The sequence below is a fragment of the Zootoca vivipara genome, chromosome 11 (genome assembly GCF_963506605.1).
Source record: "Zootoca vivipara chromosome 11, rZooViv1.1, whole genome shotgun sequence".
Classification (NCBI taxonomy): Eukaryota; Metazoa; Chordata; class Lepidosauria; order Squamata; family Lacertidae; genus Zootoca; species Zootoca vivipara.
The window spans coordinates 37,530,511-38,086,528 of NC_083286.1; the positions used below are offsets into that span (position 1 = coordinate 37,530,511).

Genomic DNA, 556,018 nt, shown 5'->3' on the forward strand with positions numbered 1-556,018 from the left:
GACCAGTGGTCGGGGAAGATGGGAATTGTAGTCCAAAACATCTGGAGGGCCGCAGTTTGGGGGTGCCTGCTTTAAAGACTACTGTCCCATGCAGTGTATAGACCAGGCATCCCCAAACTTCAGCCCTCCAGATGTTTTGGACTACAATTCCCATCTTCCCCGACCACTGGTCCTGTTAGCTAGGGATCATGGGAGTTGTAGGCCGAAACATCTGGAGGGCCACAGTTTGGGGGTGCCTGGTATAGACCATGTCACCATATGATGGACGCTTCAAAGAAGCAGGCTATCAGTATGATGTAGAGCACCAATTCATGAAACTGAAAATGTACCAGAGACCAATTCATGCCTCTGAAATGGATTCATAGGGAACAAACTGCTGTATCCCTTATACCTAGTCAGGCCATTGGTCCATCTAGATGATAAACAACAACAACAACAACAACAACAACAACAACAACAACAACTTATTTATGTGGTTCCCCCAGCCACTCTGTGTGGCTCCCAATAAAATATGAAAAATACAATAAAGCATCAAACATTAAAAACTTCCCTAAATAGGGCTTCCTTCAGATGTCTTCTAAAAGTCAGATAGTTGTTTATTTCCTTGACATCTGATGGGAGGGAGTTCCACAGGGTGGCCGCCCCTACCGAAAAGGTCCTCTGCCTGGTTCCCTGCAACCTCACTTCTCGCAGTGAGGGAACCACCAGAAGGCCCTCGGAGGAGGACCTCAGTGTCAGGGCTGAATGATAGGGGTGGAGATGCTCCTTCAAGTAGACAGGGCCGAGGCCATTTAGGGCTTTCAAGGTCAGCACCAACGCTTTGAATTGTGCTTGGAAACATACTGGCAGCTACTCTCCAGGGTTTCAGGCAGGGGACACCCCTAGCCCTCCTATTGTTTGCCACATGGGTGAGAGCAACCTGAATAACAGGTCAATCTTCTGCCCTGTATTCTCTAGGATGCACCTGTGAGATGGGACTATGAGAGGTTGGCCAGATAATGCTTCTCATGTCTCTGAAGGAGCTGCCAACACAAATGGACCATGATCTTGTGTTTCTTGGCATTTTACCCAAGGCTACCGGTAAATGATAGCAATGAAAGCACATTCCAGTACTGAGCGGAGGATTGAGTAGACTCCTGGTTCTAATAATTTCCCTGTATACTTCTTTGTTGATTCATGAGAGGCAAGTTTCAGATCCATGTTTCCATGCTAATTCATTTTGTAGTTCTTTCCTCACCCAGGGATCATGTGGCATCCTATATTTCTGTGGGCAACCCAGGCTGGGTCACCATCAGTTTGGCAGACACAGCCATTGCACTGCATGAGCAATTCTGTCAGTAGGGACTGTTTAATCTTTGTGTCTACATCATCAGCCGTTCACAGAGCATGAGAGCAGGCTATTAAATAGCAAAACCAACATTAAATAAGCTTTGATATATTAAACTCCGTCTCCACTATTTTAGCTATTGTGGGACTCTCTTGAACTGCTCAGAGAGGAGAGGCTTTTGGTTTATTTGGTCTGAAAGATGGTCACACCAGCCCTTTGGAAAAGAAAGAACTAGCTTTGGGTCAACACATCTTGTAAGGAATATTGTGCATAATGACAATAAAACAGATGAATTTCAAAGGGAGTTGGTTTTCAGAGTACTGTGCATTTTATTAGGGCTGCAACATTTACACAATGCAACCACACAAATGCCTACTCATTGCCAGTTGAATATACTGCATAGGGAAGGTCCCAAATGTACCTCTGTGAGGTGGGAGTTCTGCAACTTAGAAGATGCCACAGAAAAGGCTTTTTCCTGGGACACCACCAACCAAGCTTCTGATCTTAACACCTGAGAGGGTCTTTAGGGAAGGAGGCAGCTTTTCAGATATCTGGGGCCTGAGTCATTTGGGGTTTTAAATGCTAGCGTGGGCATCTTAAACTCAGCCAGAAAACAAACTGCTAATTCGTAGAGCTGTTTTAAAACAAGCTTGATAGGAATTCTAAAGGAAACCCCAGCCAGTAATATGGCCGCTGCATTTTGGACCAGCTGGAGTTTCTGAGTCATCTTCTAGGGCAGCCCCACATAGAGTGCATTGCAGCAGTCCAGTCTGGAAGTTACCACAGCAAGGAGTATTGTAGCCATGACATCGTTTCTGAGAGATGCAGGCTGTTGTACCTGCGCTAATTTTGCTGGTCAACATGAGTTAGCAATGGTCACCAGAGGAATCAGCAGTAACCCTGATCAGGAGGAGGAGGAGGAGGAGGAGGAGGAGGAGGAGGAGGAGGAGGAGGAGGAGGAGGAGGAGGAGGAGGAGGAGGAGGCACCTAGAATTAACCTAGCCCAGGCATGTCAAACCTGCGGCCCTCCAGATGTTTTGGACTACAATTCCCATCTTCCCCAACCACTGGTCCTGCTAGCTAGGGATCATGGGAGTTGTAGGTCAAAACATCTGGAGGGCCGCAGGTTTGACATGCCTGACCTAGCCTGAGTGTGGTATTTGATAACAATTTTGAGTAAAATTATTTCCAGCCTATGTATGTCAGTTTCTTTATAACAAAGCATTGCCAATTTGTTTATTCATAGCATTAAGTAAAAGTCTAAGAGGAACCGGTTGCTGCTCAGAGAGGCTACCAGTTGCCTCCTTATCATCCGTATTACCGTTTAAAAATTTAAACAGAGCGGCGGTGTTGAATTTTAGATTTTACGTCAGAAGCCCAGAAGGCTGCCAGTTGCTTCCTGATTGAAAAGTATATAACACTGTTAGAATCTAATCCTATTATTTTAGATTTAATTAAGGAACCTGACAAGAAAAGTAACCCCCATCTAAGTGGAAATATGGAATACTGAACCTAATTGAACTGGGGGCCGGGGAGAAGAGAGGAGTTTAAATGAAAGCCCAGAAGAATCTCAGTTCCTTGTTGTCATGCACGGTTTTGGTCATAGGATTTGCTAAATAAAAACAGCTACGGGAGGTTTGTATTTATCACACTCTGTTAGTGCCAGGCTAAAACGTGGCCTCCATTTCCCCAAAAGTTTTAATCCCCTGCCAAAGTGACGTCCAGTTTTTATGCCCTGCTCTGAGAGTAGAATTCCAATAGGACATTGATGGGTGCAGAGTTTGCGGCTCACCTGACTGTTGTTAGGTGGCCGAAATTGGGATTTGTGCTATTAAACATAGCTGCAGCAAATTAGGGTGGATGTTCAATGAACAAATCTTCTGGAGGGGCCCTATGAGCTGGTTCACAAATTACTGAGCACCGACAAAGAAACAGTGCTGCCGTTGGTTATCCTGAGAAACCTTTGCAGACTATTGGTGGTATAACAGTGGCCTGGCTTATGGTTGGAACATCTTTTTTTCCCCTTTCCAGAGGAAGCATTTTGTACTCAAGAGGGCTACAGGAAGCACTTTAGATATGAACTGCTTTTTCTGCATAGGGGAACCTCATCCCATTTTAGAAGCATTTCCCCATCCGCAGAGACTTCAAAGGGCTTCCCTGTAACTGATGATCAATACTTAATGGAGTCCTCTCAGCTGATCAGCAGTTATAGCAGCCTCCTTTGAAATTTGACCAGTGTCAGTCACCTGACACTATTATGATGTCACGTGATTGACAAATAGGTGGTTCTGCCCACCTTTGAAAGTTGGCCTATGTCAGGCATCCCCAAACTGCGGCCCTCCAGATGTTTTGGCCTACAACTCCCATGATCCCTAGCTAACAGGACCAGTGGTCGGGGAAGATGGCAATTGTAGTCCAAAACATCTGGAGGGCCAAAGTTTGGGCATGCCTGGCCTATGTGAATGATAAGTATTTGACCTACTGGCCTGATTCAGTTCCCCAGCCAAACTAACACGGTGCAAAAGTGATGAGTAGCACATGAAGGTTTGGAGTCGAGCCATCAGATATCATCCCAATTCCAATCTCCCCTTCCTCACATATATATGTATACATTTTGGCCATGGACACAAGTCTTATATGAGCCTCCTCCAATCTAGCAAGTGCAGTTTATTCAAAAAGTGAGTGGAATAGTTTCACTCACTCACCTTAAAAAAAAATCACAATTTTTTCAGACTTAGAAGTGATATCTCCCACACGCATGCTTTTATAAAAACCAATTTCATGCTAATGTTTATTATACTGGACCAAAATGCTAACGTGCTTTAAGGTTGCTCAAACCAGATGTTTTCCATCCCCCGTGAAAAGTTAAATCCAGGGCATTGCTATGTGACTAAGTGAACATCCTGCACCCTCGGTTTTGCAATTTCAATAAGGAAGGCAGGGTGGAAAGTGGCTGGGTTTAATGATATCCTTCATATCCTTATAAAGGATGCAACGGGGTGGTGTTACATTTCGTATGGTAAGACGAAAACAAAAGGCTGCAGTTGTTACAGCAAGGAAGCAAGAGCAGCACAACATCTGCTGCAACTAATCCAGTTAACGGACAAGATTAAGATGTAGGAGAGTTTTCTGAATCTGGCACAGAAGAGGCAGTGAAAGCGAATGAGAATTAGAGGAGCATTAGTTCAACCACTTCATTGTGGACTGCAAAGATCACTGTAGGCCCTTCTCACACATTAGTTGCATAAATAGAGAAGGAAGGCAGTCTCTGCCCCTGACCTCCATGCACAAATGGGTTAAGCCTAAGAGTAGGTAGACAACGATCCAGTGGGCAAATGGGGGTGACATGGTCTAGGATTCCAGGGCAGACAAGGGCTGGTCCAAAGGAAGACTGGGGGCAAGGCAAGAGGAGTCTGCTCTAGCGCATGAACTTGTGCAAGTTACTCAAACACTGCCACCCTTCAAAATTCGCACTTATCTGAACTTTGCAATTCAGTTCCCCAGACAAGAAATATGTACAAAAATGCATATACTTGGCTCAAGTGTGCATCAAAATACATACTGTATATTAGTGGAAATAACATATACAAATGCATTGTATCAGGGAAAATATAAATATCAAGGAAAGCATGCTTTGCAAAAAAAAAAAAGGCACGTTGGGCAAAATTGCATACAGAAATGTGTGCATTAAAAGAAATTTGCTGATGAATGTTCATGAGGACTTTTGTATTTAAAAAAAATGCAAATAGATGTGGACATGTGGAGTACTGGACTTAAGATTTTAAAAATGAGAAACTGAGGGGTGTAGGAATGACGTTCACAGGGCTGAGGCCCACCTTGCCTGACATGGACAGGCCACAGCCTGTCCAGTACCTCACACTCTTGTCTCTGACCTTTGCCTCCTTTGCAGAGGCGTGATGAGGTGGAGCAGGTCTCGCAAATATCAGAGGAAACATATGTGTCAGCTCATGATGTCAAAGTCAGACTGTGCATATTCTTGCTAATAAAAAGAGCCTCTGCCGAGCTAGCAATCAGCTTGCTTATGCACAGCTCACCTGCATCACCAACTCCTGTCATGTCTCCTTCACTTCAAAGGGGAACTGAAAGGAACAGATTTGCCTATCCCAAGGAACAATGAACCTTGACTTTGGCAGTGGGGAGTTGCCCTATATGCTGCTCCACCACAGGTAGCAAAATGTCTTCAGCCACCTCTGAAAGCCACCTTGCTATGCAGAATGATAACATGACACCACTTTCAGAAGCACAGAATAGACAGGAAGTGCCTGGCAGCTTATATCGAGACAGTTTCCTTCCAATGAAACAGCTCTACATGGAGACCTGGGTGTCTGTGTATTTGTTTGTTTGTTCCAAGTTTTAAAAGGCATTAATAGCAAGTGTAATATAACATAGCAGCTTAGTCATGCTGGCCACATGACCTGGAAGCTGTACGCCAGCTCCCTCGGCCAGTAAAGCGAGATGAGCGCCGCAACCCCAGAGTCATCCGCGACTGGAGCTAATGGTCAGGGGTCCCTTTACCTAATATAACGTAGACAACACTAGTGAGTAATCAGCAGAGGCCTAGGGAGACAAGGTCTCCTGCCCAGATTCTGCTTTCAGAACAGATTATGATGGCTACCTAGCAGAAATGAACCCAAAATCATAAAAAACCAGGCACTGACATCTCATTTGTTTCACATATTCTGCTGAAAAGCTATCAACATGTTAATTATATGGTTTAGACCTGACCTGTTCATGACCTAAAAGCAAGATTATCTGCTGCCTATTTTGAAACCATGAGCTAAATCTGGTTGCCCACATTTTATTTATTTGTTCTGAAGATTACATGCTGAATAAAACTTCTCTTGTTGCCTCCATTGCACATGTGACAGTCATCACTAAATCCTTTTGTGGGAGCACTGAATGTAATGGGTGGCCAAAGGTTTTTGAAACTAAATCCCATTACATTCATTCCAAACTGCTGCTTATAATTTAAGAGAGTCATGAAATGAGTGAAAATACACTATGAATTATGTTGGATGGAATGGCACGGGAGCCAAGGCAAAGGGATTTAGAAACATGTGATATCAATTATAATTCTTATTACTGAAGAAATATTTTTAAATTAAACTTTTATATTATTATTTGAGCAATCAAATCAATACTTCTTTCAAGCATCAGTGCACCATTATGTTTCAGGCCTAGCTGCAATAATTTGGAATGAGGACAGTAATCTCTACTAATCGGAAGGTATTTAAGATTACTGCAGAGTAACGATGGAAATATAATAGAAAATGATTTAATACCTCACACCATAATTATGTGCACAGAAAGGTCAGCAACTGGGATTTGCTTAATGTGAATTGCCATATATAACCTGGAAACATGGACGCATTCCTCGGGTTTTACTCTTGGGTGGCGCTGTGGGTTAAACCACAGAGCCTAGGGCTTGCCGATCAGAAGGTTGACGGTTCAAATCCCCGCGACGGGGTGAGCTCCCGTTGCTCGGTCCCAGCTCCTGCCAACCTAGCAGTTCAAAAGCATGTCAAAGTGCAAGTAGATAAATAGGTACCACCCCAGCGGGAAGGTAAACGGCATTTCGCTGTGCTGCTCTGGTTCGCCAGAAGCGGCTTTGTCATGCTGGTCACATGACCTTGAAGCTGTACACCAGCTCCCTAGGCCAGTAACGCGAGATGAGCGCCGCAACCCCAGAGTCGGTCATGACTGGACCTAATGGTCAGGGGTCCCTTTACCTTTACCTTTAAAGGGCAAATGTGGTGAAAGGACTGTGGGATCACTTACTTAGTCTTCCCACAAAGCCAGCCTGCTCAACCTGCCCCCCCTATCACCTTTATCTCCATGTACAACCTAACAGGGGGTCTTATCTCTGTATGAAGGCTCACCATACAATTTAGAAGCCAAATTATATAGGGAGCCTTCTCTTGCATGCAGAGAAGGAGAACTATAATACGGCAGAACAAATACGATGCTCAACATGGAAACAGTGATGGTGGGAACAGGCTAAATGTGCAGCCCCTTTCATGACACTTGCCCTCTACACATGAACCTAATTTCAAAGTGTGTTTGTGCATGTGTGTCCATTTATAACGTTCTCCCCATAATTTCTGAAATTAGGAAATGCGGATTAATGGATTTAGCAAGCCCTAAAAAAAAAAAAAAAAAAGTCAAGCCAGCATCCTCAAGAGATTGGTTGAAAAAGGTGCCATCAAAGAACGAAACAGATGATGGCAGAGTCATTACCCTTGGGGCACTCAGTGTCAGGCAAGAAGAGGATGCAGTCGCTCCCCCAGCTGTGGGGCGTGGGTTGTGTTCTAGCAAGGGTTTGAGGGAAGAAGAAGGGTGGGGCCTGATGTGATGCATCTGAGGGACAAACAAGCTGTGCAGAGGTGACACAGAGATGGCGTTCTGGCTACCTTTGAATCCAATGCTGTGCCGCTGTGGGGAGCAAGCCCCTCTTGAAATGTGATGCTTGGAACCCTCTCGCCATCCAGAATTAGGTGTGAATATGTGTAAATAAACCATATTTCATAAAGACACTACAGTCTCCGCTGTGCCTAATTTTCCAACAGAAAATCAAACCCTGGTTAAGTGCACAACCTCTGGAATTTCACACTACTCTGCAGATATGGGGGGGGGGCTATATCTATATCTACTTGCATTTCTTCTTTGTATATGTGATATACAAATGTATTTATTCATCAGTTGTAGTTAGGAGACTATTATTCCCCTCAGAGAATTACAATTCCAGAATGGTTTAACGGTTAATCCCACTCCACAGTGAACTTTAGGAACTGTAGTTCTATAAGGGGAGTAGGAGCCTCCTAAGAACTCTCAGCACCCTTAACAAACTTCAGTTCCCAGGATTCTCTGGGGGAAGCCATGACTGTTTAAAGTGTTATAATGCTGCTTCAAATACTGTTCAATGCAGATGGCGCTACAGACTAGCCACTATGTAAGCTTTTGTGCAAGCAGATCACAATGAATGCCCAATAAGCAGGTCATGTGGAGGAGCCACCAAGAGCTCAGAATGCTCCTCAAAATGGAACTTCCTTCACAGTCTAGATTTCTTTGCTTTTCTCCATGTTGCAAACAAAGCTAGGCAAAATAAATAATAATAAATAAATAAATAAACCATTAAAGTCCCACTGGAATCGTCTGCTCTGTTTTATTAGGCTCATGCCTTTTCATATTCATAACTATTTAGCAAAATGTCAAGGAGTGGCTGTCCTCCATACAAACATTTGCATTAGCATGCAGATAGGGGATTGTGTGCCAGAAGAATAATTGTTTGATCCCCCCCTTTTTTTAGCTTATCAGAAATAATGAATCATCAAACTGAAGTAGCTCATGCTCCAAGATTTATTTGCATAAACTGTGTACAGTACTTAAAAAAAAGGCAAAGTCACAGAATGAGTATGCAGAAGCAGGAAGTACATAAAGAACTTGTGAAACGATAAACAGCTGCATTTACTGACTATCAATGTCATTGAATACTTTTATCTGCAATTTAACTAACAAGAACCTTTTGGACCAGTTGGTGTAGAAACTGATTTTGAAGGAACCTATTGGGAAGGATCAGGACTGGTATGAGAACATGAGGTGAGTCTAGACTGGCCTTCACCAACCTGGTGCCCTCCAGCTGTTTGAAAGGACAGAATAACTGTACTGTAGTACAAAACATCTGGGGAGCACCAGGTTAGCAACGGCTGGTTTACACTATCAAACTTGCATGTGGGTTTATTATCTGATCCATACCGCTCATGTGGGTCTTTGCTTCCTAGCGCGGAAACCCACACATAGGAGGAAACGATTCCAATACACACATTGAAGATCCTTTCAAGCTTTCCTTCTGGTTGGTAGCTTGTGCAAAATTCGTTCTTAGAAACTGGAAATATTTCTCTATCTATCTTGCTCAGTCTCTCAGTGGAGGAAAAGAAGATGAATTAGCTGCTTCACAGAATGTATCTTGTTTGTTGCCTCTGGCAATACTTATTTAGCACTGTTTCCACAACATCTAGCCTTGCGCAGATACCTATGGAAGAGGCTGGAAGCATTCTGAACATTAGGAAGCTATTGATTAAAGAGGTGAGCATTTTTCAGCCCACACTGACCACTGACACCACCTCTGATTGGCAGATGCTGGCAGTGGGCATGGCCAATGCACACACATCACATATATACAGACACGCATCATTGATACACCCGCACAGCACACTTACACACATACAAACAGGCAGGCAGGCAGACACACACACTCAGCAAATGGAGGACATACAGATAGACAAGCCGATGCACGCACACAGTCAGGCACAAAAATGCATTTAGGAAAGGGCACAAAGAAAGGGGCAGGCAGGTAGATGCACACACTTTAGGCACAAAATCAATCAGCAAACAGGCAGGAAGCGAAGGAAGACATGAAGACAAACATACACACACTTCCAGGCAGGCAGACTAGCAGACAGAAGTGCCAGCTTGGCCCTCAACTGTGGGTGTCTTGGGGACGTTGGTGCCATGCAGCCTGCATGGCCCTGGCACTGAAATTTGTGGGTGTCTGGCCCTTTGTGGGGAATTTTGTGGTTGCTGGGCCCCCCAGGGCCCCAGGGAGTTGGCACCTATGCTAGCAGAGGAGCAAGAGCTTTGATATTGCATGGCAATTCCCATATCACACACTGCTATCTTCAAATGGACGGCATTAAAATATGCAATCAGCTTATTAATCGGAGAAAGTCAAAACTAACCATGAAATACATCCACCCCAACGAATGACAAAGTCACAAACATGTGGTTTCAAAATGATTCATGTTATCTCTTTCAGATAATCAAATGAGATCCCACAGCAAGGATGCAGACTTTTTTCTACTCAAATTGTCTCCCACATGATGAAATCTTTCTTGGAAGCCAGAAGTGCTGAAGACAGTTTCAAAGAAATTGGTTTCCTAAAATTTCAAACCGCGTGCTGCTATCTATGCCTGTGATCAGATGAGACTTGTTCAACTGCCTCGTGACAGTGAGTTTTGCAAGCTGGCTACCCTTTGTGAACTGCATTTCATTGAACTGGACCAAAACTTGGACTTTAAGGACAGAATATACGATTCTAAGAATTAAAAGTGATATACTCCATTGGGAGCAAGTCAAGGTTCATAACTGTGATGGTGCCCTGAATGTAGTGGAACTTCCTTCTCCAAGACAGCATGCTCTTTCTTTCTTTTCCTTTGGCAGCTGGAAACATCCCTTTTTAAAGCTTCAATATTTTAATTCTGTTGCTCCTTAATGCATCAATTACCAGGGTTACTTTTCGTAGTGGGGTGTGGTTGGTTTTGGTTTTGTTTGTTTTTTTGGCTTTTTGATGCTGTTTTCAGTTTATGATTTTGTGTTTCAGTGGCTGAATTGTTGCTTGTTTTATATTTGTAAGCCACTTTTAACTATTCCTCTTTGGAGGGGGAAAGGTTAGTATGGATTTGTTTAGAGGTGTGTGTGTGTGTGTGTGTGTGTGTGTGTGTGTGTGTAATGTGATGGGACTGAATCTTTAGCAGCAAGCCTTTCCTTCTGAATACATCTTCCTGCCTGCCTGCCTTTCCTTCAGTTCAATTCATTTCTCTCTTTCACTCTCTCTCCACACTTAAGAGCATGGATATGCAGCTTTTCGTAATGAAACTTTCATAGGAAATGTTCCCAGGGGATTTCATTCAGTACTTTCTTCCACATAGAAGGACTGTGGGGAAATGTGCCAAGATTTATTCATAGGTGCACTTTCCTGTACTTTTCATTCCTAATGTGCCTTATGTAAGACAGCCAACGGCTCTGAGGCTAAAGAGTGCTTGCTTTCTCCGTTTCACAGCAGAAACTGGGCTCCTGGACATAAAAGCCATTGAAAGGTTTGCAAGTGACAATCATGCCTTGTTCTTCTCTTGCCCAGGAAATAGCTGTGCTTCAGTCATGCAGGAAACAAAGCTGCCTGCCACCTGCTGCCTGATAACCCTACCTATGTTGCCCCACACACTTTTCTTGCAACCACAACTTATTGTCTAACTCCTGACCATGTAGGTGACCATGCCTAGTGTGCATGTCTTTGCCTGCACATTCCTGAGCCTATCAGGTAATTTGGTTAATCACAGCTCCTGAAATAGACATGGGTGCTTGCAAGGAGAGAGGGAGAGGGAAGTAGCTCTAGAATAAATAGCAACACCACAGAAGCCTCAGCAAACAATATTCACTCTAAAACCTTCTCAACGGCCGGGATTATTGAACTGCACTTAGGTCAGGTGTGGTGTGTGTACTAAATATAGAAGTTGTGTGTCAAACATACAGCTTATCTGGCACAAACACACAGTTAGAAACCACTTTGCACTGCCAATTCGTTGCGAAATAAAATGTCTGTTGCTGATCAGCTTTAGCATAATTAGGAAGCTCGATCGCTCAGATTACCCAAAGCATCATTGCTGGTTGTCCCCCTACTCCCAATGTTACAGAAGCCTCATCTAGAAGTTGGGCATTTCTCATCACCTGATCTCTCTTCCAGTAGAGATTCAGCAGGCACCCTCAACTTGCTACTTTCAGGTGTGGTGTCTCCTGAAGAACTTTTAATGCCAACAGGCCTTTGCAGCAGTTAAGTTTCTATTTCTGGATGAGCCTTCATGATTTTCTGTACTTTTAGGTTTTAAAATTTTGTACACCACCTTGATATTCCATGATGTGATGGTATAGAAAGATTTTTATATATAAAGGCACTCACCAACCAGGGTCCTCAGCTTCACATGTTTAGCCCTGCTCAGGCATTTGAAAGCATGCTTACTTATCACACAAAGGAGGGATACAGAGAGATATCTGCTAGCCCGGAGTCCCCCTGCTCTCCCCCCATGAAGGCTCCCTGTGCATTATAGAACTCTGCTTTTTCCATGTTCTGAAATGCACAGAGAGCCTTCAAAACTACAGAAGGTTGCCTTCCATTAGTTGAAAGGTGACCCAAGCTGCAATGAAGGGATGCAGAGCTAGCATGCTTGTCTTTATGCTCCCCACCCCAAGAATGTTAAGTAGACAAGTTTTCAGAAATCTGTAGAGGGCTTTTCTCTAACCTTCTGTACACAGCTAACATATAATATATGCACATTGTTTCTTTATAGGTCAGATGAATTTGTAGAGTAATGAGAGAATTCACCATGCCTTTTACGCACTGTAGGAAACTTCCTTATAGTATTGGTTCCTGTAGGACAATATTCTGTATATTATCAGCAGTCATGAACCTCCAGCCCATGAGCCCCCCGCCCCCAAATAGCCCCCACAAGATCATTTTTAGCAAACTCTGCCCACCTATCAATCACATGGCGTCATTTGACACCACCCGCCAATCATTTCTATCTGCTTCGCCACTTTCTGCAGTGGTTATACTTTCTAGGGTTGGACTAATTTTTTTTCATGGTTTATGTACATTTTATATATCTCACAAACCATTCCCCATAAAATGAAGGAGATCGGAGCTGCCAGAGATTGGGCATGAGCCTTTTGCATTCAGCTCACGTGCTCTGCCATATAACTTTCAGTAAGAACATTAACATGGTTCCAGTAGTCATTGCCAGGGTTGACTCTTTTTAAAAGGGGGAAAGCCCTTGATTGCAGATGGCAAAGTTAATCTGCTTGATTACAAGATTCCAACCACTAGGTTAATTGCCAAGAGTTTCGATGCAGCCATTAACATAAACGATGTACGCTTCTGCAATGTGTGCCTTTTAGAAAGCAAACCTACCCCATTAGCTTATAGTAAACAGTAGGCTGTTATACAGCAGACATATAATTAAGGCAACTAGACATCTTAAAGGGGGAGGGGAACACCCAGAGGTTCCCCTCGTTTGCCTATCTGCTGCTGCCACAACGGAGTTATCTCTCAGACAGGCTAGAGAGGCTGTGCTCTCCGCAGTCAAACCTCAAGATTAACCTGGCTGAGAACATACCCTGCCATTTCAAACAGGGTTCCAAGATTAAAGGGTTCGGTGCTTTTTGTACATTATGGCTAAATTAAATGAATTTATATTTAAAAAATAGGATTTAGGTACAAGCTTTCTCATAAAAGCTAGGCAGCTCAGTCATCTCTTGAACACTAGCCCTGCAGCTAAACAGATTAGCTGTTCAGGGCATGTATAATTTTAAGCCCTGGTGAGATTGCTGTGCCAATTAAAAATGGTTGCTTTTACTGCCAGTGTTCAGTTTCTACAAAAAAAGCGCACAGACATTCTTACCCACTGTATTTGCCTGTTACAGTAGTCATGGAAAGCAAATGCCTACCTTTAGCTGTCTTCATTCTACATCATGTACTGTTCTGTAAAAGAGAAAAAATAGATAAGTAAAGCACTTTAATAAACACAGAATGGCAATATTGTTGATTTGAAACATCTGAATGCAGGGAGTATGATGTTCCTGGTAAAAAGATAACATTGACTGGACAAAAATGCCCATGTGAAAGTGAGAAATGAAGTTATAACCATGTGTTTTCTTTTAAGGGTTTTTCTTTCAACATTGTGCCACCATATACATTTGTTTAGTAGAAATAGTACTATATAGGGTTGTTTTGTTGTTGTTGTTGTTTTGTTGTTGTTGTTGTTGTATTCATATTGGCTACTCTATAGCATAGATTTCTGATTGACTCATAAAGACAAAAGAATACAATATCATACAAAAATAGTGTTTAAAAATTGCATTATACACTTTTCCATATGATTAGCAGGCTAAACATTCAGCATTTAAAATCACATATTTTAAAAGCCTAGGAGAATAATAAAAATGGTCTTTACCTGACACAAAAAGACAATAAAAAGGGCATCAGGTGAACCTTTCTTGCCAGGGTGCCACCACCACCAAGGCTTGCAGGAGTACAACAGATTGCTACAAGAAGGGGCAGGTCAAAAAACATTGTGCACAAAGAAAACACTGTAATGCCAGCTAGATTCCTGGCCAATATTACAATGGCACAACTGTGCCCTCTTGCCATCTTGATCTTTATGGAAGATGTCGCCACATTGTGCAGGTTTGCCCAAATAGACTTTTCCCTATTATAAAAAGGGCTCTTTGTAAATAGGAGATCAGCATTTACTTTATTAAAAAATAAAAGCCCATAACCGTTCACTTTTTGTTTTGTTTCCTTGCTCCAAACAGCCCTTTAGCTACATTCATTATCCTGTCTTGAAATGTTCTCTACCCCTTTCACCCTTGAAAGAAGAGCATTGCAGCCTCAGCTGAACATTGTTTAGACCTTTCAGGTTTGTAGATTCTGTTTTTGTTTTGAAAAATCTCATATATTCACAGGCTTTTGCCTGCACTGTAAGTCTTTCAATTCTATCTTTGGTGGCCGGCAAGGGAGGGAGGGGGGCGGGTTGCATACAAATTATTTAGCCCCAGAAGCCGGTGTTCCCTCTCCTCTGGCTACTTTATATTACTTGAGAGTTTGCAGAAGCTGATGCAGTTCATCCAAGCATATATATTTTTTATTACTAGCAATCATATTCCATTTTCCTGATCTAAGCAGTAATGCTGCCTTATGTCGCTGCCATGTGTGGTGCCATTTTCTTTTCTTGCTGATAGAAAATGAAGCAAACAGGCAGCCTTAAAGGGAAGGGTGTACAGTAAATAATATAGAATGTGTTCTGCTAAAATTGTAATGCAGTGTGTCCCGTTGGTGAATGTATTCAACATATGTCTTATGCCACTGATTCAGATGAAGGCTTTGGGGAAGTTGTTGGGGCTGGTATTCTAGTAGCAGGTGGGGCCAGACCCCCCCCCCAACATCGTCACACACCTTTCATGGAAACATACACACATGCCGAGCAATGAAAACAGAGGTATATATCTAATTCTTAGTAATTAACTCAGGTTTGACCTTCTCTTTTATCTATGGACCGGTTTTCTTCTTTTACAAAGTTCTTTCTTTAAATTTTTTTTTTTTAAAGCAGCTGTCCAATATCCTTTATCTATCTGATTGTATAAAAGGCAAAAAGAACTCAGTAATTTCAGGAGGGGAATGCAAATAACATGAATGCACTGCTGAACTGCAAGCTCTCCCATAGAGCTTTGCAATGTCTCAAACTTCAGAATGCAATTGCATGCCCCCCCCCCAAATTGCAAAATGCATAGACGTTCTTTGCATATTTGCAAGGAACACATCTACCTCTCTGCTGAGACATCCCCCCACCCCACCCCCACCCCCGCTTTGATGATCTTGCAGCTCCTTCTTGCAGTGGAAGCAGCTGCAATTGCACATTTTGCTCAACATCAAAACCTTTGCACTAATTATAGTCATTGTTTGGATGGGGGGGGTCCTCACCTGGGTTTGGTGCTGCATTGTGGCCCCCCTGGGCCTCCTGCTGCCAGCAGGTCTTCCGCGCTTCAGGGGTGGGATGGGGGCCCTCCCACCGGCAGCGGAGGCCAGATCCTCACTGCGCAGCCATTGGGGAGAGCTCCTGCCTATTCTCCCCACCCTCTCTCTTTTCCGTCCCCCCGTAAATCTCTTGCCCCATCCCCCGCCCTGGATGGTGCCTCTTTTCCCGCCAGCGGCACCTCCTCCTCCTCCTCCTTTTCCTCCTTCGCTCTTTTTTGTTGTTTTTTTCCCAGGGAGCTCAGACAGTGGCCAGGCCGGGTTAACGACCCTCGTGGGCCTGATCCGGCCCACGGGACGTAGTTTGCCGACCCCTGCTCTAACCCTTACAGCAAACTGGCTCTCTAACAACAAAGGCTCTTTGCAAACATTTGTAAAAGCAAGGCTGCAAATCCTAAATAACAAACCCATGAGATAAAGCCCCTGAGTTACAACAAAAGTAAGTAAAAAGAAATAACATGTAAAGCGAAGGTCAGTGTTTGGTCTGCAAAGATACTGCTCCTCAATCTCCAACATCAAGTTAGAAGTTTCACCTGCTCACACATGGTGTGTTTGGGGTGTCCATCCCTTCATTTATAAAGTCAAAGCGGATCTGTGTATTTTATTGATATTCCTCTGTGTAAACAAACTTTTGGGGTCAGCTTTTCTGACATGGCCAGAAACCAGGCTTGGTCAAACCCAGTTTCCACCATTCTTTCTCCATGAACTTCCAAAAGGTTGCTGATGGTGCGTCTAGCTGTCATTAGCAAGTAGCCAACTAGCTCTTTAGTTCTCACTGGTAACCTTAAGTACAGTGGTACCTTGGTTGTCAAACGGCTTGGCTCCCAAACACCAAAAACCCAGAAGTAAGTGTTCCGGTTTGTGAACATTTTTCAGAAGCCGAACATCCGACGCGGCTTCCGCAGCTTCCAATTGAGTGCAGGAAGCTCCTGCAGCCAATCAGAAGCCATGCCTTGGTTTTCGAGCGGTTCCGGGAGTCGAACGGGCTCCCGGAACAGATTAAGTTCGACAACCAAGCTACCACTGTACTTCACAACTCCTCTCAGAGAGGCAGCCTTTCTACTTTTCACCCTATGTTACCAAAGCTGAACTCTGGCAAGAGATATTTAAGCTACTACACTGCCAAACAGGATGCAAGCAACATGCCTGCTTGGCACAGCACAGGAGAGACTTGGCCTGTTGTCCTTTAGTGCTGTGAGACACATCCCCTACTCAACCCTCCAAGTCCTTGAGGACATCCTTTATACCCCAGACATGCTCCCTTCTTATTAACCTGGTGGCATCTTAGTGGTGGGAAACCTTGCAGAGTACTGCCTTGTTGAAAGACAGTGCAGCTAGCATCCCATTAAGGCAAAATGACAACTAGCAATCTGTGTCTGGAAATATGGAAAGAAGGGCTGTGAGTGGAAAGTCTTCACTAGGGATGTGCATATAGCACAATTTTAATGTGGAAAACTGCTCACTGCTGAGAACTAGGTCAAACACAATAGCAAAGGGGGGGGGGGAGAGTGGAACTATGCCTTAAATGGAAACAAGCTGCATGACCCTGAAAAGAAAATGATCTGGCAATTGGAATAGATCTACATTCAAAAGCATCAGCCAATGTCTGGCAGCAATCAGAAAGAGCAAATGGATTACTGGCTTGTGTCACCGGGAGACCAGCTCATAAATCAAAGGCGATCGTTAAGGGGGTGGCGCAGGGATGTTGATAGCGCAACTGTGCATTGTGTATTGCGCTGTGTGTATGCGAACAGAAACATATCGAAGCGCCGCATTGTGAAATGGCTGCAAAGGGGGGAACCAAAAATGAGAACGCAATGACAAGTAGTACAAAGTGAAGGGTGACGTCAACTTTATAAATACCCTTCAATATTGGACTGAGCAAAATAAGGATTAAAAGAGATATTCATCATACGGCAAATGTGTACGCAGAGTCAGCTGGCAAACCCAAGAGTTTTAAGTTCTTACTTCAATGCTTCCCAACGACCCTTGTTTTCTGCCTAAATATTACGCATCTTATTTTCATGCTGCATCTCATTCCGCAAAGAGTATTCTGGTATTCAGTACGTGCTAGCAAAGGTTTTCTATTCATGAGGCTCCTCTCAAGTATATTACTCGTAAGTAACAGAGAATGGGGCAGCTTCCATGGCATGCTAACCATGTCAGGGACTGGTAGGACACTGACAAATGTGTACCAGAGGAAGGGGGGATGGGGTCTGACACAGGAGAGTGGGGCAGTGGTGTGGGGAGGGGACCAGCCAGGAAGCAAGAATCAGAGGCAGGGGAAACTTCAGAGCTGGAGGGTGAAGCACAGGATGGGCCGGAGGAAGAAGAGGAAGAAACAAGTCAGGGAAGTACTTGAAGAGCCATAGAGGTGGCAGCAATTGCACTGCTAGAAAATGTGTGAAGTGGAGACACCTCCTGAAGCAAAATGCAATCTGTAAGCCTTCCCTGGCATTCCCATACCTATATGGAATCCCCATGTGACACAGGACAACTTATAGTGTGTGTGTGTGTGTGTGTGTGTGTGTGTGTGTGTGTGTGTGTGTGTTAATAGTATCATATGTAGATGCACACTGTACAAACATCCTAAAGTGAGAACCCCTGAAGATCCCCACCCCTACCCAAACTAAGTGTGGTTTTAGTATTCCTATTGAACATTCAAAAAACCTTGGTGGGGCATTCAATATGAACACTTAAAGAGCCCAGTTAGTACATCCACATTGGCAGAGAGGACCAACTTGCCCCGTTTTGGCACCACACTTCCATTTCTGTCTTTCACTCCCTGCATCTTTTCTGCAAAGGTTAGCTGGAAAGAGCTAGTTAAGCAAGGCGGGGGGTGTTTTCAGAACCAGTCATCACCACCCGTTAAGCAGAGACTATCCTGGCTCCCAGGAGATCTTGAACACCAAACAACCTCAAAGTTCCTTGCAATAAGGACAACACCTAACCAGTAATTATTTGACAGTTCAGAGCCCTGAGTTCTTCCAGCGAACGCCAACACACCCATATCCATAGCCAAGTCCCAGACTATTCACGGGAGTGCAAACAATCACCCGCCTCTTTTGTTCACCAAGATATCCGTTTATCAGTTTCCACCTTGCTTTTTGAAGGCTGCAGTAAAAAGTTACAGTACTTCTAAACAAGAGAGACCCCCGTTGATCTCTCCTTCACTGAGAATGGCGTGCACAGCTTGTCTCTGATTGTCTTTGAAAAGAAAAGCAAGGAAGGGGGAACTCTTTCTTTTCAGCAGCTGCCCACTTGTTGGCAGAACACATGACACAGTCAGGGAGGGCTTCCCTCAAAGAGTGTAATTTGTGAAGGTAGTTGTTAGGAGATCCCTATTGCCCTCACAGAGCGACAATTGTCAAGAGGGGTTTGAAAATCATCCCCATTTTCCATGGAACCAGGGCCATCTTAAGCGCCCCTGGCGACGTGGTGCGCCGGATCCCTCCGGCGCCCTCCTGCCCCGTTTCCCAGCACGGTGGGTGGGTGGGCGCCGCGCGCAGCGTGGCTGCCACAGACACTGCTGCGGGCGGGCGCAGCGCGGTTGCCATGGGCGCAGCTGCGCGGCGGGCCAGCCCTGCATGGAACTCTGGGAATTGTTAGTTTGTTAAGGGTGCTGAGAGTCACCAGGAGCCCCCCTCTTCCCCTCATATTCCTCAGAGTTCCCTGGAAAGAGAGAGCAATTGTTAAACCACTCTGGGAATCACGCAGATGTGGCTATGGTTAGGATTGTGCTTCCAACTACTACTGAGACCTTTCAATGTCCTTTGTCCCCCCTTCCCCTCTTTGCTGGCCTCCTGTTCTGCCCGCCCGACCCATAGCTTTCCCTTCTCCCCTGTAGGCCACTTTCTCTCCCACAGGCCTCCCAGTCTTCCATGTCTCAGGACTTGTCAAAACAAAATCCCTGCAGAAACGGGGACATTCCGCTTCAGAGGCCAGTTGGCCTCCTACTAATACTCAGTGTCATGGGAGGCCCATATTTTGCATTCCATGCCAAGTGCAAAGGCCTTGAGTTCATTGCAGCCTTTGCCAGATACAGAAGACCCCGCGTTTCCTTGTGGCAGCAGCCATTTAACAAATGGGACATAAATGTGCGTTGGGGAAAGAGAGATCTTCCCCTTTCCTTTTCTCTTTGTGAATACAAATATCAAACTGTGGTAGGTTTCGGCGAGGAGCGAAAAGCAGGTCTCCAAGTCTGAAGCAAAGACCTTTTTTTTCTTTATTTTCTATGCCCTGAATGGCTTGCTTTGCACTCAAGTTAACTCATGTACTGGACGTTGTCCAAGTACATTTTGTCTTTTGACAGAGGGCCAGCTTTCACTCAGCTGTGGTACCGTTTCTGCTTCTCGCTCTCCTCCTAACCCCCTCCCCTCCCTGCCCTCCTGCGTTTTTAGTCCCATTCCTTAGCGCAGCCAAAGTGGTAGAAGGAAAGAAGGAAAGTGGGGGGCGGGCGGCAGCAGCAGCAAGGCAGAACTCAGATCAGCGCTGAAATGAGCTGTGCTAAAGCTATCTGGGAGCCCTGCACCCCCCCCCTCCCAACCACCACAGCTCCACCCCACGTTAATGAGTTCTGTGTACTGAACTGTCCCAAGCTGAGCTCCAGCTCTGAAGAGAGGGAGAGGGAGAGGGAGAGGGAGAGGGAGAGGGAGAGGGAGAGGGAGAGGGAGAGGGAGAGGGAGAGGGAGAGAGAGAGAGAGAGAGAGAGAGAGAGAGAGAGAGAGAGAGAGAGAGAGAGAGAGAGAGAGAGAAGGCATGCCTGAAACCAGCTGAGGCAGGAAGCATTTGAACTCTACACCCTGCCAAATAGCTTCCAGATGTGCAAGATATGGCCTCACTCTGTGCTCCAACTGAGGCTCTGGCAGCAGATGCCTGCACATTTCTGGTACACTGGGAACATGAAAGAAGATATTTTACAACATCTGCTTTCTTTTCCCAATGCACTCTCTGTGTCACAATGCTCTTTTTTCTATAGTTAAACCACACACACACACACACACACACACAGAGAGAGAGAGAGAGAGAGAGAGAGAGAGAGAGAGAGAGAGATGAAGGGGGTGTTACACTCCTTTTCACTGACTCACTTAGGGTTGCCATATTTCAAAAAATAAAAACCAGGACACTCCGAACATTGCTGAGCTTAAAACGTCAAAAAAATTCCCCTGGACATCAATTCCGCCTTTGAAATCCTGGTAATGTCCGGGAAAATCTGGACGTATGGCAGCCCTCGACTCACTGAAACCCGTACCCCTTAACCTTCCTAACCAGGTAGACAGAATTTCGATGCCACCTGAAACAGCAATCTCAGTCCTCCCCTGAGCTTGACTGCTGGGAGTGCGAAACCAACACAGCACAAAATTAGCCAGGTTAAATCAAGGCAGGTCACTTGAAGGAAGGGAAAGCCCCATAATTCCAAGGATCAGACCAGGGGGGGGGGAGAGGAGAGAGGAGCCCTCCACACCATATATTTAAGGCACATTTAAAGCACATGACTCCCCCCCCCAGAAAATTGGGACCTGTAGTTTGTTAAGTGTATTGGGAATTGTAGCTCAGTGAGGGGTAAGCTACAGTTCCCTCCAGACCCTTGGAGGGAAGCAACTGTTAAAGCAATATAAATGTGCTTTAAATGTGTGGCATGTGGAGAGTGCTGCTGTGTTCCATAGCCATTTTATCTGCCCGACGGCAGACAACCTCCCAAACCTACAGGCAGTGTTTAGGGGAAGCAGATGCAGGGTGAATGTGTCCATCCAAACTCTCTTGCCTCTTAAATCAGCATGTGTCCTGAAAGCCTGAATAGGGTTAATATCAAATTTCTGAAGAAACTGAGCTGAATGAGCTTCGCTGCTCAAAGGCTCTACCTCCCATGGTCTTAGGACCAAACTAGATGAAGATGAGAGTACTATACACTTTGGCACTGTATCATTGATTGATTTTTGTTTCACCAACAGCCAGCGGAGGGGGTGTGAGCCAAATTGGGGAGAGGGGTGCTTCAACCCTTTGTCCCCAGTCACAAACCCAATGGAAGCCACCACCATCTCTGCAAGCCTGCTCTTCCTAAGGGGAAGAAAGCAGTGGGAGAAATTGGGGGTTTCTTTTTTCAAGTAGTCCGCTACAAAAGATCCAGGATGGCATTAAAATGAATTGTAAGCACAGTGGAGAAATTACAATATGCATGCAATAGGCTTCTTTCTTTTTCCTCTTTTTTTGCAATCTGTGCTAAGCTTCTGTACCAGCTGAATTCACAGTTATCTACCCCTGGTATTCTATGTGTTGTTGTTTTTAGAAGATAGAGCAAAAGAGGAAAAAGCAGAAACATGGAATAGTTAAAACCAAATTGTCCTACTATGATGACAAAGTGGCACATTTTGGATTTCTTTCTAATGTTATTCATCACGACACATGTCTAAATGTCACCGTTACCGAATCAGAAGCATATGTACATATGCTGCAACATATTGAGTCATCCTGTTTTATCAGTGTGTGTCAGGTGATGTCAGACAGAGGATGCACCAGAATTGGTCTAGAAAGAGACGTGTGCTGTGCAAACAGGCCAGAGCCATTGATGAGCAACCAGACTTGCAAGGCTTTGACTTTTTACCCTACTCCAGATTATCAGTAGATCCACGCTACACATTTAAAGCACATCCAGCACACGTTTATAGTGCATGACATCTCCTAGAGAAGCTGTAGTTTGTTAAGGCTGTTGGGAATTGTAGCTCCGTAGTGGGTAAACGACAGTTCCCAGGATGCTTTGGGGGAAGTCACATATTTACAATGATGAATCTCACTTGCAAATCTTGCACCATCTGTGGGAATGGATGTAACCTGTGAAAATGGTGGCACAGTGGTTGTAGCCAATGCTGCCCTTCCATCCACAGAAGGCGCCTTGAACCAGAACCGGAACCAGGGGCTCCCGTGAGCATCCTGCAAGCTCCCGGAGCAGATGTGAGGAGGTGCAGGAGAACGCAGAAAGAAGGGCATTTATGAACACCACTTCTTCCCATTCACAAAACCAGTAGATAGATCAAAGAGTCTTCCATGAACAGGACAGTAGCACTGAGTACAAACAATATTCAGATGGATCCATAGCCATTCACTAGGCACAAATTTGCTTCTGATACACTTGGTCTGGTGCCTTAGGGAAAATCAGAAAATTGGGGGAGGGGGAAGAGGTTTTGCGTAACTTTTTGTAGAGCTGTCATGAATCCAGAATAATCCAGATTTCCCCGAGGTTTTCGGAGTTTAGCCCAAGGATTAATTCTGGACATGATTCCAGATGTCCCTCTTTCTACTAACAATGGACTGTCCTAGTTTTGGTTGACACTGAGAACCACAACACTAGTATAAAAGTCTAGCACTACACACAAATAAAGAAATCTTGTGCAACTGACCATTAGAAATAATCTGACATTCAATAGGCACTAATATGTTGAATCATTAAAATTAATTTCCTACAGTTCGTATGCGAAGATCTAAAAGAACAATGGGCAAACATAATGTCCTTGTCTTCCACATGCTGCAGTGGAAATCAATTTTGTCCAAAATTAAAAATAGTTGGGGTAGGTAGTGGCTTCGGAACGTTTTAGGACAAGATTATCCATATCTTTTGGGTACGCACACACAATTAGAAATCTGAAAAACTTGGTGTTGTGAGCACCACAAAATACTCATTTTCACAGAAGAAAAACAAAATACGTAGATACCTCACCAATAAACCTGGGCAAAACACTTATCCCCACTTCCCACCCCCAAAAAAGCTAAATTAAACATGGGGGAAGAGGCAGCGCTTCCAAAGTCTGTGTGCACACCCAAAAAACCCTCAATGTTTTTTTAAAAAATTGGGAGAGGCAGGAAGCCTTGTGTCATTGACTGGTTCGACACAGAGGAAGGATGGGAGGAGCCAGCTAGGAAACCACCAAGGGAAGAAGGCTCAGAGTCTGGGGCATGGTGGTAGGACAATGATGAGTGGTGCCAGGGAGAAGTGGGGGAAGCCTGGGAAGATGAGGTGTCAGAAGCTGAAGAAGTAACAGGGCTTAGTGAGCAGGGAGAGTCTGTGGCAGAATCAGAATCAGAAGCTGAAGCAGGTGGGTGGAGGAGAGAGACCAAGAGGCAGAAATGAGTCAGGCTGGTGTCTCACCCTCTTACTGTGATGAGCTCCCCTCCTCCCCTGTTTCCAAGATCCAGAAGAGGGCTGAAATGGGCAGAGCAGTGACAGACCTCACACAGGCGCAATCTCCAATTGCTTTGGGAAATTCCTGGAGAGGAGAGGAATTAGATGGCTGTGGGCAGCCAGGGACTTTCAGTCTCAGCAACTGATTCATGGGGCAAGACCTACCAGAGATTAGCTGCTGTGCTCATTAGGACTGAAACTCAGCCAAGTCTGTGAAGATCAGACCAGGAATCCAAATAACTTGCAGTTTTATGTTCTCTGCTCTTCTTCTTAATGGTCAAACTAAAAATGTGCTACATTCAGTAGTTATTATTATTATTATTATTATTAATAAATAATAATAATAATAATAATAATAATACCCTGCCCACTCTGGATGGCTCCCAGCAGAATATTAAAAACACGCTAAAACACCAAACATTAAAAACTTCCCTAAACATTAAAAACTTAAAGAAACTTAAAACATTAAAAACTTCCCTAAACAGAGCTGCCTTCAGATGTCTTCTGCCCGCATTTTATTTGTATCTTTCAATACCAATGTCACAAAAGAGTGCCTTCTGTTCCTTCTGGTACACAGCATGTGAGGCCATTCATAGCCCTCCAAGCGAAATTATTATATCCACATTCACCCCCCCCAAATGGCAAGTCTGCACAGCAACAATTTAATTCATCAGTATTTTCATAACTACTGCTCCAACGTAATCAAAAGAATAAAGGCACAGAAACCAAAGAGAAGATCCTGAGTAATCAGTAATGAAATGCTTTTAACCTTTGAGAGTGAGAATGAACTAACTGGAAACTCTTGTGTGTTCGACAGGCTGGACTGTTGCGCAACAAGCACTGAGGCCAGCAGTGTCCCCAATGAAGTAGCCTGAGAGGGGGGGCGTCAGGCACTCTGTCTGCCAGTATGGACAGCCGTCTCTCCCCACCCCACATGTCCCCTTGCCATTCTCACGAGGCATTCTGTCCCTGGGACACAGAGCAGTAAATAGGATGCTTGCAGCAGCAAGCTGAAAAAGGAGGAAAGGAAAGGAAGTCGGGGCTCTCATAGACGCAAGAAGCATCCCTGAGTACAGGAGGTTTTCCCCACCTCCGATGGCCAACCTTAGGGGACAGGGTGTGGAGCTTGCGTGCTCATTGCCACAGCACCCCAGTGCATGTTCACCCTACACACATTGAGACGGCTTGAAGAGGGCTGGCATCCTACTCATAACCCTGGTAAATAAAGGATGCTGGGCTGTGACTTGCCAGCATAGCTCCCTATCGCCTGCTAAGCGACAGCTTCTTTTCAGCAAACCTGGGAGTAGCTTTTCCAGGATGACGCTTTTGCATATTGAACTACTTTCCTCCTGGCATGCCAGAGTTCCCCTGAGTTTCTTCCACCCTCTTAAAATGCCTCTGGCCTTCCTCACTCCTCCAGCAGTCCCTTTGCTTGCTTCCCCAGCTCCCATGTCTTGTTCCTTAGCAGAGTCTAAATGAAAGGATAGGAACATTTCTTTCTCCGTCTTTTAACTCTCCTTTTCTCCAATTGCTCTCCCAAACTGCTCCCACCAACACAAGAAGTTGAAAGCCAGACTATGCAGCTGCACCATTCAACCCAACAATCCCTCCTTTTCCTCTTGGGAAGCCTCATAGTTAACCATTTAATTGCTCGTTTTGTATATTTTTCTCAATTAAAACCAGGAAAGTTCTGACTTCGCCTCAGTTGCTCCCCTGAGCACCTGTTGAGGGTGCTCTGCCACCCAGCCTAAACAATTAAAATATAGCCCATGCTCAACTCCTCTTTGCATTTTGGTTAAGCAAACTAGTCTCAGAAGCTCCACCAGGCAGACAGTTGCCTGTTCGGTGGCGACACAGAACCAAGGTAGCATTGGGATATGGTTCTCCCAGCAAAGCATTCCAGCTAATTTTCCCACAGTCACTCATGTCCCAGAAGAAATTATTCCCTGGACATGGAGAAGTAGTTGTGCAGATGTGTTTAGAGACAGAAATTAAAAGAGAGAAGAAACAGTGCAATTAAATTTAAGCTGTTGAACTTTGCTATGAATGATTTGTTTACTTACTTCATTTCTAGTCTGCCCAGAACCCGAAGTTCTTGGGGAGGTTTGCAATAAAAATTATTAAAACCATGAAATAATACATGCACACAAAATCTAAAACAGAGTAAAATAGCAGTATGTATGAAACTGGAATACAGCCGACGGTGCAAAGGATCTAAACAGTGCTAAAAGATCTGGGAGAATAAAAAGGACGTCAGCAGGTTCCAAAAAGAACAATACATTGGAAAGCGTGTCTAAGGAGGGCAGTTCACTGAAACCCCCCACTTAGAAGCCACCCCCCTCACTCATTCAGTGGAGGCACCCAGAGAAAGACCCCAGGAGATGACTTTACACAGGGCTTGCCATGGGCACCAGTGTGCCTGCCTGTACTTCTTATGGTGCCCATGAAAGGTCTCAGGAAATACCACTCAAACATTCACAATACATGAGAGACTGCTTGCTCTTCCTGTTACATTCTTGTTTGCATTGTCTCAGGGCTCAGCTACATTGGCAAAGCAAAAAAAAAATGTTTTAAATGTGTTGTTTCTGCATTCTAAGACTGTGACACCAGATGGCGCTGTGGAGTTCTGTTTTAGATAACCTGATTGCAACTCGTTTAACTGAAATGCTTCTTTGATGCATCTCTAGGGACTCAGTTAGCCAACTGCAAATAAAATGTTTTAAATGTGATGTAAAGTGCAATATACAAATATGACACAAGATGGCAACAGTGAGCTATGCTGAATACAATGTTTTTTTTCCAAAACGTTTTTTTAAAAGCATTTTCACAGCATTTTTATATGTGTGTAGATTCCACCTAGATCCAGCCTCAGCTTCTCCTACACTGAAGCCATTGTTCCACGTCACTCATAAGTCATTTTGTGTTATGTCACTTCCCTACAGCAGCCATTTGTGATATGTTACTCTCCCATGGCAGCCATTTTGTGACTGGAACCCATGACACTTTCTAATAATTCCACTAGCCCAAAAAACTTCAGAGACCCCAGATTTAGGCTAGAGGCAGGTTAAAAAGTACTCTTTCGAGTAACCATGCCCCCAATCCATCTAGTGCAGGCACCCCCAAACTTCAACCCTCCAGATGTTTTGGACTACAATTCCCATTTTCCCCGACCACTGTTCCTATTAGCTAGGGATCATGGGAGTTGTAGGCCAAAACATCTGGAGGGCCACAGTTTGGGGATGCCTGATCTAGTGCTTGAAAAGTTAATACCAACATTTCAAATTGTGCTTGAAAACTGACTGGAAACCAGGGAGGCTGGCAAAGATTGTCCTATTAGTGAAGTTTCCAAACCATTTTCAAAGGCAACCCCACATATTATGCCTTGCATTAAATCAGGAGTGGCAGACTTTGTGGTCTTTCAAATTCCAGAGGCACCCTTTACAAAGCTAAAATTCAGTGCCCACCACCTCTCACCTTCTGTTTTGCTCAATTCACTACATCATAGTGGTGGCGCCCCCTAGGCTCAGTGCCAAGTGCAGCAGAACCAGTCCCACTGACCTCTGAAATCACCTCTGAAATCCGCCAGGTGGTTATCAGAGCATAGATAAATGAAGCTAGGCTATCTATCTCTGTCCAGATAGGGTCTACCTAAGCTGATTAAAGACACTCCAAGCCAAGGAGGTCACTTGGACCCTGCATTGTCACTGGGGACACAAGGGCACCCACAAACTATCAACCTCATTCTCTAGAGCAAGGGTGCTGAGGAACCTGTGGGGCTGCAGATGTTGTGGGGCTACCTCTCCCATAAGTCCCACCCAGCATAATTGATGGTCAGCAGGGCAACGGGAGTTGTTGTCCAACAAGATCTGGAGAGCCACATGTCCCTACTCCTGCTCAAATGCACTTCCCCTCCTAAAGTTCTTTTTGCACCAACACTCATCCGGGTGGCATTTGCCCTCCATTCACTCAGCACTGAAAATCTCTTTGCCCCCAACCTTCCAAGACTTGAAATGGAGCTGCACACATACACACAGATGGTTTGTATGAACGCTTTGACAAACTCCTATTTTTCGCCCTCAACTTTAGCATGCTGCATCTTGCCAAGCTAATTGTCTACTGAAAGGAATAGAAAAAGGAAAAAAGAAAGAGAAGAAAGCCAAACCCACATTCTTTCTGCTAACCATTCTCAGCTTTCGTCCCTGCCCATTCCTCAGAGACTTGTGTAATTTAATATTTTTACTACGGAACATGGTGACCGATAAGCTTGTTTTACCAATTAAGCAAAAGCACAAAGCAAGTTGCCAGAAGGAATTATCACCGCCTATCAGTTAACTTCACCGAGACCCACCAGCCAATCTGATGGAGCATTGCCCAGTGGTCAAAACCAAATATGAATCTTATTAAACAAGGAGGGAGAAAGCTCTGGATTTTTTTTTTAAAAAAAGCACGCTTCAGTCTGAGTTTATGTACACAAGCCACATGGCCTCCCCAGTGGGCACAGATCTGCATTCGAAATCTACATTTGAGTCACATCTCTGACACAATCTCAGTGGCCTTGGGTAAACCACTTATAACTCAGCCTTTCCCAACTCCCACCCCCAAATGGAGCAATAATGCATCTCACCATTTTTATTTTTGCAAAGATTACAAAGCACTTTGCTGAAAATACTTTTGAAAGTAATTCACAGGAAACAAGTAGACATGGTCAAGGTACTACGGTAGCTATCACAATGTGGAATGGATGATAATGCAAGGTTCAAGGATTTCCAGTAGTTCGACATGGTTGATGAATGCAGAACAAGGCTGGAGAAGTCTTGTACTTGCAGAGAAATTCCCAGCTTAGTGCAGCTTCAGTAAGCACTTCAACCACCTTCCCCAAGCTGGTGGCCTCCAGATGTTGGCCATGCTGGTTCAAGCTGATGGGTGTTGAAATCCAACAGCAACTGAAGGTCCACAGGCCAGTCAGCTCTGAAAATCTGATATGTGGTGCATTTCCACATATGAAACATGTTCCAAACTGAAGAGGAGCACATTTTCCCACTTCAGCTCAGAGGACAAGCAGACAGGGATAGAAGAGAGAAGCACTCGCTCAGTACACCCAATCCCTGCACACAGATGTGTATTGTGATACTTCTACCAAAGTCATCATCCCCTTTAAGAGCCTGTCAGACACCTGTTGTTGTTTGTTGTTTAGTCGTTTAGTCGTGTCCGACTCTTCGTGACCCCACGGACCATAGCACGCCAGGCACTTCTGTCTTGCACTGCCTCCCGCAGTTTGGTCAAACTCATGTTCGTAGCTTCGAGAACACTGTCCAACCATCTTGTCTTCTGTCGTCCCCTTCTCCTAGTGCCCTCAATCTTTCCCAACATCAGGGTCTTTTCCAAGGATTTTTCTCTTCTCATGAGGTGGCCAAAGTATTGGAGCCTCAGCTTCACGATCTGTCCTTCCAGGGAGCACTCAAGGCTGATTTCCTTAAGAATGGATAGGTTTGATCTTCTAGCAGTCCATGGGACTCTCAAGAGTCTCCTCCAGCACCATAATTCAAAAGCATCAATTCTTCAGCGATCAGCCTTCTTTATGGTCCAGCTCTCACTTCCATACATCACTACTGGGAAAACCATAGCTTTAACTATACGAACCTTTGTCGGCAAGGTGATGTCTCTGCTTTTTAAGATGCTGTCTAGGTTTGTCATTGTTTTTCTCCCAAGAAGCAGGCGTCTTTTAATTTCGTGACTGCTGTCACCATCTGCAGTGATCAAGGAGCCCAAGAAAGTAAAATCTCTCACTGGTCAGACACCTATATATATATATATATCCCATCATACTAAACCTGTTAGTTACCAGCATCAGGAACCTGATTGATTCTCTTAGTGGTTCCGGTAACTCGGTAGTGGAGACGCCATTTTGCACTTGCTTCCCATTATTTTTTCTCTACAACTCAAGCTGCTGTTTTCTTTTTCCATATAGCAATCTAAGGGTTGTAGTCAACCAAGTCTTAGTGCAGACCCACTAAGTCTTTATAACAGACCCTAAGTTAGTAATGTCTGTTAATTTCATTAGGTGTATTCTAAGTAAGATTTACACTGACTACAACCTTAACATCCGCCTTGTTCCATTTACTTTCATCAGCTATTGTTTGCTTAAAGTGGGTGTGCCTGGCACTACCTCCAAGCCGGACCTTTATTTCATCCTCATTAGTAAACTCCTACCAGGAAAATCTGAGCCCATTGCTGGGGTTGTTGAGGGTGTGCTATCGTTTCATGAATGGAACATTGAAATCAATGGAACCAATTTTTTTCCTGAGCCAGGGAAGAATTCTTGGCTTCTCTGGCTGTCAAAGGCTGAGCATGGCCAGGGGAGATGTTTCCTGGCAGAAAGGCCTGGTCAGCCAGGATTCCTGAGCACTGGCGGAGGAAGAGGAGTGCGGGGGGAGCGCACTGCCCCTAGCAGCGCGATCCTCGCAGGGTGCCATTGTGGCTGCCCCCCCACCCGCGATGGGCGCCCCACCCCTGCAGGCAGTGCGCCACGTCCCTAGGACACCACCACGCCCCTGCAGGCGGCACGCCACGCCCCCAGGATGCGCACCACGGCCCTGTGGGCAGTGCACCACACCTCCAGGGCGTGCGGCAGCCCCGCCCCCACCTGCTCTCCCCCCCAGTGCCAGAGCATGAAGCTCCGCCACTGTTCTTGAGTGCCTCCAAGCTCCTACAACCCCTTGCTAACAAAAGCTAATTGATGCTTTATTTGGATTTCTGGACAGCCTTTGCCTTAGCAAAAATAATTTTAACCTGGAAGTGGATTCCTCAGTCCAGCTTATTCACAATGCGGGTTAAAATCCATCCCTCCGACCCTGTAACTGCACGCGATTGTCTTTTGCAAAAAGCAGTGGTACAATACCTCTTCATGTGATCCCTTCCCCCGGGGATGAAAGCATAATGAAATTGTTTTTAGATGACAATAAGGCAACACTTTCCCACCGCCGTTGTATTGGCTTTTGTCTTAAGACATAGTGTTCCAATTTTGATTTTTTTTGTATTGGGAAGCATCTGGGAGCTAATTTCACAGGCAAACAGCAATCCAAATATTATTTCACCTTGTGAAGTGCTGGAGGTGAAAATGAAAAGTGGGGGGGGAGGGGGCGACACACCTGCTATGTTTTCTCACTCAGGTATGCCCAATAAAGAATTGACTCATTTGCCCAAAGCTAGGAGTGAAATTAATTTTGAAAACAAACGCAGGGCAACGGGATCAGATTCTAAGGAAAGGAGCTGCCGTCAGATTTCAAACAGTATTGACTATTTGCAAGTCTTTGCATATTCCACAAGCAGGAGCAACTGATCCACCGGGGCATTGCTCAATTTCCCAAACACCATCTTTTTTCTACTGACATTATAATACAGAAGGAAAAAGTCATTTCCAGAGAGACTCAAGCCAACAGGCTCCATGTCGTGGAGAGACTTATTTCCCTTCTGGTTTCAAAAACAAATTGGAACAAGGAAAACAGTACTTTCACCCACCTGTCTCGTCATTTAGAATAAGGATAGCTAGCCTGTGGTCCTCCATATGTTGTTAGACCACAACAACTCCCATCACCCTTGGCCAATGGCAGAACTAAACAAGAGAAAAGTGGATTTAGGGAGGGAGATGGTCATCTAGAAGCATAAAAGGAAAGGGAAAAGAAGGGCAGTTCAGTCCAGACTCCAGCCAGTGTGTGGTGTCGAGATTAGAGCACCAGATTAAATTCAGTGTGGACATATCCATTCATTATTTTATTGCTTTCTAGCCACCCAGTACTTGGTTAAAATCAAAATTAAAATCCAAAGGCGATCGAAGTGAAATCAAACAATCCGGATTAAAAAAATTATTTGTTTCAGGATTTAAGGTTTGTTTGCTGCAGTTTATGCAAGAAAGAACATTTGGACAAGAGGACTAGTGTGATTTCTCTTTCCATGGCAATTGTAGGCAAATGTGTGTTTGGATTTCTCTACCTGATATTACATCAGCTTTGTCACCTACCTTAGCATTTACCTTTTCAGCTACAGTGTATGCCTGCTTGAACAGCTCTTCAGTTGAAACTAGTTCAGAGCAAAACAAATATATGTTTTATTTTTAATGGAATTCATTATAAGAGCTTGGTGTATAAAGTAGGAGACATAGGAAATAACATTTCAATTCACGGGGCTGGCTCTATTTGTCATCAGAAAGGAGAGAAATCGGCATTATAATTTCTCAGCAACAGATATAAAGCAGGTGTTTTCAAAGGCGTGTATAGGGAGACTAGGGACTATAGCACACACTGACCCACTGACTGACCCACAGACCCTCCATTAAATATGTTTTGTTGGGGACATCAGTTAGATGTTGGCTGGTAGAGCTGGGGAGGAATTTAGCCAACAGTCCAACTGGGCCTCAGCCTGTGGGCATTTGTTGCCATCTCAGGGTTACCTTGATGTACCACAACTTGGTGAGGGAAACTATCAGGCAGGAGCATTATATTTTGAGGGAAAGAGTGGGCCCCAGCAAGGTCCCAGCTCTACCTCAGGGGTGCCATACACTCACTGGCTGGGTTGCAGCAGAACCCACTGTATTGGTCTGCCCTGTGGTGGGAAGCCACCAGGTCACCTGCATCTCAATGCTTGCTGACACTCTGGGGTATGGTAGGCAATGTAAATGGGACCTCCAAGCTGATCCCAGGAACAATGCTACTGGCTGCCACCACTACATGATGCCAGGCAGACCTGTCAGGTCTCATGAAGATCCCATTAAATAGTGGAAGGTTCAACAGAAGGTGGTATTTGGGGAACCCCCTCAGACTGGAAATTGGCTCTGAGATAGATATAGGTGTGTGTTGTTTTTTAATGCCCCTAAGGAAGAGCCATTTGACATGAATTACAAAGTTGCCCAGGGACCACTGGACTAAGGTCTCGCCAGACTGTCTTGCCAGAGTAGTGCGCTCTACGTGGGGCTACCTTTGAAGGTGACTCGGAAACTGCAATTAATCCACAATGCGGCAGCTAGACTGGTGGCTGGGAGTGGCTGCCGGGACCACATAACACTGGTCCTGAGAGATCTATATTGGCCCCCACTACATTTCTGAGCACAATTCAAAGTGTTGGTGCTGACCTTTAAAGCCCTAAACAGCCTCAGTCCTGTATACCTGAAGGAGCGCCTCCACCCCCATCGTTCAGCCTGGACACTGAGGTTCAGCGCTGAGAGCCTTCTGGCGGTTCCCTCATTGCGAGAAGTGAGGTTACAGGGAATCAGACAGAAGGCCTTCTCGGTAGTGGCACCCGCCCTGTGGAACGCCCTCCCATCAGATGCCAAGGAAATAAGCAGCTATCCAATTTTTAAAAGACATCTGAAGGCAACCCTGTTTAGGTAAGTTTTTAATATTTAATGCTGTATTGTTTTAATATTCGATTGGGAGCCGCCCAGAGTGGCTGGGGAGACTCAGCCAGATGGGTGGGGTACAAATAATAATAAATTATTATTATTATTAGGCTCTCAGCATAATTGTGCTTAGCTGATGTCTAAGTTCAAGAGAAAACAGTTCAAGAGCTGTTTTCTTGCACGAGGGCAACACACACAGCAGCAGCATTCATAAAATCTTATGGGAAAATTTGTCCTTGCCATTTTAAATCATATTGCACTTACTTATATTGCTGTAAATTTCACAGCAGTTTTAATTAGCAAAGGTGTCAATATCCCTATAAATGTATCACAGCTAACTGTGCAGTTATGATGATGTTTTATTAAGGACATAAAGATTTAACAGATTGGGGGGGGAGAGAGATCATAACCATTAGCTACAAAGAAGAACACCCACACGGCTACCTGTCAGTACATGTACATGTGTTCATTCTGTCACAAATGGACCTTCTGCGCAGCTAGTTGCCAGAGAAGCAGCCAAGCCTCTGGGCTACATTGCAGACTAACGCCAGATCTGCATGATGACAGCAGAGCTTTGGGAAGGATTGCTATTCTCTCTCCTCCTCCTCTGCGTCACAAGGCACCTATGAAGGCTGTTTCATAAGCTCCCTGTGATGTGGTGTTTGGAGGCTGCAGTGCTTAAAGAAATCAGGAGGAAATGCCTACCGTGCACACAAAGATGAACTTCCCAAATCACAGCAGCCATTGGCAATGCAATTTCTCTGTTCTTCTCAGAAAATTCAGATCCTGCAGCCTTGGTGCTTATCCTGTTTCTGACCATGCTGGAGACGTGCTAGGAACATACCAGAGGCTTCCAGTATCTTGGCCTGGCTTCCCATTGTCTCCCAAGTACAACTCAAAAGGTGACTTTATACAAATGAAACTATAAGCATTTCAAATCCTGACATACTCTGTATGCATTTTTTTTTCAAACAGCATTGAGTTATTTTAGGGGTAGGAACTTCAGACCCGGGGGTCAAATGTGGCCGTCCAAACTTCTCTATTAAGCCCTTGAGACTTCCACCATCTCACCTCTTCTCCCCGGGTCACATCCATCATCACCAACCTCCCTCTATCCTCCCCTTGAGTGCTTTTGCCTGGCTGCCACCTGTTCTGTATAATACAGGATTGTCCCGTATTTCAATGTAAAACTGTTTTCATACAGTTTTGTTCTGTATTTCAGGTCTTCTTCTTCTTCTTCTTCTTCTTCTTCTTCTTCTTCTTCTTCTTCTTCTTCTTCTTCTCTCTCTCTCTCTCTCTCTCTCTCTGTGTGTGTGTGTGTGTGTTTCAGTTTAGGCATCCTCTCCAAATGCATGTGTTTGAAAGGTCATGTATGTAAGCTCTGGGTAGCCAAGCACAAAGAGATTTCCAAATTCAGATTTTTAAAAAATTGTCCCTCAACTGCCTTGCCTTGCCTTGCCCTGGCAACTAGAACAAAGGTGGCAACTCTAGCTGCAGTGGGTCTATGTACTGTGATAATGCCTGGAAATCAGGTGAAGAGAAATGGAGTACGGGGTGCAGAGACCTCTGACCTTTGCATGGCTTGGATATACACTTTTGAAAGTTAAGAGTCACACACATTGCTCCTCTCGCTTTTGCCTCTGGCCCTCTCCATCACTGACATGCAGCCCCAGGAACATTGCATACACAAGGGAATGCAACCCACAGTCTGGAAAAAATTCATAGAATCATAGAGTTGGAAGAGACCACAAGGGCCATCCAGTCCAACCCCCTGCCAAGCAGGAAACACCATCAAAGCATTCTTGACATATGCCTGTCAAGCCTCTGCTTAAAGACCTCCAAAGAAGGAGACTCCACCACACTCCTTGGTAGCAAATTCCACTGTCGAACAGCTCTTACTGTCAGGAGTAAGAGCTTCCTAATGTTTAGGTGGAATCTTCTTTCTTGAAGTTTGAATCCATTGCTCCGTGTCCGCTTCTCTGGAGCAGCAGAAAACAATCTTTCTCCCTCCTCCATATGACATCCTTTCATATATTTGAACATGGCTATCATATCACCCCTTAACCTTCTCTTCCTCACCTCTGAGTTATTTGGTTGGACTTGAAGCCAGTTATTCAGATTCAAAACTGAAGAATTTTGTAATTCACTTAGATCTGGCACAGTACTTCTAGAAAATTTCTGCCCATTCAGATTACAGTACTAGGAACACGACACCCATAACCGTAGTAACAATGGCTGTGTATGCGCCATCCATTTAAAGTCCACCGCTTCCCCCAAAGGATCCTGGGAACTTCAGCTTACTCCTCACAGAGCAACAGTTCCCATTACACTTAACCAACTGAGGTTCCCAGGATTCACTGGGGGAAAGTTATGTCTTTTAAATGTTTGGTGTGAACGCAGCCTAAGATCTTGTCCTGTTATGTACATGCCTTGAATATGGGATATTCAAAATAAGGGGATCAGTTTCAGTTAGAATACTCAATATTGTAAACATTATGATAATACTGTACCATCTCTGACCCTGTTGTACAAAGGTATGAGATTCAGGGAAGCTTTATTCATTCATTCATTCATTCTAGACTGTTTCTTCCAAGACTTTCAGACCCCAAAAGGTTCCTCCACTCAAGGCAGCTTCCTGATTAAAACACAAAACCTACATTAAAATTGTAACGCCATCAAATAATAATCAAAACAGCAGCAGCATTATCTTCTATATGTATTTTGATCCTGGAGATTATGGTAGTGAGCTAGCACATTTATAGTTCATGAGACAAGAGTTCCATACAATGAATGGGTGTACGGAGGCAGGGAGGAGAGGCCTACATTTCTCCAGTTCCCTGCTCAGTAGACTAGATGGATTGAAAAGAAATATAAATGAATGGAGGTAGAGTTTGTCCCTGCCATAGAAGTGTACACATGCAGGTGTTGTTTTACAAACTTACATTTGAATATGTGGATGGCAGAGGTAGCTTAGATAAGACCCTTTGAAAAGAGCTTTTGATACCTTCTTTCCAGAATTGAAAATAAGAAGAAGTTGAAGCTTTTAGCCTTAAACAGGATGCATACAATTCCTCTTTGTTGTTTTATTTTATTCTGTGGAAGGAAAGGACAAATAACGGCAAGTCTTCAGAGGTTGGCTCAGAGCCACTGTTTATGATGGAATTACAAACCCATACAAATCAGCATATAAAATAGAAAGTCTGGTGGGCTTCCTCCTTCAAGAGAGAGAGAGAAACGAATGTGGAACTGCCCCCTATTCATTTCAGCCACAGCAACCTCCTCTGTGCCAGCTTGTGTAATTATGAGCAAAGAGCTGCTCTCCACAAGTAGCTGGGAGCAACTCCACTCTTGCTGGCTTCTGCTGCAGAGGAAAGTAATACGTCAACAATGTTCCCATCTCCCAGGGTGAGACATTTTGCCCCCAAAACCTCAGCCCACTAAGTATCGCCGCAGGGCAGCACATAGCCACCAGCAGACAATTGGCCGCTTTCTGCCGTGTCAGCTCCCTTCCTTGATAGTGGCTATCTCTGTGTACACAAGTCAGGCACACCAAGTACTTATGATACCAAAGTCTTGCAACAAAGTCACCCTAACCCAAAAGAAGAACAGAGCACTCTATGCACCATTTCACCCACGCCTGTTGCAGCTGTTCTGTTCAGATCCACGAGACTGTTCTGTGAAGAGCACGAGTGAGAGGAGATTAAGACTTCGTGCCTGAAGGCATCGGCAATGAAAAACAGGCCACAGATTCGCACAGAACTTTGCCTATGCTGGTTTATTTAGATGCCATGATTCAAATGGAAACACAATGCCTCTCAAATAGTAGAGCCAAGTGTGGTGCAATGGGTCAGTGCGTCTGGCTGTTAATCAGAAGGTTGGTGGTTCAAGCCCACCCAGGGATGGCTGTGGGTAGGATTCCTGCATTGCAGGGAGTTGGGCTAGAGGATCCTCTGGGTCTCTTCCAACTCTACATTTCTATGATTCTATGTCCAGACAACCTGCTCAGCTTGCTGTTGAGGGCCAACTTCAGCACTCTAGCTCTCTCTTGTTATGGGTCTTTAAATTGAAACCAGGTTTGGACCAAGGATTCCTTCACCATAGGAAAGTAGAGCATGTGGCCATCCAACTTGCCCATCTACTAAATGTCCACACTGTGTTCCTCATAACATGAGACAACTACGCCCTTTGTAATGTTGTGATCCCCACAGTCAAAACCATCTTCTAATGTGAGATGACCGTCAAGACATTTTGGGGGGGCACTGTGGGTTCACGTGAATGTCCAATTTCTGCAATGTGAGCATGGTCCCTATCCACTGGGTCATTCTACGTAATGCAGGATGGAACATGATGACAGAAGGGAACAAATAAGAAACTGTCTTGGTTTTAAGGAAAATCTGGTATGAAGAGGTTGTGTTATACTTGTCCTATTGACTGGGAAAGTACAGATGCTCAGAGGGAGCCTTTATTATGTTTTCACACACACACACACACACACACACACACACACACACACACACACAAAGGGTGTTGTTGGGTGCTCCCACAAAAAAGGAGGGTGCACAGTCCCCAGAGAACTGAAAGCAGCGCAATCTGATGCATGCCTTCTCTGAAGTAATTCCCTCTGAGTTCAATGGGGCTTACTCTCAGGCAGGTTTGCAGCTGGGGGAGGGCTGTATAAATAGAAAGAGCCGTTGCTACTTTTGTGTGTGGAAGTGATACAGCTCAGACAAAGAAGTAAATAAAATTAAGAGGGAATTGGCTATGATGGTCTTTGTTTTCATGTGTGAGTTGGGTGGGTGGGTGTTTTGGGCTCAGATTAGCCATACTGATTTGTATGCTGGCAGTAAATTTTTGTCATTATCTTGTTGGGCTGTGTGTGTGATAAAGGGGAACCATACCGGGGTGAAGGCATCCTCTTCTATTTGTCCCCGTGCCAGTTTCAGCTTGTTGGTTATTTTTTCTAGTAAGGCTGTTTCCCATGGTACCATTGGTCTATGTTTACTCCTGCCAGGTCTCTCCAATGTCTGGTTATGACATTTCTGGTTGCTGAAAGTAGGTGGGTTATGAGGTCTCTGTGGACTAAATGGGCAGTATTACCTTGAAAGATGTTTAGTAGGGCCAATTCTGGGGTAATTTCTATTACTTGTCCGGTTATTTTACATATTTCTCGTATGGTTGTTGCCCAGAATAACTGAATTTTAGGGCATTCCCGCCACATCATAGCCAATCACAAATGAACAACCACACCCTTGGCCAACCCCAATTTCTCTCACCATCAAAAGAACACAAGCAAATAAAGGAGTACCAACACAAAGAAAGCTGACATCACGCCCTCGCCCTACATATATTAAGCAAAACAGAAACATCGTCACCTACTCCCACCCCATCCACCTTCCCACTCCCTATCTATCTCGTTTTCCCTCTTTCTTCTTAGTGTCTTAATAAATGAAACTGATTTGCAAAAATGATACATGTTAAAATATGAGAGGCACTGTACACACCTTTGTAATTCAAGAAATCTTTAATAAAAAATATTTTTAAAAAAATTAAGAGGGAAGATCTCCAAAATAGGAAGATTTTGTGTGTGCGCGCATGCGCACGTGTGTGTGCGCGTGTGAGTGAGAGATCAGTGCTTTATAGACACAACAGCTGCAAAGCTGTGAGTTAAAGAAATTTAATCAAAATGCATCCCCACCAAACTCCTATAAAGCTGGATAGGACCAATTTAAAGCACGGATCAGTAGACCAGAGGGAGACACTTTCTCTTCATGAAATCACAACACCCATCTTTTTTCTCCTGGCATTTACTTCTGGTCTGGGAGCCCAACTTTAGAAAAATCAGTGAGCAGGGGGTCATCCCTCACCCCCACCATGTTTATAGGAATTGAGCAGCAACCTTCCGTCTTCCTTACAGGTCTGCATCCAATGCATCTACTTAGTAGTCCATAGTCTCTCAGTGCCATCTATACAGTCATGTCTAGGAGGCGACTGTGATACTCATGCCATTACGTGTCATATTACACACAGTAACTACAAGAGCCAATGTGATGGGGACTGGACTTGAATGAGAGGGGGCTGCGTTCAGATACTTGCTGAGCCTTGAGGCAAGTCCCTATATTCCCAGTCAGTTCAGCTCCTAGGATTGATGAAAAGAGAAAAGGGTATGGACAACTTCATGTACACCCCCTAAAAACTGTGGGATACGTTTAATGGGTAGGAGAGGATATGTTATTTGCAATTTATACCTCTAGGCACCCATGTGGGTGGGTGGAACAGAGTTTCCAAATTCCATCCTTGGCAGAAAAAAATTAAAGCATGGGAATTAGGCTGTAAAACCTTGTTTTGAGCAAGCCCAGCTAAGAAGTAAACTGGCTCTCGCTTTCTTACTCCACTTAACAAAAGAAAGAAGCGGCTTCATCATGCTGGCCACATGACCTGGAAGCTGTACGCCAGCTCCCTCGGCCAATAATACGAGATGAGCGCGCAACCCCAGAGTCGGTCACGACTGAACCTAATGGTCAGGGGTCCCTTTACCTTTACCTTAGCCTGGTCCTCTGCACAGTTACTTAGATTTAAGTCTCACCATATGCAGTGAGCATTTATCCCAAGTAATTGTGCATCATGGTGCAGCATAAATGTTGAGTCCTAACCACATTTCAGATTTATTCAGAGGGATTTATTATATAGTCAGGTGGCTATTTTCAGATTGTCATAAAAGAAGGCAAAAGGTGGCAAATATCTGCATGCATTTTTCATGCTAATAGATAGCTATAGACTCGGATTTAGAAATTATGGCTATAATGTAAACAGAAATATAATGCTTCTCCCCATAGCGGGGAACAATACAGTGACCGAGTGACCTGTGTCTACCTGCTCTACAGGTGCTAACGGTTGGTGGGTAACTTCAAGGTCTCTGCTCACGCTCCCTTCTGATGGTTATCTGTCTTTCAGCCAGACTTGGAACAGACACTGCTTCAAAGAGGGGCCTCTTTGCAACAGAGGGCTGTCCTCTGAAAAGCATGAGACATGTGACCACCCTACTTCCAAGTAAAGAAGAATTATTGCAGCTTACGTTTTGCTTCCTTGCAGAAAGCAGATCCCCAGGAGTTCTCATGAATCTATCATTCTTGCTTAACTCGCCATGCTAGCTGGCAACGTTTTCTCATCCTCTCAACAGAGGAATGCCGTCTCACTGATCAGAACTACAGATATGTCCGTGGGATTCAGATAGTTAGTGGTTTCAGAAACAGATGGCATTTTACTCCCACCACCATCACCACCACCCCCTCCAGGAGTCCCCTTACAGCAAAGCCACCACAATGCCTGCCGGCCAAGACGTCTGTGCTAAAGCCCCTCCAAATCCTGAAAATCATCATTAAGGTACATGGAGGAACCAGAGGTCTCATATGGTCAACCAGCGCCATCTTCTGGATTCTGCCTTGAAAACCCCGAGAAAAGAAAAAGAATGAAAGTTTGTCTAGAGCAGTACAATGAACCCAGATACTTTCACTTTATCTGATCTATCAAGAGACATTCAAAAAAAAAAATCCCTTCAGCACAACAGATATGAATTCACATGTCAACTTAGTTTTTGTTCACACAAGCAGTCTTGACTATCCTTGAGTGCGTGCTCATTTGGTAAAGTACAATTTAATTTTTGAAATCATATCCTGCCACATAAGTCAAGGCTCGCATTAAAAAATATGCAATACTATTAAAATAATGGAACCACAGCAAAAGTATATCGGCATGTACAGTATATATAATATAAATGTATAAGAAACAGAAGAAATGTTACAAACTGGTACAAAATGGGCAGCAGGGTGATTTTAAGAAATCCTAAAATAAACTATAAATCAATCCAAATTTATATATTCAACTACAGCACACTCCAAACCTGTATTTTCATCCCAAGTACATAACAAACTGAGACATAGCTGTCCTTTGAAATTTGCATTTCTCCGAATTTTGCAATGCTGTTTCTCCAGCCAAGTAATGTCGTCCCAAGACTTGAAGATGCCCCCAAAAGCCGTCCTCTCTGACCCACCAATGAGATAATCAGATTGGGGACCCCAAACTTGTGGAACTTCCTCCCTGTGTGGTCTGCTATATGTCACATCTTTCCCCGTTTTAAAGGGGTCTTTCACAAGGCCTTTCATCAATAATTTCTGCTGTGTTACTATGTCTGACTATTTGACATTGTTTAACTTGGAGGGGGGGTTGCTGTCAGCTGCCTTGGAAAGAACTGTACATACCCTCCAACACTTTGAAGCCAAAATTTGGGATGCCATCTTCCGGGATGTCATCTTCCTGTTTTTTATTGTAAGAGCACAGCGGCCATTTTGGTTGCTGTGATCTCACGTGACTTCAGGCCATAGTTCATGAACAAAAGCGCTTTTACAGTAACGGCACCCAAAAACATGTGTTATGAGGTGCCACATGAGATTGCAGCCTTTTAAAAAGTGCTGGGGGGAAAGAATTGCGCCACAAAATCCCGTGAGATCACAGCAACCAAAATGGCCACTGTTTTCTCATGATAAAAAAATGAGATGTCCCAGTTTACCACCTGCGGGGTATTCTGTATCCTTGCAAGGGCAGAATACACATTAGGATACATATATAATAAACTGATTTGCAATATAAAGATGAAATGCACATACTTTACTTACAGAAAAGTTCAGGTTTAGTCACTGGTATCTCTGGGTAGGGCTGGGAAATATTCCTACTTGAAACCTTGGAAAGCCATGGTCAGTCAGAAGGCAGTGACAATAATGTACTCCACTGACCAATGGTCTGATGTGGTATAAGGCAGCTTTCTAAGTCCATAATATTCATGTGCAGGAGGCTGTTTAAACACCAAGCAGTGTGCCACATGAAATATTTTGCTTGACGGTTTTTTGTTTGCTTCCGTTTCTAGAATCTTTCTTATTACAGCATTACTGCATCTGCCATTAAAAACTTGCTTTTAAAATGAATATTTTTTTAAGGGAAAAGAAAGGGAAACAGCAAGAAGCCAGGCTAACCTGTGCCTCCTTCATAATGTTGACTGCTGTGGAAAACCTCCTTGCAATGGGGCTGTCAGTCACACCTGTCCTGCTCTTCCTTGAATTACAATATGGCATGTTTAGTCAGAGCTGCTGAGACCAGACATAATGTGCCCTCTGTGCTACAAGAGGGCATTCAGGCTCACGTCAGCAACAGGCTGATGCAGGTGTTCAAGTTTAAGCATGTAGATTTTCAAAACCATCAGCCAAGAGAATGTTGAATTAACTGCCACTTATAAATGGTTTTTTGCAGTAATGCTGCAGAGTTTACACATAATCCAGAGCAAAAGTGACTATAATTATGTGCACAGCTGAAAACAAGCAACATGATCTTCTTGCCAAGCTTTAGACCAGATATATTTTGTAATTTATTCTTACTCTCATCATTCATGTTTTTTACCAGAAGCTTGGTTTTATCTTTATTAATTTTAAGACCTTCTATTTCTTCTCTTTTTAAAAATCTCTTCTAATGCTTTCAGAATTGACTCTTGGTTCTTCTACAGATCTGCAAATGCTTTTAATTTGTATTGTCTCTGTCCCACCTTTATTCCTTTAATTTCTTGATTACATCTCATTCTTTGTGCCAGAACTTCTAAAACTGATATAAACAATAAAGGTGATAGCAGACAAACTTGTCTAGTGCCTTTAGTTATCTTACAATTCTCAGTCAATACGGTTTTTACTATCAATTTTGCTGATTGTTCTGTATGTATTGCCTTAATTCCTTTTATAAAAGTGTCTCCGCAGCTCATATATTCCAAAACTTTAAATATAAAGTCCCAGGAGACATTATCAAATGCTTTCTTTGCATCTAAAAACATTAAGGCTGCTTGTTTTTCATTTCTCACTGCTTGTTTTTCATTTCTCCAGAACCCAAATTAAAAACCTTCAGGCTTCTTAGAGAAGATGTGTTGCCCTTGCTGCCTTCCTGTCTCCTCACAGCAAGCGGGTTGCTCAAAGTGAGTGATCTCCGCTGTCCACCATTGCCAAAAAAGTATTTGCTGGCGAATGTAAATGTGCCATCAAATCTAATGCACAGCTTAATTTTCGCAACATAATTTGGCCAAAAAAGGCGAGCACTAGATTCGAGTAAATATGGTATATCAATTGATATTCCATTACATCATAAAACTAAAGAACCTGCCATCAACCACGCCTTAATGGCTTGTGGGCATTAAAAATGGGCTGCATTATTTAACTGACTTTTTTGTTGGTTTCATGGTATGAAAGTGTCTCTCAAAGATTTTAATAATCTCCAGAGCTTGTTGAATTCTTTTGTTCTGTTGGGGAGGTTTACCATTATCTAAGATGAGATCGCTATGGGCATTTCCCTCCCCTCTTTTCTTTCTTTCTTTCTTAATCCAAACTCCTCCTCCTCTTCTTCTTCTTGCTCCCTCCCTCTCTCAAAATATTGTCACAGCTTTGAAACAGCAAGAACTAAAGACCCAGTAGAATTCAATTCACATTTAAAGGTGAACCTACCTAATTTGTACTGCCTGCAACTGCCTGTGGCCTGCGACACAGCCATCCTTTCAAATTTGCCTTTGCAAATTTTACAATGCAGTTCTCCCGCCAAGTGATATGGTTAAAAATACAGTAGGGTAAAGCATGCATTAAAAATGCATGGCTTGGTGAAAATAACATTAAAGGGCATTCTACTGGGGAAAATTACTTTGCAAAAATCTCTATGTGAAGCAAAACTGCACTCAAAAATGTATACATGATGAAAATTTCTCAGTAAAATGCTGGTGAATAGGGACTTTTTTAAAAAAAAAATCACGAACGGTGTGGAAATGTTGAGAACTGAATTTAAGATTGGAGAAAATGAGACACTGAGAGAAACTGAAACTTGTAGATTCCACCATCCTTCACAGCAGTAGAAAAAGTGCAGCCAAAGCAGTCTGGTGGCTTCTTCACATTTGCCTCAGTGAGAAGGGCACTGCGCCCACACTACTATTTCCTCTTTTTTTCTCCTTGTATAGGAAATAAAACCACTTGCCACTTCCTCTTAAATCATTGTACACACATATGAAAAGAATTCAACTACAACTACCCTAGCTCTCTAAGTGACCCCAAATATCCCTCTTCCTGCATTGCAGGGGTCTAGACTAGTGAATCCTCAGGATCCCTTCCAACTCTAGAATTCTATCATTCTTTAAAAATGAATTATATAACCTGCTGCTTTAAATGGTCATTTTAAGGAATCTTGTTGTTGTTGTTTAGTCGTTTAGTCGTGTCAGACTCTTCGTGACCCCATGGACCATAGCACGCCAGGCACTCCTGTCTTGCACTGCCTCCCGCAGTTTGGTCAAACTCATGTTCGTAGCTTCGAGAACACTGTCCAACCATCTTGTCCTCTGTCGTCCCCTTCTCCTAGTGCCCTCCATCTTTCCCAACATCAAGGTCTTTTCCAAGGAATCTTAAATCTGTTTTATAATTTTGTTCTGGTTTGGATTTAGGTATAATTGAAATTAGGTAGTACTTATCTTGTCCTTAAGCCACTTAGAATGTTTCTATAGAATGGTGGGATAAGCAGGTGAGCGAATGGCTTTCTTGGGCTCAGGCATGGAACTCCCTGCTGCTGGAAAAAGCTTTCTTCCAATTGGCCTTTGACTGGCTGCTCTCTCCTTCCCAGGGTAAGTTTTAAAGTTAAACAGATGTACAGTGGTACGTTGGTTGTCGAACGGCTTGGCTCCTGAACAAATTGGCTCCCAAACGCCGCAAACCCGGAAGTGAGTGTTCCAGTTTGTGAACATTTTTTTTGAAACCAAACATTTGACACGGCTTCTACAGCTTCCAATTGAGTGCAGGAAGCTCCTGCAGCCAAATGGAAGCTGCGCCTTGGTTTTCGAATGGTTCCAGGAGTTGAACGGACTTGGGAAATTCTCCTTTTGCTGTAGCTCCCACCACCACCCATAAACACCACCCATAAACACACTGTTCTGAAGGATCAAATGGTCCCCAAACATTCTGGTGTTGTGATGCAAGAAGGGACTACATAAGGAAAGGGGGGAAATGAGCTGAAAATAATCTTGCTCCCCTTCCATTCATAGAGGTCATCACTGCTTGAGAGAGCCATCCATCAGTGGAGACACATGACAGGGTACAACCTAATATGTATTAATTTTTTTAAAAAAACATCATTAGCCGCTTTGATTTCTTTCTGAAGGCATTATGCCTTCTATAGATTTCTTTAAATACAGAATATCTATACATAACAATGAATTAATAGCAATTATATTGGGAGTTACCTAAGGAAGGCAATTCTTAGACTTCAGCTGGATGAACAAACAAAATTGGTTATGATTGAATGGGCTAAAGACTTGGGTCATAATGTTATGATATCAGATTGGGAAAAGTTGTGGAAGAAGGGATTGAAATTCACGGCATGCACTGTGTTGAAGGAGAATTTAATGAAAATGATGTACAGATGGTATTTGACACCAGTTAAATTAGCAAAAAATGTATCACAAGGGTGACAACAAGTGCTGGAAATGTAAAGAGGAAATAGGCACATTCTACCATATGTGGTGGACATGCCCCAGGATAAAAGGCTTCTGGGAAATGATTTATAACGAAATGAAAAAGATATTTAAAAACACATTTTTGAAAAAAACCAGAGGCCTTTTTACTTGGTATAGTTGGGGAAGAACTCCCCCCCAAAAAAGATGTCAATTTGTTCATGTACGCCACCACAGCTGCGAGGATATTAATTGCAAAATACTGGAAGAAACAAGAATTGCCCTCACTACAAGAATGGCAAATGAAAATGTTGGACTTTACGGAACTTGCAGAATTGACAGGAAGACTCCGAGACCAAGCGGATGAGAGAATGGAGGAAGATTGGAAAAAAATTAAAGTGTATTTAGAGAATCATTTTTGAATAATAAAAGATTGAATATCTAGGGAATTATTGAAGTTAAGGCAATAGGGGGGGAAAGGAAAAGATTATAAAGTAGAAAATTGAGTTTTAAATAAAAGACTGAGATTAAGATGAATTAAAGAAAATATGACGATGAAAATTAAAAGCAATGAGCTAGAAACTGTTACAGATGATTTTAAAATGAAAATCAGACAGAGGGGACTTGGGGAAGTAAAAGAGACAATGACTTAAAAGATGTGATAAGTTGATATGTGTTTTTCTTTTTCTTTTTGTTTATTGTTTTGTATTTTATACGTTTTGTATTTTATATGGTTTGTTCTGTTACGTTATATTGTTAATTTGGTATGTTTTTCCTTATATGCTTGACAAAATTTAATAAAAAATATTTATATATAAAAAAAATTCTTAGACTTCAGCTGTAGTGGGTAAGGGGTATTGTTTAGGTGCAGATCGCCTGCTTTTAAATATATAAGGTCCCAAGTTCCATTGAAAGCAGTGCTGGAAAAGGTCCCCCCTGAGATTCAGGGCAACTGCCACCAGCTGTAATGGAAAGGACTAGCTGAAGCAGACTAACAGTGTGTCTCGGGATAAGGTGACTTCATTTCATCCCTAGGTGTGGAGAATAAATCAGATCTTGGACCAACGGGAGGAGGGGGAAGAAGAATCACATTTGTATTGCTAATGCAGCCTAGAAACTAGAGAGGAATTAATAGCAGCAGGTGATAAATGCCAGAGGAATAATTTATAAGGCAAGCTGTGGAGATGTTATCATCAATGGAAGCAATTATTTCTGTTCTTTATTTCTCTCGTCCGATCATTTATCACTATAAACTTCTACCTGCGAGGAAAGCATCGCCCCCCAAAGTGCTATTCTGCCTCTTTTCATTTAGTCATGGTAAGCAAATCCAGAGGAGGAAATGCTAAACAGCCAAACAATGGCTTATTAACAGACATTGCTATTCCTTTCACATTGGCGCACAAAAGCACACAGGTAGTTTGGGAGCAAGTGGTTTGTTTATTAAATGCGGCGCAGATCTCCTGCCGCCTCTTCCCGTTCCTTAAGAACCACTTTTCATGCGAGCCAATTCCCAGTGCCAGGAAGCCATTCAGAGAGGGGCTTTTCAGATTGACAGACACTTGTGTCTCTTGCACACTTCCTCGCCTCTGGCCGGCCTCCAAGGTCTCTGGGAACGAGGATAAGGAACGGCTTATATTTTGTGCTGGGAACAACTTGTTCCTTATCGTGTGCGTTCACAGCTATTAGTGCACCACCCCAGAAGACAAGTAAAGCACCTGTTAAGAGAGGAGGAAGGAACTATTCATTTTGTGTGGGGTTTTTTTTTACACTTCCATATACTGAGGCAGAAAGTACACGCACAGACCATCATCATCTCCCAAACCTTATCATCCAACTTTGGAAAGTGCCAGGTTTAGAACACTTCCATCTTGATGCAATCTGTGGTTTGGCTGCTAACAATTAATAAATACTACCCCCCCCCCTATATGTGGGAACATATTATCTGCCAAGCCTCCCCTCTTCCCTCTCTCCCAAATAATATGACAACTGGATCTAGCAATGTAGCTTTTTCCAAGTTCATTTCATTGTCTTTGTGTGTAATTGTTTTGTTTAGTTAAGCATGAAAAAAGTGGAGGGAAATGTTTTATTTGCATATGTAGAATTGTTTTCTCCTTTCCTCAAGTTGTTTGCAAGAACCTGGCATGGGGATTAATACACAACAAAGTCACACTAGTCCAATGGTTCCCAATTAGCTAAGTACTGCAGACCCCCTGTTTTTCAAAAGCCAAGCCATGGACCCCCTACTCGGTGGGTAGAGAAGTGAATGGTGAACCAAATGTAAAGCAAGGGAAAGAAACAATGAAAAAGAATGTTGTGGGCAGTGGAGTACAGGCAACAACCGTGCAAATCAAGGGTTGTGGGTTCCTGTGTGCAACAGCAGAGTGTGTATAAGCCCACCCCATAACACCCCCTTTTCCTGCCATTTCTGGGTTCATGGCACTGCATGTGCATGGCCATGCATGCTTTTAACATGCACAAAATGGTCGTTGCCTGTATGCTGCAAGAGAAAATGGCCTTCCCATTTAATCTGTACACTTGGGTCTCCGGGGCCACATTCCCCCAGGGGTGACCTTCTGAAAGTCACATGGTACAGGTGGGCAGGGTGGGAGGCAAAAAGTGGGCAGGGCAACAGAACCAACTCTTTCTTCTGCACAACGGGCTACATTCCAGCCACACACATGTCTTAAGACAGTGATGTCATTCATTCATTCCAGGCATTTATTTACTACATATTATTCAGAATTTCTAAGTGGCGTGCATAAAAGGTTAAAGACCATTGCTTTACTCAGAGTAGACCTACTGCAAGTAAGGAACCTAACTTAGTCATGTCTGTTGATTTAAATAGGTCTACTCTGATTAAAACATCACTAAGCAGCACCCCGTACAAAGAATAAGGAAAGTAAAGCTCATCACATCTATAATACTGCCATAATATAATTAAAGTACTCACACTGCTGTTATTGGTTTTAAAAGGAATCACCAACACGTTAAAAAATAAATAAATCTAGAATTCAGGTACAGTAATTCTTCAGAAATACCTGTGACAGAAGGCTGCTCTTTTTAAAACAAGCAAACACCTGCTTTGGATAATATATGTGGCCTCATTAGCAGCAAACACTGCCAGCCTCTCTATGCTTGAAATGATATGCTGAGTTCTAAGGGAAGACGACTTGTTCTTTCATCATTGTGACTGATCAAACCAAGTGTAAGGGATAATTCCGCTTCTCATTCAAAGGTGAAATCACTGTGGAAATGTAATACAGGAGCGTTCTCTGTGAGAATGTCGGGAGGGGCGGGAATCAAGGTGGGCCTGCCTGAGAGTACAAGTGGAGAAACAGTTGATGTCTGGAAGAATATTACCAGTAATTTCCCAAAGATTCTCACACAAAGATGGAAACCAAGGAGCAGCTGTTTCCAAGCACCACAGGGTCAAGTCAGACCTCACAAAAGTATACTGGGAAGCTGAAAGAGGTTGCATGGATACCAAGAACACCATAAAACCCATAACACCTGTGAAAATCCTTCATGTGTCTGCCATACACGAGCCCCATGGCTTGGCCTGAGGCTGAATGCACAGTAAGCCCTTGAGGCACTTGAGGAGACTGATACCCTGATACCCTACCCTTTCCCTCACTCGAATGAAGAAACTCACCTTAGAGTAGGCAGGTGTGGCATGGCTGCTCACAGCCAGTGGGCTGGAAGAGTCTTTCCTTTCTGGGGATTCATCACTGCCCCAAGGGGCTTTCTCTTTAGTGGGGAAAGTCCCACACACTGGTCAGTTTCCTACCATCCTACCAGTATTATGGGACAGACAGGCTCAGAGCCCAGGGAGGAAAACACCACCACTAGGTTGCCCTTGATGTTGGAGATTCATTCCCCGTGTGCAGTCATAAGTTTGTTGTCTGTCATATGACTATATGTGTGTAAGGGCGACTCCCTACAGGGAGCCAGCCCCCATCATCCTGACGTCCACCTCGTCAAGTACAGAGAGCACCAGTGGTTCAGAAGCAGCCAGAGGGGGAGGAAGAGACTCGGAGGGGGAGAGAAATCAGAGGGAGGAACAATGGGAAAGCTCGGGGGGCGGAGAGATGCAGACAGGGGCTCAGGGATGTTGAAGAGCCATGTCACTGACCGCTCAGGGAGGAAACTGAAAGGGCATCGCTCCTTCCGGCGCAAGAAGTAAGGAGAGCGCCGTGACGCAGGTCAAGGGGGAGGCGTTTTGGGGTGCCCCAACTACTTTGCTGGCGTAGGAACAGATGTACGCCATTGCCGGATTCTGATTCGGGATGAGAGGTCATGTTTTAAGCTGTCTCTGCACTGTAAATAATTAGCACATAAATGTCTTTGAAGACAAACTGGGCTCAAGCGGAGTTACTCTAGAGTAGCCACAACGACCCTCTGACAATGTGTTTTGTTCCTACAGGAATGGGAAGTGACGAAGGCAGGATGTTTGTCTTACTATGTTCTTAAAGTGGAACTGTTGTTCTTTGTTCTTTCTTTCTTTGCTGTCTGATGCTAGAGAGAGAGGGAGCCATGTTTCAGTGCTCCATATGTGTTTATATGTAAATAAAGTAGATTAGCCAAAATGCTGTGCTACTGAGTTCTGTTACACAACTACGCAACCACTGCAGATCCGTGAAGTGTGCTGATGTCTTCTGGCACCAGTCGCTGTGATGTTTGGGCTGGAGAATGCTTAAGAAGCTCCCAAATGATCGCCCAGGAGGGAGGGAACATGCCAGTCGGGCATGTGTCTCTGCTGAGGTTCTACTTGTGAGTAGGATGCCTCCTGACACTTTTATGCCTTGCCAAAAGAGGAAGCATTTGCATAAAGTTTTCCCAGATACACATGCAGACATACAGTGGAACCTCAGTTTACGAACGCGATCCGTTCCACGGAAGTGTTCATAAACTGAGGCATTCATTCATAAACTGAGGCATTCATCCGACGCTGCGGAACCCAGATGTAAACACTTCTGGGTCTACGGCGTTCATAAACGGAGGCGTTCGTAAATGGGACTGTTTGTAAACTGAGCTACCACTGTAATTGCTATAACAGGGGTCCCCAAACTTACCTTGCTGAGGGCCAGTGCTGCCAGTGCCAATTGCCCTGTGGGCCAGAGCGCGTGGGAGTGTGCGCCCATACACGTGCGCACACGCAATTTCCGGCGCACTTCCAGGTCACTGGAACACCGGAAATAACTTGTGCACATGCACATGGGTTTCCTCTGACCCAGAAGCGCGCCGGAAATGATGCTTGCGCATGCGCACAAGCTATTTCCGATGCTCCAGCGACCCATGCGCACAAGCTATTTCCGACGCTCCAGCGACCCAGAAGTGGGCAGCCACGCCGCACCGTTAAGAGTGGGTGCCGGCAGCGGGGATTGCCGGGGGGCCACATTAAAGAGCCTCGCGGGCCGCATCCGGCCCCCAGGCCTTAGTTTGGGGAAGCCTGTGCTATAATTTAAGTAGAGATATATAGTACAGTTCAGCGTATGAAGGAAGACTGTGCCTGCTCCGTTTGCTGCTGGGCTTCTTCAAGCCCCCAACTCTCCCTTCAAAAGGCTTGGCTGTAATTAGAGGCTCTGAGCTTCTTTTGCGCCATATTGAAACAAACAGTTAAGCTCCATTAGTCAAAAGCCGTGTCTGCTCTTACAGGAAGCCAGAGAATACCTTTGGCTCGCCATTGTGACAGGGGCCAGGGAAGGATGAGGAAGAGCTGGCATGGGCTTGGCCTGCTCTCAGCAGGGCTATGCTCACCCTGGTCCTGCTCACAGGCATTTGAGGAGTTTTTGCTTTCCATGGCATCCTTAATCTCCAGAGGGTTAGGGGGGCGCATCACTTGCAGTCCACGGTAGGAGTACTTGTATTTCCTGACCTCCTCAGCCAGTAACAACTTTGGAAGGGTGAGGGGAGGGTTGAACCAACAGAACAAAGGAGGGAAGAGTTAAGTCCACAAATACATCAAAGTCCAAGCTATCCCACATTTGTCTCCATTTGACTGAACTGCTAGCCTTCATAGAATTGTGATGTATTACAACACTTCATCACCTGCCTTTTAAAATAAAAATAAAATAAAAGTAATAATTATGAATGGTGCATGCAATTCAATCCATCCCTGTGAGCTTGTATGTTTAGGTGGAGCAGTACTACAGCTTCTAAACTGACATCTCTCTCCATTTTCAGAACCACCACCATTCCAGAGTTTGAAGAAGAGTCTCTCCAAAGCCGTTTGGATCAAATGGCTCTTTTTGCTGATGGCGAGGCTCATACAGGTTATATCCCTCCTGCTTCTGTGGATCTGTTCTGCCTGCTCTTGGAAGAGGACGCTGAGATCGCTATGAAGTGTCTATGAAAATATTATGAGGAAGCACTTGTCCCACTCAGAAAGTCCAGTCTTGCTCCAAGAACCAGATCACATGGTTTTTATACCCCCAGGCAGCATAAAGGCTTTTCCAACCAGACTATCTGCCTTCATCTGAGGACGCATCGCAGGCCATCCTAGTGACAAAGATGGTTCCTTTCTCCAGACTGTTTTATGATTGTCCACTAGATGGCAAAACTTCAACACTAACGGAACACTGTTTATTTAAACAGCCTGACATTTCAATTATAAAGAATCATAAGCAACCTTTCCATTTTAATATCCAATTCCAGTTGTATGCATGGGTCACTTCACTAAAAGATACAGCGAGATTTAAGTTTCTAGTTATTTCAAAGACCGGAGCTTTGGAACTTCTGCTATTAATGGGAAGTGTTATTGAAATTCAGCTTTATTCTATAGGGAAACATAAGTGTATGCCATGATTTGGTCTTTGCACTATAGAAAGAACTACAGTGCCTTATTCCATCTCTTGTAAAACACATTGCAACACTCTGTGGTGGTTTTTTGTTTTTGTTTTTAACCAATCTGAGTCTGGGGGAAAGGCAAAACACAACATTTATTTGCATCTCACATTTGCACTTCTGTGCCCTCTTAATCCTTTCTAATAATTACTCAGTGGATTTTCTGCTCCTGCTGGTGGCTAACTTGGATTGGTTAGGGACTTGCAGTTGAGGCTCAATCTGATGTGTCCGGAAGCTGCTATAAAAGAGAGGCTCCCACTTGCTCAGACAGTGGGTGCTGCTTAGGACACCTCCTCCAGATCTCTACAAGCAGCAGAAAAAAGGTGCCTAAGAGTGACTTAAGCAGAACCAGACAACCCATGAGATAAGGTGAGGCTACTGCCTCAGTCAGCAGAATCCCCCAGGCAGTGTATCCTGATGTTAATCTTTCTCTATCCGTCCCCCGTCCCCCCGCTTGTTCTTGTATAGATCTTCCCTCACCCCTTCTTCTCTGGTGCCAAAATGTCTTGGTCCAGTCCTGTGCCTTGCGCACCTTTCACAGTTGCTTTTCAAGGGTTCTGGTTCTAATTCTAGATGCAATCTCATCAGCTCCTTGTGATGCTGGCAGAGAAGCTGGCTTTCTCAGCGACAGAGGCAGTCACACATACGCATGATCACCCGTGCAATTTCTGCCACTGATGCGCTTGCTGTTGTCTGGCCTGCTTCATGACACATGAACCCAACACACTCGGCTCCAGACACTTGGAATTGCCCGTGTTCTCGCTTGCCCTGTTTTGCACAAAATTGATTTGGCTCGTGGCTCCTGCCTGAGCATGTTGGGAATATTTGTTACTAGCACTGGAGTGCCAAAGTAGAAAACGGTACCACGGCGATTTCCTCGCTGATTTCATCCCAGATTTCAATGGAAAATGGAATATATGGTTCTGACTGAATTTATAGACCTACCTCACCTTGCCATTTGATTTGCCCTTTCTTACAAAGGTTGGTTGGAGCTCCCTCCAGTCACAATGGGAGATGGCTCCTCCTCAAGCTCTGCTTTGTGAAACATGATCCTTCTAACCTTTCGAAGCGAGGAGTGCCTGGCACTTGCAGGGTGAGATTATTTCAGCATAATTAAGAAAACTTGTCAGCGTGAGCCTGGCTGCTAGCTGCAGCCTGCAGCCTAGGGGACTAAGCAAGCATGCCCTTGGCATCTAGGAAGTCCAGATGTCTTTATCTTCTTGGGCAATGAGTTAGATTCTGTCCAGATGGTGTCTTGATTGCTTGAAACTCAATTGATTGAATTAGTGGAGCTGCTATCTATTCAGCAGCTTCGATGCTCAGGACTTCTATCCATTGTCATCGCATTAGACTTCGCTTGCCAAGTGCCTGGTGGGAGGGCAGATCACTAACTAACAACTCTGCAGCATTTCTAAGTGTGCGTATTTAACAACCCAGCCCTCGCCCGGAGAACGCGTTCATATGGTTCCTGCTGACCTTGATGTGGATGGGCAGATACATCTGGTGCTCGTGAAACAGGAGGCTCTCGCTGCCTGCTTTGCATTTCAGCCTCATTTAACCACATCCTCTGCACAAAACCCACAGCACCGTGGCAGCACCTGCTATCAGGCCGCCACGCCAGGGATCCAATCGACAACCACCAGACTATAAGGCGTTTACAGCAACACTGCAGGAAGCCTCTTTCAAGGATCACAGGCCAGAACTTGCCTTTTGGCCTTACAGTCAGGTTCTGTTTCTCTCAAGAGTTACAGAGCACAGAATTAAATGTCCCAGCAGTCAGATTACATTTCTTGTCGGAACAGGAGTAGTAAAGAACCCGTGGGCACAGACAAAAAGCCATTAATGACTTCATTTCCCTTCTTACTGAACCAGGAGGAGTTGGTGGATAGAGCTCTCAGTCATAGACAAAGCATTAGCCAGGGTCACATTGAACTGTGGCAGGTGGGGGGGGCAATACTTAGAAGAGGAGGAGGTTAAAGAAGAATTTGCACCTTGCTAGATCACACTATGAATACTTACTTCACAGATTGCTGAGAGATTGGAAAAAGAAATAAAGAAACAGGGGGGAGAGACTATTTCTTGACCAAAACCTATCTTTAAGCATATTGATTTTTAACAAAAGAATTCGATATCAGCCTCGGAGAAAGCTGGTGTAGCATTGGGAGAAGCAGACAAATTAATCTATGCAATAAGATTTTTTTTTTATGATGTAAGAATATGCCCACTAGGATTAGACAGGCGCTTCGGCAAATGGTCTGATTTAGTGACTGCAGCAAGGCAAGGCTATTGGCAATCCCATTCCTCGGAGTAATTGAATGGGATATGAAGTGGGCAACACAAAGCACCAAGGAGAGTATAAAGTGGGATAATGGGGGAAAACTAAGAGACCTTGAACTTACTGATAAAATCACTTTGTTTTAAGTGCATCACGGACTGAAATGATAATATGCCCTTGCCACAAGGGGACGAACAAAGTTGGATTGAGAACGGAAACTGCTAAAACAAAATAGGTAATCTGTAGAAGACACAGAAGGGCCCACCTGAGATGGGGAGGAGGGAAGAGGCATTGCAATGCACTATTGGTGTGCACGTTGAGAAAAGGAGATGTCCGATTAGCAAATATGACCAACATCTAGGAAAGTAGAGAGCTCTGAATAAGGGAGATCAGGAAAATAGAGCCCTGGTACCTTTTGGAATAGTGGAAAATCTATGGAGGTGGCTGCACATCTTCTCACCCCTGCATATTTACAGTTTCCCATGCTATCTACATACTAAAGCTACAGCATCCTGGTTCTCCTTCACACATCAGCTCTATTCACAAGAGCAAAACAGTCTTAAAGGAAACAGGCTTTGTGTGCAGTAGGAGGCAATCTTCTGTCTTGAGATTCACCCTGTGGAATGCCCGCCCATCAGATGTCGAGGAAATAAACTACCTGACTTTTAGAAGACATCTCAAGGCAGGCCTGTTGAGGGAAGGGTTTTTTTATGTCTGAAGTTTTATTCTGTTTTAAATGTTCTGTTGAAAGCCTTCCAGAGTGGCTGGGGAAACCCAGCCAGATGGGCAGGGTAGAAATAATAAATTTATTCTTATTCCCTTTTCCATAAACTGTGGCTGCTTTGAACTAGTCCTGTGGAAGAACATACACATCCTTGAGGTGCCCCAATACAGTTATTTACAAAATCAAGTAAAAAAAGCTTGCTGTACTTAGGAAGTGGAACAAAGATGTCCTGCTCTGCTCCATGTGCCCCCCCATTCCCTCTCATAAACATGAGCTTGCCCATCCATTTAGATCATTGGGAGGGTCCCTCATGCACCCACTACCACAAGGGCCTCCATGGCAATGGTACGGTCATTTTCTTTCTGTCGTACTGCCCAAGTTGTGGGATACCCTGCACTGAGTGATCTATTTTGGCTTCCATCTCGACGGCTTTTTGATCCCACCTGGAAACTCCTTTTTTTTTTAAAAAAAAAAAAGTACAGTATCAATAAGCCTATTGTCTGGATGGTGTTTGATATCATGTCTTGTTTTCAAAATTGTTGTATTCAATTATTTTTAATACAGTCATACCTCGGTTTAAGTACGCTTCGGTTTGAGTACTTTCAGTTTAAGTAGTCTGCGGACCCGCCTGGAACGGATTAATCCACTTTCCATTACTTTCAATGGGAAAGTTTGCTTCAGGTTAAGTACGCTTCAAGTTAAGTACAGACTTCCGGAACCAATTGTGTACTTAAACCGAGGTACCACTGTATTTGAATTGCAAATCACTTCATTAGGCAGCTCATGTGAGCTGCAAAAACAGGTATAAAAGAATCAAAATAAACACACACCAAATACAAAACAAAACAATATGCTGCAACAGTAATGGACATGCATAACAAAATGGGAACTGAACTATTTGGGCAGCATTTGGTCTGGGGTTGGTTCCCAGGAGTGGGATGAGATGACAAGTCTCCTTACATTGGTACTGGGATACTTGTCCTCAGTCCTTTGAGTCACTGTTTCAGCACATCATCCCCCACAGATTCAATGCTGGGCTGTTTTGGGGGTCCGTCACATGGCTGCACCAAACTTCAGATTTTTTAAAATGGTTCTTCTGTTTTAAAAAAACAATGTTCAGAGCCTTACCCTCTTGTGTAAGAAAGGTGCCATTTTGGCAGTATAACCGACAGCCATAACACCAAAATACTGAGAAGAAAGGAAAATGTTCCCAGCAAATGATACACATTTGATTTGGAAGGCTTCTGTGTCACCTAATTTGCTTCACTTGGAACATTCCTCTGATGAAGCAAGCAGGGCTTTTTTTTCCAGCCAGAACTCAGTTTCGGCACCTCTCAGGTGGGCACCATTGCTATAATAAGAGGAAAATGGTGAGTTCTGGCCCCTCTTTTTTTAAAATAAAATAAAAATAACAATGACACCAAGTGAACCCCAAAGACCAAATCCTCTTTTCACATGCCTATTTCCTGACATTTAATGCAGAAGTAGCCAGGCTGATGCAAGGATTTAAGTGTGGGGCAGAAAAAAGGAACCGAAAAGGTTGGCTGCAGCGCCCATAAATGACTAGGCTTCAAGAGGAAACTTCTTTTTAGCTGTGACGGCTGTTTTGTCTCTCACATCTCCAGTTTAACAAAGCTTTCTAAATCCCCATTCTGGAAAATTATTTTTCATCTGACTTCCATTACTGCAGCTCGTCTGTGTGGAGAATCTAATAACCCCCCCTAATGGCCTGGTGCACGTTCTGCTGGGTTCTGATGGGCCTTTTAGATGTTAGCTGTGAAGTAACCAAGCCAGCAGATATGATGTGCACTGAGGTGAGTGATAACTTATTTGTCTCTCTATTCGGGGAAAAGCGTCTTCAAGAGAGAATCAATAATTAATCTGTGGCAGTGAATACTTGCATGCTAACATCAGGTTAGCTATGAAATTTGCAGTTGGTGGGACAAAAGTATCAGGGACAATGCTGTACCTTCGGAGCACATTTGCTAAAAACCGGCCTCAGGCAGGGAAATTTTCTAGACCTCAAGGATCCTTTCTCGCTGAAAAGGCAAACCTTAAATTAGCAGCGATAACCCTGTGCCATTTTAGTGTGAAATTTAATAGGGACAGTTCTACGTATATCTACTTAGAAATATGTTTCTCATTGTTTTAAGAGAGTTTATTCTCTTGTCGGCGGTTCAAATCCTGTGACAGGGTGAGGTCCCATTGTTTGGTCCCTCCTCCTGCCAACCTAGCAGTGCAACTAGATAAATAGGTACCGCTCCGGCGGGAAGGTAAATGGCGTTTCTGTGTGCTGCTCTGGTTCGCCAGAAGTGATTTAGTAGTCATGCTGGCCACATGACTCAGAAGCTGTACGCCGGCTCCCTCGGCCAATAAAGCGAGATGAGCGCCACAACCCCAGAGTCGGTCATGACTGGACCTAATGGTCAGGAGTCCCTTTACCTTTATTCGCTTGTACTTGCAATTTTAGCCTTATAGCTATGCATTTTCACTGTGTTCAGTAGTGCAGTGTTCACTGGCGAATGGGAAGTTTATTTAGGATTACAGCCTGCGAAAGAGAAGCAGTTCAGCTCTGCCCTCCGCAGCCAGCAAGCGAGGCACCCTTTACTGGGGGGGGGGGCTGGGATGCAGAGGCAAAGTCTCTCTGCCTCCAAGTCTGAGACCCTCCCCACGATAAAGGGTGCATTGCTGCAGTGGCGGAGCTTCATGCTCCAGCACTGGGGGCGTGGCTGGTGCATGTCCCGGGGGCGGGGTCATGTCCTGGGGGTGTGGCCTGTGGGGGTGTGGTGGCCAGGGGGCAGTGGTGCCAGGGGTAGTACGCTCCCCCGCCCCCTTCCTCCGCCAGTGCCTTGCTGAGTGCAGAGAGGAGGAGGAAGAGAAGCTGCAGTGCACATCCATGTTGTGGGGGTGGGCACCCACAATACTGAGGGTGAGATAGCACCCCTGATACAGTAATTGGGAGTAAGCCCCTTGCTGCCTATTGCACCAAAGATTTAGGCACATCTTCTGCAGGGAGGTCATACAGCGCAGCATATCAATAAGCAAAGGGACAAGTCTGCAAAATCTTGTCCTGAATTGTGTCTAAGAAGTTTTAAATGGACATGTAGACATGAGAGGCAATGACGGAGAACCCATTTTCAAGGTAGTGCACATATTTTGCAGACTGTGTTGTGCACATGGACATTTTACTAGGAGTTTTCTGGAACCAGAGGGGGTTGTAATGAAACAGACCACTGGTGCCTTTAATCTGTTTGCAGCAGGGCTTCTGAACCGGTGCTTTGTTTTATAAGCAGTTTAAATGTACCTAATTTCTGTAGAACTAGACCATATATTTTTTTTGCACACTTTATGCTGCAAGCAGTAGCATCCTTGATAGATGTAGCAGAGAAGACGAGTCACAGTTACACAAGTAAATATTTCTTTCGGCTTTTCACCTTATCAAAGAACTACCTTTGCGATAACAATACTTGATTAGTGCATTTGAATGTGCTTTCAGAATTTGTTAAAAGAGGTGGCATTTTCTATACAGTAGCAGAAAAAAATGCCCCCCATTAGATAAAATAGCTAGAGACTAAGAGGAGCACTAACATTTGCATTTAGCTTCCCCTTTTAATTATTCTATTTTTTTCCACTTTAATGTTTTAACCTGTTGCAATAGTTGTCATCTGGCACAGATCCCACTCCAGTTTCAAGGATAATTAGGAGTAACAGAACTAAGAATGGCCTCTGCATAGGGCCAAACTAGAATTGATCTTAACCACAATAGTAGCATCTGCTTAGGCTTTAAAGAGAGAAAGAATATCAATCACTGGGAGCCTATCTGGACTGGGACTGTGCTGTTGTGGGGAGGGCTTCAAATGCTTATTCAGACCATGGTCCCACTCTGAATCTGTATGTAGGTCCTTTATAGATCTAACAACGACAGCAGCTTTTAGCACACGAAGTTCAATACTAGAATTTGCACTTGAAGAAGTTGTTTAGAAACACATCCTTTCCAGGTTTGATTTGGAGAGTTTCCATTATGAGTATCATTGAGACCAGGGCAGTCTAACACATGGGCCAAGAGCCACATGTGGCCCTCAAGGCCTTTTTTGGTGCCCCTCGGAAACATTTGATGCCCCCACTTGTAATCTCATTGTGAAGCAACAACATGCAGGGCTCAGAGGAATGGGAGGCCAGCCAACCAGAAGAGTCTCTGAGGTGTACTTGCCTGGAGACAGAGTCAGAATCCGAAGCCAGGTCCAGTCCTAGGGTTGGGTGAACAGCAGCAACCCATGTGGTCAGATGGTCTGGGGTCAGAAAATCCATAGATCACGGGGTCAAGGGTCAAAACGAGCTGGAAGAAGCAAAATAGGACCAGGAACTACAAGCGCTGTTACCAGCCTCTGTCTGCTGCTGGAAGCACTGCTTAAGGAGGCTGAAGCCAGCTGGTTCTCATCAGTGCCTTCTCCTCTGAGTCCTTGAAGGCTGATCAGCTGCAGGTGGAGTCACTCCACCTTCTCCTCCCCTTCAGGCTGCTGTTCAGTAGGTGAAGCTGGCTCCTGACCCATGACACCATCCAGCCCTCGCACTGTGTTCCCAAAGTTGCTTAAGTGAGGTGCTGAGCTTTGGGAAGGAGGTGTGAGGGCTCTAACAGGGTCCTCCAGCCTCCTTCGCAAATTCTAGTTAGGCTTTTTTTTAGCTTTGGGAAGGTGGGAGGGGTGGCGCCTTGCTTATCCGGCTTTGGGAAGGCAGCTCAAGGGTGGGCGGGCTGGCTGGCGGGTGGGTGGTCAAATTTCAGCCTCGCTCCCTGCAATGCAACAAGGCAGTGTGGGGGCACAGGTTCTGTATCGAACTACTTTTTGTGACCCACTTGGTCTGCCCTGATCTTGACAGTGCACAGTCACATATTGACTCTAATATCTTACATCTTCTGGTGTAGTCCCTTCCCCTCCCCCATACACAGAGTTTCAGAAAGAAGAGTCCAGATCAGATTAAAAGTGACACTCCAAGCACAACCCTTTACCTTTCTATTCAGGAATCCCATTGCAGCCTCAGTCATTTGAAATACGCCCCCCCTTTTTTTAAAAAGCCAACACAGCTGTGAAAACCTGCAGCCTGGACTGGACTCTAATCACTTCTCTGCCAGGCAGTTTTCTTAGAGATATGAATAAAGCCTGTATCACCTTAGATAAAACATGAGCTGGTGTGGAGGTGCCAAAAGCAGGTTCCAGAATGTGAGGGGAAATCCCCTCAGGTTTGCCCTCCTTTTATAGTTCTCAAAATTTGTAAGTTGTCTGACAATTAAAGAAGTCACCAGCCTTTGATTTCAGATACAAACACCAGAGTTTCTGAAAACTACAAAAGGCCCTTGCTGATACTGTTACTACAATAACAGAATAATTTGCTGCAGAATACTTATTCACTTTGCCTTCCATGCAAAAATAAAAAGGAGATAGCATGTCCGATTCCCAGGCAGAGTCCATTTTTGGCACTGGTGCAGATTCAGGCCAATACAGAGATGGGACAGTATTAGAAATTTCAAAAGAAATTTATTTATTTATAAACAAACCCCAATTACAAGAGATTGCATTGTGCCAACAGAGATGCACAATGTGTGTGGGTCCATAAAACTGTGCGTAATTTTTTTCAGCTTATTGCTAACAGAAGCTACAGTTGTGAAGATCTGGGACTGAAAGAGATTCCTGAGCAACTACCTAACATAACCCAAGTCCTTGATTTCAGCTTCAACTTCCTGTATTCCCTTCAACAATCAACACTCAGCAAGCTGAAAGATCTGGTGTATTTAGACTTAACAAGGTATGCAAGATCTTTTCGTGCAAATTGGGACTTTCACTCCAACTTTTCAAGCAAGTGGTACTTGTGGTTACAGCCAAGAAATCTATATAAGCCTCAAAGCTAGAAGTCTCATCTACCCAAACCTGCTCCCACAAGTCACTGCACTGTGAAACAGGGTGGATTTGATTTAAATCACGATTTAAATCACTAGTCAGTAAGGCTTGATTTAAATCATAGTTGATTTAAATCATAAAGACTAATTCTTGCTGGTATAACTTTAATATGCAAGTAGATGAAGATTTTTAGAATAACAACTTTTCATATTAGTTTTTTTATCCCCAGTTTAATAGGTTAATCATTCATATTTGGACAACTTTACTGTTGTACTTAGGAAGGAGAAAAATAATCATTACCTTAATAATAACAATTTAAATAGATTTATTCAACTGAAACAATAACATTTCAGCAAATGTTATTTGCTTAAACAAACATCCATGTTTGTTAACTAATTTGGCTAAACAAAAACAATATATATATATATATTAAGAAACTTAGACTGTCAGCCCAGCCTACACATGAAAAACTTAAATACTGTGCACTCCAAACAATCAGAAAAATATTGTTTCGTTTCTATTCACTGAACTTCTTGAAACTTAGCACTGAAGGGGTTGCTTCTGTATTCATAGGTTTGTAGAACAATAGGATTAAGGTCTTTTTCTCAACTCTGTTCATGTTATAACATTTTTGCTGTGAAGAAGAGGCATGTGATCTCTGTTGAGTCAAATTCAGTTTTGAGAACTGCAAAAGTAAACCAAGCACCTGTGATAATATCTTGTAGGCAGAGAAACTGCCCAATAATCTTACAAAAACCTCTGGAAGAGGTGAATAGATTAATGGAATTTATTTACCCCCAAAATTACCCTGTTTCTCATATTTTAAGACATACCCATAAAATAAGCCATAGCAGGATTTTTAAGCATTCAAGGAATATAAGCCATACCCCGAAAATAAGACATAGTGATAGGCGCAGCAGCAATGCCGGCCGCGGCAGGAAGAGGAGGAAAAAAATAAGACATCCCTTGAAAATAAGCCATAGTGTGTATTTTTGAGAAAAAAATAAATATAAGACATGTCTTATAATATGAGAAACACGGTAAACATATACAACCTTATACTACAAAATTAAAAAACTAATCTTTATTTCATGATGGAATAACCTTTGGATGGTAATATGTTTTCCTCGAAAAGCATTTTATTAAAAAAAATCCAATTTAAATCAAAAAAATCGATTTAAATCAAAAAAATCCGATTTAAATCAAAAAAATCCGATTTTTTTGATTTTTTTAAAAAAACCATTGATTTTTATCCACCCTGCTGTGAAATCAGTACTTGTTAGAAAACGTTGTAGTTTTGGTAAACTGACGCCAGCCTTTAGACAGTCACAACCTGTGCAGTGCTATTACCTAACGCTATGCTATGTGCAGCCTAGAACTGACACCTAAAACTGCTGCCTCAAGTCCTATAATGCTATGCAAAATCACCTGAAAGGCAAAACCAAACCCTACCAAGGCACACATATTGCTAGACCAGAAATTCATAGAACTTGCTTCGTTACCCTGCAGTAGAGTCTTGAAAGAAGTCCTAGATGACAAATTCTGGGTGCATTTTTTGTTTCTTGACATCTATATAAACTGACTGACCTATCTTGCAAGGAAAGAGGAAACAGGATAAACCACAATATGGCCAGGGAGGATTAAGCCCCCCCCCCTACACAGGCACTAATGGCTCATGATTGAACAAACAGCAAAGATACAAAACTTACTGCCCTGCACCTGCACTCAGAATTCTGTTTTTCATACAAATTGTGCTGCCAAAACCAAATGAATAGAGGCAAGGAGAACAAACGTCTCAATTTCAGAGAATAGCTGAGGAGTGTGAAAAGCTGCTCTTCAACAAAATTGCAAAAACAAATGCTTTGTTATATGACTGAAGGAACTTACAAGGATTTATGCAAGCGGGTGCATTGGAATGTTCCTGGAACATTGTAGCCTGGAACATGGCTACAAAAAGGTACAGTGGTTCATGCTCAGCCTGAAATGAGCAGATATCCACATTGATTAAAAACAGACACACAACTTGGGTACCCATCCACACACATCTGTTCAATGGAATTTCCCCTTCACACCCTCGTCAATCTGCTCCAGAGGGTTTGGGAACCCCTAGAACAGATTTAGGGCACACATGGGGCAGAGAAGGAGAAAATTATTTCATTGTGCAAAGATAAATTATTGTGCTGACTGAATGAGAGACAAAGAATTGCAGTGCCTATTTAGGTTGGTGCAAAATATGTTCCCATTTACAGCTGTGCCAGTTGTATTGTTCTCATCTCATTAAACATGTAAGCAAAAGCAGGAAATCCATTTTTATTGTTTCCGTAGATGTATCTTAATAAGATAAGCATATACAGTTGCAGCGTTTGAATGCTAGACTTGTGTGTGTTTTGTTTTTTAAGGTGTCAAATTAACTGGGTATATGAGGATGTCTTCAGAAACAACGCTCACCTGGAGACCATCATCTTGACTGGAAACAATCTTCTGTTTCTGGCAGAGCGAGCATTCGCTGGACCTCACTCTCTGAGACACCTTGACCTAACCCAAACAGGACTCAGTAGTTTATCATTCATCCCAATGCAGGACCTGGGTAACTTGGAGACACTGATACTAAAAGACAACTACATCCAATCACTAGAGCTCCCATCACATTTTCCAACTAGGAACCTCAAATATTTGGATTTTCAGATGAACATAATACAAAGAATATCAGCTGAAGACATAAGGGTATTAAAACGAGTCAGGAATCTGACTCTCATTCTTGCAGACAACGATATTATGCACGTTGAGACCAGGGCTTTCAGGTCCATTTTTTTCTATACTTTGGATTTTGGTCGTGTTAATGTTTCGGTGATCCTGGAAGGGCTGCAGGGTACCAGTACTGTTGCTCTTCGACTTGGGAATTATTTGGATAGAGATGCCCTTCCCATAACTCCCACCATGTTGCAGGGCATCTGCAACATCTCTGTTGACTACCTCTATCTGCCATATCACCGTTTCCTATACTACTCAGCGGACACATTCCAGTGTTTGGCCAAACTCCAAAAGTTGGACATAGCCCACACACAGATCGACCAACTACCCACTGGCCTGGTTCAGTTGAATTTCCTGAGGGAACTCAATCTTGACAAGAACAAATTTGAGCACCTTTGCAATATCAGGGCTTCTGCTTTCCCCAACCTCACCCATATTTCTCTCAGGGGGAATCTGAAAGGCTTGGATTTGGGATCTGGGTGCCTAGGGTCTTTGTCGAAACTGCAGCACCTTGACTTGAGCAGCTGTCACATAGAAAGCGCCAACTGCTGCAGCAAGCCGCTCCGTGGCCTGAGCAGCTTGCAACACCTCAACCTGAGCTACAATAGCAAGCTCAGGTTCCACAACGCGGCGTTTAATGAAAGCGTTAACCTTAAGGTTCTGGACCTCACTTCCACACAGATTCTCATCAACGCTTCCCAAGCACCCTTCTACAACCTGCATTTTTTGCAGATTCTGAACCTTTCTTACTCTAAAATTGATCTCAATATCCCGCACATTTTACAAGGTCTGGAGAATCTTATTGTCTTGAAGCTGAATGGAAATAACTTCGAATCCAAGACCATCCTGGAAGACAACCTCTTTCAGCAGGCACCCAATTTAGAAGTGTTAACTTTATCTTCCTGCAAATTGTCGGCTATACAAACCAAGGCATTTTCTAGCCTCAAGAAGTTAAAACACATGGACCTGAGCCACAACAATCTTATTGCATTCAATTCAGATGCATTTTCCAGCCTCAGGAACATATATCTCAATTTTGCCAACAATAGGATCCATATTATCCCACGTGGTATGTTGGCTAACCTATCTGGCCAGAGTGTAATCAATTTAAGTTACAATCCACTGGAATGCACCTGTTCCAATATTGGATTATTAACTTGGTACAAGCAAAACATAGATAAAATTGAAGACTCTGAAGAGACCATGTGCTCAGAGCCCAAATCACTAGCAGGCTCTAAGCTCCTCTCTATAAATCTGTCCTGTGGGTTTAGCACTGCTCAAGTAGTATTGATTGCCTTTGTTACGATAGCAGTAATTGTAGTGACCTTCATTTTGATCATACGTTTTTTAAGGAGAAACTACCAACAGCTTTGAGTTCCTGGAGAAAGAAAAGATACAGAAGAGTAACAAAAGCCAACAAATTAGTAGGAAGATGCTTATAAGGGAATTCCACTTTCTGATACTAATTTTTGTTGACTGTACAGGCAGTCTCATTTTGCATGGGGGTTCCATTTGGAACGCATGCAAGCATAAGCCCACTCTGCTCCACCCCAACCCCTTTTCACGACATCTTTATGACATTTGGGGGCTGTTTTCAGGTTTGGTGCAGTGTGCATGTGTGTGATCCCACATCATTCGGGTGCGCCTAAATCAGGAGTTGCCTGTACTGCACTCGGTTAACTTGTTTTTGACATGAGATAACATGGCAAAGGAAATCACTGCAAGGTATGGAAATAAGAGAAAGCCAGAGTTTACTGTTTGGTCTTGCATTTTCCAGGTAGAGTTCATTCTCAGTGCCATATAGGAGGCCAAAATTGACCACCTCACAGTGCACCAGGTCAGGGTAAAGTTCACAGTATCTTAACCTGAAAAATGTAAGGCAGTTGTTCTTTCCTAGGTGATCATTTGGCAAGGAAGACTCCTGCTAACTCCTGGACAAGAAAAAGCTTGAAAGTAATCAGAAGTACTCAGCCTTGGCTTCCATACTTGGAATAAAAATGCCACAATAATAAACAGCAAGGCAGTTCTCTTTTTCATTACTGTTTGTTTAATGTGTTTTCACAAGGGTTAAAGAGGGTAAATATTACACACACAAATAAGGGCTAAACTGGATGTGGTGTGGCAGCCATATGTATTTTATTCCAGGACCTACCTAGATCCATCTATTTATTTGCTGCATAAAGGGAGTTAAACCCTCCCCATTTTGCCCTGCTAAGAAGGGCTAGTACAAGAGATGGTTGTACTTGAGTTGCCACTCCATCACTCTTCCTCCCCTCCCCTGCTGGTGGTAGGACCCCTCATGGACCTCTTTTTCTCTCTTCTTCCATTCTCTCCCCCCCCGGTAGCTGCTTTAGTAGAGGCCATGTTGAGTCTCTGTCACCTCCTGCCCTGCCCTCCATGTCTCACTCTACACATCCACGGTCATTTGTCCGATAGAGGAATTCAGTCTGCAGTCCTGCAAGTCTGTTTGCATTATCCCAGTTTGCTGTGGTTGCTGTGCTACTCTTCTATATTTAGGCATACTTTGGGGGGCACCACAGCAAACCGCACTGCTAGCCTTGCCCCGAGGTTGTGCAGTTAGGTGTGGCTGTCTACAGGGGAAAGTCTCTGTGTGACCACTTCTACATGCACCAGTTTTCCCAAGTGTTCTGGAACCCAGAATGTGTGGAAAGTCCATGCATGTATGCTACCCCCTCCTTAATGTGTGAACATGGTGGAGGCCTGGGACCCAGGGGGCTGTTGAACAACAGCAGCCTCTGGCTATCTGCAATGTCCTCTTATGCAATTCACATGAGAAGGTGAATATGTTTTATCAATGGAACTGATGGATTCCTCCTTCCTTTTCTGCTTGTGCATTTATAGACCCATATTTAGTGAAAATTCAAGGAAACCGACTCAATTCCCTTTCATGCTCAGTTTTATTTTAATGTTCTTGATAAGTATAAATAATTTTATTCAATACCCAAAGGTTAGGTCATCCTTGTGGATTTCTTAAAAGAAAATAAGACTTCAAACACTTTATTGCACAGATCCTAACTCTTTTTTTTTTAATAATTTGATAATCTACAGTAGGAAGAACTACAAAGGGTCATTCTAATATACAACCAACACATAGACTGACAAAAGAGTACACACTAAAGAGGATCTCTAACAGTTCACTGTAAGGTAAACGTCAAGAACAAGGAACTACATGAATGCAAGCTTAGGTGCTACTACATTTCTAAAATAGGCGGGAAGTATTTGGCAGAAGTGATAAAGCACTATACAAAATATACATAAAAAGATACATTTGTAAACAAGAGAGCTAGGTGTGCTTTAAGGGAAACAAGTGGAAGGTTTTTAACTTGCAAGCAAATGTAAACTATGGGATAACTCCCAGATAGAAATGTCATGATTTTGGAGTGCATTAGTGTTTAATTATTTCAAACCCCCAAAGCACAGATATAGGCTGTAAATGCTAGAACCACTCACTTCAAAATGTTTTCCCCCAGTTGATTTTAATAATTCATGAGCACATGGAGAGAAAAAGAATATTCCAGCACTGTATGGAAAATTACAGGGACTTGCTGGTTAATTTAATTTTCTTAACAAAGATTTCAAAAATGAACAAAATCCCAATTGGTTTACTCATTTTTCTCAGGAAAATGCATTTAGCATACTTGTAAATACCTACAAGCAGCCAATTCATAATTGGGTTATGCTTGGGTAAATATAGCTAGGGAAATGGGGCGGGGGGCATGCTCTGAAGGAGGGTCAGCATTAAATGAGCTTTTGCAGGAAATATAGAAGAAAAAAAGCACAATTGTCTTGTGGATCCCAGTCATTTTAGCATACTTATCTGTGATAATCTTTCTGGAGTGTTGCTGTACATGTTTCCAAAACACCAAATACTTTCCCTCCAAATTTAATCAGACAGATTTGACATATTCCACTATACACAAAATTCAAATAAGGCTTAGCAAAAAGTAAAAAGAACACCAACATTCTAGCACCAAAAAGCTCCAACAGCCCCCCTTTTTTCTACAAAAGAATGCCTTTTTCATTAAAAAAAATACATTTACTTCTTTTGCATACAAATAAAGATCACAATATGAAATGTATAGAGCTACTTAATGTACTTCAAGGAAAATGTTAAACCTAGGATGACTTGCTAAAAACAGCAAGATTAATCTACAACATAAGGCCCCAGCTAGGTATTAAAATGTTATCAGGTGTTTGATATATCATCTAGATACAATGCTGAAAAACGCCTCCTTCTCACTTCACCACTTTTGTCATAAAATAGAAAAGAAAGCTGAACTGCTAAATGCTCAAATCTACCTATTATGACAAAGATGATTCATTTGTGTACATGAAAATTGTTTTAACACTTTATGCCATGCACATCTATCTGTGTGTTCTTCATACCAGAAAGGCCTGGACAGAAATAAATGTGACCTGAATCAAGGCAACAGGAACTAAGCTCACAAATGTATTTTAGTCTAAGCCCAGGATGAGATGAAAGAACACAGGGCAATTTCATATTACTAGAAAACTATATTATGAATGGGATGGTGTACCCATGATAATGGAGACTTCTCTTTCCCAATCATGCACATAGTCTAAACAAGAGGCAGAAATTGTGTACTGAAGAGCTCCAGTTTTAACTAGCAAAGTTAGCTCCCCACCATAATACCAACCTTGCTAGCTCTTAAATACAATTCTAAATTCACTGAAAGTCACTAGATTTATCACTTCTTCTATTTTAGAGTTGTGCACAGCTTTTTGAACAAGGAAAGAATGGAGCGTCTTTCTTCTCCCTTCAGACCAATATATATTTGTGGGTTCTGTCTACGCCCAAGTTTTAGTAATTCTGCTTCTTCTTAAATTATGGCAAACTAGTGGCAAAGCAACTATCATTAAAAAGATACAGTAAACAATGCAATCAGCAGCAAAGTAGAGACACTACATTCTAAACGATACACACTAGTAAGTATTTACAACAGACAATTTGTCATCCCGCCCACCCGCCCACAACCTGTCTCTCAAATTGTAAAAGTATTTTTGTACAAATACAATATGGTAACAGTTTAACCGGTTACATTTGGGAAGGAATTTTGAGGAGGGAAGGAAATGAGTCCTTTCTTTACAAACCCTGCTTAAGTGGCGCTGAATATTCTTTTCTGCAAGAAAATACTACACAGTGCTGAAGGTAAGACAAGACAAGACACTAGGCTTTCAACTAAGCAGTCCTATTTGCACGTCTTGCTATTGGGAGGGTTTTTTGTGAGGACTGCTTCGGGAGGTGTCCTTTCCTCGCCTCTGCCGGGCAGAGTCTTTGTCAGCTGAAAGTGCATTGGGAGAGTCAGCTGGAGTCCCTGACTTTGGCAAATCTTTACCTACATTCGGTTTTCTCGCGGCAGAAGACTGAGGCAGACCGGGGTCTTTCCCCTTCATGTCCACAGCAGAGTGAGACCTCTCTTGGCTTTTGTGCTTCCCCGCCAAGTCTGAAGTGGGAATGTTCTCTTCCACAGGGGACGGAGTATAGTGCAAGCCCAACAGGGAAACACTTTTAGTCATTTCTGCCCTGCCGTCTGCTGAGGAAGAGCTGGCTTGCTTTTTCACTTCCTTGCTGCTCAGTGCAAGTGGCTCGGGTGACCCCAGGCTAGCCTTTGCTGAAGGCAGAACAGGGGCTTCCGGCCTAGATTCAGGGAAGCTGGGTGGGCACTCAAGCTGCTTTGAAGCTGCGCGACATGAACTCTGCAAAGCAGGGGTGGAGGAATGTTTTGCAGCATGCTGCTTGCTCCCCTCGGATAGCTGCTTCTGATTCATGTGCCCTTTTCCTTTAGTGTCTTGAAAGTTCTTCGCACCCGTGACTGCCTTTTCCACTGCTTTTCCTCTGGCATCACAGCTAAGGGAAAGGCTAGGATCCGGCTTCCCATGGTCAGTTTGAAAATAAAGTGCATCTTTGCATTTCCCCCCTTCAGGTTGCATTTCCGCAGAGGTGGCCTGAATGTTCGGGTTCTTGTCGGCCGGTTTGCTCAACAAGGAGCCCTCTTTTACAGCGGGCGATGTCTTGGCAGGCGTGTTCTGCTTGGTACGTATACTGAATGGCTTTTGATCAACAGGATCGTTTAAACTTGCCATCTCTTGCCTCTGAAAATGCTTAGCACCATCTGGGGCTACTGCTGCTGCCTGCTTTTTATTGGAGGATTTAAGCTGTTTTTCAGGCAATGTGCTATTGATGTGGATTGAGGGTTCTGACCCACATTCTATGACCAGATGCCTTTCTGCCTGTATATGCTCATTATTTAGCTTTCTCCGAGAGCTTGAAGGGTGTGAAAAAGAATCCAGTGCAGACTTATTGACGTTTTTCCCCTCCTTCAAAGAGCTGGCCAAAGCATGAGTGCCAGTTTCTTTTTCTTTTACATTTGTAGCTATTTGCTTTTGTGTCTGTTTTTCAGAATGTTTTGATTTCGAGAAACAAGTGTCAGGAACTGGTCTAGATTTAACAGTGCTGTTTTCCATGTACGTTGCAGGTCTCATATTATCTTTAATGCTGCAACAACCAGGAGCATCCAATACACAGGGCCTGCTTAATAATTCTTTTGCAGCGGGAAGATCAGAATTGCTACCTTGTTGCCTAGAAGCAATGCTGGACTCTTTGTTAGCAGCTGGAGGCTCCACATTTTTGGGCTGCTTCTGTTCTTTTTCTCCCTGGTCTGTTTGCACGGTTACACCAGCCAGAAGTGATGCTTCAGGCTTGGAATATCCACTTGCTTTCTGCAGGCCCAACTCATTTGCTGAATAGTCTCTAGTGGTGTTATCATCCTCTTTTACCGATGGCTTGAGCACATCTTTGAACTTTGTTTTTGAGCTTGTTATTTGTACTTTTGCTATTCCACGTATTTGCTGCTGAGCAGCTAAATCAAAGGAATACCTCTGAATGCGTTTTGCATCCTGATTTGGTGACATGTCTGTAACAGATTTCTTTGATGGAGAAATCTCAACTGCCTTAGGCTTCTCTGGAAGGATGCTATCACTTGGTTGAGGCCTTGTGTGGTTGTCTGGCCCTTCTTTGTAGGTTTTCTTCTCTTTCCGTTTGGCTTTCTCAGGATTTCCCTGTGCATGGGCAGATTTGCCACTGGTCAAGTTGGAACTCTGGTTTTGGGAACTGCTGGATTTAGCCTCATGTGCAGAAAGCTGAACAACCTCCTTCTTTTGATTAATCACCCTTACAGAGGGGTCACATTTAGCACTGAAATTGGAAAGTGTCTTTTCTGACTGCTGTTCAATGGTCACAGGCATTGCTGGTGAGCTCGGAGTACTTTTATTTGGCTTTGGAGACTCAAACTTTAGTAGATTAGATTCATAAGGACTGGATTGTTGAAAGGCTGGTGGCTGCACTTTCTGACAAGACGGCTCAACCTTTACACTGATGCCTCCTTGGCAGATGAGTGGTTGGCCATTGTTTTTGGCATTTTGGCCCCCTGCAACTGCACATGAAGACATTTCTGTCTTTGAAGACTGTGGCCCAGAAATTAAAGCAATATCTAAGGTGCCTTCAATTGGCTTCAAGCAAGACACAGACCTCCCTTCTAACTTATATTCTGAAGGACTCTTTCGGACAGGCGACTCTGTGGAAATCAAGGCTGATTTCTCCACAACAGCTTCTGTTCGGCCAGTCAATCCTTTGAGAGGAATGAAAGGAACAGAGTTAATCTGAGTGGCATGAGCACTGCTGATAAATGATCGGCTTTCAGTCACTGAGCTGGAATCTTGCAGCATGTTTATAGGTCTGACTGCACTCAGCTGATTGCATTCATGTACACTTGGTGTCAGTTTGGACTTTAGCACTGGACAGGAGTTGTCATCTTTTTCTTCAAAGGACATTTTCTTCCGAAGATAATCAATATTTGCAAGCTTACTATCTAATCTTTCAAATTTGACAGATTCTTTTGTTGGTGCAGTTTTATCTACATTTTCTCCTTTCCCATTCGGCATCTTGTCAGATGAGTGAGGCAGAACATTTTGCAATGTACATGGAGGGGGGATTCTTTTGAAGTCATAAGACAAATGACTGAGCTCATTAAGTGGAGGCCCATGACATGGTGTGTGTGCATCCAAAGCAGTACAATCATTTGATCTCATGCTTGCATTCTTCTGAAGGGTGTCTTTTAGCATGCCACCTACTGACTCTGTCTCCAGAGCTGCAATTTTAGCTTCAAAGTGGTTTGATCTTTCCAAAGCTTTCTGAAATGCTTTTTTGCCATCTCTCTCTTCTAAGCATGAGGCAACTGGGTTTTCTGATTCACCACAAATTTCATGTACGGTGCTTGCTTTCTGCAAATATTCCTGTTTCTCTGCCAGATCTTGCTTCTTCACAACTATCTTAACCTTTAATTTTTCTTTATCCAGCTCATCAACAGATTCTTGCCTGCCCAGCTTCCTGGAAATGGGACGTTTCAGGCAGCCTTGTTCAGCAGGTCTCACACGTGTGAGTGATGGCATGTCAGAAACATTCTCCTCCAGGCTCTGAAGGGTTGTATCCCGTTGAGATACCTCTCTATTAACTTCTTCCTGAGTTACTTCCAGGCTGTGCTTGCGAGAGCACAAGTGTTTCTTGTCAGTGCCATAAGAAGGGGCAAGTTTCTCTTCTGATTGAACCCTCTTGAGCAAAGGAGACCTTGGTGGTTCTGCACTCTTAGGCCTAACTATGTGTCTGACAATAGTGGGGGGAGAGTGCATTTTTGTAGGGAAAGCCTGAGCTATTTTGGTGTTTCCAATTGAATGCCCCAGTAAAGGTGATGGAGACCGCTGAGGAGATGTTGGTTGAGGTGTTGGAGAAGGAGTCCGTGCCAAAGGAGAGAGAGGAATGCTGCCGGCTGATTTGCGTCTTCCTGACCTGTATCTTTGCCCACCAAGCTTGGGCCCCAAACCATGAAGTGTGCTGGGCCTAATATGCCCAGAACCAGCTGGAGAATTGGGTGCACTTGAACTTGGAGAGCTACTCTGAGAAGAATTTGTGCCTGGAAGAGAAACAAATAGAACTGCACTAGAACCTTCAACCAATGCTTGTCAATAAGCTATGAAAGATGTTGTTTCTATACAGACAACAAGAAAAAAAATAATCAAATCCAATGTGGCTTGAAAATTACTGGCTTTCAAAGGTCAAATCTCTATAGCTTTTTCATCCTCCTTGCCTGCATTTCCCCTTGAAGTTTAAATTAACTGAACTTGGCCTACTTTCCGAATTTTCTAAGAGGACTCTGCTATATGGTATAATACTAGCCGCCTGAGCTGATATGAATATAGAGTGAACACAAGCCACTCTCTATATATGGATGAATAATATAAGCAGCTCTTTCAGAAACTTTTAGTAGTGTAATTAACTGGGGTTTGGGACTACTGAGAGATAGCATCATCCCAGAGGCCGTCTGAAACATGCTCTGGGAAGGGAAGCAAAAAAAGAAATACAGAATAGATGACATAATGAAAACTGCACTGCAGCAATATTTGCTGGCTTAAGAATATATATATATTCTCTAGTTCAAGAATTCACAGGAATTCTCAAAGTTGGTTGTTTTGTTTCGGCTTTTTTCTTTTGGAAAGTTAAGCTCTTCACTTGCTGAAGATGCAACAAAGCTGCCCAGTACATTGAAGTGGCTATGAAAGCCTGCTCGTGTGTGAGCATCTGAGTGCAACCACAGTTGGCCCTTGGGTTTCATTAGATAATCCCTCTTTCCTTTCAGTGGGTATCTATTGTCAGGCATCAGAGGAACCAACCTCCACGGCAGCTTGCCAGGAATGGATAAGACAAGGAAAAGTCCTTACCATCTGCTTTTTATTCAATATTCACAGAAAGAGGCTTGGGAATGCAGCCTCTTGGAATAATGGTGTTGTCCTGAGTCTCCAACCCCTCCCTCTCTCTCATGTGCTATCGCTACAGGTGCTGAAAAGTGCCCTCTGCCTTTGAGCTCTTTGCTCTCCTACTTTCAATGCTCGCCAGGTTCTGGGAGAGGGGGTCTGGAATGCTTTCTAAAGACACTGTCTCCATCAGCTGTCGTCCCCCTGGTGCTTCTTCTTCCTCCTTCTCCTCTCCCATTATTTCCCAGCTTTCCCCCTCAACTGCCTCTGAGCTGTATTTTCCCTCAAACCCCTGTTTGTCTTCTTCTTCTCTGGAAGGGTCAGGCTGGGGAGGCAGTTTCCACCATTCCTCCTCTGCCCAGTCCCTGACATCCATACTCACCTGAGGGGAAATCGGGGGTGGAGCGGAGGCTGGGTGTTGGTGAGCGAGGAGACAAGCTGTGAGTTGGAGAACCAGGTAAGCTCTCCCCTGATGAGAGGGATCGGTTCAGGCAGGAGAAACTCCGACTAGTATGGAGGAGGGGCGAAGGCTGCTTAGCCAGCTTTTTGAAGAGAGATCTTCTCCTAATGTTAAGACAAGAGCTCTTCTGTAAAACACACTCCCAACAACACGGCAAAAGCAGGATGTCATAGTACTAGCTCAGCGATAACAACATTCCATTTACCCACAAGGAGTGAAAAAAACATTATACAACTACCAAGGTTTTAGGCAACACTGCAGTCAAAGTTTTAGAACTGCAGTTGTGTAAACTCTAGAAACTCAGATCTAGTGGTACTAGAAATGTGGAATAGAGCTCTGATTTGTACCATGTGGCTTTTAATCATAGCTGTCAACCCCCGGATTTGAAGATAAGGAATCATATGGGGCTGTCAACTCCCGGATATGAAAGTAAGGGCGCTGAATAAGAGAATTTCACGCAAAAAAGGGAAAGTTGACAGCACTGCTTTTAATGCAAAAATTATTTATTTAAATAAACGTTGTAAGGTTCTAATTAGAGGCGGGGTCATGTTCTCTGGCCACAACCCCACATTCATGCCACAGGAGCCACTGGTTACGGAACAAGACTCTTTAAATCAGGGGTTGAGAACATTTTTTACTGTGGGCCGGGTCCTTATCTGGCCCCACCCTGTGGGTCAACTTTGAGGTGGTGGACAGGACAACCCATGTGACATGTCACTCACATGACATAATTATAATGTCTGAAAAAATATGCATCTTCTTGTTTTGACATATTCCATATTATTTAAGGAAAATGTATGGTTAGTTTGTTTTGTAATTTATTGATCTCTTAAATTAAAAAAGCATCCCTTGTGCAATGATTCCCATCTGAAAACTAGCTAGCTGTTGGGTTCTTGGGAACCACTGTGCAAAGTGCTAAAAAGGGTTTTCAGCTCTCTTTGGCTGTTAGGTAGGAAGTGCTGCACAGAAGAGATGCTTTCTGTTGGCATTGGCTACCTGAGCAAGTTCTCTGCAGGCATTGGCTATACTGCCTATCAGCTGATGAGTGGGAGAGCCAAAGGATGCTTTCCCTTGCCAGTACACAACTGGAGAAGCATACTTTAAGGCTCCCAGTTGTGCACTGACATCAGGTGTGAGACAGGTAGAGAGACATGCTATAGGAAAACTGCCACATGAGATGAATTTGAATTCCTGGCAGGCCAAGCTTGGCCCACTGGCTGGAGGATGCCCACCCTGCTTTGAATGAAAAGACAGCTTCTCTAGGGGGAAAGGCACCACTAGGAGGTATCTTGCTAATAAGACTTCAGGATGCTCCTGAAACAACAGGAGTTCTAGTCAACACTTGGAACAGGTAACTCTTCAGAATCTCGAGCAGTTTTGCTTTGCCCTATCTTTGAACTGGCAGCACCAACGTGGACTGAACTACTGGGTTTGACTTACTACTAAACTTGATTGGACCACTGGACTTGCCTTCATATTTGAGATGAAATGACCACTTACCCTATTCTGTGTGGGTGGTGGTTGCAGTCCCTTGTGGCAGCCGTCCCTTGTGGCAGTCAGGGGTCAGGCAGCCGTTAAAATCCATCCCGGCTGGCTGCATTGCAAGGCAAGACTGCCTGCCAAAACCCCAGTTTTGAATCAGCCAATCAGGGGTCCCCAAGCGGGCAGATCCTTGCCAGTAGACCCCGAGCTGGAACTTTCCATGCCAGTCCACCAGCGATGCATAAAAGCCAACTGCACCGGGCACATCCAGCACAGTTGGCAAACCCTCGCTCCCCTTATGCTACTGTAATTTTCTTGTTTTGCATTCTAGGCCACTTGGTGTTACCATCAATCTAACCATATTTTGCTTTCTTGGTTGCTAGGTTTAACCATGTTTTGCCTTTTGTATTATCTGACCTTGCTATGGTTACCAATGGTTCCTGTAATCGCAGTCAGGAAGGAATTTTCCTGCAAACAGATTGGCCTTGTTTGCAAGTTTTGCCTCACCCATAGCAAAATGTCACAACTTTTGGTGGTTAAAGCATTGGGTGGAATATTACTCATCAAGATTTAGGGTGAATTGGTGCGCCACCTGGATTGGAACCAGTGGCATATTCCAGGTACCCCGTTAGAGGGGTCTTGGTGGAAGTCTATGTCCAGAAGCCCAAATGTGGGGCAGAGAGGCCATAAGGATTCCAGAGGCAGCCTTAGGATGGCCTTCACAGTAGACTGGCATATTGCAGAGGCCACAATCCTTGGCGCAACCCTGAAAAGTTTCAGCCCCCTGGCAGGATGCTGAAGTGGATATATATACAATGCCTGAGCCAAAATCCACCTACATCTAGAATCAATAAAATTGCAGAATGTTATCTGCCTGAGTTTGTTCATTATACACTAGCTGTAGCCATGCACGGGGACGGGTGGTGGTGCGACTGGGACCGCAACATCTCCCTCTTAATAGCGAAGAGAACAAACCAATTTATTCTGTATTAAGCAACCACAACTTACCTTTCCAAACTCTCCTTCTTTTTTGTTTTCTTACTCCGTCTAACCATTCGGCCCCTATAGCTATTTCTTCTAGCTGGTCCTGTTTTTATTGAAGTATTCTCAAAGGCTGTTGTAGTAATTGACACTTTATTGCCACTCTGTCAAGTAAGAATTTTCAAGGCGTAAGTTGTTATTGAACCATTTTCTTCCAAAACAGCAGATCAGGAGATGTGCATCATTACATAGGAAGAAAGTTTCCTCTTACATCAACCCGAGTCATCCTCTTATTATACCAGTCCTTGCTTGCGGGGCCTTTTGAGGGAACATTTTCATCACCCCTCCACTTTGACAGCACAACATTATAATCTGGATGATGCGGTGATATATAGTGGAGTTCATATGTGGAAGAGTAGGTCACAGGTCAACAAGCTAACTACTTCTGCTTATTAATACAGCACGGAGCCTGCGATTTCACTGAGCTAGGCAATTCCAAGTCCAGATCTGTAGAGTGAGCAATGCTTCTTTCTGCTGTTAGCTTCCACTTAAGTTTTACATTACAAGTGAAGTCAGCTGTAGAACTCTAAGAGATCATGGGGGGAACTGAAAAGTGATGGCCAAGATCCAAACAACTGCACAACTGGTAGCAGACAACAAAGGGAGCTTTGGACTTATATAGCAGTCCCACTTGCTGCATTACAAATCTCTTTTGAAACTGAGGGGGCAGATGGTGGTGGTGAGGATCTGCTCTACAAAGATAAAAAGTCAAATTCCACTGGGCATGGCCAAGCTCTTTGTATTTTTCAAACATACTCAACTGTTTATAATTCAGCATTTTGTTTTAGGAGGAAAGCAATGCATGTCTTCTTCATGGACCTATTAAGCTCAAAAGGACTGAATCCTGTGATTGTGTCATTGAATGGCTACTGGCTGAAAACATTTGGCTTCAGCAGAACTCTGGCTCCAATGTCAGATGCACCACTGCGGACATACATTGAGCTCTGTATAATTTTGCTTTCAGAGTGCTAACAGAACTGCTCAATTACGTCCATGAGGTGGCAGGGTTGTGTAGTTCAGTTGATAATGAAAGGCCAAAATTGCTTGCATTCACCCCTGATCTATATGCCACTTTTTAAATGAGTCAATCCAGAGTCCATTGAACACTGTAGTATGGTTTTGTGGCTTGAGTTTCAATTGCATAGCTGCCAAGTTCTCCCTTTTTTTACGGGAAATTTCCTTATGCTGAATAGGCTTCCTCGTGAGAAAAGGGAAAACTTGGCAGCTATGCAATTGTTACAATTTAAGGATGAGGACTCACTTGTGAGATTGATTTTCAGGGCTTAGCACATTTACCAGGGAGGCACTGTTCAAGCTGAGTTTAGGAGGTTATAAATGCTTTGTTAACAGAGGGTGCCGTTCTAGCCACCTTGAAGGAAGTGGTTGTAAGACCACTTCTGAAATAAGTCTCCTTGGACCCCAAAGGATTTTATCAATACCTGGCTAGTTTCTAATGTTAGGCAAAGTGTTGGAACAAGTGGTTCTGGGTCACCTCCAAGCACTGTCAAATCAAACTGTTTAGATCCATGTCAATCTGGATTCTAGCCCAAATCTGGAAGTGAAACTGCTTTGCTTGCCTTGATGGATGACCAGTACAAAGAAATTGACAGAAGGAAAGCAAGTGCATATTATATATGAATAACCTTGCCTATAAGCTTAGAATCCAAGCAGTGGCAGACCCAAATATGCTGATGTGCTTTCTCGGTAATATAGGCTATGCACTAGTAACACAGCAGGACATATTCACTTATTTTGAGAACAGAGAGTTAAAATTAAAATCTCACTCCCATGTGGGGAGGGAGGAGAGAGAGAATTAATCGCATGCTCAAGTATATACGCAGGCCTGTTCTCTTTCACCACCTGTTGGATTGATGCTGCATCTGAGTAATCTTATTTGCTGCAAGTAACTAAGACAATTACTGAAAAGAATGGCTATCAAAGTTGTATATGGTGACAAAACTGGAGAGGTCAGGTCCTCATACTACCCTTTAAAATAATAATTAAAAAAAACCTCAGCAAATTTGTTGCAGCATGCCTTGAATCACCTAGCCTTTCTTAATGACAAAAACAGAGTTATATACAGGATGCACTTGATAGAAACATGGAAAGGACTAGAGTGCAACTGAAAGGGTCAGCTGCTGAACACCCACTTTAATACAGCAGTGACATTTGTTAGCTGTTATCAGAAAGACTGAATGGGGATGAAATAGGATTACACCATTCAGAGGATTGATAATTGCAAGAAGTGCTTCATTTTATATCATTACACTTGTGCTATTTTTCTATTCATTGACTTGGGAATGCATCTTCACCTACACTGCATGTCCCATCTCTGTGTGGGGAGCATCCAGGCTTCAGCTTTATTAGGTTTAAGTGGTTCTATTAATCCGTAGGCTTTTAGCAATTTTCCACTTGACTAGCCAAATATATGTGGTTCAAAACCACCACCCAAGGAGGGTTGTGATAACTGAGTTATTTATAGGTTCTGAGAGCTCCTCTAGCTTCAAATAAGAGATGAATATGAAAGACATACCAAATATTGTAGTGGAATTCTTTGACGCCTTTATGCTCCATTTAAAATTACAGCCAGCTAACTCAGGAATATTTTTATAAATCACTTAAATGCTAGGTTACCTTAAATTCAGATTCATGATTTTAAGTGCCAAATGGGCAGCGCTGGGATATATGATATGACAAGGTTGTGTTCGAAATATTCCAATGGGGATCTGGTCTGCACTGAACCTGTGGCTGCATCTTATTGCTCTCACTGTAGTCAACTTGGTGAGCCCTGGATAAATCAGCTCTAAGGCTGGATAAGCACAAGTTGCTAATAGCTACTAAGATTCAGCCTCCAGAAGGAAAGGCGTCTATTGAATGAATGGTAAGCGCCAGGTTTGTTGTACAAAACTTTAAAATAAATCAATAAATACTATACCTTTAATAACAGTTCTATGACTTCGGTATGAACAAGGCCATGCACTGGTTCTCCGTTGATATGTGTGATGAGGTCACCAGCTTTCAATCCAGCGTGATAAGCTGAACTTCCTTCTTCAACATTCTAGAAAGCAAAGAGAGGTATTCCTGAACCAGAAATCTTATTGCAATTATATAATCTATGTCTACGTTAAGGATAATGTGTTTAATGGCCAGGGTATAAATAATAAAATTATTTTAGAATTTCGTTTTGGTGTCCAGGTAAGATGAAAAATGAAACTTGAAAATTGATTAGAGAAGCCAATGGATGTCGGGCTAAGCAAATCAAGTGGCTCAGCTGCAAGCAGCAGACTGTGATGCAACTAACTTTTTTGGATCTGGACATACAATATCTGAGTTAAGAGAGGACTTAACAGATGCACAGAAAATTCTAAAATTGGTCTAGGTCTAGAATGGCATATAATGAACATACTGCCTCCTACAAGGCGACCCAGATAGCTTGTTGGAATGCCAGCATGCTGGGCCATTTTCATCAGATGTAGACTTGAAGCAACAAACATAAGCCTTACCCAGACAATATGCTGTACTGTGTAGATGTCACTATCACCCACATACACTCTGATTGCGCGGATAGTAAATCCATACTTCTTGCCTGAGGTGTGAATTATGACAGGCTGATGAGGACTTGCAGAAGCAGCTGAAGAATCACGACTAGGCGAAGAATCTCTAGAAGATGAAGGATCTGAAGACACGGAATGGGGGGACATTGGACTTCCCAAAGGAGACACACCAAATACATCTGGAACAAATGGTCCGCTATGTAAGAGTACATCCTGAATTTATGTTCATACATCCTACATATGTAGACTAGAAAACTAAGCAGATGCTTAAAAAAAATCCTCTCCCCTGCAAATCTAGATAAATTTCCAAAACATTTACAATACAGTGGAACCTTGGTTTACGAACTTAATCTGTTCTTATTCCAAGGCAAAGTTCACAAATCAAAACATTTACTTCTGGGTTTGCAGCGTTCTTAATCAAAGTTGTTCATAAACTAAGCTATTCTTAAACCAAGGTACCACTGTATGTATCTTTTGTTGGGTTGGAATTTTTAAAAACTGAATGAATGATCTAAAGGTGCATTTACATTAAAAATTTACTGTTCTTTTTCCATGGAGATCCCTACATATACAAATTATTATTCTCCTATTTACAAAAATAATAATAATTAAATACCTAGCACTAATATCACATTGCATGAAGAGGAAAGGGGTATATACAAGCATCAATTTAATAGTTATAATTATAATCCCTACCTCCTGGAATCATAAGTGATAGAGCACTGGCCGAGAGGGACTTTGTGACTTTTCCAGAGATTTTCCTTTTCTCTGTTGTTTCTAATCGCTGACGAGCCATATGAGAAGCTTGCTCATTGGAAGGCTTTGAGGAATTATCAGTGCTGTCCACACACTCACTTCTTCCATTTATCTGATCCAAGTGCTCTGAAAAACTTCCAACTGCACAAAAGAAAAGAACGAACAAACTGAAGAAACAAACAAACCAAGAGGTTGGGGCAGGCTCCACTGTAAAACAATCTCATTTCTAGAAGCATATGCATACACTAAAATGTTATGTCCACTATTGACTTAATTGTTAGCCATGTCTAGGGATCAGGAGTGAGCCAAAACAATGGTCTCCTTCCCCTTCCATGCACCAAACTCCCCAAATTTGTGGAAATCTACAACTTTAGACTTTGAATAAATATACTTGATAAGGAAAGGAGTGAACAGCTAAGGTGTCCTGCACAATTTACTGTCATGTAAGTGTTTATGCAAAACTTATACAACTAAAAACATAATAATTTAACAATGAACAAAATGTATCCTACTCTTTTCCTAGGTTAGGTGATTTATGCTGTCATCAGTAACAATTGTAGCTGATGCATCAATGATCCACAAAAAAAAAAATTATAAGCAAAAAATTGATCACTAGCAAATGAGATAGCCTGCACTGACAATGGCCATGTTCGCACATCATACTTACCAAATCATGCCTTAACATAAACATGCTAGCTCCTGAAGAGGAAATTGCATCCAATGTGCTCCTCCCAAGAGGTATTGGCTCAATGTGGCACCTAACCCAAGGTTTGGCTTAGCATGCTTAAGATCTCTCTTTCTTACCAACAAGCTGTAGCCAAGGTTTGTTCTATAGGCTGAAGTTTCTGAAATATCATTACTGCAGTGTGCTATAGATAGGGATGCCTTTGAAGGTGGTTCAGAAACTGCAGCTGGTGCAGAATTCAGCAGCCAGGTTGCTTCCTGGAGCAAGATGTTCTGAGCGCATAATGCCAACCTTAGCCCAACTGCACTGGCTTCCAATTCCAGGCTTAATTCAAATGCTAGATTTGAGCTATACTTAAAGCCTTATGTGGCTCAGGAACCCAATACTTCAAGAACTGCCACTCCTGACATAAAGTGGTCCAGACTCTGCGATTTTCATCTGAAGCCCTTTTCTGAGTGTCCCCTCCACTGAAGGTCCTGAGGGTGGCAACATGAAAATGGGCCTCTTCAGTGGTGGTTCCCTACTTGAGGAATGCTCTCCCAAATGAAGCTTCCCTGACACCATCTTTGTCTAGTTGCAGATGTGATGCAAAAACTTTCATTTTTACCTGTGCTATTGGCCCTTAATTTTAAAAGTTTTTAAGTATTTGTGGCCTCTTTTGATGGGGCAGGATCCGCTAGACCTTTATTTTATTTGTTTGTCTTTTAATGTTTTGCTGTGTTTACTGTAATTATTTAGTATTTCAATTATGTCTGTAAGACACTGAGTCATTTCTATGAGTAAAGCAATTACTTAATGAGACAGTGCCCATGAAAGTCACTGCCACCCATGTATGTTTTTAATTAAAAGAGAAATCCCCAATATTCCATTACCCATTTAATTATGCATTTTGAGTCACATGTAGTTTGGCCCTAAAACTGAAGACCTAATTTTGATCTTGGAATTTAGGAAGGAGAAGCTCAGATGGAATGTCTAACTTTATACAAAACAGATGAACAAAACATACATGCTGTAGAAAATACTTCCATATTTGAATCTTACCTGACAGCGTGGAGCTACTGATCGTGCTTGCTGGAGTTGTTACCTCCACTTCATCTAAAACGATTTCCTCACTAACAAATGCAACCTTTTCTTGATCTTTGCAGGATCCAGCAGAATGTGGTGATTCTTCTTCATCTCCTTCAGCTGATACTGACAATTTTGGAAGTAATCCTGAACTGTGATGTTGCCTAGAACTTTCAGTACCAGAAGACAAAGATGTAGATAGTTGCTGCCTATGTTTAAAATGATATTTACACAATATAATTAAATAGGTGAACACAAATCAAAACCAGAAAAACACAAAAATTTGCAATGTTGCATTAACAGAAAAATTAATCAAACACAATGGTGTTAAGAGAGAACCAATGTCTTACTGTACACATCTCATGATATGTCTGGTCTTTGGCATGTCATTATAGTTTGGCCTAATCTGCTTCATAGGATTATTGTGAAGTTACTTTATGATAATTCTACATACTCTATCGACAGGGGACAAATATGAAACAAATACTTACATTTCAGAATATTCTGAGCTCCAGCTTAAAGATTCTGCAGATGTTAGTACTACATTCTTTGTTCTCTCTGTTGTATCTTCCTTCTCTGCTGTTTGATTTCGAGTTCCTCGATCTATACTGCTAAAAACCTGTCATGGGGGCAAAAGAAATGATAGCTAACAGTTGTTTGTATCTAAAAGAACTTCAGAAAAATATATATCATGCAGAGCTCTGCATGCTCTAAATACTTATAGGCAGTATCCTGGAGTTTTAAAGGACTTCAGTAGATGAAGTTCTTAAAATGATTTTCAATTCTACTCTCCTTGGTATCTTTGCTAAGCAACAGGGTAGCTAATGGCATCTTTTCTGTCATGAATTCATCTCATTTCTTCTTCACCTTTGACTTTATGTACTCTGGACATGCATGCTAAACCTATAGATGCTTCAGGATTTTTATATCATAGGATCAGTGCATATCTCAAATACTTCTTAACCATAAAGTCACTGAAAAAACAAAAACATCAGCAAGTCATATAATGGCCATCACTCAGGAATGCAAAGTAGTCGGGAGAGTGAGCTGAAATTGACTGTGAAGATGAGAATAAATTACTTGACTAAATGATTTAGAGATTTGGAGGAGGGGTGGCCATAAAAAAGCCAGTTGTTTATCTGACAACCTGCATATTGAGCTTGTTTGCAATGAAAAAAGTTGAGCTTTTAAGATATCAGTATCATACTATTCTTGTAGTATCCTATCTTACAAATGCACAGAAGCAATCCACAAAGAGAAGATTTAAATGCTTCTTGCTGTTTGAGAATTGGATTCCTGCTGCCAAGTCATGACAAAGGTTTAACATCACTAGACGGAAAGCAAGACCTTCTCTTGCTTTTCCCACTTGCCCATTCTTAAATTGCCTCTACAGATGAATGGGGATTATGTATTTCCACAGATAGGGAAGCATATAACTATGCACAAGAGGAACAGAAACTTTAAAATCCCTTGCATTTAATCATATTCTGCAAAAAGCATTTGGAAATGGTATACAGTCACCCACCGAGTTTATTTATTTACACGTATAGCCCATCACATCACAGGGGTTTAGAGAAGGTACTGCAATAGCAGACAAACTATAAAAAGCATACATATTTTAAGATGTTAAAACTGCTCCTTGCCCTTCCCTTAAAAACAACAACACTGTACTTGGGGTGGACAAAATTGTGCTTACATATTCATTCATTCATTTTATTTGTATACCATTTTTCCATACGCAAAAATATGCTTAAAGAGGCTTGCAACCAAGAAACAGGGATATATTTCAAACACACACTACAAAACAATTTCATTTTAACACAGAAAACCATAACATACCCACTTTTACATAATAACATAGCAAAACAATAGCAAATATAGTAACATAGAGAAAACCACATTCCAATACTATAAATAGAACAGCACGCAACACCCAATAGCAAAAATAACAAGGGAGCTTCACAGTTTCACCTTAGTTCTTAGTGCTATACTAAGGAATAACTAAGTTAAACCACCCAGAATATTCATCTTTATATATTCAATACTGCAATAATTATGCTCAAAATTGCCGAAGCTTATTTTGGATAAGTTAAAAGTGAACTAAGAGCTTTTACTATTTTTGTATGGGGTCTCTTCTTCATTACTTTCTCACTTTAAAAATCCAGGAGCAATGCTTTTAGTTACTTTCCTCTTTTGATCTCACATACTCATCATATGGAAACATGATGAACTCCAAAGAAGCAAGTTACAGGTGCAGAGTGGGGGGGGGACGCTTGTTGTTTTTTGACAAATCACCTGGTACAATGGAGGAAAGTGAACCCCTAGCTCAGGGTTTGCTATGGAGTGTGACCAATTTTGTATTTGTTTGAAGGAACCGAAATGCATAATGCTAATATATTTACTTGCTTTTCAGAAAGAAACATAATTTGGATATTTTCTCAAACAGCCCTAGTAAAGTAAACCATAATAAATCAACAGTAGTAATATTTACAGGAAGATCATTTTTTAAAAAAACCCTTCAATGGACGTGCCAAAATGCCTGTCAATAATTCACCACTACACTTTTCTTCTGTTTTCTCATGCATTACACTCACCACAAATATGGTATATCTTATGCTACATGCAAATGCTTACTTTTGAAAATCGATGTGAACATGAGGAAAACTGCCTAATCTCCAAATTAAAGTCTTCATCGTTTGTATCATCCTCTTCTTCAGTTTCCATGTGGTGGTATTTCTCAGAACGAGCTATAAAATACAGGACAATCTGTCAGAATTTACTGTAGTTTGAAAACTAACTGAAGGACAGTTTTATTTTTGTTAATACATTCAACTTCTAGGGCAGTAAAACACAGCATTAAAATTATCGCTTCTGTACAAAATTAAACATACTGTCAAAGTAGCTTGTGTCATCTTCAGATTCCAGCTGAGGAATGAATTCTGCCTTCTGTCTCAGCAAACTATTCCAATCTAAGTTTTGGAAGAACGGGTGCTGTTTCACCTCATAAGCACCACCTGGGGGAGCAAGAGAAGCCTGTTTGGATTAATTCTACAAATAAATTATTCAGTCATATTTATTTTAAAATAATAATACCATTTATTTCTAAAATGGTTGCCATGGTGTGTGTTGGTTTTTAAAAATGATATCTTGTTATAAAATGATATCTTGTCTTTAAAAAACAAACTACAAAAACTTGAGGCTGCTTCCCAGTCCATCTTAAGTAGGTAAAATGTACGCCAGAACCGGTATTTGACACAGAAGCAAAGCATTAAACAAACCAGTAAGAATACATTAGAAACTTGAGGCAATGAAAGGATGATAACTTTTGTTTTAATATTGAGAAAATAGTCTGTGAATATTACCAACTGTTTAATGATTTTTGTGAACTACATTTTCATATTCTTCTTCAAGGGATAGCCTGAGCTCAGGTAAGTTAGAAGCAACACAAAGTCTGTGATATCCGGGGGGGGGGGGGGTTAAAAAAAAACCCACTATGTAATATGAAATAACATTAACAACACACTGGGAAAGAAACATTGGTGATCTTGCATTTTTATTTGATGTTCATTTTGTTGTCTATATTTTAAACTTTATTTCAAAATTATATTCCCTGTTAAAAAGGCTATCTTTTTCCTTGTTGTTGTTTAGTCGTTTAGTCGTGTCCAACTCTTCGTGACCCCATGGACCAGAGCACGCCAGGCACTCCTGTCTTCCACTGCCTCCCGCAATTTGGTCAAACTCATGTTTGTAGCTTCGAGAACACTGTCCAACCACCTCGTTCTCTGTCGTCCCCTTCTCCTAGTGCCCTCAATCTTTCCCAACATCAGGGTCTTTTCCAAGGATTCTTCTCTTCTCATGAGGTGGCCAAAGTATTGGAGCCTCAGCTTCACGATCTGTCCTTCCAGTGAGCACTCAGGGCTGATTTCCTTAAGAATGGATAGGTTTGATCTTCTTGCAGTCCATGGGACTCTCAAGAGTCTCCTCCAGCACCATAATTCAAAAGCATCAATTCTTCGGCGATCAGCCTTCTTTTATGGTCCAGCTCTCACTTCCATACATCACTACTGGGAAAACCATAGCTTTAACTATACGGACCTTTGTAGGCAAGGTGATGTCTCTGCTTTTTAAGATGCTGTCTAGGTTTATCATTGCTTTTTCCCCAAGAAGCAGGCGTCTTTTAATTTCGTGACTGCTGTCACCATCTGCAGTGATCAAGGAGCCCAAGAAAGTAAAATCTCTCACTGCCTCCATTTCTTCCCCTTCTATTTGCCAGGAGGTGATGGGACCAGTGGCCATGATCTTTTGATGTTGAGCTTCAGACCATATTTTGCACTCTCCTCTTTCACCCTCATTAAAAGGTTCTTTAATTCCTCCTCACTTTCTGCCATCAAGGTTGTGTCATCTGCATATCTGAGGTTGTTGATATTTCTTCCGGCAATCTTAATTCCGGCTTGGGGTTCATCTAGTCCAGCCTTTCGCATGATGAATTCTGCATATAAGTTAAATAAGCAGGGAGACAATATACAACCTTGTCGTACTCCTTTCCCAATTTTGAACCAATCAGTTGTTCCATATCCAGTTCTAACTGTAGCTTCTTGTCCCACATAGAGATTTCTCAGGAGACAAATGAGGTGATCAGGCACTCCCATTTCTTTAAGAACTTGCCATAGTTTGCTGTGGTCGACACAGTCAAAGGCTTTTGCATAGTCAATGAAGCAGAAGTAGACATTTTTCTGGAACTCTCTAGCTTTCTCCATAATCCAGCGCATGTTTGCTATTTGGTCTCTGGTTCCTCTGCCCCTTCGAAATCCAGCTTGCACTTCTGGGAGTTCTCGGTACACATACTGCCTAAGCCTGCCTTGTAGAATTTTAAGCATAACCTTGCTAGCGTGTGAAATGAGCGCAATTGTGCGGTAGTTGGAGCATTCTTTGGCACTGCCCTTCTTTGGAATTGGGATGTAGACTGATCTTCTCCAATCCTCTGGCCATTGCTGAGTTTTCCAAACTTGCTGGCATATTGGGTGTAGCACCTTAACAGCATCATCTTTTAAAATTTTAAATAGTTCAGCTGGAATGTCATCACTTCCACTGGCCTTGTTATTAGCAATGCTTTCTAAGGCCCATTTGACTTCACTCTCCAAGATGTCTGGCTCAAGGTCAGCAACCACACTACCTGAGGTGTACGAGACCTCCATATCTTTCTGGTATAATTCCTCTGTGTATTCTTGCCACCTCTTCTTGATGTCTTCTGCTTCTGTTAGGTCCTTACCACTTTTGTCCTTTATTATGGTAATCTTTGTACGAAATGTTCCTTTCATATCTCTAATTTTCTGGAACAGATCTCTGGTTTTCCCCATTCTATTGTTTTCCTCTATTTCTTTGCATTGCTCATTTAAGAAGACCCTCTTGTTTCTCCTTGCTATTTTTTGGAAATCTGCATTCAGTTTCCTGTATCTTTCCCTATCTCCCTTGCATTTTGCTTGCCTCCTCTCCTCCGCTATTTGTAAGGCCTCGTTGGACAGCCATTTTGCTTTCTTGCATTTCCTTTTCCTTGGGATGATTTTTGTTGCTGCCTCCTGTATAATGTTACGAGCCTCCATCCATAGTTCTTCAGGCATTCTGTCCACCAAATCTAAATCCTTAAACCTGTTCCTCACTTCCACTGTGTATTCATAAGGGATTTGATTTAGATTGTATCTTACTGGCCCAGTGGTTTTTCCTACTTTCTTCAGTTTAAGCTGGAATTTTGCTATAAGAAGCTGATGATCTGAGTTACAGTCAGCTCCAGGTCTTGTTTTTGCTGACCGTATAGAGCTTCTCCATCGTTGGCTGCAGAGAATATAATCAATCTGATTTCGATGCTGCCCATTTGGTGATATCCATGTGTAGAGTCGTCTCTTGTGTTGTTGGAAAAGAGTGTTTGTGTTGACCAGCTTGTTCTCTTGACAGAACTCTATTAGCCTTTGCCCTGCTTCATTTTGAACTCCAAGGCCAAACTTGCCAGTTGTTCCTTTTATCTCTTGATTCCCCACTTTAGCATTCCAATCCCCTGTAATGAGAAGAACATCCTTCTTTGGTGTCATTTCTAGAAGGTGTTGTAAGTCTTCATAGAACTGGTCAATTTCACTTTCTTCAGCACCGGTAGTTGGTGCATAAACTTGGATTACTGTGATGTTAAAAGGTCTGCCTTGGATTCGTATTGAGATCATTCTGTCATTTTTGAGATTGCATCCCATTACAGCTTTTGCCACTCTTTTGTTGACTATGAGGGCCACTCCATTTCTTCTACGGGATTCTTGCCCACAGTAGTAGATATGATAGTCACCCGAACTGAATTCACCCATTCCCTTCCATTTTAGTTCACTGATGCCCAGGATGTCAATATTTATTCTTGCCATCTCATTTTTCACCACATCCAGCTCACCAGGGTTCATGGTTCTTACATTCCAGGTTCCTATGCAATATTTTTCTTTACAGCATCTGACTTTCCTTTCGCTTCCAGGCATATCCGCAACTGAGCGACCTTTCGGCTTTGGCCCAACCGCTTCATCAGCTCTGAATCTACTTGTACTTGTCCTCCGCTCTTCCTCAGTAGCATGTTGGACGCCTTCCGACCTGAGGGACTCATCTTCCAGCGTCATAACTTTTATATGCCTGTTGTCTTTGTCCATAGAGTTTTCTTGGCAGGGATACTGGAGTGGCTTGCCAATTCCTTCTCCAGGTGGATCACGTTTGGTCAGAACATAACTTCTCTAAGTTATTTAAGCCCCTTCGCCACGACAAGGCAGTGATCCATGAAGGGGATCTTTTTCCTTAAAAACAATTAATTTATTTTTTGGTAGTTGTACACTGAGGGGACAATTTGGGCCAAAATGCAACAGAGAGGGGAAAGGGAGCTGAATTATATATACTGTATTGGATTGAACTGGTTAGCCAATTCTTTGGTTTTTCTGCACTCAACAGGTACGGTATTTTGCATAGTATATAGAACAGTACAGTGGTACCTCGCAAGACAAATGCCTCGCACAATGAAAATCTTGCAAGACGAAAGAGTTTTGCGTTGCGCGAGGCATTTGCAAGAAGATGAGGTTTTCTATGACAGCCGCTTCGTCTTGCGAAGCACGGCCATAGAATGTAGCGCGGGAAGGCGGCAAAGGAAGATCAGCTGTCAGCGCGGTAAGCTGACAGCTGATCTTCCTTTGCCAGGGGGGGATGGAGCCGAAGCGCGGCGGTGCGGTGGCTGCCCCTGCCTGTCTTCCCCTTGGCTCAGGGAAGACAGGCGGGGGCACCTACCGCCCGCCGCGCACATCCAGCATGGGACGGGGCATCGGAGACCTTCTCTCCCCCGTCGCCTCGCACACAGCCGGCATCAGACGGGGCTTCAGAGAAGCGCTGTGCCTTCTCCGAAGCCCCATCCCATGCCGCTGCCAGTCCCCCGGAGCCCATAGGAACGCATTGATTAAGTTTCAATGCATTCCTATGGGAAACCGCGACTCGCGAGACGAATTTTTCGTAGGACGAATTGAGTCCTGGAACGAAGTAAATTCGTCTTAGGAGGCACCACTGCAAACTTTTTTTCTTACAGACATGAAAATTGCTGGTGGGTAATTAATGATTAACACAATAATTCTTTTTTTGCCTGTTTTATCAATTGTAATGTGCTGTGCTAGATGCTGTGTGTTTTTAATTGTACTTTATTGTTTCTTTCATTACTTTGTATTTTATTTAAATAAGAGAAGCAATAAAAATACAATTAAAAGTTTTACAAATATTTTATATGGTGAAGCTGCTGTCTCTTTTCTTCAATCACAAATCCACACACTACATAACAGTTATAGATTGACTTTCTAAGAAGACCTGGGGGGGGGGTATTGGTTTTTTATTCTTGTTTTTATTATGCATTTTGTGTTTTTCATCCTCTATTTTTATATTGTGAACCTGGTCCACATTGAGTACCTGAAATGTTTAGGGGGGAGGGAAGGGGAGGGTTAATGGGTTCTTGTTATTGTTGTACTTGTCAAAAATGTAATTTACAAGTACTTTGGAAACCAATGTATGCTTGGTTTTTTTTGGGGGGGGGGGAACCCATAAACCGTGTTTCTCCAAAAAAATAAGCCATACTCCGAAAATAAGCCATACCCCCCAAAATAAGCCATACCCCGTAAATAAGCCATGGTGATAGGCAGTTTAACCCTTACTTAATAATAAAAAGACATCCCCTGAAAATAAGCCACTGTGGGGGGTTTTTTAAGGAAAAATAAATATAAGACGGTGTCTTATTTTTTGGAGAAACACGGTAATAAGAATAAAAAGAACCAAATCCACAGATACGCTGCAGACCACCAGAAGGAATCTCATGGACTACTGGTGGGCCATGGACCAGTTTGAGAACCTCTGATCTAGAATAACAATGAAAGTCAGAAGTTTACCAAAATTATTTCCAATTTTTTAAAGTCACTTTTGCACAACATTCCAAATGTCAAACAATCTAGACTCACCAAAAATTGTGACTGTCATTTTTTTTGCCCCCAACTCAAATGCACATTCCCTAAACGCATTCAAAGAAACACTTTTCAGCCTCTCTTTATACGCACAACTTAATCACAAACCAAGGCAACGAGCACTGCTACCATATTACCAGCACATTATCAATCTCTCTCTGAAAAATGGAGCACAAATTACAGCCAGTCCGCAGTACAAAAGACATAGCTGTATTCATCACCCCTTTCCTTTTATCTCCTTCAATTTCTCCTGTGTTTTGCTTCTGCAAAAGAATTGCACTGAATTAAGAGGATAAGAAAGCATTACGTGACTCAAACTCAAGCCTTTTCTTTGTATTAGTCAAAAGAAAATTTCAGTCACTCACACTAGCATCTACTGAGATAACTGTTTTGACAGCGTTAACTGTGGCACATGAAAATGGCATTCTATATTGATTAACCGTGATGTAAACTTTGATATGCTATAGAAGAGGACCCAGCCAGTCTGGGCTCTCTCAATTACTAGACACGGCCTCTGTATAGTGGGAGACGTATGGGTTTCCTTAAAGTTTGGTACAGCTCAGTCAATATGCTATGGGTGCCAAGATGCATTATACATCCAGGAGAGTAGTAGCTATGGTCCCCCTTGTGAAGAAATGGTCCCACCTGTACCTTTTGGTTTGTATATCACTCCAGAGTTCAGGCATGGGGTTATGTATGGCTTCTTTTGTATGTATGAGTGAGGTGGACCGAGTGAGTAGCCAAACAAGACATAAAGCACATAGATCAGATACATTTTCAGTGACAGAAAAGGGTCCAGGATAGGACTTCCAGAATCCCACTGCTGATTGGCACTTCAGTTGTTTCTGCAGATCATTTATTTCAGACCCAGTAGCATGTCTTCCAATGCCTGAAGCAGAAACTTTAATGAAATACCCACAGGATGGATATGTGTCCATTCCATCATCACAAACACCACTCCAGGATATTTAATAGGAGTAGTTGCTGTCATCACAAATATACAGTCTTTGACACACACACACACACCCTGGTTTTCCCTTCTGTATGGGTTCTGTTTCTTTCTTTTTTTCTTTGCGCCTCACCATGTTTGGTGCATGTATGGCTATGTATTTTTTTGAACTTTCAATAAAAATTAATAATAAAAAACCAAAAAACAAATATACACATTCAGAACTGGGGATCTGTTAATAGACTGTAATGTGATTGGGAAACAGCATTGCCCATACAAATCCACATTTGGCACTTTGCAGGCATTATGATCTCAGGTTGCAGAAGTGCTGTCACTGGCATTTTCCTTAAGAAAATATATTTAGTGTGTGAAAAGCAGTCTCAGTATTCATCAAAATATGTTGAAAAAGCACAATAAGAACAGTACACAGTGGAGTCTGGTCAAATGACTGCTTTCTTAAAATATTACCAATGAAACGAAACTAGATGTTGCCGTTGTAAGAAATGTTCATAATGCATTCACTGTAAGGTATTTCTTAGTCAAAAAGAGCAAGATGAAATGCCCAAAACAAGCCAAGAAGGTACTGTTTCTATCATCTTGGTAAACATGAGTGTAAAAACCATGCTTTCTAACCTGTTCCCAATCTCTCCAAGGGGTTTTGTCTCAGAAGCAAAGCAATCAGTTCCTGGGCATCCGGAGGTGGTGCTTCATCTTTTTCTGGCCAGTTGATCTCATCTAGCAGAGAGAGATACAAATTGTCAATCTTTTTTAACATTCTATCATTCAACATTGACTTGTGACATCTGTTCAGCATAACGTGGTGCAGCATAAGCGCAGCCTCAGGGATCAAGGTGGGGGTGTTGCTTTGGTTCATTGATCTTTGGCCATGCTTACCAGGAGACATCTTCATTCGGGGGCTGGCCTTTGGTTTGACACTTGGAGTCAAACCAGAGAGAGAGACTGGCAATGCTGTTGCCCAATAGTCTCCCTAACAGAGCTTAATGCAAGCAACCTCTGGTGTCCCATTGGAGAACACTAGGAATATTGTCCCAGGGGACTTAAACATCAATTTGGAGGCTGCTCTTGTTGGTCTGGCTCTGGCCTTTATGGCCTCCACGACAACCATGGTCTCAAGTGGTCACCAACCTTGACCCATAGCGCAGGACAACTTGTTTTTTCCCCCTGGTGACGAAGCTGATGGTCTGGAAATAGGCAAGGTTTCTGTGACCCCCTAGTCATGATCAGGCCACTTCCTGGTGAGGTTGGGCTAATGGTACCAACTTCCCACTGTAGAGATGGAAGACCCACTATTATGGTTCACCCCTGGAGACTTATGGATTTCAATGGATTCCTGAATGCTCTGGGGGATTTTTAGATGGATAGAACTGGCAATCCTGTTGAGGCCAATGGAATTGTGAGACTCAGAAGGCTGTAGATATAATCCTGCCTGAGCCCCCGTGGAGCATGTTTGGCACCCTGGTATACTGGGAAGCTGTATGTAATTAAACAGTTTAGGCGATGGCTAATGTGCAAGTGGTTGAAGTCTCACTGCAAAGATGACCAAACAGGTGCTAGAGCACATAATCCTGCCTACTATGTGGAAGTGAACACAGCAAAGAAGGCTCACTTTGCTGCTTCCATCACATCACTTGATAAATTGGTTAGCAGAGCTCTTCAGAGTGGTCCATAGCCTATTGATACCTATATTGGTAGATGGAGCCTGAGACACCTGGGGGTCCCTCTGTGCATTGCTTTGAGGACAAAGTTGGTTACCTTCACAGCAAGCTAGATGCCATGATTGATGGTGTTCCAAGTGAGGTTTCCAATGTCCTATCAAGCCATGTTTTGTAGGATCATCTACGGGTGATGGGTACTGAGGCCACTGTTCTGCAGTGGTTCTGGTGTCATCTCCGGGAATGGTTTCAGAACATAGCATACTTCTCAATCCCATAGCTTTTAAGCAATAGGGCACCACAGGGTCTCCAGTGCTATTTAACATCTACATTAAGCCACTGGGAGTTGCCATTAGGCATTTTTAGCAAGGTGTCATCAGTATGCTGCTGATACCCAACTCTCAGTAACATCTGAATCAGGGATGCCTGAGAAGAAACTGAGCCAATGTTTGGATGCAGTTGTGGACTGGATGAGAACTAATAAACTGAGTCTGAATCTTTTCAAAATGGAGGGTGGGTGGGTCCAGGAAGTTGGTAAGCTGCCTGGCCTGGATGGAATTGCGCTCTCTTTGAAGGGACAGGAGTGGATTTTGGGGGTGCTCCTAGATTTAGCTCTGTCACTAGACAGGTGTCCACAGTGACTAGGAGTGTCTTATGCTAACTTTGGTAGTTAAGACAACTATGGACATTCCTGTATCAGAATAGTTTGACCACAGTGGTCCATGCATTGGCAACCTCATGGCTGGATTACTGCAGTGGGTTGATCCAGAGGCTGCAACTGATGCAGAACTTAATTCACCTTGGACAAAGGCAAGAAATGGACTGGATGTGGACAGGAAATACCGTAGCTACATACTCCTTGGCTCTGAACATTTCCTGCCTTGGACAGTAGGTGGTGATGTTTACCTATGTAGCAGCCTGACACCCAGAGGAAATAGTCAGGCAACTTGCAAACTATACTTGCAAGACAAGGTCCTATGGCAAAGGTCACTACTTAATTGTGGTATTCTCCATAAGGGCCAGATTAAACATCACAACTATGATGGGCCGCGTGCTGAATTTTATCTAGGTGGATTTACACAGAAATGCTTTTACTTGGAATGAAAAACAAAAGACATATTTTTCAACTTTGTTGAAGGCGATTTAAACACAAACCCAAGCCTTCTGAGGAACCCCATATTTGGAAGACCTGATATCTGAATCCTGTCAAATATGGCTGCCTATAGATCTAAACACATGCTGAAGACATCTATCATGCAAAAAGAGATTTCATGGTGGAATAAACCATAGTTTTTAACTAACTTTTTTGCATTTATGTTTTGTAATGAGGTAAATCACTCCAATGCCCAGGCACAGAATGGGGTATAAAAAGCAGTGAAAAAGGGAGGGAGGGATGTTAAATAAGATGCTATGGCAAAGACACATTCTCTGAACTCAAGAGAATCTGACAGATATAGTCCTCCATTCCCCTAGGGAGAAACTTGTAAAGAATCTCATTGCACAGAAGAAATGCGCCAGGGAAAAAATTACTTCCTAAGCAATGCCAATTCTTTGAATTGAGCTTGTAACCAGGTATTAATTATACCTGGGGTTGCGGCGCTCATCTCGCTTTATTGGCAGAGGGAGCCGGTGTACAGCTTCAGGGTCATGTGGCCAGCATGACTAAGCCACTTCTGGTGAACCAGAGCAGCGCACGGAAATGCTGTTTACCTTCCCACCGGAGCGGTACCTATTTATCTACTTGCACTTTGATGTGCTTTCGAACTGCTAGGTTGGCAGGAGCTGGGACCGAGCAACGGGAACTCACCCCGTCATGGGGATTCGAACCGCCGACCTTCTGATCGGTAAGCCCTAGGCTCTGTGGTTTAACCCACAGCGCAACCCGCGTCCCTATTTATTTATTTATTTAGTATTAAAATACATGGTATGGAAAGTGTAGTATCCCTTAACCATGGTGAAACAACAGAGCATTTTTTCGTCTCAGCTTCGTCTCCTCATACATTTATTTCCCCTACTGGTGCAAATGTTAACTAGAGTTTGATTTCAACAAGAATTTTAACCTAGAATAAGATGCACATTTTCAGTCGCTGTAACTTCTGCTAAAATACTGAAGTGTCCAATTTCTTTTTAGTTATCTGAAGCTATTGGAATGTCCTTCTCTAGCTTATTACTTTATTACATAACTAGTATCTTGAAGCCCGTTAAATTAACGGGTGCTAGAACATGCAATTCCCCCCGCCCATTCCCCCCTCTCTCCCCCTCCCTTCTTTTCTCCACCCACACGTGCCAGGACTCTCCTGGGCTGCCACCGGCGCTGCTCCTCTGTCGCTGCTCCGCCTCCTCCTCCTCCGCTGCTGCGGTCCATGCCTAGGCAGGGGAGGGGGGAAGGTAGGGGCGGCCAGGGCCCTCTTTCCTTCCTGCCCTCCCCCTGGGCTCGAGCCTGCTTTTGTGAAGGGTTACCGGGGAAGAATGAGCAGCATCCCTCTGCTGCCACCAGTTTCTTGCTGAACGCAGCGGAGGCACGGGGTAGCAGAGGAGATGCTTCACGGAGCAGGGAAAGAGGGGCGGGCGGCGGGCGGCTGCCACCCGCCCCTCCTTCCCTGCTCCCTGTCAAACATCTCCTCCCCCCCGGGCTGCTCTTCCTCCCCCCCCATGCGCTGTCCCCGCTTCTGTCTGCCTCTGACCCTGCACCGCGAGGGAAATGGTAGGCAGAGGGGTAGGGGGGAGAGAGCGCGTGTGTGTGACGCCCGCTTGCTGCTGGTCGTCGGGGGGGGGAGCGTAGGAGAGAAAAAAGGGGGGAAAGCAGCCTCCTTCTCCTCGCCTTTCCCAACCCACCCAGAGCTGAGCCCGCCACACGCCGGGTGGGGGGAGGGGTTGGGATGCGGCGATGGGGTGGGGGTGGGGAACGCGCTCTTGCGTCTCAATCCCTCACAGTCCCTTCCCTCTTCCCCTCGCGCCATTAATCGGGAGGCGAGGCGCGGAACGGCAGTTTGGAGGGGAAGCTGTTGAGGGAGAGAGAACCGCATTCCGCCCCCCCGGCTCTGTGTGTGTCCAGTCTCTGCGTCCAATCCCTGTGTCCGTGGGGCACATGCTCAGTAGCGCGGAAAACGGGACACACAGAATCTGGATGCAGAGACACAGGGACTTTATTATATAGGATATCATATGCATGCACCCAAATGTACAAATGCACATGATAAGATAAATACAATGAAAGCATGACACTATTTTATTTTTCCTGCCTACATCTTTTTTGATGCTATTTAAATGCATTCTGAAAAACAAAATATGAAAATTGTTGCTGCTGCAGGATCAAAAACAACTTCTGCTTGTGTTAATTAAACATTTGATTCCTCTTGTAACTTAGGTCCCCAAAAAACAATATGTTTTAAAATCTATAAACAGCTATAAACATTTACTGTAGGCAACCAACAAATCTATTTCATTAGATTACAAGCATGCCTAGCTGGAAGAACTAATAGAACATAGACATAATTGCAGCCTCCCCTCCCCTGTTCACTTCACTAGTGTACCTTTTCATCGTATTTTATAGAATGGATTGGGAAACAACTAGTAACAGAAATGTCATTCTAGTAAGCATTTGGCATAAACTGTGGCCATCTACATGTTATGCATCTGGAAAATATAAGGGAACAGCAGGTAGAATAGAGATAGATACTGTTTAATTATCATTTAGTTTTGCCACAAGCTGCATAACAATACTTAGGGCCGGCCTGCAGGTTAAGATCTAAAAGGTTATTGAATTTTAAATGAAAGAAGAACAGCTGTTACAGAAATAACATTATACTGTAACGGCCACTAGTGAAATCATTAACAATCTGTGAACTGCATTTGAATCCTTCTTTTCCCCATTATTTATTATTTGGGAGACATTTGTTTTAGGGTTTTATTACATTTCTGTTAATTTATTGCATTGTGCCCTTAGGCATTTTCCCATTTATGCAAATTAAGTACATATCAACCTTTTTTGCTGATTTTTTAAATTAATGGCTGAAAAGACAGTACTAGTTCCAAAAGTATTAACTATCTAGATAATAGTTCCTTTCTGATTAAAGTATTTATCTTCTTCTTTGTGACTCTTTTCCTTTTAAAAAACATTTTCCTCTTGCTTTTCTAGTATGACTGTTCTCTAATTTTGACTGCTGACAAAAATTGCTCTGAATTTTTATTTATTGTAAAGTGCTTCCTACATATTAAGCATTGTAGAAATATTAAATGTAAGCACTGTAGTAATATCAAATTAAAATGATATTCACTGAATTAAGTCTTGCTCTGTTTCACAAGTTCACATACCAGTATTCTAATTCTGGTGGATTATATAGACAATTACATTTTTAATTGTGGCAAATATGTTAATAAGCAATATGGACTTAAGTGGTTCTTACACTGAAATATATGTCATTTTTCCTGAAAGCTCCCCTGTCCCACAAAGGCCTGGCTGAACATTGGCCAAGTGGCAATTCTTAGAGAGGATAGTTTTAAGGATAATAATTCAAGTTTTCTGATATTTACCACTGATTACTTGTCCAAATAGCTCCTCCGGTGTATCACCAAAAAAAGGAACACACCCAACAAGAAACTCATAAAGAATAATTCCCATAGACCACCAGTCCACTGGCTTGCCATAGCCCTGTCTTAGAATTACTTCTGGAGCAATATATTCTGGTGTGCCACAGACCTAAACGTGAGAGAAGAAAAGCAAACCTGAATTATATTTCTGTGCATAAAACTGTAAGCTGATTGCAATCAATTTGTTAAAAGAAACAGATTGAGAATTACAAATTTTGTCATGACTTTCTTTTTGGCTGCATGCATTTCAAATAAATGCAAAATTCAACTGCAATTCAGATCTGAACTGAAAGCATGAAAAAATACTTTATATATGTTGTTTGCTAATGTGAAGTCACAGTAAATTACATATATTTATACTAAGCACAATTGGCTCCTTATTATAACATGAAAACTGCAATGGATTTACCTTAAGTAACTCTTAAAGTGAACAGATTGTGGGCAAATGGTAATGAGGCATGCTTAAAGGGAAATGGGCCATAGCTAGGATTTTTAGCACCCTTGATTGTGCAATGCATCATGAGTTCCACAAGTACTCTGCTGAGACTCCTGAATTCTTTATAAAAACAACTTTCCATTTGTCTCTCTTACAATCTCACTTGCTCACAATTAGATAATTCATCTTATTAATAGACCATAATTGAAGGAGGGAAAGCCTAGGACAGTAAAGGTAACTCTTACATATAGATTTGTAACAACACTATAGAAATAAAAAAGCACAATTTGCACAATTCATCTAGTTTCTAAAGTGTTCTGCAAATGCAAAAGGAATGGCACATCTCTTACCTGTTTATCCAGAAATTCTCTAGCATCCTTCTCAATGTGACCCTCATAAAGATTGGTGGTCATACTCATGAGGCCAACCTTAGATAGTCCAAAATCTGTTAACTTTATATGCCCCATGGAAGTTACCAATAAACTGCAAATGAGAATGATAGTAGATTACTATTACTTTCTACTTCACTGCTGTAACAGCATAATGTTTTCGCTGTAACACATAAATTTAAACTCACATTAAAGTCACAGTATATCATGAAATCTGTTTGAATAAAGCCAGCAAATGGATATGACAACTGGCAAGAGATACAGTGTTACGTGGGGTCTTATCGACTCTCTTTACAGAGAACTGGAGTACTGCTAGTGAGAATGTCACAGCCCCATAATAGCATAGCCAATTAGTAGGTATAAAGAACAATTCAATGGAAGTAGCAGCGTGATTGATCTCTCCAATGGGCATAATTTCAGAATCTCATTTCCTTTTCAGACAACACATCAAGATCAGGATGGCCTTGTGGCACCAACCTTAGGGCCAGAAGTGGAACTCCACTCATGCTGCCACACTGAGTGCCCTATGCATGAGCAAATAGAGCTGGTAATTGGGCTTTATTAAATCTTATAATAAAGTTATAGGCCTCAAATCATCATAGAAGAAATTGAAGATGTCTACAAAGAGGTGAATAGATATGCATATAAACTGGGGAAGAGGGAAAGCATTTATAAAGTGATGGTAACTATAACAAGAAGTAATAGGATTTGTATTTTTCCTTCATTTAGTAGCAGGAAGCAAAAAGAAATCCAAAACTATGGAAACAAAATAATGATGTTTCTCCATAGATGGTGGCCATCATACTACAAGAATGCGACAAAACACATTTGTGCGGGTTTTTAGACAGCTCTAAAAAAAGCTAACTTTGAAAATTCTGCAGTGTGTCGTCATTCAGCTCTTTTGTTTAAAATAATCCACACCTGAGAAAAGCATTAACCTTCTTAATTGCACCATTATTATCCAAAGGTGAGTCTGCAAACATTTTCATGATTTGACATGTGAAGAAACTGGAATACTTAAACGAGTGTCAAATGGTGGATAAAGCACATAAACAACTGTTGCCCTCAGCTATGGATTCACTATAATTGCAGTTCTTTTAAAAAGAAACAAAGCAGTTAAATGATTATATTATGAATTTATCTATCAATAAAATTTTATTACATGGACACAAGCCCTTTAAAATCAAAATAAAACCCTGAAAGTCATTCAATATGTAATACGAAATGAGTTTAAATATGTAGTACACATATAAACCACAGAAAAGGAAAACTATGCAAACTACACTACACTTCATTTCACTTAGCCCAAGAGCTTCATATTCAGTATCATTAGTTTTTCAAGCAACTATTAGTTCCATGCTATATACATACTTATCTGGTTTCAAATCCCTATGTACTATTCCATAGTTGTGGAGATACTCCAATGCCAAAACAGTCTCTGCAAAATACATTCTGGCCATGTCTACAGGCAGAGGTCCCATATTTTTCATTAAAGTAGCACAATCTCCACCTGAAATATAATGTGTATTATTAAACCTATTCCACACCGAAGAGATGTTTCAAGATTCGGTTTGACACACAATTATAATTAAGAACAGTGTAGTAAGCATAGTAAGTCATAGTAAGCAAAGTGCCTCATCACCCCTAACTACCCCAAACCATTTTGTACTCCTCCAATGACCTCTCTAATTTGCCACAAGGAAAATCTGGGAGTAATTTCAGCTCAGCCCTTATAAAGCTCCCCGCCTTTTAAGAAGGTGAACATTGTGAATTAGTGGGATTTATCTTGATCTATCACTCTTGTCATTCCCAATTTCTAATGTGCATTGTGGACACTGAAGAATGGGAATCTGTAAGGTAAAAATAGTCTCATCTTCCAGTATTACACTGTGCATGCAACTGGATGTAGAACAATACGGTACCTTCTACATATTCCATGACCATGCATAAATGGCGTCTAGCTTCAAAGGAACAGTACATGCTGACTACAAAAGGATTTTCTGCAAATGTCAGGATATCACGCTCAACAAAAGCCTGCTGAATCTGGTTTCGAAGAATGAGATTCTGTTTGTTAATCTTCTTCATCGCAAACCTCTGTCTGGTTTCTTTATACCGCACCAAATAAACAGCACTGAAAAGAAGAGAGAGAGAAAGAATCAGGATGAGATTGTTTTTAAATCTACTACTTTTAATGCACACTATGCTAGAATTCCAGCATTCAATTTCTGACCTAAGTTGCCACTTAAGGTAACCAGTTAAACATTGATTAAGCCAGTTACAAAAAAAAAAAAAACCTAAGCTGAAAATGTTTTTGTCAGTACTCATTAAAAGGCTTTACGATGGGGAAAACTATTATGGCGCAATATAATAATTAAACCTGAGACTGCTTACTCTGCAAGTGTGCATCATATTTATGACTCCACCTTTGACTCTTAAGGATGAAATCTTGAACAAAAGGAGGGAAGATGAGAGCTTCATGATGAGACAGCTTCTCTTTCCAAATTGTGAAAGTGGTACACCCACTATCCTAGACATTACCAATGAATTAAATTTATCACTACTAAGGCAGTTGTGCTGGGGCTGAGTCAATCTAGAGTTCGCTGACATCGTGGCTGCTACATAGAAGTCTTCCAACCTCTGATCAAACTCCAGTCAAGTTCAGACCCCTATATATTTCTGAATATGGGCTGAATTATGTCTATTTTGGTTTGTATTCCCACAATCTTTTTAAAATAACACCATCATTACATTCTTCACATAGTCAAAGTTCTGTCCCTTATTACCACTAGAGGAACATTTCTTAAGATACACTTTCTCTTAATTTCTCTCTTTCTGACAGCACCATTCCCATTTCAGTGTAGGAGCAGACAAAAGAGATTGCACCACACTGAAATCAGGATGACATTGCACCTTAGGCAAAATATGAATCATGTTACATCCTTTGTACTTCCTAGAATGAAGCCATGTGACTCAGCCCAAAAACGTTTTGAAACTGGCTTCTGTTCCTACAACTTGCAATCGACTCAGAATGTGTGTGTGTGTCCACACACTCAATCAATAAAGTTCATTTGCTTGCTGCCAGCCACAGAAATTATGGCATAAACATATTTCATACTTCCCTATAGTTTAGGTTCTTTATCCCATTTATTTCTCTGCACTACAAACCCTCTTCTTTGAATATGAATTATTTGCCCTCTTCAGCCTTGAACTCTTCTCTTTGATTTCAATGCTGTGAGCTCTTGTTTATCATATGTACAGGAAAGTAGCCCTCATCATTTGCGTAAGTTTGTCAAAAGGCAAGAGCAATCCACCCCGCTCTGCTTTGTCTGGGGATGGGATGGACAGGATGGAGATGTCCCTCCAGCAGCCCTGCTGGCCTCCTGCTGGTCACCACCTGCAGAGTGATACCAGCATCACTCTGCTAGCAAGGAGCTTCCACTTCTGCCTGCCAAACATGCAGGCAAACAGGATCCTTGCTAGCAACAGCCACCAGAACACCCTCAAATGGGACTGTCCGGGGGCAGGGCTGGGTCAATCTGTGATCTGCCAGATGCCAACCTGGCCCTACTGTAGTGATGTGGTGGCATCAGGTCTCATCTTGGCCCTAATACTGTGCCACTTCCAGGCTGTCAGAGCAATCTGCCTGCCAATCACCTACTGCTCCAGCCACCATGTGTAACAGGAAAGTTTAGGGAGGGGGGAGTTTGGACTCATCACCAATACCCTGAAAACTAAACAGTTAATTAATCAACTGATTGTGCATAAGAATATAAGGCTTCATACATGCTACACCTTTAAAGCACATTTGAAGTACATTTTCCTCCTCAAAGAATTCTGGGCGATGGAGTTTACATCCCACAGAGTTACAATTCCCAGCACCCTTGACAATCCACAGTGCCCAGAATTCTTAGAGGGAAACAATGTGCTTCCAATTTGCTTTAAAGGTACAGGCAGCCCCTTGCCTACACGCATTCAATATGTGTGTAATCGTGTATGCGCACATCGTGCCAAACCCAGAAGTGACCCAGAAATGTAAAAAAGACATCACTGAAACACCATTAAACGGGCAGAACAGAGGTGGGGGGGGAGGCTTTTTCAATGGGTTTCAATTATACAGTACTTTATTTCACCGACACACGTGGTGCCTCGGGACGTAAATGGAGAGCTGCCTGTATAGTGTATACCAGGGGTCGGCAAGGTTTACCTCGCCTGGGCCGGTTCATTCCAGCCCCTCCATGGGCCGGATTGGCCGTGCCCGCAATTTTTTGGCATCTGTCCAGACGCAATTTCCAGTGCCGTGGAAGCAAGTCCCCATGCCGTGCTAGGACTCACTGAGCGAGCGGCTTGGTTCGGGGGCGGCTCATGGCCCATGGGCCTTAGATTGCTGACCCCTGGTATATACACACTCTAAAATGAGCCCTGCTGTATAAAACCAAAGGCCTTCCTTGTCCAAAATTATGTTCCTATGGTGGCCAACTAGAGGTCTATGGGAACCACACAAGCAGGGCATCAGTGCAAGAGCCCATGAACTCCAGCAACTGGTCTCAGGGGGAAGGTATCTCCAACACTGGAGACACTACACAATCATCATGATTCGTAGCTACTGAAAATTTTGTACATTTTGTCTAAACCCATTTTAAAGATGCCCAAGTTGTAGAGTCTGAGCAATAGCTGAAATTAGTTGTGTGGAATAATGAATAGGCTATACACCATACACAGTATGGATGCTTAACCACTCTAACAAAATTTAAACATAAATGCTATATGGCATATAACCACATACTCAAGACCACAAGTACCATTAATATGGCATGAGAGAAACTGCACAGCAGATGACACTGTGGAACAAATGCATCCTGTTTAAAACCTAATCTACTAGAACATTCCATAATCAATTAAACATTATCAATGAAAGAAAGCTGCTACTGAACAGATCGTACTGGGTCTTCTAGTCCTCTGGCAACCAAAACCAACCATGGAAAATGAGTGCAAGTGATACATATTGCTGGAAAATATTCATGAAATGTGGCCATGTTTTTGTCTTAAGATTGGGGGGGGGGAGATTGAAATCTTAGCACATTGTCTATATGAAAACATAACAATGTGAATGTCATTACTTCTTTGCAGTCCTTAATATTTAATTATTGTACAGACCAACTACATTTGAAATCAATTGATTCTCTTGTGAGGGTTCCACATTACAGTTAACATTACTGATTTTCTAATCTAATCTAATCTAATTTGCTTTTTTCAATTCTTCCTCATCTCATTTTCATTATTGCATTTTCAATTTAATTCTATGGGCTGGATCCACATGTACTTAAGAATAGACCCATTGGAATCAATGGGACGTATTATTATAGGTTTACTCTAAAGTATGCCTATGTCTGAATCCAGCCACATATTTGTTTATCCATACTGTTTTTGATAAAGCTTTTTTTTTTTTGAAAAAGCGGAATGCTATGAAAAACTCATGCATATAGGTCAAGATTCAGCCAATAGGCATGTTCACACAGCAGAGAATCACACACAGCCAAAGACTGACGTCTGGTTTCCTTTGTAGTCATTGCTAGTACTAAATAGAGACAAGCAGTTTTGCAGTAGCAGTCCAAAGTACCTCAGGTTCACTCCCTTGTTCACAAATGTACAGTGGTACCTCTACTGACGAATTTAATGCGTTCCGAACGCACATTCGTAAGTCGAAAAAAATTATAAGTCAAATCCCATAGGAATACATTGGGAGAAAAAAATCGTAAGTCGAAGCAACCCAATCTAAAAATTCGTAAGTAGAAAAAATCTAAACCGCATCCAAGATGGCGGACGGAACTCCGTTTATAAGTAGAAACATTCGTAAGTAGAGGTACCACTGTATTCTTTGGAATCTAGTCAAACTACATTGGAACGCTAATGGCCAAACATAAGGTAAGGGGTATTTTAAATCTGAGCATCAGAAAGAAGAGCTGTTTATCAGCCAACTAGGTCTGCACAACATCTTGATAAACATATACAAAAACACAGGGATACTTTCCTTCTTTCACTTGACTGATATAACCTTAGAAAAACGTATTTTTACATATAAAAGAATTATTGTCCTACTTTCAGTCAGTTTACAGCCCAAAAAACTTCATTAAGAGCATCATATTTAGGGCAGTTCATTTATTTATTTGCATTAAAGATTTCTGTGCTCCCTTTTTAATCAAATTGTCCTCCACTTGCATTTAAATAAATAAATGTTAATTCATTTATTTCCCTTTTATTAAAAAAAAACTACATGCCTTACACTTAAATGGAGCTCCTGTTGAGAATATATTTTCCAAAATATGCCTCAGAAAACACAGGATGCAGGGGAGTGGCCAGCTGGAGGACCCGGGGAAGAGAAGGCAATTTTCTCAGATGCCTACTTCTGCCTGCCATCCCCTATTCCTCCCCAAAATCTATGCCACTGCTTAAGAGATTGGGATACCCTCTGGAACAATGTAGAGGTGGAGGCTGCAGGGGAAAGGGGCAAAAATACCCCCCTTGTCAAGATCTAACCCATTACGGATGGCTTATTAGGTTGAGAATAGGGCAGAAGTGCCCCTACATTGGCAAAGACAAGATCTGAAATATTTTCCCCACAGTGCTAATAGTAATCTCTACAAATTAGATAGTTTATTTATAAATGCTTCTATTCTATTAGGAAAAATGAGAAAAAGCACTGTTCCTCTAATCCCAAACAACACAACTAACAATAGGTTTTGTTAATTATTTTGTGTATGTATCAGCCACATATGTTTATTTCCCTGCTGCTCACTAGCAAAGACCTAACTGTAGTACACAGCAACTGTAATTATGTAACATTCAACAAAACTAGAAATGGCTATTGAACTGTTTCACCAAAGCATACCGATGAGGGATTATGCAAGTGCAACAGTTGTGAATGAAACTTCTGTTCTGAGGTTAAAATAATTGGGGGGAGGGGAGAAGAACACATTGCATTTGCAACAATAAACTATTTATGTGCAAGAAACACAAGATTTGGCTTACAGAGCCAAGACAAGACAGCTTGTGAAGATATTAATGACTTGGCCTGCATCCTACATGTTTACTGATTCACAGCTTGTTTAACTTCTTGTATATTCTCAACCATTCATTCCCAATAGCCTAGTGTATCTCATGTGATATAAAGTATTTTAATTCACATGAATGAATTTATTCCTCCATACAAATGAATTTATTCCTCCAATTCTCAGCCAGCTTTTTTTTTTTTAAAAAAAACATACTTTCTGAAACTTAGGGAAAAGGTTCACATATTTAATTGATCAAACTTAACACACCTGATAAATTCATGCCAAATTATGCCAAAATCAACAATTATATTTTGAAACAGAGCATGTAAGCTCTCTAATGAAGGCACCTAATTCCATAACAGAACCAAATAAATAAATTGGACAACTATATACATACATATTTGGTTCAATCAAAATGCTTCCATTTGGAAGAAACAGCATGTTAAGCTATCATAATAAAAACATTAATGAACTACCTCAGAGAAATATACCCAGTGACATTGCTGAAAATAAATCAATGAACCATAAGCAAGACCTCACTTATTTATGGGACTGCAGAAAATTAATGGCCTGGAAAACACCAAAAGGAAAAATGTTGTCTGACATTAACTTTATTTTCAGTTTATACTAGTAATAAACAGCATTAAGTGCCTGTGAAACAGTTTATTGCTTTGCATCGGCAAAAGAAATAGTATAATTATTGTTTAATGGTACTAAAATTCTTAACAGGAAAGTTATTATTAAGTGCTACCTTTTTAACTTGGAAACAGTGGTCCAATTTGACTGAACACAGGAGATCAGAATTCTAACCTTCTGAATTTAGGATTAATAACCCAAACAAAGAAAGAAAACCAATGAATGTGTTTCCTTAACACTAAACAATGAAAAAGCCAAATGATTTCAACACAAGCTTTATGCATGTGCTGCATATTATCCAAGGTAAAGAGACTCTATTTTAAGCAGAAGTTATACGAAAGATATAATAATAATAATAATAATAATAATAATAATAATAATAATAATAATAGGAACCCCTTTCCCCATTTAAGAGCTATTCGTTTCATTACCAATATAGAAGACTTATTTAATTGCATTTTTCCATACAAACTTGTTTACCAGCCAAGAAGTAAGCAGCTTCATTTTGAACAGTATACAAACTTGCATGCAAAAACTATGAGCCTTATTTATTATAAGAGTACTCACCCATAGGCTCCGTTACTAATCAGCTTAATTGTCTCAAAATCACTTTCACGAGGCTTCCTTTTAAGTTTAAGGGATGCACTGGAACTCTTTAAAAGAAATAAAGAAAAGAAATCCAGTTACACTAGGCATAAAAAGTTGCAATGCACAGTGGTATACGAAGTATATACCACAGTATATACCATGGACTGTAAGAAGATCAAACTGATCCATTCTTAAGGAAATCAGTCCTGAGTGCTCACTGGAAGGACAGATCCTGAAGCTGAGGCTCCAATACTTTGGCCACCTGGTGAGAAGAGAAGACTCCCTGGAAAAGACCCTGATGTTGGGAAATATTGAGGGCACAAGGAGAAGGGGACAACAGAGGACGAGATGGTTGGACAGTGTTCTCGAAGCTACCAACATGAGTCTGACCAAACTGTGAGAGGCAGTGGAAGACAGGAGTGCCTGGCGTGCTATGGTCCACGGGGTCACGAAGAGTCGGACACAACTAAACAACAACAACAAAGTGGGTCTACTTAGAACCAGTGTTAGAAACTGAGATATGAAAGCTAGGAGCTAAATGGCGCCTTAAACCTAGGTTATGGGCACAACAATGGAATGTCTAGGTCAGGCATCCCCAAACTGCGGCCCCCCAGATGTTTTGGCCTACAACTCCCATGATCCCTAGCTAACAGGACCAGCGGTCGGAGAAGATGGGAATTGTAGTCCAAAACATCTGGAGGGCTGAAGTTTGGGGATGCCTGGTCTAGGTGCTAAGTCCTAGAAGTGCTCTCTTACTGGACAAATTGCTTGATTAATGAATAGAATGGCAATGCAGATAACCATTCTATTTCACAAAATGCACAAATAACGTATTTTTATTTTTTACATTACTATAAAACAAAAATAACAAGAGTGGTCTTTGATCACAACCCAATACATAAATAAGAGAATAAAGAAAGTAACCCTCCAAACTAATTTCTCATATAATTGCTACATTTATATTGATTACTAATAACAAATAGGATGTATGCTGCACACTTTTATAAGTAATGTAATGAAACAATACAGCCAACCATTTGTTTTGAACTCATTATAAGAAAACATAGGCCAATGTAGCAAAAGACTTACACTAACTGATTCATCAGTTTCTGGAGTTGCTGCAGTTCCACTGTCATAGTTTGCTAGCTGGGCTATTTCTACAATATAAAAACAAAGTACACTATATTTTAAGAATACAGTTTGAATATTTATTAAAATAAAAAAATAAAAAAATAAAAGACAGAGGGTGCAATGTTTTAACTGATACAGGGAAATAAAATTAACTTAAGGCATAACACTTTGAAGTTCAACTACATCTTCATTTAAACTGGTGTAAGAACTAATAATACAAAGTTACGCTTATGAAAGTAATAGTTTAAAAATGTATTTGTAGTGCCACCTCCCTGATAAAATTTTAAGGTGGTTGGAAAAGAGGAAACAGCAAAAATCTCCACCTTGCCCCCTTTGTCCAGCACTTGTGTACCTCCACTGAGCGCATATCAGGATCCAATTCATAGTATATAAATGTCAATATTAGGGATCCAGGTGGCTTGGTGGGTTAAACCACAGAGTCTAGGGCTTGCTGATCAGAAGGTCGGCAGTTCGAATCCCTGCAACGGGGTGAGCTCCCGTTGCTCGGTCCCAGCTCCTGCCCACCTAGCAGTTCGAAAGCACATCAAAAGTGCAAGTAGATAAATAGGGACCGCTCTGGCGGGAAGGTAAACGGTGTTTCCGTGTGCTGCTCTGATTCGCCAGAAGCAGCTTTGTCATGCTGGCCACATGACCCGGAAGCTGTCTGTGGACAAACGCCGGCTCCCTCGGCCTATAGAGCAAGATGAGCGCCGCAACCCCAGAGTCGGACACGACTGGACCTGATGGTCAGGGGCCCCTTTACCTTTTAAATGTCAATATTGGGCTGTTGGCCTGATCCAGCAGGCTCTTCTTATGTTCTTAAAGAGCCTGCTGGATCAGGCCAACAGTCCATCTAGTTCAGCATCCTGTTCTCACAGTGACTGAACAGTTGCCTGTGGGAAACCAACAAGCACAAAAACACTCTCCCCTCCTGTGGTTTTCAGCTGCCTCCAACAGTGGAGGCAAAGTATAGCCATCGTCACATCAGCTTAAAAAAATAAAACACAAAGGAAACCATCCCATAACAGCAAACACCAATTCATAAACCACACACACACGGACAGACGGACGGAAGAAATCATTAATACAATCCAAGTCAAGAATGCATGTTGGTGTTTCTTTTAAATCAAAGCCAACATGTTTTCTCATTTAAGTTAAGAAAAAAAATTGTATTAGCTTTACTAGTAAGTTAGAAAATATGGGATTTTATCATGGTACCGCTGAGAGTGAGTTTTCCCATCTGCTTTTTTGGCTTGGCAAGACCTAAGCCATTAATGTATTTTGACAACCTTCTCAATCCAAAAATTATATTCATAAATAATAAAATTAAAATGGTTCCGTTTTAAACATTACTTTTGCAAAATAACCATTATCTGAGAAACACACATTATTTGTAAACAGTAGGTAGTAATGGAATGAAACCACGAGTCAGCTTTTGAAGCAGGAAGTTAAGGAACCATTTTGCAATGCCTGAAGACATTTTTTTAAAACTCATCTAAATACCATTAAACATCTGCTTTTTTATTCCATTGATTTAAACCATTTCTAAAGACTCATGATTCAAAAAGGTAAAGATGGTAATTTAAAAGCTATGGGGAAACATTTCTCCCCAGGGAACATTTCTGAAATACAACAACCAGGCTCCAATAAATGATGAATCTGTTGTGCTATTGCTTTCAGTACAGTATAGGTTATCTGGCATTATCTTGAAGTACTCCATGCATCATTTCACTTGAAGAAAAGATACTTTAGAAACTATAACAAAAAGGAGGAAAAACATAAAGGCTGAAATTCTAAGCACAATTACCGGAAAACAAATTTCTTTGTCATATTAAGAGGCTCACCCGCTTACAACTGAAAATATATCCTTGTTATAAACTTGTTTTTATAAACTTAGTCAACTAGAGCTGACCTGATACTAACAATGAAGGTAAAAGGTACAGGTAAAGGACCCCTGGATGGTTAACTCCAGTCAAAGGCGACTATGGGGTATGGTGTTCATCTTGCTTTCAGGCCGAGGGAGCCAGCGTTTGTCCAAAGACAGCTTTCTGGGTCATGTGGCCAGCATGACTAAACCGCTTCTGGCGCAATGGGACACTGTGACAGAAACCAGAGCGCACAGAAATGCTGTTTACCTTCCCGCCACAGCGGTACTTATTTATCTACTTGCGCTGGCATGCTTTCGAACTGCTAGGTTGGCAGGAGCTGGGATGGAGCAACGGGAGTCTCCCCTATAGTTTCATAAACATGTTTAGAAGTATGCAACAGAAAGCATCACTGCATGCTAACGTTGTTGTAATATGCATAATTACAGTACAATCCTATTCAAAGTCCAATTTTGTTTATATGTTTTTAACATTAAAAAGGCAAGTGGGCTTAAATCACTGTTTGATTAGCTTGAAGTAATGAAACCTTGCAATAAATTAACTATATGGATAATTATTTAAGAATTTGTATGCAAACAGGTACTGCATGTTATTGCAGGGAAGTCAAGCTGTCCTCATCCTTCAGTAATACTAAAGTAATACTAATAAGTGGTGTATTTCCATGTTCTATCCCCACACGCCAACCAGAGGATTGCTTTAAACCAGGGCAATTTGCTATACTGATTTAAATAGGCAAGAAGACTAACCTAACTGGAGGTTAATACATTTCCTAGAGAGGAATGCATGCCATATTTAACATTTTGTTATAAAACTAAGCAGTCAATAGCAACCTAGGACCATAATCTAAAAGCTTTGGCCATGTAGTCTATATGTCTTTTGTTCTGAAGAATTGTATCTGCTTAGAGACAGATTTCTGTGTGACTCATTCTATATAAATAAAAGGATAGAGAGTGTGATCACTTACTTAAATGTAAGGCTGACATTCTATGCGCACTTACTTAATACCTCTGGACTGCCTTGAAATTTTCTTTTAAATCAGATTAACATAAAAAAAAACAATCTCAAAAGCGTAGCTTTTATCTATGCTGCTACCCTCTTAACCAGGGGTCCCCAAACTACGGCCCCCGGGCCGGATGCGGCCCAATCGGCCTTCCAATCCGGCCCGCGATGACCCCCGCCGCCCGCTGCCGCCGCCCGCTCTCACGGCGTGTGGCGCAGCGACGATCTAAAAAATCGGCAAAAAATCGCCGAAAATCCTTTGTGCGCATGCGTATGGGCCTCTCCCGACCCGGAAGAGGTCATTTCTGGTGCACTTCCGGGTCGGGGGAGGCCCATACGCATGCGCACAAGCGATTTTCAGCGATTTTTTCCCCGCCCGTGTGCGTGTGCGCATGCGCACGGGCGCGCACTCCCCCGCCCTCCGGCCCGCCGCGTGGTCGGCGCGGCGGGCACCGGCCCGCCGCACGGTAAGTCTGGGGACCCCTGCTCTTAACTATTGAGATTTGCCCAACGACTTCTTTCTGGTTCTCTGAGTGAATCATATTACTGTAAAATTATCCAGACTATCCAATAATGTTTTGATATGCTCTAACATAACTTATATTCACACCATCCTTCGTTTATCCTGGCCTGTGACTTGACCTCACCTGCAGCTGTCCCTGCTTTTCTCAAAACCACTAAACGTCGCACCACAAATTTCCACCATGAATACATTTAATGAGGGGAGGCATTGAGAAGCTCAGTTGTATCTTCCTTTATCAGCAATGCACCTCCTGAGATGAAAAAATGAACCGGCTTTATTCTTTATCTTCCTTTTTCTTCCTAACAACTTGCTATTTTCTAACACTTGATAGATAAAATATTATATATTTTATTCCATGCTGATTGTAGATCATTATAAAGATTGAAGTAAACTAGATAAAGAAAGTAGAACCAGCTAACATAATAAACTTGATATAAGAGCTGTTTATTATTAGTCCATGGCATTCTCATACCTTCCAAAGGATCCTTATTCAATCCCAGCTGACTGATAATATATCTAGGAATGTCAGTTTTAATGCCTTGTCCCTCTTTTGCGTGTCCTTCAGCAGCTTCAAGAAGATAGTAAAATTCCTCAGGATCAAATTCCTAAAAAGAAAAGAAAAATCACTGCAGAGATCTTCTGTGTTTACTTTGATTGCAATTATAAGCCATTCCACAATGGTTGTGGCAGTGGTGGTGTTTGCAGCATGTGGGGATGCTAGGCATCAAAATTGTTTTCATAAGAACAACATCTTAATGCCTTGCAACCAAATTAAGTAAACACAGACTTTTTAGAGAATGTGCGAATTCCTCTTATTTCAGTTTTATTCTAGCAGATTTCACATTATTTCCCTTTTGCAATTCAAATGTTTCCGTTCATATATATTTGTGTACCATGCACAGCGAGTTCTATTGTTTGGGGCAATGACTAAATATAGACTGATTGAAGGCAGCTTTATTGATTACAGCTTGCCAGAATCTTGCAACAATCCAAACGCTGAGCAACCTGCTTGTTGGCTGAAGTTGCTGCCCCCGTCACCATCCTGAGCATAAATCTTCAGGGAGTTTTCTGACTCCTAAGCCTACCATGGCCCCTTCTGAGGGTTCTGTGAGCAACCTGGGTATGTTGTAGCCAAAAGCAGCTCTCCAACCTGGGGCCATCGTGTGACTCCCGCAAGACTTCTTATGGTGATTCTCCTCAGTGCACTATTGATCCTACCTCTCCTCAATGCTCACAACAAACATGGTGACAAGTTAAAGTTCTATTAACACCTATGACTGATTACTGATATGGGGAAGGCAAAAACCTTTCAGTACCAAAGCCAGCTGTAGACACACACACACTCTCTCTCTCCCACAAACCCCCAGCTAATCATTTTGTGATGTCACTGATCTATTGAAGGTGATTTATTGTTCCCCATTTTTATCAGTCTGTTTCATCAAAACTACCTCTCCCTCTTTCAAAACAGAAGACAGTCCTAAAATGGAAGCGTATACAAGACTCCTTAAAGGGATATCTGTGACAGCAGTTGAGGCTGATGTGCACTGGATAAGAGCCACCTAATGGCTGATGCAAAATTTCTTTGCTCCTTATACACCTCCATCATGCTCCTACTTTCCTGCCTTTTTCTAAAACATTGTAACCTTTCCTCATATGATTTAAGTCTCTTCCAGTTACTGTATACTGAACCGCTTTTTTGTTTTGTTTATTTGTATTTGTACTTCCATTATTCTTATTACATTGCTTTGTTTGAATTACTTCAATAAAAATTGAACAACAACAACAACAATAATTATTAGAGGCCATAATGGTTATGCAACACCTTTTTTCTGCTGCCCCCACCCCACAGAAATGGATGTGGCAGGGAAATCTCTAGGCCCCATTTCATCCCCAATTACATTGTGAGGAAAATACCTGTGCTTAACACTTGGAACAAATCTGATTTTATATAGTATTTGTTTGGGACATTTAGCAGACATCCATTAAATTAATCTGATTTAAATGGACCCATTCCAAACCAGACCACTGGAGAATTCACCTATCGCTCCTAATAAGCTTTCCTCACCACGACCATCATCCCAAACACCTTTAAATACATGAAGTGATAAGCCACTTGGAGCTTAATGAAATATGAGGCTGGCTGCAATCTTTTTCCATGTTAAGCAACTGATTTCACAGAGACCTGCAGTGTGTCTCCCAAACAGTCATATAATCATTAATCGAAAATATAAGAGCATGGACTTCTGGCATACAGGTAATAATACACAGAAACCTATGCTTGTGAAGAAATAAAACCTCAACTTTGAAAATGTCAAAAGATAAACAAAGGGCGTAAAAACACTACACACCTACCAGCCAAAACACTATCTTTCAATAAACCAATAGAGTAGATAAAGCAGAACATATGCATTCAATCCACAGACCACATGGTTTAAACATTTGCATTCTATTTTCCTAGCTTTCACTCGCTTGCTCCCAGAGATCAAGAAAGGCAAATAAAAAACAATTTCACCACTATTGAATGCTTACACAGCATCCCAACCTAATATTGCAATACGTTTGGGGGGGGGGCATACTAAAAATGTACTAAAAGCAACAATAGTCAATGAAAAGCACTCATTCATAGGAACCCTTCCACTGACCTTCAATGGCAACCCAACTGATTAAAATAAGCATAATCTTACCAAACATTCCAGTAAGCGAGCAGGACGTGCTATGACAATAAGAATCTTTCGGACGAGCTGCTTAATAAATGCCAGTTCTCCACTTTCTGATCGTTCTTGGGCCTGATAAAGAAAAAGAGACTTGCTGTTATATATGGGCATAGAGAAAGAATTAATATGACAAACCAAACATAAATACAATGAAATGAACTACCGGTATATAGTCTTCCAACACAATCATTTCTACAGTCACATGGGTTACCATCTCAACATAGCCACCATGTTGACACAGGTAATACCAATACCTCTGTTGTTAAATGCACAACCTGTGTCTGTGTGTATCCATCCATCTCCTATGGAAGGATGTCTGTGTGTATCCATCCATCTCCTATGGAAGGGGAAGCATCTTAGTGCACGTGCAAAAGAAAGCTTAGTAAAATAGTCATGCTGTAGAAGGAAACCCATAGTTGGTACACATATTTGGCAGATTAGTTTTAAGAGGGCTTGTATGGAAATGGTTTTGTGAAGAGTTCTTCTTTAATTTTGTTTGGAATGTTATCATAAGTTGCTCTGGATTTACTGGAAAAACAAGGATAACATTTATAGGTAAGTCATATAGCTAAATCAACGCTAACTGCAAGCACTGGTAGCTCAGCTAACTCCAAACCATATTAATGCAGGCACCAGTGCACCTTACCACCCCAAACAATGAACTGTAATGTCAAGGTTGACAGTACAAACTAGTTAGTTCTTACATTTGAATTTTGCCTTTGCTATGTGCATCTCAGGGTGAACATCTGTCCAACTGTATACATGTGGTAGAAATATGAACTCAGTTCAGCAAGAACCACTGCCGGAATAGCATAGGTGCTGAATTCAAGATTATTATTTTTTAAAAAACAACAATATAGTATGTTTATGTGCTCACAGATTATGTTTAGCAAAGCAATCTATGCATGGAATTTTGCTTCTGCACATGGATTGGCACTGTTGGATGAGAGCAAATTTCCTTAGATTTCAGCTGTGCAATCATCTGCCTTAGGAGTAAACATTTTACCTCTATCTGTGGAAGCAGCAGCAAATAAAATGTACATGGGGGAAATAGCAGGTGAGTAATCTAAGCAGAATTACTGGGATGGCAAATTCAGTAGATGATCAGAAAAGACTGGAAAGTATAATGTGAAAGAATGGGAACAAAAAGAGCACTTTTCTGAAGAAAGAAAAAGCTTGGGAAAGAAATTGCAAGAGGTTTTGTACTGCATTCCAAATTTCTTTCAAACTTTTTTTGTCTAGTAACAAAGAATAGACTTTCAGAGACCTAATGAATGCAAAGAAGCCATATGTTGCTTCTCGTTTCTGAAGGATATTGACGCTCCTTTGTTCATATTGCAAAAAAGGCACTTCTTTGTCTGAATAATAGAAGCAGCAGGATAAAGTTCAAATTACATTCACAACTTATTCTCCTGTGTACTGGTAGATATCTACGAGTGTGAATCTGAATCAATCCAAGTTAGATGGTTGATTGCATTACTACGGTAGAGACTTACTTTTCAAAATATTTTTTTACTTGTGAGTTAAAATCCCATACATCATTAACTCTTAATTAAAACAATATGAAAAATTAAGTTTAGGATAGGTTTTTTAAACACCTAGTAGTTTAAAGGCAGTACTTATAGTTATTGCATTTTATTGTATGGTAAATTTGAGAGAAGAAACCAAACGGGAGAAATGATTTTCACTTTTCCAGTGTAGCAAACATTAGTATATTGAATGCATTACAATTTTTATCATATGCTTAAACCTACACTAGGTGAGCTTGTGAACAAAAAGATCCCAGGAAAGTAAAAGGAGGTTGCTCCAATAAAACATTAAACTCAAATTGACCTTGACCTTACTACAAATATGTCAGCTAAATCAAGCTGCTCAGATGCCTTGTGACTTCCCTTAGCCATGCAAAGCAATAACAATGTGCCGAGCAGCAGGAGACACAGCTATCCTCTGAATATCACAGCTGGGAACTGACAACAATTGCATCATCAGAAACCCAAAGTGTGTTCCCACAATTTAGTTCCAGCAAACAGCAGGCATTCCTGCAAGGATTTATGTTGAAATGAACACTATAAAGGTAGCAAAAATGGGAGTTTTCATACTTGGGAATAAAGGACACCTAAATAAAAACCATAAAAGCTCTGTTTGAGCTCAAAGATACTGTTTACAAGTGTACTTTGGAATCAATTATCTTATTAATAAGTTAATGTTACCAACATCATGCGAACCCAAACCTTTTTTTAAAATCCCAAAATGTTCTTAAAAACTCCAGCATTTTAAAAAAAACCTTATTATTTTTGCTAACATTTTAACAGCACTTGACCATGGACAATTCAGAAATATCATTTCACGTTGTACTTGGACAGATGGCATACCCAGGTCTGTGATACCTTTAAACTACATGTAATAATTTTGCCTGTACTCATCTTCATCAAAATGTTCAATGATTTGTTAATACAGTACCGTAAACAAATTTACAGATAGGGACCAATGGTCTCTTCTCTCAAGCATGTAAATGACATCAGGTGTGATATATCTAAGCTGATTCATGTAAGGTAGGGGAAACAATTTTAAAATGGAGATCTGCCTTCTGGACTAGGAGAACAAGCTATAAGACATGTACTATGAATGCTGCCTTGGCCAAAGCATAAAAATCCACCTTATGAGGCTTTAAAATATACGGTACTGGGACTAACCCATGTAGTCAACTGATTGAGGCGCATTTAAGGGAAATGTTGCTGGAGGAGCTGCTGTTCTTGCTGAATGAGCAAAAATCTTGATGGGTGGAGGCAAATGAATGATTGAATTATACACTTTGAGCCACCTTGCCAACATGGTGGATGGAGGAGGCTTTCTTACCCAAGGAGGAAGGGTAAAATATACTAAGAGGAAATCTGACTGGCGGAAAGGCTTGGTATATGTAATGCAGATTTTCAATGCCTTCTGCAAGTCTAATGAATTTCATATTCACATTCAGTTGTATAGCTTTTCCTTAACCACACAATTATTGCTAGATTGGATAAAATTAGCCAAAACTATTAGACTGGACAAAATTAAACTTGGATATAATATTCCTTTTGTCTACGACAGAGGACAAAAGACTATTGCATCTGAGGCACAGAGGTACTGCCTAAGTTACATTCTAGCTTTCAGATACTTCATAAACCAATTATATAGAGTCAGTATGTGGACCGAGAACTCCCAGAAGTGCAAGCTGGATTTCGAAGGGGCAGAGGAACCAGAGACCAAATAGCAAACATGCGCTGGATTATGGAGAAAGCTAGAGAGTTCCAGAAAAACGTCTACTTCTGCTTCATTGACTATGCAAAAGCCTTTGACTGTGTCGACCACAGCAAACTATGGCAAGTTCTTAAAGAAATGGGAGTGCCTGATCACCTCATCTGTCTCCTGAGAAATCTCTATGTGGGACAAGAAGCTACAGTTAGAACTGGATATGGAACAACTGATTGGTTCAAAATTGGGAAAGGAGTACGACAAGGTTGTATATTGTCTCCCTGCTTATTTAACTTATATGCAGAATTCATCATGCGAAAGGCTGGACTAGATGAATCCCAAGCCGGAATTAAGATTGCCGGAAGAAATATCAACAACCTCAGATATGCAGATGACACAACCCTGATGTCAGAAAGTGAGGATGAATTAAAGAACCTTTTAATGAGGGTGAAAGAGGAGAGCGCAAAATATGGTCTGAAGCTCAACATCAAAAAAACCAAGATCATGGCCACTGGTCCCATCACCTCCTAGCAAATAGAAGGGGAAGAAATGGAGGAAGTGAGAGATTTTACTTTCTTGGGCTCCTTGATCACTGCAGATGGTGACAGCAGTCACGAAATTAAAAGACAGCATCTTAAAAAGCAGAGACATCACCTTGCCTACAAAGGTCCGTATAGTTAAAGCTATGGTTTTCCCAGTAGTGATGTATGGAAGTGAGAGCTGGACCATTAAGAAGGCTGATCGCCGAAGAATTGATGCTTTTGAATTATGGTGCTGGAGGAGACTCTTGAGAGTCCCATGGACTGCAAGAAGATCAAACCTATCCATTCTTAAGGAAATCAGCCCTGAGTGCTCCCTGGAAGGACAGATCGTGAAGCTGAGGCTCCAATACTTTGGCCACCTCATGAGAAGAGAAGAATCCTTGGAAAAGACCCTGATGTTGGGAAAGATTGAGGGCACTAGGAGAAGGGGACGACAGAGGACAAGATGGTTGGACAGTGTTCTCGAAGCTACGAACATGAGTTTGACCAAACTGCGGGAGGCAGTGCAAGACAGGAGTGCCTGGCGTGCTATGGTCCATGGGGTCACGAAGAGTCGGTCACGACTAAACGACTAAACAACAACAACAACATATGCTTTAAGGTCCCTTAGACAACCGCAAAGGTCACTGAACTGACCAGACCCACTTAAAGAGCTGTACGTGTTTTATGTATTTATTTTTATAGATCAGTTACCATAACTATCTCCAGAGCTGCATTTTTTTCAACTAACGTATCTCAGCAATTTCTAAACCATATTTATATGGTTCATACCTCTTGTAGGAGCTTATCCAATTTGTGCTGTAACTCGAAGAAGTATCGTGAGGTGATGAGGCCCTGATGAGATTTATCCAAGCAATCACGAGCCAGCTCAATGATCTGGTGGTGGGTGAAACTGAGAACTCCATCTGCCAAGGGGAGGACGTTATCAGGGGAGTAGTTGGTGATAATCTCCTGAAGTCGCTCTTCCATCTGAGCAGTAGCCTATCAAAACAAGTTTAATGGGTTTAATCAAGAAGCTATTAAACATACATAAGTTTTAAATTAAAACCCTTGCAAGACAAATAGACCTGTAAACTTGATTGATTGATTGATTGATTGATTGAATTTGATAGTCACTTTATCTTGCCCAGGAAAACTCAAAGCAACCAACCAACCAGGCAACAACCAGGAGCGGTGCTAGGGCTTTTTGCGCCCTAAGCAAAACACCGCTGATGCCCCTGCGTCCCCTCCATTGGCGGGAGGAGCGCGGGCCAAGGGGGGAGCTCGGCACCCTCTCGCCTGTGGAGGGGACGCTTTGAGTTCCACAGCGGTGGCAGCTGCATTGAGCTGAAGGCTTCAGCTGCGGGCGCTGCCGCCGCTTGCTCACTGCAGCCGCTGGGGAGCTCACAGCGTCCCCTCCGTGGGCAGGAGGGCGCTGAGCTCTCCTTTTGGCTTGTGCTCCTCCCGCCTGTGGAGGGGACGCTGGGGGCTCCTCGGCGAGCGAGCGGGTGGCGGCCATAGCTGAAGGCTTCGGCTGCGGGCGCTTGCCGCCACTACCGCCGCTGCTCGCTCGCTGTGGCCGTCGCTGTGGAGCTCTCGGCGTCCCCTCCATAGGTGGTGGTGGCGCGGGGGTTTTGCGGGGCAGGCTCGGCAGCACCCCCTCCATTTCCGTGCCCTAGGCAATGGCCTAGTCCGCCTAAATGGACGCACCGGGCCTGGCAACAACCCCCACATAGGAGAAAAAAAGAAATGCATTAAAAAGAGACAATGCATGTATTTTTGTAACCAAAGGAAATCCTTAATAAAAATTATTATATATATATCCTGCCCATTTCTAAAAAGGCCACAGATGGTGATCATACAGGCCATACATACTAGCCTGGCTTTCACGTTACATGAAAACATGGTTTAATGTGAACAAGAAATGTGCTTGTACACGTTACTCAAAAGTTCTTGTGGCACTCCTCCTTTTTGTGCTGCTACCAGAGGACAAAACCAGCCAGAGTCTGGCTTGTCATGTAGTCCAAAGGAGGGGCTTGTGGTTTGTTTCCTCCAAACAAACCACCAGAAGTAACCACTTTAGCTTGTTTTAGCTACAGTGCAGCAGGAGTGGAGAAAGCGTATTATGCAAACATTTGACCAGCATACAACAGCACACTGCTCATTCACATTAAATCAGCTTCTTTTAACTATGGTTTAATGTGGTGTGCAAACTGGGCTGTAGAAAGAGGTAAAATTTTATCCCTCTTTCAAATGACCTGGCATTTATTTAAGAGATTTATACTGTACTCTCTTTAGAGGAAATATTCTACAAAATGGACTGTAGTACATTATAAAACCTTTTAAAGCACATAGCCAGCAAAACAAACAACATTAAAACCACTAGCATAAAGCAATAACAACCATACTCCAGTTAAATGCAGTTAACTCACCAATGCACAAATCAAATGTTTTGAGAGAAGACGGGTTTTTAAAACCTCCTTTTTAAAATTAAGACATGGGTCTTCCTGAATGCTAGAGGAATTCCATTTCATAATTGTACAGCAACCACAAAAAGCCCAATTACTCTGATAATTCAATACTAATAATAACTACACTAAAAATAAACATATATTTCTAAAGCACACACTTGCAAAAGTTGCTTCCACAAAGTTATACATGCTGCTTCCACAAGGATTCCATGTACTTGCAAGGAATTATCAGGGCTGTGTGTCTTCTAGAAAGTTATGTACCCTGTGTAACTGTTACCATAAAACCAAAGTTTTTTGGAAGGTGGAGAGAACTATAATGCAACTTTGGCATGATTCTTTCTGAGACAGATGAGCTGACAAATATTTTAAAGAGTATTGTTGCTTTATGATAGCATTTTTGGCTTTAATAAATTAATTTGATATACCAAATATAACAGAACACTTTTTTTTTAGAACACAAGTTTCTTATCAGGTCAGCTTTAGAATGCAGTGAATACTCATCTTTACCTTTGGGAATCTTTCTTTGTATACATGGTTCATCATAATTATTTCATGGTCACAGCAGGCAGGAGAACGTCCAGGGCTGCAAGTAAAGCAAAGCCAATCATCCCCTGGATCTTGTACTGAATGAACTGAAAATGAGGTCTATAATTTATGTACTCTCTTCTGTCGGCAGTCAGTATTATTATTATTATTACAGGACGAGTGGGACTGCAACAAAATGTGGCAGACTTAGTCCAGGGATCAGCAACCTTTTTTGACCGTGGGTGGGTCCACCATCCCTCAGACCATGTGGTGGGCCGGACTATATGTTTTTTTTGGGGGGGGGGGATGAACGAATTCCTATGTCCCACAAATAACCCAGAGATGCATTTTAAATAAAAGCACACATTCTACTCATGTAAAAACACCAAGCAGGCCCCACAAATAACCTAGAGATGCATTTTAAATAAAAGGACACATTCTACTCATGTAAAAACATGCTGATTCCGGGACTGTCTGTGGGCATTGAGAAGGCGATTGGACCGCATCTGCCCAACAGGCCTTATATTGCCTACCCCTGTCTTAGTCACTGTTCTAGTCTGTCTGCCATGCCTTCCTCTGCAATTCTAGTCAACCCTCCAACCTGTTTTTTTGTCCTGACCCCTGTACCTCGTCATGTCAGCCAGCTTGACCTCTGAACATGCTTTTTTGTAAACTGATAAAAACAATGTTTTCGAGAGCTGGGAGTCAGCCCGCTCCCAGTTTCCAGAAGTGTAGGCATGTTAATTTGCTGCAGCAAAATCAACAGTGTCTTGTGACATTTTAAGACTAACTTAATTGATGATGCATTTGCCAGTCTGAGGGGCACAATATTTTTTAACTCATTCCTAAATACTGTAGATGTAAAAGGCTGCTTCCACCTTTCCTACTTTATAAGAAAAGAGGAATGAGCAAGTATGTATTTCCTAAGGCTAGCCACCTGATATGCGCCTTGTATCAAAATAATTTATGTGGGTTCTAAAACTTTATAAAGCAGGTTTACATGAACTAGGAAAACAGGTTCTAGTACACACATATCACTAAATCCTCATCAACTATCTTTAAAGTAGAATCTCTGCTCTGTTTTGTTAGGCCTATGGCCAAATTCTGTAAGATGTAATGTAATATAATGAAATATAATGTAATGTAGTTGCACTGCATTTTCATTGGGGGTGGGGGGGACTGTGCAAAAGACACAGAATTTCACGATAAGTATACATGTTGACTACTGGAGAATTCCATTTTATGCAACAGAGCCTACTGACCTCTGAATAACAGGACCCAGTTGTGACTCTTGCACACCAGCTATGTCACTCTAGCCAGGTTCTACCAACTACTGTCCTCTTTCTACTTCATTCAGAATCTATTTGCTTATTGTATTTTGTCCCCTCTCAAGCCTCTACATGGCTAAGGGTATTTAAGGAGTCGGGATGGTACAAAAGGAGCAAAGTGCATATGTACATTAGACTGACTTGTTTACACTGACACTAACACTACAACTCACTGTCTTTTCATATGGAGCTGCTGTTTCATTAAATCTAGAGAGTGACCATAGCCTCCAGAATACATGTAACACAGTTCAGAATAAAAGTTATCCTTCTCAAGTAACTGGGAATCAGAAGAATGTAACATTTCAATCTATGGAGCTAAGGCAGGAAATCTCTGCAAGTAGTAGTTTCAGGAGACACTAGTTTTATATTAAACTAATGCCTTAAATATTTTGATTGGGTTCTGAACAAATGAAAAGATCACCTATATTTCTTTCTCTTTGTTGACAAGCTTCACCTCTACTGAGAACAAGAGAACTTCAAATTCTTGAAAAGAGCAAACCTACCACCCTATAATTTGGTTTCTCAACAAGTAATCTAATTCTCTACAGATTGTGAATGTAGCTTTTTTATTCATCACCATAATGTACTCAGAACTTTGGGAGAGGAAGAAATTTAAATTAAATATTTTTTGTGATGGTAGGAATTCTGAATAATTTATGTTGCCATGCAGCACATTTTCAATCATTTCAATAGATATACTGAGAACATTTTGAAGACTGTTGAGCTAGGAAGCAACTGAAATGAAAATTATAAACTTAACTGTGAAGGTCATGATTTCACATTTCTAAGGGTGAGGCTAGTGGAGGACCATTTGAAAACTAATGTGCATTTTTTTAAAAAGCATAAGACACAATTAGCTCTACATTTTACTGCAATTCAAACATTAGTAAAAGTTCAACAAAAAACATACCATTTTATCCAGACTTTCCCTGACACACAATTTTAGACCTGTTGTATGTTTTGAATCTCCACATTTATTGTATTGCTTTACTGTTTTTCATGTTTTACATTCATGAAGACTGCCCAAAATATTAAGAGATTTAGAAATACTTTTAAACAAGGTAACAAAATATAAAACAATCTTATAGTAGCATGCATAAAAAGTATAGTATCTCATGAGTTTCCACATGAAGACATCATTTCAATTTCCTGGCAGGTCAACCCACCTCAGGCTTCTGGATCGTGGCCGCATTTGAGTGGTCCTACATCTATTATCACTGGCAATGCTTTCAGTGGCACAGAAATGTTTAGACAAAAAATGTAGTTCGTCTGGAGTTGGTTGGTATGGTAACTGGTGCAACTTCTCTTGGGAGGAACAGGATGACTGCAATAAACATGTTGGAAGATAAATTCGTACCATAGCCCTAAAGCCATGTCAAACATTTGTATGGATTGTACACAGAATAACTTCCTTATTCCTAAACTTTCTGAACACAGAAAATAAAAATGCAACCTTAAGAGATTATAGAACCAATCACATCATACAAACACTTTATATGCATCTGTACAGATAGAGCCTTGCAATTTCAAGGACTCTTCCTGTGTATTCTTTCAGCCCTTGCATTTAAAACAGACAAAACTGCTAAGCATATGTATGAAAATAGTATAACATGATCATCCATTAACTACAGCTATCCTTTTTGATTCGCTGTGCTGTAATGCAACTTTAAAGATAATTTAGTGCATAAGGTGACTTATCAAGATGATGCGTTGGAAAGTTACAGAAGCAATTTTCAGAAGCAATTTTGAGGAAGGCTTATAGCACAGTAGTAGAGCACATCTTTTGCATATGAAAAGTCCCAGGTTCAACCCCTGGTGTTTTCCAGGTAGAGCTGGGAATAACTCCCACTGGAAACCTTTGAATGCTGCTGTCAGTGAGGGTCAACATTACTGAGCTTGATGGACTGGCTTGGTATAAGGAAGCTTTCTATATTCCTATGTTCCAGATTCACTCCACTTAATACACTTTCCTACATGAATATTTACTTTGGTGTAGTAAAGAGGCACATTTGCTTTGCAGAAGGAACACATGATGGGGAGCAACAGTTAGTTTCCTTCTAACAGGTTGATGCTGCTTCTAAATCCCGAGGCAGCAATACTTCACCTTTCTGGAGAAATGCCTTACATAAATTTTCTATCCAGTCTCCAAGCATGTGTTCAGTCAATTATTCAGAATCACAAAGCAAACATCTGTATAAATCTTAAAGACCAAAATAGTTGCTTGCTTGAATATTACTATGAATAGATTTTCTTTTGAAATACTATCCTCTTTGTTTAAAATCTAGGATGAAAAAGCAAGAGTAAAAGAGTTTTCTATTAATTTTACCTTACCTATGCTTACATACAATCCTTAAGTTATTTGTGCTGACAGCTTCAGATTGATCAATTAAGAACAGGCACTGGTCCTGTTAGCTAGGGGTGATGGGAGTTGTAGTCCCAAAACATCCGGAGGGCCGAGTTTGCCTATGCCTGTTTAAGAACATGAGAAGAGTCATGCTGGATCAGGTCACTGGCCCATATAGTCCAGCATCCTATTCACGTAGTAGGCCTGGAACCTTGGGAATGCTACAACTATGATTTAGACTGGAATGTGAGAGGTGTGGAATGCCAATTCTGGGGGTTGTACAGGGCGCTGCTAAAATTTGAAACCCCAAGGTCTTCCACTACCTGTGGGAAGCCTGCAAGGAGGACCTGAGCGCAACAGCACTCTGCCCACCTACAATGGCCAGCAACTGGTTTTCAGAGGCATATTGCCTCTGACAGAAGAGGTAAAGCATAACCATCACGACTTATAGCCTTCTCCTCCATGAATTCATCTAATCCTCTTTAAAAACCATCTAAACTGGTGCCCGTAGGTCCACAGTTTAACTGTGCACTGTGGGAACAAACACTTTCCTTTATCTGTCCTGAATCTCCCAATATTCAGCTTCACTAGATGCTCACAAGTTCTGGTTTAATGAAAAGGAGGCAGAAACATTTTTCTCTACCTATTTCCTCCATGTTATACATAATTTGATAAGCTTTTCTCATGTCACCTCCTATTTGCATTTTCTCTAAACTAAAAAGTTCAAAATGCTGCAACCTTTCCTCACAGGAGAATTGCTCCATCTCTTCAATCATTTTGGATGCCCTTTTCTGAATCTTTTCCCACTCTTTAATATTCTTCTTGAGGTTTGGAGACCAGAACTGTATAAAGTATTTCAATTGTGGTCACACTACAGGTTTGCATAACAGCATTATGAGATTGTCACAAAACTTTTTCACAGCTGCCACACACTGGAACTACATCTTTATTGAGCTGTCCACTACAACCCCAAGGTCTCATTCATGGCCAGTCACTACAAGTTCAGACTACATGAGCATGTGTGTGTGTGTGTGTGTGTGTGTGTGTGTGTGTAATTAAAATGTTTTGCAACAACATGCATCACTTTACACTCGTTTGCACTGAACTGCATTTGCCGTTTTACTGTCCATTCATTTCTGTTGGAGCATTTCACAATCTCTTTTTGCTTTAACAAACCCGAACAGTATCATCAGCATGCTTGGCTACCTCACTGCTCACCCCTAACTTCAATTCATTTATAAACAATCCTTGGGGGACTCCCCTTTCTCCATTCAGAGAACTGCCCATTTATTCATACTCTCTGTTTTCTGCTAATTACCCAATCTCTGACACACAAGAGGACCTCTCCTCTTAGTCAATGACTGCTAAGTTTACTCGGGAGACTTTGGTGAGGGACCTAATTGAAAGCTTTTTGAAAGCTCAAGTATGCTATGCCAACTGGATCACCCATGTGAGCTTGTTCACAATATCAAAGAACTCTAATAGGCTCGTGAAACTGGTCTTGCCCTTGCAGAAGCCATGCTGGCTCTGCTTCAGCAAGGCTTGTTCTTCTATATGCTTGGTTAGTTTATCTTTAACAATACTTTCTGCTAGTTTTCCCAGGCCAGATGTAATTTCCAGGATCTCCCTGGATGCCTTTTTAAAAATTGGTGTTATATTGAGTGCTTTCCAGTCCTCTGATGTGAAGGCTAATCTGAATGACAAGTTACATATTTGTGTTGGAAGATCAGCAATTTCACATTTGAGTTCTTTGAGAACTCTCTGGCAAATGCCATCTGGACCTGGTTGGCAATTTGTCAGTTTTAATTTTATCTATGTTTATTATTCAAAGCCATCTTCCCAATGACAGATAGTTCAAAGGCTTTATATTAATTTTCTCAACATAACAGTTTACTCACTACCAGAAAAAGTTAAAATAGTAAATATTTTGACAAGCATAGTGGGGTGGGCGATCCAATCAAATTCCTTTAAAATGTTAATAGATGGTATTGCTGGGATAGAGCCTCCCTCTATCTCCCTATAACCCTACCCCTACTGTAGATACTAGTAGAAGTCTACATTATTGTTTAAAATCTTACAAGGGCTGAATCTGAGAATATATTACATGCAGAGGCTATTTATTTATTTATTTATTTATTTATTTATTTACAGATAGTTGTCACTACTACTACTACTAATTATTATTAATTAATTAATTATACCCCGCCCATCTGGCTGGGTTTCCCCAGCCACTCTGGGCGGCTTCCAACAGAATATTAAAATACAATAATCTATTGAACATACCGTGTTTCTCATATTATAAGACATGTCTTATATTTATTTTTTCCTCAAAAACACACACTATGGCTTATTTTCAAGGGATGTCTTATTTTTTTCCTCCTCCTCCTGCCGTGGCCAGCATTGCTGCTGCGCCTATCACTATGTCTTATTTTCGGGGTATGGCTTATATTCCTTGAATGCTTAAAAATCCTGCTATGGCTTATTTTATGGGTATGTCTTAAAATATGAGAAACAGGGTAAAAAGCTTCAGTTACTTACTGAAACAGTTGAGCTTGGAGTATTTGTACCATAGCCAGAAGAGGGGAGAGATGCCAGTGACCAACGTCGTCCATCAGTCCTGTTGGGAATTTGAGTTAAGCCACATAAGACAACTGTTAACACTATTATACAAAAACTGTTGGAATAGAATCCATGAAATGTTGTGGTGTACCATGAGGAAATACAGACAAACTCATAAGCAAGCATTTTTACAAGGCACTTTTTAAAAAAGCACATGAAATAATCCAACTGTGAATGGGATGTTTTAGGATATTGGTTAGAGACAATGCAAAACAGGAACAGGATGGAGGAGAGACCAGTGCCCGACCATGGCAGTCTAGAAAATGGAATGTACATGGAAATGTATCTAAAATGCACCAAGAATTACAGCAGCTTGACTTGCACAACTAAACATTTTCATAAAATTTTAAATTTTGGTAGAACAAAACATTTACCATGTAGGACAATTTCAAATTCTGCTACATGTAGTCCACATTAAGACATAGGACCGCCAACTCAAATTTTCAGCTGGATGAGGCCTAAATACTCTGCTCATGTAACATGTGCATTTAGTGCCTGTGTCCTCTGCTACAGCACTACCATCCATGTCTAACAGGAGACTAAAACTGTTTCACAGACAAAAGTAGAAAATAACATACATATTATATGCACTGTCTGCATCCAACACAGCTGATAGCCCTGTGATTGGTAATCAGTGCAAGGGGGGAGGGGGGCAAAGCAGGTAAGCTTGCCAGCACAATGGTGAAGAGAGCTCCTTCAATGCTGTCTTCCTGGGCTCCAGTGCTGAATGGGAGCCTTTTACATTTTTGTGACCCATGTGACCCGTGTATGCTGCTTAACTAATAGTGGGGGGGGGGGAGGCCAGCTTTCCCTACCCCACTTTGGCAACAATGTTCTGAGAAAAAGGAAAAACCCTGGCTTGGCTGGTTTGTTTTTAGGCAGTTGGCAATCCTAGTAGGAAATTTACAATCAAATTAACAAAACACAAAAACAGAGTAGTAAGATTTCATGACAGTTACCTCTCGTTTCGATGCCCATGACTGCATTATAATTGTACAAAGTATATTTAAAAAACAAATGAAGAAGTAGAAGAACAACTGTCTAAATATAAGTGCATGACAATCAGCACAAACAGCCTCAAAATATATGGGGACGTACCCAAAGGCATTTTGCAAAAGATCTTCCAATCTTCCAATTTTACAACAGATGTAAAAAGAAACACAACTCTGGGGTGGGGGATCAGTGGCACTCCAGATTTTGTCAGGTTACAACTCGCATAATCCCTGATCAGGCCTGGCTCTAGGTGCAGTCCTGGTGGCGCAGGGCGCCTGGGTGCCGGGTTGGCGGGGGGGGGGGCACTGCGCGGCAAAGCCGTGCTGCATGCTGTGAGGGCGGGGGCGCCTTAGCGAGCTCCGCGCCTCAGCGCCAGGGCGCCCGACCTGCTCGAGACGGCCCTGTCCCTGATCAATAACCACGGCAGCTGGGGCTGATGGGAGTTGGGAGTCCAACATAAGGAAGGCCACAGGTTCTCTATCCCTGACATAACTGAATGATGCAGCTTTGTTGTTTATGCAAAGTCCATTCTCTATCTTTTACAGTACTCAACTTAGGTAAGTGTAACGACCTGCTTTTATTTACACAAATACCCTGTTGGTGATTTTTTTCATAATGCTACAACAAAGTGTCATCAGATCAAGGTGACCTCTAAAGTGGAAGTCCCATGAAGTCCTATTTCCCATGAAGAAACAGGGAGACACCAGTCTTGCTACGTTTCCAGAGAAGCCCAGAAGAGCAAAAAGTGGCATCCATTCAGTAATAGGATGTATGAACTTTTGCTTATTAGAAATTTGTTGTGTTTTAAAGAAAACTGCTGTGTTGAATAGATCAGTTATTCCCATTCTTTTCCCCACTGTTGGACCACTTGGTTGCTGAGGGTCTTGGTGGACCACTTAAATTATTTTTCTAGTTGTTGGAGCAATTGTAATGTGCTGTGCTAGATGCTGTAATGTTTTTAATAGTAGCTTTACAAGCATGCCAAAGACCATCTAAATGAAATTAATGGACCACTGATGGTCTTGTGACAGCCACCCCTTTCATGTTACCATACTATGTTTTTTGCTCTGCTAACTTCCTCACTTGCATGGTGTGAGAACCAAGTCTCATATTGTGATGTATCCTCACAGGTATTTCAGCATCCTTACTATATACACAGCAGTCAGCTAGTGATGACAATTTCACTGATACTGTTGGAGGGGTAAAGAGGAAGGGAGTGCTGGGCGCTTTACTAGTATAATGGCACTTTGCCACTTCTAGCATGCTCATTAAGCTATGAAAACAAAGCAGTGAAGAAAATGCATTGTGTAAGACTTGCTCTAATCTAGAAGGCAGGTGGATGGGAACCTCTTTCTAAAGAACAGATTATTTCCTCACTGAAAAACAGATTGCTGCCAAAAGTAGTAATTCAGAAAGAAACATTTCTATGAACACAAATATATAATTTTAAATATTTAAAACACATATCCTAAACACGTAATGACAGTACAGTGGTACCTCGGTTTACGAACACCTCGGTTTACGAACTTTCGGTTTACGAACTATCCTAACCCGGAAGTTAGTAAACCGAGGTGCCGGAGGTCTACTGAGTGTCCGATGCCTTCGGGGAGGCCGGGCCTTCGCTCCGATGCCTCCTGGAGGCCCGCAGCGAAGGCCCGGCCTCCCCGAAGGCATCGGAGCGAAGGCCAAACCTCCCCAAAGGCATCGGGGAGGCTGGGCTTCGCTCCGATGCCTTTGCGGAGGCTGGGGAGCCGCGAAAGCGGTCCCCGGCCTCCGCAAAGGCATCAGAGCAAAGCCCCAGCCTCCGGAAGGCATCGGAGCCGGGACTTCGCTCCGATGCCTTTGCAGAGGCCGGGGACCGCTTTCGCGGCTCCCAAGCCTCTGCAAAGGCATCGGAGCGAAGTCCCGGCTCCGATGCCTTCCGGAGGCCGGGGAGCGTTTCCGCGACTGGGCTGTGCAGCCGCGAAAGCGGTCCCCGGCTACCGGAAGCCGGGGACCGCTTTCGCGGCTGCACAGCCCAGTCGCGGAAACGCTCCCCGGCCTCCGGAAGGCATCGGAGCGGCTTCGCTACAATGCCTTTGCGGAGGCCGGGGAGCACTTTCACGACTCTCGCCGGCCTCCGCAAAGGCATCGGAGCGAAGTCCCGGCTCCGATGCCTTCCGGAGGCCGGGGAGCGTTTCCGCGACTGGGCTGTGCAGCCGCGAAAGCGGTCCCCAGCAACCGGAAGCCAGGGACCGCTTTCGCAGCTGCACAGCCCAGTCGCGAAAGTGCTCCCCGGCCTCCGCAAAGGCATCAGAGCGACTTCGCTCCGATGTCTTTGTGGAGGCCGGGGAGCACTTTCGCGACGCTCCCCAGCCTCCGGAAGGCATCGGAGCTGGGACTTCGCTCCGATGCCTTCCAGAGGCCGGGGAGCGTTTCCGCGACTGGGCTGTGCAGCCGCGAAAGCGGTCCCCGGCTTCCGGTAGCCGGGGACTGCTTTCGCGGCTGCACAGCCCAGTCGCGGAAACGCTCCCCGGCCTCCGGAAGGCATCGGAGCCGGGACTTCGCTCTGATGCCTTTGCGGAGGCCGGGGACCGCCTCCGCAAAGGCATCGGAGCGAAGTCCCAGCTCCGATGCCTTCCGGAGGCTGGGGCTTTGCTCCGATATCTTTGCGGAGGCCGGGGACCGCTTTCGCGGCTGCAGCCCAGTCGCGGAAACGCTCCCCAGCCTCCGCGAAGGCATCGGAGCAAAGCGGTTAATCCGTTCTAGGGGGTGTTTTTCCTCGTCTAGAACGGATTAATCAACTTCCCATTACTTTCAATGGGAAAGTTCACTTCGGTTTACGAACACTTCGGTTTATGAACAGACTTCTGGAACCAATTGTGTTCGTAAACCGAGGTTCCACTGTAATAAGATAATGGTTTTTTCAGATTTTTGACATGTACAGTTCTTTTAAATGAGCAAAGTTAGGATGAATCAATCACTTTTTATTCCCAAAACTCTTGGGTTGGGCTTTCAATAAAGCACATGTGCGAAAGATCTTCTGTTTTATTCTATGAGCAAGGCAAAACTTAGTCTTTACAATGGGAAATTCCTATACTGTATACAAATAGATTCCTGGATTCCTTGCTTTGAATTTTGCTCATGGTAACAGTTACAACTCAGAGAATCAATCCAATTTATTATGCTACAGATCTATATTTTTCCTATTGGTATTTCCTCTGGTGTATAAAACTGGCACACTGGTACACATAGTTTTCAATCAGCTATTCTGAAATACATAGTAGTGGCTTATGCTTCTGAACAAATATGAAAAGAAGATGGAAAATAAATTGGGAAGGAATAGTATATCCTTAAAAAAATGTTGAAAGAATAGAAACTGTAAATCAATCGGCATTTTCAAATAAATCTGTATATAATCAAGATGTAACATTTTATGCATCTGTCTCTCCCAACATTAATACTTATATGATTTCTTTATGCCATGACAAATGGAACTGTATTCAGGTTTGTGGCTTTCCTCTCACTCCAACCACCGAAAAGATAAAGGATCACAGGCAAAAACTGCAGGAGACTGCAGTTATTTGGACAAAATGTATTTCTTATCCAGGTTACTGAATCCACTAGAGAAAGTAGGGTCATTGTCCAGCATTTGACAATTATCATGTTCAAACATTCCAGTTTTAATGTTATTTTCACATCTATTTATGTGTGCAGAGACAAGTGGGGAGGAAGGTGTAGCATTTTAACTTGATGTTACATATCAGCTACACTGGTAATCTGTACATGCTTTGGATAACAAATTTTTAGAAACCACTGGTTTCCTTTATATAGAATGGATCACAAGTAATTGTAATCCTATGCTTCGGATTGGTCAAATACTTCAGGTGACCAACAGATCACTTATATTAATGCAATAGTACCATACAATCACAAATGCATCTTCCAAGAACTATACAAAGATTAATCCTCACAAAGGTGTTCCTAGGTAGACAAAACCTAGCACTCTCTTCAGGGCGTTCAATAGTTCTTTTACATTCTAACTTCTGAGGTACAATGCGAGATGAGGCAGGATCCACTCTTTTTCTAACACAACTTTCACTCTGCCTTATTTTCTGGGTTTCGTTCTGCTAGGGGCATCTTCATCAATAGACTCACCCCAATCAACAATGGCAGCTCTTTTCTGGGTGACTCACTACATAGCATTGCAGCTTAATTAATAGTTCTGCAGAATGACAATATAGTGACAATCTCTTTTGACAGATTCCCATACTGTACTCCACCCCAGTTGGCTCCTTTCAGTGTAGTAGGAAACTGGTTTTGGAAATCACTGAGGTAGATAACTCCTTCATTATTTCCCATACAACACACGTATCATTACAGTTGTGGAAGAGCTAGTTTGAAGTCGAAGGACTCTCTCTCAAGATGCCACATTAAATAGCATATACCAATTTATGAGTGGAAGGTTTTAGAATGTACTGATACCTAATCATGAGAAGTAATGGACTCTCCTTCCTTGGAGGTTTTTAAGCAAAGGTTGTATGGCCATCTGATCGAGGTGAGGTTCCTGCATTGCAGAGGATTGAACTAGATGACCCTCAAGGTCCTTTCCAACTCTACAATTCTGGGTTTCTATAATTCACTAATATAGTTCTGCAAAGGCTGGATTACAGGCTGCTGTAAATTTTATACGTTTTTCTAGTCTTTTTAAAATTAATTAAATGAAGTTAAATTAAATTACTATGAAGGAAGGGAAAGAAGTGATAATCCTGGTTCTTATATGAACTTTAGATATTGCAAGAAATTAGCAGTATCAAGAAGCAAATTGTGAAGACTATTATAAATTGAATTGCATTTTAATGCAACATAGATTGGTGTTTCTCACCTCCACCAGCATATTATAAATGCACAAATGCACAGTGAAGCATGATTCCCAACTATTAATTATGACAGATCAAATACACACAAACCCATCCTACCTTCGTGCAAAAGAAAAGTGGGCTGAGGCACTAGGAGAAAAATTTCTAGGGCTATCTTGAGGACTGCTCCCTGGTGAGAAACAGAAGAAAATAAGAAAATTATTTAAAGTGTCATACAATCATAGTAAGACTCAGTGAAAATCCTCAGAAACCTATTTTGCTCTGATTAACATTTGTTTGTATAGTACTTAATGTGTATCGTGCTTAATGACAAAGTTGGCCAAATAGTGTAACCTTCAAGTTCTATTCCAGCCATATACATTGGCTCGCCTGGTGCTGCCCTGACTGCTTTTGTTATGGAGTGGCATATAAAGTAAATAAATAAAATGTAATTATCTAAAATGTAAATAAAATGGAAGTCAGACTCTTAACTTCCATTCTACTTTCTATCTGTGGTTCTCTCAATATTTATTTGTTTGTTTGTTTGTTTGTTTGTTTGTTCATTGAATTTGTATACCACCCTTCATAAAAACATAATATATAACATAAAAATACAAGATAAGAACACAAAAGACATAACAAAAAACAAAAACAATTATTACAACATCTCAACCAAAATTAGTTCACCACAGTTACAGAAATATTTCTGTTTGGGGGAAAATATTAAGACTGAAACTCTTGCTTTAAAAAAAAGAAGTATATAAAATATGTATATATCTAAAAAAATTCCTTCAGTAGCACCTTAAAGACCAACAACTGGTCTTTAAGGTGCTACTGAAGGAATTTTTTTATTTTGTTTCGACTCAGACCAACACGGCTACCTATCTGTAACTATGTATATATCTGTTCTCAATATATCAGCATTTAAAGACATTTGCAATAAACACTGATATCCACAGTTTAAAAACATTTCCCTTGCCCCCCCTTTAAAAACCATTCTATATGCCAACAAGCAAACCATAAAAATTAGATGGAAAGTTATTCCCAGGACTGGTAAGACCAAGGCATGGGGAGGTGATCTTAAATGATATGAAGATGTGACTGCTCATTGTGAAGAGAACATTTTCTTTGGGGGCTTGTTACTTTCTCACATTAGACCACTCAACCTGCTGCTGAACACTGAGAAAGCTTGGCAGGCAGCTGTTGAGGGAAAGTTCACCACTATTTCAGCCTGCCTCTCAGCATGCATAATTAGAGCATGTGGTCCGTCTACAGGGGAAACGTAAAGGCGACACAAGCAAGAATGTTCTTTTTATGAGCAGTGGTGTCTGTCAAGAAATACATAATCATCTTTCTAGAGAAACACACAACCCACTAAGGTTTTGATAAGCACACAGTCCCATACGTATATAGAAACAAGATTACACTGTTCAAGGGAATAAAGTTGAGTTATTGCACACAAGGTTTGTATTTTTCTATTTGACAACATTATTTAGTTTTAAAGGTGTAGGTACTAAAGAGTAATGCACTCCAGATGCTTAAACAGTAATTAACCAGTGGTCATAATAAACACTAGAGTTCTACTAGAAAATTATTCAACTACTGTATAATTATTCTATTATAGTAATTCCTCAAGATTAATTTTGGTCATCAAAGCAAATCTCAGAGGTGTTCCAGGCTCCATTAACCAATTTGGTGTCGACACTCTGTGGTCCACCCTGAAGAGCTCCAAGGCTGATTACGCAATGAAGTGATGGAAGTAATAACGTTGGCCCTGCTCACTGCCCACATGGTTTTGTGCTCTAACACATATTTGGTTTTCTTCACAGCAGGGCATTTACCACCTGTGTTCTATATTGTCCAGCCAGTATACCAGGGGAAGAGAATGTGTTTCACATTCTCAGAGAGGACACCAAGGAGTAATTCTACTTATGGCCCTTTGCATCATGCCATTTCACAGCAAGATGAGAGCCTCAGGAGGATCACCAGAAAATCCCCCAGAATGGTCAGGAACCCATCAGAATCCATAAGTTTGGGGGTCTGACCATCCTAACTGGGGCCCCACCCCTGAAGGGAAAAGTTGGCAACATCAGCCCACACTTCACTAGAAAATCTTGTCTTGAACTCTTGGGACAAATAGATCTTAAGCAGAAATCTTATGAGGAAGATGCCTGGAAGAACATACATCCCTACAGCAGAAGATTTGCTTCTGCTGAATATATTGATTTTCTTTTAAAACTTTATTGCCTTTGCCAGTCACTAAACTCAGTATTTAGATGCAAAAGAGTTCACAGCATGTTGCACATCTGACTCACAGACAGCAAGAAAACCCAGAGACAATAGGAATAGGAATCATACTGCTGCCACGATTTAAGGCGTGGCATTTCAGAAAAGCAACTGGAGTCTCGTCTATGACCTTCATCACTCACAGCATTTCTCTCAGTACTCATCCACCTATCGGCAAGTCAATACCTGAGAGGCTTTCAAATGACAACCAGTGCCAGTTAATTCTCTGCCCATATGTGCACTGCTTCCTTATTACTCAAATCCTGCTGTTCTCAGGGATTTTGCTGGCTGTTTCAGCTTTCACACATTTCATTTGCTGTCGAGACTACTACTGACGTTTCTGGCCAGATAAAGTAAACCTGATTGGTAGGGTCAGGCATTATATAATTAACACTACAATCTCCAGGGAGAGTCAAACACTGAGAGCGAGTAATCAGTATTTCAAAATACTGTATTTAATGGCAATATATTAGGAGCTGTGTTGCACACACAGCTATTATGTGAATATGTTCAGAATGAAGAGCTTCAGAAATCCCGAAGAATTCTGCGAGAGCAACTATTGCACTGACTACAGAATATTGCTGCGCTTTAGTGCCTGGAACAAGTGTTTTGATACACGGACGGTACTAAGGGAGATTAATAATAACTGATCTTTTAGATTATACACAGGATCAGTTAGAAACCTTGTTGTTACCACTTGACAACTCTCTTTAATGCCTATCCACATTTATCATCATAGCCATAAAATATACTAGTAACTACTCAAATTTATTAGTTGTAGTAATCTGGCAAATTTTATAATTCAGGCAACTATCCAGGGAGCTATCGTCTCTGTTTTGACACCCTAGAATGTAACTATGCTGCAGATGGCAGAAAAATAATTTTCCATGAAACTGCCAGATGATTTATGTGGGGAAAGGTTTGAGAATAAGTTACTGAAAACCTGCAAGAGCTTGATTAAATGTAGGTGATCCCAGAAGATAAGAGCTCTCTCTACAGGAAAGTTTCCTATCTCTTAAATCTGATTATCTATCAGAACATGTACTTTCTGAAAGGAAAATGTTAATTTTTCACTAAGTGGCCTTGTGGCACTAGCAGGCAGGCTTGCTTTGAAGAAAACTTTCAATTCAATGTCTCCAAGCAAGCCCCTGGGAAAGAGTTTGGGAATATTTGAACCTACAGAAATGTTGATGGCTGTCAGTACAGTACGGCAATTTATTTGTATTACATATTTCAGCTGGTCTATTCTATATTATGTCTCCTAATGGGAAAAAAGCATAAAATCAGGACTGGAAAATGACAGTTCCCAAACTGTAAATATATTTCTGGTCTATAATTTTGTTGTATAGGCATTTTGATTTGGTAAACTTTAGTAAGATTTGCAGTGAAATAAGATGTGTATCTTTTTTTTTTTTTTTAACATAATTTTTATTGGTTTTTACAAATTACAAAAGATGGTACATACATAAACACCTTTTCCACCTTCTTCCCACCCCCCTCCATGGGTCCTCCCCTGCCACAGAAGTATCCCACGCAGGTGATCAGTCAGAAGTGGTCCATTTTATGATTGGGTTTCTGTCCTCCTCCCCCTCCCCTGCCCCCCAAGCCCCCCCCTGCCACCAGGGAGCTCCAGTGAACCAGGGCAGTACGCAGGAGTTCATCCATCCAACCATCTATTGTCATACCAAAAAAAAAAAGAAAATACAAAAAGAGAAAAAGAGAAAAAAGAGAAGAGGAAAAAAAAAGACAAAAAGGAAAAAAGACAAAAAAAAAAATTCATCATAATTGTTAAATTCATAATTGTTAAACCATATTTTGTGGGCTTCCCCACCCTCCCACCCTTCCCCGGTTTTCCTCCCTTATTTATCATCTTCAACAGTTTCATAGTTCATATTTTATAACATACACCTTTATATCTTATACCACTTTTAAACTATTATCATTTTCGCCTATTGTCCAATCACTGAGAAATCACACTCCCATTTTTTCTTCCCGTGCCTAATTTTTACCCCTCTATAGGCCTCCATATTTTCACCTTTTTCCAGAATCAATTCACTTTTTAAACCTATAACTATTCCCAAACTAACCTTATTCCCCCCGAGTACCTGCTCCACCCCTCCAATCCAGCAAGTTCCATAGTCAGCAGTCCAGTTATAGTCCTATTAACCCATCCTTACAATCACCACTTCACTTTCCCTTCACCCCACCCCCTGTTTGCAGTCTTTTGCCATCCAGGCCTCCATATCAGACCCCTGAGCTTCTTCTCTTCTCTGCTTAATTTTTCCTTCTTCCCTGTGGTCATTCTGGAGTTCCAGTAAATCCAGTCGTGCCCCCCTCGAAGGGGAGGCACTCCATCCAACTTTTTGTAGAGTAAAATCATCATTTTTTTCGTGATGGGCTTCATTTTGTGTTAAATCATCACAGTCGTCATCATTGTCATTCTCACATTCATCTTCTTCAGTTTCAAAAGCTTCATCTTCTAGGAAATCATATTCTGTCATCACAATCTGGAATTGTTGCTGTAACACTAGCCGTTGTGTCTCCTCTTGACATAGTTCTATTCTTGTTTCCCACATTAAGGTCAAAACAGTCCGCTGAAACTCAGGCGGGTACCTTTTTGTTGACATAGTTCAGTCCTGTCAAGGTCAAAACTTGTCACATGGGGTGGAATATGATCGCAGTCTATTTTCTCGACTCCATTTTAACAAGCTGGCTGCATTCTTAAAAATAAAGTTCGAACTCACATTTCAAAAGCATATAAACCAAAAAAAAATTCCCAAAAAGTCCAGAGATAAAGATAGAAATAAAATTTAACTATAAATCCTGGTCAGCTCACTGGGTTTTCTGGGCTGCCGGCTCCCGAGAAAAAGAAAGGTCTTTCTTAGTCTTAACTTCATTCTGCAGGGCAATCACAACAGTCTCTCTCCCCTTTTACCCTGCATTTAGGGGAGATTCTCTTTGATGCCTTTGAGGAATCCTTTTAAGTTAAAATCTTCTGTTTACGGCTTCGGGTTTCTGTTTACTGTCTCTTATGTTACCGTGGGGGGGGGTGGCTTCCTCTTTTCCCCTCTCTCCCAGGTCCAAATTGTTGCCTTAATTTACATTCCAAAGAATCCAAATTACTCACAGTCTATTCATTTGCTGAATGTTCTTTGAAGAATTGGCCACCTCCACTTCCCAGACTCGCAGCTTCGCACTCTCAGAGCAGCAATGTCAGCCTGTCCGCCGCGGTTCACCTCCTCGCTCTCGGGGGCTTAAACAAAGCCGATCCGGGGAGGAGAGAGCCCGCTTTTGGCGCCGCCAGGCAAAATCTGTCCCCAAAAAGCACGATTTGGGGCTTTTAAGGAGGTTTCGTTTCGCTGGAACGATTCCCTCCACCTCTGAAGCGCCGAGGTCCGCTCCGCTGTGCGGACCCCCGTCTGAGCAAGATGGCGTGGTCAACCGGAAGCCAATAAGATGTGTATCTTATCAAGTATTCATGTTTCATAGAAGTTCTGTCATAGTGCAATTGCTTTAAAAATTACAACCGTAATGTTATTTTCTTGTCTCCCCTTCTGTCCTCATGTTTTATGTTAATGCTTAAAGACTACATTCTTTGCTTAAATGTATTTATGTATGACACTGCTGTCTCTCGTTTCTTTCACTTGAATTGTGTGAACTGAGCATTTTATGTGCGTGAAGCTTTCAACCCAGAGCTGGAAAAACAGTTCCAATTTAGGAAGCAGTATCAATTATTTAGGCGCTAACTGTGAATGGAAATGAATATACTGGTATGTGATCAGATATTATGTGTGCGATCAGCTATGTAGAATCTTTTTTCCATACAATGCAAATTGAAAATAAATTAAAGCCAAAAGGTTTTTTTTTGTGAAAATGTCAGATCCACAACCTGATGATACCTTTATTCCCACCCCCATATGCTGGTGTTTTTTCCTGTGAAACACTGTAAGACTGAGGACCTAGAGGAAGATTCGTTTACTCATCAACCTGTCCATGCACAGCATTAATCTGCAAATAATTTTCAGTGTCTCTGCTATTTGAAATGAGGTGGGCAAGGACCAGAGGGGTGGCACCTTTTTAATGAAATTTGTCTGGTCTGAGCACCAAGCAAATAGCTTTTTACTTCCTCTAGACTTTGTTACCCAAGGAATTTTCTTGTGTTGCTGCTGCTGAAACTTACCATTAATGTGTTTAAACCAGCATTAAAAACTAAAATTTCAAACTTTCATTCTAGTCTGGTTCTACGGTACAGTGATCGTTGGATGTGCTAGGGTACCCCAATCCAGTCACGCTATAAAATCACAGACTACAAGATTTCTCTCTTAACTCTATGGAAACAGTGGAATTTACCTGCATGAGCTGAAAGTGGCGAATGGGGCCGGGGCATAGCTGGGGACTGTCCATTGCAGATCAAACTTTTTCGGTTACTTGTCCGGCAACTGTAGGAAGAGAAGAGAATACTTAAAGTACAAATGATTCAAATATTTAGCATCCCAACCCTCTATTGAACTCAGAATTACTATCTTGTGATAGGCATTCTGAATTCAGGGGAGGGGAGAAACCCTAGAATTACACCACACACTGAATGTTAAATGAGTTATATCCCATATATCAGCAGGAGAAAATGCATTACGGTTAATTATAACCACAATTTTAATGCAGTTATTATCCCCAAAGAAATCCACCTGCCACTATGACATTACACTATTAACACTGACATTTTATCTGATTCAGAACAACAGTCTTATTTATAATACATAAAAATGTCAGGAAAAAAATGACCATTTAGAACCACTATTTGATACATGGATCCTAATTCCATCCAGGGCAATAATCTATCTATCTTATGATATACTAATTAAAAATCTAATTATTGAAGCAAATTTCACATCTGCGTCTTTTTGTAAATAGACTAGGCACATCCTACAAAGATAAATGTGTTCTTTCACTCATACATTTTTCATTTCAAGCACTGTAAATCACTATTTTTCTCCATTACAGATAATTATGACATGAATGGCAAACACATACTAAAAAGCAGGACCTTTGCAGCTTTAAGTGAATTCATACTCTTGTAATTATAATCAAATACACCTAAGAATATCATCTTCCACCTTGAAATCACACATGTAAATTATTTCCCCATAGATAATGAAATTGTGAATGAGCAAAAATGTGTGCATCAAATATGTTAACATTTGGAATACAAATTATTCCATTACAACATCTAACATCTTCAGAATGAATATAGGAAACTGCCTTATACCAGGTCATACTATTTGTCAATCTAGCCTAATACTCTGACTGACAGTGTATCTCTGGGATATCAGGCACAGTTCTTTCCCATCATCTGCTACCTGATTCTTTTTAACTGACGATATTGGGAACTTTACCTGGGACAATCTGCAGTGAAAGTATATGTTCTGCCAGTGAGCTATGGTCTGCTTAAACTAAGGAAGGGTGAATGCATATATTTAATTCACACTGTAAGTCTTCAAACACATACATGCACACACGCAAGCAACAAAAATACAAATAGCTCACATTTCTATAGGCAAGGAAATAAAACACTGATCAAGTTCCTGAAGAAGGGAGGTATCCAGCTAAGTCATACTCAGAGTAAACCCATTGAAGTAAACAGACTTACAATAAATTCATCCTAACTTAAGTCAATTAATTTCAGTGGACCTACAAAGAGCATGACTTTGTTGGATTCCACTCAATCTGTTTTACAACCCCATGTAAGCAAAATCCATCCCTGAAGGCCAATAATATGATTTCAATGAGAGAAGCCATCTCCCAAATAAAAACCAAATAACACAAATAAAAACCAAACCGAAGTGGTAGATAGGGCTCAGAACATGAGTGTTCTACAGCAGTGGTGTTAGAACTTCGAATACGTTTCACAAGTTTCTAGTTCCTTAAAGAAACAGAAGTACCAGTATTTGTTAAGGAGCCATAGACTACTCAGTACTCCTAGACAAACATATACCTTCACATATATTTCCTGTAAACTACTTTCACCACTCCGGGATCCAATTTTAAACATTCAAATCACAGGTTTTGTTTGTTTTTGTTTTACAGTTCTATTAAATGAGGACTATTTATCACATTATCGTTTTGCTTTAAAACCACTGCTATATTCAGAACAGCTTATATTTAAATGTCAGATGTCTATTAAGGTGTCTCTTTAAAAAGAAAAGTATGGCATGTCTGTTTCTACATGTAAAAAGACATGCTCCCCTAATTATTTAATTGCCTATTAACTGTTAAAATCAACTTAGTGCTGGTGAGAAAGGTCACATTTGAAACTGAAAATTGTTACTAAGAAACCACTAGCAATTCTTATGCCCTCCAGAGAGCCAGTGTGGTGTATTGGTTAAGAGCGGTAGACTCGTAATCTGGGGAACCGGGTTCGTGTCTCCACTCCTCCACATGCAGCTGCTGGGTGACCTTGGGCTAGTCACACTTCTTTGAAGTCTCTCAGCCCCACCCACCTCACAGGGTGTCTGTTGTGGGTGAGGAAGGGAAAGGAGAATGTTAGCCGCTTTGAGACTCCTTCGGGTAGTGATAAAGTGGGATATCAAATCCAAACTCTTCTCTTCTTCTTCTTCTCCCCATTTCACCCTGTTTTAAATATAGGCTACAATCACTTTGATCACCATTTAGTGGCTATAGGGAAGGCTCAACTAGCTGGGTTTTTTTGCACATTGAATAAGAGGTCATCACAACTCGAACCACCAACAGCTGGGCAGCAGCCTTCTGTCAACCCCCTCATATTACATGAATATACTAAGGGAACAGATCAAACACATAAGGACCCATAAATCAATATTTACATACAATCATGTTGCACTGTGGTGCTACTAAGTGCAGCTTTCAAGATAAGGCAATCAGCAGCACAGATAATGGCCCTGTTAGGTATGCTACCATTAATGTTTCTTCTTCAGAGAGAGTCATTTACTATGAATACATGGGTAAATTACTGGCAATAAAGGTTAATTGCTAAAAAGAGCTGGCTGAATGGAATGTGCTGGCAGCAATTGCTTTTTATCACGCTTTTCACTTGAAATCTGACATCTGTTTTAATCATTTATAATAATTTCATTTTAACATCCTTAATTATTAATATTTACACTTGTAATGAAGATGGATATATGGGCTGTAAACTATTATGGCAGAACCTTTAACAGCATACACTGACTATTGTAATGTATCCCTTAATTTTGTTGTCATTGTAACGTGCTTGCTGGTTGAGCAGAAGATAAAGCTTTAAAAGAATATGGGTCTTTGTATTTGGAAAGCACAACAAATGAAGTGTTTTCTAAACCCATTTTAAATTCCAAATGTCATGTAGGAACACAATATAAAGTGATACAGGCAAGAATGAATGAGTAGAGGATGCAGGCTGCATGCTTTTTTACTATTAAAAATGTACAGCTAAACATCATCTCACAGAGGTAGGCTACCTCTGGCAAGATATGGTATGTGTCCACTTTGTTTATACTAGATAAGTTTACATTATATTCAACATGATGTGAAAGGTGATTCCAGAGTGCCAACTCTGTTTATTTCACAGCAGCCTAAGGTGCAGGAAATTCTATCCATCAGATCATCTGTTCAACATAGGCTATGAGAGCGACTAAGGACACAACAATTATTTTGGAACAAGGCCTCTATAAATGTATTGGCAAAAGTTATGCCAACATGTTTGCACCTTTTAAAACTATTTTACTTCAGCATCCTTATTAACATCAGACAAAAAGGCTTTTCATCTATAAAAACAATATTGAAGCCAATAGCAGTTAATGCTATTACTAGTTATAACAGATTACCTTAAGTACTACTACGGTAGGTAGTTAAAGCCATTTGCTTAGATCAAACCTAACTATGGTTACTTGTTATGAAAACACACCTTGGTGTACCTCAAAATCATGTGCTTCCCTTTGCCCTCTTCATATGCAAGGGGACTGAAACATTCTGGTTACAGGTAGGTAGCTGTGTTGGTCTGACATAGCCGAAACCAAATAAAAAAATTCCTTCCAGTAGCACCTTAGAGACCAACTAAGTTTGTCATTGGTATGAGCTTTCATGTGCATGCACACGAAAGAAGTGTGAAGAAGTGTGCATGCACATGAAAGCTCATACCAATGACAAACTTAGTTGGTCTCTAAGGTGCTACTGGAAGGAATTTTTTTATTTTGAAACATTCTGGTTTCACTTTTTCATAAAGCCTAATTTCCTCCTACACCAGGCACAGGCAAACTTGGCCCTCCAGCTGTTTTGGGACGACAACTCTCATCATCCCTAGCTAACAGGACCAGTGGTCAGGGATGATGGGAACTGTAGTCTCAAAACATCTGGAGGGTCAAGTTTACCTGTGCCTGTCCTACACCAAAACTCTAGGAACTTTGCTTTAGTCTAACATCTAGATAAACATCTGAAGAGCAAACCACATTTTGATAGCCTGTTTTACAAACACAAACAATATATACAATTCTAAAATTTAAATTGGAGAGAGGTGAAGACATACTTTGCCTGGGTGCAATTTGGTTTAGGACTGGCTCTGCTATTTGTCTCACATACCCCACAGCGCTCCCACTGTTGTCAATGAAAGCTTTTCACCCAGAGGCTAATAGAAAGGAGGGAGGGAATTTCATGAAGCTCCTGACTGTGAGAGAAGGGTTAACTCTTCCTTTTCCATGCCCTCTCATATATGCAAATACCCTACCTCCATATGGTGTGTTTTTTCTACATAACTATTGGGAGCAGGTGGCGCTGTGATCTAAACCACTGAGTCTCTTGAGCTTGCTGATCCGAAGGTTAGCAGTTCAAATCCCTGCGATGGGGTGAGCTCCCATTGCTCTGTCTCAGCTCCTGCCAGTTTGAAAGCACAACAGTGCAAGTAGATAAACAGGTAATGCCGCAGCGGGAAGGTAAACGGGGCATTTCTGTGTGCTCTCGTTTCCATCACGATGTTCCGTTGCGCCAGAAGCGGTTTAGTCATGCTGGCCACATGACCCAGAAAGCTGACTGTGGACAAACGTCGGCTCCCTCGGCCTGAAAGCAAGATGAGCGCCGCAACCCCAAAGTCGCCTTTGACTGGACTTAACCATCCAGGGGTCCTTTACCTTTACCTTTTACATAACTATGGCACTGTAATCAGAATGTTTGGCTAATAATGTTTTCATGAGCTGAGATCAAGGGCTCCGTATGTGCATGACAGCTTCTGAAGCCACCTCCTCCTACTGTAGCCCTTTGCTTGGCTACAACAGGTGAGATCCAAAGAAGGGCACATCCAAATGCTCAACAGTGCAGTTCACATTTTAGAAAAGCTTTTCATCATTTCTTATGGTTTTATAGATATAGCTATAGATATAGATATATATACACACACACATGAGTTTGGGGAAGGAGAAGTTGAGACCTTCTAACCCCTGGATCCAGCATGTCTTAAATTATAAGAAAGGCTAGCTTACTGATGAGGCATGGTAATTGCCTAGGAGATGGGCCATTAAGGGAAACAAAGGAAAGGAGCTCTGTGTGAGATGGCAAATGGGTAGGGCCCATCCCCCAGTGCACAGTTAGCTAGAAGGACAAAGCCAGAGTTTTAGAATTGAGTTTGCAGAGATGTGATCTACCATAGCAGCAAAGCTGGGGAACAAGAGAGACAGAGCAATGATTGATTTCCATTTGAATCCAATGCTGCTGCTATGGGGCAAACAAGACCCTTTCGGGTGTTCATGCTCTGAAACCCTCCATGATAGGCTCAGATTGTATGTATGTGTAAATAAACCATAGATCATAAAGACACCACAGTCTCATTTCCAAAAAGAAACACAAACTCCAGGTAAGCGCCTGGAACCCTTGGAGTCCCGCACCATTCAGAGATTAGGGTGGCATACAACAATATACAAATTGTAATTTCCATTTTGTATATTACCGCTCAGTTTTGCCAAAGGAACAGCCCAATACTAGGACAATAATGTTTCAATATATAATATAGTTTAGCTTACTTTTTTTATCTTTGGAGTCATGGATTTTGAAGTTACAATGTGATACATAAGGTAAAGCAAGGAAAGTTAGATTTTACAAAATTGTCTAGTTTAACTGTACTGTATAATAAATACTTGCCCATAAAATAGTTGCCATTTGTCCCCCTCTATATCCTTACACATGCACAATGTAGTAACATTATATAGGAAGTCAGACTATCAGCACAGTAAATTGTTCCTGAGCCCTGCCTTAGTCTGCATCGTATTTTTAGTTTATTATCCATGTAATGCAAATATACACAAGATGAAAAAACACATAAATGTTAAAATTTAACTCCAATGGGGCATGAATGTTTAGTACCATATTCTTGTTACGCAAGGATTTACAAAGCATGGTTGGTTTCATAACTACATTGCTACTTTCAGCAAACTTAATTTCACAGTACACAAATATTTTGCCTCGCCTCGGTCTTTAAGGGCAAAAAGTGAGCATTTTTTTTAAACAGCTTAAATTTATGCCAGAGCTTTGTTTTCAGTTCCAGGGCTATATCCAAAAATGTGAGAAGAAACATGTATCTTTGTATCTGCAGGGTGCATTTCACATGTTGAGGAGAAAAGCATTAATGCGTATTTTTGTGACATATCAAGTGGAAGTTTGTTTCAAAAGAAATAACTGACCATGCTGCTACTTGGGAACACAGGTTGACAGCTGAAATGTGCATGTTAAACTGATTCAGCCCATGAAGCTAACAGGGCAGAGCCCAGAGGACAGGCCCATGCAGGGCTTGTCTTAGGCCTGGGGGAAGAGTCTTGTCCACGAGACACAGCGCCTAATCTGATCTGACGCTACACGCTAGTACGCAGTAACACAGGTCCAGATTTTACTATTGAAGCCTTGCAATGTATGTGGACAGGCACAGCCATTTCGCCCATAAGTCCCCAGTTGGCTGGAAGGCCCGGGACATTCTCGGCATGACAGTGTTAAGTCTGGCAGGCCCCTGGCCCACACACACCCTGCCATATTAGCCTTCCAATGCCTAGGAAAAGTATACCCAGCTGCTCCCCACCCCAGCACGGCCCTGCCAGAGGGCATTTCTTCTTTTTCTGGGATCTTTTTTTGGGGGGAGGGGGGAGATAGATGTCCTTTCATCACCCTTGAAAGTTCTTACTGGACTATTCCTCTATGAGGCTCCCCAAGTCCCTTCAGTCTGTTTATTTCCCAGTTACTTCTCATCTGTTCTCTGCTTGCCTGCCAAACTATACTTATGGGCTACATGCTTGGCTTTTAGAAAGCTTACTCACTTGTCTCACACACAAGGGTAATATTTTGAACAGGATTATTTTAGAAGTGTCATGTGCTCATGAAATGTAGTTTGACCCTGGTGGTGCCGGCCATATTTTCAAGATGGCTGGGTTCTCTGTGCCACTTTGATTAGTTGCAATTAAAATACTGTAAAAGCAATAGCCCAAGATTCCCAGTCTTAATCAAATCTTAAATTATTTATAAAGCACACATGAAAATATCAGAAATAAAGTAAAGAATGGTGCAAAATACTGCTAGCAGTGCAGTAATATAGAAATGTTGTATATATTAAATTCTGTATTCACCAGCTATGTGCTTCGCATTTAGATCTCAACTGAGCAGCAACACTGTATGACACAAGCATTATCCCCAAGAGAATTTATAGCATGGCAGGGTTTTCAGGTCTCTGGTTATCATTTAGTTAACATCTAGTTCAGCGTTTCTCAACCGCTGTTCCGCGGCACACTAGTGTGCCGCGAGACGCTGGCTGGTGTGCCGCGACGTGCGGCGACGAGAAGGGCGATTTGCATTGTCACGTGCCTGGCGGCCGCCAATACACAACACTGACCCGCCGGAAAGGAAGCCGGCCGGGTCACGACGTGGGGCGAGCGCAGCTCTCAACAGCCACCACCACGGCCTCGGACGTGAGAGGCGGCCGGCGGGTGCTGCTGTTTGTCCCGCTCTCGCTGCCCTTGCTGGCGGCGCCCGGGGCTGGATCGGCGCGAGGCCGCGGGCCGACAAGCAGAACAGCCTCCGGAGGGCAGCCAGCAGCGTCTACGAGGGAGTGAGCGGCCTCTTCGGCGAGGAGCACGTGCTGGCAGAGAAATCAGCGGCTTGTGAAGCCTTATTACAGGAGATTGCAACCAACACAGCAATTGGCAAGTGTTTCTTACAGTCATAATTCACTGAGATTTAGGACTTACCCCACAAACTAAACTGGGCTCTCTTTATATATATATATATATATATAGAGAGAGAGAGAGAGAGAGAGAGAGAGAGAGAGAGAGAGAGAGAGAGAGTGTCAATATAGGCACAGAGTTAATTTTTTTAACTTTTTTAATGGTGGTGTGCCTCGTGATTTTTTCATGGAACAAGTGTGCCTTGGCCCAAAAAAGGTTGAGAAACACTGATCTAGTTGGCTGAAAAATAAACATTTATTGAAATGTAAAAACTTCAGGAGCTAAGAAGGCAGGCAATGGCTATATTATTCTGTACACTGGAAAGTTTCGATGATCAAACTTATTATTACTTTATATATTTATTCACAAGAGTGCATACTGTTTTCACAGTGGCCATCCCACCCTTTTTGGTGACTTTGGGGGCTCCGCGGGGACTTTTTCCTTTAGTAACCCTCAGACTGATACTCTCACAGTGGACCCTCAGTAGCTGAGTGGTCTTCCTGGCAGGGAGGCTGAAGCTGCAAAATCTTGCACTGAACAGGCAGGTGGGACTGGATGGCCTCCCAAGGACCCTTCAAACTGTGCAAGGAAGGAAGAGGCAGCAGTTGCACAAGGGCCTGTTACTTTGTGCCTAGCTGTGCTTTGCTGGTAGAGTGTTTTTCCTTCACTTTCTAAATCTCATTCTTTGCATCAACGACCCAAGTTGTAGAACAAGTTTGAGTCAAGTTAAATCAGGAGTAGGCAATCTAAGGTCCGTGGGCCGAATGCGGACCAATCGCCTTCTCAATCCGGCCCACGGATGGTCTGGAAATCAGTGTGTTTTTACATAGAATGTGTCCTTTTATTTAAAATGCATCTCTGGATTATTTGTGGGGCCTGCCTGGTATTTTTACACAAGTAGAATGTGTGCTTTTATTTAAAATGTATCTCTGGGTTATTTGTGGGGCATAGGAATTTGTCCCCCCCCCCAAAAAAAAGTCTGGCCCGCCACATGGACTGAGGGACAGTGGACCGGCCCATGGCTGAAAAAGGTTGCTGACCCCTGAGTTAAATTATGCTGAGAGCACTGTTTCAGTGGAATTCACTCCCACCATTCCTCACTGCAGCACAGCAACGCTTATTGGCCTTCAGTCAAAGTGAAGCTGATCAGATCCCTACCTGAAAGTTTTAAGGTGGATGTCCACATAACCCCTGGAACACATGCCTCAGAGCATGCAGTAAACAAGCTACTGGCTGACAAAGAGAGAGTGGTGGCTGCCTTGGAAAACAACCACCTGTTGGAAGTGGTGAATCAGTGTTTACGTAGTTTACTTTGGGAGGTGGGAAAGATACCCCAATTGCTTGTTCCTGGCATCAATTGGACATATTTCCCTAGCAAGTTCTAATATTTATTCTTCTTTCTGTATCTTTTGTCTTGATTTCATGCTGGAAACATCCAAGCAAACCAAAACAATAATTCCAGCCGAATTGCAAGACTAAGACAAGTTATCCCAAAGAAGCATGATTTTAATTACAGCAGTCAGTTCCTTAGCAGTTTTCATCTCTAGGCTTTCAATATTTATTATATGTTAATCCTTTATTTGCAAATACAGAGAAATCTAATACCTAAATAGGTATCAAGACTTGCATATGGAGCTCCCCTTCTCCTCTGCAATTGTCAACACATGACATGGAGCACATCATCTACAGCATCCACAATTATAGGTTTACATTTTGCTGTAGTTTCCAAAGATGTTGTGATTCATAACAGTATCTAAGTTGCAATGCTGTGTCAGCTTTCAGGCAACAATAGCATTTTTTTTATACAAGCTCTTTTCATATTTCTCACTGGTACATCACATAAGCCTATTTGGACGTTTCTTCATAGTTTAGAACCCTCTATGGGGACGCGGGTGGCACTGTGGGTTAAACCACTGAGCCCAGGGCTTGCCGATCAGAAGGTCAGTGGTTCGAATTCCCGCGACAGGGTGAGCTCCCATTGCTCGGTCCCAGCTCCTGCCAACCTAGCAGTTCCGAAAGCATGTCAAAGTGCAAGTAAATAAATAGGTACCGCTCCGGCAGAAAGGTAAACGGCGTTTCCATGTGCTGCTCTGGTTCGCCAGAAGCGGCTTAGTCATGCTGGCCACATGACCTCTGTACGTCGGCTCCCTCAGCCAGTAAAGTGAGATGAGCGCTGCAACCCCTTGGTTTGAAGTGGGGAGCAACCTCTATCTGATTCCACGGAGACTCCATGCCTGATTTAAAACCCTGCCTGTGCAGGGTTCTAAATTGCGCAGGGAACCACCACACAAGAAGAGGGCACTCCCCACTCAGTGCTTCATATTGAAACTCATGAAGGGCTCTAAGGAGTGTATACTGTACAGGTGATGTGCTGGAGAGAGCAGAGCTTGACTGTGCACCCCCACTTCTCACTTGTTTGCTTATCTTTAAGTCTTCAGCAAAGTAGGTTGGCATGTTTTGACTTTTGAAAATGGGTTTTTAAAAAGAAAACAAAAAATGCAGCAAAAAGACAAACCGATTAGAGGGAGAACTGAAGAGAGAGCTCCAAAGGCATTGCTGAGATTGCTCTATTAGCAGAGGGGGAAATGACATGCAGTACAAAAATTTGCATTCCACTATATATTCTTAAAATGGAACAAAACACAATTTGTCAGCAAACAACTAAACTTATGTAACATGCTTTTAAAATCCCACAAACTACTTTTCATTGTACCCTCTATTAATGCATCTTATTGAAAGTTTACATTTACAATTTCATCAAAATGCTGCACTGGTCCATTAAATATAAATTACTAGCATAATATTGATTAATTTTTATACTGACGAACACTGAGAGTTCTACCTCCCCAAAGTCACACATCTTGTCACATTGACAGAATTAACCTTAATTATTTCACAGCAAAAGACGTAGCATCACAGCACATATGCAAATCTAAACAGTTAGGGAACTGCCCTTTGATTCAAATGTTACCTTTCAAGCTAGATAAGGCCCAAGTGAGGAACATATGAAAAATTAGTGCAGTCAAATTTTAATGATGTGGAAATAATCCTGAAACACCTTATGAGCACTTAAATCTGCCACCAAGTACCTGCTTTGCACATTAACCGTTTCCACTTTTGGACAGGAAAGGAGGGATTTGATTGCAAAGAAGAGGTCTATGGAATGGGTTATCTGCATAAACAAGGAAACAAACTTTTTTAAAAAAGCTTTCCTCATATCCCATCATAAATTTAACCTATTTTTGTTTGTAACATTATTAGAAGGATCTCTAGAAGACTATGGCTTATGCTGCTCCTATACAATTTTTTGTGTTGTCATTTTGTATTATGTCAACATGACATTTCACTGAGAATGATACATTTCCTTGGATTTTTAAATATCCTGTTACATAATCTGGAGAACTGCTTGATACAGACTTCAGCTGAATATGTGACTAGTAAAATATATACTGTAGTGTTATACGATTAGCTGCTATATAAGCCAATTTACTATGTGACAGGGTACACTTGACAGAATTTGGCAACCAGCCAATTTTGTACATTGATGCCTTTATGAGTAGACAATTTAAAACAGTATTTCCACCATACACATCCTTGAGTCGATATCATATTATTATACTTTCTATGGATCCATTAAGTGACATCCAGCTTCTGCTCTTAGAGGTGGCCAAAACAGTCCAAAGCTAAAGTTATTTATTCTGAAATATTTATTAAGGCCATTTTAACAAAAGGAAGCTAAATGGTTAATAATTAATAGCCTAGGAACATTTATTGTCACAAAGAGGGTTTTAACAGTTCACTGTTTTTCAGCCCATTCAATTTATTTAGTATATTTCTAGGCTGTTCATTGGTAAAATTCTTTGGATGCTTCAGAAAACAACAACAGCATACAGTAATATTATCAATTATGGTCGAATTTATCATTTTTATGGTGGGAACAGCTGGCTGTTAGCAGCTGGAGTATCCACAAACTTACCTATTAAGAAAGAATACTCTCATCTTGATATTAAAGAACCTTATCAGGTTGTTCTATGTCTTGATATAAACCAGATTAGACACTTATAGCAGAACAAGAATATGTTGCTATAAGATTATATGATCTACTATGATTTCCAAGTTGGGCTACAGAGTGAGATTTAAGAATTTTATTGTCTGAGCATCTTGATGGTGTCAAACAATTTAGCTTGGGTGTATATTCTTTTATATCTCTACTTTATAATGAACAAATATGAAAAAGACAAATAGGAAAATAGGAAAAAACATGGAAGATTTATTATTTATTATTAATAAATGTATTTATTTATGGAATATATATAGACCAACCTCATCCCTGAACATAAACATCGGGTGGTGACATAGGGAGCAAGAGATCTTAAAGATAACATGGTCCTAAGTTGTTCATGGTTTATAAACTATAAGTAAGCAGTAACTTAGCTCAATAGTGTATAGGCAGAAAAGGCCAACTCTTTCAGCAATAGTGATAGACTCTGACAAAAGGTCATCATGCAAACAAACCAACTGCTGCATTTAGCACTAGCTGTAGTTTCTGGAAAGAAACATCCCCAACACAGAGTGTGTTGCAAGCAATCTGATGTTTATTACCAAGACATGCACCACTGTGGCCAAGTTATCCTTTTCCTGGGAGGTCCATAGTTGTCATACCAGCTAAAGCTGGCAGAAGATGCAGACACTTGGTCCTCCAGCAACAAAGCTGAATCTAGGAGCACTCACAAGCTGCAAGCCTATTCTGTTAAGAGTAAGAGCAACCCAATCCAGAACATGTAACTGAGTAGCTCCCAGATGTGAGAACCAACCATCCAAATAGTTTCCGACTCAGATGTTACAGAAAAAGAGAAAAAGAGAGCTGTGTGTTATCAGCATGCCAAAGACATCAAGCCAGAAATCACCTAATGATCTATCCCAGTGGCCTCATATAGCCATAGCTGTCAAGTTCTCCCTTTAAGGGAAATTCCCTTATGCTGAATAGGCTTCCTCTTAAGAAAAGGGAAAACTTGAAAGCTATGCATACAGCTATTAAATAGCACCGGAGATAACTGATTGCCCTGATTGCCCGACAACATCCACAGCATGATGTCCAAAAGGCCTTTCCCAGTGCTACAGGTTGGGATTCCTTCATTCCACAAAAACTTACCCATACTGTTTATCTTGAGGACCTGCCCTTACATTTATATTCCAAGGCAATATATTTACCGTATATGTCACCCTATCATTCTCCTAAACAAAAACAGTTTTGAAAGTTTATTTACCTTTACATCCTGATACTTATCTGAAGAAGTGTGCATGCACACGAAAGCTCATACCAAAATAAAAACTTAGTTGGTCTTTAAGGTGCTACTGAAGGAATTTTTTTATTTTACTTCGACCCAGACCAACACGGCTACCTACCTGTATCCTGATACTGGTAAGAGTCTTTTTCTTTGGATCTCTCAATTATTTCTATACCATATTAATGGCACACTTTGGCTTTATAATTTGCCATTATTTTTATGGTGTAATGTAGGCAAACACTTATGAGTCCTAAATAAACAAACCAGTGAAATCCAATCAACAAAAGCCAGTTCCTGGAAACTTGCCCGTCACCAAGGAAAACATGGATTCAGCTTCCCTGTGACCCAATAAAAATATTATGTTTTATGCATAGGGTCTGTCTTATGTATTCTCTTTGTTCATAAACATTTGCAATAACTTATATATGAAAAGGCGTTGACGTCTTCCCCAATTACAACATTTATTTCATTTCCCCTCTTAAATCAAACATATAAAATAGTATTATGTAGGATGAAAAATCAAACTTTAATTAGAGCTGCTAAGAACAGTGAGAAATGTGCTGCTCAGGAAAGAAACATACGTAACTGCAACTAAGATTACTTAATATAGACAAGCAAGAAATGCCATTGACGTGTAAAGCAGGGGTACAACAAGGATGTCACAATAAGGTGTGACATATTAATGTTGGTTGAAACACACAAGGCACAAATAAAGCCATCTCTTAACAGTATGTCCAAAATAAATTGAATCTTCATTCAAACGCCAGTTTGTGAATTGTTTCCTTTTACTGAAAATTTATCAAACTGAAATATATCAGGTAACAATGAGATTGAGTTAGGGTTCACAGGGTGGCAGGATCTGAGTTCAACCATAACATTCTCATGAGAAAAATTATATCTGATCTGGTGCTATGTGAAATCCCAACATTTAATTTTGGTTCAATTAGATTGCAAAAACCTTCCCATCCCCAACACGGTTTCAAGAATCTAACAATGGAAATAGAATGGTGCAATTAAGGATCCCTATAACGTTTTTGCTATCAGAATTCACCACAGCTGATGCATTTTCAGGCTTCCACCCACACACTTTCATAACAGCCATATACTGTATCTGTTTTGTTTTGTTCCTTTTAAAAATGACAGCTTAAGTTATTAAGATATGAAACAATCTGACTGGTATCTGATTGGGTAGAGAGGATGGAGGGAATAGGACTGTAAAAACTTCCTTACATTAAAAAAGTTAAATGCAAATGCAAAACCAAATGTCCCATAGTGCACTTGTCCTGTGCCATATACACCAATCTATCTTACGTATATACCAGGCATGTCCAACAGGTAGATTGTGATCTACCAGTAGATCACTGGATGTCTGTGGTAGATCACTGGCACCCCTAAAAAAAGCTCACCCAAAATTTTCCTCCTCCCTAAAAAAAGCTGAATTATGACCTGAAGCCCTCAACAAAAATGGGCCTCCCTCCCTCCTAAAAGAAGCTCAACAAGTTTGACCTAAACCCAAAAAACCAGGGCTTCCCTTAAAAAAACTCAACAGCTTTGACCTGAACCCCCCAAAAGGGGGTAGATCACTCCCAGTTTTTAACTCTGTGAGTAGATCACAGTCTCTTGGGAGTTGGCCACCCCTGGTATATACTGAGAAAATTCCTGCATGCAAATAATTACTGTCCCTAATTGAAAAAGTAGCACAACACCTTATAAGTTCAAGGAGCTCCTTATACATATTTAGATGGCTCCTTGGCACAGACTGTGATTCCACAATAACCATTCTTCTCCTGGCCGTTTTTTAAACATTCACGGGCCATTGTGTTTTTCTACTGTCTTGTGAACTATCAAATATAGCAATCCTTTTGTTTACTTTTCATGATCACTTATCATGAAGAAAAGAGATGAGTTACGGTTCCTTGTACTTGCTAGGGATTCTTTCCAGACACTCTACTCACTTCAAGCTTTGAGTCATACTTTGTGTAAACAAGCCACAGGATAACTGAGTTCAGAGACTGTTAACCTAGAGAAATTTGGTAAACAGTAGCTTTCATGATGTATCTTTTACAACTTCTGCCATACAGAATGACATAGTCATTCAAATATTTTAATATATATTTTGGTCAGCACTTTTACAATCAAGAATTTTCCACCTAAACACTCTACTGTATTAATTATATCCAACACACTGTTTAGCAACTGTTAGACATAGTGTTTACTCTAATTTAAGAACATCCATGAGGGAAAATATGACTGTGAACAATGCTAAAGGAGTAGTTCAAAGCACAACACAAGGACAACAACCCAGCTCATGGCATCAACCGATGTCTTTTGTATCGTGTGATAACACGGTTAATGGAACTTTTTTTTATTTCAGCATTGCATGTCACTCACCACTCTCGGTACTCCCCCCCGTCATGACTTTAGAAGTATATGAACTGCCACACAGCTTGCCATGACAATGCATAACCTAGCCAAAACATCCAATCACACAAAATTGTGTGAAAACTGCCTGGGTTTTCTTGCAGAATGATATTCTGTCACTTATTTCTTGGAAAAGGAGCGATATTAGTAAGAGATCAAAGGGTTGTGTGTTTTCTTTTCATTTCATTATAGTAACAGTGAAAACAGGATATGTTGAAAACTCTCTGGAGCATGGGGATGGCACAGAGGAGAAGGTTGAGGGGGAAGACCCATTGCTCTAGCAGTAAGCCTTGCACACATACAACTATTTTGTTGTATATTGCCCAAAGGTAGAAAATGGCAGTTAAGTTGGTTCTAAATGAACCTTTTTCTGTTACTAAAAGGACTCTGATTTTCATATTATACCAACTTTTTTAAACAAAAACAAAAACAAACAACCACATGAATGTTCATATAATATCTTGGTTTTTAAATTCAAGCCAGTATGTAATGTTGCAACTTTTTCCTAGCAGACCTTAAACTACTTTCCTTTAAAGACGACTTCAAATTCATAATGGTGTGGTCCTAGGTCTTTAATAGTTGATTAACACGGATTTAATGGTAAGGGCATTGGTCACTTAATATAAGAAGTTTCACAGTTTGAATATCTGCTTGCCATCAACCACAGCAACAGAAATCTCTGGAGAGAAAAGAACAAAAAAACCTTCTACCACACAGGCCTCTCCCAGTTCTCGAGTTAGCTGAAGCTACCTGATTTAGTACAGATGACTAGTACTCTTAAGCCCTCTGCTGAATGTACAAATAGGAAATAGAAGATGGTATAAATGGAAAAATTCAGTTCAGCTCTGAAACCACCTCACAGATTTTATGACAAGACAATTACATCATGTTATGCTCATTTTAACATAAGGAAGTAGCAGGGGGAAAACAGTGAGTAATCATGCCTGAAGTGAGGAGAAACTTTTGTGAAAACTCCCCTGCTTTCTACATGCCCCTTCTTGTGCTCTCAGCATGACCTATTCATTAATAATCTTTAGGTGGCACAGCATCAGTTATGTGCTTTGGCATAAGCCTTCTAAGTGAAAACCAGACAGCCACAAAACTTGCTTAACTACTTTTCCTTCTCTTTCAAGCAGCATGTGCTTATGGCAAAAAAAATTGTGGATGAGAAATTATGTTAATGTAATTTTATTTAAGTTGAAAAATAAAAAGCTGCAAAATTAAAGACATGGTCACAAAGGTTTCTTTAAAAAGTTGAAACACCATATTTAGATAGATGAGAAAGAAATAGAACTCTGTGGTGCTCATTTGTTTTCCATTGGACAGCATTTGGTACTCCTAGTCAACATTAAAAATAATGATTATCTATAATGTTGGACTTTACTCCAAACGAAATGACTGTTTCTGAAGTAGGTAGATTCCTTTAAATGATACAAAGTTTCTAATGTGCCAAAAATACTCGGTAGAAAACATTTCTCTAGGAGACAAGCTTATACTAGATGAAACACCCTTTACTCACTGTTACGCAGTTTAAATGCAGGCTTCTTCATTGCAAAACAGATATTGGGAGGTATAAGCATTAGGAAACAAAGTAAAAGGAAGAAGAAGCATGACTCCAGCTCATAAGGTTATGAGTCACCAAACTGACTTTACTAGAAAAACATTTAAATATAGTCTTCATTGTTTGGAGAGAAGAGTTAAGACCTATTGCACACCAAGCATGGGGAGGCAGGAAAGTGTGAGTGAGAACCAAACAAAGGCAGCATATGGGTGAAAAATGAGGCCACAGCTTTATTGGTTACCAACACTGTGAGGTTTGGGCATGGCATGGGGCAAGGATCCATTCTTCCAGGCAGTCCACCAGCTGGCCCAATCTCTCATCCAGCCTGCCTCCTTGGCCAACCTGAGGAGATGCCAGCAGGCGGTTTTCCACCACACAGTGGATCAATTTCAACCATAGATAAAGTTGCTTCCCAGCCCTATCAACCAACAGCTGTTTGATACCCCCTCCAAAAAACAAACAAACCATGTTTCACTGAGAGTAGGTAGGTCAGTTGGTGGTAGTTGCAGAAGCTTCAGGACTGCTGCAGTCCCAGGTTTTATAGCCCAGGTGCACATAAAGGCCAGCACAGGCTTCACCCTGGTCCACACCCAGATCCCAGTCTGGCTATGGATTAGAATCAGGTCTATGCCCTTGTTTGCTTCTTCAGTACTGCTTTGCTTCTATTTCTAGCTCAGTAACAGTAGAAGACAAGCCACCCCCAGGTATGAGCTATATACATAGTTTATTGCACACTAAGAACTGCAGAGTCATAATTTCAACCTCAGCTTGTGACATGTTTGCCAAATATGGTGGCCACCACTATTTTAAGAATGGGAAGTAATAAGAAATTGATCTGTGTTTTATACTCAACATACTTTTTGTCATGCTCATGGAAGCTCATGCTCATTCAAACAAGTAGCTGCTTTAGTATTACAGCCTAGTACTACTTTGCATAAATACTTTTTGTTTTTTAATTCAGACTTCTTAGCGTTTAAAATCCATTTAGCTAAGTTGCTAAAAATGTATGATTGACTCTTGGTGATCAGGTAGCCATTCCACCAGTACTAATAAGAACTAAGTTGTGTTATGTGATCCCCAAGGATGTGCTCTACTGGAAGCTGGCTTCAGGCACTGGGCCATTAGCAGACCAACTCTGTGTTACAAAGATGTTTGCAAATGTGACATGAAGGCTGACAACATTAACCCCGCCATGTAGGAATCCCTTGTAGACAACTGCAGTGCCTGGAAACAATCAAGTTCTGTATCCAGAGCAGTGGCCAAAGGAGGAATGACCGCTGGAAAGAACGCAGAAAGGAGAAACGCCATGGTACACCTGCATCATCACAACCAGACACCTTCATTTGCCCCAACTGCAACAAAACATGTCTCTCCTGTATTGGTGTTTACAGCTAGTGCAGGCCCTGTAACTTTCCAAAAGTTTGACTTCACCCCCAAAGGTGTACTCTTTCACTGTCTCCTGAGACAGACGGATGCCAACCAACCTTGGTTCTCACATACCCTTTCATTTCACATTTAGTTCAAGTCTATGTGTGTTTACTTAGGTGTAAGCCTACGAATGGCCACTGAGGGGTCTCAATGGAGCTTTCTTTAAGGTACTTGTACATAATACTGTACTCTTAGGTAAAATTAACCAGTAAAGTGATTGTGTAGTACAGTAATCAATGTACATTGCAACATTTCAAATATCTGAGCATTTAGACCAGGGGTCAGCAAACTTTTTCAGCAGGGGGCCGGTCCACTGTCCCTCAGACGTTGTGGGGGGCCGGACTATATTTTGAAAAATATATATGAATGAATTCCTATGCCGCCAAATAACCCAGAGATGCATTTTAAATAAAAGGACACATTCTACTCATGTAAAAACATGCTGATTCCCGGACCATCCGCGGGCCAGATTTAGAAGGCGATTGGGCCGCATCTGGCCCCCGGGCCTTAGTTTGGGGACCCCTGATTTAGACACATGAACTAATGAAAAAGGGAGTCATTTCTTTTAATTACAGAGGGTTAAATCCAACATTGCCTTCCATTCATGCAACAGAATTTAATATCCTCTCCTCCCCCTACAATCCCCTTCCCAGCCTTCTAGGCTGCTTTTTTGGGGGGAGGGGATGCTGCAGTGGAGAAGTGAGGAAGGCCAAGTCCTTTTGCAATAACAGACATCTGTTCCCACTTGTGTGCAAACACAATTAGATACAACCTAGAATACAGTGGTACCTCGGGTTAAGAACTTAATTCCTTCTGGAGGTCCATTCTTAACCTGAAACTGTTCTTAACCTGAGGTACCACTTTTCCTAATGGGGCCTCCCGCTGCCTCTGCCACCGCGTTCTCACCCTGAAGCAAACCAGAGGTACTATTTCTGGGTTAGCAGAGTCTGTAACATGAAGCATCTGAAACCCAAGGTACCACTGTAATTAATTCAGAACTGTGTTGAAATGAACATGAATTATAAAATTATAGGAAGAATATGCATTGAAAAAAATTATGTAGGGACAATTAAGGAAGAAAATGAACTATAGTGGTACCTCGGGTTTACAAACACAATTGGTTCCAGAAGTCTGTACTTAACCTGAAGCGTACTTAACCTGAAGCGAACTTTCCCTTGAAAGTAATGGAAAGTGGATTAATCTGTTCCAGACGGGTCCGCGGAGTACTCAACCTGAAGCGTACTTAACCCAAGGTATGAGTGTAATTGGTTCCGGAAGTCCGTACTTAACCTGAAGTGTACTTAACCTGAAGCGAACTTTCCCATTGAAAGTAATGGAAAGTGTGATTAATCCGTTACAGACAGGTCCGCGGAGTACTTAAACTGAAAATACTCAAACCGAGGCATACTTAAACCGAGGTATGACTATGGCATTTTTACTGACACCAGACCTGATGAAACAACACTTTCAGACTATAACAGCTAGTACGGATAAACTGCAGTACAGTTTGCTTTTTTGAACCTTTTCCAATGGGCAAATCAATATGGAAGTAATCTTAGTGCCCCAAACTTCTGAAACTTGTTTCTATCTATTTGGACTAGTGCCTATCTTCAAACTGCTACTATTCTATATCTGCTGCTTCTCTGCTGGATCATTTTCAACAGAATCACAAGTCTGTTTTCCCCTGATGATTAAGATTTCACCACAAGCTGTTTTGCCCTTCCGTTTTATTCAGGTTTGAAACAAAGTGTTCTACCACAGCAGGTCTAAGTAATCATAAAGGATGTGAATGTTAATTACACTCAATGGTTCTGAAAAGTAGTATCGATGAATACCAGCATCTGGAGCAGCTTGTAATTACTTAATCTGAAAATGTGAAGCTTGTGGTTTCTGAGAAAATGAATAATATTAGGAACTGGTGTACTGAAATAAACTTATTCCTTATCAAATCTTGATTTCCATTTCCATATATCCAAATTTGTTTAAAACAAATGTTCTGCTAATACAAATAATAGACTGACTTAAAGTGCAAACTGTTGTATGAAAGCAGAGGCCACACCTAAGAATTATTCTAGATGTGAGATTAAATCCACTTGATGAACACAGGCAAGTCAAGACTAGATTAACCATTGGTCTGATTGTACATGGAATAGCCTGGCATCTATTGTATTTTTCTTTTAAAGCCAGCAAGTTAGGATATGTAATATACAAAAACAAAAAAGCTACAAATAAAGCCAACACCTTGAAGATTCATGAGGAAAGAAATTAACAATAAAGATAGAAACCAAGAGTCTTTAACAATCACTCTAAAATCTCATATAAAACCTACAATCCCAAAAGGAACTCTTTGGCAAATAAACATGGGTTACTTCATATATACTGAACAACCAAATTTGTCCTCAGTGATGTACCAATGTTGTTAATAATCTCAGCTCTCATATAATCACAGAAAAAATGATGTTCTGCTTTTCAGACCAACTGCCAAACACAACAACCCAACACAATTATATGGTGATGTCACAAAATAAACAAAAAGTAAATTATTTAAAGTTCTTAAAAGTTATACAAATCTGTGCAATTCCCCCCCCCCTCAAAACCCCACCACCACCAAATTCACCACTTGAGAAATGTTAAGTGTGAATGGGGACATTAAGTCAAACCATGGCTTATAACTGAGCAGATGCGACTGCCTTCCGTCTCAGTTCATGCAATTGCCATGCTACCTGGGGCTGAGCTATGGAGACAGCTAGAGCGCCGGTGGCAGATAACTCATTCTGAAGCTGACCAGACACAGGAAGGCAATGTCGGGCCTACCAAGTAGCGGTAGCGATGGCGAAGAAGACTTTCTTCACCGCCTCTATTGCATCTGCAGAAAACAGCAGCAGGAGACTTTTTCAGGTGGTTCGCAATTTAGGGCTCCGTCCTCTCCCCCATGCTTTTTAACATTTACATGCAGCCACTGGGAGAGATCATCAGGGAGTTTGGGCTGGGTGTTCATCAGTATGCGGATGATACCCAGCTCTACCTCTCTTTCAAATCAGAACCAGTGAAGGCGGTAAAGGTCCTGTGTGAGTGTCTGGAGGCGGTTGGAGGATGGATGGCGGGTAAGAGATTGAGGTTGAATCATGACAAGACAAAAGTACTGTTTGTGGGGGACAGGAGGCGGGCAGGTGTGAGGGACTCCCTGGTCCTAACTGTGTGGACCAGGTGCACAGCCTGGGAGTCATTTTGGACTCACAGCTGTCCATGGAGGCGCAGGTCAATTCTGTGTCCAGGGCAGCTGTCTATCAGCTCCATCTGGTACACAGGCTGAGACCCTACCTGCCGGCGGACTGTCTCGCCAGAGTGGTGCATGCTCTAGTTATCTCTCACTTGGGACTACTGCAATGCGCTCTATGTGGGGCTACCTTTGAAGGTGACCCGGAAACTACAACTAATTCAGAATGCGGCAGCTAGGCTGGTGACTGGAAGCGGCCGTCGAGACCACATAACACCCCTCTTGAAAGACCTACATTGGCTCCCTGTACGTTTCCGAGCACAATTCAAAGTGTTGGTGCTCACATTTAAAGCCCTAAACGGCCTCAGTCCAGTATACCTGAAGGAGTGTCTTTTTTTTTTTAAATTTTATTATATAACAAAGAAAAACATAAAATAGTCACACACAAAAAAGCAATACACTTACATTCCTGCACATCCGTCAGTTACATAATACAAACAAATCTATATCTTTATTTCTCCTATTAACATTTTCCTAAAGTTAAAATCCCAAAAGAACTATTGCTTAGCAATTGCGTCGGAAAGGAGAGAAGCAATGGAAAAAGAGAGAGGGAAAGAAAAAACATGATAATAATAATAATGATAATAATTATATTAAAACTTATGTTAATAATTATCATAGACATAAATAAAGTCAACAAATAAAAAGAAAGAAAAAGAAGAAAAAAGAAAGAAAAAAAGAGAGGTAAAAACAGGCTAAGAAAAAAGAGGGGCTAGCCCCAGTTGACTGAATCAACAGTCATATCTTAAACACTTAATTACATAACATCTTCTAAGGCTTCCACCGCGCTTTGCACAGAGTTTCAATCTTCTATACTTCTATATCTTGTCTTCTTGATACAATACACTAACTTCTGTTAACAAAACAGAAGTCTTCAAATTCATACACAGTTATTCTAAACATAGCCATGTTCTATTGCCCAATCCTATTTTATTCAAGTAATCATTTAAGCACTCCCACTGTTCCTTAATTTTGTGTCTAGGTTTATTACGAATCAGATCAGTTAATTTTGCTAGTTCTAAATATTCGCAAAGTTTGTCAATCCATTCCCCTCTCGTAGGTATCCTAGGTTCCTTCCATATTTTAGCAATGATCATCCTTGCTGCTGTTGCTGCATAAAGATATATATTGATCTTATCTGAAGGTATTTCATTATTAAGAATTCCTAATAAATAGGCTTCTGCTTTCTTACTAAATGAAACTTTAATTAATTCTTGAACTTCCCTGTGTATCATTTCCCAAAATGTTTTAATTTTGGGGCATGACCACCACATGTGGTACAACGTTCCGGTAGTTTGCCCACACCTCCAGCATTTGTCATTACTATTCTTATTTATTTTGGCTATCCTTTCGGGCGTTAAGTACCACCTATAATGAACCTTCATAAAATTCTCTTTTAAAGCATAGCAGGCTGTGAAATTAATTTGTTTGTCCCGGAATTCTTTCCACTTTTTGTATTCAATCTGATGACCTAGATCTTTTTCCCATTTTTCCATGTATTTGTTCTTTCTTTCTTGTTCCCAGTCCTGCTCGTTTAAAAGTTTGTACATTTTCGAGAGAGTTTTCCCCTTGCTATTAATGATTTCTAATTCAAATCTCGTTTTTGTTTCTCCAAATCCTCTTTCCTTTATATCTTTTTCAAATGTGGCTTTTAATTGATAGTATTCTAGCCAGGATATTCCTCTGTTCTTAAGATCATCATATTCTTTAAGTTTAATACTATCGTTGTCCTTTTCAGTAATTTCTCTATACGTAGGCCAGACCTCTTTCTTATAGCATCTTAATGTGGCATTGGCTTCCACCGGTGATGCCCACCAGGGAGTTCTATCTATAATTTTATCTTTGGTTCTTTCCCAGACCTCCCATAGGGCCCTCCTTAATATATGACTTTGAAATTCTTTGTTTCTCTTTCCTTTTTCATAGAACAAGTAACCATGCCACCCAAAAATCTTGTTTACACCTTCTAGTTCCAGAATATCCGATTTTTACATCGTTAGCCAATCTTTTATCCAGGTCCAGCAGGCTGCCTCGAAATATTTCTTCAAGTCTGGTAGGGCAAATCCCCCGATCTTTTTGGGGTTCGTTAATATCTCTGCTTTCATCCTTGCCTTTCTTCCCTGCCAAATGAAGTCCGTCAGGTCTTTCTGCCACTCTTTTAAATATTTAGTTCCAATTAATATAGGAATGTTTTGAAACAGGAATAAAATTTGGGGGAGAATCACCATCTTAATCATAGATACCCTACCCCAAATGGATAGGTTCATACACTTCCATTTTGCCAATTTTTTCTTTACTTCTTTCCATTTCTCGATGTAATTATCTTTCAATAAATTTGTGTTCTTGTTAGTTATCTGGATCCCTAGATAGTTGACTTTTTTTCCAATTTTAATCCCTGTTATTTTTTCCAGCCTCTCTTGGTCTTTCACTCTCATATTTTTCGTTAGCATTTTCGATTTGTCTTTGTTTAACTTAAATCCTGATACTTCCCCAAATTTCCCCATCTCAATCATTCCTGATACAATTCCTTCCTCCGGATTTTCGGTCATAATAATTAAATCGTCAGCGTACGCTTTAGTTTTAAAACAGTAGGCTCCTAATTTTATTCCTTTAATTGCTTTATTTCCTCTGATTGCTATCAGTAAAGTCTCCAGGGTTGTGATGAATAACAGGGGGGACAAGGGGCAGCCCTGTCTTGTACCCCTCTCTATGCTGAATTCCTCGGTAAGTTCATTATTTATAATTAACCTTGCTCTTTGTTCTCTATAGATTGCTTTGATTCCCCTTAAGAACCTTTGTCCCAGTTTTAGATTTTCACAGGTGTTTATCATAAAATCCCAAGACACACGGTCAAAGGCTTTCTCCGCGTCAATTAACAGCATTGCTGTCGCCATACTTGGTTTGAAATCTAAATATTCCATTAAGTCAATAATTACCCTGATGTTATCCTTGATTTGTCTCTCGGGGAGGAAACCCGCTTGATCTTTCCCAATTATCCTACTTAATACACTCTTTAATCGATTTGCTAATATTCCAGTAAATATCTTGTAATCAATATTTAATAAAGATATTGGTCTGAAGTTCTTAATTAATTTCGCGTTTGAATCTCCTTTGGGAATCAACGTTATTAATGCTTCTTGCCAGGACTTTGGTAATAAACCATTCTCCAAAATTCCATTCATTATTTCCTTTAATCTCGGTGTTACCACTTCTTCTAGTATCTTATAGTATTTGACGGAGATTCCGTCGGGACCTGGCGATTTCCCTTCTTTCATTTTTTTAATCATATTTTGGATTTCCTCCTCCTGAATTTCAGCGTTTAAACCCTGAAGGAGTGTCTTCACCCCCATCGTTCTGCCCAGACACTGAGGTCCAGCACCGAGGGCCTTCTGGCGGTTCCCTCGTTGCGAGAAGCAGGGAACCAGGCAGAGGGCCTTCTCGGTAGTGGCACCCACCCTGTGGAATGCCCTCCCATCAGATGTCAAAGAGAAAAACAACTACCAGACTTTTAGAAGACATCTGAAGGTAGCCCTGTTTAGGGAAGCTTTTAATATTTAATAGATTATTTTAATATTCTGTTGGAAGCTGCCCAGAGTGGCTGGGGAAACCCAGCCAGATGGGCGGGGTATAAATAATAACTTCTTCTTCTTGTTGTTGTTGTTGTAGTATAAATAATAACTTCTTCTTCTTGTTGTTGTTGTTGTTGTTGTTATGTTACAGCTCAACCAAGGCTTACATTTTTGTCTTTCTCAGATAAACAATGAGCCATAAGCTGTGCTATTTTTCTAGAAAAAGAGGTGCCAGATCTTTACATCAGGAACTCACACATTTGCATAAAACCATAGTTTGGCTTAGCAATATATGCAAAATGGATCAACACACTACCATGCCAAGGACAAAACTAACAAGCAAACAGAAACCTTTTCATTGCTTGTTTGTTTATTAGTGAAATTTTTAATTAAAAATAATTCAAAGCAACTTACAAAAAAGCGCTCATGCATTAAAACAAGCATAAAACTAAAGAAGAATAAAAACTAAAAATACATTCATAGTTATGAAGTGGCAGTGCTAACATATCCCATCCACTGAAGGAGGCCATTTCATATCAACAGTTTGCACGGCACACTTTAGAGATAGAAGGGAAAGAAAAGCACCCCCGTTTACTGATTCATCCATAGTACAGTCACGTGAGGTCTTGTCACAAAGACTGCATTTGGTGTTCCAGTCCTGTATATGGAAGAAGTATCACTCAGGCCAAGCATCCATGACTCCATAGCAGTCTCCAATGTGGTGCCTCAAGGGCCTGGAAGAGGTAACTGTACCATTCGGGGGGGGGGGACTTTTTTCACTGGATGAGCCAATGGTGGATTATACAGAACCAATAAGAAAATTAAATACTAAAGTTAGACTGGACCACAAAAGAAAATAATCTGTTGCTTATTTGTGGCATGTGACATTAAAACACTGGATTAATAGCATACACGGTTGCCATTTAACACTTCCAACTTTGTGTTTCCAAGCCAACCTGCTACCTGCCATAATGAAGCAGCCCTACTTGGGAAAGGCACGCGCTTTTGGTCTCTAAGCACACTAATCAATTGTGGGCTCCAGTGCAGTGGGTGGATGAGCAGGCAGCAAATAATGTCACAGAGCCGTGCGGATTAAAATTATGCCACAACTTTACAGAAGTATAGGTTTAACATAAGCATTAGGCAGGGATCCATTACTCAACCAGTCCACTTGCTGGCTGATATGCTGTCAGCCAACAGGTGGGGATTGGCTCACGGTGTGACCTACATCTGGTAGACCTGATTTGGCCCCTGAGCTGGGCTTCAGGACAAAAAGCACCACCCTCCACAATCCCTTCCCAGTCTCTCCCACCTAGGGATCCAGCCAAATGTCTCTCCCGCCATCAAAAGTTGTGACAATTACTATGAGGTAGGCTAAAACCATAAGCCAAAGCAAATTTACTTGTGAGCAAAAATTTCTCCCCAGCCCTGAAACCAGCAGTCCATAGCAATGTCATTGGTCAGCAAACCCATTCCTGCAAAGAAGAGATAAATTAAACAGGCGGTGGGAGGCTGAAAAAAAGCCCAATGCAACTGGTTAGGCAAGCAAACAAGGCATGCCTTCTATAGGCCAGGAGCGGACCAAGTGGAGCAAAGTCTTCTGTCTGGTCTCCATGGCTCAGCTCCATGGCTCAGCACTCTTAGGGCACCCAACTGGCTCCCTGAAGTCGCATTCAGCCCCCATTTTCCCACGAGCAGCCTGAGACACTGGCCCCTCCCCTCCCCATGTCAGGCCACAAATGGCACTCCTCAAGTACATCAGGAAAGAGGAGATGCTTTTCTCAGCCAGTGCACTAGCAAAATATTTTGTAATCTGACATGACAATCAGAATGAATGTTTCTATAGGTTTAAGCTTTGGATTTAGCCAAGCTTATTAGTTATGCACATTAAGGGGCCTATGTAAAACACAGGGCTGGATTCAGACTTGCTCTTGTGCAAATGGAAAGGCTCCCTGCTGGAGGAAAGGGCAATGAAGCAATATCCATGGATTTCTCTATCCCTATGCAACTCACAGCTGCCTTTGTGGTTCCAGAGGGTCCCCTCCCCCAAGCAGCCATAAGACATTATCCAGCCCCAAAACATTTTAGAACACTAGCAGTGGCAAAGTTTTTATCGGTGGTCACAAGAACTAATGTTTCCTACTCCGAATTTGAGTAAGATGTCTGAGGGGTTTGAGGGCGGGGTGTCCTAGCTGTGTATCGCTTGGTAACGAAATGTTGGGTCTATGGACCGTAATAAAGATTGTTGTTGTTGTTTTAGTTTAGGGGGGGGGGGGAAACACAAGAAATGGATGGGACGGGAAAATTATGCATGGTATGAAGAAAGTGAATAAGTTTTCCACCCCCTCATATACACTAGAACCTGGGGTAATCCAAAGCTGAACAGTGCGAGATTCAGGACAGATAAAAAGAAGTATTACTTCATAAAGCTAATAGTTAAGCTACAAAATTTTCTACCACAAGATGTACTGATAGCCACCAATTTGGATTAGAAAGTTTCATGGAGAAAAAGGCTGTTAATGGCCATTAGTCATGATAGATATTGCCTCTTATCAGAAGTATGTGCCTCTGAATACCAATTGCTGGCAAACTGTTAGAAGAGTGTTATTACGATCATGACCTGCTTCTGGGCTTCCCACAGATAGGCCATTCTGAAAACAGAAAGCTGGACTAGGTAGACCCTGGTCTGAGTTCACCACAGTTTTAGTTATATTCTTAACAATAGTTTAGCAATGTGTCCATGTCCCTGCTAACTATGGTTCAGTTTAAACGGGGTGGCATTTAATTGACTCAAAAACTTATGCTGGTTCCTGCTAGGGTTCCATTTATTGCTCATGTTATCTCTGCTTTATAACAGCTGTACTGGTTGCCAGTTCATTTCTAGGCCTAATTCAAGGTGATCACCTTCATGTTTAAGTCCCAAATGACATTGTCCTCAAATATATGAAAGACCATCTTCATTATACACCTTTAGGTGCTAAGCAAAAATGTTCCTCTTTAACCAGGCCTTTGGCTGATTGACATCCAATGCCCTTTTAAAATGTGTTGGGGAGGGGGTGGGTACTGGTTGTTGTTGTTTTATTATGTATTTTGTTTTTATATTGTGATTTTATGTTGTAACCACCCTAAGACTTGTGGGTATAGAGTGGTATACAAATTTAATAAATAAATAAATAATAATCTATTTATCGGGGGGGGGGAGTTAGGAGTATTCTCTGTGGCAGCCCTTACATTGTGGAATTCCCTACTGTGAAGGAGGGGTCTGGCTCCTTCTTTACAGAGCTTCTATCCTGTGTTGAAGGCATACCTCTTTTAAATTTTAAATTGTTGTAACCCACTACGGGACCTTATAGTGAAGGGCAGGTAATAAAGTGAACTATTATTAATAATTATGATGATGTATCCATAAACAGATGCAGACTGTACCCAAAGTTTCCGAAGATTCAATAGATTATTTACACATCAGTAAATCATGAGTTACCCCTTTCTGGATTTCTGGATTTTAATGTTTTGTTGGAAGCCGCCCAGAGTGGCTGGGGGAACCCAGCCAGATGGGCAGGGTATAAATAAATTATTATTGTTATTATTATTATTATTATTATTATTATTATTATTATTATTACTACTACTACACTAGCCTAAGTACTAAAATGGGTCTTCTCTGTCGTGGTGCCCTGGATGTGGAATTACCTCTCTATGGATGTGCACCTGTCTCCTTCACTGGCGGTCTTCTGGTCCCAGCTGAAAATCTATGGTTTCCCTTCAAACTTTGGAAGTTGTGCATTAACTGGATTCCAAAAGTGGATTAGTTGCTACTGCTGTATTAAATTTTTATTATTGTAATTTGTTTTATATAATGTTTATTTATTTTAATATGGCTGTATGATGTGTATCTTTTACTTGATTGCTTTCGAACCCACCCTGGGATTCTAGCTAAAGGCAGCCTAAAAATACATAAATAAATACATGTAAGGCATAGTGTAAGAAAACACTTGTTAGCTCATTTCTAATCAGTTTCTTCTAACATAGCTCTAGTTTCTATCAAATTCACTAGTTATGTACTTCAGATTAGATCTTGTCATTATTTTGCTACTGCTTGTGACTGAAGTGAGAAAAGCTGTAGTTACAGAAATGTATCTTAATACTTGACATACAAGTAATATCAAAACATAGACCAATGAAAACATCCTGTCAAAAATCAGGAAAAATACGGATTAAATACTAAACAAGCTGTCACTCAAAAAAAAAGGAGCCCATTATCCTAGGTTAAGCAAAAGAACCAGATTAATGCAATCATGTCAAAAATAATAATCCAAACTTTATTTAGATGCCACATTTCTCTAGTAATTTTAATTGTCTTCCAGAAAAACGTTTTCCAATAAACAGAAAAATCAGAGTACTGTATTAACATGTGGCAGTCCCGTTCCCCACCCCCCACCCCAGTTAAAGAACCCCTTTCTGGAAAAAAGTGAATTAGATATAGAACATTAATGTGAAATTGAACTTTCTCTACAAAAGAGTTGAAACAATAAAAGGTTCAGTGATTAGATTTCTTTGATGCACAAATCCAAACACTGAAACTTTCTTTCCTCTACCTATAGTTAAGGTAGCCATAAGTCTACAAACTAATTATAGCCTACAGAGTGTTAAAAGCAGCATGAAACCTCAAAACAAAGAAGGCGGAAGTGCTGAAACAGTATTTACCTGCATTACAAGCTATTCGGCAACTGTATGCGGCCAAAGTTTATTTACATTTTGAAAACTTTATAAGAACGGCAACAAACAACTAGAAACATAAGCTTCCTGAACTCAGTTTTTACCTTTGTGTTCGGCGGAGTCTGTTTCCACTTCTCAAATGAGGCATTGTAAAACTTGAGAACACAGTCCAAAAATGTGGATCAGACATATCCATGTTCCTTCCTTAAACACACAAGTTGTGTTTTTCCCCTTTAAAAAAGGAGGGATATATATATAAAAAGGGGGGGGAAAGGAAAATGATCCCGATTTGATTATCCTCCTTCCCACTGAAAATGTAAACATTAGCTCCACTCAAGGCAACTTTAAAGCACAGCAAAGCAGCTGGATACTATAGGCTTCCTTAGTAGCGAACAACTTTCTGTTCTTAAAATAAAATAAAATAAACCTTTTCCTTTTCTGTGTAAATGATCTGATGCGTATGCTGCCAAGCTTTAAATAAAAATTACAATAGTTTTAGCCCTCCCATTCTGCTGAAAACCCTGTCCCTGTACGTGTGATTCAGCCAAAGGTACTTTGTCATCTCTTTGGAAGATACCATTCAGGTTCATCCAAAGGGGGGAAGGTAATAATCTTTGTTTCTTTTCATAGTTTTCTTGGTGGTCATCATTTCACCGTGGAATTTTGTTTTAAAAGTCTCATTAAATAAACAACATAGCCAGTTTTAATTCCTTTAGTATTAATGAAGAATAAATCTAAAAGTTCACAGAGTTGTTCCCCCCCCATGCTACTTCAGAAATGAGATCATCTTTCAGAGACTTTTCCAAGACTTAAACCTATCACTTTTGATACTATCTTCCTGATTATTGAGAGGCTGCTGTGAACAAAATCAGGGTCTCCTTTACTGCAGAAGAAAAAAATATTCCTACTTTAATCTTTCCACTACAAATACACATTTCTTCCAGAATTCTAGCAGTCACTGATATAAAAAGGAGAGGATTTCAGTAAGAGGCTTGCAAAAAGCTTTATTTTCCCCCAACCAGAGGGTACTCAAAGCACCTTTTCTACGTAAAATGGATGCCTTATTCATCATGTGATCACCACTCCTGTTCAAAGCAGAAAAAAATAAGTCATTCACCCCAGAAGTGTTATTGTATGAAACATATAACAGGCAAAATAAGAATTCTATTCATACCTAAAACCAGTAAATTGTATGTTTGTCTTAAAGAAAAGTGACACCAGGGAGCTCCATGTTAAATCTGTAATTGTTAAATAACAGATCTAACTCCACTTGTTTGGCTGGGAACTTATTAATAATTGGCAAAGCTGCAATACCTGTACCACGGGTGGGGTGAACAGACCAAGAGTGGGAGGAGAGGTATTCTGCCACCCCTCTCAAAACTAAAACTCATTGCCCATTCATTCCAGCACTGAAAACAAAAAGAAAAGCCAGAATACAGGGTGTGGCAGGAGAAACTATTTAATAACTATAGCTACACCCATACTTTCTTCCACTTGGAGGCATCCTGAGCACCTACTCATTAGTCCCAATACTAATTCTTGCAGCTTTGCAGTTTTATACCCTTAGCCGCATTTGGATTCATATGCCAGAATCATCTATCATTCTCACTTTGTTCCTTTACCTTCAGTTCATGCTCTATCACCTTTCTCAAGTTTTCCATTCTTGTGTTACCATTGTTCTAATGCTGCCCTAGTTTCCTCCTGTACAAAGAAGTACGCATGGCTATTTTCAAAAGCAGTAAATTGGATATAGTCTTAGTCATGCTTAGAACAGAAATTATTTCTAAGCATGACAAATGCTACAATCCTAACTTCACTTACCTGAGAGTCAGCACTTATCTTGATTGCTATTGGAAATGTAAAGGCGTTTTCTCACATGATGCAGTAAGAGATGCAAAGCAAATCCTATCTCCCTTGTGAAACTGCATGTAAACAATTTCCCTTTTTTTATTTCAGCTCTGGCTGGTTCACCAGCTATAGCCCCTTTCGGACAGAGACGATTTGTCCTTCATGCTGGGGAATGCTGAAGACCCACCACTTAACCCTGGCTTTTCAGATGGGTATTTTAAGAACCCACCTTATTTCTGTGATTGTAAGTTATTTTAAACTGTTTTCAATACTGTTGTTTTATTTGCTGCCCTGGGCCCTTAGGGTGAAAGGCAGATAAACAACAACATGCCTAGGTTCAAAATAATGTAAAGCTGACTTCTTGGGTTTTTTGCTCCATCCTTACAGAGCCATTGCTTTAGCAAGCAGCGGCTAAAATTGGCTAAGCATTTGTAAAACGCTTTTAAGTATTCAAAGTGTATTATTTTCCTGACATTTTGCATATGAGGCTGTTTGGTAAATACATTTCTGCAAATTCAAAGTAATATGAGCTTCCTGGGAAAATTTTATTGGACCACAATACCTCAAGGACCATCTCCCCATATGAACGCATTTTATTTTCTCATTTTGTATTTTTATGTTGTGGACCGCCCTGTGATCTTTGAGTGAAGGGTAGTATACAAATGTAATAAAATACAGAGAAACAAACATACATACATACATACAACCACTGATACCTAAGACAATTTAAAGATCTGACTGAGCATGTTTGACATATTTAGTAACCACAGTGCTGTTGCGAGGGTTAGCAAAGCCATGAACGGTATCAGATTGTCTTCCACCACTTCCTGCTAAACCTTACTGAGATTACAATACAACCACCTCAAACAAGTGTAGAAAGAGTAGGCAACTGTGCAGGTAACCTGGAGTGAAAGGGCCTCACATTCCTCATTCCTCCTTCTCCCCAAAAGCTTAACCTTTTAATGGCAGGTTAAAATTCGTCAGAAAACTGTACAACACATTTACAATTACACCTTTACAAACTCTATAGGAAGGATAGGACATGGTGCAATGATGAGGCTCTGAATGTTAAAACGGGGCTGAGCCCAACAAGCTAGAAATCCCCAAAGGGGCAGAATCCTCCCAAGACCTGCTGTAGTTGGTGATACTAGGCTCCAAGAGTAAATAAGTACTTCAGATGTAAGGACCAAAATGCTCAGGGTGATCTTGAGATGGAGAATGAAATCAATGAGACATGCAAAAGAGAAAATGCTGTAGTGATAGCTGACTCCAATCACCGCCACACAGAATAGGGACATTTGTCTTCCAGGCATGACAAACAGGTAAAAACTGTAAATGACCGTGCCCTGGAACAGCTGGTTGTGAAACTGACCAGAAGGGTGGCAACCCTGGACTTAATCTTTCACATACAGAGATACACAATTTCTGTATACTTGAATATGTGGCAGGAAATATATAGCAAAACATACTAGAGCTTCACTACTGAAGACTACTTATAGCCAACCAACGTTATGAGAGGAAAATATAATGAAGATAGAATCCTTTCTGTTTTACCCTAATCACAATGATTGACCCTTCACTCCCTCTAGTGGTTACAGTTAATTAACCGCTACATTTTTCAAGATTTTGTTTCTACCACATTCACTGGATTTCTTCTCTGAAGAGTGAGTGAACTATAATGTGGCGAACATGAATTCAAAGTTATACATCATGTGTGTTCAATCCCTATTTATGTATGAGTTGAACCATTTATATTCAATCCATAACAAACAATTTGGGGTTCAAATCAAATTTCCACTGTTCTACTAGTTAATAAAAAGCAAATGGCTTAGGAAAATACAAGATAGTTTTGGGGTAACCTGTTATGTCTCCTGTCATCTAAAAGATTTATAAGCATCTTACACCTTAACCTAGAAGAATATCAAGGAAACATTGTTTTATGAGGCTGCATCTGTAGACATTCTTGCCACCAACATCTCAGCTAAAAAGCAAAATAGAGTGAAAATTAAGAAAAAGCACACTAGCAGCTGGAGATATGCTGTTGGACTGTGACAAGCCAGGGAAAAGAAAATGATATTATACATCTTCTGTCCATTCATTATTTTGTTTCTTTCTGCCTGAGCTAAATGGTCCGTAGTTGATTTTTAATGTCCAAAATAAGTCTTCATGCATTATTTGATTGTAAATGAATGGGCTGATCTGGCCAGAATTACCAAGACTTTGGTGGATGATTTGGATTAAGCCTGTCTCTCAACTTTCAGATATTGTATTCTGTTCAGCCCCAGCAAAGAATTGAGAGTAAGGGAAAGAGAATTACTGTGGTCAACAGGAACTTCATCTTGTTCTCAATGCTCTCTTTAATGTTTATATTGTGTGTTGGGCACTCAGATTAGGGATTCTGCAAGTATAACGCCTGTCCAATTGTCTTATCATTTTCCCTTCCTAAAATGACAGAGATTGCCTTGGATTTGATGAGGATTCCTAGGATGGCTGTCCTGAGGCACCATCATCAATGTTATGATCACCTAGTCTGCGATGGCATAGGACTTCATGACTGCTATGGGTTGTCCAAAGCTCTATCTCGTCCAGTATTTTTTGGATGTCTTTCAGTTATTAAAGCCTAAGGTCTTGGTCAAGTGCACCTGACCAGTTGTATGCTGCTTACCACACTTTCCTTTTAATATCCAGCAGAGATGGAATGTATACCTGGGTACAGGAGGTGGTAACTTCTTGCAGAATGGGAATAGTCCGAGCTGCCTTGATGTTGTGGAATGGCCATTCCTGCACAAACCCACCTTTAATCCTAAAGACCTAAATTATTAGCTAGTGGCCAACATTTATTTCCTACACAAAGTGTTCCAGTTGGTAGATGTCAGCCAACTCCAAGCACTCAAGGACAAGAAACCACTGAGTGAGGTCATCCAGTGGTTTGGAATTAAGTGTCATCAATATCCAGATGACACTCAACTCTACCTTTCCTTCTATCTAATGCAAATGAAGCAGTGGGAGTGGTACATCAATGCCTGTCACTTAAATGCAAAATATATTCCTCACATGTGTATAAAACAATTATTGATTAAACATTGATCTTCCTCTTAGACTTGGCACTTACGACAGCCCTTTTGCATTTTCTACCCCATCTCCTTATGATCTTTTTGTCCTTCAGCAAGGCAGGGCAAAGGCTTCTTGTTGCTCAATCTATATAGCAGGGTGTCTGTGTCGCAGTTGCTTGAGGGGAGAGGTGAAAAGGTTCACCAAAAGAGATGAACCAGTTCAAAAGGACAGCAGAAGCAAGATATTTGCTTAAAACTAAACCAAAGGTCACCAGAGGGAGGCAAGTAGCAATTACCAAGCAACGAAGGCCCTCTATAGTCATCTCATGAAGACTGCAACATAAATAAGTTTAGACATGTACCTTAGATTTGAGCGTTGTATCACAGAATTCTAGATCAGTCTTCACCAACAACAGAGTTTGTTAAGATTGATGGGATATGCTTTTCAAAACACCTGGAGGGCACCAAACTGGAAGATTGTCTTCCATTAAAAATAAATAATTCAAAGTAATTCAATGTAAATTAGAAAATATTTAATGGGAGGTTTTTTTCTTCAAATTTTCTTTTTCTCAAAAGCAAGAGCAATGTTGCTCTGGACCTGGGATAGTTCAGTTGGTAAAGCATGAGATTCTTAATCTTAGGGTTGTGGGTTTGAACTCAACGATGGGCTAAAGATCCCTGCATTGCAGGGGATTGAATTAGATGAGCTTCAGGGTCCCTTCCAACTCTACAATTCTATGATTCTGTATGTCCCCCTCCCAATATTCACACTCCACATGGCAACTGAGATAAAAAAAAATATGTTTGCTTGCTGGAAGTGTTGCTAGTCTGCCCTTCAACTAAGGGTTTCAGGGCAGCACAAAGTGGACATTAAAATTAACACTAAAAATCTGAAACAAAATAAATCGAACACCATAATTAAATTAATAACAATCTTACATAAAACATGCAGTATAAATGGAAATGAAGTATCACTGTAAACTCATTGCTCCACAAAAGCCTGGGCAAAGGAAAATGTGCATGTTTACCTGTCATTAGAATGAAGCCGGAAAAAGTAGGGATGTGGGGAGAGGGGAAGCTATTCCAAAGCTGTTGGCTCACTGCAGAGAAAGCCCTCCTTCAGACCCTTGCATTGTGATCGTTGATTGGTGAAGGAACCACCAATGGGGCTTCCTCTTTAGGCAGGTTGGTATAAAATGAAGGGTTCTTTCAGATATTTAGGGGGAAATCATTTGGACCACATCATAAGCATCTTCAATGAGGCCTGAAATAACACTGGCTGACAATTCAACTCTTTTAAAGTTGGTAGTGTTCCACTATATTTGCCACAGCAAAATATGGCACATGAAAAGGAGATGTATGTTACTAAACAAACATGGACACGTATCATGGAACCACAGCCAATTCCAACTCTTCTGTGGGCATCCAGTTATTTCTGGATGTTTATTTCCCCCTTCATATGCTTATTATAACACAAGCCAGTAGAACATTTGGGTATCCTGCCTGTCTAGAGTTTGAAGTTAATCAACCTACTTAAATGCAAAAGCCACTTCCAGAAGGGTTTTTATTTTGGGAGCAGTGCTCCTCATGCACTCAGGTGCTTTGTAGTGCTCATGCAATGTCACTGACATCAAAATGCTAGTCCATAACCACCACCCGTCTAATCCAGATTTACCCCTTCTGGAGGAACTCCAACAAGTTTAAAAAGCCCTGTTGCCAATAAGCCATTTGTGATATCTCAATGACTCTTCTGCAAATTTAGTCCCAATCTAGAAGCTAAGTGAACTGTGATTGTGTTTTCTTTAATAGAGAATATAGAATTTGGGGAAATAACTAGCCATAGAACTTAAGATAAGAAGCACTGGATAGAGTCCATATTGCCTGCACAAGAATCAGGGCACATTACCAAACTGGAGAGTAAACATAGAAAGATGAAGAAGGAAAAGAGCTAGGTAATATTTTTATTTTATTTTTTAACTTGTATTTCTAAACTTGTTGCCGTGTTTAAACACTGTCCTCTCAGTGGTTTTAATTTCATAAAATCAGGCTAATCAGCAAAGCCACACCACATTCACCTCCAAAATAAAATAGACGAGAACCACAGATAGATAGATGACAGACAGATGAGAATAGCTGTTATATAACCAATAATTCCCTTTCAGCCCTCACCAACTCCAGGCCCTTGAAACAGAACAGTGCAACTGCAACACAAAGATAAAACTTTTAAAAAAACATTAATTCATTCACAGGTATACAAAAGAATAATAAGATACAGCTTACAAAGCAAAAACAAGCTTACAAAGACATGTTTTATACGCTACATTTAATTACAGTGGTACCTCGGTTTATGAACACAATTGGTTCTGGAAGTCTGTTCATAAACTGAAGCGTTCATAAACTGAAGCGAACTTTCCCATTGAAAGTAATAGAAAGTGGATTAATCCGTTCCAGACGGGTCCGCAGAGTACTCAACCTGAAGCGTACTTAACCTGAAGCATGGGTGTAATTGGTTCCGGAAGTCTGTTCATAAACTGAAGCGAACTTTCTCATTGAAAGTAATGGAAAGTGAATTAATCTGTTCCAGATGGGTCTGCGACGTTTGTAAACCGAAAATTCATAAACCGAGGTGTTCATAAACAGAGGTTCCACTGTATTTCCTAATGACAGCTCTATTTAACATTGTAACACTCAGTCACCAACACATAGATCACATTCATAAGATAGTATTCAACAGACAAATACATGTTAATGATTTGTCAGGTATAACCCAAAAGCTAATAAATAGAGGGAAGCTGAATAAATGCAGGGTCACAGTAAGGAAGAATTCGCTCAGCATTTCAGTTTGAAAAAGGAAACTTTAATATAGGCCAGCAGAACTAGGGCCCATCAAGCCCAACACAGGCCACCGCAGCTTTCAAGGTCCCCTGTTTTTTTGTTGCATGTCTAGAACGGCACATAGAATTGATGGTTTGTCAAGTACCTAACAGGTGAGAGTTTTTGATGAGCTTGTTGTGTAACAGATTGTATTAGTAACGTTTTTAGTAATATTGTCATCCAGGCTAAAGCATCATCTGATAATCTAGATTAATTCAAAATGTAGACTAGAAATACACCCATATTTTATTATTTCAAATAGTAATACCCCACCTACTACTGAACAATCAAGTTAACTTACAATATATTTAAAATACATTATGATCAGAATGATGAAGTCCCTCAGTGGGTGGAGTTTCCTCATCTAGGCTGCTGCTGCTGTCTTCTGCAGCTCGTACCTCTCAGCAGCAGACCCAAGGTAATTGGAGGAAAGGTACAAAGCTGAACACAAGCCTACTCCAAGCTGTCAGTATCACCCTTGATGATGATGATAATAGTAGTAGTAGTAATAATAACAACAACAACAACAACAACAATAATAATATATTTGTATACCGCCCTATACCAGCAGGTCTCAGGGCAGTTGCAACATAAAATCACAATAAAAAACAAAAAATACATAACAAAAACAATCCAATAAACCCCCTCTTCAAAAAGGGGCATTGGATTTGCTTGTTGCTGGTAGCTTACATTAAATAAATTGATGGTCCAAGTCCAGCACAGTGAAAACCATGCCCCATTTCCAATTAGTATGTCAGCGGTCATATCCAACTTTTATATATAGGTTAGTAACTGACCAAACACTCATTATACTTATAAATCTACTTCAATGCCTACATGTTTTCACAGTATTGATATAGTTTACACTGTCAACTACCTTCTAATATACCTGCAAAGCTTAAAGGCCCAAAGGCTGTTAAAAGTACCCAACACAGCCAGAATTCAAGCCTATATCAGGCTTACGTCCCACATATATATACTAAGAGCTTACTGCAAAAAAATAAGGATACAGTATCCGCAAAAAAACCCCAAAACATGCTCCTGATGAAGCCTACCAGGCAACAGACTAATTTACAATCCTGTCTTACCAAATCATATTAAGAAACCACCTGCCAAAGTTATTTTCTGCACTTCAAAACTACTTACAACACTCATCTGACCTTCATTACCACAATGTGTCAGTACTTTGTTCCCATTCTCCCACTGCCAACGTCCTAACTTGCAGCAGCATGTAGGCAAGTTTCCAAGGAAGAGTAAAAGATGGGAGGATGGAAGTAATTGATCTTCTTTTCTATTGACTGCTTGCAATTGGAACTTTGTGCCAGCAGAAGCAAGAAGTGTTGGCATAAAGGTGGGGATTACAAGAACAGCATGTATGTTGATCTGATGACAGCACAAGGGAGAACTCACCCGAGCCAGAACTACTACCAACCCATGAGAATTTTTAGTCTCTTATCATTTCAAAAATGCACTTTCATTAGACAACAATGTAGAAAAGTGAGGCAGTAGAGCACAGAGGTGGTGCTAGGGAAAGTAGTAGGCAACAGATATGATGGATGACAAGAGGGTAAAGGAAACTGTTTTCACACAAAACTGAACCAACATTACAAAGCAGATTTGTCTAGAAACCACCTCTCTGCTTCAATGACAACAGCTGCTATTTTGCATCAGGAGAAATTGTAGTTTTATTTGTGAGTTGGCAATGATTAGCACAGATCAATTAGAAAACCGATCCATTAATTTTGTTTAAAACTCCCTGAATTTACACAATCATCCAAAAGTAGGTCACATTTTACAACAAAGCAGAATTGTATATGCCACTTGGTTAAATATATAAAACATAGTTTGAATGCATCTGCTTTTAAAAAACTGCTCATCCATTTTTATTTACTATCAAATATAAAAATGTGCATTCATCTCTCAATTCAGCAAACACTATAAATCTATTGACTCAGCAAAGTATTTCTTACCCTGCCAAACTATATGCATATAAAATTCAACTAAAATAAAGGCAGAAAAATGAAGATGAGTTCTGTTGGGTAATTTTAAAAATGTATGCTCATCTCTTGGTAATTGCAGCACCATAACAATTAGTGCATCTTGTGGGATCTGTTCTCCTAGCATTAAGAGCTGGACTACAGAAAGGCTGAACAGTTGAGTCCTAACTCATACCCCCAGAACTTTACTCCAGAGTTCTGGTAGACTCTCACTGTGAAGTGTCTGAGGACAGAAAGGGAAAAAATCTTTACCCACATAAGCCCTAAAATATGGGTTCCTTTCATAGCAGCTTCCAGTTAACTGGACACTCTAGACCTTGTGTGGTTGTTTATAATTTAAAGTAGCTGAGACAACCATTCATTCAGTCCAAGGTGGGAATGCAACAGTTTGGTGGACAATAATATCTGCTCCATAATACACTATACCCTTGGTTTTTAAGATTTTGCTTGAGATTCATTCAGATCAATTCACCACTATTATCACTGCCCACAAAGCACACCAACAAGGACAATCCTGAAAGACCATTCAGTAACTTTGGTTTTTTTCTCCTCGTCTTCTTCTTTAATATTAACCCTGTGTTCAGTTAAAATTGTTGTTTATTAAGTATTTGTTCAATCATTGTATTGTATTGTATTGTATTGTATTGTATTGTATTGTATTGTATTGTATTGTATTGTATTGTATTAAACTTAGTGCTGAACCAATACTCTCATTACCCCATATTATAGGCCATGCAGGATGGGACTGGTAGAAGTAGGAGTCCAGCAACATCTGGAAGACCACAAGTTAGCGACTCTCGTTGCAGAGTGGGAGGCACAGATATAAGAACTATGCACATTCTGTGCAAAGCAAATACATTAAATCTATCTAATTTTGAGAAATTATTCCAAAACATCACAGACAAATACATACAACATTTCAGAATCAGAATACAAAAATATTCTGAACAGAGCTATAAAGTACTAAACATAATCATGATTGACCAGAAGAATAACTGAATTCTAGGCAACCCACAAGTGGTCAAATAATTTCTGGAAAGAAGGTTGAACTAACTGATGAATTCAGATGGTGTGCATTTGACAGTACTGTATACTGAACAGCAGAGTAAATGCAAAGCTACCAGGTACTGAAACAAGCCATAGCAAGCCTTCAGCTTGTATGCTGCTCATTTTGCCATGGGATTGCAAAATCTTGCTTCTGTTTGAAACAATCTGCATCTTGCTGTTTTGTTTGAATGTGATAAACTCTGGTTAATTTTAACAGTTTTGTTTTCTTTAAAACCCAGTCAACTTCAAACCATGGATTGTGTAAATGGAATAGAAGCAAAAGCTTCTTCCGATCTCTGGTGCTGGAGCAAAGGAAGCAAGAAATGTTTGAACCCAAGACTCACTACAGATCATTCCTGCAAAGATAAATCACATCTTATCATGATGGCCAAACTGGTGCATTAGTAAGGCTATTTACTTGAATCTTCAGAAATCCAAAGACTGCTACCACCTCTAACTCTACCAGTATTATCTTACCACACATGCAAATTAATTTACTTTGGGGAAACATTTTTAAAGCTACCAATATTTGCTTGACTATACATACATACATACATACATACATACATACATACATACATACATACATACAGACTTCAATTATCTTACCCCCCCCCTCTTCAAAGTGGAAGGCAGAGAACTGCAACAATGGAAGTTTAGTTGCTTACCTCCAAAAATGAAAAGCGTACAGAGGACTGCATGGACTGCAAGGGCTTGTTGGGGTTGGGCTCAGGCTTCTTGGGGTGAGACTGAAAGTTAAAATAATGTGATCTCTAGTAAACAGAAGTTGAGTAAAAATCCTATAGTATGACTGAATTAAGGGAGTCTGGCCTCAAGCACAATCAGTAGACAGGAAACTGGTTTTCTCTACATTGAGGAAAGCCAAACAAAAAAAAATTATGTCAAAAGATCCCTAACTTTTCTGTATCTTACTAATTAAAAGGGGGTGGGGTGGGATTAACCATGCAAATGTTTTCATTATAAAAAAGTGTTCAAACACACGGAGCAATTAAAAAACAAAAACAAATCTTGCTATAGAAATGGCATACATCGCTTGTAAAAATGAAATTAGCACAAATTTGCGTACACAAATTGATGTACAAAAGATAGAGTCTGCTAGTTTTCAGGAGAACTGATTGCCCTCAATTCTGAATTGCCATGCACTGGGGGGGGGGGGGTGTCAATCAACAATGATCATGCCTCAGATGAACCTCATTGGCTACAATATTGCACTGTGCAAATGCTGAATGAAAATTGGCTGAAAGAAGTATTGAAAACTTATTTCAGTACTTTAAATGCGACACTAACACATACACATAAAAAAATTACAAGAGAAAAAATGCAACAGGCCTAGAGGAAAATACAAGTAAAATAAATAATGAAAATATTACTATTCGTTTTTAGCCTTGAGAATGCCATTTGTGAAAATATGCTACAGTCACTGACAACAGCAGTGTCTAAACACTGAATTATGAATACCTGGTATCTTAAATACTTGTTCCAGAAAGACATCTGTAAAAATTTAACATGACTGTGCTCGCATCTAATGCAAACATCAAATCTGTATCATTGTGCCTAATTCCAGCCTATGTTTATTTGTGTCAATAAACCTGACACAAATTGTTTGTGGTGAGGATTTTCTTAAAATACTACTAATATAACTCCACCAGTCATAACACCAACAATAACAGGCCAACTACCAATATTAAATTTCCATGTCATCCAAATTATTCTGAACAATGGCAGATATCATAGTTAACTAGGCAGAAATGAGGTACACAGGCCAGAGATGGTATGGAAACAGAAGATATAACTATGCCTACTGGAGTCCATCGCTCCCTTCAGGAATACTGCTATTTTGATTATTAAAAAAATGTTTGCAAACTGGAGTTAAAGGCTATAATTTTTTCAAACTCTCTAGTCTATCAAAGAAAAACATCCAGCCCAAACTTTGAATACCCGATTCTTAAGATGAAGTCCATCAATGCACCAATTTTAGTGGAAAATAAAAATAAAAATGGTAACAAAAAAATACGAAGTTTGCCATCTGTCATTGTGTCTAAAAATTGACCAAAATAATAGTTAAGAGTTAGAATTTTACCAAGTTGCCAATGCAACGTAATGGATCATTTTTACCTTAGAAACTTCGTAAATGAAATATGTCAAACATAAGTCAGACATGAAAGCTACATAAAGAAAATAATAAAATGTTGAGCCTAAAAATAATTACATCCCAATACTTTACAAAATCAACACTTTCTTACTATTATTTATTGCTTTTATATACGGTAAAGTTACAATCAAGCAAAACTCCAAGTATAGCGAAACATTGGACTCCATCTTTTTAAACAACTAGCAAACCATTATCAGTGCATTTATGTAATCCTTCAGGGTACTATCTACACATCACACACAATAAATGAAACACTGACAGAAACTACTACCTTTATTAATGTCAGTGTTTCTGTAATCTAGTTATCAAAGGTGGTCAAAGATACCAGAATGCCATATTTACTAACAGAATTAATATTTTGTATCAGTTACAACTCACTAGAAGTGGCACTACATGCATAAATGCAAATGTATATCAAATAACATATCTATTTTGTAGATGGGCAAAATGGTTCACAGCTAAGTAACCTGACCTTACAGATGACCTATTCGCTTAGGAAAGCAGAACAACTGGCACATTAAATCTATTCAATACCTACAAAAATAACATCTTGAGAGAATACTGCATGTGTGTGTGCTGATACACATCTATATCTATGCAGCAAATTGTGGTGGGACACAAAAATAAACACATTTTGCACTGGCTGATTAATTCAGAATCAATGGACTGGCTCTTTAAAAATCAGACATTATGGTCAACATGTTCAGTGCAAATAAAATACGTATGTTTTTATGTAGCTGTTTTCTAAATGCAAACTGGAATCATTCAAATGAGTCAATCGGTGCTAAAAAAAAATCACTAAGTAAACAAAGCCTTTACCTACACAAACACATTTAATGCAAATACTAGAATACCAAGCAGAAATGTCAGAATGCAATACAGTTCACTAGTACTCTACACAGTAAAACACGGATCATACGCAATGAATTTTCACAAATAGCATTCCTCTTATGCCCTAATCTCTTGCAGAGCTCTCTATTATTCAGCAGAGAAAGAGGCCTTTCAAAAAGGCAGCACTGGGATAAACAAACAGAAACAGAAAGGGTGTGAGAGAGAAACGAACACCGTGGCCTACCGAAGCATGATTTCACAGTATGCTTTTAGGATGCTCACATTCATGCATTCAGTGATTTTAAGTATGCAGTATATTTTAATCTGAAATATACTGCAATATCCTTGCTTTAGGCTCACACATTTGCGAACAGCCACTGAAATGCATTCTGAAAAGGTTCCTGCGACCTAAAGCTGCAGTGCTCTGAGCCTGTCAGCACAAACGCATGTTAAATAACTACAGCTTGCACAAAAGCTAGTGCCATGCAGAAAGCATTAAAATATTAAAAGGCAGACAATACTTACTCCAAGGTCAGCCCTGGAATTTGCAGCCTTTCGCGTTGGGCTTTCATGGCTGTTACGTTACCACATTCTACTGTAACCATGACACACATTCAGTGGCAGCATCCTGGTGATGACAGAGAGCCCAAATGAGCCACTATAAAGGAATGGACTAACAATCTCTTGGGGGAGGGAGCACTGCAAGTTTGGGTCCTTCCACTTCTAGCTGTCACGAAGAAATGTCAGCAGCTTTCTTCCAGGTTAACCGCAAGCGTACTGCACTGATTTTGCTAGCAGAAAGAAGGCTTCAGGACTGTATCTCAATCGACTCATTTCTAATATTCTAAGAAACAGTTTCCTTCCTAAAATGCAGACTTTTATCTTCAGAGGAATGAAAATCTGCCCGACCCTTACCACAGAGACTGTCAGATTTCGGAACAGAACAAAAAAATTAAGAAGTGCAACAAAATATACTTAAAATGCTATTCTTCAGCACAAATCCAAGATACAAGCTTCATGACCCTATCAAAAATGATTTATATATCTTGTTTAGGTTGTCCCATTATCTTTTTACAAATGAGCAAAATTCTGTTTCTGCATAAAAACACAGGAAGTTCCTTCCCTTTGCGTCCAGAAAATTATTCCAAGCTTAGGAAGGAACACATGACACTGAAACACAGCTGTTCCTTAATTCGTGATCAAAAGTTAATCATCTTATTTGAAGGAGCTTGTACTTGTGCTAAAAAAAGAAAATGTTTAAAATATTTTATTAAAGCACAATATGAACAAGAAAGGGAATCCGAAAGAAAACCCATTAATCTCACAGGATAATTATATGGCATGCACACAGCAGTGATTCTCTGCTTGTTAATGTTTTTTTAAGTTTCCTGGATATTTTTAAACCTTAAATGATTAGACAACCAGAGAAATAGTGAGAATACTGCTCTTTTGCAACCATGGGCGTAGCCAGGGGAGGTGCGGGGTGGGGGCAGCTGCCCCCCATCAACCAAATAAATAAAAATACTTAACTGACCAATTGCATCACAGATAACTCAGTTCTGCCCCCTAACATAAAGCCTGCCCCCCTAAAAAATTATGTCTACGCCCATGTTCACAGCCATCATGGATCAGCACATAAGCTTAATTAACAAAGACTCAACATTACCAATTCTGAACACAAATGGAAACAAAACTCAAGATCAGGGCCGGCCCTATGGCCAGGCTGGGTGGCGCAGGGCACCATGGCACTGGCCCGCCAGGAGGGCGCCGCGAGCTGCGCCCGCCCGCTGGCCGGCCGGTCCGCCGCGCAGCTGCGCCCCCGGCACCTGCGCTGCGCCTGCCCGCCCGCCGCGCAGCAGACTCAGTGGCTAAAACTTGAATATCACTCTCTCGTGCCTCAGTTTCTCTTCCACACAAAAAAATAATAGTAACATATTTTGCAGTTTGTTACAAGGAAATGCAAATTATAGATAATACAGAACTGTGCATCCAACACCTAAATAACCTGCATTTCATAACTTTTTCCATCAATTGTGTTTTATGGATTCCCAATTACTCCCCAGAGCTTTCTCTCGGCTCTTCTCTTAGGAGACCAAAGTGTTTCTCCAAAATTTCAAACTTTAACTCTTACCTCTTCTAATCATTCCCAATAGGGATTCATTCACAGGCCCAAAATCTGACTGCAGATATATCAAACACACAGCTCTCTTTTTCTGAGGAAGAATCTACACAAAGGAACTGCTTGCAAAATGTCAACATGCACATCATTTAACATTCAGTGAACTCCTCAGGCCATCTCTGACTCAGAAACTAGGACATACAAGTCACATGATTGATTTAAATCAAAGACACAACCATGTATTAGGGCTTTGAAATACTTGTTACATGTTTACATCTGTGAAGTCCAGAGTAGAAGCTGAAACATCTCCAATAGAATTTAAGCACACAGGGGTATCTAATTTGTTTTCACAATGCTGTTGCACCAGCAGAGGCATCCACTAACCACTCATGAAAAAGGAGAAGTGTTTTCCTATTTTCCCTATACCCTGACAGCATCATGCCCAAGCACCACAGCAAATATGTTCCTTCCACAAACCAATCCCCCACTGCCAATCAAAACCCTTATGCTCATGCAAGGGTACCAACTGGCTTTCACCCAATTGATATCACCTATAGTATGTAATTAATTAACATTTTTAACATTTTTAATTATTGTTGTGTTGATATTTGTGTACAGGCATGGTCCTCACAATAAACGGTTTTGTTGTTGTTGGATATCACCTACTTGGCAGGGAAGAGCTGTAACTCAGCTGCACAGTTTCTGCTTTCTATGCAGAAGATCTCAACTCTCAAGTTCAATCGCCAGCATCTCCAGGTAAGACTGAGAAAGAACCAGGTCAAAAATCCTCAAGGGCCACTGTCTGTCGTATAAGCAATGCATAGATAGATTAATGGTATGACTTAGTAAAAGGTAGCTTTGTACAGTATGTTCCTACCTACATTTCCAACATGAATTCCAAACTTTGCTTTCAGAAACTCTTGCAGCCCAATCCAACACCATATGCAAATAGGACATTTGCAATACTCCTGTGGGGAATTGCATCACTAATGCAAAACTCCCGTTAGGTCCTATTTTGTCTCACCTGGTACAGCAAAGAGAAACGAGGTGCGAACTGAAATAATGACCATAGCTTGCACATCCATGGTGAGCCATGGCAAAACACCAGAGGCAAGGTATTTCTTACACAACTTATTCAACCTTCTAAAAAAGATGAAAATCACAAAGAGGGTGTGCCACACTTCAAAACCCTTAAGTGAAATGTAAAAAAACAGCCTGTGATTATTTTTGATTGCATAGTGTGTGTTTTTCCACACAGCTTCTGTACACAATATTACTTAAACACAGTTTACAAACTCTCCACATCCTTTGTCCCTACTTAGCTACTTGCTTACACAACCTAGGCGCCAAAGAATCTCTCAGGGTTTCTAAACCAGCCCTCTATATTCCAGGGTATTCTACCAACACCTCCCTTCAGTACTGAACATCTCAGGTCAATACTTCTAGGATTTTGGCACAAAACAGAACAAGTCTTACTGCTCACCTGACGCTTGTGAATTCTTACCTTATGAGAGCAGAATGGCTGCCGTATCCAAAACAGAAGAGACCTAGGTTGCAAATCCCAGGTTTTCCCAGGACAGAGATTCTCTTTCAGATCATTTCAGCTTTTGATTAATATCATGAATGCATAAACAAATCAAAGACTGGCAGTGAATCAAAGGATTCTTATCCCAAAACAAATATGAACAGATCTGAGTCTTTTCCCCATCCCGTGCCATTTAAAATATTGTCAACAAACACGTTTTAGTCTATGGTCTCATCAACTTTACCTGTTTGTGCACAATTTTAGGCATTATATTGCCGAGCTGGAACATGTGCAGAAGAGGGCAACCAAGATTATAAAGAGTCTGGAAACCAAGCCTTGTTAAAAACAGTTGAGGGAATTGGGTATGTTTGGTCTTGAGAAGACTGAAAGGTGATATGATGGGCATCTCCAGAGATCTGAAGGGCCACCACATGGAAGATGGAGAAAGTATGTTTTCTCCATTGTCCTTAAATCCCATAACAATGGATTTAAATTACAAGAAAGGAGATTCCAAGTAAACCTTAGGAAGAACTTTCTGATGGCAAGAGCTGCTTGTCAGTGGAATGGACTAACTCAGAAAGTGGTGGACCTTCAGTGGAGGATTTTAGACAGAGGCTGGATGGCCATCTCTCAGGTAGTCTTTAGCTGTGATTGGTACCTACTCGGAAGTTGAGAACATGATAAATTATGTCCTCGCTTAGGGCACCATATTACCAAAGTCCACCCCTGCTTGGGATCCCTTCCAATTCTGCAGCTCTATGATGCCATGAAAACAGGAGATTTGTCCATTTCCCATCTTAGTAAGCCTAAGGTATTATATATGTACTTTGCTTCACAAGAAATCTAAGTCTTAGAATATGAAAGCATATACAAACAAGTATGAGACTCTATTAGTGCACAAAAATGTATGCTTGTGTAGGAAAATTTTGTCCATGTGAATTCATCTTAAGTTGTGCAGCCCACAGCTTTGCTGTATAGAATAATATATCACATTTCATAATGGTTGCAGAAAATAGCCTGGCGCTTTGCACAAAGCAGAACACTTCTAAAACTGTTCTGAACAGAAAGTACAGTATGGTTTATGACTTTCACAACAAGAAAAAGATCACCATTTATATCAAACTCATAATTTAGATCAAATATGTAGCATAAAATGCCACCTAACATTTGGAACTTATGGTGACAGATTTTACATGTTGGATCTACTGCAATTCTAAAGGAATCCGGTATTTTTCGCTCCATAAGACACACTTTTCCCCTCCCAAAAAGGAAGGGGGAAAGTCTGTGTGTCCTATGGGGCGAATGCGAGAGCCAGAGCCCATGAAGAGCCAGAGCCCATGCAAAAGCCAGAGCCAGAGCCTAGGACAGGCATCCCCAAACTGCGGCCCTCCAGATGTTTTGGCCTACATCTCCCATGATCCCTAGCTAACAAGACCAGTGGTCGGGGAAGATGGGAATTGTAGTCCAAAACATCTAGAGGGCCGAAGTTTGGGGGTGCCTGGCCTAGGACAATTAAAGAAAGCAAAATATTTTTTTCTTGTTTTCCTCCTCTAAAAAACTAGGTGCGTCCTATGGTCAGGTACATCCTATGGAGCAAAAAAATACAGTATTTAAAATCAAGTGTTATTTATACTATTAAGTGGTTTAAAAGAAAAAAATGACTTTAAGGACAGGGGGGGAAGTGACGCTTTCTTAATGTGAATTTGTTTGCAGTTGTCTCATAGGGAGAAATCCTTTCTCTTGGGATGACATATTCTTCTTGCTGATAGAGGCAGAACATGGATTCTTCTAGCCATTTTATCAGAGGGAGGGTTTATCCCACCCTCCAGACCAACTGCCAAAGGAAGGAAAACTCCTCAACTCTCATCAATGATTTCACAGACATCCATGGACAGAAAACCACGATACAGGCCACTGAGCCACCCACTTAAAATTAAACTCGGTGAGAAATGAAACATTGGAGGGGGGCAATACAATGCAGAACCAACAGGAGAAAGGAGCCACTGATCAGGACACCCTGACACCAAGCGTGCAAAGTGCACACAGAAAGCACTAACATAATACGACCATGCTAATCCCATAAAAGAAGGGCAAGTAGAATGTATTTCATGAGATAACTGGAAACAGAAAATCATGGTAAGAAAATTTCCACCCCACCCCACCCCCATGCCATGTTTGTATCGAGAGGATTTCTGTTTCTTGTAATATATTAGAGTCATAGGATCCAAGGTGGGTGGGTGGGTGGGATTAAGCAGCCCTTCTGCAGAACCTTCAATTTTATCGCTTGGCAAAAATATGGAGGAAACCCAAGTGGATGCCTGACAGATAGCCACAATAGTAAATTTTTTCTTAAAGGCAGCTGAAGAAGACTACTCCACCCCAAGAGAATGGGTGGGCTCATATTGTCCCCTACCCCAGTGGCATTTCCCCCAATGTTTGTAAATCAGTTTATTTCTTGCAAAACACTTAGAGGCTTTGCTATGATCAAGTGGTATGGAAATTTTGTTAAAAATAAATAAATTCTATGTACCCTTAAGTGGAGACCTCCTTAAAATCATAAAGAGATACGAGACAGAGCCACTTTCTTCCCTAAGGAAAAAAGATGGAAATACACCCCCCCCTTCCCTAAATTCAGCAGTTCCGTTCAAAGAGAAGCAGAGAATACCACAAACATCTATCATGTTGCATACTCTTTACTGGGCTTGCAAAGGGTTTGGAGAAAATGTGGGCAGAAGAACCTCCTGTGACCTGTGAAATACTGAATTAATCCTAGAAACAAAAGATGGATCTGAGCACCACTACTTCCTGATGTACAATACGTAATGGGATCGCAGGAGTTTGAAGACCCTTCACATAGATTTAATAGCCAGCATGAATACCAATTTTAAAGTCAGGATCTTGAGGGCACATGTGGCCATAGGCCTGAAAGGCCATGGGTGCTTTTAGCACCCAGTTCAGATTCCATTTAGGGAACTGTGAACCACAGACAGTTTCTGCTGCCCCACCCCCTTGAGGAAGTGCTAAAATAGTGGTGTGGAAGGACAGTGCATTCCTTCCCATGCTGTCAAAAATGCGGTTCCAGAACGTGTCCTGACACTTAAAGGTATTAGTGTATCACAAAACTGGGAGAGGGACCTATACAAGAACAGATATTTCCTGAGATAATCAGAGTCAAATGGTTTAGAAGTCAAAACCAGTGACATGAATTGGGCCCAGAAACGACGATTCCCCCCCCCCCAGGACAGGACAGGATCCATTCCAGAGGTCCGGTCAGATCCTGAGGTTTCCGCAACCTGAGGACCACTTCTTTGCATGCGCAGGCCACTTCTGCGAATGCTGCATAACCCGGTAAAATACTTCCAGGTGTGCCGTGCGCACATCCCGAAGTTTACGTAACCAGAGGGTTACATAAACGGAGGTACGACTGTACATCAGAAATGACTTGTCCCAAGTAAACTAATACTCTGGGTACTCTGAACTCCTGCTATCTATATCCAGCCAGTCTATCACATTTCCTCTTAAAATTGACTTCTTTGAGACAATATACAAAGGGGCATAAACCTAAGTTCTAGTTACTAAATATGTAGAAAATCAAAGTAATCTGGAACTATCTGCATATGGTAGTTCTGATGTCAAATGGACACCAAATATGTTTAAAATATTCATGGAAAAGGCTCAAGAAGAAATTTAGAGTTTTCCATTTTGCTAGAAGCACTTCATTCTTATTTGTACATAGAAATTTCAGGTGATGTCATTTACTGAAATGCTTTAGAGTACATTCTGTTTTATTCTCTAGTGTAATGTCAGATTCAGCAAGTTTGCAATCAAAGTTTTTAGTCCCTGGCAGCCAGCTAGAATTGAATGTTGGCAGGCTCTCAATTGACAGGCTCCTACTGAGGTGCCATTGAACCATTAAAGAATAGTGCTGAAATGAAGCTGCTGGGATCTGATTATTTTTAAAGGAATGGCAAATGCTTAAAAAGATCCATGTGGTTTCAAGTTAGACTTTTAACTTTTCAACGAGACAACTAATGTCAACTTTGAAGGCAATGAAAGAACCTATATTTAAATAATGTGAGATAGGACTGTGTGAAATTTCCAGTTATATTCACAGCTAAACCTATGGTTTTCAAACAAACATAAAAGAACAGAAAATCCAAGAAAAGAGTAAGAAATACACAATGCATACCTAAAGACATTTTAACCTTACTCACAAGGCTGACTCATGGGGTATCAAGGTTGTTGGTGTAAAGTTGTACATGAACCAGAAATCTGAAATTTTGCACACGTGTCATCCAAGACAATAAAAACGTGTCACATTCCAATATGAGGAGATATAATGCAAAATGTTTAAGATAAAGAAACATTATCTAGAAATTGGAATTCCAGCACAGAGGAAGCCAAGCCAGGAATAGATTCAAAGGCTCAAACCGCTTGGCTTTGCTTACTAGTCTAACCAACCATTTATGGTTTCCATGGACCAGTCTCTTCTCTCACCTTAACTCTTATCCAGGTTGCTACAGAATCAGCATTGAAAGCAATTATATGTAGCCACAATAGAGGCATTAGAGCAGCACAGGCCAATTGTTTAAAAGGCAGGTGATGTTTCTGCTCAATAGTTGTCAAAAGGCGGCAACAGTAATTATTGTAAATTTAATAGCTTAAACTAACTTGCTTCTATCAATGTTTGAGAAGAAGTTAGGGAAGAGCAGAGGCACAAATCAGAAGGAAGCTGTGAATGGAGATGAAAAAGCTAGTCAATATTTGTTAGCCCTAATAGGAACTATCATTGTTGTACAATGCCAAAGCTTTTTTGCCCTGGGTGTAATCTTTTCCGTGTTTAGGGCTGCCTCTACGTTCAATTATTTTATTTGTTTTACAGATTTATACAAAAATAACATAAAGGCATTCCCCTCAGAACTGCTTCAGTCCTTAATACTAGATGTTACCAAAGTCTTTCCGCAGTTGTTGTTTTTTAATGAAGACAGATAAACAAGAAGTTTTAACTATAGTAACATTTGCAAATGCTTGTATACACAAAAAGTATATTGCTTTTAAATCTACACTCTCAGAGAACTCCAAAGGGTTGATGAGTCTGACCTTCCCTTTGCGGAAGTCATGATGCTTCAGGCAAGGCTTGTTCCTTTATAGATCTTATAATTCCAAAGTTAGTAACACTAAATATTCCTATCCACAAAATGCTACTCCTACATCCCTATATTTCTTTACATTTCAAACACTGCATCCCACTTTTCTTCCACATACAATCCAAACCATGGTGATTAATCAAAACAATGAAAATAGTAAATAAAAATACAACAGAATAAGGAAAGAACATAGGAAGAGAACTCCCTTTGCTGCAACCTCCTACAAATCACATAGATGTGCAATGCATGTTACCAACTAACTAGTCAGTGAGAGGGAACCCTGAATTACTGAAGCCTCAGATACTGGGGTTATCTCATATAATTAAGATAGCCAGAAGTGAGAAGGATGATGACAGGAGAGTGTTCTTTCAACTATAGCACCCCATCAGTTGAACACCTCCACAGAAAAGCTCACCTGGTGCCCTACCATGTCATATTTTCAATGCTAGGTCCTAAAGATTTTTGGTCTCCTGCACCCTGCCAATCTTCTGAATTTTCTTTAGAGTGTTTTGGTTTTATAATTATACGTGCGGTTTTACCTGTCTGATTTAACCATACAGGAACTTGTGCTTATATAAAATCCATGTACAATAGATGAGAATTATGAGCTGGATCTTGGAAAGGTCAAGGGTACAAAAGTATTTGTTCCTTACAAAAAAATAATTCTGCATATAGTAAAGCACGTTTTATTATACCAAATTCAGTTTGCCTATGACGTGTAATCGCATTCATCATGAAAACAATTAAATCCACTTAAAATGTTCTTTGATTTAGGGCAATTTCTTCTTTATCATTTTCTCCTATCTAAATCTCCACAGGCTCTTGCTCCATTGTTCCCTATTTCTGAGCCAAATAATGAAAAGACTAACATTTTAAAAAAATGCAGGATCAACAGGTCAGGGCATAGGACAAGACAAAAACTATATGAAGAGAAGCAGTCTACCAGATATACAAAGAGACTGGAAAAAACATCATTGAAGCACCACATAAAATAAGATTGGCAGGTGGTCTGCTTTATTTCTTTTTGACTTCTTCCTGCTTGCTGTTTCCGCCCAATTTTGTCAGGTTCATCTATTGGGTCTTGTTAGTGATTGCTAGAGACCTTTTACCTGCAGGGTATTCTTTTCTTTTAATAATGATACGCTTCTCCAGGAACACATATGCTGCACAAAGGAAGAGGTGAAGTGAGAAATATAGAATGTGCACTAAAAATCCACTGTGTTCTTTCTTTGGCTTCTCAGCTGCCCTTTTCAGGTTGATAGGAATTTCTGACATGTTGATTTGCATTCCCTAGATCATATCCTGTTACTCTAAAGAACAATTTATTTCCAGATAATAGTGTTCAAAAGCAGGCACAAATTTTGTCACATTGTGTTTCATGCTAAGAGGTAGTACTGGTATTGCAGCAATAAATATTCCCATTATTCATTCAGTTGTCCGCATAATCCACAACCAAAAAATGTTGCAATAGAGACAACCAGGGCAGGCTCAATCGCTAAACAAGTGCCTGCTGGAAGCAGCAAATTAGGAATGTTGGCACACTCCTTTACATAAGAGGGTCAAGCATGTATAGGTCTTGTCAGCACACCAATCTCCTAAGAGAAGAACTGTGTGCCAAAGGAACACAGAGAGTGTAGGTAAGCAGAGGATGGAGAGGATGGCTGAGAGGCTTCTTAATCACACACCAAACAGAATTCACATTCTTCTTTTTTCTCCTTCACTAATACTGCAGCAGGAAGGTCATCTGGTACAGAAGCTCTCTTCTGGTATTTCTGATGCTACATTTTAGCATTACATGATTGAAAGGAGCTCTGCAATATGATGCCGATACTGAGAGAATTAACAAAGCTTTTTAAGTGACAAAGGCCCCTTCCAGGCTGGCAATCCTATTCTGTCTTCCTGTCAAAAGACGTCTGCATTCACTACTAGTACATCACCACCCTCTTTCTTTTTCTTCTCCATTAACTGGACACTCTCCTCAGTTTGTGCTTTATCCCTATTTCATGCCCCCATCCTCCATCCTTCCACTCACTGCGGCATGATTTCAAGCTTAATTTCTCCTACTTCCTCTCAAATTCCAATCAAGAACTTTGCATAAGAAGCTCACTGAAAGTGAAACTAATAATGTTATCCTTTACTATCCCCAACGTATTATAATTTAAAAGTGCTTGCCAAAGGGCTGGCCTCATCTAGTTTAAGATTAAGAGTAGCGAAGCTTCTGTGCAAAATTGCAAAAACTTTGGAACTACTGTCCATTTTAAGATGTAGCTACTATAGCTGACCTGTTTACTATATCACAAGTTACTAAACTTGATTTCATAAGCAGAGTAGAATAATATTCATTTTTAGAAGCTGGCAATAATTTAGCTAATCAATTATATATAGTCATACCTTGGTTGCCGAACGCCTTGGAACTCATACGTTTTGGCTCCTGAATGATCAAAAACCGCAAGTGAGTGTTCCGGTTTTCGAACAATTTTTGGAAATCCAGCGCAACTTCCGCAGCTTCCAATTGGCTGCAGGAAACTCCTGCAGCCAATTGGAAGCCGCATCTTGGTTTTTGAACAGTTCCAAAAGTCAAACGGACTCCCAGAATGCATTCTGTTCAAGAACTAAGGTACGACTGTATACAAAAATAAGTCACCATAATTAAAATTATCATTTTACTGCTCTTAAAGCTATTACAAAAGCAACTGAGAAACATTGAGAAACATAATCTGAATGTCTGCAGATATCAAAATATCTATTCTGGGAAGTTCTGGGAATGACTATTTCTTCTATGAACCACTTTTGTTGATTTACCCATATATACAATTGTGGATATTTTCACAAGTTATTCTGAAATAGTAGGAACATTAGGGGAATTCCATCAACAAGCATAAACTAGAAAATTTCTATTTACAACCAGGTTGGCTTACAACTGCTTTCTTATAAGTAATTAAGGAGAATTATTATAAGAATCATGATTCACCCTTAAAAGAACTAGAAGGGCCATATCTCAGTGGTAGAGCATCTGCTTTGCATAAAAAACCTTCCAGATCCACTACCCAGCATCTCTAAATAGGGCTGTGAATGTTCCCAATCTGAAACCCTGAGACTGGTCCTGCCCATCAGTGTAGACAGAACTGAGCTGGATGGGCAAATGTCTGACTTTGTATGTTTACACTATATAGTTCACACTATATGTTTGCATGACTGTTGTCTTTCTCCATGGAGTTTTCTTGGCAGGGATACTGGAGTGGCTTGCCAGTTCCTTCTCCAGGTAGATCACATTTAGTCAAAACTCTCCACTATGACCTGTCCATCTTGGGTGGCCCTGCACGGCATAGCTCATAGCTTCTCTGAGTTATTCAAGCCCCTGGCAGTGATCCATGAAAGAGTGCCTGGCATGCTCTGGTCCATGGGGTCACAAAGAGTCGGACACGACTAAAGAACAACAACATATGTTTGCATAATGTCGATAGTGTTACTTGAGCCATATTTCCACCCCAGACAAAATCTAGTATCTTCTTCCTGATTTCAAGATATTCTTTCATAAAGGATTTTCTCACTTGCTAATCTACATTTTTAATTGTCTGCATCTGTTAACTATAGTTGATTTCTCATTTACTTATCATGGACTTAAGAACAGTCAATCAACTCTAAGAGATTTTACTGGCTGCCTAATCGCTAAAAGAAGAGGCAAATTCTATGTTACACAGCTGATCATTCTGAAAACAGTACTTTGCTGCTTTTGCTACTTCCTTACGATTTGTAAAGCAAGCAGTACAGGTACATGCAGGTACTCCCTGCTAATGACTAATTCTGCTAGACTATTATCACAAACCTATTCAACACTATTGGGTCAATATTGCAATTTCAAACAGGCAGGCAATGCAGTTTGGGCAATTGTCTCTAACCACATTTTTTCCACTGTGACACAAATCCAAAATCAGATATTTAATCTGTAGAGTTAAACAAAGTTAACAATAGAAAAATACAGACTTCTGCATAAAAAATATAATACTGTCCCATTGTTCTTTTATTGTTTGGCTGTAGTGAGAGGATTTCATTCTATTTCCTACCTTTATCTCTTCTTCCCCAAGGTAATCCAATAATCCACACTCAAAATCACCGATAAACAGGCCAATTACAAACCCTTATCAACTTCTGGGAAACCTGTCAGAATGAGCCTCAAGCAAAAAGAAGCTTAACAATTCCTATTAAGTTGTATGCATTTGGAGTCTTCTGTTCAGCACCTCATCTGATGGTATCAGCTGCTTTCCATCCAACACAAAATGAGGTTTATGATCATTATGTGGAAAACCTGCAACAGCCTGATTTTTCTATGTGTGAAAACTGATTGAGATAATAGAACAAAATGGTCCCATGCAAAATTTTCACCGATTATATTATGGCATATTTCATTAAAATGAGATTCAGTAAAAGATAAAAAAAAAAAACCAACACTGGTACAATTGTACTGTGTTCCAAAACCCTCAACCATATTTGTTAAGTAAACTCTACTATTCCCACAACAGTTTTTACCCACATGCACAGTAGAGCTTCTAACATATAAAAGTAAACTCACGGCAAGGATAGTATCAAAGTTACGTCTTCAGTTAATAAATGTGATGTTACAATGTTCCAAAGCCATAATATTGAAAAGGATTTCCTTGTCAGATATTATTTTGTTCCCACACTCATAACATTCAACTTCAAATGTTAATTACAGCAACAGCTTGGTTCTGCTTTATTTCTGAAAAGTACATGTAAGATATGTGGCACTTAAAGCAAAAACAAAAAATATGAAGACTACATGTTCTCATCATTAATACAATAAATAGCGGGTAAAGTTGTCTGTTTCAAAACAAAAATGGACAACTACTAATGATGGTCCTCAACTTGTGCCAATTTTTTTCCAAGAGAACATAGTCATCATTACTTGAGAAATTAGGTATAATGCACAAGGAGGCAACATGCACCAGAGCTAAGCTGACAAGCAATTTTAGTTTTGTTTTCACTTGCATTTTCTGACCTCAAGTTTTGTGTGAACACTTTTGACTGCACCTTCAAATATGCCCTTTATTTATATGGTGAAAAATTCACCAAAAGCTGGCTTTTAAGGCTCCTGGGAACTGTATGTATTGCTGAGGTTGCCTACATGAGACCAGAGCCAGTTCTGCCATTTAGGCAACAGTCCCCAAGGCAACTGCCCCACGGGTCCCCTGGTCTGCCTTGCTGGCAGCATGGAAGTGGTGCCAGCATCAGTGCTGATTATGGCTAAAATTTTGCCCAAAATCATGTGAGATCTTGCTGGTGCTGCTTCTCCACCAGCAGCGAAGGCGGTAGTGAGGGAGAAGAAGAAGTTCCAGTGGCAGCAAGGCAAGGCGGCACTTCCTGTTTTGCCTCAAGTGGCAGAACGGAACACACTGCCCTTGCATAGGACAATACAGGGAAACACCAAAGCCTTGGGGACAGGAGTGCTGAACGAGCCCTGTGTGTTTTAGAACAAGTTGTCAGACGTTCCTGAAAAAATGATCTAAACCTGAATCCAACATCATTTATATGTTTTAAAACAAGGAGATCATTAAAGTACATTGAAGATTTGTGGAATTTCTCAGAAGTCCCTCTATATATTCTGTAGAACCCTTCAAGTCAGCTGCTGGCTATCATTTTCTTTAAAAACCACCACCTTGGGACAGGAAACAGCAGGCATCAGTGTGGGGGATGTGCTATTCCCCCCCATCACTACATTTGAGGCACTAGGGGAAAAGAAAAACTGCAGCCTCTAGCTTCCTGAAGAAGGTTCACTACTGCCTTAAAAACAGCAACAAAAATCAAAATCAAAAATAGACCCATTCAGACTACAGACATCCATTTTACCCAAGCATTGTAAAGAAAAGTATACAACTTAAAAGCACAAAAAGTAACACAGGCCTTAAAAATTAACTGCTTAAAATGTACTTTGACTGCAATTCTATGCACACTTACATGGCATTTAACAAAGTGTGACTTACTGAACTTATTGAACAAAGTGGGACTTAGTTCTGAATAAACATGCCTAGACTTATGCAGTTAGACAAATAAAGTCAAGACACACAATTTTACCCAATGCAATTATTATTAACCATGAGGTGTCAGTATATTTAACTCATTAATTTTCCAAACCAATACAAATGAATGCTTGCAAGGCTCTAACAATCCATACCTTGATTCTTTAAATATTATATTAGCTAGCCTCACTTGGAATTAGTTTAATTTTTATGCTACTTTATTTTTGGCATCAATATTAAGGTAAAATTGAATCCATCTATGTACGTGTCTCTCTCAGCTATTTTTTGAAATTCCAAACAAAACGAGTCCAAAGGAACATATCCTATACTTGATTCATTTCTAATTTATTTTTTAATTGATAGCCTTATTGATACCCAGAATTCTTGAATAATGATTTCCTACTATTAACTAATACCAGAATAAGCATTCAGTGAAGTACAAGGACATGGCGCATTGGTTTACAATGTTAGCTTTTTTGTGCACAATCAACTGCCACAGTTAACCTTCATTTCATTGGCCACTGAGAGAAGGAAGACATATTGAAAAACTGTCAAGCCCTATGCAGAGCGCATTGAACAAAATAAAAAGAAGAAATTTCAACTACTTACAAACTTCCCCTTCTTGGAAGGCTCAGTTCCTTCTGCAAATGAAGAAAAGGGTAATTATAAAATTAATTCTAAACATACAATAAGAATATTTTTCAATCATTTACATTTACCTAAAACGCCAGACACCTTATTCTAGACTAAGATTTATGTTTTTAAAACTACATTAGTTCTTTGTGTACAAAGTTGAAAATTGCCTTAGTGATTGCCTCTTAACTTTGTTATACAGTATATGAAACTCTAGTACTGTACTTAATTCTGCAATCAGAAACCCCACTCAATGCCAAATCTCTGGGAGCAGCAGCAACTGTATAGTTAACTTCAGCAAATTCTTGGCATCTAATTACCAGGAAACAGGCAGTTTTCCATTAATAATAAAATAGAGCTCAGGCAGTTTTCAGTCAGACTCACCTTCATGGCATGTAAAACAGGTCCTTACAAAACATTCTATACTTTATTTAAACCCTTAATGCAGGACTATAGGATGAAGCCCAACTTAACTGTCCATGGCAGAAAGGTTATTTCCATCCACACAGAAGGCTTTAATCCAGAGGAGGGAAGAAGAGTTGGGGTAATTTTCATCTATTTCCCCCTGTATATGTTCCACAGTACTCCACAGCAGCTTCTAACTCTTCAGAGGAGATTTTTGGAAGTTGCAAGGGACTGCAGGGGAGAGGGTGAATTGGCACAGTATGATCTCCCCCACCAGCAGGAGCATTACCTGGATGGAAACTCCAATCCAGAGATGCTCACACTAGCAAAAGCAAAAGGCCAGGATCTAAGACTATATATTTAACACTCCCACAATATAGGCTTACAGCACAGTGATAGAAAATGTATAGCTCTTGCTGTTGCTGAAGCCACATTTTAAGTATATTTGCTCATCTTTGTTGAATTTCGAAACCTGAATTCAACATCAGATGTATCATTTAAAACAAGAAAGTCATCAGGATACATTGGCGATGAGTGGCAGTTCTAAAAAGTAATTTTTCTCACCTTAAAGTTATTATACACAAACACACACCTCATTTGAATTCCAGCACAGCAAATGCTATTTAAACATAAACTAAAATAAAACATGACAGAAAGAGCAAACTAAAAATACATTGGTAAAGTTTCTTTCCAAGTTCTATTTTTAAGTTGATTTCTTCATATTTTTCATTTATGCATTATAGTTCGGAATATCAAAAATAAAAGCTGAGTGATTGTACGCTTGAAAGCATTCAATACACTCACACAGTAACAAATGTCTAGTTTATTTCCTTCCCTCTTTTCATACCTACTGTATATAAATGAAGGATTCCCAGTTCCCATCTTATAAAGAATTAATGCCTGAATTTATTTATTTTCTTGCAAACCACGACCATCCTATTCTTTTTTCTTTTGTTACAGGTAGGTAGCCGTGTTGGTCTGACGTAGTCAAAACAAAATTAAAAAATTCCTTCCAGCAGCACCTTAGAGCTCATACCAATGACAAACTTAGTTGGTCTCTAAGATGCTGCTGGAAGGTGCATAAATTTAAACAAAACTAAACATATATTTTTATTTTTCATATTTATTTTTTATTATATTTTAAAAGTATACCTATTCAGTAAAAGCATATAGTGCTAATAAAGAGGATATGGGAAAGCTGCAATAATTTTTCACAATTGTTACATTATTTCATCACAGTTGTACAGTCTAATCCAGGCATCCCCAAACTGCGGCCCTCCAGATGTTTTGGCCTACAACTCCCATGATCCCTAGCTAACAGGACCAGTGGTCAGGGAAGATGGGAATTGTAGTCCAAAACATATGGAGGGCCGAAGTTTGGGGGTGCCTGGTCTAATCTGAGAAGACTTAGTTGAATGCCACCCATTGTGCCATGGGGGGGGGGCAGACCTCAAGTGCCTTTATCTGATTAAATGTTTATTCAGCACCATAATTAAAAATCAGGTTTATTTAATGTTAAGAAGTTCAAAAGGAAGCAACTTTCTGATTGTCACAAAGGCCAGTCATCTAGCACAGGGCATATACTCCCGTTAGCTACAAAACAGGATTAATATGTTTCCTCCCGAGCTCAATCTGATGGGATAAAATTGTACTTCTGTTCAAAGCACTTGAAATACATTTCACAGTAGGCTCACTGCTAACAATTTTTATGCCTGGCCACACCCAAATTTCCTCTTAGTGTTGCATGACATAATCTTTGGGTAACAAAAGTACAGAAATGTTACCACAATCTGGCTCTCTGAATGCAACATCATTATTATTATTTATCTTGCTATCCAAGTTTTTCTCTCTCGTTAGCTGTAAATAATCTCATGTAATATTAAGAGGATTTTAAAAAACCTTGATGTAGCTGAGGGAAATATGCATAGGCTAACTGTTTCAGCAGTTCTTCGCTGCATTAACCTTTTAAAAAGCCTTGTTGGCCTTGAACTGTGGAGTTTGTGCCTGCTTACAATTACAAACTTAGAGAATAGATTGGCAGACCAATTATATAAATCATGTTGCAATTGTAGAGCCCTCCTGAAATTTTGAGTGCTCTCTTATTCATGTAATTTGCTTTTCTGTATTGATTTGAATGTCACTATATACTAGAGGGGTGCATGGGGTGTGAGGGGAGGGGCTCTACGTCTGGTGTGGGGCACATTGTGCTCCTTCTGGGGTTGTTTGTCCACTTTTCCACCCTGCACTCAGTTCTCACTTGTGGCTCCTAGAAGCTGTCAGCATGCAACAGTGGCCACACTCTGGGAAATGGTTTTGACTGGTAAGATAAACCAAGTAAGGGTAGTTGATGAGTTTCAACCCCTTGTTGAGTTAGGTACTTCCCCTGTATGCGAAGACAGGCTCTGGCAGATTGAGCAGACGAAACCAATAGTGGGTCAAATAGCTAAGAAAGCAGTTTCTCCATGTGTTGTGGAGGGAAGGGGGGCAAATGGGGCTAATCAACTTGGCAAGGTAGCCTCTGATCCGAAACCTCAGATATCTTCAGAAGAAGAAAAGGCTGAAGAGTAAACCCTACACAAATCCGGAGTGGAGTTTCTAAGATGGTTGGATGGGGTCTTGTATGCCTCATCCTGGCAACTCCTGCAGCCAAGATGGTGCCAAACATATTGCTCTGCTTTCCTTTGGACCACATCAGTGAGGCCAAGAGTGGAGTCTTTGTCATCTGCACAGCCCAGGACCTCCATACACACTGCCCAGGCTTGTGCCCCAGGGAGGTCACTTCAGTGCTGCTAATGCATTGGTCTGACTTCACCCCCAGAGGCACACTCCCATGTCTCCCAAGACAGATGCCAACAACAGTATACTAGAGAATGCAGTATACAAGAAATGGAAGCAGAAACTGCCAATGTTCACTTATTCATCCCATGTCTGTAATGGAAATCAACCCAGTAAATATGATCAGTATTCACTTTTGTTGCTGTCAGTCTGCAAACAAAACATAAACTATTGCCTCCCCCTCCCCATTTGCATTACTTCCTTTTCATTGAAATGAATGAAATGAAATAACATAATGACTACATAATTCACATAAGTTACATAATTACTTTCATAAATTACTTGAGGTGTGTAATTTCACCACAGCAGTCAATGAGACACACAACATAGTTTTGGGTGGAAGACAAACTGCACCGTAATGGAAACAGTGCTGCATGTGATTAATATAGGGCAGAATAGCGTAGAACTGTACACATGAAGCATATCAGCATTCATTATTGAAAGTTTCTCATTTATTTTTACCAGTTCCACACTATTTTCTTTGCCCCACCTCAGGGGGGGGGGGGGGAGAGTCCGCTATATAGAGGGAAATCCTTGAAGTCTGAAAGCCAGTCAGCTTGACAAATGTACACCAAAAGAACAAGCAAAACTCTGAACGGTATTAAAAGCACAAGTAGTATTTTGGTTTTAAACAGCCTTGAACACTCAATACACTCTACAATAAATGAAACCTGCTCGGTGTTCCTTAACATATGACACATTTCAGAACATCATGGATATGCACATAATTTCAGTATCCAGATGCATTTCCAGCTGCAGGAACAAAGACTTTGACTTACAACAGAGTATAGATGAAAAGAATATATACCTAGCCATACCCACAATACAGAAATGCTGTCCATTTGTTTACCCATTACCAGTAAATTTCTGTAAATTCAAAATATTGATCTGGACACCCCTATATGGAAGCAAAGAGGGGCCATCGACTTTTGTTGTTTGTTGCTGGGTCCTATTCCCTGAAATCAATAAAAGTTACAATGTTCATAAACTGCTACAGAGATGGCTAATATTGTAGATATGGGGAAGCTTTTAGAATAAATCTACTTTCAGTTATTGTGTCAATGTTTTCAAATATTGAAGTAATCCTAGTGCATTTTCACAGTTACCTAAATATACTCCAGGAAATTTCTCACATATCACATTTGTGAAATAATTAGGGCTTTATAAAAATAAAACAAAAGCTATTCTACTTTCAGGTCCTTATTCTACAGCACACATCACTGTAACAAAAATAATCTGCTGCTCATAGGCAATCTACAGAACATCAATCCTTGTTTAAAAAGGTAAAGGTAAAGGGACCCCTGACCATTAGGGCCAGTCGTGACCGACTCTGGGGTTGTGCGCTCATCTCGCATTATTGGCCGAGGGAGCCGGCGTATATCTTCCAGGTCATGTGGCCAGCATGACAAAGCCACTTCTGGCAAACCAGAGCAGCACATGGAAACGCCGTTTACCTTCCCGCTGTAGCGGTTCCTATTTATCGACTTGCATTTTGACGTGCTTTCAAACTGCTAGGTTGGCAGGAGCTGGGACCAAGCAACGGGAGCTCACCCCGTCACAGGGATTCAAACCGCCGACCTTCTGATCAGCAAGCCCTAGGCTCAGTGGTTTAACCACAGCGCCACCTATTCTACTTTCAGGTCCTTATTCTACAGCACACATCACTGTAACAAAAATAATCTGCTGCTCATAGGCAATCTACAGAACATCAATCCTTGTTTATTTCCCAACAAAGAGCAACAAGTAGGTGAGAATGTATCTTTTGCGAGAACAACTCTACTGATGAAAATGTATAGGCTTTCAAGCTCTACAATTCCTCAAACAACTTAACTCAAATTGTGCTCGCTTCGGCAGCACATATACTAACTCTGTACTCAAATTAATGCATGTGTAATCAACCCAGCTTTAAGTATGGATTTCAGTTTTTCCATGCAAGTTTGCTCAGTTGCAGAGACTTATTTACCCACCTGGGACATCTTGAGTTGTTGTTTTTTGTCTCACCTGGGGAGTGTCTGTATGCTTGCCTATGTGTCCTATGAGAAGCAAAACCCTAGGAGGCTAGGAAAGCTGGAAAGCCCTAGACCCTAAAACCAGTCAATCCACAGTAGTGACTGATCTCTAACACACCGAGTTTAAAAAAATGAAACAATTAATAATGCAAGTACAAAACTGCTAAAAGGACACGGGCAGCACTGTGGGTTAAACCACAGAGCCTAGGGCTTGCCAATCAGAAGGTTGGCGGTTCAAATCCCCACGACAGAGTGAGCTCCTGTTGCTCGGTCCCAGCTCCTGCCCACCTAGCAGTTCGAAAGCACATCAAAGTGCAAGTAGATAAATAGGTACCGCTCCGGTGGGAAGGTAAATGGCATTTCTGTGTGCTGCTCTGGTTCACCAGAAGCGGCTTTGTCATGCTGGCCACATGACCTGGAAGCTGTACGCCGGCTCCCTCGGCCACTAATGAGAGATGAGCGCCGCAACCCCAGAGTCAGTCACGACTGGACCTAATGGTCAGGGGTCCCTTTACCTTTACCTTTACAAAACTGCTAAGTATCCAATGCAATTGCTGTGATGAGATATTTTTAATTGTTATAAAGAACCTCAATTGTGTTAGACATTTTTACTATGCTACTAATAATAAATTCAATTCAGAATCATGGGTTGAATCCAACACAGACACTGCAGAAGCAGAAGAAGTCATGTAAAATAACTTTCTCTCCCTTTTGTCTCCCATGTGTGCGGGCACGCACACAACCACACACCCTGCAAATCTGCTCCAGGGCATTTGGGGGAAATTCAGAGCAGAAGTGGAAGGAGGAGAGAAGGATTGTTCAATACATGCAACCCATGTGTTTATATTTCACAGCTACAAAAAGTGGCCGCTATTACAGTATTTCCAGGTAAGCATGTATAGCAGGGATGGAGAACCTTTTGGACTCTAGCTCCCATCAGTCCCATTCACCATGGCCAACAGTGAGGAATAATGGGAACTATAGTATAAAAGCTACACTTCGCCATCCTTGGTGGATAAGACTGCAGCCTTTAGATATCATCATTTCCAAGCATGAACCATAAAGCCATATGTTTTTCAACCGTTTTTTCTTTTTCATTCTATGTTTAAACTGAACAAAAAACTTAGGAAACCTTTCTAGCCACACTAATGAACTGAAGTGTCAGTGCACACATTCTTAAGAGCATTAGTTTTCTGGGCCAGGCCGAGGGCTCATGCAGTTCAGCATCCTGCAAGAGCAAACTCCCTTACCTGTGGTTTCTAGCAATTGTTATTCATTATTTATTTTTTATTTATTCAGAAGCAAACTGCCTCTGACCATGGAGACAAAGCATAGCCATCTTCCTCGGGCACAGGAGAAGGTGGCAGAAAGCCTTGCTTCACTGAGTGTACAATAATTAAATGGATAGGGGATCCACAGCTGCAAATTGCCCTCTATGTATGCCAACCAATAAAACAGTCTCATTCTGCCACATTACTGGGCCAGCCCTAGCTGGGCTAATAGGTTTGTCGGGACTGTAGCCAAGATATTGTTCTGTAAATCATTGTCCCATTTTTTAAGATGTTCTAGTCAATCACAGTTTTATTAAGAGTAATCGGTTAGAGTAATTAACTTCCGTGCATGTGCCAAAAATGGCTGCTGATTTTGAGCATCTAGCATGCGGAATGCAAACTGCAAAGAGATAAAATCATCACAAAATCTCATAATATTATTGATTTGATAATGAGCAGTGGATGCACTTCAGATCAAGGCAGTTTTCCTCTGAATATCACAAACTGGGAAAATTCATTCTCCAACTTGTTATTTTTGAGCTTTTTGTGGTATCACCAATTATACCTTTATCAAAATAAAATAAAATAATTCCTTCCAGTAGCACCTTAGAGACCAACTAAGTTTCTCATTGGTATGAGCTTTCGTGTGCATCCACACTTCTTCAGATACCTTTATCAATTACAGAGGCACAAACAAAAGCAAGAACCCTGGAATTGACAAAGGCCAAAGTACAGACTGTTGCATAACTATTCAATGTATCTTTCAACGTGACATACTTGGCACTTCAAAACAAACATTTTCTAGTCTGCTTTATCCAAAATCAAAATATTGTTCTTGTATTATAACCAAAGAACACTAAAGATAAAAAAGGAGACTGTAATATCAACAGCAACAACAACACTTGTCCCTTTAACCTGAAACACAAATTAGATATACAAGGGGCATTCATTAAAGATTTTTCCAGGCCCACTTCCGGTTATCGTAAGAGGATGAAACTGCACATGTATAATGATACATCTCTCCATAGGTAACGTAATAGTTTGTACCTCTGAACTCCTAACAGTTTCTCTGTTACGGGTGCTAATATGGAGTAACGTCTGATAATGGAACCAGTTGAATGCAGAGTGGCCATCAGGTTCTTGCACACCACGGGAGATGTTTGATGAGATGAAAGGGACTTATAGGGAGGATGCCCCATCATATGACATAGTCAAGCACTGGTATCGTCAGTTCAAGTGTGGTCAGACTTCAGTGGAATGGCTCCCATTCCTGGGTGACCACACCCCTCCATTGATGAAGACACCATTCGGCAAGTGGAGGCCGCCATTTTGGAGGATCACCGCATAACTGTTCGCAAACTAGCTGCAGATGTCAAGATCAGTGTGGGCTCTGTAGTAAAAAATGATCCATGACCATTTGCACATGGGAAATATGTCTGCATGGTTGGTTTCCCGGCTGCTGATGCCTTTCCAGAAGCAGGAACGAGTCACATGCTCACAGGCTCTTTTGGCCACATGTCACTTCTAAATTACTCAGGACAAAACATGGGTCCATAATTATGACCCAGAGACTAAATCCCAGTCCAAACAATGGAAGCACTCTGCCTCACCACCTCCAAAGTAGGCATGTGTCCAACTGCCAGTGGGCAAGATCATGCTCATGGTCTTTCGGGACCACCGTGGAGTAGTGATGATGGATTTCCTGGCAAAGGGTACTGGGACATACTACAGAAATTGCAGAAGGCCATCAAAAACAAGAAGCATGGCATGCTGACCAAAGGTGTCCTTTTCCTGCAGGATAACGCACCGGTTCACAACTCGCATGTTGCTCAGACAGAAGCACGGTCCTGTGGCTATGAAATCCTTCCTCACCCCCCTTATTCTCCCAACCTCACACCATCAGACTTCCACTTCTTTCCAACCATTAAGTTATTTTTGAAGGGCAAGCTTTCTCCAAATGATGAATGCTGATTTCTGAGGTCAAGTCATTGCTTCTGACACAACCTGCCTACTTCTACAGACGAGGACTCCACAGCTGCATAAAGTGATGGGAGAAGTGTTTAACACCTGCTGGTAGAGAAGGACTAATAACTATGCCCAGTTTCGTTTGTCTCAGTCCACGGGAAGTATGTCAGGGGAAATCTTTAATGAATGAATGCCCCTCGTAATATGCACACAGTGCCATTAATTAAAACATTTTAACACTAAAAAAATTAAAAATGAGTTCCACAATAATAACATGGAACCTTTAGTAACATATCTCTTGAAGTTCGATCAAATGAAATTCTCAACAAGAAGAATATACCTTACAAAATACTCTTCCAAAATCAGTTTAGTCAGCTAAAAATCTCAAGCTAAACAAGAAACAGAGTGAATTTGTAAATACCAATTTAGCACATATGCAGACTTTATAAGGTAGCAACGTACAATTAAATAGCAAAAATCCTCAGCTAATAAAAAACTGAGTTGCCCCAAGCAGCCAACCAAGAACACAACCAAGCCAGGAAACTTGTAGATTTGTATTATTCAATAATTGCTTCAACATCTGTGCAGCTGAAAGGAAGGATACTAATACTGAACTAATAGAAGAACAATCCATTATTACTCATGCCAGATGGAGACTGCAATCTAGGAGACACTCTGAGTCATTCTTGGTGTGATCAGATCCATAGAGACATAGTAACCAACACTTCTCTATAACCTTATAATGCCCTTCCATGACAGCAGAAATACAGAGCAGTGAAAATCTTCTTAAAACTAATCCCATTTATCCACTCAAGATATTCTTCAAATGTATGCTCTGCCTTCAAGAAAGGATATCAAGGAAACATCTTGCAGTTGTAAATTGCTGCTAGGTCAGATTCCCTAGCAAAGATTTCTATTTGAAACGTGATTTGGGATATAACAATCTAGATAGCCTCCTGCTGAGTTCTGAGATAGGAAAAGCCAAACAAAACCAAGAAAAGAAGAAAAGAAAATATTTCCATAATGTCATTTTCACCCTAGTACATTTTTCTGGTTGCCTTGTTTCAGGCTAATTAGGGCAGTAAACATAGAACTTGTTTCCATATAACGTTTGTCTGCACTTGGGGGGGGGGTGAAATTATTTTTGCAGACACACACACTGAAATTGCTTTGTCGGAATTAGTCATATATGTGGATTTTCAAGACAGAGCCAATGAAAGGGATATTGTGATTCCTGCCATGTGCTTTCATAGCATTTCCAAAACATTTCATTAGAATATCTCTTTATCACTATTTTCTGTAGTGACCTTTCTGTGGGTGTCTGCTATAGAACTCCAGGACAAAATGAGGACTTGGATGATGCCTTCCTAGAGCAGATTACCAAACATTCAAAAAGGAGATAGTCATGGGAAACTTCTAACTACCCAATATCTGTTGGAACAAGTGTTAGACACTGAGATATGAAAGCTAGGAGCTAAATGGCACCTTAAACCTAGATTATAGGTGCAAAAATCAAATTTCTAGGCCCACTTTTTATAACAAGAATGCAAAGCTGAAAACAAATGAACTGCAGCTGAAATCTTATATTTATTTTTCACATGGTCTAGTCCTCATCTGAAAACTGCAAAAAAAACAAAACACCAAAGCCATGCTTTCCCTCCCTCCCTCCCTAGTATTCTTAAGAGGGTCTCTTCTCCAATCTTCAGAGAGTGGCTGAAAGTGGGGAGGCAGAAAAAGGTCCTCCTTTCCTTCCACTCTGCAGTTTTCACTGGAAATCCTAGGTGCAGTAGTGCGCCCAGAGCTCAGAAACTGCTTGCGCTAATGAAATTCCTTGTCACAAAATGCATCTAGAATGGGAGTTTCGAACGCTGGTTGGAACTCAAATTCTGCAAGAACATAAGGTCCAACAAATTCCTATTGTCTCATTGCCAATTTCATTTGCCAGAAGGTGGAAGAAGCAACAAGGGGATCACCTCTCTTAGACCTGGTCCTCCCCAACAAGGAGGAACTGATCAACCAAGTGGAAGTACTGGGGAACCTTGGAAGGAAGAGGCTGTGTTCTCTTGGGTTTCACTGTATACAGGAAAAGGAAAGCTGAGTGTAAGTCTGACATGCACTCTGGACTTTAAAGAAGGGTGATTCAAAAAGCTTAAGAAACTAATGGGAGAAGTCCCATGGTCAGAAATTCTCAAAGAGAAGAGAGTCCAAGATGGATGGGAGCTTCTTAAAGGTGAAATATTGAAGTTACAAAGGCAGGGAATTCTAACAAGAAAGAAAAATGGGAGACGTCTAAAGAAACCAGTGTGGCTACATAAGGAGCTTACAGATAAGCAGAGATGTAAGAAGGGAATGTATTAGAAATGGAAGAAATGAGAAATCACAAAAGAAGAGTATACACAACTAGCCAACAGTTGCAGGGAGAAGGTCAGGCAGGCCAAAACTCAGAATGAACTCAGGTTTGCAAATGAGGTTAAAAATAAATTGAAAAGGTTTATTTGGCAATGTTTAAAGCAAGAGGAAGAACAAGTGGTATTCCCTTTGTATGGCAAAGACTGAGAAATGCTACTGAGTGACAGTGGGAAGGTGGAACTGTTCAATGCCTACTTTGTCTCTGTCTTCACCCAAAACGAAAACAGTGTCCAACCTGGTGATAACTGAACAATGCAAGCAAGGAGCTGCAGCTCAAAATACAAAAAGAGGTGGCAACTAGCTCCTTTAAATGAATTCAAAATTTCCAGGACCTGATGCACCCAAGGATGCTAAAGGAGCTTGCAGGTGTAATCTCAGGGCATCTGTCTATAAGCTTTGAGAATTGTTGGGAAACTGGTGAGATCCCTGAGGACTGGAGGCAGGCAGATGGTTTCCCCATTTTCAAAAAGAGGAAAAACCAACAGATAACTACTGACCGATGAGCTTGAAATTAATGCCAGAAAACACTTTGTCTGTTAGCACTTAGAAATGGATGCTGTGATTATTAAGAATGCAGCATGGTTTTCTCAAAAATAAGTCATGCCACACAAATTCCCTCGTCTCTCTCATTTTGCTAGTTTGGGCTGAGTTCTCCAATCCGTTAAGGTCATCTTGAATGGAGATTCTGTATTCTGCTGCATTGGCTTCCCCTCCCAGTTTGGGGTCATCTGCAAATTTTATGAGCATCTCTTCAATACCTTCATCCGATTCATTGGCTAAAGATGTTGAACAACAACAGGCCCAGGACAGAATCCTGTGGCACCCGATTTGTCACTTTTCCCAGATGACAAGGAACCATTAATGAGCACTCATTCAGTCAGACAACCAGCTACAAATCCACCTAACAGACATCTCATCCAACCCACATGTTATCCAGCTTCTCTGCAATAATATCATGGGGGATTCTGTCAAAAGCTTTACTGAAATCAAGATATACTATGTCCATAGCATTCCCCTAATCCACCACGGTAATGTTCATGAAAGCTTTGAAATATTTCCCTTGTTCAGCACATTTAAGTTCCACTTAAGTTAACTCACTTTTGTAGTGGCTGGTTCCACTAGTCTCTGGCGATGTCTTGTTGAGCTGAAATGGCTCTTCTGAGGTGTCCCTTCCTGACAGTGAATAAAAGGTGGCAAAGGGGGGGCGGGGACAAAAAGGGAAAAGATGGTTTATGGGAAGGGATGGAATGGAAAATGACCAGGGAAGGGAGAAGGAGACTATTTAACTAAAGTGTACTTTTACTCTGTTTCTAAAAAATCAATAAACAATTGCAACATTAATGTAAAGATATAGAGAGAGTCAGTAATAACACAATGTGATAACTTTGGATGGATCACATCCATAGTAAAATGATAATTCTGTTAGTTTCAGTGGGAGACATTTAAGCACTTGCTTAACTCACTGAATTCAACAGATTTTCACAGTGCTTAATGTTGGATTATATCCTATATGTCTAATAAATACAGTTATTTTTAAAATGCACCTGCTATCCATATTAATTTTATTATAGGTAGCCCTGAACCAAATCTTTATTATACCCTTGGCATTAACAACTACTGTCAAAAGCACAAGATAAAAATAATGTACTAAGATTTAATATATAAACATTACATTTTAATATAAAAATAACTTTTAAAATCTACATCATTCAAAACTAACAACTGCTTTTAATTATTAAATTAGTCATTTCCTAAACAATACACCTTTTAAATATGTTAAATTAATGGATTAAACCCATTTGCACTTACTTACACACTTGTGCTGTTGATAAGCAAATTTTGTTTATAAGAGAAACCATGGCACCTTGTAATGTTTAGAAAATTGGGGTGCTAGAAAGTTCTTTTTTATATCAAGTGACATTTTAAATGTGAACTTTAAGGCTGCAATGGTCTAGGGCAGAGATGGGGAACCCATAGCTGCCAAGTTATCCCTTATTTTAAGGGATTTTCCCTTATGCTGAATAGGCTTCCTCGCGAGAAAAGGGAAAACTTGGCAGCTATGGGGGAACCTGCAGTCCAGATTTTGGGGAGACTACAACTCCCAACAGCCTTGATCATTGGCCATATTGGTTGAACCTGATGGAACATGGAGTTCAATAGAATCAGGAGGGCCACAGGTTTCCATCTCTGATCTAAGTCGGTATCATCTGCTTGGTATCTCCATAATATTCTACCTATGGTATACATGCAAAATGCTCTATCTCCACCTTCACACACCAACATCCAAGAGATTTTAAAAAATCAGCATGATGTGGATATGGAAATGATAAGAAAGCAAGTTAAAACTACTGTAATATCACATCAGCACTTTAAATGCATGCAGATAGGGCCTCATACATACAGGATTCACAGGGAATCGGGGAATCATGATCCATCAAGTATTTAGCACATGAGATTTAAGGTAATTCCCACTTTGTATGTTTCATTGTATCTTCTCAAAATAAACCTAGCATTCAGAGCATAACACAGAGCATGTGTTTTTAAAACACATATTCACAATATATCTTGTGTGTCTTCATTATATCACAGTAGATCTGTATTTATTTATTCCAGTTTATTAAAATGGGGGTCTGCCTTCCACCCATTCCAAGGCTCCTCCTCTCCCAGATGTTTCCCAAGCAGTCTCAAACTGTGTGCACCCTTCTGGTCTCTCTTCTTCCTTCCTCATTATTCTGAGCATTCTTGGAGTAGGAGAGAGTGTCACAGCAGGAGAGGGAGATCCCCTGGATTCTTCAGCAGCCTCTGGACCCTGCTCCTCTGCTTCAGCCTTGGAGTCTGAACTGCTGTCACAGGCCCTTTCTGCTCCGTAAACCCTGTTGCCCCTTCAGCATTCAGCTCCTCCTCCCAATCTTCTCCCTCTGACCTCTCCTACATGTCCTACCACCAATTCCCTGGCTCTGAGCCTTCCTCCCCTGGGGGTTCCCATGGGGGTTACCCGGCTGGTGCTTCCCACCACTCTTCTTCAGCCAGCCAGTCCCGGATCTGACACAGCTCTGAACACCTGGGTTCTCAGTATAACACCTAACCAGACTAGAGGCACTATCAAAATTCATAAGAGTACATACTACACTTGAGAGCTGGCCTGGAGGGCCAGATTCTGGCATGAGGTCCTGAAAATAGGTTGACAATACTCTTGGTATACTGGCCAACCTGCTACCCAATGGCCTCCATCACTGAGCTGGCTGAGTTGTCTCCAGTGTGGTGATGGAGGAGTCCAGGCCTGTGGTACTAGACAACTTCAACAACCCAGCCAAAGATTAATGTAAAGTTATGTAGCAGTGTCTAGCATCTTGCCAATGTTATCTATTCACTTGCTATTAGACAAGGTCTTCCCATCAAGTGCTGTGATCAAGTGTCATAGGGGTAAACTCATTGCTGTGGAAGACACAAACCAACCAAATCAGCTTACGACCAATCTTGACCTCTACCCAATGCATGATACCACCCTTCCAGCCAGTGTTAACATTTGTAGAATCTACTCCAATGGCCTACAGCCTCTTACCAATGCCCTTATTCGTTAAATCTAGAAGATTATGAACAATAACCTCAGTTAGGTTTTCTCTCCTTGGGCCTTTCTCCAGAGTGCAGAGGTGGAGATATCTTCCACCTGGCTCACTGCACACAGAATAATGCTGTTCTGTGATGATGCTGGGGGAACTGCTGATCCACACTGTCTGCTTTCAGAACAACTTTAGTTGTATCTTCATGGGCCTGTCAAAGAAGATGCGGTCCAGTTCACCCTTCTGGCAAAGATTGTCAAATTCCTGATCCAGGGATTTCATAATGTTTTCTTGGGCCCTCTTGACTTTATCATGATCAACTATAAGCCTCTTGTCTTTTTCAGTGATCAAGCCAGCATCCATAAAGGTGGCAGTAGTGATGGCAGCTGTAGCACACAGGCCAACACTGTGTCTGATGCTCTGCAGAACAACATTTCTGTATTTCTAATGTGTTGAAATCTGTCTTTTTATTAGAAGTGGAAGGTGTACTTGGTTTTCCTAATGACAATTCATAACTTCCCTCATTTCCATCTTGGGCATCAGCCATTTATTATTCATTTTCATCAGCAGAGAAAATATTTCATTTGATGATATTGAAGCATCCTGCTTACTCTTCTGCTTATATTGAGTAAGACTTCTCTCGCCTTCTTGGCACTTCCTCTTTTTGACTTGTCTGTTATGCTCAGGCAGATCTGGCAAGCCAATCAGATGTGGTCCAGTAGAACCAGTCCTCTCTCTCTGACTTTTAATGAAAACAATTTCCTTCACAGGGATCTTCATCTCAATAAGGCATATACAGTTAATGTGAGCTTCTTTTTTGCAACTAACAATATGTAAAATATGTAGAATATAAAAATAATAAAAATATCAATATACAACATTAACTGCAAGAACTTGGCATCATTTTTAATTATTTTATGCAATTTTACACACATTTTCTCCACATTTTCTTTTAATAAGACCAGTTTGAAGTTACTGGTAATTCCACAAAAACATAAACATGTCAATATTTTTATGTAGTTATTTACCCTGCAAAACTAACCAAAATATGTTCTGAATTGAATGTAACAAGTCATGTTACAACTTTTTAGCACCCCTCATTTTTGGAATTTGAAAGTGGAAAAATTCAACACGCCCTATCCTATATAATAAAGTCCCTGTGTCCCTGTGTCCGCGCTAATGTGCATGTGCCCCACGGACACAGGGACTGGACGAAGAGGCGGGACGTACACGCGCACGCGTTCTCTCCCCCTCAACCCTCTGCCTCCCATTCCCCTGCAGCGGCAGACCAAGATGGCGGCATCGGGCTCCGGGGCCGCAGCGGCGGGAGCCCGGTCCGGGTCCCACGGGCCGCGGCCTCGGAGCCCGATGCCGCCATCTTGGTCCGCCGCCTCCGCCTCCTGACAACCCTACCTGGCCGTGGGACACGATGGGAGAGCGCTTTGTTTAATTGTGTTCCCGGCGCACCCCGCAGCCGAGCGCAGAAAGAGAGGGAAGGCCGCGGCTCCGTCGCACCTCTAGCACCCGTTTTCTTAACGGGCTGAATGAGACTAGTGTTATATATAATTATCAACATAAAAATATTCCTTCCAGTAGCACCTTAGAGACCAACTAAGTTTGTCATTGGTATGAGCTTTGTGAGAACTGTGCATGCACACGAACTCATACCAATGACAAACTTAGTTGGTCTCTAAGGTGCTACTGGAAGGAATTTTTTAATTTTGTTTTGACTACGGCAGACCAACACAGTTACCTACAGTAACTGTAAATATAATTATCAAGTTACTGGTAAACATAGTCTCTTCACCATCAAGAGTTTACAGAAAAATGTTTTCTATGCAGTAATTCATTTGATGCATTAACAAAGCTGTCTGGAGAGATAATAGCTCAAAAGAAATTATCCTTCAATAAGTGCATTTCCCAAAGGTCATTTTATTACTAAGACAGATAATTGGCACTGCTACAATCTGACAAACTATAGTTCTATGCAATGGGAAGTGGCATGAACATGACATATCATATGAGCAGAAACTTTCCTTAATTTATGCAAGAAACAAGTGTGTATATCAATGGTAAAATGTATTTGAAAATTCGGTGGTCAAATATCTCAGATTAGGCCATAACCTTAATGAAAATATATAGTATTGTTAAGAAAAAATATATCAAAGGAGGCAGAAGGGCAATTACTCTTAGAAACATATTCATGCAATTAGATGAGAGATATACTTTTACTGTATTGTCAAACAGTAATAAAGTAAAATAAAAAGAAGTGTGGGTATCTGAAGAAGTGTGCATGCACACGAAAGCTCATACCAAAATATAAACTTAGTTGGTCTTTAAGGTGCTACTGAAGGAATTTTTTTATTTTGCTTCGACTCAGACCAACACGGCTACCTACCTGTAACCAGTAATAAAGTAATAGCCTTGTCTGGAAGGTAGAAACAGAAGCAATTACTTTTAAATTTGTCCAATTCAATTTGAGAACCTGGCATGCACAATTTAGGTAACTTCTATTAAAAATAGTAAGAATGAATATTGGTCCATATCCAAATTCTGAAAACATCAAATATTGATAATTCTAAGGAAAGTACAGGACCGTGAAAATGGTGCTTGGTACAGGTCCAAAAATGCAATGGAATTGGATTCAAACCATCCTTGGATACCTCTATAGAGACATATTGCTTGCTAAAGGATTTGACATGAAGGAACATTAAGTTTGTGGTTTTCCTTTCAAACAGAACACCAAACAGTCAGCTTTGTAACATATTGTACACATTATCAAGAAATGTTGGTGCAATTATCAAAAGGCATTAATGAGAAGTACGATACAAGCTGTAGACATTTAGTTTGGCCAAATGCCAAACGCTCCAGCTATTAATGTAGCAGCTCTTTTTTTCTGCTACACGAGGCCACTAGACTACAGAAGGAGTGAACCCATGGGAAACAGTGTTAACTCTTTTGTGAAGCTTAATATAGCTTTAATAATAGTACAATTGACTGTTACAAATAAAGAGCCTTTGAGATAGCTTGGCAAACACATGATGATAGATAAATGGCTTGAAAACATCAGACAAAGCAAGCAAATACACTGCTCTGTTATGCCAATAGAAGCATCACCTAATCAGAAAATAATTTGAGCAGTGAGCCCAGTATAGAAACACAATCATAGTGTTTTGTTCTGATGTAAAAGCTTCTGAAAAAGATCACGTACTCAAGAAATAAATTCTTCCTGTTTGCAGTTGAACCTGGTTGTGCAGAGAGCTGGTTCGTTGGTTCCTTGCAACTCATTTCCACCTGCCTCTTCAGAGCAGTTTAAGGATGGGGGTAAAAGTGAAAAATGTCCATGAGCATACATGCAGCATTTTTAATTTTTAGCTCTCCCATAAAGCATGTGTGGCAGGATAGGCAAAACAATATACTGGTTTTGTGCTTTTGCATTGCTGCAGTATATTTTTATGATACAGCATTGTATAAATATGTTTATAAATAGATAAATAAATAAATAGATAAGTGGTGAACTGATGTTTAATTCACTAATACACCTGTCAATGGCATTCCAAACAAGGGAGGAAGCTACATTCACCTCACTGGGGATATATGCATTTTGACTCCTGTTTGCCAAAACTGTGGATTTAAATTGTGTGGCGCTGAAAATGAGGTCAAAAGGTATGTCATCTGAAAGCCACTGCATTATTCTGTTTTAGAAATGTGCACAACAGCTATTGATGTGCATCATTTAAGCATTATAAGAACAATGCAGAAGTTTCCTATTGTTATGACAGAATAAAGATGTTTAGCATCCAGAACAGTACTCAACTAAACCTGTAAAATGCATCTAAAAACTGCAAAACAGTGAAAACTGAACTTCTGACCTACTATAAAAATATTAGATTACATGCAGCTATGGTTTCAGAGTATGCAATCAAACTTTTGTATGCTCAAGTGCATAACTGAGAATATTAAGAGTATTAATGGTGTATAGCCCATTACTGTACAAGAACAACAAAAATCCATGTGGAATATATGAAACAAGACCTCTGCCCCTAGGGGAAAACAGTGTTTAGCTCCATTCTGATCCATTTAGTATATACAAAAAATTCTCTTTATTCTTTTTTTTAAAAAAGGTCTAATGACCAGGTTTTCTTTCCTGTACCATTATTATCTTTCATTACCATGCAATTACTGTGGTAAATACTGATTAAGGTAAAGGTAAAGAGACCCCTGACCATTAGGTCCAGTCGTGACTGACTCTGGGGTTGCGCGCTCATCTCGCATTATTGGCCGAGGGAGCCGGCGTATAGCTTCCAGGTCATGTGGCCAGCATGACAAAGCCGCTTCTGGCAAACCAGAGCAGCACATGGAAACGCCATTTACCTTCCCGCTGTAGCATTTCCTATTTATCTACTTGCATTTTGACGTGCTTTCGAACTGCTAGGTTGGCAGGAGCTGGGACCAAGCAACGGGAGCTCACCCCGTCACAGGGATTCGAACTGCCGACCTTCTGATCAGCAAGCCCTAGGCTCTGTGGTTTACCCACAGCGCCACCTGGGTCCCTAAATACTGATTAGGACAACTAATTTCTCAATAATCAATGAAATCAGCAAAAGGAACATTCCCACACAAAGTCCCTGGAATTTTCTACTATCTCACTCCTCATATATAAAACATTGTTTTTCATTAATACATATAATAATGCTTCAAATCATTTGTGCACTTCCAGGCCCTTACCAAAAAAAAAAATCATTTCACTATGAGCAACAGGATGCAGAGCTTCCTTTCCCACCAGAACATCTAATTACCCTAGATTTCTGAGACCAGGACTGCTAAAAATTAGGTCAGAACTCAATCTAGACTATTGTTTATAATTGTGTGCTTGTTATGAGTTTCTTTTGAGAAGCAATTTTGTAAGCAATCTTTATTTGATTTCATTGACACTTTGAGTACTTATTCTCTCTCTGCTTCACACACAGGGAATGGTGGGGCGGGGGGACTGGATTACAATGCAAAGGAACTATCTGTGTACACCTAGGGAAACTCCACACACCGTGCAATTTCCTTTGAGTTTTCAAACAGCTTGTCCTGTTGGCTGTTGGGAGTTCTACCTCTTACATGGTTCCCTCACCCACTCAAATGACCCATTTGATTCAGTGGCGAACTGTGCTGCTTGGCTGCCCGGGGCAGCACCCCCTGGGGGCAGGGCGTTGCTCCGCAGTGTGCGCGTGTCACGACACATGCGTGTGCGCCAGGACGTGTGCGCATGTTCACACATGCGCAGTCCGTCCGGGGTGGCGCTGCTGCTTTGCTTGGCCGGCGCGCTCTGAAGCTGCGGCCCGGCAACCCACTCCGTAGCGTGCACTGCTTCTTCCTGCTCAGATGGTGGAGGCAAGAGGTGGGCCAGGGGCCGGGGCGCTGCCCCCGCCAGACTGGTGCTAGGGGCGGACCGCCCCCTACGCCCCTCCCTTGCTACGCACCTGATTTGATTACAACCTGAATCTGCAGTTTGATCATACTTTCTGTGAGAGCAGAAATATGCCCAAACGTACTTTGTTGTTTAGTCGTGTCCGACTCTTTGTGACCCCATGGACCATAGCATGCCAGGCACTCCTGTCTTCCACTGCCTCCCGCAGTTTGGTTAAACTCATGTTTGTAGCTTCGAGAACACTGTCCAACCATCTCATCCTCTGTCGTCCCCTTCTCCTTGTGCCCAAACGTACTATAAATGATTAAATCCCTTAATGGTTCCTTCACCTGGAAAAGTTCTTTGGAAGAACAAAAGTAAAAGGCCTAGATTGCTTCCCTTCGAACTTCATCCATAAGAAGAGCTTGCCCTCTCCAAACCAAGAAAGCACTGTCTCAGAGAGGCATCTGTGCAGCAGCCAGTGCCAGGCAGCAGCGCCCTCTTCTGCTGGCCTTCTTCACTGGGCTGGCTTGCTCTCGTGATGCAAGATCAGCAGGCCAAATGGCCTTGGCTTCCCCTGTATTGAACTGCCTTGACTGGGGAGTTTGCTGCTGAAACTGAAACTATCATAATTCCAACTGAATTCTAACTGTATATTTGTAGGATATGATGTATATTAAAAAAAGTTTTAAAAATCACAATAAAATTCTAATAATGTAAGAAAAAGCAAAGAACATGACAAAACACAACCAGATATACCCAATCACAATAGACAGAGTAAAAATCAGAGCCAGTTGCACCTTAGAAGACAGTGAGATGTGGAACAAGGTTTCAGAAAGTGAATAAAACTCCGTATTATGATGTGGTCTTGAGTTAAAGTTTGTAAGCCAACCCAGTACATTTTACTGGAAGACAAGGTATAAACAAATAAATGTATTAACAACATAAAATTGGGAGGCAGATTATGTGAAAGCAAACAGCCTCTTCAGATATCTTGATCTACACAGTTTAGAAGATAAGAAAAGTTCTGCTGGATCAGACCAAAAGCCTACCAATTCCAATACAGTGGTGCCTCGCTTAACAAACGCCCCGTAAGACAAAATTTTCGCTTAAAGAAAGGATTTTTCTAGCGGAGGTTGCCTCGCTAGACAAATTCGTTTTGCGAAAAATTCGTCTAGCGAATCGCGGTTTCCCATAGGAATGCATTGAAATTCAATTAATGCATTCCTATGGGCAATTTTTTTAAAAAAAAAAATTCAATGCATTCCTATGGGATTCGCTAGACAAATTTTTCGTTATAAGAATAGACCCGTGGAACAAATTAAATTCGTCTAGTGAGGCACCAATGTATCCTGTTTTCTACAGTAGACAATGAGATGTCTATGGAAAGGCCATAAGAACATGAGGACAATAACCCATTCCTGCTGTTGTTCCATCCAGCAACCGTTATTCAAAGGCATACAGCCATCATGATTCCTAGTCACTGAGAACATGCATTTTTCTAATTCCCTTTTAAAACTCTCCAAGAGGTGGCAACAGCCACTGAATTCCATAATATACTTATGCACTGTGTGAAGAAGTACCAGTTCTTCCTTTTGTCTGTCATGAATGTCCCACCTTTCAACTTCCCTAGATGACTTGGCCACTGTACTCCATGCTCTAGTACAGGGGTCTGCAACCTTTAAGACAAAAAGAGCCACTTGGACCCGCTTCTGAAGGAAAAAAAAAACTGGGAGCCGCAAAACCATTGCGACATTTAAAACAAATATAACACTGCATATATTGTTTCTTAACTTAATGCTATATATACAGGATCGTGCAGTCAGCTGTCAATCTGAAGAAAAAAAGGACTTTCACTTAACAGTTCTTGTGCTCAGGTCTTGCTTGTGGGTTTCCCACAGGCGTCTGGCTGGCCACTGTGAGAACAGGATGCTGGACTAGATGGGCCATTGGCCTGATCCAGCAGCCTCTAAAGAACACACTGTTCTCCACTCCCAGCCTAGTTCCCTGACTCCATTTCTAAAACTGTCCAAAGGGGTAGCGGCTTCCTAGCATGCCTAGATGTAAGCCCCTCATCCTATACAGGCTGCCACCCCTGCTTGCTCCACTCGCCATCCCCTTTGCCAACCCTATTTTCCCCACAGCTCACCAAACCCTGCCCCCTTTACACCTAACCGAAACCCACCTCTCTTTGCACCTCACCCAGCCCCTCACCCATCTCCCTGCCTGAAGTCCCTCCCCTCCCTGCTTGGCCCAAGCCCCATGCCTTTTCAAAAGAGGGGGAAAGTGCTTCAGAAAGCAGTTTGCCAGACAGCTGTTTTCATATGAAATTAAGGTTGCAAACTTCTTTCACCACTCCTGCTCCTTTGAGCAACAGTCTGGCCTGGCAGAAATTAACAATCAATACTGTAGAGGTGTTGTTGTTTTTTCACAGCACAGAGATAGCTTATGATTCATTTCCTCTGTATGTCGGGTGCAGGAATTGTTTAATAATAAGAACCAGTTGCTCTTTACAGTTTGATGGGTCAGTGCGTCTGGCTGTTAACCACAAGGCTGGTGGTTCGAGCCTACCCAGGGATGGCTCACAGCTGTGGGCAGGATTCCTGCATTGCAGGGGGTTGGGCTAGATGACCCTCGGGACCCTTCCCATTCTACAATTCTATGATTGTATGAAATAATCCTTTAACCAAATATTAAGTGATGCTTTATTGCATTCTCTGGATTTTTAATACAGCTGTTCCATGCTCAAAACTAATCCAGTTACAGAGCAGGAAAAAAGGCATGGAAGAGTATTCCCTTTTCCAAAGGGAAGGAGGGGGGAAAGGCAGAGCGGGCGAAGAGGGCGGGGCACACACACAAACCACAGGGGAGCAAGTAGAGGTGGGGAAGTGTAGAACGCTGGCTGTGTAAAGCAGCCTTTGTCAACCTGGTGCCCTCCAAGAGACTTTGAATCAGCACCAATCAGCAAGAGATTTACTGTATTGAAGTATGTATTGAAGGGGGAGAGAGTTGATATTGCAGCTATAGAACAGAAGCAAGCAAAAAAGGGGGGTGAATGAAAGAACAGTGCTCAAGAATGTGAAGGGTAGGTTTATATTGTAGCAGAGCAGAAAGAAGAACTTATTCAAGCTCCAGTTCTGACATGCAAGGAAAGGGGGCAGGGGAACAAACAGTCTCTCTCTCTCTCTCTCTCTCTCTCTCTCTGTGTGTGTGTGTGTGTGGCAAAGGGGGGCAGAGAGAAGAAGGATGCAATGAGGATGGGGGGGGGATAGAAGAAAAGGAGGACCAGTTTGAGAGGGAAACACCGTGAGGGGGGGGGAGTGAAGCGAAAACTGAAAATCCTAAAAGGAATTTGGGGGGGGAGGAGTGTGGGGAAAGAGAGAGAAGCATGGGAAAAGGGGTGGAAAGAGAAAATAAAAGAGAAAAGTCACTATCAGGTTTGGATTGGAAAACAGCCTTGCATCCTGTGGAATACACTTCAAATGGTAGATCTTGTTAAAGGAAACCACTTTTTTATCATTCAAACAAAAGGTCAAAACACCCCAACATTTAATTGTTATTTCCTCCGTCCTGTCATCAAAAGGGGGCAAGAAAAAGGACTTTATACATTTTATGAATGAGTAACAGATGGGACTCTAAGACTGAGGAAACCCCTTTTTCAGCTCCTGACTTCAAAGGTGCTATGTGTTTACACTTTCAATTGACACTCTCAATTGGGAGAGATCAGATAAGACAATAGGTGTGCATTCCAAACCCGCTGATGTTACAATGGACTGATCAACGAAAAGCAGCCAGCAAGGAGGCTTTACTTTAACAATTAATATAAAATTGAGATTTTAACCGATTCACAAAATTCCAGTGCCAGCTCCCCTTTGCTACACAGAACTCATAAATAAAGTGAACCAAGAGCACTCGACCACCCTCCTACCCCTCTTTCCCCCCTAGGAAAGAGACGAGCCCCCACCCCTTACACACCTCTCCCGCTCGCCCCACCCCCGCCTCCCGAGGAGGCGGCAGCAGCAGCAGCAACAACACCATTTCAGCGGCTCCTCAAAAGCTGCCCTTTCTCGCAGCCGCGCCCGCCTCTCTCCCAGCAAGCGTGTCTCTTTAACCCTATCAGGGCTGGGCTATCCGTGCCTCCGTCACCCAACTCTTCCAGCCTCGGCAAGTCCACCATTTCGGAGCCGGCGAGTAGGAAGCCCCGATAGGGTTAAAGAGGCTGTGTGAGCCAGGCAGGGGCAGAGAGCCACGGCAAAGCTGTAAAGGAGCCGCATGCGGCTCCGGAGCCGCAGGTTGCCGACCCCAGCTCTAGTAACTTCCAGATTGGATTATTATAATGCATTCTATGTGTGGCTGCCCTTGGAGATGGCTCAGAAACATTTTGAACCAAAATGCGGCATGCAGATTACTGGCCGGGATTCCTTTCATATCTCATATAACAGCTGCACCGGTTGCCAGTTCACTTCCAAGCCCAATTCAAGGTGGTCAAGTTATTGTTTAAAGCTCTGAATGACTCATGCCCCCAAATACTTAAAAGATCGCCTCCTTCCCTACAGACCCTCTCTGGTGCCAAGATTGGCAGAATCAGCACTCTTAGTTGTTCTATCACTCTTAAAAGCTTGGGGGGGGGGGTGATGGTCCAGGAGGGGGCATTCTCTGTGGCAGCCCCACATCATCTGTCTCTGTCAACAGTGCCATATTTTATGCCATCCAAAGTCTTATGGGAAGTTCTAATAGGAGGGCATAACAGCATAAATGATAATAGCTATATCAGAATTCATCAGATACTGTTTCCTATGAATAGCATTCCAAGCCACTGTCCCTTGAATATATATGCTAGATGATGAAAGAGACAAGTAACAATTCTACAAATTATATAAAATGTTTGGGCCTCCTCATGACTCAAGGTGTATTTAACCAACAAGCTATAAAAGGATGCCTCAATATCACACTCCCACATCAAAGGCTAATGCATATAAAATAATGTGGTCATAGTATCTCCCCTGCCAGGTAAGTAGCATATAACAAATATACTCTGGTTTCTCTTCAGATCACATACAAAATATTATGATGTTGAGGATATACTTGCACCAGGAGTTGAGATCAGCTGAAACAATCTAGTCTACAGGACCATTTATCAGACATGACAATTCCACTAGACAGCACCATACACAGAGGCACTAGCAAAGCAAGGGTAGGTGGGTGTGTTTTGCCACCTACATTGCTATGAAATTCTGTTCTTTAAAAAAGATGCTGCAACAGATTGTCTGCTACATACAGGTACAATATGTGCCCCTCAGCTGCCTCTCTGCTGAATAATGTATGCCTGATATCTACATACATTAGGAAGGTCTCTGTCCTTCAGCCAATCCTCGTCCCAAAATTCATGTTCCTTCACACATTAGGAGAGAAAAAATGTACCCATGTCTTCTAAGGCATCTTAAGGCAGCCCTGTTTAGGGAAGCTTTTAATGTTTGATGGATTTCTGTATTTTAATGTTTTGTTGGAAGCCGCCCAGAGTGGCTGGGGGAACCCGGCCAGATGGGCGGGGTATAAATAATTAATTAATTAATTTATCATTATTATTATTATTATTATTCTAAGTTAACACACACATCAATATCTGCAATAATTTTATACGGACTCAGATATATTCTTATGAAAGCTTATACAGAGTGTTAAGAACTCTCAGGGAGGAGAATATAGTAACTGATACACCTGAGTGTAGAGGTGCTCTTTAATAAAAGAGACCATAAGGCAAAGTGACATCAGCAAACCTAGCCACGTGCCAACAATGCTAATTGATGCTTCAGGGACTCATATTTTTCATACAATCATACAAGCACAATGGTAGAAAAACAGAGTGCAATGCATAAAGAAAAGGTGAATAACAATAAGATAGTGTGCTTTAGCAAGTACTAAATGCATACTGGCAAAGTGGAGGATAGGTCTTCCCTCTAGGCATGATACTTGCTAGATTCTGACACCTTAATTTTTTTTAATAAAAAAAGAGGGGGAGAAGTATACAGATTGTTTAAAACTTTTTGAAAGCATACTACAGAAGTTAATAGCAGAAGAGTGTAGTGGTGTATTTTTTGAGAAATTGCTTGATTTTTATTGAAGATAGAAATGTCCTTTACAATAAAATTAAAAAACCCGATTGGTTTTATGCAAGCACTATATTTACTAAAAATGTAACAACCTTGGCTTTCTAAATCCTATATTCAAGAAATTTGTTTATACTTCCAACAACAATAATAAGCATAGTTCACTTTAGCCACAGCCATTCCAATGTTTTAGGATACATGAGTTCAACATGAGGATCTTTATTATAAACTATGATTTATCCAATAGTATCAATGAAAACAAAGGAAACTATTTTTTTAAAGGCTCCAGAGTCCAGAAAGCAATTTTCTCAAAATGCCTCAACCAGCTCAAGTTATCTAGCATTGATAGTTTGTAATATAGTATAGTTGGTACATGAAAACCACTCACTTTATAACGCTGAACAGTTAACAAAGCACCTTTCAGTAAGGACTTTCAATTAAGAGCTGAAGAGTTTACAAAACTCCCAGCACTCTAAAAATATACCAAGCTGCAATTTAAAGCCCCTCCGTACTATACAGTATACTGAAACAATGGGGCTGCATAGCAAACATGAGGAAGGAAGTTTAGTCAAAGATGAATGACCAAAGCATATTCATTCCTAAACAATAGAACTGCAACAATGAAGTTTAAAAGTATTGGTACACCCACCTTCAGTTGTAAAATTTATATTACTTTGTTTAAAATTCATCTATCAAATGTTGGTTCATATAAAATATTGAAGTGCTTGTGCTTAATACATTAATGTGTTTTTTAAAAAAATACTTTTAAAATTATTTGCCACTCACAAGCCCAGACAACAAAGGTATTAACATGCCTGAACAGAAAAAATATAGTAACTTTGAAACCTTTACTGATAGGACAAGTATTCTGAAGTTATTTATTTTGGCAATGTATTCAATGATTGCCATAGTTTTGTTTATATCCCCCCCCCAACAAAAAAGGTCCCAGTAGTGTAAGTTCCCCACACACACATTTGTACAACAAAAATGAAAACACATCCACCTATGAACTGGAAATCAATCACACACTAGCATAACTTTGTGCTTTATTCAAAAAACATAATACTACAAGTTTCAAACTTGCAAAGAAAAAAAAAATCTCAGTACCCATGTATGCTATTCAATTCTGATAATAAACCTTTAAGGGTTACCAACATTTATTGAAATGCTAAATGGTTCCACACTTAAGGTTATTTTTGCACATGTCAGTCATCACAATGTTACTAAATATCACATTTGTAGATCTTTAGTGTCAGCTTATATTAAAAATCAAAACTTCTTTCCTCAAGGAAATGTTGCTAGAGAGAATTATTTTTCACCCCTCCCAGGGAAGGAAGGCAGACAGTTTTCTGACAAGGAATTCATTGATGAGCCATCTATCACGCTGTACTTGTGGCATGACACCCAACACTTTAAAATTACCCCTAGGTTTTTGCATAATACATGAATGCAAATCAAACTTTTACAACAAAATTCCTCACTGAGAAAGCATAACTCATGAACTAGGTAACCTACCTGAAGCCCTCGTCTCCTCAGAATGCTGGACTCGTCCATTGCTTCCCTCATTCCTTCCACAACAATATAGTCATGCTGTACTATCTCAGACTTCAGCACACTTAATTCAGATCCTAGCAGCTGCTAAACACTTACATCACAGCTTATCTGATTGGAGAGGAAAAGTCAGCTGACTACGGCCAGTTATTCTCTCAGTAACTTCTGAGCTCATGAATGCTTGCAGTGCTGTGTTACAAAGCAGCAAGTGGGCTCCAGACACCTAGCACGTTTATCTAGGCAGGAGCAGCTATTCAACAGAGGAAATCCTGCAAGAGCACTGCTACGCTCCGAAAACAATAACCCCGGCATCCTGTGCTAACAGCAAACTGTTTTAAGCACAGACTATAGGTCAAGCTTTTGAGAGGAAGTGTAAGGTCAAAATGTCTGAGTTAATCAGCAGTGACACCTCAAGAGAAGGCAAAAGCCGATAGAGGGGGAAAACGAAGCATAGCTGGTCACTCAAGCAGCACAACAAAGTCTGGCTCTCTATCGTTTCAATGACATAAAAGGTGTGGGGAGGGGGGAATGCAGAACACGAGAGATGTATGGCAGCTTTCCAATCAACACTGGTATTTATTCTAAAAACATTAATGCAAAATTGTTTAGCTTCCTAGAATGTATGCTCTACCTATATATTTCAACGCTTTTAAAATATTAATATTAATAGTATTAATACCTCATAAAATACAGTCATCGGTTAAACAGTTAACCTATGCTAAGGAGATGAAGTAGTAGATACAAATATTATTTCTCCCCCTCATCATGCATAATTTCACACTCTGTTTCCACTTGTTTACTCTGATCATTTCCATTTTATTCCAGTTCAAGACTGCAAGGAGCTGAATATTAAGTTTTTATTGCTTGAATATTGCCACAGCAATAGTGATACCACAATGCCAGATTATTAGAAATCATCTTTCCCCGTTTTCAGATTCCTGTATTTAGGCAATGCGGACTAAGTATCAAAGAAGAGAAAGAGGAACCAACTTGCCCCTTAACCATAGTCACACATCTTTATCAGAGTTCATGATTTCTGGCCAAATGAATTTCAAAAGGAAAAAGAGAAAGCTATTTGATTTGCCTTATCAGTACAGCTGAGGTTAAAGCAATGATTGATTTTTTTTGAAGCTGTCATCAGGCTATTAGACTTGATATCAATTGATTAGAGTGTGTCATTAAAAATTGCTTAGGGATTTAACAGTCTATCCGCCAACTAAATCAATTGCATTTCATGCTTCAAAAATAGGCTCTGCATCTCTCTTTAGGTTTACAGGACAAACTCTTGTGAACAAGTATTTAATTCCTAACTTAAGAGAGGATTCTTTCAAAAATACTAATGAGTTGTCATGAAGATTATTCTTATGATACCATTTCAAGAGCTGCTTCACATATTACTTCCATTATATGAGTGTACATACTTGGGGCCCTGGAAAGAACACCTACCAAAATCAGATAGGAATGCCTAGCATGAGAATGGTTTTCAGTCTGGTGCACACATCAAGATGAATCATAGAATCATAGAGTTGGAAGAGACCACAAGGGCCATCCAGTCCAACCCCCTGCCAAGCAGGAAACACCATCAAAGCATTCTTGACATATGGCTGTCAAGCCTCTGCTTAAAGACCTCCAAAGAAGGAGAAGGAGGAGACTCCACCACACTCCTTGGCAGCAAATTCCACTGTCGAACAGCTCTTACTGTCAGGAAGTTCTTAATGTTCAGGTGGAATCTTCTTTCTTGTAGTTTGAATCCATTGCTCCGTGTCCACTTCTCTGGAGCAGCAGAAAACAACCTTTCACCCTCCTCTATATGACATCCTTTTATATATTTGAACATGGCTATCATATCACCCCTTAACCTTCTCTTCTCCAGGCTAAACATACCCAGCTCCCTAAGCCGTTCCTCATAAGGCATTGTTTCCAAGCCTTTGACCATTTGGGTTGCCCTCTTCTGGACACGTTCCAGCTTGTCAGTATCCTTCTTGAACTGTGGTGCCCAGAACTGGACACAGTACTCCAGGTGAGGTCTGGAGATGACTCCAGAAGTATTTGGAAACTACAACTAATCCAGAATGCGGCAGCTAGACTGGTGACAGGGAGCGGCCACCGAGACCATATAACACCGGTCCTGAAAGACCTACATTGGCTCCCAGTATGTTTCCGAGCACAATTCAAAGTGTTGGTGCTGACCTTTAAAGCCCTAAATGGCCTTGGTCCAGTATACCTGAAGGAGCGTCTCCACCCCCATCATTCTGCCCAGACACCAAGGTCCAGCGCCGAGGTTCCCTTCTGGCGGTTCCCTCACTGCGAGAAGCAAAGCTACAGGGAACCAGGCAGAGGGCCTTCTCAGTAGTGGCGCCCGCCCTGTGGAATGTCCTCCCATCAGCTGTCAAAGAGATAAACAACTACTGTACCTAACATTTAGAAGACACCTGAAGGCAGCCCTGTTTAGGGAAGTTTTTAATGTGAGACATTTTAATGTATTTTTAATCTTTGTTGGAAGCCTCCCATAGTGGCTGGGGAGACCCAGCAAGATGGGCAGGGTACAAATATTACTATTATTATTATTATTATTATTAGTTCACAATATATAAACACTGATAGTCATTAGCATTTTTACAAAAATTAAGCATGTGAACATCCTGAAGCAAAGGCACTAAGAATACACACTTTTATACTAGAACTATAAAGTAAATACACCAACATTCCATCAACAGTTATATGGACAAACCCAGGAAACCCTTTGGATACGTTACTAAGCAAAGTCAAATTTTGTTAAAGAGACTGACTAAAACATGGTTACAGGTAGGTAGCCGTGTTGGTCTGGATCGAAGTAAAATAAAAAAAAAAAATTCCTTCAGTAGCACCTTAAAGACCAACTAAGTTTTTATTTTGGTATGAGCTTAGTTGGTCTTTAAGGTGCTACTGAAGGAATTTTTTTTATTTGACTAAAACATGGAGACAAATTTATTCCATTTTCTTTTCCACTGCCTCCCCCACAGCAATGATAGGTTGAATTTAAGACATGCCCATCAATTTCCCTTCTAGATCCAAATTATAGTAAACAAAACTTGCCCATCAATTTCCCTTCTAGATCCAAATTATAGTAAACAAAACTTAATTACATTAAACCAATTTATTATTATTATTATTATTATTAATTGGGTGGTTATTTATGAAAGACATTGTCATTGCAAACAATACTTTGATGTGCTAAAATGTCGATTAAGATGTTATCTATAATAAGTGACAACAGTGTTTCTATTGCACTTATAAACAACCCACAATATGCATGGGGGTTATGTTCTGGGTCATCATGTGCGACAGGGCACGCATAAGCCTGCCCCACCCCCACCCCACCTGCTTTTCCAGCCACTTGGAGGTCGCTGTGATGCATTTGTGCATGCACAGTTCTGCATCAATTAGACATGTGTAATTCAGTCATTGCCTGTGTTTCCAATTTTTAAATTCATGGGGGAGGGAGGCCCTAGTGAAAAGAATACTAAAACATTGTGCTTGTCCACACTTCCTCTTGTCCTGTGCCTAGGAAGCATGGGTCTGAGCTGTTTTCTGCTTTGCCCACATTTTCTATGCATGGGTCCAAGTGGCTTTCCTTTTGCCCCACTCCATTTCCCAGAGTAAATTTGCTCTTTAGCGGTAGATCGGAACAAATGGCAATCCAGATAAAATTTCTGTTTGCTCTGATTGAGTGCTAAAGAGCAGTTTTCCGCAGGGGGGCAAAAAGAAGTGTGGATAAGCCCATAACTCATATTGATTAGAAGCACACCAAGGTCATAGCTCAGGAGCAGGATAATCCATATAAAAGGTAAGGTAAAGGACCCGTGGACGGTTAAGTCCAAAGGTGACTATGAGGTGTGGCACTCATCTCTCTTCAGGCCGAGGGAGCCAGCTTTTGTCCAGACAGCTTTCCAGGTCGTGTGGCCAGCATGACTAAACAGCTTGTGGTGCAACAGAACACTATGACAGAAATCAAAGCACACAGAAACGCCATTTACCTTCCGCAACAGCAGTACCTATTTATTTACTTGCACTGGCATGCTTTCAAACTGCTAGGTTGATAGAAGCTAGGACAGAGTAATGGGAGCTCATCCCATCACACGGATTCGAACCACCAACCTTCTGACTTACGAATTTTTCTCCCAATGCATTCCTATGGGATTCGACTTACACATTTTTTCGACTTACAAATGTGCGTTCGGAACGCATTAAATTTGAAAGAAGAGGTACCACTGTAGTTGTATTTTTTTGCTTTTGTTTTGTGGTAATGTATTCTATCACAGTTCCTGTGTTTGAAGAATTTGCTTTTTTGTTATACAGTACTGTATTCTGTATGCTTTATTTATACCATTCTTTCTACAATACGTATGCCAAGTGTTATTCAATTATTATTTTTAATGATTAAATTCCTGCCAAATAAACAACTATCCTTCATTTGCTAGTTTACAAAACAAAAATACTGTCAAAAATACTGTTTCTCAGGCTTTGTTTACAGAGGCATCATAGTGAGATGACAGACCACCCAGAAATATTGAAGGAAGGGAAATCACATTTCTGATACACATCTACCTAAAATAGGAAACCAGTTCAGAAGGCAAAAGTCTAAGCAAAGGACCTCTCTCCCCCATTTACTAGTTTTCCATTTCCACAGAGCTTTATTGATGAGAAAGGTAAATTTAAGTTAATTCCCTCCACTTCAGTGCTCTGGCACCCAACCTCAGTCTGTAGCAGTTGAGAACTAGATTCTGTGATGACATCAATGCAGGGCCTATTTGTAAGGTTTCCCCAACAAACAGATACTGTAAGTGCATATGGAAATAAATTGAAACTGAACCTGTTATTTTCCCCTTTCTATGGAAATTAAGTAGCACCCACCCTACTAAAACAACTACTGACATTTTAAATTCTTGGTTCCAGCACACCTTTTTCAAAATCTCTGCAAACATTTGCGAAGTGAGGAATGAAGAGGGACATTTTTGCAGTAGAGGTGAAAGGTACATTTCTTACCAAAGGCCAATGTGAAAGATAAAAATACAGGTTAGTATTTAGCCATTAACAAAGTCTACGATGAGGATTATGACAATCGCACCATCAAATCTAGCTTGAAAAAATATTGATTTCCTGTCAGAAAGCATCACTTTGAGAAGCAGGCACACATACATAAAAATTATATTACATGCTAGAGGCAAAAACTTGTGAGACAAAATAAAGTGTTGAAAGAATGGCTCTGGGCAATAATAGAATTGAAGAACCAGTAAGATAAAATGACTGTCTTTGCTGCATACTTGTGTATTTTGACCAGGTGTGGGATGCTAGTCTTAGATTTGGAAAGTTTGTTGTGTCAATTTGTTGAATGTTGTACAGTGGAATTTAACTAATTTTTTCTGATATAACATATGCAAACTGTCAGATACTACAATCAGATGTCCATCATTTCACAAGCAACACAAATATCATTATAAATGAACTGTATTTTAAAATTCTACTGCATTAAAAAAGTGATTTACAGATACATCAGTCCCTCATTCATCATCACACAGTCATGTTGAGCACCCTCTTTGTATTTGTGAAAAGAGAGAGACAGAGACAGAGAGAAAGAATTCCTGGATGCCAATATCCAAGTTTGGAAAAAAATACTCTTTGGTGAGAAGCCCAACAGAAATTTAAAATCACAAAACATGTAGCAAAGTGTGGGAATAAAATCTTAAAATGTGCCCTTCAAAGCAAGTTCCAAAAGTTAGTTTCCTTCTTCCCCCAGCACAGGAAAGGACCACACATTTGGCAAGTTAAAACATAGTTTACTGTGCTTACAAACTCAGATTCGTGAGCTCCAGAAAGTTGCACAGACAGTAAAACTTTGCTTAGTTACAAAGTGGCGAGTGGTCCTAAATTATTCATGAATTCAAGAGTGGCTGGTGAGAGCCATGCTGTCTGAACTTGAGCAACCAGCTCAAACCTTTTTACACATGGTGCTCCTCAAGTAGACTGAAGGGGAACAAAGACTTTAAGCCTGCATTAATTAAACTTCAGCATGTTGATTATATGAGGCCAGTTATTCCACACTTTGGGACAATGACACTTGTCATTGCTGCTGCCAAATTTAAAATCTGGTTCCACTACAACTGTTGATTATTTTTGTGTGGTTACATATCCCTTGGGGCATGCTGTGACTTTTAACACCATGTCAAACATTTACATAAATATCACCCTAATCCATAATGGTTACTCTAGGCTTATTAAATTAGGATGCCACTGTCTGCTCTTGATATAGAAGAAATACAACTGTGCAGTACTTGTGACAACACAGGTGAGAACCACTGTGGAAGGAATTCAAAATTGCACTAAGAGATTGTTCTGTCAGTGCAAGCCTGCCATGCTTGCCTGATATAATTCCCTCTCCTTTCCTGAGTGCTTTTGTAGAGGTTCTCCCAATCCCCTCCAGGTGAATTTCCCAGGGCACACAGGGGAAGAAGGGAAAATCCTATTGTGCAAACAGAAGCCGTTCCACGGGCTTCTGCTGATGGGGTTCATTAGTTGAATCCTACCCAGCATTTTAAATATTTTTACACCACCTTTCCGAAAAGAACCATGGTGATATACAACAGACCAAGAATAAGAACAGAACAATCTGGGAGCAACACAGGAAACAGTCCACTCATGCATGCCCCTTAAGCAGGCTTCTGCAGGTGACGCCATCCTCAAAAGTGATTCTCCTTCATCCTTAATAGACACACACGTTCATAATGAGACATGTGGCCCCCAAGGGCTTTAAAATGCTAAAACCAACACATTGAATTGACCCTAGAAGACAACTGGCAGCCAGTGCAGTTATTTCAGTATCAGAGTAACAATATCCCAGTGCTAACTGCCACATTTTACACAATAGCGAGTTCCTGAGCTTGCATGTGAGTTTGTAGCCTTCTTCCCATTGAGCTATAATCAAGGATGTGACTTTTTAATTTGTAATTTTAATTTTTAGTCAGTTTTGTAAAACCACAAATATTTACAAAGAAAATTATGAAAAAAATGAATTGGAAAGATTACATTAATAACAAGCTAAATTGAATTATCATCTCAAATAAATTTTTTGGATCATGTGAAGTATGTGCTTTGTTATACCAGAATTCAGTAAGCACTGCTCACTTCTGTCTCAGTATATTATGTTTCTGCTTTTCACTCTTAAATAACTAGTAAGCTTTACCATGGGTAGTATAATCGTACAATTTTGCTTCCTACAGTATTCCATTCCTGCACCACATTGTGACTTGGGATAGACCCTGTCAGTGAGTGACTGCAATCTGTTGAGAACTACATGGGTGAAGACTTTCCCCATAGTACTCAGCAGGGCGATTCCACAGTAGTCATTACAGTCATAGTGGTCACCTTTGTTCTTGCCACAATGCTGGAGTTGCGCATGTCTTGTGGCACATATTCTGTTTCCCAACACTGCAAGAGAAGGCTATGGAGGTATGTTATGAGGAAGGAATGGAGGCCGGCTTTCAGCACTTCAGTTGGGATTGTGTCCTGTCCTGATGCTTTACCACATGTCTGAGAGTTGATGACATTCTTCAGTTCATCAATGGAGGAAGGAACATCCAGTTCTTCCAAGACAGGCTGTGTCTGGATACTGTCAACTGCTGTGTCAGAGACCATGTTTTCCAGCAAGTACAGTACTTGGTGGTGCTCTGCCCATCGTTTCAACTGCTTGCTGCAGTCTGTAATGATTCTCTCCAGATAAGGTTTTCATTAGTGCAGTTTTCTTGCCTTTTGGTCCAAAGGCTTTGTTCACACCTTCATACATTTTGCAAGTGTTGCTTCTGTCAGCAGCTAGTTCACTGCTCTGACACAGCTTTCGCCAGTAGCCATTGGCATATCGTCTGGCAATCCACTGGACATCACTCCTTGCCTTACTCAGTGCAGCAAGCGTCTTCTCGCAGGGTGTACACTTGTAGTTCACAAGAACCTTATGCTTCGTAGTGATAACAGGCTCCACGTCCTTAATGGTGACCTCAAACCAGTCCAGTATTTGCTGCTCTCTTTTGCCAAAAGAGGACATAGCTGTGTTGTGGGTTGCCTCTTTGATGGAGTTCCACCTTGCTTCAACAATGTCTCTGGTGCAGTTCAGTAGAGCTGTCACAAAACTCAGGTTGAGGCCACTTTCTGCTTTGTACTATGCATCCTCTTTGGCTAGAGAAGGATCTTGCTTACCACCAGGGAGTGATCCATGTTGCAGTCAGTACTGTGGTAGCTCTATGTGGTAAAGGAGTGACAATCAAGTCCAGCTGGTGCCAGTGGCCCAACCCTGAACGTCTCCAGGACACTCAATGTTTTGCATTAATAGAGAATAATGTGATGCAGAGGCCTTGATATGAGCACAGTAAAAGCAGCCTTCGTCAGTTCTTGTTCATGCTGCTAATACCAAAGTGGCCTTAGAAGTTGTTCCACGTGTGATGAGCAAATATGTGTTCACAGGCTGGGATCCTCATGACTACCCAGCTGACTAATGCTTTAGTGCATTGTATCATATAAAATCAGGGGTAAGATCTGCCGAAGACTGCACACACTATTCAAATATTTTGTCTGGTGGATAGGTAGAGTGCTGGTACCAGGTGCTGGCAGGACCCCAGGCAAGATGTCTTAAAATGTTTGGGGAACATCAATGGAAAGTTTTTTTCTAAGTCTCATAGATACCAGGTAGTGGGCAGTTGGTAAGGAGAGAGTTAAACCTTTCCTTGCTATGTGTTGTAGTGCCAATGATCTCTCCCCCACCCCCATAAACACTCCTATAAAATTCCAGACACAGTTGCTAGCTACGTATTTAATGTTATTGTGTAGCATGACTAAGAGAAAAAGGACAAATACCTTTCATTACCAATAATTCACAAATTATTATACCACTCTGTAATAATAGTACTCCTATGTTTCCTCATAGACTAAAAACAACATAATAGACAACATAAAAACAACATAATACATTAGAAACAGGGTTTTTCTGCTTGATAGTGACACTTAGGAACACAATATTCTAGTGGACAATTTCTCTTACTGTTTTCCTTCTTCCAGATCCTCCTCCACCAAGTTTAATTTCTATTGTAGTGACCTCCAGCAATTTAAATTCCAGCTTTTTATTTAATCGGTCACCATCTCATGGTTTATAATGAATCAGAAATGCCACAAAAGGCTTTATCACTATGACTAAATGCTCCAGGGCTGCAGACAGCTGTCCGCAATGCACCTGTTGGCTAAGATAGAGATTCACTAGCTGTTGCTTGTATCACATCATCCCCAATACTAGTCAGCAGCAACAAAGCTCCTATAAGATTCCATGGCCACTTTTAAATCACTGCTTCTTTACAATTGTGTGTGAGTGCCTTTTTGAAAATCAGCAACTAAGGCATGGCTTAAAATTAAAGTGATGACTGCCCTTGAACAGCAAATCTGTATCCGTCTTTTAAAAAGTTCCAGCCCTCTACTACGACACCCACTTTAAATTAAAAAATATGCTTTTAAATGAACATATTTATCATTATGTAAAAAAAGAGCTCAATGTGAGCAATATGATCTACCATGCCATTTAAAGTTTACTGTTTTGGTTATAGGGGTTTATAATATATACAGTTTAGGTCTGAAAGCATCATCATCTTTTTCTGTCAACTAGAGGGTTGAATATCTTCCTGGACTTATTATTTTTGTCATATTGCCCATCACAACCTGATACAGTTAAGAATAGCAGAAATTAGGGTACCGAAAATTTACATTTCAAAAAGAAAATCATAAATTTTAAGCTATGAGTTTAGACAGCTTAACAAAAACATCCTAGTATACTTTTGATATATACCAAACTGTCTCCATACATATCACCTCATCAATCACACAGAAAGATGTTCTACTTTGGTTCCACATGCATCAAGTATTTGCAAATTTGTTTTATTAGGAAGTACAATTCATTTTCTTCCCTTATCAGTAGGAACAAGATATTTTAGTAGTATCTTATCTAAAACATCTGAACTGCTCCTGAAATATATTTTCCTTTTGAAATCAAACACAATTTGAGCACACATTTGGTATTATTATTATTATTATTACTATTACTATTATCATTATTATTATTTCCAGTTACCTAATCAAAACTTGGGGACAAGGAGGAAGGAAGAAACATTCCAGACTGCCTGGAATTCTGCAAAGCTAACCAACATAAGATCAGGCTTGCTGCATATTAAAACTCACTTTATAAAAAATCCACATGATGGACTTCATATCATACATTAGAAACTAGAAGGTTTCATCAACTGTAACAGTTGACTTAGCAATACAGAGACTGCCTGTGCACTGTAGCACTGTGCACTGAGTAGGAACTGTGTGCAGATTATAAATATGCTCTTGTTCCTTTCTCCGCTAGGCACTTCCGTCTGCTTCAATGGATTGTAGCGTTGCAGCAGACATGGGAAGCCAGCAGCCTGCAGGCCAATCTTGAGTCCAATTTTGTTCACCAGGCTGTTTTCCCCAACAGCAAAGTTAAAGGCAGCATTTCTCACCACTCCTACTCCAACACTGGGGAGACTGTGGGTGGAAATGCTACCTTATTTAAAGAGCAGGCAGAGAGCTTTAGCTTAGTGCCAAGATCTGAGATAGAGGATCCCTCTGCTTGCTCATCTCTAAAGAACAGGCAGATACGGTATTCCACACACACACCCAATCTTGTTTGCTCTTTAGAGTTCACTCTCTGAAGAGCAAGCAAAACACTACCTCTTCATCAGAAAGCTGAGGGGGGTAGTGGTCCACTTCCTGTTGCTTGGGAGGATAAATCCCAACATAAACAACATGCTTTCTTTGAAGTACATTTCATAATAATCAAAAGTCAATAATGAAAAATGATAAAAACATGAACTGAGTGCATAAGAATCCTGCTTCTCATTTAGCCAAATGCATTTAAATCTACAAGCTGAATTTCAACAACACATGTCTTAAAAGTCCAGCACTATTTTAATTCCACAGTACATCTAGACAAATAAGAGAAAATCTTTAGTTATCATATTTGTATGCAAGGGTGAACGGAGTCATCTATTTTCAGAATCCCAATATGGGTAGTTTTTATATGCATTTTGAAATAAGAGCTCTTGCACCTGTGTGGTCATTAGTTGAGTTTGACTTTAACAAATGAATATTGAAAACAAAAGGGAAGGACAGAGTACATATTATGGTAGTTACAGCACATATGATATAGACTAAACACAGCTCTTGTGCCACCTAGTGGACATCACTTCCACAAACTACTAGATTGGTATTTTTAAAGCAGTCTGCTAAATCCATTGCAAAAATCACCTCACCCATCTCACCGGCCAACACTCATTGCTTTGCATACACCAACACTCATTGCTTTGCATACACCAGAAATAACTGCCAAATTGATGGAAACCAGTATGGAAACTAATATAAAATCTTTGTTTCAATAATGCATAATCTTACATATAAAATTATTTCTTTTAAAAAGACTTATTTTTCTTAGTCAATGAAATCTCAACATTCATTTTGTGAAGGAGAAACCTTCTACAAACATAAAAATGCCGGAAGTTTCTAGTTCTCTATTTCAGTTCCAATCTGGAATGGCAGGTGTAAGAATCTGTAAGGCAGACAAGACACATACCAGAAGCATGAGTTCTGAAAAAAATCATAGCTAGTTAGAAAATGAAGATCTGCATGAAATTTTCCAGTTTGGAATGGTTCTGTTCCCTGTTGTGGTCAATCAGGAATATTCTCCTCTGCATGGGTAGTGCAAAACAACTGGAAATCATGCTTGAATATCAGATATAGGAATGTTGATTAACTGAGAGACATTTTTTCTAGGCTTTTTCTAGTTTTTTTCAGGTAACCACTATCACCATGTCCATTGTTTTATACTTTTATTTGTCCATTCTTCCTGATTCCTTCAGATGAGGAAGTTACAGCTAGCTACTTAATTAATGCTTTTTAACTAATGCTTGAGACTAGAGATACAAAAAGGACAGTGGGCCTTTTCCCTAGAGGCTATGTTACTTCTGTGATCCAGTATTGCTTTACATTTCTTATACCACATTTTAATATGGTTGTTTAATCCTTCAAATAGTTTTTTGTCTTCTTCCCCCTCAAGTGGCAGAAAGCCAAGAAAATTCCAATACATTTCTTTTATTTATTACTTGCCTTTATTGTTTGCTTGCTCACCTGCCAGGCAGGAGCATGACCCCAAAGGTTGCTTTTGGGAAGAATATACTATTTTTAGATAGTTTCAAGATGTATGCTTTTAAAGCCCTCTTGAGGTCATGGGGACTCTGGATATTAACAGACAAGAAAAGCAACAGTCTTTTCCCAAGTTTGTGCCACGACTGGGTTTGTTCTTGCATTATTCCTTGTGAAATAAAATATAAAAAACTGAGTCAGAAAGCTTTTGCCAGACCAAATCAGCATGAACTTTAACCAGAAGAGCTAACCTTCTAATCAAATTTTGCATCTGACTCCAGTATTAAGGGACTTTGCAAAGTCTGTGCCCTTCCTTGCGAGGAGGGATAGAAGAACAGGATATGCTTCGAGGGAAGGGTGCACATTTGCACCTATTTATTTATAAAATTTACACCATTCCATTCTGCTTTATATGAAACACATGAATAAGAATACGTAAGCTCACAGTGACTTTGAAAACAGCAGGTATACATTCAGTTATTTTGCCTGCCACATCCCAAGAACACAAAGCTGCTCACAAAATAGAATATAAAAAAAAGGCCAGAGTAATAACTTTAAAGCCTGATACAGGTCAGGTACTGAAGGAATTTTTTTATTTTGCTTCGACTCAGACCAACACGGCTACCTACCTGTAACTGATACAGGTCAGTTTTTAACTCTGGCCATACATAAGTGACGGACACAACAGCCTCTGCCAGTGATCAGAGGAAGAAGAGCCATCAGGGAGGTTGCACCCCGCCCTGCCATGAAAACCTTTATGGCAAGCAGAAGACCAGATCTCATTTATTTATTGAATTTCTATACTGCCCTTCATTCAAGGATTACAGGGCAGTTTACAATATAAAACCACAAAAAACATACCATTGTAACAAACAAACACAGGCACAGTTTTAAAAGCCTGGGAGAAAAGGAATGTTTTTGCCTGGCACCTAAAGATTATGTAACGAAGGTGTCAGGTGAGCCTCCCTTGGGAGAGCGTTCAACAAAAATGACCTGCTCTTGTGGAGCCACCCTCTGGACCTCTAGTGGAGGAGGCACACAAAGAAGGTGCCTCAAGATGATGAACGCAGAGTCTGGGGCAGTTCATATGGGGATAATAATTCTTTACCAAGAAGAATTCTCCCTCAGCTACCAACTGCATGTTTACTGCAAAAAGGAAATGGAAGGACATTCTGGACTCTGGCAACAGCAGAAGCAAGGAGGACTGTTGGGTCTTTTGTATTATTGTAATCTGTTGTGAGCTGCCTTGTGGTTATTTGATTGAAAGTCAGGGTATAAATCTTCAAAATAAACAGGCTCGAATAAAAAGGTATTGCAACCTTCAAAACACACACACACAAGCTGTAGCCAATAGTTGTCCTACTGAGTAAACCCATTCAAATTAATGGCCCTGACTAGTTAGTTTGGGTTCAATAATTTTAATGAGTCTAGTCCAGGCACCCCCAAACTGCGGCCCTCCAGATGTTTTGGCCTACAACTCCCATGATCCCTAGCTAACAGGACCAGTGGTCGGGGAAGATGGGAATTGTAGTCCAAAACATCTGGAGGGCCGAAGTTTGGGGATGCCTGGTCTAGTCTGAGCAGGACTAGCACCATATAAACTCTGAAAAACCTTGAATTTTTGTTGTTGTGAAACAGCCACTGAGCTCAATGTCCTGCATTTCCTTATTTTCTCAACGAGCTACCTTCCACTCTAGGCATAGCCATGATTTGTTCATTCTTTTTAATGCTCTTTTGTGGGCTCAGAAAACCTTATTATAGGGAGAAGAGTGGAGAAGCAGTGTGATCTCTCTGGGGTATGGATTGAAAAATATGCAATTGAGGCACCTAGCATCCCACCTTTCTCCATTGCTTGCCTGTGAACTTCCTGTTGCCTGTCCACTTCATGACCTCTCCCTTGCCCTGAGCCTTTTCTGCCTTGCACAAAGAAGTGGATTTGTCCTGCTTGCTACCTGGGAGATCAGCATCCAGCCACCACTCTTCAGTGTCCAGATGGTCCCTGACATCCAATTAGTCAGCCACATTAGGCAGTGGCTTTAAAGCTTTTACCTGGCTCGCCATATCCTTTGCTTCTCTAGTCCTGGGGAAGATGAAGGGGGGGGAATCTAACGCCATCCAGTAACCTAGGAAGTTGGCATAGTGACCTCTGGTGCTCGAGCAGAGGTATCTGGATCCATTTGTTCTTCAAGGTGATTGGAGGGGCCTGCTCCCATTCCTCCTCCTCTGAGGAGACGTTAAGTTTGAGATCTGGACACAAACCCCTTCCTTGTCCGTACAGCTACATCCCAAGAGCAGAACGAGTTTACTTTTTAAAAAGATTAAAAAGGCTAATTCCATGGAATTATTTTGTAAAACTTAGAACTCCCCATCAGGAAACACCCTCAGATAATAGAAAGATAATTTAATAGAAAGTAGTCTCTCAGCATGTCTATGAGATTGTCACAGAAGGCAGCATCTAAGCAGTCACAGACCATGTTGTTCACAGAACAAGTCAGTGTCTGTCTGTGTGACCAGTTGCAATAAGTATTTTAATTTTGCTGAATATATAGGCCATGTCAATTACCAGGGGCAGCACATCCCATTTTGCTGCCTGAGGCAAAAGAGGAATGTGCCACCTGCCCCATTGGCACCCCACAAGCCGCAGTGGGCGTCGCAAGCCTCTGTTATCTGTATTGTGTGGAGGTGTCCACAAAGTACCAGCAGCAGTGCCAGCTTCTGGCAAGATCTCACTGAAAACAGGTGAGACTTTTGTTGCTCGAGGCAGCTGGCTCACTCTGCCTCATGGGCGGGCCGGCCCTCTCAATTACAGTGTTGCTCAGTTATCAAGAAGCTCTTAGACCCACTTCAATACTCTTAAACAGCCCATTTTAACATAACAGTGTTTTCAACATTATTGCTAAAAAGCTAAAAAGACATTCAAATATACTTCCAATTAATGCTTCTGAAGGTGCACTTGTTTATTCTTGCATTATGTACATAAGGTATTTTATAACCTCTCAGGTAGGTAATTGAACCATTTTATTTGAGGAAGTAAAGCATAAAATAGTATTGAAGTACTCCTGAAATACATACAAATATCAAGAGTTATAATCTAATTAAAGTAACTATATCGGAAACCATTTTTACAATTTAGTAGGAGTTATCATTTTCAATTAAGTATTTGTTATTTGTTCTCTCCTAAACAAATTCAGTAAACTCCCCAGAAAGAAAGGCCATTCCTTTCAATAAGTTACTTTCAGCTGTGGAAACAGAGTACAGAGGAATTCTACAAAGCAAGAGAAGAATATTTCAGAAATGAATGTTTTGCTCTTTTCCAACAGCAAAGATGTAATAAGGTCAAATAAGCAGCATTTATGTAGACAAATGCTGACTGAGTGAAGCAAAACAGCAAATTACTGGTCAAGCATCAGCATTAAAATGTAATTCAGAAAAATTGAAGGGTATGTTAATTTAGATAACTTCCATCATTACATGAAAAGCCATTCTTCAATAGAACAACCACAATTCTATGTTTCTAGAGAAGTCACATCTAAAAATTGAAATTAGAATCTATGGTACTTCTTTATAAGTGTGTAGACTTTATACACTCATTCTCTACCTCAGACTCTTTACCATGAAAATGGACAAAAATATTGTTATATGTTTCATTTCCATACCTTTCATACTGAAACACTCTGTACATGTGTGAAGGGACTAGAATTTGAGTGGAGAAAGAAATATTATGTTCATGTCTTTTTGCAGTTTTCCTGTAGTCACTGTGGGAATAGAGTGCTAGACTAGAAAGGTCTTTGGTGTGGTCCAACCTGGCTGTTTTATTTTCTTATTTGTTACTTGACTGAACACTCCACGTTGCAATGTTTTGCTTCAGATACTACTTGATGCTGTAGTTCTAAGTGTATGAAGTTTTTTAATGTGATGATTTACACATAAAGCTCACTATCCCCATGTTTTCTCATACATAATTACATACACTAAAATATTTCCAATCCTACATTTATAGTGCACATTCCAGAACTCAACAAAACAGTTCTATCTTTCAGCAAAGTCAGCAATTCCTAGCCTGCCTACCTCCTATTATTATTAGTAGTATTAGTATTAGTATTATTATTATTATGACTAGCTCTGTCAGCTTGTCCATTACAGGCAATTCTGTACATTTCATCAGCCATTCCCACACTGTTGGGTCTGCTGCCATTTCCATTTTCTTGCCCATACAATTTTGGCAATACTGACAAGTGATTTCAGATTTATAGTTACATTATCCCCATTTACACAGGGCTAGGTCTCAATATATGCTCTATTATATCTGAGATATTTTGAGTTACTTCCCACCAAACAATTGGGCATTCCCATTACATTATGTAATAAATGGATATTTCCCACAAAACATTCCCAACATTCAGAGCCATTAACTGGGTGGATTTTATTTAACCTTGCAGGTGTTAGATACCACTTCAGTTGTGCATCTCCAACTGGCAGACTTGATGAGATTTTATCTACCTGTCTCCAAATCTGATTCCATTGAGGAACTATTCCATCTCCATGCTTTCATATCTAAATATATCTATCAGTTTAAATATATATATTTGAAATAAACACAAGTTCTTAGTACTTTCTTATTATCTATAATGAAATGTCAGGCCCAAGCTTCTTCTTTGGTTTTGGAGAGGTGGGGTGAAGAAATTAACACTAAGATTTAAAAAGTCTTCAGGGCCACACCAAAACTGAATACTTTTTGAGGACAACCTTACCATTCCATTCACCTGCAAGATGACTTTCAAAAACATATCCCCCTCCTCCTATAAAGTAGTGGTGGCACAAAAGTTGACTCTATTGCTAACATTCCTCTAACTTAGAGATTTAGTACAAGCTGCAACCTGAAGCTCCATCACCCAATTTAAAAAGTCATACACAGTATACCAAACTATGTTTTACTCGTTGTCATGATGAGCTTCAAATATACACACCAATGTACACATTCCTTTAGTAAACTACTTGCATGCACATAATGAAACAAAATAGAATGTCTTTTTTATATATAAATAAATAACACACACACACACACACACCCTAGTATTTGAAACTAGTGTATTATTAAAAAATGTGACTGCTTCTTTTTCTTAAATAGACTACTTAAATGGAAAAACTATACTAAAATGTGCTCCCAGCTGAGGTTTTATAGGAAAGCAAGTAAGGCAATTCAAAATTACAGCTCCCCCAGTAAACATAATTCAGATAAACTGAACATGTTTAGTACTATTATATACAGTAACCGACAACAGTTATGTGAAGGGCCCTGAATTACTGTATCGTTTGAAAACAATTTTGGATTATTTGACTGTAGTGCAAATAAACTCCTTGCCGCAATGTTACATAAACATTAGTTTCTTGAATAAACAAATATTTGAAAATGTAACTCACCAAGCTAGCTGTCAGAGAAGGTGCTGACTGCCCAAGAGCTTGACTGCGCATTCGGACAAGATTGGAAGTTTCTCCAGTTTGCCATGACTGTTGTGTAACAGCATTTGGCAGCAAGTACCTACCTGTCAAAGGTTTAGGTGGAAAAAAGTTGTCAGTACACAGCCTCTTGCACAGTTAATGGTCTGCAATATTAGTCCATGCACCTCACTGTAAATGGACAAATTTAAACCTCAAATGCTCCTCATAAGCTTCTGAAATATATATTCAGCTAGCCTTAGATATATGCACATACTCCAAGTAATAAATCTTACTGTGCAAATACAAATATAAATACAAACTTATCCCATTCAGAGAATTAAGAAACTGATGAACAAGAGAAGAAATGAGAGACTTGGGAATAGGAGGAATTTTTGGTTTATTTATGATTTGACCCATTGTTCCTAATGCCTTCTCTTTTTTTAACTTGCACTAAGAATTGGGTGTTCTTTCTCTCTAATTACTTCCTTTCTCCTGTTTCTTGCCTATTTGGGACACATCTAGTACATTTCTTACCCAGGGTAGATATACACATGGGGGACACACCATAAATAAGTCAGAAATTAAATCGTTATAACAAAAAGGGGGGGGGAAGTGATGTAAAAATCGCTTTTGCTCTCTGGCACCATCTGGTGTTGCATGTTTATAACAAATTCAAAACGTGTTTTTTTGACTTATGTAGCTGAGTCCCCAGACTCTGGCACAAGGAACCTGTTTCCAGGAGAAGTGCTGTGAGGGGAGAAAGACTCAATATTGACCATTGGGGTGGGGTGGGGTGGGGGTTGTACCTAGTTTACTTTATCTTCTAGCCCTTGGAGCCTTCAAAAGTAAACACTGAGCCTGTTGGGTCTACATACAAAACGGGGGTTGTTGCTATTCTGTTTTATTCTACTGTAAATCACTTAGAGATCTATTATTATTAAAAGGTGTTTCTTTATTAATGTATTTATGGTAACACCATCAGATCTGGACTACCTTGGGATATGAATGTATTGAATATTGCTAACTGATCTGCTGGTAAGTTTTATGCTCACTTTGATATATTTTAAGTGAATTGATAATTTCTGCAGTCATGTTATAAATTTAATAAGTATTATACCTGTATATTATTATTGTAGACTTATTTCCTGTGAACCAACAACTATTCGTGGAGAATGCATTATATAAGTAAACTGATTGACTTAAAGAAAGATATAGAGCAGCTGTTTTTAAGTAAACAATTAAGAAGATTGCCTGGTGCATATATATGTCTATATGTTTATGAATACATATGTGATATTAGGGCAGTTGGCTAGAAGATAGTCTGTAATAAAAAATGTACATTCTAGGTAAATCACCACATTTTCAAAAAGAACATTAAAACTGACCTGTTCTTGTGACATAAATACATGCTTGGCTGCTGAATCCTAATAGGAATTATCCCCCTTTCTTTCCAGAGACATGGAAATGGCTTTAAAAACAACTACGGTATTATCACAATAGCACAGAATCTAGACACTATCTAACCAGAACTAAAGACTTAAGGCCCATTAATTTCATTACTGATTTATTATTTTTATTATTTTTTAAAAAGAGTAAAAGCTTAAGGCTACAATCCTATACACCATTACTTGGATTAAGTCCTACTGACCTCTGAGTAGACATGCCTAGGATTGCACAGTAATTCTCCCATTGATATGAGTCTTAGAAATACTTAACTTTGACTGTAACATGCTATGTATTTAAGCTCAGTAATGCAGGAAGTAAATGTTAAGATAATCTGCATCAAACAGTGATTTCTTCAAATGACTGTATCTAACTTGAAGGATAGAAGCAGTAAGAGGATAAATCCCTTCTCAATCTGATCACCAGAGACCCTAGCAACTAAGACTCTAAGACATCACTTTTATTAGTACAAACTGCTAGAGCGCCAGCAGGGTGAAAAAAGAAATATGTAAATGTTAGTGTTTGTTTTTACAATAATGTATGCAGAATTAATGCAACCATCCCCATTAGACTTAATAGAAAAATAAAACAATTGATTAATTTTAAAACCATTGTTATGAAACCCTTCATTATTGTTATCTTGGCTCCTTGTAGTTACATCAAGAAACTTTATTTAAATCCAGTTTGGGAGGAATACCAGCAGGCATTTAAAAAGCATGTTACTGTTTAATTCATGCATCATTTGCTGCTTACAACTTAAGGAAATTAGCATCTGTCAAGTGTATTACTTAGCTGCATATGGTTAAAATTAACGGACAATGCTTCTTTCCCTGCCAGATTTAAAAGAGAGATAAACATTTCCCCCCAATCTGTCCATTAAAGCTGATATAATTCAATCAAAGCTAGAATTACAGATGACTTAATTGTGTTGTCCTTGGCCACTGCAGGAGAAACCATTGTACAGAACCCCCATTAACAAAATTCAGCACTTTCATGCCCCTTCCTCCACACAGTAATAAAACCTATCTAGCTCATATTATTGAGGTGCTAAAATATCCTCAGCAGTTTGGAATAATTGCCCAGTTAACATTTACAATTAGTGTTATTTTAATTCTTTGCTCTTTCAGAATGACTACTGTTATTTCACTATGATCTGTAATAAAGGAAGAAATGTGTTTCAGCTGAAACTTAAGCCACAATTAATGACATAAATGTCCATCAATGAAAACTCTTCAGAAATGGCTTAGAGAGTGGCAGAAGCATGCTACTTTGGACAAAGCAGCCTGTTTCTTAAACAAAAGTTTTTCAAGTTTCATGCATTTATTCGTCCAGTTTACAGCACATGTACTGAAACTGCCTTAAATTACATCCAGGCTGGGGAATCTTTGGCCCCAGATGTTGCTGTACTAGAACTCCCATCAGGCCCAGTAAGCACAGCCAATGGCTAGGAAGAAGGGAGCTACAGCTCAGCAACATCTAGAGAACCACAGGCTCCCCACCTGTGAGTTACACAAACACCAACGCAACTTTCACAAAGTTCAATTAAAACAAGAAGTATTGGGGAAAATAACACTCTGCCCCAACAGCACAAGAACACAGGAATAGTTCTTCTGCTGCATCACTCAGAGGATCTATCTAGTCCAGGATCCTGTTGTCAACACAAACTACCCAAAGGGTGCTCATCAATGGCTCCTCCTCATCCTGGAGAGTAGTGACTAGTGGGGTGCCACAGGGTTCTGTCTTGGGCCCAGTCTTATTCAACATCTTTATCAATGACTTGGATGATGGGCTTGAGGGCATCCTGAGCAAGTTTGCAGACGACACCAAATTGGGAGGGGTGGCTAATACCCCAGAGGACAGGATCACACTTCAAAATGACCTTAACAGATTAGACAACTGGGCCAAAGCAAACAAGATGAATTTTAACAAGGAGAAATGTAAAGTACTACACTTGGGCAAAAAAAATGAAAGGCACAAATACAGGATGGGAGACACCTGGCTTGAGAGCAGTACATGTGAAAAGGATCTAGGAATCTTGGTAGACCACAAACTTGACATGAGTCAACAGTGTGATGCAGCAGCTAAAAAAGCCAATGCAATTCTGGGCTGCATCAATAGGAGTATAGCATCTAGATCAAGGGAAGTAATAGTACCACTGTATTCTGCTCTGGTCAGACCTCACCTGGAGTACTGTGTCCAGTTCTGGGCACCACAGTTCAAGAAGGATACTGACAAGCTGGAATGTGTCCAGAAGAGGGCAACCAAAATGGTCAAAGGCCTGGAAACGATGCCTTATGAGGAACGGCTTAGGGAACTGGGTATATTTAGCCTGGAGAAGAGAAGGTTAAGGGGTGATATGATAGCCATGTTCAAATATATAAAAGGATGCCATATAGAGGAGGGAGAAAGGTTGTTTTCTGCTGCTCCAGAGAAGCGGACATGAAGCAATGGATTCAAACTACAAGAAAGAAGATTCCACCTGAACATTAAGAAGAACTTCCTGACAGTAAGAGCTGTTCGGCAGTGGAATTTGCTACCAAGGAGTGTGGTGGAGTCTCCTTCTTTGGAGGTCTTTAAGCAGAGGCTTGACAGGCCGGGCAGTCTTGAGCAGGTTGGGCGCCCTGGCGCTGAGGGGCGGAGATCGCACCGGCGCCCTCGCAGCACACAGCGCGGCTTCGCCGCGCCCCACCTACCGGCCCCGCGCCACCGGGACTCTACCTAGAGCCGGCCCTGTTGACAGGCATATGTCAAGAATGCTTTGATGGTGTTTCCTGCTTGGCAGGGGGTTGGACTGGATGGCCCTTGTGGTCTCTTCCAACTCTATGATTCTATGATTCTACCCAGTCAGAAGCCTACAAGCAGGGCATGAACACAACAGGCATTGAATGTTCCCAGTACTATACATGAGATTCAGCGCCTGCCTCTGAACATGGCTGTTACATTATTCTGCTATCATAGCTAATTGTTCAATTCTTCTTTAGAGACATCAAATTACATCTTATGGCAGCAAACTTCATAATTTAAATATGTGTTGTGTAAAAAGCTACTTTCATTTATCCATCCTGAACCTAATGTTAAAGTTAATTATACTGGATTCCGGTGCTATCTGAGGATCAGCTGGAGGGCAGGGAGAGGTATTTCCCATCACTCTCTCTACACCACTCAGTTTTGCATTTTCATGGTTTGTTCTTAGCTAGACAAACCACAAACTCAGATTAAGACATGACACTAAACCAAACCATGGTTTAGCTCAGGCTAGCACAGAATGAAGGGAGACGCAAAGCAGCCACAATGTTTGCTCCATGCATTAATATAAATGTTCACTCAACACTTAGTCATGGTTTGGCTTAGCATTACTTACAAACTGAGCCACTGACTTATACAGCAGAGAATTAGTTAGACTGCATCTTATTGCCTGAAATAACTGCTTGAAATTGCTACACAGCATAGTAACCAAATTAAAGGAATTTCACCTTTATTTTTATTTATTACTAGCTGGCCCAGCCACGCGTTGCTGTGGGTCATCCCTGTGATTCCCCCCACCCTGTCCTGATGCACGACGTATCCCACCCCTCCTCCCTCCAACCCCCGGCTCATCCCTGTGTTTCGGTAGGACACCCTTCCCTGTTTTCCCCGGGTAGTGTTGTCCCCTCCCCCCTGTATCGCCATACATTGACCCCTGTGCACGCATCGTGAACATTTTTATATATTTAGATTTTAAAAAATTGAAATAAGAACATGAGAAGCAGACGTTATTATTGTTTAATTTTATTTTGGGGGTTGTCATTTATTTTGGTGGGTATTGTATAATTTGGGCGTTGTTGTATGTTTTGGGGTGTGTGTGTGTGTGTGTGTTTTGTTATTTGGATTTTCTAATTTTGGAGTAGGTGACCCACAGCCCCGTAGCAACAGAAGGCGAGTTCCGAAGCACCTGAGCTGTTTGGTTCCATAAAAAAACCCAGGAAGTGGCAAGGGGAAGGTAGGAGAATGTAAATGGGAGGGGTGTTGGCCACTGCAAATATCCGAGGACTTAAACTGGGGAGAGAAAGTGCATGGTTGTTTTTTTAAAAGATGCAGAGGCTTGCAATCAGTCATAGTATAAAGTGTAGGTTAAAAGGTGCATGAGTGCCCTTACTTAAAATGGCCGCCAGAGCCTCGCATGTGACACAACGCCCGCTAAATTTTAAAGTAAAAACCCCTTGCTGTGCCCCCAAGTGCATTGCTGTGGGTTATCCCCCCCCCCCGGGGCTAGTGGGGGCCTGGCAGGGGCCTACATAAAACAAAGGCCGTGCTGCGGCCTGCGATCCATGCGCTTGCCCTTTCCCGCTCCCCCAGGCCTAGTGAGGGCCTGGCGGCCTTGCAGGGGCCTACATAAAATAAAGGCTGTGTTGCGACCTGCGATCCGGGCGCTCGCCCTCCCCCCCCCTGGGCCTAGTGGGGGCCTAGCAGCCTGGCAGGGCCTAGGGGTCTGGTAATGGTCGCCTTGGTGGTTTCCGGTGCTTGGTTGATGATATCATTATTTGGTTTGTGGGTGTGGTGTAGATTTCACAGGAAGGGAGGGGGTGTACTGTGGGAGAAATTCCACTTGAGGGCGCTGTTTTACTTGATGGAAAAGCAGGTTTCTACCTGGGCAGGTGTGAGATTTGAGGGATTTTTTTTCTGCAAACACTCGGGGAGTGGCATGGATTGTTGTGTCCAAATTTCAGGACGATTGGTCAAGCGGTTACGGAGAAAAGTGGAGCCCACACTTTCACCATTTTTACATTTATATATATAGATATCTAAATTAGGCAAAGTCAATTTCAGCATCCTAAAACATCTTAGCGTGATGAACAAAAACATTTAAGTTACTACAATGCAATGAGTACAGAGCAGTACTACAAACTGCTCTGTAATAGAAAGGAAATAAAGTCCCACATTTTAGTTCACTTTGAACCTAGTTAAAACACAGCGCTCTTCACCTCCAGCCCATTTAGAAAGCCATTATTTTCTATCATGAATTCCACTTTCAGCATAGCCTACTAAGCCTGTGGAGCATTCTCAATTCTGACAATTTAAGCCCGAGCCCAAGTGATTGTATAAAGTCCTTTGAAGTTACTTCAGCTCATGAAACCCATTCACTGCAGCAAAAGAGCTTTGCAGTTAACTAGTTTTCCTGCTCCATGACAGGAATAAATCATGCAGCATTGTTTTCTGCATTTAATATTTTAATAAAAGGAAATCAAGAGCCTTGACTCAGTTCGGCAGTGAATTATAACCAATTAGTTTGAACATATAAATTGCTGTTGATATATTTAATTTAAATAGAGAATTTGTTATTAAAATATATGGTGGTAATTCAGAAACTAACAGCAAAAATGGCTACCCACGCTGTACATTAAAAATTGCCGACAGTCTCCTAATACACTTAAATTTAGAATTCATGAATAATTTTATGAAGTGACATGATTGACAAGCTTCTCTCTTGAGATCTATAGCAGCTTCCAGATAGGCAAGTAGCTAAGAATGTGAAAGTGGCAGGGACAATCTAGTGAAAAAGTATACAGGTAATTTGACTTCAAAATTCTTCCTTTTCTTCCTTCTCCACTATCAACAGACTTATTGGGAAATGGACAACTCTCCAACTGACAAAGTTGAAGGGAAATAACTAAAGGTGGAGTACTGAAGGATCAAGTTGTCTGTTGGTAGTTAACTGATAATTTCCACTGTAAAGAATTTGCAAAAATGAACATGTTATCCATGGGAAAGTAGAGTTTTACTCTAACAACAACAAAAAGTATAAAGTGTAGGTTAAAAGGGGCATGAGTGCCCTTACTTAAAATGGCTAAAAATCACACACACAAAATCACATTATACGCATCACTCTCCAAATAGATAGCTGTCACTTCTGCTGGGCATGTTGACATTTGCTGCAGGACATTTTAAGATTCCACTGTGTTATGTACTGAGCTGAATCCTAGAACAATAGGATTCAGAATCAGCGGGAGCTACCCAATCCAACTCCAGGTGGAAGTGAATCCGCAACCTGATTGGCCTGCTGGAGCAGCCAATCAGGCGGCTGGCAGAAGTGAATCTGCTACCTGATTGGCCTGTAGGAGCAGCCAATCAGGCTGCAGGCAGAAGTCAATCCACAATATAATTGGCCCACAGGTGTAGCCCTGAAGTAGCCAATCACGCAAGGCCCATTGTGTAAATAATGTATATAAGCAGATGGTTTTGGGAAAAGAGCCATTCGTCTTCTCTTCTCCTCCTTGATGACTATGAGCTGAATAAAGAGCATGAAATTCACTCTCGACTCCGAGTATATTTCACACTGCTTGGTTTTTGAGTGGCACAACACAGCTAACTCTCAGCATGTATCTTCTATAGGTATCTGACACTGGAAATGGAGTTCTGATTCCTGAGACACACCTACCCCCAGGAGCCACAGCGGTACATTCTAAGTGTAATAATTAAAGGTCCATTGAGTAACTTCTTTATGTAAGTAAAGAAAAGAGCAACCATAAAGCTACCATGGTAGTAAATTAGCCTTGCATGTAAGGCCACAAAAGTTACTAACATGCTTTTTTTCTTTTTTCTTTACTAGCCTGCTGGGGCTGGCAGAAAAAGGACAGGGTTTCATCATTTTGCAAGAGCCAGCTGCAGTTCTAGAGTAGGTACATAGGACGAACAAAGTGTTCTGCCATTCTTCTACCAGCCTGCTCACTTGCCTGCATACAATTCCTTCTTGCCTATGACTAAGAAGCTAGGGTATATATCAGTGACAGGGGCCAAATGTGCCCTTCCACACCGTCTACCTGGCCCTTGGGACTCTTGCCACATCACACACACACCCCACTGGCCCTGCTCTGCACTTTCCTTGAGTAATTCTGCCTGGCTGGAGTGTGTCATCAATTTCTTATAATGATTCCCTGCTTGCTTGGATAGGGCGTGGGTAGAGAGTTGTGTGTAGAAACTAACCTTCTGTTCAAAGGCAAAATTTACATTTGTTGCTCTGCTCACTTTTGTCTCCAGTCCCACCCACCACTGAAATATGGTCTCAGGAAGTTACCCAGAAGGGAATGCAGGCCTTGCTAAATAATGGGCTGCAATAACCAGTACAATGGATTTTGGTGGGGAGCAGGAATAATTGCTAATATTACTTTACAGAGACAGTATCGTGGAGATTCATTAAAATGACTCATGGAGATATCAATCTGTGTTATCCTCTCTAAGTCATCTGTCTATAATCAGTACACAAAACTCTGAGCTTGACTGGTGTCTGTTCATATAAATATCAGGCATGTATTCTACAGCAGAGCATTTTTATTTTTTTACTAAGTATGTATGGGAATATATCCATCCATTTTTCTTACCAGTCAGAGCTCCTCCAAGACTTCCTCTTCTAAATGGTCTCCCATCTTCACTGAGTTGCCTTTTAAATTTCAGTGGCTTGCTGGGGCCAGAAGAAACTTCAGGGTTGCTGGATTTCCGAAATGGCATAGGTGGAGGTGACAATATACTATCAAGCTGTAAAAAAAAAAAAAGAGACAGAGATGCTGGAGTTAAAATCCATTCTCAACTTGAAATACAGGCAATCCCCATTTACAAGGGGATTGTGTCCCTGGCTTCCACACATGTTGGTGGAACGTGTGTAAGCTCACTCCAGCCACTTCCGGGTTGTGGCGATGTGCACATGCATGATTGTGCATGCACTGAGGAAGCATAAAACGGTCATTTTAAAAGATAGGTCATTTGTGTGTGTAAAAAAAGAACGCTTGCTAGCTTCAGAGAAGACCACGTTGCCTTAAGCTATTTAAACAAGGAGAGAGATGGAATGCTAGCAAACCTTCATCTGCCCGCAGGCGATATGTTCCCCATACGCACACGCACACACTTACACACGAAATTGAAAGAAATTTGAAGGAGGACTATCTGGTCATTGTTCACATCTCATTTTTGCACTTGGAAAGGGAAAGATAAAATATGATTAAATATAGTAAGTTTAAATCATATCAAAAACCCACATAGCCTATTTGAATTGAGAAGGCAAAATAAATGGCTGTGTAATGTGGAGAGATGCAACTCTCATACCACTTTCAATTATTTTAAAAATATTGTCTGTCAGCTTTTGTTTGAGCTACCTCTGTCATGAATCTGGGTGCCAATACATTGGCAGCTTTATGTTTTCCAAATATTTCTCATTATTATTTGCCAATGCTAATCAAAAACTATTCTGAATATACAAGTAGTACAGTTGTTATTTCAGGATGAAAGCATAGACTGGCTATACTTAAGCCTTGTTCATGGAATTTTAACTGGTAGCTATATACGCAGAAAAGTTCAAAATGCAGGTGACCATGCAATAAAGTCTCATTGGTCCTTTGCTGCAGTAGGCTTCTCTACATGGGAATTGGAACTTTGAATGGGAGAGAGAGAGAGAGAAGAGTCGATAGAGGGAGAGATGTAACAATTATAATTCATGAAGGATAAAAACAATACCAAGGCAGGTTTGCAAGCAAGTACTTACCTGCTAGCCTCAGGCAGAGTAAAAAAAAAGATTCCTAACAGGTGATGTCTGCTGCCTTAGAGCACCCAATTTGCAACAAATATCTAGTATGAAAATGTACATATTTTATTTTTATACATCCTCAGTATAAACCTACTTTTTCTGAGTGGAGTATTTTTCCACCAGAAGTCTCCTGGTTTGTTTTATGAATTAAAAGGTGATCACACCAAATTGCAACCAGTTAGGCTACATGACCTTATCTTTCATGTAACATTTCTTGTCCCTGGACCAAGTCATTGCCAAGTCACCTGGTATGTTAGCAATCAACGTTCAGAGTACAATCCTTTGGACACTTACCCATCAAACTTAACAAAGCTTACAAAGTAAACATACATAGGGCCATATGTTATCTGACTATATGTTGTTTCCTTCGCTAAGAGGGAGAAAATAGTATGGGAAACTTCTTTTCATACAACTCTTTAAGCTTTACTATTGTTGCACGCCACCCAAATCTCCAAGTGGTGCAAGACTCCAGGGGTTCCAAGCACATACCCAGGGTTTGGGTTTGCTTTTGGAATGAGGTACAGTGAAGACTGTTGTGTCTTTATGATATATGGTTTATTTACACATATATACAACCTGAGCCTCAGTATTAACACCCTAAGAGGTCCTTGTCACAACATTGGAGTCAGAGAGAAATCAAACACTGCTTCCTCTCTCCAGCTTGTTGCTTTTCTTCTAACTTCTGAGAGAATTCTACCAATAGGTTTTACATATATTTGGGGCTTATTAATCCAGCCTAAAATATTAACCACATTGCTTGTGGATACAGAAAGCTCGCCCAATTAAGCTCAACAAAATGGAACTTTCAATTCTACCTGTAAAAGGTACACTCGGGGATTTCCTCTGTGAATTCTGTAGTACAGTGGTACCTTGGTTTACGAACTTAATCTGTTCCTGAAGTCCGTTCTTAAACTGAAACCATTCTTAAACCGAGGTGCGCTTTCCCTAATGAGGCCGCTGGTGCCCTCCCACCGTTTGGCTTCCGTTCTTAGACCGAGGTAAAGTTCGCAAACCAGAACACTACTTCTGGTTTTGCGGGGTTCGTAAACCGAATTGTTTGTAAACAGGACTGTTCTTAAACTAAGGTACCACTGTATTTATAAATCTCATGACATAAACATTTGTAATACAGTATATGCATAACCACCCATAGATGAAATTATAATGAACTGGTCTCCATCCAGCAAAGTATAAAAACTTGCTTTCATGATGTACAGACAAACATATTAAGAATATTCACTTGGATTTTAAAGCTGGGAGGAATAACATCATGAAAACACACTACTGAATTTTCATACAGTACTTTATTCTGTTTTAAGCTCCATTTTAACTATATAGCAGTGAGAGGTGGAAAAGCCACCAGATGGCACTACATAATTAACGAAATAGAAACAATTCTATGTATCTCAAAACTTACTGTGTATTTAAAAGACACAGAAAATAAATTATCTTTAGACTAGACCCTCAGGGAGAAGAATTTGCATTGGCTATTTTGAATATTCGTAATAAAACAAAAATCTATTTATTTTTCCTCTTACACCATCTATTTCTCCATGAAATCAGTCTGTTTCCATCAACATAGGAGTGCTATTTTTCTAGGAAAAGGGGGTGCTGGAACTCATCTCAAGTGTCTCCCTTGTTCTCTTATAATGGCAGATTTGCCTGGAGAATGTCTTTAAACCTCTTTTGTTGACCTCTTTTGCACGTTCCATTTTTAAGTTTGGAATAGAGTACAGTGGTACCTCTAGTTACGAACTTAATTCGTTCCAGAGGTCCGTTCTCAAACTGTTCTTAACTAGAGGCGTGCTTTCACTAATGGGGTCTCTTGCTGCCGCTGCGCCACTGGCACACGATTTCCATTCTCATCCTAGGGCAAAGTTCTCAACTCAAGGTAACTCTTCCAGGTTAGCAGAGTTTGTAACCTAAAGCGTTTGTAACCTGAGGTGTTTGTAATTTGAGGTACCACTGTAGTTTCTTTGGATCAGAACCACATGATCAGCCCAACGAAGTTGATGTTGAAGAATCATTGCTTCGACACTGGTGATCTTTGCTTCTTCCAAAACAATGGCGTAGGTTCGCCTGCCTTCCCAAGCGATGTGTAAAAATTTCCAGATGGAATCTTTCAAGGAGTTGGAGATTAAGTTTATACGCGGTCCATGTTTCACAATCATATAGTAAGGTTGGTAGTACAATAGCTTTGTAAACAAGCATTTTGGTTTCCCTGCAAATGTCTCAGTCCTCAAATACTCTGCACTTCAATCGAAAGAAAGCTGCACTCGCAGAGCTCAGGCAATGCTGGATTTCGGCATCAATGCCAGCCCTTGTGGAAAGATAACTGCCCAGGTATTTGTGGTGCTGCAGAGGGGTTGTTTTGTGCTTGTTGGTGCAACACTTTGTTTTTTTGGATTTTGGGCGATAGGCCAAACTTTTTGTAAGCTTCTGCAAAGATATTTAGGATGGTTTGAAGGACATCCTCTGAGTGTGCACACACTATGTTGTCATGAGCATACGGAAGCTTTATGATGGAAGTTATGGTAGCCTCACTCTTTGCTTTCAGCCTACTCAGATTAAAGAGCTTTCCATCTGTTCAATATATGATTTCCCTTCAAAAAAAGTGTGGGATCATGGGAATGAAAATAATAAATAGAGTTGGGGTGATAACACAACCCTGTTTAATACTGCCTCACAGTCTCCTGACCTGACAGAGAAGGTCTTGTCAGAGGCAGTGTTGATGACTCCCAAGCTGCTCCTCCATGATGAGGCGACTGGCTCTAGGGTAAAACCACTCCTCAAGAAACCATCCCTGTATTTTGAAAATCTAAGTAAAGCCAGTTGCTAATCTCCCCTTCTTGGGCAAGGTTCTTGAGTGGGTGGTTGCAGACCAGATCCAGGCACTCATAGAAGAAACTGATTTTCTAGCTCCATTTCAACTGGGATTTAGTCTCAGTTTCAGCACAGATACTGCTTTGGTCACCCTGTATGATGACTTCGGTCAGGAGAGAGATAAGGGAAATGTGTCCCTGTTAATTCTCCTCAACCTCTCAACAGCTGGCTGGGGAGGAGACTTAGGGGGAAGTGGAAGGCCCAGATTGACAGCTTTACCAGAGCAGACTTGCCTATAGGTTTCTCTGTTTGTATTCTGTTTCCTCGGATAAAGCATCAATCTTACTGCTCATCGCTGAGCTTCCGTACTGACCTGTAGCTGAGCCAGCCCTGATAACATCTCGGGGGTCTTTCTGGATCCATTGCTGTTGCTTGAGGCTCAGGTAGCTTCGGTGGCACAGAGTGCCTTCCATCAGCTTTGGCTGATGGCCCAGCTGTGCCCCTACCTGGACAAAGATAACCTAACTTCTGTTGTCTGTGCTCTGGCAATCTCTAAAGATTACTGCAACACATTATACAAGGGGCTGTCTCTGAACATGGCTCAAAAACGCCAATCCTGGCCCAACTTCACTTGCTGCCAATTAGCTTCTGAGCTCAATCTGAAGTGCTCAATGACTGCAATACCTCAAAGACCACCTCCCCCCCCCCATATGAACCAACCTGGGCCCTGCGATCATCATCTGAGTCCCTTTTTCATGGCCACACTTCCATGACCTATCCGTCCCACCAAAGCCACCACTGTCTTGGACCCTTCATATAATACCTTTCATTGTTGCTGTTTAGTCGTGCCCGACTCTTCGTGACCCCATGGACCCAGAGCACACCAGGCACTCCAGTCTTCCACTGCCTCCCGCAGTTTGGTCAAACTCATGTTTGTAGCTTCGAGAACACTGTCCAGCCATCTCGTCCTCTGTCGTCCCCTTCTCCTTGTGCCTTCCATCTTTCCCAGCATCAGGGTCTTTTCCAGGGAGTCGTCTCTTCTCATGAGGTGGCCAAAGTATTGTAGCCTCAGCTTCAGGATCTGTCCTTCCAGTGAGCACTCGGGGCTGATTTCCTTCAGAATGGATAGGTTTGATCTTCTTGCAGTCCATGGGACTCTTAAGAGTCTCCTCCAGCCTTTCATACCACCCCGTAATCCTATGGGAGAAGACTTCCTTTGGGAAAGCTACTCTATTTCTTAAGAATTCTCCTCCTTAGCCTGGTTAAATACCAGGAAAAAAATAGAAAGGTTCCCTAACACAGAAAAAGTTAAGCATAATTTTTCATTGCTCTCAGAAAAATATTGAAAATGTAATCAATATTTATATTTATATTTCATACAAATTATTTTTTAAACTGTTGAATGTCTTATGATAAACCAAATATATATAATTAGACAAACACTAATTTTAAATCAGCCATAATATATTTAGAATACTTTGTATTTATAAGCAACTATTAACATATTTTTTATGCATCTCCATTGATTTAAACACTGGCTTATTTAAAAAGACAAAAAAAGTGACAGTTTCACAGCCACAGGGTAAAACCTGCAAGCTTGCTTTCAAAGTCACTTTCAATCTTAAGGAAAATAAATTAAGCACATATTAAAGAGGCATTCATATTCATGGTTTGTTGACACCACCATCATTTGGTTAGTGAAAAATGCTTTAATCTACAAAAGAGAATATGTATTCTTGGGAAGGAGATATTGTATTTACCAGGAATACTAATGAAGTCACCTCAGTTTAGTTCATTTACAAAATCCATTTCTACTCTGTCACCAACACATTTCAAAGCTACCTAAAATGGCTTAATTCGATCAGATACTATGTAGGCTTCAGAAAGCTAATTGTTCATTCAGGTCTATGCACTTCGACCCAAGCTCAATTAGATCTCATTTTCTCCTCTGTTACATTAAAGTATAAAAATACAAATACAATCTAGCACATTTCTAATCCCAGAGTAAAAAAACTTGAGCTGGAAAACAATGGTTGTGGGCCTGTTCTTCTAGGACTTTTTCTTATCCTCTAGTTATTCCCATTCCATCTGAGGGAGCTGGTGTTTGTCCACAGACAGGTTTGCGGATCATGTAGCCAGCATGACTAAACCACTTCTGGCGCAATGGGACACTGTGACAAGTGCCAGAGCACATGGAAACGATGTTTACCTTCCTACTGCATCAGTATGCATATCCACTTGCACTGGTATGTTTTTGAACTGCTAGGTGGGCAGAAGCTGGGACAGAGCAACGGGAGCTCACCCAGTCATACAGATTTGAACTGCCGACCATCTGATCGGCAGGCCCAAGAGGCTCAGTGGTTTAGAGCAGTGGTCCTCAACCCCCAGGCCACGGACCGGTACCGGTCCGTGGATCAATTGGTACCGGGCCACCCAAGGAACATTTAAATACATTTAAATAAAAATTATTAAATCAAAACAATCTAAATAAAATATAAACAATCAACGTCCCCGTCCCCCCTCAGCGGGCCGCGGTAAAATTATCAAACGTCGACTGGTCCGCGGCGATAAAAAGGTTGGGGAGCACTGGTTTAGAGCACAGTGCCACCCATGCCCCTCTAGGGCTTCAAGGGCAGCACAGTGGCTTTGCTTCTCCAGAGCATCTATTTGTTTCTGGATAATTATTTATTGTAGAGATTTGTTTCCTTTTGTTAGAAAAAGTTACATCTAATATGACCTCTTGCTATAGTTTTAAAGGACTACTATTCTATATTAGCATTCATATCCTATGCTAAATCACTTCACATCATTCTCACAGCTTCCAAATGCACCTATTTAATAGATATCATACCTTTTCACTTACTTTCTCTGCAAGCTGTAGGCATGGGTAGAGTGTCCCATTTCACCACTTGAGGCGGAACAGGAACATAGTGCCCCACTGCCCCTGAAGCATCTCTTACCTCTCTTAACCTGGTTTGTGCAACAGCACCTGTGAAATGGTGGTGGCAGGTTCTGCTGAGATCTTACTGAACTATCAGGAGATCTTGTGTGCTTCTTCCAGGGATGCCTGGAAGAAGCGGACCATTTGGATCCCTTCCAGTCGGGATTCAGACCTCATCATGGGACTGAAACTGCCTTGGTCGCACTAGTGGTTGATCTCCGGCAGGCTAGAGACAAAGGTGAGAGCTGTTTCCTAGTTCTGCTGGATCTCTCAGCGGCTTTTGACACCACAACCACAACATCCTTCTGGACCGTCTAGAGGGGTTGGGAGCTGGGGGCACTGTCATACAGTGGTTCCGCTCCTTCCTCCTGGGCCGTGTTCAGAAAGTGGGGGGGGGGATGAGACACCTCTCACTTGTGGGGTGCCTCAGGGTTCTGTCCTCTCCCCCATGCTTTTTAACACCTACATGCAGCTGCTGGGAGAGATCATCAGGGGGCTGGGTGTTCTACCCCTCTTTCAAATCAGAACCAGTGGAGGCAGTGAAGGTCCTGTGTGTGTGCCTGGAGGGGGTTGGAGGATGGATGGCAGCTAACAGATTGAGGTTGAATCCTGACAAGACAGAAGTATTGTTTGTGGGGGACAGGAGGCGGGCAGGTGTGGAGGACTCCCTGGTCCTGAATGGGGTACCTGTGCCCCTGAAAGACCAGGTGTGCAGCCTGGGAGTCATTCTGGACTCACAGCTGTCCATGGAGGCGCAGGTCAATTCTGTGTCCAGGCCAGCTGTCTATCAGCTCCATCTGATACGCAGGCTGAGACCCTACATGCCCGCAGACTGTCTCGCCAGAGTGGTGCATGCTCTATTTATCTCTCGCTTGGACTACTGCAATGCACTCTACGTGGGGCTACCTTTGAAGGTGACTCAGAAACTACAACTAATCCAGAATGCGGCAGCTAGACTGGTGACTAGGAGCGGCTGCCGAGACCACATAACACCGGTCTTGAAAGATCTACATTGGCTCCCAGTACGTTTCCAAGCACAATTCAAAGTGTTGGTGCTGACTTTTAAAGCCCTAAATGGCCTCGGTCCAGTATACCTGAAGGAGCGTCTCCACCCCCCATTGTTCTACCCAGACACTGAGGTCCAGCACCGAGGGCCTTCTGGCGGTTCCCTTGTTGCGAGAAGCCAAGTTGCAGGGAACCAAGCATAGGGCCTTCTCAGTAGTGGTGCCCGCCCTGTGGAACACCCTCCCATCAGATGTCAAAGAGAAAAACAGCTACCAGATTTTTAGAAGACATCTGAAGGCAGCCCTGTTTAGGGGGGCTTTTAATGTTTAATATTGTATTTTATTTTTCTGTTGGAAGCCGCCCAGAGTGGCTGGGGAAATCCAGCCAGATGGGCGGGGTATAAATAATAAATTAATATTATTGAAATCTCAAAGGATTTCAGTAAAATCTCTCAAGAACTTAGAAGACATTGCCAGCCCTCGTTTCACTCTTCCTTATAAAATATGCCATGTGATTGAGGCAAAAATATTCACTTTATTTGTAAGGATGTGCATGAGTGTAGCTATCAAGTCACAGGAATAGACAAAGAGGACGAAGGCGGGGAAGTTAGGCATAGAAAAAGCAAGTTTTCAATACTTTGAGGAACAGAATCATTTTAGTCAAGAAGATGCCAAGTAGAAGACCTTTCCAGTTGCATGGAGCAGCAAGAGAAAATGGAGTGATTACGGAAAGATTTTAGGTTTGACCCAAAAAAAGAAAGGCAGATGAAATAAGAGCACAAATACAAACCAAAGGTAGTTAACTAATATGCAGTGAATGTAGTGGCCTTCCCTGCACATATTTTGGACCTCAATTCCCATCAGTCTTAGCCACCACTAAGACAAACATAATAATTGAAGGACAGAGGCAAGAGGAATGCCTTAGAGCCACCCATGTTGCATGACACAATGATAAGCAGCATACATTGTGTTATATCATATCATTGCATTAATAGTGACCATAGTTATACTGTAGTATAATGCAGTCAGAGTTGTATTCCACAAGAGTTAATTAAAAAAGGGAAGCCAATATTCATGAAAAGTGGCAAGTAGCATGAAAATATCGTCCCAGTACTACCGCAATTTTCTACCAAACATACAACTCACGTCCCCTAAGTCAGCATCTGCCAAACCATGTTTAGTTTTTTAAAACATCAAACTATACAAATTGCTATGTTACCGTGGATTTCTTTTCAGGAAGCAGTTTGTTTACTTAAGGTGCTTGCATAGGGAGTTAGTTTCCTTGGTAAAATTAGTGATGTTTTCTGTTGATTCTTACCTTTATTTCTCTTAAAGGAAAGACGTCATTTGATTTCCTCACTACAGCTACAACACACTAAAAACAAATCTACAAAAAATCTACTATAAATTACAATGAATGAAAAAATAACCAACATGTAGAAGTACTTCATAATTTACTGTTAATACTATGTAATGCCAAGCATCAAGCTAGCAATTAAGTAAAATAAATGATAAAGGCATCTGAATAATGTATCATTTCCATATCCACATTTTTATCAAGACATAAAAAAAATAGTATTTTGCCTAGCTTATCAAGAGTTCTACCATAATCCTAGGACTCTCAAGAAACTGCACTTCCTTTCCAAATGAGAAAAGAAAAAGAAATAATTTCAAGCCCTATAACTGTAGCTTGAAATAACAATAAAAAAATATTAAATGAGTGAAGATTATGTACCAAGTGAAAGAAAAGAACATTTCCTATTCTTGATGCTCTCTGGGGAAGCCCAAACTCCTTTCTGATCAGGAAGCAGAACAAGCGTTTCCACAATTACAGCAACAGGAAAGCCTGCCATAAAAACTCAAACCTCTAACATACTACCATCCTAGAAAACTATTTCAGAGAAAAACAGGACAGTCACATACTAGCTATACACCTATTCATCCAAAAATCCTTAGCACAGTATGAACTAATCTTACATTTCCAGTGTGTGAAATACTTCCATGAAACCCCTAGAAGTGTCATTTACAAATTCCCTAGTACAACAGTGATGACCATTCCTGGACTGAGAGAGCTTGACTACAATAGTTCAGGCAATGGTGACTTTAAAGTTGGATTACTGCAATGCACAATTAAATGTGGAGTTTCCCTTGCACTTGATCCAGAAGCCACATTCACTGCATAATGCTAAAGCATGGTTTCTGACAGAAGTGAGACCCTGATAGCATATAACAACTCAGCTCAGAGGTCTGCACCAGTTACCAGACTACCAGGCCAAGTTCATTACTAACAGTTTAGCCCTTAACACCCAGTATACTAACAGAACTGCAGAAATGATATTATTACAGATGCCACATAATACAGTACTCATTCCACACTTGTAAGAAATCAATCTTTTACTGAGGCAGCACTCACACTTTGGAACCCTGCCTACTGACATCAGAAAGCCACCTTCACCGTACTGTTTTCCAGTGCCCACTTAAAACATTTTTGTTTATGCAAGCCTATAGAGACATGTAGAAGTTGTATGCGTAAAATCAGCTGCTTTGATTTTAATCCTCTTTTGAATATTTAAACTGTTTTTAACTGCTTAGCAATAAACTGTTTGGAAGGTTTTTTGCAATCAAGTGGTATATAAAGTTCATGAAATAAAATGAGATAAGAAAAAAAAGAATTACAGTGGTACCTCGGGTTACGAACTTAATTCATTCCAGAGGTCTGTTCTTAACCTGAAACCGTTCTTAACCTGAGGTGCGCTTTCGCTAATGCGGCCGCCTCCGCGTGATTTCTGTTCTCATCCTGAGGTAAAGTTCTTAACCTGAGGTACTACTTCCAGGTTAGTGGAGTTTGTAACCCTAAGTGTTTGTAACCCGAAGTGTTTGTAACCCGAGATACCACTGTAACAAGATAATAAATAATATTTTTTTATATATATACCCCGCCCTCCCCGGTCAAAACCGGGCTCAGGGCAGCATCTGCAAAGGAATGTGTGGCTACAGTACCACATTAAAAAGGTTAAGGTAAAGGACCCCTGACAGTTAAGTCCAGTCGTGAACGACTCCAGGATTGCGGCGCTCATCTCGCTTTACTGGCCGAGGGAGCCGACATTTGTCCGCAGACAGTTTTTCCGGGTCATGTGGCCAGCATGACTAAGCTGCTTCTGGCGAAATCAGAGCAGCGCGTAGAAACGCTGTTTACCTTCCCGCCACAGCGGTACCTATTTATCTACTTGCACTTTGACGTGCTTTCGAACTGCTAGGTGGACAGGAGCTGGGACCGAACAATGGGAGCTCACCCCGTCACGGGGATTTGAACTGCCAACCTTCTGATCGGCAAGCCCTAGGCTCAGTAGTTTAGACAACAGCGCCATCCGTGTCCGAGAGTACCGCATTAAAGGAAAGGATTAAAGGCTGCATCTCATGCTAGTCCCACTGAAGAGCAGACACATGAAAGTTAAGAGACACAAGTGTAACTTAGGTTTATTAATTAAAATGGATCTACCCGTACTCAAAGTAGAATTGAGTTGGGATACAACCCTAAATAGTTCAATTATTTTTTTAATAAATAAATAATAAAATAATGGAACAATTTATTCAATATGAAGAATCCTGACTTGCTGTCTTAGTGCTCAAACCTTAACAGTCCTTAAGTTCCACAATAAATAATGTGTCTTTCAAATCCTGTTCTAAATAATATTTGTTTAGGTGTGTACCTTCAACTTCAAAAATTAAAACAGAATCAGCATATACCATACTTACATGCTAAGAAAAATTGTCTTAATAAAAAGCTTTCAGAGAAATGTCCAAGGGTTATTTATATCTAACTCAGATACTGAAGGAATTTAACTGAGGTGGATACAGTATTAGATACTAGCATTTTAAAGTTTCCCACAATCCCTTTGAGTATGATACCCCTGCAATAGAACACTCAACCTGTGAAACGATTTTAGATTAACATCAATTTGCCATTTCACAGCTCAAATGATTATATTTAAATAAATTTGCATAACTATTGTGCCTTTGAAGTATCAAAGGAAGTGCAAGCTATGATCACTTCAGAAACAAAAGTTACAACTCTTGTTGGAAATATCATTTTAAACTATTTTTTTCCCATTCTACATATTAAGTAGGCTAAAGAAGTAAGTTTGCCCTTAATTCCCAGTGCCACTAAATTAAAACTGGAACTTTGCAAATAATCAAGCTTTAAAATTGAAAATCTACTGGTGAAGCCACTTAAAACTTTCAGCGCTACTTATAGCACACTCATTAAAAACCTGTTTACAGTAAATTGAAGTTATTACAGGATATATACCCTTGTACCCACACTTTCTTCAGTAATCTTTATTATTCAGCCACTTGAATAACCACATTACTTATTTACCTTAGATGGTGGGTGGTCACGGAAAAATTCCAGGCCTGCCTGGAGAATACAGAGCATTTGGACACCTTCCAATTGGGTTTCAGGCCCCATCATGATCTCCAGCAGGCTAGGAACAGAGGTGGAAGCTGTTCCCTGGTTCTGCTGGATTGCTCAGCGGCTTTCCATACTGTCGACCACTAGGCCTGGGCAATGTATCAATACGTCGCCCAGGACCAGTATGAGGATCCGACCGTGATGGCTGCTTCACCCAGTGGTATATCACGAGTGAAACCGCCACAGCCTCTGCCACCAGCACCCTGAAGGAGAAACGAACTGCGGCCGGGCACTGGTGGCAGAGAGACTAAGGACTGGCAGCAGTTTCACTCACAATATACTGCTAGGTAAAAATGCAATCGCGCTCTGGCCATCATACAACTGAGGGAGGAACAAGCTACATTGGCCTCTGGCAATGGCATTACATCCAAACTATGGACTGCACAAACTTGATCATGAACAAAACTTCCCTTCAAATTGTGATTTGTTTGAAGTGAAAGAAACCACAATTCCCAATACAGATATGATGCTAAGCAAACAATCATGGGCTGTTGTTCTTACTCATGCTAAGCAGGAGCCGTCTAAGATCAACTACTATCATAATGTGCCAAAGTTAAGAGAACTGTGTAAATGTACAAGTGTGCAAGAGCACAATCCTACAAATTCACTCCACACACTATGACAGTGAAATTAGCACAGTGCTAATAGCAGCTTCAGGACCAGGATTTTCATTAGGACCACAGCAGGGGAGAAAAGGGTAAGTTCTTTCTCTCTTCTTCAGGCAGCCTCAGTTCTGATCAGGCTGCCTACACCTACTGTTTTGACTTTTTTTAAAAGAAGATGTAACATGTACTTTAGCCCTAAATTAGAAGCACATCAATTGCATCTTTACATTACACAGTTTATTCTCAGCAAGGCACATTTCTGCAGCAAAACACACACATTAAGCAGTTGGAATTATCTCTGTGCAAAATAAGATTTTAGATTCCCCAGAGCAGCTTTGAGGAACACAAAAATAACAAACATTGGAAGTTTTTAACTCTACTGAATGTTACAAGCTTGGGAAGAAATAAGTTTTACAAAATGCTTTAAACTGCAATAAGTAGCAACAAAATGTGTTTCCAGTATAATGAAACCTCTTCAACCTCAATGTATGTCATGCCAGACTTTATAAATTCTATGTAAACAAAACAAAACAAAACACAACCAGAAGCTTATATACGGTAGTACTACAAGCAAAAAGATCCATCAATTTAAATTCCAGCTGTAGGTGAATTGCAATGCTATAGAATTCACCATGTCTCCTTTTTATATATTCACATTTTAGAAGAGGCCAGTTATTTTGTACTCTGGTATCTCTACTCAAGTACAAAATATAAAGTGATGATTGGCCCTTAGTATTCTAGACAAAAGCCTTGTCTTGAAGCAGGCTTGTTTTCTAGCTTCCTGGTGACTTCCAACAACCATTCAACATGAAAGCATTTATTTCTGTAGTACTGCTAATCCCTTCAAGGTATAAAACAAATATTCCAGATTTATGCATTACTATTATGTTATGTCAAACATTATGTTAAAAAGATCAGTTTCATTTATAAAACATGACAGCTGTGATTTCATTAACATTAAGGAGCTGTTTTAATGACTCAGGATTGGATTGTAAAGATTAAAAACAAAGATTAAAAATTTAAAATTTATGAAATTTAGAATTAGAGCTCATCTACTCCTTCCTCCACAAGAAAGAACTCAACTTTTAAAAAATAAGTTCTATTAAAAATCAATTTGGTCTGTCTTATCACTCAAAGTGTCACTTTTTCCCATGTTGTCAAGTCTGCTAATCACAAGAACAAGCCAAGAAACTCAAACTTTAGATCAGCACAGTTGACCATATAATCTGTAAATAATCTCGAGCACAGGACAGCTATTTAAGGACTTTTTTGAACTTTGACAATGGAGAAAGTTCTCACTTTAGGATATTTAAGGAGGCCTGGACATTTACATCCCAGTGCTCATACCAGTGACATTTGCCGAATTTTTAAATTTTATTTTTTTTGTTACAACTGAGCCCCAAGTTCATTGTTGTGCTTTTCCCCCTTACTAGACAATGAATGTGTATCTGGCAATTTTGTACAGGAGCACTGACCAAACCACAGTATAAAGGAACATAAAAGGTCTTCCAGCCTACTTTTAGAAGCAAAACATGCATATTTTCCAGTTAAAATTTAATTAAGAGTTAGTACCTTTTGGAGCTATATACCCAACTGTATATATCCAAAAGCTTGCACATTACCCCATCATAAAATTGGCAATGTTTCTCCACTATAAAAGGACCTATTTACAGTCTGCTATTTATTTATTATGCCCACAGTGCCTCCTTTGCCAGAGAAGTTTGCTGCTACCATGTCAACACTTTCTTAGATGTCACATGAGAGTCATAGTCCACAAAGCTCTTCACTATTGCTATTGCTACCATTCTACTTAGCAATGCAGCTAAATGGGATACTTAGAAATATGGCATCTATTAAGTATCATCTGCCTTGCTGAGGGGCAAAACATTCAGACTTCACTGAGTGCATTGAACCAGGGGACGCTTACAATATACCGTAACAAGAATTATTGAAAACGGACAAAGCTGGAGGCACTCACACATAGGAAATAGTTATCTAGGAACCATCACAACAGTAAATCGTATGGCCTCTAGCAAGCAAAAACTCCTTGAAATCCATGTAAAAGGGCTTAGAGGTAGCAACAATTAAATGACTCTTCTATTAATTTTAAGCACAATTAAGTGCTGCATACCAAGACATAATAAATTGTATTGGCTTTTCATCACAGAACATGGGCTCTTATTTTATCTTTTATTTGTCTTTATTGATAGTGACTGTAATAGAAATGATAAATTAATATTCCTGTTTTTTGGTTCACCCACTGATCTCTCAAGCTACTTCCAATCATTACACTTCCACTCTAAGCTACTTTTGCTGCATTTGCAGCACCGTAATGACCTCCCTGGGGCGCAAGGAGGTCCTGGACCCAGATGACAAGACCCCCCTCTCGGCCCCACTGATGTGGTCCAAAGGAAAGGAAAGGAAAGCTTGGCTGCAGGAGTTGCCAGAAGGAGGCATCTAACCGCCTTAGGGACTCTTAGCCTTTTCTTCTAAAGGTGTCTCACAAGGCAGTGGGTATGGATTGTTCCCTCAGGGTTTACTCCCAAAGCCATTATCACAAACTAGTATAGCCACAAAGCAGTGGAGGTTTATGCACACAAACGCTTATACCCAGAACAAACTTAGTTGGTCTCTAAGGTGCTACTGGGCAATTTTTAAAAAAATGATTTATTTTATCAGACTATATCTGCATCACATTATGTTCTAGCCACACTAATCAACATGACACAGCTGCTGTATATGGAGCCATTTGAAGCTCAGCACATTCAGTGTAATGCCTGTGGCCAAAGCCATTTTATGAGTACTTTTCTTTTAAAAATATTTTTAAATTATTTTTTCCCAAAACAGTTTCCCCAAATATATATTGTTATCAGCTATGCCTATGAAATTGTGTATTACGTGTTTTAAAGTTTTATGTGTTTTTAATCATTTTACATATGTTTTTGTTTTTGTTTTAATTGTATCATTTTATCACTTTGGTTTGCCACCTTGGGATCCTCTGGGAATAGGGTAGGATAATAATTTAATAAATGAATGTTCAACCCTTTCTTCCTACACTATTTCCCTCAAAACTGCTATTATATTACCTATATGGCGCTGTGGGTTAAACCACAGAGCCTAGGGCCTGCCCAGGGGCGTAGCCAGGATCAAAACTAGGGGGGGCAAGCCATGGTCGTTCAGGGGCGGGGCCAAGGCACAGGAGGGGAGGGGGCCACGAAGTGGGAATGTGGGCGGGGCTACAGGGCCAGTGGGCCCAATGACATTGTGGCGGCGGCGGCAGCGGCCACCTTGTGCTTCTGGGGCTGGCAGCGTTGGCAGCTACCCTGCTTGGCTGGAGAGGATGGGAGGGTCGGGCAGGCGAGAGGGGGTGGCAGCGCGGGCGAGGGCGAGGCAAGGCACGGCCGCAGCCACGACGGCTCCAAGGCGTTGCTGCATATCAGCATAATATTTCAACCATGTCGTGGGTTCAAGCCCCACCTTAGGAAAAAATTCCTGCATTGCAGGGGGTTGGACTAGATGACCCTTGTGGTCCCTTCCGACTACAATTCTATGATTCTATTGATATATTACCATAGCATATGCATCATTCTGCTTTCTTGAATTGTCCTACTCCTAGGCATAGCAGCCAACTCCTAGAGGCCTAGGTGCCTCTCCCCTCCCCCCCCCAATTACTGGTAAATACCGTATTTGAAAGAGTCACCCCCCCCATGTTGATGGGCTTTCTATGTGGGGCTTATCTGCCCCCCCCCAGTATTTTATTAAGGATGGAAGAGGGAGGGCAGGAAGGAAGAAATAGAGAGAGGGATAACTCATATTTTTGGGTGCCTCTGGGTGACGCTGTGATGCTGGAACTCTGCAGCAAGAGGAGTCTTGTAAGCAGCTTTCTCTCTGCTTGATTTACAGCAGGCACGTCCAACAGGTAGATTGTGATCTACCAGTAGATCACTGGATGTCTGTGGTAGATCACTGGTAGGTCACTGGCACCCCTAAAAAAAGCTCACCCAAAATTTTCCTCCTCCCTAAAAAAAGTTGAACTATGACCTGAAGCCCTAAACAAAAATGGGCCTCCCTCCCTCCTAAAAGAAGCTCAACAAGTTTGACCTAAACCCCAAAAAACAGGGCTTCCCTTCCTTAAAAAAACTCAACAGCTTTGACCTGAACCCCCCAAAAGGGGGTAGATCACTCCCAGTTTTTAACTCTGTGAGTAGATCAGAGTCTCTTGGGAGGTGGCCACCCCTGATTTACAGTATGCAGATGCAGGAGGAGGGGCAGACTGGAACACCTCTGCTTTTTATAAACATCACTGTGTCTATCAAAGCTACAGCCCCCCCCTTTCTTATTCACTTCCTTTTAGCCTTAGTCAAATTGAATCCTCTGCACCCTCATTAAATCGTCAATAGAACTCTTAATGTGATTCCTGAATGCTCATTAACAACTCCCACTCAAGAACAATAGGGTGAATTGGTCAGCTATCGAAACTTGCCTGGGGATATCTGCTCCATTGTCTTAACTGCTTAACTACTGGTAGCCACTTTGCTTTATTTATTTGATGTGTTTTTGTTACAGCTGTGTGCCCCCCCCCAGCAAGCAGAGACATAGCTGCTCTTGCTAAAGCAAAGCCCTTTCCACTTCAGTTTTTGGAGGGGAAAAGTGCTGGTTATGGTCTGTAAAATACATTAATTTTTTGCTTCTAGGGGGGGCAGCTGCCCCCTCCTGCCCCCCTGCCTACGCCCATGGGCCTGCCAAACAGAAGGTTGACGGTTCGCATCCCCGCGACGGAGTGAGCTCCCGTTGCTTGGTCCCAGCTCCTGCCAACCTAGCAGTTCGAAAGCACGTCAAAGTGCACGTAGATAAATAGGTACTGCTACAGCGGGAAGGTAAACGGTGTTTCCGTGTGCTGCTCTGGTTCGCCAGAAGCGGCTCTGTCATGCTGTCCACATGCCCTGGAAGCTGCCCTACACATGCTCCCTCGGCCAATAACGCAGGATGAGCGCTGCAATCCCAGAGTCGGTCATGACTGGACCTAACGGTCAGGGGTCCCTTTACCTTTACCTTTATATGTTCCCTTGCAAATCAAACGAGAACTTTGCTGGGATTTATAGATACTGTGACCTGAAAAATGAAATAGTGCCCAGATTGTGTAATATCTGGTCCTTTTTAAGACAATCTTGATTTCAATTTGCCCTTTAAAAAGGCAAGGCCAGTGGGATTTCAGAACCACTGCACACTGCATCTGAATACTAAGAGCAACCTGCCATTGACTTTCAATTACAGCTGAAATCACAAACTAAGCAATGCTTGTTTATAAGAGAAAACTAAAAAGTCTGTTACAGAGGTTTCAGAGGAAAATGAAGTAGGTCACAAAACAAAGATTTCAAACACATTTATAACATAGTGAAAGCAGTTTGTGTCATAAGAGAAACTGAGTATTAACCTCAGACACTGTTTCTCAACGAAGTCCTACTCACTGTTAGACCGATAGAAATCAATGAGCTTAAACAAAATAAAAAAAAATCCTTCCAGTAGCACCTTTTTTATTTTGTTTCGACTATGGCAGACCAACATGGCTACCTACCTCTAATGAGTTTAAAGTTACTTACGGTAAGTCTACTGAATTTAATGGAGCTCTTCCAAGTATGACTAATGTTGGATATCACTCAAAATGTGAATGGTTTTTAAAGTCCCTATCAGACTTGCAGTGGAGTGCCCCTGTGCCTCTACTCTCCCCCCTCGTCTTGGACCTTCTTGTGGAAGGGGGGGTACTGGGATGGGGGGTGGGGGGTTCTTCAATGATAAAAAGGACTGCTTCTTCTGTCCTACTGCACCTGGGGATTCTCTGGTGGCAGGGGGATCTCTAGGATTGGAGTGGGGGAGGAGGGGGAGGGTAATAAATGTTTTCAGATAGGTGTCCCTCCCTGCCTTAACTAGAGATGCAGGAGATTAAACCTAGGACTTTGGCCACCTCATGAGAAGAGAAGACTCCCTGGAAAAGACCCTGATGTTGGGAAAGATTGAGGGCACAAGGAGAAGGGGATGACAGAGGACAAGATGGTTGGACAGTGTTCTCGAAGCTACCAACATGAGTCTGACCAAACTGCGGGAGGCAGTGGAAGACAGGAGTGCCTGGCCTGCTCTGGTCCATGGGATCACGAAGAGTCGGACAGGACTAAACGACTAAACAACAATAAACCTAGGACCTTCTGCATTGCTCTACCAATGAAATATGTCCCTTCTCCCAAGTTGTTGTGTTTTATTTGGGGGGGGGGGAGAGAAACCAAACAATAAAATCTGCCTAAGTATTTTCTAAAACATGTAATTTAAAAAGGATGCATAAAGTGTTTGTCTCACTCTGCCATTGAATTCACAGAGTGATGCTGGTACAGTCACAATTTCTCATTCTAGTTTACTTCACAGTATTGTTGAGGGGATTAAATGAGGAATGATTTTTTTTTAAAAAAAAACCCTACTCTGTAAATGTTACCAATGTCTCTTACCCACCAGTTATACTTACTTATTTACCCCTGAATATCAATTTGCCCCCCCCCCAAGTTTGACAAATAAATAGTTTGTCACAGAATAAGCTAACAAACTCTGATCCTAGCACCAGTTTTTAAAAGACTAATTAGATGCCAAAAACTGATCTGGAAATCAGAAAGTAGCTGTCAAAAAACTAATTCAGTGCAGGATAAAACAAGTAGAAGACAACACAGAACTAATACACACAGCTGACACAGGCTCAAATTATTGGGCAAATACCTCCAGAGAGAAGTATAATGAAGAGAACAGTAAACTTCCACTAAAAAAAATGATTACAATATACCGTAGTTTTCTTCATTTATGCCAAGTGTTCATAACTGCAAATATTAGATGGTGGGGATGGGGTGGGATTTTCATATGGGAACAGAATGACTGATGACCCAACAGATGGGAAAGAGATATTCTAGTCTAACATTTGGCTCAGAACAATCCTCTGCTGTGTTGTCTGCTGTCAGTGTTCTACATTTTATAAAACAACACATTAGTTAGCATTTTTTCAAATGCAATTCTGCTCTTAACACCACTTACATCTTTCTTGACTGGGCAGGAGAACTGAGTCAGTATGTCAATTCTGCCAAAGTTTCTGTTCTGCTTCCTCCTCATTACCATACCAACACAATGGTTTTTTTTAAATGGAAGAAGGTGCTACGTGGTACTACATCAAGGTATGAGTGACTAAAGAGCTGTATAGGCTTCTCAAACTTATTAAATGTTGTCACCAAATAACTGAGACAATACTGCAGAATAAACTGTGAAGTTTCCACTATAACTGGTTTCAGGTGGCAAGTATGGTCACTTATAATTAGCCTTATTTTAGAAGATCAATTGCTCTGGACTAAAACTGTGTATGAATCATACTGCTCTAAATCAGGTAAAAGGTAAAAAAGGTAAAGGACCCCTAGACAGTTAAGGCCATTCAAAGGTGACTATGGAGTGTGGTACTCATCTTGTTTCAGGCCAAGGGAGCCAGCGTTTGTCCAGACAGCTTTCTGGGTCATGTGGCCAGCATGACTAAACCGCTTCTGGTGCAACGGAACACCATGACGGAAGCCAGACACAGAAACACCGTTTAACTTCCCACCGCAGCAGTACCTATTTAACTACTTGCACTGGTGTGCTTTCGAACTGCTAGGTTGGCAGAAGCTGGGACAGAGCAACAGGAGCTCACCAACATCACACGGATTTGAACTGCTGACCTTCCAATCAGCAAGCCCAAGAGACTCAGTGGTTTACCCCAACTTGAAGGGGATGGCCTCTTCCATGATTGAGAATTCCATGGACAATACAGAACAGCTGCAGCTAGTTTGGGAGTAAGACCTGGACCTCACTTAAAATGACCTCTACCAAGATGCAGAAAGTTACTGTACTCTGAAATCACTAATGGCCAGTAACTGGTGTACTCTGATAATATTGAAGTTTGCTTTCCTTATGCTGGAAAGTCTGGGGCAACAGAGGGACCTTCATGCACATGTGGTGTGGTTGCCCTACAACAAGGGTCCCCAAACTTACCGCACTTCGGGCCAGAGGGCAGGGGAGCACATGGGAGTGCGCGCCCACACTATTTCCGGTGCACCTCCGGGTTGCAAGAGCACCGGAAATAGCTTGTGCGCATGCGCACGGGCCTCCTCCGCCCCAGAAGTGCACCGGAAATGACACTTGCGCATGCACGCAGGCTATTTCTGGTGCTCCTGTGACCCAGAAGTGGGCAGCCGCACCAATAAGAGCGAGTGGTGGCAGTGGGCGGCGGGGATCGCCACGGGCCAGATAAATCGGTCCTTCAGGCCATAGTCTGGGAGTGCCTGCCCTACACTTTCTGTATTTTGGTCAGAGGTATTTCACAAAGTTTGTGACATCACTGATCAGAACTTAGAAACTGGATCCAGCAATAAAAACAATTGTCTTTGGACATTGATCTCAGTAGTGTATACAATTTTAGAGTTCTTTCTCCTTGTTGCAGTCCACAAGGAGGTAGATTGGTAGAATGCTTGTGCAGAGAATAATGAAGTGTGACCAATTTGAAATACTGAATGAACCTTGGTGTTTTGCTACCTTAACTAGCTATTTAATTTGCCCTGTCTGACTAGTGGGCTTTCCCTTCCGCTCTTTCAGTCTTATTTTGCTGTTATGTATCTCCAACCTCACTCACCAAATCCTAACTTACCAAAACAGTGACAAACCAAGAAGAAGAAGAGGAAGAAGAGGAAGAAGAAGAGGAGGAGGAGGAGGAGGAATTTGGATTTGATATCCCGCTTTATCACTACCCGAAGAAGTCTCAAAGCAGCTAACATTCTCCTTTCCCTTCCTCCCCCACAACAAACACTCTGTGAGGTGAGGGGCTGAGAGACTTCAAAGAAGTGTGACTAGCCCAAGGTCACCCAGCAGCTGCATGTGGAGGAGTGGAGACGCAAACCCAGTTCCCCAGATTACGAGTCTAGCGCTCTTAACCACTACACCACACTGGCTCTCACCAAGATGTGTGTGTTGCCTTTCTCTAACAATCTTTCTGAATTTCCGTATAGTTTCAAATTTTAACAATGTCTTAAACCAGTCTCAAGAATTATTACATTTCTCAAATTCTGTTGCATTCTTTTCTTTTGTACTTTGCAGTCATTATTCAAACACTAGATCTAATTCCTTCAGTTTCCGTAGCATCAATGTCTATTTTGTTAAAATGCTGCTAATGTAGTTCTTTGGTACTCAGATTACAAGAGAACAAGCAAAGGAGCACTGATGACATTGAAGTATATTTATGAAGTCGTTTGACATAGCAATTTATTTCAACACAGGTGTTCTTATCTCAAGTACCACACCACCATAAAACTTGAGAATGTCACTATTATACTCAACTATGCATGCACGCAGTGTTAGCTTTTACAGGATGCACTGTGAAAATGAACTTGAGATGAACATTTTTAAGTAGGAGCTACATACATCTTCAACAATCATAAAGCGCTATAATAAACATAGAACTATAAACATCAGTTAACTATGGACTTTAAAAACAATGCAGTATTTTAAAAGTGATATGACATTTTAAAATGTCAGAGCAGGCCATGTGGAAAAGTACAAGGAAAGTGATGAAGAGAGAACTTCCATGTGTGTGATTTTATGAAATCCTTTTTATAAAATACCAAAAGTTAGATCATTTATACCAGCACTGGGGAACTTGCAGTGCTCTAAATATTGCTGGTGTACAGCACCAGCATCCCTGACTATTGGCCATAATGGCAGGAACTGGTGTGAGTTGGAAGGAAATATCATCTTGAGGGTCAGAACTTCCTCATCTCTGATTTATATAACTGTCACTAAGATATTTGTAGGACAGACTATGTATTCCCCCATTGGCTGCTTGATAGAGTAAACACCACTGCAGTCTATTGGGTGCTATGTACAATTGTATGAGCTATTAACTACCACCGTAGAAGTTCACACAGGTTTCACAGTCACTTAAAATAACAGAAAAGGTTATTCACTTGCAATGCAATTCCATTCATGTCTATTTAGAAGTAAAGTCAATGGTATTTACTCCCTAATGAAAAGTGTATAAGATTGTAACCCAAGGCATTCCATTGCTAACAAAACATTCAAGTTGGCCACTTATGAAAAAAATCCAAAGCAACACTATAATGTTGTTGTTGTTGTGGCATTGTTACTTTGGTCCCTTTTGTTTTCTATATCTTGTAAGGTAGATAATAAGCTGTGTTTATTTAAACACATGGGCTTATTTTTCAGGAATCTTTGTTTAGAACTAATTATTTTATCATATTTGTATCCCATCAATCCTCCAAGGATCTAAGGATAGTTTACTTGAGGTTATCCTATTGTATCTTAACAGAAAGGTGAAAGTTAGAAACTGGATTTTACAACGACCATCCAAAGCAAGCTTCATCGCTGAAAGGGATATTAGGGCCAAGCTCTCGCAGTCCAAGTCCATCTACTATACTATACTTCAATGTAACAAAAAGAAAACAAATAGAAGGAAGGAGCTTGGAATAACATTGTTGGGGAAATAAATATATGGATGCAAATTCCCTGCATTTGCTAAGTAAGGAAAGGGCCTTAACCAGCCCAATGTGAATTTGTTATTCTGAGGTTAAACACTATCAACCACCAAACTCTACCCACAATTAGAGCAACCTGCCTGAAGTTCTGTCTAATTGCTCTTCTCCTTTGTTGTTGTTGTTTAGTCGTTTAGTCGTGTCCGACTCTTCGTGACCCCATGGACCATAGCACGCCAGGCACTCCTGTCTTGCACTGCCTCCCGCAGTTTGGTCAAACTCATGTTCGTAGCTTCGAGAACACTGTCCAACCATCTTGTCCTCTGTGCTCTTCTCCTTACAGATAACAAAACAGAGCGGAACATGGAAAAGCATCACTTTAAATAAATTTTCAGTCTCTAACATTGCAGAAATGCAGTGTTTGAGCAGGTAATTAGATCTAATAGATTGAAATCATGCCAACGCCTGCAGTTAGAGCTCCAAAGAAAAAGTATTTCAGCTGTCACAGTATTAGTGATCCTTCTAACTAACTAGTGACAGCTCTAGAAATAAGGCAGCTTTGTAGTTTTCAGTGTGGTTTCAAAAAAATATGCAGTTTGGTTTTCTTTCCAGCGAGTAGTAATAAATGGGTTGGCAGCAGATAAAAGAAAATAGTTAACAAATCTAGAATGCAATTACAATCAAATTCAATATTAAGGGAAATAGATGTTCCCACAAAAACTATGCAAACATGGGGGGGGGGGGCAATTGTTAATTTCCTAAAGGATGCATCTAGAAATACCAGTTAGTGTACTACATCAAAAGGCAACTCCTTTTGGTGATCACGGACATTAAGTGACAAATCACTGTGCTACTTGGTAATGTCGGGGTCTTATGTGTTAGGTCCTCCCTTCCTATAGAGCAGGCATAGGCAAACTCCGGCCCTCCAGATTTTTGGGACTACAATTCCCATCATCTCTAGCTAACAGGACCAGCGGCTAGGGATGATGGGAACTGTAGTCCCAAACATCTGGAGGGCCGGAGTTTGCCTATGCCTGCTATAGAGCATACATACAACCCAAATCTACACAAGTGGGAAACCGCACACTGATTTTCTTTGCTCTTCCTAGATACAAGGTGCCTCTTGAGTTCTCACTATCATTGGTCTTCCCATGTCTCAATGAGACATTTTCAAAGCTATAGTCAAGACCACTTAGGAGTGGGGGAAGTTTGCCATCCTGCCTCATGCTGTTAGCCACCAATATTAAAAACAGGGAACAAGTTTTGCCCCACTTCAAGAGAATAACTAACTACTGAAACTACAACTAATCCAGAATGCGGCAGCTAGGCTGGTGACTGGGAGCGGCCAAGACCACATAACACCAGTCTTGAAAGACCTACATTGGCTCCCAGTACGTTTCCGAGCACAATTCAAAGTGTTGGTGCTGACCTTTAAAGCCCTAAATGGCCTCAGCCCAGTATACCTGAAGGAGCGTCTCCACCCCCATCGTTCAGCCCAGACACTGAGGTCCAGCGCCAAGGGCCTTCTGGTGGTTCCCTCACTGCGAGAAGTGAGGTTACAGGGAACCAGGCAAAGGGCCTTCTCGGTAGTGGCACCCGCCCTGTTGAACACCCTCCCATCAAATGTCAAAGAAATAAACAACTATCTCATGTTTAGAAGACATCTGAAGGCAGCCCTGTTTAGGGAAGTTTTTAATGATTGATGTCTTAATGTATTTTTAATCATTTTTGGAAGCCTCCCAGAGTGGCTGGGGAAAGCCAGCCAGATGGATGGGGTATAAATAAATTGTTGTTGTTGCTGCTGCTGCTGCTATAGAGCAAGCATTTTTTTCAGACACTTGCTGATATGCTGCACCACACATAGCATGTGATTTTTCATAGGGAAGTTGTGTCACCAAATACCACCTCTGGTTCTTCCACCTCAGAGGAAAGAGGCCTACTTTTCTAACCATACCACCAAACATCTCTGTCACCCAATCACCTGCTGGTACCAACAGTGGTCCAACGAAAAAGCACACACCACAAGGTGATGAAGGGGAAGAGGCAACACTAGATGCGCAGTGGCAGAGAAGCCAACCTGAAAGTAGGCAGAGGATCACTCTTGGTCCCCAGATTACTGTTTGCAAAACACTGGCTTACACTATTACAACAACTTATCTAGTGTTGCCCCTTTCTCTGAAAGAGTTGTGCTGCCATGGGCGTAGATGGGCGGCAGGGGGGCAACTGCCCCCCCGAAGCAAAAAATTAATGTATTTTACAGACCATAACCAGTACTTTTCCCCTCCAAAAACTGAAGTGGAAGGGGCTTTGCTTTAGCGAGAGCATCTTGGTCTCCGCTTGCTGGGGGGGGGGAACATAGCTGTAACAAAAACACATCAAATAAATAAAGCAAAGTGGCTACCGGTAGTTAAGCAGTTAAGACAATGGAGCAGATATCCCCTTTCAGGCAAGATTTATAGCTCACCACTTCACCCTATTGTTCTTCAGTGGGAGTGGTGTTCCAGTCTGCCCCGCCTCCCGCATCTGTATACTGTAAATCAGGGGTGGCCACCTCCCAAGAGACTCTGATCTACTCACAGAGTTAAAAACTGGGAGTGATCTACCCCCTTTTGGGGGGTTCAGGTCAAAGCTGTTGAGTTTTTTTAAGGAAGGGAAGCCCTGTTTTTTGGGTTTAGGTCAAACTTGTTGAGCTCCTTTTAGGAGGGAGGGAGGCCCATTTTTGTTTAGGGCTTCAGATCATAGTTCAGCTTTTTTTAGGGAGGAGGAAAATTTTGGGTGAGTTTTTTTTAGGGGTGCCAGTGATCTACCACAGACATCCAGTGATCTACTGGTAGATCACAATCTACCTGTTGGATGTGCCTGCTGTAAATCAAGCAGAGAGAAAGCCGCTTAAAAGGCTCCTTCCTCTTGCTGCAGAGTTCCAGCATCGCAGCGTCACCCAGAGGCACCCACAAATGTGAGTTATCCCTCTCTCTGTATCTTCCTTCTTTCCCTCCCTCTTCCATCCTTAATAAAATACTGGGGGGGGGGGCGGATAAGCCCCACATAGAAAGCCCATCAACATGGGGGATGACTCTTTCAAATACAGTGGAACCTCGGTTTATGAACACCTCGGTTTATGAATTTTCGGTTTATGAACGCCGCGGACCCATCTGGAACGGATTAATTCATTTTCCATTACTATCAATGGGAAAGTTCGCTTCAGTTTATGAACGCTTCAGTTTATGAACAGACTTCCGGAAGCAATTACACCCATGCTTCAGTTTATGAACATTTCAGTTTAAGTACTCCGCGGACCCGTCTGGAACGGATTAATCCACTTTCCATTACTTTCAATGGGAAAGTTTGCTTCAGTTTATGAACGCTTCAGTTTAAGTACTCCGCGGACTGTCTGGAACGGATTAATCCACTTTCCATTACTTTCAATGGGAAAGTTCGCTTCAGTTTATGAACGCTTCAGTTTATGAACAGACTTCCGGAACCAATTGTGTTCATAAACCGAGGTACCACTGTACAGTATTTACCAGTAATTGGGGGGGGGGAGGCACCTAGGCCTCTAGGAGTTGGCTGCTATGCCTAGGAGTAGGACAATTGAAGAAAGCAGAATGATGCATATGCTATGGTAATATATCAATAGAATCATAGAATTGTAGTCGGAAGGGACCACAAGGGTCATCTAGTCCAACCCCCTGCAATGCAGGAATTTTTTCCCAAGGTGGGGCTTGAACCCACGACATGGTTGAAATATTATGCTGGTATGCGGCAACACCTCGGAGCCGTCGTGACTGCGGCCGTGCCATGCCTTGCTCGCCCGCCCTGCCGCCCCCTCTCGCCTGCCTGACCCTCCCGTCCTCTCCAGCCAAGCAGGGTAGCCGCCGACACTGCCATCCACAGAAGCACAAGGTGGCCGCCGCCACGATGTCGTCGGGCCCGCTGGCTCTGTAGCCCCACCCATGTTCCCACTTCGTGGCCCCGCCCCTGAACGACCATGGCTTGCCCCCCCCCTAGTTTTCATCCTGGCTACGCCCCTGTGTGCTGCTATTTGTGGATCCTGTGACTTTTCAAAGACCTTATGTTCAAACCCAGGGCTCACCTTTAGCCCACACATGAATTACAGGACCAATTTTTAACTTTTTTCCACTTTGTATATGGTATGGTTGTGATGCTGTTGGTGCTAACCCACCTTAGGTCAGACTGCAAGCCAACAGTTAAAGATTCATGTTTTAATGCACTCTTCTATTACAGAATTCCTTTCTTAACAACAGTCCTTGCCACTTAAAGGCAGCAGAAGCATCAGAGCAGTTTTAAATGAAATATGCACCACAGCAGATATAATGACAAATGGCTTCTATTTATACTGGCAAACTGAGATTTATAGAAATTTTATTAGTCATATTTTAATTTATGAGACTTATGAGAAAATAATTCTCATTATGTGTTCTTCCACTTTTAGTATTGGCCCCTAGTACTAGGATTTGATCACTGCATTTGGACATAACAACTCAGGCGGCTCCCCACTCCTCCCCTGGCACTGCCACATGGCATTGAACACAAGCTTCTCCTTCCATTTTACATTAGCTGTAATTTAGTATGTTGCCCATAGTCTAAAGTGCAGTTATTCTTAATTATGCTTAATGAAAACAAGCCTGGATCATAAACAATATTTGAAGTTGGCTGGCTTCCATTAAACTAAGTTAAGATTAAACACAGTTTATCCAGGTGAGGAAAACACAGCAAACTGCAGTTACGGTAATCAAAAAGAAACACTAACTCCTTTTCACTGCCACATCTTACAGGAGGGGAAGGCCACAAACATTGGAGAAAGCTAGACTTGTTCTTATGTCAAGCTATGACTAAGAACCAATCCAGACAACGCCTTACTTTTTTCACATACTTCCTACTAATGTTGGCCAGGCCCAACAGTTTTTCCTTAACTATAAAAAGTTTGAGAGCTCCATTTAAAGTCAGAAATAGCTCTGTTCTACCTGAGTAGATATCCATTTGTTTATCTACTGCATATCATAGGCCAAGCATAGCATACGCTTAAGGTTCAATTTCAACCATGAGCAAATTTGCTGACTGCAACACAGCTGTGAAACAATACATGATAGCAATGTACACCAGAAACCTAACTGTGAAGTGACCTGGAATAATTAGTGAAGATAGTATAAAATTATACTGTATACCCAATAAAAAATTGCTTATGTACAAAATGGAGCAGTGAAGTTATGGCATCAGCAGTCACTTTATCAAAAATAAAGCCAGATTCTATTGCTGTCCCATTATTTTATCCATTCTAAGCTTCTTGCTCGAAATGGTTAACATTCATTGGCCATTCTGAAAATTAGAGGATGTAAACTACAAAAGGAATCTGAAAGTATACATCACCTGAGACACTTGTCACTAAAAAGTATTACCAGTAGTTGTGAAAGTGCTCACACTTCACATTAAACTACACTTTCTCATATGCATGATATTGACACATGCTGTTTTATTAATTTGGACATATCATTTTTCAAAATTCAGATATGAATGCATGTAGACTAAAGTGTGTGAGCACTTTCACACAATAGATCTATCACTTGCAAAATTACCCATTATTCCATAAAACTATGCTGTTAAGCTCTTCCAAGATTACTGTCAACTGTAAGCCAGTTATGAAATGAATGCTTGACACTAAGTTCACATCCTAGCAGCTATAACATACAGAAGCAAAATCCACAGGAAAAGAAGTTTTTCTACTCTGGTGTAGACTTAAGTTACTAGCAGTGTTTGAAACTCCCATGGTAGATGCGTTTTGCGACAGGAAACTTCCATTAGTGCAAGCAAATTCTGAGCTATGGATGCAGTACCGCACCTAAGATTTCAGATTAAAACTGCAGAGTGGAAGGAAAGGAGGACCTTTTTCTGCCTTCCCACTTCCAGCTACACTCTTAAGACCACCCCTCTTAAGAATATCAAAGGGGTGGACAGGGGAAGGGCTAGATGATATGAAAAATGAACATAATATTTCAACTGCAATGCCATTTGTTTTCAGCTTTGTATTCTTGTTATTAAAAAGTGCTCCTAGACTTTTTGTTGTTGCACCCATAACCTACATTTAAGGTGCCATTTAGGTCCTAGCTTTCATACCTCAGTTTCTAACACTGGTTACTAGGAACAGATATTGGGGCTACCTGTCTGCAAACACTACCTACCTACCCACCCTAGCACTATGCACCTGCTCAGGACCATTTCCTAGTATTTCCGGCTTTGAACCCCTAGCATTTGAGAACAGATGCCAAGGAGCACTGGCATAAACTAAATCCTGTTTCCCTACAATCTCAGCCCTTCTCTAGAACAGAGGGAAGCTTAAAATAGAGTTGTGTAACCTTGCAACCTAGTTCAGCCACTCAGGCAAACAGATTCTTTATTCAAAGAGGGCAGTGGCCAAGTTTGTGAACACAGAAGCAGCTTTCTTTGCCTAACCAGAGTTTTAAAAAGGATACAAGGCCTCTCTGCACATCTGTAATTCTTAATTACAGGCCCGGTCTTCAAGAGCTGCCACCCATACACACATTCACCCAAAATTCCTTAAGTTTCAGGACTCTCCAGTTAAAGCTACTGCCTCCTCACCAAAACTAAAGTAGTATGTAAAGACACTCGTGTGCAATGCTGACTTCAGAGGAATTCCTCTGGAATTTGTCTCCTGTTCACAAAGATTTCTGCCCCCAGAGGCTGCCTCCGTGAAAAGAAGCACGAGGCATGCTTATGTTCCACTTCCAACTATGTTATCCTGGGGTTCTAATACAGCCAAGCTACCGAAGACCACAGCAAGGCTATGACAACGAGCGCTCGGGCTACAAAAGCACAAGCCCCCTGCTGGGGAAAAGAAGATTTCAACTCTGCTGCTCTCGGGACAGTTTGCTCCGCGGCTGTGCCGTTTCAAGCAGCCACCGTGCACCAAGCACGTTGACGGTCGCTCGCTGACACCTACAATACAAACACGCGCTGGCTGAGCATTAAAGGGACTCCGAGGCGCAACCCGAAGGGGCGGGGAAGGAAGCAAGCTCCGGGAGCCTCAATTGCGGCAAGCCGCAGGGAACGCGGAGGAGGAGAGACATAAACACAGCCCCCTAAGTCAACCTGGGAGGGGCAGGCTCGCCCGTCAACACCGGGCAGCAAGCCCGGCCCTGGGCGAGCCCGAGGGGGGAGAGGCTGCAGCGCGGCGGGCGACGTCCAGCCACCCCACTTCCCGCCACAATTGGCCAGGACTCGCCCCGTGGGCGGCAACCGTGAGGCGGAGGAGCCTGCGGGCGCCGTCTTCCCTCCGCCGCCGCCGCACCGCCCCTTCGCACACGTCTCGGCTCACCCCGTCGGCGGGGAATGAGGTCTCCCTCCCCACACAGGGCGCGCACACGTATCCACCCGGCATCCTCGCACCTCCTCGTCCTGCTCCTCCAGCGAGGCGTCGCTCTCGGGACGAAAGAGACCGCCGCCACCGCCGCCACTAGCCGAGTCCTCTTCCTCCTCGCTCCCCCGACGGCGCTGTCCCTCGCCGCCGCCGCCGCCGCCCAACACATGGTCCTCCTTCTCACCGGCGAGGGGGAAAGCAGCCGCCATCGCCATCACCGCCACCTGCCGCTCGTGGGTGCCGCGGCTGAGGGGGGCAGCCCGGGCGAAGCACGTCCCGCCGAGCTGCCCGGCTGAGGCATCGCCGTCGCCCTCCTCGGAGAGAGTTTGCGAGCCTGACGAGCTGGAAGAAGAGGACGAGACCCTCCGGCCGCCGCCGTAATCTTGCCGTCGCTGCTGCTGCTCGGCGGAAACTTTCTCGCCCATCGCCGCCGCTAAGTGCTGAGGGGAGACAACCGCCGCCGCCGCCTGGGCGGGTCGAGGAAGAAAGTCAGCCGCCCGCCTTTTCCAGCAACGGCAGCAGCAGCATCCTCCGCCGGGAAGGGGAAAGGGGAACACCCGAGCCGAGGCACCGCCTAGCGGCTTGCTGCTGCTACCCGCCGCATCGCCCGCTGTCCCAAGCGCGGAAACGCCGCCGGCTCGGAAGCTTAGCTGCTCCTGGGAGGCAGCAGCGGGGAGCCTGAGCTGGGGCTCCGGGAGAGCAGCCCGCTGCCTCCGCCGGCCCCTGAGAGGGCTGCCGCCTTCCGCGGACCTGCCTCCGGGCCATGGGCGGGGGGTAAACGGGCAGCCCGCGGAGCCAATGGCGGAGGCGGTGGGTGGGCCCTGCCGAGGGAGGGCTCGCGAGCCCGACGCGAGTGAGCGGCAGGTAAGAAGAGCGAGGCGGGGTGCGCGAGGAAGGCGTGGAAAACGCCGCCGCAAAAACAGAGCGCGAGGCGTGGATCCTGCGCGCGCCCGGACTTGGGAACACGCCCTTTGAAAGCGGCGGCGGCGGCGGCAGCGGGACTGAGACTTCAGCTTTCCATGATAACGTTATTAATCAGTGCCTGGTATTGCGCTGCCCCGCTGCAGTTTTGTTTTTTGCAGGCATAACCTGACAGCGAGTCCCTGTACCCACTGATACGTTATTTATTCACGCGCCGCCTTTCTACCAAAAGGTATGCAAGGTGGTTTGCAAATATTTGTAGTAACGACCCCTAAGAAGTCTCGAGGTAGCCGCCGCAAAACTTACTTTTGAGTAAAGCTGCTAGCTAGGGACTGGCGTGTTAGGCGGTAAAGCTAAATCTAGAAATAATCCCATTAAGGTGGGTTCGCTTCCCGCGGCGCTTGATTGGGACCTGGCAATAGAAAGGGATGGGTTTGGCGCGGGGGGGGGGGGGGTGCAAGGGAGTTGCGGTTCTACAACAACCGTTTTGCGGGCGTGTGTGCGCGCATAATCGGGAGCACGATTTCGGGAATCAGCGGCTTGTGCCAAATGGGCTCTCAGATTCCCCCCACAGCTGTGGAGCTGGCTGAGTGGCCTTGGGCGCCTCTGTCTCAACCTCACCTACTACAATTGGCTCCATGCCGAGTCTAAAATGCTATTTGGAACTTATTGGGGGGCATGAAAATGATATGCATTAATAAATACCGGTAACCCATCTGGTTAGCAGGTTATTTATTTATTTAAAAATCACAATATTCTCTCGGAGATCGTCTTCACTATTTCAAAGGCAGAGGTGGGGAACCTTTTCAGCCCAAGTGAATCCTCCTGAGCAATCTCTCAGGGACCACTTTATTTATTTATATGTGGCTTATATGTCTAAATAGCAGGCAGTCAGTAGCAGGCAGAGACAGATGCAAAAGTGAGGCTGGAGGTAAGGACTCTTACCTTTCTACAGGTGCTTATGTTCCAACCATGCAAAATCTGGAGGTTTCTACTCATGCCTGTCCATCCAAGAAGTATCACAATAAGGGCAAAAAGCACTCAAGGGAGATCAGTCCAGAGCCAATGGCCTGGGATAGGGGGGGGCATACCTTGAGGAGTGTCCCAAGTGCTTGCCTGGGTGTCTGCAGAAATAATTCAGGCGGGAGGGGGGGCATGTTTGTGACTTGTACCTGCAGGTTGCTGTCTTACAACAACTGAAGCCCGAGCACCTCATGGTGCTGAAGAGAAGCAGTGGTGATTTAATGTATTGTATGGGATTATACATTTCAGAACTAACTTCTAACAAATTGCTTTATTTGTCCATTTAACAATAACAAAGTAAGGCGCTTGTCCATAGAACACTGTGGGATGCCAAACCAAATAAAAAAAAAACTAGCTTGGCTCTGTTGGATGCCAGGCATAAGGTCTGAAGCCAGACAGACTTTTTTGTTGTTGTTGTTAATGCCTATCCATCCATAACAAAGAAAAACACAATACAAAGTGGGTCACTTGTTAAACAAAAACTGGAGTCTTCAAGGGTCTTGGCCAAAACAGTCAATAACAAGGAGTTACTTCTAAACATGTTGACTAGCTGGATGGCTACATTAAAATAAATACATTTAGGATTCAGGTGAGGGAGCACCCATGAGAGCTGGCTAGAGAAGCCTAAAAGGTAAAGGGACGCTTGACCATTAGGTCCAGTCGAAGACTGCTCTGGGGTTGCGGTGCTCATCTCGCTTTACTGGCCGAGGGAGCCGGCGTACAGCTTCCGGGTCATGTGGCCAGCATGACTAAGCCGCTTCTGGAGAAACCAAAGCAGTGCACAGAAACGCCGTTTACCTTCCCGCCGGAGCTGTACCTATTTATCTACTTGTACTTTGATGTGCATTCAGCGCCTAAGCTAGAAATTCCCTACCCCTTGCTCTAAGGCAGGGGTCAGAAACCTTTTTCAGCCGTGGGCCGGTCCACCGTCCCTCAGACCATGTGGTGGGCCAGACTATATTGGGGGGGGATGATGAACGAATTCCTATGCCCCTCAAATAACCCAGAGATGCATTTTAAATAAAAGGACACATTCTACTTATGTAAAAACACACTGATTCCTGGACTGTCCGTGGGCTGGACTGAGAAGGTGATTGAGCCGCATCCGGCCCCCGGGCCTTAGGTTGCCTACCTCTGCTTTAAGGAATGCTACAAGAGGTCAGTAATCGCTCCTACGGCCCCTCCCAAAATTTGAAATACGTAGCACCCTTGTGTAACTTGAGCCAAAGATTAGCTACAAAACGTATTTTCAAAAGAATAATGGAAGAGACTGCTTATAACCAAAAACATTTTCGTTTGTTTTTTTACCAGCGAGAGTCAAACTACACATGGGGAGGGGGGTCCATATTAGTGATCTCAGTTCTCCACATCCTAAAACTGTAATCAACCCTACACAGGAATCTGTACAGAGGAACAGATGATGCCACATCTAAACTGCAATTTGGATATTACTCGACCAAATTCAGGACTCCTCCTATCCTGTTTTCAAGGTTTTTTTCTTTTAAGGGAAGATGTGTGTACCCTCCATAACCCACCTCTCCATCCCTGCTCCCGCCACCCATGCATCCAAATGAATTTAAATTTCAGTCCCATTACCTTTCATTTCAGAACTGGCTTAATGCCTCCTTTTAATTTCAGTCCTCTTTTTATGATCAACCCACTCCTTCAATATGAGATAAATCACACATCACTAATGATGGGAGATGTCCCAATCACCATCTCTTTACATATAAAAGATATAGATTGGATTATAGCAACTTCTTAACGGGTTTATTAAGGTAAAGTAGTAAAATTCCACTTATATGAGAAATTTACCCTCCCCCCCCCAGATTACAAATGATAACCAGTCAAGCAATATCAGGTGTGTGTTTTTAATGTTCCTTTGATGCTATTCTTTTCCACCACTTTTACCAGTGGAAAGTGAGAGAGTTCAGAGGTCGCTTTTACTTGTCACAGACCCCCAGATACAGCAACTGCAGTGGTGGAAGAAAAGGGAAGGCTAAGCGGACTAGGAGATGAAAAGGAAGCTTCCTCATGGGCAACAGCCTACTTGGGAGTAAGAGGTAAGTCTCATGAGCAAGGCAAGGGAGGCAAAGAGTGGGAGTAGCTGAAAAGGTACATACAAAAGTCAGAGTAATGAAGAAATTGAACTTTGTGGCTGTTTCCAGGCAGGAAAGAAGTAAGGAAGTACAGGGTTGCTATTTTTATTTGTTTATATAGCATATTCAGTGTGCATAGTGCCTTAACAGAGTGCAAGAGGACAGATCTTGGCTTGCCACAACCGCATGAATATACGGATTCCCAGAGAGGCTCCTCCCCAGTCTTTTTTTAATCCCACAACACACTGAGCTAAACCAAGGTTTGACTTAGCTTGTGAATAAGCTTTATCCTTCCTAAACACAATCGGCACCCAAGGTTTAGTCTTGGTTCGTGCAGTCCCAGTAAGCAGTCTCAGTGACATTCAAACCAGGCCCCTGGAAAGTATGTCTCTCCTCTTATTGATTCACTGTAAAAGGAATAAACAAAAGCTGTCCCTTTGCTTCATGTATTATTCAGCATTTGGAAAGGAGTTTGAACTTAAACTCTAGCAGTACAATCCTATGCATCTCTATTCAAAAGTCACTCCCACCTTAGTCACTTCTGGCCACATGACCCAGAAAACGCCGGCTCCCTCAGCCTTTAAAGCGAGATGAGCACCACAAACCCAGAGTCGTTCACGACTGGACTTAATTGTTAGGGGTCCCTTTACCTTTTTTACATGTGTGTAGGGATGTTTTACATGTGTGTAGGGATGTAGCAAGGGGACACGGGTGGCGCTGTGGGTTAAACCACAGAGCCTAGGGCTTGCTGATCAGAAGGTCGGCAGTTCAAATCCCCGTGACGGGGTGAGCTCCCGTTGCTCAGTCCCAGCTCCTGCCAACCTAGCAGTTCGAAAGCACATCAAAGTGCAAGTAGATAAATAGGTACCGCTACAGCGGGAAGGTAAACGGCGTTTCCGTGCGCTGCTCTGGTTCGCCAGAAGCGGCTTTGCCATGCTAGCCACATGACCTGGAAGCTGTGCGCCGGCTCCCTTGGCCAATAACGCGAGATGAGCGCCGCAACCCCAGAGTCGGTCACGACTGGACCTAATGGTCAGGGGTCCCTTTACCTTTAGGGATGTAGCATCTTGGAATAACCATACAGAAACCAAAGAATGTACAGAAGAAGAAAAAGTAATGGTGAGCGAAGGTAAGTAGCCTGAACCTTTAAAAGGATCTACAGTTGCACAGTGGAGGGTTGTTGCCACTGTTGTTGCCAGCAATGCCACAGTGCAGTGGGTTTGAGGGAGGGGGAAAACCACACACCTTACCCCCTTTTTCCAGGGTGGGGGAAAAGTTAGAGGATCTAGTGTTCTTTCCTTCAGATGCACACATTTTCCCCAACACACACAACTTGCTGTTAAAGGCTACTACTAAAGGTTGTTAAGAACAGAACCCATTGACAAAATTGGATATACAGTATTTAGCCAGAATAAATGTTAAAGGTGGGGTATGATATGGTGTTTTGAAAGGTTAAAGCCTTTCACCAAGAAAGAGAGATTAAAATGTGTCCCCTATTGCCAGTTGGGCCAGAGCAATCAGTAAATACACTGTTTGGAGGTAGTTTTGGTTCCCAATTATTGTCATAGTAGGTTTTCATAAATCAAAACTAAAAAGTACCAGCTTTGTACAGTGAAATCCTGTGCATATTTACTCAGGAGCAAATCCCACTAAATTGACTGGGTGCACTCATAAACATGCACAGGATTGCAGCCTTTAAGAATAGTTCCACACGTATCCCCTTCCTTTTGGAGGGGGTTCTAGAAACCCAAAGGAAAATATGCCACAGAAGTCTTTTTGAGAGCTAATGATTGCCACTGGGACCACATTCTAGTAATATATACCGTATATTACTAGCTGCAGAGGTAAGGATTTTTTTAATGTTGTGACTAGCCTAGTATGCAAATAAACACAGGGTTTGGGTATTTGGATTTACTTCAGGACTTGAATTAAACGACAGTTTATAGGTTTAGCCCACATCATTCAACTAAGTTCTAGTCAAAGTAGACCCATTGAAAGTTCATATATCTACTTTGATGATAGGTTGGTTAACTATAACAGTAACTCTTTTGACACAGCCAAAAAAACAAACCACCCCTCTCTAAGAAGGCATTATATAGAGAATGAACAAATAGCATACCTGTGTCTACATAAACACACATTTGAACCTTGTACTTATTATTAGTGGAGGTTTTTTGTTGCATTGCTCCAATAGGATGGAGGGCTAAATAAAGCCAGGGATGTGATGAGGCCAAAGGGTAGCACTTATGAAAATAATGAAGAGAGCTGTGTTGCAGGGGAAATCCTCCTGTATAATGTTAAAGGATCCCAAGAGTAATTTGTTTTAACATACTCATACTCTCCTCAGCAGGCAGACTCAGTTCTGTTTCATTATATTATTAGCAATAACAGAAGCAGCACTGGTGTGGTGCCAAGAGGCATTAAAGAGAATTCCAGGCCCATTGTAACTTGGATGGCACAGAAACATAATAAAATATAGTAGCTGTTCCAGTGACCTTACAATCTAATTAGGGCAAGATTGAAGAACGGTGATGATAAGCATTTGGGACTTCAGATACAAACAATTTCAAAATAATGTTTCCTGAGCTGGTTTTGAATATACCTCGAGTTAGAACTTAACAAATAGGTACTGTTACTTGCACTGGAGTTGGCATTGATATGCCAGTTTTGCCTTCTACAATGCAAAGATAATGCTTATTGTCATTCCTTTCAGGTAGCTGGGCTGGGGGTGGCCCTTGCAAAGGCCTTGGAGAGCTGCTGCCAGTCAGAGTAAACACTACTGAGCTAGATATGTTCTTTAACCAAGCATTTGGCTGATTGACATTCAAAGCCCTCTTACACGTGTAGTTGTGGAGGGGGGGGTTATTTGTTTGTTTTTGGTCTTATTTTTATTATGTATTTTGTGTTTTTGTATTGTAATTTCCAGTAGTCTCAGTAGAAGACAGTTTCATACATTTATATATTCAACAATTGACTGATATTAATAATGATGGATTCTAAAGGTATCTTGACACTATGGGATTCTAAAGGTATCTTTACACTATGGTAGATATAAACCAAACCATTTAAAATATTTAGACAAAACTAGCACCCTGAATTGTGTCTGAATATTTATGGAGGGGCTCAGTAGATTTTGGACCTGTTTATGTGCTGGTTTTCTAATGTATTCTAATGTATTTGCCTGTTCAGATGGAGGGTGCCATGGTCTGAGCTAGGTGAAAATTCTGGAAAGTAGATAAGGGCACATGACATAGAGCATGGTACAAGGAGTTTAGCTTCAAACATTATAAAGGCATGGATGGTGAACACTCCCAGGTAGAGATGAGAAATAATTTAACACATAAGAATGCATAAGGATAACATATAAGGGAAAAATTGCAAAGATGTGTATATTAGGGGAAATGGCATACACCATAGCTGCCAAGTCTCCCATATTCCCCGGGAAAACCCCGTTTTTCCAGCTGTTCCCATCTGAAACAACAGATTTTTTAGTTTTCCCCCGGTTTATTCTGGCGCAGTGGCCATTTTGGAACTGGACGGAGCATGCTCAGAAGCGACTTTTGATGTTGCTCTGCCCAGTTCCAAAATGGCTGCAGCGCGACTTCTGATGTGGTGGCCATTTTGGAACTGGGCACAGCAGCATCAAAAGTCACTTCTGAGCATGCTCCGCCCAGTTCCAAAAGGGCGGCAGCGCCACTTCCGGTCTGCTACTTCCGGTCCGGTCCCTTATTTTCCAGGCAGGAACTTGGCAGGTATGGCTTACACAAATGTGTGGATTGGGAGCAAGTTATACTAAAAAGCAAGTAAATTTTCATGAGAACTTAAGAAAACAGAAACTGATGTGGAAATGTAAACATAATGACTGGAAAAATGAGACGTTGAGACAAACCAAAACCGAGAGATTCCCTGTTCCCAGCCGTTGTCAACATCTGGGCTTGCAGGGCCAGCTGCAGATCTAGGAACATGCAAGTTGGCAAACCTGAGGCACCAGAAATTTTGCTTTCTCTTCAAGTCACAAGATTATATCTTCCTCTGATTTCAGTTCTTTCTGACTGACCTGCATTCTCATCACTGTTTCAGGATGTTGAGTTGGAGGAAGGAGCACAGAGCTGAGTGCCATCAGCATGACCCCAAACTTCCATACATTCTTGCCTAGCAGTTTTATATTTTTATTGGGGGGGGTGATGAAATTAAACTGCAAGATTTTTCACCAGGGTTCCAGGGAGACGGTTTGCAAAATAAACATGTATTTTAGGAATTAGATTTATCATGGAAAAGAGAGATGACTTGGCTGATAGTGCAGACAATTATTATTTACCTTTTCAAGTAATAGTTGTCCACATTGCCCTGGGGAGATTCAACCATTTTTCTTCTGTGGTTCTGTTTGCCATGCTTGACCTGGAGGAAGCACTTCTGAGGCTGAGCAAGTGTTCCTTACTTTCTTATGCTTTGGCCTCCCTGTTGAGCCTGTCAACAATATCACCAATTAGTGCCAATCCTCAAGTAAATAATAATATGAGTCCCTCTTAATTTTTAATTCTGCAACAGTTGCACTCATGGTATATAAATGTTTTATTAGGGAGCTCAGTAAGAGAGAGTTCATCCAAACCACTTTGATTTCTGATGTAGCTCTGCAAGATAAGAAGAAAGTGCCAGCAGGAAGCAATGCGATTGGAATGTGAAATTCTACATGTCTTTCACAGATATTGCTATAAGCTGTAGTCTCCATTCTATCGTGCTTCAAATTTTGCATTCTCTCTTTAAGATCCTTTGTTCTGCTCCCTCCTTCACCCACCCATGCCAGTTTTTAGTAGACTACAATGGTGCAGGAAGAATCTGTTACATAAGCCTATAGTTTTGCATTTGATGTTGCACCATTTAACAATTCATAAAACCAAAATTGTTGTTTAGTCGTGTCCGACTCTTCGTGACCCCATGGACCATAGCACGCCAGGCACTCCTGTCTTGCACTGCCTCCCGCAGTTTGGTCAAACTCATGTTCGTAGCTTCGAGAACACTGTCCAACCATCTTGTCCTCTGTCGTCCCCTTCTCCTAGTGACCTCAATCTTTCCCAACATCAGGGTCTTTTCCAAGGATTCTTCTCTTCTCATGAGGTGACCAAAGTATTGGAGCCTCAGCTTCACGATCTGTCCTTCCAGGGAGCACTCAGGGCTGATTTCCTTAAGAATGGATAGGTTTGATCTTCTTGCAGTCCATGGGACTCTCAAGAGTCTCCTCCAGCACCATAATTCAAAAGCATCAATTCTCCAGCGATCAGCCTTCTTTATGGTCCAGCTCTCACTTCCCCTTCATCGATCAATGCCTTGTCGTGGCGAAGGGGCTTGAATAACTCAGAGAAGCTATGAGCTATGCCATGCAGGGCCACCCAAGATGGACAGGTCATAGTGGAGAGTTTTGACTAAACGTGATCCACCTGGAGAAGGAACTGGCAAGCCACTCCAGTATCCCTGCCAAGAAAACTCCATGGACAAAGACAAAAACCAAAATAGCACACTGAAAATGTGAGTTGTGTGTATCTGAGCAGAGTTCAAAATGTGGCAAACTTGTTGTATGACTATTGACCCACATGCTCAACTAGCAAATAAAAAGCCCTCGGTCACTGTGCTATGTACTTGGAGGGGGGTTGAGGCTCCACAAGTGCTTCTTGAGGAAAAACGCTTGTGGAGCATCACCATCGCGGGGAGCAGTGAAGGAGGTGTTTCGCAAGAGGAGGATTGGCCACCATGCTGGAGGCTGCTGCCCTGAGGCAACTACCCCACCTTGCCTCATGAGTGCGCCGGCCCCAAGGAAACAATAAGCAAACTGCGTAATTTTGCAATTATGCAAAATTCTGCGTAATTTTGCACACCTCCTAACTTTGTAATGCTGTTCTCTAGCCAAGTAATGTGTACAAAATTTCACACACTGGTGTAAACTGCACATAAAAATGCATCTATTGGTGATAATAACATGCATAAATACATCATACTGAGGGAAACTGCTTTTCAAAAAATATGTATGTGTATTGTGTATATTGGTAGAAATTTGCACTATAAAATGTTGATGAATTTTCAAAAGAACTTTAAAAAAAACACAGAAAACCGATGTAGAAATGTTTAAAACGGAACTTAAAACTGGAAAAATGAGAAATTGAGAGAAAACTAAGTTGACATCTTTGCCCATCCCTAGTGGGTAGGCACTGGATGAGGCCCATTCAAAAGTAACTCCACCACCTGCCCAGCATGAAAACAACAATCCAAGTTCCCAGTGAGGAAGATGGTGAATGGCTGCTGAGTGGCCCTTCTTTGCCCCCGAGGCCATTTGCCAGTGTTTGACCTGGCCAACCACTAATACCAGACTTAGATGACCACATGGCTTTCCAGGAAAGTAATAGGGAAGTGTGCCTAAAACCCCTCTTCAAAACTTACTGTGCCAAACCGTTTGCGCCAATTACATGCTAACAATAAGATAACGACAGAGCAATATATTCTTTATTTTCACAGATATTCCATTTGATGCCTTTTCAAAGTATTAGACTACATTATTTCCTTCAGAGTTGCATATATTGATTGAGATCATAAATTTATTACTGCTCATTGTTGTGTACAGAAAATATATGTATTAAATCTTTGTATGAAAGACATTTAAATAGGCATGCTGTATTCAATCTCCTTAAATGAAGTTATGAAATCCCCCTGCAAAAGCAATTAAGGACGTAGATAGAATTCATTTATTGATAACAGCTATATTACTTTGATTCTTTCGACAGTTTCACCTTTCAAAATGAATGTCTTCAAGTTTTCAAAGTCAATCCATGGACGCCTTGTAAGTTACGTCTATCATTCCGGAGCGTTTAATATGGTTATTAGAATTGCTAGTGAATATAGTGAAAGGTTATAAATGTGTTAAATCATCCTAATACCACCCTGTTCGGTAAAGACTTCTAGAAATACTTTACAGACAAATTGTGCACTTTAAGTTATGCCTCTGCAGCAAGTTTTTGAATATGATATCCCCCCAAATGTCTGTAAGGCTGATTTTGCTAGGCTTTCTGTGGGCATGCACCTGCACAATTGACACTCACATGAATGTGTAATTTAGACACACGAGTGGTGAAAATGAGGGCAGGGAGACAAAGAAAACAATGCAGGGATCATCAATATTTTGGAGGCCTTTGGCCACATTTGTAATTTTGAGAAACTACCATGGGAACTACAATGGAAGAGGGAGGCTAGGAGTGTCCGCTTACACCCTTCTTTCCACACTTGCCTTCCAAGGTAGGCCAGTTACAATCACTGGCGGAGGAAGAGGAGTGCGGGGGGAGGGTACCACCCCTGGCAGCGCGATCCCAGTAGGGTGCCATCGCGGCTGCCCACCCGTGCTGGGCGGCACGCTCCTGCAGGCAGCGTGCCCACCCCCGGGATGTGCACCACGCCCCCGGGACGTGCACCAGCCCCGGCCCCGCCTGTTCTCCACCTCCCGGTGCAAGAGTATGAAGCTCTGCCACTGGTTACAATCCCAAAACTATTCGGTAATCACTGCTACCACCACCCCTTTCACCACTTACAGCCCCCAGGTGAGAGGGAATTCTGGGGTGCTCAAGGAAATAGTAAAAACTGAGAACGCAAGATATTCAGTTTCTTTGACCCTCCCTGGGATGCAAGAAACTTGTTTTTCTTTCCCAATATCTTCCTTGGTTTATGAGGAGAGGAGCAATAGCATACTGTTGGTTGCTGGCACCCAGAGCCGGCGGGCAATGGATTGGAGCGTGCCAGACTTTGCCGCTAACACCGCTGGAGGGACCCCACCAGAGCAAACTGGGGCCATGCTGAGCCAGCTGCCCCTCCATGCAGAGGGGAGCCCAGCTGGTCGACGCGGCCCTTGGTGGGTGGGGAGAAGTACTGGGGGCTCCTGGTTTGCACTCCCTCAAAAATTGTGTGCCTGGGGCCATGGCCCCCCTAGCATCCCCCACACTATGCTCCTGGAGAGGAGACCAAGCATCCACCTCCCTGCCTCTCCCAGAAATCAGAGCAGCCCACTTTTCTCTGTCAACCCCAATCCTGTACCTCCACAGCATGAACCATGTGGCTTAGGCTTGGTGGTGTGTGTGTGTCACACTAACCATCTGATTTGGAAACAATGCACACAGACACAACTGTCTAACTATATAATGCATATTAAGAATAAGGAAGACAAGGGGTGGAACAAAGGGACAAAGCAGAATACTGAAAAATAAAAGGAGCGTAGATGGTCAGTTGCAGGGTTTTCTGGTGATCAATGGGGGATTAAAAACTACATGTCCACAGTCAATTTTTAAGGATTTCCACCCATGTTAGGTTGAATGACAGCTGGCACTTTTTCAGCCAATCAGCAGTCATACTTGCCAGGTACCCATCATGGCACCTCCTGTGGGCAGGGGAAGATGGTTGCCGTTGGTGGAAATTCCCAACTGGATTTCTCAATATTCTAGTGAGACAGGATTTTCCTGTGCTTGTGTTTTTGGGGTACTTTGTGAGGATGTGCCTGGCTCACCCATCTAGTCCAACCCCCTGGTCAGTACAGGAAATCCAGAACAAAAGCTTCCCTTTCACTTGGAGCTCCATAAAGGGAGAGCCCACCCACTCCCAGGTAATGATTTCTTTGCCCAACTGCTCTTACCATTCAGCTTAATGTTCAGCTAAAATCTACTCTCTTGTAACTTAAGCCTCTTATATCTAGTTTTGCTCTTCCTCACAAAACAGTTATGAGAGGATTATTTTCAGCAGAGAAGCACTAGGGCTGTTTAACCCTGCCTCCAATCATCATTTATCCTTGTAACTCCCTCTCAAGATGCTTTTTTTGCCATTCATCCACACCATACATAGGTTTCCCAAAGTTTCCCGGGAACTGTAGTTTACAATTCTCAGCACCCTTTAACAAGCTATAGAGTTCCCAGGACTCTTCGAGAAAAGCCATGCGCTTTAAGTGTACAGTGTGGATGTGATGTAAGTTACTGAAGTATTCATCCTAGAGTCTTATTGCATACATTTGCACGTAATGTATATTTTAGCCTTCACACAAGAGTATAGAGTTCCCTTGTTCACTCACAACTTCCTAATGACATCAGTCAGTTCACTCTAGCGTATACCAGCGTATATCCAGACCTGGTGCGTATCCTCACAACAAATATGCAACAAGGTAAGAATTTGACCTTGGTCATTGAGGTAGATGGCACTACAGAAATACACCTGGACTACCTTTGGTGGCAGGACAAAGCATGCCATTCCTCCCTCTCTTGATCTTTCTCATGTGCCCTTTCCTATGCTCATGCACAAACCCATCCAAGAATGGTTCCCCCGAGTCACAAGCTACTTCCTCATATCTCATGGAAATAGTACAGGCTGTTTGTGTACCTTGTTGCCTCTGTTAGCTTTTGGGATGCAAAGGCACACTGCCAAAGCCAAGGAGGGCCAAAGAAGTGGGGTTTTTTTCATAATTAACTTTTCCTGTTGTCATTTCTGCAGAGATGTTTACAACAGACTATGGGAAAATCTTATCTGCACGGAAGGGCTCAAGCAGCCCTTGAGGCCAGATGTTGCCAAAAGCTAGAAGGGAATTTGACTCAACAAAAACAACATATATTGCATAACCTCAAATCACCATTTCAGCAGAAGAGTCTTCAAGAATCTTTTTTTTTTAATACGTCAGTGCAGTGTGATAGTTTTAAAACGATTACTGTTGTGTTTAGCAAACTTTTCTCCATTAAGCATAAGTGGAGTTTCAGCTGCTGGGTTACATCATCCTGAAATTTCTATAGCAACGCCTCTTTTTTTAAGCTGTGAAATTAATGACAACAACAAGAAAACCTGAGTTGGTATTGCCATCTTAGAATGTGAAGGAATGTACATTATCCATCCTTTAAAAGAAACAAAACCCCTGTGCTGACTGCCAAGAATGAAAGTATAATTGCCCCACAGCATTGTGATCAGCTTGTGATCAAAGAGCTAGCTTGATGCAAGATTTCTTCGGAACTGTTTTGTGTTTATAATAAATAGAGCTTATTTCAAGCTGGAGGATGAATAAACATTTTTCTGCAAAATGACCTCTTCAAATTGTGCGTATGCCCTTATCCCAGCCTGTCTGCATGATATGAAAAGGAATTAAAACAAATGGCTTCTAGCCATTGGCAGTGGAGTTCATTCACCTGAAAATCCAGAAAGCATTTATCGCTTTAAAGGTCACAATAAGAATGCCCTCAACTAAATTTAGTTTATTCAGAACCTTAAACATGCAGCCAACCAGTTATTCCTGTGATAGCCTACCATTATTTCTTCCTGGAAACCTAACCAGGAAGATATTTTCATTTATAAGAATTCCACCACTTTCCCTCTGCACTTGTGACACATCCTTGCAATTACTCTCTTTGTAGTAACTCTGGACATTCCCTAATCCCCACCTGCTACCTAAGTTACTTCACTGTTCCTTCATATGTTTACCAGGTTCCTCAATTCAAATATGAATGCAAATATGTAAAGTTACGTATGCAGCCCTGATATTTAGCAAGCAGGATTAGGGTTTCGGGCAGCTGGTTAGTTAAATATTGTCAGCTGACTATGCTATTCATGAACGTGGTAAAATATACCAAGCACTCAAGAATGTTCTCACATAGGTATATGCTTCCATTTTAATTGCATAATAAGCCCTGCTCACAAGTGACTTCCCCCATGGTTCATTCAGAGAATATGTAGATGGGAAAGGGGGAGCTACATTCACCAGCCCTACCACCAACTCCCTTTTCAGCTCCACCCCAACCTTCATGTATTGAGGAGGCTGCTGAAATCAGAGGCTTGTAAATGTCCTGACTGTATTACCATAGTGGACTTCATGTTTCCCATACAAAGGATCCAAGATTCAAGCACAGCTGAGAAGGCCTGGGGCCTAGGGCTGAGCCTCACCAGACAGCACATTGCCAGAGGAAATCCTCCTCCCAGACATAAAGGTGGAGAGTGGAATGTGCTCAGGCTTGTGGAAATTCATCCACACACCACTAAACCATGGTTTAATGTTACTTATTAATCCAGCTACTGAGATTATTGATCCTTCTTTCTCAGTGGCCTTTTATGCTAAACAGGATCTTGAGCCCTTGTTCCCATCTTAATACCTAAAATTCTTTAATGAGCAATATTGGAGGCTGAGTTATTACCTTCAATGCTTCCTCAGTTCACATTTTAGGGCTGAAACAAGACCCAGAACTGAATCTTGGTAAGCCCTGGTTTTGGTTACCTCAAGTGAACCAAGATCTTGGAATGTTTTTAGTGGACTTAAAATACCACCCAAAAGTCACACCTATCTAAATGTTGATATAAATATATTCAAAGCATGTATTTGCTACATTAGTAATTGATATTTATTTCAATGAGAGCAATATCATCGACAGCATCATCTCCAGCACTTCACTTGTTAACACTATATCTTCATTTAGCTGATTTGGGGGACACAGTCCATAGTTTTATATCTGCCATTAGAAAGTACTGGTGGGAAAAGGGAAACAATGAAGGTAGAATTCTGAAACAAACTATACTGAAGTAGACCATTTACTTCAATTGGACTCTTCAGAATAACTGGAGCAAGTATTGCAGCCAACACATTGTTTTGAAAGAAAAGCTGGAATAGCATTCCATTTTTAGTTCAGTTAATGTTACCTGCATTATGAAGACAATTTCAGTCAGATTCAATGGCCTCATTTTGATATAGTGTGAAATGTACTTCAGATTAGAAATAGTGGTTGCTGTAGGTTACAAGATATTACTTTTTTAAAAAATGGCTCTGCCTTTTTTTATAGAGCTTACACAATTCTGGCAATGCGCTGTCTTCCAAAGTAGCTGTAATCTCACATTAGAACTGCAGACGAGAAAGAGAGTGGTTCTGCTACAAACTGAGAATCTTTTGGCATTAATTCAATTTTAGATCCATGCACTGTGCAGGGATCAAACTGTAAAAAGAAAAGCCTATAACCACAGTCACCTTAGGGGCTGTGCTCAGCTGCCAAATACTTCTCTTTAATGAGATGCAAGAGTAACCAAAACTGATTTCTATTTATGGTATTTATATATTGCCCAAATAGCAATATCCTTTGGGCAGTTCAGAAATTCATTTACCTGTAATGAGATGGATATTCAATTCATATGACTTTTTATTCTTGTTCTACAGCATGATCCTGTTCTATGCCAGGATTCTCAAATGTGAAGCAAATCTCTCTAGAAGACATAAGCTATTGGCAGGGGATGTGCAAATTTTTGCTGAATTCTTCAAGCGCCTGTTTGTGGATATCCACATTTTTGCAGAAGGTGTGACCACACATTTGTTGAATTGATAGAGATATGTGCCACTGACACCACCTCAAATTTTAATGGACTTTCTGGTTCGGTCCAGAAATGCATGCATGAGTTTGTCAATCAGCTTGCTGCTGAGGCTAGGGACCAGAATGGTTCCTTTTTTGTTTAACAGCTCCATGCTAGACAAAAAAATCCTTTTTAGAATAGTGATGTGATATTAGTGGAAGTCTCAACTGATAGATTCCTGTCTCAATGTCGTAAAGTCTTGTTTTAGAAGGAGAAATATTTATCTGACTGATTTGACACGTACCTGGCTCAACTTCTAAAAAGTCATCAGATCCTTAGAGCTCTTCTTATTTCCGCCCGTCGTGGCTTTAGGTAAGGAGAGGACAATTAGCTATGGACTCTGCTGTCCTAAGCTGCTCTTGACACTCAGAATTGAAGCAGTCAGTACAGGCACCATCTGCACTGGTTTTCTTTTTCACAAGTTGCAACTGCAGCTGAAATAACTCAGCTACCACAAATATCAATACAAATACAAAAATTGGTAGGAGATATGAAGTTGTCCTGGGCAATGAGCTGGAGGCTAGGAACATAGGGATTTGAAAACAGGGCTTACCTAGGAGATCCTGAACATAGAGCCTTCCAAATCAATCCCCACAGTTTCACTATGGTGCTGCCTATAATAGCTGGACTACAGAATGTTTCTGAGAGGTGTGTTTGGGCCCTGGTATGACTTTTATGTTGTATTTTGGACCCTGATCAATATGGGAAGCAAACACCTCAGAAAGTGGCATATATTCTAACATGGTACATTGGATGGTAGATCAATACTAGTTCTGCCAAAAACATGGAATGAATATATGCACAGTGAATGTTTTAAAGTCTAAATAAATGAACCTCTTCCTTTCATCTACCTGTGTTAACTTTACCAGGGTGGTGGTAACCTAAGACCAACTGAAGAATTTCCTACGGTATCCAGTTCAGTTTTTACAAACTATCTTGAACATTCTTTATTTTTCTATTGGCACCAGGTTGCTGTTCAGTGCATGGACCTTACCCACTTGTTGAATAGTTCATTTATTCAGACTTTAAAACGTTCACTGTGCATATATTCATTCCATGTTTTTGGCAGAACTACTATTTATCTGCACATGGCATTGTAACATGTTTTTGTTTGTTTGAATGGTCTTTAGTCTATCTTTAGTCCAGTTATTATCCCAGTAAATTCCCTTTTATATTTTTTTAGCCAGTTTGTGGTGGTGTGTTTTGGTTTATTGCTATATTATTGTCATCACCACTTTGATACTTTGTATACATTGATTGCATTGGATGGTAGAGTCATTAACAGACAGCTAAAACTGGTAACAGGTTTCAAGTTCAGATATGTGCAATTAATTGAGTATTAACATGTTTAATTTACTGTTCATGGCATCTATACCTAAATGAAAACTTGGAGGAGATACATTCCGTATCCTAGGATTCCCCTGCGACTCCCTTGGTTTCTACTGATTTACATTGTATCACACAATATCACACAACAGCTGCAAGAATCGTGTTTCTGGTAATGTGACTGCGGATTGTTATCCCCCCCCCCCCCATGCAAGCTGCAGTATTTCCTCATCAAGAGAAACAATCATTCTTCTATACTCCTTAGCAATTTTCTTCTTTTCAGTTTTCTTAAAGTTAGCACTGGAATTCATGTTTACAGTGTGCATGTATGTCTATAATCAATCATGCCATGATGGCACTGTGTCTTCGGCCTAACCCAAAATACATAGTCAAGTTTCATATCTTAACTTCTGTACCACACAGCTGCCACTGGTAATGCCCTAACCTGTTATTTTAAGTAAAGCAGACACAAACAGTATAACACTGAATTATGTCAGATATCGTGCAGACTGCCTGTTTCCTATGGAAAGTATGATCTTTCCTGTTTTAGGCCTGGCTGGCTACTGTGGCCATGCAATAGAAAGTTCAACTAATGAGTTCACCTCCTACACTGCAAATTGTGTGGCTTGGGGACAATTAAATGCAAACTTTGGGCCTGCTTTTCCATTAGACTCTAATGGAAGGCCACATTCAAGCAGTTCAATCCTGCTTTCCGACGTTAGGTGTGGGAAGGTAGGTGTGGTTTGGGGGAAATAACCCAAATGGGCCAAATGGCCAAGTTTGCCACCCCTGCATTAGAGCAGTACTCAGACTAGCCACAGTCTAGTGCCAGCACCAGTGGTGGTATCCCTATGTAATAGATGGGTATAGTCTTTGTACACAGTGGATATCCTTGCCATGCAGGCTAGTTGTACCTCTCCTCTAGCTGAGATACACGGATGATATCAGGGGAGTTCATGTGTTGAAAGATGTGGAAGGGGTCACAGGGACATACAGGCAAGTCCCACCACCACCCTCTCTCCATGTCCATGAATTCACACACGGTGAGAATATTTGTATACCAATGTATGTGCGAAGAGCTTTTTTGCATGAAGATGGAGCCTGAGTGTGCCGTGCTCACTCCTCATGTTGATAAACTCTATGCGTGTACATAGGTATTCGAGCTCATTCTGAAAGGACAACAGGAGAGCATAGTGGTGGCCCTGGCGGCAGCCAAAGGGCTTGCTCATGTTCCTCCATAGTCCCCTCTACACCTTCTCTTCATATTTGGAGGTGATCATAATCATCCAGATTCATGGACAGGAGCAGACAGAAACATGGAGCTTTGGGAGAACCTTTCACTCACCTGCTGACCTTACAAGTAGCCATTCTGGAACAAAGAAATGCCAAAGGGAAATTCAAGTGTGAGCAATTTATGAGAAAATTCAGATTATGAGTTTTTATCCCACTATATATACAAATATATACCAATTTTATGGCAGGATTTTAGTGTTCTCGGCACCACCACCTTGTTAATGGTCACCATGGGCTCACCCACACTTTTGCTTGACCTGTATTTTGATTGTAGTGTGTACCAATGAATTCCCCAGGTTCGAGAGCTTTTCTTGTTCCAGGGCTATGCCTTGCAAAAACCTGATCTAACTTGCTGAATTGGATCTTATCAGGTACATGGAAAATCCAAAGAGAGATTTTATTTAGCTGAGCTTCAATTCAGCAAGTAATATCAGATTTTCACGAGGCACAAGCCATGGAACAAGAAGAAAAGCTCTTGGACCTAGGGGAAATAATAGCTGCTCACTGCTTTCCTGGTGGGTGACGGTTGTGGCCCCCAGCTCTTGGCCTCCTTACCCATTGGCCTTACCCACGTTTGCCAGCAGTTGGAAAGGAATATCCCTCAGCTGGCAGGATCTTTGGGGCAGTCTTCCCGCCCCAAAATGTATTTTCAAATAGGCCAATCAGCGGTCCCTCCTGGAGGGCAGTATCTCAGTGGCTGGCTGGCCATTGGCTGCTGCCTTGTCCGGCTGGGCAGTAAGGGAATAATCGGTACACAATACAATCAAAATACTGGTCAAGCAAAAGTGTGGATGAGCCCTAAAGCTATTTTACTGTTACATAATTGCAACCATTCTTTCCTCCATTTCCCTCTGACTTCCCTCCTCTCACTTTCCCCTCCCTCCAAATATATTATTAAAATAATTTATATGACACCTATCATTTCAAGAAGCAATACCAAGATCATCCTCAAATAACAAGTATGCAACCAAAGTATAAAATATAGCTGGCTATAATTAATATAAAGAGTGAAATACAATTACGGTATATCTAAACATTAGAACAGCCATAATTAAAATGTGTAATAAACTAGCCAAATAAAACAGCATAGCAGTTATAAAATAGTGCAATTGCAAGAAATATCTATGTGTGATGGATATATAAAATTCAGTACGACATTTCATGCTTGTGATGAAAGTGAACCCTAGGCCAAATTTGATGCCATAATAAATTTGTTAGTCCTTAAAATGCCACAAGATTATTCATTGTTAAAATAATACTGATCTCACACAATGTCAATCCAAATTCCTTGACCAATCAACAGTATAAATGTAATCTTATTTTGTTAATCTCTCCATTTCCTACAGAGTTGTTAAAAGCAAACACTTCTGCTTCAGACTACTGCTTTGGGAAGTAGGAACAGCCCAGATGTGCTGCAAGTTATGTCTCTGCAGGCTGAAGAAGAAAAGAATGCTGCAGTTAGCATTCAGAAAGTTATCTCTCCAGCAGCAACAACTTTCTGTGTGAACACTTGCATTCTATACAAACTGGTAGCTTGAAAGAACACCCCCAGCCATCACACACCAGGAAAAGTTCCTGCTCACCACTAATGAGTTGATTCTCTTCCAATCATGTCTTTGAGGCTTTCAGCAGATGTCACCTCATGAATACATTGACTGCATCAGGGGTTTGCAAGCACAACTTCTGCACATGAAGTTTGCTTCCAGAAAATCTAACAGTATACATACCAAGGTGGTGTGTGAATAGTCATGTTTTCCCCATAGAGTTGTTGTAAGTGAGTGAAGCACATTCATGAATAGCTGTCATCGCAACATAATCTGCTCGAAAAAAAGATGCATTGTATAGAGAAAATATTTCTCTATAACATTTTGTTGGGTTGTATACAGTTAAGTTCTATACAGTATAGGTCCATTAATTTCAGTGAGCAATTTCCAGCTGCTTAGCTCCACCTGCTTGCCTCAGAGGAAATTCAGTGGGTTCTGCTGCCTAATATGTTCGGGTTTTGCTAAATTAGTAGCATGAGAAACCATCAGATTGCTTCTTCACACAATCAACTCTAGGACAAGCAATTAACACTGGGCAGAAAGCCAAGGTCTACTTCTGCCATAGTAACTGCGCTCTCATTGGTTGAGTTCAGCACTGAGACCTGTTATCAGAGAAAGCTAGCACAGTACGTGTGGGCGGTGAGTGTGGTCAGTGTAGGAGGAGAGGTGCTGTATCGGTTGAGAGAGAGACAGAGAGGAAAGGATTTATTTTACTTTGTTTTTGAGTTCTAAAGTTGTACATAGAAACTCTTGATTTTCTTTTATTTTAATAAATCCTGTATATAGTTTACTCTGCGTCCAGACGTCTAGTCATTTAAGTTACCGCCAGAAGCTTCCGGAAAAACCTGCGCAAACTCTGCTGTGTTCAGGCTGAAGTTACACCTGACACTTAAAAACACTAAGATAATAGGCAGAGGTCAAAGCTCAGCACCAGAGAAGACCAAGGGGGAGGGCTCAACCTGCCAAATGAATCATCCTGGCACGATGATATTTCTGTTACAAGCCTGAATGTAATTTTTAGGCTGAAAATCCCTTGTAATCTGCTTTGAGAACCTGTCAGAGCCATATAGCATAAACATCCTAAATAAGTAAATAATCAAACTTATAAGTTTGCAGTATCTGGTGTCTGATTTTCTTATGATGTAGATTGCAACATATACATCTAGATGTGAACAATAGTATATTATGAATGATACACTGAGAGATTGAGAAGGGTCGAAATAGCCAGCATTGGAGGAGGAGCGGAGCTTAGTTTGAACCCTAAACTCCCAGATTCGACTCCTAACTACTATGACCATGTAATGTTATACAGTGGACCTTCTGGATACAAACTTAATTCGTTCTGGGAGTCCATACGTACCCCGAAAAGTCCGCATCTAGAGGCCCCGCTTCTGCGCATGTGCACGGCACGATAGAGCACTTCTGTGCATGCGCACGCTGAGAAACCCAGAAGTATACACTTCCGGGTTTGCCGCGTTCGCAACCCGAAAGTTACATTACCCGAAGGTAACGTAACCCAAGGGTCCACTGTACTAGCAAAAGAACTGGGGTACATTAAAACACCCACATGGAGATAAATGCAATTACAAAACACACACCCCACCCACACACTGCCTTCCACTCTTCCATAGACATGTTTGTTTGTTTACTACTGTATTTTTATCCTGCCTTTCAGACAATAATTGCTTCTTAAAGTGGCCCCACATCAGTTAAAACATTAAGGCACCCCGCCATCAGGCTTACAAACTAAAAATACAAGACACACAAAGAAAGTGGAGGGGAATATGTGCAGGAGGGAGATTCGTTATTCAGTACAATACAAAACGGTAAGCTGTGAGTGGGCCTTGCTGGTGTTCTTGTTCAAATAACAGTTGGTGGCTCTTGTTTATTTGCCTGATGCATGGGGGCCAGGGATTTCGCACAACCCACTTGATTCTGCAGTTGCAGAGCAACAGGCAGTTGCAGTTGAGTGTTCTTCAGACAGTTGCTGTTTTTCCTGCTTATGGATGGGGCCAAGTTGGTTATCTCCTTATTCTGATGTTTCTCCTGGAGGCAGAGACAACAACCGCCCTGACTCCAAAATTCTAGGGTTGTTGATCAATTAAAATGTTTTACATTGATCAACCACCTTTACACTGACAAATCTGTGTTATGTGACACCCCCACCTCCGAGCTAAATTCTTTTAGTGGCCTGAATTGTTTCTGGTTTATTGCTTTATATTTCATTATGCTGTTTTCATTTTCATTCTTTTAATAATGTATGGATTTTCCCCCTGAAATCTATGTGTGGATGAAGATTAGGTTTGGATTAAAAACAACAGCAATACCCAGTGTTGTCTAATTAAATACTTGGTTTTGATATTCAAAATACAGTTGATATTTTGAGAAGATTTAATGAACAACGTTCCCCCTTAACCATTAATCCTCAGCATTGATCATTTTGAAATGTTGCCATGAGTCAAGATAAGTATATAGATTGTTCATTGCAATACTATCAGCATGGAATATGCTTTAATGCCAACTATCTAACTCATACTGTACCAATTTAGGTGGCCTCCCTCTTACCCAACTGCCACCCCAAGGCTACTGAAAAACCATCTTCTCCTGGGAGAGAGGACAGAAGAGTCTGGAGAGTTGATAGTCATCCATCTCTTAGCATTCTAAATGAAGTGTCCTCTCCCTTCCCCAGTGGCCACCAGAGAGGCATTCACAGAGAACTATCATGCCCTGAAGGGAAGAACACATCAGCATGGAGAGCTGTCAGCCATCCAGACAGTGGCCTCTCCCTCCATCAAAGCTACATAAGGATGCAGCTTTTACCTTGGTACAATAGGCTACATTCTAGTCATGAGATTTCTACACACACACACACACACACACACACACACACACACACACACATGCCTCTCCATCTTGGCAAGAAAAAGGCATGATCATAGTTCAAGAACGCATTCCAGCCAGACAAAAGCTCTTGAGGACGACATGGAGTATGACCAAGGGAGTGTGGGGCCTTGGAAGGGGAGTGTTGCCTAGAGAGTGTCTTGACCAGATAGAAAGGCTTGGAGGCCACCCCTGAGATATAATTTTGATGCTTATTGTTTTAATATTTTTTATGTAAACTGCTTTGTGAGGTTCATGTGAAAAGTGGTATATGGATATCTAAAATAAATAAAAATTAATAAAAGAAAAGCCAATTAAAAATATAGAATTTTAATTTGTGATTAATGAATTAGTTTATTGACATTTCTAGCTCTACTTGTGATGAATGTCTTGACATTAAAAATGATAAGATACTAAACTTGATATATTAATCTGTGGTTAATGAATTAGTTTATTGACATTTCTAACTCTACTTGTATTACTTTTTTCTCCTGCTCTCAAATGAGATTTTAACTGCAGACTCATAAACTTCGCACAGGGGTTTATGGCAAGTATTATCCCACCACTCCTCTTACAATTAACATCCTGGTGTGCTTCCATCTTCCGATGATAAGTTAGAACAGCTATCATTGAAATGATAAGCTTTTATATGTATTTACCCGGTTTCAAACATTGCCAACTGCATACCTGACCAGTAGATTTACAAAAATCCCAGCAGAACACCGTTTATGCCCTTGCTTCATGAAAATTAAAGAGGATCTTTTACATTACCTCCTCTATTGCCCCATTTACTCGGGCTTTAGAGACGCGATGCTGCAAACTATACCCAACTCTATAATCAATCCTGAAGATAGAGTAAAATTTTTGTTAGTTGATGCTAACCCACAAATTACCCATGTGGTAGCGGTCTTTGTGATGAAGGCCATGAAAGCCAGGGAAAGATTTATGGATGATAAAGTAAAGACCCCTTCATCGTCTGTTTAACTAGTTGCTTGTTTTCCTTCTCTTTCTGTTTTGTGGGATGAAGGTTTTGTTGGGATAGTATGTAATGAATTTTAACATTTTTAATTATTGTTGTGTTGATATTTGTGTACAGGCATGGTCCTCACAATAAACGGTGTTGTTGTTGTATATGTATCTGTAATAAGTTTGATTTTATTTTTGGCCTTAGCTACCAGAAAGATACCAACCTTCAGTTTTCACTGCACAAGTCTTCAAGCAACTGCTGTCTGAAACATTTGAGGCTTAGATAATTAAAACATGAGAGTTCCCTACAAATACATTTCTGTAGACTTAGGAAATGATTAATCATAGCCCAGTAAAAGAAGTGAATCATATCACATAAAGAAGAGACAATAACAGATTTCCCATCCCATTCATATAATGGAAGTGGACACAGTACAGTACCTTCTTTCTCTCTTATGCACATGACACAGTACAGATCATAATAGTTAACAATTCTACTATGTATCCAGTCTCATCACACACCTCCCTCAGCTGCATCTTGTCTTTGATGTACAAGCACAATTGATCTTGAGTTTCTTTTAGCTCTGTTTTAAGATTATTCTCTCATGTCTCAGTTTAATTATTTGTTGCTCTGTACATTTTCCCTTTGAACAAGTGACTCTGCTTATCTTGAATTTTGTGTGGCTCTTCTCAGGCTCCTTTATCTGATCTTTAGATACTTCTTCCCTCTTCTGGTTTCCTTCTTTTCTTCCCCAACCCATCTCCGCTCCCTGCCTCACAAAGCAATAATACATTTCTGCAACCCAACTAGTAAAATGAATTGTGACTATGACTGATCATATTACAAAAGCACTGTGTGTCATTGCATGTGTATATTCAGTTCTTAGGATTTTCCTACAGAAATTCCCATAGCTCATCATTGCCAGATTCATATTAACAAAAACTGTGATAGCTCAGCCAGTAGAACACAATATGGGACAGCCGCATGTTCCTGCTTGCAGGGCGTTGGACTAGATCAGGCATCCCCAAACTGCGGCCCTCCAGATGTTTTGGCCTACAACTCCCATGATCCCTAGCTAACAGGACCAGTGTTTGGGGAAGATGGGGATTGTAGTCCAAAACATCTGGAGGGCCAAAGTTTGGGGTGCCTGGACTAAATGATCCTCAGGATCCCTTTCAACTCTATGATTCTATTATTGTCTATGCCTTCTCCTCTGGAGCTCAGAGTGTTTCCTCAGTCAGCTGTTTTTGTTCCTGAGGTGAGGTGGTTTGTGTGTTTTATGGTGTAGTAGCCAGGAGCTGAATGGCAGGATTGGAATTTCACTGCTTACTAGGCAAGGTAACAAATAGTTAAATGCCCAGGTAACCTTGGTCACTGGGTTGAATAAACTACAGTATTGTAAACAAATGAATAGCCTCTTTCTGTGCCCATTCATACAACAGCTGATTTCAGTTATTCCTGGTCTTAAATGTAAGGCAAGCAACTGGCATTCTTTCCTTTCTGCAGCACTTAAATACCATATTTTCTGTTGCAATCCTTAAAAGGAGAGGGAAAAAAGACTTAAGGAAGCATGGGTAGGGAATTTCCTCATATAATTCCCACTCACGTTAGCAGAACTTAGCAGTTGAAGATGCTAAAGATAAAAGCACTAAAGACAGAGATGTTAGATTGCAAAATCGCATTACTTGAGATGTGACATGATTTTACCATGTTTCGTTATCCAAAAGCCACAATCTAAGTGATGCTCAAAGCAACCCCCTGCCACTTTTGCTTAGGAGAACAGCGCAAGACATGATGCAAATGACTCCTAAATCACTAGAACTGAATTAGATTCTCAAAGCAGCATATCAGTGCTAGTTGTGAAGGAGAGTCCATCAGCAAAGAAAACAGATTCTCTTCAGCATCGCACACAGGGCCATGGTAATAATAATAATAAAAACCAAGCATAACTTCTGAAATCAGCAGGTAGGAAAACAGATCGAGCTATGGAGAAAAGAGCTCTTTGAAAGTGCCATGAAAAATCACCTGTCTTCTAAAATTACAGCAAAACAGCAGGCTCCTGAATATGAGGCAGGTTTTTTTTAATGCAGATTTGGGATTTACTTTTTCTACACCTGCTGTCAATAAGCATTAGAGCGTAAACATCAGCAAACATTGATTAAGCGAATTGCCTGAATGAGACATCAGGGAGAAAGGGGGGGGGGAGTCCAATAGCTCCTGTATGTTAAAGACAAAATACATGTGACAACTAAAGGGAGTTTTTTTTTAAAAAAAACAACACGTTGTCAATGCACATCTATGCCAACCAATCTTTTTCTGATCACTATATTGTCCTTCAGATGAAATGTAAAACCCAGCACCCACATAATCTAACCCAAGTGAAAAATCCCCGAAGGCCAGGTTGTTTTCTTCCTGTACAACTCAGATCTCTAGATCCTGTTTTAGTGTGGATCATGCACAGTTGCAAAGGAGGAAGATGTGTGGGTGCAGATTATAATGGCAAGACAGGCATATGGATAGAGACAACCAGTGTTCAAAATGCAACGTAGAAACTACACTATAACCCTTTGCTATAGTTCTTCTTTCACAACTGAAATGGTGTGGATGGGCAGGACTGGCTCCCCCACCACCTCAATGTTGAGGGGAAATATTTGAAGGGAAATCTGTTGTGTGAATGGAAGCTCTTCTGTGACTTGGAACCCTCGTGACACAGAGAGCCTCTTAGTTAAGGAACGCTTCCTTTCAGAGACAACACTTGGACTGTAAAAGGCCCCACACTATCCACAAAAGCTCTTCTGGATGGTACAAATGAGGATGCAATGGAGGTAGCAAAGTATGCCTTCATTGCTGCATTCACTGCCACTAGGAAGGCTTGATGATGAGCCCTCACTAGTGTTCAGTTGTATTTGACTGGAGTGTTCAATTGTATTTCTCCAACAGAGCTATTAACAGTGGGCAGGGTCATGGGCATACCCAGCGAGGGGCAGGGGGGCAGCTGCCCCCCGAAGCAAAAAAAAATCAAATGGTTATAAAATTAGGTAGGGCGATGGTGAATAATCAGTTGTTTATCACACTGAAATGGTGTAAAAAACGAGAAGTATCTAGAGCCACCTAGCGACTGGTAGAGGAATCTATGTCAGCCAGCCATTGGGATTCAAGGGAGGGAGAGGTCTCTAGCGGGCTCTAGCAGAGAGAAGAGGGAATCTTCTAGAGGGGTCTAGTGAGTTCCGCGTCACTAAACTGAGCCGCCCGCCGCTAAACAGCCGCCTGCTATTAGTTTACATTCTTATTTACATTTAGAAGACATCAAGGCTGCCTAAATGGATATAAGAAACTGGTTCCAAAAAGGTAAGTTAAGTAATTTCTGTAGAAAATTAAATTTTAAAGGGTAAAGACCTGGCTCAGAAGTGCAATGGGAGAGGACAGACTAACTGGGTTGTGTTTGATGAGCGTCCATCGGAAATTCTTCAAGGAAAATTCTTCAAGGAAAATCAGGACTGGATTGAAATGAAAGTTTTGAACAAGTTTTCTTCAAACCCAAGAAAAATGATATTAGTATAAGACATGTAACTAGAATAAAAATTATTTCAAGCAAATAATTGCAATAACTACCATAATAAAGCACTGCTATAATTATATATATATCTCCTGCCAACCTAGCAGTTCGAAAGCACGTCAAAATGCAAGTAGATAAATAGGAACCGCTACAGCGGGAAGGTAAACGGCGTTTCCATGTGCTGCTCTGGTTTGCCAGAAGCGGCTTTGTCATGCTGGCCACATGACCTGGAAGCTATACGCCGGCTCCCTCGGCCAATAATGCGAGATGAGCGCGCAACCCCAGAGTCGGTCACGACTGGACCTAATGGTCAGGGGTCCCTTTACCTTTTATAATTATATATAATTTTCTTAAAATTTTGGTTTCATTCACCTTTTCTGTGCTGAAATGTCACAACCTGAATGACCATGGCTCCCCCCCCCCCCAGTTTTGATCCTGGGTACGCCCCTGGGCAGGGTGTGTGTTTTATTTTGATCAGGATAGTGTGAGCAATGCTGTTACCTGACTTCTCAACACTGTTGCGTCACTGCCAGTTACTGAGAGAGGGGGAGCCAAAGCAGCAGCATGGTGTGGATGCAGTGGCAGATCCAACCCACCTACAGCCCAAGGCAAGCCAATGCATGTTCATATTAAACAAGCCTTGTGGGATGCCGTGAAACTTCTTCCCAACAATATGCATATTGGAGTCTTTAGAATTCCCCATTGTTGCTGTTCTGCTGGTCCCACTCCTGCGCCTTGGCCAGCAGCCTGACATGCAGAAATTAAACAGGTGAAGCTCTTCATGGTACTGCTACTTATAATTTAGGAATAAAATATGTGACTACTCAACACAATCCAGTGGGGAGGTGTAATGTAGATTACCCTCTCCACAAATACAAAGGTTTACAGTGCACATGGAACATTCCTGCTTCTAATTTCCCAAGCTAGATCTAGGTGTCTGCTATACTTGTAAGGTGTTTTCTTCACTGCCTCCCTGGGGCATTCCTCCTGGCTGAGGAGTGCAGGCACTCCCTTGCTTCTCTTGCTGACCATCTGTTTAGTGGAGGAAGCAGAGAGTGATCTATGTGAGCATTGCTGTGTTTGGAGATCTCTGGAGCAAGTTGTCTTTGCAAAATGAATTGTGAACATGCTGGGGCTAGGATGTAGCAGCTCATTTTCTTTGAATGTGCTTTCTTATGCTTCCTTACATTTAAACAATAGACGTAACCTTCTCTTCAAAAGGCAGGTAGGATTCTGATTGCATATGCTCCCGTGAAAATATTGGGATTCAATGCAACTGTCAGATAAAGATCCTGTTTATCTACCCGCATGGCTTGTGTGTTTCACCAAAAAAATAGGCCAGCTTTTCCACCTAGGACAAAAACATTGATTGTTACAGTGAAACATTTCTGATTACAGATAACAGATGAGACTTAATTAGTGTGGGCAGCTGGATCTACCACTGAGATAACATGATTGGAGAAACCCTGCAATGTTCATTTAGGAAAAGCCATTAACTCCTCCTTCATCGGGCTGAAACAGCAGAATGAGATTCAAAAGGCATTTGTTACCTTTGCACTGCTGCGACTGCATCAGCAATTACACACGGTTAACACTTCAAGTTAGGGACTCATGACCCTAGTGCAATATATAATTTTATATGAATGATGGTTCTTGAACAATGCCTTATTGCAGCTGCAAAAGCATTCGCTGCAGGGATTACAGCAGAACTCAAGAAGAAACATAGGAATATAGACAAAGATGTGAAATATGATGGCTGAGATCTAAAATGTTACTTTTAAGCACACCCAAGGGCTTGGATGCACCCTGTGGTATTTTTGCCCTTTTCCCCAGCAGACTCCAGCCTCAAAAGCAGTATGCCGTCCAATATGAGGAGGGATGCTGTTCAAGAGACACAAGTCCAAAACATCTTTGGGGGCATACAGAGCTTGTATTTGGATTTCAGCCATGAATTTCATAATATGTATGAAATCTCAACTACATGAGCCTTTTTTCAGATGTTCAAAGGGGCTAAAATGAATGTGAGCAGGATGCAGGAGACACATCATGGAGGACAGCTCTGCCCCAAATCTACATGTGATCACTAAAGCATGTGTAGTGAGCCCTTCATATTCGGCTGTACACCCCTACAAAGGCTGAGTTCCCAATGGCATGAAAAGCCCTCCAGCATACAGTTGTACATGCAAAGCTTGACATACGTTCTAACAGGTTTACACAGTTTGTGTACAGCCCCTGCTGCCAAAATGCTGTTTCCCTACCTATCCCTTTGAGTGTGTGGATAGAGCTAAAATTAATGACACACGGTATCTTCCACAATGGGAAAATACAAATCACATTAGTGTAAATTAGCCTTCAGGTAGCCAATGTGGTGCCTTCCACACATCCCTGGACTTGAATTCCCATCAGTCCAAGTCAGTATGGTTGATGGTCAGGCATGGGCGTACCCAGGATCAAAACTGGGGGGGGCAAGGGGAGGGGCCAAGGCACGGAAGGGGAGGGGCCACAAAGTGGGCGGGAACGGCGAACTCGCGCTCCGCCGGGCTGTGCCCCTCCCTAGAAGCAGGGCTGGTGGGCGGAGGCGGAGCCCAGCCCAGCCCAGCGGAGTGCGAGTTCAGCGTTCCCGCCCGCCGCGCCGCGCCGCGCTCTCTGGTTCCCCGCCGCGCTTGGCCTTGCCAGAGGGCGCGACGGGGAGCTGGAGGGAGGGTGCGGCGCGGTGCGGCGGGAACGGCGAACTCGCGCTCCGCCGGGCTGTGCCCCTCCCTAGCAGCAGGGCTGGTGGGCGGAGGCGGAGCCCAGCCCAGCGGAGCGCGAGTTCGGCGTTCCCGCCCACCGCGCCGCGCTCCCTGGTTCCCCGCCGCGCTTGGCCTTGCCTGAGGGCGCGCCGGGGAGCTGGAGGGAGGGTGCGGCGCGGTGCGGCGGGAATGGCGAACTCGCGCTCCGCCGGGCTGTGCTCCGCCTCTGCCCACCAGCCCTGCTTCTAGAGTAGGGCAGCTGCCCTAACTTGCCGCATGGTGGGTACGCCCTTGTGGTCAGGGATGATGGCAGCTGTACTCTCAACAAGGGCAATATGTTGCCTACCCCTGATGTAGTAACACATTCAGGTGTTGAAATCAAAATGGTAGAAGAACACAATCCTTTCTGAAACCACATCCAGACTGTCACTATCTTGTGGCAGGTAGGTAGCTGTGTTAGTCTGACGTGGTCAAAACAAAATTAAAAAATCCTTCCAGTAGCACCTTAGTGACCAACTAAGTTTGTCATAGGTATGAGCTTTCGTGTGCATGCACACTTCTTCAGATACTATTTTGTGGGTTTGAGTCAACTGCTAGGGTTGCCAGACTCAGTAGAGGACAGGACTTCTGTGCCTTTAAAGCCCTGCTCTCTTTTGAGTCTGGAAACCTTAAAGAGAAACCAGCAGACCCTTTGCTTGGAAATTAAACAAAGGGTCTGCTGGTTTCTCTTTAAGGTTTCCAGACTCAAAAGAGAGCAGGGCAATTAAAGGCACAGAAGTCCTGTCCTCTACTGAGTCTGGCAACCCTATCAACTGCAACCACCAAATTTAGGTCATGCCATTAAAGTGAATTTAGTACCCTTCTGCAGGAAACCTGCTCCCTCACCCAAATGGTGTTTGTTTGTTTGTTTGTTTTTTGTGGTAAGAAAAGTGATGGGGAAATGCACTGCAAACTGTGGGATAACAGCAACATTAGCCAATGTATTATATCCTCCATATAAACAAGTCTAAGCGAATGTTCAATGAACCGGAATGCCTTAGCACAAACAAATCAGGATGAATGCTCAATCAGGAGGTCATCTGGAAGAGTCGTGAAATTCCCTCTTCCACTGCTGCACCATCCAGAAACCTGTCTTATCTTTAAGTCCATGTTCTGATATATTTCAGTGAAGTATGAACCAGTTATCAGAGTGCTGAGGCAGCTGTTTCAAAGCTAACAGGAAGCCTGAGCCCAATGCCTCTGTTTTAGGTTAGTAAAAAGGAGCATGTCAAAGGTCTTTTCCACTTTAAAGTAGAACAGTGCAATTGAATGAAAGAGACAATTTTTCTTTCTGCTGCTGTTACTGATGTGTGGAAGAAAATGCCTTATTTGATGGTGTGCTCTGAAGGACGACCAACTGTTTAAGTCCACCCTAGTCTCCATTTCAAAAAGTGTAATGAGAAGATGGTGTATTCTTTCTTCTTCAAACATTCATTTCATTTTATAGTTCTATATTTAAGAAAAGGATCCTTTTTTACAACAAAGTTAAATGGCTCCATTTTCAAATAGCGTCTAAAATTAGGAAGATATGGGGGACGACTCTTAAGGTCAGCTTTTCAAAGAATCAAGAAACCTGCTCTCCTAAGGTTAAAATATCAAGTGGATACCTAGATTATTTGAAACCAGATTCCTGGTGCAAGAGAACCAGAAGACAAAATACTTTTGTTTTTTGAGTAATATCACTGCTTTGGCACTGATAAAAGAAATATTGGTTGGCCTATATACATGAAAAATAGTCTCTGGCCAGTAATAATTCTCTCTAAAGTGCCTTTCTAAGAAAACCACTAATATGTTTTTGAAAAGTATATTGATCTCTGCCTGAAGAAGAGCCAAAGGGGAATTCTAGCGTGTCTATTTCAGGGCAAGATATCTAGAATGAAGAGTTGCACTACATTAAAAACAGTGCAAAGCCCCATGTGTCTCCGGGGCACTGCTGCCTTTGGTGCTAGAAAGAGCTCCTTACTAGCCCAAGCTATGAGATCAATTTTTGTGCCAAGGGAATATTCTCAAAGGGAAATAGTATGAAGGCTAGTTCCCTGCCACTGTGTTAAAATTTGCAGTATGGATTATAAAATTCTTGGGAAATGGGATTGTCAGCTCAAGAATAATGAACAGTAACAAAACAATGTCAGATTTTCCACTTAAGCTAAAGTTTGCTCCCCTGATCAGTGGGAATAGCATCATTGATCAGGATTCTGACATGAGCTTGCAACCCAAAGCAATGTGCCATGTTTGGCCGAACTTCTGTAATCCCAATACTTTGGGAAACATTTTCAGAAGACATCACTTGATCAGTTTCTGTTGATGTGGCCTGTTGATATAGATAAGGTGCTATGTGTCTCCTTGACCCACTTGGTTTATTAAAGAATGCCTATGGGGGCATCTGGCTTCCTTGTGGGAAGAAGTGCCCCCAACCACCTTGAGAGAGTGTTTCAACAACGTCTGGTTAATCCCACCCTAGACCCTTGGACTTGTCTTAAAGACTTCCTAGTGTACTTTTGGGAGTGAGCAAAATGGTCAGGTTGGACAGTTAAAAGCACCCTTGGATAAAAATCTTGACTCATTTTTGGCAAGGTTCAGTCCTGCTTATACAACTGAATGCGTCTTGGTCATCCTGTTGGATGACCTTTATTGGGAGGAGGACAGGGGGAGTGCAACCCTGTTATTCTTATTTGAACTGTCCATGGCTGTTTATACCAATAACCATCACATTCTCCTGAACTGACTCAGTGAGTTGGGTACTGGAGCCAAAGTTTTATAGTAGTTCTGATCCTATCTCCAGGGCTGTATGATTATCTTTTGCCCACCAGCAATTGTACTATGGACTGCCACAGAGTACCATCTGGTCCCCAGGGCTATTTAATATCTATATGAGGTTGTTGGAAGTGGTCATTAGATTTGGTGCAAGGTTTCATCGGTACATCCAACTCTGTTTCTCTGTAACATCTGAATCAAGAGAGCCCACGCAGACCCTGTGCCTGGATTTTGTGATGGGTTGGGTGAGCGCCAACAGTCTGAATCTTGGCAAGACAGAGGTGATGTGAATGCTTCCCAAGTCCAGATAATTGGTCAATTGCCTGCTTTGGATTAGGCTGCACCAAAAGAGCAGGTTCATAGTCCAGGGATACTCCTGGAACCAACATTGTTAACAAAGGCCAAGATGACCTCGAGTGGATAGGAACACTTTTTACTAGCTTTGGCTGGTAAGACAGCTAGAGCCATTTCTGGGCCAGGTAACCTGATAAACTGTTGTCCTTGTGCTGGTAACCTCCATATAAGATTACAGTAATACGTTCTATGTGGAGTTGGCCCTGAAGTTGCAGCTAGCAGGACAGAATGCTGCCTTCATGTTACACTGCTGCTGAAAGAATTGCACTGGCTGCCAATTAAGCACAAGGCTAAGTTTGAGGTGCTGGTGCTGGTATACAAAACCCTATACAACATGGGACCAGAATACCCCTTATACAACTATCACTATGCTTTGCAAGGAAAGGGCCTACTGAAAATGTTTTCTCATCAGGAGGTCCACTCCATACAGTGTAGGCAACTGAGTCTTCAGAACGCCTTTCAGAATATCCTCCCATTATATATCAGACATGTGCTATCTCTATTATATCTTCAATGCCTGTTGAAGACCTTCCTTTTCCAAAAAAAACCACACCTTTTGAGGTGTGTGTGTGTGAGAGAGAGAGAAAGAGAGAGAGAGAGAGAGAGAGAGAGAGAGAGAGAGAGAGAGAGGATTTGCAATCAAGCAGTATATAAATTGTATGAAATAAACAAACCTTTTAAGTGAAGAATTTTATCTCATTTTGTATCTGTATTGGACTTATTATATATATATATTTTTCTTTGCTTATGTTTTTCTTCTCAAATCACTTCAGGATGTTTATGTGGAGCAATTCATAAATGGAATAAATAAATGCTAACATAAAACAGGAAAGGCCATAAATTACAACCATTAAAGGATATCCAGATAAATTGGTTTTAATGAGTATATTTTCAGGAGAAAGAGCCTGTCTTCATTCATCTCTCTAAGATCAGGTTATCATGCTCATTTCGAACATAGTAAAAATAAGGCAAGGTGATTTTGCCTGTGATGTACTCATAGAAAAAAAGAAGTAGTTTCTTCTGAATGCAGGCGCACATCCTGAAATTTGATATTTTATTTGGAGAACGACTTAAAATGTTCCTTGAGCACATTGCAGCAGAGGGTTGGATGACGCTTGGGGTCCCTTTCAACAATTCTATGATTTTATTTTGTGTGTGTGTGTGTGTGTGTGTGTGTGTGTGTGTGTGTGATGTATAACCAGTGCTGTTTTTTCTGGGGAGACGCAGAAACATTTTATGAATCTTTGTACTTTTGTCCATTTACTGTATTTATTTTTCCCGATTTCAACTATAAAATGGTGTTGATCTTGAGTCAAAATGAGAGTACACCTAAACATTTTTTAGGGGGAAAAGCACTGTGTATATCACAGGAAAAGCTGGAAAAAAGCAGACACTCGCTAGTCAGATTTCTATTTTACCATCAATCATATACCAAAGTATCTATGGATACAAGAGAGATAGCCTGTTTTACGGTAAGAAATCGGGGCGGGGCGGGGTTATTGGTTTGTGGCTTTTTTTTGTTATTCTTGTTTTTATTATATATTTTGTGTTTTCATCTTCTATTTTTATGTTGTGAACTCCCCTGAGATCTACAGATGAAGGACAGTATACAAATTTTTATAACAACAGTAGCTAGTAGTATCCAGTGCTATCTTTCTAGAAAAATTGGTGCCGGCACTCACCATAAAGTTGTTACACTAAGTGTCACACTTTTTAACACCAACAAAAAAGAAATGCCAGTACTGCGTAGTATCTGTAATCTGTAAAGCACTAGTAGTATCTGTAATGAAAACCATCAGCATATGCTGATGGGTTTGTTTAGTTTAGTTGCAGGCCAGATGGTTTAATCCAATGTAATACATCCGTAATCAATCACTTTAACACTTTAAAATTAAAAATCAACCCAGGCCCAGAAATTATCCTCTTTTGTGGCTGTAGAAGGATTCTTTAACCAAATTGAGCCTTTGTTACATTTCCGATAAGCTCCCCAGAGTACCAGTTACTTGTGAAATACTTTAAAATGTGTTGATTGGTAAAAGAGAAAACAATAGTTAAAATGTCCACCCTGCAGTTCATTGAAATATCCATCCCACATCTACCCCAGAGACAGGAAAAAAGAAACACCAAAGTGATAAATTTTCACCCAAATCCTAGATGTTTTAAAATGTGATTTTGATAGAGATTATTTCTGGTACAACAAGCTTCTTCTTCTTACTATTACTACAGTCATACCTCGGTTTAAGTACGCTTTGGTTTGAGTACTTTCAGTTTAAGTACTCCGCAGACCCGTCTGGAACGGATTAATCCACTTTGGAAAAGTTCACTTCAGGTTAAGTATGCTTCAGGTTAAGTACGGACTTCCAGAATCAATTACACTCATACTTCAGGTTAAGTACGCTTCAGGTTGAGTACTCTGCAGACCCGTCTGGAACGGATTAATCCACTTTGGGAAAGTTTGCTTCAGGTTAAGTGCACTTCAGGTTAAGTATGGATTTCCAGAACCAATTACACTCATACTTCAGGTTAGGTACGCTTCAGGTTGAGTACTCCACGGACCCGTCTGGAACGGATTAATCCACTTTCCATTACTTTCAATAGGAAAGTTCGCTTCAGGTTAAGTACACTTCAGGTTAAGTACAGGCTTCCGGAACCAATTGTGTACTTAAACCGAGGTACCACTGTATTAGAATTTATTACCCTTCACCCTAAGGTCCCAATGAAGTTACAACAATTAAAAAACATAATTAATAATAAAACACAGTGTTAAATATGCACCCCTACAAGCTTCTGAGGACGTAGGGACAACCAAGTGGGCATCCTCCACTGATCTAAGTACCTTAGAGGGTCAGTAACAAAGGAGGTGGTCTTGGGGCCTGAGTCATTTAGGGCTTTAAACACTAATATAAACACCTTAACTGGGCCCAGAAATGAACTGGCAACCAATTTAGCTGTTTTAAAATGGGAGTGATGTCAGATCTGAAAGGAATACCAACCATGAATCTGGCTGATGCATTTTGGATCAACTGAAGTTTCTGGGTCATTTTCAAGGGTAGCCCACAACAATCCAATCTGAAAGTTATCAGTGCAGTGTCCAAGACAGCTGTGTCCAACAGGGGCCGTAGTTGGTGAACCAGCTGGAGCTGAAGAAAGGCATTCCTAGCTACTGAGGACACCTGAACCTCTGGTGACAGTATTGAATTTAGGAGCACTACAGACCTTCCACCTTGTCCAAAAGGGGATTTTGCCATTGGGCGATAGTTGTTTAAAACTTCTGGGTCCAGGGAGCTCTTTTCTTAAGGAGCAAGTGCATTGCCACCTCCTTCAAGGCAGATGGTACCGGTACTTCCCCATCTCCAGTGTGTCCTTGAACCATAATAATGCCTATTGCTTGCCTGGATGGAGGTCAGAGTGATTGTGTTGCTGTATGGAAATTTCTGGCTTTTGTGTGACTGGGATACAGCCTAAGGTAAGAATTGCATTCCTTGTTCTACTCACTTTTGTCTCTGCTTCCATTCACTTTTGTATCTGGTCTCTCCCCCATCAATGTCACATGGCCCCTAGAAGGTTCCCCATGATAGAATGTGGCCCTCAGACAGTCACCAACACTGGATGGGAGTATAGCCAGAGTTCACAATATCACTTTGCAGAATAGGAATGGGCAGATAGGCATTGGACAGGAATGAGATAGGGTCGTAACACTGAAGCACAAGTATGGGGTAAACACAAGTTGTGGCAATAAGTAAGAATGGAGGAAAGCTTCACAACACACTGGAGTCAGAAAGAGTAATGCTGATCAACCTAAATGGAAAGACTCGGTGGGAAGGTGAACATTCATTGCCTGGGAAGATGCTCCAAATTGCAGCTCTGGTAGCTAACCACACAGGACAACTACATGCATTACCAAGGGTTCCTGATTCAAGTCTAAGCAACTCCTGACATGGACCAAGATTAGAGGCAACTCATTTGTATATCCTACTAAAGCCCTTCATATTCATATCTTATATATTGCAGTAGTCATTTATAATTGGAAATGAAACTGAAAGAAAGCATAATTCTGGAGCATCTCCACCCCAAAATCAGAAAGCTCCAAAACCCTCCCATCTGGGGGTATCCTCCATTTTCTTAAGTACCTTTCACTAGGGTGACTTCAGGTTTATTGAAAACAGCAGTGCATTATAATTACTGGCTCATTCTATTCTGCAATTCCGTAGATGTCATTAAACAATTCCTTTTTATAATTGGTGCATCATGTTCAGTTGCTGCCTTTATCCTTGATAAATAAGAAAGGTATTAAAGAATAAATGACTACATGCGAATTTTTGTATTACAATATTGCTTCTCACTTGCAACCACATTGTGGAATGTTATACTCTATTTAATCTGTTATATCTTTGACATCAATGATTAAAGATTCAGATCACAACAATTGACGTTTGCAGTACTCGCTCCCAGTTCAGCACCTCTGTTTTACCACCAACTACAAAACAATTTACAGGCACGAGCATTGCATGATTCTTCAGTTTAAAAAAGAAAAGGAGAGAGTTGGTTTTAATCAAGGTGGATGAACATGTATTCATTTTTCACCTGTCTAGACAAGATCAACTCAAATTAATTTTTTAGTACGGACATCTAACCCTTCATGGCTGTATTCTAAATGCCATTTCAAGTTCCATCGTCCTCACAGTCACAAGTGAAGGGCATAGAACTCTGTTTCCCTTGTAAATGCTGAGGAGAGATGTAGCCCTATCAGCCATGTTACTAGTGGCACTAATAACAGTACAGAGCAGACTGCTCCATCTTCATCAAGGGCTACGTATCAATTGAGACACACTGTTGATGATAACCTGACTCAGCTCTAAGTACAATGGACTCTTTATTACATAGGTTGCTATCAGAGTTCATGGCTGCAAGCCCCAGCAAATTATGTTTTGCCAAAGAGAGGGGGAGGATGGAAATGCCCAAACATTCAGTCTCCCTTGAGGGGGAGGGATGAAGCGTGAACTACATAGTAAAGGTATAATTGACTGGTTTCTGAAGCAGATGGAAGAAACTGCAACACTAGTCTTTGAATTATTTTTCACGATTCCTCTGACCTGATGGGCTGCACCTCTTTACCTATTGGGAAGCTGGAACATGTCAGAATGACAGCACATCATACCATGAGCAGAATAAATCCGTAGGTGTCTACGCCAGCAAATAAGACAAACAATGTATCATAAGCCTTTGTCCCAAACTTAATATGCAAATTTATTCAAAATTAATCTCCCACAAGGCTTCATCTGCTTAGGGGAAACCAGATTGAGAAAATGGGGATAAGATTAAGAATTCCATTATTCACTACCCTTTGGCATCAAGGCTTTTATTTCTATAAACATACCATGTGGCTAGAGCTGGCCCAACCATAGAAGCAACCCAAGTGGTCTCCTGGGACACCAGGAGTGAAAAATTGTGTGCCAGCATCTTCAAAGACATTCCAAACAATCCTAGGGAGCACCTGTCATATCGCAGGCTCCTTCAGACAACATGTTTATTGAACATTCATCCTGATTTGTATGCACAAAGGTTTCAGCAAATCTGGTCTTTAGGAAGCGTTTGTTCAGATTTGTTTGTGGGAAGGTTATATGACAAGAAGCTTGTAGAATGTTTATACAACTTTCCATTAATCTTCATTCCTTCCACAATTTTCAGGGCCTTTCCACATCACTTTCCTAACTGCAAAAAATATGTGTATTTGTTGCACTAATGCAACAGAATGCTTTAATACTAAATATATCAGTATGCACTTGAATCCCTCCTGCAAAATATTGACAGTTTGGAGGTGCCCCATGCAATCAGCTAGGGATGAGAGAGAAATTCAATAGACATCACATTTAAAGACAAACTACCCCAATTTGTACTTTCTAAACAATATGGGAACAGAAAAGCAGCAATCCTTTAATATTTGCACTTCTTTGAATTTTGCAATGCAATTCTCCAGTCTTGTGTCCAAAAATGCATACAGTATACTAGGGTTTATGTGTTATATTCATGAAAATAATGTACAAAAATGCACTATATTAGTGAAAATAATATCTTAAAATGCATTATATCAAGGAAAATTACTTGCAAAACTGTATCTTAGGAGAAATTAGCAATAAATTGGTGAAGAATTTTCATGAGGACTTTTAAGAAAGAATTTGCAACCTGATGTTGAAATGTGGAGAACTGAATTTAAGATTAGGAAAACGAGAACCTTACAGAATCCAAATTTGACATCCCTAAATGCAGCTGCTTGGACGACAACGGCTGCCATTCTAACCACATCAATGTAAAAGTAAGTCCTACTGAATTCAGTGGGGCTTACTGCCAGTTAAGTGAGATTAGGCTTGCTGTCTAAATGCCCTAAATCAATCCTGCATAGAGATGGTTATACATAAAGTGTGGTAGCCAGTATGGTGTGATGGTTAGAGTGAGAGACTAGAACCCAGATTTCTATTCATGAATAAACTCACAAGGTGGCTGTGAGCCAATCACTAGCTGTTAGCCTAGCCTAGCTCATAGGGCTGTGTAGAAATAAAATGGGACAAGGACAATGTACACTGTCTGGAGCTTTTTGGAAGCAAGGTGGGATATAAATGCAATACATAAGCACAGCATCTCTATATTCCTTTTTTATTCCTACAGTCATCATTATCCTATTTCCACAAGTCCAGGATAACTTGAAAAGGGCCGTGTTTAATATATTTTCTAGACAGGGAAGCTGGTGGCCCTCTGATCAGGGCTGTCTTAAGCATATGCGGCGCTGGGGTGCAAAGATCTGCCTGCCCCCCCCAGGTTTTCCAATCCCAGGCAGTCAGGAGGGCGGAGCCAGCCAGCCTCCTCAGCATCTCACTGGCTTGGTCACCCCCGAACTCGTGGCACAGAGTCGTCCACAGCAGAAGAGCCTGCTGTGGTGCTCCAACCGATGGGTGGGCTGTTCCCCAGACTCAACTCTCAAGCCCTGGACTCTTAGCCTGGTGCCCCTGAGAGCCCAGCCCGCACCCCTAGCGCCTATGGGTAAGACGGCCCTGCCCCTGATAAATGGTCAGCTCACCTACCAAGGAGGGGAAATTCCAACTCCTCCAATGTCCCATCACAAATTTCTCCTGAAAGAGGAACTGTCACTTAATTGGACTTCCTGTTTCGGCGTTTCCTCATAATAAGCCTCCTCAATTTCACATTCCCTTCTGGTTATTTTTTTAAATGAAGAAAGGAATTGCTCATCTGACTCTCAAGAAACATTTTACAAATGATGATGAATGACTGAAACTTGATTTAGCATCCTATTAGTAACGGCTGTGTTATGTGTTTACATATTCAGATAAATTCTGCTGGAGGTCAAAGTGGCCTATCCATGATTAATCTGTGATTGATCTGGCTGCTGGCACAGCTGCAGTATTTGCATAGCTCCTCAAACAGAAGATGAGGAAAATGCCGTGATAATATGGGAAAGCATTCCTGAGCAACCACAGAGGCCAAGGTAAGGGTCGCTGCACGCTTGAGCTGCAGTCTTGTCTCTTTTAGAATGAATTTCGCAGCTGAAGGACAGACACAATTGCTTTCACGTACAAATGGAAGAGGTGAAAAGGAACAAGGACTGAGGAAGGGGAGGGAGTCGTAAGGTAAGCAAAAGAAAGGGTGGGGGGAGAAAGACAGAAAATTGAAGGGAAGGGAAGGTGATCTCACTGAGAAGTGATATTTCCAAGAACTATTGGCAGAAATAGCAGGCTAGTTGCAATCTAATATATTCAAGTAACCTGGATGGATTTACTTCAGTCAGACCTTTAAGGAATTGGATCTCAGTGATCAGTAGCACATTGCTCTGAAATGTTCATGAAGTAACTCCCTGAAAGGCTCAAACCTCACTGTGTTTCACCAAATTGGTTAAATCAATACTAACTATAATATTAGAAAAGTAATTAGAAAAGTCATAATGCTGCTGCTCTGGCCGACTTTGGGAGGACATAATTTGGCAGGACACAATTTTTGTATTTTTTTTTTCTATTTTTATGTTGTGAACTGCCCTGTGATCTTCGGATAAAATACAGTATACAAATTTAATAAACAAATAAAAATGAATAAATAAAATAAATAAGTAAAAAAGGGATAGCAGAATACAATACAGTCATACCTCGGTTTAAGTACGCCTCGGTTTGAGTATTTTCAGTTTAAGTACTCTGCAGACCTGTCTGGAATGGATTAATCCACTTTCCATTACTTTCAATGGGAAAGTTCGCTTCAGGTTAAGTATGCTTCAGGTTAAGTACGCACTTCCATAACCAGTTGTGTTTGTAAACCAAGGTACCACTGTACAGTGGTACCTCGGTTTTCAAGGTTCGTCTCCATTGATGAACATTTCGGTTTACGAATGCCACAAACCCGGAAGTATAGTGGTACCTTGGTTTAAGAACAGCTTAGTTTGTTTCCCCTCCTTGGTAGGTGAGCTGACCATTTAGCAGAGGCAGGGCCGTCTTACCTATAGGTGCTAGTGGTGTGGGGCACCCGGGTGCCGGGCTCTCAGGGGTGCCAGGCCGAGATTCCCAGGGCCTGAGAGTTGAGTCTGGGGAAGAACCCAGTTTAACTTGGATTAAGAACGCTGCAAACCCAGAAGTAGGTGTTTTGGTTTGTGAACTTTGCCTTGGAATAAGAAAATGTTTCGCTTCCTGTTGAGTGTGTTCCAATTGGAAATTGAATCCCCTGCTGCTATGGGAAAGCATGCCTTGGTTTAAGAACGCTTTGGTTTAAGAACGGACTTCCGGAATGGATTAATTTCACAAACCAAGGTACCACTGTAAATGCTTCAGTTTTTGAACACGCCTTGGAAGTTGAACAAGACACGCGGCTTCCACTGAGTGCAAGATTCTGAGGCCTAGCTGTTGAGTTTTCGGTTTTTAAACATTTCAGAACTCGAATGGTCTTCTGGAACGGATTAAGTTCAAAAATCAAGGTTCCACTCTACAAAACTTCCCTTGTAATTCAATGGCCATTCAAAATAGATGGTAGAATCAGCAACCAAAGAGCAGCTTCTGATGTGCACCCCCCCACCCCCCCCAGCAAGTTCAGTATGGTAATTTTAATTTAGTATGGTGATAGCCAGGAGCAGCAATAACATGTGGTCTCAGTAGCATGAATTACACTTTAAATGTATATTATAATAGAGTGTGCCATCTAAGTTTTCAAGTCTCACCCCACCATTATTATTTTGTGGGGGAGGGGAGGTGAAATAACAATGCCCTCATGACTGTTACTACTAGAAAAAAAGTATCGGGCTTCTTCTTTGCCTTATGGAGCAATTCTTAAACAGGACTGGGGCAGAGTGACATGGTATAGCTCACACAGACCAGGGTGGAAAGGGGCCAAATAGTTTTTATATTTCCATTTATTATAGTGCTGTTTACTGCTTTATGTTTTACTATTGTGTTGTAAATTTTAAATGTTTTATGGGTACCATTCTAAAATCATTTTTGTATCAAGGTGCCGTTTATAATTTTTTGAAAAATATATAAATATTACCAGGAGTTGCATCCAGAAGAGAATTCAGGGCGAGTTCATCTGTTGTAAATGCCGCTCAGACTGCATAAATATGTTTTCATAGAGATTCACATGGAAATGGCTCAAATCTTGACCAATTTTCTGCATTCAGTACTTAAACAAGCACTCAAAAAGTATACTAATCTAGTTGTAGAACATCCCAGAATGCAGGGATCTTTCAGCACTGGGAAGCCACTACGACTGGGATCTTCAGTGAGGACACAGAGAAATTGGATGACAAAGATAAACAAGAATTAATCATCCCCCTCAAGAATGGAAACACATTAACAAAGACGTAGACAAACTAGCATGGAAAGTACCAGAAAATTTGATTCGGCAACCTACCCACTACAGGAAAAATCCCAGTCCTATGTCCATGATATTCAAGAAAGATATGACATACCCTATGAAGGGCAAAATGGAAATAACAGCATAATTGCATGTTTTGGAAGCTAGTATATAATTTGGGAGCTACTTATAATTTAGTTCTAGCATTGTATATCTTCTTCTTCTTTGGCGATCACTCGTAGCCAAGTAAAATTGTCTTCCATAAACACAGTTTTAACAATGGGTCCGTAAGTGACTGTGGAGGCCAATTCTGGATCCACATGTCCTTCCATAGTGGGGACATTGGTTTCCATGCGGGAGTTGATCACTATGTGGATTTGCCAAGCGTGCCTTCCTCCTAGCACGTTTCTCCCTTGCATCCTGAGATCGAGTTTCTTCAAAGCCCATGACACCTTTGGTAAAGGCTGTTCTCCAACTGGAGCGCTCGCAGGCCAGTGTTTCCCAGTTGTCAGTGTTTATATTACATTTTTTTTAGATTTGCCTTTGAGGCAGTCTTTAAACCTCTTTTGTTGACCACCAGCATTACGCTTCCCATTTTTAAGTTCGGAATAGAGTAGATGGAAGACGATTGTATATAAAACAAATTCAATATAGTATTTAACAGCAAGCACAAGAAATCATCGCTTACACTCTAAACAGATAAACAGTTGAAGCTGAAACAAAGCCTACTAGCTTAGGCCCAGTTGGGACCAGTTGGGACATTCACAAGTGTGACTGGTGTGAGGCTGTGCTCCAAGTCTGCACTCTGTAAAGGAAGACTGGAAGCGTAGACAAACACATTATTATAAACGAGGGAATGATTTTTTTTTCCCCTCCAGCATATAATACCTTTGCAAGGCTGCATTCTTTCTGGTTGGATGAACCAACTCTACCTCAGGAGAATCCCTTATGATATTGTGGTGGGGCTTAGGTGTTCTTATAAAGCACATCTCACATGCTGCAGGCTGCTGGATCTCCCACCCCTGTTTTGTTCAGTCTCTATCCACCACAGCCACTCCCAGAATTTGATCGCGGTCTCCCCATACCAGTTGTACTTCACAAATTCACCACAGCGCTTTTTTTCTTTCTCAACAGACCACCATACTTTCTTCTCTCCCTCCCTCCCTCCTGGGCCAAACTGCCCCAACTGTCATTATCCCATCATTGCAATTCCCTTGGCAACAGACTGCCCCCCTCCCCCCAAAAAAAACTATTTACAATTTTGCTTACCCCACGTTTCACCAGACAACTAGCCTTATAAAATATATCAAAACAGAAACAGAAACATTAAACAATCATCTCATATCATGAAACCACACAAATATACATGGTCTGCCACAGGAGAATTCACCTGCGAAGTTTTTCCTGAGCTGTAGCAAGGATGGAGGTTATATGTTAGAATTTGGGTGGAGTCTGGGGGATTCTTGTGCATTTAAAATTTTATGTCAAAACAACCAGGCTGAATCTGTCATGATTGTATGAACATGAACTTTTTTACATGGATATATATTTGAAAGTAATCAGTAGAGTCTACAGAAGGGTTTGCAGCTGGTTTATTCACTGCTAGAGCACTGCATGCTCTAGTTATCTCCCGCTTGGACTACTGCAATGCGCTCTACGTGGGGCTACCTTTGAAGGAAACTGCAATTAATCCAGAATGCAGCAGCTAGACTGGTAACTGGGAGTGGCCGCCGGGACCATATAACACCACTCCTGAGAGATCTACATTGGCTCCCAGTACATTTCCAAGCACAATTCAAAGTGTTGGTGCTGACCTTTAAAGCCCTAAACGGCCTCGGTCCTGTATACCTGAAGGAGCGTCTCCACCCCCATCGTTCAGCCTGGACACTGAGGTTCAGCGCTGAGGGCCTTCTGGCGGTTCCCTCACTGCGAGAAGTGAGGTTACAGGGAACCAGATAGAAGTCCTCCTCAGTAGTGGCACGCCCTCCCATAAGATGTCAAGGAAATAAGCAGCTATCCTATTTTTAAAAGACATCTGAAGGCAACCCTGTTTAGGAAAGTTTTTAATATTTAATGCTGTATTGTTTTAAACACTCGATTGGGAGCTGCCTAGAGTGGCTGGGGAAACTCAGCCAGATGGGTGGGGTATAAATAATATTATTATTATTATTATTATTATTATTATTATTATTATTATTATTCCGGATGTAGAACTGGCCCTTACTTTCCCTTTAAAATCAATAGGACCTACTTCTATGGCAGCAGCGGGTGGGGGAATAGCATGGTAGGGACGCTCAGAAAGTTGGCAACATAAATGGGAATATATGACCTTGATCTCATCCCAAACTGACAAAATGCATTAACCACTAATAAATTGACATTAGTTCCCTCTAAAATATGACACCCTATTGACATGCATGGTGTCGCTCGCTGCTTCATCATTTCATTAAGTTTAAGGGAAAAGAAATCTAAACAATATTCAGATGCTGCCATATATTGTAGTCTTATTCTTCTCCTAACAGATTCATTATATCTTTTGCAGTAAACAGGCTTCACTGAAATCCTTTATTAGAACATACTGCCTATGATTTTATTCAATTTTCTTCAGGCCTTTTAGTGCGTCTCATTTATCTCGCCTTATCCATGGAAGTCATCTATAGCAATGTTGTCAGCTACAGGAGATATTCCGATAGCACCAGAACAGAGACAGCTGCAGGCTCCAGTGCCTTCGGAGCCAGCTAACAAGCAGCTCACATTTTCCAGCAGCAATTTCTTCTTTCTTAGGCTCATCTAGACTCTTTGGGCATAGTTCCCCTCTCTGTCTCTGTCTGTCTCATTTCTTTTCTCTGGCAAAGCTATTCTGTGCCCCTCTTTCCTCTAGAATACAATTTTAATGCAACTATAGACACCAAAACGCTCCTTTTTAACATGCCCCTTAAACAGCATCTAAAAAATCCCAACCTTTCAACAGCCATACCAAATTATGGGGTCTAAACAGCTATTTTTGAAACACTGTGTGTGTGTGTGTGTGTGTGTGAGAGAGAGAGAGAGGGGGGGGGAGAAGGAGAGAGAGTGGTCACTTAAACATCCCCAAAGGGAATATATAAATTGTTATACTTTAAAGCAAAATATAAACCATCTCAGCATAGCAGGAAATGCCAAACCTGTGTTGTCTGCTCTGTCTGCTGTCCAAGTGCTAACTGTTGATGAACAACCACAAGGCCCCTTTAAATTTTACTTGGACTAGGCAAAAAACAAAACAAAACAAACCCCTGGCTTCAGATAAATTCCTTCAAAAAGAGTCCTCTTTAAAGTAGAGCATATATTAATGGTCTCTGCTTCCCTGGGTCATCAAATTCTGAAATTGTTCTAAAATAAGGAACAGTGAGTGGATGACATAACCAGTTAAATTTATTGGATAAAAATATTGGTCGTCATCACAAAAAAGTACAGAAATACTAACAGTACTGATATGCATTTTAGTATAGCTGGTCCCCAGCACCTTGGAAGGACGTCATCTTGTAAAATGACATTTTGTCCAATCCGTTGGGTTGCTAAGACAAACCTAGAAACCTTGTATGTAGTGATTATCTCCATCCACAAGCAAATCATTTTTCTCCCTACTATTCAACAAGGAACTTCTGTGAAATATTCCTTTGAGAAAGCTATACCTAGGAGAATTGTACAAGCAGCAACATGGTACATGATGGACAATATTCTCCAATTCTCCCGGGCTGCAGAAACATAATTGACAATTTACAGAGACTCTATATATGGGTGGCATAAGATGGATTCTGAGTAGTGCAAAATATAGTGGAACTTCTACTTCCCATGTTTGAGAAACTTTGGCAATTGGTTGGGCCACCAATCACTTAGTCTCATTATGACACCAGATGATGATTTCAAAGATTTCACTATTGAGTGCCAATCAGTCGATGAGCACTGATCATGAGCTCTTTTGAAGGTGTGCTAAATAGGATCAGGTAGTGGTGGGGAACAAAATCTTAAACTTGGCCCAGTAGCAAATTGGTAGCCAGTGTAGCTTAGAAGTAGTGTGATATGCTCATAGCTGATAGCAACCTAGCCATTGCATTCTGCAGAAGATGTTGTGTCTGACCAACCATAAGTGCAACCCCACATAGACAGCATTACAGTGATTCAGTCTTGAGGCTACCAACACATGAGTCACTGTGCCCAATGTACCCCTACCCCAGAAAGGCTGCAGCTGGCACACCAGCTGAAGCTGGTAAAAGGCACTCCTGCCACCTGAACCTTCAGTGACAATTTTAGATTGAGGAGCACTCCCATACTATGTATATATTCCTTCAGGGGGTGGTACAGTCCCATCTAGAACAGACAAATTATCCAATTCCTAGACTGCCCACCTACAAGGCTACCCACTTGTCAGGATTCCATCTCAGCTTCTTGGCCCTCATCTAGTGAACTTCCTTTGCTCTAGGAAGACCACACATCAGGATCAGATGATGGGCAGTGGCAACCCTTCCAGGTTTAGAAATGGATTTCCGTTGAAACCCTTGCTAAAACTGAGTGTGGGGGTGGGAATCTGCTGATCACCAGGAGGGGGAGGGATGAGGCAGTGGGGAGGTCAATGCAGTGCAAATGCACTGCAGGAGTCAATCCAACATTCCTGCTGGTACATTTGCACCTTGCTGACCTCCCTGCCACTTCAGCCATCCCACACTCCTGGTGAGCAGCAGTGACACAGCTATCAGGAAGTCAGATGAGCACCACCAGCCCACCCACAACTGCCTTTTCCCCTTCCTCCAAGGAGGATGGACAGCTCTGTTCCAAGCTAGCTGGAATCCTGGACAGGAACACTTTTTAAAAGGGCTGGCTGCAGTTTTTTATAAGAATGCTTTCTGCCCTCTATTTCTAATACAGGATCGCTCCACCCTCACTTTAGAAGAGGATGGCCAGTCCATTTCTACTACAGCTTCATTTGACCTGCATTGCTTTAACAAGCTTTAAAGCATCCTGCAAAAATTGAGAGGGCAAAATTTAGTACAGCTACAGAAACAGAAGGGTGTGGTGACATACTGGACTCTACCGCTTTGCTGAGTTTACGAGTTTCCAATTCCATGGAAAAGTCTGCTAGCCTTAATAGGGCTAAGCTGATGTGTCACTTCTTTAGAACTGCTTTCACCATCCACTCCACTAAAACAGGCAGTATAAACCAAAGGTGGTTGTTGTAAATGTCAATAATTTAAAATACTTATGTGAACTGTGGGTCACTGCAGATTTGTACTTTTAACATAGCAGTCTGGTAGGCTGAGTAAGAAAAGAAAAGGAATTGCTGCACATTGACTCAAACTATTGATCCATCTCATTCAGGGATCCATAATCGGATCACTAGCAGTGACTCTTCAAGGTCCCTGGTAATGGTCTTCCAGCCTTGCTTCCTGAAATCATTTAACCCTTAGTTTAACAAATTCTGGAGTGGCCCCCAATGGAAGTTCCACAGAAAAGGGGATCCTGAGATTTACATGCAGTTTCTCTCACAACCAGGTGAAGTTTGGCACTGCAACCACTGTCACCTCTAAAGAAAAGTTAGATAACCCTGGGCCTTTGTTTTTAAGGAGGCACCAGTCCCTAGCCTCACATATGGAAGTAAAGGTAAAGGTACCCCTGACCGTTTGGTCCAGTCGCAGACAACTCTGGGGTTGCGGCGCTCATCTCACTTTACTGGCCGAGGGAGCCGGCATTTGTCCACAGACAGCTTCCGGGTCATGTGGCCAGCATGACTAAGCTGCTTCTGGCGAACCAGAGCAGTGCATGGAAACGCCATTTACCTTCCCGCCGGAGCGGTAATTCACCGAAGAATTGATGCTTTTGAATTATGGTGCTGGAGGAGACTCTTGAGAGTCCCATGGGCTGCAAGAAGATCAAACCATTCTGAAGGAAATCAGCCCTGAGTGCCCACTGGAAGGACAGATCGTGAAGCTGAGGCTCCAATACTTTGGTCACCTCATGAGAAGAGAAGACTCCCTGGAAAAGACCCTGATGTTGGGAAAGATTGAGGGCACTAGGAGAAGGGGACGACAGAGGATGAGGTGGTTGGACAGTGTTCTCGAAGCTACCAACATGAGTTTGACCAAACTGCGGGAGGCAGTGGAAGACAGGAGTGCCTGGCGTGCTATGGTCCGTGGGGTCATGAAGAGTCGGACACGACTAAACGACTAAACAACAACAATCAAAATTCTTTTCCAAGTGAGAAAAATAATACATTGATACAGGGTGCTGTGAGAGGGGGGGGGCTTCAAATGGACTTCAGTCACTGGGTCTCTCAAAGGGGGCTTGGATTCTTATAGACATCAGGTGTTATGAACCCCAAATCCGGCACTGACCAAGACACCAAGTCAGGGGCTGCAGAGTCTCCAGCTAGGGAATCAAGCTGTTTCCCTGACTCTGATATTGGTGACCAGGGAGCCACTAAATCATGGGCAGGAGCTTCCTGCACCAGGGCTGATAGAGCTAGAATCCAATGAAACTAAATGTCTCACTGGTACAATGGTGCAGAAACACACCAGCTGGGGAGCCAAGTGAAGAAGTAGAGGCAGTTCTCATGGAAGGGGATGGAGCCTTGGAGGGGTGGGCTGGTGCAGATGCTCATAATGCTTCCTGGCAGAGCAAATTGCTGTCAGGAAACGGCAAGACATCAGCAAACTATGTGCATTATGCTCCATACTCTCAGGATACAAACAAACTGTATGCAATGTGCTCCATACACAATCTATTATATAGCTGAAATTGTCTTATTGGTTTTATGCTGTTCATCACCATGATATGTTTCTTCATGTTGGCAATGCAGTCACTTTTACAAATTAATGTATGAAATAACAGCAATGTTCGAAAAGTTTGAGAAACATTGCTTTCACCAGAAAAGCACCTCTTACTCAGCCAAAGCTTCATCCATGGATTGAATGAAAACTTTAATAAATGCACACACCAGATCCCACTGTTAATCTTCAAAGGAAGATAAGAGCAAAGGGTTGCTGTGTGCAAAGTTTTGCTACAATTAGTTTGAAGACACCAGTCTGATGGAAAAAGAACTGATGCTGTGGTCTTGTTACCAATGTATTCCTTTGACAACCATTATTTGAAGAGGCATGTGATATGCCCTCCCAACGCACTGTGCAAGCGTCGCCCTCCTATGCTGTGCAACAAGCCATCACCCTAATTACCTATTAATAGCTTGCCATCTGATCAAGATGAATCAGGCAATCTGGAATAAATTGAAAGCACTTGTATGATGTCCCTGAACTTGTTCTTCTACTCATTATTTCTGTTTTAGTACTTTATATGCAAGAATAAAGACTGTTCCATCCAGGAGGAGGCTTGGCAGGTACCCTTTCAAAATAAGAATGTATATTGCATAACTGTTGATGTGGGAAGTTGTGTGTGTGTTTTTTAAAGTGTCTAGGTAGGTGCTCTGCACACTAACTGCCCAAAATCTGATCTGTTTTTCACAACGAAGCAACCTGCACATATGGTTATGATCTACACATTGTCCTGCTGTCTTCCATAAGCAACTTGGTAAAAGTGTTGTTAAAAACAACAACAACCAACTATTAAGAAGGTAGTGTCAGGGCCGTCTTAAACATATCGGGTGCCCTGGCGCCGTGGTGCGATGATCGCTCTGGCGCGCCCCCCCTTTCTTACCGCGATGGGCAGGCGCAGCGCTGCTGCAGCAGGCGCAGCCGCGTGGCGCCCCCTGATGGCCTGGCACCCTGCGCCACCCAGGCTTGCCTTAGAGCCAGCCCTGGGTAGTGTGTGCTGCTTGCAAGCTTCAGTCCAGCAGGAGCTGCCTGCAAATTGTAGCCCAGACATTGGAGGGGAGGGGCGTGCCCAACTCTGCTCCTCTCTCCCAGTTATCCTCCATCTCCGGAACTCACCTCCATGATCTTACCAGGGACTGCCTGGTTTATTCCTATTTATTGAATGCAGAATAAAACTATCTTCAGAATGCACACACATGTATATCATTTGACCTCCCCCTGTTCGTTTTGTTTTTTCATTCCCGCCACCTCTAATCTGAATTACTTTTATAATTGCCACTTGGTAAGTCCTCAGTCTGCTGCTATATCATCTGATTGGCCTGGACTTAGTCTATATATTTGCAAATTTGAAATGCACTTATACTTAAACAGTGTCACTATAGTGTTTATAATGGCGGCATTTCTGGGCCCTAGCCAGTCCTGGGCACATGGTAAACAAATGGAGATGATAGATAGATAGATAGATAGATAGATAGATAGATAGATAGATAGATAGATGATAGATAGATAGATAGATAGATAGATAGATAGATAGATAGATAGATATAGATTCTACCACAATCAGCAGTCCTTGAAAATGTGGCAATTTTAGCTACTGCATTTATGGCGCAGTCCTAAATATGTATACCCCAAAGTAAATTCCATTGTGTTTCCCAGGCAACTGAGTTTAGGATTGCAAACAGAGTAGTTTCATTTTCCAAACTGGTGCTATTTTTCTTTCTCTAAATATTTCTTTCATTGTAATAACAGTAACTTTCTGAAAAGGAAGAAATTAAGATTTACACAGTAATATAAACTGATCTACAATGCAAGCACAGAGTGCGTTCACTAGCTATTTTGACAAATACGGTAAATTGGAATTGGTCTGCTTATATATGCCTCCCAAATACATCTAGTTCACTTTCACCTTATTCCACTGCAGAGGTTGGCACCTCTATCGACAGCATAACATGGATCTTAAACTCTGAGCTCCCTTGAATAAACGTTCATTTTGATAAATTCCATAGTAGGATTAAGATTGTTTTTAAATTAATTTTTTTAAAAGAGGGGTTTCAAATTATTTCTGCCACGATTTGGTAGCAGTGAAATACAGTGCTACTATATTCCAGGCCACACTACTCTGAAATTGATGCCATTTACTAGAAGCTCTCAACAAGAGATCCCTTAATTGGAAGAACATCCTTCTCAATCAGAAGTGGCTGAGCTAAAGGATGCCCTCGAAATATCAATGTGGGTTCAAGCTATTTAAAATGTCATGGTTAACCTTTATAAAAACCTGATTTAATTAGAAAATTATAATGAGAGCATCCTCACTAGTAGGAAATTCCTGTTTCAAATGAATTTCTTGTTAACTTTCTATGGCAATATAGAGAGCACCTTTTGTTCTATTGTTGGGATAGGTTTAGCACACTCACAACATCAAGGATAGCACTACTTTGATTAATTTTTATTTGCTAGGATTAGAGTTAATTACTGTAGCATGCCCAAGAGCGGAGGCAAGTTGGACAGAACTAGCTATGTTTTGCAGACGCCGCCAGCAGCTCTTAGGTATATATAAAAAAAGCAAAACAATATATAATCAATGTCCTTTAGGCACTGTACTATGGGGTTTCTCTCTCTCTCTCTCCAAAATAATTAATGAAAGGAACCTGCAAGCTGAGTAAAAAATGTTCAGTTTCAAGTGGCAAGATATCTTGTGGAAAGATAGCAATTGCAGGGTAGAATTGGAGTGTGCCAAGGCAGAATAGGGAAGCAGGTGGCGCTGTGGGTTAAACCACTGAGCCTAGGGCTTGATAATCAGAAGGTTGGCAATTTGAATCCCCGCGCCGGGCTGAGGTCCCCGTTGTTCGGTCCCTGCTCCTGCCAACCTAGCAGTTTGAAAGCACGTCAAAGTGCAAGTAGATAAATAGGTACTGCTCTGGCGGGAAGGTAAACAGTGTTTCCGTGCGCTGCTCTGGTTCGCCAGAAGCGGCTTAGTTATGTTGGTTACATGACCTGGAAGCTGTACGCCGGCTCCCTCGGCCAGTAAAGCGAGATGAGCGCCGGAACCCCAGAGGCACCCTTTAAGGCCGGAACCCTTTAAGGCAGAATGAGAACTTCATGGGTCATGAAGTAACCATTTTTGGGAATAGTTATTTAGCCAGATTTTTCGCTTTTGACAAGAGATAAAATTTACAGGTTTTCTAGCTGAGGAGCTGCACAGCTATGTGAATATACAAGTGTGTATGTACCAGGGGCAGGCAAAGGGTAGATCAGGAGTATTTTCCTTTTTCCTTTTCTTTTGTAATGTAGGTTTTTTCCATTTTCATCTTTAAACTGTTTAACATAGCTACATAGATATCTATTCTTTGTCTACATTAGAGCATATGACATGCAACAATTACATAAAATTAAAACTAAAACAGCAAACACTTATATAACCAAAATTATAGTTATTACAGTTATGAAATAACTTAGATTGGTGGCCATTAATAAAATATATTTTGTATCAATAATGATTAGAATTTATAGGGAGGAAGAGACAGGGAAAAAATAAAATATGTACTTTGTTCATGCCAGACTGTGTTTTAAACTATGGGTACTGCTCTACCATATGCCTCATTATTTGTGCAATCAATAAAGTCACACCAGACTGCATGAAAATTGTTGTGTTTCTTTTGGCCTCTTGCTAAGTTTAATTTTTGTGGCAGTTTCTCCAATAATGCTGTTTGCCAAATTGTATTATGTCATTGGTCCATAGTTAATAATTGTAACGATTTCCATGTTCTGGCAATATTGGTCTTGCAGCAGTTAACAGATGTAAATTAGAAACAAAGAACTCATAACACAAAGTATTGTGACTATACAAATAAAGCCAGTCTTGGGGTCATGGCAACTATCTGCCTTGTAATCAAATATATTTCTGTAAATACATTTCCCCATAACTTTCCTATTTTTGGACACTCCCACCACACGTGCTGATTTGTCCCTATAGTGGTGATCAGGAGTACTGATAGATCTCTAGGGAGTTTACAGTAGTTTGGCAAGGGTTTGTGACTCCCAACTGTCTTATTAAAAATCGACAGCTAAATAGCTCCCAGTCCCCACCCACACCATGCTCCTAAATTTGATTCTTGAAAAAGAAAGCTTGGGGGGATTTTTTAAAATTTATTTTTTGTAAAATGAATTCTGAGCCTGGTTCTGATTCTGATCACAAATTCTTGGGTTCAGCATGTGCTCACAGGCACCCTGTTCCTTAATTCTTAGCAGCCAAGCCACTATTTTGCACCTGGTTGGTCGATCTTGGCAGTTCTAGTTAATAAAGTACATCCCAACAACTATCACTGAGAGACATATTGGTTTTAACTGCTGCCTGCAATATATTATAGTGCTGTTTGTGGACTTCCTTAAGGGAGGAAAGGCAGGTTATAAATTTGAAATAATAACAGGAAAGAGGAATAGCAAGACAATGGTTGCAGCTGGACAATACCTATAATACAAAACCTGAGTAGCTCCTTAACAATATCGTTGTTGCTATTATAGGAGAAAACAAGGAGTTGGAGCACAGTGGTAGAACATGATGTTGTGATCAGGGCCTGCTTCACATAGCTTCTGCATATCTATCATAGCTGCCAAGTTTTCCCTTTTCTCGCAAGGAAGCCTATTCAGCATAAGGGAAAATCCCTTTAAAAAAGGGATAACTTGGCAGCTATGATATCTATGTTGCCCAAATTTCATTTTGGGAGCCAGCATTGTGAGTTGTCTTTGAGGGTGTGGCCTGGAGTGCTGCCTCACACATAGGACCATAACACCTGTGCCATGTTTGTCTTCCTGCCAGATAAAAGTATACTTTTAGCAAATGCAAATTGTTGCCTTACTGGAAGAGAAGGTACAGCAGGCATCCCCAAACTGCGGCCCTCCAGATGTTTTGGCCTACAACTCCCATGATCCCTAGCTAACAGGACCAGTGGTCGGGGATGATGGGAATTGTATTCCAAAACATCTGGAGGGCCGAAGTTTGGGGATGCCTGAGGTACAGCAAACTTGAGGCCTGCCTAGCCACACTTTGAGCTACATGCAGAGCTTCTTGATAGAACTGAGTGGGCTTAAGGACTCCACTGTCGAATTATGATAGGGTTTACTCCTTAAGCCTTTTCTACTTCAGAAGATGGCAAGGCAGCAAGTTTACTCCCTAAGCCTTTCTTGCAAATGAGTATAGACTCAAATCAGCAGGATCAAAGTTTTTCTTCTCCTAGATGGGCTACATCCCCAGGTTGACAACCCCCATCAGCCCCATCATTTCCTTCAACAGCATGTGCAGAAACCACCTCCTCGACTGTTGGACCTGTTAATGGTCTCTTCCACTCAATATATTGGAACTTGGCTTCGCATGTGGGGGATAGACAAGTGCCTGACTCACCACGGGTTTGAGACCCATTGCCTGAAGCTGTTTCCTACAGTGTGACCACCGTTGCATAATGACAGCTTCTAGGAGCCATAGGTGAGAGCTAAGTGCACGGTGGGTGGATGAAAGACCCCAGAAGGAACATAACATGCTCCCCACCAGAGACACTACCCCTCCTCTAACACTCAATACACACCGAGAACTACTGTAACTGAACACCTTTGCATGGAATCTAATCTGATCCATTGACCAGAGATAAGAAACAGACTAAGCCATGACTTCCCCTGCCTGCCAACCCATTATGTATAAAACTCAAAGGATCCAGGGAATGAGAGCCTCCGTGGAGGGCAAATTTGCTCATTCTATAAGCTTCCTTTTCACCGCATTGGTTTGCACTGTTTACGTCTGACCTAGGACAATCAATTATTTGAAGCTACTCCTCTGGGTAAATGTTTAATAAAAATGCAAAGTGCCAGGGAAACGACAAAACACACTTTAATGTTCAGCTTAGCTGTGCAACTTCCATGAAATAGATCCCAGTAAATCCACCGCACCCAACATTATTCTAATGTAGCACAACAAAGAAATCCCAGCTATTACTTTTAGTATGAAAGATTAACAGTAAGTGTGGATTGCAGACCTTATTTGCATGAAGTCAACATATAATTAGCTTACCCATCATGACCACAAGGGGGAAAATAAAAATCTGTAATTCTGAGGAACAACCAACATAAAAAATGCCATAAAATCTAGGCGTTCCTTTGTCATAGATGAGAGCAATGGAAGATTGCCCGAGGGCAAAAATCATCCCCAAGATTGTGGTATTTTGCCTGAAGCCAAAGGCTGACAGCAATATGCACAATCAAAGGAACCATATTTAACCTGAGGATAAATGTATTTTACCCTGGAGAGTATCACTAGTTCTTTTATTGTCCTTCTCAGCTTCCTAGCACTCTGAAACCTTAGGGGCCTAAGGAGGACATAAGTGCATAAAGATTTCCATATACAATATCCTCCGTGAGATCCTTATATCTGCAGCACATAACAGTTTCTGTGCAAAAAGCAGATCTGGGGATCCTGGAAGGTTATCCTGTGACAATTACAGGATGATCATTTGAAAATGGCAAAGAGATCCAGAGAGAAAACAGACAATTCAAGATTTCAAATGTAATATAAGGACAGGCTTATAAAGACTGAATGCCTTCAGAAATGGAACCAGCACTGTGCTGAACCACATGGGGAACTTTTTATTTAAAATGGTGAAATGACCAAGAAGTCAACTCATGGGTTGCACAATAGAGAGGTTATAGGCAAGTGGTGGTACTTTAGGAGATATGATGAAGGTATCTTAGGTGTCAAGGGAACAAGATTACAAGTATGATATTGACACAGCAGCACACATGTTTCTAACATAGCTAAGTTGTTTGAGAGAATTAATGCCCTCCTTGAATATGTCTGCATGGGCACGGAACCCCTAGATCAGGGGAGCCGACATGGTGCCGGCAGTTGTTGCCATTGACCATGTTGGCAGGGGCTGATGGAAGTTGTAGTCCAACAGCATTTGGAGGGCATCATGTTGGCTAGTCCTGACCTGGGTCTTTTAAGGGTACCATCTGGATCTCCATAATTTCAGCAGTGAATCTTCTATGGAAGTTCATCACAGTTATGACACACACACACTGCCGTTCCCTCCCACCCCCCACCCTCTGGCAGAGGCTCAACATGTACCATTCTGGTAAGGTGGCCCTTGCATCAATCACCTTCTTCCTTTTCAGAACAGGGTTGTGCATAGTGATTAACTAGCTCTTGTGTAGTTCTTGAAGCAACTTTCTCCCTTTGTCCAAGCCATTTCCAAAAGTATTTAAAAACAAAGGGCAAAACTTTGATAAAGCACTGAACAAAATGTTTAAGCAAGTGTCCATAGGTACACTTAAAAAATAAAAAATAAACCCAGAGCAAACTGGACAATGGAGCTCATCTGTTAACTGATCTGGTGGCTGCATGTGGTTCAGTACAGAAGGAAAAGTAGGGGAAGCAGAGCTCACTCCACTGAAAATAAATGCTTCTGCTTCTAGGAATATCTTTTACAGACTAAAGTAATGAATACTTGCAATGAATGGTCAATTCTGTTTTCCTGATACAGCTAAGAGGTCAAAGAACAGCTCTCAACTATCAAAAGCAGGCTCCAGCTAAGAGGGGCTTCCACTTGGCTCCTTTCCATGTTATAGTGGACCCCCAGGACTTTAATGACAGTGGCAGTCAGCCATCTTAATTTCTCACAATACCCTTACACACTGTTTTTCTTTAAAAAAATGTTTAGGGGTACTCTCATTTTTGACTCAAGGAAATCACCATTTTATAGTTCACCAGCGTGGTGTAGTGGTTAAGAGTGGTGGACTCGTAATTTGGGAAACTGGGTTCGCGTCTCCGCTCCTCCGCATGCAGCTGTTGGGTGACCTTGGGCTAGTCACACTTCTCTGAAGTCTCTCAGCCCCACTCACCTCACAGAGTGTTTGTTGTGGGGGAGGAAGGGAAAGGAGAATGTTAGCCGCTTTGAGACTCCTTAGGGTAGTGATAAAAGCAGGATATCAAATCCAAACTCCTCCTCCTCCTCTTCTTCTTCTTCATCGGGAAAATAAATATAGTAAATGAACAAAAGTACAAAGATTCACAAAATGTTTAGGGGTATGCGTCCCCCCAGAAAAAAGTACCGCCCCTATGCCTCAAAATAGTGTTGTTCAGGATATTGTGGAAAACTAAAGGGGTGTCTTGCACTTCTGCCTGCCCAGTTTGGCAGAGTGGGCTTTTATACTGGGAAGCCTTGGCAGCATCCTGACTGTGAGTCTCTCTTCATTTTTAACACACATCCAGCACCAAGTTTAAGTACAGCAATTGTGAATATAATCTGGGTGGGAGATTCCAGAGCCCTTCAACACAGACAAACACTTGCACAACTTCCATGGAGTACTTGGAGCGAAGGTCCGGATTCTGTGGTTTATAACACACATATTGCAGTCTGTCACCTGTGGGTCAACTACATTTGGCGAGAATACTGAGGAAAGGTGGATAAAATGTTTATAATATATAAGAATGCTATGGAAATAATGTCACAAACATCCTCTGTAGAGCTCCAGGTTAAGCTTCTTACTAAAAATAAAATGGAGGGATTAATCACACGTACTAAGAATTATATACATGGAGGCAATGAGTGAATAAAGGCTTAACAGGAAATTATTATTAAGAAACAAGAATGGAGAATTAGCATGGCAAATGTACTTAAATCCCAATTAAATCCCAAATGTAATTAAATCCAAATGACGTCCATGGTTAGGGGATGTGGTTAAGGTGATGGAAGGCAGACCTGCCAAGTATGTCTTGAAAGAACATCCTTCTGATGCTTGCCTAACCCTGTCAGGAAGTGAGGGATGAATCACAGACAACAAAATGCAGTATCTCTTAGTGTGCGTTGTAAAGGAATGACCGCTCCCCACATCAAATGGGGGGGTGCCTTTTGTGTGGTCGCACACAGCCCCCTGGGTCCCAGTGCGGCTCCTGGTAGTTCAGACTGGCTTCATCCTCCCCAGGCTGGATACCTGGAGGTCTCCGCCTATCTCAGCCAATCGCCCAATCCCACCTGGGGAGGCATTGCCAGGGGATCGGCCAGGTAAGGGGAGGGACCACCTTGCCCATACAACAGAAGGTGAATCTTACCTGCAAAGCCTTATTTGGCTCCAGAGCTTCTACAGAGAGGACATAGCTGGACTTCCTCGGCAGATAAGGTAGGCCTGGGGCCTCCGGCCTCCCCCTCCCCCGACCATGTGGCCCTGTTGGGCTGTGGGAGGGGGGGAATGCTTCAGGATCCTCTTTTAGAAGAGGATCCCCTTCTTTTATTTAATTTTTAAAAAATAACTGCTGGGCCGCTTTGTGCAGCCTGGCACACCTCCCGACAGCCCGGTGGTTGTGGGGGGGAAGGGGGCAGTGGGAGGCCTTCTGGCCGCTTCCTGCGCCTCTGGCAGTAGCCCACGCCGCTTTGCGTGGCCTGGCCCCTTCCCTTCCCCGTTAAAGGGGTCTTGAGGGCAGGCATTGGCCATACGCCGAGAGGTTGTCATTGCTCTCCCCTCCAACGGCGGCAAAATGGGGGGGGCTGTCTGCTTGCAAATATGTTCTTCAGAGCCAACCCAATCCCCACACGTTCTGGATAAACCTTATGTCTCACAGATCCCCAGCTGGGGACTGGGAAGGATAAACGCCCAATGCCTGAGCCAATCTGAAATTTAAGAAAGTTGTGGCCAATTTTTATCCCATAGCGCGTTGTCTTGAGTCATTATTCTACTCGGGGGTCGCCTGGGGTCGGGGGGGGGGGACTCTGCCTGTCCATGCAATAGACCGCTTACTGATAATTGTGTTGACTTTTGACAGTGAAAACAATTCTACTAAAGTGAAAAGTTTTAATGTATATGAAAAAGAAGGGCAATAAGTGGCTAGCAGTGGCAAATTTGCCAGGCATGTTGAGCGAGATGGACTGACTGACTGCACAGAGGACCCAAGATAATATTGGAGAAAAATATTGCTATTCTCCACCCAAATAATGTGGGCAAAATGAATATATTAGGGTTAACTATATATTGGTGAAAATGACAGAAAAATGCATTATATTAGGGAGAACTGTGTTGCAAAAATGTGTATTTTGGTAAAATTGCATTAAAAATGTGTATATTGGGGGGGTAATCAAATGCTGATAAATTTACATGATTTGGAAATGGGAAAATCATAACCAGAGAGAAACCAAAACTGATGGATTTGCCCAATCCTAACTCAGCTATGTACAGCTTTAAACCAGCCCCCCTTTCCACCCACACACTGCTGGCTGAGCCATAGGAGCCAGAGCTAAGAAGAATTCACAAACAATACGGAGTGCAGTGCTCACTGGAAGGACAAATCCTGAAGCTGAGGCTCCAATACTTTGGCCACCTCATGAGAAGTGAAGACTCCCTGGAAAAGACCCTGATGTTGGGAAAGATGGAGGGCACAAGGAGAAGGGGACGACAGAGGACGAGATGGTTGGACAGTGTTCTCAAAGCCACCAACATGAGTCTGACCAAACTGCGGGAGGCAGTGGAAGACAGGAGTGCCGGGCGTACTCTGGTCTACAGGGTCACGAAGAGTCGGACACGACTAAACAACTAAACAACAACAAGGAGACAAAGTAAACCTTTCAAATAATCCCCTATGAAAGTACCTGGTACTTTTCATTAATGCCCATTTGAACACAGCCATAAGTACAAAAACGAAATTGGACAGAATGCAGGCCACTTGGAGATGCAACAGGCATAATATTCTACCATAGCTGATCATGACTAGAGAACAGTCTTCTCTCCTGGTATTTGCTTGTTGCCCTCATATGTGGTTATGGGGCCACCCAAGCAACTGCGTGCAAAGGAGAGATATTTACATCCACGGTCACAGTTCCATATGCAAACAAAATCCAAATACCAGGGAATCGTTGCATGCAAAATCCCACAGCCTTTTTATGCCACATAACCCTTGGATAAGAAACACTCAGAATCCCAAACATTTGTCTATACATGGCTGCAAAATCAGACCAAAGGAATCAGATTCTATCCCAACAACATGCAGGGATTTAGTATCACTGTTGATAACATACCCAGTGCCAACTACTCTTAAAATGAGATGTGTCACTTCAAATAAAAATGAAGGCTTTTTGAGCATGCACAATTTTGTATCGCTGCTGGAAAAGGTGTTTTGTTTAACTTCCTGAGGGCTTGAATACAAAATACCTTCTTTATTTAAAAAAAAAAAAAGCGGGGATGGGAGGGGGGAGCTCACTGATTAAAGATTTCTGCGGGGGGAAACCTGTAGCAAAACAGATTAATTTCTTCAGGGGTACATTTTGTAGAGAAATTATTTTCTTTGGTAGAACCTACAATTTTTCTTTCAGCAGCAAGAAACCAGGCACAATATGTGAGCAGGCCCCACAGCACAACCCCAGAGGATAATGCTCTTCCAAAGACAAGCGTATGTGATGCTGCAGAGTTCCCAGCATCTTGGTATTTAAATTGTGACTCCAAATGGGATCTCCCCTGCGGCCCCCTGAAATGTATCTAATACATTCAGCACATTATTTATGTAAAAATCTGCCCTGTTGAATATTTTGCTGCGAAGAGGGGGTGGAGGTGGGGAGTGGAGAGCACATAATGAGATTTGCCAGCAAAATCTTCCTTTCTCTTGACTAGTTGGGAATTCCAATAGAATCCTGTATGCCACTTGCCCCTTTCATCTTATCTGTGGCAAGAGCAGTCAACTGAGGTGTTGCCCATTGCAACAGAAGAAGCCATTGCTGATCCTTTTTAAGGCAGGAAAGGCATTGTATTGTGTGTGTGTGTGTGTGTGTGTGTGTGTGTGTGTGTGTGTGTGTGTGTGTGTGTACACACACGCAAAGTATGATTCCAAGCACGTTTAAATGGCTTGTGCCCAAATACTGCTTTGCCATCTTCAGCTTGGACACTGAGATTTTTTTTCCCCCTGTGGGTGGGGGCTTTCTCATGGTACCACCACTGGGCAGCACTTAGGGAGGCATAAACTCAGGCAAGTGGCTTCTCATTTGGGTGTCCATGTGGAATTCCCTACCTCGGACATCAAGTTTACCATTTATTGAAGACACACCTCTCCACCCACCCTTTTGAGTCCTTCAGATGCTGTTCTTTAACTGGACTTTGAAGAGTGGCTGAACTGCCTCCTCAGACGCACCCCAATCCTTTCAGCACCTATTGTTTTGCCGCTGCTTTGAAGTTACAAGATCATACCCTCCAACATTTCTTCGATGAAAACAGGGACGTCCTTTTCCATGATGATGGTGATGATGGAGGAGGAGGATTATTTTATTATTTATACCCTGCCCATCTGCCTGGGTTGCCCCAGGCATTCTGGACGGCTTCCAACATGTATAAAAACATAATAATAATAATAATAATAATAATAATAATAATAATAATTTTTTATTTATACCCCGCCCTCCCCAGTCAAAACGGGGCTCAGGGCGGCTCACACCAAAAAAATTAGAATAAAACATAAAAAGCAATTGATTAAAATACAGTATTAAAATTTAAAATTTAAGTTTAAAATGCAGCATAATTTTAAGTAGTCCATAAATCCAAGCCATGAGGGAGGAAAACGCAGGGGTCAGACTAAGTCCAACCCAAAGGCCAGGCAGAATAGCTCTGTCTTGCAGGCCCTGCGGAAAGATGACAAATCCCACAGGGCCCTGGTCTCCTGTGAAAGAGCGTTCCACCAAGTTGGGGCCAATACTGAAAACGCCCTGGCCCTAGTAGAGGCCAATCTAGCCACCTTATGGCTCGGGATCTCCAGAATATTGTTGTTTGTGGACCTTAAGGTCCTCCGCAGGGCATACCAGGAGAGGCGGTCCCGTAGGTACGAGGGTCCCAAGCCGCATAATAAACACTGACATTTTAAAAAAAACTTCCCTATATAGGTTTGCCTTCAGATGGCTCGGGGGTCGCATAACTCCATACCCTCCAACATTTCTGCAGTGAAAATAGGGACATCTGCCATACCCTCCAACATTTCTCTGATGAAACTAGGGGATCCTAAGGAAAAGCAGGACATTCAGAGATAAAATCAAGAACTGGGATGGCTTCTGTAAATCCAGGACTGTCCCTAGAAAATAGGGACACTTGGTGGGTCTGCAAGATAGTGTAGGGTTTTTTTTTTTAATGCATTACATTTTTTTCTGTTGTGGTTCTTTATATTTTACTTGTGAACTGCTGTGTAATCTTGTATAAAGAGTGGTCTATAAATGCCAATTAAATGAAGTTATGCTGAAACAGCAACTATATTAATAAAATAGTTATAAAGAAATAAGAGTGTGTGTAAGCATTTTAAATATAAAACAGAATTTGCCTCACTGGCTCAGTGAGGGCTAGTTTTGTACCACCAAAAGACATGTGTTAATTTTATTTTTTATTTACATTTGCCATGCATTTTATTTGCATTCATTTGCATTCTGTAAACTGCAAACTGGGGGGGGGGGTAAATTATGGGATTATTAATTTATTATTCATTCATAGGATTTCTTTGCCACCAGATGGGTTGCAGCAATATAAAAATACAGGGTTGTATCCATAATTAATCCTACTTATAACATAGCTGCCAAGTTTTCCCTTTTCCGCGAGGAAGCCTATTCAGCATAATGGAATTTCCCTTAAAAAAGGGGAGAACTTGGCAGCTATGACTTATAACGACCATTACTAACTTAGGCCCATTCTTTTCAATGGGTCCATTCCAAACAAAACTTAATATTAAAATCACTTAAAATAATTAGATTAGCGCAGGAATGGGGGATTAACTCTTCCCTCCCCTGCTGCAGCCCTGAGCATATTTCTTCGTCCTCCAAACCTTAAGTTTGCTTTGTGGGAAAATCCTCCACTGGTCCCAAGAGGATCTGCTGATATCCTCCTCCTCCACCACCAAAACAGCAAGCACAAGCCTCAGAAGAGCAATTGTCTTCAGGGCTACAGTAGAGGAGGAAATAATTAAATTAAACCTGAGTTGCCTGGTGCCATCAAATTTCGGGGTATATGGAATTCTCAAAAGTGTTCCATGGTGGGTCTCTTACATCAGTTTAAAATAAAATGCAAGCTGCTGGGAGTTATCCTGTCTTCTTTAAGCTGAGCTGCCACTGAGCCTGAGCCCTGGTTATTATGCTCAAGAGCAGGCACCCCCAAACTGCGGCCCTCCAGATGTTTTTGCATACACCTCCCATGATCCCTAGGAGGTAACAGGACCAGTGGTCAGGGGTGATGGGAGTTGTAGTCCAAAGCATCTGGAGGGCCGAAGTTTGGGGGTGCCTGCTCAAGAGAATCTCCCCCATGGAGATGTCGAGCTCCCTTCTCAACTATGCAGCTGCCCACTGCATATCTAGTGATGGTTTAGCATCCCCAAACTTCGGCCCTCCAGATGTTTTGGACTACAGTTCCCATCATCCCTGACCACTGGTCCTGTTAGCTAGGGATCATGGGAGTTGTAGGCCAAAACATCTAGAGGGCCGCAGGTTGTGGGTGCCCGGTTTAGCTTCTTCACAAATTAATTAAGACAAAAATTTAAAATGGAGGAAGAAAGAGGCTATTGGCACTTCATATTTCATTTCAAATTAGTTAAATGCCATAGGACAGGTCTTCAGAATTCTGAGTTCCCAAATATCACATCACTTTCCAGGGGGATTTTCACCTCAAACCGCTCCCCCCACCACCAAATATTATGTACCAAAATGTATGTATGAGGTAATCTGTATCTAGAGATGCATATACCTGTATTACTGAAAATTCATAGAAAATGTGTTATATTAGAGGAAACTGCATGCAAAAAATATCTATTAGGAAGAAATGTTAACGGATTTTCATGAGGACTTAAAAAAAAAATGCAAACTGATTTGGGAATATGGAGAACAGAACTTAAGATTTGAAAAATGGAACTGGTAGAAATAATTGACAAGTTCACCCCCTCCTGGGTACAGCGAAGGAACCTTTTGTGCTTCCATCTGGATCCTCTGCGTGGCATTGATAATAAACTTGTTTCAGCCAAAGAGCATTTTGATAGCTTTAGTGATCAGGAAGGATTCCTGGAGACAGTGAGAACAGAGGATACAATCTTGGCTTGGCAGCCTCAAGTACACCATGTGCTCACACACCAACCATCCCCAAAGGTTTTCAGATGAGCTGATGAGAGACTGCTCAAATGCATTTAGAACCAAACCTGTCTGCAAAAGTCTCGGATTCCACCACTCCCTGCCTCCCCCCCAACCCCCCCCCCCACTTTTCTCCTTCCTCTTAAGATATCAAATGCATCTTCGAAGTGTCTATTACATTGGTTTGGCTACTGAGGGAAGGATTCAAGGAATTATTGCTTCTGATGCAGCCTTTGCTGTTTCAGCTCAAGTAATTAAAACAAAATCCACACTCTGTCTGTAAAATGTGTGGGCTAATTCTGCCCCCGCTCCCGGTTGGAAATTAACTAAAGCCCTCAGATATTAACTAAAGCCCAAGCAGTAAACACTTTATTTTTCATTTCAAGTTTTAACACTTTACACTGGTTTTCCAAAATTATTTTGTGTCTAGTAATGTTGCCATGGTGTTTTTTTTTCTCCCAACAGCTTTGAATAAGTACTTCTAAATCAATGCCAGCATCAAAGGGCAGAAATATCCTTTGTTCAAACCGATGACATCTTGAAAGAAGGGCAGCATTTTATCTCAACATGATAGGAAGGAGGGAATTATGCCAACACATTTCTTCTTCGTCTAGAGATGCAATCATTAAGATCAAATCTATTTGGTTAATTTCCCCAACCCCCATGGTTTATCAAAGTATCTATGAAAATCTCATGAATGAACTTGATGTTCCAAGAATCAAAGAGTTTTTTGGAAACAAACACTGTCTTTGTCTGGTTATCTTTTCACTGCATCTCACAGAGGTCTTTCTCTAAGGCAGGGATGAGAAACAAGCATAAGTCATGGTTAGAAGAACTTAAGAGGTGCCTGCTGGACCATGCAATGACCCATCTAGTCCAGTATCCTGTTCTCAGAGTGGCCACCCAAATTCTGTGGCAAACCCAAAACAGCAACACTCTCCCCACTTGCAATGTCCAACAACTCAAATTCAGAGGTGTGCTGTCTCGGATAGTAGCAGGAGTGGAACACAGCCATTGTGGCTATTGATAGCCTTATCCTACATGAATTTGCCAAATCCTCTTTTGAAGCCATCCAAGCCATCACTACTTCTTGTGTTTTAACTATGCAGTGTGTGAAGAAGTACTTTTGACTGTCCTGATTCTTCCAACATTCAGCATAATTGGATGTCCATTCTTAAGGAAATCAGCCCTGAGTGCTCACTGGAAGGACAGATCCTGAAGCTGAGGCTCCAATACTTTGGCCACCTCATAAGAAGACTCGATTTCCTGGAAAAAAGACCCTGATGTTGGGAAAGATGGAGGGCACAAGGAGAAGGGGACGACAAAGGACGAGATAGTTGGACAGTGTTCTCAAAGCTACCAACATGAGTCTGACCAAACTGCGGGAGGCAGTGCAAGACAGGAGTGCCTGGCGTGCTCTGGTCCATGGGATCACGAAGAGTTGGACACAACTAAACGACTAAACAACAACAAGTTCTAGTGTTAAGGCAGAGAAGATTTTAGTTCAGCAACACCTGCACAGGTTCTCTGCTGCTCCCAGGCGTGCCAAGTGGGGCCGAGGTGTGTCCATCCGTCCCCCTATCTGTTGGGAGGGGGTGGGCCCCCTCAAGATTGAGGGGGCAGAGGAAGCTGAGCATGGAGTGCCTCCAGGGGCCGGCTCCTCTTGAGGCCGGCTGGCTAGCAACAAGCATAACAGCTGATCTAACACATTTGTGTCTGGTTTTGAATTTTATTCCGGTTAAATCACGCTCCCTAAAGCAGCGCTCACCTATGAAGTTTAGAAATGGTGCCCAGACAAGAATGATTTCTGAGATAGATAATGCTAAATATGATTTTAGAAACCCTGTTCAACTTTTTTTTAAAAGGAAGTAGAGAGTGATGGTGGTAATAATTGAGAAACTGCACCTTGAGGTGCTTTGACTATTTTCCTACTTTTTGGGGGGCTCTGGCTGTTGCTAGAGGGGAGGTCTGGGCTTTGCTGAATGACATTGTGAGATGTCAGCTGTTTCTCTCTTCTGCCTCAGGCCCCACAGCAATGAGCTGGGGCAATCAGAAAACTGTTTGAACAGAAGAAGAAGGAAAAAATATCAAAAGGAAAATTGGAGTGAATGCTAAAATGAGCAGCTCGCAATCTCAAAGAGATTACTAGTGAAATGATAACACAGGCTATTATTTTAAGAACCTGACTTCCACAAAAGTGGGGGCTTTCAGGGGAGGGAGCTGGCATGGGGGGAGCAAAAAGATCAGCACCATCAATGATGACTCCTGTCAGGAGGAGGATAAATTTGTCATTATAAATGATTTTTTACCTGTTGCCATGACATTGGCAAATGTGTTTGTACCGCATACATTTAGGTTCAGCCAACTTTTAATATTCTAAAATAAACATAAAAACAAGGCAAGTATTGGAGGGAAACTAAAGGAAGGAGACTTAAATCCTGCATAATATGCATGAGTTTTTTTTTTCACTTAGCAGTAATTCTTAGGTATGCTCCTGGCTACCTTCACAAGGCAAACTGCACAGAATAACAAAAAGGTTCAGCAAGAAAAGAATAATTTGGACTTCATACTTGATTAATGTTTTTTGTTGTGGATCAAAATTAAAGTGGAAGGAATCTTGTTTTTCATCGTACTCAAAGAGCACAACTAAAACATATGAATATGTGGAGAAAGTTTGTTTGTCTTGCTCACATGCTATGGCTACTTCTGCAGGGGTGTAGAGAAACTCTTGAATGAACTGGGGGAGGAGGTGTCAACTAAACAGTCTCCCTTTTCTGCCCCATTCAAAATATGTCCACATATATAGGGTGCATTCAGACTTGGGAAATATTACGTTTGTTTTCCTGATGCAAATGCTAGTGCTTTTGTTCCGTTTTCTAATGCTTTACACTGCAGTGCCTTTTGCGTTAATTTAGGTGCCGCTTTTGACTGATTGCACTAAATTTCATTCACACCAGTCATTGGACAATGGACCTTTCCCCCCGCTACACACACACACTTTCCACACTTGTGTGCTTCTTTGTCCCCAAGATTCACCAATGAAACCGGCAGGAGAGAACTGTATGCAAGTATACCACCCCAAATTCCTGTGATTTTCTGGGTTAATGGAGTTTTTCTGGATGCAATAAACACGGAAAAGAGCACTAAGCGTACACTATATATTGCTGGATTTCTGGAAGTGGCTTTTACATTGTGTGAAAGCTCAAATAGAATGCAAAAATTATCAGGTAGGGGAACACAGGCAAAATGGAACAAGCTGCTGTGCAAATGCTGCACAGCCCTAGTACACCAGAATTGGGGGATCTGGAAGGAGCGTGTACCTCTGGTCTTTCAACTACCTGTGGCTGTTAATCAGCTGTGTTATTACTATGCAGCAACATTATGAAATGTCCTTTTGAGATTACAAATGGCAGCTAGAAAAGGGTCACCATTATCCATCTCCAGTCTCCCTCTGTTGCGTTCATCCATTTTTTAAACAAAAACTGAGCTCCGTTTTCAAATAAAAAAAGAGGATTACTTATCATTTCAAAAGATATATATCACTACCCTGTAGCCAGGACTTTGCTTCCATCTTCAATGATAAAAGCCAAATCCATGCCTCTCTCGCTCATTCCCACCTCTCCACATCTATACTTCTCTCAGCCCTTTGTTCCTGGCTTCAGTCTCAATTCATATGACAACCCTATTATTCTCATCAATACCCTCTCCCAACTTCTTGTAGGCTTCTCTGCTTCCCCACATTGCATATTGTTGTCAACCTATTCCATTCCTCTAGTTCCTTTCTTTCTGTATCCAAAATAATTAAATACACCACAATTTCCCTCATTCTAAAAAAATAAACAAAGCATCTCCTTTGATTAGGGTGAGTCTGTCAATTTTCGTTACTCTGAATTTATCCATTTTCTAATCTTCAATTCCATTCTCCACATTTCCTCATTAGTTTTTGCTTTAACGAAAAGTTCTCAAGAAAATCCGTCAGCATTTTTGTGCTCATATCCACATGCTGACATGCATTTTTGCCTAATATGCAAATGCAAATAATATTCCCTTAATATAATGCATTTCTGCATTTTATTTTCATGAACACATGCATTTTTATGTACACTTTACCACAATACTGTATAAGCATTTTTGTAACATTGCTTTGCTGAAGAACTGCAAGATTCAGAGAAGTGCAAATTTTGAAACATGGCTGTATTTCAGTCCTTGTATTACTTTGGAAAGTGCAAATTTGGGAGATTCAGCTTGTGCTGCTATCTGGCCCACCCGCCTGCACCGCACTGAACTGCCTCCCTCAAATTCACTGCCTATTTTAGCCTCTTTCAGACATTCCTTACATGCATTTATTCTATGACGGAAGAGAGCAGGGCCCTCTGTGATCCAGCATCACTGCTGTTTCTGATCACCTGAGTAGGCACATAGGTGCCCATTTTCAGACTCCAGCTGAACACACAGATGCTGGTGAATGAGACTGGCAGAGTGCATGATATCAAACTCAAAGCCAGCATAAATGCATGGAGGAAATGCCTGAATCCTTACATCTTCTATCTCCTTGTCAAACTACTCATTCAGTATTTCCACTGGCAGAAACTTCTCCTCTGCCTTCCCAAGCCCCCCAAAAAACTCCATGTACATCAATGTTTATTATTATTATTATTATTATTATTACTATTCTAAGGGAATCACACAAACTTTGAGATCTGCAGCACTTGTCTCTGCTCTACTAAGGACTCAGCTTATGCAAAGCAAAATGTGTTTGGTACTACTTAGAAATTAATGGGAAATCAATGGGACTTCTCCTGAGGTCCTTCCTAAAAACAAGAGCAGAATAATTAGGCCATTAGATTTCAAACTTTAGCATGCGGATCCATGTCTTATACATCTGCTGATGTATAAGACAGGCTACTCAGTGAATAATTGTAAAATCAGCTGCAGCCTTACACTGAGCTTCCTGGTAAATAGCGACCACTTGCAAATAAACACCTGGGAAATGAGATGTGCATGCAAATGAACTTATTATGCTCTCTGCCCCACAATTCCCAGTGCTTATTACTTTTGAAATCACTGCTTGCATATAAGGAGCAACTGGAAGTTACAGGAGCATCTCCATTTGCCAAGGGAAGTGAGAGAGAGAAAGAGGGTTGGGTGTGCTGTTTTGAACTGACAAAAGAAATAACCATCAGAAATGTCAATACAGCACTAGATTATAGATTTGCTCTTCTTTATATACCTTTGGGCTTTTACTTCTGTCTTACATGCTACCTTTCATTTTTTTAAAAAAATATAATGATGTATTTATATATGCCTAATTAGTAAAATTAAGTTATTTTTACTAATGAGAATTTGTAACTCTCCAGTTTTGATTATGGCTGGTTGCATGCAAAAAAAGAGAGAAAAGAATAAAAAACCATTTTGCATGCTTTACAGGCAAATGAATATGTACAAATATTAATTAATACAACCATGTAAAAGACCATGTATAGACTGAACCAATGCATGTTGATACAGAAGGAAGATCACATGAGTTCAATATTTATTCCTGAGCCTGGAACTACAACTTTAGTTTTCAAAGTTGCTACCTCATGGCAGCAAAATTGTATGAACTCCATGAATAAAGTTGCGAAATATTCCCGCCCTCCAATTCTGTTACATACTCTTGCAGGCATAGGCAAACTTGGCCCTCCAGATATTTTGGGACTACAACTCCCATCATCCCTAGCTAACAGGACCAGTGGTCAGGGATGATAGGAATTGTAGTCTCGCAAAACAACTGGAGGGCCGAGTTTGCCTATGCCTGTACTATTGCAAAAGCACCAGAAATTTTATCACACTACTAGAAAAAAACATACAAGAACATTTAATATTCCACATTTAGTTTGACCCTGAAAGTCTTGCATACTTTCACCACTGTGGCATAAATATAGTGCATATTTAGCATATGTGAACTATAGAAATGTGCCTGTTACAGATGTTCACTGTGAAAGTTGCAAACTGAATATCCCAGTCTAAAGGTTTTATGATGCAATCTTTAAAATACATCTTAAGCAAATATTTATAAATGAGGTATGTATTATTCTCATATTGTATTCCGGGCATTTGAAGGTATTCAAGCCCCTCTGCCTTCCACCTAGGGTTTTATACATGCAAGGCATTTTGGATCACAGAACATCACGTCCTGCCTGCCTTGGTGCAGTCCTAATGACGACAATACCTGGGAAACCTTGTGAGCGTTCACATCAGCTGTTACTGCCCCCTGGTGGTGTGTCGTGCATTCAGGCCAACATTTGTTCTGAACAAGAATTTCTCCAGGAGCTTTCCTACTTTAGGAAACAGGCTTGAGACTTGCTCAACACAGTGGCTCACAGCTGATTTCATGCCATGTCAAAACAGCAACAGCAAAAACCCTTAGTAAAGCCCTAGTTTTGATAGTCACCTGAGCGGACAAGGTGGCTATCATAATTAGGAGACTTGCCCAATAAGACAAGCCTTTCATAAAGTTGCTATAGCTGCAGTCATTGCAAAAAGTGTCCTATGCTATCACACCTAGACGGAACAGAATGACCTGACTTTCTCCCCAGCCAGGGAAACTCCTAACCACTTTCCTTAGTAAAGGCTCCCTCTGCAGGTGCCAGGGTGATATCCCAGGAGGGCCGAGTCTCTTAGGGCTTATCCACACTTACCGCTCCTCTGCTCTTGCTAGGCCCGGTCCACACTTTAAACCTCCCTGCCTAAGTGCCCTTCTTTTTTTGCTCCAGAGTTTTCCCTGTGAAAACCCGCTCTCCAGCACTCAGAGCAAATGTCAATCTGCAAAAAAAACCCTAAGTGATGTTTGCTCCGATTGAGCGCTCAAGAGCAGGTTTTCGCAGGGGAAACGGGGGGCAAAGGGAGGGGGGACGCTTGGGCACAGAGCTTTTAAGTGCAAAGCTGTGCCTGGAAAGAGCAGGGCAAAAGTTTAAGTGTGGATGAGGAGAACTAGAAGCAAAAGGCTGGAGATTGGGAGTTGAGTGATAGTTCTAGGCTCTTATCGCCGTGTACATTTAATTCATGCCTATGTATGGTTAGCAAGGGGATGGGGAATAAGTGTTTGTATTTCAGTTTGTGCATGGTTTTGGAATGTGCAAATGAGGAACATTTGCACTGAAATGTTAACCACACCAAATTTCTCCCCTCCCCATCGGCATTTTGGACTGACTGAAAAGATGTGTCTGATTTTCTCTGCAAATACTGCACTGTCCATGTGTTAAACAAATTACTTACACATTTAGTTAATTCCTGGGCAACTGCTGTATTGCTTTGCATAATTATAGTTCTTTCTATTAAAAAAATGTGTTCACTTGAATAATTTGCAAGCTCTATTCTACCTAAGCCCCACAGAAGACCCAGGTCAGCTCTTATGAATCTTTACACCTAGGAGCTTTTTAAGCGGCTGGTAGGCTTGCAGAAAGTAGACCGTGTCCTCATTCTTTCTACATCCTATTCATTGGTTAGGACCACCGCTGGGCAAGAGAAGCATTTGCTGAATCAGGGCAGGTAGAAGAAATCAAGATATATCCAGCTTAGAAAGTAAAGCAGAAGGGGCCATGGAAGGGAAGGGGAAACAAAGTACCAAAGCTAAGTACGTTCTGGGATACAGAGCTAATTTGTGGCCCATGGTCAGAATGCTATGTAAGGTCTATTGGTCAGTGTAAGAGGAGATTTTTTTTTCTTCCTTGCTTTTTATACAGACTGCTTAGACTTGGAGCAAACCAAATAAAGCACAGTTGCAAACAACTAACAAAGTCAGCAAGACACTGTCATAACAGTACTTAGGTAAAGGTAAAGGGACCCCTGACTGTTAAGTCCAGTCATGGACGACTCTAGGGTTGTGGCGCTCATCTTGCTTTATTGGCCAAGGGAGCTGGCATACAGTTTCCAGGTCATGTGGCCAGCATGACTAAGCCGTTTCTGGTGAACCAGAGCAGCACATGGAAATGCCATTTATCTTCCCACCAGAGCGGTACCTATTTATCTACTTGCACTTCGACGTGTTTTCGAACTGCTAGGTTGGCAGGAGCAGGGACCGAGCAACAGGAGCTCATCCCATTGCGGGGATTTGAACCACCAACCTTCTGATCGGCAAGCCCTAGGCTCTGTGGTTTAACCCACAGCGCCACCCACATCCCTCACACGCTTAACATAACATAAGTCATAACAGTACTTACTGCACCACAATAGTGGCAGAAGACAAACTCTGGCTATGCATCGCCAATTGCTATTGCTTACCCTAGAGCTTTGCGTCAATGAAATTGTTTATGTTTTTGTGCTGGAGAAGTGACCCAGGCCCCCTCCAGCAAGCAAAGTCCTGGGACATAGGATCAGGATGTCAGCACATGCTCAGTATTTTATTTTATTTTATGGATGTTTCCCAAGGAGGGAAGAAATTCATTGTTGAATGGTTGAGGATGGTTTCCTACTCACAGTATCCAGATTGCTTAAGAGCTCCGGTGAGTTCACACTGAAAAAAAAATCCTGAGTGACAGTCTCTGCTTTGTGCCAGCCATTCTGAGAAAGAAGACAGAGTGGACATTTCTTGTTCCTACTCCTCTTGCCTTCATGCCCAGCTGTGTAGCAGGACAGAGCTTGAATGACCAGATAGCAAATATTGTTGTTGTTGTTTAGTCGTTTAGTCGTGTCCGACTCTTCGTGACCCCATGGACCAGAGCACGCCAAGCACTCCTGTCTTCCACTGCCTCCCGCAGTTTGGTCAAACTCATGTTGGTAGCTTCGAGAACACTGTCCAACCATCTTGTCCTCTGTCATCCCCTTCTCCTTGTGCCCTCAATCTTTCCCAACATCAGGGTCTTTTCCAGGGAGTCTTCTCTTCTCATGAGGTGGCCAAAGTATTGGAGCCTCAGCTTCACGATCTGTCCTTCCAGTGAGCACTCAGGGCTGATTTCCTTAAGAATAGACATCCAATTATGCTGAATGTTGGAAGAATCAGGACAGTCAAAAGTACTTCTTCACACACTGCATAGTTAAAACACAAGAAGTAGTGATGGCTTGGATGGCTTCAAAAGAGGATTTGGCAAATTCATGTAGGATAAGGCTATCAATAGCCACAATGGCTGTGTTCCACTCCTGCTACTATCCGAGACAGCATGCCTCTGAATTTGAGTTGTTGGACATTGCAAGTGGGGAGAGTGTTGCTGTTTTGGGTTTGCCACAGAATTTGGGTGGCCACTCTGAGAGCAGTCTCAGCTTCAGGATCTGTCCTTCCAGTGAGCACTCAGGGTTGATTTCCTTAAGAATGGATAGGTTTGATCTTCTTGCAGTCCATGGGACTCTCAAGAGTCTCCTCCAGCACCATAATTCAAAAGCATCAATTCTTTGGTGATCAGCCTTCTTTATGGTCCAGCTCTCACTTCCATACATCACTACTGGGAAAATCATAGCTTTAACTATATGGACCTTTGTTGGCAAGGTGATGTCTCTGCTTTTTAAGATGCTGTCTAGGTTTGTCATTGCTTTTCTCCCACAAAGCATGCATTTTTTAATTTTGTGACTGCTGTCACCATCTGCAGTGATCATGGAACCCAAGAAAGTAAAATCTCTCACTGCCTCCATTTCTTCCCCTTCTATTTGCCAGGAGGTGACGGGACTAGTGGCCATGATCTTAGTTTTTTTGATGTTGAGCTTCAGACCATATTTTGCGCTCTCCTCTTTCACCCTCATTAAAAGTTTTTTTAATTCCTCCTCACTTTCTGCCGTCAAGGTTGTGTCATCAGCATATCTGAGGTTGTTGATATTTCTTCCGGCAATCTTAATTCTGGCTTGGGATTCATCCAGTCCAGCCTTTCGCATGATGAATTCGGCACTCCCATTTTTTAAAGAACTTGCCATAGTTTGCTGTGGTCGACACAGTCAAATGGTTTTGCGTAGTCAATGAAGCAGAAGTAGATGTTTTTCTGGAACTCTCTAGCTTTCTCCATATTCCAGTGCATGTTTGCTATTTGGTCTTTGGTTCCTCTGCCCCTTCGAAATCCAGCTTGCACTTCTGGGAGTTCTTGGTCCACATACTGCTTAAGCCTGCCTTGTAGATTTTTAAGCATAACCTTGCTAGTGTGTGAAATGAGTGCAATTGTGCGGTAGTTGAAGCATTCTGGACCACATCCAGCTTACCAAGGTTCATGGTTCTTACATTCCAAGTTTCTATGCATATTTTTCTTTACAGCATTGGACTTTCCTTTCGCTTCCAGGCATATCCGCAACTGAGCGACCTTTCGGCTTTGGCCCAGCCGCTTCATCAGCTCTGAATCTACTTGTACTTGTCCTCCACTCTTCCTCAGTAGCATGTTGGACGCCCTCCGACCTGAGGGGCTCATCTTCCAGTGTCATAACTTTTATATGCCTATTGTCTTTGTCCATGGAGTTTTCTTGGCAGGGATACTGGAGTGGCTTGCCAGTTCCTGCTCCAAGCAAATATTATCTAGGCTAAAAACTCAGCCCTTGTGGTGAAAGGAGAGAGCTTTGCCAGCAGGTGTCACTCAAATGTAAGAAATCCATTCCCAGACTGAATTTCACCAACAGAAAGCTTCTGCACATCATTTTTCTCAAGCTCTGTAAAAAAACAGATTTGGGCTTCATGCTGACTGCTTGAGAAAGTTTTACCAGGCCAGGTGCCTTTTCAGAATAGTTTGCCGTCTGATGCCTTTCTGCACTGCCAGGTTTAAGAGAGTTTTCAGTCCAACTTATTTTACCCCACAAAAGACAACTTGCAAAGTTGCAATGGTATCGTGCTTGAAAAAAAAAGTGAAAGGAAGGCTTTAAAAAATGTGCCCCCCATCTCTTTATATACAGTTTTACTTATTTCCAAACAGAAGCCTGAAGAAAATAACAATAACAAGCAAAGCAAGTACGATACTATGAAATTAACAGTCCAAACAATACGAAAGTGTTGCAATTAAAATGTCACAATAAACCTATGAATGTTACAATTCAGAACCCAGTAACAAAGTCATAGCAATTTAATTGTCCTATGTTTAAATCTACATGCCAGCTGTGCTGCTGGTTCATCTTCCTACTACTATGTGGAGCTGTATGGGCTGTGGATGCCATGCAGGTAGCTGAGAAGTTTGGGTCTACAATCCCTCTTTCCTTTACTCTCCTCACTCCTGGTAGCTTCAGCTAAAGCAAAGAGAAGTTTCACTTGTGCGTACCTTGAATACCATTTAGCAAGCAGTGAAATGGGAAGTGCCCTCTCTTTATGTTTCATAACTCGTGTGAGTATGGGTAGGTGTCTTCCTACCCCCAGGGCCAACTGAGATAGTGTTCCTGGCTCAATAAATCATGCCCACACCCTTCTCCTCCTCTCACACCAGCACACTCCCTTTGATCCTCTGACTCTAGGTTCTTTGAAACAGAGCGTCTCATTACGCCTTCAAAACAGAAGTGCTCAAGATGAAAGTGCTCAAAACAAAATGCTAAAAATAAAATACACTTTTAATACAAAATGGAAAATGCTAATAATTCACTTTAAATCTTGATAACTCAGGCTTCCTGATAACAATACCGCCCACCTGGCAGCTTGAAAACTTGGAACTGCTAGTCCCGTTAGCACCATTACACGTAATTTGCATCAATCTGTCTGCTCACAAAGTGCTGGTGTTCTGCCATTTTGCCTGCCTTTGAGCCAGGCTAGCTCAGAGAGACCCTTGCCGGCCTTGCAAATACAACCAAATGGAACACACAATCCAAGCTGTCATAAAAATAAGAAATGAAAGGCCTGACAAAACCCTAAAAATATCCAATAAAACCAGCTATAAAACATGCCAGAATTCCTAGACAAATACAGAAGCTTCCTCCTGGCATTAAAAGACATCAAGGATGTCATCAGGCCATCTCATGTGATTGGAAGTCATTCCTGGGTGGGGGGCCCTGACCAGTAAAACCATTTTCCTGGGCACCACCTACCTAACTTCAGATTGTAGAAGGGTCTATTGGATGAAAAACAATGGGTTCAAGCAAACTCATAGAGTGAAGGTGGATCCTTAGTTAACCTAGTCTTGGTAGACCACAAACTTGACATGAGTCAACAGTGTGATGCAGCAGCTAAAAAGCCAATGCAATTCTGGGCTGCATCAATAGGAGTATAGTGTCTAGATCAAGGGAAGTAATACTACCACTGTATTCTGCTCTGGTCAGACCTCACCTGGAGTACTGTGTCCAGTTCTGGGCACCACAGTTCAAGAAGGATACTGATAAGCTGGAACGTGTCCAGAAGAGGGCAACCAAAATGGTCAAAGGCCTGGAAACGATGCCTTATGAGGAACGGCTTAGGGAGCTGGGTATGTTTAGCCTGGAGAAGAGAAGGTTAAGGGGTGATATGATAGCCATGTTCAAATATATAAAAGGATGTCATATAGAGGAGGGTGAAAGGTTGTTTTCTGCTGCTCCAGAGAAGCGGACACGGAGCAATGGATTCAAGCTACAAGAAAGAAGATTCCACCTAAACATTAGGAAGAACTTCCTGACAGTAAGAGCTGTTCGGCAGTGGAATTTGCTGCCAAGGAGTGTGGTGGAGTCTCCTCCTTTGCAGGTCTTTAAGCAGAGGCTTGACAGCCATCTGTCAGGAATGCTTTGATGGTGTTTCCTGCTTGGCAGGGGGTTGGACTGGATGGCCCTTGTGGTCTCTTTCAACTCTATGATTCTAGTACAGGCATCCCCAAACTGCGGCCCTCCAGATGTTTTGGCCTACAACTCCCATGATCCCTAGCTAACAGGACCAGTGGTTGGGGAAGATGGGAAATGTAGTCCAAAACATCTGGAGGGCCGAAGTTTGGGGGTGCCTGTTCTAGTACAAAGGCATTTATAGGTAACAACCATAATCTTGAATTATGTTGGAAACAGACCAGTAGCCAGAGTAGCTGTTTACGTGCTGATGAGATGTTCACTTTAGCTGGTCCAGATTGGCAGCCTAGCAGCTGTATTCACGGATAGTCCCTGGTATGGAGCATTGCAGTATTTGAGTAACAGCATTTCTGATTACACCAGTAACAATAAGCATCATATTTTCGCTCTCCCACCAAAACCTTTGCTAGCAATTGTTTCTGCAATGGAAGATACCACATAAAAATGAAACTGATAAAAAAAACTTTTTAAAATATGGTGCTGTGGGTTAAACCACAGAGTCTAGGGCTTGCTGATCAGAAGGTCGGCGGTTTGAATCCCTGCAACGGGGTGAGCTCCCGTTGCTCAGTCCCAGCTCCTGCCCACCTAGCAGTTCGAAAGCATGTCAAAGTGCAAGTAGATAAATAGGTACCGCTACAGCGGGGAGGTAAACAGCGTTTCCGTGTGCTGCTCTGGTTCGCCAGAAGCAGCTTTGTCATGCTGGCCACATGACCCGGAAGCTGTCTGCGGACAAACGCTGGCTCCCTTGGCCTACAGAGCGAGATGAGCGCCGCAACCCCACTGTTGGACACGACTGGACCTGATGGTCAGGGGCCCCTTTACCTTTACCTATATATGGTGAAGTGTTTACCTGGAACAGGAATAGTTGCTACACAACATCCAACAATATCTGGAGGGCTACTGCTGGTTCCCCATTCCTTGTGAAATGATTCCCAGCACACAAATCCCAAAGAACAGTGTAGTCTCCCAGAATTACAATACCCCTGCAACTCAGTACCGTAGCTGTGTACACACCACATATTTTAAGTACATGTTGTTCAACATCTTTTAACCAATGACTTGGATGAAGAAATTGAGGGGATGATCATCAAATTCACAGATGATGCCAAACTCAGACAGGTAGCTAACACCACAGAAGACAGATTCGGAATTCAACATGACCTTAACAGATTAGAGAACTGGGCCCAAACTAATAAAATGAATTTCAAAAGGGACAAATGTAAAGTTCGGCAGTTAGACAGGAATATCCAGCTGTAAAAATGTAAGATGGGGAACACCTGGATTGCCAGTGGTATGTGTGAAAAGGATACAGAGGTCTTAGTGGACCACAAGCTTAACATGAGTCAACAGTGTGATGCAGCAGCAAAAAAAAACCTAATGCTATTCTAGGCTGCATCAACAGAATAATTTCAAGGGAAATAATACGGTAGTACCACTCTATTCTGCCTTGGTCAGACCAGACTTTGTCCAGTTCTGGGCACCACAGTTTAAGAAGGATATTGATAAGCTGGAATGGGTGCAGAGGAGAGTGACCAATATGATCAAGGGTCTGGAAACCAAGCCTTATAAGGAACAGTAGAGGGAGTTGGGTGTGTTTAGCCTGGAAAAGAGGAAACAAAGAGGAGATTTGACAGCCATCTTCAAATATCTAAAGGGCTGTCACATGAAAGATGGAACAAGCTTGTTTTCTCCTGCTCTGGAGAGTAGGACTCATAGCAATGGATTCAAATTACAAGAAAGGAGATTCCAACTAAACATCAGGATTCGAACCGCCGATCTTCTAATCGGCAAGCCCTAGGCTCTGTGGTTTAACCCACAGCGCCACAGCCAGTTTAACATACCTTTAAAGCACATTCAGAGCACATTTATTCCCTTAAAAAATTCTGGACACTGTAGATTGTTCAGGGTTGCTTGGAATTGTTACACTGTGAGGGGCTCAGAATTCTTTAGGGGGGAATTGTGTTTCGAATGTGCCGCTCCTGACTTGAAACTAGTAGAATTCATCTAGGCTTAAGGTGATTTAACAGAGAATGAGGAGCGTTAAGCAGAAAGTGTAGAATAGTTACATAACTTAGCATTTATTGTGAGAGGAAACTGTGGTCACAGATATGAAAATAGCAGAAACCAAGATGTTAAGAAATGAGAAAGTTAAAAGCTAGAATGCAGTTTACTACTAACACAAGGAAATCTTTCGGTTTCTGTGTTCAAACCAACATCCAGTTTGCATGAAGGTGGGAGATCTGTGCATTGGGGTAGAAATAGGAACCCGAAGTTCAGTGGCCTTACTGTGTGTTTAGTAGTGGGAAATGGTCAAGCAGAAGCGGGCATGGTAAAGTTCAGAGGAAGATTGCTGGTGGATTTCTTGAGATATAGTGGAAATGGGAGAAAAGGGGGGCTTAAGAAGCATGAAGAAGTAGGAAATGGGGACAATTTTGAGGTGCTAGACATGTAGGAAGAAGATATGACAAGTAATTTCCAGTAAGTGAAGGGAGAATAAGCTAACAGTAGCATAAACAGAAGAAAAAGAACATTAATAAGAAAGAAAGAAAGAAAGAAAGAAAGAAAAATACAAACCTAGGGTAGAAAAGTACCTGGATGTGAATCATGAAAGGAAAGGTTTGGTTGGTGGAAACCTAGTTTTTTCTGTGACCAAAAGCTTCCAGCAGTTCTCGTGCTCTTCTATTCAAGCAAGTAATCATAGAATTGGAAGGGGTCATCTAGTCCAACCCCAAGCAATGCAGGAATATTTTGCCCAATGTAGGGCTCGAACCCATGACCCTATTCACATACCAACAGGGCTGTCCTTTAACAACTGCTCATATTTAGCCATGGTTGTACATATGTTTTCAATAGCTTTTAAATGTTATGAATATGCTTTTCTTTTTAATTCCATTGTCACCGATATGCTTACTACCTTCCTTTGGGATGAAGAATGGGATAAAATTTTAATTAATAATAAGTGCAATACTGGGCTGTATCAAAGTAGACCCATTGAAATTAATGGGCATAACTTAGTCATGTCCATTAATTTCAGTAGATCTTCTCCTTGTAGAACTTGGTTGGATACCACCCATGGAGACCTAGCTGAAAAGTATAAAAGCCCCGTTTTCTCCTTCCAAAGCTCTCACTTTTCTTGATATGGAAGTTGGCAGTATAGTGGTCCATGGCTGTGCTGCCCTATAACAGGTGGGCAAGGGAATAGCAAAGGCCACTGTTAGGAAACTGCCCGCACCAAACTTCAGCACAAGTTCAGCTAGGGTTGCCATATTTCAGGACACCCTGAAAGTTGTTGACCTTTTTTCGCCACATTTCGGAAATTCCCCCCAACCATCAGTTCCACCTTTGAAATCCTGGTAAAGTCTGGGGAAATCCAGACATATGGCAGCAGCCCCAATTCAGCCAGCTAACACAACTTGTGCGTATGCCTTCCGAACCCACTGAGTTTATCAGCCCAGAACATTTTGCTTCTCTGGCAATTAATGCACACGAGATAAGGGATCAGAGGGTACACAAACACAACACTTTGGCCTCACCTGCACTATGCATTTAAATAAGTATCATACTTTTTTAAACAGTTATGGCTTCCCCCACTTGGCTATATTCACGTAAGTTCCAGGTAAATTCTATTTTACAAGGAAATTTTTGCATGGTGTTGACATTTAGTGGGAACTCTTTTGAGGGTAGCACCTCATAGCTAATGTGATAATAACTGAATGATAAGCTACTTTGCAAGCTTTTTTAAAGTTTCCTATTGTTGACATAGCAGTTTGGGGGAAAGTTATCAGTAGGCGGCTATAAAACAGTGTAGAGCTTGGCAGTTTCTGTTTTAAGATCAGCTCTCCCCATATCTTTGACTTGCAACCTTTCCAACCTTAAAGTGGCTCCTGTATTTTCTTAATCCATAACTATTTAATACTATTTCCATTTAAAAAACCTTCTAAGCAAAGGGAGGTGAAATGGGGGTGGGGGTGGAATGGAGCCAAAAGAACTTGCTGTCATTATAAATTGTGGAAAATGACAGAATAGAAACATGCCCTACTCTGGACAAATATGGTATAAAATATATATTATATAAATATATATTTACACTTAATGCTTTTCAACATAGGACAATGTGGTCTTCTCAGCTGCTTAGACTTTAGTCAAGGTAAGAATATACTGTCTGATATTTTTTATTATTATTATAATTAATATTATTATTAAGTCCAGACATGATCCATTTTATCTGCTTCAGATCCTACTTACAGGAGTCTATTTCTGAAAATGCTTTAACAAGATCCCAACCAAGTAATGCCAACAGATGGACATACAGGTGACCGGGAATATGAGAATTACAGTGAGATAACTGCTCTTGTGTATATTACAGAGTACATTAGCGACATTTGGAATTCACATGTGATCCTTGATTATAATAACTTGAGAGTGCAGTTCGGTTTCATCTGCAATCAGGAAGCTGAGAGAATTGTGTTCTGTTGTTTGTTAGTTTCCAAGAAAAAAATGGAACCATGAAGAGTCCATTTGGGCTTCTTGCTTGGATATTATGATCCAAAGGACTGGATTGGCATGTTATATTTATAAAAAGATCAAGCGTGCCTAGAAATTGGGAGAAATGCCATTCTAGAAATAGGATGATATAAGCAAGAAAACCGCTACAGTGGTACCTCGGTTTAAGTACACAATTGGTTCCGGAAGTCTGTACTTAACCTGAAGCGTACTTAACCTGAAGCGAACTTTCCCATTGAAAGTAATGGAAAGTGGATTAAATCCGTTCCAGATGGTCTACGGAGTACTTAAACTGAAGTGTACTTAACCTGAAGCGAACTTTCCCATTGAAAGTAATCGAAAGTGGATTACTCCGTTCCAGATGGGTCCACGGAGTACTCAAACCGAAATGTACTTAAACCAAGTATGACTGTATAGAAAAATGAACGGAATGGAAGAAAAATCAGCTTCAAAAGATAGTGGCAGACTATGAAGTTTTACGGCCAAAGAACTAAGATTTTCTTATTATTATTTTATATTAAAAAAAAGATTCCCATGGAAACCGGTAACTCAGCAGTAATTAATATTCTTAATTCCCACTATAAATAACTATTCATTTCGTTTGATGGAAGTTTTCATGTTTTCTGGACTTTGAACTTGTATTACTAAGCTCAGGTTCTTTTAAAAATAGCTTAAACCAACGAACAAAAGCGGAAGGATGTGGTTGTATGTATCTGTGTATTTTAAGATCCCTCAGTACTTTACATTTTGTTCCTTCAGACTAGAAATAGTTTTCTCCTAGAAATGCTTGCTTTAAATTAGATTCTCCAGAAGAATGGATTGTGCTAACTGCATTTGTGTAACTTGCCACAGGAGGCAGACAGTGGGGTTAAGCACTCCAGCTCAGTGCTTGACACGTTTTCATTGCCTTCCATGTGTTGATTCTGCAGCAGGGGGGTCTCTTGTATCTGCAAAGACTCCTCACACGTTTTGGAATGAGGACCTAGACAGACTCAGGCCCTCACATCTCCAATTTATAATATCAGGTAGCACAATTCAGAACAATCTATTCCTGCTGCCAGTCAGAGTAGACAGTGCAGGGTTAGATGCAGTGCTTTTTTATATATGGGGGGGGAATGGTGCCAGTGCTCACCATGAAGTTGTTATAGCAAGTGCCAAACTTTAAACATTTGGGGGCGGGTGGTACGGCATACCCTTAAGTACCCCCCATGGGGGGGGGGGAACACCCCTGTAGTTAGATGTATTAGTTGTCTGACTCAAATGTTAGGCAGCTTCGGATATTTTGGGGGGTGGGGGTGGAAGTTAAAGATATGCAACAAAAGGCAACCCACAAAAGCTGTTCACAAATAAACTGGAGTGCTTGGTTAAATGATATTGGCACAGTGTGGGCAAGTGAGTATTGATAAGCTCTCAGTTAAAAGCTGCCAGCACAGCCATGGAGCTTACTTGATGGGAAGTTACTGTAATGGTTCAGAGATAGCTTGAGACTACTTGAACAAAGGTGGTCAGGGCCCTTGGAATCAAAGGATCCTTGCTTTCCTTCTGTCCACAGCAGTTTCATCTCTAGCTACCTGGTTTAAAGCAAACCATTCCCATTTTATCAAACCAGTCAAACACTCAACCTGCTAATCAGAACTGGACACGTGGTTTTCAGTAGCAAACATTGCTTGCCGGGCAAATTTGCAAAATACAGTTCTGCCTTAAAGCAGGAAAGGAGGAAGGGATTTGCCACATGTGAGGTGCAAAAAGCCTGGAGGTCTTGTCAGGTTGTAAACATAGCTCAAATCTATGGTCTGGCTTTATGCTTGAACTATCTCGCCATCTTTCAGCCTAACCTGAAAGGATGGAATACAAATGTAATGGATCAATATACTGAAGCAAATGGAACTGAGTATTTACCCTTGTGCTTCTTTTTCAAAGGAGAAATGAGGCGGCGTTTATTCTTTGCAGTTTTGGCTTGGCTCGCCGTGGGTGAGTTATTATTCAATGCAAAACCCTTTGGATGAGGACAGTCCTATTTGGATATAGGAAAGCTCTACTCCTTCAGGCAGCATATTGGCTAGCAATTGAAGGGAAAGATAATATTAAGCAGCTGTCTAGAATTTAATGCCCTGTGTGCTGCATCTCAGGCTGCTCCTTCGGGAGAGTATTCCTAAGTGGACTCCTTGAGGGTACAAGCATACATGGCACGGATAGGGAACCTGTGACCATACAGATGTTGTTGGGCTCTAGTTCTCATTAGTCTCACCCAGCATGGCCAATGGCAAGGGATGATGGAGCTGGGAGTCCCAACAACATTTGGAGAGCCATAGTTCCCCCGCCACGGAGGTACACTATCATCTTAAAAGCATCATTTTTCCAACTCCACACCCAAAATAGAAGATCTGGGGTTGAATGTGAGCAAATTTTGATTCACAATTTGACTAAAGGAAGTCTTTTCCAAGGGTCTCAGTTTACATTAAATCTTAAAAGAAAACAGTAAGAATATAAGATTTTGTGGTTGAGATGAGCCTTCCCAAGGACCTTCCAGATGTTTGTTCCCATCAGCCCCAACCAGCATGGCTAATGGTCAAGTTAATGGGCATTGTCATCTAAAACAGGGCCTCCTAGTCTTTTTGGTATGAAGACCCACTAGTCCAAATTTATTTGGCATGGTGACCCTTTGATTTATTGCCACTTGAATTTTTGACCTTAAGTCTTCAGCCACCATTAGTTTCATGCATTTTAACTGCAAGTTTGCCTATTTTTTAGCCATTACCTGAGGCATTTGCTGAATATCACTATTAACGTGGAATTCATTGAAATATTTATAGTACAGTACTTACAGAGTTATTCGCAGAACATCAATAATCTGATTGCTGGGTATTGCTTAATATTCTGCTTTCAGAAATTTATTCTAAACACGTATGGTTACATGAAGTGTTAGTTGTTGCTAACTAATTATTTTAAACAATTCTATTCAGTATTAAGTTTATTTTTGCAAGAATCAGTCAATGGCTAAGCTTAGCATTTTGCCAAGAAGTAGTCAACATGGGGTTTGATGGTGGTTGGACATGGCAACATTTCGGGGGGGGGGGACTGCTTTCATAAAGATGTGTACTACCAAATGGCAGCAACACAGAAATGGTTTCATTGAGTAATATTGGTAATATTAAGCCAAAATTCAGATAACTTTACTTCAGACATTAATCTTTGAGGTTCCTATCACATGACAGTTCAATGCCTTGTTCTTTTTCCACAGACAAAAATCACTTTGTGGCATCACTGTCTGTTTTTTTGGCAGAAAAGCAGTGGATAAATTTGGACTAAGGAAACTTCCTATCACTATTACAGCTCACCTCTGATGCGCAGGTGCTGCCTTTGGTGCATGTGCATCACATGCAAGCTGCAATAGTCATTCAAAAACTCCCTCTGTGAGGATCTTGTGGCAAACCATCACCAGATCTGCTGCCCAGCCACCAGAGAGTGGGTCTAAATGTAAGCCTGAAGCCCTTCTGATGTTCAGTTACAAGTGTGAGCACAGCACTAAAATACACCAACAAAACAAAAAGTTATAAGCAGTGAACATTGTCCGGAAGACCATAGGTTCCCCCACCCATGATGTGATCCCTCCACCATCACAGCTGTTAGATAGGAATGTCTTCTGGTGGAAGCTGGTTGCTGCTCTTCTGTACCTTTTGATTCTCTCTCTTCCCAGCTTCCAGTTTCGGTGAGCGTAATGGCCTCTCTGTCTGGGGAGGCACAGGCTATGGCTTCAATCACTCCTTGTCAGCTCCAGGTAAGTGCCAGCCCAGCAGAAGCTGGAGCCTCGTAGAACTAGTAGGGTTGGAGGCAAGGAGTCTAACCAGGTGGACTCGGTGGTGTAAGAGTCAATGACAGACAGAGCCAGTTACCGGTAATTCTGCTTTTGTGACCCCCATCTTCCTCCTCCCATCTGAGTCCTACAACTAGCAACCTACTCAACACAGCTGGGAATAATCAGCCAACCATATAAGGCCATGGTAAGAAAAGGGAAAAAAAAAGAGTACAAAGCTATATATGTCCACTTAGAAACAAGTCCAATTAAGTTCAGAGAGGCTTAGCTCCATGTATATACATGCATATACATAAGGAAAGCTTTTCAAGCATGATCTTAAAAGATGGGGGAGAGAACATTTTAGTTCCCATTTAAGGTCATTTCTTCGAACCTTGTTTTCTCTCTTTTATAGACTCCTCTGATTTCTCATATTGTGGCCGGCCTTCATGCACATTACATCCAGGTGAATGTATTTGATTATCCATTACCCATGTAGACCCCAATACCCATACCCCCCCACATTTTGGGAGGGAAATTTGTTGCACTCCCCCCCCATCCCACTGACTCCATCACCCACCCATTCCCTACCGCCAACCCCTTTCCTTGCCTGCCCGCTCACTGCCACAAGCCACTTGCTCATTCACACCCTCCCCCTACCTTTGTCCACCGTCTTCCACCTCCTCTGCAGCCCTGGGAAATGCCACACAGACCAGCGTGGCATGTCGGGAGTTTATCCCAATCTGTGCAGGGTCAGGAGACCAAAACATCCTCCTCCTCCTCCTCCAGCACTGTAGGCATGCTTCCAGTAGTGCTGTGGCAGGTGGAGGAAGAGGGCGGGTGCACAAGGTCAAGGAAAGGGTTCCCCCCCCCCTGTTTAGCCCCATGCTGTGGTGTGCACCAACTGACTCAAGCCATAGTATGGAACCAAAAATGTCCATCTTTTGGTCCTGTGCTCTGTTGCAGCCAGAGCACAGGAGCTAAAAACTGGACATCCAGGATTGGGATCAGAAGCCGGGGTGGCTTCTGTCAATCCAGAATGTCCCACTTAGAGGGTATGCAATCCTATTATAACTGGCATTGCTACTGTCACTCATGACATACTGAAGCAGCTGGCAGGCCTCCAGGACCTGTGCTAGACCTGATCATCATCGTCGTCATCGCCATCCATTGCTCAGCATTGACTGGCTAGGAAGATCAAGACACTATTTAAATTTTACCCTCAGCACTGGTCTGGGCTCCCTGGGGAAGGGTTTAAATTCAATAAATAAATTGTGGGATATCACATGCAGGTGATGATCAGAGGAGCACAGGCACTGCTAGGTAAGCTAGCTTGGGGGTGGCTGCAGCCCTGGTGCAGAACGGGGACCTGCTAGGAGGAGGACTGTGCCAAAGAACCGTAGTGGTACCAGCACTACAGTTCCCAATGTATGGTGTGTAGCTAGCACAAATTCTTCTTGGTCTTTGCAGCAGCTTGTGAAGAAATCTCAACAGTGTACCATATTTTCTAGTTGGCTCCCAGGCATCTCCAAACTTCGGCCCTCCAGATCTTTTGGACTACAACTCCCATCTTCCCCAACCACCGGTTGGGATCATGGGAGTTGTAGGCCAAAACATCTGGAGGACCGAAGTTTGGGGGTGCCTGGCTCAGGCTGTAATAGTCCAATTGCGTAGAAATGTATGGCGGGGAACCCTATTTCCACTGGTAAAACACTAGAGGAGGAAAGGTTCCTCCTTCCCTTTTTGACTCATGAAAAAAAAAAACCACCTCAGGATTTCCCCACCCACCCAGAATTCTTATTCGCCTGTACATTATAGAGGGCTGATAATGACCCTTCCTTGTCCAAAATGAAATATCGAGGGCTAGTTTAAAAAAAAACATTTTGTCCAGGTAATTCACAGGAAGCTCTAAACTGAGTCATATTGTTCTGAAGGAGGGTAGATAATGCAGTGACAGAGAAGATTAGAATCTTGCAAGACTTTCACATTGCATGCCTGTCTTTTAATCAGCCACCCTCCAATTCCTGTGAATTCACAGCCCACACATTCAAAAAGTGCTGAGGGGTAGCTTTGTTGATAGAGCATGAGACTCTTAATCTCAGGGTCTTGAGTTCATTCGGGGCTGGAGTCAGATGCAGGTCAGCAGTCAAGGAAGCAGATCTCCGTTGTTAGTGAAGTTACAAGGAAAACAAACATACAACTCGACCTGATGGTCTTAGCAACACTCCCCAGCAGGTCTTGCTTGCCCCTATGGAGCAGTTGCCAGAACTGAAGGTCCCGTCTTCCACACTTCTCCAAGGCTCCTCTTCTCCTGGATGTTTCCCAAGCAGTCTCAAACTGCGCCTACACACCTCAGACCTCTGTTCTGTTCTTCTCATTATTCTGTGAGTTCTTGAAGACCAAGGAGGAGGGGAGCTTGTCACAGCAGGAGAGGGAGAGTCCTTGGATTCTTGCATCAGTCTCTTGACACCCCCCCCCCACCTCGGAGTCTGACCTCCTCCCTGTCACAGGCTCTTCCTGCTGCCCCTTCAGCATCCGGTGCTTCATCCCAATCTCCTCCCTGTGGCCTCTCCTCAGTGTCCCACCACCAATCCCTTGGCTCTGAGACTTCCTCTCCTCTGGGATTTCCCTTGTGGGTTCCTCTGCTGGTGCCTCCTACCACTCCTCTTTATCCAGCCTGACAGGCTCAAGCCCACTAGATGACCCTCATGGTCCCTTCTATGAAATTAGATGCAGCAATAGCAGCTTATTTGCCAGGAGGTCAGGTGAGCGTCTCTGCCCCACCATGCTATTTGCTAGCGGTGATTCTTACAACTACTGGCCACAATCTTCCAAGATATACTTCTTCACCCACCAATGGATGTGGTTGCTTGCTTTCGTTTTTCAGATTGGCATGATTATCTGACATGCTACTACAGCGAAGAGAAATTGATCCTGAATTGTTCTTGGTTGCCCCTACCCCATGCAACGGATTCTCTTGTGTATACTGTGTTTTTAAAATGGTAAGTCAAGGGAGAGGGAATTGGGAAATCAACTGCAATGTGCACCAGAGGGGTTGTTGTTTTTTAGAAGAGTTTCAGAGAAAGGATTTTCTTCAAGATCTTAGCAGGTGAGGGGAAGGGTTTAAGGTCCCCTCTACCGTATGTCTCCTGCGGTTAGCATCTCCAGCTGATGCTATTATTATTTTTGAGAAAACCTGCATGTTAAATGCAGTGATGCATTTCGTATCACATGCAATTGGGGGCCTCACTCTCCTAGATGTATGTCTGCAGGAGTCTATGTTGTGGAGGACTGCCTGCTACCAGCATAGTGTACAAGATTTAGCAGTAAAGGGAGACCAAGATAAAATTGGAATTACAGGGGAAATTGTAGACAAAGGATACATTACCTTTTGTGATGGCCCCCTTAGTTACTGATTTCAGAAAGCAACAGGGTGGGGGCAGGATCTGGCTAAAATTAGAGCTAGCTTGGAAAGGTTTGTTTCACAAAGATTTCCCTACTTCCCTTCCCCAATAGCTATCCTGTTTCAAGCTAAGCCCTTGTAAAACTCATCCCAGTTGAGTATGAGAGGGGGCTATTCAACACCTAAGCAATGCACACGTTAGACCAGGCATCCCCAAACTTCAGCCCTCCAGATGTTTTGGACTACAATTCCCATCACCCCTGACCACTGGTCCTGTTAGCTAGGGATCATGGGGGTTGTAGGCCAAAACATCTGGAGGGCCGCAGTTTGGGGATGCCTGCGTTAGACCACTGGCAAAGAAACAGAAGCCAATCTTCTGTCCTGAAACCCCCGGCCTACCTGGCATCAAGTCCTGCTGGCATATATAATATGTCAAGTACAAAGTCCAACCGTCAGGAAACACAGTCCAGAGTCAAACCCGAAACACAGTCCTATAGGGATCCAGGAGCATCCAATGTGAGCCGCATCAACATGGCAGTTGAGCAGCCACAGCACCCCAGCTCAGGAATCACACACCTCCTCCCTGAGCTGACGAGCCCCACCTGGGATACCATATGGGCCTTTGCCTGCCTCAGTCTCCCAGAGCACCCCTCCCACTACTCCCCACGCCTCAGAGCCTGCCTTGTTCATGGAGATGGGGGCCTCTCCGGCTCTGGTGGGGGCTCCTGATCTTCTGGTCCCTGGACACTGAACCCCATCCCCTCTCCATCCTCTGTCAGCCTGTGTGTACTTTCCGCAACCCCAGCCTCTCCCTTCCCATCCCCTCAGTGGGTCCCAGTCGCAGCTGCCCCCCTCGTCAGGATCCTCTTCCTCCTCCCCTTTGTCCTGCCAGTTCATGATACTTCTCATATGCATAGAACATGTCCAAGTTAATTCACAAAGTTTCTGTAAGCACACAATGGTTATGTGAGGCCTGAAAGTATTTGTGTACCGAGGGCCAAGTGTTACAGCTGTGTTAATTACATGACAGGGGATTTTAACCTTTTAATTCTGGTGCCGATGGCAAGTGTTTCCGTCTCACCCCAGAATGAATAGCAGCATGAGGGAGGGGTGTTTTTTTATCTGGGGCTACATTACTCCTCCCCCCCCAAAAAAACAGTCCCTATTTGGCGAGGACAGCTATGATTTTCTTCTCTCTGGGAAGAAAGAATACTTGAAGCTAATTTTCATGGGATTTGCTTTTCTTTGTAGCTTCTAAAATCCCTCTGCAGAAGGCTTCCTTTTTAAAAAACCACCCAGAGTCCAGGCCATCTAGACTCTTGCCTTGAGTGGTGTGTCAGTCATTGCCCACAAATATCCACAGCAAGAACTTCCAACTCTTTGTCCATGGCTGCAACAGAGCAACAAATAAAGACAAAAGAAGAGTGTGTCAATAAGACACAACTACCTGTACTCCTTCTCGCCCTTTTCCAATCCTGAGGGATTGCACAGGGCTCAAGGTTGTAGGGATACTTGGAGGGACGTACAGGCGGATCTGGTAACCTCTTAATGACAGTGTCACTTTTATTAGAACAAACTGTTCCATCTGAACTGTAAATAACCTCAGTCCTTTTAAACTTTACCTCTTTTTTCTTTTTTGACAATGTGGATGATTCATTCAGAATGCTGGTTTGTGGTTGTGTTTAAGTGACGGGTGCAGTTGCTTCTTCAGAGACACAAGGGAAATTCTGCCTTTCAGCCCCTTTGCTCTGGCCTAGACTCTCTTGTTTCGGGTTTTTTGGTTTAGTTATTCCCCCCCTGTTGACTAGTGCCATCAAGTGGTGCCTGTGAATGTTTTTGTAACAATGTGAAGAAGTCGCCTTGTACTGCCAAAGTCTCTCTAGAAAGAGTAAATGCTGCATGGCTAACTGGCACGGGAATTTTCTTTTTAACTGGAACGTCCTCCCATCAGATGGCAAGGAAATAAACAACTATCTGACTTTTAGAAGACATCAGAAGGCAGCCCTGTTTAGGGAAGTTTTTAATGTTTGATGTTTTTTAATATTCTGTTGGGAGCTGCCCAGAGTGGCTGGGGAAACCCAGCCAGATGGGTGGGGTATATTATTATTATTATTATTATTATTGACATAATGTTTATTTAAAACAAACAAACAGATCCACTAAGTATGATCACTGGTTACTATCAATTATATATATATATATATATATATATATATATATATATATATATATAGTGAATCATAAACAGAATTAGGATTGGCTAAGCCAGGGGATTCATCAGAGGTGGAACCTGGACAGATCTGGTGACCTTAGTATTTTAGCAGCTTTTGGGTAGAAGCTGGAATGATCTGTGTCTCATGGTGGAACCTAAGGATCTGGGAGCTTTCAAAGAGCATTGTGGATATAAGCTGAGGTGCTAAACATGGTGACCATTAATTTCAATGCTGTGTGGTAGAGCATAAAACAAAGACTGTAGTAGAGCAGGGATCCTCTCCAGATCCTTTGGACTACAACTCCCATCATCCCTGACCGTTGGCCATGTTGGCAAGGTAGGACTGATGCAAGTTACATTCCAAGAACATCTGAAGGGTACCACATTGACTGCCCTTGATTAGCAGAGAAAATTCAAGGCCCTCTTTCTTGAAACTTGGATGAGGCTCCTTACCTTCAAATCATCCTCCCCCCCCCATTTACTGCAACAAATATTATTGTAGCATTTTGGTACTCCCAAGAGAAGGCAACTTTTAAAAGAAGAAGACTATTCAGCTGCCAAAAAATTCGTCTTTTGATTGCACACTTCATTTTGTTTCCTATCTCTCTGAATTTGCCACTTATAGATCATCTGCTGCATTAAAACATGGAACGTATCTATGATGCATATTGAGTTTGCTTTATGCTTTCCTTTCCCCTGAAGGAAATTGGAAACAAAGCAACACTGTGAAAAGGTGGAAACGACCCTGCCTCTTTTAACAAGAAGAAAGCATCATATTCGCATTCATGCAAACGTGACCGTGTGGGTATCGGGCCGCTATTCCCACGAGGGATGTATGACAACAAAGAAAATTTCATTCGTGCCCAGCAAAACAAGTACATTACATTTCTTCCGTAGTCTGAAGCTGCAGATTTTATTGTAAAATAGTTCTGGTTTTGTTATTGTATTTTTTTTCCCTAGGGCAGTGAACATGTTAGCCATACAGTTCTTTTTCACACTCACAGTTACAAGGCATAATTTTATGCAGGGCTGTCCTCCTACCCAGATACAATTTATGTGACGAGGCTTCATCACCACAAGGGGAACGCCTTTTTCTAGACCAGGCATGTCCAACAGGTAGATCATGATCTACCAGTAGATCACTGGATATCTGCAGTAGATCACTGGTAGATCATTGGCTCTCTCCAAAGAAGCTGACCAACTGTGGCTCCCCTAAAAAAAGCTCAACATTTTACCTCCTCCCTGAAAAAAACTCAACAACTTTGACCCAAACCCCCCAAATATGGACCTTCCTCCTTCCTAACAAAAGCTCAACAACTTTGACCTGAACCCCCCAAAAGGGGTAGATCATTGCCAGTTTTTAACTCTGTGAGTAGATAGCAGTCTCTTGGGAGTTGGCCACCCCTGGTTTAGACCATTGAAAGAACTGAGTATAGTTAGCATGGAGAAGAGAATATTAAGCGGGGGTGATATAATGAATAGCAGTCGTCATATAACTGAAGGGTATCTGGGTTTGTTCACATTAGTGCCTTGAAACGCAGCAGGATCCCACCCCCTAGCTATGTTTCAAACACTATTTGCCCAGTTGTTCACTTCAGAGATGGGGCTAGGATGTCTCCACCTGCCATGCATGACCTTTTGGGTCGGTCTCCCATTACTGCTTACTGTGCATCTAGTTTTCGGATTGGTTTGATAGGTAAATCACATCAAACAGCAGTATTTGACAATAAATTACAGGATCAATATGGGTTGCGGCAAAAACCTTTGCAGTGGAGCCCATTCGCTCATCTCAGGTATAGATTTTTAATTCTTTTTTAAAAAAAGAAACTACAGCTAAAATGCTTTTCCAAAGGTATTTTTAGTATCAGAATATTAATGAAATACCATTTAAAAAGAAAGGGCATTATGGCACTATAATACTACAACCAGGCAGAAAGCCTTCTCAGTGGTGGCACCCGCCCTATGGAATGCCCTCCCATCAGATGTCAAGGAAATAAACAACCATCTGACTTTTAGAAGACATCTGAAGGCAGCCCTGTTTAGGGAAGCTTTTAATGTTTGATATTTTATTGTGTTTTTGATACTTTGTTGGGAGCCGCCCAGAGTGGCTGGGGAAACCCAGCCAGATGGGTGGGTTATAAATAATAAATTTATTATTAATAATATTATTAATTATTGTTATTGTTGTTATTGTTATTATACTACAATGCTAATTTTAAGGCATCCCTATTATAGCATCCTATGGCATCTTGTACCCCTCTTCCCTGCAACCCAAATGGTGCCAAATGTATTGCTCTGCTTTCCTTTGGACCACATCAGCAAGGCCAAGGGGCAGCCCAGGTCCTCCAGACACACTGCCCAGGCTTGCACCCCAGAGAAATCACTTTGAGGCTGCTTATGCAGCAGTTTGACTTCACCCCTGGAAGTGCACTGCATTGTCTCTTGAGACAGATGGATGCCGCCAACAACAAAGTGTGATAAAATGGCGCCCACTGCTAAGGTTATAGTGAATGTGTGCTGAAACCCTGCCCTTTTAAAAAAGAAGGAAAAATGGAATAAAAACTCTGCATCTACTGAAATTATGTTCTTTTTCTGTTCTGAAAAGTGCCAGATTTTCTGTGGTCTTAAAAAAGGTGGAAGAACCCCAGGGAGAATACAGTCTGCTTATGATCAGATTATGGTGTTGTGTGGATGCCCCATTAAAAGTGAACAAAGCATGGCAATTCCACATTAAATGCAAAGTGTGGAAGCACTCAGGGACGCAGGTGGCGCTGTGGGTTAAACCACAGAGCCTAGCTGCCAAGTCCCCCGTTTTTCGCGGGAAACCCCTGTATTTAAACCCGTTTCCCACCGTTATCCCGAATAGAGAAACATCCCGTAAATCCCCCAGATTTCCTACCTGCCAGGGAGGCTCCTTCTGGACATGCGCAGAACCGATTTTGGGTGCCGCTCTGCCCATGTCTGGGCACTGAAAATCGGGCAGCGCCGGCACTGGAAGTTGCTTCTACGCATGTCCAGACTTCCGGTGCCACACCGCTACTGATCCCGGATTTTTCTTATCCGGAGTTGGAGGGTATGCCTAGGGCTTGCTGATCAGAAGGTCGGCGGTTTGAATCCCCGTGACGGGATGAGCTCCCGTTGCTCGGTCCCAGCTCCTGCAAAACTAGCAGTTCGAAAGCACATCAAAGTGCAAGTAGATAAATAGATACCGCTCTGGCAGGAAGGTAAACGGCGTTTCCACGTGCTGCTCTGGTTCGCCAGAAGCGGCTTTGTCATGCTGGCCACATGACTTGGAAGCTGTACACAGGCTCCCTCGGCAAATAACGCGAGATGAGCGCCGTAACCCCAGAGTCGGTCACGACTGGACCTAATGGTCAGGGGTCCCTTTACCTTTACAGTGGAAGCACTCTGTGACTAGGAGAAACTGCATGCAAATTATTTTCTATTTGGTTGTGGGTTTTTTTGCATTTTAGAGAAATGTCCTTCACCCTTCAGAATAAGAGCTTATCAGTTGTTCCACAAATTAATAATTATGTGGGACTCACCAAGAGATGTACTGCAGTATGAATTGCGATACAAGGAAGCAACGCAAGCAACCTCATCCTGGATATCAGTATGTAAATCAATAAGACCTGTATTAGAAAGCTTCTAATGGACTAATGTGGGCTGCCATATGTCTGGATTTTCCCAGACATTACCGGGATCTCAACAACTTTCGTGTTTTCTTTTTTAAAAGTGCAACAATTTTGGGGTCTTCCTTTAAAAAAAGCAACAACTTTCTGGGTGTCCTGGTTTTTACTTTTTGAAATATGGCAACCCTATTCTTGTGGGCATCTAGTTTGGCCTCTGTGAGAACAGAATACTGGACTAAATAGGCCTTTGGCCAGATCCTGCACAAATCTTCTTTTGTTCTTCACTTTCAGAAAAATCTTAGCACTGACTTCCCTCTGAGTTTCTGCTGCACTTTCAATGTTGCTGAATTCAAATGTTGTGGTGGCTTTCTCACTTTATCTTCCTTTTTCTGTTCCTACTGCTCATGTTTCAGTGGTTAAATTCAGGTGTTAAATTTATGATGCAGATTAAGCTGGCCTTTTGTACAAACTGTGTCAGTTGTTTTTTTTTTTTTTTGCTCAATTATTGCTTTTGTTGCTGGATTTGCAACTAATTATTACAGTGCCTTTGATATGCCTCCATCTGCCCAAGGATTACCGGTAATCGAAGGGTTTGGGATACTCCTCTCTAATGAAGGAATTTAAAAAGAGCTTGAAAAGCATGTGTAGAGTTATTCAGCCTGGATTTCATAACCCCAGACATCTCCTTCCTATCCCATGCGCACTGCCCTGCTAAACACTGATTGCCATTTTAATTAAGGCACCCGGCCTTTGGGATGGACTCCAGCAGATAATCTGAGAGTTATTAATTGTACTTATTTGCAGGTTCCTATAGAGAATGGGACCTTTAATGCAACCATCTTCAACGTAGATATATCATCATCATACATTGCTTGCCTCAGATGTAAACCCCCTGGTAAAAGTTGTTCTGTTTGTGCTTGGAGTGAAGACATTGTGATCCCACATAGTAAGTGCCATGCATATTAATTTAATCATGGGTGTATTTCGGTTGTCTGGCTTTGTTTAAGAATGAAATTCTGAATGTAAATATGCTTCTGGGTTTAAATTTCCCATGTTGTTATTTACCAGAGCTTACTGAAAAGCCGGCCATTGTGGAAAATGCAACTGAAAAGATAGCACAAGGAAAAATAAGTATCTTTCTTAAATGGAAGGTAATGTATTATATATTTTTATCCTTCTCTTCTTCCTTGAAAGCCCCATTCACTTATATCCTTACAGCCATCCTATCAGCTAGAATAGACAGGGGTGTTGAGTAGCCCAGAGTCAGCCTGTGAACATAACTGCTCAGCAGAGATTTTAACTCCACTTTCAAAATACTGTCCACTATATCATAGTGTGTCTAATTTGGTCATATTTGAAAAGTATGTTAAATTTGTGAAACCAATGTAACTAATAAACAGCTACCGGTACTCTGTATTGTGGCTACATAAATGACAAAGAGCCAGGTCAGATGGAATGATCCAGTCCAACAAATCACCATGTGCCTTGTCTCAGTACTTTCTGGTTTATTTAACTAGTGTTTCCTGTAATGTCTGGATTAGAAATTAGTTTGAGCAGCGCCAAGTAAGATTGGTCAAACCACAGTTTCCTAGTTCGGATATCTGGGCAAATGGTTTAACAGACCAGAGTGTATTGAGTTAAGGCTTGAGAGAAGGAAATGAATGAGTTCAGAGGACTGCAAAGGCACACTGTTGCTTGGTTGATCAACAAGCATTACATCTGAACCAAGTCATAGTACAGGGGGTCCCCAAACTAAGGTCCGGGGCCGGGTGCGGCCCAATCGCCTTCTAAATCCGGCCCGCAGTCCGAGAATCAGCATGTTTTTACATGAGTAGAAGGTGTCCTTTTATTTAAAATGCATCTCTGGGTTATTTGTGGGGCATAGGAATTCGTTCATTATTTTTTCCCCAAAATATCGTCTGGCCCCCCACAAGGTCTGAGGGACAGTGGACCGGCCCCCTGCTGAAAAAGTTTGCTGACCCCTGCCATAGTAAGAGTCAGTAATAATGAAGGCTGTTATGTGATATTTACAAAACAGACAAGAAAATATATACAGAGATAATTGATATTGGAATTATATCTATCATCAAAAAATTATGCTTTTCTAATTTAGTTTGGTATGCATTGCAGCTTTCACTGTGCTTGCAATATTTCATGTCATTTTATTTCTGGTGCATAATAACTGTCTAATGTTCATGTTTGCTTATATTAGACAACACAAAGCAGGCATACCATTGGTTACAATATAAGCGTCGAAAGAATACCCCGCTATTGCCGCCACATACTGACATACCTCAACATAACAGAGAACTGGGTGCATCTGAATCTCTCCATGGCTTATTACAGAATCAAAATTTCTGCCTACAACGAAGCAGGAGAATCCCCTCCACTAACATACCTGGTTCCAGATTTCACTGCAAAACCTATGGGTAGAGTATTTTTCTGTCAAGAAGAATGCATAAAGAAAATATGGTGAAGAATCGAACTTCCCTTTTTTGAGTTTTGAAGCAGCATAAGTGGATTTCCATCAATGTGTTTGCTTGTTACACTATTTCTATCCGACTTTTGTATCTGTCTGAACTCACTGGTGACACAATGCAGGGCTGGTTTCAGTGAGCTTAAGCCCATTTGAAGCAGCAGCTTGAGGGCACTTAATTGTGCCAATTGTGGACATCATGTGATGTTGAAACCGTAAGATGAAATAGTGTTTACATGCCAGTGGACTCCCAAGTACATGTGTCGGGATGCCCGTCCAAGAGGGGGTTGGGTTTTCTTAACGCTCTCAGTTATTTTTCATAGTTCCCTTTCCCATTGCAGATTTACCTGGCCAGTTCAACCTATCAAATCAGCAAAATTATTCTGTTATCACCTGGGATCTAAAACACAGTTCAGATTGCATTGTCATCGACTGGGGCACTGGATTAGAAGACATGAAGATTCATGTTTCTACGTGGAAAAATGAGATACGACTAGGTATTATATCAATTTCTATAAAACTGACAAGCAGATGCATTTTCCTTGTTTGTTTCTAGACACTTAAAATAATCAGACATAAATAATCTGTTAACTACTTCACTTGGGTTCTGATCATGTTGAACAGTTCATAAAACAGGATAACAACGTAGGAGGGGCGATTCTGGATCAGACCAAAGACCTATTTTGTTCTCACAGGTGGCTATGGGACAGACATGAGCAGAATAGCATTCTCTGACTTATATTCCCCAGCATCTTATATTAAGAGGCACTGTACGTCTGACACTTACATAGACATAATAACTTTGCCAACCTTATCCTCTGTTTCATGGTAGCAAATTCCATAGTTTAATTGTGTGTTTTGTAAAAGACTTTTCATCTCACCTGAATGCTCAACCATACAGCTTCATTGGAAAACCCCAGATTCTAGCATTAGGAGAGACAAGTTTCTCCTTATCCACTTCCTCCATATTCTCAGTGAGTGTCTGCATTTGCACTAGCAGTGCCCTGTGCTGTACAGTGCAGTGTGATTAAGCCCATTGAAAGCAAGCATCATTTATGGCCTTGGAAATCTGCTTTGACGTGTGGATCTCCTTTCCTGGGCTATTTATAATTTGATCGGCGGATCTTATTTTCAAAATTGCTAGCTATCTTTTAACCAAGAAGACCAGGGCATTATAATACAACCAGAAACACAAACACTGTCAGAGTCATCTGTCAAGCAAGCCCAAACAGACTTTGCAGGATTTCAGATTTCAGGCAGGGGGAGGGGGGTGTTTCGAAAATGTTGTAGGTGTAGAAACAAGTTTTCAAACAGAACTGGACAATAGAAAGCAAGTGCAATTGCTGTGCATCTTCTGCTTGCACTGAAATCCTGCATAATATTGAATGAACTATGCAATGCCAAAGCCAAAGGCACAAACCCCAATGAATCCAATGGATATCCAGTGACTATTGACTTTTGTTTTCTTTCTTGCTCTGTCCTGCTTTCCCTTTTCATCATCCCAGCCACTAACAACGAATTCCAGTTTCAGAAAAAGTACCATCAATAGTGGAAGGATGAAAAACAACAGATATATCAAAAAACCCACACTGTGCCTGCTCATTAGCAAGCCATGGAGAAAAGATATATACATTTCAGACACAGCAGAACAACAATATACATAGATGAGAAGATTCCCTTTGCCCACAGCCACCTAGTGCCATGAAGTGTACAGTACTTACTGTCCTGTCACAGGCTAGATAGCTTTTCCTCATCTTCCTGAAAATGTGTCCTTGCAAAGCCCAATAATAATTCCTTAGCTTGTTATATGAAGACCATCTGATTTATGTGCAAAGAACCTCTAATTCAGGGACGTTTCGCAACCTTCTCTTTCTGCATATTGATAGGGATCGCACAGGTGATTCTAGCAAACAGATCAATCGGGATTAGCCGTAATGTACCTTGGAAGGCATCTGATCTGAGGTTGCCATCAATTATTCATCCCCTGTTTTCCTTGACCTTCTTTTATTACATGTTCATCCCCTTCAGGTTGCTTTTTTTAAAGCTTCCGGAACAAGAAAAATCCATACTTGAACCATCAGGAGTAAAGTCATTTTCATTTCCCCACAGCATCTCAACCTTGTAGATGTAGCAATCTTAGCATATTTTGAAAAGCAAGGCGATCTGCTATATAATGCCATCTGATTTAAACAACTGAACACTTGCATTATCTAAAGGTGAATGGGAATGCACGTATTTCCAACAACTTGGTCTTCAGGTGTTATGTGTGGCAGAATTATGTTACGAATTGTACATTTGCAAGTGGCAATGTCTGTGTCTACCATCTAGATGGCCTCCAACCATATAAGTTATATAAAGTAACATTTCATGCATTTGACTGCCAGTGTGAGGATTTCATGGAGCGTGAATGGACGCTGGCCAGGACTTACTTCTATGCAGTGGAAGGAGGTATATCTTCGTATTTTTCTACTATAATTTCTTCTTGTTTCTATTCCAACTTTTAAGAAGTACTCATAAGGGCTCTACTGCAATGAGTGGACACTAACCTAAGGCAGGGGTAACCAACATGTTGCCCTCCAGATGTTGTGGACTACAACTCCCATCAACCATGACCATTGGCCATGTTGGCTGGGTCTTGTGGGAACTGTAGTCCAAAACACCTGGAGGGAGCCATGTTAACTACCCCATGTAAGTGTATACTCCACACTATAATGGACTTGTTTGGGGCATTTGATGAAGTTAGTTCCCCAATTTAATCATTATTTAATAATTCAATTATTATTTAATTATTTTATTTATAACACACACACCTCACACCTCAACGTTTCCATAAAACATTATTCTGCTCAATTCTTTTTCAAACATCCTGATATTCCTTCGGTTCTGCTGCATCAGAACTCTGGGAGGAATTTTGGAATGTTGGAAATAGGAGTTGCATAGGCTTTCTCACTGTGAATAAGTGTGGACATCATAATAAATCATGGTTTATTGTTACCACCACAGACTCATGCATGCTCTCCCCTGGAATGGGTAAGAGGAAAGTGGAAAGCCTGCTTCCAGCTTTGACTAACTAACTGCAGTTTAGTGTTACATTTGAACCAAACTTGATGACACGCAGGTCTGTTTCTCCATAACATCTAAGTTAGGAGAGGCTGTGTGCATGATCTGGACATAGTGGTGGACTGCATGCTGGCCAGTAAACTGAGCTTGAACCCTGGGGAAATGCAGGCACTGTGAGTGGGTGGCTCCCGTGTCTAGATGGGCCAGTCAGCTGTTCTGAATGGGGTTGCGCTCCCTCTGAAAGAGCATGTTCATAGTTTGGGGATGCCCCTAGAGACATCTTCAACACTCGAGGCCCAGGTAACCTCAGTGGCTAGGAGTGCCTTTTACTACCCACAGTTGGGATACCAACTATGGCCATTCTTGCACAGGGGTAGTCTGACCACTGCAATTCATGCATTTGGGGCAGACCAAAGCCTTGGTGACCACCAGTCAGTGGGAAAGTCCAAGAGGGCAGCAAATGCATAAAACTAGCTGAGGAAAGTTAGTTTAGGAGGGGGGGGGAAACCCTCAACTAATTTGGAGACTCTCTTTTAAGTTCCCAAAATAGGTCCAGCTAATGTAACCGTTCCAGTTGTGACGAAGCAGTCAGCTGTTGTGAAATGGGCTGCCATACCTATAGAAGAGTGCTTAGGATTCCTTCTGGGTTACAGAATTCGCTACACAGAAATCTTGAAAAACCTCTCTGTGGGTAGGTCACCTTGTTGACTGGATGTTATCGTTGAAAGATTCATCATTTAGTTCACACCCAAAGGCAGCATTTTGTTTCTAAATTGAAAAACTATGGAGGAAATTGCACATTTCTTTCCATCGTTTCAGCTGTTGAGAGCCTATGGCAGAAGGCTTTTCTCCCAAGCCTGACTATAGGTTGGCAGAGAAGGGTGGGTTGGTAAAAACAGAGAAGGGGCAGGCAGGAAGCCAGACAGGTGGTGCTACATCCCACCTTTAAAAGCCATTCAACAACACCCTTGCAGCTGCCTAAGTAAGTTTCTGTTTGGCAGTTCACACACTTGAGTTCCTTTGCAGGGGTAGGGAATCTGTGGCATTGCTGGACTACAGCTCCCATCTCTGGGCATGCTGGTTGTGACTGATGGGTTGTAGTCCAATAATATCTGAAGGATGGCAACTTTCCCATCACTGGATTAGAGTACAGTAAAAAAAATGCCAAAACTGATACTGTATACTGGTAATTCCAGTCACCAAAGCTCTATCAACAACAACACATTTATCATGGCACCTTGGGCTGCTCAAAGCATTTCCTCTATTTCTTCAAAGAAAGGTCACAACAATCCTGTAAAGCAGATCATGTACTCTCATTTCCATATTGCAGATGCAGAGTTGAGGCTGAGAGAGAGAGAGAGTGGCTTTCCTAAGGTTGCCTGCTGAGTTCATGGCAGGGACAAGATCCATACTGAGAATGTTCTTTCTCCAATAGTCAGAACAACTAACTAGTACAGAAAGTGTTTAATTGCAGAAGCCTGGTGGGAAAGAAGCGCTTTCAGCAAACGTATAAAGGTCAACCTAGAAGGTGCCTGCTGAATTTCTTTTGGAAGAGCATTCAACAGGGCTTGGCCCATGATGCTAAAGGCTCAGCTCATGTCTATCTCAAATGAGCCTCACCAATTCACGAGAAAAACCAGTGATGCTCCTAAAGATAATCTCAGTGCCTGAACTGGGATATATTCTGTATATATCTATACAGAGGTATTGAAATCTTATATTGGACTCATAGCATTTTGATTTCTCCCCTCTTGTGTTGCAGCTGTTACTGTCAGCCCTTCAACTCAGCAGTACCTCATGACAGGACTTATGGCAAAAACTCTTTATAGAGTGCAGACCTCAGGACTCACCAGTAAGGGAGAAGGAGCTCAAAGCCAGCCACAAATTTTTACTACCCTGAAATATGGTATTGTGAAGGTTTTAAGAATTTATTTATTTATTATTTTTCAATATAAATATTGCCGGGATGGATAACAGTGTCAAACAATTAAAGTAGTAGATGGCATCTAATCCCACTTCCTCTTATGAATACTGGGGCACCCCATTTTTGCTGAGCACTAAAGCTCTCTGCCCCATTCCCAAAGCAACTCCCAAGGACTGAGATTACCTCCGTAGCAGATCAGGATGTGGCACAGAGGACTGGTGGGGGTGGGGGTATCAGCAGAACAACTAAGTGTCCCCATATAACATAGGCAGAAATGCCACTCACCTCAGCCTAGATGACCGTTGGAGTAGTCAGTCCTTCCATTTCTACCTGAATTATTTGTGTGGGGAAGTACTGCATTTATTTAGTATATACCAGGGGTAGGCAGGCAACCTAAGGCCCGTGGGCCGGATGTGGCCCAATCATCTTCTCAATCTGGCCCACGGACGGTCCGGGAATCAGCGTGGTTTTACATTAGTAGAATGTGTCCTTTTATTTAAAATACATAAAAGGTAGGTTATTTGTGGGGCATAGGATTTCGTTCATTTCCCCCCCAAAAAATATAGTCTGGCCCACCACATGGTCTGAGGGATGGTGGACCAGCCCACGGCTGAAAAAGGTTGCTGACCCCTGGTAAAGGTAAAGATAAAGGGGCCCCTGACCACCAGGTCCAGTCGTGTCCGACGGGTTGCGGTGCTCATCTCGCTCTATAGGCCGAGGGAGCCGGCGTTTGTCTGCAGACAGCTTCCGGGTCATGTGGCCAGCATGACAAAGCTGCTTCTGGCGAACCAGAGCAGCACACGGAAACGCCGTTTACCTTCCCGCCGGAGCGGTCCCTATTTATCTACTTGCACTTTATGTGCTTTCGAACTGCTAGGTGGGCAGGAGCTGGGACCGAGCAACGGGAGCTCACCCCGTTGCAGGGATTCGAACCGCCGACCTTCTGATCAGCAAGCCCTAGACTCTGTGGTTTAACCCACAGCGCCACCTGAGTCCCTTACGCTGACCCCTGGTATATACCCTCAATTTTAGCCTGGAAATAACAGCTGCACCCATTTAACTTATAGCCACAGCAGCCACAAACAAGAGTCAGGCAGGTGTGGTCATAATAAGCGTAAGCCCCCATTCAGCACAAATGGATCCCTTGGAAAGTATTTCTTCTTCATTTTTAATTTACTAGGACACAATATGAGATGGAAAGGAATAGGCATTTATGCTGACGGAGGGAAGTTGACCCTGAAAAGCTTTCTAGCTAAGGGACATATTTATAATCTCCTTGGTTTCCACTGTTCAGGCTGAGAGTTCCGTTACTTCTGTACCCAAAAATAGCATCGCACGCAAGAGAGAGCGATCAGCAAGCCTGGGGGAATCCAAAGGGAGAGACCCCCCCCAAAACAGCCCAGTAAAAAGTGGGTGTGCTCAGAGGCCAAAGGATGCTGGCTGGCTGTTGGTGGGGAGGGGAATAGAGTGGGGCAGTTAGAAGACTGAACAGAAGCAAAATTTAGCTTGACATCTCTCTAGAGGCCTCCTTGAAAATTGTAAAGGAGGTTCCAATAGCCCTCTGTGCAAATGGTTCAGTTGCCAAATGATATTTGTTAAGCTGTTTTCCAATACGTAATCTAAATGAGTGTTCTGAACATTCCAATCATCAGATCCTGGGGAGTTTGAAGAAAGTGTGGCTGGCCTCTGTCTTGGCCTCATGGTGACCATGACTGCCACTGCCATGCTTTGTTTCCTGATACTTAAAAGGTAAGAGAGTTTCCTTGCCTTGCATATTTTCATCCAGCCTATATTACTTATTAAGCACAAGTAGGCAACAAGGTTAGAGCCAATATTGTCTGGTGCTTAGAGACTTGCACTGGGTCTTCCAGGGAATCATCTACTAAACCTCTGTCAGTTCACTCTTATTATGTTTCCCTTCTATGAAACTTCCCCCGAGATCTATGGGTATAAGGCAATACACACACACACACACACACACACACACACACACACACACACACACACACTGTGTGTGTGTATATATAACTGGGCATGTGGGTTACTGTCCACTTTTCTCCGAAACCGCTTCACCGATTCCGTTCAAATTTGAACACGAATGTCCAAATGCCCTTATAAAGTTTTCAAAGACAGATGCCAGGTGAAACCCAAAAAACCCGTTCCAGAATGCACCACTCAGCCAAAAGTGCATTCTGGGAAAAGAACCAGGTTGCAAACCAGCCTCCTCTAGTGGCAGTAAAACTGGTACTACACCTATAGAACCTTCCCTCTCAACAGCACCTCAGCTGCCATTTACATACTAGGCCGAAGCCTTTACAGACTAGGCCGAATGGAGGTACTGACTCGCCTGGGTGGGGTAGGGGGAGGAGGGGATGGGATGGGATAGGTCAGGACACGGTGGGACCAGTCACAGGGATGAGCCGGGGGTGGGGGAAGAGGGGGCATGATACGTCATGGGATGGGACAGGCTGGGGGGAATCACAGGGAAAACCTGGGGTGTGGGGAGGAGGGGGCGGGATACGTCATGGGTGGTGACAGGGTGGTGACAGTCGCCACAGCAACGTGTGGCAGGGCCAACTAGTTTAATAAATAAAAAACAAAAACAGAACACCGACCAAAAAGTAACAGTGACCTACAATACAGGATTGTTTTTGAGAAATATAAAGGCTTTAAAGCACTTGGCATTAGCAAATTATAAACTGCCTATTCCTTAAGGCCATGAAATGTGCAAGTTTATCCGTGAAAATCACCATACTGTGACAGAAAGGAGTAAATTATTTGCTGAGAACAACCTTTGGTCTGGAGATTCAGGTCTGAAAGAGCAAATTGGCTGATGCGTTTAAAATATTTTAAAAATAGTTTACTGAAAGCTTTTTCTTTTTTCTTTAAAGAACATTTAAATAACATTTAGAATAAATACATGCCCAAGGGATGGACTTATTAACTGAGTGTAGCTTTAATCTGTTTTACTATTTTAACTATTGCATGTTTTGAAGTATGGTTGTCTTTCCCCTGCCTCAATTTATGAAATACGGTAAATAAATAAAATAATAGTTCCCAGGATCTTTGCACTCTGTGGCTGGAACATTGGAAACCAGAAGTAGTTAGTGAACAATAGAGAAGATAACCACCTGCATTTTTTAAAATGTGTGTAACTCTGTAAAGAAAAGAGCTATATAAAGAGAACTGAACATTTAGAGTGCAGTCTTGGAGAGCATTATAGGAAACAGCAGGTCCAGCTCTTGGGTAGGGGTGGTCCATTCTCCTCATTGCCCTTTACCATTCCATGGCTGGTCAGGGGAGGATTTGATTTTGCTGAACCCAAAGCCCCCTTCTTCCCTAGACACCATACTCTCTCCCTTTATTTTTAAAAAACCTTTTAGATGGAAAGAACAGAGAGGGATAGGAAGCTAAAAAGCCACCAGAGCTTAGGAAGGAGCAATAACCCCGTCATGGATCCTCTCCCTCATCTCATAGGATTTTTCTGCCTGTCAAGGAGAATATTCTTTTGTTCTGAGTGATTATTTGGGAATTACTCTTTAAAACTCTACATTTCATGACAGTCAGAAGAAATTCTGTGTTTTCTCCTTCAAGCTTAAGAATTGTGTTTTCCTGTTCCTTTTCCAAATCCATCCCACCGCATAAATGGTTACTAAAAGTAGTTAAAACTACCCTTGGCACTTGGTCTTTCAACTGTTCAGGGCACCAGACAAAAATCTTGGTACAAATGTTGCAAAAAGGCTGTTGCTGACCCCATTTCTGCCAACAACTCGGTCCCCTTTCTTTCAAACATTTCTAAACTGCCTTTCATCAAAAAATTCCAGAGTGGTTTACAGTTCATAAATACCAACACAATGAAAACAATTAATTAAACTTTAACACGGCAAAAACAGTAGCCAAGCAACAGGGTGTATTGATGACCAGCAAAGACGTGGGTAAACGTTAAGTATCTAACCAATATAGACATCAGAACGGAGCTTGTGCAACTTTTAAGATGTTAATAAATAACTATGCTCTTACAAGCTTAAACAAAATTTGTCCTTGCAGATCAAGAAAGCTATGTTGGCCAGCTGTACCAAATCCAAAATATAGCACTGCTCTGCTGAATATGGAGAGAACCACACCAGTGGTATGCAAATACTGTTTTAAAGCGTTACATTACCATTTATTACTACCTACTTATGTTTCTATAAGGTAAAAAGGTAAAAAAGAGAAAGAGGTTGCTATTAAAACCAGTCTTATAATGCAATCAAACATCAGACAAGTGTGACATCATCAGGGCCCATCTGCTTTTAGAGATAGCATGTCTCTAAACACTAGTTCAGGGACCCCCAAACTGCGGCCCTCCAGCTGTTTTGGCCTACAACTCCCATGATCCCTAGCTAACAGGACCAGTGGTCAGGGATGATGGGAATTGTAGTCCAAAACATCTGGAGGGCCGAAGTTTGGGGATGCCTGCACTAGTTGCTAGGGATCTCTGCCCACTGAATTGGCTTCCTTTAGGGACCTGGTTGGGCAGAATGCTTGACTAGATTGGCCTTTTATCCAGCAGGGCTTTTATTGTGTTTTTATTTCTGGGTCATAAATGTGATTTCCCCATGCAGTCACCTACAGGAGTACACACAGCATCCTCTGGGGTCATTTTTACATAAGGGTTGATAAGCCAGAAGGGCAGGCTATATTACCCAGGCATCATTGCCCAAAGCAATTATAGCTGAACTATTCATTTGCAGCTTTTTATCTGCTTAGTTTATTTAATTGGTATATTAAAGAAAAATGGTATGTGTTGCCTATTGCACTTTGACATCCGATTTATGCAAACACTGCAAGTTAAAATGGTTCTAGCCAGCTCCCTGGCAGGGAGCTTAATGTACATCTGCACAAGGCCTTTCTAGGACAACAAGAAAGGGCAGGGGAAGCCTAGGCTGCATTGAAGGGGACAATGGAAGATTAATTCAGTTTGCTTAATATAGGGAGTGAATGAGCTCACCTAGTCCCTACTGGAAAATTCTGTTATGTATGGATGAATGGTATAACCCAGGGGTCAGCAAACTTTTTCAGCAGGGGGCCTGTCCACTGTCCCTCAGAACTTGTGGGGGGCCGGACTATATTTTGAAGGGGGGAAATGAACGAAGTCCTTTGCCCCACAAATAACCCAGAGATGCATTTTAAATAAAAGGACACATTCTACTCATGTAGAAACATTCTGATTCCCAGACTGTCTGAGGGCCGGATTTAGAAGGCAATTGGGCCAGATCTGGCCCCCGTGCCTTAAGTTTGCACTTTTCAGTTGGGGTCATAGTAAGGAACCAAACAAAACCGTAACAAGACTATGCATTGTCTTATGTTTCAACTGTTTTATTTGCAGGTTCTTCTGGGACCCAGTTTACAGACTCCGTCACAAGCATATAATGAAGCCAATGAGCTTTATGTGGTAAATGATGATTCAGAGACACTGTTAAGACAAGGATCCCTTTTTCCAGGTGCAGCTACAATGGTTTCCACAGACCATTCTGAAGCAGTTGCAAGGCAAATACTGGACACTGCTCTGAATCCTTTGAAAATCCATGACCAAGTCAGCAGCGGCGAGAAGGGGAAACTTGGCATTCACACTGATTATATTGGTGTGGCTGTCAGTCAAAGAGCAATGCAGAAGCTCTCGACACATCTCCCCAAAGGAGCAGCCCATCTAGAGAGGAAGTTGATCAACAATTCAAGAAGACAACCAGCAGCATACACCGCTCAAAATCCTTTGATGCCGAGCCAGGGGGTGCTTAGTCCAGCAACTTTGTCCTTAGAAATGTCAAAATTTGAGCAAAATCATCATGAATCACTTGTAGGGATGAACAGCAATTAAAAGACGGATGCTGGCAGTAGGGCATGTCATTTTAGGGGTGAAACTTAATTTTTGCAAGTATATTCAGTGAAGGGTCTAAAAATATGTTATTGGCATGAGGAGTTAAAATCTGCTGTTAGTTTTGTGATTGGACATTTAGGTAAAGACTACAAAGTTTGCAATTTTGATTTTTATGCAATTTTGCACAATGTTTCACACACATAAAAATAAGACAAGTTTAAAATGATTGTAAATTCAACCAAAATGTACAATGTCAATATTTTAATGTGGTTACTTAGCAAGCAAAACTAAATTGTTATCAGTTTAACCAAAATATATTTTGAATTCCCAAGTCATGTTGCAACTTTTTGAGTCTCTGAGGTGTACTTGCCTGGAGGCAGAGTCAGCATCCAATGTCAGGTCCAGTCCTAGGGTTGGGTGAACAGCAATCTGTGTGGCCTGGCGGTCCAGGGTATCTGATGATCATGAGCTCAAGGGCCAAGACAAGCAGGAGGCAGCAAGGAACTACAAGCGTTGTTACAAACTGCTGCTGGAAGCTGTGCTTAAGAAGGCTGAAGCCAGCTGGTTCTCATCAGTGCCATCTCCTGTGTTTCCTTGAAGGCTAATCAGCTGCAGGTGGAGTCACTCCACCTTCTTCCCCTTCAGGCTGCTGTTCAGCAGGCAAAGCTGACTCCTGGGCTCCTCATGGTGGTAATTTACATGCATGTACATTTGCACATACATTATAATGTGTTCTGTCTTGTGCAATCTGTCTGTACACTCACATCTTTATTTGAATGTGGGCAGAAGCAGTGACTGTAAGGATTTGATTAATAAATAGGTAAATAAGCAGGTTATGCAAGTAATTTATGTACTGAATATTCATAATATTCATAATTTTCTGTTCATATTTAGCCATTTTGTGTACTGATTTTATACAGCAAAGAGAAAATATGGTAATACAATCTAGAATGAATCAAGTGAATTTATCTCTACAATATAACTAAGCATCTTCACTTTCAAAAAGCAGTGCAGCCCATAAAATCACTTCAACTGTCTAATTTCTCATACCTATTGCTAAGTACAGTGCCAGGTGGCGCTGTGGTTAAACCACTAAGCCTAGGGCTTGCTGATCAGAAGGTCGGCGGTTCGAATCCCTGTGACGGGGTGAGCTCCCGTTGCTTGGTCCCAGCTCCTGCCAACCTAGCAGTTCGAAAGCACATCAAAAAGCAAGTAGATAAATAGGAACCGCTACAGCGGGAAGGTAAACAGCGTTTCCGTGTGCTGCTCTGGTTTGCCAGAAGCGGCTTTGTCATGCTGGCCACATGACCTGGAAGCTATACACCGGCTCCCTCGGCCAATAATGCGAGATGAGCACGCAACCCCAGAGTCGGTCACGACTGGACCTAATGGTCAGGGGTCCCTTTACCTTTACCTATTGCTAAGAGTAGGCTAATTATTTAATAAGCAGATGCTGCAACCTAACAAATTATAGGCATTCTTCTTTAAAGATGGGAGTTGGCAGGGAAACACTGTTTTACTGGTGATGGGCTTCTGGAAACGAGGAGAAAGAGAATATACATAACTCCCCCCTCCCCCCAAAAAGCCTAATTAGCAAATTAATTTCTCTTATTTAACTTGATGATATACACTCTAGAACTCTTGTTTATTTTACTTTGAGGAAAACTATAGTCAGGCTCCTGAATCCTGACCTTCTGCTAGAATCAAGATACTTTAAACAATGTGCAATTTAAGTTACAAGAATTTCCTTGTAGGGTGGCTAGGAAGTATGCAGTTCAAAACTTGCCCCAGCCATGAACTCACTGCAAGGGTTTCCATAGCCTCAGACCCAGTTACAAATGGGGAATAACAGCAGCCTTGACAATAAATGTGAGGAACTTGAATTCTATGCATGTTAAAAATTTGGCATTACTTTATGTTGATATTTTACCATTTTTAACACACACACACTTCCTCAATACTCCAGATTTTTACATCTTTGCTATCACTGCAAATGCAAAGCACACATGTCAAAATACTAGCTCTATTAGTAAACAATCCGTTTCCAGGCATTCCTTTAAAAAGTGAGCAAAAAATAACTTCCCTCTAAAATACTTAATTTTATTAGTGATAGTACCAAAGATAACAAGTATACAATCTTTACTCTATGCTACTTACACATCATAAATATGACAGCTGTTGTTCCAAGACACAATCTTTCAGTCTTTCAAGACGCATATGAGATTTGTCATTCCTTTATTATCAGAATAAGCTGTTTGCCAGCCAACTTCATGTGGCTTAAACATCAAAAAAAAAACTGTCCATACTTTACATGGTAAAGCATTCACTATAGTTTTAATGTACACAGAGGCCAAAAGGAGAGGAAAAAAAACTTTTGACTATAGCAAAAAACAAAGGGCTATTAAAGCAGTCACAATCAATGGGCTTCATTTCCTTACAGCATGTTTTAATTTTTCCATTTACCATAAAAGGTTTACATTTGCATTAAGTGCAATTTAGAGAACACAAAATGAAAACTAGTTTTTACTTGGCTTTTCCATCGCTTTCTGGTGAGGTAAGGCAATTTGATTGTGTTGTATTCAAAGCAGTTCTTGATTTTAGTGTAATCTTATCTTAGGGTACAACCTTTTGTTGTCAGTCTTACAATGCTGAAATGAATTCAGAGAGGAGTTGCATTTGTCAGATGCTGTTCTCTTACAGGCTATTTTCCAACAAGTAAACAGGAATCTGAGTGATTATGTCTTCTCCAGGGAGAACTTGCAAGCTGTCCCTGTCATGCTTCACAACTGGTGTTAGAAATGAAGAAACACTTTAAAATGTCCAGAAGATAACTATTTTAAAAGGGCACTTTTAAAGGGCACTTTTGATTTTGATGCCCAGTCCACAACCCGTGATATATGTTTATTTAGAACTGTTCAGTTTGGCATACACTATAGTTAATTTATAGGATAACTGGATTGCAGACAGGGCCACATCCACTATGATGATCCTTGAATCTTGATTTCAGCTATGACCTTTTCCCCCATTTAAACATATCTTCAATCTGTTATCAAATAACCACCAAGTGTACTCACAAGGCTGACTTCTCAGATGCTTACCTACTATTGTGATAGAACCATCTAGAAGATGAAGGATTAGACAAAGAGGGGATTAAATAACATGTAATTCCTAGGAATCACTATTCTGTGTTTCAAAGAAGGCACTAAAGCATTAGCTTGTGCTCCCACATCCCAACTCAAAAACGAAACAATCTTGTCATGGGTCTCTGTCCTATTTGCAGGTGACTGGACACACTACAATATAGCTCAAAACGAAGCCTGTTGTTTGGAGATTACTACAGAGATGTGCTTATAGTTGGAAGAATGGAAATCTAGTATAAACATGGCCGTTCTTTCTAGAATCTGAACATTAGCATGCATTGATCAACTACTAGTAAGAGAAAGCTTTTAGTCTTATAAGGAAATTACTTAAAAATATAAAAAGAAAGTCACAAGCAACAAATTAAAGAATCTTCACTTGCCTTTGTGGGCATAAACACAGTAACTGTAAAACTGTTAGGATAAAACTTGTCATCACTGTCATGTACAACAACAAGGGAAGCATGTGTATCTCTGCACCATTTTCAAGCACATTATCAAAACATATCACATTGAGTTTAGTTTAAAAACCCACAAAGCAAAACAAAAAATTCAAACTACCAATATTTTAACAACTTTGAAAGCATCCCCAGCAACTTTTGTGGGTAGTACAGATTACAGCTTTCCACTTATTTGTAACAGCTGTCAACCAGTCTTATCATCACTGAAATGCATGGATTTCTACAGATGATCAGATCCAATGCTGTTGGCTCTTGTTGCAGCAGATCGTACTGGTCAGTGCTGCTTCTTGCTCATCTTCAAGTTGACCAAACCACCCGAAGAACCCGGAGTGCTGCTAGCACAATACAACATGTCCGGTTGATTGCTTGGTAATTTTTATCTTCTTTTGGTGGGTTGTGGGGGAGAGGAGGAGAAGCTTTGTCTCTTTCCACAGTTGGGTCAGAGGTCCATTCAGTCCTCTACACATCTTCTGTTTTAACTGAGAGGGTTTCTTCATTTGGTTGGCAGTTCCCATTTTGTTGTAGTTTGACGTCTTCTGCAACAGGTGTGTCTTCCTTTTCTACTTTGTCAATTTCAGAATTTTGGTTCTCTTTACTCAGATCTTTATCCTGCGCAAAGTTTTAAAAAGCAAAAAATTGTAGAATAAAAAGACCTTAAGAAATGTATGTTACATCACTAACATTCTGATACATTTCAGATTAGTATATATCACTTTAGTTATAGTAATTTACAGTAGTACCTCGGGTTACGAACACGATCCGTTCCGGGTCGCAGTTCGTAACCCGAAAAGGTCACAAACAGAGCGCCATTTTTGCGCATGCGCCGCTTCTGCGCATGCGCGGAACGCGCACGCGACGAAAACACTTCCGGGTTTGCGGAGTTCGTAACCCAAACTGTTCGCAACCCGAGCGGTTCGTAACCCAAGGTACGACTGTATTTTTAAAGATGCCCACTTGTTTTTTGAGAATAGATATGAGCAGCCAAATCTGTCTTCCCGATTCAAATATTACCGGATGTGTATTAAAAATTGCATAACTACTTCTGCAGGCTCAATGAAGCCTCTTCCCCACCCCACCCCCCCATGGTGCTCCTCTAGTTTCAAAACTTTTTAAAGGCAGTTTGTGATACGGCATCAGGCATTGCTGACAGAGCGATGGTCAAAGCAAATCCTGGAGGATAAATAATACAACGGGGGAGAAACTAAAGGACAGCTTATTAGGACAAGAGGACCTATAGGATGTGACCCTCAATCACTGAAATAGAGGTTGGGTTTTCTGTCAGAAAGAGGAGGAGAAGAACAAGCACTAGAGAGTCCTAGGACCAACGTCTAATATTAGAGACAGGAGTGTTGAGGTCTAGGCCAGCTCTGCAAGTCTGTGTTTCTAAAAATGATGGGCCCTTTAATATCCTGAACTATCAGAAGGACCAGGAGGCTGTATCTTCCTGATCCACCAAAACTAGGATAGTTTCTCAGGGGTTTTTCTTTTCTCCAACTCATGACTAGGAACTAGGTGAAGTAACCTGTGCATTTCTTTTGCTAAACTCCCAGAAAATACCTAGCTATACTCATACCTGCTTCTTTAACATCACTTGCCATGAAACCCTGTGATGTGGAGTTACCCTACCACCAACACCATGGCAACAAGCACATACCAAAGCAAAAATCAGGTTCCACTAGGCATGTCCCAAATTAGGTCTTTGCATTTCAGTCAGAAAACCCATGCCAGAACCTCAAGTTCAAATAAAGGATGGAAGCAAACTAGATCAGCTACTCATATTCCTAAACACCAGCACTAAGAGATCTTGTTCCATAAGAGTTCTAGAGGAAGGGGGTTACAACAGAGAATACGCCAAGCCTAGTACGTGCAATTCTTGAGGCCTTGCAATTCAGTGTTAACTTGACACTATTAAAAAGTATTTGTGTTCAAGCTAATGTGAAGTAATACAAAGTTTTATTTGTGGTTTTCGATCCACAGTGGCTCTTTCACACATGCAAGTGCTCACTGGATAACATAGTGAGGACGTGCTTTGCTACCAAGAACACTCCTGATACTTTTGAAGTGGTGAAGGCATAGCTCATTTCTGTATTGAAGCAGAAAGAGACGGGATTCTCCTGCTTAGGTAGTCCCCACCTGCTATACTTTGCGAATCTTGTGAACTGATTCCAGTTCTAAGAGGACAGGAAGCAAACAGCTCTGAGAGTTTAGGGAAGCTTTAAATGTTTAATAGACTATTGTATTTTAATATTCTGTTGGAAGCACCCAGAGTGGCTGGGGAAACCCAGCCAGATGGGCGGGCTATAAATAATGATATATTATTATTATTATTATTATTATTATTATTATTATTATTATTATTATTAGAGTAACAGTGCGGGCCAGTATAAATGATTTTGTTGCCTCTAACATGAAATTACACCGTGAATGTTCTCCTTATCATCTTGGATTTTGAAACAAGATGAACTGCTATAACAACAACCACCATTACCACCCAGCCATGTATTCTACACAACAAAGGTGCTTTATCAAAAGAAAAGAAAAGAAATCATTCTGCAGGATTCCCCCAATTCATTAGAACACTACAGATAATCTCAGAGTGGTGGTCATGTTCTGTTGCCCTCATCTGTAATATTTTAAAGATACCTTGAAGAAGGGTCTCTGCTAAGAGCCAGCGTTGGCATGTTGTTTCTCAAGAGCTGAGAATGCAACCACTTTGTACCTTCCAGCTTCATATTGCTATATGGCATGTACATTGCCATACTAAGCAGCCTACTTAGTCCTATTCATCAACTGCAGTGAAATTTACATTTTCTTCAGATTCCCCACACCCACCCAGCCTGCAGTGAGCAATATGTTCTTGGAGGTGCTAGGCACTTTAGAAGCAACCAATGATTTAAGGGGTACACCAAACACCACCTGAGAGGAAACTGCATGAGGTATGCAAACAGTCAATGACAAGCATTCTTTTCCACACCTATTTCTTGCTTGCTCACTCATTCACAGTGGCTTACCTTCAAAGTTGTGGTTTTATCAGATTTCTCTTTAACATCCTTGTCTTTGCTACTCTTTTTCTTGGAGGTAGACCGCTCCCTCTCTCTTCTATCATCACTCAGGTCTCTCTCCTTATCGGTCTTTTTCTCTTTCTTATTTCTGTTTTGAAAATAAGAATTAAGTAGTTGCAATTAAAAAGGTCATATATGGTCTGTTCACAATCCCCTGCATGCATCTGCTGTATGCACATAGGGACACTTTCACACAAATGCTGAACATGCCACATGAAGGGGCAGAGGGGAGCAGCCAATAACATGGTCTGACATTCTACCATGGCAAGAAATTAGCTAAGTGAGACAACCCAGAACCTTCTTCCCAACACTGGCAGAATAGAGAGGGAGAAATGATCCCTAGCTCATCTTTCGTGCAAAATGTGGTTACTTGTTGTTGTTTTGTACTTGCCGATTTCAGCAGAGAGCCAAAACAAGCTTAGAATCATAGAACTGCAGTTAGAAGGGACCCCAAGGGTCATCTAGTTCAGGCATAGGCAAACTCAGCCCTCCAGATGTTTTGGGACTACAACTCCCATCATCCCTAGTTAACAGGACCAGTGGTCAGGGATGATGGGAATTGTAGTCCCAAAACATCTGGAGGGCCGAGTTTGCCTATGCCTGATCTAGTCCAACCCCCTGCAATGCAGGAATCTCAGCTAAAGAATCCATGACAGATGACCATCCAACCTCTGCTTTAAAACTTCCAAGGAAGGGGAGTCCACAACCTCCCAAGGGAGACCGTTCCACTGTCGAACAGCTCTTACTGTCAAGAAAGTTTTTTCTGGCGTTTCTGTCTCCTTTCTCCAGCTTTATGCTGGATGGGGCCAATAATTCTGCAGTTCACTGCTCCCACAGTCCACTTCAAATACTGCTTCTGGCTAAAGATGCAGCAGGTGGCTTCAGGCAACTAACTAGTTTTCTCAGCCTCATTCCCCCAGCTGCAATACTGGGATAATCTTATTGCAATCTTAGTAGTAGTAGTAGTAATATATTTTTACCCTGCCCATCTGGCTGGGTTTCCCAGAACAACATCTAAGAAGATTTTGAACATGCAAGTGCTATAAAAATGTAAAATAATTATCCAGCAGGAATGAACTGCTATTTTGTAAACGGCTCAATGCTTTCTCAGAAGTATAAAGCAGTTTTTCCACATACTCAGCTCTACTGAAAGTAATTTTACACCAACAAAGAAATCAAAAGTGTATCCGTATTCCAGCTCATACATATGCCAATCTTAAAATTCACATCCCCTCTTTTCCTTATAATTTGAGTTTAAAATTTTATGCAGCACACTTCAATAGAAGTATTTCCAGGATGTGACTTCCTGTTTGCTCACAGATCAAGATGGAGTGCGGGATCGTTTCTGCTGAGCGATCCTGAGCTTTGCAAGGGTAAAAAGAGGTCTCGCCAGGGCTCCGCGGACCTCGAAACCCAAGGATAAAATCCTTGGGGACCAGGGGACTCGGCTGCGTTCGAGGGCGACTCTCCAGCTCGGAAACCGGGCTCACTAGAAGTCCGGAGGGAGCAGGATCGAGATGTGAACGCTGGAGTCCATTCTACCCTGCAGAGTGCTGCCTCGAACTCCTAATGAGAAGCGGGCAAACACCCTGAATTTAAAGTTTGGTTCCGGGACCCCAAGATAAAGAAGAAACAACCATAATTATAATTTCAAGAACAGTAAAGGGAGTTCTGGAACCTTGGAAAAAGGTATGAAGGAAAGGGATTCTTCTAGGCGCTGTCGGAAATATGGCGCAGGAACGCCAAGCTATGAGAGAGTCAGCGTTTAAGCAAGTGGCTGAGTAAGCTTAAAGGCAGCAAGATTTCCGAAAGAGAAAGAGAGAGGAAAGCAAGCTGTAAAACGTATACAACGTATCTAACAAAGAAAGACTCAACTAATGTTTCGAGTGCCCAACTAAGATTGGAACTTTGTATCCACTACGGAGCTTAGAATCACCAGACTTGTTTCCCGGCTGGAGAGGAGGAGAGAGAAGTGAAGATAGACTCCACGTTATAGAGCTATGAATGGAAAACGCCCCTGTTGGAGGACGGTAACTTAGGAAAATCTAGTATAAAACGGGCTTTTGAACTTATACCCCCTCGAAATTAGCTAAACTTTATTGACTTTATTGACTTAGTGGGATTAGCATAACTAAAGTGCCTTCAGGATACGCAAGCTTTGAAGCAAAGCAAATCAGAAGAGGACAGCCAGTTTTTTTAAGAACAGAAGAAGATTTAAGTGCCAAGGAATCATATATTATTATTATTATTATTATTATTATTATTATTATTATTATTATTATTTTAAAGATCTGTAAAGGACAAACGGTGGGAAAGTATAACATGGCTTAAGGGGGCTGGACTGATAAGCGGTTCCTTGTGATTAACTTATTGATACTGCTTTTGGATTGTGTTTAAAGGTGAATAAAGGAAGACTGCCAGGGGGTAGGACCTCTAGTGGGGGAAGAAGGTATAGCACAATAGTAAAGAAATACAAGGAGACCTTAAAATGCCTCGCAAAGGAGTAAAAATATAAACCCCTGAAGAGAGAAGACCTTCAAGATCAGAAATAGAAGGGGATGGGGATGGGGTTCTAATTAAAATTCTGGAAGAGATTAAGCAAATAAGGACAGAATTGAGGGAGAGTGAGATGAAAATAGGCAAACAATTAGCTGAGGTAATAACTGAAATATCAGGACAAATAAAAACACTGGAAAATAAAATCCAGACAGCTGAAGAGCAGACAAAAAGGATACACATAGAGGTCAGAGGAAATAGGTTAGAAAGGGAAAAAATGAAAGGACAAATAACAGAAATAATAAAAACACAGGAGAATATGTTGGACAACCTGGCGCTTCTTCAAATGAATGAAAGGTCAAAGAACTTAAAATTTTGCGGTGTCCCAGAAATGGAGGGGGGAAACCTAAGGGGTAAATTAATTAGAGAAACTGCTAGGTTGCTAGATTTGAAAGAAGAGGAAGTTGATTATATGATAACCAATGCATTCAGAATAAAGGTTAACTCACCCATAACAAGATCAAAACAATGTCCAGGGGTCTGTTTAGTAACATTGAGTTCAATAGAAGTCAGAAATACAATTATGAAGAAAAGTAGGGAGGAGAAGTGGTATATAGATGGGAAACCAATTGTGGTGTACAGAGATATTCCAGACCGGTTTTTATTTAAAAGAAATGTTTACAAAGAGTTGACAAAAAAAATGACTGAAAACAAAATAAGATTTCGATGGGAGTACCCTGAAGGTGTTCTATTTTATTACAAGGATGAAAAATTTAAGATTAAAACAGAGCAGGAGATGAAGGAATTTGGAAGAAGCCATAAAGAGTTGGGGAAAATACAAGGAGTGGTAGAGGAAGCTGATAGAGCTAAATAAGAAACTGAGCACGAAATATAGGAAATATATATATATGTATAGATATATATAATGATAAGAGGGTGGAAAATTAAGCTTAGCAGGTACTCATGCCAAGATTGAGAAGAAAGTGGAAACTCCTTGAAAATTAGAAGAAATTTTAATAGATTATATGGACAATAAATACCAACGATGGGAGACTCTAACGGGGTCCCTTCTATTGAAATGGTTAGTTTAGTTTTGTTGTTTGTTTGTTTATTTTTGTTTAGGTTTGGAAATTGTAGCAAATTTTATTAGTGGATGAATGGTGATAGTAAAAATTGGATACAAGGAAAAAACAAAATCAACAGCAAAAACTTGACAGTAGGGCGAAGAAACACTATGAAAAGAAATATGTAAAAATATATCAGTAAGATGTGTTGAACGTATTAATACTAGCAAATTGAATTCAATCTCATAACTAGATGTTATAAAATACTTTATTACAATAAGATAACAGGGTATGAATATTAAAACATAACATAGGACACAATTCATTAATTTGGTATAGTAAATACATGAGTGATTAAAAGTCAGTTATATACTGTATGTATATTCAATGTTATGTTTATAATTTGTGAAAGAGAGAAGAAAATTAAAACGAACTGTGAAAATATTAGCGAAAAAGGGAAAGATGACAGAATGAAGACAGAAGAAAGAAGAATGGAAGTCCAACATACAAAGTTGAATAGAAATTGGACTTAATAATATTTTTGGTTTTTGTTTCTAGCTTTATGTTTCTCCCTCCCTGTCTTTTCTTTTCTCCTTTTCTTTTCTTTCTATTTGACTGGAAATTTAAGAATTTAAAGCCATGATAGATATAATGAATATAATGTAATGAACATAGAAATGGAAAATTTAATAAAAATTATTGCAAAAAAAAGAAGTATTTCCAGGATGTGTGTGTGTGTCAACCCCAATTTCTCGTCATTCTAGTAAAATGACCACTAACAGAGTGAGATGTGCACTGGGGAGAGCCTGCAGTGTATACTGTAGGACCTTACGTGATAGAGCTATACACTTACCTCCTTGGAGATGGAGATCGAGAGGATTTCCTTTTTGTAATTTTAGATGATCTTGGAGACTTTGAGGGACTTCGGCTCTTCCTCTTCCGTCTATCTCTATAGGATTTATTGATTAAAGATTAATGTTGGAAATTACAATTCACAAGTGGGAACGGTAACATGTTCCAGTGTGGAGAGCTCCTGTTCACTGTTTCTAATAAGCCAGCCACACCTTCCCCCACAATCCTCCACTGTTTCCCCTTCCACCTCCTTTCTGCTCCCCTCCCCGACCCAACTGTCAGCGTTCACTGGGCACACTCAGTTCACCCCACCTTAGGGGGATTTTCCCTAAAGATTTTTTGCGCTTCTGGAAACCTCTGGATTTCCCCTAAGCAGCCTTAGTGCTTAGCAGTCACTCAGTGCACAATCACACAAATTAAATGCATGCAAGGCAGAGATCTCGTGAGTGTCTCTAGACCCCGCACAAGAGCCTCCCAAGGGGGCAAGGGCTACTTAGCTTACTGGCTTCGGAAAAGTAGGGGTGGTCATGTGGGAACATGCAGAGGTTGTTCTCACTGTATATGATTTTGGCTTTATGTGCAGATCCCGCACCCCGCCTCCTACAACATGAGCCTACTGGATTTATCCCTATGCAACACTAAAGACACGATTTATTCTACACTGATTTGAATACGTTTTCAAAAAAAAAATTCCCCACAAACAGAAGCAATAAATCTACAAAGCCTGACAAAATTATAAGAAAAAAACTGAACCTGCTGGAACTTCGTGATCTTCTTGAGGAGCTGTAGCTTCTGGGGGGTGTCCTGGATCTCTTTTCTTTCTTCCTTTTTTCATCTCTCTCTTTTTCTCTCTCTCTTTCCCGCTCCTTATCTCGGTCTTTTGCCTTCTCTCCTTCCTTGTCCTTATCTTTTGGCTTTTCTGCTTCCTTCTCTTTTTCCTTTTCACTGCTTTTCTCCTCTGCTTTTTCTATCTCTTGGTCTTTCTCCTTGTCCTCCTCTTTTTCTTTTAGCTGTTCTTTGCTATCCTTCTCCTTGTCTTCCTCCTTCTCAGTCTCCGTCTCTTTTTCCCTCCCTCGGACTTTGTCCAGATCCTCTGTCTTGTCTTTTTCTATGTCTGACACTTTCTCTTTGTCTCTTTCTTTTTCCTTCTCCTGGTCTTTCTCCTTCTCCCAGTCTTTGTCCTTCTCCCGGTCCTTGTCCTTATCTTTTGCACGATCTTTGGTTCTATCCCTGGTCTTCTCTTTGTCCCTCTCCCTCTCCCTGCCCCTTTCCTTCTCCCTGCCCCTGTCTTTATCCTTGTCTCGGTCCTTCTCTTTTTCCTTCTCTCTGTCTCTTTCTTTACTAATCTTTTCCCTCTCTCTGATCCTCTCTTTGCTTTCCTTCCTCTTCTCCCTGCAAAATGAAAAAATTAATTTAAATTGTGCAGCATTCATTACAACAAAGTACTAAAAGTCAACTGCTGCCACAAAAACCTCACACCTATACTATGTAGAAGAATTAAAGTTTACTATCCCGCCTTCCCTCCTACCCCCACCTCTTTTCTTCCCACCAACAAAGTCTCATATTAAATGACTGATCTGTAGAAAGGACTTCATGATCTGAAAATAGAGATGATGTATGTACCTTGCACCCCCCAAAAAAAAACCTTAATAAAAATAATTATAATTATATAATACCGTTTTATTGATTTGGGAGCTGTATTTTTGTTTTAAAGGATATTGTTTTTATATTTTACACATTAAGTAGTTTAGAAATGCTTTTAAATAAGTAATAAGTAAATAATAAAAAGGAGATAAAATTAGAGCTATTTGTTATACTGAAGGAGTGAAAATGTTGGGATGGTACAAAAACCACTATTTCATGGTGAGAATGTAACCCTACATCTAATGTTCAGGAAGTCGCTCAATACCTCACAAGGAATATAAAAGGAATTAATCATAGGAATCTTACCGAGAAGGCGACCGGCTTCTTGATCTCAGCCTTTCTTTAGATTTTGAGCGCTTTTTGGGTGGAGTTTTGGATCTGCGCCTGTCCTTCTGGCTGGAGCGGGATCTGTCCCGTCTGTCCTTCTGGCTGGAGAGGGATCTGTCCCGTCTGTCCTTCTGGCTGGAGCGGGATCTATCGCATCTGTCCTTTTGGCTGGAGCGGGATCTGTCACGAGATCTACTCCTATGGCATGCAACAGCAAATGATAAATGCTATGGACTACATTGTTTCACCAATCCCTATTATAAACCATACAAATTGTAATTTGCACTCCACTGTACAAAATATTTTACAATTTGTCAAACATAATAATAGGCATAAAATAGAGAATGTAAATCAAAATTGGCTTCCTAGCAAAAGGTAACCAAAACAAAATTGTTTGAGAAAGGCAATCAAACTGATAAAATACCCTGTTTCTCATATTTTAAGACATACCCATAAAATAAGCCATAGCAGGATTTTTAAGCATTCAAGGAATATAAGCCATACCCCGAAAATAAGACATAGTGATAGGCGCAGTAGCAATGCCGGCTGCGGCAGGAGGAGGAGGAAAAAATAAGACATCCCTTGAAAATAAGCCATAGTGTGTTTTTTTGAGGAAAAAATAAATATAAGACATGTCTTATAATATGAGAAACACGGTAATGGACAGCAAAGTGCCACCTCAAATTAGCATTACTTACAGAACTAAGATGTGGTGTAAGTATTCCATAATGAGGCCTCCTTTCCCCACTTTTTTCAGAGGGAGAAGAATCTCATGAAATTTGCTTCCATGCATACAAAGCTTTGCAGTTTCTATTAAATGACACCCCCTTCTTTGGATTGTGTGTAGACATTTACTATAACATGGCCTTGATATTTTTGGGGGGAGGGGACGGCAGGGTGGGATATGGGAGACAGAAACACTGCATTTCAGTATTGAGGCTCATTCAAATGGTCCATATACCAAAGGAGTATCCCAGAGATACACCTGCTTCATCATTAGTATTTATTTTTTGTAAGCTCCCTGAATATTTTAATGTGTGTCATCATCACCAAGCAATACAATGCACTGCGAAGCTGCTGTTTGTGATCCAAGTGAGGTCCAGCAGGCTGAAAAGAACTAAATGGGTATAAAACTACATTTGTGGCTCACCCAAAATGATTTCGTACAGGAAAACGTTTACGAATGTATCTGCAAAACAATTTCACTGAACTTGCTCGGGTTCCTACTCAGTGCAATTATTTATTGCAATACTCATCTGACGCAATAGGAGCGTGTGTGCATGCTAAAGATTTGAAGTAGAGCTAACGTTCTGTTGTAAGTTTCCACAAACAAAACTTGAATTTCATTTACGTATATTCCGGTGTATAAGATGACTGGGCGTATAAGACGATCAACTTTTCCAGTTAAAATATAGAGTTTGGGATGTACTTGCCATATAAGAAATACGACCCAGCGTATAATAATAATAATAATAATAATAATAATAATAATAATTTATTATTTATACCCCGCCCATCTGGCCGGGTTCCCCCAGCCACTCTGGGCGGCTTCCAAAAAAACAGAAATTCTAAAATACAGAAATCCATCAAACATTAAAAGCTTCCCTAAACAGACGACCCCCGACTTTTGAAAAGATTTTCCTGGGTTAAAAAGTAGTCTTATATGCAGGAATATTTGCTTACATTTGTATCCTGCCTTTCTTCTATCATGGAAGCAGCATAGATGTCGTTTCCAGGTGGTCAGCTATTCAGGCACTGCCCAGACCTGCTCGGCTTCAAACCACCCTGGTTGCTGGCTAGACTGTAAAGGCTACCCAACAGAAGTAACAAAGCTGTTCCACCGAGATATTTCAAACTGTTACCTATCTCATCCAATATACTGCTCAGCATGCTGATCAAATACTTATTCTGGTTTCCTTGCATTGTGTGATTTTAATATTTGTTATTGTATTGACAGAGAGATAAAACACATGTAAAAAACACCAAGTTATCAGGTCCAGTACTGCAAATGGGAAACTAATGAATGGGACTGCACACTCTACACAGAAGGCCCATTTTAAATCGAATACTTCCATTGCTTATTAGCCTCATGGCACTCCTCTGTAAAGTGTATTAAACTTCCACTGAAGAGTATGACTGCCATCACAACAGATTTAGAATTGAGGTGGTAGTGGGTGTTTTTGCTTAAAAGAAAGGACCTGTAAACCGAAGAGGCAACAAGAACAAAACAATGTTGGATATTTAGATAAACAACGACTGGTGTAACAAAATGTAAATATAATTCACTATCGACATTAGAATTAGTATTAAACACTATCTGAATCTGAGATACTTAATTGCTGTATACTTTGGGGCAAAAATTAAAGCGGAAACAGACCATTTGATTTGGGGGCTACCTCAGCTACCTAAAAACTAAAACGTTGCCAAGATTTCCATCCTTGAACTTCAGAAGCATTGCCACAGTATGTTAAGGGACAACTTCATGCACCTCCTTGGATAAAGATGTAGCCTCTGCAGGCTTTTAGATCTCTCTCCTCCAGCATAAAGGAATTTTATTTGAAAATCATCCATCAATGATATTTTACCCTGGTATGTTTGGCTGACATTACAAGATCAGGGTTGTGGACCACTGGGAGCTGATTGGCACATGTGACAGAGTTGCGCCAAAGTCCATGAATTTTTGAAACAAGTGATTTTAAAAATCAGGACACTTAATAGATGAAAATGTGATCCTGGACCTGAATTATGTACAGTGGTACCTCGCTAGACGAATGCCTCACAAGACGAAAAACTCGCAAAACAAAAGTTTTGCGATTTCAATGGAGACTCGCAAGACGAAGTTTCCTATGGCACGCTTCGCAAGACGCATTTTTTTGTCCCATAGGGTGCCTCGCAAGACGAAATATTTTTTTTCCATCTTGCGAGGCACCCTATGGGACACCACACTTCAATGCGTTCCTATGGGAGCCGCTTCGCAAAACGAATTTTTCACTATACGAAGCGACTCGCGGAACGAATTAAATTCATCTTGCGAGGCACCACTGTATTCTGTATAATTTTTATAAAGGTAACATGGATCTTATATGTAAGCAGTTAAATGTATAGTTACTGGTAGTTGCTTGATTAGTAATGGAAACAAGCTTCACACTATACAGTACTCATTAATTCAAGAAAAGTATGTTCATTGCTATCTCAGAGAAACTGAGATATCTAAGCAGCTAAGGGTGATTTCACCCCTATTGTGGGATTATATATTAAATATATGAAATTGCAGTCACAGGAGTGGCAAATCCCTCCAAAATATAGTTTTATTGGGTGGCATATTTTTTCTAGAGCTGTTTCGTTTGGCCTTCGGACTGACGCAGTCTGACCCCACGGTTACCCTCCCCTAAGGTTTTATTTATAATGGTTTTATCTTATTCGTAGATTTTTAATTTTAAAATTGAATTTTAACACTGTATTATTCTGTTGTTTTAACTGAATTGTTTCTTTTATATTTGTGTTGATATTATTTGTTGTTAGCCGCCCTGAGCCCGGTCTTGACTGGGAAGGGCGGGGTATAAATAAAAATTATTATTATTATTATTATTATTATTATTATTATTATTATTATTATCTTCATTGTATAATGTAAGATGTGTTTTTATAATTGTATCCATTTCAGTCACTTATTTTTTATTTTATTTTGACTTTATTATGAAAAGATCCATTGTGTTGAACTCACACTATTTTGTTTGCGCCTTCTCTTGAAAACCCTAACAACAACTAGAAAAAATAGTGCTATACTGTGAGGCTATTAGTTACCTAATAAACTCAAGACATTGAGATTTTCTCCCTCAAACGTCAGAAGCACAGACAGCAGCACCATATTTTGAGCGATGTGACATGTTAAGGATGGGGAAAAGGTGTTCTCTTAGCTTCCCACTGATTTTTTGTAAAGGGCATAGCTGCCACTTTCTGCAAAAACCCAATATGCAGAAGCAAAACCATTTATCTTTTTTCTACCCCATTCTCCATGAAGGAAAGATGCTTTTATTCCTGCAAGTTGGGATTTTGCAGAAAGTTATCGCCTCCGCAAACTGAACAGGTGGTGGTAGTGTGTGTGGATTCTCCCTCTTCCCAACTGGGTTTTCGGAGGAAGCAGCAGTGAGGCATCTTTTCAAGAGCCCATCTTGTAAGAGAGAACGCCTTCATTTTCCTCCCCAGAGGAGAAAAGGGAACCCAAAAGCAGTTCTTGGAGGAAGCACAGGGATTCTTGGAAGAAGAGATAGATTTTGTCCTCTGGATTCAGCATGATTTATTTTGTAACCAATTCTGAAACTGTTTTACTACAGCTGCCATCTTGCCATGAAAAATAAGGAATTCAATTTCAAAACAGTTCTTCATTTCAACCATCCACAAACTGTATTAACGGCTTAAATTGAATTTCCTTAAGAAACAGAGAAGGGACAGGTCAATTGTTGCTTTCAGAGGATTTATACATAGAATTTTACCTGCGTTTTGAATGTGATCTGTTCCTTCGAGATTTTGAACTAGATCTGGATACTGAACGTGAATGGGAGCGCGACCGACCACCTTTCCTTTCACTGCTCTTTCCAGACTCTGAGAGAAAAAACGACTTTGCAGTGTAAGCTCAGAATATTTACAGATCCCAGCTAACAATCTGGCACAAGTGGAATGTACCACATATATTGCAAGGGGCCTACTCTCTGCACATCTTCCTTCTTTGCAAAAATCCTTCAGAAACATCCAAGAAAGTCATTGCATATATTCGTTGAGTGCAGCCATCCTGCAGCAGTACACATAAACCAGATAATTATAAACAGCTAGCTAAATAAGGAATGGGATTTATGTTGCCGCCACAATGCACAAGTTTAAAACATGTTTGGCAAAACTCACTTCAGAGAGAAACACAAATTCCAATAAAGCAGTTTGAAAAACTATGCAGAAATACACATAATAGCACTGTATTTTATTGTCAAAGCACTATTACAATTAAGGAGTTGATGCTTGAAAACCTAGTCCCCCTACAGAACAGTTTCAATAATATATGTTTTATAACCAATCACTAAATGAAGCAATAGATTGGGAAAACGGATGACAAACATTAGTCAAAGTTATTCCACTGGATAGATTTAATTCCAGTGATTTTCAGGTCAGCTCAATCAGATGAACTCTAGCCAGCCAGGTCAGGAAACAATACTAACTGAATCTTCCCCTTAAGCAGTAAAAGATATTTCTGGATTTGGAAGTTGAATTTTTGAAAACAAGAATAGCATACACCTTTTTAAAAACAAAGAACCCAACGCATCCGATATGCAAGTGCCAGATACTTGTAAGATAGGTAATGGAACTGCATGTCAGTCAGCGCTATTTGTTCTTCTTTAATAGGTTAAAATGTTACAATTCATAGTAATAATAATTGGCAAGCTAAATATTACAACATTCATTAGAAAATCATGTAACAGTCAGCTCTTGCCAGTGAGACCTCTTCTGAAACTGCTATCATAGAACATTGGGGAGTGCTCTCTATAAGCTAGGATTGCAAATGAGTTTGCTGAACTAGGAAGATTAGAGATGAACACCTGGCAGTGGAGAAGGTGGAGGAGACAGGGAGTTAATGAAAGGAGGGGCCAACAAGGGAAAAAAAACCAATACATTTATGTTACGGTTAATAAAAAAGACCCCATTCAGCACTTTGACAATAGAAAGCAGTGCTACCCAGTGCGTGAACAGTTCTATCTTCATGGTGTAAAGTGTAAAACCACTCAGACACCATCAAACAGATGGGTCACAAAATAATGTTGTCCACTGGTTGTTGCTCAAGCTGGCCTTCCCCTATATCTAAAAGTAAATAAATAATAAAAACCTATTCTAAGTATACACCAGGATTCATTGCAGCAGAGATACTTTCATCCTAGCAGTGGTGATATTCGTATTGCAAGAAAGTAATAATATCCTACCTGGCTCAATAGCAGCAGATATAAAAGACTGGGCTTCCCGTACACGCTTCATCACTTCTTCTAACTCCTTAGCAGCAGCTTGTGGTGTCATTTCAGGAGGCTTCACTATTGCATTATTGGAGTGATTTATTCTAAATTAAACAAGCAAACTCAATTCAGTTTATATGTCATTGCACATATGCACACGTAGTTGAACAAGACACACAGAAAAGATATGCACTTCACACCCAAATATTCATTTTATAGTGCAGTCAGCCACAGAACTGGGGACCAGCACTTAAGCCTCATATTCTTCAGTCCGCAACTAGCTTGGATTATACCTAGTCTTTGCAGGTAAGGGATGGTGGAAAATCGACCTTTATTTATGTTCTCTGTTAAACACCTGGGAAAAGAGACTTTCTCTTTCCTTTTTCCTGTCATCTCCCTTTTTTCATTAAGGCTCGTTGCTTTTTGAAGTCTATGTGCAAGCTTTGTTCTTTTTAGTTTAAACTCCAGGTGCTGTATTATACTCAAGTCACTTTAGAAATAGCAAATGTTATTAAATACAATATTGTGCATGACTCCATGCAAAGGATATATGCATTTGATTTTGCAAAGTGCACCCATTTCAAAACACGGAAAAGAGCCGAAAGGGGACTACAACAGGTAATTACATTTTTGCACATGTTTTGCTCTAATTTTGGCAGTTTTCTGCCAAATGCTTCAACTTAAACTTAAGATTTCTGCTTGAAATGCTGAATGCCAGACCACTTTTATTCTGCATAGTTGTTTCAATAAATGATTTCAATCTGTTTTAGTATTTTAGCTTCTGTATGTTTTAAAGTTTTAAAGTAGAGTTGTAATTTTTTCTTGATTTTGCTATTTTCTCTTTTGTAAACTGCTTTGAGGTTTTGTTTTGTTTGTTTTTTTACAATCAAGCGTTGTATAAATTTTATAAATAAAAAGCATTGGCTTGCTGGCTCAATTTTTACTTGATTTTGCAAAACTTGCCTCTGATCTCTAGAGCTGGAGTTGCCCGTGGTCTTTATTTCAGGACAGGAACCAGTATGGAGCCTGGGGGTATTAAATTGCAAACAGGGTAGAGCTCACAGAGGATACCACTTGAACTGTTGTGGCACATGCCTCTGCTTGCACACAAGCAACAGCTAAAAAGAATAAGATTGCACTTTTTCTACCAAAGTACTAACTGCAAACAGATTAACAGGCTTTATCAGGTACTTGGTAAAGGGATTAAAGTACCATTGAAACGGCAGCTTCTGCATGGCAAACCTTTCACACAGGTTCAGCAGATCTGTTTGCCAACATGAACACGATTTAGGTTTTAAGTAAAGACAGAGGGCCCTTGCACAGAGTTAAATATAAAATGCATGCAAATATTGCTATGGAAATGCTATTCTGTGCTAAAAAAATAATTTTTATATATATTATTCAGTAGTTTCCTAAAACTGTGGCAGAATTCTATAGGACAGGGTTGCAATTACACACAATATACCTCCCAATTTATTTTGATAATATTTGTACAGTTTCTTACTTCAGCGGCCTATCTCCAAACACAACTCCATTAAATGCAAGGGCTCGAGGAACAGAATTTTGGTCAGCAAACTCGACAAAAGCAAAACGTGTTGGTTGAGTCTCATCGCCTGCCATCCGCACAAACTTGACTTCTCCAACTTGCTTAAAAAACTCAAGAAGCTGATCTGCTGTAGTAGTCTTTAAAAAGAAAGAAAGAGGGCTCAGTCAAGTAACATGACATGCATTCACTTATAAGCCTGCCCCATATCCTTTGACCCAGGCAAAAAGGATATCCAAGTCCCAACTACTGTAAACTCCTGAATGACCACTCCCCATACTGCATGGTCTGTCCATCTAATGCAGATTATAAATCAGGAAGAGTCAACATGGTGCCCTTGAAATATTTCTTGAACTACAACTCCCATTAGCCTCATTCAGCATAGCCAATAGCAGGTGTGATGGGAGTTGTAGTCCAACTACATCAGGAGGGAATCATACTGGCAACTTCTGGTACTGTATAGATCATCTCAGTGGGGCCTTGTGACCTCTGTGTTGTTCACAGCACCATACTATACAAGTTGGGAGGAAAAGTAATCATTTTTAAGCTCTTGCAGGCTGTATAGTGTCTGTAACTAACCTCTGTACACAGCATCAGGGAAAGGCTGATGCAGCAGATGCTCTTTTAGTTTGCTCAAAATAAGAGCTATCAAGCCATGGAATATGAAGCTACACTTTCCATTAATACAGGTGTGGGGAACCTTTGGCCCTTCTAGTGTTGCTGAACTACACTTCCCATCATTAGCCAAAAAGCTGTAATTCAGCAACACCTGGATGGCCAAAGGTTCCTCACACCTGCATTAATGTATCTACTGTAGCAAAGACATTTACCTGGGAATTCAAGTTTCCAACATATACAGTCCTCCTAATTTCATCAATCTTGGAAGGATCCACATTGCCCATAATGGGCGGCTGCGGTATGTCTCCAATGGCTGTAATATTATGATCCAACGCTGCTGCTGGTATCGCACCCAGTGGACCAAGAGAAATACCAATCTGAAAACAGAGGATAGTTTTTACAGAAAGAAGTATGAAAAGTTTTCCTCCCACTGTGGACTGGTTCAAATTAAATTCACTTCAAAATTTAGGACTGTTAGCACCAGTCCTAAAACCTGCTGTTTGATATGTGACCACAAACCATCTTGGCTGACCAGACCAGGAAAGCAATCTTCTTAAAAGGAAAACAACTGTGTAAAAAGCTGTATACACTGTCACTGATATGTCTTAAGAAGAGGAGTCTTCTTCCACGTTTAGCAAAAGCATTATTGCATAGCTACTTGAGTCCTCTTTCAATTCTAGAAAGTTTAGCACCCAGAAGATGGTAAATCTAAGAGTGCACAACAAGACATGGAGTCCATTTTAAAATTATTTCAATCTGCAGATGCTGTAGCTTTAACATTATGCCAGCTTTCTCGCCCACCCAACTTTTTTTTCTTTTTTGCTTAACATTCAACCTGACAAAGAGTTCTGGAGAACTCTAGATCTTGCTCATTATGTTGCAACATTCAAACTGGTCCTAATGAATGTATTGCCCTACATTTGAATAATTTCAGATTCAAGACAATTACTGTCATCATTACAATGTACATGCACCCAAAATGCAACTGAATAGACTGCATCTTCTTTAAGTAAAATCATTACTTTAATATCTACTTACTGAACTCACGGGTGGTGTTGGTATAGGAAGCAACCCTCCACCAGGAATCAGGCTTGTCATTGTAGGAGCAGGAGCCAAGAGGGAGAGGGCTTTGGCTTCATCTGGAATTTTACCTGAAGAAGCAAATATTTTTGTTACTAAAAGTAACGCCACCTCCCAAGTGTTATTTTTCTATTTTATTTTTTTTACCAACACCCTTCAACTTAAAAATAGTAAAGAAAAAAATCAATCTATGAGAGCCTTACAAAAAAGAAAATAATTCCAAGTTTTTCCTTTGCCCCTGCTCCACTAGGAACAACAAGTGAGCAAAACTAGCATTACCGGATTATTACTTTAAAAACTGAACAATGTAGACAATTATTTAACACTTTGAGCTATGGGTCACCTGTACTGGAAACTTAATGTTCATGAACCAAACGATATCAAGCATGGACGCTTTCGCAGGACGTTGTTTTCACGGTGATCGAAAGTTGTGTTACACATGACAACCGTTCGTGTTGGCTGCATCACTAATAGCACACAGAACATCAGATACAGAAAAGAAGAACATTTTTTAAAGTTTAATCCCCAGAAATGGCAAATAACCAAATCAGTCAAAAGGAAAAAAAAGAGGAAATAGGAGTGTGCTAACCACAATCAGCCCTTTTTGTCTGCTAAAATAGCTGAGTGAAAAATGTTACCAGATGACTGCCTTTCGTCAGTCCGGTACAACAACTCAAGCAAGGCAAGAAACCTAGAACCGCACTGATTTGTAGCTTAGGTACTTCAACTACCCACAGTTTCCTTAACATCCGGAGGTAGTGGGGCATTTACCAAAATATTTGTTCAATCTCATTGGTCCAATGCGGACATAAGCATTTATGTCTGAGTGCCTAAACTATTGTTAAGCACTATACCTTCATCAAATAAACATAACTAAGGTAGTTTGACTACCTGTCCGGCATCTTTATTTGTCAGGTGACAATAAGTTCTGCTGGTGTCTCTATATATTTTCTTTGGAAGCATGGCTGATCCTCAGTAAAATAAACAATAATGTCACTATATGTTTGGGATCTTAACCCAACATTTAGTACTAATTATAATCAACCACTGCCTGCACTAGATTATTACCGGTACCTAAAATGAACTTGACTAAAGCGTGCTTTAAGTTTAACCCACTTAGTCTTTCCTTAAGATATCCTAAGAGCTGCTAAATACTGTATTGTAATTTCCATTTAAGCTTCAGCAACTTAAAGAGCCATAAAAAGTTCTAACACACACAAACCAGAATTATTTGAAAAGCTGACCAGAAATTATTACCTGCACATGGCAAAGCACTCTGCCTAGAAGTCACCTTTGTCTGAAGTAACACTAAGTGTACTCGTCAAAGTAACAACAACCAATCTAAACCACTGAGCCCTCAAAGCACCTGGTGTTTTAATGACATTTCCAAAGAGAGATAGACAGACCCTTTTGGTAGTTTTTTAAATCCCTGCCCACTAACATCCTATCTGCCCCTCTCCTACTGCTACAGTCGTCACTTCCATAGACAATCAAATACATAATATGGGGCAAACTTTCAAACTACTGCATTAACTTCTGGAAGGCTGCTACACTAGAAGCTGGCTGAAGACCTAAACTGTGATTTTCAAGGCAATCTGAGTTTGTGAAGCATACAATTACAAAATAAACCAAAGCCAATACTAAGACAGCAATAAAGCATTACAATTAAAATAGTAATAGCTTCTTATCCAGATAGAGATCAATTATTTCTGATTTTTCTTGGGCAAGATACAAGGCTCATGTGTAGGAACCAAATTATGGTCTAAGACGTACACATGAATTAGCCAGTGTCTCTTGACTACGATAAAATTCAAGTACATCAGTGTTCTGGTAGGATGCTTCAAGATCAAGATAATACATGGATAAAAATCAATGGGAATAAATACAGTAAGACCATTTCCAAGCTTAAGTACTACAAGTAAAGCCTTTTTCAGACTTTACTAGAAAACAAAAATCATCATCAAAACTGAAACATCAAAAATTCTATTTCTGATCAGAACGAAACTACTAAACGTAAACTAGCATCCAGAAAACTAGTTTCACACACGACTACAACTTCTCTGCAACAAAATTATTCTTTACCTAAAGAGTATCTTTTGTTCCTAACTATACTTATATTTATATATTTCTCAGCTTAGTGATGAATGGAGTTAAAAGTCCACAAAAAATAAAAACATATTTCAGTAGTTTCAATCTCCACAAAAGATATCCATATTTGTTGAAACTCCTTTCTATGTATAAAACACTAAGCATTGTCAATGGCTAAAATGACATTCTTAAAAGCAATGATATGAAGTGTGCACGCGCAGAAGCAAGCAAACACACACACACACACACACACACACACACACACACACACACACTTCGCATTCATTCAGAGCTAGACCATGTCATTTTAAACTGATTGATCACTATAATTATTTGTGTCAATTTACTACTGTCAGTTTAAAACCTCTGGTGTCTTACCCTCACTTGAAGTAATCATTATAGCTTTAAAAAAAATATTCAAGTGGCTTTAGAACATGCATTCCCAAACTTCGGCCCTCCAGATGTTTTGGACTACAATTCCCATCACTCCTGACCACTGGTCCTGTTAGCTAGGGATCATGGGAGTTGTAGGCCAAAACATCTGGAGGGCCGCAGTTTGGGGATGCCTGCTTTAGAATAACTGTAAATTTTGGCCTGTTAGCAAAATCAGCAACTTCAGGAGGGTCTATTTTTAACAATATAATTCCTTGGCTGCTTACATAAAATTCCCACAAATTTCAAAAATCTTTATTGAAAAAGAGAACAATGAAAGAGATGACAATATCAATTTGTGCTCGTTTCTACTTCAGAGAAATGTAACAGAAGAATGTTGGTGTTTTTCTTGAGAGGTTTACATAGAAAATATTCGAACTTGACAATGAAAACACTTCTATGGCGTGCCTCTGCTGTATCTAAGAGTATGCCATAAGCATGTGCCAACTCAAGATGCAAGAGAAAAATTAGTCCTGCTTGCCGTCTTCCCATAGAATGCTACAGTAAAGAGAAGACAGTATATAAAACAAACACTGGTCAATACTTCACCTTCAATTCACAATTGAGTGTTTTCCGGGCTTTCTCCTATTTTTTTTAGAAATTAATTAAGAATATTATTAGTATTATTTATTTATTTTCAAAATAAATAATACAACAGCCAATTGAACAGGCCATGTATAAGTATTGAAAAAACAATGTCCCCCCGTTCACATACTCACCCAACCATGTGGAAGCATTTTCCTCACAGAGCTCTCTCATATGGTTTCAGCATTCATATACATACTGCCACCAAGAACATAGTGGGAAAGTGGCTCCCACACAACTCAGTGAACATGTGAAGAGAGCCATTATCTTTTTAGATACGGGCAACCAACTTTCTATGGTTGCTTAGTAAGAGAGCTTCTGGGAAGGGAGGGGGAAGTATTTTCAGAGGACAGTCTTCAGATTGTAGTCCAGAAAAGCCACATATATCTAAAAGCTTCAATAATATGAGCCAATGGAAACAAATGGATCACTTTGCTTTTCAAATAATCCAATTCTAGCCAGATTTACTCAGACGTAATCCCTATTAATTTTATTCATCTTTTTATTTATAACTATGCATGTTTAGGATTGCATCTACAAAGTCTAAACTCTTGAATTTTTGGTTGATCTATGAACAATTTAATAGGGTCAAGTTTAAAATGAATCATGAACTCTTATAACAGAACACCATTTTTACAGAACTGAAGAACCAGCTCACAGGTAGAAATGAAAGAATTAAAGCAAAAAAGGGACAAAATTAACAAAAAGAAGAGAAAAGAAAGCAAAATAAAATAATAAAAACAGAGACAGGGCGTCCATCTTCTGCAGGCCAGACTCCGCTCTCATTCCCCCATGAAGTTGTCACTTGGCGGCAGGTTTAGTGGCATGGCAAACAATGCCTAACTCAGGCAAGTGTAACAGGTCTGCCTTGGCCAGTCTAGTCATCTAATAATGCACAAATATCACACAGAGAAAACATACAAAACCAAATTAATAGTCAAAATCCATCTTCCAGAAAATGTGGACATAAAAAAGTTCAGAATGATGGTTAAAAGTAGCATCTCTGATACATTTCAATATTGGCCTCTCTCAAACAAGAACAAGTTTTTTCAAGAGAGATTTCAGTTATACATACAATGTAATGATTTTTGATTATTATTTTTTGCCAAAGTCACAATGTTGGTTAGTAATGTGAATAGTGGTGAAGTGTGTTTGTGTTACACATTGAACACCAGTTTAATGCCCAGTGCGGGCCTTCAGAGAAGAATAGTTTCTGACAGACAGAATAGAAGTATTTTTTAAAAAGCTGTTGAATTCCTTCTTTCACACACACCCCCAATATCCTTCTATGACAGGTTTCTAGACAATTATCATTCCCGCAAGAAAATTATTATGCAACATCAGCCACTAGTAGGCAAGCGTAGATAAAACACAGCACATTATACCAGTGCTCTTACAGTCTGCTCCTTTTCCTCATTTGGTCGAAGGTAAATTCAAGGAAGATGTCCATGAAGTTTTAACCATTGTCCAGCCTATGCATTTTCTAACTAAAACCATTTGGAATTCTTACTAAGTCTAAAAAACACATAATTAGAGAACTATGTTGAGATGTTCCACTTCAGAAAACGACATCTTAGAAATTCCTTGCCTGCCTGGACTACCAGTCCTAATTAGGGATGAAATCCTTTGCAAGCTTACCTGAAAGTAAGCCACCTTGAACTCTTTGAGTATAGTTGTGTAGGATTGCACTGTAAGTGCTATTTAAGAAGCTGCACAAGCAGCAATTTTTAAGGCAGTTTACACTGTCAGGATAGATGTCCATTATTTCAACATGTTCTTTATATCCATTTACAGGTTTAAATAGGTAATGTATGCTTTCTAGAATTGTAAACTGTACCCAAACACAGCATTCATGATCAGCACTATGTATATATGCATTTATTCTATTTATTATTGACTCTAGATATTTCATTATGACATTGTGTCTCTCTGGAAAGTCACCTTTGGGTGTAAACTTGCACACATTAAACATTGTGTAAGCTTTGTGTAAGAATGCAAACAAGTTTATGTGTCATTTTATTGCACATAACCCTGTCTTCCAACAACGTATCAGCAGAAATAACAGGGTAGAGAAGCACCACCAAGCCCCCTGGAGCAGTTGGCTACAAGGAAACAAAAGGAAGAAGGATCCTCTTTTTTATAGTCCCCAGGGTATCCCTTCCTCACCAGCCACTTTCTAGCTGGAGGGTTGGTTTTATTACCTTTACTAGTTGGAAATACAGTAGTTCTATCTCATGTGCTTAGCTATTCTTCTCTCATGAAAGTTACAAGAGAGCAGAAGACAGACCATGAAAGTGGGGTAGTATAGGACACTCATTTGTTCTTGGTACAGTAACAGTGTCGTTATCAGATAGGCAAGTATAAAATATAAAAACTGTTCTTCTCCATGCCCAAAGTATCAGTCCCAAAACAAAGAATAACCATCTTAGATAAAGGTAAGTAACCTTCAAATACTCTCTCGACTTTTAGAAATTTGGTTTTAGTTTGGTGAAGCTATTCCAATAACACCAGGGTACAGAACCTGTGGCTCCCCAGATGCTGTTGGACTAAAGCCATGCTGTCTGAGTCTAAGGCCCCCCACAATAATCCTAGCTATAGTACTATAGTCAGGGTATACCAGGAATGGGATAAAACAGTGCTTTGGTGTATTTCATATCAGTGAGGCCAAGAGGTCTTGCCATCTGGGCAGCCCAGGACATCCAAGCATACTGCCCAGGCTTGCACCCAAGGGAGGTCACTTTGGTGCTGCTAACACAGCGGTTTCACTTCACCCCTGGAGGTGCACTCCATTGTCTCTCCAGACAGACGGATGCCAACAAGTGGTGCCTTCCCTTCCCTGAATAAACCATGCTAAGAACCAACTCAGAGCCGCAAATGAAAACTATTGAAAACTAAAACAAAGGGCATAACTGATTGGTTAATGGTACTTTCAAGGCATTAGAATTAACCGCTGAAAATTTTGTTCTTATGTATCTGCAACATATAGGTAAGAGTAGGCACAGATCTCCCTACTCCAGAAATGCATGTATTCCTGCTTTGCCAGAGGGAAGAAGAGAGGTTTTGTTTCTTGGAACATATATACTAAGAACAGAACTGTAATGCCATGCACACTTTATATTAAAAATCCATACTGGATGGTATGGGCAGTATCCAACTAACTCCTTTCACCAGCACAAGGATTTCTGCTTGCGTAACATAACTTCCTCCCCACATGCATCCAGTGCCCTCTCCAAATCTGCCCTGGAGGAATAGATTTAGGGAGCATGGCGGGCAGGTGATTAGAAGCATCAGTTGCACAAGTCATCTACCTTGCTGTGATGGATCAACTTAGTTAGATACTGCCCTACATGTGGACATTACCCAGTTCTAAAGCAAAGATTTCACAAATTAGTTATATTTTAGCAAAAAGTATGGAACATCATTAAAGTTTAAGTGCAGAAAGGGAAATGGTAAGTAAAGAACACAGTAACCCAACTCTCAAACAGAAACTCCCATGATAGCTCTTTTATTATTTTTTTGTGCTCTTAGCACATATTAATTTCCACAATCAGAAGAGCCATATATCAATATTTTTAAAAGGAAATTCTGAGGTCCACAGGAAGGCATACTCTCCAAGCTGCAGAAAGCCATGTCAATTGTGCTCCACAACTTCAAACAATCTTGCTAGAAGACCTGACACTCAAGCATGTGATATGGCACAGAAGCACTTTTTCTACTGCATTTGAGATTATGTCACCAAAGTCATATTTATTTATCATAATAAAACATTTCAATTAGCAATGTAACTGGGTAATGATAATGTAACATAGTTATGAATTTAAGAAAAAAGACTGCAGGTTTTATTAATTCTGAAAATATGCAAGAATTCTTGAAAACTGTTCAGGATAGAGAGCAGAAATAAGGGTCAATAAATTTCAATAGATGTATTACCTTTCTCTGTTATAGGAAAGTTCTACTACAAGGATACGTTTATATATCTGCACTGTGTTTATCTGTTTTGGAATTGAAACCCTGAAGCTTAGTACCAAAATGTTTGATACATGTTCTGAACACATAGGAATGGATTCAACTAACTGGTCCTGATAGCAGACAACAGCACAAGCATTTCCACTAGTGCAATGGGCCTCTCCCCCAACCCTGCCACAAGTATGCACCTGAAATTGGCTTGGGGGTTTGGGGAGAACTCCCAGAACAGTGCACGGGGCACAGAAATGCTTGTGCTCACAAAGCGATATTCTTGGTACTAGGTTAAATTCCCCCCATGCTCTAAGCCTGTAAGTAGTATCTTGAGTTAATGACCTCCATCCTTGGCTCACAAGACCACCTTTAGAATTTTGTTTTATTTACTCCCTTTCATTTCCCTTCTGCTCACTGGCCAAGATCACCTTTGAATTTCTATCCAAACAATAGGAGTTAATTGCACCTGTGGATCTTGGCTGATGCTTTTGAGACATTTCCTTTATACCAACTAGGTTTTGCAGGAACAATTCCCTATCTCTGTACCTTCCCACATGTGCAAGGTATTCTGACAGAATTTTGTCCTGTCTAAACTATGACTAGAGAACTGGAATTCAGATATATACCTATGCAGCTAACAGAACCAAAGCTATTAGTGGATCTATCATTTATTATCTGAGCAGCTGAAGCAGTCCTTAACATTACAAGGTGATTTGCTACACAATTGTGAAAGCAGCATAAAGGCATACTTATGGTCACATTAAATCTAGAGATTTAATCTAGAGACAAACATGAGTTTGACCAAACTGGGGAGGCAGTGGAAGACAGGAATGCCTGGCGTGCTATGGTCCATGGGGTCACGAAGAGTCGGACACGACTAAACGACTAAACAACAACAACAAAATCTAGAGAACCACCCAGTTATTTGCTAACAACTCAAACTTTGGAATGCATTACTAATGAGTCATTAGGATGGGCTACACCATTACTCAAATTAAGCCCACCCAAGTAATAAACTACCATTGTTTTTGAATCCTGAGAATCCTAGCTTACAACCAAAATAAGAAAGTAGGGTCTAGCTCCTACTGTTTCAGAGATGTGTGAATATGTGATTGGAATTTTCTGATGTAGTTTCACTTCCATCTGTGTTGCCCATTCCTTTTCAGACAGATGGCTAGGACAATTTTAGGATGAAGTTGTCAGTGTGCAGTTTTAGTTAAAGAAGCAAATGTTCATCCTTGCAAAAGATAAATGAAACATGACCACATTTCATAAGAGAAAATGCCCACACATTTCAAACCTAATGTAACACATATTTTTAAATTCCATAAAACTTTTTAAAAAGAAAAGTGTCTTCCTTCCTACCAAATTCATTTCTATTACAAGAAAAGCAAGGTAAGTAATATCTTCAACACCTTCCCAGATGCTGAAAAAACACAAGCAACAAACTGACAGAACAGAGACTATCAAAACAAAGGTATAATCTGAAATACCAACCTTCAGCGCAGGGCACAACTATCAGAGCTCTGTCAATAAAAACCGTGTTTGTTAGATGCTGGGCCACACCAACACTTGAAGATTCCCGAAACTTAATATAACATACTTTGGAGGAAAAAGCAAGTGGTGCGTTGCTGCAAGAAAAAGAAAACCAATTAGATGCTGTAGTTTTGATCTATTTTTGCTAGCCTTATGCAACTATAAATATTAATGCAAATGTAACTTTAAAAATTACAGACCTAAGAACATGAAAACTGAAATACGTTTTCCGCATAGTATCAGATTACTTTAGGCTGGTATAAATATAACTCCAACTCATCCATTAACTACAGTTAAGGGATCAGGATATAAAACTGCACTATATCCACCTCCAGGTTCTCTAGTTCATGTGAGCATGTTTCACACATGCATACACAAACCCTTTACCATGGTTAGGAATGAACACTGAACAGCTTTAATCATGGTCAAAAAACCCCTGAATTCAGCTTTTGGAATCTGAATTACTATACCCAGCCTCTTAATCACAATTAACAATCAAGCTCATGTTGCGTCTGCATTGGTCATTAGTTTTTAATACAGAATATAAGTAAAACTTTTCTCCTAAAAATAATTCAAATACTAGCAAAGAAATATTCCGTCACCAGAAAATTCTTATTTAATTTCAAGTAATTAAAATATTTTAACAGCATTCTGTAAATGACCGATGAGACTGCTACAGTTTAATGAAATAAAATTGTACATTAGGCAAACTTCTGCATGTTCTTTAAGATCTTCAGATAAGATTTTTAAGAAATGGTGGAACACTTTTATAGCTGGGATCCTTCTGAGAATACGGCCAATTCCTTTAAGAAGACGTCTCTACCATCCATTTGATGCTGAATCTCCATCCCATGGACTGCAAGAAGATCAAACCTATCCATTCTTAAGGAAATCAGCCCTGAGTGCTCACTGGAAGGACAGATCGTGAAGCTGAGGCTCCAATACTTTGGCCACCTCATGAGAAGAGAAGAATCCTTGGAAAAGACCCTGATGTTGGGAAAGATGGAGGGCACTAGGAGAAGGGGACGACAGAGGACAAGATGGTTGGACAGTGTTCTCGAAGCTACGAACATGAGTTTGACCAAACTGCCTGGCGTGCTATGGTCCATGGGGTCACGAAGAGTCAGACACGACTAAACGACTAAACATCAACAACAACTGCACACTCATTTTTAATCACTCTACAAACTATCATGGGGACATTTTAATTTTTCAGTACTTGCCAAATGCAGCCACTTATTCAGCACACGTTGACACCTTGAACTCTTGGGGCAGTTGGCTCTCCCATGAGCTTAAATTAATAGAACTAACCTAGGTTTGTATAACAATGTCTGATGCTATGCTGATTCAGTGTGCAAAGACTAGACCTTAAGGAGTGTGTTTGAAGAGTGCAGGTGAACAGCATCAATTTATTTATGATTGTAAAATCCCAAGAAATCTGTGAAAAACTCTAAAGGATCTCTCCAAAATAGGTAACAGGAAACAGAATGGCAGAAGAGATTCAATATCAGTAAGGGAGAAATGGTGCACAATAAGACAAGTCCCAGGTTGCACATAAAAAACAATGGCTTCCCATTACTTCTAGGCTGTTCGTGTCTTCCCAGCAAGCACAAGGTGGAAGCACTAATACTAATTAAAAGTTTATTCTGCTAACATCCCATTCATGTTTACATATTTGAGTAGTCTCTCTGCAATTTACAAGTGCTTGAGGGAAAGGGGGGAAGGCATCCCTTACAATCCCTTCCTATGCGTACTTATTGGAAACTTAAAAGTCATATTAATGTAAGGACCATTAATTTCAATATGTTCCCAAGCTGCATGCAAAGGATTGCAGCTTTACACGGAAGCAAGCGCTGTTGAAATGAATAAGGCTTACTCCCGAGTAACTAGTCACTAGCCTAGCCTTGGATGCAACGCATTGCAAGGAACGAGATTCGGGGGAAAGGAAAGCAGGATCCCCGAGGAGCCAGATTTCTCCTACATGGCGTCTTTGCTAAACGCCAACGCCAAGGAGAGCCTCGAGGAAGCACGAAAAGCGGCTGAGGCTTCTAGGGAGGCCCGCATTTCGCCTCCGCACCCGCGGCCTTTCCCAGCACCATCACCCATAAAAAAGGGAAAGAAACGCTGAAGGTCTGGACTGCGGCTGAGGAGAAACTGGCAGGGTTTTTTTGGGGGGGGGGAACCGGACGACGACAGTCACTGGCCGCCATGTTAATTACGGGCAGCTCTCGTTCTCATAGAACAGATGCTGCCCAATGACGCAACCACTTATGAAGCGAGCCACTCGCACCCGAAAGCAAGATGGCGGGCACGGCATCCGGTCCGTTTCTCACTCTCCCCTTGCCTCAAGGATTGTCATTCCCGCCATTCTCTATGGCCCCGAGGGCCCTGGTCGGGCCTCAACTTACTCCGGAGGGTAGAGACGCAACTCCTCGATGTCACCTAAGAAACCGAAGAGCGTTCTCATCTGCTCGCTAGTGACCGCCGATGATAAATTGGTGACTTGGATAACCGAAGTAGGGGTCAAAGGGAAGCCGAGAGGCACCCCGATGCCGCCGCTGTTCATCATGATGGCGGCAAGTTTGCTGTCTCGGCCGAACTAACGCACACAAGCGAGGAGACGGAAGTCACCACGGAGAAAGAAACGGCGGAGCTTCCTAGAGCGTCTGCACTCGCGCAACTTCCGAGAGAACGCGGCTGCGCCCTGGCGTTGAGGCGGCCTGTTGTTCGTCTCCTCTGTATGCGGCTTTAAGCTAGGAAACGGAGGGCTTTTTGTGGTGGTTAGGGCACGGCAGCACCTGAGAGACGGACAAGGGGTGGACGGACAAAAAATGTCAAAGCATACGGAATAAACAATCCCTAAATTGCACTATGCGCAGTGCCTCCTGCCCTTCCCCTCTCCAGTATCCACATTAGACGCCTTGGGTAGTAGAATAGATTAGATTTCCCTATTAGGTGGGGTGAAATTTTTGCATATCCCACCCCCGTATTAAAAATCAAAAGAATTGTTTTGTACAAAAATGCCACAACAGGGAGAAGTTTCATAGATGGATGGAGAGAGAATGAATGCTTGAGAGATCGGGCTCTCCAAATTATGCTGGACTCAACATCCCTGACCATTTTCCATGCTGGATAGGGGCTGATGGGAACAGGCGTTCAACAACATGCGGAGGGCCACAGGTTTCTCGCTCCTGTCTAGAGGTTGTGTTATCAAAAAAGGACGAGCAGCCCTTACAACTGATTTGCTGTAGTAATCCCGGGTGCATCCTGCACCTTGCATCCACTTATGCCTAATCAATTATGCCTGCGTAACCCCTGTACTCCCAACTAAACTGGGAGTGGGGAAACTTCAGACCCGAGGGCCAAAAGCAGCCATCCAAGCTTTATCTGGCCATTGGCAGTACCTCATCAGGCCTTACCACCTACCATCCTCAGCCATTGTCTGGAAAAGAGTCCTAAGGGCATGATGAAGCAGCACCAAGGTTCCCTACACCTGCCAGGCAGGTGCCAGTTTCCTTTGCATGGTGTTTCCTTTGCATGGTGCATGGGACTTGGGTGGCTGGTACTGATATCTGTCATATTAATTCTTTTGTATTGCATTGGCCACTTACTGTAAAGAGAAGCTCTCCAGCTTGCAATTTATTCTAATACCAAGTGTGCATGCACACGAAAGCTCATACCTATGACAAACTTAGCTCCTCAATATATGCTATATTCAGGATGCCCTCTCCTGCAGAACTCAGGGATAGGTTGGGCATATAAAGATACACCCACAAGCAGGGCATGAGTGCAATAGCAAGAAGTATTTCTCCCTGGCAGCATTTAATAATCAGAGGCATACTTCTTCTGATGTTGGAGGTAGCACATAGCCATCATAACTTATAACAGGCATCCCCAAACTTCGGCCCTCCAGATGTTTTGGACTACCATTCCCATCATCCCTGACCACTGGTCCTCTTAGCTAGGGATCATGGGAGTTGTAGGCCAAAACATCTGGAGGGCCGCAGTTTGGGGATGCCTGACTTATAATCATGGATACTTATCCTCTGTATGTCTAACTCCGTTTAAATCTATCTTTAGCAGCCATCAAATATTGTTTAAGCACATTCCATATTTAGCCATCCACTGTGTCCAGAAGTCTTTCTGAATTCCCAACATTCAGCTCCATTTATTTATCACAAGGCCTATAACAATAACAATTTATTTATATGCCACCCATCTGCCTGGGTTGCCCCGGCCACTCTGGGCGGCTTCCAGCAAATTATAAATCCACCATAAAACGTCACACATTAAAAACTTCCCTATACCGGGCTGCTTTTAGATGTCTTCGTAAAAAAGTCAGATAGATGTATATTTACTTGAGATCTGACTGGAGAGCATTGCACAGGGCAGACGCGACTACCAAGGCGGCCTTCTGCCTGGTTCCCTGTAATCTCGCTTCTTGCAATGAGGGAACTGCCAGAAGTCCCTTGGAGCTGAATCTTTGTGTCTGGGCTGAATGATAGAGGGTGGAGACACTCCTTCAGGTCTAGTATTAAGAGGGTGAAAAGCCATCTATCTATTTGCTTTCATCACTCAATGTGTCATTAACCTCAAATGTTGCAACCTTTTCCAGAAAGGAAATTTACAAGAAAAACAAATCCTTTGCATGAGTTGTTGAGCTCTTCGCATGGGGCTGCTGCTGGGCTTGCTCTGAGCTGAGAGGACGCTTGGGACTACAACAACTACAACTACAAAGTCTACATGGACCACACCACCAAAACCACTAGCTGGGTCAACCGACGGGATAGGTATGGAAGGATGGGTGGGAGGACGAGAATGAGCAAGTGACCAAGGTGTCCGAAGTCTCCCTGGCCAGGAGGGGAGCAACTTAGAGGCAAAGTGTGCAGTTTCACATGGCTCCATCTTGCTCCTCCTCCAGTTATGTTTGGTTCCAGACTTTGGGCTCTCACATTTCAGTGGCACCCTATGCAATGCTACAATTTGGCGCCCATTCTGTAGCATTGTTGTGAAGCCCCTTGTGGCACAGCACCCATTGTGGACGAACCAGTTGCACTACTCTAAAAAAACCTCTGCTTGGTGGCGTGCAAAGACAGGTAGGTGGGGGGGGGGATAGGAAGCTGACAGATTGTGAGGGACCTGGGAATTGGAGCCAACTGGTGTGAATTTCGGCCAGGGCTGAACTATTTTCAGTACCTGGTCTCCACTCCCAAAGATGCAAAGTGGTACCTCTAGTTACGAACTTAATTCGTTCCGGAGGTCCGTTCTTAACCTTAAACTGTTCTTCACTAGAGGCGTGCTTTCTTGCTGCCGCTGCACCGCCACCGCACGATTTCCGTTCTCATCCTGGGGCAAAGTTCTCAACTCGAGGTAACTCTTCCAGGTTAGCGAAGTTTGTAACCTGAAGCGTTTGTAACTTGAGATACCACTGTAGTAGAGTTTAAAAGGGGTCCCTGAGCACGTACAAAGTGCCTTTCCCATTGCCCTAAAATAACTATAGCTTTTGCATGCACACAGATGAGAGCATTAGCCCCGTCCACTGGAGTGGGGGGGTGCCAATATAGATCCTTGCCAAGTCCATAAGGGCCCCTAGATACACCTCTAGTATCCAGTTAAGGCTGCAGTCATATGCACACACTGAGAGTAAGCCTCATTGAATACAGTGGGACTTACTTCTGAGTAGCCACGTATAAGATTACACTGTGCCACTGTTGAATAAACTCTTCTCCCAAGGGTTTACTTACAGATTCATCTAGAGCAGGCATCCCCAAACTTCGGCCCTCCAGATGTTTTGGACTACCATTCCCATCTTCCCCGACCACTGGTCCTGTTAGCTAGGGATCATGGGAGTTGTAGGCCAAAACATCTGGAGGGCCGCAGTTTGGGGGTGCCTGATCTAGAGCAGGGTGTAGCCAATGTGGTACTTTCCAGATATTGTTGAGACTACAACTCCCAGGACGCCTGAGCATTGGCTGTGCTGCTGAGAGCTGTAGTCCAACCACTTCAGGAGGGCACCATGCTGGCTGTTCCCCGAGAGGACTAGAGTTGTACCACCAGTAAAAAAGCTAATCATTTATCAGATTAACTGCTCTATGAGAGCTAACTATTGCAGAAGCTGCACTCCGCTCCTTAAGGTTGGGTCATTGGTTCTTCCAGAGGCTTCCTGCCAAAGTTCTCCCAAGGTTGCTATTGCAGGCAACCTTGACCTCAATGCTTGACTAATTGCCTCCCACATGCCCACAGGATAGAAGAAAGAACACCAGCCAGATCAGTCCCATCCAAAATGACCAATGGTCTAGAGGATAATCATCTGCGTCACCATTGGTTTGAGGCAGCACTCTCCTTCAAAGGGACTTAAAATCAAATACAAATAAGGAAAGGGTATTTAAAACAAAGAGAAAATTCCAAGAATCTCTGCTTGATTATAGAATGTTATTCAGTGGTAGATTTAAATGATTTAGAAAATTTCAGATTGATGTAGTGAAATCAGTAAATTACACAGTGATTTAAAGAGCATTAGTTTATTATCTATTCTCCATGTGTTACTTCAGAAACAATTTAATTATATACAAAATTTGGAATGCTGAATAAATGCTGATCAATAAAAACATTACATAGCTGCTAATAAGGGAATAGTTACTTTTTTAAAAAGTAGTACAGCAAATTAATGATAAAGGCTTGATTCTGTGTGTTGCTTATTGCTATGATTGTGTTCATAGGATGTGTTCAATTATATACACATTTTTGAAACTCCAGTCAAAAAAAGTAAAAAAAAATGTATTTACACAATAAATATGTGGGATTTCCCCCCAGAATTTGTCATTTGAACTGATTCTTTAATGAACTGTCATGAAAAGAATATTGAGTTGACAAACACTTTATTCATTCGATGCCAAAGCAACCAAGTGTGCAGATATATCTTATCTGACAAGATGAGAAACATTAAAAATCCATGGCTTCTGAATAACGATCTTCTGTTTTGAATAAGCTTTCTTCCACAGCTTCATTTCACCATCATCCAACACAAGTGGTATAATGCATCCAACATGTCTTCTTTTTTTAAAAAAAGTATCATCAATGTTTGATTTCCAACACACTTTTTCTAGTTCCTTGCACCAAAAAGTAAAATAAAATATACCCCTAGAAGGCCACAAAGTTTCTTTAAATTCTCTCAACAAACAATTATTCTTTTTGGCAACACTATTGTACAAAGCTATTCAACTGAATTAAATTCTAACAGCATGGTTTACACTGCTTGTTATTTCATACAAAATTGAATTTGAACACTTTATTTCAACCTGATGTTGTCAAAGACAAATGGTGTCCATGATCAATAAAGAATCAGTTCTGATTTGGGACTTTTGCCCTTACCATGATTATGCCTCAAGTCCTCAGATTAGGACTGATTTGTGGATATTCCCTTTTAAATGGCTGAGGTTACTAATATAATTAAAAGCAAAGAATGTAAATTTTTGAATTGTCAATAAAAAGTAGAGAAATTTAAAAGACAATTTTAGAAGCATGGTAACACTGAAGCCTGCCATTATATAGCTATGTTTCTCATTTTCTTTAAAGATTAACAGCACACAGAAAATAAGTGAACTTTACCAAAATACAGCACATTTTCGCTAATATAAAAATCAATTCCTATGTAAATATCAATGAAAATCAACTAAAATTAATGTACAAAGAGTTGTTAAAGGGTTTCAATTAAAATTATCAAAAACTATACACAGTACAATATGCAGGTGATAACATATTTGAGTGCAATATCATTGGAGTCTGTGTATTTAAAAAGTACTGCCTTTATCTGTTAAGTATACAGGTTCCTTTCTGTTCCAGCACATCTTTCCAAACACTATATAGGCTGGTGCTTTTGCTAATTTCGCTTTAAAACTACCAATTTCTACTTATTAAAAATCGCAGTAACTGAATATTGCTCCAATGACGGATTAATAATTCGCCTTTAAAAAACAGTTATTGGTCTTTTATGGCACTTTTCTCTGGTCCATAATAACCATGTATTACTTATTACCCTATAGGTTAGGCAATCTCATCTCTGTTATATAAAGAAAAAAGAGGAAAATAAACATAATGTTTGTCATAAACAAAATTAAATATGTATAATCCAATATTTATACAAGTAATAAGGAACAAAGGCAGCCTGCGGTAAATCACTATTACGTTAATATAGTTAGAAACCCTTTAATGACTCTGATGTGTCTAGTTCACATTTAATGTCACCTGTAGGAACAGCCCTTTGAGAAAGAACATTACAAACTGGTGGGTCACAAGTTCCCATACCTTTGCTCTATAACTTCCCAACAGCAATTCTCCCATCACTCTGCAACAGTTTCACTGGCTTTGGTTACCTAGCTCCAAACGTATTGTTTCCTTTTAGTCTAACAAGGCAATTCAAGGCCAAACAAAATCACGGTTTCTTTCCTAACCCTTTCCTGAACCATTTACTTCTGGGCAGCCCAGTCCCCACAGGCCTCACTGCCATGAACCCCATTAAAAAGAATGAAGTTTTTTTCTGGCAGAGTAGTTAGAGGTTTGGAACATGCACACGTGTGATAGATATATAGGTGATGAGTTACAGGCAACACAGTTTTTTTTTAAAAAAACAAACTGGCCATTTAGTTTTTTTCTTTTTCTTTTTAAAAAAATCTATAAATAAGTTGAAAATGGAGTATTTAATACAAGGCAGAAGAAAATCACCCTTTTGCACAAAACTGGGGATTTCCGTAACAGACAGGAGTCTCTGGGGCACAACTCCACAGCACAGGTGAAAAAAGTTGTGTGATTAAAAACACTCAAAGTTAAATTAAAGAAAACAAATAAGACAGTCAGTTGATGTGATATGAGCCAATCCTGTAGAACTCCCAGAAGTGTATTTATAGTCTCTCTAAAAAGACTTCACATTTTATTGCATTTTTCTATTGGTAGATCTACATTCTCATGCTAACTTGTTTCCCTCTTTCTTTCTGGATTCCATACTTTCACGGCCATTTTACCTGGCCTTTCAAAATTATCCCAGCCAGCCCCACTTTCCATCTACCCATTCATCTGTACAATATGCACATAGCAAAGCCAACATATCAAATCTTATCCACATCTACAGAAGTGGTTTCAACAAAAACATTAAAACCAGGTGAACAAAAAAATAAAGGCAACAAACAGCTACAGGACAGAAAGCCCTGCCATCTGTCCATTGGCTACAATGGAGGCTCCTTGTACACAAAGTTTAGTTATGTGTATGCGTTATCCAAAAATAAACCTACCATCTGTACAAAATACACCACAGGTTTGTTCTTGGAGGAGTGACTTTTGATTGCTACAATGCTTTAAAACTCAACAAGGTTGACTACAATATGCATTTACAAAACTGTTTTATCTATGTTCTTTACAGTGGTTTCCCCCTATAACCACAAGATTATTTTATTACTGTACATAATTTTAAAAGTTTTTGTATATAAAAATAATCAAAATATTCAGTTTCCCACAAGTCCTTCAAAGGATCACAAAGACGTTTCCCCTTCTTCCACAGTATTTAAGAAAGTTCTCGAACAATGATGAGTTCCACTGTGTTCTGAAAAGTCTTTAGTAAAGATACCGCTTGTCCGTGATCAATATTGATGAAGCTATATCCATTAGCCTGGAAAGAAGATTTAAATCCTGTTAAGTATAGAGGGAAACCTTTTCAATAACAGTTTATTTTATCTGTTCAGCCATCTCTAAATTTGATGGTTGTTCTGAGAATGATGGAAGTGATGGCATGCTTCAAAGCAGTGGCAGAAGAACCAAAAAGGTTAAATTGATAGTGTGGTATGCTGAAACTGCCTGGGTTGTCCTGATAGATGGGTGTATACCATGAGAAAGACAGAAGAAAGGCAACCCACCCCTGATAATTCTCTTGGACCTCTCAGAGGATGTTATTACCCACTGGCCAAGGTATCCTGGAGAGGCTCTTTGCACTGGAAGTTTAAGGTATGATGATACGCCTACCTGGAGAGCCAATTCTAGGAGGTAGTTCTCGGGAACTGCTTCAGGGTTTTGTCATGTCCCCTCCTTTCTAAGATGTATATGGAATTGCTAGGAGAAGTCATTCAGGGCTTTGGTGTAAGATGCCACCAGTATGCTGACAACACCCCTCTCTTTTATTAAATTAAGGTGGAGAAATGAAGGGACGGGAATGGTGCCTATATTCCATAAGGGGCTGGAATAAGGGCCAATAAACTGAAACTCAATACCAATGAAGCAGAAGTTCTATGGTATAGGCAGTGCTTTTTTCTGGGGGGGGGGGACGCAGGAGTATGCAAACTCCTAAACATTTTGTGACTCTAAGTTTGGCAGTATAAGGGGCAGTATTTCAATATGAGTAGGAAAATGAGAGTACCCCTAAACATTTTTAAAGAAAAAAGCAGTGTTTATAGGTATTAAACCTGTTCTGAATGGACTTGTCTTCCTCCTAAATTATCAAGTGTGTAGCCTGGATGCAAGCCCTGGATCAAGCTATGTCACTGCAGGCCCAAGTAGCCTCTGTGGCAAAGAGTGTCTTTCAGCCACTTCATCTGGTGTGTCAGTGGTGGTCTCTCATGGACAGAGGTAGCCCGGCCTCTGTTATCCATGCTCTGGTAGCATCTAGAATTGTCTACAATAATTAGATGTTTGTGTGGTTGCTTTTGAAGAATATTCAGAAACTTGTGAAAAGAAGTGATGGAGCAGATAAGGGATGGGGAAAAGAGGCAATATTTTGAAGACTGCTATAGTGATGAACATTAATAATTGGTAAATTGGTTTAAGCAACATTACCTGAATAATTTTATCGCCTGGCTGCAACAGTTTAGATGCTGGTCCTTCAGGCTGTACCCTGGTTACAAATATACCCTTCAAGTGAACAGGAAACAAACGTTAAATACATACATGGTGGTTTATTGGAACACAACCCTCTATAGCTGCAGTAGGGATTTGGACTTTTATATTTGAATGACAGATTCTCTGAATCATCCTAGAAGTTGTATCAAAAACTGTGCAAGGCAAAGTTCAAAGTCCCACTGTGCATGTGCACAGTGGTTCAAAATACTGGGCTGGCCTTGTAGTCACTATTGCAAATAATTTTCACTTGTTTTTGTCTCATCCGATGCTGCACTAGGAATGCAAGATATTTGTCCCATGGGCTAGAAAAACAACAACGTACGTCAGTGCTTTTTTCTGGAGAAACACAGGGGTACCCCTAAACATTTTCTTAGACAAAAAGCACTGACATAAGTGAAGTTAGCTACAACAGAACATGCTTTCTATTAACACCCAATTATTCTCCTTGTTTTCTTAGGCTTTCTTCCTATCTTACCAGCATTCAATTGACCCCAGAACCCCACTATTCCCCAATTTCCTCAATTTGTAAAATGAACTCTGCACCCAACAGGGCACTCGGTGATATGAAACTCAGTCATAATCAGAGCAGATCCACTGAAATTGACAGACTTAGGTCAATTGATTTTAATCTACTCAGAGTATAACTAATTCCAATTAGTCTACTCAGAGTATAACTAATGCTGAATATTACCTATTTATTTTACCATACATAAGTATGGTAAATCATACTTTTGAAAGTAAGGTTTTAAAAGAGAAGGCTGGTAAGCCTTTCAATCTCAGCACTCAAAAGAATTCTCTGGATAAGGCTTACAGCTAAAACCTTGTGTTGTAGGGAATGTATTACGTATTGGCCTATGACATGAAGTTTGCTTTATTAAATTAGCCAGACTGCCACAAAACTTAAATTCATCAACACTATGGTAGTTCTCCAATTTCCTCCAACAACAGGAATTGTGTTTTCCGAATACCTACTTTCCTCAAGTTTAACCCAATCTAGCCTGTTTTTCTCTTTCTTAAGTAGTAATTAATTATTACATATTACATCTTAACAATTCTTTGCGCACAGAGTTAAACTCAATATTGGGCTTATGAGGTCCTTCCACCTCCACCATCTCTCTATTCTTATTGTGTAGCTGGTTAGATAACTTCACAAGAAAAAGAGTGAAAAATAATGTTTATTAATGCTGGGGGTGGGCGAAGTGTGTGTATGTGTGTGTACAATTTGTTTATTTATGGTTAATATAGTTCATCCTTCTTCCCAAAAGGAAGCATGGGAAGTACGAAACAACAACAACATTAATCATAAAAACCTTAAAAACATCAAAGAGTTCCTCCTCAATAAAGCTAATACCTCCCAAACAATAACCATACCCCAAAGGACTGGATCTATTTAATACTCACATCATCATCAGGCCTGAAGGGATTTCCTCTGCCACCGGTTCCTCCTGATATACTAAATCCAAGCTCTGGATCCTTTTCAATTCTCACTCTTATCTAAGAAAATCAGAAAATCAGAAAATAGATCTGTTCTACGTGTTCAGATTCATGGAAAAACTGCAGCTATTGCATAATCCATTTTTATATCACATAATACTATGCTTTACTTCTATATTTTCAAGCTCACCAATGAATTAAAATTGTTGTATTTCTATTAAGTTTTATATTCTTTGTTTTGTAAGTTGCATGGGTTAGTCAAAGTGAAATACTTACTAAACAAACAAACAAACAAATATTTCTCTAAGCACTTGGGCATATTCCTGAAAAATTTATATGGAAGCATGAACAACAGTGGTAATAATAAAGATAACAAGTCATCAGCAAAGGACATTCGCAGGGTCTCAACCAAGTAAATGCTTCCAGTGCTTTCCAACAACAATGTGAGAATTTATTCATTAAGTTGTAACCTTTGTCCTTACCTCTTGCTTTGACATCTCGTGGCTTTGCCTTGATGGACCCTGGGACTGACTATAGGGTGGCTGATGGGCAACTTTAAGCATTAGATAATCAATTAATTGCTCTCTAGAAGGATGTCTTGCCACAGATGTTTGGGAAGCAGGATGATGGATTTGGCTATAGTTTGCCTGAGGTCTTGGAGGCTGGCACATCTGCCCATTCGTCAAAGGTATCTGGATAAATGAATAATCCTTAAGCAACATTTTACATCCGCAAGAATATGTATATATATTATCTTGATGCTCAGCTGATAATGATTTTGCAACACTTACAAGAGATTTTGTTGTTAAACATGTCTGTTGTATTCTTATTTTTTTAAAAAAACTAATAGCAGTATACACAAAACAAATGGGAATGAAATGCATTTTTTTCAACTTTTGTTTAGTACAAACTAGACCACTGGGTAATGGGCTAAACTAATCAATTAGGGAATATATAATTTTTTTTTGGTGGAAGTACTCATAGATTTTTGAATAGCTTTTGAAGTTTTAGTATATTGCTTATGGTTCTCAAAGGATGTGGCAGGGGAAGATAGCAAATGTGATGGTAAGATCCAAGGACAATCAAAGAAACATTTAAACATTTCGGTGTATTATAGTACTGTATAGTATATAAAAATATCTTTTTTATTTGCAGAATATGAATAATATCTTTTCAAAATCAGAGCAAGAGCATCAAGTGATACTGAGAACAACGTAGTTGCGATCCAGAACTACTGTTTGAACAGAGAAGACTCATTTATAATTGTATTTTGTGAATGATTCATGTTCTTATGTAGCTGCACTGTTTTATACTTTCTGGATGTTCCGTGATCATATTAAAAGTAGTTGTGTTCTATGTTATAAATTAAGCATTGCTAGAAGTTGTTTCTTTTTGTTTTCAAATGTATTTTTATCAAAAAAATTCAGTGTGGCACAAGAAAAAAATTATTCTGAAAGTGTGGCGCAGAGAAAAAGGTTTGAGAACCACTGGCTTATATGAATGCATGAATAATGCATTTATTTCCCCCCTCTAATTTGTGGCAGTTAAGCTTGGATAACCAAATGTGTGTTGTAGTTGAGCCCTTCATGATACCACAAGGCACTGGAGTCGCAGTTCTATACACAGCTATCCAGGAGTAAGTCTCACTGAGTCCCATGTGACTTGTTTCTGAGTAGACGTGCAAAGAACAGCTGACATTTTCTGTGTTATAACCTCTTGAGTAGTAAACAACCAAGACACACAATTAGGTAAGTAAATAATTGCTGATTCTTTTCTTCACTATGCATTTCCTGCCCATAACAATGGCCTTGTTCGGCTGCAATCACTAAGGTCTGGGCTTGTGTGCTCCCAACTCTCCCATTCTCCTACAATGCCGCCACAACAGGAGACTGGAAACCAATAAGGCCAGAATGGATCAGAATTTGAATCCAGCTTCAAGCAAAGTAGAAAATGAACTGAGCCTCCAAGGAAGGTGAGCAGCTCACATCTAGTAAAAGGATAGCATTTTCTGCCTCCTTCAAGCAAATGGAAGATGGAAACCCAAGTGCCACTCGGGAGGGAAGTTTCTTCCATTTTAAGTGAACTGCACTTTATTTATTTAATTATTTAAAGAAATACTTAAACTGCACTACAATTTATATATTTATTTCATAAAATTAATACATCACTTTATTGTAAACAACAACAACAACCCTCAAATGGTTTACTCATTATGCTCAAGCCTGGACAAACTGTCTTAACTATAATTTAGGGAAACATGCCAGCTTGAAACAGTGATTAATTTCCCAAAACCATAGTTAACATTTATCACAGTTCTGCATTTGGACATAATTAACCATTAATTAACTAGAAGTGAAAGCTTTTGATCTTCTTGTTAACACAACAGGGAGGTGGGAGCACAAAATCCATAGTTTAGCATTGTATCTGAACCAGATATTTGTGTCAGAACAATACTTTTATAGATTGTGAATGATCCCTGTAGCTTAGTACCTGCACAGGAACTTTCTTCATGTTGTCTGAAGCAACATCTTTGAGGCTAAGTGTGGCAGATGAATAGTTCTGCTGTCCAGCAATGAATACATCTTCCTGACATTGCTCTACTGAGGTTGATGTTTGGGGATGCTTTAAATGATAAAAGCATACAAACATTACTGCTATATTGTAAACACATTATACAAGAATTGCCAATTTTGTCCATATGACTGTTAAGCATATTACTTTGGTGCATTCAAGAATTTAATCATATTATTCAGCCTTGAAAGGACCATAAATGTTAACCCCAGCTTTTGAAACAACAATGGAACTTACTCTGAACTGCATAATAAAACTATTCATTAAACAGTAGCTATTTAAGGATTTGCAAACATAACACAAAAGTCTTTTGTTAACTTTGTTCTGCTAGATTTACCCGATGCCCATCCACTTTTTGGAACATGAACCTCACCATTGCCACTTTTCCTACACCTTGTCTTGCTGAACTATGTTAACAATTTAGTTTGCATGAATTCCTCTGAACAGATTTTCCATTGCTTATTTTTTCACAGGAATTGAAAGGTAGGTGGGACAAGGACAGCCATCCTCATTTTATGATAGAAGTATGGGGTTCCAAAACAGCTCAGTGGAACTACTGTGAGCTGTGTATCAAACATATTATCATAATCATCATCACCATCATATTATTATTATTATTATTTAGTATTAATAGAGCACTATCAATATGCAGAGCTCTTCACAGACTGACAAATAAAAAGATACATTCTTGTTCCAAGGATCTTAAAATGTACATCAGTGAGAAACAACAGAAGGAAGATTAATAATGCAAAGGCAACAGGAAAAGAATATGGTTCTGTTCAGTTAAATGCTAAATTACAACAAGGAATAATGAATCAAGATTTAGCCAAAGGTTACATGGAGGAAGACCCCGGGAGGCAGAGTGAAGCATGAGGAAGAATTCAATTGGCTGGGGATGTTGGAGCTGGAGACAGCATGTACTGCAATATGATAATGAAAAAATAAGGGAAGGGAAGGGAAGGCTAGGCTATGTTGGATACAGGAGCAGACAGGAAGCCAGTACAGGGATCTGAAGAGGGAAATGATATGATATTAAATATGATGAGTGAATTATTTTTGAGTGCCAAGATGTGGCAAAAGAAGGCCAGAAAAGATAAGGCTGCAGTACACAAGGTGAAAGATGGCCTGATTATGAACTGGAATTTTTGCCAAGAGGGCAAAGAGGAATGATCACATTTTTGCAAACTTATACAATGTAATTTGGAAACAGATTGAATATTGAGAAGAAATAATCAAAGATAATGTTGGGCCTCATGTCCTATAAACAAAATTGATTATGATGTTGAGTAAAGAATCCAAAGAGACAAAAAGGTTTGTGGAGTTGTGAAAGTTGAACCTTGGACATATTAAGTTAACGTTTAATCAAGAAAAATGAGGGGGGCTATAGATGGCTCATACTTAGAAATAAGTAATTATATCTAACTACAGAGTATTACAAAATTAAACTTCCGTTATTATCTATGAGGAGAAGTTGGTGAATCATTGTGAACCCCAATATAGAATTGTGATTCTGGCTACTACCTACAGTGAGGGGGGGAGTTTTTGATCTCCTGCTAAATTTGCCCATTTGCCCTCTGACGAAGAAATGACCAGTCCATAATTTTAAAGGTAGGTTTATTATAGCTGTGAGAGACAGAATAACAGCAGGAAAACCCCCAGAAGACAAAAGTCAGAAATTGATGTGCATTATGAGTGAAATAAGTATTTGATCCCCTATCAACCAGCCAGATGTCAGGCTACCTGGTATCTTCACTGTATGAAATGAGCTGAGATTAGAAGCACCTGCTGTAGGGGAGAGGTTTTACCTGTAATCCCAGCTCTTTACAGTACCTGTACAAAAGACACCTGTTGACAGAAGCAATCAATCCAGCAGATTCCAAAGTAGCCACCATGACCAAGACCAAAGTGCTGTCCAAGGATGTCAGGGACAAGATTGTAGACCTGCACAAGGCTGGACTGGGCTACAAGACTATTGCCAAGCAGCTTGGTGAGAAGGTGACAACAGTTGGTGCAATAATTCACAAATGGAAGAAACAAAATAACTGTCAACCTCCCTCAGTCTGGGGCTCCATGCAAGATCTCATCTTGTGGAGTTGCAATGATCAGGAGAACGGTGATGAAGCATCCCAGAACTACATGAGGGGAACTTGTCAATGATCTCAGGGCAGCTGGGACCATAGTCACCATGAAAACAGTTGGTAACACACTACGCCGTGAAGGACTGAGATCTTGCAGAGCCCGCAAGGTCCCCTTCCTCAAGGCAGCACATGTACAGGCCCGTCTGCAGTTTGCCAATGCACATCTGAATGACCCAGAGGAGAACTGGGTGAAAGTGTTGTGGTCAGGTGAGACCAAAATCGAGGTCTATGGCACCAACTCAACTCGCAGTGTTTGGAGGAGGAGGAATGCTGCCTACAACCCCAAGAACACCATCCTCACCGTCAAACATGGAGGGGGGATATATTATGCTTTGGGGGTGTTTTTCTGCTAAGGGGGCAGGACACCTTCACCACATCGAAGGGACGATGGACAGGACCATGTATTGTCAAATCTTGGGTGAGCACCTCCTTCCCTCAGCCAGAGCATTGAAAATGGGTTGAGGATGGGTATTCCAGCATGACAATGATCCAAAACACACGGGCAAGGCAACAAAGGAGTGGCTCAAGAAGCACATTAAGGCCCTGGAGTGGCCAGACCTTAATCCCATCGGAAATCTGTAGAGGGTGATGAAGGTTCGAGTAGCTACACATCAGCCTCAAAGTCTTACTGACTTGGAGAGGATCTGCAAAGAGGAGTGGGGCAAAATATCTCCTGAGATGTGTGCAAATCTGGTGGCCACCTACAAGAAACGTCTGACCTCTGTAATTGCCAACAAGGGTTTGGCCACCAAGTTCTAAGTCATCTTTTGCAAAGGGATCAAATACTTATTTCACTTATTATAATGCACATCAATCTCTGACTTTTGTCTTCTGGGTTTCTTCCTGTTGTTATTCTGTCTCACAGCTACAATAACCCTACCATTAAAATTATGAACTGGTCATTTCTTCGTCAGAGGGCAAACGGGCAAATTTAGCAGGGGATCAAATACTTTCCCCCCTCACTGTATGTCTTTGTAACACAAAGCTGCAGTACTGTTTACATAGTTTCATCAGCATACAGAGCACTTTTTATAGGGGGCTCTGGCTAAATTGCACAAGTTAAAATAAAAGGGAAAACATAACAGGGGAGGTAGTGAATAGAGAAGCTAAAGCATCAGTGTGAGCCAATAGAAATACATAAAAATCACCACTCCAATTTATTTATACAATACTGTATTATCATAGAATTCCACAGGCTGAAAGCAGTAACCATCAGGTTACACTGACACCAGATATGCTTGTGAGATAATAAACAAGCTCAGAACTATTGAATTATCTAAACATCTCAAGGAAGAAAGCTGTTTTTCCATCCTTGAGAAGCAGAATCCCTACGGTCACCTGCCAATCGAGGGATAAATCGCTTCAGTATCTCTATATGGCTATCAGTTGGCTTGTAGGCAGAACATGCCAAATTATTATTTAAAAAATTAAGTCTCATTTTAGAACTGCTCTTCTCTGATGCTTTAGCAGAAAGCACTTTAAAAAAAAATTACAAATATTGAAAGAAAATTATTCAATAATTGCCATTATTGAATCATCATATTACAGTAATGGGTGGAATCAGCCATAATCTAGAATTACTGTACACAATTACGAAAGTGCAGTTTTAAAGGCACTATCACATGCCTCTTCCAATTTCTTGCTAACAATACCCTGTTTATGTATGTACTCACACGAACAATGTGAACACCAGAACTTCTTCCGTCTGCAACACTCAAGGCAACATTGCCTTGGCTGCCATGCAGATCCCTAGAGCTGCCATAGTGAAAGCTGCTAACTGGAGCATAATTGGAATTAAAGGACCTAGACAGCATGCTCTGAATAAAGAGGGGACAGATAACAGAGATTAGTGCAGCATGCATAAACCACGGGACACGTTATACACCAAGTCAGTATTGACACACATGCTGCATGACCATGCAAAAAAGGAATATCATGCGCACAAAGGGTAACACCCATTGTGACTAGAAAAAAAATCTCAGTGACATGCCGTGTGATCTTACTTGCTGTAACTTAACAAGCAGTCTGACGTAACAGACACACAAATTACATAAAAACAAGCCCATTCAAAATGTGCACGACGCTAAGAAAAACAAATGTTTAGCTGTCACATTTTAAACATCCTCAACATAATCTATGGGCAGCTAAGTTTACAGAAAGGGAAAGTGGATGACTGAAGTATACTTTTCTGGAAACTCATTCTGAGCAGAAACACCGTTGCCTCAACATATTTCTGCATTGCAGAAAACTCCCCGCTTACATGCATTCTATTTGCACGCGCGCACACACACACACACACAGTGTCAGGTATATGGAAATGGGGACGACCTGGCCAACCAAGCATGGCCATCCCTCTGGTTCTTCCGCGCTCATCAGCTGTGCCCATCCATGGAGCCATGTGAGCCAGAGGGACAGTGCAGGTTACCCAGCTGAGGTGCAGGGAAGCTTCACCCCTGCCCACCAGCTGAGCTGATACTTTTACGCAATTTTGCATATGCAGAAGGGGGTTCAGAATGTAACCCCCAGGTAAATGGGGAGTCGCTGGTATTTTAAGGGGGAGTTTTTCCAACACTCTTTTCTGGTCTTTCAAAATCAGCACAAAATTAGAATTACTGAAGTTTAACATGACTTAAATTGAATTTAAAAGACTAATACGTTTTATCTTCAAAGTTTAGAATTTTCAAACCATTTTCATTTACTTAAGATGCGATAGCACATTCCAATGCCGATACTGATTATGACAACATTGGTTTAAGTCATCATTTTTTATAAACTTTTTTTTGTGTGAATAAAAGAATACAGGAACAACAAATGCAGCAAATCCGGTAGTTTTGCAAAGTTAGCTGACTTGACAACTGAATCAGGAAGGTTACTGAAAAGATTCAAACACAACCACTCACAGTTCCTAAATGTTTGCAATATTACTAGATGTTATGAGGAAACCAATAATGATAAACACAGGCTAAAATCCTGAGCACTGTAATACCAGTAATAATAATTTTATCATTTATATATGTCCCATTTCAATAGCTTCCCAGCAAAGAGAAGTGATATTTAAAATATTTTTATTCTACTTTTCCTCAAAAGGAATTCAAGTTAGCCAACTATTAAAATAATGAAATAAGAAAAAGACCATAAAAACTACAAAAATTAAAAGCAACAAACGTTAAGCACATCAATCAAAAGTTGCTCAATAAAACAATTAAAACTTTCTCAAACAGCATTAACCAGAAGCCTTTCTAACAAGGACAGCCATTAACATGCAGTGAAAAGTTATTAGAAAGATAGCTAGGCAGGCTTTCCTCAAGGAGGAAGTCCAAAACGTGAGCCTAGCTACTGAAAAGGTCCTTTTCTTGATCCTCAACTAGATGTATTTTAGGAGTCACTGACGCTTCTGTTGAAGATCTTTTTAGCTTTGTTAACTTTGAACCCTGAAATCTGTAATCCCCTCTAAACCGCAACCCATAAACTGAGGAACTGATACTCAAACCAGGAACACCCCCCAAAAACACACACACTGTCTGATTCAATCCAAACTGGTGCCAAAGTTTTGCAACTGTTTTCAGTGAAACCCCCAAAATTTGAAGGGCCCCCCAAAATGGGTTACTGTTTTAGTGTGGGGCCATACTAGAGTTACTCTTCTTCACCTTTTGTTTTTCAATGCATGTATGAGACTAGTGCACCCAAAGAGCCAGGATTGCCTTCTGAGCAGTCGAACATCGGATTTCAAGATAACTTATCATGGCACATATCTGTCTCTTTGGAAAGCAGAACTTGCAAGTTAATGGTTTCAAATACAGAGTTGTTTTTTTAAAAGTTCTTTTTATTGATACCCGTTTCAATGTAAAGGGTCTATTGCCAGCTTCTTTAGGAGCACCCAGGAAAGTAGGCGGAGCAAGGGTTAAAGACTACGCATTGTGAAGGCCATGGGCCTCTCAGCAATTTGTATGGAAACTCTTGTGTGTATTAAACATATTCTGATCCAGAATCTACATTTTATGTCTCCCTTTGCCTTATGGTTCTGCTACTGGAATAGTAAAAAAAAAAAACAGAAATGTTTTATTTGTTATAAAAATCTCAATAAAAAAGTAAGACAGTAACCAACTTTTGAGGGTACTGCAAAATGTGGGGGTTTCATTACAAAAAGGCTGCAAAACAATTGCAAAACTTTGTGGTTTGTAGCTGATCTTACTAACCTTGCAGGCTTGTACAAAATAAGGCTACTTCCCAATCCACCATGGCCTCTTGCTATGTGATGATCTGAGACTTCTGACTTTCCAGAGTATAGCAGAAAGCAGATATGCAGACTCCCTCATAGCTGAGACCATGTTAGACGGGGTCTAAAAACCCAGCATTAATCCTTAGCTGTTTTTGGACTACAATTCCCATCATCCCTGACCACTGGTCTTGCTAGTGAGGGATGATGTAAGTTGTAGTCCAAAAGCAGTTGGAAACCCAAGTTTGGGAAACCCCCGACCTAGTCTGTTCATGAAGCAGAAAGAGGTGAGATGGTAAAGTTCTGAAGCTTTAGGATGAATAGTATCATTTCAGAAACATTCTAGAATTATCCCTTACATTTTTAAAAAAACAAACAAACAAACAAACAAACATGTTCTGCTATCAGAAAATAAGCACAGCAGGAAGAGAGCTCTCCCTGATGTGCTGGTGTTTTTTTGTTTTTCAGGAAGCTTGGTACATAAATGGCATCCCCTACTTGCACACTAACTTGATACACTAACTACACTAACTTGATACACACTAACTTCATTCTACCCTCACATTTTGCCACATGTGTAAATGAGATCTTCCACTGTACAAAATACTTATCATGCTCAATAGGGTGGAACCATGCCTGCACATTTTCAATTATATTGTTTTAAGGACAATAATTACAAGACTTCACCCTTTTAAAAAGAATGCTGAAATTCAGGGTGGTTAGGGAATGGAATAGTCCTGAGGGGGTCAGGGCACCGGCACCAGCACACGCGTGCGCGTGCGCACACACACACACACACAGTCCACCCATTGCTGTTTCGCCTGCTTAGGTTTAAAATGTATTCAGACTTTTGTATAGGAAACTAATCTGCGAGCTGAATTTGAGTACTTTGGCCTGAATTCTTTTAATGGCTTTTTCTACTGGTTTCACATGTAGAATTTATTATCCCTGATGTGACCTTTACTGAATTCCTTCTCAACAGGGGCTCAATTAAAATAACTGCTGATGAAATCCAATGAATACACTAGAAAGGTGAAAAACTGGTCGAACTAAAAGTAAGAGTCCCATAGTGCTTTTATACATAAAGTATTCTTTTTAGGTAAGTTAAGGCTCATTACTTCCCACATGTCTGAGAGCTTTCTTCATTGTTCCGCAGCTGTGCCTTGCGAAAATCTGATCTTACCCACTGAACTGAAGCATGGTTTAGCAAAATCTCTCTTTGAATTTTCAGTGCATCTGATAAAATCCAATTCAGTGGGTAAGATCAGATTTTGGCAAGAATAATGAGAAAAGCTCTCGGACCTGGGGGAATTAATACACAATGCAATCAAAATATAGATCAAGCAAAAGTGTGGATCAACCCTAAATTTATAGAGTACCATTACAAATGAGAACATGGGTGTTGCCTAAACAAACACTAAAGCTAAGCAATGCATATTATTTTAGGAATGAGACAAATTTCAGAATTCTAGGACTAATGGCTAGTTGGTGTACATTTTGTGCTTTAAATCATGCTACCTAATAAACCACAGTATGATTGCCACTTACATTTTCAGAGTGTTTGTCATGTTTCCCTAGCATGGTTAAAATCAAGCTGAACCATGTAGGTGCTGCTTCACATGAGTGGCTAACAGTGTAACTTTTCAGAGGCAACTACATCAGAATAATTAAATGAAACTGCAGGTGGGATCTACACCATTCAAAAAAATGCCAAACCATGCTGAAGTGCTATGGAAAAGAGCCTGAGTGAGCCTGGGGCTTAGGCTCTCCAAATTCCCTTCTGCCAGTGCAGTGGTGAGATTAGTTAAAAGCAAATGCTTCCAATCAGTTTGTTTTTACTTCCAAGCCAGGACTAACTGTGGCCAGCTTTAATCTGTGGTTTACAATCTTGGCTTGTTCAGATAAACCATAGTTAAAACCAGTCGCAGTTTGTCCAGGTTAGGACAGTTAGTTGAATATGGAAGTAAATGTTTCTGTTTTCCCCCTTACAGCCATACTGAAGGGAGCCAGGGGAGCGCCCACGAACCCAGGCCTCATTTGCACAACACTAAAGTTAGTTTTATATCTACAGCAGCCTATGATGAAGTACTTTGGCATTCTCTTTCAGGAAACAGCCATTACATTCATACTCTACCCTGCAACTATTTACCGGTACTATAGCCCACACAAACTTGCTTTTCCAAGATTCAGAGACTTCTCATTCTGATCACCCAAATTCAAAAACAAGCATTTAAAGCTATCTGGAACATATGATCAGTAGGAATCCAAGTCCTAAGTTCTACATCAGTCTTTTATTTAAGCACTCACCTGACAGCCACAAGCAACAAGGCTTTGCACACAGGCAAGTCAACTGGTTGGCAGACAGTGGTGCTAGCTTGAATAAAATATGGGGGGAGAGGTAAGCCTCACCCCACATAATTGATCATATGACAAAGTGCCCCAACACTATTTGAATACAATGCCCATAAACATGGGGGGGAGCATCCTCCTCAAATATTTTATGGGGTGGCAAAGCCCCCTCAGCCCCTAGGAGTTGGCTCCTATGTTGGCAGACAAGGTGCTGAGTGCTCCGTCCCTTCTCTGTGCCCAGCATAGGAGCCTAGCAGGCTGCCAGAGAATAGAAGTCACTTCCTTCATACTCTACACAGAAATACTGTAGGCTACTGTAGAAGGGACAGAGGACCCTGTCCATCCTCTGCCAGCTCCCACCAGGCTAGGGTTTTTTGTGCTTGTGTGCAGACTATTGACTTTTGTGGATTTATCTACAATGTTGTCTTGCTGAATCAGTCCAATTTTCTGTCTCCAACAGTAGCCACCAGATGGCCTCAAGAAGCTTAAAATATATGGGAGGATGGATTTAAGCCACCACCAACATCAGAACAGAGGAGCTATATTTAACTGAACATGAAATGCAATTGATAAAATGTTTGTGGTTTTATATCAAATATGGATTGTACAGATTAGAAAATCTGCATTTAAAGCAAAGCAGATGTTTCTGACAGTGGGAACAAATATCTAAACAATGCAGTCCTTTGTTACCAGTTTTACGGTACATGTCAGTACTGCAGCAGAACACCGTGTGTGGATGTTGACCCTAGCTGAAGGTAGCACCAATACAATATATGGGTCTGTTCCAATATTACGTCCGATACTGTATTGTAAAACTCAAGGAGAAAACAATGTATGATCTCCTGTAATTACATCTCCAGTAATTTCTTCTCCCATTCTCTATTCTCACTCAACTCGTACCTTAGTCTCAGCCCCCCCCCCGCCCCATTCCTTTCATTCCTCTTCCCAGGTCCTTTTACTTTGTTTTTATATGTATTTATGGTTATATGTTAACATTTTGTAAACTCCTCCTCTGTCCTTTTTCCCTCAGGAAGATTTCCTTTCCTCTCCTCATTTCCCAAACTGTCTTCCAGTCTGCTGGTCCAACCCAAAGGCTATGGCATAATTAAGTGGCAAGGCAGGCATGAGAGAATGTACTGCGCATGGCAATGAGGCCTTCCTGAAGGTGGCCCAAGGCACACTGGTGGGTTCTAATCCACTATTTGAGAAACACGGTGTTATTCAAATGTCATTGTATGATATTCAGTCATGGCAAAGCAGCAACCATGCGTCTCTGGTAATATATGAATCAGGTTTTCATATCTGAGCTTCAAGCGTGCTGAAGCACATCACTTTCATCACTTAGATTTCACTAGACGTTATGGCAAAAAACCTGAGATATTCTTTAGCAACTCACTATTCTCCACAAAGCATGTAGGCAGGATGTCAGATAGTCACAGTTGTTTGTGCAGCAGGATGCATGCTTAAATTAGCTTCTATCATATTTTGAACGTGGTTTTAAATTTATAAATAGATTACTTAAAATTTCAAAGCACACTATCACAACTGGAGAACATGCATCACTTCCAAAACTGGACTTTTATAGGTTGACTCAGGAGAAGGATAGCAAGTTGAAGGAGAAGTAGTAAAGTTATTTACCTTTTCTAATTTTTTGGCCTCAATGTGTCGCAGCACCTGTTCCCTCCAGTCATGGGGAACTTTACTTTTTCCTGGAGGATCTAGCAGAGAGTGTTCAGAGTTTACTCTTGGGTTTGTTCTTTTAGAAGGACTAGTCCTTGAGTAATTGAAGTCACTAACTGACATAGTTCTCTCTGGTATTTCGTTTGCTGAAGGGCGAGCACTCTGAGGCCGAGGTACGTTGGGCCCATCCACGCTGTAGGTTCTTGCAGAAAGAGGTCTTTGCGGTCCTGACATTATTGGTGGAACTCTTCCCATTGAGTGCAAATCCCTGTACGTTAAATAATCTCCTTCAGGAATCTGGGGGCGCCGAGGAGGCCCAGAATCACCAATGTTCATGGAAGCAGTGGAAGAGACGCTGCTCTGCCGCTGGAGAGTATTTCGACTTGCTCCAGAAACAAGTCTGTCACTTGGTGGAACGGCCCACATTTCCATATGCCGCCCACCCATCCTTTGATGCGTATTATATGCAGCAGTAGCTCTAACATTGTTATGGTTAGAAAAATTCATGTTGGCAGAATGTTTCACAGAATTACAGCCATCTGTGGTATCTGACCTTGGCAAGCGTTGAGGAGGCAAGCAGCTTTGTTCAACTAGGGAGTTTTGTTTTGGGGGCCACAAGGATTCTTTGGCTGCCATGCTGCTACTGTACTGGATATTATATTGAGGGGTACTGAATTGTTGTGAAGTATTTGTCCCTTGCCCTCTTATGACATTAGTACCTTCAGGATTATGATTCGAATCAAATTTGAACACAGTTTTTGTACACATTAAATCAGACGATGACGAACACGCAGGAAATACTTGTAATGGCTGGTCATAGAGGAGAGTAGCTGATTTACTCCGGACTATGTTTTTTCCATCTGGACCTGTAACTGCTGGTTTTACTACAGGATTTGGCTGCTGGGATCCATTGTCATTGATGATATCATAAATTTTCAGAGCACCTGTGTCCATGTTAGTTATGCTATGAGATTTCACAACTGGTCCACTCCGCTGGGGGGACAAGTCTTCAGTGCTCTTTGAAAGACACATTTCTAAAGAAGAATCAGTATCAATTGTAGCACTTCTCTTTAGCTCTGGTTTTCCTGCATAATGAAGCCCTTCCTCAGAATGTCCATTGACATTATTTATAGGACCCAGGTTAGAATATTTATTTCCATTTTCCAAATGCTCAATTTCTTCTTTTATATTATTGTTTAAAAAGCCCTTAACTGATGATATTTCCTGTGATTTTATTCGTTCTACTACATTTGATTGGATTCCTTCCTCATCAGTCAACTTGCAGATATTCATGTTAATTTGGTGAAATTTGTGAGACTCATCAGTAGCATTGTTTAGCTCAACGCCTCTTTCTATCAGAGCTAATCTCTCTTCAATGTTTAATCTGAATCCAGTGAAATTTGTAACTTGATCTTCAGCATCTAGTTTTTCATCTGCTATGACATTTAATTCACCTCCGTTTTGTAAAAGACTATTGGAATTTTCATCTTCTCGCCTGAAAGCAAAAAATTAATAGTTTAACAAACTGATAGATATGACAACAGCATTGTTATTATACTGGTATATCAATTACTTGTTGTGCACTAATGAAATACTTTTATAAGACGCAATGTACTAAGCATCTCCTTGCCAATATAAAATTATAACATATTAGGCATTGGATACCACTGAAGTCATTAATAAAACATAAACACAATCTTTAGTGATAAGCAAAATGTTTGGTAACAATACAAAAAACTAAGTTATTGTTCACTGAAATTATCTCTGTGACAGTAGAGCATCTGACTATGTATTTAACATTTTTAGAGGCTAAGATACAAAAACAAGATGTCAAGTGTGAAAGGAGAAATGCTAAAGTGTGTCCAAACACATTTGTTACATGGCCAGATAGACAGTGCATAAGGCACCCTACCAAGAACTATTCTGGTGCTGCTGGGCAAGTAGTATCTCATGTCAACTATGCTGATGCGATGGGGAAAACACAAGAGAACTTAATGTTGAAGAGGCAGGTGATATAGTTCATGGAGGGTAGTGGCAATTTCTTCCAGCTTCTGCCAATTCCCTACTGCACATTTCCTTACTCAGCTTGCTTTGATTTTTACATATTGGGCTTCTCTAGTGTGCAAGTCCCATGTCACTACGACAAACCAAAACTCACCAAAAGGACAGCAAACCAAAACAAGCAGACTTAGAAATACAATATGGGTGGTCATCTATAACTTGTATAGGAAAACAACAAATCCACCATTTAATTTCTAAAATGATTTTAAACAATTTATGAAGTTATTAAAAAAACTAGCACAGAAACATGAAAATGACTTTTCAAACCTGATTTTGGAAGTGACAGCCATGTTAGTTTCCTTGTCTGGAGAGCACAGAGATGCTTCACGACTACTGTCGGTATTTAAAGAAACTGAGTCGGACATTCGAGAAGGAGAGGAACAATTACTGTTATTCTGATTACTGTTGTGTGTGGGGTCATCCGACAATGAATCTACATCTTTACTGTCATCTAAAAAGAGTTCAAGATAGCTTAGTATAGGTATATAATTAGCTCATGGTCCTTTCAGTTTCATTTAATTTTCACAGGAAGCCTACTGAATATATACAATCATAAAATTGTAGAGTTGGAAGGGACCCCAATCTAACTGTTTAGGGAGGCTTTTAATGTTTAATAGATTACTGTGTTTTATTTTTCTGTTGGAAGCCGCCCAGAGTGGCTGGGTAAACCCAGCCAGATGGGCGGGGTATAAATAATAAATTATTATTATTATTACCGGTATTATTATTATTATTATTATTATTATTATTATTATTATTATTATTATTATTACTAGCAAACTGTTGTGAAACAGAATTTCAGAACAATTTCATTTTAACTTAGTATAGGCTAAAAGCAACAACATTTTACCCACTACTGAAATTTGTTAACGCTGCCCGACCCAACTCCTCAAACATAGTCAAATTATGTTATATGCACCATTACATTCCTGGTTCCATAATGAACATATATTTCACAGCTTCTGCGTGATATGCTCCAGATGCTCAAGTTACATGCATTAGGGATAGAAGCAATTTAAAAAATTCTATGAAATTACTGTCAGCTCTTCATTAAACAATCCCCCCTCCCCCATTACATATTTTTTTCACAAACGTACTAGACATTATCATGAGCAAGATACATATTTCTATGCCTGTTATTCAAGCACAGCAACACTGGTTATATTTAAGCAGAGGAAATATAGTCAAGTAAGATGTGTACTATGATAATAATTACTTATGTAATCATGCTTCAAGCAATAAGGCATGTGAAAATATGCTCCATTAACTTAAGCACACATGTGCTAGGTTAAAGGATGAACTTTCTAAAAGATGCTTCCAGATACTTTCATACAGCTTTAATTTAACTTAATTTTATAAACTTCAACAACTGAAAGATTGTTTAAACTCACCTTTCTTGCTATTGCCAAGTGTTACCACCTTTGGTTGGTTAATAGAGGTTTCTATGAGAGGGGGTCTCATTTCTGCTATTTTCATTTCTTCGTCAGAGGACAGCTCTTCTGACTCCTGCAAAAGGAGAGGTGTGTGGTATAAATTTTCAGATGCTTGCCAAAATAAATACAGTAACTCTTTAGACAAACCTAAGCATTTTTGCATGCATTGTTCATTTACGCTGGTATCTCCATTTATTTTTATTTTTTATTGTGACTGTAACTCTTCATATTGCATTGAGATTGCTCCTGAGAGGAGCAGCTCTTTGTGCAGCTGCAGTCAGAGGCTGGGCTTCAGAAAACAGCAATACACCCACCACTCACTCTGGAGCAAGACCCGGGCACCAAGAAGAAAGCGCAAATGAAACAATTAAACAACAACAACAACAACAACAACAACAACAACAACAACAACAACAACAACAGTTATATGCTTCATTTGAAATACTGATAATATGTAAGCTTTGAAAGACCTGGGTGGAAAATTGGGTGGGGAGATGGGCATTTCCATGGCCTTGAAACAGGAAAACTAACATTTGAAGTAAAGTCCCCAGACATATTTGGCAGGCTTAATCCAATCTGGAGGGGAAATTTGCTGTGGTTGTTTCTGGGATGGAGATGGGGGGAGTTATAGCTTTAAATAAAAAATCACAAGAGTGAATGGAGAAGGTCATTGTTTTCCAGAACAAACCCATATCTTAGATCTCAAAATGAATCTGACAGCCTTTGAAGCACTTCTGGCCAAGGTGGGCTGTTTTCCAAAGCATCAAACTGGGATTTGAACTGAATTTTGTGCTCAGGACCTACAACTAGCCTATAAACATATATATTTATAATCCACCCACTTACGAGTGGTTGACAAGCTGTATAACAAATATAAAATCTCACAAAATTACTAAATCAAACACATGTAGCAAAGTAAAATCATAGCTATCAGATGTAGCAGCAACTCATATAATAAAGCAGAGCAAAACAGCAGTGTTTTGTTTACTGATTATATTTATATCCTGCCTTGCAGCATGCAAGGTCTTCTCCTTCTCCCACACCCTTTATCCTTAGAACAATCCTGTGAAATACGTTAGCCTGAGAGTGGCTGGCCCAGTAAACCTCACAAATGGGTGTTTCCCCCAATCCTAGTCTGACATTCCACCACACCACCACATTTTCTGGGATCTCAAAAAAGTAATTCCAGTGCATATATTCAAATAAAAAAATGTGAAAAATATGTACACTTCATTTGAACAAAAATAATGAAAAGGCAATTTCAGAATTACTTAATATAATTAGTAATTCATTTATCTATTTTGTTCTGATTAAATCCTGCCTATTCAAAAATAATGTTCTGCTGGCAACTCTAACAGGATTTTTGCAAAACACTTCTGTACACATCTACTCGGAAGTAATCCCAGGTCACCGTGTACTACTGTAACTTAAGTGCTCTTGTGAGTTTGATTCATTTTTGAGGGGTAAATGAAAAATATTTTGCAATTTATATTCTCCTCATCATGTTTTGCTCAGCTTTGGGTGTTGCTTAGTTGGCAGAGAACATGCAAGGGAAACAAACTACCTCAAGAGTATCCTCATGATTAGTGATTGGTTTTGTGTTCTCAGAGGTTTCAACTTGAGTATTCATACGCAGGTTTCCGGTGCTATTCTCAACTTCTGCTACATTAGGTTTTTGCACACAGTTTCCTATCACATTCTGCACTTTGTTTTCCATTTTGCTCTTTGCTGGAGTAATTTCTGCAGTCTATGATAGATTTAAATACATTAACAAACATTCTATTCTGGAAATCAAAGCTCGTATACTTATTACTTTCATTTATTTAAAAAATATATACTACTTTTCCATAAAGAAACACCAAAGCAGTTCACACAATAACAGAACAGAACATCCAATAACAATATTCATCAAGAAAATCAGTAATATGGTCATAATAATTAGGCAGTTTAGTGCAGTAAATTACTGGTATTTATACTTATATATTGCTTCACACATCCAGAAGCAATTCACAATAATAAAATACAAAATATGTAAGAAATTCTATAACAAAATGCAAATCTAAGTGTTTGTCCAAAGAAAGAACCATCTAAAACAGAAGAAAAAGTCCACCCCATCCACAAAGGATGAATACCAACAGCCACCCAAACCCAGCCATTAGTGCTGTCCAAACTAAGGGTCAGAAAAAGCTTGAGTGAACTGTCCCAAACAGTGTATGGAAGAGAGGAAGTTTTATTCAAGGATTGTAAAGATTCAGATCAAGCAACAAGCAAAGATCACCAAAGGTGACTAAGAGTTCAAGAATGCTATCAGGGTCTAAGACTGGCTGAATGCTGCAACAAATGGGCATAACCCCCCCCACCAGCTTTTAAGGCTGATACATAGCATGCTCACTTGTGAGACTGGTGCACTAATAAATAATAATAATAATAATAATAATAATAATAATAATAATAATTTATTTATACCCTGCCACTCTGGGTGGCTTCCAACAAAATATTAAAACACAGTACTGTAGTCCATCAAACATTAAAACTTCCCTAAACAAGGCTGCCTTCAGATGTCTTCTAAAAGTCTGGTAGTTGTTGTTCTCTTTGACATCTGGTAGGAGGGTGTTCCACAGGGCGGGTGCCACTACCAAGAAGGCCCTCTGCCTGGTTCCCTGTAACTTGGCTTCTCGCAGTGAAGGAACCACCAGAAGGCCCTCGGCGCTGGACCTCAGTGTCCGGGTAGAACGATGGGGGTGGAGATGCTCCTTCAGGTATACTGGACTGAGGCCGTTTAGGAGTTTTGTGCTTCTCCTAATGGGGGTGTGGGTCTGCTGCGAACAGCAGAGGTGGCACCAAGTTCTCAGCCACAGAACAGAGCTACCCAGCCCAGCTGCCCAGCCTCTCCTTCTGGCTCGTCTATGCTCTTCCCCATTGCTAGGGAAGCTCTTTCTTCCATTGATGGAGAGGGCAGCAGAGAGAGCAAGTGGGACTGCCTCCCCTTCTCTGGCCTTTAAAGACAAAGGATCATGTGTGCAGGGGTCCTGCCCCTCCCTGCTTGCAGTGTCCCCAGTACTCTCCTCGTCCTCCAACTAATCTGAGTACAACTCCCAGTCTGTACCATTTGGGATCACTGAGTTCACGACAGGAATCAACACATTTCTACAAGTGACAAACTACTATTTTGCCACTTTTATCTCATAATAATCTTGATATAAATCAAATGGAATTTTGACCTCACTCCATCTGTCAATCCTTTGATTTTCTCTGCAAAGACCAATAAGGGGGAAGAAAGGAAGGCGCTGAAAGCAGAGATGCCTACTTACCAGAATCAGAGAGCATAGTAATTACTTAAGCTGTTTTCTAAATAGTGTCCAATACACTCAAATCAATTACTCTCAGTCCATCTTAACATTTGCAGTCTATCAGAGCTGGACAATTACTTTGTGGAATGCCAAAGGTAAGTGTCAGGGGTGGAGTGACTACTCTTGAGTAACGACCTTCCACATGCTTGTCTTTCAGACGTTTTTATTGGTGCACATTATTTACAGTGTAACGGATTGCTGATTTCATGTCTACCTGCTCGAGTCAGATTCCTGCACTACACCCCTCTGTGTTCGTGACCAGCATAAAAGCCTTGGAACTGAGAAGCGCCTCCCTTTCCTCCTCCTCCTCAATTCTGGCGTCGGGGGGACGGGTCTTCTGTCTGACCTATTCCTGTCCACTTTTTCCGCCTCCATCTCTTCCTGCCTATGGAGCAGGGGCTCTTTGATGTTGCCAGAGCCCTGGCATTCCCTCTCCGTTTCCTGACTCCCCCCTTCAGACCCCTCGCTCTCATGACTGCTGGGAGACGGGCTGCTTCTGATGAGGGGGGAGGGTTCTCTATAATCCCTCCCCCTTACAGTAAGGTTTTTTTGTTTTTGTTTTTGTAAATGTTTATGATTATATCTAAACATTTCCACAGTTCAAATTTTAGTATTTCATTAAAATGATCAAAATATGACAAAAATAGAATTTTGAAACTAACCTTTACACCTGTATCTTTCACTGAAACTGGCTGACTTTCTGGCTTTGTTTCTTTACTAGCATCATCTGAGTTTTCTTCATCTTTCAGTCTGTGCACTATTGTTTGAACAGTTTTGACCATATTCTTCAGCTCATCAGGGTAAGGTGTTGGATACCTCTTCAAATTACCCTCCTAAGCAAGAAAAATTAGTTTTTAGAAGTCACATCACAGTTGCAAAGTAACTCTGCAAATTCTGACATCAGCTGTGGAAGAGAAGAAACAACCCACTATAATCATAGGGCTGCTGCTAACATTGAAGTGAATGGGGAATGCACTTGTACAGTCCTCCTTACATTTCTCACATTTCTACTCAACTCTTTCTCTAGGGAACTCATTATTTTCACAGGATCAGTCTCAGCTAGGCATTGCTCCAGTACAGTGGTGCCTCGCTAGACGAATTGAATTCGTTCCACGGGTAAATTCGTATAACGAAAAATTTGTCTAGCGAATCCCATAGGAATGCACTGGGAAAAAATTTTGCCCATAGGAACGCATTAATTGAATTTCAATGCATTCCTATGGGAAACCACGATTCGCTAGACGAATTTTTCGTAAAACTAATTCGTCTAGCGAGGCAACCTCCGCTCGAAAAATCTTTTCGTTAAGCGAAAAATTCGTCTTACAGGGCATTCGTCTAGCGAGGCACCACTGTACCAGAAAAGAAACCTTGAACATGCATGAAGCTACAGATCACACATCTTGCACCTATAGACCATTGCATTTATTTGCATTATTTATGCTTTAACCCCATCTTTAAAACTAATTGTTATTTTAAATTACATTTCTACTCCTCTTTTCTCCTCTAATAAACATGCTTAAGTGGCTAACAAAATCTTGCAAACACCAGAAAGAAAAAGACTAATAATTCACTTCATTAAAACGTCAAAACAAACAAAACAAAAAGCAGCACGACTGAACATGACATGCACGAGGTTCCCAGAGAGTTTGTTATCCAGGCACTAACCAGGGCCAGACCCACTTCAAATGGGTGGCTAGCTGCATCAGGTGCCTTCGCAGCATAACCTCAAAGAGATTCACGTTAAAGACTGTCTACATTCATTCTAAATGAAAGCTATGATCCTCTAGAGCAGGCATCCCCAAACTTCGGCTCGCCAGATGTTTTGGACTACAATTCCCATCATCCCTGACCACTGGTCCTCTTAGCTAGGGATCATGGGAGTTGTAGGCCAAAACATCTGGAGGGCCGCAGTTTGGGAATGCCTGCGCTAGAAACTCACTGAAGCCTGAAGGTTGTGCAAAAGAAATTGTGAGAGAGTTGCTAGGAGGTTACCCACCTCAGCAGTAGATCCTATTAAAGGCAGAAAGTGTGAAACATATGAAGGAAATCATGACAGAATAAAGCAATTGCATACCCTGGGTGGTGCCTCTCTTTCATCTTTATCTTCATCACATTCAAAAGCAACCTGAGCACGCTGTTTCCTCTGCTCCTCCCACAGTGAAGGGTTGAAACTTTCGTTATCAGATATAAACATAACTAAAGAATAGAAAAAGAAAATTGATTCCTAAGCAAATGAGCTCCAAGGAGTATGGGAATTTAGGACCGTGATACTGGTGAGGGCCCAATAATTTAAAGGTTAGAAATAGTAAAATCGGTAATCCAATCTAAATAGATACTCCCTCTATCATCAAACTTTTAAAAAAATAAATAGGAAAAAATCAAATCAAATTCCTACCCTCTTCAGATCTTGGTTGCTGTGGAAACATGTAATTAGTAAGTACTGTTTTCTGTGTTTCTGGGTCAACTTCTTTTTGAAGTGGAATGAGTGGTTTAGACTGAGAATACAAACAAAACAAGAATACCATTAAGAACATATACACATTCTATACACGTGCATGCAGTGAAATCCTAGTTTCATTTTCATCAAGAATATATATTTGATGTGAAATATTAAAACATAGCCAATATATTATGCTGAGTAATTTTATTAACCAAGTCTCAAGATAAAGAGGAGTAGATGTTTTAAAAGAGTTTTGTACACACCCTATTCAGGATGTATAACCGTTTTGCAGAATGTCAATGACACTTCAAGAAAATAATAGGATCCTTTGGCTCATCAGAACATTATGTCCAATGTGATCACTTTGTGAGAAATACCAAATTCAGAAGCCAAAATTATATTTGAGTCCAAAAGGGATTTATGTATGTCACTAAAAGGCTAGTTTTAAAATATTGTTAGGATTGCAAGAAATCAAAAAAACTTCTAATCATGCTAAAAATAAGCAATGCTTACCTGATTATCTGATAGCCACATGGCAGTCAGTTGCTGCAGCTTTGTAAAGGTATAGGGTAAATACTTCAGTCTGTGAAGAAAACATGTGATACAAAGATTATGCAAAAAAACAGATTATTTATCTAAGAACAGACCAGAATGAGGTTACCATAGATAATGAATCACCAACCCAGTGCCCATGAGTGACGTGGTTCCTGGAAGTAAGGTACTAGCCCTTCAGAAAGAAAGTTATGGGGCAAAAGGTGTAGGTACCTTCTAAGTGATTTCTGTAAAATGAGAGCAGTGTGGCTACCGTGTGTGTGTGTGTGTGTGTGTGTGTGTGTGTGTGTGTGTGTATGTATATGTATATGTATATGTATATGTATGTCTTGAGAAATGCTCCCGGTTGTTTATTAGACAGCAATAGCATCAGCATCAGTCAGAGTGTGCACACACCTTTTGTCTCCATACTTTTATCTCCAAACACTTAGCTGTCTTCCTATGGTAAACATAAGGTTGTCAGGGATGGCTGCCTCTCTAATTTTGTTTTATGCCACGCCCCCAGGGCAGCCGTTTTGTGTTATACCATACCCCGTCCAATGCAGCCATTTTGTGAATGGTGCCCCCCAACCTCTTCAATCAAAAAGGGCTGGTGACCCCTGGCAACTTCATGGTGAGTACCGGCACCTCACCTATTTTTCTAGGCAAAAAGCACCAGGAAGATGTGTGTGCATATGCCTGCAAAAGCTTCCAGCTTATGCATTGCTGGAATGTAGCCTGCTGTGCAAAGGCAAGAGTCACACCCATCGCTTCACCAAATTTCTTTCTCAGGCATGAAGCCTCTGGAAGACTGCCCATGAGGGAATACGACTGTCAAGATGACAAAGGTTTCCCCACCCCTGAATATGAAAAACGTTATATGATGTTTTTACTTTTGGTTTTAAAACAGACGGACTTATTTGCAGCATTAGATTTCTTTAGTCATATAAGCTTTTCATTCAACATTATCCAGATCTAAACAAATAGTAACATTTTATCCAGTGTGATTCTCTCTCTCTCTCTCTCTCTCTCTCTCTCTCTCTCTCTCTCTCTCTCTCTCTCTCACACACACACACACACACACACACACACACGCCCCACAAGCAACAACCTCATACCCACAGCAACCCAATAATTAACCTCTACTATCTAACCAGGGACGCAGGTGACGCTGTGGGTTAAACCACAGAGCCTAGGGCTTGCTGATCAGAAGGCCGGCAGTTCAAATCCCTGCGACGGGGTGAGCTCCCGTTGCTCGGTCCCATCTCCTGCCAACCTAGCAGTTTGAAAGCATGTCAAAGTGCAAGTGGATAAATAGGTACCGCTCCAAGCAGCAAGGTAAACGGCGTTTCTGTGCACTGCTCTGGTTCACCAGAAGCGGCTTTGTCATGCTGGCCACATGACCTGGAAGCTGTACACTGGCTCCCTCAGCCAATAATGCGAGATGACCACCGCAACCTCAGAGTCAGTCACGACTGTACCTAACGGTCAGGGGTCCCTTTACCTATCTAACCAGTAGCTTTCTCTAATCAGATAACAATCCCAGCATAACTAATAGGGCAGCCTTTCCAAACCTGGTGACCTCTAGCACTACAAATCCCACAATCCCTGCCCATAGGCCATACTGGATGGGGCTAATGGGAGTTGTAGTCCAACGACATCTGGAAGGTACTAGTTGAGGAAGGCTGCTCTGCCACAACAGTGTTATGAAATATAAAAACTCAGGCTAGAATCACTAACTAGACTTATCCAGGGGGAGGGTGTTCCAAACTCCTGAGCTTTCCCCCTTCTTGCCAACACAACTGTGGCCTCAGTCAACTTCAGGCAGTAAGGATTAGTCTCCTCTTGGCTCCATCCTGCACAATCAATTGCAGTTTATGGGCTGGCAATGGACCGTATTATGCTTATATTCTTATCCTCTCTCTTGCTAGCACCTCAATTCCCAGACCTGTCCAAGCTTCTCAGCCAGAACAACTGAATCTTTGTATACACACTTTTCCACAAAGGAAGCAACCACCAAATTAAGAGTCACGAGGGCAACAAATGCATTTTGATACAATTATGGTAATTTGATACCACAATTCATTACATTCATATTTCATCCCTCTCCAAGGATCTCAAATTGGTAAATGCACTTCCATCCCATTGTTTTATCTTCACAACAAGCCCAGGGGGGAAAGGAAGGCACTCAGGCTAAGAAACAGTGACTGACCTATGGTCATTGAGTGGAGCTTCATAATTCATAATTCACACAAAAGAATGCAAGTAACAAACCTATTGTCACTTAGATTGATGACTTTTAATTTCTGCATATCACTCATTTCCTCTGGGAGGAACTCCAGCTTATTAGAATGTAAGAACAGAACAGTTACATGTTTCCAGTTTCCAATCTGAAAAATAAATAAGTAAGTTTGATTACTCAGCCATCCGGAGTATTAGCTGCTGAATGTTTTTAGTCATGCATTTATCTATTATTTTTAATAGGAAAAGAAACACTTGCTTGAATATATTTTCAAAGAGAAAAAATTCCACTAACTAGGACCCACATTATTTTGGATATAAAGGGATAAGAAAGGTCAGGGTGGATTAGAGGAAATTAAGATAGTTTTCATTATGATGTTATATGTACTATTTTTTTCACCTAAAGAAGAGGTTCCCAACATTTCTGGGCCCATTTCAAATTATGTTACATGCACCACCACAAACCTGTTCTTCCAGTTTGTTTCTTGAGCAGGGGGAACGAACTCAGACCCCTAGACCCCAGAGAGCAGGAGAGAGGAAAAACAACCAAACACACAAGACATTCCCCACCACTGAGGAGAAAACGATGGAAAAAACCAACCTCCCAAGGAGAACACCTAAAGCAAAAACAGATCCACATCCCACTCCAAGGGGGAGGGACAAACAAAGAAGTGTACCAAACCACAGAAAGTAGGAAAGTTCGTGTGCACGCACACACGCACACACAGAGTTCATCTTCTTTTATTCTCTTCTCATGTCCATCCTTCCTCTCCCATCCCTTTTTCCTTTCTCTTTCAATACACCTTCCCTCCCAGACACTCTTATTTCCTCTGCAATACTGATCTCAGTCTAGAAAACTATAGAGTTGAAAGAGGAAGTGGGAAGGGGCAAAACAACTCCTGCCTCCTCTCTCAACTTCTTGTAATTTCCAGGTAGAGATTTCTCCCTTCTCCCTTATAAAGGGGTGGGGGGTGGGGGATTAACTCCTGGCCAGAGAGGCAGAAGTGAGGGGAGCACAGAGGCTTTCACCAGCATCAGTGCTCTTGCGGGCACTGCATTGGAGACCACAGACCTATAGAATGCAGGCCAGTTTGACTATTCTTGTGACATCTTGCAACCATCCTCAAAGGCTGGAATTTGCTTGACTCTTTTAGGCTGCTATGAGCCCCTGGATTTGATTTTCAGAGTGGTAGCCATGTTAGTCTATTGCTGCAGGAAGCTTGTGTCATTTATTGGTGCATAAGCAACAGGACGTAAGAGGAAGGAACAAAGTACACACTATATCTCCTACACTGGAATGCTGCCATGCAAATTACTCATCGCCAACGCCTTTCAATGGCATGCAAATGCATAGCAAACACAGCAATCATATTCATTCTTGGTATAGCTGAACGGAGGAATAAGTATCAGTTGTACAATTGAGGTACAGTACAGGTTTCTACTAGTGCAGATCTAACTTATGACTCCTGTACATAATGTATTTCAGAAAACTGCATGACTGTTTGGTCTAGTAACTTTATTCTCTTTAGTCCAATGCACATTGCCTAATGTCAATTTTCTGTGCAAGAACTTTTAGTTAGAAAATAACATGACAACTTGTGCCTACTGACAACTGTTTCTACATCCATTTGCATATTCAAGTTAAGGCAGGCTTCACTTGATGTCAGCAAGGGACATTCAGCTACCCTCAACCTCAAAACTATTTATTTTTCATCTTTCTTTCAAGGAGCTATTTCTTTCTTTCTCTTTTTTTCTTTTTAATAATTAAAAGTTTATTGACATAAACACATACAGAATACAATAAAATGATGGATACAGTGAATAAAAATAGAAAAAACAGATACAGAGGAGATACAGATACATTTATTGAATGCACAGATCAATCACATAAAAGTTTATGCAAGCATATTTTTTAAAAAAAGAGGCAGGAAAATCCACCTGAAGCATGTGTAAAGGGGTAAGACTGATGGTGTCATCTGTTTTGCTAACATGCATACACCATTATGTCAGTTATGAAGCTGGAATCACTCCACAGCTGAGCAAATACTGAGATCTTGCGTTCTCTGGTCAAAGCTTTTTCTCATCTCTGAACAGAATGTGTTTTAATAGCAAAATTGGCAGTTGAGTGGCCTCTTCCTTTTAAGTCTACATCTTATTAATATCTTTAACTGCATGATTATGACTAACACTTCGGAAATTTATTCCGCCAACCAAACCTTCATCGTAAGATTTCAGCAGCTAGTTTTAATCAACCTGAAATGTACAGAAATAAAAGCATGCTAGAAATTCATGCAGATATAATCCTGCTTACAAATCTAAGCAGATATAATATATTAAAAACTAGATTTTCATTAGTAAGAACTTACCTCTGGAGGCAACTGTGTTAAAAAGTTATGATCTGCAGCAAAGGTCCTTGTATTAGAGAGCTGACCAATAGATGAAGGCAAAGCTTCAATCTCATTGAAGCTACAGTCCAGTTCTTCAACTGATGTTAAACTGAAATCCAATTAAATTTATTTAAAGTCTTTTACTTGACAGTGCCATTTTAAAATGAACAAAATACAAATTAATATCCAGTTGTAATATAAATGCTAATAAATGTAATAAGACCTAAATATAGGGCTGAAGTTCACCCCTTTTAAAAATATAGCCCAAAGTTCATTATTCCAAGCTACCTGTAGCATTTCCAAAATAATCTGCTGGAGTATGAACCAACAACTGATAAAACCATGCAATGTCTACCTGGTACTGTATTTGCTGTTCAGTAGATAAGAGGATTGTAACCAAACAAGAAGTCATTAAGGAACAAAACCATAGAATATAAGCCCTTATTTATTCAGAAATACCTACCCTCCTATAGAGTCTGGCAGATACATTAGCTGATTTTCATCAATTTTAAGAATTGTTAATTTCTTCAGGGACCCTGTTGTAAAACATATATCATAGTAAGACAGTGTTCATAGAAAACACATTCCTGTTTTGTACGAGGGGACACATGGACAAAGGTCTGAAAATGATGTTTCACTCTACCTGTCCCACCCCAGTCCATGTCGCGAAAGAACAAACAAAAGAAATATACTGTATTTTTCCTATAAGATGCCCCCTATTTTTGGGGACTCCCATTTAAGAAAATGGGGAGAGATGGCCCCCATGTATAAGATGCCCCCAGATTCTGGACATTATTTTTTAGGGGAAAAACCTAGTATTATACACGGGAAAATATGGTATTTCTCCCATGACTGGGAGTGTCCGTGGCTAATGTCTAATGCATGCTGCACTACATACTTATGGAACAGGGTCCACAAAAAGGCTGACAGGTGGCTCCCCTGATTTCCTTCTGCAATGTGAAGACCAAGGCCTTTCAAAGAAAAGCAATTACCAATTTCTAGGGAAATCTTCCACTTCTCTAATCTTAAATTGGGGCACTTTAGCACAGCAGCAATTAAGCCTGTGTGGCAAGATCATTTTAGTCCTGAAGATCAATATTGCACAGCAAAAATACTACCTAACGGGGTTGTATCCAGAGGTTGCATGAATGTAAGGCAACTATTGCAACTGAACTTTCTTTTAACTTCCCCGCTTTCTACACCCCCTAAAAAGCCTCTCCAGAGGTGGTGGAAGGCTCCTGAATAGTTTGGGCTGCGTAGTAGAGGACTGCAGGGAGGAATCACCTGAATTTAAGTGGAAGACCCTTACTTGACTGGACCTAGATATACGAACACAATTTGTGCAAGATGAAAAAGCTGTTTTCATTTTTACTTTTGGCCTACATACAGCATGTCACAAATGTTATTTTGGCTTCTGAAATATATTAATAGTTAACTTTGGTCAATACAAACCAATAGACTCTGGTAGTTGCTGAAGTGAATTACTAGATAACAGCAGGTCTTGTAAACTTTCACATCCTGAAACACCCTCTTCAAGAGTTTCAATGTTGTTTTTGGAAACATCCAAGTAGGTCAAGTGCTTCAAACTGCCCATAAACTGAAAATATAAAAGTATGGGCAATGTAAAAAGATTCTGTGTTAAAATATATTCTATTCTGCAGATAATAAAAAATAGCTATTTGCTAAGATCTATCAGGCCTGTAACATCAGCATTCTAGTAACCAGCTAGCGTGCACATTTTGATAGCTACTTGTACAAAATCCAAATCTTAAGTATAGCGTCCAGCTGTAGATATTTCCTTCTAAGAGGCTGCTGTAAAGTTCCACTGATGCAGACGGGCCTATTCTAATACAAAGTGAAGGTTATGCCTCTAAAGAGGATTGTCAAGATGTCATATTCAGTTTCACAATTTTTATTTGACCATACATATTTTGGGTGGAACACATACAATATTCACCTGCATGCTTCAGAATGTTAAACAACTGAAGAAGCAGGTTCACATTTCTACCAACTGTTTTATGAACATTTACATTCTTGAGTATAAAAAAGTGACCAAAAATACTTCAGAATATTCCAAGTAATCAAGAGTGAAGGCATACTGATACATGAAGCTACACATTCTAATGGATGTCATTTAATCACACTATTGTCACAAGTTACACGAAATACGTAAAATACAAGGCATATTGGGTATGGATGATGACACGAATATGCTTCCCGTCCTCTGGTATAATTTCAAACAAAGGTGGTCAGGAAAAGCAACAACCTTGAATGTATGAGGCTTATGGAGAGGCTTGAAATAATGGAATATAGGTATAGCTTTTAATCTGCTCTGCACTCCATGGCCCAAGATGAAATGTTTATGAGACCTTTAAGTATACACATGCAAGCACAGACATTTAAAGGAATAAATATACATACCCCTGGAATAAGAGTTAGTCTGTTACCATCCATCCAGAATTCTTTTAACCCACTTAATTGTTCAAGTACTTCAGGCTGTTAAAAACAAGATAAAAAAATCAGACTGTATTATAGATATACATTTATTACTGACAATGTACTGAGTGAATCTAACTGTGTCCATATGCCAGTGATAGGATCAATGTTAGGAACAGAATCTGGTTGGTTGGAAGTTGATTTGTGGGAGAATGTAGGGCGGAGGGGGCAGCTGGAGATGGGAGGGGAGGATAGGGAAATTGATTTGATCAAAATTGGATGCTGTCCTTTGTATTTCTCCAGAATGGTTTATTTTCTGTTAAATAGCATTCTATTACACACTGATGCCTACTTAGGTTTTTCCTACAAGCTTTAAATATATACTGTATTTTGTCAGATGTTATAGTCATAGCATTTGAGTGAAAAGACAGCTATATAGTCTTTCAGAATGAATTTCACTGCATAGGCACATGCAGAATCAACTAGACAAAAATGTTTTCATAGTTGCATAAATTATAACCACCTATAACATATAACCTTAGAAGCCAATATGTAATCAAATGAGAATATTGCTTGCTTGTAGTTTAAATACATATGAAAATACTTTTGTCTGTCATAGATATACCACACTAACAGGAAATGAAAGCTACACAAATCAGTTAACATTAAAAATAGTTTCCTTAAAAAAATTAAGATACAGGCAACAGTTTCTCTGTAAGACAGCATTAAGCTGATTTTTCTATTTGACATTGATTAAAAATAGATTTACAGATAAGAGGTTTTAGGAAAGCTGTGTTACTTAGCTAGAACTCACCACTTCTGTGAATTCATTACTTCCCAAGTCCAGTCTCTCCAGCTGAGTCAGTCTGTTCATGGTTCTGTAAAGAGAAAGGATTAATAAGGAATTAGGTTTAAGAAAAATACCAGTTACATCCAATCTTCTTGTGTTTTTACTAATGCATCTTTTTAATCAGCGTCAGATAGCCAGGCAGTTCTATAAAAGCACTCATACTTGATAGGGTCAGATTTTTATAAAATGTCATATAATCCTGCAGCTTAAAGCAAAGCAAAAGCTGTAGTTCAATGTTATCCAGTTTAATTAAAAACACATTTCTCTCTTAGCTCATTGAGAAAACAATGACTTCTTCCCAATTCTATCAAATCATGCAACATCATCACTATGTGGCAATGAATGCCAAAGATAAATTATGCTGTTGTATGCACTTGTCTTTAAAGCTGCTGTGTATTAATAAAGATCCCACTGTTTACCCATCTCCATTGTGAAGGAAAAACATGTGATCCTAACTTCTTTCCTCTTAGAGAGATTCCAGTCCATTAACGCTGCAATCCTATGCATATCTGAGAGTAAGTCCCACTAAAATGACTTACTTTTGAGCTCACATGCGTAAAGTTGCACTAAGAAAAGTCACCGTCTTGTTCTTTGACTTCAAGTATCCAGTGAGGGGGGTACGCCCATGGGACAGTGTGAAATGCTTTCTAAAAATCCTAATATACTAGTGGCCTATTGAATAGATCACACGCCTGTGCTCTAACAAATTAAGCACATTGCTATTAGAAAGTGACAGTGAACTACTTGTGCCACACACATGCATCCCACAAAAAAGTCATCCACAAGAGTAAGAAAAATGGCAGACCTACATTTTTGGGGCCCTGAAGCTTCAACTGTTATGGGGCCCTCTTCACAACCAGCAACAATCTGTGCTACTAACTCTCAAACATTGGGATTGGTGAAATATATACAGCAGAAAATTAATCAATCGGAGTTGTGCAACTCAAATTGAGTCAACTAGACCCAATTTTTTAAAAGCAGGGTTGATTAGCTTCTGGGGCCACCCCAGGATTAGGACCCTGAAACTTAACCTTCATTAATTTCATAGTAGATCCACCCCTGCCTTCAGGAGGTGGTGGAGTCTCCTTCCTTTGAAGTTTTTAAGCAGAGGTTGGATGGCCATCTATTGTGTACTTTAGGTGAGATTCCTGCATTGCAGGGGGTTGGACTAGATGACCCTCGGGCTCCCTCCCAATTCTATACTTCTATTACTCTAAGTAGGAATGCTATAACCCCATGTTAAAAAACTATCCAAACACAAATGTTAACTTATTAAAGAACAAAGGAATTAAACGTTAGTTTGCTTTTTCTAATGTCATCACATTTGTTCCTCAAAACGTATTTATCTTGTGTGCATTCCCTCTTTAGCTGTTTTATTTACATAGACTACATTTTATTTTAAAAGGTATCCTTAGGTTATGTTTTTTTTTCAATTGCCGCATAAATATAGCCAAGTGAAACTAATAGAACAAGAGAGCATCAAGAGGATAAGAGTTCAATGGAGCAATGCTTTCTAGCCTTTCTAGCTCTCTACTGCAGTGTGAGCATTAAGACTCATATTTCATTTACTGGTTCATTTGTCTGGCACTAGAATCTCCCTTCTTTTGTTTTCACAGCTCATTTCACAGAACCCTTCCATATGTACTATATATCCTTTGATAAAGTTCACCATACATATCAGCTAAGGATGGGCAGACAATTTCCCATTCGGGACCAGCACTACTTTCCAACTTCTCCCCTCTTTGTTGCCAACCCCAAAAGAAGAGGCAGCCCCCAAAATGGGGGGAAGAGGCAGGCAGGCGAAGAGGAGGCTGCTCACACTGCATCACCCACCTCTCAGCACAAAGGCCTCTCTCCCCAGTCAGTGCCCAACACTATTGTTAAGGCATAAATGAGGGAGAAAGGAATGCTAGCAGGGCATCTTGGCCGGCCACCTCCTACTGTGCCCATTGGCAATCATCAGCAAAAATAACTACTGAGAAAGGATAAAGGGAATTGTCAATTTTCTGAGGTGGTTTGGTTAAGCACAGCAGTGCTCAATGTCTTCCTTAGGAGGAAGCCTGTGACAAGAATTTTAAAAGAGAGTGAAAGCGCTGTACCATTATGAAAGCAAAACAAAGACGCATTTAAGTTGCTGTATCATTATTATTACAGGGGGGGGGAATAATCTGCGTAAATATTTTTAGAATCATACTGTTTCACTTCAAAAATAGCTGTTTTTCTTTCAACTCTAAATCCGTCATTCAATTTCATGTGATGTAGATATGCATACACATGGCATGATTTTAGATCCAAAATCTAACCGATTAATGGCTTCCTCATGTATTACATTTACCTACATAGAGATCCTCAGGCAATTCAGCCCAGGAACTGCCTTACTGGCAGTAAAAACCATTCACAATGAACATCAAAAATTACAGCTGTACACGCTTTATTGATCTCCCTACAGGAAATTGTAACATATTTAGCAACCCACAGGAAGTACACACAGAAGTTGTATACATATGCAATTGCCATCGTATAGATAATTATTTGGACTGGAGTCCGAATAAGTTTGTAAAAATAAAAAGGACAGAGACGGTAAGTAATAGGTAGGTAAAGGAAAGCTAAAGGACCCCTGGACAGTTAAGTCCAGTCAAAGGCGACTATGAGGTGTGGCGCTCATCTTGCTTTTCAGGCCAAGAGAGCTCACGTTTGTCCGCAGACAGCTTTCCAAGTCATGTGGCCAGCATGACTAAATTGCTATTGGCGCTTGCACTGGTGTGCTTTCAAACTGCTAGGTTGGCAAAAGCTGAGACAGAGCAATGGGAGCTCACCCTGTCATGGGGATTTGAACCGCCGACCTTCTGATCGGCAAGCCCAAGAGGCTCAGTGGTTTAAACCCCAGCATCCCTGTACAGTAAATAATATAGCCATCAGGTCAAGTTTTTCACCTAGCATAGGAATCACGGGGGAGTGGGGGCAGGAGAATGTTCGGAATCCTTGAAATGTGAAGAACAACAAACATAATGTAATAGTTCCTATAAAAGCAGACTCAACATTGCTTGCCAATTATTATAATCTCAATACATCTTCAAACATATTATTCACACCAAAATAAACATACGTATCACTATAGATAGATAGATAATTTATTACATCCGGGACCAGCATATAAAACACACTTGGGGGTACAATCCCAAAAGGAACACAAACATTTAAGACATTGAACAACAGTAAATTTAAGATTTATAAATGAGATAAGCGTATAGACACTAAAAACTTTGAGATAAGATACCGCATAGACATGACCCAGAATCACCCAAGGGACCGAGTTTGGGGATTTTCTTGACGAACTAGTTTGGATCGGAGGATGATCTGCGCCTACAGATCTGTACACAGAATCTGGCGACCATCCGGATCATCTTTTGATCTTTCCCTAACAGTAGAAGATCGAATTTTTGCTTTTCCGGGAGGTCAGCGAGCCTCACCAGCAGGGGATCAATGGTCTCACTACGTGCCTCTTCATAAAAGGGACATCTAAAAAATAAGTGCTCTGGGCTTCCTATCTCCCGCAATGAACAGGCGCAAATTCTTACATATCGCTATATACTTACTTTGGCAACATTTTTAACTGGTTTTCTCTGAGCTCCAAAATCTGGAGTTTAGTTAATCTGTAAAATAAACACTCAAGGTTACCATTTAAAAGTCAAAGTATGCATATCTGAAATAAAATAAAGCTTGTTTATACAGCCAGTACAATAATTCAGATATTGGGCAAATTTAATTTGCAAATAAAAACTGGATTCAAATACAGGCTGCACACATCTAGTATCTAGATATTTTGCTTGCTTTGGAGGATTGTGATTCTTAGATCTAACGTGGACAAAAGAAGGCATCATTCAAATGCAAGTAATATCAAGGCTATACAAAATAACAACTTGTTCTGGAATACTTTTGACAACCATCTCTAGCAGAGACAAGAAGGAGATTGCAATTATCCCAAGCAATTTTTGGTACTGTTTAATTATACTGTAAGCAACTTTCTTCCACAAAACAACATAAATCTGCAACCACTCCTTATTAACTTCTGGTAAAATTTCCAAACATTATTCTTTTCTGTCCTACAAGTGAATTTTGATCTTAATTTTATCTTAAACTTTGTTCAAGTTACATGTCTCTTAACAATCTCTGGATTTATTTATTTATTTTGTTTTCTAAAACTTATGGCTCTCCTTCTATAAATGTGATGACCTAGACTGAACCCTATGCTGCAGCTGAGTCAATTGGTGTCAAATAGGGCTTGGTTTTGTATATAATGTCCATACAGCAAATCAATGTATTTGTCTTTTTCACAACAATGTTTAGATGGCAATTCAACTCTATATACGAGCCATTTTTATCACTGTACAGTGGTACCTCGGGTTACAGAAATAGTACCTCGGGTTAAGAACTTTGCTTCAGGATGAGAACAGAAATCGTGTTCTGGCGGCGCGGCGGCAGCGGGAGACCCCATTAGCTAAAGTGGTACCTCAGGTTAAGAACGGACCTCCAGAACGAATTTCTTAACCCGAGGTACCACTGTATTGTTGTTTTTACCTTGCAAAATGCATTATTTTATAGTGTACTAGTCTTGCACGTATTAGAAAACGATGTGGATGTTCCTCCTGACTTAGCCATCTACATCAGGCTTCCCCAACCTCGATCCTCAGATGTTTTTGGCCTACAACTCCAATGATCCCTAGCTAGCAGGATCAGTGGTCAGGGATGATGGGAACTGTAGTCTCAAAACATCTGGAGGGCCAAGGCTGGGGAAGCCTGATCTACATGAACTCCATGAAAGCTAGCATAATGCTGTGATTGAAATGCTGTAACTAGACAACCTATTCTATCATTTTAAATGAAAGGAGAATTGAAAGCTGCAAGGATTCCCAGTTCCCAGCAGCAAGAACAGGTGGCTAAGAGCACAGAAAGAGAGTTCATCCCAATACCACTCCGATGCCACTTTGCAGTCAGTGTTTCATGAACACTGCACAGAAGTGGTCTTGTAGAGTGCAATCTTGCCGTTTTCTTTTTTTTTTCAAACCTCTTGACTAGAGTCCCTCACCCTACATTTTTATTAAAACAAAAATGACAGCAGAGCTACATAATATTTTAATCAGGGATAGCCCCCATGGAGCCCCCTCCAGCTGTTGCTGGACTACAATTCCCATCAGCCCAAGCCAGTATCGCCAGTGGTTGAAGAACATGGGAGCTGATGAATTCTTTCAATTTCCACTTAGTCTTCTACTAAGACTAATTCCATCTTTCAGTGGGGCTTTAAACCAATTATTCTAGCTCATCATATCCATTCTGAAAGTATTACTACATAACTGTGTTTGAAAGATAGGGTTTGGAATTTACATCTTGCCTCTTAACCAACAATGTGCCTTCTTCTGATCAATGCAACACACTACATTCCACACAATTAAAAACAAAGTGTTGATTTTCAAAAACCCATTTTCAAACTTACCTGCCAAAATTGGCTGGTAAGAACTCAAGAAAAGCATCATTCAGATATAGCTGTGTTAGATTTAACAACTGTGAAAATCCATCTGGAAGCCTAGACAAATTTAAACACATAAAAATTAGCAAACACAAGATCATATGCCTCATTTCAAAACACACTTTGTGTTCACTACTCACTGCTCAACTGACATGCTACAATTTAAACAAAATAACTTACTTTGAAATGGGGTTTACGCTGGCCTCAACAATTGCCAAAACTTTACAGTTTTTGATATTTTCTGGAAACTCCTGTATGCCTGTAGAAGTAGACAGCACAAATGCACATCAGAAAAAACCTGCAGTAACCAAAATAATTGCAACTTAATTTTCTGAGATCATGCTACTACTTTGCACAGACTACATGACTTCTTTTCACAGCCAATACTTTCAGAACTTCTGGTCAATGCGCTCTAATTCTTTTGTGTAATTAGAGTAATGCGCTCTAATTCTATTGTGAAAAGTGCAGCAGCTTGCATGGACCTCATGTATTTCAGTGAATTTTCAAGAGCATCTTAATCAAGGTCTTCAATAGCTTTAGTTAGGGATGCCTGCATGCTGCTGTTAAAAAGGTAAGAAAGGTAACAGAATGTGGTTTTAGTGGTTTTGGTTTTCATTTTTAAAAATCAACCTTCTGACAATTGTAAATGAGACTTGAAAGTGAGCAGTAATGTCTGGTAAAATCTCAGAAGACAGAGTTGCTACTGAATAAAATTTCTGGTGGTGAATAGCAAAGCTTCAACACTTTTTAGAGCACACTGCGCTTCCTCATGACTAACAGAAGCAAAATTATACCAAAAATGACATCAAAACTAAATTAAATCATGCAAATTTTATTGGTTTCTACAACTTGTGCAGGTTGTAGAATTAATATTTTCTTGTTACTTAGATGCTATACTATCCTAAGGTTGACCTCAGTGGGATATGGCTGATCCCTAGACATACCAGTTGCAGTTGCATTATACATTGAATTCAGTTGTCTGGCATTTCGCTTATGAATTATTAATTGTACATCTGTAGGGATGGCTTTTTGTTTTTAAGAGTTTGTATTTTATCTTGTTATCTTGTTGTACACTGCTTTTATGGCCTCAGGCTGTGAAGTAGTTTAAACATTTGTAGAATACGTACATACATAAAGCAGAAAGGAAAGTGAGTTTAATGAGTGCAGGAACACAGTGTCAGACATAATCTCTGAGGCATCATTAGTCTGCTTATGTATTATTGGAGCCAATGATAATTAATACAGAAACCAATCCTTCTTGTGATGTTTTAAAATAAACATTTAGCATGTTAATCAGAGATAATGAAATGAAGCAGTTATTCAAAGAAAAATTATTTAGGAGGTAGACATACTACTTTGGCCCTTAAAAATCTAATGAGAACTGACTAAAGGGCAACAAAAGTACAAATCTGAATGCCACCGTGCTCAGCTTGAGAGAAGCTACAGTAATACCTCGGGTTACGAACGCGATCCGTTCCGGAACGCAGTTCGTAACCCGAATAGTTCGTAAACCGAACGCAATGGGCGCCGCCATTTTGCGCATGCGCAAAGCGCGTTTTTCGCGATTTTCGTGCTTTGCGCATGCGCAGATCGCGCGATCGCGCGCGCGCCGCTTCTGCGCACGCGCACGCGGCGAAAACACTTCCGGGTTTGCGCAGTTCATAACCCGAACTGTTCGCAAACCGAGGTGGTCGTAACCCGAGGTACGACTGTATTGTTTTTTCATCACATCACAAAACATTCATTTAAACAAAGTACATAATGGATAAAGGTAAAGGGACCCCTGACCATTAGGTCCAGTCGTGACCGACTCTGGGGTTGCGGCGCTCATCTCGCATTATTGGCCGAGGGAGCCGGCGTATAGCTTCCGGATCATGTGGCCAGCATGACAAAGCCGCTTCTGGCGAACCAGAGCAGCACACGGAAATGCCGTTTACCTTCCCGCTGTAGTGGTACCTATTTATCTACTTGCACTTTGACATGCTTTCGAACTGCTTGGTTGGCAGGAGCTGGGACCAAGCAACGGGAGCTCACCCCGTCGCAGGGATTCGATACCTGCACACTAAAAATGGAAATATGTTCAAGAAATTATATTTCTTAAAATTCCCAAATTAATAAAGCTCCAACAAAAATTTCTAGTTTTCATGTATTGCTTAGTATGAAGCTTTTTTAAAAGCCTATTCACGAATACAGCCATCTTGCAATGTTTGGACATCTTTGACTCACAACCAAAGCACCTTCTGAATCTAAAGTTCTTAGCATATTATTTATGATGTTTCCATACTACTTCCACATATCTATGTTATTAAATTACATCACTGCCATTCCTGATGCCAGACAACCTATCTAATACGTGTCCAGCATTTCATTTATGAATGCCCACAGGAGAGGAAGGGAAGTAATCGGAAACATTTTCCTGCCCCATACGATTCAATGAGCCAAAGTGGACTTGACATGGGAGATCCACAATTGGATTTCTTCAAGTATTTTTGCCTAAAAGCAGCCAGAAGGTGGTAGAACTGTGCCGGATGGAACCTTTGCCATATGAACCTCTTTTATTTAAAGGTTTTCACTGCTGTCTCCACCAGTGTTGTATTTAATTGACTATATTGTAGGCATGTTTGTGTACATAATGTATATATTGCAACACAATTAAAAGAAGCAAGGCACTCTTAAAGACATGAGAAATAAGCCAAAGTCTTGCATGTGGCATGGGAATTTCCCATTGTGTTCTATGGATAATGGTCTGCACATTCCCAGCAATTCTGTACTGCATGTTACCAAAACCTCCATGCACACATTCATGTTATAAATAACTTTATGTTGTAGCACAGCACACATAATAATAAACTTAACCATGGCTGATTTTTTTTGCTACGAATCCAAAATCTACAGTATGGTTCTATTTTTACCAGAACCAGCCAAAATGTCTAAGAGTCATAAACAAGCTTTTGAGTTCCCCATAACTTTTTATCAGCCTACTCATAAAACTCTGTGTATGAGAGAGAGAGACATGATGCATTCCTGAAAGTCTGCAGTGGATAAGGTGGGATAGCAGGAGGAGTTTTGCAGGCATAAAAAGAACTGCCTCACTCAATGCTGGGTAGGTTTTCTAACTGCCCCCATAGCTACAGGGACAAAAAGGCAAATACCCCATTTTGGAAATACAAATTCTACAGGTTACTTGGATCGTCAGACTCCAGCACAGAGTCCTTGTATGACAGAGAACAGAGAAACAAAGTAGTCTTCATATTATCAAAGCTGGATATTAATTGTAGGTGGTGTACTAGGCATGGGATCTTTTGAAAGGCACTTATATGGAATATTTTATTGCTTCAATCTCATTTTAACATTTAGGATAGCATGAGGTTGGGTCTAAATGCTCTTGCTGTAGATTGCCGGGGTACTATCCCAAGGCCACTTTATAGCTTAACTCCAAATTGTACACCCATGACCTACTGTACTATACTAAGCAAACTTTCATCTACCGGTATGTTACAGAGGAAAAGTGTCACTGATGCCCATGATACATATGAGATGGGAAGAAGTGAAGGTTGTACAGCTGTGAGATAATCTGTGCAATTTCCTCTAAGTCTTCTACATGACATGGCTGCAAGCTGTTTCCAGTTTCTCTCCATTCATTTGGCTAGTAAAGCTATCTAAGTGAAAATTCAAAGGTGGCAGCAGGCCAGAGCTACAATCCTGGTGGTCTGTCTTTCTCATTCAATGCTCTGCGGAGAAGCAGTAGGGTGTAGAACTGTACTCTCCGATAACACTCAATAAATTTCTTATATATTTAGGAAAGTTAGATAGGGCAAAAATGATAGCACATACCAAAATAATTAAGGCAGTATAACAATAATTCCTACCCAATTCCCAAGGCAGTCTGAAGACCCTAACCCCATAAAGGAGGGAATACAATGTGTAAAGTTGCAGACATTACACACTGCAAATTTCAAGTCTCAAAACAGTATTAAAACACATTAAATGATGCCAAATCTCAGCTGGTAGCTTTCTATTACAAACAAGAACGCACAGAAATCATCTTGGCTGTGAGGCCTAGAAGACCTGCTCCCTGCCTTGCTGGCCTTTTCCCACCTGGCCTAGGAGGATGGGCCCTTATTGTCTCCAGCTGCAAAAGCAGAGGCTGCTGAATAGACTCTTGGGCTGGGGTATTGTTTAGGGGGGTTGTCGGTTTTTTGTTGCTGTTTATATCACACACAGAGAGAGATTTTATTATGATTTATGTGGAAATTGTTTCAATTTGGTTGTGTACTTTTTAATGTTTTATATTTATTGTTTATAAGTGACTTTGCTTTGTTTGTAATCGTGTAAATCTTTTCATGTTGTAAGTTGCCTTGAGCATGGCTTTAACTATGGAAAAGCAGCATACAAAAAATGATAATGATAACAGCATAAATATTTGGTTAAACTTATTTGGTAATGGGACATATTTTGGAATGAGGTTTGCCAGATACCTAAAGTTTTCAGGCATTAAATTGAAACACTCAATATCAAATATAAAGGGGAAGATAAGAGAATCCATATGAGTCTCTGTAAGCTCTCAATAGGTTTTATAAACCTGCACACTTAACACTTTAAATTTAGACCATATATTCATTTGTAGAATAATGGGAATTGCAATGGCAACCAAGAAGATACCAAGAAAATTAGGTGCTTCCTGCATCCTATTCGCGTTTACATGTTCATTTAATCTGCTGGCTTGAAGATCTGGGGTTTTAATATTCAGAGCTCTTGGTCTTTTATGTGATTTCTGCGCTGGGTTGAATAATGTGTTGGCCAGCTTATTTAGTAATTGCTCTTGGGTTTTTTTTCAAATTTGAAATTTAATGTTTTAAACTGTGCTTACTGAAGTTGTGTTTTATATCTATGGCAAGCAGTTTTGAGAGGAAGAGAAAGGAGAATCAGCTGAACCAACCTAAACAAGAAAGTGCCCAGTCAGCTATCCTATATCCCTTCCAGAAAATAATTTCTCCTGTCCAGGTGAGTGTGCAAATGTGGAGTATGTTTTCTCCTTATCACTAATGGGCAGAGGAGCAAAAACACTGTGAGCCAGAATAGTAGCATTCTTAGCACTCTCCAGCCTTTACTGCAAATGGGAGGAAGCTTATCCCAATCTTCAATATTATTACTGTATTGAGCTGCAAGCATCCAATCTACATAAGGTCAATCATTAAGATTGTAACAGGTGCACTGATCCTCAGAGGAGCAATATAGAAGGAAACAGACAAGTAGAATGTGGGCAATGTAAACCAGGTATGCACATTTTTTAAAAAAACCCCTGACATCCAAAGTTAGTTTCAAATCTGTGCTGTATCTTCCCTGCGGCACTCTCAGGTACATAGTTGTCTGATACAACCTTAATACCATCTGCATGGATAATTTCTCCCATTCACTTTCTGAGGGGTGCGGAGGGGAGACTGTTTTAACTACCTCTGAGCTTGAAACACAAGCAGCTTGCTAAACTTACATTTCAAAAAGGCCCCTCACTCTGACATGTAAAAAATTATAAGCTGAATATATACAAATACATTTAGATGGGTGAAATCCACTTCTTATATCCTCAAAACTGATACTGTGACCATTTGCTTTTCCTTTATTAGTCTACAGCTTTCAAAGTGTGTGCTACCGGTATTGGCAATGTCATGACTTAACCATCTTTTCCATAGGTCATCTTTTCTTAAAGATACCTTCTGCTTGTAGTCACCCAGCTTAAACAGCTGCTGCTCAGACATGCCATGTACAGCCTCAGGCCAATGTTCCAGTAATACAGCATTCACACACAAGGCTTTATGTCTCATCCACTCTCATTCCAAGCCCCGAATAGTTTTAATGTCCCTGAGAACTGAAGTTGTGTGTTGAGCTGTGAAGGGACAGTAGATTTTCTTTTTCTAATCATCTCTCTCATCCCAAGCACATAGAAGTGAGGGGGCAATGGACTGTCTCCTCCTTGAAATGCCTAGGAGCCATGCAAAAAACAGCTTGCCAGTGTCTCTTAAGCCAGGTTGGCAACCCATTTATAAATGGCAAGAATGAACTTTCCTCAAGGCAATTTAACACAATAAGAGATTACCCCGAGGTTCTCAGCTGCACAAAGTTAACAGAACAGTCTGTCTTACAAACTTATGAAACTTAATTAAGAAAATAGTAGGCATGTGGCCAGATTCCAATAGAAGCATTGCCTTCTCCGAGAAAACATTAAGGGAACAGCGTTTAAAAGATTGTCTCCTAGCTTAAGTTTATGCAAAATATTTTATTTGTGACAGCAGGGAGGCAAAATCTTGATAAGAGATACATTTAAAAGCAGAAAAAGAAACACCCTGCACTCATAGCAGCTTACACTGAACACAGTGAAAGGGACTGATAGTTGTTCACATGTTTGGTTTTAACTACAGGAAAAGGAATATAAGTGAATTGTCACCATACTAGCTGGACAATATGATTTGCCGTTGAATGAAAACCAAGTTTACAAACCATTGTTCGGTCATACTTTTTAGGCAAGTGTAAACCATACTTCAGAAAACCATTCTATTCCAGCAGGCATTTTAAGTTGTATTACATCTATGGAATCTATTCTTTTACCTGTTGTTTTTGTTTTAAACCCCTTATTATTTGATTAATTATTTGATTGCTATGTAAACCATTTTGTGACCATCTATAGTGTAATTTGGTTTATAATATTCTAAATGAAAATAAATAATTAACTACAGTATTTTGGTTTTCTGCTGTACCAAAATGAGGTGGGGGGGAGAAAACCGTGCTCAATCCTGAGACTCTTCTCGGCTAATTAAATCTGAACAGCTAAAATATAAACTCACATTGCTACTGAATTACCAAAACTGTTTGATATTTGCAACATTGGCCAAGTTAATCAAAAGCTTGCACTAGTTCACCTCAAATACACCAGTTACCAATAGCACTCATAATACTGTCAATATGCATTACACAACCGTAGCAATGCTTTTTTAAAAAATGTATTTTTGTTTCTGGATTTGGCTTTTAACTATTTTTCTCCACCAGCCTCAGGCATATGGCAAAAGCTCTTAAGGAGCAACTGAGTTCTATGCCAGGTTTCCCTAAGCCAATATGCAGCTTGGAAGAGTGGAAATGAGCTCTCTGCCAGACTGCCCTGAGCCATCACTCAGCTTGGGTGTCTGACAGAGAGCAATCAAATGTAAAATTGCATTCTCCACTATCGTTTCCTCCTATTTGCCTATTATAGTCCAATGCAGTTTAGGGATGTATCGGAAGAAGAAGAAGAAGAAGAAGAGGAAGAGGAAGAGGAAGAGGAAGAGGAAGAAGAAGAAGAAGAGGAAGAAGAAGAAGAAGAAGAAGAAGAAGAAGAAGAAGAAGAAGAAGAAGAAGAAGAAGAAGAAGAAGAAGAAGAAGACACTTGCCTCACCAATGCTATTCTATTAACATTTGAAATAGTACACAATAATGTGCAGTGGTACCTTGACTTACGAACGACTTGACAACCGAATTTTTCGACTTGCAAATGGGGCTAATGGTCGCGCGCTTACGAATGTCTCGACATCCGAAAGGAAACTGCGGCAGTTTTAGATAGGGATTTTTCGACTTACGAATTTTTAGATAGGGTTGCTTTGACTTACAAATTTTTCCGTTTCCAATGCATTCCTATGGGAAATTGCGTTTCCAATGGCGTTTTCCGCCATTGGAATTTTTCGACCTACGAAGGTGCGGATTAAATTAGTAAGTCGAGGCACCACTGTAATACTTCCCTAGGTATATAGAAGGTTCCGAACGAATTGCTGATAAATCAAGGAGAATCTGAACTTCTACAAACCAGAAGCAAACAAACCCAGACTGCATTACATTAATTGGACAGGTATACATGCTAATGTTACTGTCATTGACCAAAGCTATACAACATCTGAAGCAATAGGATCTGGACAGGCTGATTAATAGATCAGAGAGACCAGTATTTTTGCTGAAAAAAATACCACTTCCATTGAATTATTTCACTAACAGAAAATAAAGTGTTGCCTGAACACTCTCTCTAGTTTAAGCATTTTAACATTTAAGCACACATTTTCAAGCTTTTCCTTTGATTTTCAGCAGTGGTAACTTGGTCTAAAAATGACTGCATTGGGGTCTTATTTTGATTCTGGCACTCCATTCAGGTCAATTCTCTGCCTATTTCCCAGTGTGATCCTTCTGATTTGCCATGTATGGTCTCTTGATAATTCTACATATATTCCAAGCTGAGAGACCAAGGCACATTTCAACAGTTGCCTCACAGCTATGAAATTCCTTTCACCTCAGACTTGTCAGAGGCTAAGCTTAAGTATGTGCATTCTAGGAATATTGCAAATTTTAAAATGTGTTGACTTCTGGAACCTATGGGGGGAGATTTATAATCACCTTAGTCTATTATTTATTTTAACTTATTATATACAACCATTCAGGGTTTTTTTTAAAAAAAAAAACCTTCATGGTGGCTCACAACAGTTGTAAACAATACTGAATAAGTGAATAAAAACAAGACACAAAAGTAATCAATTTCAAAAATCCAGTAACTGATAACAAAGCACATTGAAAACAATAGATAAAAACTAAGTAACATGCTAGAAGCCATTGTTAGAAAGTTTTGGGGAATGAACAAGTGACAGAAATCAATGTTCTACAAGCTAGAAAGTAAGTTTTAATGCTCTTAGTTCAAATCAATAGCCTAAGGAGATGTGAAGAAAAGGTTACATAGGAGTTGCAAGCATCCAGCAAAAAACCAGGTCAACTATGAGCATTTTGATTTTGCCCTGCACTGACAGGAAGCAAAAGTGGTATTTGGTTTATCTACACAACTATGCCTCTGTATAGCATGGCATTTGAAGTAGGGCTGAAAATACAGACAACAGAAAGGGAAAACCCTACATAACAATACCACAAGATTGTTAATTAAGAGGAATGGGAAGTAATTCAACTCCTGTGTCCCATCAGCACAAGGATTTTCGCTTGTGCAGCAGATCTTTCTCTGCTCTCTTCTCACTGTGCAGGTCCTGAACCCTTGCCACATCTACCCCAGAGCTTTGTGGGAATGCTTAGAACAGACAGGAGTGGGGTGATGGGAGGAGAATGAGAGACTCATGTTCATTTAGAACGATGTTGGAGACAACCATTATTATTATTATTATTTTACAGAAACTCAACTATTACAGGTCAATCAGAAAACGGGAATTTATACACTGATACAGCCTTGCTCTTCAGTGCTTGTAGCAACAACAAAAAACTCACCATTCTTGCTGACATCCAGTTCCCTGAGGTTAATGAGATTTGCTATGGATGCAGGCAATGTTGTTAGATCATTGTCCGGCAAACTCAACTTGTGCAGAGACTGACAGTTAAAAAGTTGCTATTGAGACAAAGACCAAAAGAGAGAGCATATTATTGTAATATGCTAGGTTTAAACTTTTAAAAGCCCAGCTACTGAGTCAAAGAAATGATAAAGTGATCAAGATAATCTGCAAGAAACCTCATTTTACATTTCAGGATTTTGAAGCTATTAATCACAAACAAATAACCAAAACTAATCTTGTACATTAAGAGTTTTAAAGGACACTACAAATATTCTTATAAAATTGTTGGCAAAATACTTACTTCATAATTATTATTTATTAAATATTAATCTGTCTAAACTGATAATCTGTATTTTAAAGCAAAAAATAAATTGTAAACAAATTAATAACACAGGACGAACACTCCTTTCTGGTGAACACATGTGTAAAACATACTGTACTACAGTTTACCAAAAAAAACAACACCAAAAAACCCACAGCTCTTCATAGTTAATATTCAAAACTGATTCCACTCCAGGAGAAATACAGGTAAATGTATTTAGGGAAACATGGCTAGAAGGCATGAGAGGCAAAAAAGCGGTGGAGTCTTGTAAACATGGACTAGCTGTTGTAGATCCTAGATTCCCTTGAAAACTTCATGCAATTCAAAGCCCACAAGCCCTGACTTTAAGACATGTTTCATGGTAACCAACCTAGAAGATGTCAAATCACAAGCAGAGAGAAGATAATCTCGTGAGATGAAAGTGAGATTGGAAACAAGGACTGTGTACATCAGATCACTTTACAGACAAACCCTTGAAAGCCAGGGATTATCTCCAAACTGATTATGGAACAGAGACCAGTTTGCATAGCTGCCAAGTTATCCCTTTTTTTAAGGGAAATTCCCTTATGCTGAATAGGCTTCCTCGCGAGAAAAGGGAAAACTTGGCAGCTATGCCAGTTTGCCCAAGGGCACATAATGAATTAATAGCCGAGGCAACTTCAAACATGGGACTAGCAGGTTTGTAGCTAAATCCCTTGTGCTCTTTAGTATCCTACTGATTCAAAACAAACAATCCATCACTGAGGACCACAGTATATATATTGCGGATAAGTCTATATATTGTGATAATTCTGGCCACTGGAGGAAAATGATAGATCTGAGAGCCAGATAGTGGCGAGAGTTGGATTAGAATGGGGAGACCAAGGTTCAAATCTACACTTGGCCATGAAGTTCACTTGGGCTGCTCACCATCATTCAACCTAACCCATCTCACACAATGATCGTGAGGAACTATGTAATAAATAACAGTAAAGTAGTAAGTTACTAACATACACTTTTTAAGCATTCAGATAAAATAAATAGTTATTAATCTGATATGAGTTGTACATATTAATGAAATATAATTTTAGCTGGAGGTAGTAACAAAACATTGGTATCTTGTTTAAAGACTCAGATTTTAAATTCGCATCCCCACCCTAAAATCACATGCTAGTATATTTGTAATGGTTGCAGCCAAGGGGGTTTGAGGAAGCACTTTGGCTTCAAAGGGCTTCCTCTGGTGCTTTAAATCTAAACCACTTCTTCTGCAGAGGAGAAAATGTTTCATTTTTAAACAGCATTTCTCCATCAACAAAGAGTTAAAGGAGGTACCTATCTGAAAGTGTGCTCCCAGAGCCAATCAGCTGATTGCCACCCATAAAAATTCAAAGGAGGTTGCTGAACAGCTGATATAGCAACCTCCTTTAAAAAAGCACTACTGTCAGTGTCATAACGATGTCAGGTGATTGACAGGTGGGTGGTCTCACCCATCTGACAAAGTTACCTCATGGTAACAAAGCAACTTTGCTGTTTTGAGGAGTGGTGGTGAAATTTGCCACCCTCATGGCTTACACTTTCCTTCAGTAGTGGCTCTGCAACTTTAAAAAAAAAAACTTTATTGTCCCATTGCCACAGGTGTACAGGGCCCCTCTTGATGGTCTGACACCACTAGTTTTCTTCCCAAATACCTTGGACATTATGGGTTGTATTCCACTTTTATTCAGAGTAGACCCAATGAAATTAATGAACCCAAGTTCGCCATGTTAATTTCAATGTGGCGTTGTAGTCTAAATCACAGGGCCTTGGGCTTGCCGATCGGAAGGTTGGCAGTTCGAATCCTCGTGATGGGGTGAGCTCTCATTGTTCAGTCCCAGCTCCTGCCAACCTAGCAGTTCGAAAGCACATCAAAGTGCAAGTAGATAAATAGGGACCGCACCGGCGGGAAGGGAAACAGAGTTTCCGTGTGCTGCTCTGGTTCACCAGAAGCGGCTTAGTCATGCTGGCCACATGACCCGGAAGCTGTCTGCAGACAAACGCTGGCCCCCTCGGCGTATAGAGCGAGATGAGCGCCACAACCCCCAAGTTGTCAGTGACTGGACCTAACGGTCAGGGGTACCTTTACCTTTACCTTTTACTTTGCGTAAAAGTTATCAGTGAAATACAACCCAGTATCATTCCAGAGCATCATTGTGGAGGAGATATAGTGACAACTACTACCATCTCCCCAAAATGGTAGCTACCATTAGGGCTCATCATTCCCACAAACAAACACATGTTCAGGAATGACACTCCATTTGAGGTGTTTTGAGAAAAAGTAAATGGTGTCCAGACTACTGAGACAGGAGTTCTGCTTTGCCAATCTATAGCACAATAAGTACTATACAAAACACAAACACAAACAAGTTACTGCTACCACTTCTAAAGGTAAGCTCATCCTCCTCCCCATACAGTAATCAGAAAAAGGGACCCCAAGTTCACTGGCTGCAAATGAGGCTGTAAAATTCAGATGCCATTTAATATTAACCATGATTCACTCTGGTGCAGACCTGCACAGGACCAGATAAGTATGTTCAGCAATACTGGCTATCGGTGTTATAAAGCAACTAGAAGATTATCAGTCCATCCCCTGTCCTTGTGCACAAATGTGCATGTGAGCACTCTTCACTCACACAATTAGAAGATAACATACCTTTGGAAGTTCTTCAATTTGATTAGCATCTAAATAGAGTTCTTCCAATGTCTTTTCGAAAGTAAAAATCTCCTTCGGCACCTGCTCCAAGCTGCAGTGAGAGTAATCGAGCGCAGTCACAGTTTCTTCTTCTCCACGTAAACAGCGGCATGGCACCAACCGCACAAACAAGTTCCGCTTTGTTGTCATTTTCAGGCACTATTGTAAAAAGAGGAAACAAAAAGTAGTATATAAATAAGCAATACTGTGTAAGTATTAGTACTGTGAAAGCTGACAGTTACACTAAGCTGGTTTTGGGTTGTTTTAAAGGTCATACCCATTCAGATTAAACTATCTCTCAGCAGAAATAGTAACCTCTTCATGCTACTCTACTCTTTCATTAGAGTAGAATCCAGCCATGCAGTCAACTATAACTTTACTCAACTTGCAAAGCATCAGGGTGCTAAGGGAGTAAATACTCAAATGTACATATCATGGTTTATATACATAAGCCTCATGACCAACCATTCCATAAGGGCACCATCCTACCCACCCACCCACCCCGCTTTCTCTGTGTGCTATAAGCATAGCTGCCAAGTTTTCCCTTTTCTCACGAGGAAGCCTATTCAGCATAAGGGAATTTCCCTTAAAAAAGGGATAACTTGGCAGCTATGGCTATAAGACAGTACTTCCTGAGTTACTGGTAACTAACCATGGCTGCTTTGCTTGTCTTCTAGTTCTGCTGCTGCTGCACTACTCAGAGCTAAGCCATATCCAAACTCAGACTCATAGTCTGTCTGCCTCAGACAAACAAGCAGTAAACCAAAAACAAACATATTTTGCCTGAAGCAAGACAAACCACAAGCCCAGGTTCAGATGTAATGCATCTAAACTAAACCATGGCTTAGCTCCAGTTAGCATGGCAGCAGGGGAGATGCAATGCAGCCGTGTTTCCTCCTGGCAAGTTCCCATGAGCTCACACTTAGGATTCCATGTAAACAGGGTCGTATTGTTTGAAGTTTAATGACTGGATTGATAGAACAACAAGAGGTAAAGGGCACAGCTAAGGGATTACCTTTTTGAACATTTCTCTTCTTCCAGGCCTTTGTCTGGTTAAGCAATCTATGGCCTTTTAAACTTGGGGTGTGCGTGTGTTTGTTTGTTATTATGGTATGCATTTTTGTATTTTTATATTGCAAACCATCCTGTGATCTTCAGATGAAGGATGGTATAGAAATTTAATTAATAATAATAATAAATTGAAAATAAAGTATTGCTAATATCTGAATTACAAAACTAAATAGCTAAATTGTTTCTGAAAACTAAATTGTTTCTTCTTCATTTCCTGATTACTTTTATAAGCATATATACAGTTAAAGGGATCGCTAATATTTTATTCGGTATCCAAAGCAAAAAAATAGTTTAAAAAAAAGTTTAAAAACCAATGTTATTGAAACATTACTTTTTAAATCTAATTCAATGGGAAAGACAGTTAAACTTACCACTGGGTAATGTTTTTCTCCCTGCTACTTCTTCCCTGAGCTTTCGTAGCAAACATTCTGGGAAAGAAAAAGAAATGGCAATCTTAGGCAAAACTATGAATCTGTAAAAGCAGGATCCCTGCTTCCCTTTCTTTTCTATTACATTTATATATACTGAATGGGGGGGATCAACTTTACAATTCCATGATTCTATGAGCCTCCTAACATTCTGGAGATTCTACCCTATATTTCTAAAAACCAGTATCATTTGGAAAACTCACCAAACATCCTGGGTACAGATTTTAAATTTAAAGGCAGAGAATAGGTAAAATGACAGAGTCAAATTTGCCATCCACTTTATTTCTGCAATGGTTTCTCCAAATGATTCAGAGGCATTCATTTAAATATGAAAATAAAATCAAAAGGAAGTTCATAGACAATGAAATGTTACATTTCGACTATGTATGTGTTAATATAGTTAAACCTGTACCAAATTTTAAAAATGAGAATCACACTCAGTAGAAAAACAGTACCCACCATGAACAAAAAACTGAGTGGCACCCATTAAACTGAAAACAATGTCCCAAATTATTATTACAATTAAAGGGATCCATTTATTTATCTCAAGACTGATAACCACACTAGTAATCAATAGTTTTAGCTATCTACATTTATAGAACACAATTTCTCTGTATGAAGCAGATGGTAGTTAGTTACCACCCCTTATTTATTTATTCATTTATTCATTTATTCATTTTAAGATCCAGGAAGACAGAATTGTACAAGTTAGCCAATACTGCCTCTATCCTATACTTAATGTTTTCAGAATACCTTACAAAACATGTGAAACAGTGTTGATGTATAAACGATCTGTACAAGGAACATATAAAACCCTTATCATGCATGAAAGTATATTCATACCGGGTAGTATGAATGAAAACACTGATTTCCTGTTTACATAAATACAACTAGAGCATGTAAGCTAGTGCGTTTTTTTAAAGAAAACCATGATTTTGCTTAGGTTTTTCTTCCTCTTATGAGAGTTTCACACATGGAAGCAGCACAGGAGACCAGGAAGCTTTACATTTCAGCAGTACTCCGATTTTAACAGATAAATAGGGTCCTCACTCAACGAGGGCACATGTTGCAGTGAGACCTGGAGACCGACACCCTGTGTTGTGGGTGGGTAAGATTGGTCAGCCACAACATCTGATTGGTAGGTCCCTCGATGTTGGGTTCAATCTGGCCAATGGGGCACAGTCCAAACGGATCGAGGGACCTATATGTGCCCATGCACATGACCCAGAGCTTCTTCTTTTGATGCGTGCATTCAGAACACCTGCCCACCTCTCCCTACTTTTAGGGCTTCTTGTGCTTGACCTTGCTATGCCATTGTGTGTCGTCTGTCATTGGGACAGGGGCACAGCAGGAATTTTCCCCACTTGGCTGATTGGCTGCTTCCATTTGGGTTTCGCCTGCCACGTAGCAAATCGTCACAACTTGTAAGGTTGCGGATAGACACTGGTTCAGGCGATAGGGATGGGAGACCGCTCTTGCCATCCCTATGTGAAAGGTATTCCGTTAAAAGAATCCAGGGACTCAAATGGTTTGGTCAACCCCTGTGAGTGGGTTGTGCCCATGCCTGAGTCCAGGGGGACATCTGGGTGGTGAACATAGCCTGTTCCCGGCTTTCCACCCATCCAGGTGTTCACCCTTTGCTGACCTATGCTGGTGCCCTGGATCAGCGCTACCTGCAAGGGTGCAGGGAGCTAGTCGAACCAGAACCTATGCAACCACTCACTTTCTGTAATCAATAAAGTTGTGGCCTAAATTCTGCCAAACACCAAACCAAAATTGAGTCAAGTCTGAATTTATTTAGGGGGGAGGTCTCTGGGTCTGAACACGCAAATCTATGATTTTAACATAGACCCTTGTCAAAATTCTCTTTCAAATGAGCAACACTGGTTCTTATACAAATCTTCACTGTATTGTGAACTATGTAACACATGCATATTGTGAGCACAATTTTTTGCCATGCAGGGGGCAAAAGAGATCTTGTGTACAGACAGAGGGATCCTGATGGGGCATATCACAAACCTTTTCTCTCCATATGTTGGCATCACACCAAATGGAGATTGATTATATGAGGCACAAACAGACTTCCTGTTTCCTCCAACAGTCTGGAGGGCAGGGCTTTTGTTATGCCTTATGGTCATGGTAAAGGGCAGGTGTGGGGAGTTTGGGGACCACTGCCCTATTGCGATCCCTCTGCATATAGAGAAGGGATGTGTTAGTATAGGAATGCTGGATCAGGGTGGTTATTACATAGCCCAGGACTTCTTTCGTAACCTGCATTAGAATTCAGCTTTTTAATTTTTTAAATATTTTTAAATAGGCTTTTCGTTGTGGCTTTAAATAGATATTTTAGGCTAATAACAATACACCCCAAAGACTAAGAAAACAGAAAAGAAGTTTGATAAATATTTAAATGGTTTATCATGTGCCTCAGTTTAGTCAATGAAGAAGTTACATGTAGCAAATTAATCTTGTATACAACCAAGACTAGACCTTAGAATGTTTCTGTCACCAAAATTGTAGTTTTTGAAAAAACCACAATTGCTTAATTGTTTGATAGGTATCATTTATACAAAGCGTGTGTATGTGTGCCCACACACGTTTTCTGTACAGCCAGCAACAAGTGTCATTACAATTTATTATTTTTATGGTCTAATCACTAAAAATACACTGGAGTCAAGTGGGGAAAAGAAAAAAACATTCAAGCTCAGCAGTAAGATTAATGGACTAATTCCATTATAGATAGAGGATTTGCTGTAAAACCATTAAGAGATCAAAAATGAGACAGCTTGATAATGTCACAGATAAAATAATTCAGCCTAGTTTAATCTGATCTCACAAACAGGGACTATGTGATGCCTTTTCTTAGTTTCTGATAGGATGATATTAAGAAAGCTGTAGAGTATTTTACATAAGGGACAGTGACCTAATTCTCACTAGAGGTGGTAAACCTGCATCTGGGCTGTCAGAATGCAGATGGTGATTCACAGGACTGACTGCTCTCCAACGGGAAAAAGTGACTTCTACACAAAAAGAAACTAGAATGCCACAATGAATGCTATGCTAGAAGTCTTCTCCCTGATAGGCTTCTCTCTGTTGTCTGAAGGGATATGCACCCCAGACACAGATGTACTACCTCAATGAGCACTATTATTGTTATTTTTTTAATTAAATTTGTATACCGTCCTTCACCCACAGATTTCAGGGCAGTCCACAACCATCAGGGATTGTCAGAGGCAAAAGTATTTTATCTGAACAAGTCTAGAATAAAATTCTAGTATACCATGATCAGTAATATTTGCTATGACATCCCATAAGGAAGAAGTTATAAAACTAGATCATTAGGCACATTGTGGACTAATTTTAAAACAGAAGCTCTTACAACAGCACAATGTTTAAATCAGACATCCAGCAGACTAAAAGCACATTCAGATTGGAATCTCTGTTGCATCATTCCAACCATAAACCCTATAAAACAGCAAACATGTTCTCTCATTTAGGGTTCAATATAATAGCTCAGAAGAGAAGAATCCTTGGAAAAGACCTTGATGTTGGGAAAGATTGAGGGCACTAGGAGAAGGGGACGACAAAGGACGAGGTGGTTGGACAGTGTTCTCGAAGCTACGAACATGAGTTTGACCAAACTGCGGGAGGCAGTGCAAGACAGGAGTGCCTGGCATGCTATGGTCCATGGGGTCACGAAGAGTCGGACACGACTAAACGACTAAACAACAACATAATAGCTCAAGCAAAGAACACTTTCCAAGTGTTTTGTAGTCCTAACATTCAGGAAACGAAGGCTATGACTGCAAAGGAAGGAGGAGCACGGTCTCTCTTTTAAAGAAGATGCAAAATGGTTATCCACACTGCTTTTGAAACCGTACACAGCAACACCAGAAATTATTTATTTATTTAACCCAAGTGCAGCCCCAATCCAAACGGTTGTCCATTATGGTTTACACAAGCATACTCATGTTAAAGGGGTCGAATTAATTATCCATTTCCAAGTCAGTTTTTTAAGGAAGAAAGTAGCTAAGTTATTTAGAATCCATGTGTGTGTGTGTGAGGGAGGGAGAAGTAGGACACATCATCACCTACCCTAAGCCAAATGATCATGCAATTATTTCTATGCAGAATCTCCTCCAACCCTGAATACATGAACTAAAAATTTCCCTAGAGGAGTATCAGGGACTTATCTCTATGTGGAGGGAAGGAATCATGTCAGCTTCTGGACCGCTTACAATCTCATCATGGGCATGTAAGTGTGTGTTAATATCTGAACAGCCGTTCAAGGTCTGTATATGACATCAGCCTCATTAGAGCAAGTTTAGTTTGAGCAAGCATAGATTAACAATGATAAAATTCCACTTCCAACTTTTCACCCCAAAACAACAAAACATTATGCCAAGAATACATGCAGGCAGTGCTCAACAGTAAGTTATTAACTGACAATTTTAATGTTTGAATCATGGATCCTTATAATGAGGTTGTATTTCTACAGCAAACAATAGTAAGTCCTATTAGTTGCCTTTTTTAAAAGTAACATTCTTTTTTAAAAATAAAAAAGCGGGTTTTCCTCCCCCCCAAGTGACTAGTTACAATTACAGAAACATGAAGTACCATTTTCAAGCCCTACTAAAATCTACCATGGAAAAGAGTTTGCTCTAGTGCTTACAAGTAGAAAACTAGCTAAAATCGGGGGGGGGGGGAGAGAGAGAGAGACTTATTGCAAAGGATCAGATCTTTACTCAGTGGTTCAGTTCAGATATCACTATATCCTCAAACCATGGTTTCGGGCATCAGGACATGCTATGGGGGAGAGAGGCTCTCTTCTCCAATTCCGCATCCTTGGTCCTGACTCCCCAGGACATAGTGTTTGCTGTGTATATATGCAGTCACATCCTAAATGGGCAAAACTGTGCTTACATTAACCTTCAAACCATGATTTGAAGTGGGCTTCCAAATTAACAGTTTATAGAGATCAGCACCTTCCCAATGAAGATGTGATGGCCAGCTGTGTGAAAGGAACCCAGGAAGTGGGAGAAGGAATCAATGGCTCATTCTTAGCCCCTCCAAAATCAATTCTTTGGAGAATCATTTGAATTTAACCAACGTCTTCTAAATGAAATAAGCAGTAAGCATACTAATGCTTTAGTAAAATCTTTAAGCGTAACTCTTAAATCACTTCATACACAAACATGGAGGGGTAGAGATTAAAACTGGAGCAAACAGCTATTGCTTTGATTTCTACTATTGACATATTTGAACACAGGCAGCCTTCTTTTCTGAGTAATAATAATCTGTACATGAAGCTCTGTGGAAATGCACACACCCACACCCCGCACAACACAAGCTAGCAAACAGGTGACAGATCATCTCCAATTCAACACTTCACAATGGTTCCCAAACTGACAGCTTTATTTTATGTGCTTCCTCGATTTACTTGGCTGCTAACAGCCCAATTAAGCTTGACAGATTACGTATTATGTAACCAGTTTAAACTGAAAACATGCTTTGAATCTTATTTAAGAACACTCCTCACTACAAAATGCTCACTGGACACACACTTGGATCCCAATTGTCAGCTATGTTGGAACACAAGATTAAAAGCTATGGGATAAGTTTACAAATCTAATATTATCAACCTATAATCTTGTAATGATTTAGGATGCAACCCTATGCACATATCAGGGGGGAAATTCCACTGAAGTCAATGTGTCTGACTTTTGAAGATTCTCATGGCACTTAAATTCAAAGCTTGCAAGCAGCAAAATGTGTAGAAATCCAGACGCTTAGCATCTCCCACCACCCCATGCACAATAAAGTTATTTAGATACTATATTCTCCAGTGACATCATGAGGTTCCCCCTCCCTTTTGGACTGCTACCATTGTTTTCTACTTGCTTCCACTCAATGTCTAACTAATTGTATTCTAAGTTCAATTCTTGTCAACATTTCCTGAATTTTCGTAAGTACTACTATTTAAAATTGTTTTATTGCTCAATTTGTTTTACAAATAAGATCCTTAAATAAAAAAGCATGCGAGCAGGAGAAGGATCAGGGCTCCCTCAGCTGGGGAGGGAGAGCACTTTAACAGAGCCCCCACCCTGCCACTGCAAGCCGATGACAGGTCTGGGGCTCTGTAAAACTGCTTGGCTGAGGCGAGGGCAATGGCACACTCCTCAGACAAGCAGTTTAAAGAAGCAAGGGCGGAACAAGCTGTATTGGAGCCTCGCTAATGTAGCTTGTTTCTCCCTCTGTGGCAGTATGAGGGCAGACTGCAATGGCAGTTTCACTCAGTGGTATATCACTGGTAAAACCGCCACTGCTCCTGAGTACCTCTGCCTGCAGCTTGTTTCTCCCTTGGTGCGCTGGGCGCTGGTAGCAGAGGGACTCAGGAGGCAACAGTTTCACCCACGATATACCGCTGAGTGAAGCCATCATCGCTGCCTGCCCCTCATACCAGTTCTGTGCGATATATTGATATATTGCCCAGGCCTACATTGAAGTAGAAAGACAAGTACAGTGGTACCTCTACTTGCGTTCACCTCCAGTTACGTATCCTTTGGGATACGTACATGGCAAACCCGGAAGTATTTTTCCAGATTTTGCCCCGCGCGTATGTGCAGAAGCAGCACCTCCGGTTGCAAATTCCTCATGATGCAACCGGAGCTCCGGAACGGATCCTGTTCGCAACCGGAGGTACCACTGTACATACACAGAACAATTGTAATTAGCAATCCTTTCTTTCCACTTTTAAAGGGGTTCATCTAGAAAGGTCAGATTTAGAATACAGTACCACAGTTTCTGGGCAGGCACAGCTTAGAGGTCAAGCATGCAGAAGGGGGGGAGGGGCATCCAAGAAAAAAAGACCGTGGCAATCCCACCTGCCATTGGAACCAATGTGTTTTGACTATACGTGATATTGGCTTTATGTGTTTTCTCCCAGAATGTAAACCCCACGTATGTTGATAGTCATCTGTATCAGTAAATACTTAAGGGTGTTCCCAGGCAGGTCAGTGACATCGAAAATATTACTATGTGGGTATCCAATGCTCACAAGCTAAAAAAGAAGTCAGCAGTGAAGTCATGCTAGCATCCTGATTAAGCTGCATAGAAAACATTAACTACTAGGACCATCACAGATGGCACAATCTGGAAGTGTGTCTGTTTAAAAAGAAAATGGATTGCTATAAGGCAGGCATAGGCAAACTCAGCCCTCCAGATGTTTGGGGACTACAACTCCCATCATGCCTAGCTAACAGGACCAGTGGTCAGGGATGATGGGAAATGCAGTCTCAAAACATCTGGAGGGCCAAGTTTGCCTATGCCTGCTGTAAAGGGAAGACATTTTTTCCCCCAATTCTGATTTAGGACTACAGTCACAGGATAAGCATTATCATATAATGATACGGATATAATGTACAGGATTTAATCACTTTTTAGATTGAACCAGTAAATAAATAAAATACAGAGAGAATGTTGGCACTGTGTTGTTCTTGCTTATTGTACCAAAACTCTCATGAAAACACAACTTCAACACACCAGGTGAAGGCTTCAATGATATACAAAGAAATATATGCAGGGATTAATAGGATTGTATTCTATCTACTTACAGAGAGATGATAAAGCTATCAGTATTCTTTAAATCACAAGATAGCATAAGCTGCTTAAACTGGATTCATACATTTCAGACAGCATGGGTCGTATTTAAGCAGCCATCCAGTAATTCCCAGCCTGAAAACAGAAACGGCCAATACTCATTGCATTACCTCTCTGCACTTGGTTCTGTAGGGAAATAATAAATGCTAGGTGCAACTATTTAGATTGCCTATTTCTATTTAAAAGGCCAGCTACATATTTTAAAAGGCACTGCACACACCAACTATATAGAACATTTACTATGATACCATTAAAAGCCAGTCCAGATAGAAATGTATTAAGGGGGATTATTATGAGCAGAAAGGAACTGGTTGATTTCAGTCCAAAAGCTTTGGTAGAGCCAGGAACGGATCCCTTCTGCTCTCCCAAGTCTGGAGTGGACTACAGAATCCAAAACCCACTGCAATCATGCCTCAAAGAACATCCTCCGTTTCCAATGCAATTTTCAGTAGGGAAAGAAGAGATGTCTCCCCACACCAGAGAGAAAATGGCCTAGTTCACTTTAGTAGTACCCCAAGATTTACAGGTGAAACTCGCAAAATTAGAATATCGTCAAAAAGTGCATTTATTTCAGTAATGCAACTTATTTTTTCTTTTAATTTTTACAAATGCTTTCTTTTGGAAATTCCACAGTAATAAAACAAATAGTTACAATAATACAAAAATAAACATCGCTATTACATTTCATTAATTACATTCCATTTATAATTGACCCGCCTAACGACAAATAATTACAATTACAACAAAGAAAGGCTTGACATACAGTGGTGCCTCGCTAGATGAATGCCCTGTAAGACAAATTTTTCGCTTAATGAATAGGTTTTGCGATCGGAGGTTGCCTCGCAAGACGACAAGGTTTTCTATGTCCGCCGCTTCGTCTTGCGAAGCGTGGCCATAAAAACCTCCGATCACAAAACCTAGCAAAAGGGGCATTTATCTAGCGAAAGGGGAACCAGCTGTAGCAAGGAAAGAAGGCAAAGGAAGATCAGCTGAGAGGCGCTGACAACTGTCAGCACCTCTCAGCTGATCTTCCTTTGCCTTCTTACCGCGATGCAGCTGGTTCCCCTTTGTGTTCCGCTGGTCTCTGCCGGTTGCCGCGAGCAGTGAGGGGCAACCAGCAGAGACCAGCGGAACACTAGCGCAGGAAGAAGGCAAAGGTCTTCCCCCGACGCATGTCTGATCCAGGCAGGAGGTGGCGGCGAGGAGAAGAGCTTCTCCCACCGCCGCCTCTCGCCATGCACAGCCGGCATGGGGCGCAGCTTCGGAGACCTTCGGGGAAGGCAGGCTAATTGTTAGGTGGATTTGTATTCTGAAAGGTTTTCCTCCCAACTGCAATTCCCAGCAAGTGGCAATTCAGAGACTTGCCTCCAACAGTAGAGGTAGACTGCTTTTTTGAGGATGTCTGCTAAACCAAACACCATTACAGTACCATGGGCTTCTCAGTGTGGTCAAAAATTCTGAGACCCATATTCTACAGCACAGCAAATCCGATAAGCTTTTTGGGGGGGGGAGTGTAAAACCAACAAAAAAGGACAGCTAGTTAAGCACCTTTAACTTCCTTCCACATTTGATGAAACAGTACTGGCTGATTAAAAAATTATTCATACTATATTATTGCAATGATTCTCAGGGCAATAATACTGAAGAACTGACTCTCTGTTACTTCAAACACCTACGTATTTTTAAAATCAAAGAGTAAATGGGAAGCACAGTCATGTGTGTGAGTGAGGGGGGGGGGGGACTTGGATGCATCCAAGTCATGAGTGAATACTGTATCTTTCTCTGTGAGAATTCTGTATGTACAATTTGTGGGGAAGTGCCTCTGGCAAAAACCATTCATTGGCTTCAGGGGGATCGAGAATTGTATTTTGTGAGGATTTCCCAACTAATCTCTGCATTACTGTAGCTGCCCAGGTCCTTTAAAGTTGAGTAAAGCAAGCAAGATATCCCTGCCTAAGGGCAGGGATGCATCACAGTATTATGGTGGCATGCGGGGATTTAAAGGGATACTAGTTCTCAGTGACAACAACTAAGAAATGTGAAAAGATAATCCTGAACTTTTACTCACACAAGCAGCAAGCTGCTTTCCCTGTACTGTACTATCTTTATTTTTAATTATCTAAACCAGTGGTTCCTTTTGACTAAGTACTGTGGGGCCTCTGTTTTTCAGAAGCCAAACCATAGACCCCCTACTTTTTAAAATTTTGATATCTCTTTGGGTAGTTTTTGTTATGTACATGGTACTGCATACCCCCTGGGTGGGTTACGCACACCCTGGGGTCCATTGATCGCCAATTGTGAACCAGTGATCTAAACCATTATGTGCTGAAAAATGATAAATGCCCTGCCAAATCTAATAATGAATAAATTTATCAATAGAAACATATTTATCAACTACAACTCCACTAGGCAAAAAAGTGTTATAACAAGCTAATATTTCTGACTGCCTCTAACCCCACTCCATCAGAAATCTTCAGAAATTATAGGCAGTCAGGATATCAGAAGCTTCCGTTAAGACTTTGGGAGAGTTTGCAAGATAAAGCCAAAATAGGAAAGAGCTTTTTGGCTGGGAATGCAATTTCTTCACCAGTCCAAGTTGACAAACAAACCAGGAAGGCTTCATGTAAGTATAGCTTCCCATTTCATCCAAACTGGGAAACTACATTAAGTCTACTTCAGAACAAAGAATGATATAAACCCCTGGTCTGAAGTTGGTTTAATATTCTGGCTTGGTCTGAAGTTGTTTATGAGCAAGGTTCGAAATTAGCAGGGCACCAGGCACATTTCGTGCCTAAAGATTATCTATTTGCGAGCACCTCAAAAGTCTGGGTGCTATTTTTTTGCGCCTGGTTGACACTAAAGGATTGCTGAAATGTATATGCCTCAAAGTATATGTTAAGGATAGACAATATTTTAAAGAGTTTAAAAATAAAGAGTAGAATGTTTTGAAAACTGTAGTATGGTACATATGGTACCAGTATTTTTATTGTAAAACCCCAAATTAAACATGTATTTAATTTAATGTATTTAATTTAATTTATTTCTGTTAAAAATATGATATTAACAATGTGTCACTTACGTGAATTGCGTATTAGTTCCTGCTTATCTAAATAATAAATAAAAAGTGTTGCTGACACACACACCCCAAAATGGCGACTAGACATTCTAACACTGTTTATAATGTACTAGGCTATGAATTTGTCCTATTATTAAGACCTGCCAGAGAGGCTGATTTGAGGGTATACCACTGCCAAGAGAAGGCTACCCCACCACCATGTTGCTCCCAGACTGTAGAATGTACTCCATTTAGAACCACAATTGGCCTCCTCATTCTGTTTTTACAAAAGAAGTCAAGACGCATATTTTTAATTTCATATCATTGCTAATGTTGTATGTTGTTTTTATTTCTGTTTTACTGTACACTACCGTACCATAGGGTTGTTGTTGTTGTTGCCACCAAAAAGGCAGAATAAAATTCTAAAAAGAAACAAAAGAGTGCAAACCGATAATCATGCAGGCAAAAAAAAAATTGCAATTTGCTGCCACTATGTACTTTTCAGTGGATAATATATTGTACTGCTTCCTAAATTGCTGTGAGTAACCTCTGCTCATCCTAAAAGCAGCATCTAATTTATGTAAGAAAAAAAGTCTGCATAACTCTTGCACAAATGTTACAGAAGCAGTGAAAATTCATGCATTACTGTGCTTTGGGGAGCCACAGTAATACTACAGTGGTACCTCTACTTACGAATTTAATGCGTCCCGAACACACATTTGTAAGTCGAAAAAATTTGTAAGTCGAATCCCATAGGATGCATTGGGAGAAAAAATTCGTAAGTCGAAGCAACCCTATCTAAAAATTTGTAAGTAGAAAAAATCCTATCTAAACCGCATCCAAGATGGCGGACGGAGCTCCATTTGTAAGTAGAAAAATTCGTAAGTAGAGTTATTTGTAAGTAGAGGTACCACTGTACTGTGTCCTAGATGCTATTTAACATCTACTTGAAGTAGTTGGGAGTGATCCTTAGATTTAGGGTGAGGTGTCACCAGTGAGCCAATAATATCCAGCTCTACTTCTCTGTAACATCTAACATCTAAATCGTGCAAGCACTGGACTAATGCCTAGACTCAGTGGGTGCTGACTGAGGGCCAATAAAGTGACTCTGAATTGAATATTGGCAAAATGGAGACACTGTAGTACAGGCATCCCCAAACTGCGGCCCTCCAGATGTTTTGGCCTACAACTCCCATGATCCCTAGCTAACAGGACCAGTGGTCAGGGATGATGGGAACTGTAGTCCAAAACATCTGGAGGGCCGAAGTTTGGGGATGCCTGCTGTAGTGGGTAGTTTCTGTATTGGGATAGCCTGACTATTGTCTTTCATGTGCTGCACTCTATGGGGGCTTTGCATAAAGCTAACACAGAAGCTGTTGCTAGTAAAAGAAAATGTGGCAGTTCCACAGCTACAGAAAGAACTGCACCGGCTGCAATTATCTACAGGGGTAAGTTCAAGGTGCTGTTTTGGCAGTACAAATCCTCATACAGATTGGAACCAGAATATCAAAAAGATCATCTCACCCCTACAAACCCAGCCAATCATTGCAATCTGCAGGAGAGGGAATCATGCACATAGCATCCTATCATAAGGTCCACTCTGCAAGATGCCAGAATTGTACCCTAGGAGTGGTGCACCTATACTTGGGACTCCCTCCCTATGATATATCAGACAGACACCTTCTCTAAGGTCTTTTCAGCATGTGCTAAAGAAGTGCTCTTTTAAACAAACCTTTTAAATGAAGATGCTTATCCCAGTTGTTATTTGTATTGGAACTGAACTTATTTTATGTATATCTTATAACTCTGAAATGTTTATATATGAGGGTTATCTTTAAAAAGTGCAATTATTCTACTTCACTATTCTTCCCACCTCAATACCAGCACCAGTAGCTCAAATATGAAATAACTGGTTCTGAAATATGAAGTAATGGATCCTGTTTCTCTGGACTATTGTGAATGCTATTTAATTTTATTTGAATGGAAACATTACACCAAGACTAAATCTGTTGGCTGTGAAAGAATTTCAGGCCATCAATGCTGATGAGAGGCAAGTGTCAAAAGGGTCTACTCACTTTCACCCTCTTTCTCCTCACCCTCTCAGTCACCTTCCAAACTAAGTTTTACTTAACATGTTTTGTTCCTCACGTTGGTTTGCAATGCATACTCCTAATTTTATGTTCAATACAAAACTAACTCTTTGAGGTAGGCTAGACAGGTGTTGTTCTACGTGTTCTAGTCAAGTTCTAGGCATTCTTCAGGCACAATCTATTGGGAGTGTTTTTGTTTCAGAAAGAGCAGAAGTCAGCAAAATTACTGCTTTCTCCTTGTACAAATCCAATTCATTCTACAGTAATGGAATTATCACTTGAAAAGTTCCTAGTGAACAGTGTCCTGTGCTGACAGAACCTTTATATATTCTTACAACCAATACCATAAAGTATACCTCCATGATAATATGACAGCAACAATCACAGATAACAATGGCTCTCAAAGTGAACCATTCACAGTGGGATCAGGTGTTAAACTGGGTTGTGTTATTGCTCCAACTCTATTAATTATTTTCATTGCCATGATTCCCCACCGGAGTAGAGATCATATATCGAACAGATGGAAAGCTCTTCAATCTGAACAGGCTGAAAGCAAAGAGTAAGATTACCGTTAACTCCATCATAGAGCTTCAGTATGCTGATGACAACGTAGTGTGCGCACGCTCAGAGGATGACCTTCAAGCCATCCTAAATATCTTTGCAGAAGCTTACGAAAAGCTTGGCCTACCACTCAATATCCAAAAACCAAAGTGCTGCACCAACAAGTACAAAATAACCCTCTGCAGCACCACAAGTCAAAATCAATGGTGTAACGTTGGAAAATGTCGATCACTTTTCCTACCTAGGCAGTTATCTTTCCACAAGGGCCAACATTGATGCCAAAATCCAGCATCGCCTGAGCTCTGCAAGTGCGGCTTTCTCCCCATTGAAGTGCAGAGTGTTTGAGGACCAGGACATTCCCAGGGAAACCAAAATGCTTGTTTACAAAGCTATTACTACTAACCTTACTATATGCTTGTGAAACATGGACCACTTATAAGCGCCATCTCCAACTCCTCAAAAGATTCCATCAACAGTGTCTCCGAAAATTTTTACACATCACTTGGGAAGACAGGCGAACTAATATCAGTGTACTGGAAGAAGCAAAGATCACCAGTGTTGAAGCAATGATTCTTCAACATCAACTTTGTTGGACTAGTCCTGTTGTGTGGATGCCTGATGACCATCTTCCGAAGCAACTACTCTATTCCAAACTTAAAAATGGAAAGTGTAATGCTGGTGGTTAACAAAAGAGGTTTAAAGACTGTCTCAAGGCAAATCTTTAAAAATGTAGTATAAACACTGACAACTGGGAAACACTGGCCTGCTAGCGCTCCAGTTGGAGAACAGCCTTTACCAAAGGTGTCATGGGCTTTGAAGACACTCGATCTCAGGACGCAAGAGAGAAACGTGCTAAGAGGAAGGCATGCTTGGCAAATCCACACCGTGATCAACTCCCGCCCGGAAACCAATGTCCCCACTGCAGAAGGACGTGTGGATCGAGAATTGGCCTCTACAGTCACTTATGGACTCATTGTTAAAACTGTGTTTATGGATGACAATCTTACTCAGCTACGAGTGATCACCAAAGAAGAAGAAGAAGAAGACCATAAAGTTTTTATGGACTATTTGCAATAATGAACTATGTGACAATAGACACTGGGAAGAGACAAGGGGGTAGAATAGAATTGGCATCCTATGTTATAAACTTAGTTGTGTTTTTTTATTTTGGGATTATGCTGTCCTTCCTATGAGTTGCGGTACAGCTTAGCCTCTGCTGATAGGGACTCCATGAAGAAAGCAATACGCCTGCATGCCTAACACCCTCCACTCCACCCTCAGTGGACATCCTAGGCCACTAGGAAAGCCGCATCAAGCCAATTATTTGCAGCATGAGGACCAGTCCCAATCCTGCAGCAATCAAGGGCAGCATCAAACCTTATTCTTGACAGCATTGGCTCCAGTTCTTGCACTATGAGAAGAAACCAAGTCTCAGTCCAATACAAGTTTGCTCCAATCCCACTTTGTCCTGCACGAATCACTTGGAGATCACTTACCGTGTTTCCCCTTTTTTAAGACACCGTCTTATAACTTTTTTTCCTTAAAAAAACCACACGGTGGCTTATTTTCGGTGGGATGTCTTATTTTTATTGCGTCAGTATGGTACGGTACATCAATTTGCGCGCTGAACAGGCGGTGGAGAAGTCAGCTGAGAGGCGCGTTTTTTCCCTGCGTCTGTTGCCGGTTTGCTGGCTCCCTGAGCACGCAGGAGGGGCTGAGGAGGTGACAGGAACAGGGCCATCTTAAGTCTACCCAGCACTGTGGGAGGCAACTGAGCAGGAGAGAGGGTGGCACTGTAAGAAGGACTCAAGAACGTGGCCTCATACCAGATAATAACTCTGATCCATCTTGCTGAGGATTGACTGCACTTGGTGATGGAGGCTTGCTAGGGTTTCATGCAGGACCTTCGCAGAGCTACCTGAAGATGTGGGATCCTTCTGCATGCAGGACAGATGTTCTGCCAGTGAGCCACCACCCTTTACCAAAGGGACTTCTGATACTTCAAGGAGATGGTTGTGTGTTGCGCTCTGGATGACAGATGCATAGATCTGGAACTGGGCTGAGGTTGACTCACTGGAGCTGCTCTCCTGGTTCCAGGGTTTAAGGGCCAGAAGTATAAAGCAGCATCCTATGTTTCTGAGGAGAGAGGGAGGGAGGGAAGGAAGAAAGGAAGGAAAGAAGGAAAGAGGGAGTGGGAGGGAGAGAGGAAGGAAAGAGGGGAGAGAAAGAAGAGTAGGAAAGAAGGAAGGGAATAAAGAAGGAAAGAAAAAGAAAGAGGGAGAGAAGACAGAAAGGTAGAAAGAAGGAAGGAAGGAGAGGGAAAGAAAGAATAAGAACGAGGGAGAGGAAGAAAGATGGGAAGGAAGGAAGGAAGGAAGGAAAGGAAGGATGTGGAAAAGAGAGGAGAGGAAAATATAATTTGGTAGGCGGGGAAAGTGGGGAACAAACTAACGAAGGCTGAAAAAGATGTGTCCGAAGGGGAAAGGGGGATGAGGAAAACAAGTGAACCGTAAAGAGGAGGAGAGGCAAAGAGGGGAAAGTGAAAAGGAACAAAAGGAGAAATCTGGAGAGTTGGGCAGGAGGGCAGGGGAGCCCACGCAGGGCTTCCACGCCTCGTCAGTGCACGAGGCTTGAGACAAATTACAAAGGCAAACAGGGGCTTTCGGGGACGGTGGCAGCGGAGCCGGCAGCTTTCGCGCACTCGAGGCGAGCCGCGCTGACGGGAGAAAGGTGTCTCTCTTCCCCCACCTCCGGCACAGCGGCGAAGTTTGCTTTGTCTCCCTACTTCACGCCCTGAGGGGCCAACTTCCCCAGGAGCAGTCACCCGCCCCAGGATCGGTGCCTGGAGGATCGCTGCCTCTGCAGGACTCTCGCGCGGAGGTTTCCTTCCGCAAGCTCCAGGCACCGATCCGCTAACGGCGCCTGCAAAAGGGGCCTGCCCACATCAGGACGGAAGAAAGGGAAAGGCATCCCAGAAAGAGAAAGCCACGCCATGTCCCTTTCGACCGGTTAACGTCCCTCTCTCCCTTCGTGGAGGCTGTCAGAGTAAGCACGGCTTCTCTCTCCCCGCCTGGGCTGCGTCTCATTCGCAACAGTGTGCAGAGAGAAAGGCACCTCTCTGCTCTGTCCTGCCCCATTGTGAACCCAGCGGGCAGCGGCACGATCCCGGCTACATCCCCACAGCGGCCCTCCCTGCCTTCAAGACTGCTTTGCCAGAGGCACAGCGATCTGCACCCCAGGAGAGCACGGCATCGGGCAGCTGGCCTGGCTAAGGGGGGGGCGCCGCCGCTCGACGGAGGCAGCTCCGCCGACATGTGGGCGGCTCAGTGTGCATGCCTCCTCGATGCGCCCCTGCTGGGCGGGCGCCGGGCTGCACCGTGCCATTCAGCCCAATGGGAAGGACGCCCCTGGGCAGGAGCAATGGCGGCTTACTTTCGGGGTACGTGTCACGGTGGCCGGAGTGGACTACTTCAGAGTAACGACGCCACGCAGCTCTGCATTTTATTCTTTTATTGGTGCTGCGTATTTACAGTGCTCAAGTCATTGCTATTTACACGGAGTGATGTGGTCAGTCGGTTTCAGAACCTCCTAATGGCTTTTGGCGCGTCTTTCTCCAGCACAAAAGCTTTGGCAGACCCATCCTCTTGCCCCTCCTCTTCCTGCGTAATTCTGGAGTTGGGGGGATGGGTCTTCCCCCCTTGCTTGCCCCTTCCTGTCCCACCTGGGACCCTGGCTCCTCTACCTTGCCTGAGCCTCGGACACGACTTCCTGCTTCCCCACTGGAATCGGAACTCTCCCTGCTTTCCCCTTTGCTCGGGGACGGGCTTGAACTCAGGAGGGGAGGGACTTCGCGATATCCCCTGTCCCTCACATCCACCCCCCTCCCAAGCTCTCCTTCACCCCTCCCCAGGCCCCCCCCATGTGTCGGTGACGACTGGAAGCCTAAGAACTCAGTGCTCTCCGAGCCCGTTGGTGTGAATACCTCCCCCCAGTCCTGCGAGCCCCCCCCTTCCGCCTGGGCGGACGGGAATCCCAAAAAGTCCGTGGCGTCAGAGCTGGTGGGGGTAAAAACGTTCTGCCAATCTGCTCCTTCCTCTGACTGGGTGGATCTCGGTGACACCCATACCTCATCCTCTGGTTCCTCAAACTCCGCTTCCCAGCGCCATGGTGAGCTGCTCTCCCGTGCCTCCTCCTCCTCCCCCTCCCTTTCCATGTGCCAGGGCTTGGGTCTGTGGGGAAAGAGGGCGTGAAATTCTTCCACCAAGAATTCCTCCTGTATCTGAGTGGCTGGGACCCATTCATTCTGGGACGGTGGAGCATCCTCCCATGCCATGAGGTACTCCAGTCCCCCCACCCCCCACCTTGAATCCAGGATGGCCGTGGCCTCATTGAGTTGCTCCCTGCCTTCCCTCTCCCCCCCTCCCTCGGGGGTTTGTTCGCTGTCTCGGAGCCTGCTGCTTTCCCTGTACGGCGACAGCAGCGATCTATGAAACACTGGATGCACCCTCATGTCCTCTGGCAGTGCCAGCCTGTATGCCACCGGGTTGACCTGTTGCGTGACCGTGAAGGGGCCCAGCCTTTTGGGTGCCAGCTTTTTGCACCTCCCTCTGGTGGGAAGGCCCTCCGAGGACAACCACACCTTGTCCCCCACCCTGATGACCTCCCCTAGTCGCCTGTGGCGATCTGCCCCCTTTTTGTACGCTTCCTTGGCCCTCTCCAAGTGTTCTCTGAGCTGCTGGTGCACCGTCTCCAGTTCCTCTGCCCAATCCTCAGCCTGTGGGCCCTCCTCCTCCTCCTCCCCCTCCCTCTCTGGGAAAGATCTGAGGTCGCGCCCGTAATTGGCCTTAAAGGGCGACACCCCTGTGGAGACGTGCACTGCATTGTTGTAGGCAAATTCTGCTAGTGGCAGGCGATCCACCCAGTCCGTTTGCCTCTGGCTGACGTAGCATCTCAGGTACTGCTGCAGAATGGCGTTGACCCTCTCCGCTTGTCCGTTGGTCTGCGGGTGTCTAGCCGTCGACAAGCTGACCTCCACCTGCAGGAGGTTCATGAGCCGCCGCCAGAACCTGGAAACAAATTGGCGGCCACGATCCGAAATAACCCTTAAAGGTAATCCATGCAGTCTGAAAACGTGATCAACAAACAGTTTGGCTGTCTCTTCTGCAGAGACTGCCCTGGCACACGGTATAAAGTGGCACATTTTGGACATGAGGTCCACCACCACCAACACTGCGGTCTTGCCCCGGGAAGAAGGCAGATCTGTGATGAAGTCCATGGACAGCACTTCCCACGGCCTGTGTGGCGTGGCTAAGGGCTCCAGCAACCCTGGTGGCGCTGCTCTGACCACCTTTGCCCGCTGGCAGGTGTCACAGCCCCGTACATAGTCTCGAACATCTTCCCTCACCCCTGGCCACCAGAAGTGTCTCATGACTAGGTGAGTGGTCTTGTCCCTTCCAAAATGCCCCGCCGTTGGGTTGTCGTGCATCTGTTTGAGGACCGTACGTCTGAGCTGGGTGGTGGGCAGGTACAGTGCCCCCTTGTAGAAAAGCAGCCCTCTGCGTTCTGCAAAGTCTTTTGCCTGCTCCCTCCCCCCTCTCAGTTCTCTGAAGATGCGGTTGGCAAAGTCATCCGCTGCCGTCAGTGCTGTGAGTTCTGCCTCGCTCACCACTGCTGCTCCGCAGGACCATGCCGACGGGGGGAAAATGTGCCTTGGGGCTGGTGGCTCCTCCTCCTCCATGTACTCTGGCTTGCGGGAGAGGGCATCCGCCCTGACGTTCTGCTCTCCCGGGATGTAGTGTATGGAGAAGTTGAAGTTCGAGAAGAACTCTGCCCACCGTATCTGCCGCTGGTTGAGCACCCTGGCAGTTCTCCAGAACTCCAGGTTCTTGTGGTCTGTGCACACCTGGATGGGGTGCTTGGCGCCCACCAGGAAGTGTCTCCAATGTTTGAACGCAGCGTGGATCGCAAGAAGTTCTTTGTCAAACACGGTGTAGTTGCGCTCGGGCTGTGTCAACTTCCTGGAGAAGAAGGCACAGGGTCTCCACTCCCTGTTGGCGTCCAGTTGCAACAAAATGGCGCCCACAGCTTTCTCAGAAGCATCTGTCTCAATGCGTAGGGGCGCGTCCTGGACCACGTGGAACAGGTTCTGGTCCGAGGCGAACACCCTCTTGAGGCTTTCGAACGCTGCTTGCGCCTCTGGTGTCCACCTGAACTTCTGCTTGCCTCTCAGGCAGTCAGTGATGGGAGCCGTAACGCGAGAGAAGTTCTTGATGAACTTCCTGTAGAAGTTGGCGAAGCCTAGTAGGCGTTGGGCATCTTTGCGCGTCCTGGGGCTGTGCCAGTCCAGGATGGCCTGCACCTTGTCCTTGTCCATCGCCAGCCCCTTGTCTGACAGCTTGTAGCCCAGGAAGTCCACCTCCTTGGTGTGAAACTTGCACTTCTCCAGCTTCACATACAGGTGGTTCTCCTTCAGGCGCTGCAACACTTCCCTGACATCTTTCACATGCTGCACTGGGTCATTGGAATAGATAAGGATGTCATCCAGAAAGACCAGGCAGTTCTTGAAGAGGAGGGACCCCAGGACGTGGTGCATGAAGGCCTGGAAGCAGGCTGAGCCCCCTTGCAACCCGAAGGGCATCACCAGATATTCAAAAGAGCCCAGAGGCGTGAACATCGTGGTCTTCCATTCATCGCCTTCCCGGATCCTGATCAAGTTGTACGCCCCCCTCAGGTCTAGCTTGGTGAAAATCTTGCCCCTGCGTGCTGCTGTCAGGAGATCATCCACTCTGGGCATGGGGAAAGCCACTGGCTCTGTCACCGAATTCAGCCGTCTAAAATCCACCACCAGGCGGCGCTGTTGCGTGTCTTTCTTGTCCACCCAGAAGACCGGGCTGCCCCCCGCTGCCTTGCTTTCTCTGATGAACCCCCGCTTGAGGTTCTTGTCGATGAAAGCGCGCAGATCCTCCAGTTCCTGGTCTGACATGGCGTACAGCTTGGCTGGGGGTATAGTTGCCCCTGGCACCAGGTTGATCTGGCAGTCAAAAGGCCTGTGTGGGGGTAGGTGGTCGGACTCCGCTTCGCTGAAGACCTCCTGCAGGTCCCAGTACGGCTTGGGTATCGCCTCACCCCCTTTGACGTGCATGGTGGCCACCGTGGCTATCGGAGGCCCCTCCCCTGGTTGGTGCTGCATGCAATGTTCCAGGCAAAAGTCCGATCCAAAAGTGATGCATCTCTGGTGCCAACTGATGGAGGGGTCGTGGCGCGCCAGCCAGCTCATGCCCAAGACGATGGGGGGGTCTGAGATGGTGGTGACGTTGAATGCCAGTGTCTCTGAGTGCCTTCCCACCGTCATTCTCATGGGGGGGGTTTGATGAGTGATGGCCCCCCCCAGCAGCTCTCTGCCGTCAATGGTTGCCACGTGAAGGGGAAAATCCAGCTGCAGAAGCTGGATCTGGTGCTCTTCTGCAAAGTTTCTCGAGAAGAAGTTCGCTGAGGCACCACTGTCAATTAAGGCAAGGACTGTCAGGGGATAGCCATTTGGGAGCGTTAGCGTGACTTCTAGAACCACTCCTGCTCTGGGAGGGGTGGGCTGGCTCTGCTCCTCTCTGTGCGGGTGGGTGGGCTGGGGCTGTTGTCTGCTGACTGTGCCTGGCTGCTGCCCCTTGTCTCCTGCAGCCAGGCTTTCCCGTTTCCCTGCTGTGGTGCTGCGTCAGTGGGGGAGGGCACCACCGTTCCCGCCCTTCCTTGCCACTCCCTGCGATGTGGGCAGTCTCTGACGAGATGCTGGGGTGAGTTGCAGAGAAAGCAATTCCCGCCCTTTCCCTCCTTGCGTCTTGGCGCCGCTGGGGTTTGAAAAGCCCGCGCGCGCGCGCTATCAATCTGCATGGGTTCCTGGTCCTGGCTGGCCCCAGGCGTGGCTTGAAAGGGTTGTTGGGGGAGTGGTTTCTCCTGCGACCGTGGGAACCAAGCCCGCTTTGCGCGCGTTGCTTGTTTGTCGCTCCACCGGGATTCCTGTCTCACCCCCACCGCCAGAGCCGCTTTGCTCAGCTGATCCATATCACTGGGCTTTGGACCTCTCGAGAGCTCATCCTTCACCTCCTCATGCAACCCCAAGTAGAACGCCGCTTGCATTGGGGGGGACCCCAGTTCCCACCCCAATCTGTGCACCAGCATGGTGAATTTCGCCCAATACGCGCGAACTGTCATATTTCCTTGGCGTAAATTATGAAGTTCCTCCTTAGTCTGGTCCATATGACTATCGGACGAATACATCGTTTTCAAACCTTCTAGAAATAGTTTGACATTCTTCATGCAAGGATTCCTTGTTGCAATTAACGGTCTTAGCCACTCCCTGGCTGCCCCGGTAAGGTGCTCCACAATAAACGCTACTCTGTGCTCATCATCAGGGAACTCATCGTGGTGCAGCTCAAGAGCATACACAATCTCAGTCTCAAAGCCTTGAAATTCCTTCGGGTCTCCATTGAACTTGCTAACTAGGGTCCCAGCTCTCCTTCCTGGCAGCACTTGGACTTGGGGTGCCCCTCCCGCCTTGTTTTTCTCTGCATCCAGCTTGTTTTGGAGGTCTACCGCCACCGCCCTTAATCGCTGCTCTTTTTCCTGAAGCTCTCTCACCTGTTCCGCAAGTTGTAGCCGGTCGTCCTGGACCTTCTTAGTCTCCTCTTTAGCTGCCTTCAATTCTCCCTGCGCCTGCAGCGACAGCTGCTGCAGTTCTAGCTGGGCTTGCTCCGCGATCTGCCGCCACTTCTCCGCCTCTGACACGCTCATCCCGGCAACTCCAAAGTAGCCCAAAAATGATTAGGAGGTTGCTGTCACGGTGGCCGGAGTGGACTACTTCAGAGTAACGACGCCACGCAGCTCTGCATTTTATTCTTTTATTGGTGCTGCGTATTTACAGTGCTCAAGTCATTGCTATTTACACGGAGTGATGTGGTCAGTCGGTTTCAGAACCTCCTAATGGCTTTTGGCGCGTCTTTCTCCAGCACAAAAGCTTTGGCAGACCCATCCTCTTGCCCCTCCTCTTCCTGCGTAATTCTGGAGTTGGGGGGATGGGTCTTCCCCCCTTGCTTGCCCCTTCCTGTCCCACCTGGGACCCTGGCTCCTCTACCTTGCCTGAGCCTCGGACACGACTTCCTGCTTCCCCACTGGAATCGGAACTCTCCCTGCTTTCCCCTTTGCTCGGGGACGGGCTTGAACTCAGGAGGGTAGGGACTTCGCGATATCCCCTGTCCCTCACAGTACGTCTTACTTCTATTACTTATAGGAAAACCCTGCCATGGCTTACTTTTTGACTACGAATTAAAAAAGGGGAAACACGGTACAAGTGATACTGACAAGTGCTTCCTTAATATGTATGTAAACAAAAGAAATAAGGGAGTTCTTTGCAGCTACTGTTAAGCATTGACTGCTTAAGTGTTGATTTTATGCTTTAAGGGATATGGTCTCCTTCACAAGAGACCAATACTAGGGCTCTTGTGGCGGTTAGGCATTGGGTGACCTTCTGATGGGGGAGGGGAGGCCTGGCCATCGCCTGCCCCTCCATGCTTAGGTGTATTCCGTTAAAGGAATGTGGGGGTGTGGATCTCGTCTGTGTGGGGCTAGGGCCATGCCATGACCCTTCCGGGAACCCAGGGGGGAGCTCGAGTTGGTATGCATCAACGGGGCTCCTCCTAGCAGTGGTTTACCCTACCAGACTTCCTGCACAGCGGGCAGATATAGCCTGGTCTACTCAATGCCTTGCCAATACCGCTCACATTCTGTACTCAATAAAGTTGTGGCCTAAATTTGCCCAATAACATTAACCTTATATCACGTGTCCTAGTGTTTTTATTCCTCCCTGAGGCGGTGGTTGCGGGGTCTCAACACGCAAATGGTCTCCTTCACAAGAGACCAATACTACAAACAAAATGGTGTGTGTGAATGTGTGAGAGGAGGGGGACGGAGAGAAAGTGGGTTTTTTGTTTTGTTTTTGCTAACTTCAGACAGCAGGTAGTACTCCAAATATTTTGATGTTTTCAGTCCTTCCTTACCAACAGAAACTCAAGAGTGGGTCCATACTTTGCACCACAATTGAAATAGCTTAAGATCACAACTTACTCAAAGCCAGACCTTTAGCTTTGTGGGACAACTGAGAATTTAGATCAGAGTCTCCCATATCAAGCCCAAAATGCTGCAGCACTAGAAATATTTAGATTAAACAACCAAGATGCAGCTTACTATTAGGACTGCAACATTTATTGATTCATCCAATTGACAGATTAAAGTGTCGGGTATCAAATAAATATAGAGCCATGAACAACTGGGGACTGACTCCAAGCCAATTGTTTGCCTCCAACTCTCCTCTGACCCTGCAGTTTTGGAGCCACTTGTGGCTTTTTCTTCTTTTCTTTTGCACTGCTTGTTGTCTTATCCAGGTGCTCCACCCAATCAGTCAGGGGCTTTGAAGAGGAAACCAAGCAGCATTTCTAGCTCACTCTTTTTCCTATCACCTTGCACTGATGCTGTGCTGATAAGCTTCCTCTAGTTCTGTACATGACTGTGAGTTTCAAGGCTCTTGCAACTCTTTCCTGTTCATTCTTGATGTGAATTTGTAAATTTATGTGATGAAAAGTTTAGTGAACAGGCATCCGAGGGCCTTAACTTTTAATATTATAATAATAATAATAATAATAATAATAATAATTTTATTTATACCCCGTCCTTCCCAGTCAAGTCCGGGCTCAGGGCGGCTAACAACAAAAATATCAAAACAAGAATAAAAGAAACAATTCAATTAAAATATAGATTAAATACAATGTTAAAATTCAATTTTAAGTGGAACCTCATTTAAATATCTGTAGGATAAAACCTTAGTGGAGGGTAACACCAGGGTCAGAACTATAGGGGGTCAGAATATAGAAGGAAAAGCAAAGTGCTAATTTGCAAGAAATGTTAAGAGCAAAAAAGAACCTTCTAGCCAACTTATTTTGAAACTAGCAGCTAGACCTCTATTCTAATGACCCATGTTTAAAATAAAAGTGGGATCTGAATTTCTTAACTTCTGAAATCTGGAATTGGGAGAGGGGTTACCAATCAAGGACTTAAGTCTTTGCAACTGATTTTAAAAGTATTCACACAGTAAAGGGACCCCTGACTATCAGGTCCAGTCGTGGCCGACTCTGGGGTTGCGGCGCTCATCTCGCTCTATAGGCCGAGGGAGCCAGTGTTTGTCCGCAGACAGCTTCCGGGTCATGTGGCCAGCATGACAAAGCTGCTTCTGGCGAACCAGAGCAGCACACAGAAATGCCGTTTACCTTCCCACCAGAGCAGTCCCTATTTATCTACTTGCACTTTGATGTGCTTTCGAACTGCTAGGTGGGCAGGAGCTGGGACCGAGCAAAGGGAGCTCACCCCATTGCAGGGATTTGAACCGCCGACCTTCTGATCAGCAAGCCCTAGATTCTGTGGTTTAACCCACAGCGCCACCTGGGTCCCCAGGTTCACCCAGTACTTTTATTTATTTCAAATGTGTACAGTGCCTTTCTACATTACTGTACACAGCAAAATGTATCCCTATAATCATTTTACATATACAGTGGTACCTCTGGTTAAGAACTTAATTCGTTCCGGAGGTCCGTTCTTAAACTGAAACAGTTCTTAACCTGAGGTACCACTTTAGCTAATGGGGCCTCCCGCTGCCGCCGCTGCATTATTTCTGTTCTTATCCTGAGGTAAAGTTCTTAACTCGAGGTATTACTTCCGGGTTAGCGAAGTCTGTAACCCGAAGTGTTTGTAACCTGAGGTGTTTGTAACCCGAGGTACCACTGTACTGTAGTATTACAAGATATCAGCAAAATGACAACAAAAACCACTCCCACTTATTTCAAGAAATCATTAAATAATTATCAACAACCAAGTCAGCAATAGCAAAAATACCATACAGAAAATGCCACAAACAATGCAAAAAGAACAACTGAGCACTTGGGCCACATCTTTCCTTTCCTCACCTACAGGATCTGTCTAACAACAAAAAGGCAGCCATGCCACTTAAGCCTCTTACATCTGAAAGAAACAACACCATACATTGCACTGATTCAATGCACAGTCCTAGGTGAGAAGTCTACTGTAATTTTGATTTACTGAGTGAAAACTTGAAAGCTGTCTTTAACAGCTGCACTTTATTGCTTTTTAAAAACATACAGATTGTAGACAGCATTTAACCTTTTTACAAGCCTTATGAGAATAAATTCAGCCATTCCTTCCATTTCAGGGCTTTACAAATGACATTGTGCTCTGCAAATCACTTTGGGCTGTAGTCAATTCTAGTCAGAGTAGGCCCTCTAAAAATAATGGAGAAGACTAATTTGGGTCCATTAATTTCAATGGATCTGAGTAAAACTTAGTTTAATACAGCCCCTTTGATGTAGCATGCAAAATTGACAGATGAAATAATTTCACTAAACAGCAAAATAGAAGAAAAATTTCAATATAAAAAGCAGTGAGTAATAATACACATCTCCACACACTTCAGCCATATTTAACATTGGCTGCAACAGCCTAGATACTTTAATATTATTGTGGGTGGCCAAAGAGTGTACTTCCTTGAGAAAACATGTTAAAAACTTTCTGTAGAATGTGATTGCATACTCTGGATGCTTCACACTCTTCTTTGAAAACAACCCAGCTTCATAAACTGTAGATTGGAGTTAACTTGATTCCACTAATCATCACTAAGTAATCAGTATGTCTACATTTCAGTCTATATGACAAACTGCAGTTATTCTAAAATGAAAGTGAAATTTTCTCAGCTCCTCCTCACAGCTGCAAGGCTCATTCTTCAAATGCTAAACTAGTATTATGTTCAAACCAACCCACTGTTTTATCAGCATACACCTAATATGTTTAAGTGCAAACCTAAAAGGTTATGAATTAAACTAGCAAGTTTTGGGAAAGTTATTTACCATACAACAGGCATGTCCAACAGGTAGATCGTGATCTACCGGTAGATCACTGGATGTCTACGGTAGATCACTGGTAGATCATTGGCTCCCCCCCCCCCAAGAAGCTGAACAACTGTGGCTCCCCTAAAAAAAGCTCAACATTTTACCTCCTCCCTGAAAAAAGCTCAACAATTTTGACCTGAACCTCAAAAAAGGGGGTAGATCACTGCCAGTTTTTAACTTTGTGAGTAGATCGCAGTCTCTTGGGAGTTGGCCACCCCTGCCATACAAGAACATTTGTCCAAAAAGAACAGTTTGCTTACAGTCCCTGGTCACAGAATAAGCTCTAGTTTGCTGCTGCATAAAATGGAAATAAGAACAATGACATAGATATCCTTTCAGCATTACATTATTACAGAAAGAGTACCACAGCTATAAAACAAACACGATCCTGCGAGTAATTAATGCTAATCAATTCCAGCTGACCTATATAGTTTGGAATTTCCAGATTTTGCCCCATATAAATTAGTATCCACTTTTAAGCTTGATATTAAATATAGCACTTATGGCACTAAAAACTATCTGTATCACATTGAGAGACAGATGCAAACACTGAGTCTCAATTTAGAAGCATCTTTTCATATTTCCTGTTAGGTCAAGTTTGGGCCTTACTTAAGAATAGGCTACAGACCTCAACTAGAAGGACCTGGTATAATACTAGGACTATAATAGAGTCATTTTCAGGCACTTTCATGTTATTAATATTAGGAGCAAAGGAGCAACAAAAAGGGTTGCCATATGTCCGGATTTTCCCAGACATATCCAAAATACTGCTCAGCAACTTTCTGTCCAGATTTTCACTGTTTGAAATATGGCAAGCCTAGATTTGACAATAAGTACATCACGCTGGCTTATGTTCAGTTCACTGGATATGGAAAAGAGTTTTGTTGACTAAAGGGGAATTTAACTGCAGCCTTCCAATTTATCTCACAGTTCAACCACTAGCAGCTATGTTATATATTCTGCAGAGTCATGTGCTAGGGACTTCTGTTGATTGTTTCACTTCAGAGTACTTTTGGAGAACCAAATTACTGAATGCTTCCCCATGTAAAAAAGAAGTTCATCTGAAGGTTTTACCCTAGCCTTCTCCTCCAAATACTGGACCTGTTGAGACATTACATGAACAAGCCTAACTGAGTTTCAGGCTCATCTGCTCAAGTTTAGAAGGCTTTGCTTCCATTTTTAGTTGCCATTGAAGCAAACAGGTTTTTTTTAAATGGCTTGTTGTGTCAACATTTAAGCAAAGATGGAAGCAAAAGTTTGTGAACTCTTCCATGCCAGAAGATTAGAAGGGGTGTGTGCAAGCCCAAGGCTCACTGCAGCTTATTCATCTCAAATGATTTAGTGCAAAATCCAAATGTGGTCATTCAGACTTTAGCCTTTTGCATTTTGGGATTTGGGTCCCACTGTTTACAATATGTCTCTGTGTGTCTGCATATACTGTACACATATTTAACCTCTGCCAAATGAGAACAATCACTCATGTATCTGATGAAGTAGGCCCTACTCCAGAAAAGCTTATACTGTATCACAGTAAATATGCTATCTTTAAAGGTGGTACCTCAAGGCCCTCTGTCTTGGTTGCAACAGACCAACACAACTCTCTCATTTGGAATGTTCTCTAAATTTGTAACCCCAAATAGGGAGAAAACTCAAAAGGTCTCTTTTGGGCTAGGCATATCTCCTGTCCACAAAAATTAAAAACATCTGTTCATTTTTATTTTTATTTTGTTAGGCAAGGTAAAGTAGTGACAGTAAACCATTCCATTTTTAATTCTGGCTAGTTTTCTACACCTAGGTCAGTTAGCGTCATGTGACTGGAAGTGTACTTTAGTGAGCAATGCAACATGCTTCACAGCAACTTGCCCTTATAAGAATGAATCACAATTTTAAATAATTTTAGGGAGGCTACATTTCACCTTTGTTCTGCCCAACTTTTAAGCTGCCAAGACATTTTTTCTTATTCCAAATGAGTTACTCCCCTTTGTTTCACATGGACTGAATTCACAGGGGGAAAAGATCGATCTAATTTAGTGTGATGGATATGTTACTATGCATTTCTGTTCACTAGTTAGCTATTTAAATGTGTACGTCAGCATTTAAGATGAAAATCATCAACAGAAACTATTACACTTGCAGCTTTCAGAGAACATGGTGTTTTTAGCTTGTCAGAGTATTTATGTAAGCCTTGCTTCCACATAGACTGGCAAACATGCCTCACTTAATATTAAAACTGGCATGTCTAATGCACAAACCCTGCCATGGGCTTGTTCCTCTATGCTAATTAAGTTTTATTATACCCTACCTGAAGATATTAGTCAAATTGGCTGATATTTCTTGCTTTGACAGCTCAAGAACTGAAGCATTTGCTGAGCACATACCATGTCTTCCCCTGCCACTTCTTATTTGCGATAACTCCCTCTCCTCCCACCTCCTGTAATGTCTCTTTCACACATCCATAAATCCCTTCCTCTTTATGACTATATGATGCTTAATTCTACAGCAAACCCTTAGATAAGTTAGCATTACAATTTCAGGCTCTGTTCTTAAACTGAGGTATATATTCCTGCCTAAAAGAATGGAGTCAGGTACTCAAAACTTTATGAATTCCACCATGGACTGTATGGTCCCAGCCAAATCCCTCACAAACAGATACTAGTGTTAACTATCTTTTAAAATAAAGACTTGAATAAGATTTGAAAAATTAATAAACAATCCTAATGACTATTGCAAATCAGCACCACCAACATATTCAATTATAATACCCAAACATCTTATTTGGAAGTTCTGTTTTGTGGGGCGTTTGTTTTTTAAATGAAAAACATCCCTCTAAGCAACTAAATGGCTTAGTTCACATGTCACTTTAAACCATACAGTTATGCTGAGCTACGATTAAAAGGCAAATGCACAGTGTACTGGTGCACAGAGTGAAAACTGCACCTGCTTCACCTCCTCTTTGGCTCCTACTGCCTCCACACTGCCAAGAACTATGCCAAGAACTTAGTGTTATCTCCAAGCCTGGGCTTATACTTTGTTTTTCTCCAAACAATTCAAGAGCTGTAACAAAGGTTATAGTTTGTGATTTTCATTTTGGGCAAACAAACCATGAGCTCAGGGTCAGACATAATGTTAAGCCAAATGTTAAGTCACATGTGTTGATCTTTCATAGCATGTAGGGTTTGTAATAACCAATTCTCCTAGAAACATGCAACATAGGTGAGGAAAAAGCACAGAATTCAGAGGGTTACTGTAGCAAGCTGCATTATGTGTTACAATGTGGCAAGGAAAGTGGCAATAGGAATCCTGCAGCCTATGCATGATCTTAACAGGTTGGTGCTGATGCAATGCTTCCCCCTTTTTTTTAAGAATTACTCTAGGCTAGTCAGAAGGGAGGCAACCCATCATGGGCAAGGGAAGTTGATCAGGAAGCTATATGGAATACCTGACTATTGAGACTAGAGAACTGAAAGCTAGTCTGTGGTTGTCAGTATAAAAATTACTGCTAAACATGAATTATCTATAGCACAAGGTAAGAGATCTCCTGTGTGTCCACAACATTATTCAATAGAAGTGCTATCTACTATGTTCAAGTAGAAAAGTATCGTAAAGGGCAGGGGTAGGCAACCTAAGGCCCGTGGCGGATGCGGCCCAATCGCCTTCTCAATCCATCCCGTGGACATGAGTAGAATGTGTGCTTTTATTTAAAATGTATCTCTGGGTTATTTGTGGGGCATGGGAATTCATTCTTTTTTTTTCAAAATAAAGTCCAGCCCACCACATGGTCTGAAGGACGGTGGACCGGCCCACCGCTGAAAAAGGTTGCTGACCCCTGGGGTAAAGGGGTTGGGGGGCCAAAAATATGGATGAGGGAAAGATTTAGCCAGCCTGCCAGATAGTACTTTAAAATTTCACTCCATCCCTTTGTATGGATTCAGATTGATTTTATCCTGAGACACAAGTTGGCCATTGTTTTATCATGCTTGGCCCTCAGCTCCTATATGAACATAACAGTGGGCAGAGCCAATATTAGCAGACTATAAATTCTTTTCACAGATCTTGTTTAAAAATTGTTGACAACAAGGGGACAAGGGAAAACCATTGGCTCTGCAAATCACTTTGCGTATGCAGAACAGTTTATTTGGCTACAGTTTTGCATTGCCCTCACAAAAGGTTAAGGCAAGCTGCTTGTATATAAGAAAAGTGGTTGCTCAACATACAGATGCTTGTTTCTTTATGGAGATCAGGTTATCTAGCATGGCCCTGAGTGGAGACTTGCTTCTTAATCTGACACTTACTCCTAGTAAGGAACAGCACTTGTTTAACCACACTAAGAGCCTATAGTAAAACCAGAGCACTACAGCTAATTTGTATGTAATATAATCTTGATTAATATGGAGGCCACTGAAGGTTGAGAAATTCCATCTTACCAGCTCCATTTACCCTGACATCCAATATCAAATATGCATCACCTGTTCAGGCACTTAAAATTATTAAATGGACTTATAAGTCAACTTTTGAAACTATCATCCACAAGACAATCTTTTAGGTTGACTTCCGTCTTAGATCTCTCTAAGCATGACAGCTAACAAAACATATAAAATTAAAGCCAAGCTTCACTTCGTTCCATTAAAAACTTACCACGAGAGAAACAGGTCACTTATGGTCTATTATGTTGCCCTTCCTCTCCCTCTGCATAATCTGGAATTAGAGTCTTGTCACTGCACTCTTCCTACAGCAGAATAAATAAATTGCCATTCCAATACTATGGCAGTACATAGTGTATGACCACACAACTCAGGGTCTCTACATCTTTAAAGACCTATTTACCCATTGATTTTTTTAAAAATCACCTGCAATTCAGCATTTAGTTTGCATACAATTATAATCAGACCTCTTAAGGAACATTATGCATCACTGTCCAGTATAACAAATAATAATTGCTTTACGTTACCCTCACTTCCATTTGCAGCATCAATTACCATACAAGTAAACAGCAAACGTTTGTGCACATACCATTATTCATCTTTGTTTTAAGCAAAGTCACATTTGCATTTGATGCTAAACTCTCCATGCAAATCCTGCATCTCATATAAGCTGGTGAAAGTCCTTGAGCAACAAACACCAAAATTCTTACCATATGTAATGAAAATGGTGAATATTTCTAGAAAAGTCTATATGTCAAAAGTTAGAGAATAGCCACCTGCTGCAATCTATCACAATTTTAACTATCACCCCATTCATTTTATTTTGTCAAGATTTCTGTATGTTATATGCTTGTTAATATTTTTTCAGAGCTTTGGAGGTAATTGTCAAAGGACAACGAGATATGCATGTTTGACTTCAGCGGGGGGCGGGGGGATGAGAACTTAAATTCAACAAGAGTTTGAAAAGTAGAAGCGGGGAACCTGTGGCCCACCATTTGTTGGCTACAACTCCCATCATTCCAGACCACTGACCAACTGACCATGCTAGCCGGGCTAAAGGGAGATCCAGAAATATCTAGGAAACCTCCAAGTTCTCCAGCCCTGGTTGAAGGCTTGTTTTATTCTTTGTGTAAATAATCATCATCATCAGCATTTCCTGCAGCTGGATTTCCTCATGACATGGAAACATTCTTGGATATTGTCCTGCAGGTCAAGCATTAATTCAGACAGTAATGGAATGCCCCATGTATGTGTTGATATACTTGTCCAATCAACATCCCATGTAAACACATATGAACATTTTTGGCAATTTCACAACAAGCCACATTTCAGTTGAGAAAAGATACATATAGTTACTTCCTCCTTAACATATCTGATCTTACAGGTTCATCTTCAAACTCAGCAGCACAAAAATCATCCAATTCTTCTTCAGTATTATCTGCATGAGAGCAGTACACTTGACAGTGTGCTGCAACTAAAGCTGTTGGGTCAGGTGCAATGTCACGGCATTCTGTAGTCTTTCCTGGAGGTAAGGGTATATAACTTAGGTGACCCGAAGCCAGGTGAGAGATGTACACACTTACTAAATATCTAAACACATTGGGCATTATTAGCATGGGACACTCTAGGTGGAGATGTGGCTGACCACACAAAGCACTCTAGGTCTTGTATTTCACAGCTGATGGTGCTGACTTAACATGGCAGGGTTGTATTTGGCCAAGATTCACATAAATTGTGATTACACACAGAACTATCAAATTGCTGTGGACCTACCATCTCTTGGGGTATAGACCTTGCACAAAATCATATGCAACATTATTCACCAAATCTGGTAAGAATTTTGGTCCTGGATCCAAGGCAAATTAAGAAAGAGCCCATAAAAGAATAGACTCAGACTTGGGAGTGCACTAGTTAAGAGACATTTAATGGCACAAATTTACAAGGCTGTACTTGTAGAATTTTATTCAGCTAAAGATTGTAATATACTGTATAGAGTATAGCCACACTTTGTAGAGAATAGCCACACTTTACTTGATCATTATGTTACAGTGGTATTTTGTGCAGCAAATACATGAAGCATACATGACAAGCTGCAACTAGACAAAAACAAAGTACTTGGATGGCAGGTCCAGTCAATTTACTAAACCTAGCTCAACATGCAAGTGAACCAAACGTAATTATGGGTTATCAATGCATTATTCTACAGATCCCAGCACTGGCTGGGAATACTTTCCACCAATTTCTACATGGTAAGGGTATAATATTCCCCCCCAAATTTTGCTTTGTCAATAATCATACTTTTGTAACCTTAGAACTTTGCTATTATAACACAACCTATATACACCTTTCCTTCAAAGGATGCAGCTGAAGCAGAACAGCTTGTCTCAACAGGCGTGAATTACCAGGAAAATGTTACACCAGAGTGAGCAATGGTTTCATGGGCCCTTCAGGCACAAGCTGGGGTGCTATTTTTAACTAAGAAAAAATTGAATGGACTGGATCCTACATAACGTCTTCCTCCCATGTTAACAGTGGATTGAGGGCAGGTTATTAATACTACCCCTTCTACCCAAAGTGAATAGAAGAAGTGGCCTTACTTTAGCGGCTCACAATCATCTTCTCAAACTTAATGCCTAAGTCAATGGCCAAGCTTTGTACATTCCTGAATTTGGTAACTAAAGATGAGTAGAGACTTGCTTTTACTCTTAATACTGTAATTGCCCTGAGGATCAAGTTTAAATATATAGTAAATGAATAGAAGTAGCTTTTTAAAAAGGTAGAAATTAGTTCTTTGGTTTTTTTTAAAAAAATCTAGCTCTACATCTGTGTACAGGGTAGCTCACAAAGTTCAAAAGAAATACCCTTAAAAACTACAAAGACAAATATTTTTTTTTAGCAGTACCATACCATCACCTTTATCTAAAAGCCTTCCTGAAAAGGTTTTGGCATTTGGGAAATTCAGGGACAGAGATTTTCTCTTTTAGTAAGCTATTCAACAACCCCAGAGCATTGAGTATGTTCTGTTGTTTGCAGAGTTCACCATTCCACACATAATTACAACATACTCAATAGCAGGACACTCAATATATTTAGATTTTAATTGGCTGGGGAACACATATTGTAGGTATGTCAGTAACCATAAATATATTCTTTGTGGGTCCAAAAATTTAAGCAAATGCTTTCTTAACTGTGTAACAAATGCTAACAGGTCAGTTTCCTTCAATCTCTCACATGCAGATGAAACCCAAAAGTTATGAAGCCAAGCCTTCAATGGAAGAATTTCATTATGGTCACAGGCCACATAAGGTCCCTCACCATAGCATACACAGACCCCAATCCAGTTTTGCACAAATCAAGTTGTGAGCACCCATTTGTCAATCAGGAAAGCTGACATTGTCAGCTCTAAGGAGGTTACACTGGGTCAGTGTTGATCTGATAAGGCTGCAACTTTTAGGCAGAAACTAGATGTAGCCTCAAACTTTGTATGTAGAATCTATTCATTCACATTTCCTATTCCAACAGGTGATCACCATAGATAGCTTAGTACGGCAGCTAGAGCACAACACTCTTAATCTCAGGTTTGTGGGTTCAAGTCCCACGTTGGGTGAAAGATTCCTGCATTGCAGGGGGGTGAACTAGATTACCCTTGTGGTCTCTTCCAACTCTATAATTCCATGATTCAATGTGTGCATGGAAGTCTGATTCCACATGTGGATCAGCTTAGGTAGACTTAATGTGTACTTTATGTGTACTAAAGGCAACGTTACCACTTCTATGCCCACTCAACACTGCAAACTGTGGAACTAGCACTTTGGAAAGTGCTACACAATATCCATTCCACACTTGTAAATAATTAATCTCTCAGTGTGGCAGCACCTACATTCTGGAACTCACTGCCCACTGACCTTCACTGTGTTGTTTTCAATGCCTGCTTCAAAAAAGCTGTTTAGGCAAGCCTGTCTAGATATGTAAGGTTTACGTGTGTGTGTGTGTGTGTGTGTGTGTGTGTGTGTGTGTGTGTGTGATGTACATCTCTCTCTCTCTCTCTCTCTCTCTATATATATATATATATATATATGGCAGCATGTTTCTCTCTTCTGACTTTTACTGATAATTTTATACATTATGTTCTGTTTTAAACCACTTGGACACTGACAATAAAGTAGTGTACAGTTTAAAAAATAAAATAAAGTGTGCAATTGTGAAAACAGCCACTAGCTAGATTAAAACTGAACTCACATTTTAAATTTGAGAGCAGATACCTATACAGTACAAAAATGTTCGTTCACTGTTTCAAATAAGTCTTCTGTTAATGACTAAATACTTCATTGCACCTATTAAAGATTCACTACATGCAAATATTGCCATCTGATTACTGCTTTGATTTAATTGCCTATTCAGCTACACTTTGCTGGCATGCAGAACTATATAAATTTACTATTTTTCTTTTGTCTCCCAATGACTTACTGAAGAGTACAGACAGGCATTCATCTGAACTACCAAAGGAGGTAAATCTTATTTGCTATTATTTATTCATTTTAGATGATATAAGAATTAGCACATAATTGTATGAACACTAAAAAAGAAAAGTTATATTTAGATATACAGAACATATATAAACATAGCTCACTGAAAAAGTCAAATTAGGAAAAGTTTCCACATCACTAATGAAATGTAATATACACACACCACTAAACAGGCTTTGAACCAATCAGATAAAGGGGGAAATTCAAAGGCCTGTCAGATAAGTTACTATCATATAAGCTTGACTTACCAAGAGCAATAATTCCAACAAATCTTTTCAAATTGTGTTAATAAACTTAATGTAATTTATGACATATCACTAGACTAAGCAGAAGTGTGCTATTTAAATAGGGCCTAATCCTATATGGTGACTAAACTAATCTAAAACTGGAATATTATACACCTTTACCTAAGAGTAAGTCTACTTCTGTGTAGACATTTACAGGACTGCACTGTACAGTATTTTAAGTCCAACCAATATCAAGAATAAATAGTTCAAAATACAGTACAATAGTTTATGCTACAATATCTCAGTTATATGTATCATGCAATGATACCTTCTATCCCTCTTTAGAATATGTTTTGTGGGGAATGTAACACTGCTTTGGAAGTGCTAATTCACTGTAAAATGATTACTCTGTTTAGGCTTTTCTGCCACACATAAGCCATATAAGGAAGTTGAAGTTCACTGCCATCTTCCTGTCCAATCCTTTGAAATGGCCAAGAGTAACCTTTACTGGTGTCTTTAAAGATCATGTGTATAGTTTGAAAGTTTCCTAATCTTGATGATTGACGCCAAAAGAAATTTGCCTTTACTCCCATCAAGACAGACCAGCAAAACATAGCATGGACGTTGATTTAAACCATCCGCAGTACAAAAATAATGCCTCAGTTATAGTCATCTGACTACTGCATAATTTAGAAAACATGTTCAAAGCAGATGGCAAGTTGCTTGTGAAGTCATCAAAATTATATAATTCAACAGGTGATACAACACATTTTGCTTTCCTTACAATGAGAATTGCTTGATCTTAACCATTTTTCAGAAACCTCACTATTTCCATATCTTTTCCCAAAACACCAAGACCAAACTAAGTTGTTTTAAAAAAATCAAATGAAACAACTGAATTCCACTATTAGGGGGGAAATAAATTTGTTCATGAACCACATATGCAAGTAGAGGTTTGCAAATAAAGTTTAAACTCCCTCAGGAAATAGCCATTGACTAAAGGTGCTGAAGCTGTTTTATGACAATATGACAAATATATCTACTACTCAAAGGTAGTACACAGGTTAAGAAGAAACACTTGTTAAATCTCACAAGACATCAGGCCTGTCTGAACCGTGTCCTTACTCGACAGCTAAGGAATGCCTTCTAAAAGAAAAAATCGGCCACTAAGAAAAAAAAGTCTTCAAACTTTAATGGTACAAGGGGAAAAGAATATTTGCCGTTTATGCAAACGGAATGCTTGCAGAGAAAGAAAGTTATCGGTCCAGCAACTTGCTTCTACAGATGACATGTTTTAAGATCACGAATGCATAATCAGGCAGTTTCACTTCAATACCTTCTACTATGGAACAAAGAAACTTCTGTCTGAGAAGCTTTACACACACAAAATCAGCTCTCCTAGATTTCTCCTCTGCAACAAAATTTCAAAGTACCGGCAACTTTCTCTCTCTCCCTCTCTCTCTCTCTCTCTCTCTCTCTCTCTCACACACACACACAGAGAGAGAGAGAGAGAGAGAGAGAGAGAGAGAGAAAGAAGCTGGAAACCAGCTTCAAAACCCAGAAAGACATTTAGAAAGCTAACGAAAGTAAGAACAGGAGGCAGACCACCATCTCAAAATGAAGTACAATTGCGTCCCCTTTCTCCGACACATAAAAAGGGTTTCATTCTTTATGTTTCCCCACACGCACACTTTCAAAATTATTTCTTTTGAAAACCAACCTCACAATTCGGGCGTGCAGATCTCCATTTGCACCAGGTTCCTTCACTACCCAATGGATGCTTTAAATCCAAATCAAGTTTTCTCAGCAGTCCAGAAAAAAAAACCCCGGGGTGGTGGTGGGGAAACGGGGGGGTGGGGTGCAACAGCTTTCGCCGACGTTGTTGGGTTTTTCCCTTTTCTTTTCCGGGGGTGTAGTTGAGAGGCGTGGAGATTTAGCAATGCCAAGCAAGCTTGCGGCCCGGCCGGCCGAGGCGAGTTATTTCCTCCACTCCCCCGGCCTCCCTCTTCACTTTTCTTCGCAGTTGAGCAGGGGAAGGTCTCTGCGTCGCCTCAGTTTCTCCCCTCTTCCGCCGCGACAAATGCGCGGTTTCAGGTGCCTCGAACGCCGCCCAGTCCCGGCAGAAGACGACTCACTTCCCGCCCCTTACTGAGGCGGCGGCGGCGGTGTGGGGGGAGACCGCGGGGGCCGCAATGCCTGCGCCGGAGCCTGGCCCAGCTCTCCTTTTCAAAGAGGCTCCAGAGCTGCGGGCCCGCCTCCGTCGTCGACCCCCTCCCCTCCACCCTTCTTCCCCTTCTCTGCGTCCCCTCGCTCGCTAGGCCGGGCCCAGGATGCAGTAGCGCCTGCCGCAACCCACCGCCAGGGGCATGTGGTGGGAGGGGAGGCTGGGATGCGAAGCGCAACAAGCCCCCTTCTTCCTCCTCCTGCTCTTCTTCTTTTTCTTCTTCTTCCACTGCGCAGCCTTCTTATCTTCTATTCGTTCGCTTTTCCTTCCTGCCTTCCTCCCTCGCTCCGCTTGCCTTCCTCCCTCGCCCTCCCCGCCTCACACGCACACGGCTCCTCCTCTCCACACTTCCCCCTTCCTCTCCCTCCTTCCCGCCCCTCTCGCTTGGCAGGCTCGCTCCTCTGGGCGCCGGCCAGGGACTCGCTGAGGTGTCTCCTTCAGGCTCCCGAGAGATAAGGGCGGCGGCAGGCAGGCAGGCAGCCCGGCCGCGGGGAGCGAGGGAGGGACGGAGAGCGGGCGGCGGGAGCAGTTCTATTATTAATACTACTACAGTACTACTAATACTACTAATACTACTACTAAGCACCGCCGCCCAGGCCAGGGGGAGACACTGCAGCGCCGCCCAGACAGCCAAGCGTGACTGACTAGCGCAAGCGCGCGCGCACACACACAGACACAGTCGGTCTCCGTCTCTCTCTCTCGGCCCCAACCGCGCAGCTGCACTAGTTTCCCCTTCAGACTTTTAGCTTTAGAGCCAGACAACAAGTCTGCAAACTGGCGAAGCGAGCAGCAGCGCGACTTAGCCAATCCGGAGAGAGGAGCCTCTAGCAACAGCCAATGACCCTGCTCTGAAGGGCGACCGTGAAAGGGGAAGGAAGAGCAGGTTAGGGTGTGTGAATTATTAAAAGAGAGAGAGAGAGAGAGAGAGTGAGATGCACACACACACACAGAGAGATCAAGCCATCTGGGGTGGGGAGGGGGAGCAGTGTTTAGGAACACTTTGGCGCTCTTAGGTTTGGGGAGAGAAAGGAAGTGGCGGGGCTGGGAGACGGGAAGGGAAGGAGGGTAAGAACTGAGAGCGAGTGCGGGTGTTTGCTTTTAAGGCAACTGAGGGAAAGGCGAAGCGAGGAGAAGGTGGAGGAAGAAGAAAAGCAGGAGGAATGCAAGGAAGGGGAACCCAGCAGCTAGAGCAGCTTAGACAAGACTTGACCTAGATTGGCATGAAACTAACTTGGCATCTTCCAACCCTGTGGTATCTCGTAGTTGTGTATGTAAACAAAGCAAACACAGTTTCAAAGAGTGCTGCCTAATCTTTCCTGCTCAATCAATACCTTTTCTTATTTCAAGAAAATAAAAAGGCAACCAAGTATACCAAGTAACTCTGCAACCAAGTAACTCGGTTAGGCTGCAATCCTAAGAATGTCCATTCAGAATAAGTTCTATTGAATCTATAAGACAGGTGAGGGGTTCGGATTGAAGCCTAAATAGGGTTTCTATAGTATAGGTGGCTCAGTTCTCAAAATACTTCCTAAAAGGCTTGAAATGATTCTGAAATGAAGGTGTACAACTGCCTGCCCGCATGACTTTTCATAAAGTCACACAGGTTCACCCACTGTGTGAAGGACTTGCATGGCAACGTTGGTAGCCTTGTTCCTGACCACCGCTGATGCCCTCAACAGCTACCAGCTGCTAGCTGCTCACCATAAGTACAGGCCTACAGACATACAGATGTATCTATGCAGGGTTTGTGCAAGTGACAAGGAATCCTGGGCTGATTAGAGCTGACCTTTGCATGGACGTCTACTACACACATCTGTACAGGGCCAGCCCTACGGCAAGGCTGGGTGGCTCAGAAAAAGTCTGCTAAAGTCTTTCTAAACTTTAAAGCACATTCCCTCTTATCTCCACAGTTCCAGTGCATCAGCATCACAAATGAGTCCTATACCAGCTTTTGGGCTAATTCTGCTCTAATGAAATCTGGGTATTGCTGCTAACATACACAACACTTCCTCTTTCATTACCCACAAAAACTATGCATTGCCTTTCCTGGTCAGAACCCAGAAAGGGCATAGCCCTATAAAAATGTGGCTATGCTGGAATTCCATCTCTCTTAAAGCAATTCTGTATAGCATCATCACAGTTGTGTAAAAGACAGCAAAAAAACAAAACAAAATACCTTGCCTCTCCCAGTCTTTATGAAGAGGAAGACTCTTTATAATATAAACCAATTTGAAGTATTAAATTTCATTTTCCAAACAATCTGCCATTAACTTATCATAATTGTTTCTTTCAAAATTCGCCAGTGAATTGCAGCATCAGCAGTACAAAGTGGAAAGTCTAATAGAAACCAGTTTTGATCAACAGAGGTGTGATTCAGAACTATACTCTGACCTTAATGGTCACATTGAACTTGAACGGAAGTTGAACATACACATAACTTAAAATGACAACCAGTTCAAAATAACAGGTGTGGTCATCAAGTGCTGAGGGAGGGAGGGGGAATTACTAGGAAGGAAGCTCATTCTCTGCTTCTACCCAGGCTACAATCTTTTGCACGCTTGCTAGCACACGTGCTTACTGAACACAGTGGAACTTCTGAGCAAACATACCTATGAGCTGTTTGATTTTTTTATATCTAGCTCGTCTTATTCAAGGTGGCTAACATATAATTAAAATCAGAAACACAACAATTAATACACCAGTACAAAATATATACTGTAAGTAAAAACAGGAGAAATGAAGAGAAAGCAGTAGAAAACAAAAATAATTGACATCCATACAAAAGTTTGTGAGTATACAGAAAGGGACAACAAACCCAGAAAAAAAATTAAAGACTCGGTTACCTCAAAGCCTATTCAGATTAGCTCAGATTTAGCCTGGTGTCCCCATACCAAGCCAGTTCAGATGTAACAATCTTGGTTTAACAAAATCATGGCTTATTATGATTAAGCCTGAGCTTTGTGTTCCTTATATACTGCCACTTTGTTTTGCATGCCAGATTTGGGATTTGCTTGTTTAAACCATAGTTCCCCATTACATTTACAGTGGTACCTCAGTTTACAAACACAATTGGTTCCGGAAGTCTGTACTTAACCTGAAGCATACTTAACCTGAAGCAAACTTTCCCATTGAAAGTAATGGAAAGTGGATTAATCCGTTCCAGACGGTCCAATGAGTACTTAAATTGAAGCTACTTAACTTGAAGCAAACTTTCCCATTGAAAGTAATGGAAAGTGGATTAATCTGTTCCAGACGGGTCCACGGAGTACTCAACCTGAAGCGTACTTAACCCAAAGTATGAGTGTAATTGGTTCTGGAAGTCCATACTTAACCTAAAGCGAACTTTCCCATTGAAAGTAATGGAAAGTGGATTAATCCGTTCCAGACAGTACTTAAACTGAAAATACTCAAACCGAGGCGTACTTAAACCGAGGTATGACTGTAAACTCAAAAATGATGGTTTAATCTTGGCATGCTAGCCTATGAAACCAAGTGTACTGTGGCTTGCTGTTGTTTTATTGATTATTGTTTTGAAATTATTTATTGTAAATGTTAAGAGTGGGTTTCTGTTTAATTTTCATATGCTGATATTATTCTATACTATTGTAATGATTGTTGAACGTTACATTATTTGATTGCTTATTTTAAAGCTATGTTTTATTATCATATTTTTGTATTGCATTAGATTGTTATAAGGTTGTTTTGTATTTCATTAGATTCTGTTTCTTCAGCTTGTAAACCGCTTTGAGTATTGTATGATAGAAAGGCGGTATACAAATTAAAAGTGATGATGATGATGAAGAAGTGTAAGGCCTATTGAATATTGCATAAGATTGTGCTGCAACAAATCTAATTATTAGAAAAGCAATGGAAGCAGAAGATGGTAGGCATAAGGCAAGGCAGATAAAATAAAGTATTTTACTTATAGATCCTTTGAAATTAACATGAGTCAGTTAGGTTCATTAATTTCAATAGGTCCCCTCTGAGTAAAATTTAGTTGAATGCCACCCCACATATCTAAAGCTGAAAAAGACAGCAGACTGTAGTATATACAGTTCAGGAAGCTAGAACTGCAGATTATGATAATGGGTGAATAGGTTCACGAAGGACGTTTGTTGTCATATTTAAAACATTTCTGAAGGATGCAGTTAACCAAAAAGAAGAAAATTAATTTAGTTATTAAAGTAAATCGAAAGGAAGAAAATTGGTTATGCTTGTGGATGACTTAGCTGGAATGGCAAAAAGAGAAGAGAAGCTGCCGAGCATGGTAAATATAATTAATTCTGTTTTTCAGAGTTATAACCTAATATACATATCAGAATGTATTTGTAAATAATATGTAACCTCTTGTTTAAACTGAGATAGACAGAGAATGATCAGAGTAAGCACAATCTAAATTTTGGGAGGTAAAACAATGTATGATGGGAGATCCATAACAAAAATTAAAAGCAAAATACGGTTAGTAGACTGGATATTTTCTTAAGAAATAGTACGTGCTAGGCAGGAAAAATAATATTAGCATTGAAAAATAAATTAATAAAGTGTATGAAATTTAGATCTGTATTGATACAAAGAATGTAGAATAGGTAAAAACAGTGAAAGGGATATTTAGTTCTTTTAAATAGAGTGTGGGAGAAGATTGAGTAAACTGAATATGAGAGAAAGACAAAACCAACAGAAGGAAAAGTGAAATAAATAGAAGGCTTAGAGATGTGAAATAAATAGAGGCTTAGAGATGTGTTCTTGTGGATCACAGAACACATTCTAAGAAGTGGAGGACAAAGGGGAATTTTTACATTCCTTTATGATAAATTAAAATTATTCAACCAAGTTTTTTGTATTCAATCTGACAATGACTAGAAAGTTGTAGCTTCTGCAATCTATAAACTGTTGCAACTGGAAATTTTTGAAGCAATTACATGAGAGTTGGAAGCAGCTTGGAAAAACAACCTCTGAATAAACATAGAAGAAAAAGTGTTATTTTGATGCCACTGGGCTGGATGAATTTGCATCATATTAATTATGCCGTATTCCCACTATTTTAGAGAGGCTGTGGTGAACTCAGGTCTTTCATTCACATGTGGTGGGCGCATAGTCCTGTGCAATGGTTTTGGAATCTGGAATTTGTCAGAATTTCCAAAATAATGGGCCAGCATATATATGTAGTGGCATTTCCCTTATTGCTAATTGGGAAACATGTTTATTAGGAACATGTAATATTCATGTTAACAGCTATTTGCATGGAAATTTTGAGGCATTGGAAGTATAACTCAAGGTTCATGGTGACAAGGTTGGTGGGGAGTATCTGGAATATCTCTCTAATTACCAATGTAGGTGGATTTTATTTTATTTTTTAGAGGAGAGTGGCTGCTAGATCGGGACGGGTGTGAGAGAATTGAAGTTTTTGTGTATGAATGAAAGAATAAGAATGTGTGTGACTGGAAGATTGATTAACTGGGAGAGAGAGAGAGAGAGAGAGAGAGAGAGAGAGAGAGAGAGAGAGAGAATGGAGGGATGGAGTGACAGAGACAAAGACAGTGGAGTGGCTCTCGGTCCATATTCCTCCAGTATGTAGTCCAATATGTAGTCCCCAACAGATTAAATTTTGAAGAGGAGGAGGAGGAGGAGGAGGAAGAGTTTGGATTTGATATCCCACTTTATCACTACCCTAAGGAGTCTCAAAGCGGCTAACATTCTCCTTTCCCTTCCTCCCCCAAAACAAACACTCTGTGAGGTGAGTGAGGCTGAGAGACTTCAAAGAAGTGTGACTAGCCCAAGGTCACCCAGCAGCTGCATATGGAAGAGCGGAGACGTGAACCCCGTTCCCCAGATTACAAGTCTACCTCTCTTAACCACTACACCACACTGGCTCTTGAAGGGAAGAGGAGTCCCAACCACGGGTTAGGTGGTCATATGAACCAGGTCAAGGACTGCTGCTGTATGAGTGCAGAGTGAAGCAGAACTAGTCAACAATCTATCTATGTTGGAGCTGAGGCCCAGTGTTCTGTGCAACTAATAATAGGCTTCGGGGGGGGGGATACTATACACTTTACAGAGCAATTATTTTTCTTTTTATATGTGTATAAAACACTTCATTAAAAACACGGTGGGCTTTGTGCCACAACGATATTGAAGCATTTAACGGCCTCCATAGATAGACTGAAAAAGAATGGCGCGCTGAAAGGCATTCTGCAAAAACTCTATTTGCTTAGACATTTTTGCCAAGCTACTTCCACAATAACCTGAATAGTGAATTTATGAAGTCTTGTGTTCATGCTTATGAAGGTGCCCTTTGAATTCCAATTAATCTTGACAATACACAGAAGCAAAATGATCACCCAGGGAAGTCTTTGAAGGATTTAGGATTTTACATCCCAAACCTTCTGTTCCATATTAGTAATTCATTTACGCTGTTACGTGAATTGGGAATGTGACATGTTGTGGCGGATAAAATATCTCATGAAATAAATAAAAAAACCAAACCCCACAATAACATGCATATATTAAACCATGGTTTATTAATTGTACTGCCTGGTTTTGCAAAAAAAAAAATGATGATACAAAATGATACAAAAATTGATAAATTTATTCCCAAGAATTATATCCAACAGTAGAGTCTGATGTTTTTTTTCAGAGCTACCAAATCAGCAGCTTTGGCAGCAACAGCACTGGTTTCCACATGCTGTTTGCCTTATGTTCCTTAATCTGGTTCTGGAGGGACCACTTCAAAGGATTAAGGTAGTTTGATTTTCATGCCTCTTTAATCTTTGGGTTCTCTGCCAGAACTGCTAGCAAATGTGCCAGTAGAGATGGTGAACTAAGCTCAGCACATTCACAAGGCCAGAGAAAAGACATGTGATAGGGTAGCCAGTATTGTTAAACACTTGTAAATCCCACTGATGCTATGGCACGTCTCTTTCAGTTCAGTGAAAGATACTTAAGTCAATTGGATTTAAATGTGCTTTCATTTTGGCTAGATTATGCAGATAGTTAACCTATCTGGTCTAACCTTTAGGGCCATTTGATAAAAGTGCCAATCTGACTTTTTATCAAAATCCTGGTATGGTTTCCAAGCTATGGTAGAACTCAGTGTTTACTCAAAATGGTAATGTTATGACATTATTTATGAATGTTACTTTAATGTTAAGGGTAGTGTGAGGAGCAGATTTGATTTGGGACATCCCTATAGGCACTGCTTGTACCAGTGCAAGATAGTCAATATCCCACTCTTTGCATGTTCAGACCCAGAGACCTCCCCCTAAATAAATTCACACTCAAATTTTAGTTTGGTTTTTGGCAGAATTTAGGCCACAAATTTATTGATTACAGCAAGTGAGTGGTTGCATAGGCTCTGGTTCGACTAGCTCCTTGCACCCTTGCAGGTAGCGCTGACCCAGGGCACCAGCATAGGTCAGCCAAGGGTGAACCCCTGGATAGGTGAAAAGCTGGGAACAGACTATGTCCGCCACCCAGATGTCCCCCTGGACTCAGGCATGGGCACAACCCCCTCTCAGGGGTTGAACAAACCATTTGAGTCCCTGGAATCCTTTAACGGAATACCCTTCACATAGGGATGGAGAGAGCATTCTCCCATCCCTATAACCTGAACCAGTGCCTATCCACCACACAAACACCCATGCTCATCGCCAACCACTCACACCTGTAACCAATTCCTTAAGTCTGCTGACACGGCGGTCAGCCACGAATCATTCCCAATCACAGACAGATGAACCCCATCAAGCCTGTAAAGGGACGCTCTGGTTGCGCCTCCTGGTCCTCTTGGTGGCAGTTGGGCATTGGCTACCTCGCCACACACACGCCGCTGCAACAGCTGCGACCAAAAAAAATTGAGTCCAGGAAGAGCTGCCTTCAACTCTTCCAAGTCCTTCTGCATGCGGGTCCGCAGGCTCAAGCCGGGAGCTTCCGGCAAATCGTTCTCACCCAGCTGCACCACCATCATCACAGGCATGCCTTCCGCAGATACCTTCACCCACACCCTCGAGAGAAGCTCCTCCCAACGCATTCTTCGTCTGGACACCCAGGAGATGCACATGTGGTTGGGGAGTCCGAGCCTGCGTCCAAATCCAGACTCCGCTTCCCTCCTGCTGGCCCAGTGGACAATGCTGTGCCCGACTATCCAGACGTGCAGGGTAGGCGGACCTAGGAATGAACAGAACAACATTAGCAATTGCACCTCAGAGCCGTTTGGACTGCGCCCCATTGTCCAGATTAAACCCAACATCGAGGGACCTACCAATTGGGTGTTGTGGCTGACCAATCTTACCCACCCACAACACAGGAGATCAGTCTCCAGGTCTCACCGCAACACGTGTCCTCTTTTTCTCAGCAGCAACACAGCAATAACATTTTAAAAATAACTTTTAGAAAAGAATAAGCTCGGCAGCAGAGAGCAACAGTCACTCCTGCTGCAGAAACCCTTAGAGAGGCAATCCAATTTATGAGGCCAGTAGTGTGTATGGAGGCGCGCATAGGGGTGTGAAGATAAGCAAAGCCGATTTCAAATGCTACTACTCTGCATAATGAAATGTGTGACTACTGGCAGCTCTTGATTGTGAGGCCTTCTCAGGAGAACCAAGGAGAAAAGATAGGTTGCCAGGCAAACGAAAGGGAAGGAGTTCAAATGGGAGAAATTTAGGGTGCAGAAAAGTTCATAGGAACGAAGCTTAGTATTCATAGGAGAGCATGTCCTATTAGTCGCAGGAATATCAGTGTGTGTGTGTGTGTGTGTGTGTTTGTGTGTGTGTACATACGTGGTAAGAGCAAGCGATGGGCTTCTGTAAAATAGATGTTTTTCATATCCATAGCCCCTGACAGGTAATCCTGCTCTATGAAAACTAGTAAAAATGTGTAATTTATTTCTGTAGGAACAACATTGCACCCATACCATCACAATAGTATTAAATAATTCTTCTCAGATAAACAATTGAGAGCTCCTTTTTGAAAGGGTTAGGGCAGGCATCCCCAAACTGTGGCCCTCCAGATGTTTTGGCCTACAACTCCCATGATCCCTAGCTAACAGGACCAGTGGTCAGGAATCATGGGGATTGTAGTCCAAAACATCTAGAGGGCCGAAGTTTGGGGATGTCTGGGTTAGGGCAAAAACACATTTTAGATTAGCTGCACTACTCCTTAAGATGTTACAACTCCAAGTTACGTATTTATTTAATTATTTCTTTTTAACGTATACCAAAAGTTTTTGCTCTCTTTTACTTCTGGATAAAATGCATTAAATGGTTCTTGTGAACAAAATATTGGCTATATTAATTCCCTAAGTCAGCCATAGTTTAAAAAGGAAAGAATTTGAAAATATTGTTACTTCAATAAACATGCTTAAAGGGTTGCTGCTAATTAGAAGTGAAGTATTAAATTAACTTCAATTAAAGTTTAATTTTAAAATGTGCTTAATGGTTGTTACATCCAGTCACTGTTTCTTATAGAATAAAAAGAGCAAAATAACAGCGGGACTCAGTTCTTTATTAGCTATTAGCTACCATTATAGATTTGGCTTAGGTTTCATTTACAGTATGGTTGAAGCAGATTAATTAAAAGGACATAACTGAGTGGCTGACATTAGCTAAGTCTGTTAATTAGCTATCTGTTCTCAGGGGATAAAGTTTTATCAATGTATAGAGCAGGCTTTCTCATTGTGGTGCCCTTCAGATGCTGTTGGACTACAACTCCAAACAGCCTCGTGAGACATGCAGCATGGCCTGTGCCCATGCACTAGTTTGGGGAAGGCTGGCAGGTGGAGGTGAAGGAGGGTGCAGATGCTTAGATACACACAACACACTTTATGGTGGGGCAGTTTAACATAAGTCCTATAAGGTGCTCAATATGGACCAGAGCACCCATACCCCACACCACACAAATGATTTGGATTCCAGCCCTATGCACTTGAACTCCATGCTAATTACTAATGAGTTTATGTGCCTAGGATTACCTTGCTAATTCCCTTCCAGGCTAGTAAATAATTCCCATAATAGTAAATCATTCCCAAAATGACAGCGACTGCATGCCTCAGCATCCCGAGCCTCTCCCACCATTTGCTAAGTAGCAGCACATGTGTCGATAATAAGAGTGCGGAACAGGTTTTCTAAAGTAGAATTGTCAAGTGGAATTTACAATTGGCTGGCATTAGTGGCCAAGAAAGAGGAGTGGGGAAGACCCCAAAGAGGAGGCTTGGAGGGCAAGATGGAGAGTGCTATTTTGCATGTGAAAGGATTCTGGAGGTAAAGGCCAGTGTTTAATTTCTAAAATGTGAAGGGCCATGGCGTGTATACGACTGCGAGGAAATCACATCTGATCAGGAAGCACATTCTTCTCACCAAATATGTGAAGATGTGTAAGAATATGTAAGGAAGTGGCGCTGCCTATCTTAAAATGTCACTACTCCAAAGCTAAACTTTGACCCTGAAAATTGCTTCTTCTTGGTCCTCGCTAAGTCCCAGAATCAGAAGACCTATGGATCTCCAAATTAGAGCAAGTGCCATTGTGCAGTTCACACCCCAAACCTAGCCCTGTTCTTTGATAAGCAAGCTGCAGTGATTTTATTTCTGTGTTTCCGTTTGCAATATTCATATGCACATGTAGAATAAAACACATTTTAAATGGCCATGGGTAAAAGACTCTCATCTATTTTAATAATTAATGTTTCTAATAATAAAAATAGTTCCTCTAGAGATTCTGGAGTAAAATTTTAAAAACCAAATGCAGTTATAAGATGAGCCAAATGTTTAATGTATTAATTCAACTTTTTTTTTTGTATAAAACTGGATTCAGAGTAACTTCGCTTTTGCATTTTCAGAGTCTTTTACAGATAAATTAAGCTTGCTTTTGCTTAAAATGGTTTTCTGTTCTTGCTAACTGCAAAGTAAACACTCATTCATGCTCAGTGCCATGTGTTGTGGGGGTTGGAGGAATCGGAAACTCCCTACTGATTTAGATTTCAAATAGAGCTCTGAACCTAATAATAAAAAGCTTCCTAAGCAATATGAGTCAGCAGCTGTTATCAAGTGGATCAGACAGCAAAGTCTGATCTTGCACTGACAGCTGGTGCATAACTATACAGTGGTACCTCGGGTTACAGACGCTTCAGGTTACAGACGCTTCAGGTTACAGACTCCGCTAACCCAGAAATAGTACCTCGGGTTAAGAACTTTGCTTCAGGATGAGAACAGAAATCGCACAACGACAGCGCATCAGCAGTGGGAGGCCCCATTAGCTAAAGTGGTACCTCAGGTTTAGAACAGTTTCCGGTTAAGAACGGACCTCCAGAACGAATTAAGTTCTTAACCCAAGGCACCACTGTATTTTGTGAAATGGTAAGCACTCGAGTTTAGCGATGAAAATTACAACAGTAGCATACCAGTTCAACATAAATGAAAATGTGCTTTGATTGATTGATTGAATGATTGCCCAATCAAGTGGCAATTAATGTACAAACTGCTTTACAGGGTACAAGAGGAGGGGGCCCTGCATGGAATAGATCACAATCTGAAGCCCCATCTGCACTATGTAACAGTATCATACTACTTCAAACAGTTGTGGCTTCCACCAAAGAATCCTGGGAAGTGTAGTTTGTTAAGTGTTCTGAGAGTTTTTAGAAGACCCCCACTCCCCTCACAGAAGTAAAATTCCCAGAGTGGTTTAACAGTTAACCCCTCTGTTGTAAGAATTTTTTATTTATTCACCCTCTTCCCAGGGAACTCTTACCAGGGCCAGGAAGAGAGAGGGGGGGAAATTGTTCAAAGTAACAGCGGCTAGTTCTTCTACGTTTATTGCTATGTTTATTAGCTATACAATGTTGAGTGTTATCTGTTTATTCTATCCTGTTTCTCCTTTGTTTTTGTTTAAACCAGTTCACCAACCAAGAATTTATATACATTGACCACTAATAATGAACTATATGTTGTAGATATTGTTGTAATTTTATTATGTTATTTTTGTGATGTGCAAATGACATGAGAAGACTTGGTCAGTTTATTTTTTATCATTTATTATTCCAGTGATCTTTGTATATAAAATTCAATAAAACATTTAAAAAGCCAAGTCAAGCTGAGCTAGAATATCTGAATAGAAGCATCGTTTGAGGAAAAAGCAATGCAGCTAGCTTGGTTTAATGTTAGCATGGGAGGCTTCTTGGTTCCATGATGGAAAAAAGTGGGATATAAATACATAAGGTATTTGAACCACCAGCCATTCTGTCTATCAAAAGTTTGAGGAGTGCTGCTGGCCAAGCACTCACAATGTGTTCTTCCATGCAGGCATATGGATCAGTAAAACATAAACTGCAAGCCGAATTCCAGTCCAACACTCTGTGGATTGGGGGGCTGGATATTTTTGCTATGTTATTTTCCCAGCAGATGAGTTTCCAGTTTTATATGCCAGGGACAGAAGGACTACCAGTGGGAGAGTAAGGAGCTAGGCTGAGGCATGCAGAATGGAAAAGCGTTCAAGTAGAGGCACAGTGTTTGCAGCTGCTCCCAGTGACTCATTCCCAACCAGTTATCGTTGTTTTTTCCTGGCCCTCCCTCCCCCCAGCCCATCCATTCATTATATGCAGGAGCAAAGCTATTCCTCACTTTCACTGAGATGCAGATAAGTGAGGCATGCAGCAGACATCAATATGGAATGTAACTCCAGCTCTTCCTCTGATGGGTTGCCACTTTTTTGTTTGAGTAGGGCTCCATTCTTTTTACAAAGTACATGACAGGAATGATGCAGCGACTTTTCTTATGTTCTTATATACTCTCCCCAAGAGTCCTGATGTGTCCGACCCAAAGCCTAGCTGGCCCAGTGTTCTGCCTCCCATGGGGCCAACCATATGCCTCCAGGAGCCCCACAAGCAAGCTTGACGGCCATTCTCCCCTGCTGCTCCTGGTATTTGTTGGTGTAATGCTTCTCAACATGCAGGCTCCATGTAACCCTTGTGATGTAACTAACAGGATATACCGTATATATATCTTCCGTATTGTTTTCTAAATCTTTTAAACTCATCTAAGCTTGTGCCCATCATCACAACTTGTAGTAGTTCCTTACATTAATTATGTATCGTGTGAATAAGTACCGTATTTTTCCGTCTATAAGACACCCCTGTGTATATTTTTGGGGACTCCTATTTAATAAAATGGGGGGGGGGGAGATACTATCCGTGTATAAGACGAGCCCAGATTTTGGACATTATTTTAGAGTAAAAAACATAGTCTTATACACGGAAAACTACAGGACTTTATTTTGTCTAACACAAGTCTACTGCAGACCTATTTCACCGGAGAATTCCACCACTGGTTACTACTGGTGTGCTAAACCATGGAGTGGAGCTGCAGAAAGGATTGAGTTGTCACTGTTGCTGTTATTGTTGTTCTTCCAACTGCCTCATTCTTTCTCATCATAAATTATCATTGTAAGAAAATATATCATTGCCAGCCATTGTCTAAAATTAAGCAGAATTGTCATGGGCCCTGACAAAAAAAATGCTGCAAAGCAAGTACTAACATCGCCAGTTCTTAGCCACTAGATGATATCAGCCTTGGTTCATACTAGACAGTGTTGTCATTTTGCAATTGCCCCTTTAGGCATTGGTCTTGCATCAGCTTGCGATCATTTGTACCACTCATGCGAGTGAAGACATCTGCTTTTAGAAATTGCAGAGCTGGCTGCTCAGGAGATTTCTCCCCTTAACAATTGCTTGTTTTAAGCAATGTAATACTAAATAATGCTTCTGGTTGTTCAGATGAGAGAGGTTGATATATAATCTCCAAAAGGCAAATTTGCAATTAATCCAGTTCCTGCAACTTTGATTATTATTATTTTTTCATTGAAAGTTCAGTGGAAACAACCAAGGGGAAGTTGCATAGCGGGCTTCTTTTTGGTTACAAACTGAATTTGATTTTGAAAACATTGCAGTTTTTAGGTTTGAATTTGAGTTTTTATTTGAAAATGTTTAATGTTTGGCAACTTTGTCCTCCTCCCCACCCCCACCCCCATCCCAGCACAAAAATAATTCTGTTGGCATCTCTTGTTCATGGGGGAATGGACTAAGAGAGGATCTTACTTCTGCAACACCACAGTTGGATTAGTTTTGACTCTCTTCATATGCTTTGCTTGCCAACATTCCTTTGCAATTGCTAGTTAGTCTACGTGATTCAGAAAAAAAGGTACAGGCTTGCTGGACAGAAAAAAATTCTTTTATTCAGCAGGATCTTCAAATCAGCTGGGTTTGGGTACTTGGATTGAACCCAATCTACACAATAGAATTTAATCAGTTTACATTTAAGTACTTTGGCACAACTGGCTTGTGGATCATAGCCAAGAGATCATATGGACATTTTATTTCTGGAATGTCAGGCTAGGGAATGCATTCATGGAACTAGTTATCTCGGCTTCCTTGATATGTATTTCATGTTGCCCTCAAGGATCTCAAGGCCCTTCATTTGTAAGAGCAGGACAAATCATGCAAACTTTCTTCTTATACCAGTTCTGCATGCTAAAAATACACTCTGTAAATTTATGAAACCATATTAGCCTGAATGTGATATTTTTATTTTTCTCTCTCTTGTTTGAAATGTCTGGTCTTAAGTAGGATATCGTCCCATAGCATTAAGCACAGAATTGTAGGCAGCTTTGTTGGTCCACGGTGGAGGGGAATAATATTATAATACTTTTATTAAGAACAAACTAAGAGGTCAGAAAGAAATTAGCAGGTTTTTGAATATCAATATAATTTTCTCACCTGGCTTTTATTTGGGAGGTGGGGGGAGGATTAACACTCAGCCAATTAAGATTTGAAACTATGTTCATTTCTTTGTGACTTATAATTATTTACCCACGCTTCACCTTAAGGTCCTATGTTAGGGTACCTTACAACAATTAAAACACAATAAACAACTTAGAATCACAGAAATAAGGTGGGTCCTAAAAATATACATCTTGGCTGTCAAAAGATGCCTGTCAAAAGCCAGGAGACCAATATTACGGCACTAGCTTTGAGCCTACCCTAGAAGTGTATCAACAACAGGTTTATCTATGAGAAGTAATAGAGCAAAAAAAAGAGAAAAGGTTTCTACTAATGCTTTTATGGTGAAATCACACTATGTCCACAATTAGGTCCAAGTTCTGATCTCCGGTTTCCCAAAATGTAAGGGGGCCTCCTTGTCATGTTATATAAAAATATTAGGAGAGGAACAGAATGCCAACTCATATGATTAAAAACTGAATCTTGTCCATTCCTGATGTATCACTGGCAATGTGTGTTCTTTTTTGTAAAAGCGTTAGAGTTGCTTCTCCAAAGTGGGGACTTTCAAGTTTATGTTAACACCTACGTTCACTCATGCTTATCCAGGATGCTAACTATTTCCAGCTACAACAAAATCCAAGGATTTATAGTATATGTGACCCACCCCATGAATTTAAATTCTTGAACAGACCCAGTGTCACCTGGGGCCATCCGGATGTTTTGGACTAAAACTACCATCATCCTGCAACATTGGCCATGCTGGCTGGAACTGGTGGGAGTTGTAGTGTAAAATAGCCAAAGGACACCATCTTGGGGAAGGCTGATAAAGAGCATCCTTTAGCCATTGCTGGGGCTGCTGTTCTTTAAAACTTTTTTAGGGCTCAGCACCAGGTGGCCCAGCACCTGCCATTGTAACTTTTCACAATGCCCTGGAGTGATTTTGTCAGGGACACTGGGGGGGGGGGGATTAAAATGGCAGCCACCTGGAGTAAATCAGAGGAGTACATCTAGCACAGGGTAAGCTAACTTGCAGGGGGGCAGAGGATGAGATGGACAAAGGCCACTGGGAAGACCTAAAAAGACAAAAAATCATAGATAAATATATGTTTCAATCGGTACTTAGGAATATTGTTGTTAACCTCATTAGAGTTCCTCTGTGTTGTTGGGAGCAATAGCCAATTTAAGGAGCACCAGATCTGTTCTGCACTGCTTTGTTTACCCATCTGTTCAAAAGAGAGATTTTCCATTAAACCTATTGTTTATGAAAGACCCACCTGTTCTGACTCTTAGCTGGCACATAGGACGTCAGCAGCACTGTGGATGAGGGCAAACCAGTGCTTCAAAATGCCATTAAGTGGTGCAGACCAGGAGAGGGAGGTACTGCCAAGTGTCTGGGCCATAGATCATTTGTTCTCTTATGGAAGGAGTTATTTCTAGCTTCCCAGGAGTTGTTGAAAGGAGACATGTCAGTAATGTAACTTTCAAACAAACCGGTATGCAATTGTATATGCACAACTAGAATGTCCTTTCCAAAACAAATGCTAATACAGTACAAGCTAGCAGAAAGGTATCCAGTGTGTGTTTAATAAAGCAGAACCTCCAACCGTGCAGATTTAATAGGTACAGCATTTGGATTTGTTTTTACTACATTGGTCAGATGGTGGAACATACAGAATTTGTGCCCAATACCGAAACTTCCCTGCTCTTTGTATCAGGCTGGTTGGGACGCTTCTGTATATGCTATTTAGGAACTGGTTCTCCCAACTTTGCGGATATGCTACAAGTTTCTTGCATTCTCTGGATATCCTTGATTTGTAGACAAAATGCTGCACGACCATTAAGATGTGCAGGTTTATGTGAGAAGTGAATTGTGAAGCAATACATTTTTGAGGCTGCCTTTGTTAACAATTGCTACAGCATGCCAACAATGTCAACAAATTGTACCAGCATACCCTCACTTTGTTTACAGCCACCCACAGAGAAGGGTGACCAAGATGATAAAAGCCTGGAAACCAAGCTTTATGGGGAATGGCTGAGGGAGTTGGGTATGCTTAGCCTGGATAAGAGAAGCATGAGAAGTGATATGATAGCTATCCTCTAGTTGTTGTTGTTGTTGTGGTGGTGGTGTCGCTGTCGCTTTATCTTGCCCAGGGCAACCCAAACCAAAAAACAGACATACAAAAAAATATTCTGGGATAAACTTATATGAAAACGCTTCTCTGTTGGTAGAACATTTGATAACCACAACTTGAAAAATTGGTGCTGGGGTTTGCTTGCTTTCTGCTTCACTCCTGATCCCTTTTGTACTGTGTCTTTTAAAGAATGTAAGCCTAAGAGAAGGGCTATCTGGGTTGCTACTGGTTTCATGTTAGCTGTTCTGGGAGCTCTTTTTTAAATTGGAGAGTGGGATTAACAATGCTTTAAATAATAAATAAATAAATAGCAAGGCCAATCACTGTTGAAGTTATATATAACTGCTACAATCATAACAACAACAGCAACTGCAATGTTTTGCAAATATAAAAGCCACTTTCTGGTTCTGGCTTCTGTCTTTGTCTGCTTGGGCTCTTTCCAAATCAGTAGTGGTGTGGGAGTGTGAAGCAAGACAAGTGTGAGTCTATATTCTCAGTTAATTCATTTCTGTCAATTCATATAGCCACCCTTCAGTACCTGGATTCCAAAATCAACAACAGAACTGACTAAGGCAGAAGCACAGCTGAGTCACAACTGCTGAGTAATGCTCGAAAAGGAGGTTACCCTGTTTGATGGAGCCCATCAAATTGATTCCATCAATAGTCCAATATAGGAAGCTGCCTTATGCTGAGTCCTTCAAGTCCCCCCAAGTCCATTGGTCCTTCAGGCCCAGTATTGTTGGGACTGGTTGATTTCAGACAAGAGGTTGCATATTCCTGCATTGCAGGGCGTTGGACTAGATGTCTTCAGGGTCCCTTCCAACTCTATGATTCTATAGTCGTGCCATCTGTGATCCTGCGTCATTGACTGAACCTGGGACTTTCTGTGTGCAAAGCATGTGTTCTACCTCTGAGTTGTGAACCGCCCCCCTTTTATTTTTAAAATCCTGTTGCATTAATACTGTTACAGCTGTGTAAAGCAGCCTTTGTCAACATGGTGCCCTCCAAGGGACGTTGAATCAGCACCAACCAGCCAGAGATTTAATCAAGGCTTTAATCTAGCTAGGGCTTGTCATTAAATTCTGTGAATTAATTTTAAAAATGAAACAGTTATTTGGGTATGTACAGAGACCCATTCCTCACACATAAATGCATTTTGAAGCCCAAGGTCTTAGGGCAGCCAAATTAAGTACTGGAGGGAATGAGAGAAGCAGTCTGATGACCCAGCATGCAGCTTCTGAAATGAGCTCATTTTATAGCACGCCTCTATGTAGTTCTTGGGGAATACTGATGGTATCATTGATGCAGTCTCTAGGGGAAGCAGACTTTTCCAGACCTCCGGGGAGAATCTAGTTGATTCATACTGACATGACATCAAGACTGCCATTTACTCTCCACTGTTTTTGTCATATAATATAAGGGGGGGCACGGAATGGCTGTGGTCCTGCAGCGCTTAATTTATTTAACCCCTAGATATCCAAGGTGGTAAACAGTTTTGGAAAATCAGTATACTATAAGAACAATATTCTAACAACAAGAACAAAAATATGGGCATAGAGATCCAAAGGGGGCAGATGGAGGAGAATCCAAGTTAAAATACTCACCAAATCAATAGTTCTGCTGGGCATGCTCTGGCAGGGTAGAAGTTGGAAGGGTGCATAATATATTTTAAAGTGTTTTCCTCATACTAGTTCCAGTGGAAGGTAAAATTTGTGTGCTAGCCCTGGATCTGCTCAGAGGGTGTGTCAAGGAAATAGGAACAGGAGGACACAGGAACAAGAGGGCTTTAGACCCAGCAGATCTGAAGCTACTCCCAATTTCCCCCCTCTCTTCCTGCCATTAGAGCACTGAAGTTTGGAGGATACAGCCGGGGCTTTTTTTTTCAGCTGGAACTTGGAACTCACTGGAACTCAGTTCTGGCACCTCCCAGGTGGGTCCCGTTGCCATTATAAGAGAACAAGGAAGGTGTTCATGGTGAGTTCCAGCACCTCTTTTTCTAGAAAAATAGTACTGGATACAGCAGTGGAGGTTTCTGTAGCTGCAACAAGAAGGTCTCCATTATTCCATTCTGCCTGCCAAGAAGGAGATCTGCGAAATCCTGTAGTTCTTGGGAAGTGCTTAATTAGAGGGGAAATTACCAAACAAACAAACACTGAGAAAGAGCCTTCATGGGACTTTCTGGACTCCTAGGTGAGATCAAAGTTCAGACTTCTTTTATGCAATTCTCTATCTTCAGAGACCCTGGAGAGTTGTCACTAGCTAGTCTTGACTGTACAATAGCTGGATCCATAAATTCTCCATCTTCCTATGCCTGATAATCACAATTCTCTCACTTAACCAGGGAGCACAGTAGCCCTGCTATGTAAAGACCAATAATCTCCCTCTACTGTATTTCATTGTGGTAACACTTATTGTATAAGACTCTTCAGGTTGACCTATATCTCCACCCTGTCATCTTTCTTTAATTTGCTTGATGTAATTATATCTAGGCTTTCTTCCTCTTCTTCTCTTTCTGTCTAGTTTCCCTTCAATCACATCTTGAATTAGTTCACAGCTACAGTACTCAGAATGTGCCTCATCATACTTGATTCCCTCTTCAGTCTTTAGCACCATCCTCGCACCTTTCCAATCTTGTCTAATATCTTTAGAAGTGAGTTTCTTCACTGCTGAGCTCCTGTCCAGCACCACATCCTGTAAAGGGCCTTTAATGAAACTGTCCAAATTTACCATGCTTAAAGTGCAATCCTCTGCATGTTTACTCAAAACTATTTCTACTTAGTTCAGTGCAGTTTACTCCCAGGTAAGTAGGTACAGAACTGATTCTATTTTGCATTTATTGCATTTGTTATATTTATAGCCCACCTTTCCTGCAAGGAGCTCAAGGCAGTGAACATGATCCATACCTCCATTTTACCTTCACAATAACTCTGAGACAGCAGGTTCAATTTCTGGCATCTTCAGGTAGGGCTGGAAATGACTCCAGCTATGAAACTCTGGAGTTGCCAGTCAGTCTAAACGGTAATCGGCTAAATGAACCAATGTTCTTATTTGATATAAGGCAGCTTCCTATATTTTGTTCCTATGTTAAAGGACAAGAAGGTGCCTCCCCACATTCAGCATACTGAAGTAAAGTGTTCTGGCCCTTGAATGCTCCTTCAACACTGGTAAATTGTACAGCATGCTAACGTAGAGGGCACAGGGCAGATCATGTACTCAGTCTTGCTTTATACTCCTATCTGCTGCCTGCAGTAGTAGGTGCTCTGATAGTACCTACTATCAGAGTACCTACTATCAGAGTTGGCACTAAGTTAGGTTGAGAGATAGTGGGTCGCTCAAAATCACCCAGTCAGCTCTGTGGCTGATTGAGCATCAGTAGCACTGCCAATCAGTGGCATTCAACTAAGTTTTACTCAGGGTGAACCCATTGAAATTAATGGACATAACTTACTCATATTAATTCATTTCAATGTGCTTTCCCTGTGCAAAAATTGGTTGAACACCACCCAATATCTCTCACACCACTGCTTTCATGAGTTTGTCACTGGCACAATAAATTCTAGATCCATAATAAAAAATCTGGACCAAACGTAGTCATATATAGTTGTATTAAGAAGCAACTGCCATGAGTCTACTTGGGGTTTTATCACACTTTTTCTTCTTTATGGACTGAGAGATAGCTTTTGAGGCTTTTTTGAATTTGTATGAGATCAAACCTCAGACATTCCTGTACAGTAATATATTCTCATGAGTCATTGGCCTCTCAGTAAACCAGGTCTCTCAGCACAGATCTGGCATCCAAGATGGCAAGTTCAAGGAAATGCAATGCAATGCCAGGTATTCAAGGGGGCCAATTTAATGATTCTTCTGCTGGCAGATCAGTGCTCAGTTTGAGGCATACTGCTCTCCAAGTGCCGTATCACAAGCCCATTACATCAGAGGATTTGTTATAATTCTATTAAGGGATGATTAAGAGATCAAAAATGAGAGAGCTTTGTAATATCACAGATAGAATAATTCACCCTGGTTTACTGACCTCACAAATAGGAACCATGTGACATATTTTCTTAATTTCTTACTTCATGTGACTGACAAAGCTAGAGAGCATTTTATATTACTGACAGAAGGCTAGTAGTTCTCACTTAAGGGATAAACCTCAGTCTAGGCTGTACCATAGAATCATAGAATCATAGAGTTGGAAGAGACCACAAGGGCCATCCAGTCCAACCCCCTGCCAAGCAGGAAACACCATCAAAGCATTCTTGACATATGCTTAAAGACCTCCAAAGAAGGAGACTCCACCACACTCCTTGGTAGCAAATTCCACTGCCACTTAAGATTGTGGATGAGTACTCACAGTAAGTAATGCTATCTTATGGGGGCAGGGAGAAGTCTAGCATGTTGAAGAGATTAGGCTAAAACCCTCTCATATATGTCTCATTTTCCATAGTAAAGATAACATATTTACATGGAGGATTATTTAGTTCCACAAAGCCAACCTACAGTTGGAATTGAGATGGCCCAGACGCAGCTTTGTCACCTTGGTGAGAACTAGACCCTGAAATCTTGTTGTTTTTACTGGTGCAATTCTGCAGGACTGGAGTCTCACAAACTCCCCATGAGGCTTAGAATCAAGTAACATAAATCCACTAATTCCTGCAGGTGTAACCAAGAGGGAAGGTATTAACAGCTGTTTTGGATTGTGTTTTGCTGGGGTTTTGGAAAATAGGAAATTATTTGTGCCATCATCACTGCTTTCAGCAAAGCCAAAAAATTATTTGTATTTGATCTAACAAACATGAATCACAATGCAGGTGGATAGGATGTTATCCTATATCTTTTCCAATTCATGTCTGGTGTGCTAATCCACTTTCTCATATGACAGGGTACATAATAGCCTCCTTCTCTCCCCTTATCCAGTGTTGTTTTTTTAAATCACAACGGACCACAGTAATTAGACCATATGGGAATTTCCTAAATGGTGGTCATTGCATAACTAGGTCCAGCAATCAAATCCACTTTGTATCCCTAGCAATGAATAGTTTTCATGCAGAAACTTCCAATACCTGTAAAATGTATGGGAGTTGAAACAAACAAAAACATGATAAAGCATCTTTGACTTTGCTGGCTTTTAAAAAAGAAAGAGCTAGGAAATGGGTTCAAGACCCCACTTAGTCATGAAGCTCGCTGGGTGACTTTTGTTGGTGACTTGTGGAAATAAAGCCTAATTTTACCTATTTAATTATGTTCACTGCTGCATGCCACCCCAATCAATGAACACTGTGAGATTCCAGAAGTTCCAGGCACTTCCCCAGGGTTTGGTTTCTTGGAATGAGGGACAGCAGACTTGTGGGAATGTTAGGGATGTGGATTAGGATATATTGTTAGATAGATCCTATCCAAGCTTGTGTTATCAAGCTTCCAATATCAGCAGAGTGACATTCCCCTTTTGTACGCAGCAAAACATGAGTGTTAGGTTTGCTAGAACCTCTACAACAATATTATAAAAGGTAAAGGTAAAGGGACCCCTGACCATTAGGTCCAGTTGTGACCGACTCTGGGGTTGCGCGCTCATCTCGCATTATTGGCCGAGGGAGCCGGCATATAGCTTCCAGGTCATGTGGCCAGCATGACAAAGCCACTTCTGGCAAACCAGAGCAGCACATGGAAACACCGTTTACCTTCCCGCTATAGCGGTTCCTATTTATCTACTTGCATTTTGACGTGCTTTCGAACTGCTAGGTTGGCAGGAGCTGGGACCAAGCAACGGGAGCTCACCCCGCCACAGGGATTTGAACCGCCGACCTTCTGATCGGCAAGCCCTAGGCTCAGTGGTTTAACCACAGCGCCACATATTATACTTCCTGGCAAATCCCCTTTGTCCCTCCTAAAAGAAATACACAACACAGTGTTCATAAAATAAGATAGAGTTTACTTACAGGTTCATCCTGAGTTAACAGCATAATCTCAGAAAGGCAGGCTTACGTAGAAAAGTTACAAATACATCTGGAGTCTACTTAGTAAAGTAAGGCTCCATCTGGTCTCTCTCTTGGCAGCAGGCTGAGAGGGAGAACCATCCTAACTGTAGATTCTCTGGAGATGTGTTCCCATGGAAGAAGAGATGGCTAAGAGAGAGAATGGCTGCTGGCTAGGGGCTTTTGTCTGCCAGCTAATCCATCTCATCTGCATGTCTGGAGGAACAGGAAGCTGAACTTAGTCAGGTGTCCCTCCAGGTGAGTTCCTCTTAGTGGACACTCTAGGAACTGTTGTGACTTGTCTGCCCCAGTGTTCCATCCCACAAGACTGTGATGTATTTATAATATATGGTTTATTACACATACATACAACCTGAGCCTACAGTGGAGGGACTCACAAGACCCCAGAAGGTCTTGCTTCTCCCTTAGTTAAGCATGGCTCTCACTCTCTGGCTTCTGCCTGCTTCCAGCCCAGCTCTCACCCCCACAGTCCTCCGCTCTTGTCTTTCCCACTACCAACCAGGGGAAAGCTTTGGCCGCCCAGTTGCCCTCTGGCACAGAGCAGCTTCCTTTGTCAGACCATACTTAGTTGATAACTATGGCCCTTTCCTGCCTAATTCAACAATTGAATCCCCCAAACCAACAACAATATTTTTACACTGCGTCATCAAATGTTTTTTCTTGAGATGCCTTCAGTCATAAAGCAACAATCTGTTAAAACATCTGTTTTAAAACATAGTTTGTGGCATGCACCTCTGAAACTACCTTTGTGAACATGCAAGGTTATTCTGAACACCGGCTGCTGCATGTACTTTTCAACCATGAGAACACAGGATGCAGCCAGGGAAGGTAGGCGGCTCATTTGCATACTGCTATAACAACAGAGGCCTGGGTGTTCCCACCACCACCAGAAGTTCACTAATTTCCATCTGCTTTCATTGTTTCTTACCAAGCCAGCATCTAAACATGAAAGAAACCACCTATTGTTTAGCTTGGTGGTTTGCCTTCATAAGTGGCAGGAGGTCACAGAAAGCCACAAGCAGCAGGTCTCAGGAAGCCTGCCGTACTGTCAGAGGTTGAACTCAGGACATTATGCTTGTGACGATAGGGATTATAGCAGAAGCTCAGGCAGAGAAGGCTGCTGACACCAGGCTCTGCCCTGGTCTTTCACTCTCTTGTCATAAGCCCTCAGCCTTGTCTCCAACTGACAAGAGCCTCTTCTCATCGGGCCTCTTGCAGGCTGCTAATATTTGCCGACTGAACTCCCTCTGTAAGTTGAAAAAATCCACAGGGATTTGCCAGGCTGGAATGCTGCACAGAAGGAACATTCCTCTACTTAATGGTTTGTGGATATGTGTAAACTCATCGCATAGCTTAGGAAACTTGTTCCCTTCCTGAAGGGTTGGCCTCCCACAGAACCGGGGGAAGGGGGAACAAGAGTGACATATGACTTCCCATTTCAGTAGACCAGCCCTCACAGACCTGGTGATTTCCAGATGTTTCGGACTGCTGGCTGGGGCTAATGGGAGGGGGGTTGTAGTCCAAAACATGTGGAGGTCACCAAGCTGGTGAAGAAGACTGCAATACGTTTTCCCTCTGCTCTCTCCTGTGGCAGAAGTGAGAGCTGTCCAGCAGCAGTTTGTGCGGAGAGTGGAGCAGCTGCAGCTGTTAAGTCAAAAATGATGGGGGAAACCCAGGATTCTATTATAGCTCTGACTGGACAACACGTGTCTGAGTGGAAAATTAAAAACTTTTTTAAAAAAAACAACAACAAATCAAAACAGTACAAAAAGGTCAGTGAAGAGCAAAATTTCCATATGCAGCTGAGGACTAGGTTTGGGCTTGCAGTAGAAGGGCACAGAAGGGTTGCTAGATTGCCCTATGGCGCAACCCGTGAGTTGTTTGACATGAATGAGGGAATTTCCCCTGGAAATGCCAACCAGCCTTGCCTCAGCTCTAGTGTGCAATGTTAATAGTGGACTGTACCACAGGGTCCTTGTAAGTCACTCTCTCTCAGTCACAGAGCACCTCATAACGTACAATATGGGAATAATGAAATGTACAGTAATTACATTGACAGTATTTATTTAAGTGTATAGAAAATTTATTAGTGCCTGCATTTTGCATTGAGTTCTATGGGCAGCTCAGACTTCTACTCTGGGTGGCATTTTAAAATGGCTTCCAACAAAAACCTAGAATTTACATTTCTAGACAATGAGGTGGTTTACTCATAAGCATTAAAAAAATATCTATGTACTGCTTTCTCCTTGTGTCTCTTTGGCATTACTGACATTTATATAGGTCTAGCCCTAGAGGGACACTCTGCCAATTTTGCCCCCAAAACATGTGCTAAGCCATATTACTGTACTTTTTACAATATGGTAATCTAGTTGAGAATCAGTTATTTTAGTAAAGGTGAAAGATTTGTACAATCTGAAGAGAAAGCACAGCATATAGCATGCTATCATTTCTTATACAAATATTGAGGCCAGAAGTTGCTCAGTGCCACCAGTATATGCAAACATCTGTTTCATCTAAGACTTTATAGAACTTTTATTTATTATGGAACTCATTAGTAGACAATACTTTTATCTTTATTATTTGTAAAGGGAATCTTTGTATGAGTTAATACGTTCTTATTCCTTAGAGCTGCATCGTCATACTTCTGTCCTTCCAGACTCCATGGTTTATATCTTTGATACTTTATTTTCTTTCCTTTTGTTATGTCTGCAGTTTTTTAACCTAGCACACACACACACACACACACACACACACACACACACAGAGAGAGAGAGAGAGAGAGAGAGAGAGAGAGAGAGAGAGAGAGAGAGAGAGAGAGAGAGATCTAAAGGAAACAGTTATTTCATCATCAGGCTTATATTTCACATGAATATTGTTTCAAGAATGCACTGTTTTTGTTTAAACAGTGTACTGCCTTGTTAAATAAAAAATGAATTTATATTTAATCATGAATAAAAAAGCACATTATACGGTGCTATGTAACTTTAAAATACTTTCCTTAATGCATAGTTGTGCACCTTTGCCTTCCTGTTTGGTGTTAAGAGAAAAGCCTGCTTTTAATTTTTATTCATCAAAAGTATATGTAAAGGTAAAGGGACCCCTGACCATTAGGTCCAGTCGTGACTGAGTCTGGGGTTGCGGCACTCATCTCGCTTTATTGGCCGAGGGAGCCGGCGTACAGCTTCCAGGTCATGTGGCCAGCATGACTAAGCTGCTTCTGGAAAACCAGAGCAGCGCATGGAAACGCCGTTTACCTTCCCGCCAGAGCGGTCCCTATTTATCTACTTGCACTTTGACGTGCTTTCGAACTGCTAGGTTGGCAGGAGCTGGGACCAAGCAACGGGAGCTCACCCTGTTGCGGGGATTTGAAACGCCGACCTTCTGATTGGCAAGCCCTAGGCTCTGTGGTTTAAACCACAGCGCCACCCGCTTTGAGCTGGAGTATACATCAAAAATATACTCCAGCTCAAAGAACAGGAAAGAGTACTTCAGTCCTCGATGCCAGTTTCATTTTGAATTACTTCTGAATGGATTGGAGGCATCATGGCAAAGCTTTGACTATGTGTTCTGCTGATAATATCTGGTTCATCTATCGTGGCCCCAGTTGGGTTTATAATTTCTGCTTTCCTCTGCCTCTCTTCAAAGGCTGATGCATCTCTTTGCACTGGAATTGCATGAAACTTGGCTCATACAAGCCTCAGATATAAGAAACAGATGCTTTACTTAGGCTAACACAGGCCAGCCTACTGATTCAAAAGTTGAATGTGTTGCAGTGCTGGTGATTTAGCTGTCCTGGAATTCATCTGAACTATTGTTGAGTTAATCAGAATTCCTCTAAGAGGAATTTTCTTACAGTCTCTGAATGTTAAATAAAAATAAAATAAAAAAGACCCTTTCAGGCTTCCTTCCAACCCACCTCAAGAGAGAAAATAAATATTGTCCATGAGGAAGGGGGAAAGTCCAATTTGCCTTTCCAGCTTTGAGTGCTACCAATTCCAAGAATTGTATCTAATTTGTAAATAATGTGAGCTCAGCAGCTTTTTTTGTAGCTGGAATTATGAAGTCTCTGAACAGCTCTGCTGTATGCTACAGCCCCTGCTCTGTTTCTATGGAAATTTCTAAAAGAAAACAGGAACTTCAGTTACTAGTATAATTAATATCTTGATCGTTGGCTAAGCTTTTCTTCTTTTTTTAGCAAAATAATTTGACCTGTCAAATTTCAAACTTCTTGCTATAAAAATTATTAGACACCTTGTGTTAGGCTGCAAGTTCTGCAAGCATAATTGGGCTGAGTAGACATAATTTTTTACTCAGGTGAATGGAAGGTGTTTGTATCAAGTTTATTGCTTATAGCCAAAGGCTGCTGCAAGAATGGAAGGTGTTGGATATTCAGTGGTATCCAGTCAGCTTGCCCAGTATTCTATTTCTAGCCTCCCAGTGCTCTGGAACCTCATATGGCAGTGATAAAAAAACATAACAAGAACCCTGGTGGATCAAGCTGATTGCAGTTCCTATCAACTGGTATTCCCAGTAACTGGGATTGAAATGCAGTCTGCCTCCAACGTTGGAGAGACAACAGTGATAGCCTTCTTCTGTTTTTTGACCACAGCAACTGGGTTTACTGAGACCAGGAATCGCATTTAGATACAGTGGTTATTCGAAAGAGGAATGGCAGATGAAATTGTTGGAATACGCAGAATTGGATAAGATGACAGGGAGAATTCAAAACCAGCGGGATCAGAAATTCTTGAAAGATTGGAGTAAATATACGAGTTATCTGAAAGACAATTGTAACCAACTGACTACGCTTGTAGGACTACAAGAAGTTTTGTAAGGAGAACTATATGAAATATTGCAGAAAAGATTTATGAGAATGGATTTAAAGTTATGGATTATTAAAAGTAATAGATAGGATAACAAATGTAAGATTAAGAGATGAGGTTTGAAAATCATTAGACGTGGTTGATGGAAGTCTCAGGCTAAAATAGCCAAAATGTTGTATAGGATGAGATGAGATGAGATGTTCTGTTTGGAAAATATATGTAAAAACTAATAAAAATGTATATTTTTTAAAAAATAGATACAGTGGTTATTGAGAGACCTGTCTTTCATGAAATTTTCTAATCCTATTAAAAAGCCTCCTCTACCCCAGCCAAGAACCTGGAATGAATAACCTACAGTTGAACCAGCTCTGTCCATTTAGCACCATTCAAAGATCACAATGTTTTCAGCAGTTGGTAACAGTCTGTTATTGTGCACCCATCTCTTAAGTGAAAAATAAGTATGGAAGAGAACTTCGTAATATTTTTGTACGGTTGGGGAGTGTGAGTGTAACAAGTCCATTGGAATGTTTCCTTTGTCTCCAGAGATATAATAAGAACCTTAAGCTCATTTATCCCAGTGAAATGTAATATATCAGATAACCTTCTCCATTTGTTCCAGGGCCACTGAGTCAGAACAGATCTGGTTTATCAGCTGTGATTAAGGGAAGGCAGAAATAGTTCCATTCTGCCTGCCAATAATTTAGCTGAGATCTTAAGGCGTTCATAGCTGTGCTGAATAAGAATAACATCCACGGCGCATAACAACATTTCAGTGACAGATATACAGAGACACGTAACACAAAGGTATGTACAGCCTCTGTGGATTTGGTTTATATCGTGAAAAGGAAGTGCTCTTAATTCTTAATATGTATGTGCTACATATTTTGACTCATCGCACCAATACCCTGTTTAGAAGTTTTTGTTTCCTGTGGACGAAGTTTTGGCAACCCTGAGTCAATCTGCTAAACATATTTTCCAGCCTCCCATCTATCAATGCATGCAAACCAGAACACAGTGTTTGCTTTTCAAACACGTATATTTTCCTTTGTGCAAGGAGGTTAGGGCTACGTGTGTAGGAGTGACCCGATTTTATCTTCACAACAGCCCAAACACAGCAACTTTGCTAAACCTAAGTAGCTTCACACCTGGTCAATGGCCGCAAGAGATAATCCTATATATGCTCTATAAAAGAAAAGTATTATATAGGTTCAATAAATATATAAGCTGAGATTCCTGCATTGCAGGGGGTTGGACTAGATGACTCTTGGGATCCCTTCCAATTCTACAATTCTATGATTCCATGATCTGGGCCATGGTCACAGGTCAAGTTTCATAGGGGACTGGAGAACCAAAGCCAGGTCTTCCTGTTCAACAACCCCAAAAGGTCCATTACAGCACAGTAGTTCTTGCTTGTTACAGTAGACAGGAAGTACACAGCTATTACTGTAATTTGAATATTCATATAATTTATTTAGTTCAACAATGTATATATGTCTTAACACCATAGTTTATTAAGTGTTCTACAATGAGGTTACAAAAGAGATAACAATAGGGATATAGGCTTGCAGCCAAATATATTCTACCCACTGAAATTAATAGACCAATGTTAGTCAAGCCTATTAATTTCTCTGTGTTAGCCCATTAATTTTCTGAGTTGGGCTGACATTGGACACAGCCCCAAATCAGTTAGAATCAGAAAACTTACTTTAAATGTCTGCTAACCTTTTTAAAAAAGTCAAGCATTTAAAGTTTAACATGGCTCTTTTATCTTAGCTGGGGCAAGTTTTGCACAGAACTGGGCCTGCAGTACTTCTGGCAATTCCAAGTTGAGTCTCTTTACTGAAATCTAATACATTTCACCCTAGTGGAAAAGACCAACCAGAGGACCTGTGGGTCTGCTCAGTCTTTAAGGCTCTCCCTTTTTATTTATCTTTAAACCAGAAAAAATTGTGCTGGATGGCTCTTCAGGTAAATAAGCATCCTTTGACAGTCCTCTCTAAAGTAGGATTCAAGGTATTCTTAATGTAGAGAACAACATGTCTGAAAGAGGTGGGGGGAAATGCCGCTCTCTTTTTCGCTGCTTCAGAATGATTCAGGTCAATAGTCTAGTGCTGTCTCTCTGAAGGGGAAGCAGCTCTACAGGGTATTGTCTAACCCTGTTACCTCGTTTTCTTCAGCAGCAAAGGCCAGAATCTGAGTCACTGGCATCTTAACATGCAAAGCTTGCGCTGTCACTGAGCGACGGCCCTTCCCCACAGTGTACACAAAGTTTACTCTATCAGCTGGCCCCGTGCTATATTTAGAACAGAGAGAACTGTTGATATTTATGACTGGGCAGCAGCAGCCACAAGGGAGGTGAAATTGCATTTTGAGCCACAGAAAGAAAGTGTTGCAGGCTGGAGAACTGAACTTCCTTATTCTGAAAGTGCAAGGAAAGATGATCTCTCGTACGACCTTCCCAAGTGACAATACGTTGAATATGTACGCTGTGGCTATGCACTTTCAAGGCCAAAGGAGATGGAACAGCAGAAGCGTAGCTTGTTTGCCCTAACCAGGGTTGACCCAGGACATTTTGCCACCTGAGGAGCAGATAAATATAGATAACATATAACAAAAAGGCTGTAAATAGAAAAGCAAAATCTCAAGAGTCCATTCAGACAACCATTTGTTGTTGTTTAGTCGTTTAGTCGTGTCCGACTCTTTGTGACCCCATGGAGCAGAGCACGCCAGGCACTCCTGTCTTGCACTGCCTCCTGCAGTTTGGTCAAACTCATGTTGGTAGCTTCGAGAACACTGTCCAACCATCTCGTCCTCTGTCGTCCCCTTCTCCTAGTGCCCTCCATCTTTCCCAACATCAGACAACCATGCGCACATCAAAACTATCCAGTGTTAAAAGTATTAGAATTACTTAAAGTCTAAAAAAACACACCTGGGGAAATGGAATTGTTATTGGCCTGGTGCCCTGGAGACATGAAAGCACAATGAGAAAGGTCTCCCCTGTCACCACCTACCGTATATACTTCAGATGGCAGGCCTATGCCGGACTGGAGACCATCTGTGGCGTTTCACCTTTAGGGGACCAGCAAGAGTTAAGTTGTATGGAAGGTGAATAGCCAATA

At 41.4% G+C, this 556,018-nt stretch overlaps 5 protein-coding genes and 1 long non-coding RNA gene across 24 annotated transcripts; 3 read left to right on the forward strand and 3 right to left on the reverse strand.

Moving 5' to 3' along the window:
- Nucleotides 1-57,202: 57,202 nt before the first annotated feature.
- Nucleotides 57,203-66,414, forward strand: CD180 (CD180 molecule). The gene is made up of 3 exons (XM_035100260.2): nucleotides 57,203-57,429; nucleotides 61,248-61,414; nucleotides 63,906-66,414. The coding sequence occupies exons 1-3, from the start codon at nucleotides 57,340-57,342 to the stop codon at nucleotides 65,629-65,631; spliced, it is 1,983 nt and encodes a 660-aa protein (XP_034956151.1). The 5' UTR covers nucleotides 57,203-57,339; the 3' UTR covers nucleotides 65,632-66,414.
- A 2,847-nt stretch (nucleotides 66,415-69,261) lies between these two features.
- Nucleotides 69,262-285,800, reverse strand: MAST4 (microtubule associated serine/threonine kinase family member 4). Of its 12 annotated transcripts, none has more exons than XM_060280256.1 (31): nucleotides 285,078-285,800; nucleotides 254,081-254,234; nucleotides 245,265-245,386; nucleotides 212,095-212,169; nucleotides 200,079-200,110; nucleotides 182,308-182,388; nucleotides 140,717-140,805; nucleotides 134,201-134,270; nucleotides 128,169-128,247; nucleotides 124,453-124,610; nucleotides 121,941-122,016; nucleotides 119,755-119,964; nucleotides 115,181-115,282; nucleotides 112,969-113,101; nucleotides 109,047-109,114; nucleotides 107,937-108,022; nucleotides 101,607-101,815; nucleotides 101,056-101,194; nucleotides 99,646-99,778; nucleotides 98,803-98,968; nucleotides 93,230-93,331; nucleotides 86,038-86,160; nucleotides 85,781-85,893; nucleotides 83,638-83,765; nucleotides 83,123-83,316; nucleotides 81,337-81,537; nucleotides 80,590-80,819; nucleotides 80,022-80,144; nucleotides 77,054-77,190; nucleotides 74,486-74,667; nucleotides 69,262-73,265 (listed from the first exon to the last, which is right to left on the reverse strand). In XM_060280256.1, the coding sequence occupies exons 1-31, from the start codon at nucleotides 285,471-285,473 to the stop codon at nucleotides 69,505-69,507; spliced, it is 7,872 nt and encodes a 2,623-aa protein (XP_060136239.1). In that variant the 5' UTR covers nucleotides 285,474-285,800; the 3' UTR covers nucleotides 69,262-69,504. The 12 variants fall into 12 exon arrangements, with proteins under 12 accessions (XP_060136239.1, XP_060136238.1, XP_060136240.1 ...); XM_060280255.1 differs by having other exon boundaries at nucleotides 83,123-83,355; XM_060280257.1 differs by lacking the exon at nucleotides 212,095-212,169 and having other exon boundaries at nucleotides 83,123-83,355.
- Nucleotides 285,801-293,993: 8,193 nt separating this feature from the next.
- On the forward strand, nucleotides 293,994-306,830 carry LOC118076904 (uncharacterized). Its single transcript, XR_004691583.2, has 3 exons — nucleotides 293,994-295,917; nucleotides 298,596-301,418; nucleotides 305,438-306,830. It is a non-coding gene; the product is annotated as an uncharacterized LOC118076904 (long non-coding RNA).
- A 67,643-nt stretch (nucleotides 306,831-374,473) lies between these two features.
- LOC118077032 (interleukin-31 receptor subunit alpha-like) lies at nucleotides 374,474-394,852 on the forward strand. The gene is made up of 13 exons (XM_060280252.1): nucleotides 374,474-374,619; nucleotides 377,935-378,107; nucleotides 380,706-380,845; nucleotides 381,669-381,810; nucleotides 381,933-382,015; nucleotides 383,077-383,293; nucleotides 383,682-383,814; nucleotides 385,643-385,788; nucleotides 386,939-387,091; nucleotides 388,163-388,306; nucleotides 389,977-390,073; nucleotides 392,372-392,453; nucleotides 393,693-394,852. The coding sequence occupies exons 1-13, from the start codon at nucleotides 374,474-374,476 to the stop codon at nucleotides 394,179-394,181; spliced, it is 2,145 nt and encodes a 714-aa protein (XP_060136235.1). The 3' UTR covers nucleotides 394,182-394,852.
- Nucleotides 394,853-396,496: 1,644 nt separating this feature from the next.
- On the reverse strand, nucleotides 396,497-427,677 carry SREK1 (splicing regulatory glutamic acid and lysine rich protein 1). Of its 6 annotated transcripts, none has more exons than XM_035099714.2 (13): nucleotides 427,462-427,677; nucleotides 425,015-425,148; nucleotides 416,423-416,526; nucleotides 415,588-415,752; nucleotides 414,719-414,897; nucleotides 414,178-414,240; nucleotides 413,188-413,318; nucleotides 411,718-411,826; nucleotides 407,204-407,422; nucleotides 406,007-406,645; nucleotides 405,255-405,350; nucleotides 400,791-400,929; nucleotides 396,497-398,388 (listed from the first exon to the last, which is right to left on the reverse strand). In XM_035099714.2, exons 1-13 carry the CDS (start codon nucleotides 427,620-427,622, stop codon nucleotides 398,239-398,241), a joined length of 2,289 nt encoding a protein of 762 aa, XP_034955605.1. In that variant the 5' UTR covers nucleotides 427,623-427,677; the 3' UTR covers nucleotides 396,497-398,238. The 6 variants fall into 6 exon arrangements, with proteins under 6 accessions (XP_034955605.1, XP_034955604.1, XP_034955607.1 ...); XM_035099713.2 differs by having other exon boundaries at nucleotides 416,414-416,526; XM_035099716.2 differs by lacking the exon at nucleotides 415,588-415,752 and having other exon boundaries at nucleotides 416,414-416,526.
- A 3,881-nt stretch (nucleotides 427,678-431,558) lies between these two features.
- On the reverse strand, nucleotides 431,559-525,921 carry ERBIN (erbb2 interacting protein). 3 transcript variants are annotated; one of them, XM_060280261.1, is made up of 27 exons: nucleotides 524,693-525,920; nucleotides 487,379-487,435; nucleotides 485,898-486,095; nucleotides 482,846-482,963; nucleotides 473,753-473,831; nucleotides 473,540-473,629; nucleotides 471,645-471,701; nucleotides 468,013-468,076; nucleotides 467,184-467,258; nucleotides 466,215-466,359; nucleotides 465,226-465,298; nucleotides 464,742-464,871; nucleotides 462,409-462,524; nucleotides 460,117-460,186; nucleotides 459,559-459,658; nucleotides 459,238-459,359; nucleotides 457,826-457,996; nucleotides 455,378-455,560; nucleotides 453,772-453,886; nucleotides 452,648-452,831; nucleotides 450,278-451,814; nucleotides 443,748-443,891; nucleotides 439,856-439,987; nucleotides 437,848-438,057; nucleotides 437,333-437,425; nucleotides 435,869-435,943; nucleotides 431,559-434,711 (listed from the first exon to the last, which is right to left on the reverse strand). In XM_060280261.1, exons 3-27 carry the CDS (start codon nucleotides 486,084-486,086, stop codon nucleotides 434,607-434,609), a joined length of 4,377 nt encoding a protein of 1,458 aa, XP_060136244.1. In that variant the 5' UTR covers nucleotides 486,087-486,095; nucleotides 487,379-487,435; nucleotides 524,693-525,920; the 3' UTR covers nucleotides 431,559-434,606. The 3 variants fall into 3 exon arrangements, with proteins under 3 accessions (XP_060136244.1, XP_060136246.1, XP_060136245.1); XM_060280263.1 differs by lacking the exon at nucleotides 455,378-455,560 and having other exon boundaries at nucleotides 524,693-525,921; XM_060280262.1 differs by lacking the exon at nucleotides 443,748-443,891 and having other exon boundaries at nucleotides 524,693-525,919.
- Between the last annotated feature and the right edge of the window lie 30,097 nt (nucleotides 525,922-556,018).

Excerpts from the sequence above, each read along its gene's own strand:
- CD180 (XM_035100260.2), top strand. The coding sequence starts at position 57,340 with ATGGCCTGGTGCACGTTCTGCTGGGTTCTGATGGGCCTTTTAGATGTT. Across the intron at positions 57,430-61,247 it reads CAGATATGATGTGCACTGAG|CTTATTGCTAACAGAAGCTA; the intron begins GTGAGTGATAAC and ends AATTTTTTTCAG. Across the intron at positions 61,415-63,905 it reads GTGTATTTAGACTTAACAAG|GTGTCAAATTAACTGGGTAT; the intron begins GTATGCAAGATC and ends TTGTTTTTTAAG.
- SREK1 (XM_035099713.2), bottom strand. The coding sequence starts at position 427,622 with ATGATGAACAGCGGCGGCATCGGGGTGCCTCTCGGCTTCCCTTTGACC. Across the intron at positions 407,423-411,717 it reads AGATCACATTCAAAACGCAG|GAGTAGATCTCGTGACAGAT; the intron begins GTAAAATTCTAT and ends TGCATGCCATAG. Across the intron at positions 405,351-406,006 it reads AGATCACGAAGTTCCAGCAG|AGATAGACGGAAGAGGAAGA; the intron begins GTTCAGTTTTTT and ends TAAATCCTATAG.
- LOC118077032 (XM_060280252.1), top strand. The coding sequence starts at position 374,474 with ATGGATGTGGTTGCTTGCTTTCGTTTTTCAGATTGGCATGATTATCTG. Across the intron at positions 383,815-385,642 it reads ATGAAGATTCATGTTTCTAC|TGGCAATGTCTGTGTCTACC; the intron begins GTGGAAAAATGA and ends TACATTTGCAAG. Across the intron at positions 392,454-393,692 it reads TGGAGAGAACCACACCAGTG|GTTCTTCTGGGACCCAGTTT; the intron begins GTATGCAAATAC and ends TTTTATTTGCAG.
- MAST4 (XM_060280255.1), bottom strand. The coding sequence starts at position 285,473 with ATGGGCGAGAAAGTTTCCGCCGAGCAGCAGCAGCGACGGCAAGATTAC. Across the intron at positions 200,111-212,094 it reads TGGAACCAGCCACTACAAAA|AAGGAACTGAGCCTTCCAAG; the intron begins GTGAGTTAACTT and ends CTTCATTTGCAG. Across the intron at positions 85,894-86,037 it reads TGACACAAGCTACTTTGACA|CTCGTTCTGAGAAATACCAC; the intron begins GTATGTTTAATT and ends TGTATTTTATAG.
- ERBIN (XM_060280261.1), bottom strand. The coding sequence starts at position 486,086 with ATGACAACAAAGCGGAACTTGTTTGTGCGGTTGGTGCCATGCCGCTGT. Across the intron at positions 465,299-466,214 it reads GCAACTACCAGAGTCTATTG|GGTCCCTGAAGAAATTAACA; the intron begins GTTTGTATTGAC and ends GTTTTACAACAG. Across the intron at positions 434,712-435,868 it reads CAGGCGATAAAATTATTCAG|GCTAATGGATATAGCTTCAT; the intron begins GTAATGTTGCTT and ends TCTTCTTTCCAG.